Below are 576,716 nucleotides of genomic sequence, written 5' to 3' on the forward strand. Positions count from 1 at the left end.
TGAATACAAGCCTAGTCTTTCCAATCTTTCCTCATATGACAGTCCCACCATCCTGGGGATTAACCTCATCCCTCAATAGCAAGGATGTCTTTCCTCAAATTAAGAGACCAAAATTGCACGCAATACTCCAGATGTGGTCTCACCAGGGCCCTGTACAACTGCAGAAGGACCTCTTTACTCCAATACTCAAATCCTTTCGTTATGAAGGCTAACATGCAATTAGCTTTCTTCATTGCCTGCTGTAACTACATGTTTACTTTCAGTGACTGGTGGACAAGGACACCCAGGTCTCGTTGCACTTCCCTTCTTCCTAATCTGACAGCATTGAGATAATAATCTGCATCCTTGTTCTTGCAGCCAAAAAGTGGATAACCTCGCATTTATCGACATTATACTGCACCTGCCATGCATTTGCTCACTCACTCAACCTGTCCAAGTCACCCTGCAACCTCATAGCATCCTCTTCATAGTTCACACTGCCACCCAGCTTTGTGCCATCTGCAAATTTGCTTGTGTTACTTTTAATTTAATATTCAAAATCCACTCGCCCCTGCCTGCCATTCTGACAGGGGCATGTTTATTCCAACTTTGTTTCCTGTCTGCCAACCAATTCTCTATCCATGTCAATTCCCTACCCCCAATACCATGTCCTCTAATTTTGCCCAATAATCTCCTGTGTGGAACCTTATCAAAGGCTTTTTGAAAGTCCAAATATACTACATCCACTGCCTCTGTCATCCATTTTACTTGTCACATCCTCAAAAAATTCCAGAAGATTAGTCAAGCAGTATTTCCCTTTCATAAATCCATGCTGACTTGGACCAATCCTTCTACTGCTATCCAAATGCACCATTAATACTTCTTTAATAATTGACGCCAGCATTAATCTTTTTTCTCCTAACATACCTAAAGAAGCTTTTACTATCCTTTATATTCTTGGCGAGCTTACCTTCGTACTTCATCTTTCCACCCCGTATTGCCCTTTTTGTTACCTTCTGTTGTCCTTTGAAAGTTTCCATAGCTAATTATTCCCAAGTAACTTTTATTACCTTTGCTTCATATAAATTGGTATTCTTACCTTACTGAAATAATGAACCAATCATTCTCTTAAAAAATCAATTTGAATCAGTGAGCATGGATCAATAGGTTGGTTCCAACTTTTGTACATAAAGTTGCTTCATGACTTCAATCTCTAGACTTTAGAGATACAACGTGGAAACAGGCCCTTCGGCCTGTCAAATACACACTGACCAGTGATCACCCAATACACTAGCATTATCCTACACACTAGGGACAATTTACAATTTCACCGAACCCATTAGCCTACAAACCTGTACAACTTTGGAGTGTGGGAGGAAACCGGAGCACCCGGAGAAAGCCTACGCAGTCACAGGGAGAACATACAAACTCCGTACAGACAGCACTTGTAGTCAGGATGGAACCTGGGCCTCTGATGCTGTAATGTAGCAACTCTACGCTATGCCATTGTGCAGCTCCTGAATAACTAGTCTATAAATTCAAAGTGATTCACTCATGAGTCCCTTCCGATGAAGTTGTTTCTCTTTATCTGCTGCATTAAGTCCTTTAATTTAAAAAAAACAGGAAATGCTGGAAACATTCGACAGGTCTGACAGATAATGTTTCTGGTCCTAGACCTTCTTACTGAAACTGGGGGAGAGTGAAAACAAGTTAGTTTTCAGCAGTAAAGAAAGAGGGGGAGGGATGGGTAAGACAAAGGTAATCTCTTGGATAGGGTGAGAGTTAGTGAGTGGTGCAGGGCTGTGGTTCATGTTCATAAGTTATAGGATAAGAATTAGGCCATTCGGCCCATCAAGTCTGCTCCACCATTCAATCATGGCTGATCTGTCATTCCCTCTCAACCTCATTTTCGTGCACTACTCTCCATAATCCCTGACACCCGTACTAATCAAGATTCAGACAATCTCTACCTTACCTCCATTGGTAAACTCGACTGTCTAATCTCTACTCTACCTCCATTGACTTGGCCTCCACAGTCTTCTGTGGCAATGAATTATGGAGGCCAAGTCAATGGATATTTTTAAGGTAGAGATAGATAGATTCTTGATTAGTACGGGTGTTATAAGGCAGGAAATGGTAGATGGGGTTCAAAGAGTGGATTGGGTTGTCTGGCAATGGGAGGGCCAAAACTGGGGAACATTGTAAAGGATGATTTTTGAATGCAGACGATTGGAGAGTGAAAGGTGAGGATCAGAGGAACTTCCAGAAGAAAGAGTGAGGACAAACGCATGGGAAATATGTGAGATGCACTCAGTAGAGGGGAAGCCATGGTTCAGAAGAGCCCTATACCTCTTCCCTCGCCTCCATCCAGGGACCACAGCAATCCTTCCAGATGAGGCAGAAGTTCACGCAAACCTCCTCTAACGCCATCTACAGCATCCGGTGTTCCAGATAGGGCTTCATGTACATTGGTGAGACCAAGTTAGACTCGGCGACCATTTTGTCAAACGGACACTTGGCCTGCTGCATCTCCCAGTTGCTAACTATTTTAACACTTCCCATTCCCATGCTGCCATTTCTGTCCTAGGCCTCTTCCATTGCCACATGCAAACTGGAGGAATAACTCCTCATATTCTGCTTGGGTAATTTACAACCCAATGGTATGAACATTGAACTGTCCAATTTTAGATAACTACATAAGCCTCCCCCTCTCCCTTCCTCCCCTATTTACCCTCTCTTCACCCCCACCCCCACCCCCTACCCCAGTGCCCCACCCAGACTCACACCTATTTCTCCCCTCTCCTTCCATCTACATTCCATCCTGTAGCTTCACAATTCACAACTTTTCAATAATTTAGTCTCATGCCTTCTGTCTTTTCATCTCAGGCCTTTGTCCAACCATTTGCCCATCAAAATACCTTCCTCACCTGTATCAACCCATTACCTGCCAGGCGTTGCCTTGCCCCTCCTTTGTGCTGTGTGAGTTGATGAGCAGGTAAAGGGTGCTTGTGGCTCGCCTGACCCCTGAGATGGAGATGGAGATGGAGATTAAAAAATGTAAGGGAAGAGTCTGAAATGGGCCATGTGAAGGTGTTGAAATGTGCCACAAAAGTGATGACATTTTTTAATTCAGTATGTATGCTGGATGCATTAGAAATACTAGGGGGCCATAATGGCTATGTTAGGTGGGTTTTTCTGTAGGGTATTAATGAATGCCTTGGTTTGGGGCATTCTGCCTGCTGCAAATGCCTGAGGGCCACACCCAAAAAGCTTGCAGAATAAGTTAACACAAAGTTGCTGAACCTCTCCGATACCTTAAGTATGGGCAATGAATTAGCCACTGAAAGATATTTCAGTGCACACTGAAAGATATTTTAGTGCACACTAAAAGATATTTCAGTGCACATTGAAATTGAGACCAGTAGTTTTGCTAGTAGGATGCAAGTTGAAAGTGCATTTTATTTCCATTAGCACAGTGAAATTTTAGAGGGCATCAAAATCCGCAAGCTACAGTATCTCCAACAACTGTAGAACATTTCATATTTTAGAGAACGCACTAAATAAAATGTACATGTCTTGACATGTTAACACAACAGTGTTATCAGGCAAAAATTGAAAACCGTGTTGTACAAGGGTTCCAATCTTCTGTTTAATAAAACCATATGCATGCTCTACCAGATATCTAAATATAATCAAACCTGACACTATGAACTCTACTGAAGTTTCAAGACATATCTTGGGATATATTTTTAAAATATAAAAAATAATACCATGATTCAGAAAGAAGAGATTATCAATTGATAGTGATATTGAATACTGTAGTCAAGAGAGTCATCTTCAGGCTCTTCAAAATGGACATTGGGATTTTTTTCTGCTTAACTTTGAAGGTCGTGGAAGAGTTTTCTGTAATCAGAGAAACTTCAGATAATATTCAGCAGAATAACACCACAAGTGTCAGCAAAGGCAAAAGATGTTAGGACACAGACTGTTGAATTCACAATCTGCCCTTTGGTATTTTTTGACGTACAATATGTATATGTATTCTTCCAGCAATTCATTTCAAAGAATAAACATTGATTTTTCCTCGGCAACAAACATAGCAGTGTTGTTCAAAGTTTCATTTTGTTTCATGAGTATTCTGCAAAACCTGAACATTAGATGATTGAAATATTGAAAATTATTGAAATAAAATCTGAAATGTCAACATATGGGAAAAAGCAACGGAATCATTTTAACTGCAGCTCCAGAGAATCTTTGAATTATTAAAAAATATAATGCCATTTTATTTTCCTGCACTTGAGGTTGCACTAAGTTGACAAAGTAAAGAACCATAGCAATACTCAAAGCCCCACTGAAACCAAAGGGAACGGAAATGCTTTGAAACTGAATAAAGAATTTTAATGCAGAATTGTGGTGTAGCATATCTGTATGTTCTACTGAACATGTTTGAAACACACAAACATCACAGAGCAAAACAGATTTTCTGTTACTGAAAGAAATGATCTGGAACTTTCTTATTCTAATGCTACATGGCTGATATCTATTGATGCTTTTGGCAAGGTTATAGTAAAGTACATAAAAATGCTTGTGTGCTAAATAGTGCAATGCTTAAAGCCCTGTCCCATGGTACGAGTTCATTCCAAGAGCTCTCCCGAGTTTAAAAAAAATCAAACTCGTGGTAAGCACGGAGAGTGAATGTAGCGGGTACGTCGGAGCTCGGGGACGTCTCTAAGCAGTAACGGCAGGTACTCGGGAAGACTCGCCAACAGCAGGTAAGCACGGGAGGACTCGCGAAGATTTTTCAACATGTTGAAAAATGTCCACGAGAGCCCAGAGTACCGACAAGTGGCCAATACCGTAAATCTCCGAGTTCGAATCAGGGCAAACTCGGGAGAGCTCTTGGAATGAACTCATACTGTGGGACAGGGCCTTTATTAAACTATGGCAGCTAATGAAGGCTTGTTTTCAACAACTGTTATTTTTTGCAGCAATCGTTGAATTCACCAAGTATAATATAGAACTATTTATTCAGATGACTCCATAGACTCCATGATGCATAGACTTTAGTTAATTGATGAGAATATTGCTATGTCTTTCGATACATGTGATTTAAATGCAAGTATTTATTTTGCTTCATAAGGTCATGTTCGGCCCATCCATTCGTCCCATCAATTCTGCTCCGCCATTCAATTATGGCTGATCTATCTTCCCCTCTTACCCCCATTCCCTTGCCTTCTCCCCATAACCCCTGACACCCGTACTAATCAAGAATATATCTATCTCTCCCGTAAAAATATTAATTGCCTTGGCTTCCACAGCCTCCCGTGGCAATGAATTCCACAGATTCACCACTTTCTGACTAAAGAAGTCCCCCCTCATCTTCTTAAAGGAATGTCTTTTATTCTGAGGCTATGACATCTGGTCCTAGACTCTCTCATTAGTGGAAACATCCTCTCCACGTCCACTATATCCAGGCCTTTCACTATTGGGTAAGTTTCTATGAGGTTCTCCCTCATCCTTCTAAAGTTATTTATATGCCCCTGCAAAATAGTGAAATCTAAATTCCTTTGCACCTTTTGTGGTGAAACTAAAGCCAGAGAATATAAATTCAAGATGGTTAACAATAACAAAGGTATTCAGACAAAATGTATTTCCCTAAAGCATGTTAATAATATGGAACATGTTATCAGAAATAGTAGAAGAGATAAATTACATTGAGACATTTAAGGAAAAGTCAAATGAGTACATAAAGGAGACAGAAATAGAAGGTTCACCTACCACCCTTTGTGTCAAAACGTTATCCCTCAGATTCCTATCAAATTTTTCCCCCTCACCTTAAACCTATGTCCTCTGGTTCTCGATTTGTGTCTTCCTTAGCATGTAGCATGTTGGAACGAAGCCCTTTGAGTCATCCAAATGTTCAAAGTCTCCTTGCAGAAGAAGCAGCAATTCACTTGTAGCTCTTCCAATTTAGTGCTCACCTTCTAGTCTCCTCTACATTGGAAAAAACAAACACAGGTTGGGTAACAGTTTTGCACAACACCTCCATTCTGCCCCGAAATGTCACCCTGAACTTCCAGTTATTTCCCATTTTATTTCTCTATCCCACTCCCACTCTGACTTCTCTGTCTTTGACCTCTTCATTACAATGAACTTTGGCTCAGGGATGTCAAGTCATGTTCCCACATGGTGTATCACAGCCCCCAGAACCTCACAATAAATTCAACAGTTTCCGATAATCAGCCGTTCCATGTCGAAGAGAACTGGCTACTTCTGGTAAAACGTTATCAAACCTTCATTAACTCCATTTTTTAAATATCTCCCTACATGTTGTCTGACCTATTGAGTATTTAGAATGTTCTCCTTTATATCAATCTAGTAATTGCAATTCTAACGGTTTCCTTTCTTCTCTGTTCTCAAGTTCAAGTTCAAGTTCAAGTGAGTTTATTTTCATGTGTCCCTGATAGGACAATGACATTCTTGCTTTGCTTCAGCACCAGAACATAGTAGGCATTTACTACAAAACAGATCATTGTGTCCATATACCATAATATAAATATATACACACATGAATAAATAAAATGATAAGGTGCAAATAACAGATGATTGGTTATTAATAATCAAACTTTTGTCCGAGCCAGGTTTAATAGCCTGATGGCTGTGGGGTAGTAGCTATTCCTGAATCTGATTGTTGCAGTCTTAAGGCTCCTGTACCTTCTACCTGAAGGAAGCAGGGAGACGAGTGTGTGGCCAGGATGGTGTGGGTCTTTGATGATACTTCCAGCCTTTTTGAGGCAGCGACTGCGATAAATCCCCTCGATGGAAGGGAGGTCAGAGCCGATGATGGACTGGGCAGTGTTTACTACTTTTTGTAGTCTTTTCCTCTCCAGGGCGCTCAAGTTGCCGTATCAAGCCACGATGCAACCAGTCAGCATGCTCTCTACTGTGCACTTGTAGAAGTTAGAGAGAGTCCTCCTTGACAAACCGATTCTCCGTAGTCTTCTCAGGAAGTAGAGGCGCTGATGAGCTTTCTTGATAATTGCATTAGTGTTCTCGGACTAGGAAAGATCTTCAGATATGTGCACGCCCAGGAATTTGAAGCTCTTGACCCTTTCAACCATCGACCCGTTTATATAAACGGGGCTGTGGGTCCCCATCCTACTCCTTCCAAAGTCCACAATCAGTTCCTTGGTTTTGCTGGTGTTGAGGGCCAGGTTATTGTGCTGGCACCATATGGACAGTCGCTCAATCTCTCTTCTATACTCTGACTCATCCACATCAGTGATACGCCCCACAACAGTGGTGTCATCAGCGAACTTGATGATGGAGTTCGCACTGTGACCGGCTAAGCAGTCATGAGTATAGAGGGAGTACTCATCTAATATCTTTTACTTATATAATTTCCAGCTCTGCACTAATTCACAGGACCTCACCTCTCAAAGGTACTATCTTCTTAGGCCGTCCCTCAGAACCAAGGAACACTTCCTTCCACTTCTGTTCTGAGGTGACATATGATGAAGGGTTTGCAACAAGTTGGACAAGTTGAGCTTAGCAGGCTGGGCAGGTGGATAACTTGCTCCCTCTGTTTACACCAAGATTTTATGTAGTACTAATATCATCTCAATCGGTTTTTCTCCACTTTGAGCAGTCATGGGTCAAAGATTCTCAAGAAACAACGGGAATGTTGCTATTTTCAAGGATCTTTGAGAAAACGCTTGAATCTTTTATCCTGATGCATGCATTCACAAGCATTGTCTGTACACTGCAGTTAGTGACTGTGGTTCTGGAGCAGACTAAATGGAGGTGGAGCAGGTTCCTATTACTCCTGTAAATTATCTCCTCTCCAGTAAGAAGTTTGTCAAAGGTGATATGAAGTTTACCAATGCAGCAAGAAAGATTGTAAAAAAAAAAAATCATGCAGTCTTTCTTAAAACTCATCTGCAATAATATTGGATGTTGTGGACCCGTTTGTTAGGATCACGTGTTGAATTATGAAGTCTTGGTGAATTATGAAATATGATCGTGCTAAATTTAAACTATAGCCAAATTTGAGGAGAATTTTTCACAGATCCTCCAATTTGTGAGGTCGACAAAGGCCACATATTGGAGTTGATGCTCTGCCCCCTGCATTTCTCCTGGAGTTATCATGCATGATTGTGTCCACTGTGGCTCCAGGGAGACGGAATCCACTCTGTTATCCGGGGAGCACCATCACCATTTGTCGTTTTGTCTCTCTTGACCTCCGTCCTATCACAGATACCCTGTCGGATCCACTCCTTGCCCTTCATTGCAATTTAAAACATACTTGTTTTCTAACTTTTTCCAGTTACGATCCAATCCATTGATACTTTATTGTCACATATCCCGAAACTCCTTTATTCCATATAATTCAGTAAAAGTAGAACTGTACATAAGTATAATCTTAGTTAAGCACAAGTGTATAAGAATAGTATACTGAGATAGTATACAAGAGTTGACGTATTAGAAACATAGAAAATAGGTGCAGGAGTAGGCCATTTGGCCCTTCGAGCCAGCACTGCCATTCAATATGATCATGGCTGATTATTCAAAATCAATATCCAGTTCCGGCTTTTTCCCCATACCCCTTGATTCCCTTAGCCCTAAGAGCTAAATCTAACTCTATCTTGAAAACACCATTTTTAAATGGCGTGTTGGCGCCATTTTTCAAGATTCAAGTCTGAAGGTTGATGCAAACATAGAGTTCTCGGCCTGGCCACAAAAGCTCGCTGTCCTGGCAGTGTTGCAGGATCGATCTGGTCAAGCAAAGTTGTAGGTTCCTCCACTGCTCCATGCTTCTGCAGGCTGCGTCCGATCTCCGTGCATGGTCCTTGGATTGTTGCTCGATCCAGTCTCCACCAACTCCTTGATCCGGATATATCGACCCGTGAACCGTCGTCCCTGGCCACTGCTTCATCGCAACCGCCTCACCTGGCCACTGTTTAGTCCTCGTGACCCGAGGGTGCCTCTCGCAGCCGACCTCGTAGGTGAGACTCCACTCTTTTCACTTTGTCTCCCTGTGTCCACCACCGCCATCTTGAATATAACATTCGCAGTTGACCAGCTCTGGAGACCTGTTGCTCTCTCTTCACCCCCTCTCTGGCCCTCACAAACAAGCAGAGCTCCGCGGCTTACCCCTTTGAGGGGGGGGGGGGGGGGGGGGGGGTGTATCCCGGCTACGCAGCAAGGCTACAGGGGAAGGCATGGCACCAAGGTGAAGATCATACTATAAAAAGTATAGATTTGCCATACAAGAAATGCAGCTAAGACTGGGCTGGCAGATCTGTCATTCTAGTAAAGATAAAGCCATCTCTATTCTTTAGAATTTTGATTAATTTATTGAAACACTGAAAATCCTTTGTGTGCCCAGCAGCAAAGATGTGGGAGATATTTATACACAAGAAACTGCAGATGCTGGAATCTTAAGCATAAAGCAGAGTGCTGGAAAAGCATCCGTGAAAAATGGACAGATGACGTTTTGGGTCAGTGGAAGACGACCCTTCTTCAAATAGGGTGAGAAATCTGGAAAGAGAGACTGGGGTGGGGAAAGGCTTGGCAAGTGAAAGGTTATTACACTTAAGGGGGCGGGGGTAATACAATACAATACCTTTTATTTGTCATTTGAACCTCACATGAGGTTCAAACGAAATTTGGTTTCTGCAGCCATACAAGAAAAGAACCAAGACACACACCAACACAATAATTGGTAGATGGATGAAATGAGAAAGGCTGGAAGTGAAAAGGTGACAAAGGGGCTCCTGATAAAGGAAGAAGAGGGGTGAAATGGAGGGTGGGATATGGGTGGAAGGAGATAATGGGACGTATGGTACTTCGGGAAGGAGATAAGCATACAGAGGGGGAGAGGAGCAGGGTACTTCTCACCCCCTCACCATCTTAGTCACCCTACTCCTGTTGATACTATCTGACCCGCTGAGCTCGTCCAGCACCTTGTTTGGGGTTTCGGCCCGAAACGTTGCCTATTTCCTTCGCTCCATAGATGCTGCTGCACCCGCTGAGTTTCTCCAGCATTTTTGTGTACCTTGTTTTTATGTTTGGTGGTATGTTTTCCCGGACTGACAAATGTAGAACTACGGTTCACATTTTCCAACATTTGGTAGGATGTTCTACCTCAGACGGCTTTAGAGAGCCAATAATCGATTTCATTAATAACTGATATTGATAGATCTTTGGATGAGAGAGGAATCAAGGAGATTGAAGTGGATGACATTTACCTTATTGAATGGCGGAGTTAGCTCGAGGCCGAATAATGATAATAATAATAAACTTTATTACGGACTCGAGGTCCAGACAAGGAGCAACATTACATTAAAAATGCATTGCATATCAAATATCATAAAGTACATATAAAATCTTTGTATATCACTTATAAAAACATCATAATTTATATATTTTTTTAAACAAAAAAACACAATACATAAGTTAAAAATCCAGATTAAAAGATGATCAATGTCCTACAACGAGACGATACTGTCTCCACAACTGGGATTCGTAGCGTGTAGTGCTAACCCTTATGTTTGACAAGGCCACACACAATAAGCACATTTTTAGAGTCATTTATCCTGCAAATGAATTTATACATGTGGTGTCTTAGGATAGCTTCTAAAGTACTGACTCAAACATATTACTGGCACTACACCATCTAGGTTGCCTTAGCAGTGTTCTCATGGCATCGTTATATGCCACCTTTAGTCTCCGCATACTAGTCTTTAAATGCTGCTGCACCCGCTGAGTTTCCCCAGCAATTTTTTGTACCTTCGATATTCCAGCATCTGCAGTTCCCTTTTGAACACCTAGTCTTTAAATAGTTCGATGATAGATAAAATGATGTATTTTCATTTTTGTTCTTTCGCTCTGGAGAGAGATGCAGCCTGCTCTGCTAAGAACTTGCTGGGTTTATTTTAATCGGGAAGGGCAGCCCGTCTGGAAGGGGAAAACAATCTCCTTCCTCATCATAATCGAGGTCTAGTCCTCCCCTTCATCCGCGGAGCTCCTGTGCAATGCCCGCTGGCTCCTGTAGTCCATCAGCAGCCGAGGACTGTGCACCAGAGTTGTCTGATAGACTACATTGTCCTGAATCCACCGCGCCGCACAGATGAGGGCAGTGACGCAGGGTGTTCTGCCAGGACAATCGATCTTGTGCGCTGGAAGTTTGCCCTGGAGCGCGCGGCGGGGGGAGGACACGTTCCAGCTTCGTTAGAGGAAGCGCCCGGTCAAATGCAACCATTAGTTTGCCTTCAAAACGCCAGGCTGCCACTTGAAATGGATAGAGACGGCGCTGCTGGTCAAGGCGAAGACTGCGAGGCCGTGGAGCGCAGTAACCCATCCAGTCCCGGCGAAGTCCTACTGGATGCATTCTTGAAGAACCAGGGTCTTTATCGAAAGAGAATTGCCAAGGATGGCTCTTGCCTTTTTAGAGCTGTTGCTGAACAGGTATGGAGCTTGATAAGAAAAACAACAACATTCATTGTCAATCGCTAGACATTACTTACATTTCCACTAGGCTGTGAATAGATCCGGAAGAAAATATTACTTGTGTTTAAGAAGGAACTGTGCAGATGCTGGAAAATCGAAGGTACACAAAAAAAGCTGGAGAAACTCAGCGGATGCAGCAGCATCTATGGAGCGAAGGAAATAGGCAACGTTTCGGCCCGAAACGTTGCCCTTTTCCTTCGCTCCATAGATGCTGCTGCACCCGCTGAGTTTCTCCAGAAAACATTACTTGTTTTTTTCTGCAAACATTGCACGTTTTATATATATATATCTTAATGCCTTTTCTTAAAAAACTTTTTTTTTCTCATTGTGGAAGTATATTAGCTAACTTTGAAATGCTGGCGTTCAAATAAAGAAGGGGGTCACGATAAATATATTGCATTGATTTAGCAACTTCACGACCTGAACACACATCGTGGTGCTTTGTCATGTTTACAGAGCGTAGTCACTGTTATATATTTTTCCTGCACATTTTTTTGTGCTACATCTTGCAGCAAGTACTAGGATTAGGGATATCTGGGATTTCAGTTAATTGTGGAATCAATAATATACTTAGTTAGCTTCAGAGACGCAATGGCTTGCAAAATAGGAGCAGATAAGCAATGCTTGGAGAACAGCGTGAATTCTTGTACAGAAAGTGATTTAAAAAATGGCTCAGAACTAGTGGGTGTGTACAGTTCTATGTTTTTCGTGGTAGGCGATATGTCGGAATCCACGAGGTAGGGATCGTGGATCCCGTGGCCTCATCCACAAACAGAGGAAGGAAATTGAAGCTTTCTAAAATTGGTGACAGATCTTAGAAACATAGAAATAGGTGCATGAGTAGGCCATTCGGTCCTTCGAGTCAGCACCCGTCATTTAATATGATCATGTCTGATTATGCAAAATCAGTATCCCGTTTTGGCTTTCCCCCCCATATCCCTTGATTCCATTAGCCCTTAGAGCTAAATCGAACTCTCTCTTGAAAACATCCAGTGAATTGGCCTCCACTGCCTGTGACAGAGAATTCCACAGATTTACATCTCTCTGGGTGAAAACGTTTTTCCTCATCTCATTCCTAAATGGCCTACCCCTTATTCTTAAACTGTGACCCCTGGTTCTGGACTCCCCCAACATCGGGAACATTTTTCCTGCATCTAACCTGTCCAATCCACTAAGAATGTTTCTATAAGATATCCTCTCATCCTTCTAAATTGGTGAATACAGTGAATACAAGCCCAGTCGACCCATTCTTTCATCATATGTCAGTGCCGCCATCCCGGGAATTAACCTGGCGAACCTACGCTGCACTCCCTCAATAGCAATAACGTTCTTCCACAAATTAGGGGACCAAAATTGCACACAATACTCCAGGTGCGGTCTCACCAGGGCCCTGTACAACTGCAGTAGGACCTCCTTGCTCTTAAACCTAAATCCTCTCGCAATGAAGGCCAACACGCCACAGTGCGGGCAGCAGACGCAGCTCGCACTGTGCTCACCCCGCACCTTCAGCTTTCAGCCTCACACGGCAGATCCCAGTCCCACTCTGGCTTCACAGAGGCTTCTGGTTCAACCCAGCAGCTTCCGGCTGGTCATGCTGGTCACCGCAGAAGCAGTCCGCAGGCTGCACACTCCCCACGGGCTGCTCAACACACTGTGCCCCTTCAGCTTTTTATTCTCCTCGCCGCGTTATTGACAGCGGGTTCCGGAAGGGGCGGTTTTTACGATCTTTAAACCTTCTTAACTTTACTATTTCACACAAAACGTATTTGACTTGCAGCAGAGAAGAATGGTGAGTAAGGTGGCAAAAAATCGTAGCGCTATGGGGGATCGTTTTTGCGCAAATTTAATTACAACGCAGGCTGGAAGTGGTCAAGATGAGAGTTTTAGTAATAGTATAGAAGATAGATAGACTAGCCAGTCTACCTTAGCCAATTGCCGTCTCATACTTTTAAAGTCTCCTTTATTCAGGACCCCAGTCTCTGAATTAACCATGTCACTCTCCATCCTAATTCAGAATTTCACCATATTATGGTCACTGTTCCCCAAGGGGCCTTACACAACAAGATCGTTAAGTAATCCTTCCTCATTACACAATATCCACTCTAGGATAGCCTGCCCTCTAGTCGGTTCCTCTACATATTTGTTTAAAAACCCATCCTGTATACATTCCAGGAAATCCTCCTCAGCACTGTTACCAGTTTGGTTGGCCCAACCTATATGTAGATTAAAGTCACCCATGATAACCGCTGTACCTTTGCTACACGCGTCCCTAATTTCCTGCTTGATGCTATCCCCAACCTCCCTACTGCTGCTCGGTGGTCTGTATACAACTCCAACAAGCGTTTTCTGCCCTTTGCTATTTCACAATTCTACCCGTACCGATTCTACAGCATCCAAGCTAATGTCTCTCCATGTTATTGCATTAATCTCCTCTTTAACCAGCAATGCCACTACAGCTCCTCTTCCTTTCTGTTTATCCTTCCTGAATATTGAATACCCCTGCATGTTTAGCTCCCAGCCTTGGTCAGCCTGGAGCCATGTCTCTGTAATTCCAACTATATCATATTCCTTAACTACCAATTGTGCATTCAATTCATCCACCTTATTACGAATTGTCCTCACATTAAGGCACAAAGCTTTCAGGTATGTTTTTCTTATCTCCCTTCTACTTTTTGCTTCTGTCCTTTTATGGCCCTCTGTCTCCTTGCATTGGGTCCCATCCCCCTGCCCTGTTAGTGTAAACATGACCTTTCCCACACTTTCCCGTTAGCTGCACGCATACGGTTCCACGCTGTTGACTCCACTCCCCCCCCCCCCCCCCCCCCCCCACTGTTTAGTTTAAACCCACCCGTGTAGCACTAGTAAACCTGCGTGCCAGAATGTCCCTCCCCTTCCAATTAAGGTGCAACCCGTCCCTATTGTACAGGTCACCCCTGCCCCAGAAGAGATTCCAGTGATCTATAAATCTAAATCCCTGCCCCTTGCACCAACCCCTCAGCCACACATTCAGATCCCCTATCTCCCTGTTCCTGCCCTCACTAGCATGAGGCACTGGAAGCAACCCAGAGATAACCACCCTAGTAGTCTTGCTTTTCAGCCTCCTGCTTAGTTCTCTATAGACACATTGCAGAACCTCCTTCCTCTTCTTCCCCCCCCCATCATTTGAGTCTACATGCACAACTACTTCCGGCTGCTCCCCTTCCCTCTCGAGGATGTACTGAAGTCGGGCTGAGACGTCTTGAACCCTGCCAACACACCATCCTCGAGTCTCATCTGTCACCACAGAATCACCTGTCTGCACCTCAGACAATAGAGTCACCCACCACTATGGCTCTGCCTGACGTCCGTCTCGCCGGTCGAGTCTCAGCACTATGATTCGAGTCACAGGCTGTCCGCCGCTCGGACTGGAAGCGTCGTCTGCCCTGACAGCTCCCAAGAGGGTGCACCTGTTCACAAGAGGTACTTCCACTGAAGTCTCCTGCACTCACTTCATCCCCTTTCTTTCCGTCTTTACCCATCGCACCTCCTGTACTCTTGGAGTGACGACCTGACTGTAGGTCCTGTCCAAGAAGCTTTCGTCGTCCTAGATGGACTGCAGGTCATCCAGCTGCTGCTCCAGTTCCCTAACTCAGTCCCCGAGAAGCTGCATCTGGACACAGTTCCCACAGGTGTAGTGGTCAGTGTCGCCAGCAGTGCCCCTGTCTTCCCACATCCTAGGAGAAAGCTGTTAAATGAGGATTACAAAACCATGTCTCAGGCTGTCATCAAATGAGGCAAGTCTGCTAAGTATCTGGTAATGAACTTGGATCAAAGTCGCCTATCCATATCTTGCAGGAATGCTGCCTGACTCACGGAGTTACTCCAGAATTTTGTGTTTTGCTCAATGTTCCAATTCCTTGGTTTCTCTCTATCAGCGGGGGTATGATTGCCTGCATGCAGGATGGATGCTTGCCTGGTTAAGCTGGAGCAGAAAAAGGTCTTTGAAAAAATATTGAATATTTATGTCTTAAAAGAGCTGTCCAAAATGAGGTCTGTGGGAGGAATCTTAATTGTGTATTGTATTGTATTTTAATGACCACACAGTCAGGCTGGTGGAATTTGTTATCAGTACAGCTTCCAACAGGTTCCAACATTTCATCAAACATTAAACATATAACATAGATATACATACAGACAGACACATTACATAATACATAAGGGTCATGCTTATTCTTATTCCTCACCGTACAGAGTTTAAAATGTTAATTGCAGTGGGAATGAAACTGTTTTTGAAGCGGTTTGTTTTGGAGGCAATTGTCCTGTTCTAATGATATAAGTCCATATATCATTAGAACAGTGTAAACTGGTGAGTGGCAAATGGAAAGCTTCCTGATTCAATTTAGAGTTGGAACCAGCAGCCATTTTGCCTCTGTTGTTCGCCTTTTGCTAAATTCATTGGGAAGGTTATGGCCATGAGAGGGGTGACGAACTAATGCAGCAGGTTCAGTTGGACCAACACTTCGATGTACATGGATAAGTGTGACACTCTCAGTTCTGCAGGTTTCGATGTAGATGACCATTTGCTACTGTCTTGTAGCAAAACTGAGTCAATTCCCTTGGCAGCTGATCCGACTGATTCTGTGTTCTCTTTTTATAATCTGATTTGACCAGCGGAATGTGTTGGGAATATAGTTTTGTCGTGCCTGGGGTGCGTTTCTAGTTGAAATAGAAACTTGAGAGTGTGAGAAAGTGTTTCATTTCAGTTGTGATAATATTGGGCATTTTGTGTACTTGACAAAATGGAGGATTTCTGCTTTTGTAAAGCCTGCTTGACATATTTAGCAAAAGCTGCAAAGACCATGAGCATCATGGCTCCAGAGTGTCTGAGGAAAACAATAAGGTCATCTTTGTCAAAGTTCTACACGAGCATCTGTTTTCCACAAGGGATGCTCACAGTGGGAGCGCCTTGGACCAAAGGGCACAGCCCAGTGTAAAAGGACATACCTTTAGGAAGGAGATGAGGAATTTCTTTAGTGAACTGGAATTCATTGCCACAGATGGCTGTGGAGGCCAAGACTTTGGGTATTTTTAAAGCAGATTGACAGATTCTCGATTAGTAAGGGGGTCAAAGGTTACCTGGAGAAGGCAGGAGCATGGGGTTGAGAGGGGAAGATAGGTCAGCCATGATTGAATTTCAGAGTAGACTTGATGGGCTGAATGGCCTAATTCTGCTCCCAATGACATGAATTTAGGACCTTGTGTTCCACTCACTGGCTGTTCCCAGACACACTTGGTGATACAAAAGTAAACCAAGCGCATGATAATCTTCACGTGCAAGAAGTTGCCAAAATGTAATGTCACAGACAGGCATATTAAAGTTGAAGGAATTAATTGTGAAGCTTGGTGAGCTTGTTGCAAAGGCTCAGTGGGGAAAGCCCATGGGCCAGAGTCGTACCACCATTGCACACCGAGGGTTTGGTATCATGTCGCAAACCGATGGCTGATGGAATGTCGAGAATCGAGAAACTGAAGCCATATTGACATCATATAAATATTGTAGGCAAATTTAAGTATATGTTAAGACAAGTGAATTTTGTGCATGAAAGCATATTTTCTTTTTTGGGGGGGAAAACTGCTGTTTAACCAACCAGAGCAATATATTTAATTTGGATCAAAGTTGGGGTGAGATCTTAAGAAAGATATGGAAGCAAAATTATATTTTTTAGATTGGAATCTAAAAAATTGAAATTGAATATTTTGTTATTTCATTATTTTATTTGAGGAAGGCTGCAATGTAGTTGTTGGGACCACCAGTTCGCCAGATAGAATTTCAAGTCTGTACCCAGTGGGCAAAGTGGCCTTGGAGGAACATCATGTCTGAAAAATATTATTAAAGTGGAATATTGTTAGCAATATTTTGAGTAGAAAATGATTAGCTGATGTCCTTACAAATGACCAATCTGGATACTTTGTATTAAAAGGGGTCAAATGTAAATTCCTGCACACACCTTTGATCAAAAGCTATGTTTTCTTGAATAGATAATCAAAACACGCCCACAGCTGTGATGTAATGTAGTTGCAGTTTCAAGTCTCGGCTCTGATCTCTGCTGCCCCATATGTGCATTTGTTATTCCCAGAAAACGAAACTGAAACTAAATTTCTAACCTGCTAATAAAGAATTGACATAGCAAAGCTAATATTGAAAAAAATGAATTACGTTCTTAAACAAAATTGATCTGTCTTCATAACTAACTTCATTGCTAAGTTCAGCAGTTAACCTTCTACTTGCCTTTGTATACATGTGCAGCTGAATTATTTTTGTAATATTGAGACCAACAGACAAACAGGGAATACTGATGATCTATGCTAGACATAACTATAATGTGCCAGTGTATGGGGTGACTGCTGATCGGCGTGGACTCTGTGGGCCGAAGGGCCTGTTTCCGCGCTGTGTCTCCAAACTAAACGTACTCTCATTGTCCAGACAGATTGACCAGAAAGCTTTTCTGCCAGATTTACTGCGTATTGAGTAATTCCTTGACTTCTACTCACAATTACCGAGTCATATCTTGCATTATTTAGTTTCAGTTTAGAGATACAGCATTGAAACAGGTCCTTTGGCAACTGTCCATAGACATAGAAACTTAGAATAATACTAGACTAAGTGGGTCCCGTTGGGACCCATGTTCACACGGGAGGGCTGGTCCTCTGACGCAATATTCCACCTCTCCAACAATTCCAATATTGGTGGTCAGTGGGGGGGGGGGGGGTTCTGGAGGGCTGGGTGTTGTTGGCTGCAGGGACTACTGGTCTCCAGAGGGCTAGTATGGACATTGTGGGCCAAATGGATTCTTGGGGTGGCAGCTCAGCCCCTCAAGCCTGATGTGCTGGCAGCTCACTCACGGCTGGTGGGCTGGCAGTTGACTCGCGGCTATTCCTTGAAATTCCATTTCAAGCAGGGTGCTAGGCCACCAAATTCAAATCCATTTTCCTACCATTTCAAGCAGGGTGCAAGGCCACCAAATTCAAGTGCAGTTTCTTACCTCTTCGAGCAGGGTGCAAGGCCACAAAATTCAAGTGCAGAGAGGGGCTCTGAGCGAGGTGGCCAAAAATGATGGCCGTAAGTGGCGGCGTTCTCTCGGAAATCACATCGCAGTGAGTCAAAAGCGGTCAAGATCTTACTTTTAGTAATATAGATGTTGGAGCCACAACAGGCACGGATGGATCTCGTAAACAGACATTAACCCTGCCTACCCTGGACCTGAATTTGTGTGTACTTGCATCTTTTACTCTCCTTGCTCAAATTCACTGATACTTCAATTGTTTGGCTGAGAAGTTAAACTGAATTTTTTTGGCTACATTCTCAGATGGACTTAAAATCCCAATTACATTATTTCAAAGAGGAGCAGGGAATGTATGTAAAGACAGGCACAAAGTGCTGGAATAACTCAGTGGGACGGGCAGCATCTCTGGTGAAACAGGATTGGTTGGGGGGGGGGGGGGGGGGGGGGGGTGGATGTGAAGAGTTGGAGGTAAGAAAAGACCAGGACCCCAATCAGGGCGAAATGACCTCGGGCAGGATGGTGCCCTGGCAGGCCCATTGTTGACTAGGGAAGGAATGAACTTGAGGAATACAATGTGGAGAGCTGAGGAACTGGTTAAAGGACTGGGGGGAGAAAAGGGGAGTGTAGGTCGAAGTGAATTACATTTAGAGAATTCAATGTTCATACCGCTGGGTAGTAAACTGCCCAATATGTGATTGGCCTCACTTACCTCGTGCGTCTGGCCAATCTGTATTCTCTGATCCACAACCACAAAAGCAGATTATCTGTTCATTACCATATTGTTGTTTGTGAAATAATAATGTATGTAAATCATAATTATAACATTTACAATACTTTAAAAGTTTGTTCATTAGTTGAGGACTTTGAATTATCCTCAGTATTAAAAATCGCAATAGAAATCACCAAGGTAGACACAAAATGCTGGTGTAACTCAGCGGGACAGGCAGCATCTCTGGAGAGAAGGAATGGGTGACATTTCGGGTTGAGACCCTTCTTCAGACCCGAAACGTCACCCATTCCTTCTCTCCAGAGATGCTGCCTGTCCCGCTGAGTTACTCCAGCATTTTATGTCTACCTTCGATTTAAACCAGCATCTGCAGTTCTTTCTTACATGTAGAAATCACAGAACCTTTGTGAAAAGTTGGGCTAACATCAGAGCAGCGTTTGTGAACAATGTGGCAGGAGATGAATTAATTATAAATAATTACAGCAATGCTGGTGAGTAAATTATCTCAGCTTCTCTTTCTTTACAGGTCTTCCATACGCAATCTGAACATCTTGAAGTGCGAGGAGCTTGTGTTTCTTACCTGAGGAGGAACCAAGAACAATTTGAAGCGGTATGTTTTCTTTATGTGGATTAAAACAAAAATCATTTAGTTTAATGTAGATTTCGGGTATATTTCATTTTATCCTTAAAGGGCCTGTCCCACTTTCACGACCTAATTCACGACCTCTGCCGAGTTTGCCCTTGACTCTTACTTGCAGCATGGTCGTCACGAGGTCGTAGGTAGGTCATAGCAGGCCATGATGCTAGTCGTAGGTACTCGTGGCATCAAGTAGGTCAGGGCGTTTTTTCAACGATTAAAAATTTCCACGAGTAAAAAAGGTTGTGAATTAGATCGTGAAAGTGGGACAGGCCCTTTAATAGGCAAACGGACGATTTACTTTAAAGGGACCATCTCTCCTTTGCACAGATGCCTGGTCCTTTATCAATACTCATTGTGAAACACCACAATCGATTCGATGCAGAAATGTGAATCGGGGGGAAAAATGATTCGCACCTGCATGGTAGAAATCTGGAGTTCTCTTTTTACAGAAAATTCAGGAAATTAAAAATTTGACAAGTGAGATAGATTTTTTTTTTTTTTAAATAATTGAGTAGGTTGATATGACGCTGATGCAGGTCAGTCAATATCTAATTCAGTAATAGAAACATTTAAAGGACTTAATAATCTACTCGTGTTCCTATGTTTCTATATACTGCATCATTTGTAAGATGTTTTTCTGTGATTATTTCAGTTCATTGAAGGATCATTTGATGAATATTTGAAGCAACTTGAGAAGCCACAGGTATGAAATTGAAAATGTATTCAAAAAATGTATAAGGAATATCTTTAAAAAATCTAGCAACATTTGAATTTATTGAACCTAGCTTGGTCATCTTGAACAATGCTCGTTTACACTTGGCTTAGTTTAGTTTAAAGATGCAGCATTGAAACAGGCCCTTTCGCCCACCGAGTCTGCACCGACCAGCGATCCCCATACATTGACATTATCCTCCACACACTAAGGTCAATTTACACTTATACCAAGCCAATTAACCTACAAACCCGTACGTCTATGGAAAGTGGGAGGAAACCGAAGATCTCGGAGAGAACCCACGCGGTCACGGAGAGAACATGCAAACTCCGTACAGACTGCACCCGTAGTCGGGATCGAACCCAGTTTCTGGCGCTGCAAGCGCTGTAAGGCTGCAGACGCTTCTTTAGACCAATGATCTTTATGATCATATTTATTCTGTCCCAGGCTTCGTCTCTTTTGTGCCAGTTTCAAGTCCTCGTAATTCTTTTATCTTTCAAACATTTATTGACTTTCTCTTTAAATTGTCTTGGCTCCAAACCCCAGTGGAGTAGTGAATTCCAGAGATTCGCCGCACCCCCTTGAGTTTTTTATGTATCTTAGTTTTAAATGCCAGCTACCTAATCTTTTAATTGTGTTACCTTATTCAACATTCTTCCACTGGTGGAAATATCTCAACATTTATACCATCATGTATGTTTCAATAAGATTACCACTCCTTCTAAACTCCAAAGAATATAGATCTAATTTATTTGGCTGCTCATGATAGCTCAACTCTCTCATCCCTGCAGTTGGCTGAATCCATTTTGGACTATCGCCAATGTCAGTATACCTGTTCCTAAATAAGCAATCCAGAACTCTTGTCCCCTTATTTAAGTACTCCAGGTATGGCCTGACAAGTACACTATGAAATTATAACAATACTGCAATGTCTCTAAAATCTAACTCTCCTGTAATAAAACAAATGTGCCATCTTCCTTCTTAACCATTCGCTGCACCTCCTGTTAATCTTTTGTGATTCGATGCACAAGAATATCTAGGCACATCTACAGGCATGGAAATCACTATCAAATCATGGGGACACACACACAATTTCTTGGCGGCTGCCCTCGCGCATGCGCACACACGTGAGGCTTCGGCCTTGGGCCCTGTGGACGGTAACATCGGGAGCGGACCTGGTTGGTGGCCGACTCCGAACTTCAGCTTCGTCCGCCCCGAATCGTGGGGCTTGAATCGGCCCGTTCGCGGGGCCTTTCTTCGGCCAGTGGGGGCTTCTACATCGGGAACCTCGATCGCCTCGATGCAGCAGTTTGATTTTAAGCAGCGCTGGGCGCTGAAAGGCCCCGTGAACGGGCCGATTCAGCCCTTAGAAAGTGTCCGGATTACAAAAGATGGGGGGACATGTCCCCCACCTCTCAAAGCATTGGGGGGACATGTCTCCCCCCCCCCCCCCCAGGATTTCCGCCCATGCACATCTGCTTTATGTGGAGGGGACGGTAAGGGGTTGTTAAGCTAGAATTTTATCCCATCTCTTGCTTTTCTTACCTGCCTAGTTAGATTGCAAATACCATAATTTTCACGATTGGGGGAAAAACTCTGTGTTGTTGACATCTAATCGGTAAAGATAGACACCTTTAACAACCCCAAAATAATTTAACTCCATTGTCCAAATGTTACTTTAGTAAATAACACCTGGAATGTACAATTTTCATCGCAAGAAACTGCACGTTTGTGAGAATTTGTATGTCGCAGTTAAATATTGTAGTCCAACACATTAAAGTTGGTCTTGTGTTTTTTGTGGAAAAAGGCAATTTGTCTCAGCAGACTAACATGTGTCTCGAGAGGGTGAAGTCATGATGTATTTTTCCAGACGATGCAGTGTCTCAGCACCTTGAGTTCCTGTGATAGTGATGCTCAATTACTTTGCTACAGAGAACAGCCAATCAGTGCATTTTTTTAAATTCCATCCTTGGATCTCCTTGTCACTGTCAATATAAGGCAGGTTCATTGTGGACTGTGCGGATGTGAGGTCCACATAATAGAAGTGATTATTTATACAGGGCTTTGACATTAAATCTCAAAAGTACCACTCCATTAATGTACTTTGAAAAGTTATTTGAAGACACAAATGAAGAAGTTTGATAGGATGGAGGAAAGTTGCAGAAGAGACACTCGGGCAAAGACTCCCAGTCTTTTAGAAGTTTGAGAGAAATAGACTATCTTGCATGAATCCCAAAATGTGTGCACAAATATATTTTTGAAGATGATTCAAATATAAATGTGTATAAAAAAGAGTAGGCAAGTGAGTGACATATTTTCAACCATTCTAGGTAGAATGATTGAAGATTAGTGAGCTGGATTGTACTTCTAATCTTTTGTAACCTAGTGATTTACAACCAACCTTCAGACCTTTCTGCCTCGGAAGGTGGATCCTGACCCCTTGGCTGGCCGAACCTGATGGCTTTTTGACTGGTCACTGCTGTGACAGACCCTCAAACTCCTTTGAAACTCTGCACTCCCCTGGCAGAGCGTTTGCTCTTCAGTGACCCAGCTATGTGGGGTTATTTTGGGAATAAGAAAAATAGTTCTACTTTGGGGTGCCCTCGATTAAATTGGAATTATATTTTCTATTGTTTTTAATAATTAATTATTTAAACATACTAATTTTTGAATAACCACATTCTAAATGTTTTTTTTTCTCTTTGAATGCAGGAATGGGTTGGACAAGTAGAAATCAGTGCGCTATCACTCATGTACAAGTAAGGCTACCATGGATATTAGTGTTACTAGATGTATCTTGTTCTTCAGGTACAAGGGGCATTCAGACCCCAGTTGCCTTCTTTGTATTTCAAGATGATTTGGATACCCATCAATAGTAATAACTTGCATTTTCTTGTGCTAAATACCAGAAGTCCTGGTTGAATTTATGAATCCCCAATTTATGAGCATCATCATGCTATGTTATTCAGAATATTTAGAAAACAGAGTTTACAGTAGTTTGGTCAAAATGAATGATGTCATCATTAGCAGTTGAACATAATTCCTGGCAGTTTTGTCAAATGATCTGTCATTACTTTTTTTCCCCACTCCAACCTTTTCATTGTTTCGCAGGATGTATGCATCACCGACACCTGGCTATAGTTGCCCATGTCCCCATTCCACCCCATACACTCGTATAATTTGGAAAGGTGGTGTTGAATCAAATTCCTCAACTATTCTAGTCCCTTTGTCAATTAGCCAGACTGTTCTGCTTTTCATGGATGTGATATTCCTAGCAATTTTTTGTATTGCTGGAGTAAATTAATATTTTAAACTATATTGGATTAACTTGACTGGAAGAATGGATAATTTTCAATCATTGCTGTGATATTGTTTGGCTGCATAGCCATTGCCTTTTCCACTGCTCTTAACCGATTCATTATGTCACCTGGAGTCATTGAATTGGCAGAAGACAGTCTTCCATTATGGTGCAGACCTCAGGGAAACTAAAATGGATTTTCCACTCAATGCATTTGGTTGAAACTCGAGCATCTGTGAGGCTTACTAGGTGAACGATATTTGCAAATGTTTTTGGCCTTGCCTTGAAAATCCAGCACTAGGCTCCATCAACAATGAGATGGGGAAGTTCTTGAAACTGGCTTATTTCGATAGCTGTGAATTGCCTCTCACAATTCATGACTAACAGAGCTTTGATTCAATCTGTAAATTGGAGAATTGCTTGGATTTTTCCATTTGCCTGTGGTAGAATGCAGTTCTGTGGTAATGGCCTTCGTTCGAACTAACAAATGTGTTCTGATTATAACCAACCCATTGATGGCGCAACACAAAATGTGAGGATGTCACTTCAGTTTGGGGGGAGGGGGCGAGCTCTTGAAGTTACCTCTCCCGGTATTTCATGGACAATCTGCAACTGTACATTCGATGAAATTAAATAGGTTATCCTTTATGTTGACTTACTTGATACTTGCTGCAGATGTGCTTTGCAGGCTTTGTTCTTCTGAATGAGGCCAGTTCATTCACTATGACCAACACTTAGTGTTGCGGCTCACATCATATTCTACTTTTTATTTTCTCAGTCATGCTTCCAAGTGTTGTTATCATTGAGGAACATGTTCGGACAGACGGTAGTTGGTAATTGGTTTGATATTTCCTTACCCATTTTGTGATGATGCCTTATAGTTTCATGGTATCTGGTTAATGTGATGCCTGCCAGAGCTTCTTCCTGCTGTCTGTATATCTTTGGTTTACCTGTTCTGCCAGTGAGACAGGTCGTGCACAGGGATGGAACAGCCTGCAGCGTTGGTTGTAAGATGAATATGGCTTCTTCCAGCATGTGGGACAGCTCTCCAACTTAAACCAATCCCCAGGGGTTTGTGAGAATAACAATGCAAAAATTGTTAGGAACTACTTTGTTATGCACTGATTTGATCAATACTCGATGGACTGTTTGCCTGATGTTATTGTGCTCCAGCATAACAGTTTTGATTAGACTGAAATGTTTTAAAAGGCCATTTTAGAGATGTGCACAGGTAGACTGGATAAAGGGAGCAATTTCCTTCCCTGAATTAAGATGGGTTTGTATGGTAATCTAGCAATAAGATGTTCAACATGACTTAGACAACATTCTTCTTAAAAAAATATTTAATTAGCTGAATTTAAATTGCACGCACGCAAGCATGCCCACTCTCACGACTGTATGGCCAAATCCGGCTCTAACTTCATTTACAAGTTTGCAGGTGACACCATTGTCATGGGCTGGATCTCAAACAATGAGGAGGCGGGGTACCGGAAGGAGATAGAGAGCATAAAGCGTGGTGTCAAGACAATAACCTCTCCCTCAATGGCAGGACAGTGAAGGAGCTTTATTAGAGGCTTGCAGAACGCAAACGGGCCCTTCGGCCCAACTTGCCCATGTTGTACAAGATGCCCCTCCAACACCAGCTGCCTGCATTGGGCCCATATGCCCACCTTTCCTATCCATGTACCTGTCCAAATATCTTTTGAATAATGAGATGGTACCTGCCTCAGCTCCCTCTTCTGGAAGCTCGTGCCATAAACCCACCACCTGTGTGAAAAAGTTGCCCCTCAGTTCCTATTAAATGTTTCCCCTCTCAAACCTTAAACCTATGTCCTCTGGTGCTTGATTTATCCTACTCTGGATAAAAGACTGTGCATTCACCCTATCTATTGCCCTCATGATCTTATATCCCTCTGTAAGATCACCTCTCATCCGCCTGGCCAACCGCTCCCTATAACTCAGCCCCTTAAGTGCTGACAACATCCTTGTCAATCTTCTGTGCACTCTTTCCAGCTTAACACCATTTTTCCTATAGCAGGGTGACCAAAATGAAGACAATACTGAACATAATGCGGCCATGCCAACATCTTGTAAAACTATAACGTAACATCCCAACTTCTATACTCAGTATTCTGACTGATGAAGGCCAATGTATCGAAAGCCTTCTTGACCATCTTATCTACCTGCAATGCCACGTACAAGAAACTATGTACCTGCACTCCTAGATCCCTCTGCTCTACAACACTACCCAGGGGCTTGCCATTCACTGTGAAATGACTTCAGGAAGCAAGGTGGAGTACGTGCCACAATCAACATCAATGGTACGGAATTGGAGAAGGTCAAAAGCTTTAGGTTCCTAGGCGTGAATATCACCAACAACTTGTCGTGGAGCAACCACTTCGAAGAAAGCATATCACGCTTCTGCTTCTTTAGATTAAGGAAATTATGCATGTCTCCAATGTCTCTTAACAACCTCTGCTGTTGCCTCGTGGTAAGCATACGTTCAGAATGCACTAAAGCTTGGTTTGGCAACAGCTCTGCCCAAGACTAAGACATTGCGGACAGTTGTGGATGTCGCACAGTTCATCACAGAGATCAGCTTTCCCCACCATCTCCTGTACACTTCACACTGCATAAGGAAAGTAGCTAACATAACCAAGGATCTTTTCTTTTCCCCAGTCTTATGAGGCCTGTCCCACTTAGGTGGCTCTTTAGGCGACTGCCAGGGACTAGTTTGAATGGAATTCACCTAAGACACCTGACGACAACCTACGACAGCACCTACAACAACCTACATCAACCTACGTCAGCAAAAATAGTTACCACTGTCACCAAAACTTTTTCCACATGTTGAAATGTTTGCTGCAGTCGCCCAAAAAATCGCCTAAGTGGGACAGGCCTTTTATGCACCCCACCCCCTCCAACTCTACCATCGCACAGAAGTTGCAAAAGCTTGAAAGCACTTGCCTTCAGATTCAAGAACAGTTTCTTCCCTAGTGTTATCAGACTGCTGTGATGCTATGTGTAGGAAGGAAGTGTGGATGCTGGTTTACGCCGAAGATAGACACAAAATGCTGGAGTAACTCAGCGGGTCCGGCAGCATTTCTGGAGAAATTGATAGGCGATGATTAGGGGCAAAGATCTCGAACCAAAACATCACCTCTTCTTTTTCTCCAGAGATGCTGCCTGACCTGCTGAGTTACTCCAGCATGTTGTGCCTATCTACTGTAATGCTATAAAGCTTTTGCACTTGTTCTGCATTTTGGTATTATTCTCTTTGTACTACTTGTACTTATGGCTTCCATACACTTTGTAGGAAGGTGAAATGGGAGCTCACGGAATACAAATTTAAAACAAAGGCATAAAACTTGGCATTGCAAGATCATGAAACATAAACTTAAAATTAGTGAGATGTTGAGGCGGATTTTAGATATGTGTTGAATTCTATCAAATGGCGATCTTTATGATGGATAGAACTTCCATTGTATTTTCGATAAGTGCTGCATTCTCTCAAATGGCTATCTTTGTGATGCATGGAACTTTCATTGTGTTAGAAGGCTGGTCTCGGTTGTGACCAAAGTACACTAGTATGCCCAAAGGATGGTGATGGAGGCTAAACGTATTGGCACATAATATTGTCTGTTTCCAAATGGTTAGTGAGGTTTTTGCTTTTTATTTTTTTTATTTAATTAGAAGCAATTGTACAGGAATAAGGCAATCGACATGCCAGTTATACAATTGTTGTACAGCTTCATTTTTAACATTGAAATCTAAATCGGAAAAAAAGAGAAAAAAGGAGAGAATAAAGAAAAATAAGTTAAATAGAAGAAAGAAAGGAAAATACCCCTAAACTACCAAAGAAGTGTTTTTTGCTTTTTTTAAAATCATCCTTCACATTGAATGAGTTAGAAATCTTGTAATGTGGCTATTACTTTACATGTGGAGGTCCGTGATTCAGAGACTTTCTTTACAGTGTAAGCATAATCCGTCAGTGTTCAAATTCAAAATCAAAGATTTTGCATCAGATTAGTGTTTCAGTGTATTGGGTATGTGACATGCAATAGCATGCTGAGGACCAGCAACATAGAAAGCTAAATGCCGCTGTTCCAATCGCAAATTGAAATCCTGGGGTTCCTGTCACATGCAACAATGCAGTCGGAGGACTTTCATTCCATTCAACATGTGTGTTTCATGTGTTTGTGTTCGATTACCTACAACCAAATGTAAATTTAATCAAGGTGTTTAAGAAGGAACTGCAGATGCTGGAAAATCGAAGGTACACAAAAAAGCTGGAGAAACTCAGCGGGTGCAGAAGCATCTATGGAGCGAAGGAAATAGGCAAAGGTTTGGGCCGAAACCCTTCTTCAGACTGATGGGGGCATGATGAAAGCCCCCATCAGTCTGAAGAAGAGTTTCGGTCCGAAACGTTGCCTATTTCCTCCGCTCCATAGATGCCGCTGCACCCGCTGAGTTTCTCCAGCTTTTTTGTGTACCGTAAATTTAATCAAATTGGTCAGAACTAACCTTTTTCGGAGATCTACTGCTCGGCTTCGTAGTTGTTAGTAAAGAGATAAGGAAGGGAAAAACAGCCTGAGCACAGCCTTGAGATGGCCCTGTGCTGATGGTCAGCAGAGAGGATATGTTGCTGCCAAGTTGAACTGATTGAGTACTGATTTCTTTCTGTGAACAAATCAGTAGATAATTATAAATGCAACAAAATACTATTGTCTCCAAAAAAACAATTAGCTAAAAAAAATAGCTTAGTAAGGGTTTAAAAATTGAGACTCCTTGTTTTTGTGCTGGGGTGGTGGCATTCAATGTTGCCGTGACTGTGACATGTACAGTGTATTTAAGATTCCATTGTCTTCGTTCCAAAATTGTCTCCTTAACTATGGCTTGATAACTGCAAAAAAAATTATACTCAAATTCTGGAAAAACGCACCCACCCCAACGCTTAAAATGTGGATTTCAAGCATGTCTGAAATGTTACACCTCGAAGATATGAGATTCGTCCTAGCAGGTAAAGCAGACCAATTCCTAAAGATTTGGTCTCCTTTTATCGACTTATTTCAAGTATATGGTGCAACATAACCCTGGAAATTAACTGTTTCAGAACTAGGTGAGGGGTGTGGAAAGATATGAAGCAGGTATATCCCTTTTCCCTTTTTAATTTATTTTCTGTTTTCTTTTTTTTCTGTTTTTTCTCGCTTTTTTTCTCTTTCTTTATATCTTTACGGGTTCTTTCTATCTATTCTTTCATGAACTATCAATATCACTACTTTACTTAACTTTCTCTTTCTTTCTCTTTTTTCCTTCTGTTACTTTTCTATTATTAAATTTAAAACAAGAAGTTGGACACGGAATGTATTACGTTATACACGGTTTATACTACTGTACATTGCTTCTAATAAAAATATTTATTAAAAAAAAAAGATTCCATTGTGGGCAGAATTGTATGCTTTTCCTTGGTCCTTTGACTGTATTTTATTGTTTTGGATACAAATTTTACTGTGCTTTCCCTTTCTTATCTCCTCACCTCTCTGTATAGTGCTACTCAAGAGGGATTAGTATAGATCTACACTTGCTGGTCAGCCTTGGCTAGGTAGGCTGCGTGCACTAGTTCTGTGATCTGCCTCAAAGTTTAGCAAAATTCAACATTTTAACTGATTACTATTCTATGAAATGCCTTGAATCTTTTCACTACGATGTGTGCACTATATAAGTGCAAATTATTACTTATTTAATTGGGGGAAGGTTGCTTATATTTTACACGATTCCCCAGTGGTTTCTCTTTCGGGAAATGGAATTGGCAAGAGTTTGTAAATTGGATCGAAAGTGAGTAATGTGTGGTCCAAGTGCCACCATGTACTCGTGTTGAAAACTTTAATTACTTCATCTGGAATAACAATTTTTACAGCACAACCATTATTTTTTTTGTTCCTAATATTACCGTGCTGAGGATTTGGGTGTAGAATAGTCATGGTGTATATATTGGGGATGCCCACCACAGTGATTTTAAGGTCACTGACCTGTAGTTTGAATTGTTTGATCAAACCTTTATTACCACGTCTGAGTTAGTCTGAATGATGACTTGGATCCAAACAACTAATTGTGAGTTTGGTCCTAAAACCTATTTAACAATGACCTATTGAGGCAACTGTTTTCCTGAATTTCCATGCCGCACTCAATTTCCTCCTCTTTTTCATGATTACTCTCAAAGATGCTGAAACGTGAGGGGGAAAAAAATAATTTCTGCAATGCTAGTATTAATTAGGTTATGTTACAAATTCAGGAAATTTCACAAAATGGATGGTGGGTGTCTGAAGCAAGCTGCAGAGGAGGTAGTTGAGACCGGGACTATCCCAACATTTAAGAAACAGTTAGACAGGTACATGGATAGGACAGGGTTGGAGGGATATGGACCAAACAGGGGCAGATGGGACTAGTGTAGCTGGGACATGTTGGCTGGTGTGGGCAAGTGGGGCTGAAGGGATTGTTTCCACACTGTATCACTCTTTGACTAATAGATGATCCCCGAGTGTCATTTGGTTCTTTCTCAAATGACCATTAGCAGTAGCATATATAAAAGACATCTTGGGCGATACTCATCATGCTAAATGACAACCCACATGCAGGAGTTTGCAACCAGCAGGATTTCTAATTTTTGATTCTTGGACATGAAAATCTGAATGATTATGGCCTGGTTGAGATTATGTAAATGGATGCAGATTTTGATTCTTGAGACTTTGTTGTTTATAGTGTCATACCCTAAACAATTGAGGCAATGATAGCAATTATGTTTCGATTTGTACAGAAAGACAGAATACCGTTGTTAGTCATTGGATGGTTCAAGCTTTTAATTTTTTAAATTTCTTTTGACTTTTTAGGCGGGATTTTATAATTTACCAGGAACCAAATAGACCTCCTGCCCGAGTTACTGAAAATGGATTTCCGGACACGGTGAGCTAACAGAAAACATAATAAAATCATTTAAAGTGACCTTAAGAAAAGATATGACGAGTACATATTATATAGGCTTATATAGTCAGTTAAGTGATTCAGGGTAGCCTGTCTGAATTGCCAAACTTTGGAATTGGGCCATTAAAAATGCTGTGGTGTTTACTCTTCTTTGTTAAACTTAAAGGTCACAGGTCCCATTACACATTTTTTCATATAAAGAAGGGCAGGCAAGTACTTCTTGGCATCCTGTTCATTAGTTATTCCTGTTAACATCATTATACCAGATTTTTTGGTCATTAGTTTCTTATCGTTTGTGGGAGTTTGCTTTGTGTAGATTGACTGCCGCGTTTCCAACATTATAACAATGATGACATTTCAATCTACTTGACTGGCTGTAAAGCACTATGGGAAATCTTGAGTCATGAACAAATAATGCAAATTTGTTATTTCTAAATGTTTGGCATTCATGAATCGGGGTTGGACCAGGGAGAGTAAAGCTTCTGATGTTATTTAGATGGCTGTGCAAATACAAATTTAATAGGTGGATGAAGATTTTATACATTGCCTGAGGTGAGGATCTAAAAGTTTCATTGGGCCAAGCATGAGAATACCCGTATTATGATTTATGCCAATTTAATAGGAAATTTCCCAGTGGGCGAGGTGGAGTGAGCACTTTTTGTTCAGATTATTCTTTCCAATCGCCCAAGGAAAATTCTTAATGTATTTAAACAGAATCATACCTATTTATACTGGATAGGTCAGATTCCTTCATCATTGTTCCAGAAAATATCCTGCCCGCAATATTGACAGCAAACCTCAGGATGTCTCATCGCATCAGATGACATACAGGCAAGGAAACTGCTTCCAGCTTATCATCGACTGTTCTCTCTCAGCCCATGAAACCGTGCTTGTCCTGATTGAACAATACCTTGGGGAAAATATTGGAAGTATCAAGGTGCTGAATCTGATTTGGGTGGGGATTCAATGTGCAGCAGCAAGATTATCTCAATTATGTCACTATTGTCCTAGCTTGCTGTGTCTTGCAGTGTATATATAGGTGCTGAATTGGATTTGTGTAATAGTAAGTGAACCAACCACTAACCCTCTAATCAAGTATCTACACCTCTGCCTTAAACATATTCAAAGACTCCTGTTTCATCACTCTTTGAGGAAGAGAGTTCCAAAGACTTGGGACTGACTAAAAGAAAACAAACATTGCCTCATCTGCATTAAGTGGGAGACAGCTGATTTTTGGACTGTGGCTCCTGGTTCTGGTTTCACTCACAATAGGAAATGTTCTCACCCCATCCACAAAGTGCTGAAGGAACTCAATGGGCCAGACAAGGGAGAGATTGGACAGGCAATTTTGCCAGTATATTCTCTCCACAGATGCTGTCTGACCTGAGTTTATCCAGCACTTTGCATTTTGCTCAATATTCCAGCATCTACAGTCTCTAGTGTTCTCCTTCTACATTCATCTTAAGAACCATCATGGTATGATATGTTTCGATCAAGTTGAAACTCTTCCTCCTCTAAGTTAAAATAAATACAAGCTAAGCATGTCTAACATTTGACAATCACTTTGTCGTTTACTACATTTGCCAGATCTGTCCATTCAAAATTTGTCTTTGATCCCTTTGTAACCTCCTGTTTCAAAATGTACATTCCTTATCTTGGTTTCATCAGCAAATTTAGCTACTAATCCATCATTCAAGTCATTTATATAAATTGTAAAAAGTCAAGGCCCCACACTGGCTACTGTGGCACTTTTATATGTTGCCAACTGTAATGTATTCATACATATTCATGTGTATGTTAATGAGTTGGTGTTCAATATAAGCAGGAAATGCTGGGTAATACATCTCTCTCTCGTGATCCAGGCAACCAGTGTGTAAGTCTTGTTCTTCATTCTGCCGTCCGGAATATAACAAAATTGGCGACAAGGACGGGATAGAGTTTGTGAACTCATCCTTTAAATACAGCGCAGGACTGTTTTGCAACATGCAGTATTGTTTAACATTTTAAACAGCAAATACGGAGCTGTGTCGCAGTTGTTTGTGAGCTGGACACGATAGGCCGCAGATCCTTCTGTGCATGGGACTGTAGTTTAAAACAGCAGCTGTACAAATCGTAGAGTTTTTGCCAGGCCATCTCTATATTGTGTTTAAGTGGCAAGATGGCGTCCTTGGGATTGTATAGGATTTTAGACCGAGTTCTTTTTTGTTGAGTTCCTCAAGCTGTATAGCCTTTGTACAGATAAGTTTTAGGTGAATTGCTACACCAGAACAGGCAGAAAATCGGGGTTTTTGAACGGACTTTTAAAAAAAACAAGAGAACGACACGATAGCACTTTCGACAAGAGTAGAGAGTGGTTCAGCTCCTATATGGAGAGAGCAAACATGTTTTTCACAGTAAACAATATAATGGAGATTAGCGGTGAAGGAGAAGTAGTGACTGAAACTAATAAGGGTGTTTGCGAACGCATGAAAGCGATTCTGCTCACGGAGATCAGTCCTGAAGTGTACGGCACACTCGTGAATTTCCTTGCGCCCATAAAGGCAAAAGACGTGCCTTTCAATGACATTATGATGAAGTTGGAGGAGCACTTCAACCCAAAGCCTCTGGAAATTGCAGAAAGCTATAAATTCACCACTAGAAACCAGAAGCAGAATGAGACAATCAATGAGTACATTGTTGTCTTGATAAACTTAACTTTGCAATGTAACTTTGGAACCTTCCTCGGACGCGACAAATTTGTTTGTGGTCTAGTGGATGAACAAATTCAGTCCAAACTCGTGAACAATCCGGATCTTACATTCGAGAAAGCATGCAAGATGCTACCACAATGGAGATGCCATCAAAGAATGCTCGCGGGTTTCGTCCACCAGAGACTGCAGTGGCCGTTTACAGTCACAAGGCAGTGTCTACGGCCAAACCAAGAGGCACTAAACCAAAACCAAAGAATGGTGGGGAACCGAGTTCAGCCAGTTGTTATTGTTGCAACGGTAATCACTCATCCCAATTTTGTCAGTTCAAAATGGCCAAGTGCTATAACTGCCAGAAGAAAAGCCATATCGCCTCAGCATGTCAGGCCAAGCTTAAAACAGGAAACCAACAACCTGCGGGAAACAAGCGACAACAACAGAACTGAATTCACAACTTGGAGATGAACCCAGATGGAAATGGACTCGGGTTGTACACCATTTGTGCAACCAACATCGATAAGCCTATAACCAGCCAAGGCAAGGACATTCGAACTAAACTATTGATTAATGAACAGTTAATTGATATGTGTATTGACACGGCAGCAGATTGTTTGGTCATGAGCAGAGACCTGTATGAAACAAAGTTCCTACAGACACCATTATTTGAGAGTAAGGTCAAGCTGAGAACCTACTTGGGCGAAGTTTTGGAGACATGCGAACAAATGAACTGTAAAGTTCAGCATAATGGTCAGTCAGTAACACTGCCCATCATTGTGGCCAGCTACAGAAATAAACCAACCCTCCTTCGAAAGGATTGGCTGAGTAGAATAGAGTTAGACTGGAAGAACATTTTCAACATTGATTTGTCCAAATCACGTCATGAAAACGTCATAAGCAAACATGCAGAAATTTTTGCCGACAATTACACGGGAATAACAGGGTACTCTGCGCACATTCGACTCAAGCAAGATGTGAAACCTGTGTATTGTTGACCAAGACCTGTACCATATGCACCAAGGCAAAAAGTAGAGGAAGAACTTGACGGGTTAGAGTGGAATGGAGTACTTGTGAAGACAGGCCAGAGTAACAGGGCAACGCCAATTGTGGCCGTACCCAAGGCCAACAAAACTGTTTGACTATGCGGTTACTACAAAGTTACAATCAACCAAGCCGTTGATGATGAACAATATCCGTTACCAACCTCACAAGATCTGTACGCAGAACTTAGTCTTCACTAAACTGGATTTAGCTCACGCCTACGCTCAACTCAATGTCAGCAAGGAAAGTCAGCGGTACTTGACTATCAACACACATAAGGGCCTGTATTCATATACAAAGCTGCCCTATGGCGTGAAATCCTCCTAAAAAATCTTCCAGTCTGTCGTGGATAAAATATTACAAGGCATTCCGCACTCTGTGTGCAACCAGGATGACCTACTGATATTCACAGAGGGCATGGTAGAACATCTGGAATTCCTTGAGCAAGTTCTCACTCGACTGAATTGCCACAATGTCAAACTGCAAAAAAATGAAAATGTGCATTTGCGCAGTCAGAGGTGGTCTACCTTGGACTCAAAGTAGACGCCAACGGACTTCGCCCTGTGAAGGTGAACGTTGAAGCAATAGTGAATGCTCCAAAACCCAACAGTGTTTCAGAGCTACGATCATTCCTTGGGATGGTGCAGTTCTGTGCATGGTTCCTTCCAGATTTAGCAACTGTGCTAAAGCCACTTCATCATCTGCTACAAATAGATGTGAAATGGACGTGGGGAAAGGATCTTGAACTCCTATTACATTTTAACTTACCTGGTCAACTTTCAAATGTACCTTATGGTGTTAGAATGTGATTACAGGAAGCATATCTGATTTTATTTTCCTAACTTCCAAATAGGTCTCGTTATGCTTTTCAAATGGAAACCATTATGACAGTGTCTATCCTCGGAAATTTGTAGATGCTGCAGCTCTTTGCCAATGTAAGTACCTTTTTTTCAGTTTGAGAATATTTTCGATATTTTCCATAATTTAGACTCCATTTAAAGCTGTCAGTCATTAATTCCGCAAAAGATTAGAAAAGGGAAGAACAGTGGCACAGTGGTAGAGTTGCTGATTTACAGCGCCAGAGACCCGGGTTCAATCCTGATTACGGGTGCTGTCTGTATGGAGTTTGCACGTTCTCCCTGTGACCGTGTGTGTTTTCTCTGGGTGCTCCGGTTTCCTCCCACATTCCAAAGACATGCAGGTTTGTAGGTTAATTGGCTTCTGTAAACTGTGTGAAGGGGTAGAACTAATGTATGGGTGATCGTTGGTAGGCGCAGACTCGATGGGCCGAAGGGCCTGTTTCCATATTGTATCTCGAACTAAACTAAAATAAACTCTCTGATCTTGAAAGCAAACATTAAATAGTTTTAAGGGCCTGTCTCACTTACGTGTCTTTGGCACGCAAATTACGCGACCTCGTGGTCGCGTTGAGCCGTGAAGGTCCCGCTAAGGTCTGGCGCGATTTCATGCGTACGCACAGCCGTCTGGAGCGCGTGACGTCATTTGAAGATGGACACAAAGCTGGAGTAACTCAGCTGGACCGGCAGCGTCTCCGGAGAGAAGCAATGGGTGACGTTTCGTGTTGAGACTCTTCTTCAGTCTGAAAAGGTCTTGACCCGAAACGTCACCAATTGCTTCTCTCCAGAGATGCTGCCGGTCCCGCTGAGTTACTCCTGCATTGTGTGTTCATCTTCAATTTTCTTGGCCCCACTCTGGGAGTAGAAGTGGGGGCGGATGCGGACCGCAACGGCCGTGAGCCCCAGGCCGAGCTCGACGATCGTTTGCCTGCTTCTGCTGCTGTTGGAGGTGAGACGTTGCGTCTTGGTCCTGTCCCACTTTGGCCGTCAGTTCCGCGACAGGCCATTGGCACGCGAAGATTTTGTTCATTACAAAAATTTCGGAGCCCTGCGCGATGTCGCGCACAACTACATACCCCTCCGTGCTTCTAAGTGGGACCGGCCCCGCGCGGCCATTCGATGCCCGTGCGCCTCAACGCGAACTCGAGGTCACGTAATTTGCGTGCCAAGGACACGTAAGTTGGACATGCCCTTTAGTTCTTACACATACCACTCCTGCCAGATGAATTATGGAAGGGTCCAGAAACTAAAAATAAACCTATCAGTAAGTTAATGATAACTTAGAGTCCATGGTACTAGAGCAGGGAAGGTTGACCACTTCTGTATATCATGTTATGTATCTGCATGTGCCCCACGGGCATTGTATAAAAGTGAATCAATTTTTTTCCCATCTTATTAATGTCCCTTTGCAATTTGTTTCTGGTTTTGTTGTAATTATAATCTCTTGATCTGTTACAGCCCACGAATTTCAATAATCTCTTTTGGGCTATATATTAATTATTGAAAGGAACAATCAATAGAAAAGGCTGCAGAAATAAATATTGTGGTGCAGCATATTTCTAACGATTTGTAAAAACTTGGTTTTGCAGCCCACTATTTTCCCTCTTGCAGCAAATGTTGTTATCCAGATTGATAACCTGGTCATAATCTCGACAGTACCCTATCCAAGTCATCCCTAAAGAATGTGTTCACTGAACTTCGGTCTCACAATTAAAGTGTCCTGAAGTTTGTAATGTGTGATCATTTTTCAAAACTGTGTGGTAATTGCAAACCGAAAAACTGAGAAATGACTTTCACTTATTTTTTCAAAATATTATCTTTAAATTTTATTCCAAAATGTTACCTTTAACTAAAAAATTTAAATTGGTTTTGTTATCGGTGTTGAAATGGAACCTATTTCCAGTATGATATTTCAGTTTGGTTTATTGTCACATATAACGAGGTACAGTGAAAAGCTATTGTTACATGCGAACCAGTCAGCAGAAAGACAATACATGATTACAATTGATCCATTTACAGTGTATAGATGCATGATAAGGGAATACCGTTTAGTGCAAGGTAAAGCCAGCAAAGCTTGATCAAGGATTGTCCGAGGGTCACCAAAGAGTTAGATAGTAGTTCTGCACTGCTCTCTGGTTGTGGTAGGATGATTCGGTTGCCTGATAACAGCTGGGAAGAAACTGTCCCTAAATCTGTTGGTGTGCATTTTTGCCTGAGGGGAGAAGAGGGAGTGGTCAGGCTGCGACTCGTTCTTGATTGTGCTGCTGGCCTTGCCGAGGCAGCGTGAGGTATAAATGGAGTCAACAGAAGGGAGGTTGGTTTGTGTGATGGCTGGGCTGCGTCCACAATTTGCTGCATTTCTTGCAGTCCTGGGTGGAGCTGTTCCCAAACCAAGCTGCGATGCATCCCGATAAAATGCATTCCACAGTGCATCTGTAGAAGTTGGTGAAAGTTGTAGGGGACATGCCGAACTTCCTAAGCCTTCGAAGGAATTAGAGGTGTTGGCATGCCTTCTTGGTCCTTGCTTCAATATGGGTGGTCCAGGAGAAGTTGGTGATATTGACTCCTAGGAAATTGAAGTTTTCGACCCTCTCCACTTCAGCACTGTCAATGCAAACTGGGGCATGCGTGCAGCTTTACTTCCTACAGGAATGCCTAACTTTACAGAGCTATACGATCATTTTGTTTTTTTGACCTGGCATAGCCAGCATAAATACACAAGGGTTAAACCACTCCTCCCAGGAGTTGAGAATTGGCGTGGTCATACATTCTGTAGTGATTCGTTCTTAATTAATTCAACCAGAGTGGGGTCTGCAAAAGGATAATAATAATAATAATAAATTTTATTTATGGGCGCCATTCAAGAGTCTCAAGGACACCTTACAAAAATTTAGCAAGTAGAGGATAAACATGTAAGCGGAATGAAATAAATAGTAGAGACATGACTAGTACACAAATTAAAGACAGAATTCAATTCAAAACACAATATGAGGCAATTCAAGCACAGATGAAAAGGGAGGGGGACGTGGGGCTAAGGATAGGCAGAGGTGAAGAGATGGGTCTTGAGGCGGGACTGGAAGATGGTGAGGGACACGGAATTGCGGATCAGTTGGGGGACGGAGTTCCAGAGCCTGGGAGCTGCCCTGGAGAAGGCCCTGTCCCCAAAACTGCGGAGGTTGGATTTGTGGATGGAGAGGAGACCGGCTGATGTGGATCTGAGGGACCGTGAGGGTTGGTAGGGGGAGAGGAGGTCAGTGAGATATGGGGGGGCCAGATGGTGGAGGGCTTTGTAGGTGAGGATCAGGATTTTGTAGGTGATCCGGTGGGAGATGGGAAGCCAGTGAAGTTGTTTGAGGACTGGAGTGATGTGATGCCAGGATTTGGTGTGGGTGATGAGTCGGGCGGCTGCGTTCTGGACCAGTTGGAGTCGGTTGATGTAGGTGGAGCTGATGCCAAGGAGAAGTGAGTTGCAGTAGTCCAGTCGGGAGGAGATGAAGGCATGGATGAGTCTTTCAGCAGCGGGAGGTGTGAGAGAGGGTCTGATTTTGGCGATGTTGCGGAGGTGAAAGAAGGAGGTTTTAATGACATGGCGGATGTGAGGCTCAAGGGAGAGGGTGGAATCAAAGATCACGCCAAGGTTGCGGGCCTGGGGAGATGGGGAGACAGTGGTGCCGTCGATGGTGAGAGTGGGGTTATTGATTTTGCTGAGTGTGGATTTGGAGCCTATGAGGAGGAATTCTGTTTTATCGCTGTTGAGTTTGAGGAAGTTATGTTGCAACCAGGTTTTTATAGCTGACAAACAGGAGTTGATATGGGAGAGGGGGGGGTTGTGGGGGGATTTGGTGCCGAGGTAGATCTGGGTGTCATCAGCGTAACAGTGGAAGTCCAGGTTGAAGTGGCGGAGTATCTGACCAAGGGGGAGGATGTAGATGATGAAGAGGAGGGGGCCGAGTACGGAGCCTTGGGGAACGCCTTGAGTGACTGTGCCTGTAGCAGAGGTGTGGTTATGGAGAGAGATGAAGTGGGATCTGTTGGAAAGGTAGGAACAGAGCCAGCTGAGTGCAGAACCTTCAATGCCGAGGTCTTTGAGTCTGGTGAGCAGGATGTTATGGTTCACTGTATCGAAGGCTGCACTCAGGTCGAGGAGGATGAGGATGTTGAGGGAACCAGTGTCAGCAGAGGTGAGGAGGTCGTTGAGGACTTTGAGGAGAGCAGTTTCTGTGCTATGGAGGGGGCGAAAGCCAGATTGGAGGGGTTCAAGTAGGTTATACGCAAGGAGGTGGGAATGAAGTTGTGACGCAACGATACGCTCCAGGGTTTTTTAAAGAAAGGGGAGGTTTGAGATTGGGCGGTAGTTAATGAGAGAGGAGGGATCAAGACCAGGTTTCTTTAAGATTGGTGTGACAGTGGCTTTTTTGAAAGCGGAGGGGACAATGAGGAGTTGAAGAGATTAGTGAGGTAGGGGCAGAGAACGGGGAGGCAGGACTTCAGCAGGGGAGTGGGGAGAGGGTCGAGGGAGCAGGTAGTGGGTTTGGAAGAGCTAATGAGTTTGGAGATTTCAATAGGGGTGACCAGGTCAAACTGGGAGAGGAAGCAGTGTGGAGGAGGGGTAAGGAGGTCAGTGGAGATGTTGAAAGGAGGGGCCGTGGTAGGTGGTGGAGTAGATGCTGGGGAGTCGGGTACAGGGGATAAAGATTGATAGATGGTGCTGATTTTATCAGCGAAAAAGTGGAGGAATGAGTTGCAGAGATCCGGAGTAGAGGTAGGGAGAGTGTTGGCTCGAGGCTTGAGGAGGTTGCCCACTGTGGAGAAGAGGGTTCTGTGGTTTAGTCAGGGATCGGTGAATATGGAGGAGAGGTAGGCAGATTTTGCAGCAATGAGGGCATCTTTGTAGTCAGTGAGGTGGAGTTTGTAAGCTTCAAGGTGGACTGTGAGAGATGATTTCTTTGTGAGTCGTTCAAGTCGGCGACCAGTCTGTTTCAGTTTACGAAGTGCAGGTGTGTACCAGGGTGAACATGTGTTGAAAGTTACGGTTCTTGTTTTGAGGGGGGCCATAGTGTTAAGGGAGGTAGACAAGGTGGAGTAGAGATGGTTTGTGAGATCATCAGGTGAGATGGGGGTTGAGTCCAGGGGGAGAGTGGTGGAGAGCAGGTCAGGGAGATGGTGGGGATCAATGGATTTTAGATTACGGAAGGTGATTTCTCGGAGGAAGCGGGGGCGAGGTGTCGGAGAAGGGATGGTGAACCGTATAAGCTTATGATCAGAGAGGGGGAAGAGGCAAGGATGGAGGTCGAGTACCGGTTGATTTGTGGAGCAGACCAGGTCAAGGATGTGACCTTTGTCATGGGTGGGAAAGGTGACGTGCTGAGTGAGAGAGGGGACCTTCTGAAGCATATTTGAAAAAGGACTGTATTAATGTACAGCCTGTTACATTGGAGATCAAATCTGGGGAGAGAGGAGAGACGGTGGAAACCTGCACCGACCCTTTCTCATGGTAAGATGGCCTGGATTTTATGGCATTCTAAGCAGGCATATTTCCAGTGACATTAATAATTAAGTGCCATTGCAGTAATTCCCAAATAACTGGTGGGTGATTGATTGCTGGGTGTAATCAGAACTGCTGTGTTTTGCTTTGTGTTTTTGGTGTGTGTATAAGTATATGATATATTATGCGTTAAACTTTTGATTTGCAGCCATTCTCTATGAAATGCTATACCAGGATGTACTAAAAATTGATGTTGAGCCCGTGATATCAGCACTGGATGCAAACGGCAAAACAAATGAGCATGTCGATTCCAGTGAAGATTCTGATTCTGGCGCCGAAATGGAATTGCATCGGTAAGTAGTCAAATTAAAAAAACAAAACGGGTTGATTACTGGGGTTTTAAACAAGGGGATTCAAAGGAATGGTTCCACAATAGGAAGCAAATAGATATGCAATTCCTGAAGACTGAATGAAAGTTTGTCACTCAGAAATATGATCGGTACAATTGCCCGTACCAGACCTTGTTGTGAAGGAAGGCTATTATTAATTTTCTTTAAGGCATTCATCCAATTGCACGAAAATATATCCACGTGAGCACAGTGTAGTTCCTTAACCTATCAAATTACCATTGATTCTCTAGTTTTGCAGAGTGGTTAATGTGGAACAGGTTTCCTATGGTGACAGTGGAAACAGATGGTTGTGATTGACTTATTTACAATAATAATTTCTAGGGAAATAGTATGTATTGTAAGGGAAGTTTCGTATCATTTGATTTTTAAAGTTTCTCTGCCTTGCTATTTGGGCCTATTTTCTTCTTAAAAAGCACGCCAGGAGGAAATGTTATTCTGTTAGTCTGGTCTGTATTCAGGATTGCATCATGGAAGTATTGGAAAATGTTAACTGCATTAGCTACTCTTGGATTAGGCTGCTTTGTTCTTGTTTATTTCGGAGTCCATCTCTGATAATATGATACTCTCAGAACTTTGGTTGTGCTGGAATGGAAAATTCAACCATTGGATATTATTATTATTAACATAGTAACACTTTCAATATGTTACAGCAGCATAATAAATTTTGCAGTAAATTTAATTGGACTCTGGGAATCGGGAGGTGGGAAAAGGGACCCTGGTATCTTTAAAGGGAGCATAGGAAACATTGGCCTGGTGAGCTGAATTTGGGGATTTCTGAACAATCAGATAGTGGGTTATTGAATTTTACTGTATCTTGCATTCTTTCTTTCTACCAATGTATATTATTGTTATTTCTGAAAAGCTCACCCTCACCCTTAAACTCTAATGAGTGCTTGCTTGTGATCTGTGGCATTTCATTAGGTCAGCTGAAAATGCAACACAAAATAATCGTGAAGAATGAATAGAAGTAGGCTGGCTGTATATGTAGGCTGTTGAAATTGGTGACCAAAGTCTCCAGGAATTTCCTATTATCAATAACAAAACACACATGCCATGGATAATTTAGCCCGAGTAATCTTTCAAGTTAATTCATAAAACTGAATTACTTACGTTTATCTTAAGAGAAGCGTATGCTGCTGGAGAGATTACAGCTCATTCCTTTTAATGCAGATTTTCTGTTTGGGAAAAATAACTAGTTCACATTTGCAAAACAATTACCATGGTGATCATTATTTCAACCTACAGTGAGCTTTAGTTAGAAAACACAATGACTCACTGCGAACTGGGCAAGAGCAGCATGATTCACAGAGTGATAACTAGGAAGTTAATTGGATTCTTAGATTTGTATTATGGCCTCAACCTGATGCTTTTAGTGGAATCTGATGTTAACAAATGTGACTTTTTCATCGCGTGCTCCAACCTCCTGTAAAAATAGAATAGAAATCAAGCTCAGAGTGAAACTGCATGCTTGCAAATTTTATTTTACAATTCTCAAATATTTTTCATCCAGTTTTCTATTTTGTGGATTTTCTCTAAGCTCATGACAATGTCCTTTCGTTGCTTTAGATGAACATTTAAATTCTAGCATGCCTGTAAATTTTGTTTTCAAATGTTTTGGCAACAGGGGCAAAGCTGCCGATGAGAGTGACATGAGTGGATTCAAGTCCCAGTCGTGTAATAAAGTCCGAAAGGTACTCGTGCAATTACCTTAAACTTTGTGTGTTTTTGAAATGTAATGTCTGGAAAACAGCATGCGCTTCTAAACAGCATTTCCTTCATATTTATTGAAAATTGACATAAGTTATGCATTCAAGACCATAAGCGCTCTGATTTGTGAGAGACCTGGGCCAATCTGGCGCGACTATATATTGGACAGTTCTGAAACCCAATGCTTTTTTTAATCCCCAATTTTCTTTTGCTCGTTACTGGTAAGTAGAAATGGTCAAATTCTGTCATGAACTTGACATCAGTTAAGTCATCTTTATTAAGTTTCTTAATGTAATGAAACAGAAATTAAGATATATTATGGCTTCACATGATAAGGAAATATACAGGTGATTAATAAATAAACATTCTGCGAGAGTTTTAAAAAGTTATAACATTAAAATAGTTAATTTGTCTAAATATCTAAAACGCTGAGCATATAAAATACCAATATTTGACAATCACTATTACTTTTGGCAGAGTAACTGTGATACATTGATCAAATGATGTTGCATTCTTTTCTGAAAATTATGTAAGTAGATTTAGATTAAATTGACCAGTCGTTCTTTGTCTTTTGTGAAAAAAGTGCGGCTTCTTGCCTGCGTGCGGGCGGCTCTGTTGTGACTTTTGGCCAAGGTCAGTGAACCTTTGTACAGCCACAGATTTGATCCTAACCTCTGACCATCTCAACTACTTGTTGATATTTTAATTACTTCAAGGGAAATTAGCAAAAGACAATAACATGTCACATCTGTGTACAAATCATGGCCCTCTTTCCACCCATGCCTCATCTTGATGCTTTTAAGAGCTTCACCTACAGGACAAAATTGTGATTGGTGTTCAATATGTTTAGGCTTTTTTTTTATGCTAGAGGTCAAATAATGATACTGAGTTGAATGATCAGCCATGATCATATTGAATGGCGGTGCAGGCTCGAAGGGCCGAATGGCCTACTCCTGCACCTATTTTCTATGTTTCTAATGAAAAGAAACAACTCAATTTTTGGATCATTGTTTACACTATTAATAATATACTGTGGTATGTTTTGCGATTTCATTGCTTCAGTACAATGAGCGAATTTAAGCTGCGATACAATAAATTAAAGAAATATAACCCAAGATACAATATTATTTTAAATTGAAATCAAGACAAAGATATGCTAAAAAAAAAAACATTCTTCTATGGGAAAATCTGAACAGTTTAGCTTCTCATTCACTGGACTCTGGACTCCTCACTCTCTTTGAACTTGCCAGGGCTCTATTTCTCATGCCCATCCTTTAAGCCTCAGTATCATTCTACTGAGTAACATCTAAAAAACATAGAAACATAGAAAACAGGTGCAGGAATAGGCCATTCGATCCTTCGAGCCAGCACCTCCATTCAATATGGCATGGCTGATCATCCAAAATCAGTACCCCGTTCCTGCTTTCTCCCCATATCCCTTTGATTCCATTATATTTAACTCTCTTGAAAACATCCAGTGAATTAGCCAACACTGTCTTCTGTGGCCGCGAATTCCATAGATTCACAACTCTCTGGGTGAAAAAGTGTTTCCTCATCTCAGTCCTCAATGGCCTACCCCCAATTCTTAAACTGTGACCCCTGGTTCTGGACATCCTCAACATTGGGAACATTTTTCCTGCATCAAGCCTGTCTAATACCGTAAGAATTTTATGTGTTTCTATAAGATTCCCTCTCATCCTTCTAAATTAAAGTGAATATAAGCCCAGTCGATACATTCTTTCATCATATGTCAGTCCCGCCATCCTGGGAATTAAACTGGTGAACCTACGCTGCACTCCCTCAATAGCAAGAATGTCCTTCCTCAAATTAGGGGACCAGAACTGCACATGATACTCCAGGTGTGGTCTCACTAGGGCCCTGTACAACTGCAGTAGGACCTCCTTGCTCCTATACAAAAGTGAATTAAGAGTATAGTGGAGTATTAATTTGAATAACATCCAATAATCTGGAAAATCTGCTGTCCGGCACCATAAAAGTCCTAAATGTACTGATCTGCGTTGAGGTGGGCAAGAACCAGGGGCCTGGTTTGTGAGGGAGAGTGTTAGAATCGCTACCCAATGAGGCGGATGCTAACCTGAATGATCCGATAGTTGATTATTTGAGTTTTATTGTAGGTTTTGCTTGCAAAAAATATCTGATGAATCTTTGTTTTTTAAACACAGGCCCTGTTTAACACCCTCGTGAATGAGTCTTACTCCTGCGCTTATTCCATTGCCACAAACTTCATCTCCAATTTTTCCTTCGAAAAAATACGCAGAAAGTTGATTTGTGCATTAGATTTTGCTGTACATGGGGGGGGGGGGGGGGGGGGGAAGGATAGAATAATTTGCCAACAGCGTCCAAGCCGGCAGAGTGAGTGAAGAGACACACAATAATGCAGATGTTGGAATGATGAGCCAAAAGGCTAACTGCTGGAGGAACCCAGCGGCTGCAAGTTCTAAGAACAATGAAATATATCAGCAAAACTAAAGGATATTTTATTGCCCAAATAAATGAAAGTGATGATTTTGGGAAAATGTAAAGTTGCTTCAGACGCATGTTTTATCACTTATATTTTCAGAAGCAACGAAAGAAAAGTGAAAATGCAGCTCAGAATCCCTTTCCTGGCGAGGTCCTCCGAGCGTTCAACCCGAATGTTTACAGAAATATTGAGTACGAAGTTTGGCAGAAATCAAAGCAAGGTAAATGTTTTAAGTTTGCAACCTTTGATTCCAAGTAAGCTATTTCACACCATGTTGCTGTTAAATATTAATATTTAATCTCCACTTTCCAGCGCAGCAGGAAAGGGATTACTCTATTGCTGCTGGCATGCAGTACGTTGTTGGGGATAAATGCAAGGTAGGCATTGATGCAAAAATATCCACTCTCTGATTTTTGACATGGTGATGAATCTTTAAAATGTGTAGCACCTCCTGTTTGGTCTTGAAGTTGGAGGAATGAGGAATAAGAGAGTGATGGGGATTAAAGGACCAGTATCCAAAGATCAGTAGCCCCAAATATTCCTTGTTATAGGACCATGAACATTGGGCTACACGTCCAAACAGTGACTCGAGGCTCAGATATTTAGCTGCCAACTTAAGCTTTCATTGGCTGCAGATGATGCTCTAAAATCCTGAACTTATGTCCAATTGTAAGGCTGGGCGGGGTTGTCATGACAATCCGGCCTCTTCCCTTCTCTCTTTTCCCCTCCTTCTGGCTCAATTGACTTATTGTTAAAATGTTCAAAAGAATCTTAACTCCAGAACAAGTACTTGCAACGTATTGGTTTAGTGGTTGGTGACTATTTGTGTGAACATGGTGATTCGGTTGTGCTTTGAATTGACATTGAAATGACGTTGAGTGTGATTTCTCTGCTTGATTCCTTATAACCTCAAGTCTTCCTACCGTGGTATGAATGGAGTTCTTGCAGGAAGTCGAAATAGAATGGAATGTAACCACCTTACATTTTCAAATGGAACTTGTCTAATCTTACTTATTAAATGGTCATGGAATTTTTAACTAAATGCCACCTCCAATAAATACAGGATATATGAAACAAACATGTGGGAAGGATTTGGTCACAGAGTGACTAAATTGGCAGAGTTAAGAGATTAATAGACCTATCATTTCCTTGAGCATTGAGAAAAGAAATGGAATGGCAAATCCAACATATCTCTTCCAGTGATATACAGTGGCTTGCAAAAGTATTCATACCCCTTGAACTTTTCCACATTTTGTCACGTTACAACCACAAACGTAAATGTATTTTATTGGGATTTTATGTGATAGACCAACACAAAGTAGCGCATAATTGTGAAGTGGAAGGAAAATGATACATGGTTTTCAAATTTTTTTTACAAATAAAAAACTGAAAAGTGTGGCGTGCAAAAGTATTCAGCCCCCTTTACTCTGATACCCCTAAATAAAATCCAGAGTAACCAATTGCCTTCAGAAGTCACCTAATTAGTAAATAGAGTCCACTTGTGTGTAATCTAATCTCAGTATAAATACAGCTGTCTGTGAAGGCCTCAGACGTTTGTTAGAGAACATTAGTGAACAAACAGCATCATGAAGCCCAAGGAACACACCAGACAGGTCAGGGATAAAGTTGTGGAGAAGTTTAAAGCAGGGTTAGGTTATAAAAAAATATCCCAAGCTTTGAACATCTCACGGAGCACTGTTCAATCCATCATCCGAAAATGGAAAGAGTATGGCACAACTGCAAACCTACCAAGACATGGCCGTCCACCTAAACTGACAGGCCGGGCAAGGAGAGCATTGATCAGAGAAGCAGCCAAGAGGCCCATGGTAACTCTGGAGGAGCTGCAGAGATCCACAGCTCAGGTGGGAGAATCTGTCCACGGGACAACTATTATTCGTGCACTCCACAAATCAGGCCTTTATGGAAGAGTGGCAAGAAGAAAGCCATTGTTGAAAAAAAGCCATAAGAAGTCCCGTTTGCAGTTTGCCACAAGCCATGTGGGGGACACAGCAAACATGTGGAGGAAGGTGCTCTGGTCAGATGAGACCAAAATTGAAGTTTTTGGCCTAAATGCAAACGCTATGTGTGGCGGAAAACTAACACTGCACATCACCCTGAACACACCATCCCCACTGTGAAACATGGTGGTGGCAGCATCATGCTGTGGGGATGCTTTTCTTCAGCAAGGACAGGGAAGCTGGTCAGAGTTGATGGGAAAATGGATGGAGCCAAATACAGAGCAAACTTGGAAGAAAACCTGTTAGAGTCTGCAAAAGACTTGAGACTGGGGCGGAGGTTCACCTTCCAGCAGGACAACGACCCTAAACATACAGCCAGAGCTACAATGGAATGGGTTAGATCAAAGCATATTTATGTGTTAGAATGGCCCAGTCAAAGTCCAGACCTAAATCCAATTGAGAATCTCTGGCAAGACTTGAAAATTGCTGTTCACAGACACTCACTCTCCATCCAATTTGACTGAGCTTGAGCTATTTTGCAAAGAAGAATGGGCAAAAATTTCAGTCTCTAGATGTGCAAAGCTGGTAGAGACATACCCCAAAAGACTTGCAGCTGTAATTGCAGCGAAAGGTGGTTCTACAAAGTATTGACTCAGGGGGGCTGAATACTTTTGCACGCCACACTTTTCAGTTTTTTATTTGTAAAAAAATTTGAAAACCATGTATTATTTTCCTTCCACTTCACAATTATGCACCACTTTGTGTTGGTCTATCATATAAAATCCCAATAAAATACATTTACGTTTGTGGTTGTAACGTGACAAAATGTGGAAAAGTTCAAGGGGTATGAAAACTTTTGCAAGCCACTGTAAGTATGAAGGCAGTGAGCATGAGCAAAGTGTGCTTAAAATTAGTATCTAAAGCAGAGAAAATAATTTGCCATTGGATCACTGGATCTCTAGGATGACCTATTAATTCATGGGAAAATGATAGTTGGTTATTATATAGACACAAGGAACTGCAGATGTTGGTTTGGAAAAAAGACGGTAAATGATGGAGCAACTCATTGGGTCGGAAGGTATCTATGGAGAACATGGATAGGTGACGTTTGCTATCTTTGTCCTCCAGAGATGCTGCCTGACCCGCTGAGTCAGTCTTTATTTGGTATATGTTTTTCTTCTATTGTGCTGCTCTTCCTTTCATCTAATTGAAGTCAGTGACTCATAAAAACACAAAAGTGTGTTTATAACTAAATCCTGCCCCTTCCCATTGCTGTGGGACTGGTGTATATTGACACCGTCTGGTTTGGACTCTAACCCATTCTTAAACAGTGATTCTTCCAAATCAAGTATCAATCTCTCTAAATCAATTATGCCCCAGAATTTACACTGGACTCTGCTGCCCTCTGCAGGGAATGCAAAGCTCCAAATTCTTCTGCACAGGATAAACATGCCTTGTGAATTTGGTCTTCATTCCGTTCATGTTTATTTGTTTATTAAAGATTAATTTGCAAGTTGAATCAGTGGTAAGGAAGGCAAATGCAATTATAGCGTTCATTTCGAGAGGACTAGGATATAAAAGCCAGTATATAATGCTGAGGCCTTGTAATGCTCTGGTCAGACTGCATTTGGAGTATTGTGAGTAGTTTTGGGCCGCATACCAGTGGAGGGATATGCTGGCATTGGAAAGAGTCCAGAGGAGGTTTATGAGAATAATCCCGGGGATGATTGGGTTAACGTATGATGAGCGTTTGATGGCTCTGTGCCTGTACTCGTTGACGTTTAGAAGGGAGTGGGGGGAATTTTATTGAAACTTACCGAATAATGAAAGGCCTGGGTAGAGTGGACGCGGAGAAGATCTTTCCACGAGTAGGAGAGTCTAGGACCAGAGGGAACAGCAGCAGCAGAAAAGGACGAGGAATTTCTTTAACCATGGGATGGTGAATCCGTGGAATATATTGCCACAGACAGCTGTGGAGTCCATATCTTTAGGTACTTTTAAGGAGGAGATTTACAGGTTTGTCTTCTTATTATCGAGTCCACACACAAGATTAGAAGTTGTTCAGCCGGAGCTGAACACACTTCTCGGCATCTGCATACAATGGTGTCTGTCTTGTCGCTTCTTGTGCTTCTTGTGCGTGGTGGTGGAAAGATTGGTGGAAACAGGGCCGCGACGTGAACGCTCTTTACTTGACCCCGACAGGTTCCTGATTAGTAAGGATGTCAAAGGTTACGGTGAGAAGGCAGGAGAATGGGGTTGAGAGGGAAAGATAGATCAACCGTGAAGGCAGAATAGACTCGATGGTCCGAATGGCCTAATTGAGATCCTATGACTTATGAACTTAAAAACTTGTCCCTCATTTGTCTAAATCGTCTTTTCTCATCACATTGACATTGTTGAAGCCCTTTATTGAGTTAATTATTTCTTGAAACTTTTTGAGTTGCTTGTTATTGCAAATGCATGCACTACATAAATGATGAAAAATGCAACAAAATGAATATATTTTAATATCCATTGCAATGCCTTCTTCAGGTCTGTTTGGATAATGGTAAATACTACAGTGCACACATTCAGGCAATCAGCCCTGACAATGGACCAGTTGACGTCTACATAGAAGAACTAGGAGAAAAGTAGGTTCAACCATATTAATTTAAAAGATAATTGTGCCTTCCATGTTTTAGCCTTTAAAAATATTTGATGATTGTTTTACGTTTTGTGGTAGCATTTTTCTAACATGGTGCAAGCATGATGATCCGTTTGACTTTCAAGATGTGAGAGGGTGGAATGTGTGAGCAGCTGCTATCAATATTTAGGGCGACAGAAGTGTGTGTTCAAGGACTAAAGATTTGCAATTTTCCAACTGATCCACATGTGCCTTGAAATAATTCTCCAGCCAAACTTGGAGAAGTGATGTGAGCCATGGATTAAAAATGTAAAGTGGATGGGGGTGCAGTGAAGGTATGTACTAGGTTGAGAGAAAAAGGCAAACACCATGCATAACATTTGTACAGTTTCCCTTATGGCTCAGTAGGTGGCCCATTAAATCCTACTTTTCGATGGGATCCAAGGATGTGTTTAGTTTGTGTCGAATTGGTCATTTTAGACAAATGTCATGGGGATCGTGGGCACTGGAGTGGATGATAAAATAGACAACTAATTATTACTCTCCACTCAATATAAACCAAATATACCCCATTGTACATATGCTGTAGTATTGACCTCAAAGTCTGGTAATGGAATAGAACTGATATTCTCAGGCTAATCTTGTCTAAAATATTGTTTACCGAACAAGATACTGCAATGTGATCAGCAGCTGGAATCCTACTCTGGCATAACCCAGGATTTGCAAGAGAGAAGAGGAGAGAGATATCTTTCCTCTCATTATCTGCTCTACATGTTTGGGGACAGAATATGTGCAGAGGTACAGGTTTTCTGCACTCTGCTAGTTATACCTGTATTTAAAACACAATTCCCAAGCTTACGCAAGCTGGGCACTTGTTTCACAGAGGAATGATAATATCTCCCCAACTATTAAAATTAATGGCTTAAGAGGCAACTTGGAAGAACTGAGAAGGAGGGTGAATTGGAGTTGGCAAGTTCAATATTTAAATTTGGTACAGGAAGATAAATGAGACCAGGGTTGAATTAAATGGGAGTGGGGGAGAGAAGTGAGTGTGAAGGAAGATTTAATTTAAAAAAACGTTAAATATGACATATTTGAAAACTTCCAACAATAATTCCAAGGAATTAGATGAAACACAGTTCATTTTCTGGGCAGGAGTCATTGATTGACAGCCATGAATTACTTTTAAATTAAAATAATACTTTGGCCACAAATTGCAGAGTTAATTTTCTGTCGGGTTTAATGGGTATATGCAAATGCAGAAATCACAGGGTATAGATTTATTATTGTCATGTGGCAGTGAAAAGCTTTGTTTTGCTTGCCATCCAATCAAATCAGATAATGCTCTTCATGAATACAATCAAACCAGACTCGCGTCTAACAGGTGGAGCAAAGGGTAAGTTACCAAATGCAGAATATAGTTCTTAGCATTGTAACAAAAACTAGAAATGGTGCTAGACCTAATGATAGAAGAAGAATTCATTTTTGACATGTCTACACTAAAATATGGAAGACAAAGGACTGCATCGTTCTTGAAAATGGGTCTCCTTACATGGTTAATTAAAGTTTGCTACTTGATTACAGAGCTTTGCTTTCTCATATAGTGGCACGAGTTTCTCTTACATTTGACCTCCCAAGTGCAACACCTTACACTTGTCTGGATTAAACTCCACCTATTTATTTTCCAAGAGGTCCATATCGTTTGACAACCTTCCTCACTATTCACAACATTGCCAATTTGTGTCATCTGTGAACTTGGTAGACAGTCCACACACACACACAGAAATTTGTTCAAAATTTGTTGCGCTTGGAGCAGAGGAGAACGGCGAATAAGGTGGCGAAAAATCCTAGCGATATAGGGTGCCGTTTTTGCGCAAATTTAAAGACAACGCAAACCAGAAGAGGACAAAATGAGAATTTTAGTAATAGTATATAGATTGATATAGATAGACAGATTTTCTAAATCATCAAACAACAGAGATCCCAGCATTGATCCTTGTTGGTCACCATGGTCACAGACCTCCTGTCAGAATAACACTCCTTCGCTGGTATCCTTTGTCTTCTATGGCCAAACCAAGTTTCAACTAATCTAACATGTTTTGACGGATCATATGTGTCTTAATCATCTGATTCAACCCACTGTGATGGTCCTTGTAAAATACTTTACTAAAGTCAATGTATTCAACATCCTCTGCTCTACCCTCATCAATCATCATTGTTACCTCAAAAAAAGCTTGATCAAGTTGTAAGACATGACCTCACTTGCACAGAGTCATGCTGCATATCCTGAATAAATCTATGCTTTTTTTAGATGTGAGTAGATTCTAAGCTTAATCTTCTCCATTCATTTTACTACCACTGATGTAAGTCTCCCTGCCCTATAATTTCCCCGTTTTGTCTCTACTGCCTTTATTAGATAAAGGAACAACATTGGCTTTTCTCCAGTCTTCTGGGACCTCACCTGTGGTTAAGGAGGTAAAGTGGTAATAAGAAAGTTGATGAAAATGATTATATTATCCTGTCCAGATCATCCTTGTTATATGATCCAGTCCACAAGTTCCATATTGGTCTTACACATCATTTACACACATTTCAGATTATACAACTTTACCAAAACACAATATGGAACGTTTGGCTCATTGTTCTTTAGTGGTTCAGAATAAATGCTCCACATTCTCCTCTCCTTTTTTCATCCTTTATGCCCTCTTCTGCTTTAAATATTTATCTAATATTCTGTTTAAAATGATGCAATGAGTTCTGTCACAGACTATATAAGGATTTTGTTTCTAATTATCTTTACTTTAGTGACAATTTTAAATTGTTGTCTTAATCATTGAATCTTCAATGAAAAATGTTCTGTCTCTTATAGTCCATCAAAACTGTCCTTAATTTTATGAACCTTGCTTTGTCATGTTGGCTCTGTAAAATTTTCAGTTCCTGGCATCATTCTGGGCTATGTGTGGTGTGCATTCTCAATGACTACCTTTCTCAATGTATCTGCAGTCACAGAAGTCCTCGTACAGCTCTGATCTACCCAACATTTTATATCAATCCTACTTTCCTCCTTCCCTGTGCCTTAAAGTCTCATCTACGCATTCGTCATCCAGGCCTTTGGGCATATTATTGGTCACACTAACGGCATGTCTATCTTATTTTAATGATTTTGTATTTCTCAACTAGAATTTGTATAAGAATGAAGTGAAACTGACTTGTAACATGTGGTAAAAGGCCACAAACTGCAGGAGTAACTCAGCAGGTACAGGCAGCATCTCTGGGGGACATGGATAGGTGACGTTTTGGGTAGGGACCCTTCTTCAGACTGTACCTTATGGTTGTCTCTTGTCCCCCTCCTAACTAAGACCAAACCATTTTTTCCAAGGAACAAAAGCACTGGGTGGTTTGGAGTGGGGGATGCTGAAGTGTTGCTGAATTACAAAATGACAAGTATGATATCAAATTTTGAAGCAGTTTTGTGTTAATTCGTGTGATAGCTTGGCCTTCTGCTTGCATGTAAATGAATAACACATTTAAATGAATTCTTGTTGAGAGAGGAGGGTTCAAAGCTGGGGTGAATTGCCTGAGAACCACAGTCCAATGAATTTTATTGAGAACAGAAGATCATATGAAGGAACATCAGAGTAGATGAGTGTTAATTGGAGTTCCTCTTGTAGTTAGTTCCATCAGTATTACTGTCATGGAAAATAAATGAGAGGGAAGACATATTTAAGTGTGGTCACCACCATTGACCTCATCACTGCTAACAATTGGGAAACTAATGCGTGGAGGGAAGAAATACATTTTAATCAAATCTACTAGCGATAGATTGACCTTCAGCCATCCAGGATGCCAAGAGACAAAACCGGGACAGACTTAAGCCCCAGTATTATCGTTCAGTCACCCGCAGACTGTGGCAAGCTCTGTATACAATAACTGGCTGCAAAGCAAAGTCAGGCAAAATCGCTGGTTATTCTGCGACCCTACCCGATGAACATATTGGATTCTGTGTTCGCTTTAGGCAGAAGGCCAATAGGGTGATGTCATCTGTCCCATCTCAGATTCAAGTGTGCCTCTATCCAGGTCACTGTTGCAGAAGTTAGATCGGCCTTCCTGAGGATGAACCCACAGAAGGTAACTGGCCCAGACGGAGTCCCTGGCCGCATCCTTAGGAACTGCGCAGGCCAGCTATCGGGAGTGTTCACGGATATCTTCAATCTGTCCCTACTCCGTTCTGAGGTGCCCACCTGCTTCAAGATAACCACCATCATCCTGGTGCTGAAGAAAAGCAAGATCTCATGCCTTAATGACCACTGTCCAGTGTCCTTGTCATCCACCATCATGAAGTGCTTTGAGAGGCTGGTTATGGAACGCATTAAATGTAGTTTACCAAGCAACCTTGACTCACTGCTATTCGCCTACTAGAGTCAAGAGTGTTTTATTGTCATATGTGTCTCAGATAGGACAATTAAATTCTTGCTAGCTGCAGATCCACATATGATGCCATCTCCCTGGCCCAACGCTCTTTCCTGGAACACCTGGATAAGAGAGACATCTCTACATGAGACCTCTGTAACTGGATCCTCGACTTCCTGACCAACAGACCACAGTCAGTGAGGATAGGTGACAAATCATCCTGCACAATAATCCTCAACACTGGTGCCCTGCAGGAATATGTTCTCAGTCCCCTTCTTTTCTCCTGCAGCCAAATACGAATCCGACTCAGTTTACAAATTGAGGTTCTTGAACTAAATAATGGTATATGGACACACTGATCTGTTCTGTAGTCATGCCTACTATGTTCTGTTGTGCTGAAGCAAAGCACGAGTTTCATTGTCCTATCAGGGACACATGACAACAAAACTCTCTTGAATCTTGAACTATCGTTAATTGGACTTAACTGGACTTTATCTTGAACCAAATGTTATTCCCTTTTATCCTGTATGATCTGTACATTGCGATGGCTTGTGTAATCATGTACAGGTCCACCACTGATTTTCCAGCAACTGGTGGTGTGTCCCCCCCACTTAAACCAGATAGAATCTTACCCACCCCTGGAATCATCAGCATAGCATCATGAGCAAAATGTACTTTTTTTAAACAGATGTGTATTTTTTCTTTTCTTCAGACACAGTGCCCTTCTTCAGGACCTTCGGCCACTTACTCAAGGCTCTCAAAGGGCAACCTGGAGCAGAGCGCAAGGAAAAAGAGCCAAGAAGCCAACGAATGTCAATTCTGGTATGGAAATATTGGACGTCCTCTTGCACTAGAAGTATGATTTAAATATTGGCAGTAAAAACATTACTGAGACCCATTTGTTCTAAATGTAATTTATTAGCTTGCCTAAAAACATGTAGATAATATTGTACTGTGAAATCCAGGTCTTTCTGGACGATGAGATGTTATTCAAAAGTGATTTCATGAGTGTCATGACTAATATTTAGTCCTTATTGATTTTACTGCATAATTCTTGGAGTCAAAGATAGATTAATCTTGAGAATTAAGGGACAGAAGTTTAGGGGCAACATGAGGGGGAACTTCTTTACTCAGAGAGTGGTAGCTGTGTGGAATGAGCTCCCAGTGGAAGTGGTGGAGGCAGGTTCAATTTTATAATTTAAAAATACATTGGATAGGTATATGGACGGGAAAGGAATGGAGGGTTATGGTCTGAGTGCAGGTAGATGGGACTAGGTGAGAATAAGTGTTCGGCACGGACTAGTAGGGCCGAGATGGCCTGTTTCCGTGCTGTAATTGTTATATGGTTAATCAAAATCAACTGGGAAAGTGGGCAACGGAATAACTGATGCGCTTTAACTCCGACAAGTGTCAAGTGTTCATTTTGGGAAGGCAGGACCTGCACAGTGAATGACAGGGCCCTGGGCACTCGAAATGAACGGCTTGACCTTGGAGTACACCTAAAAGTGGCAACAGAGTGATGAAGGTGGCATATGGTATGCTTGTCTTCACCAGTAGAAACCCTGTGTAGGAACTGGTACGTCATGCAGATCGTCACCTAGACTGTACATGGAGTATTATATGCAATAATGGCCACCATGCTGCAGGAAGTATGTCATTAAGCTAGAGAGGGTTGGAAAAGGAATGGTTCCTGGACTGGAGATTTTTAGGTGAAAGGAGAGATTGGATAGTCTGGGATGGTTTTCCCAGGAGAGGTGAACGAATGTGAAGGATAACCTTGCAGAGGTTTATAAAATTTTGCGGGACATAGATAGGGTAGATGGTCAGAGTCAATTTCCCAGGGTAGCTGAGGCTAGAACGTTTAAGGTGAGTGTAGAAAGAATTAAAGGCGATCAAAGGGGCAAGTTTTTCCACAGAGAGAGGTGACAGCAACAGTTATAAATAAACTTTTTTTTAAAAACATCTTGATTGGTTCATGGTTATAAAAGAACTGGACAAGTTAGATGCAGGAAAACTGTTCCCAATGTTGGGGGAGTCCAGAACCAGGGGCCACAGTCTAAGAATAAAGGGGAGGCCATTTAAAACTGAGATGAGAAAAAACTTTTTCACCTAGAGAGTTGTGAATTTGTGGAATTCTCTGCACAGAGGACAGAGGCCAATGCACTGGGTGGATTTAAGAGAGTTAGATCGAGGTCTAGGGGCTAGCGGAATCAAGGGATATGGGGAGAAGGCAGGCATGGGTTACTGATTGTGAATGATCAGCCATGATCACAATGAATGGCGGTGCTTGCTCGAAGGACCAAATGGCCTCCTCCTGCACCTATTTTCTATGTTTCTATGACTGGAAAAGGCTCAGAGATATAAGGGGCAAATAGGTTTAGCATAAATGTTTGTCAGCATGGATAGGTTGTGTCAAAATGCCCGATTCTGTGCTGCATAACTCTGAATCGATGAATTTACTGAATGCTTATTGTACAGAGGCTGACTTCAGGGGAGTGAAGAATTCGAGCAGTTTTGTAAGTAGGCCGAACCGCTTCCATTCAAGTTTACCACCACGTCTGCATCCAGCCAGACAGCTAAACTCTACACTGCAGAATCCAGAACAACAGCCCAAGGTGCCATCGCCAGAGTACTTAGAGCGAGTGGAGGACTTCCCACAACTCTCAAAGTGAGTATTGCATCCATCTCCGTATCTCCGGCAGCATCAGTAAACAAGCGTTCAGAAGATAACATGATATGACAGGAAGATCCAGTTACCTAGATCTTGGAATGGGACTTCATAGATTGCTGCTGTATCTTTGAAATGTTAGCACTGGTGTTTGGATGGGCTGCATTTTGTGTAACTCGGAATATGAAAACTGAGTAAAAGAATACCTCAAAAGCTTTTGCCTTCCTTTCAATGCAAGTACCTTATGAACTGAAGTGAATATTTCTGCAGCTCACTGCTTAATCATACTCATCCTATTAAACCCATAACATGATTTTACATATGGAAATGTAACAGATAATAATCTGTCTCCACTCCCTTATCCATTCATTAAAAGGTCTCTCTGTAGCGTAGAAAGTACAGGAGATGGCAGAACATGAACGTGCTCTACAATGAATTGTGTTATTGCATTCTTTTCCCCTGGTTATTTCAATCTGTATAAGATGCATGTGTGAACCCAATAGATTTCTTCAGATTGAGACCTCAAGGTGCCAGTACATAACTTGTATCTTTAGTTTCTCTTTCATGTTCTCTCCGACTAAATAGTCTCCTTCACACTTTCTGCGGTTTCTCTTGCTGCTCCTACATACAAATCTTCCACAAGTTCCCTCTGGTTTGCATCTCCTCTAAGCAAAATCAGATAAAGTACATTGACATTTTTCACATGATCCCGCATCAGCACCTCTGATTTCATGAGCTGCTTGTCCTGGACAAAGATAATATTTTCCTACTAAATACAGAAACACAATCTAGTGACTGACTGCATTTTCAAGAGAGAGTTTGATTTAGCTCTTCGGGCTAACAGAATCAAGGGATATGGGGGAAAAAGCAGGAATGGGTACTGATTTTGGATGATCAGCCATGATCATATTGAATGGCTCGAAGGGCCGAATGGCCTACTCATGCCCCTTCACACTATGTTTCTATCCCAATCCCCAGTCAAATTTCTGAAGCAACCTTGGCATTCATGTTCACCTTTTGGATGAGCCATGGTTTCACTGTGGTCGCTCTGCCTCTTTAGGCCACTATCTCAGCACGTTAAATGCTGATACCTACATCCTTGTCATTAATTACAAACTTGACCAGTCCAGTGTACTTCCATTTTCTACTCTTCATGAGCATGAACTCATCCAAACTCAGCAACATAAGTCCCTTTGCTTCAAGTCTCTTCACTTTTCACTTCCATGCTTGTACACCCACATTGGTTCCAGTTTACACAAGGCCACAATCTTAAAATTCTCACTGGAGCCTTCAAATTGTTGCACTGACTTTGTCATTTCCCACCTTTAAAGTTTATCTGGTATCTCGACCCTGGTCTCTCAATCATCATTTTGGTCATCCTTGCCCAGGTTTGGAATTCCCACCTAAACGACTGCCTCTGTACTTTATTATGCTCTGTAAAGCCTGTCTTTGATCAATCTTCTGATCTTTGAGGGAAGCAATCTTTTGCTTTCTTCAGTAACGCCTTGCAAGTTTGGACAAACAGTTTGATCATGACCTTAAGTGCCTTTGGATGCTTTAGTATTACATTAAAACAGGCAGTTTTCCATTGGTGGTTCTCATTTGATATGTGAATCAATTTGGCTTGAGCATTGAATGAACAAGAAATATGTTGTACAAACAAAAGTTAAGTCAAATATTTTAATTTATGAAGTGAATTTTTTTTTTTTAAATGCACATGCTGGAAATCAAGTGTCAGATACAGAAGGTCTTTGACCTGAAATATTCTGACTGTTCTCTTCCCACATATGCAGTCTGACCTGCTGAGTTTTTCCAGTATTTTCCGTTTTTGACATTGAAAATGATTGTATTGTCTTTAAACTGATGTCAAAGGGTAAACCAGGCATTAGCAACACAAACCTATTGAACTTTACCTAGAGGAATATATATTCGATTGAAACTAATTTAAGTAAAGAGAACACATTGGTGTGTCTGCCAACGATTGTCACATCATGTTTGTCCTTGCAAGCAGTTTACTGTGATGTGTGTGGTATACCTGTTGTTGTGGTTTGAATAAGTCATTGTGTGCTTTACATGACTTTTGAGGTCTTGTTTCATTGTAATTTTATTATAGAAAATATGATCGAAGGCTAGAATCTAATCAGACAAAAGTAGCAAATAAAGACGTTAGTCCATCAGTCAAGGTTGATCCAGGGCCAAATGAAGCGCAAGTGTCAACTAATACCACCCCGCGAGTGGAGAAATCTCTACCTGCTTTGGATGTAAGTATGAAGCTAATTTTATTATGTAGGATTTGGGGGAAACTTCTGTACAATGAAAATAGCAGTGCAAATGGAAATACTGAAGGTCAATGCTTACGAAGAAAACATTTGAGTGATTCTCTGTTCAGGAAAGAATTGTGGTTCCGGACTCACCAACACTTTCTTAAGGATTATTAAAGATAGACATGATGCTGATCTTGCCTGATCTCATCTTGAGCATGTATCTTAAAATAACCAACTTGCATTGATGATTTAAGATGAATAAATATAAAGCATATTGGCAAAACAACGGAGAAAATAAATGCTCTTAAGATTAACGTTAACAGCAAACCAAATAACACTTTACAGGCCGGCCCAGATTTCAAACGCCCCAAAATATGATTGAGTTCCCATAAGATTATTTAATTAAAATTTCCGACATACCTACATGGGATTGTTTTTGTGAAAACCAGATTGCGTTTTTCTCTCCCTATCCACTTTCAGTAATTGTTCTTTCTTTGATAAGAAAGACTTACGTGCTTTTAATGCCATTCATTACAAAACTGTGCAGGTATATTCGCCCATATTCACTTTTTTTTGTATATTTTCTGAAAATCTACCCGTGTAACATCTGTGAAAGCAAAACCCGCTCGTTACCTGGGGACGGACGGCCTGTGTTGTTGACACAGCATTTACCTACAGTGTAAACTGTGCACAGTTAGAGGTGGGATATTGCAATGAGTGGGAAGGAGAGAAGAAAATGGATTGTGTTCAGCAACCGAAGGAGAAACAAATTGTATGCAAGTTATATGAATTGGAAAATGTATTTAAACCTGCGCCTCATCTTCAGCCAAGATCGATCCCGGGTCTCCGGTGCCGCAATCGCTGCCGAACTGCCACTGGACCATCCCCGTCCCCTCTCGAATGCCCCCTCCCCGATCGGGGCGGCCAGAGGCGTCAGGAGTCAGATGGGAACAGCGCCCCCAGGCCCACAGCCAGTGCATAGCAGTGCTAACTCCAGCTCAACTCTGCCCGTCTCGCCAGGTTAACCTACAGCCCTACCTGGACTGACGGGACACCAGCCCGGAGCCGTGGAGTTAGCGCTGCTTCTCCGCGCTGGCTCTAAACCTGGCCCGTAAGTCCAGGCAGGGCTGTAGGTTAACCCGGCGAGACCGACAGAGTTGAGCTGGATTTAGCGCTGCTTCTATGCGCTGGCTGTGGGCCTGGGGGCGCCACTACCGTCTGACTCCCGACGTCACTGGCCGCCCCCGGATGGGGGAGGGGCACTTGGGAGGGGACGGGGATGGTCCTGTGGCGGTTCGACAGCGATTGCGATGCCGGAGCCCCGGGATCGATCCTGGCTACGGATGAGGCGTAAGTCTGTGTCCATGCTGAGGCACGACAGCCGAGAGTGTTTTCGCCATTGACCCATGACCTGGGCATGTGCAGACGGCATACCAAACTTGCTTATTGGGAGGGGGCCGAACTCGCTTATTGGGGGGGGGGGGGGGAGTGTTGGCAGAGAAGGTTTGCTTTCTGTCTCCTAATCTGTGGGCCTAGAACATAGTAAAATTGCTTTATTTAAAACAAAATTTAAATGTGACATTTAAAAAAAAATTCTGCAGAACCCATTGGAGAAGACCTCTTCTCACACCAGGACGGAACAGGTAGATCCGATTCTCCAGGTGGATCTCCAAACACAATCATCATCTTCTTCTCCAACATCAGAAAATCCACCTGTGGTTCCAGTACATCTGCCAAGTCCACCAGCTGGTAATACCTTAAATCGTATTTGCAATCCTCACCTGGATAGAGATTTGTTGGTGCATTTTGCATTTCAGTGAACAAAGAGATTTTCCAACACGAGTTGCAAGGCTGGGGGAGCAGTCAAAATTGCATCTTAAAAATCGAGATTGGAAATGTAATTTCCCTGCACCTATTATTAGGTACTTGTATTCCAGATGTATAAAGTATTGCACATAAAAGGATTTGTCATTTATTTTGGAACTATTTTAGATGTGGGACATGGGATTGATTACTTGATTACATAACATTGCAAAAGTTGGAATATGTTCCCACATTAAAATTCAAAGAAATAAATAACTCATGTGCAACAAATTTAATGATTTAAACAGAAGAGGACTATTTACTTTTATTTTAAAAGTGCAAATTTTCCTTTTTTAAGTTTGGTAACTGCAGTATTGTTAATATTATTTCCTTAGCCACCCCGGTGAACAAAATGCCCAGTAAATTATTCATGAAATCTTGTTTGGAATTAAATATTTGATAATTATTTGTAATGGTTCACAGCCCCTATGATTTAACTGAGAGACTTGTTTATTTAAAGGAATAATTAATGTAGTTTATGTTGTTTGACAGGGAATTCATCACAGACGACCATTCCACCTGTAACTCCATCATCTGTAGTGACCACCGGTCCAGCAGTATCACAGGTTCCAATGTCCTCGGTCCTAATGAAGCCACTCTGTGCTCCTTTCCCCGGACCTAATCTGCCACTCATGTCGGCACCTCAGCTTCCAATCCCATATGATCTGTTGTACCCTGGATTTGCCCTGAATGAAAGGGGAGAGTGCCCCACCAGTGCACCAATGCATTCATATGACAAAAGTGGAGCAGATCTTCCAGAGGGTAAATACTATTTTTTAAATACAGTATCAGTTTTTTTTAACTGTCAGTATTATTGTGAATGATTCTGGTTCGTGTCATCTAATTGTGATTAAAAGTAAAAACTCGACAGATGCTGGAAATACACGTCCGGTCAACAGTGGCTGAATGGAAGTGTTTTTGTTAACAAGGAAAACCAAGTCTCAAAATATCTATATTTAATAGTTTTATACTTAGAATTTGAAAAACCTCATGTTTCAACATTAGGTACCTTGAGCTGATTTGCTCATTTATGTTTGTATCTCTGTGTCCTTCTAGAAGCTTAATGCCTCACTGTGCTTTGTATTCGTAAAAAACCCGGCAATGTTAAATCTCATCTCTTCAGCAGTCATTTGACACAGCTGAAGCTCCGGCAACGATTCTTGTGGAATTCAATACGTAATGGCATGCAAGCTAAAAATGAATCTCATTCCTTCTGTTCTCTGTCATTCGATCAATTTATCCATGCTATTAAAGTTTGTGAGCCATTATTTTGTGTAGCGCGTAATTGAATGCCTTTTGAAAAATCAAATAATAATTATCTTTGGTTGCTCTTCATATATCCTGCTAGTTGGTTACTTACAACAACGTCTTGGATGTGATGAACATAGTTTCTGCTAAATTAAATACATTTGATTCTACCTTTTAGAATAATTTCCACATAATGTGTAAAGTTAAGAGCTTGTTATGGTAGGTATTGAGTGCCCTTTTCCTGTTGGATCGTTTAGAATCAGCGGTCATAGAATGGCTTAAAGAGGTCAAACATTTTGTCTTATTTCTAAACATACCTTCGGAGAATTGTGAACTTTTGAAATTGCTTGGATGTTCATGTTTGGGTATTCAGGACAGATTGATGGGTTTCTGAACCAACCCATTGGAAACCTTGGGTAGCTGCTGTGGTGGTCGGGTTTCGGTGGGGGTGGAACTGGTTTCAAAGTTTTGAGTTCTGCCTTGATAAGACTGCTTGCATCTTACATCCTGCTCCCCATGTTCTTGTTACATAACGGCAATGATTACCCACTTTGGATCAAATCAGGTCAGAAACAAAGTATTTCAGTGCTGATATACAGAGAGTGCAAGTTTATAGCTTCCAGTAAATGGTGTATAGTGTAGTGAATAGGGCGTGCTTAGTGAATAAGGAATTGACATGCTTATCTTCATAGGCAGAAGATAGGTCGAGATTAAATAGGCTGGGTTTATTCTCACTGGAATTTAGAAAGCTCTGGGGTGTGCTTGTAGAAGATTATAAAATGATGAAGGGCATAGAATAGAATAGAATAGATTTATTGTCATTCAAACCTAGGTTTGAACGAAATATAATTTCTACAGTTTTTTACATTACAACAATCCAAGACCCACAGTTTACATAAACATCCATCACAGTGAGTCTCCAACATCTCCTCACTGTGATGGAAGGCAAAGTCTTTATCTCTTCCCTTTGTTCCTTCTCCCGCGGTTCAGTAGTCCAACTGCAGTGTTGAGGCGAACTGGGGCTCCGATGTTAAAGCCCCCAAAACAAGCATAAGCTAAAGGTGCACAAAAAAGTTGGAGAAACTCAGCGGGTGCAGCAGCATCTATGGAGCGAAGGAAATAGACAACGTTTCGGGCCGAAACCCTTCTTCAGACTGATCGGGGGTGGGGGGGGGGGGGGGGGGGGGGGGGCGTGGATAAGTAAGGAAAAAGGAGGAGGAGCCCAAAGACTGGGGGATGGGAGGAGACAGCAGGGGGACTGAGGAAGGGGAGGAAACAGCAAGGACTAACAAAATTGGGAGAATTCGATGTTCATGCCATGGAGGAGACCCAGGACAGAGAGGACAGAGTGGGAGGGGGAGTTGAAGTGCTGAGCCACCGGGAGGTCAGCTTGGTTATTGCGGACCGAGCGGAGGTGTTCCCCCTCCCACTCCGTCTCCAACCTCTGTCCTGGGTCTCCTCCATGACCAGAGTGAGCAACACCGGAAATTGGAGGAACAGCACCTCATATTCCGCTTGGGGAGTCTGCATCCTGGGGGCATGAACATTGAATTCTCCCAATTTTGTTAGCCCTTGCTGTCTCCTCCCCTTCCTCAGTCCCCCTGCTGTCTCCTCCCCATCCCCCAGCATTCGGGCTCCTCCTCCTTTTTCCTTTCTTGTCCCCGCCCCCCCACCCCCGATCAGTCTGAAGAAGGGTTTCGGCCCGAAACGTTGCCTATTTCCTTCGCTCCATAGATGCTGCTGCACCCGCTGAGTTTCTCCAGCTTTTTTGTTTACCTTCGATTTTCCAGCATCTGCAGTTCCTTCTTAAAGTCTTTTTGATGTTCTGTTTTAATACATTGCTGGAGGTTATTTGTATTTTTTTTATGCCTTCTTCGAGACACTCAACTGTGGATGCTGTAATCTTGAGTAAACATAAATTGCTGGAGGAACTCTGGGTCTAGCAGGATTCATGCCCCCAGGATGCAGACTCCCCGAAACATTATTTATCTGTTTCCCTCCACAGATCCTGCTAGACCCAGAGTTCCAGCAGGATCTGTGGAGGGAAACAGATAGATAATGTTTCGGGTCGGGATCATTCTTCAAAATATTTTCTTGCTGGTTCACTTTTACCTTTCCTCCATCAATTTTTTGGCCATTCATTGGTTCTTAGAACACATAGTCCTCCACTTATTATCCTCAACGACATTGTAATGGGTCCGTCTCATTTACTGACTTTTTCGGTGACTACCGGCATCCGTCATAGGTCGTTGTAGTTCGCCAAAAATGTTCACCATGTTGAAAATCCAGCGGCGACCAGAAAGGCGCTACGACTCTTTGGGCGACTGAGGAGACTACTCACGACCATACAGGCGACGACACCCTGGCGACATGTCGCGGGGTGAAGCCTGTACGGTCGTGAGTAGTCGCCCAATGAGTCGTACCTTATTCTGGTCGCCGCAGGATTTTCAACATGTTGAAAGTTTTCGCGACCAGCAACGACCCACGAGGGGGGCCGGCAGTCACCGAAAAAGTCGCGTAAGTGGGACAGGCCCATAAGCGTCTTCTATTACTGTTCCCATGGACTGTATATTTTTCAATGAGATTAACATTTATGAAATGTTCCTTTAAATATTTGCCGTTTATCAATCAGCAAATTTTACTTCCTCCTTTGCTGTCGCCTTGCCTTAAAAACAATTACATGTGCGTTAAACGTTTGTTTACATTTCTAATTTCTGAGGGAATTTTGCCAGTGTTATATACTTCAGTTTCAGGAACTTTTAGCATTTATTAACATATGCAATGATAAAAGAATTTGATGGTCACTCGCATTTAGAGGAAAAATATTTTTTCTTCTTCAGATAAAAGCATCCTGCGCTTTTTCTACAACCTTGGTGTTAAGGTAAGCCAGTTAATTGTGACTTCCATTCTCAGTACTAAAACATTATTAGCAATAGGAATCATGTTTCCACTACACTTTCATTGCACTTAGTTCTGTGGACTAAATTAATTCCTGAATATTTGGTTGTTTAAAGCTACAAAATGTGTTTTGCATTTTGTGATTATTGTAGTCATCCACAGTCTAATCTTTTTTTTATACATGGCAAGAACTGCCATCACTGCTGCTCCCGTTTCTATGGTTAAATTTAGTATTCGTTTTTTTTGTGGGAGATCATTTGAAGCCCAATTTTATAAAATGTGAGAAGACATTTCATTTTTGTTATTTCTTAACCTCTACAGTGAAGAATGATAACTCTTGTTAGAAAGCATTCCTACCAGTGTTGGTGAACCACTGCTCACAAGTGGCGACTCCTATGTGTGTCTCGTCATCACATGCTGGAAGCTATTCATTCACTGCAGCAAATCTGCTGTGTGCCTCGTCTGTCTCCATGCATTTATTAGTAAATGTAATTGGATAATAATGAGCAGCAGGACCTTGAACAACTTCCTCCTTGTATGCCTTGGGGAATGAGGGAATACTTTGGCTCATTAGTATCTCTCACATGTTGGAAGTTCCATGATACCAGCTTGCAGTATAGGAATTGCTGCACCAGATGTCAGCGATTTATTATATCATGTCAGCGATTTGTGCTTTTTCATATCAAACCATTTTCTCTTTTTAGGCTTACAGTTTACCATTGTGGCCACCATATTCGTATCTACATCCACTGACCCAGGCTTATTTGAAAAATTGTGGAATGTACCCTGGTTGTCGTGCTCCAATATTCCCTGCAAATCCTCAGTTCCAGGCAATGGCTGGGCGTGTGCAGAATGAGAATGTAGGAGGTCCATTGCAAACATCAAATCCTCAGTTCCAGGCAATGGCTGGGCGTGTGCAGAATGAGAATGTAGGAGGTCCATTGCAAACATCAAATCCTCAGTTCCAGGCAATGGCTGGGCGTGTGCAGAATGACAATGTTGGAGCCCCGCTGCAAACAGCAAATCCTCAGGAAATCAACGCTCTTCCACAGTCAGACGTTGGTGATGACAGCAACCATTCATTATCACCGCAATCAACTACTAGACAACTGCCTCACAAAAATAAATCTGTTCCAGTATCGGCAAACCCTGGACTACCCCCTCAACATTTTAATCCTCATTTCCCAAGTCATTTTCCTCACTTTTTATCAGATGGAGCACAGCTTTCTGGGTGGGCAGCACCTCCACCCTCGAGTTTAATTACCCAGAACCCGTACATGCATGCTTTCAGTTTTCATCCTATGTTCATGACTGCACCGGGACAAGTATACCCAATACAAATAAATGGAGGGACCTCTGCCTGCATGGTTGATCAGAAGATCGGTGCACCAGATCAATGTGCACAGATATCTGATAATGCTGCAAGCCCCAAATTAGAAGAAGCTGAGAGGCCACCACTAGAGTTCAGCCAGGCTGGAGAGTGTAGGCTTTCTCAGGTTGAGTCTTTCAAAGATCCTCGACTAGTTACTGAGACTGTTGGTAGCGTCGTAGACTTGTCTCCCTCTGGTTCTGAGCAGCAATCAGCTCCTGGCCCCCAGGAAGAATGTGTAAATCAAAACCCAGTCCTTGGAGAAATGAAACCAGAGAAAGCAAGCTTAATTTCTTCTGCAGGGCTTTACAGTGAAGATACAAGGAATATTCAGCCACAAGATTGTGCAAGTCATTCAGAAATTGATAGTCAGTTCTCAGAGGCAAAATCCAACAGCGATTTAGCTTCTCAAAGCGTTGAAGAATCAAAAGTTGATACTGTTAAACAATCTGTAGCAGACACCTCCACAAATCAGAAATCCAGGAATAATTATAAAACACCCGACACCTTGTGCAACAAACATGCACAAATTCACAAACGAACAAGAGGGATGAACTACAACATAAAGGATAGCCCTTCAGAAAAGAATGCACTTCGAGGCACTCCATACATCCATAGGAAAGGAGAAAGGGAAATGAACAGGAAAGATAAATCAGGCAAGCAGTGGCCAAGAGATACAAGTCACTTACATGATAGCAATATTGACAGGACCAGTCAAGCAGTCTCAAAAGGAGAGAGCCAACCACCTACTAAAGACCGATTTGTAGAGCATATTTGTTTGGGTGGGCAAGAAAACCTACGGATAAAAGTAGAAAACCCAAGGCACTATATGAGTGAGAACGCACCATGCGAAGAAACTTATCTTGTCAATAGGAGTGATGGTGATGCAAAACAGTTTCAGAATCAAGTGGTTGTGGAAGATACCAGTGGTATAACGCATGAAGGAAAACGCAGTAGTTCTAGAAAACAGAAATATAAAGATAGTGGGAAGTCTAATACTTATACAAGAAAATGATACAAGATATAATTACTAATTTAACATTGCGATAACTGGAAAGGTTTTTGAGGGGATTTAACAAATTTATGTTCTTAAGGGTCAGAGGGAGAGCACTCTGAAAAAATGTATTCCATTTTAGTACCACGCCTGTCTTTACCCTGCATATTGGTCTTGTATCTAATTGCTATTTGAAATTCATGTGAAATGTTTATTCATTACTCTTTCAGCAGTCGCTGCTCTTAATCTTTTGATCATTTTGTCGCAGTTTAAATCTGTGTCCTTGTTACCGATTCATTTCCTGTAGAAACTGATATGAAATACTTCATGATTTTGAACACAGTACCTCGATTAGATTTCCCATATTGTAAGCAAATGAGCACTGAGGCTCCACGAGGGTCTGTACCGAAGATGCAACTGTTACAATATAAATTAATGCCTGATCATACTATATAGTGCCAAGTGCACAAGGATGGCAATAAGAAGTTTGTAATATTGTAAGTAGAATTAATATAGTTATGGCATAAAATTACAAAGATCGGGTATCAGATAGATTTCAACCCAAAAGAAAAATAATCTGTATTGTCTCAGAATAGGTTAGGATTTAAATGATTTGGAGATTTATGTATTAGTAAAATGTAGCAGTAATATTTTCTCACATTAGGTGATGTTTCTCACATAAGTAATGTTTTCTCACATTTGGGATGGAATATACATTTTGAATGTCACTGTTGAATATTCCCATCACGTATTTTCCAAGGATAGAAGGGTCTCATTTGAGTGTGGCACAGGGTTCACTAGTAAATTGAGGAGTACAAAGGTTGGATTAAATTAAGTGATCACATTAACCATTGTTTCCAGGTATGGGTTCCAAGATTTTATAATTAAGATCTTAAAATAAGATTGATAGATTTGATCGAAACATTTTGATGGATGGGTGTAGGGTGAGGTGTTAAATCAAACAGCAGGACATTGAGGGTATACATTAAATATACCTAGGAGTGTGTGGAAATCGTCCACAATAAGCCATATGCCAACACCATTAGTAATTGAGGCTGAGATGATTTTTATCTTCATCTTAACTAGATATTGTGTGAAGGCCTATTACGCTTATTTCATGTTTCCCAGCCTTATCTGCTCTCAGGATTTGGGACATTAAGCAAATCATGATCTGCCCTCTAGAAAGTCTGAAAAAAGGTCCTGAACGGAAACATCATCTATCCATTTTCTCCAGTGATGCTGCCTGGCCTCCTGAGTTGCTCCAGCACTTTCTATCTGTATTTAATAGAATTACTTACCTCTTGAGATTAACCTTCCACTACTTATGGTTCCGTTGATTTTCCTTAGCCATTGTTTTGAAGCTAAGACCTCATGAACTATAAACCTTTGTTCTTTTCCCATCTTCGCACCATAAAAGTGTAGTAGTTTTTTAACTTTCCCCATAATTGGAGGATTTTTGTGCCCGTTGTACAGAATTCTGCATGCAACCTTTTCCAATGGTTGTATTAATGCTTTTTGCCAAATCATCTTTTCAGCACTACCTTGTGCCTTTACATTGGGATGCCAAAGTCTACCTCAGTTAACTTAGTATTGCTTAATGGCGCATATTTCCCTGACAATTATTGATCACTGTCTTGACCTAACAGCCTACAAATGTTATGGTATTCCTGTCAAACATGAACCCCCCCCGCCCCAGTTTTACCAACTGTTTCTTAAATACACGAGTACATCTACCATATTTAACTGGACTGAAGAAGGGTCCTGACCTAAAATATCACCAATCCATATTCTCCACAGATGTTGCCTGACCATCGTTACCCCAGCATTTTGTCCTTTACTACCTTCATCAGTTATTTCAGCCTCAGTTTAAGGGACAGATGTGACATGAAACACATGATTAAGGTAATTAAAATACAGATTTTGTCTTTTACACAACACATGCCCCAGTGACGTTTGCTGTTATTTTTGTTGCGATTCTCAAGCCTCATGGTGGCAAGGTTTTTATAAATTTGGGTAGTCAGCCATTTGTTGTGAAGTGTTCATTCTCTGACGCTTTACAATCGATGTGAAAGTTAAAACCTTCAAATGACCTTCAATCACAGAGTCAGTTCAGGAATGAAAAGTTAAAACATTTACACTAGATTGTAAAGCAAATATTTGCAGGGAAAGATTTCAATCACAGAACATTGTATTTTATGAGTTCACCGTGAGCTAGCAGTAATCTCCATCTCACAACACTACAAAAGGAGACTAGGTTCCTTTTACAAGTGTCTTTGGCCCAGTGATGAATTTTAATTATTTGTTTTATGGGTACTGGGCTATGTGGTTGTAATTATATTCAATGTATAGGCACTAACCCAGTCTGCATATTTAAACAATCAAATATATATCATAGGTTGCCATTTTCTCCTTTATACCTTTGCTGTACTGCCCCACGGGCAAGGTACAATCATGCACCTTCGAGAACATCTTAATTATTCAACTGTGGCACACTTTGGCCCTGCATCATCCTCTAAATATTATCATTCTGCAATTTGTAGTAATTTGTTCTTTATATTTCTAAGTGACTGTACCTTAATTAAGGCTATTTTAAATATGACTAAATTTGTCTGTGCATTTCCAAAACCAGAATTTTTAATTTGTTCTATAATTGCATAGCATTACAATGAATGTTCTATTTTTTAATGACAGAAGATGCTAACATAGTTACTGTAAATTTTTGGCAGGGATTAAATTGCACTGGCAATAATACATGGTGAAAATATATACCGATGGGAGTCTTGTTTCAATTATGATAACTATTACTTTTATTGTGGGAACACATCCAAATTATACACTTCTGGGCACAATGACAGACTTGTGGACAGTATATGCATGACTTATTTCAGTTTGGCATAGATATAAACAAAAACAAACTTTTATCCTTTATTTATTGACCAGTTTTCAGTTGGAGATGTGTTAGCTTCATAATACCTAACCATGATACATTGTTTGCTATGAAATGCAAAAGGGAATATAATATATTCCAGATTGGATTTTTTGTATATTTCAAACCATATTTTGAATGTGCAATTGTGTAAATACTTCATTTTGTATTCTTGATGTGTGAAGAATTTGAAACTAGTGCCTTGCATAATAAAATATCTGCCTTGTAACAATACCTGATGTTTATCTTTGATAAAACAATGGAGTGAAGCAAACTCTAAAGTACAAGATAGACCCAAAAAGCTGGAGTAACTAACTCAGTGGGATAGGCAGCATCTCTGGAGAAAAGGAATGGGTGACGTTTTGGGTAGAGACCTTCCTCAGCCTGGTTAGGTATAGGGGAAACCAAAGACATAGACGGTGATGTGGAGAGATAAAGAACAATGAATGAAAGATATGCAAAAAAGTAACTGATAAAAGGAAACGGGTCATTGTAAGCTGTTTGTAGGGTGAAAATGAGAAGCTAGTGCGACTTGGGGGGGAGGGGATAGAGAGAGAGGGAAGGCCACCTGATGTGAGAGAAATCAATATTCACACTACTGGGCTGTAAGCTGCCCAAAGCAAAATATGACGTTGTTCCTCCAATTTGCGTTTAGCCTCACTCTGACAATGGAGACCTAGGACAGAAAGGTCTGCGGAGGAATGGGAAGGAGAATTGAAGTGTCCAGCAACCGGGAGATCAGGTTGGTTCAGGTGGTCTGGGCGAAGGTGTTCTGCGAAACGATCGCCCAGTCTGCGTTTGGTCTCGCCGATGTATAAGAGTCCACATCTTGAACGGATACAGTAGATGAGGTGAACCTCTGCCTATGCTGAAAGGACTGTCGGGGTCCCAGGACAGAGTCGAGGGTGGAGGTATGATGAGGTTTGTTGCATCTTCTGCGGTTGCAGGGGAAGGCACCTTGGGAAGGGGTGGTTTGGGTGGGAAGGGATGAGTTAACCAGAGGGTTGCGGAGGGAATCTCTGCGGAAAGGGGTGGAAATGGGAAAATGTGGATCACATAATCCTCAAATTTCTGCCAACCAAATGGATCCAATGATTGTGCAAAAGTAATGTTCCTTGTTAATTCATTAATTGCAAAACAAAGCCAAAACTTCAATGACTACACAGTAACATGTCTGAATTTACTGTGGAGATGTATACAATTTAAGTTATTTTGAAACTAAAGTGAATAGTCATAGGACTTTACAGTGTAATTCTGGAGATTTATCTACATAAGACCTCGGCAAGAACTTTAAATGCATTGTGACATGTTGATGGTTATATCGAATTACGTACTACGAGTTTTCTGGGACAAAAATGGCTTTTTTTTTAATACAATACTCATTCCTTTTATAACATAGCTTCATCCATGACCTCCATTCGTCAGGGCTTGTTGGAGATCTAAGAAGTGCTTTTCTGAAAACAAGCTTCCTCAAATCTCCAACTATCCTTCTAAATTGAAAACAGCAAAGCAACCCGGCCCATACAAAGAAAAATAAGACCATACCTCAATCGAAATACCTTCAAAAAGATAGTATCAGACATTCTGGATATACAGAAATCCACTAGCAGTCATTTGCTCCACTTAACATGTCGTACAAAGTTATAATGACTAATTTGCACAATATCAGCACATTAAGTGTAACAGCCAGTCAACTGCACAAGCTTGTACACACATAGGCCAACCATTTAAATGCACCCATACTGCCCGAAAATAACAAGGTACTTGTTTTTGCAATATTTGCCCTGTTTCACACTCCACACGGGTAAGGTGCTAGAGTTCTCTTGCTTCACAGGCACAAACATGGCCACATGATTGTAGTTTAATTTATGCAAAATAGACTCCAAATACCCAAGAAAGTATCGTAAAGAAAGGATTTCCTCGGTGCTAAGTCTATCGTATAATTCTGTCAGACCAATTTAACAATTTTATAACGCATACCACGAGAGGATGTCTTCCTTTGCACCTGCCTATTTCAAAAGGAGTAGGAAATAACAAGTACACTAATTTCATTTTTATAGGATTTAATATTGTTAATAGGACACTTTGAAATAGATTTCTTCCCCAAAATTCAATTATTGCCAAAAGAAACGAGTGTAAAAATAAAAGCAGAATTGATGTTTCATATATATATACCACAAGCCTCTGGTCACCTTTCATAGTACATGGTTGTATTACTGTGTTGTCAGATTCTTCTTTCCCCCTTGCACACCTCAAACTGGTGTTTCACATCATAGCTATGAATAAATAAATGTAGCAGTGTTAAAACCACAATTATATCATCAGTTAGCTACAAATGTTTCAAGGGGGAAAATGAACAATTTAAAAATTATTAGACACAACTGCTCTGCCGATGTTGATTGAACAGTTAAAGATGGAGTCCGTCAGTTTTCATTCCAAACGTTTCTTGCATTGAATATGTCAGGTAAATTCATCACATTGGTTCTCAAAAGTGAATGTTCAGTCATCCAAGAAAAAATAATTTCCACTCTTCTTCTGCTCCACATCCTATTAAAAACAAAGGAATATCTCTCAGACTTATCAGTTTCAGAATGACAAAGAATTGAAATCCTACATTCTCCACCTTACCACAAGCAATTAAATGATTGAGAAAGGGTGCATAACTGTGAGTCTACTCCTGAATCTACAGTAGTTACTCATCTCTTTAATGTTGTGGTTCTTTTTGTTCTCTGGAAAGATAGCTTAGCCTCTGCATTATCCCAGTAATGACAATACTTCATCGTGGGGGAGACTGCTAATGTGATACCATTCCCATCACTTAGATGTGAAATGTGTGCTATACTACTTATACTGATTTGAACTGAGAAGGGTTGGTAGTATTACTAGAATACAAGACTTTAACATAGCAAGTAGAGGAAATCTTGCGTTCAGATTGTTTAATCTTGTGTATTAGTTAATATATTCAATCATTTGCTGTATTCACTCATTTCCTGAAAATATTTAGAAGTTTTAAAAATAAAGCTCATCCTTCATCTCTCCTTATCTATACTATGAAGGGAACGATGAATTTTAAGATTTTTTTCTAGTGGTATTGTAAATCACGGTTAGTTTAGGAATCTTACTTCTGAAGAGGCACATTGATTTCATTCCCAAGACTGAAGTTAATATATAAAATTGATGCTTACCTTGATAGAGTTCATCTTATTAATCCTTGGTCGAAAATTGTTTGGGTCTCTTCGGAATGTTATCTCCAACTGTGATAAAAATTTATTCATTCCAGCGAGCAGAGTCTGCGGACTAGAATTGTTTATTGAAATATTTAGCAAAGCACAGTGAAACACGCATCCATTAAAGTGAAGGCAATTTGGGAATATTTTGTTTTATTTTATAGTGCTTTCCACATTCCCAAATAAAGCTAATTCCTACAACCAAAACAAAGTTTAAGGTAAAACTATACCATTACCTCATTACAAAAAACAAGCATTCAAATCTTGCCCACAAATCTTATACATTATTTTACTTTACTTAGAAAATACACTGTGATCTAGTTTCCAATACAATTTAGTGCTCAATGTATCTATTTATTTATTCCCCGTATTCAACATGTAAAGGAACAAAGGCCATCAGCCACAGATGCAATTTTTCAGTTATTGACACAGGTTGCTAACTTCCTGTACAAACTCCGTACAAACAGCACCCATAGTCAGGATCGAACTCAGGTTTCTGACGCTGTATGACAGGAACTCTACCGCTGCACCACTGTGGACATTAAAGCTCAGAAATCTTCATAAATTAGTGTCAATGGTTTACATAGGTGAGTGAGCAAAATACAAAAACAGACATGCAGTTCGACCATCTAACTTCCAAAATTGCTGAAACTCATTATATGTCCAAATAAATAAAACTTACGGATTAGCTGTTGTACTTCTTGATGGTATTCCATCAAACACTATCACACGATCAGCCAAATAGGTGGCCATTATAAAATCATGTTCCACAACAAAGGCAGTTTTCTTGGCATGGAGAATGAAGCTAAAACAAAGATTGTAGAGAGAGTACTTGTCACTAATTCAGTAATCAAATTTCCATAATGACACTGGACACCAGCTTCTAAGATGGTTCACAGAACAATCCCATTCTCCTCACATTCTTAGGTACACAAAATTGCTGGGGAAACTCAGCGGGTGCAGCAGCATCTATGGAGCGAAGGATGCTGCTGCACCCGCTGAGTTTCCCCAGCAATTTTGTGTACCTTCGATATTCCAGCATCTGCAGTTCCCTTTTGAACACTCCTCACATTCTTATCAGTTTCCTTCAGGGGTAATTTACATTGGCAAATTATCCTGACAACCTCCCCATCTTTGGGAGGTGGAAATTAACGAGAAAGCAGTCAATTCTTCAGTGTATCTAAAAATGTTATCAAGAACGGAGTTATTAATAATTATACTCTTGTAGACATTTAATAGGTCTCTCATGATCCAAAACATTAATTTGAATGGGAATTCAGATTAAGGACTGTTTTAATTATCTCACTTGGTTGCTTTTAATGATTTGTAAGTGACTGTGTTTTATGGAATGTTTATTGAAAATAATTTAAAGATATTTCATTTATGTCAATAGTTTATGAAAGTGCCTCTAATTGGCAAATCTTTGAAAGCTGTTAAATGCCTGGGTAGCTTTAGGTAAAAAAAAGCTCCACTCCAGGTTTATCAAAACCTGTCTTGAGACATTCAGGGCCACGGCGGTATGGGATCCGATGCCTAGTTAACACTGAAGCCTTTTTTATGCAATGGTAGAAGTCTCCAGAATACAAATACTCAGCAAGATACCACCAACACGCCTCTACCCAGGAAAGAGGCTCCAGTTAGAAACAATGGTTACATTAGTCAACATAGCTCAATCTCTTGGATCATTTCGTATCTATCATTCTGGACTTCTGAGCTTAGATTTCCTAGCTTAATATAAATTATTATCAATGGTTTGCATTGGTGAACTGGAGATGTCTCAACCGACTGCGAACCGGGGTCGAGTGATCAAGGATGACAATGCGCAAATGGGACTACATCGAGGGTACAACAACCTGTGACTCACAGACCCAGACAATGCAACACCTACTGCAATGCCCATTGCTGGGTAATCCATGTACTACTGCAGACCTTGCACTTAACACTCCAATAGCGCAACAATGTGTACAGCAGTGGCGAGCCACTATAGAGCATAAGGACACGAAAGAAGAATTGGTGAGTGAGCAGAATGCAAAGGATGGCCCTTTAGACAGGAGATGATGAGGAATTTCTTTAGTCAGAGGGTGCCGAGTTGTGGAGTGCATTGTCAAAGATGGCTTTGGAAGCCAAGCCATTAGGTATTTTTAGACAAAAAATGCTGGAGAAACTCAGCGGGTGAGGCAGCATCTATGGAGAAAAGGAATAGGCGACGTTTCAGGGTCTTCAGACTGATGTCGAATACCTACCTCAAGGTAGGTATTTTTAAAGCAGAGATTGACAGGTTCTTGGTTCTACTAATATGTCATTGCAAAACCTTGTCAAAGGCCACACAAAATCCACATACATCAAATTAGTACCTTTAGCAACCCTCTTTGGTCCAGCAAATGGCAATTTGTGATAACAAATAAACACAGACCTTGCTAATAGCAACTCCATTCCCTTAAGCCAGCGTTGCCCTTAGCATCAGTATCACTAACATTATAGCAGTCTCTCAGTATTGCACAGAAGCATTGAGCTGACATTCCTAACTCTTTTTAAAAACACAACCAAGTGAGCCAAGGTGATGCTAAGTTATTCAGTAATGCCACCCCCCACCCAAAACCTACCGTTTTATTACTCTTCCAGCCATTAGACGCTGTTCAGAATCCAGGTATGCAGATGGTTCATCAATCAGATAGACATCAGCAGGCTTACCTAAGCAAAGAGCCAGTGCCACACGTTGTAATTCACCTCCAGACAAATTTTGAACCTGTTTGAAATAGACCGATTATAAATTTTATGTCAACGAAAATAAAATTTGCTATAAATTATCCGTTACACCAAATCTAATGGAGCGGATTTACAAAGAACCTTCTCACTTCTTATCGAGTCCACATCACAAGATTAGAAATTGTTCAGCCAGATGCGAACACACTTCTCGGCATCTGCATTCTTGTACTCTTACATGGGTATGACTGCACATAAAAAACATTTTTTTCAGTAAAATGGCACCGTGTAAAAATACTGATTTCCTCAGCAAAATACTGATTTTCAGGTATTAGAATACTGAAATGCTCTGACAAAACTTGGCAGCTATGCTAATCCATCAAACTCATGTTTTCAATTGATCTTGGAAACTTGGAACAGTTTTTTGGGAAAAGAGTTTTGGGTGTGAACCAGTGTGGGCAGGCTCAATATCTAGCCCTATTTTTAAAGACCACAATATTCCTTGCTTACTCCACCCTCATCCCCAGCCTTGTACTGGGACTCATTAATGCTTGTAATTAGATTACCATTTAATCTTGCAAGAATCTCCTAAGAATTTAAATTTTAACACATTTGTCTCTTAAGACAAATACAAGTTGCTTAAAATTGCAAAGGTGACTTTATTAAAATCCCTTCCTCAGAAACAATATAGCCAGAATAACCCCGAAACAGTCAATTTCGAGTTAAAATATCAATCTCGACCATACTCCATTATCTATTAGTTCCAGTTCATCTAAAGTGAAGCTGTCTGCAACTGATCCACAATTACGCCGAACTCAATCATTACGCACACTCATTTGCTTGCATTGGCTAGTGGCTCCAAAAGTTCAAAAGATTTGAATAATTTTAAAGAGACACCAAAAATTTTATAGTGTCATTTCTCTTTATATATTTATCATCCTCCAATAACTACTCAAAACTCTTTCTGACTCTTCCATTGGCAAATTTCCCCTCGTGCAACTGTAAGTTACTATACTTTCCAGTTGGAATTACTTCCCTTAATACATCTGCATTTCCAACTCTTGGTCTTCCTTCTATGTGCCATTTAGAATTCATCCCTATATATGTTTGTTATTTCACTTCTTGTCTTTTTCTTTGGTCGTGCATTTTTTCTTCTGGATGCTCTATATACTCTGTACTGCCATATATTTTTTCAACATTCAGGCCAGTTTGGACAAGATCCGATAACGAGAATAAAACTAATTTGTTCACAGTGGGCATCTGAGATAATAGACAGCTTGATAGTAATTCTGGTGTAGAGGGTGGCAACAGTTTAATTAGCAGAGATATTTCCTTCAAGTAAGTGTAATGTTAATAAAACCAGGTGTTACACAAGATATAACTTTTTTCAAAAAGCTCAAGCAGTACCTCTTGGTCAATGATGCTTTCAATTTGGAGTGGCTTCATTACATCAGTTACAAACTGTGGATGAGTGTAGGCATCTCTGATCTTTTCATGAAGCAGTTGACGAACAGTTCCCTGTTAAGGCAAAAAGCTAACTTTAAAATACTAACATTTTCCCCCCAAACCAAACGTATGTTCCCAGTTGCTTAATGATTAACGTTTTGTAGCAAGATTAATAAATCTATAAATCTCCTGCCTATATTTTCTTTTGCCACATTAAAAGGGTCAAATTATGAAAGTTGTTTAAATTTGATCAAGCAATCCATGGTTGAAGCTGGCTATGTAAATCTAGATGCTGAACTGTTCAGACAGGATAAACACCAAATTTAATTCAGTGGGACTTAATTTTAAGAGCTCCAATTATTTAAAATTCTGGACAGTGAATCAAGGGGACAATTTTCACAACTTCAGAACTTTCCAACCCTCCTTCAGCAATTCATTCCCATCAATCTAAAAAGTCTAGAGACATTGTACTGCTTACTTGAGACTTGGGGCTGATCTTCTGTGGCTTGTAGCTGACATTTAGAACAGGCACCGAACCTATTGAAACATGTAACACATTATTTGCAAACTGACCACCAGTATTATAATTTTTTATTTTTTTAAGAAGTACAATAATGTGGTACCTTGTAGATACCTAATATATATTGACATGTTACATTTTATGTACAACTTTTTTTTAGCAGTAAAAGGAAGAAAAGAAAGAGAATAGTAGAAAAATAGAGAAGTGCATGATACCGAACAATGAGGAGAAGGAAAGAAGAAGAGAGAGAAAATAGAGAGAGAAAAAGAGGAGATAGAAAACAGGGGACTGAAGGAGAAATAGCTATTTATTATTCTTGACCACCCTTCACCCGATCCTGAAACCACCAGTATTATAATTTGATAGTACCATTTCCGAAAATTGTATCAATAATACATTACCTCCTTCATCGGGCTTCAGTCTTCCAGCCAACATTCGGATGAATGTTGTCTTCCCCGTACCTATTAATAAAACAAAACAATCACCATCTATTTGTCCCTAAACATAGACTCCAGTTATTTTCCGACAAGCCATGAGATTAACTGTCAATAATGTTATAGCTTCTCTCTTAAATAGCGAGCAACATGGTTGTTTTCTGGTGTGAAGGAAACATCTCTAAACTGAAGCTGCTCTGGAAGAAAACAGTGAGGACAGATACAGGCAAACTCTTAATATCTGGCATTCAATTGTTGTAACTTCTAATGGTTCAAAGGCCGAGTCCCTCTTTAGTTCAGAATGTAAGTCAAGGGTTCCAAATGCAAACAGGCGGTGTGTGCTAGAACTGGGGGTTGGACTGTGGGCAGGATGTGCAACAGGAGCTGGGGAATTGGATCGGAATGTGGAAAAGATTGCAGCCTCAGTGAGGGTCTGGTGTTCTGGTGCATTTCCCACTACCAATAAGCTCACCAGCTTTCCTGGACAATTTATACCATTGTGTAATATGTAAAAGGAAGAAATTAAAGAAATAATCAGAAATAACATCCGATTACGTGGAGAATATTACTACCAAAGCCCTAAGGGTGTCAGATTAACAGCATTCCACTGTATAATGGATCTCATTTACTTCCCTTGTCTTCAGACAATAGAAACACTCTGGTCCTACTTTTCAGTCCCATGACAAATCTTTTCAAACATAGGTTGAACTCTCAACACAGATCTTCCCACGTTAGCATTTGGGAGACCGGCAGGATGGAATTGCCAGATGCTGCAGGTACCAACTGACATGTGAGAATTTGGTTTGAGGCAATAACATTGCACCTTGCAGAGAACTTGGTTTAACTACACATCATCCTTAGTTGCCCTATGTTTTCTCATTCAAATATATTGTCTGGTTGTCTAATCTCCAACGTGAGCTATTCGAAATACTGATGAAATCATTCAATATTTCCTTGTTTTCCATTTAAATATCACCATTAATAGTTTAAAGGAGTCTGTTTTGTTCACTATATACCAATATAATTGTCAATTTCACATTGATCATGATAAACCCTGCCAATTCCATTTTAGGTTCCTTTTTTAGCTTTATTCTGTCACGTCATTAACTTCCCCCAGTTGTGAGGATCTGTGATATTGTTTTACTTTTCATTTGCATATTCCTTTCCCTTTGTTCAGTGTTAATGGCTTTTTTTTGTACTATGAGTATAAATTAATTTTTCATTTTTTAAAATTAATCTTTCAAACCTCATTCATATTTGCTGTTTTACCAATCAACAGATTTGTCTAGTTTACCAGTCTGACACACTGGGTTGAAATTGATCACATTAATGCTTATGCATGGTCATGCTATTGATTAAATCAGCCTCAATACCTTATCTCTTGATGGTCATGATACATACTGTACAGAACGCTATCTGAAACTCAAGAAAGATTGACTATTTTACTTAAGAGTATTTAAATTTCTGGGAGAGGCATAGTGGCATAGATGTTAAGCTACTGTTTATAGCGGCAGAGATCCTGACTACGAGTGCTATCTGTACGGAGTTTTTACGTTCTCTCTGTGACTCCGTGGATTTTCTCCGGGTGCTCTGGTTTCCTCCCACACTCCAAAGACGTACAGGTTTTTTAGATTAATTGGCTTGGGTAGAATTGTACTTAGTTTAGAATAGTGCTAGTGTACGGAGTGATCGCTGGTTGGCATGGACTCGTGCAGCAACATTTTCTCTCCCCTGCGCTGCCAAGAACAACTACAGAGATGCAAAGACAAGCTTGGTTACAAATCTACTATTTGCCCTCTTTGGTTGCATAGAAAATGCAATTTTATTTGTTTTCTTCCCTTCCACTTCTTTGTCAATGGTTGCTTTAATTCTGTATTTAAGGCGAAAGGCAAAAGTAATACTTTTATGCTGCTGGGGTATTCGAATACTCTACGATATAGAACAAATGTCAATCAAGTCCTTATCATGCTGAACTATTATGTAATAAAATGCTCACCATTCTCTCCCAGCATTACCATGATTTCAGAGTCAGTGAACTCGCCGGTTCCAATTTGCAATTCAAAATCTCCCAACTTTTTTCTCATTCGTGGATAATGGTATCGGCACATTTTCTTCACCTCTTCCTCGTTAGCCGTTTCAGCCACTTTGAAAATCAGTGAAGCATCACGGAATCTCAAGTTTTCAGTTGGCACATATCCATCCAGGAATATGTTGATACCTATTGTGAGATAAAAAGGTCTTCATCTTATTTGTATGTTATCTGTTACTTAGTTACCGCAGAATACAGACTGCATTACCACAATTGTATGTACATGATCACTTGTGGATGGGACTTATTTTTACGTCCTTCCAACTACTTATTTTAAACTGAAACCAGTAATTTGAGCTTGAATTTATCAATAACTGTCACCTTGAGAAGATAATTTCATCGTATTTCAGTTTAAGATAGGACAAAGTCAAATGCAGTAGTGTAAACTGCTTCAAAGACTTGACAGTTTATTCATCACCAACTTAATGATACACACAATGAATTAAAACCCAATGCTGTTACTTCTACAGCAATTCCAAAGGGCTTGCAAGAATCAAACCCTTAATTGAAGCATTTAAGTAAACCAAGTAGTTTACTTAAATGGCATAAAAAGAGTTAAAAAGAACTTTTCCAAATTTTGTACATAAAATTCCATAGTTAATTCATAGAGTAACCAAATTTTTTCCCAAACAAGGATAATTAATTAATTTAAGTTTTACCTTCTCGAACACTGAAAGGCATAGTAACAACACCATATGCACTTGGCACACCATATAAACAGCAAATAAAGTCAGAAAGGTAGTCGAGGACACTCAAATCATGTTCCACCACGATGATATATCTAAACACAGAAAAATGAGAAAATTATTCATTAAGTTGTTTCCTGTAACTTTTTATCACAATAAGCTATAAATATTAGATCTACTAACAGTAGATTCTGCTCAAATCCTTTAAGTGTAAAATTGCACATGGTCATAATCTGTAAACATTATTTTACACAAGTAGTAAAATGCACATAAATTATTTGCCATTTCCCAATGTTTTTGTTAGAAATTTGGAAAAGCAGCAAATACAGTGCTCTATTTTGCAGGGAAATATTTCCCTCCATAATTATCAGCAATTCCCTCAAAAATATGAGTTATGAAGTTGTGGTCAGTTGTTACCTTAATGCCACGATGTAATTCTCTATGACTCATTGACTGATAAGGGAGCACAGCTTCAAAGGACAAAATTAGTTTTAGCTAATACAGACCTTTTTTTAGTTATTTGAATATAGTTTTGATAACTTCAATATATTTTTGAAGGACAAGAGCATGCACAATATTATGGATGGGTGTCTGTGGAAGGAATTGGAGATATTGCATTATCTGAACTCAATATCATGTTGCAAGTCCTGTTGATGTGCAGGCCTCATAAAGAAAGGAGATGGCTGCACACCCAATAGTAAGAGGAAAGTTCAAAGCTTTTCCAAAGATTAACAACAAGCACGGCTGGCTCACTGCTAACAGATTATAGATTAATGTCAAGAATATTTTGGTCTACAATAACTGTCATAGCTTGGACTAATGGCTGGATTAGATGTCAGTGGCAGAAATACATAAATACGTTGCCCATTGGTGCTTTCTATACTCAGCATTACTTGGAAAGTAAGTTGAATGGAAATTGCAAAAGTAATCAGAATTCTTCCACTTCTTCAATCTTGCAGATAGGAATGGGCATGCAAATTTGTATTCCCTTCCATGATGCGAAAGTGTGTTACAAACGATACATTTGGTTTGAAGCATTGAAATCTTTCGTTCAAAGTGCATTACTTATGGCTTTCAACATTTGCAATGTCATGATAGCGACTGCACTAGAAACAGGGATTATTTGAATATGATTTAATGCAAGAACCCCCCCCCCCCACCCACTCACATAACATTATAATTTTTTGAGCATATTTGTCGCATTTTTTCTCATAGTTAATTCATAGAGTAACCAAACTTTATAACTGGACAACTGTGAAAATGCTGATATTTAATCAAGTTAATTATTTATTTGCAAAGCTATTTGAAGACAACAATGACATTCACAAAGAATATTGGTCTACAAAAATGTCTATTACAAATTACCAGTGGCCATTATATTTACTCAGTAGTACGATTACACAAAGAGTTATCACTCGGCAAAATAAACATATACCTTAAGCTTACCTATCTGGATTTATAAGGGAGCGAATAGTGATGGCAGCCTTCAGACGCTGTTTAACATCAAGGTAACTGGAGGGTTCATCAAACATGAAACTGAAAGTAGGAAAACAAACAAACATTAATAAGAACAATTTATGGAGACAATATTCAGTTGTGTTTAGTTCAAGTTCAAGTTACATTTATTGTCACATGCACCAATTGGTAGTATAATGAATTCTGAAATATATAGACACATCCTATCTGCTCAAGTTGAAACAAATGCCTCAAAACTCATTGGCTGGCGTTCTACAGCAAGACAATGATCCCAAGCATACTGCTAAAGTAGCAAACAAGTTTTTCAAAGCTAAAAAATTGTAAATTCTTGAGTGGCCAAGTCAATCACCCGGTCTGAACCCAATTGAGCATGCCTTTTATATGCTGAAGAGAAAACTGAAGGAGACTAGCCCCCAAAACAAGCATAAGCTAAAGATGGCTGCGATGTCCATGAATCAGACTTCAAGCAGTCGTTGCATGCAAAGGATATGCAACAAAATACTAAACATGACTACTTTCATTTACATGACATTGCAGTGCACCAAACATTATGGAGCCCTGAAATGGGGAGGACCATGTATAAACACTGCTGTAATATCTACATGGTGAAACCAAAATGTGTAACAATGGCCTTTATTAAAATCTGACAAAGTGTACTTTAACCATATGTGATTTTTTTTCTATTACAAATCTCAAATTGTGGAGTACAGAGGCAAATAAATAAATGATGGGTCTTTGTCCTAAACATAATGGAGAGCACTGTACATCCCCTAGGGGCACTCACTATCAACTCTTGGGATAAGTGCGTCCAGCCAGCAGTTGCTGTCTTCCCAGTTGCACTTTGAACTTGTCCAAATCCAGACACATATCCAGCTCCCAACTCAGCTGTGTGGTACAGATGGACAGGGACTGGTGAACATAGCAGTGGGGGTTCAGCAAGTGCAGCACGGAGAACAACAGCATTCAGCAGATGCCACCTGGGCAGTCACGGTGGCGCAGCAGTAGAGTTGCTGGCTTACAGCAAATGCAGGGCCTGAGAACCGGATTCGATCCCGATTACCGGTGCTGTCTGAACGGTGTTTGTATGTTCTCCCCATGACCTGCATGGGTTTTCTCTGAGATCTTCGGTTCCCTCCCACATTCCAAAGACGTACAGGTTTGTAGGTTAATTGGCTTGGTAAATGTAAAAAAATTGTACCTAGTGGGTGTAGGATAATGTTAATTTGTGGGGGATCGCTGGACGGTGCGGACCCGGTGTTTCCGTGCTGTATCTCTAAATCTAAAACTTGCTAAATGTTTCCAGTATTCTCTCTTTTATATCTTAGTACCTGTTCATAAACTGTCGAGATAAAATGAGTCCTTGCAAGCAGCCCTCAGTTAGGATGGCATATCTGGCTCATACCACAAAATAGCCATGTGCCATTGGTAGAACCCAAGCTAAAGATCATACTATTTGAATTTTCAATTCTAAGATCACATGCATTAATTGTAATAAATACCAACAAGTGATTTTACTATGTTGCACATTACAGTGTTTTGAGATTTTCAGATGGCTCTAAAAGGTGAACTGGTAGTTCAAGTGAGCTTATTGTCATGTGTCCCTGTACAGGACAATGAAATTCTTGCTTTGCTTCAGCACACAGAACATAGTAGGCATTTACTACAAAACAGATAAGTGTGTCCATATATCATAATATAAATATATACACACATGAATAAATAAACTGATAAAGTGCAAATAACAGAAAATGGGTTATTAATAATCAGGGTTTTGTCCAAGCCAGGTTTAATAGCCTGATGGCTGTGGGGGAAGTAGCTACTCCTGAACCTGGTTGTTGCAGTCTTCATAGCACTCGTCTTTTATAAAACTCGTGTTAAAAAGCACTCAAAAAGATTTTCAAGAAAATTGGGGACTATAACTTAATTAGAAACAGTTCCGTACATTTTCATTGTTTCCAGTAATTTTCGCAACCACCAATCACCCACCCTCTGCTGCTCCTCTGGTGGAGTGAGTATCCAATAAAAGATTTGTGGAAAATTGAGCAAAACATAGCATTTAATTGTAGTCATGGCAAATTCATCTCCGTTGGAGCTCCCCGGGAAGGTATACTAAACTAGTGCAAGATATTACACTGAAAATATATAAGAATTAACACCAATTAAATATTTCCTTCTAGAAACTTACATGTCGGCTTTCTGAATGCATACGACTGCACATGCAAATCTTTGTAGCTCTCCTCCAGAGAGATCTTCAACATTCCTCCCTTTTAAGTGAGTCAGATCTGTGTCAAAGAGTTGGGAATAAGTTTCATTTTTAAAAATACTGTTTCAAAGAAGCTACAGTGCCCTCCATAATGTTTGGGACAAAGACCCATCATTTATTTATTTGCCTCGGTACTCCACAATTTGAGATTTGTAATAGAAAAAAAAAAATCAAGTGTGGTTAAAGATTTTATTAAAGGGTATTTTTATACATTTTGGTTTCACCATGTAGAAATTACAGCTGTGTTTATAGTCCCTGCATTTCAGTGCACCATAATGTTTGGGACACATGGCTTCACAGGTGTTTGTAATTGTTCAGGTGTGTTTAAATGCCTCCCTAATGCAGGTATGAGAGAGCTCTCAGCATCTGGTCTTTCCTCCAATCTTTCCATCATCTTTGGAAACTTTTAATGCTATTTTATTAGACACATGGCTGCAAGAGGACCAGGGCTGGGAACTGAATATTCAAGGGTATACGTCCTATTGAAAAAGCAGACAGGTGGGCAGAGGGGGTGTGGTAGCTCTGTTGGTGAGGAATGAAATTCAGTTCATTGCGAGGGGTGAGATAGAATCAGGAGATGTCTATAGTCAGTACGGATAGAATTGAGGAATTGTAAAGGTAAGAAGACCCTAATGGGAGTCATCTACAGGCCCTCAAACAGTAGCCTGGATTTAGGGTGCAAGTTGAATCAAGAGTTAAAATTGGCATGTCGCAAAGATAATGCTACGGTTGTTATGGGAGATTTCAACATGCAGGTAGACTTGGAAAATCAGGTTAGTACTGGACCCCAAGAAAGGGAGTTTGTGGAGTGCCTCCGTGATGGATTCTTAGAGCAGCTTGTACTGGAGCCTACCAGGGAGAAGGCAATTCTAGATTTAGTCTTTGTGTAATGAACCAGATTTGATAAGGGAACTCGAGGTAAAGGAGTCATTAGGAGAATGACCATAATATGATAAGTTTTAATCTACAATTTGAGAGGGAGAAGGGTAAATCGGACGTGTCGGTATTACAGTTGAACAAAGGGAATAATGGATCCACGAGGGAGGAGTTGGCCCAAGTTAACTTGAAAGATACACTAGCAGGGATGACAGTGGAACAACAATGCAGGTTTTTCTGGGAATAATACAGAAGGTGCAGGATTGGTTCACCAAGAACCAGAACCAAGATCCAAAGCATACCACCTCATCTGTGAAACACTGTGGTGGGGGTGTTATGGCCTGGACATGTATGGTTGCTGATTGTACTGGCTCATTTATCTTCATTGATGATACAACTGCTGATGGTAGTAGCATAATGAATTCTGAAGTGTATAGACACATCCTATCTGCTCAAGTTCAAACAAATGTCTCAAAACTCATTAGCCAGCAGTTCATTCTACAGCAAGACAACGATCTCAAACATACTGGTAAAGCAACAAACAAGTTTTTTCAAAGCTAAAATTCAAAGGTCAATTCTTGTGTGGCCAAGTCATTCATCAGAACCGAACCCAATTGAGCATGCCTTTTATATGCTGAAGAGAAAACTGAAGGGGACTAGTCCCCAAAACAAGCAAAAGCTAAAGATGGCTGCAATACAGGCCTGGCAGAGTACAAAACAAAATACTAAACATGGCTGTGTCCCAAACATTATGGTGCCCCAAAATGGGGGGGGGGACTATGTATAAACACTGCTGTCATTTCTACATGGTGAAACCAAAATGTATAAAAATGGCCTTTATTAAAATGACAATGTGCACTTTAACCACATGTGATTTTTTTTTCTATTACAAATCTCAAATTGTGGAGTACAGAGGCAAACAAATAAATGATGGGTCTTTGTGCCAAACATTATGGAGCGACCTGTACGTGCGTATTTTCACCGTGTTTTACTTGAAGAAAGAAGGAATCCACATTAGTCTTTTTCATATCCTTGAGGTACTTTCTTTACTGTCTTTTTGGAAATCATTTACTTTCACCCAAAGTACCAAATTAAGTACTTTGTAAAATCTGTATTATTGTGATGTAGGAAGGTCATAGCCAATTTGCACAGGAAAACCAAGACCAAGCAAAACACTTGATAACAACCAACTGCCCTCCCTCAATTGATTCATTAATATTCCTCAGTGATCAACAGCATTTGGAAGAGGCACTGTTGGTCAGAACACAGAATGTATACTGTTTAGAAACCGGATTTTCAACATTGAGAGTAGCTTAGCAGCATTATCATTAACCAACTAGCCAAGTACCGAAAAAGTTTGCTGTGGAATTGTGGATGTCGAGAACTGTCAAGGGGGAAAGTTACTCTTGTAATATCCTTACCAAGAGTTTTAGTTTAGTTTATTGTCAAGTGTACCGAGGTACAGGTGAAAAGCTTTTATTCCATGCTAACCAGTCAGTGGAAAGACAATACATGGTTACAATCGAGCCATCCACAGTGTACTGATATATGATGAAGGGAATAACATGAATAACTTAGTTAAGATAAAGCAAGTAAAGTCCCATCAAAAATAGTCCAAATGTCTCCAATGAATCAAGATCCAGGACAGATATATTATTGCGAAACCAAGATCATGAGAAATGCATTTTGCCATAGTCTAAAACCCAACAAACTGATATACCTTTCATACTAAACATTAAAATTAAGCTGGCTGGGCAATATTAGCTCAACAAAGATGTCAGGTGCAGCACCACCCACTGTGCACATCTAAAACGTGAGGAGTTAATCTGGTGGCGAAGCTAATATACAACAGAAGCATTAAGGCCAGAATGCATAGTGCTAAGCAATCCAATCAGTGGATCAGATCAGGGTTTTGCACTGTACCTCGGTAAACGTTACAATAATAAACTCAAACCTACATTAAGTAACTTGCAATCAGTTCCGTCCTTTCTGACAGCAGAGTCGAGAATGTGCAATTATCACCCATGCTTCTTAAAGTTTGTACGATAAGAGAATTCAGAAATTAGAATTGGTAATTTTAACCTTTGATTGAGTCTACTCATATATTTAACAAAACCAAGGCTGATGGAAATCTCCAGTCAACTTTACCTCCAGATCTCTATACTCAATATTCATTGATATCAGCCTGAATGCATTCAGTTATTCAGCATCCAAGCCCTCTGGGTTAGAAAATTACAACTTTCTGATAGATACTTCTGTTCATCCCACTCCTAAATGACCCACCCTTTAATTTAGACCCATTTCCACCTTTAAAAAAACAGCCTCTAATTTACCCTGTCATTAATATCTGTATCCAAAAATATTTTTGACTTCTTATGGTATGGATTAAACACCGTTAAAAAATTAACATATTTCAGAATGTTTAGCGTTCTTACCCAGATGTTCACAAATTACGTCCTGCGTTTTGGTCTCATCTTTTCTGTCCAAAATAGAACCCACAGTGCCCTGGAAAAACAAATAAAAAAATACAACATCTGCAAGGATTTTTTTTTGACAGATGCTTATATATTCCCATCATTACTTTTTTTAATACCTTGACTAAAATCATGTAATCTTCTTGATTATCACAGAACCTAGTGGACATGATGAGAAATGATACCTTCACCTCTTTACTTGAAATGGTAACTGATACTGGATGAATTGTACCATCACCCTGTCCACACATTAGGTGTCAATTAAGAAAAGCAGTAAAAAATAAGTATGAATATGTTAAATAAATGTCATTATAAACTCACGTCCTGAAATACCCACTCCTGGCACCAACCAATGCCACTTGGAATTAAAGAATAAGGGGGGGGGGGGTAAAATGCCATGGCTTGGAGGTCTATTTTAAACCTTAAGTACAACATCCTCATCCTAAAACATAACATGAATGCAATTTTTGACTTTTCCAATGTAATCAATTAAGGTCCGCACAATAAGTATGAATATGCCCTTCATTGTGAAAGAAGCTTATCTCTGGGTTGTCCTTTTCTTACAGAATTGCAACAGAAATTAACAAAACTTTTCTTATTGATTTATGTTGACCATTTATTGTGGATTATTACATTTCTGCTTTACAAAGTTAATTGCTACTCATGACTGTGAAAATTATTTTCTTCAGAAATGACCCAACTCAGCAGGAAAAAAAAATAGCTTCTGCCCAAGGTGCTATTTGGTATGAATCTTAGTGAATATCAGATTGTTATTTGAAATACCCAAAAGTAGTATCAGAATTGTTCAAATGCACATTCAGAATTTCAAAGTAATTGGACACTAAGGCAGATTATTATGCGAATTATGTCAGATTAGGAAAATGGGAGATGCAACGAGACCTGGTTGTGCTTGTACATCAGTCACTGAAAGTAAGTATGCAGGTACAGCAGCAGTGAAGAAAGCTAATGGCATGTTGGCCTTCAAAGAGAGGATTTGAGTAAAGGAGCAAGGAGATTCTACTGCAGTTGTACAGGGCCCTGTTGAGACCACACCTGGAGTATAGTGTACAATATTTGTCTCCTAACTTGAGGAAGGACATTCTTGCTATTGAGGGAGTGCAGCATAGGTTCACCAGGTTAATTATGACGAGACTGACATACGATGAAAGAATGGTTCAACTGGGCTTATATTTACTGGAATTTAGAAGGATGAAAGGGCATCTTATAGAAACATATACAATTCTTAAGGGATTGGACAGGCTAGATGCAGGAAAAATGTTCCCCATGTTGGCAATCCAGAACCAGGGGTCACTGTTTAAGAGTAAGGAGTAGGCCATTTAGGACTGAGACATTTTCAGCCAGGGAGTTGTGAATGTGTGGAATTCTCTACCACAGAAGGCAGTGGAGGCCAATTCACTGGATGTATTCAAGAGTTAGATATAGCTGTTAGGGCTAACAAAATCAAGGGATATGTGGAGAAAGCAGGAACAAGGTACTGATTCTGGATGCTCGAAGACACCTATTTTCTATGTTTCTAATAAATCTTACCTAAACCTGTATTTTATCAGTACTCTCAGCTATAAAAACAAACGTCTGTAGATGCAAGTCCCTGCAGCATTTAGACAATAGTATCAAGATTTTCAACTACAAATATTCTCTTTTGCTGTTTCATAGTTCCACCAAACAGATTGCTCTCGATTTTGAGATATGATCTTTCCTTTCTATTGCTTTATCGGTGGCATAAATCGTAAGGTGGTAAAATGATTTATGGAAAGGATTGCCTCACCTCTCCTATACTGCCACACCTAGAAGTTCTCCCAAAAGTTAAATAACTTTGAATTAGTCACAATGAACTCATATCTCTCCAATGGCTGTAGAAAGGAACTGCAGATGCTGATTTACACTCAAGATAGACACAAAATGTTGGAGTAATTCGCAGGTCAGGCAGCATCGCTGGAGAAAAGGAATATGTGATGTTTCGGATCGAGACTCATCTTTAGACTGGCTATTGGCTAGTACCTGTTTATTTTCCTTTCTGCCATCATTTGTGCCTTTGCTCCTCAGTTTCTTGCTCCAACTCTCATTGGAGCTCTATTCCAATGTCATGGTAGACTATTGCTGCTCATTTTCCTATACAACACAATTGCATTGATTTTTCTAACTTTTTAAAATTACCCATTACCAGTATTGCCCCATAGCTCTGTCCCAACTAGTTGGTTTACAGCTTTAACTGCAGTAATAGTTATTTGATTTGCTAGGTGAAGGTGAGAGAGAGAGAGCATGGGTAGTTAGAAAAGTCAACGTTCATACCGCTGGGGTGTAAACTACTCAAGCGAAATATGAGGTGCTGTTCCTCCAATTTGCACTGGGTCTCACTCTGACAATGGAGGCCCAGGACAGAAAGGTCAGATTAGGAATGGGAGGGGGGGTTGAAGTGCTGGGTCACGGGAGATCAGCTTGGTTGAGGCAGACTGGGCAGAGGTGTTCAGCGAAATGATCACCAAGCCTGCGCTTGGTCTCGCCGATGTAGAGCAGTTGACACCTGGAACAGCGGATGCAATAGATGAGGTTGGAGGAGGTGCAAGTGAACCTCTGTCTCACCTGGAAAGACTGTTTGGGTCCTTGGATGGAGTTGAGGTGGGAGGTAAAGTGACACGTGTTGCATCTCCTGTGGTTGCAGGGGAAAGTACCTGGGGAGGGGGTGGTTTGGATAGGAAGGGACGAGCTGACCAGGGAGTTATGGAGGGAACGGAGGAATGGAGATGGGAAGATATGGCCTGTAGTGGGATACCTTTGGAGGTGGCGAAAATGTTGGAGGATTATATGTTGTATGCAATGGCTGATCGCGTGGAAGGTGAGGACAAGGGGGACTGTCCTTGTTACGAGAGGGAGGAGGGGGAGTAAGAGCGGGGCTGTGGGATATCAAGGAGACCCTAGTGAGAGCCTCATCTATAATGGAAGAGGGGAACCGCCGTTCCCTAAAGAATGAGGACATCTACAATGCCCTGGTGTGGAAAACCTCATCCTCGGCGCAGATGGAGTAATTGGGAGTTGGGGATAGAGTCTTTACATGAGGCAGGGTGGGAATAAGTGTAGTCTAGATGTCGGTCAATGGTCTGTTTCCTGTGATGGAGATAGTGAGATCTAGAAACGGTAGGGAGATGTCAGAGATGGTCCGTGAATTTGAGTGCAGGATGGAAATTAGATAGAATTCGGCAATGACCTGATGGGCCGAAGGGCGTGCTTCCATGCTGCATCTCCAAACTAAACTATGTATGCAAAGTCTAACAGATCTTTCTTGTGCCCAACAATACTCAAAAAGGCCAGAATTTTATTACAAGCAAGTGCAATATATATGTGTGTGCTAAAGGTCGCATAGAATTCTGGGTGATTCGTATGGTTAATGTGAAGGATACATTTATCTTCACAGAAGTATCAGTAACTCAGTTTGGATTTAAACAATAGGTTGAAAGATTAGAGGATGTTGAAATGCTATTTACTTTCACCAGAAGGAAAATGGAATCCAAAAATTAATACTTCAGCTTGTATCTTGGCATTCATTGGATATGTCTACAAGGCTATAGAAATTAAAGCTGGAAAGCAGTATTACTGTTTTTAGGCTGCAATGTAACCATGGTTGCATCTGTGGTGATACATTTGACTCGGTGAAATTCCCAATTACTTCACACTATAGATCAAGTTAAGGAAGCAACCTGTCGTGGTTTTCTGGCTGTTTTCATTCCTCTTTCCAAAAAAATGTAAGGTAATTGTAATCTTAACAACTTTGGTCTGCATTCTATCAGAGACATTCACACTGGTCTTTCCACCTCTGCAAAATTGCCTGCTTGTTTTCAGTGGGGCCCAACCCAAACCATCAGTTTTCTCCAGAGATGCTGCCTGACCCATTGAGTTATTCTAGCACTTTGTGTCTATCTTTGGTATAACTCAGCACCTGCAGTTCTTTGTTTCTACTGCTTCATTTCTCACTTTTCCTGATCCAAGGAAGGGTTTACGATGTGAAATATCAGCTGCAGTTTTTACTTCACCAATACAGCTTGACCCAAGTGCTTCTGATTTTTCTTGAATACATTACAATTTCCAGATCTCCAAGTTATACTCCAATTGCTATTGAATGTTCAACTGAATGAAAGCATGATCTAGCAAAAAATGCGTGAGCGTGTGTGTGTTGCTATGCCGTAAAAATTAAAGGAAAGATTTACAAAATGTTTTACAATTTCAAACAAGTTCCTTTTCTTTAAATGTTAAATAAACATAAACCTGATACAATCGTACACAGGCCGAGCAATGCAGATAAATGTGAATAGTAGCGATTAGTTAAGAAAACACAAAATTACTGAGATAATTTAGCAATCAAACAGCATCAATGGAGAGAAAAACAGCACTTTAAGACCATGACCTTTCACTATTAATGAAAGATGATTGAGCAAAACCATTACCCGTTTTTCTCTCTGAAAATATTATCTATCCCTTTTAGTATTAACAGCTTGTATACACTTTCGATTTCCAGATTTTGCATTATTCTCTTGTTATAGTTCCTGAAGAGGTCAACATTAAGAGTAAAATGTAGAAATTAAACATTTTATATCACAAATTATATTTTTAAAGTTACCTTTACAGCCTTTGGGATCTGGTCCACGTACTGGGGCTTGATGATAGCTTTTAGATCATCCTCCAGGATCTTCGTAAAATAGTTCTGTAGTTCAGATCCTCGGAAATAAGTCAATATTTCCTGCCAGTCGGGAGGATCCTATAAGAAAAAAACAACATTTATGAAAGGCACCAGTTCTAGTGCATTAAGAAGAGAAAGGAATGGAAGAAATTTACATAGGATCAGAGAAGCAGTTAATCTGCATCCGTGTATAAAATAATGAGAGGAATAGATCGGGTAGACGCAGTTGCCCAGAGTAGGTGAATAGGACCAGCAGACATAGGTTTAAGGTAAAGGGGAAAAGACTGAATTGGAATCTGAGGGTTTTTTTGTTTTTCACACAAAGGATGGTGGGTGAATGGAACGAGCTGTCAGAGGAGGTAGTCGAGGAGGGACAATCCCAATGTTTAAGAAACAGTTAGACAGGTACCTGGATAGGATAGGTATGGAGGGATATGGGCCAAATGCAGGCAGGTGAACTAGTGTAGCTGGGACATGTTGGCCGGTGTGGGCAAGTTGGGCCAAATGGCCTGTTTCCACGCTATATATAACTGTATGATTATCTACATTCCTCTGGAACCGTACACTTTTCCCAACAAATTATTTAATATAATAAAAGGGCTCTCCCACCTCTTCTCTAGATTCATTCAATTGTAATCCACGCACTAAGTTCGATTGGCTTGATATATCTAATTTTGCTACTTTAAATTCTAGGAGTTCTGCCATCATTAACTTTTTAAAACATTATTTGGATCTGTCATGTTGACAAAGTAAAACAATGAAAATAAGTTGCTATGTCCATTCAAAGGAACTTGGCTAGAATAAAGTGAATATGAGATTTCCGCGGCACTTGCGTAATCTGAAATATGGAACGAGAAATAATAATAATTTTTCAAGTTAAAAATGTACAGTTGTATACTTTTGACTAAGGCAGATGCAACTATAATACATCTGTAAAACTAGTGTTAGTCCTTTCAATTTACTTTTTTATTATAATTTGAAGTATAGATAATGCACAGCTCCTGGTACACAAATTCAATGCCAACCTAGGGTGCTGTGTAGAGATTACACATTTCTCCTGTGACCGAGTAGGCATCTTCCCGCAAAACAAGGAGGTGTAGGTAAATTAAATAACTTTTGTAAATTAACCCTTAGGGTAGATAAGTGACAGAATAATCAAAAGGTAAGTTAATGGATATGTCAGAGAGAACAACTTACAGGAAAGTAAGGGAGGGAAATGGAATTGATGGGATTGCTCAGTTAATAGCCAGCATTGACTGACTGGACCAAATGGATGTGTGAGATAAACTAGTTGAAATGCATTCTACTCGAATGGGGGAAGCAGCATCAAAGCTGCTTTATTATGCAAAAACAAGTCACCTTAATGAATTAAATAAATTGTTAGTAATAGTAACAACAGTATCATTAACAAAATGTCACATACCACCTAAGAGAGAACTCACATCATATTTCCCCAGGTTAGGCTTCTGTTTTCCTGCTAGAATCTTCAGAGCTGTAGATTTTCCAATACCATTAGTTCCCACCAAGCCCAAAACTTCACCGGGACGAGGAATAGGCAACCTGATGATCAGATCATTTGCAATCTATTAAAATTGACACAACTGTCAAAACTCTGTGCCACATCTTGCTGGTCCAGATTCCAACTCCACTCATCATGACCATCCATGATCAATCAGGTATGTACCAATGGATGTGGATACAGAAAGGCTATCTCACTGGGCGCAAATATACTTATGCAGCAACAAGTTCCCCAAAATAATAGGGATTCCAGGGGTGCAGTGAGGTGACCATGTTGAAATATCACTGCTTCCCCCTTCCCAGCCAGAAAAGCCCCAAACTGAGCTTAGCTGGCAATAAACCCGAGAGATTTTTAATAGCCTGACATTCAGCAACTATTAAAAAATAATTAAAACATGACATTACAACTTAATAAAATTGAATTTTAATGCAGTACCAACAATATAAATCATTCACGGTGAATTAACGTGAAACAATTAAAACTCACCACTTCTGAAATTGACAGTCCCAGCAAGACTATGGAGTCCAACAGTGGAGTGAACAGAAAGCGCCAGCCTTCAAATTTATCCACATATTCCTCATTTTATAACAAACTAGACCAAGTGTGACCCGTTGGGTCCCGTTCCCCCATCGCAATATTCCACCAATCACCCGTTCCCTCAACACAATATTCCACCACTCACGCATAGCCCCCAACTGCGCAGGTGCGGCTCATTTCCCCTCATCCCCAGCACTCCCTCCCCCTCCTCTTCACCCTCCGTTCTTTCCCCTCCTCCTCCCCCCCCCACTCCTATCCCTCCCGCCATATTCCCTCTCCCCTCCCTACCCCCTCCTCTCCCCCTACCCACACTCCTCACCTCCCCCCTATCCCTCTCCCCCACTAAACACAATGTTTAAATAACATTAAACAACAATCCTCGCTGTCTCCTCCTCCCCCACTCCCTCCCTCTCCTTACAACAATGTAACAAATCTCTCATTGCACTGGGTATTCTGTCATTTGTTAACATTGTAATGGGCAGGGCAAGTGGAATTGGATTTTTTGAAATTAAAAGTGAATATTGTATGGTTTAAAATTGTGAATAACTTGTAAAATTTAACCAATCTGAACGAAACTTGGCTAATGCACACCACAGGATAATAGTGAGTAAGGTGGCCAAAAAGTGTAACGCTATCGTTTACCATTTTGGCATAACGTCAGGATCACACTCATCACAGACACGCACACGGACAGACATAATAACAAACAAGATGAGAGTTCTAGTAATATATAGATGTATGAAATTCTGGGATTTGCTGATAATTCAACAATTAAATGTCAGTGGCCTGTCTACAACTGCTGACTGCAACCAGTGGGACACATCACAATGCATAATTCATAAATTCCAACTTATCTAAACAAAAACAAGATAAATGACACCAAGACACATGATGCTCCGATTTATGTTCAGGCTGTGGTTGGTCGAGGGCAGGAAATCTAGTTAAAAATTTGTTGATAATGAATTTGAAAATGGAAATTAAATGTTGAAATCATTACTACCTGCAATTGTGTTTTATTATTTAACAATTTTCAATGAAAAACATATTAAAAGTTCACACTAGCAAAATATAAGCCTTGTTTCTTTGAAAATTGTCTTGGTGTCATTTATCTTGGTTTTGTTTAGATAAGTTGGAATTTGTGAATTATGTATAGGCAGAAATAATTTTCCAACAATGCAGGCAGCTTACTTAATTTCATGAATTTGTTTGAAGTACTTTTAGATTACTTATCCAAAAAGACTACACAACTATCCTTATAATGGTATGATGTGACAGATTTACAGGGAGAATGAATTTACACTGAACTGAGGTCTGATCTTTCTTTATTAACATTATAGATATGACGGCTTTTTACACAAAACCCTTGCAAATCAAAGTACAATATTAATCTCCAAAGATAAAAGTAATATTAGTTTGTTATACTTCAGCAACCATTAAGCTCTGTTTTCCTCTGCCTTTCGGTAGCAAGGATTATTATTTATATAGTTGAAAATTATTGGAATTTTAATGTAACATTTTCCCCTTTCTAAACACCTTTTTGAATTTCAGTTTGTGGCGAAACTTGTGATGAATGAAATTGGTTGTTTATACATACTGCTACTCTAAAACAGTGTTTACATACACCATTTACTATTTGATGCACACAAAAGCAGCCAAGTAGATTTCAAAGTATTCACAATATTTTCCAGTATTGATCATTACCTGTGAAGCTTGAAGGAGTTTGCACAGTATCTATGTGTGGTCTCTTTAGCTAAATTGCTTGGCAAGTTAACAATCGATAAAGCTCCAAAAGGACATTTCTGAAATGAAACATTGATAATGTAAATATCATTTAATCTGTTATCTATACTGGGAACATGCCGGTAATCAAAATTAGTAGATTTCACCTTCTTAAAATGCGTTATTTTGTATATATGAGGATGGGTGAAACCTGGGATTCTCATAATCCTAGCACTGACAAATGGTGGTTGGAAAATTTTGTGGACAGGAGGCACTAAAGGAGTAGTGGAAACAATAAGCTAAAAGGAACCTTTATTAAACTTAAAATTAGGGTTCCTGTGATTTATTTCTACAATGCTTCACGAGTATATATCTGTTGATTTACTGTAAATTACGTTACAAATGTTGCATGTTTAAGTTTCAAAGAAAACTGAGGTTGTAAAAGATACTGCATTTCTCCAAAAATATCCAATCTGATTTTTCAAATAAAGGCTTACAAATAAGAATACATAATTTGTTAACACCCACGCATCACAACTCTGCAGTTGCAGCTCACTGAAAAGGTTGAATGAATGGGGCGGGGGAAGGACAGTCGAGTGGGCAAAATCAAACCAACTCTTGCATTTCTTTGACCACTGATATCTCCGTTTTCCTTGCATAGTTTTCAGTTCCAATAACTTTACAATTGCTAGGATTAACTTCCAAGTACCAGAACCAAAATAGAAACAAAAATTGTTGTCTCAATAGGCAGCAAATTTGTCCAAGAGAAAAATACAAGCAAGACACAGGTAGCTCCCCTATAATATGATTGTTGCCTTCTTAAGAAATCTTGCATTATAGACAATCGCATTGCAAATTAATTGCATCAACGGGGAAAAACGCGTTCGGGTTTCTGACTCGCAATAGAAAATACCTTTATTCCCCCAAATAATTTTCAAAATATAGCTCTTAATAGCTACGTCTATTTTTATTACTGCAAGTTAAAAGTACTAGTCAGAATGTTACATTGTTAAGTAAAGCATAATTACACAAGTGTCAATGGAAGCGATTGCTTGTCAATTCCATTGCCCACCTGCGATTAATCTGACAGACAGACTGAAGAAGGGTTTCGGCCCGAAACCTCGCCTATTTCCTTCGCTCCATAGATGCTGCCTCACCCGCTGAGTATCTCCAGCATTTTTGTCTACAGATGATTATAATGGGCTGTCATTATAATGACAATGGTGTCTGATTATGGCGTGGGACGTTATATGGAAACAGTTTATTTTCCCTTAGACATTTTTTAATCTGCATGTAATCAAGTGATACTCTAGTTCCCGATTAAAATCACGTTATAACCAATTCAGTCTGCGTAGTGCATATCATGTTCCCCAACTCATCAATTGTAATGTAGGCAATTCATGTTATGGAAACGTGCACTGTAGTAATGGCAGATTCCCCATTGATAACTGCCAAATTTAAGTGTCAAAAATAAAAAGCAAAAACAACTTTATAATAGCAAGATTTTCAAAGTAACAGAATTAAGGTCATAGAAGCCCAGGTGTCAGGTCAAAGTTGGAAATGACATTTATTACAGAAATCCGCAATACATAAAATCTATCAACATCATCTATGGCTGCTTGAAAAAAACATGGGAGGTTGATTACCTTAATGCAAATACCACAACCAATGCACAGAGTTTCTGAAATCCAAGCTATCTTACTTTGGGCAGTAACTTCAATACAAAGTTTTCCTGTGAGGAAGAGAAACGCCCTGTTAGCAGTATGACTAAACACTGATCAGAAAGGCACTGTACATTTCTGTACTAAACAATTATTACATATTTGTAGCATGGCTTCTTGAAGCCACACTGTTAGCACAGATCTGTGGTAATATGAAAACAAATTAAAAACTGACCCAAAATCAAAGATGAAAATTGGGAGTCCTGTCATTTGTTAACATTGTAATGGGCTTCCCATTGTGATGTAATACGCTGCTAACGGGCAGTGCAGATGGAAGTGAATTTTGTCAAAGTGCTTTTTGTAAAGTTTAAAACGTGAATAACTTGTAAAATATATCATCAATCTGAACGAAACTTGGCTAATGCACACCACAGGACAATGGTGAATAAGGTTGTCCACAAATTGTAGCACTATCGTATACTGTTTTGGCGTAATTTCAGGATCACACTTATCATAGACACACAGACATAGAAACAAACAAGATTTGTTTGTTTTAGTAATATATATATATATAATATATAGATTGCATTTGTCAAAGCATTTCTGTGAACGTTATGATTCACGAGGCCCTGTAATCTATTGGGTCTCATCACTCAGATGGTATATGGCTTCTTTGTTGAAATTTGCACCTAATAACTAGCACAAATAAAAAGCAAATTGAAGGGGCAGGAACTCATGCAGCTTGTGGAAACTTTGGGCAACTGCACGAGTGAAAACTGTTTCAAATTAATGCTATTAGAATTGGAATTTCTACCACCAGATGTCTTAATATCTGGGTTAATTTCTATTAAATGGAATACACAAATGGAAATTGCTGCATAAAAGGTTATTGAAAATTCAACCTTAAAATCTTTAAATCAAAGCTCTGGAGTAATAATAAGTAGTGTAAAAATGGACTGGAAAGGCAGAATTTCTCACCCATTCGTACAACCGGACAACTCTTCTTGCACTCCTGGCGACATTTCTTGGGTTTGCACTTATCATGGCTGACAATGGCAATTCTGGTGAGTTTATCTGCCATTCTGTATTTGTGAGCTTATTTGGGGGCAAAAAATTGTCTTGAGTGGTGCCACGTGTAATTCAAGGACTGCAGAAAGAAGTTTCCATTAATAAGGTCCATTGAACAGCAAAATTAAACTTTATAAATAACGCACATGTACTGCTTTCAATTGTTTGTAAACGGAATCTATAAATACACCAAGTTTCAAATTTTACAGAACATGCAGTAAACTGAAAATTTGAAAATAAGTTTTTAGACAGTAGACAATAGGTGCAGGAGTAGGCCATCCGGCCCTTCGAGCCAGCACCGCCATCCAATGTGATCATGGCTGATCATTCACAATCAGTACCCTGTTCCTGCCTTCTCCCCATATCCCTTGCCTCCACTAACTCTCTCTTGAAAGCATCCAGAGAACCGGCCTCCACCGCCCTCTGTGCTCCTATACTCAACTCCTCTTGTTATGAGGCAACATGCCATTCGCTTTCTTCACTGCCTACTATGTGACAAATAAACGTGACTTGACTTGCTGTACCCAGCATGCTTACTTTCAGTGACTGATGAACAAGGACCCCCAGATCCCGTTGTACTTCCCCTTTTCCCAATTTGACACCATTTAGATAATAATCTGCCTTCCTATTTTTGCTACCAAAGTGGATAACCTCACATCTATCCACATTAAACTGCATCTGCCCACTCACCCAACCTGTCCAAGTCACCCTGCATCCTCATAGCATCCTCCTCACAGTTCACACTGCCACCAGGCTTTGTGTCATCTGCAAATTTGCTAATGTTACTTTTAAACCCTTCATCTAAATCATTTATATTGTAAATAGCTGCAGTCCCAGCACCGAGCCTTGCGGTACCCCACTGGTCACTGCCTACCATTCTGAAAGGGACCCGTTAATCCCCACTCTTTGTTTCCTGCCTGCCAACTGATTTTCTATCCATGTCAGCACTCTACCCCCAATACCATGTGCCTTAATTTTGCCCAGTAATCTCCTATGTGGGACCTTATCAAATGCTTTCTGAAAGTCCAGGTACACTACATCCACTGGCTCTCCCATGTCCATTTTCCTAGTTACATCCTCAAAAAATTCCAGAAAATTAGTCAAGCATCATTTCCCCTTTGTGAATCTCAGACAGATCCTGCTACTGTTATTTAGAACAAGGAAACAAATTTTCACTTGTAGATTGGTATTAATTGACTTTATTCAAGTGTTAATCTAGGCACATACAAATTTTCGAAATTGAAACATTACACTGTAACAATATTCAATTTCAAATAATAATTATATAATCCCTTTGTACCACTGCTTTACTTGACCATTCCATTTCGATTCAACATGTCACTATGCATAAATGCAACTTTATCTGCCATTGGATAAATGACAAAAACAAAACAAGGGCTATAGATCACGACAATTATTTTTTTTACATACATAATTTGGTCCTTCCATGTTTAAATAAGTGAGAATAAACGAACCTGTTGGGCATAAATAATGGCTAAAAACACAAAAAATGACAGCAATTCATAAAGAGTGTAATGAAATGTTGTGATCAAAAAGAGTCAAGTAGCAGGCCTGCTTTTTAATTAGTACTTCCTTCATGCAGAGATGTCATCTCCACTCACTCAAACAAGCTTGCCTTAATGTTATTTGTATTATGTCAAATCATTTTAATTACATATTTAGTCTTGACATTGGGCCATGAACCTGAGACAGTCTCTCTATCCACAGATGCTAAATGTTTCCAGGATGCCTTTCACTGAACCTTTCCTGCATCCTCAGTTCTGACTTTTTTGTTAACACAACTGAATGCCGAGTTAGCAACTTTGTTAATTTAAATAATCTGTATAACAGACCATTGCATGGGCAGCAAGTTTGCAAGACCATTATTTGTAATGCTAGTTTTCCAGAATTATACGTTTTGACAGATTACCAATCAAAATAAAATTGAATAATAAATTCCCTACCGATTCACCAATCAAAATAATTCTGTAACTAATTCCGTAAGATTTATTCACGTTATCCAATCTTCCATAATAGAGAATATTCAAAATGTGCACGTTTTAATGACATTGGAAACATTCGAGAAAGGGCAGGTTAAATGTTGACGTGTTAGCGGAATGTGTGTTATTTAAATGGAAATCTTAACAGCTGTAGAGCTGCTTCCATCTGACCTCATGTCGTATTCATCGATTTTCCAACAATGATCGTGCTCACTGTCCACCAATGATCCTATAGCGGATCCTATATATATAGGATATTTGGTGCCCACGGTGGAAGCAGCAGCGGGCCGAGGCCTGGCTCTCGCCGCACGTTACACACCAGCTCCACTCACAGTCTCTCTCTTCACTCACTTGCCCCGCCCGCCCCGCCCGACAGCTGCAACATTTGCGGCGCCCACCATTTCCCGTCCCAAATCGCTTCTTTACCTGGCCTGCCCAGGCTTGACGCAGTGCCAAGCACTGCCCGCGCCGGGCTCCTTGCAATAGATTGTCTTCGGGCAGAGATGTATGAGAGAGGGAGGGAGGGAACTCTTCGCCTCTGCTAACGTGTTCCACAGGGGCCGGTGAAGATGGCGCCCGGCACGCATGCGCAGCGCCGCTCTCACGCCGCCTCCCCACAGCACGCATGCGCACTTGGCTCTCCTGCCGCCTCCCCCACAGCACGCATGCGCAGTGCGGAGGCGCCATCCAGTCCCCTCCCCCACAGCACGCATGCGCACTTGGCTTTCCTGCCGACTCCCCCACATCACGCATGCGCAGTGCGGAGCAAAGATCTTTGGTGCGGAGGCATCATCCGGTCCCCTCCCCCACAACACGCATGCGCAGGGCCGCTCTCCTGCCCCCTCCCCACAGCACGCATGCGCAGCGCCGCTCTCCTGCCGCCTCCCCACAGCACTCATGCGCAGTGCGGGGCAAAGATCTTTGGTGCGGAGGCATCATCCAGTCCCCTCCCCACGGTACGCATGCGCAATCCCGCCTTCCGAGAGCCGGCCCCCTCTGTGCGCATGTGCGGGGGCGCCGACTGTCGGCCCTTTTCTCCTGGCGCAGGCGCAGTCTGCCCCGTCCTCACCCTCCCTCCCGGTCGGCGGTTCACGGCAAAGATTATAGAGCAGAAAATCTTTGGTTCACGGTGAGCGTGTGGCGTCCGGGCAGAGACAGTGGAGTCTGTGCGCGCCTGCTGCCCCAGCGGGAAGCGCCCGTTGTTTGTGCTGCGTCTGTTTGTCAGCCATCGAGCAGGGGCAGGGAGGTTGTGTTGAGTTAATATCAAATGTGTGCCGCCGTTGGGTTCCGCCTCTGATCTGGATATAAAAGCCGCTCCGTCCTGGGTAAGAGCATTCATTGAGTGCAAAGTGTCTAACGAATGTGTAGGAAGAAGTCAATCCGCATGCCTATACCTGGCCACCAAATAAAAAACAATGGGTTGAAATGCTGCAACTCCAGTGTACTAAATCTGGATGTGTACCTCCTTTCGTCCATTCATTTGGGCAGTGGGATTGTAATTGCGCCTAACGGCATCGGGAGACTTTTTGTTGTGGTACTCAACCAGACCCTTGGTACTGTACAATGAAAATCATCTTGCAGACTGGACACCTATGTGGGCTTTTGGAAATTAGCACCTGATTGTTAGTTATGAGTTGGAAACACCTACCATGCTGTGTAGGAAGGAACTGCAGATGCTGGTTGAAGCCGAAGATAAGCACAAATAGCTGGAGTAACTCAGCGGGTCAGACAGCATTTCTGGAAAACAGTAACAAGCCCCACCATTCTTAGTCACGTGTGTGACCAAAATATGGGGAAATTGTGCAATACATCTAATGCTGAAAGCATTACGGGTATATTGTTTTGTACTGTATATATGATTCTTTTTTTCCGAAGTTTATCAAGTGAAATATTTATGTTATGCTGACAGTGTTTGTTTCGGGTCAGAGGTCAAATATAACTGGTCATGTGTGTGACCTCACATGGAAGCATTTTTTTCATAACTCAGTTTTATCTTACAAATTCTTGTGAATTTTAAAAAGCTAGAATGTTCATATCTTTAGCAGACATGCATTGTTGTTCTGTAGGTTGGAAAATAGCCATGAATAAGATTAACCTCTTACAATCATTTTTTTAATGCATTACTTTATGTGATGCCATTTGGTAACATGAGTGACTTTTTGGTTCACTTTCCAAAAAATGGCCCAATAGGTGATGTTTAGGGTCGAGACCCTTCTTCAGACTGAGAGTCAGGGGAAAGAGAAACAAGAGATATAGACGGTGTTGTAAAGAGATATAGAACAAATTAATGAAAAATATTCCAAAAAGTAACGATGATAAGGGAAACTGGCCATTGTTAGCTGTGGTCTCAGTGAAAATGAGTGTAGACAATGAGACTCAACAAGATTACTTAAGTTGGTACGACTTGAGAGGGGGATGCAAGGGTTACTTGAAGTTAGAGATATTAATATTCATACTACTGGGTTTTAAACTGCGATGCTGTTCCTCAAATTTGAATTTTGGCCTCTGACAATGGAGGAGGCGTAGGACAGAAAAGTCAATGTGGGAATGGGAAGGGGAATTAAAGTGTTTGGCAACTGGTAGATCAAGTAGGTCCAGGCGGACCGAGCGAACATATTCAGCGAAACGATTGCCCAGTCTGCGTTTGGTCTTGCTGATGTAGAAAAGTCCACTCTTATGGATAATATGCTTCCTGATGAACCATGGTTTGATAAAAAGGACAATATTATCTTTTTTTAAGATATATTTTTGGATTATGTTTTCATTTCCAAAATATCACTCCTGTCTTCCCTCAAGATTAATACTTGCATCTGTCAAAAAATGAAAGTACGGTAAGTTCATTGTAGCATACCTCATATCTTAAATGATTCATGTCAAACTTTGTTTTATGTCATTTGTTCTTAAGGTAGCCATTTCATTAATGTAATGGATTTCAAGAGTCAATGTTTAGCTATCACATCTTGGCTTTCCCCTAATGCAAAATTGTGCTTTTGCTATCCAGGATAGAAATATCAAAGTACAGAAACCCTGGGGGGGAAAAAAGTTCTGACTGTCTATCCTATCTATGCCACTGATGATTTTATGAACTGCTATCAGATCTCCCATTGACCTTTGACGCTTCAAAGAAAATAATCCAAGTTTGTCTAACTTCTCATTAGCTAATAGCTTCAAATTCAGCCAGGCAGAATTCTGGCAGACCTCTTCTTCACCCTCTCTAAAGCCTCCCTTCTTGTATTGTAAAAGTCTGCAACCTATAAGACTGCAATGTGACTTCCTGACTTATACTCAATATCCCAACTGATGAAACCAAGTGTACTATACGCCTTATTTAACTCCCTATCTACTTCTGTTGCCACATTCAGTGTGCTTTGGACTTGGACCAAGATCTCTCTCAACATTAATACTGTTAAGTATCTTGCCATGAACATTCCCCTGACATTTGACCTCCCAAAGTGCAGCACCTCACACTTGCTCAGATTAAATTCTATCTGCCATTGTTCTGCCTGGTTGTGTAGCTGACCTGCACCTGACTATACACTTTGACAGCATTCCTCACTGTCAGCACCACCAATTTGATGTCATCTGCAAGCTTATTAACCAATCCATCTACATTTACATCCAAGTCATTATATATACTCACGAACAACAGAAGTCCTAGCGGAACTCCACTGATTACAGACTGTCATCAGAAGAACACCTTCGACAATAACCCACTGTCTTATATGAGTAAACTAGTTCTGAATCCTAAAGACCAAGTCACTGTGGATCGAGGCATCTTAATCTTCTGCATCAGCCTATCAGGGATTTTATCATACGCCTTACTAAAATCTATGTACACGACATCAACTTCACTATCTTCATACTTTCATCACCTCCTCAAAAAATCTCAATCAAGTTAATAAAACATGACCTGCTAGGGACAAGTCCACGCTAAAAGCCCTGTCCCACGGTACGAGTTCATTCCAAGAGCTCTTCCGAGTTTTAAAAAAAAAACGAACTTGTGGTAAGCACGGAGAATGAACGTAGCGTAGCGGCTCGTAACGCTAACGGCGGGTACTTGGGCAGATTCGCTAACGGCAGGTTAGCACGGGAAGACTCGTGAAGATTTTTCAACATGTTGAAATCTGTCCACGAGAGCCCCGAGTACCGACGAGTGGCCATTACCGTAAATCTCCGACTTCGAATCAGGGCAAACTCGGGAGAGCTCTTGGAATGAACTCGTATCATGGGACAGGGCTTCAACTCTTTCTAATTAGTCTATTCTTTTCCAAATGCAAGTAAGTTCCAACCCTGAAGAATCCTCTCGATTAGCTGCCCTGTCTTTGAGGTGAAGCTCACCGTCCTCTAATTTCCTGGATTATTTCTGCTCACCCTCTTAAACAATTGAAAGACGTTACAGAAGGGATGGGTTTATCTTCCCAATTGAAAGCAAAATATTAAAATTGAAGACTTGAAACCATTGTAGGATAATTAGATCAGGGTTGATTTGTAAATGGGGCATCGCCAGAATTTAGAAGATTGAGGGGGGATCTTATAGAAACTTACAAAATTCTTAAGGGGTTGGACAGGCTAGATGCAGGAAGATTGTTCCCGATGTTGGGGAAGTCCAGAACAAGGGGTCACAGTTTAAGGATAAGGGGGAAATCTTTTAGGACCGAGATGAGAAAAACACTTTTCACACAGAGAGTGGTGAATCTGTGGAATTCTCTGCCACAGAAGGTTGTTGAGGCTAGTTCATTGGCTATATTTAAGAGGGAGTTAGATGTGGCCCTTGTGGCTAAAGGGATCGGGGGTATGGAGAGAAGGCAGGTAAAGGATACTGAGTTGGATGATCAGCCATGATCATATTGAATGGCGGTGCAGGCTCGAAGGACCGAATGGCCTACTCCTGCACCTATTTTCTATGTTTCTATGGTGTAAATTAGGCAAATGGCATCAGAGTTTTGGATGAGATTTATACTTGCCTTTCATATGTTGTTGGTACCTATCCACTTCTGGCAAAACTGACAACCTCACTTATGCATCATAAAAATTAAATGTGGTCGGGAGGGTGGATAAATTATTTGCACTGTATGATGGGCATTTCCCCTTTTTTGGAAAACAGTCTTCATATTAAACACTAATTTGTTTAGTCTGATGTTGTCAAAAGTGCTTTTTATTCAACTGCAACACCAATGTGAAAATACCTAATTTTTTGCTTTAGATATTGGTGTTCCCAAAATATGAATTTCATTTTTATGGATATCAAGCATTTCTTATCAAGGGTAATAGCAGAGACAATGTTATATTGAGTTACATTTTTTTTATTTCTTCATTTTTTTGGTAATCTGGTTTACACTTGCAAGGACGGGCTTTGTTGCCCATTGCCCGTAAAAAGATGAAAATTAGATGCTTTCTTGAACCTGGAGGAGGAATGTTCTTATACCAAAATATTCCTGGATACTTAAGGCCATTAATTTCTCAGTGACAAAAGCACGGCAGTTATCCTATGCTATTTGAGGAAGTGCAGAAGTTCTGCCACAATAGACATAATCAAATGTTGATGAGCACCTACTATCCTATCCTCATTGTTGTTTAAAAAAATCAATGACAAGTTGAGGATATTTTGTGTTTATATAGTGTCTTTAACAAAGTAAAGTATTCCAGGATACACTAATTCAAAAATTAAAAATTTGCTAAAAAGGCCATGTTGAAGGGTCATATCTTGCATCTTTTGAAGGTTTATAGCAAATGTGTAGCTTGATATTAGCTCTTAATCGGTATTACTACACCCAGAATTTCGTGAACTATCTATTTCTGTCTTCTAGTTTCAGATGGCAGGTGGTGGTGTAGTTGTGCAAAACCCAAAGTGCTGAAGTAACTCAGCGGACGGATCAGCATCTGTTGAGAGAATTGATAGGCGATGTTTCGGAGTTGGATCTTTTCCCCATTCTCCATTGTGTTTATTGGAGATTGTGAATTCTGAGGAACCTTTTTCCAGAAATAAATCTCAAAAACATTTAGAACTAACCACCTTCCTTAATTTATCCTTTCTGTTGCTCCTTAATTTGAAGGAAATTATTTTAAAATATTAATTTAAAATTGACCACTAGCACCTCCTTTAGAATGGCTAAATGAGAGCAAGTGACACGATTATCAACCAATATGTGTATGGATGTAGGCAGATACTCTGCTGCACTGATTTCATTGATTGCTAGCTTTTGATGTATGATGTTTGTTTGAATGTTGTCTCAGACACTGTGTTCTACTGGGAACACAGCTTCAGCATGCTATAGGACACAGTGGATCTCTTAGATTAAACACTGGCTGATCCAATTTAATGGCTACGACTGTCAGTGAGCTCAGCCTGCAGCACTCGGGCTGTGTTTGAGGACATTCAAAATTATTTGGGACATATTATTAAAGAAAACAAGTTTTATAAAGTTAGTTAAATAAATTGACTTTTAAAGGATTAATTCCACCACCAGCAAATTTCCCCATTCATTTTCATGAGGCACTGGCACCAGGCCATTACCACAAGGAGTCCACTGGTGCACTGTTGGGCCAGTCAAAAGCATATTCAGGGCAGATGCAGCTGGTTTTTAAGCTTTCATCAGCTCTTAACGTTGGTATTTCATCTGAGAAACGGATACGTAGACAACGCAGTCAATTGGAGCAGACGGTATTTTCCATTTGATTATGGCAGTCTTTTGTGAAGATGTTAGAGTTTAACACAGCCACACATGACTTTTTTCGTTATTCACTGTAAATGCTTTGTCAGAAACTTTTTTGTATTTAAACAACTGCTACTCTAATTGTGTAATCTATTGCAGATCAAGAATAGTTGGGCAAAATGACCACCCTAAACAAGACACCACCTGGGGATGATCCAAAGCAGCTGGAAAGAACTGGTACAGTGCGAGAGATTGGTTCACAGGCTGTCTGGTCTCTATCTTCTTGTAAACCAGGTGGGCCCTGAAGATCGCTCATGTAGTCACTTGACTCTGCTTTAATCTTTTTGGCTTCTAATCTATACTATTACTAAAACTCTCATCTTGACCACTGCGTTGTTTTTAAATTTGCGCAAAAACGGTACCCTGTATGGCTAGGATTTCACCAATGCACTCACCGTTCCCCTATGCTCCAAGGCACCAAGTTTTGTTCCGATCGGTGGAAGATTACAAAAGTTATGAAGGTTTTTTTAAATCGTGAGATCAGCAGATTGGTCTTCTCGCCTGTCTGTCACCATGAAGGTAAATCCCGGAGGCGGGGCTGAGTCCATGAGCATGTCCAAAAGTCGCCGAGAATAAAGCTGAAGCAGCGGAGTGTGGGCTGTGTTCTGCGGGCGGGGGCGGGCTTTGTTTGAGGACGGGGGCTATGAGCGCGACAGACGCTGGGGACGGGAGCAGCTGAGTAAGTTCGGAGCCGAGTATTGGAGCCAGGAGTGCAGTTGGAGCCGGGCCGGGAACTGGTGAGCCCACACACACAATTCCTCCCCCGCACACACCCACATGCCCCTCCCCCGCACACCCCAGCCCCGCCCCCAACAGGACCCGCCTGAAGCCGTCCCCTGGCTGCAGTACGCTTCCCACGTGAAGCTGTCCCCCCCTGCTACAGAACGTTCTGCCATTGCGTTGGGGGAACAGGCGAGTGGTGGAATATTGCATTGGGGAATGGGTTGCGTTGGGGGCCCAGGCCTCCCGTGTGACTTAGTCTTGTCCTACCTAAAAAAGAACGAAGAAAATACTAAATAATATAATATCAGTATCCTTCAAGACGGCGCAAAGTATTTCTGCTGTCCAAGTACACTTACTATTGTTATGTAGGCAAGCAAAATTTGTGCAAGAATCCCAGAATAAAAAAATCTAAAAGAATGACAATTTGTTATTAATGATGCTGATTGAATGAGGAATTTTGCCAGAATCATTAAGTGGTGTCCTTAGATCTTTTGGTTCCTCCGAACCAAAGATTTAATAGATTTAACACATAGTCTAAACCGCTACATCTAAGCTATGCCATATTAGTAAATGTTCTTTTGATTTCTCAAACATGTTAAATAGGAAGAATTCAGCAAAGAATAGGTACTAATAGATGTGATGCGATGTTGCATTTTAAGAGTCTTATCCATTCAAATTGCATGTCTTGATTTGGAGGAATAATAAAAGCAGGTCCTGATTAGAATACTGTAAAAAAGGATGTAAAACTAATGGTCATTGCTAGCTTACCACTGGACAGAAATTTGTACATTGAATATTGAGATGTAATTGGATGATATTAATGTTGACTTTTAAATTCAACCTAAGATTAACCTTTAACTGTATTCTGGTATGCAAAGCACTGTCTGGTACAGGAGTATCATGTTATATTTCAGCCTTGTCCTATTAATTCTGAGAAACGATAATTTAATTACCGATGAACCTTAAGTATTTGTGTTTTTGTACTGCAGTTGCTGAATTTAGTTTGACTACTGATATGATGTTTCTACAACCTCCATTGATAATATAGTGCTTTATGCAATCGTTATCAGTCTACTATGCATCCTGCCAATATAAATGAGAATCATACTTCTATACACTGGGCCGAAGCTACATTCTCAGTTCCCAGCATTAACAAAACTTGTTTTCTTGAAGTCTAATCTGATCAAAAGTTTGGCTGTTTTCTTACTCCAGAGAAGATAGGCTAGATCATGCCAAATCTAGTTTCCGGCTCATGTTCAACCCCGAGCTCCGCCCAACCCCACATGATCCTGGTGCTCATATTGACCGTTTGCTGCCGAACTGCTCATAATGCTCAAAGTCTTGCTGATGAGGCCACTTTGTAAGGAAAGCAGATTGTGAGAAGTGAGTAGGCCTCAAGTAGAAGAAGGTCCTGATGTCAAAGGCTCTTCTAGCTTTTTCAAAATGTCTTTGATAATCAAAGACATTTTTGATAATCAAAGACACTTAAAAACGGTTAAAGTAGATTTCAACTATTTTAAAGAATGAAAAATTGTTAAAGTTAAACGTTACGTTTTTTCGGAACAAATTTGACAGATGCAAATTAAACGGCAAGAATATTAAATAAAGAAGATGATTCAATTGCCTTTTCCATCTGTCACAATCCCATTCGTGTTAGTGGTCTGTGATGGACAGAAACATAGAAACATAGAAATTAGGTGCAGGAGTAGGCCATTCGGCCCTTCGAGCCTGCACCGCCATTCAATATGATCATGGCTGATCATCCAAATCAGTATCCCGTACCTGCCTTCTGTCCATACCCTCTGATCCCCTTAGCCACAAGGGCCACATCTAACTCCCTCTTAAATATAGCCAATGAACTGGCCTCGACTACCCTCTGTGGCAGAGAGTTCCAGAGATTCACCACTCTCTGTGTGAAAAAAGTTCTTCTCATCTCGGTTTTAAAGGATTTCCCCCTTATCCTTAAGCTGTGACCCCTTGTCCTGGACTTCCCCAACATCGGGAGCAATCTTCCTGCATCTAGCCTGTCCAACCCCTTAAGAATTTTATAAGTTTCTATAAGATCCCCTCTCAATCTCCTAAATTCTAGAGAGTATAAACCAAGTCTATCCAGTCTTTCTTCATAAGACAGTCCTGACATCCCAGGAATCAGTCTGGTGAACCTTCTCTGCACTCCCTCTAGGGCAATAATGTCCTTCCTCAGATTTGGAGACCAAAACTGTACGCAATACTCCAGGTGTGGTCTCACCAAGACCCTGTACAACTGCAGTAGAACCTCCCTGCTCCTATACTCAAATCCTTTTGCTATGAAAGCTAACATACCATTCGCTTTCTTCACTGCCTGCTGCACCTGCATGCCTACTTTCAATGACTGGTGTACCATGACACCCAGGTCTCGCTGCATCTCCCCTTTTCCTAGTCGGCCACCATTTAGATAATAGTCTGCTTTCCTGTTTTTGCCACCAAAATGGATAACCTCACATTTATCCACATTATACTGCATCTGCCAAACATTTGCCCACTCACCCAGCCTATCCAAGTCACCTTGCAGTCTCCTAGCATCCTCCTCACAGCTAACACTGCCCCCCAGCTTAGTGTCATCCGCAAACTTGGAGATATTGCCTTCAATTCCCTCATCCAGATCATTAATATATATTGTAAATAGCTGGGGTCCCAGCACTGAGCCTTGCGGTACCCCACTAGTCACTGCCTGCCATTGTGAAAAGGACCCGTTTACTCCTACTCTTTGCTTCCTGTTTGCCAGCCAGTTCTCTATCCACATCAATACTGAACCCCCAATGCCGTGTGCTTTAAGTTTGTATACTAATCTCTTATGTGGGACCTTGTCGAAAGCCTTCTGGAAGCCCAGATACACCACATCCACTGGTTCTCCCCTATCCACGCTACTAGTTACATCCTCGAAAAATTCTATAAGATTCGTCAGACATGATTTACCTTTTGTAAATCCATGCTGACTTTGTCCAATGATTTCACCACTTTCCAAATGTGCTGCTATCCCATCTTTAATAACTGACTAGTAGTTTCCCCACTACCGATGTTAGACTAACTGGTCTGTAATTCCCCGTTTTCTCTCTCCCTCCCTTCTTAAAAAGTGGGGTTACGTTTGCTACCCGCAAATCCTCAGGAACTACTCCAGAATCTAAAGAGTTTTGAAAGATTATTACTAATGCATCCACTATTTCTGGAGCTACTTCCTTAAGTACTCTGGGATGCAGCCTATCTGGCCCTGGGGATTTATCGGCCTTTAATCCATTCAATTTACCCAACACCACTTCCCGGCTAACCTGGATTTCACTCAATTCCTCCAACTCCTTTGACCCGCAGTCCCCTGCTATTTCCGGCAGATTATTTATGTCTTCCTTAGTGAAGACGGAACCAAAGTAGTTATTCAATTGGTCCGCCATATCCTTGTTCCCCATGATCAACTCACCTGTTTCTGACTGCAAGGGACCTACATTTGTTTTAACTAATCTCTTTCTTTTCACATATCTATAAAAACTTTTGCAGTCAGTTTTTATGTTCCCTGCCAGTTTTCTTTCATAATCTATTTTTCCTTTCCTAATTAAGCCCTTTGTCCTCCTCTGCTGGTCTCTGAATTTCTCCCAGTCCTCCGATATGCTGCTTTTTCTGGCTAATTTGTACGCATCATCCTTCGCTTTGATACTATCCCTGATTTCCCTTGTTATCCACGGATGTACTACCTTCCCTGATTTATTCTTTTGCCAAACTGGGATGAACAATTTTTGTAGTTCATCCATGCAGTCTTTAAATGTCTTCCATTGCATATCCACCGTCAACCCTTTTAGAATTAATTGCCAGTCAATCTTGGCCAATTCACGTCTCATACCCTCAAAGTTACCTTTCTTTAAGTTCAGAACCATTGTTTCTGAATTAACAATGTCACTCTCCATCCTAATGAAGAACTCAACCATATTATGGTCACTCTTGCCCAAGGGGGCACGTACAACAAGACTGCTAACTAACCCTTCCTCATTACTCAATACCCAGTCTAAAATAGCCTGCTCTCTCGTTGGTTCCTCTACATGTTGATTTAGATAACTATCCCGCATACATTCCAAGAAATCCTCTTCCTCAGCACCCCTGCCAATTTGATTCACCCAATCTATATGTAGATTGAAGTCACCCATTATAACGGTTTTGCCTTTGTCGCATGCATTTCTAATTTCCTGTTTGATACCATCTCCAACTTCACTACTACTGTTAGGTGGCCTGTACACAACACCCACCAGCGTTTTCTGCCCCTTAGTGTTTCGCAGCTCTACCCATACCGATTCCACATCCTCCAAACTAATGTCCTTCCTTTCCATTGCGTTAATCTCCTCTAATCAGCAACGCTACCCCACCTCCTTTTCCTTTCTCTCTATCCCTCCTGAATATTGAATATCCCTGGATGTTCAGCTCCCAGCCTTGGTCACCCTGGAGCCATGTCTCTGATCCCAACTATATCATAGTCATTAATAGCTATCTGGACATTCAACTCATCCACCTTATTACGAATGCTCCTTGCATTGAGACACAAAGCCTTCAGGCTTGTTTTTACAACACTCTTACCCCTTATACAATTATGTTGAAAAGTGGCCCTTTTTGATTTTTGCCCTGGTTTTGTCTGCCTGCCACATTTACTTTTCACCTTGCTACCTATTGCTTCTACCCTCATTTTACACCCCTCTGTCTCTACGCTCACACATTTAAGAAACCCTTTCCCTTTAACTCCATCCTCCACTATCCCATTCGACACCCCACCCCCCTTATTCAGTTTAAAACCACCCGTGTAGCAGTGGCAAACCAGATGTGGCTGGTGTGAAGTTGAGGTCCATACGTGTATTTTGCAACTTAGCTCAGAACTGTCAGACTGGGAGGTCAGGTCTGAATTTCAGTACATTCCATACTTCCACTAGGCAACATGCAAGTGTAGAGGTCATTAATCGGCTGAACTATGAGGTGCTCCTTACTGATAGTTCTTTTGTCACCTGCTGTCCCAGGGTAAATACACCTGTTGTGCATTAGCCTGTTTCGTGTCTTTGGGCTTGGAATAAAATCATGCCAAGAATGTCTTTTCACTTTCCTTCTCTTTACTTAATGGAAGCAGATCTCAATTTGAAACGGTGTTGGATGCTATAACAGTGATGCTTCATAATGTGTATAGGGGAAGAGAGGAGGAGAAGCCAAAAGACAACATCAATGTTATAATATCCAGTTCTTCAAGCTTCAGTAAATCTTTCTTCCAATTATTTAGAACTCTTTACTTTCTAAAATATTACAGATTACGTGCTGGAAAGCGAATATAATGTGTATTACAACTATCAAGAAAATTAATATTTTACATTAAATTTATTAACTTGTTATTACAACAAGCACAGCTGTTGCTGTCCAAATGAATTGCCGAATTTAAGATGGTTTAACAACTTTGAAATTTACATTTGTGCAAGTAGTTAATGCCTTTGACTGATTAAAAAGCTGCCCATCAAATCTATATGTTGTGGTGGTTACCATAATGTGTTTTTGACTTAATTGTAGTGTGAAATTCTAAGTAAATGGTTTATTATAGACATGACTCTAGTAGTAGCTTGTAATGCAGAAAACTTCATCTTAAGGTATGTATGTATATCAGCGCGGTGGCGAGCGGTAGAGTTGCTGCCTTACAGTGACCGAGACCTGGGTTTGATCCCTACAGCACTACAGGTGCTGACTGTATGGAGTTTGTATGCTCTGCCCGTGACCTGCATGGGTTTTCTCCGGGGGATCTGGTTTCCTCCCACACTCCAAAGTTGTGCAGGTTTGTAGGTTAATCGGCTTGGCGTTCCATCAGCAGCCTGCGTGAGTGGAGCAGACCAACAAACAGCGCAGCACGTCATTTTCGACTGCGCTGTCCTCCGCCCCCCTGGTGGAAGGGTACACCTCACGGCCCTCGACAACAGCACATTGAACTGGCTACAGCGTCTGGAGGGCGTTACATAATTTCTGCTCTCAAACGCAAGAAGAAGAAGAAGGCTTGGGAAAATTGTAAATTGTCCCTCGTGTGTTTATGTAGGATAGTGCCAGTGTGCGGGGATTGTTGGTCGGCACTGACTCGGTGGGCCGAAGGGCCTGTTTCTGAGCTTCGTCTTTAAACTAAACTAAGATTAAGAAATTAAATTCAGATATTGTTGTTAAACCTAAAGTGTGAAGTTTGATATTGTATTGGAGTAGTTATCAATTTAACATGTTGGAATATTTGATGCAGCAATCAGCAAAATTAAAATATTTTGATTGCTTTATTAGGATTTGGTGTGGATCAATTACGTGATGATAACTTGGAAACTTACTGGCAGTCAGATGGATCTCAGCCTCATCTCGTAAACATTCAGTTCAGGTACGAGTACTCGGGGAAATATTGGGTATGCTGTTAAAAGCATGAAAATGCATTTAAATGTGATGAATTTAGTGTAAGTTGATTTTGTTTTTTGTTGTCTCTTGAGCATCATGTTGTCGGGCAATACCATGTTACAGTTGTTCTATTAGAACACAGGGCAATACCATTTTACAGTTCTATTAGAACACAAGAAAATAAAGGCAAGTTTTATTTTATACACCTGCTGTAACCACATTTTGTGATCTTTAAAGAGATGTTCCTGATACAAGTTGGGTACGCTTCCAGAAGAGGAAAGGCAAGGGAGGCAAAACCTGAGATATGTAGATGGCACTCTGCTCCATGACTGTACATAGTGGTGGAATCTGTTCATTCTGGAATTTCCCATTGTTGTGCTGATGAATTTACCTCTTATCAAACCCTACATCAGACCTTTTTTTTTGATTAAGGTCCCTTTTCACTTGTGTGGGCATTCTCATATGAGTTTAGGAACAAGAAAATCAATTATTTTCCATCACTTCTTAGGATTTAAATATCACGTCTTACAAATAATTTGCAGCTTTTTTAACCAGAGGTATTTAAAACTGAACAATGGTTCCCCAGTGACTGGAGGCGCACTCTGCCCACAACCTAATCTTTTGTCAAAGACGTTGCAAGGACAGGGCCTTAACATGCCCCTTTTAGCCTCTGCCCAATTCTCTTGGGTTTTGCGTCTGCCCTTGACCTCCACATTCAGCCCAGGTAAGTGTGGACAAGCAGCGCGAACTAGAGGTTGCCATCTGGCTAGATGCTGAATTCACCATGATTTAGCTTTAAAATCTAACCCTAACATTACAGAATCAAAGCAAATTTTGTAAAATCACTAATTCACGGTTTTCTGAATCATTTGATGCAGTCTACTTGGTTCCATAAATTTGTCAGGTTTAAGTTCCCTTAATTTCTCCAGTAGCGATGTTAATTGCTTTGGAGTTCCACATTTGCACTAGATCTTTGTTTCTCCTTCATTTGTACAACATTGCAGCTTCTACAGTAAAGGTGAATATAGAATATGTTTTCATTTCATAAACCTAATTGCTCTTTGGAAGATTGTGTTAAGTCACCTTCTTGAACCATCCTGGTGAAAGTAATCCCACAGTCCCAACTAGTTCAAATCAAAAAAAACATTTCAAAAGCTGGAGACAAAATAACTCCTCGTATGCCCAGGTCATAGGTCACTCGCTATAAACATTCTCGGCAGCTGTGGTGCTGCATTGTGTGCAGGCCTGTGTTTCGTTCGGGGTCCCTGGTCTCCCGCGCTGTGGGCGCAGTTGAGTTGCTGCTGGGCCATCCCCGTCCCTGTCCGGGGTGGCTCAAGGCTTGCAGCTGGCGCAGGACCAGTTCAGCTCTGCTTGTCTAGCCGGGTTGGCCAGCAGCCGGGGCGCAGGCTTGGAGCGGTGGTGACTACGGACTTGCAGCCAGCACGGGGGGGAGCTGTGTTGGTCGGCAGACAGCGCCGGAGGGGGTTGGCCAGCGGCCACTGGGTGGTGCGGCTGGCGGTCCCCTGGCCTGACGGGGAGTGTGTTCCTCTGGATTTGGAGCGAGGTTGGGCTGGAGTTGACGCTTCTCCACGCTGGCTGCGGGCCGCTGTACTGTCGGTCCGGGGCTGTCGGTTGGCCCGGCGAGGCAGGCGGAGTTGAGATGGGGTTGGCACTTCACCGCGCTGGCTGTGAGCCTGGGGGCCGCTGCTCCGGTCCGGACGTCTTCGGCCACGCTGCCGAACCGTCGCTGGACCCCCCCCTCTCCCGAGTGTCCCATCCCTGGGTGGGGGTGGGAGACGGGGACGGTCCAGTGGCGGTTCGGCACCGGGAACCCAGGTTCAATCCTGGCTGTGGATGAGGCGCGGGTCTGTGTGCGTGCAGCTGCCGAGAATGTCTCTAGTCCAGTCTCTTTCCCCCCCCCCCCTTCCCCCTCTCGCTGTTACACCCCGCTCTCCCGCTACCTGGCATCCACATTCTTCAGATTAAATATGTTTTGTCTCATAATATTGATGGGGGTGCTGAGAGTTACTGCCCTGCCAGCAGCGTGTTCGTTATTTCGATTTTTGGGGGGTTTTGTGGTGTGTCTAAATGTTAGTTTAGGTGTGTCTTGTGTAGGGGGTGGTGGAACCGTGTTTGGTCGCCTCCACGATGGTGAGGCGACTTTTTCCATGTCACCTCCCTCGTGGCCAAACGGCTTGGATTGGGGCAGCCGTTCCCGGAATCGGGCCCAGAGCTTCAGCAGCAGGCGCAGCATGGACTTTTCCATTGCGGAGCGGGCGAACCCTTGTCGAGGGTCGCCAGAGAGGAGTGCTTCGATTGCTGGCCTGGTGACTTTGGCATCATGGGGCTGTGGTCTGCGGAGCTTCCAGCCGCAGGCGTGGTGTGGACTTGCCATTTGGAATCTGGGATCCCTTGCCGAGTGCTCCGACCGCCGGCCTGCGGCTTATAACGTCCTGAAGCCGCGGTCTCCAGTGGGAAAGTGCCGGTCGGGCACTCCAAACAGCGGAGTGTGTTTGACTGTCCCGACGTCAGAGGTTTGATCATCCCGACGAGAGGGCCTGTACATCGGGCCTACTGTAGCGACGACTACAGAGGGTTTATGGCGACCACGGATGAACACAGGAGTAGGACTGGCTGAACTTAGTTAACTCAGTGAAGAATGCTGTGGTGGATGTTTGTGTTAAATTCTATTGTGTTTTGTGTGTTCTTTTTAAGTGTATCGCTGCTGGCAAATTTATTTCACTGCACCTTCGGATGCATGTGACGAATAAAATTGACTTTGATAAATCATGAATAAATACAAGAATTTATACAGTCAGCACTTTGTTCGCTTTTTCTTCATAGCGAGTGACTGACAAATCCCACGATTCCTTGCATTTTTCGGAATACCGAACTCGTTTATTTTGGATTGATATCTCCCAAATGTAAATCCAGCAACAATGAGGAAATTGCAATAGGTTTCCAAGTTAGAAGATGTTTGGTATTTGGAGATGGGCCTAAAATGTGTGTTATTCTTATGCGCCTTTGACTGCTGCCCTTTATGAAGAGGGTGCTGTCTGAGTAGCCCTGGTCCATATCTATGATATAGCGACAATGTCTTGCGGTGGAGGGAGTAAATGCTGAGTGAAAGTTGGGGGCCACTTCTCTGAGCTTCAAGTGTTGTCATTCATCCATAAAATGAACCACCGGCCAATTAATGTGGAGGCATTTGTTTGAACTTGAGCAGATAGGATGTGTCTATACGCCAGAATTCATTATGCTACTACCATCGGCAATTGTATCATCAATGAAGATAAGATAGCCAGTACCTTCAGCAGACATACATGCCCAGGCCATAACACCCCCATCACCGTGTTTCACAGATGAGGTGGTATGCTTTGAATCTTGGGCAGTTTCTTCTCTCCTCCACATTTTGCTATTGCCATCACTCTGATATAAGTTAATCTTCATCTCATCTGTCCACAAGACCGTTTTCCAGAACTGTGGTTGCTCTTTTAAGTACTTCTTGGCAAACTGTAACCTGGCATCCTATTTTTGTGGCTAACCAGTGGTTTGCATTTTGCAGTGCAGCCTCTGTATTTCTGTTCATGAAGTCTTCTGCAGACAGTGGTCATGGACAAATCCACACACGATTCCTGAATAGTGTTTCTGATCTGTGAGACAGGTGTTTAGGGATTTATCTTTATTATAGAGAGAATTCTGCTGTCATCAGCTGCGGAGGTTTTCCATGGCCTGCCAGTCCCTTTCCGATTAGTAAGTTCACCAGTGCTCTCTTTCGTAATGATGTTCCAAACAGTTGATTTTGGTAAGCCTAAGGTTTGCCTGATGTCTCTAACAGTTTTATTCTTGTTTCTCGGTCTTAAAATGGCTTTTTTGACTTTCGTTGGCACAACCTTGGGTCCTCATATTGATAAACAGCAATAAAAGTTTCCAAAGGTGATGGAAAGACTCGGGGGTGCTGAGAGCTCATTTATACCTGCTTGAAGGAGGCAATTAAACATACCTGAGCAGTTACAAACACCTGTGAATCCATGTGTCCCACACATTATGATGCCCTGAAATGGGGGAACAGCTGTAATTTCTACATGTGGAAACCAAAATGTATAAAAATTGCCTTTAATAAAATCTGACAGTGTGCACTTTAACCACATGTGATTTTTTTCTATTACAAATCTCAAATTGTGGAGTACAGAGGCAAATAAATAAATGAAGGGTCTTTGTCCCAAACATTATGGAGGGCACTGTAGCTCCAGTTTCTCCTTCCAACGACACTAACCTGCCTTACCTCTAAAAATGTATTTTTGTTAGTGCCACGAGTCGCTAAGTTGCGTCCACGAGTTCCGACGTTCCCGCTACGTTAATTGTATGTGATTACCACAAGTTTAATTAGTTTTAAACTCGGGGTCACTCGTGGTTTGACTCGCACCGTGAGACGGGTATAACCTGTGTTCTTAAAGAGAGAGTGGCATCTGATTTCTGTAGCGACACGCTGTGCGCTATAACCAAAATCTGTCGTCATATGTTCCGTAATAAGGAGGGTAGACTGTAATCTGTTTACGCTCAGTTAATCAGGACTTTTGATGTTTTTGCCATGTTTCTGATGCCTTGGTTGCTAAGAATAACTTTTGTTCTTCTAGACGAAAGACAACTGTGAAAACCTTGTGTATTTATGCTGACTATAAATCTGATGAAAGCTATACTCCAAGCAAGGTCTCTGTTAGAGTTGGAAACAACTTTCATGATCTTAAAGAAATGCGGGTAAGTCCACTACATCTCTTTTGTTGTTGACTGATATTAAAGTCTTTCTCACCTTTTGAGATTCACCAAGCAATGGTTTAAAAAAAAAAAAAAAATTCTCCACTTTGCTCATGGTTGTGCACTTGAAACTCAGGACCCAATTACAAAGCTTGTATTTATTATCTCGCTTATTCTGATTTAGAACGTTCCCACTAATGTGACAATAGTATGTAAAAGATTGTTTTAAACCTCCGGGTCTACAAATTTTCAGTATAACAACCCAGCGAGTGTGAAAAGGGCACAAATAAAATGCATTTTGATTTCTCATGCAGACGTGCGGGATCTCTCACTTCCCCCACATTAAACTCCATATGCTAGATTTTCACACCTATCATTTTAGGTTTTGAAGAAATTCATTGTTAACTGTATTCCTGTTCCCTGAATATTTGAACAAATCAATATAAAGCTGCTTCTCAGGGCTCTCGCTTAACTTTTTTTCCCTGTTGCCAGCCGGGCAACCTTGGCAGCTTTTTAGGTTGCCAAATGACAGTTTAGGTGGTCATTTAAGATGGCTTGCATGACGCGTGCGATAATGTGCTCTGACGAAGTGCATAGTTACCAGTCGGAATTATACTCAATGAAGCATTCACATATTATTTCTGCTTCAAATAAAGTCACAAACTAAACATTCACCAATCAAGACATGATATATCCCACAATGACATGCAGCAAAATTATAAAACAGTATCTCAACTCTTTTTACACATTGCAATTAATGCAATTTCTATTAGTTCTTTCCACTTCCAAACAAAAATTTGGTTGGATTATTCAGTGTATGATCAACCTGTGTCAATAAATCCTGGACCATGGTAACATATATGCGTACGTATAGTTGTGAATGTTGCTCATTAAATAACTACAGTACTGATACTCCATATTAAGAGCATTGATTTGCCGTTAAAATGAATTCTGTAATAACGTGTAGCAGTGTCAATCGAACACTGCGGTTTTAATGTTTCACGTGTTCACAATTTAATTAATCCATCTTTATGGATTAAAACAAATAATAACATTGTGAATTAAAACACAATTGATTGTATTTAGCAAACATAGTCAATGTTCGCTCTGAAGACATTTCCAGGACAATAGGGTCAGGGAGGGGGGTGTGTGTGAATCAGTGCGGGGTGAATAGATGGCCGGGGGGGGGGGGGGGGGGGTTAGAAGGCAGTCGGTGTAGAATGGATGGATTGAGGCAGGTGAATTAGCACCTGTTGGTTGGAGTAGGTAACATTGTGAGGGGAGAGCATGGGGGATGTCATTGGTGTTGAATGGGGGTGGGGGGGGGGTTCAGTACGGGATGGATGGGGGTAGACAAAAGTGCTGGAGAAACTCAGCGGGTGAGGAAGCATCTGTGAAGCGAAGGAAATAGGCAATGTTTCGGGTCGAGACCCTTCTTCAGACTGTTCCCCCCATTCTTCTTGAATGGGAGGATCAGTACAGGATGGATGGAGGAGAAGTGCAGGATGGATGGGAAAGGGGTAAGTACAGGGTGAATTGGGAGACCAGTGTAGGATGGATGGGGGGGGGAGGGGGCTGGCGGTGGCAGGAGAATTAATGTGAGGTGAATAGGGTGATCAGCGCAGGATGAATAGTTTGGGGGGGGGGTGGAAGATGGGGAGGGGAGCACAGGGGATGTCAGTGAGGACTGAATAGAGGCGGGAATGGGGATCAGTGCGAGATGTAGAGGAGGGGTCCCAGGATTGGGGGGGTGGAGGGGGCGTACGAGAGAGAGAGAGGGGGGGGGCGAGGTGGGGAGGAAGGAAAGTCAGCGCTCGTCGGACAACATCGCCCCGCTGCCTTGGCCGTTGGGAACTCCTCGCCACTGCCTCCCTCCTCCGCCAGCCAACAGCAAGTTGCGGGGCCGAGCGGTGCAGCTCAAAGATCCTATGGCTATAGGATCTATGGTACAGCTGCTTCAGAAGGGTCGAAGCGAATGACGGGTCCCGAACAGCGGCAGCAGCGGCCGCGACAGCGGCTCCATCTCCTCCTCCTCCCTGATAGCGGCCGCTGTTTGCAAACCCGCTAACCGCTTTCAAACCAAACCCTCCCGCACGCCGAGCCCTCCTCCTCCCTCCCTTCTCCCGGCCTCGGCGTGCGGGAGGGTTTTTTTTAAAGCGCCGTTAGCGGGTTTGCAAGCAGCAGCCCTTATCAGAGCGGGCGGGATGAGGAGGGGATGGAGCCGCTGCTGACGCTATTCGGGGCCCGTCATTCGCTCCGGCCTTTCGTCACCACGCACCTAGTATCTTTCCCACGCAATACAGCCGTCACCGCCGACACAAAACGTCGCGTTCCTTTTCTCCAGAGATGCTGCCAGACTCACGGAGTTACTCCAGTTTTTTGTGTCTACGGTACAAACCAGTATCTGGTTGCCAAGCCGGGCAAAATGTCTCGGTGTTTAGGTTGCCTGGCGACGCTTTGAGTGGTCAGTGGCACCCGGGCAACTGCTAATTTCGAGCCCTGCTTCTAATGGTGCAAAACCTGTCCTTGAATATTATAATATTTTGTTAGTTAAGGATGATGCAAAGACTGTTGAAAAAACTAATGATGCAGAAAAATGAAAGTTGATTTGGTGATCTTTTGGCAATGTCAGGATATTAGTCAAAAGCTGCACCCAGGCTCAGCTGAAGTATCAAGAAAGCATTCATAGCAAAAGGATTTGAGTATAAGAGCAGGGAGGTTCTACTGCAGTTGTACAGGGTCTTGGTGAGACCACACCTGGAGTATTGCGTACAGTTTTGGTCTGCTAATCTGAGGAAAGACATTCTTGCCATAGAGGGAGTACAGAGAAGGTTCACCAGACTGATTCCTGGGATGGCAGGACTTTCATATGAAGAAAGACTGGATAGACTTGCTTGTACACACTGGAATTCAGAAGATTGAGGGGGGATCTTATAGAAACTTACAAAATTCTTAAGGGGTTGGACAGGCTAGATGCAGGAAGATTGTTCCTGATGTTGGGGAAGTCCAGAACAAGGGGTCACAGTTTAAGGATAAGAGGGAAGTCTTTTAGGACCGAGATGAGAAAATCATTTTTTACACAGAGAGTGGTGAATCTGTGGAATTCTCTGTCACAGAAGGTAGTTGAGACCAGTTCATTGGCTATATTTAAGAGGGAGTTAGATGTGGCCCTTGTGGCTAAAGGGATCAGGGGGTATGGAGAGAAGGCAGGGATGGGATACTGAGTTGGATGATCAGCCATGATCATATTGAATGGCGGTGCAGGCTCGAAGGGCCAAATGGCCTACTCCTGCACCTATTTTCTATGTTTCTAACATGTTAGATCAACCCAAGACGATGGTCAAGGAGTAGAATTGGTAATGGTAAAGATACAATTTTTTGTTGGTTTCAATCCTGATCAACTACCAGCAACTATTGGCATGTGATGGGGGAGGCCTCAAGTGAGCTGGCAGTAAAGTTGAGGAAAATATGGATGGTGTGTCCACATCCGAGGTTAGCCTGAGCTTGGCGGGAGGTTGGAAATGGAGAGTAAGGTGCCAAGTGGAATTCCGGAGCTAACTTCAGAGTGAGAGAAGGCGCAGAAGCTATGCTGGTACGTAAAATAATTGCCTATTACAGTGCAGTAGTGGCATTGCTTTTGCTTTGTGCATAAATTCATTGAAAGTTAATAATTTAACAAATTGATAGTGTGTTGGAATTGATTTGATGCTTTGTATTTAGAGTTTATCCACCAGGTGTCACTATGCTACAGAAATTCTTTTGCATAAATTTCACAAATAAAATCTGAATGCATTCTAGTCTGAGGGTTGCAGCACAGTGACATTGAGTGTGAAATGTCATTTGTGCATTAACATTTTTTTGCTGTTTATCCATTTCTATGAAGTTAAAGATAAGAAACAACACTTGGCAGAACAAATTATGGATTGTTACCACAGTTCAGTAATGGAAATTCTCCTTTTTGTAATTCACAAATCACTACAAAAGACTTGAGATACAGAATAAAATTTGTATTTATGGAATTTGTGAAAAATTAATTACACAATGCTTATTATTATCACATGTACAGAGGTACAGGGAAAAGCTTTTGTTGCATGCTATCCAGTCGGTGAAAAGACTACATGATTACAATCAAGCCGTCCACAGTGTACAGATACAGGATACAGGAAATAATGTTTAGTGCAAGATCTGATTAAGGATAAATCGAGTGTCTCCAATGATGTAAATGGTAGGTCACTACTGCACTTTAGTTGGTGATGGGATCATTCAGTTGCCTGATAACAGCTGTCAAGATATTACATAGAAACATAGAAAATAGGTGCAGGAGGAGGCCATTCGGCCCTTCGAGCCATTCATTGTGATCATGGCTGATCGTCCCCTATCAATAACCCGTGCCTGCCTTCTCCCCATATCCCTTGATATTGTCCCTGAATCTGGAGATATGCGTTTTCACACATCTATCCCTCTTGCCTGATGGGAGAGGGGAGAAGAGGGAGTGACCGGAGTGAAACTCATCCTTGATTATGCCGGTGGCCTTGTCGAGGCAGAGTCAAGTGTAGACGGAGTCAATAGAAGGGAGATTGGTTTACCTAATGGTCTGAGCAACGTCCACAACTCTCTGCAATTTCTTCTGTGTCCCACTTCGCTTTCCTGAAGTCGATCACTGAATAGAAGTTGATCAATGAAAAGTGAATTGAACTGATTTACCAAGGACAACGAGTGCAGGCTGCAAGTTCACGACAGCAGGCCACTCGAGGACTGTGCTTTAGAGGCTGTCAAGGCAATTTCTTCCATTCATATTTGGACAGGCATATTTTATCAAATGATGCGACACCCATTTCTAATTAATTGAAACAGCTGTTTCTCTTGTGTCTACAATACAATCAAAATTGCCTTACCCCTAGACTACCTAGCTGTGGGGACTTTACTGTTGAAAGAAAAAATTCCCACAGTAACGCATCTACTGTTATAACATGGAATATGGCGGGAAAGAGTGGAAAATCATAACATGGACTAGGAGCACAACCCCTCCATGACAGCGCCATTCACTAACCAGTGAAGTAAAGGTCAGAGACACACATCGCTAACTAATCATGCTTGTGATGAGGATAAAGTTATAAATGTTAATCAGTCGTTGATAATTTTAGAATATCACATGATACGTGTGTAAAATCAGCTAGCTGACTGCTCTTGTGAAAGTTATTTTAAAATGTTTAAAATCATACAAAATATTAAAATAAATTACTTCTGATTCCCACGGGAGTAACAATGCAATTAGAAAATCAACTAGATAATTATATAGGCTTTGGCGTTGTCACTGACAATTCCCTCAGTACGATGGGAAAAAGATAGGTAAAGATTACTTAGCCTCACCACAATGTAACAGAAAAAGCTAAAGGGAATGGAAAATACGATGTTCCGGTGTTACGATGTTCACAGTCTTCATCTCTATCCCCCATCTCATTAAGTGGCGCTTTCAGCTGAGTCTGTGCAGCAGCCTTATAAATGAAAATATCTTTCATTAAACCTTTTGAATCTGTCGTTGAATGAGAAAGGTGACATTGTACTTTAACACTAAGATTTAAGAGCTAATTTTTCGGGCACACTTGTACAAGCGTTGGGACATCAGGTAAGCTAATTGTGCCATTCTCTTCTGACAAGATCTAGTGTCGGAGAGAGGGAAGAAATTGAACTGCAACTGCAGGTGCGGAATTTATTCTGGAGTAGATATTTCCCAGGTTGAAAGTCGTTGTGTTTTATTGCTTTTGTGATACTTTTTATTGTGTGAATATTAAACGTCATGACCACTGATGTGAGCATTGATATAATACATGTCTACAACCATATGCACTATATATCCAATGTTAGCATTCGCCTTTCAAGTAGTCTCATTGTGCACAAGGCACTATTGGCCTTCAAGTAAATTATTTCATCACCAATCTAAAAAGTTTTTAATTACATTTTGTGTGTGCAAAAGTGTAAACATTTAAAAAAGGAAATTGAGCTAAAAGTAACACTTGGATAGTTTGTATATACAGGTACCTGTTATAAAATTTGTGATCTATGTGCAGTTCTGAGACTCAGCAGCCTGTAAGCTAGACAATTGTTTTTGCTTTTTGAATTTGGTCTCAGAAACTCACATGATATACTTAAAATGTCTTAAAATGGAGAAATGGGTGAAGTTAATTTCAGTGATTCAGTAAATAATGGTGTTCATTTGACCCAGAGTGCAAGTAGCAAATTAATTGGTATGTCAATTTGAAATGTGAAAGGATTGATTCTTTCCTTTGCAGTTAAATCTGAAACAATGAAGCTTTAACCACGAATGCTGTTAACTTTTTAAATTTTGATTCGAACATTTTTCACTATTCCCCAGAGATTGGACGAAATTACTTTTCCTGTTTTGATTTATTGGTAAATTTCTCATATGATTAAAGTTTTGTTTTTAGTTGATGTCAAATTAAAAGTTACACCTAGCTATTTGGAATGAATGTTGCTAATTCATTCATTGTAATTAATGAGAATCTAGATCCTTGTTAGAATTACAATCAATGATGGAGCAATGGAAAAAAATGTTCAAATTTACTTTAGTTATCATTTAAATTTAAATGTATGTATTTTGGATGATTTTACAGTGGTATTGAGTGGATTATGTGTTATGGTTATTATAGCGACCAATCATAGTCAAACAAGGTAAGGTAGAGATTGATATCGTTTTTCTAATGAGTATTAAAATTGTACATAAAATGAAAAATAATTCATTACAAATCAATCTTTTAGATTTGTGAATGTCAGTGATTCTGTATTCCATTGGTTTCCTTAAAATGCTTCCAGAATTTTCTGTTCAGTCATTCATTGTAGATAGAGTTATTGCTACCCATGCAATTATGTTCAAGGTAAGAGAGGAAACGGATATGGTAAGGAATGGTAAAGAGACTTTTGTGACTATTTTCTCATTCAAAGCCATGTGCTATAATACATGGTGAGTTACTTTGCTTTCCTTCCAAATGAATTGGTAGGTAATTTCACCAATAGAAACTCGTTTCTCATTCCCCTGACTCTCAATCTGAAGAAAGGTTTCGACCCGGAGCGTCACCCATTCCTTCTCTCCAGAGATGTTGCCTGTCCCACTGAGTTAGTCCAGCACTTTGTGTCTATCTTCGATATAAACTTGAGTAATCTGCATCAAGAGTTTGCTGTTACCTGAGCACTAAATAACAGTTTCCATAAACAACATGTATTAAAAATATGTCAACTGTAAAATGTCTCAGGATTTGTTTGTTCGATGATTCTTACATTTGTTATTGGTTCTGTTGCATTCAATTATGCCCTTTAAAGCCAATCGCAAATATTTAATATGATTGCATGGTTTGGTTATTTTGTGGAATTACACGCAAATATAAGTTTTCACATTTGTTTGTCTTAGTCTAATGATTCAAATAATCCTGTTAGTTTTGTATTCGGCTCTTAGAGAATTCTGTGTATGTAAAGCTATATAGATTGTCTAACATTATTAAGCAATTGCTCTTGGATCTTATCCACTTAAATAAAACATCACTTTTCACCTCCTTTTCCTGCATGTTGATTTTATCTTTAGTTACAGCTCCTGGGGGCTTACTTTCAAGCCTTTTCTTTGGCTAAGTTGCACTATACATATGTGCACCCGTGAGAGAAGAATCGACAAGCTGTATGACTCTGGGAGATGTGGACTTAATAATGCCACTGAAGCGCTTCCATATCATTAGTTTTCTCGTCATTGTCTCTAATTAGCTTTTCCCCACCCTCCCTCTTGTTGCCACAATATGTCTTCATAAATCCAACATGATTTAAAAGCTCTTTTTGTCCTTTGGAGTGAGTCATTAATATGACAATTAAGGTGGTTGCTTTGGCAGAAACACTGATACTCTATAGTTGATGTAGCAATCTTCGTATGAGTTATGAGAGTTATTCAAACTTCTGACATGAGAGCTTCTCAGTGAACCTGTATTATATTTTCACATGATTCATTCTTTTGAAGTATATTCTCTCCATTTCTCCTTTATAAAATACGTTCTTTTTTTTCCAATGTACTTTGCAGTCAAATTCACATTGTTTTGTCTGTACTGCTAATCCTTCAGTGAAATAAAAAGTGAATAAAGGGAAATATCTGCCTTTAATACTATGGCCATGATGTGTAGCATTTTTGAGTAATGAATACTGTATCCCCAATCTGTGGGAACTTTTGGGAAGGTTTTCTTTATCATGTAATGTGTTGCACAAGTGGTGATATAAAGAATATAGTATACTCAGCAGTTTTGTTTTTAAAGTGCTTTTAGTCACGAAAACAACAGCTGAATTCACAATTGATCCATCAACATAGTAGCTTCATTGTAGAGAACTTTTTCTTGCATCTTTAACTAAATGAAGTGTTGTAAATATGTGAATGGGTGTTAAAGGATTTAGTAGGTTTTTATCTTAATGCATGTGTTTAAAAGCTGTTTCTTCAGCAATGTGGGTGGCAGGTTATGCTAATTCATAATGGGTTGCTGTTGGCCCTGTAGTTTCAAAATAAGCGTTCAACCGCTTGGAAAATGTTACTATTGTCTCCATTGTGAGAGCTCAATCCGTTCTGAATTCCCAAGTGACCTTAGAAAATTATGTAGTCATATGTACCTAACGTTGCATGTTTGTTGTCTCTAATTTGCTTTCCAGCAAGTAAGAAATTTTAATCTTAAAAATAAATTGCAGATTTTACTTCTAACTCACTTTAATGCCAATGGAAATACATTAAACTGATAGCCAGAATTCAAGAATGTTTATGTTCAACTTAATACACAAAACTTGGCTGCTTTACATTGATATCAAAACTTGCTTGAAGACACGAAATGAATGATATGTAAATGTAATCAAGTGCGGCAAAGGTTTGCCAAGAAAATCTTTATGTAGTCAAACAGTGCATGGGCAATTCATTATGGTTGAAAGTCTATTTGGCCTTGTGCAGCCAAGTTAAACAATTACTTTTTAATTCAACACAATAAATTTTTTTGGTTAAAGGCGGTTTGGTTGTCAGCTTAGCTCCCCTCTAGCAATACTCTGACATTCAAGCAAAATATACACAGTGCACTTTTGTCTGTCTTTCCTAATGGGAAAATGCAATTTTATCCAACATTTTTGTTGGAGAAGTCTAGAATATTGAATAAGTAATTTTAACATGTTTAAGTTCATATAATGCTGCCATTATTATTTGTACAGGTGCATGATTTCTTCTCCATCATGACATTCTATTTTTCCTTTTCTCTCTGCTTCACCCACAACTGTTTTCCCTATTTCATTTTTCCCAAGATCTTTACTTGTTCAGAAGAAGATGTCAATGCAGGATTAAGCTGTCTTGTGCCAGCCATCTACACCTTTGTTCGAAGCCCCAGTTCCAAACTGTCAATGTGAATTAATCGTTGTTAATATTCTTGCCTCAAAGTCGAGTTGAGTTCTTAATCTAGGGCTAAGTTAAAATCTAGGCTGATGCCAGGAGAAATGCTGTATTGTGAAAAGTGTCTCTCTATTTGAATACTAGGTAATGTAAATACATATATGCAAGACCTAGTAGAAGCCTTTCGCTCTGGTATTTTATTTAATTCACATGTTTAATCGATAATGTTTTATTATTAATGTTTAATGCTTTTTGTCATTGCTAACTGTCACTCTATGTCATGTTGGCACTTGTGGGCGGAGTACTAAGGCAAACTCCTTGTGTGTGAATACTTGGCCAATAAACTTATTCATTCATTCAAAGAAGGACATGCAAGAGCACAGACAATAATGGTTCAGTGGTGCTTTATTGTCACATGTGGCAAGTGCACACACACAGTGAAATTCTTTTCGTACAATAAATCCAGCAGCATATCGCCATATCATTCCCGATTTGCAGTTGTACAGAAATAGTCTACCCGGCCTGCATGCAAGTGGCGCCATGTTTGGCATGGGATTGGCAATAAATGGAATTTGTGAATAAATTCACCTGTTTTCCAGTCCGGAAAATATGAGCCAGCCCTGATTTTCAGTCAGTAGGGTACATGTTCATCAAAAGTTGTACTTTACCTTGGAAGGCGCACGTGTAACTTTGAATGAAAACCAGAAAATGTTAGATATAATTTTGAGAGTCGGGCAGTAGCGGTGGAGAGAGAAAAGGTTAGCCTGTAAGTTAATAATCTTGGATCAGAATATAATCTTTTTGTTGCTCTTGGATATAAAAAAAGGACAGAGTTTTGCATTTTTATAATGCCTGTGATGGTCTCAGTTTGCCACATGTGCTTCACAACCTATGAATTGCTTTTGAATGCAAGAAATGTCGCTGTTAATTTTCACGATGCAAATATTCGTAATTAAAAGTTACCCATTGATTAGATCATTTGTTTTTGTGATATTGAATGAGGAGTGAATCTTTGCCAGGACACTGGGAATAAACTTGCATTACTTCAATATAGTGTGATGTAATACAAAGTGCGAAGTAACTCAGTCGAGGTAGGGGTAGTGTTGTTTCTAAAATATGCTTTGTTTCATGATTTTACAAACATGCAGCACAACATGCAAACACAACTGTGAGGTTATCCACTTTGGTGGCAAAAACAAGGGGGCAGATTATCTCAATAGGGTTAGGTTAGGTAAGGGGGAGGTACAGCGAGACCTGGGTGTCCTTGTACACCGGTCACTGAAAGCTGGCGTGCAGGTACAGCAGGCAGTGAAGAAAGCTAATGGAATGTTGGCCTTCATAACAAGAGGATTTCAGTATAGGAGTAGAGAGGTTCTTCTGCAGTTGTACAGGGCTCTGGTAAGACCACATCTGGAGTATTGTGTACAGTTTTGGTCTCCTAATTTGAGGAAGGAAATCCTTGTGATTGAAGCAGTGCAACGTAGGTTCACGAGATTGATCCCTGGGATGGCGGGACTGTCATATGAGGAAAGATTGAAAAGACTAGGCTTGTATTCACTGGAGTTTAGAAGGATGAGGGGAGATCTTATAGAAACATATACAATTATAAAAGGACTGGACAAGCTAGATGCAGGAAAGATATTACTAATGTTGGGAGAATCCAGAACCAGGGGCCACAGTCTTAGAATAAAGGGGAGGCCATTTAAGACTGAGGTGAGAAGAAACTTTTTCTCCCAGAGAGTTGTGAGTTTGTGGAATTCCCTGCCCCAGGGGGCAGTGGAGGCCAAATCACTGGATGGATTTAAGAGAGAGTTAGATAGAGCTCTAGGGGCTAGTGGAATCAAGGGACATGGGGAGAAGGCAGGCATGGAGTTATTGATTGGGAACGATCAGCCATGATCACAATGAATGGTGGTGCTGGCTCGAAGGGCCGAATGGCCTCCTTCTGCACCTATTTTCTATGCAGCTGTGCACATGTCAAACGCTAGTGCTAAAAATAATTAGTTTGTGTATTTTCACAAATTCTGTGAGAGCCAATCTTATTCCATATCTCAAATTTCTGGGTAGTGATTTGTGAATATTGTACGGGTAACTGTTTTTGTTACCTGAATGGCTGTTATGGTGTGGGCTTGTATATACTGGGATGGGTATCTAGATTTTGTGCTCATCTTACTGGCTTGGTACGTGATCCTAAAATTGTCTTAACTCCGAGAGAGAGAAGAGATGACTAAGTCGCATTTGTAAAGTGATTAGTGGCAGCACAAAGTGTTTTATATCTTGTATAGTTTGGAAGTAGAGTTGTTATATGGCTTGATTTTGTATTGCATGTTGTTGAGGTCAATGAGCACTGTTTTTCTTACATTTCTGTGTGCTGGAGTTTTGTTTTTAGAATGATCCATTTTGTGTAGTTTGCTGTATATTTTAAAATGAGTGCATGCTGAACTTAAGCCTGAATTGTGCAGGAATATTTGCATTGGAACAACAAAAAGAATTGCTGAGCAGTTCCAAAGATTATATTTTTTCATGTACTCATTATTGAACATGCTGTTATACTGGAATTTAGTTGTCTCTGTTTGCAATAGCAGTGTATAAAACCTTGTCATAATTTAATTACAGCAACTTGAATTGGTGGAGCCCAGCGGCTGGATTCATGTACCACTCACAGATATCAACAAGAAGCCAATCCGCACCTTTATGATACAGATTGCTGTGCTGGCTAATCATCAGAACGGAAGAGACACACATATGAGGCAAATTAAAGTCTACACGCCAGTAGAAGAAAGTTCAATTGGTAAATTTCCTAGATGTACCACGATAGACTTCATGATGTATCGCTGTATTCGATGACTGATCATTAAGTCAGATGTTGTGTGGACATCCTATGATGGTTATATCAGTAGCTGCTGGTTTTCCGTTTTCTTTGTGGGTCCGCATTGAACGGATGTAAAATAAAAATGATTCATCAACCACAAACTTTGAGAAACCTCTGAACTCTCAGTTCCGTAGAACATAGACTGAAGGAAACTACCATATATTGTGCCAGCAAAAGCTCAAACTGCTTCATGCTGATGAAAAGTTGGATTAGTTGGTGGCTGATTGAGCACTCTGATGCAGACAAATAGCTTTATTGGATTTGACCTGCTTCTCATGGATATTGTGGTACAGATGCCAATTCCATACCTGGAACAAATAGGCTAGAGGTTCAGCTTGTTCTGAACTCCAAGTCTTCAACACCACAGCTGAGGTATTATCTATCCTCATAATATTTGCTTCCCAATTTAAAACTGCATAAACACAATACTTTGCTGCCTGCCTCCGTGCCTGATCAATGCAATAGCAGCAAATGTTCTTAATTTGAAAACTTGGAATTAAAGATGAATGAATTACTGATTGGTGCTAAATGCCACAAGTGCCTGATTTTTTGTTTCAAGTTCTTAACAGTAATGTGTTTTATTATCATACATGATTAAATGTACCTGAGTGTACAAATAAAGTCAACGTTGAACAATTATATTCTGGGCAAGGTCCAGTTCCATTTTTCCCCCATCACTACCACTTTCATACATCAGTTATCACAAACCTCAGAAATGGCAGTGATGAGTGGATTTCAATTATTCGCTAACTTACTCGCTATTTCCAGTGTTAAGAATCCTATATGATTCATTTTACTGGCATCCCCGGACCAGATACTATGTGAAAGTAGGACCACATGTAATTCCAGTTCAGACCCTGTATCAATTTCCAGTATCTATTTTGATTTGCAGAATTCATCTCTTCTACCAGTTACATAGCAAATAGGTGCAGGAGTAGGCCATTTGGCCCTTTGAGCCAGCACCACCATTCAATATGATCATGGCTGATCATTCAAAATCAGTGCCCTGTTCTGACTTTTTACCCATATCCCTTGATTCCCTTAGCCCTAAGAGCTAAATCGAACTCCCTCTTGAAAACATCCAGTGAATTGGCCTCCACTACCTTCCGTGGCAGAGAATTCCACAGATTCACAACTCTGGGTGAAAAGGTTTTTCCTCATCTCAGTCCTAAATAGCCTACCCCTTATTCTTAAACTGTGACCCCTGGTTCTGGACTACCCCAACATCGGGAACATTTTTTCTGCGTCCACCCTGCCCAATCCTCTAAGAATTTAATGTTTCTATAAGATCCCCTCATCCTTCTGAATTCCAGTGAATACAAGCCCAGTTGACCGATTCTTTCATCATATGCCAGTCCCGCCATCCTGGGAATTAACCTGGTGAATCTATGCTGCACTCCCTCAATAGCAATAATGTCTTTCCTCAAGTTAGGAGACCAAAATTGCACCCAATACCTCCGGTGCGGTCTCACCAGGGTCCTGCAGTAGGACCTCCTTGTCCTAAACTCAAATCCTCTTGCAATGAAGCAAGGCCAACCTCTTGCAATGAGGCAAGGCCAATTGGCTTTCTTCACTACCTGCTGTACCTGCATGCTTACTTTCAGTGACTGATGTACAAGCACACCCAGGTCTCGTTGCACCTCCCCTTCTCCTAATCTGACACCATTCAGATAATAATCTGCCTTCCTGTTCTTGCTGCCAAAGTGGATAACCTCACATTTATCCACATTATACTGCAAATGCCATGCTTCTGCCCTCTCACCCAACTTATCCAAGTCACCCTGCAGCCTCATAGCATCCTCCTCGCAGCTCACACTGCCACCCAGCGTTGTGCCATCCGCAAACTTACAGATGTTACATTTAATTCCTTTGTCTAAATCGTTAATATATATTGTAAACAACGAGTCCCAGCATCGAGCCTTGCGGCATCCCACTAGTCATTGCCTGTCATTCTGAAAAGGACCAGTTAATTCCTACTCTTTGCTTTCTGTCTGCCAACTAGTTCTCTATCCATGTCAATACCCTACCCCCAATACCAGGTGCCCTAATTTTGCACACTAACCTCTTGTGTGGGACCTTGTCAAAGGCTTCTTGAAAGTCCAGATACACCACATCCACTGGCTCTCCCTTATCCATTCTACTTGTTACATCCTCAAAAAACAGATTAGTCAAGCACGATTCCCCCTTCATAAATCCATGCTGACTTTGACAGATCCTGTCACTGCTTTCCAAGTTACACGAGAAATAGGAGCAGGAGTAGGCCATTCAAGTCCTGGAGCCAGCTTTACCGTTCAGCGAGATTGTGGCTGATCTACCGTCTCAGCATCAGTTTCCTTTTTTTCCCCCAAAGTCTGATTTGGATGTTTTTCAATGACCAAGTCTTCACATCCATCGAAGTTGTAGAATTTCAATGATTCCCATCCTTCGAGTTGAGAAATGTAACCTCATTTTATTCTCAAATGGTCTACCCCTATTCTGGAACTGTAAGCCTCTAGTTGCAGACTCTTTACTTGAGGAAACACATTCCTTGCATTTATCCAGTTGAGCAATTAAAGTATTTTGTGCATCTCAATGAGGTCACCTCATTATTTATTGTAAGGTTTAGAGTGTTGAGTCTATTCAATCTCCCTATGATATTCCAGGAATCCATAGGGTGAACCTTTGCTGCACTTCCTCTATATTTTCCTTTAATTAAGACGACCAAGTCCATGTACTATACTTTGGATGCTCTCCATATTCTAGTTAACCACTATAACCTATTTTCTCACACACCCATCAACTTCTCCTAGTTCTCCTGTATCTTCACCAGTGCATCAACTTCGGAGGTAATTCACAATGGTCAATTAACTTGCATGTCTTTAGGATATGAGGAGAAACCAGAGCACCCAGAGGAAAAGCACACATTTACAGGATGAATAAGCAGGTTCTGCACAGGAGGCAGCAGAGGTCAGGAATGAACAGAGGTTGCTCTAAATACTACAGCACTCCAGTAAGACATTACTAGAAATTGTTACTCTTGTGGTCAAATCTTTGTGGAATAACTGCCAGCAAATAATTTGTCTTCCAACTAATTGTCAACTTTATTGACAATTTGGCTATGGGGACCAAATGCTTTCTGCTAATGATCATTAATTTTTCCTGAAACCTTTCTACCTGGGGAAAATAAAATTACTGAGTGTTTTTTGTCAATGTTGATGACTCTTATTTTTCCATATGGTTACTGAAGCACTTCGTTTATCTGTATCCCCATGCAGCCTCTGCATTGTCATCCACGTAAGGTCATGTCATCTGCAAACCCTTGGCCAAATCATCAGCAGAGGTTGTGAATAATTGGGGCCGATGCCTCCATGCCCATGGCTAACCCGCTTGTCACAGCCATCCAACTCAAGTTGGATCAGTTTATGCCAGTTCTTTGATTTCTATTTGTTAATCAACTCCCTTGGACTCATAAAACTTTTAAATCATGAAACTAAAGCAGGAGCAGATCAGTTGACCCCTCAAACGTGCTCTCCCGTTCAGTAAGATCTAGGCTGATCTAAATGGTTTCTGCATCATTTTGTCACTTTCCTCATTCCCACCGATGCCCTGGGTAGTTAAGATGGCTATCAGTCTCAATGTTGAATATATTCAATGGCTGCCTCTGCAGCCCTTTGGAATAGAAGACACCAGAGATTCATAACCCTCTGAAGAGAAATTCCTCCTTTGATTTAAATGTAAGAACTCTTATTTCTAAATTATGTTCCTTAGTTCTAGAAAGTATTTAAAAAAAACAGCATTCACTCCTATCATTTCCCTTTGGAACCTTATTTGTTTCAATAATTTTATTTCTTATTCTTATATATGCCAATGACTATAGGCTCCACCCGCCTGACCTTGCTTCATATTGTCAATCCTTTAATCGCAGGAATCAAAAAAGGTAAACATTCCCCAAATTATAGTGGAAGGTTTGTCCACTGAGGTGATATGAATGGAGCTTAGAAATACGAAAGGCACAAGCACTCAATTACAACTGTATTAGGCTCCCATCAGCAAGCGGGAGAGAGGAGATATGTAGACAGATTTCTGAAAAATATGCCAAAGCAAAGGTTGGCTTTGTGGGTGACTTTAACTTCCCCAATATAGACTGGGAATTGCTCAGTGCCAAAGGCTTAGATGGGGCAGAATTTGTGAGGCATATCTAAGGGGGTTTCTTGGTATGTGGATAGTCCAACCTAAGAAGCAAACAAACTGGACTCTGTGTTGGGAAATTAACGTGGTCAGGTGACTGGTGTTTCAGTGGAAGATGCATGTGGAGACAGTGATCACAACTCCATAAGTGTTAAGATTATTTTGAATAGGGAAAAGGATGGGCTTTGCGGGAAAGTACTAAACTGGACAAAGGCAAACTACAACTTCATTGGGCAGAAGTTCAGGAGTGCACACTGGGAACAATTGTTCTTGGGGAAGTCTACATCTGACATGGGATTCATTTAAAGACCAGTTGATTGAAGTCCAGAACCAGCAAGTTCCAGTGAGGAGGAAGGATAAGGATGACAAAAGTAAGGAAGCATTGGATAACCAAAGAGTTTGTAAATTGGGTCAAAAAATAAAAGGGAACACATGCAAGATTTAAGATTCAACCAGCAAGAGTATTTGCTAACAAAACATTTAAATGTTTAACCACCCAGATTCTAAAACTATCGATAAAAGGGTAAAATAAATCCAGCTAGAGGGCCAGCACAATTGCCAATCCACTGAAGCCAAGTTAATTTAGACTGGACCCACAAAACGTCTAATTACTCTTTGCATGTTTGTACCACCATTTGCTAATAATGAAGACGTTTTGTAGGACAGCCTACATGAGCAATTTAATTCTACTTTCTCACCATTAAATTGTTTTCTTAAGTGGAGATATAAGGCAATATAATATATGGCAATATAATATATTCTCCATCGCAGGTGATACACTACTGACCAACATCCACTATAAATCCACTGACTCCCATGGCTATCTGAACTACGCTTCTTCCCACCCTGCTTCCTGTAAGGACTCCATCCCCTACTACCAATTCCTCCATCTACGCCGCATCTGCACCCAGGATGAGGTGTTCCACACCAGGGCATCGGAGATGTCCTCATTCTTCACGGAACGGGGGTTCCCCTCTTCTACTATAGATGAGGCTCTCACCAGGTTCTCTTCTATACCCCGTGACTACTCTCACTCCCCATCCCCCCACTCGTAACAAGGGCAGAGTCCCCCTTGTCCTCACCTTCCACCCTACCAGCCGTCACATACAACAAATAATCCTCCGGCATTTTCACCACCTCCAACGAGATCCCACCACTGGCCACATCTTCCCATCTCCTCCCCTGTCTGCTTTCCGCAGAGACCGCTCCCTCCGTAACTCCCTGGTCAATTTGTCCCTTCCCACTCAAACCACCCCCTCCCCGGCATTTTCTCTTGCAACCGCAGGAAATGCTACACTTGTTGTTTTACCTCCCCCCTTGACTCCATTCAAGGACCCAAGCAGTCTTTCCAGGTGCTGCAGAGGTTCACCTGCACCTCCTCCAACCTCATCTATTGCATCCGCTGCTCTAGGTGTCAGCTCCTCTATATCGGTGAGACCAAGCGTAGGCTTGGCGATCGCTTCACCCAACACCTCCGCTCGGTTCGCAATAACCAACCTGATCTCCCGGTGGCTCAGCATTTCAACTCACCCTCCCATTCGGAATCCGACCTTTCTGTCCTGGACCTCCTCCATGGCCGGAGTGAGGCCCACCGTAAATTGGAGGAGCAGCACCTCATATTTTGCTTGGGTAGTTTGCACCCCAGCGGTATGAACATTGACTTCTCCAATTTCAGGTAGTTCCTGCTTTCTCTTCCCCTTCCCAGCTCTCCCTCAGCCCACTGTCTCTGCCTCTTCCTTTCTTCTTCCCCCCCCCCACCCTCACATCAGTCTGAAGAAGGGTCTTGACCCGAAACGTCGCCTATTTCCTCCATATATGCTGCCTCACCTGCTGAGTTTCTCCAGCATTTTTGTCCACCTATAATATATGGTGAAATCGTTGCAATGGAATGTTAAAGCCTGATGTTTGGTTTCAAAATTCACATTATGATGAGGAAAACATGAATGTTAAATTTGATACACATTTGGGGGCTTGTAGAACAGCAAGGTTATAATTTAAAAAATATATAGGATGCCAGTAGACCAAGAATTTTCAGTGGGAAGATTCATCAGAGAATTATAATTAACATGTAATTGGATAAGTCTAATGACATTTGTGGTTCTGAGTAAACCTGCAAATTAATGAAACTCAATCTTGGTGGGAACATTTGGACACACTGAAGTGAAATATTATATGAAATTTACTTTTAAATTAAACTTCTGACAATGCACATTGAAGTTATAATGGCTGAACATTTTCAGATATAAGAAATTTTGCAAATAAAAAACAATTGCCCAAAATGTCTATAAAAAAGCATAAAATTCCTCATAAACATGAAATTTCGTTCAGACCATAAGGTCTGAATGACAATAAAGGTATTCAATTCAATTCAACATGCAGAACTCTGGAACTGCTATGGAATTGTGTGCAAACACTGAAATCCCAAACATCAGCACAGCTGATTCCCGCTGCTACCCCACTGGCATTTCAAGAGTAGACTCCTTCTGCAGCCATAGTGGGAAAGCTGAACCCGAGCCAGATGAAGCTGGAATTGCTTCAGCAACACAGAAACATATAAGATTGTCAATGGTTTGGACACGCTAGAGGCAGGAAACATGTTCCCGATGTTGGGGGAGTCCAGAACCAGGGGCCACAGTTTAAGAATAAGGAGTAAGCCAGTTAGAACGGAGACGTGGAAACACTTTTTCTCACAGAGAGTGGTGAGTCTGTGGAATTCTCTGCCTCAGATGGCGGTGGAGGCGGGTTCTCTGGATGCTTTCAAGAGAGAGCTAGATAGGGCTCTCAAAATTAGCGGTCGGGATATGGGGATAAGGCAGGAATGGGGCACTGATTGGGAATGATCAGCCATGATCACATTGAATGGCGGTGCTGGCTCGAAGGGCCAAATGGCCTACTCCTGCACCTATTGTCTATTGTCTATAACACCATTTCAGCAAATGAGATGGGCGATTATGAGGTGATTTACGCCATGCAATTGCATGTATTTAATTGTGCATAAGTGTTTTTTTGGTGTGTTATGTTTAAGATTCAATCAATTTAAATGTTTTAGTAAATTTATTGGTTCCTTAATATTAGAGATATTCACAATCATTACAACTTGTTTGATAGCCAGTTCAACCAGTGGCATTACTTCAACTGCTGTCAAAGTATTTCAATGAAATACAGGATGGATAAGGCCCTGCATGACCTAAGGGCCTGTCCCACTATATGAGTTTACCCAAGAGCTCTCCCGAGTTAAAAAAAAAATCAAACTCGTGGTAAGTACGTAGAATGTACGTAGCGGGCACGTCAGAGCTCGGAACGTCTCTTAGCGGCTTGTAACGCTAATGGCAGGTACTTGGGAAACGCGGTAAGCTCGGGAAGTTTTTTCAACATGTTGAAAAATGTCGACCAGAGTCACGAGTACCTACGAGTGGCTATTACCGTAATTCTCCAAGTTCAAATCAAGGGAAACTCGGGAGAACTCTTGAATTACCTCGTACAGTGGGACAGGCCCTTTAGGGACCCACTGAGTTGTTGCTCAAGTTAAAAGAGTTCCAGGGGGTAAGATGCGAGCAGTTTGCAGAGTATTTGGGCTATAACATCTTCGCTGCATGGAAATTGTTACAGGGTAATGCCATTAGATGTAGAATCTTTTTCTGCAGCATTGCTTTTTTTTAAATTTGATTACACTTTTGGGATGTTTTCTGTTGTAAACATGTACATATATCAAGCTGTTGCATAACAGGTTTATGTCAAGATTTTAATTCTGGATTTCCCATCTGTAAACGAGGTACCAATTAGCGATGTAAATTCACTGCACAGGAAACGTTTGCTAACTCTATAAACGCTAACTGCACAAAATATGACATCAAATTAACTTGCTAAGCTTTAATATTTATTATGATTAAGAATCAATGCCAAAAATCAGCCTTTGCATGAATAGTCAGGTCATTTTCTCATTATCCTTAAGATGGGTGGATCACATAATGAAACCAGTTCCCAAGACAATATACTGCAGCTATTAATCAAATGAACCAAGCAGAAAGTAGATTACAAAGTAATTAATATAGATATATTTTTATTAAAAAATCACTCATACATCTATTAAATTATGAACCTAACAAATGTCAGCCATACAGCGTCAAAATATCTCAATTCAGTTTGAATAACATTTGGTTTAAAATGAATATCTAAATTTGTTATCATTGAAAATGTCTGCTAAACATACCAGTCTTGTCATGGTTAATTGGACTTCTTATATTCACCCCACTAATATATCATTACAAAATGATACTATCCCATGAGATATATGTCACTGCATTCATGTTTTCACAGGGAAATTCGATTGAATGAGCAGGTGTATCTTAGATTATTTTTTCGCCTTCAAATGATGTTTTCAGTTCCTCAAGAGAAAAGTACAAATGCTTTAAGGATCATTCATTCATTTTTTTGTGTTTGCAGAGTTCACAAAACCATGCAGTTGGGCAAAGAAAGCAATCATTATACTGTATGAATTGGTCCACTAGAAGGTAATCTTACATCTCCTAAAGGTTTTATTGGATCCTAAGTGAAAATCCTTTTGGTTCCCTCTGAACCATGGCTCAAACATTACATATTTGGCAATTGTGGCTCAATCAATTAGCTCATTTCACCCAAGCTCTTTTTTCCCATCCTAAACACTGAACAATGCACAGTTGTCATACCCTTTCTCTACAACCCAAAAGATGGACACTTCACGAGATGAAAATTGCAACTTATTTTTAGCCCACAGAACTCATTTTCATTTGTATCTGTTTTTTTTAATCTGCCTTCCAGTCTCTATCCGCCTACATCCACAACACTCTGATTTTCTTGGCTACTTGATCATAATATACAAACCATGTGCAGTTTAAATTGGACATTGAGCACCAAAGGGCCTGCTCCCTTACTCTACTCTTCTGTGTTTGAGGTTTGTCTGCTTCCTATTTCCTAGCCAAGGTTGTCTTATTTTCTTGTGTGTATCCTGCCCCTCTACACGTCCTCGTTAGGGCGTACAGAGGCTGCTTTGATTCTTCATCGGCAGCTTGTAGCTAAAGTATGTGCATGAGTCTGCAGACGTGTATTAGCTTCTGACTGCTGGCCTATCCACTGAAATAGAAATGGAAAAGTGGAGGAAAGGAAAGAAATAGCCAAACATAGGCCATGAGTGAAAACGGATGGATATTGACAACAATTATAACTTTGTCATTCCATGTCAGAATAGGAAGCAGCATCTGTCATCAATGGACCAGAGAAAGACATGAGCAATCTGAGAAGTTGTGAAACGAAAGATGTTTCACATATGCATAGCTTGGACCCATAGTTACACCTTTTGATTTGAAGTAAGTATGTGGACTCAGAGCAACATTCAATGTGAGATGTTTAGCTGAGTGAAGGAGAAGATAACAGAGTTCTCCTGATTTACTGTAAACTCAATTCAATGAAGAACAATCAATCACCTAGCAATTACATGGCATTTATCAGCCCATGTTTGAATGGTGCTTAGGTCTTGATATATGCAAGTGTGGCTGATTTATTTGCTGAGGAGGTTGAAAATGTGGGAATCATTGGTGGTTATCCCTACTTCTAATCTTATGATGGAAGAAAGGTGTTTGAGAAGCATCTTATGCCCCTGTCCCACTTGGGATACCTGAACGGAAACCTCTGGAGACTTTGCGCCCCACCCAAGGTTTCCGTGCGGTTCCCGGAAGTTGCAGGTGGTTGCCGGAGGTTGCAGGTAGGGAGACTGACAAAAACCTCCGGGAACCGTACGGAAACCTTGAGTTGGGCGCAAAGTCTCCAGAGGTTTCCGTTCAGGTTTCCTAAGTGGGATAGGGGCATTACGCACTTGCAAAGATATATTCGTTCTGGGATATTGATCCCAATCAATCTTTTTCTTTTAGGTGAGATATGACATGTTTTCCCCTTGATATTTGTTGAACAGGGCTCTGTGAAACCAAACTTGGTTAAAGGTGCCTTGAGATAAAAGAATCTTATGTTATCTTCTGAATTCAAGGTTTGGGCCAAGGTTGGGATTAAATCTGGGGCCAACTATCTGTCAGAAACCTGTGGAATGAAGATGATAGTCATTTATGTCATCAACCAAGCCATCGCCATATTGAAGGATCATTTTATGTACAAAGCAGATCTGAGGCAACCTGTCAGTACAGAATAGCCAAGGTAAACCTAATATTTTTGATGCCCTGTGCAGTTCACAACATACTGAGGTTTGGACCTGCAGGAGAAATAACGAGGAGAATCTTGAGCCTCTTTGTGGTGTTCTGAGGAAGAAATAATTAACAAAGGTTTCATAATTGTGAGGTTCAACTTAGTGCCACCATCTGAAAGGTAACTGAAAAAGGCATTTGGTTCACAGGTCCTACTGAAATTCCCTATCATTTATGCTGGGAAATGTTTTGACATGTCCTGCAGCAGCTCAAACATGTGCAGACATAAATGCAAAGGAATCTCAGCAAGGTTAGGCTCCATAGCTTTCATTAGATTCCATGGGAAATCCACTGTGGATTGATGATGATGAATTTTAGAGTCGGAGAGAGATATTGCATGGATCCAGGTTCTTTGATCCATTGACTTTGCACTGACCATCAACCGCTCATTGATACTAATCATACATTAATCCCATTGTTTATTCTTTTTCCATTAACTCCCAAGATGTTACCTACACACGATGGACCCATTAACCTACAAACCAGCATGTCTTTGGGATGTGTGAGGAAACCAGAGCACCTGGAGGAAAATCATGTAGTGACAAGTGTACAAACTCCAGCATCGGAGGTCAGAATTATGTAGTAGGTTTGGCATTTACTAGCAAAATGCATGCCAGGGTCAAATTCGTTCTATAACAGTATTTTTGTCTTTATCAACTGAATAAATAAAATGAGTTGGCCTTGCAGAATGAGTATAATATCAAGAAAGGAGAATTGTACACGTATATCTATTTTAAAGCACATCTAGTTTCCTTTACATTAACAAGATTGTGGATTATTCTCTGCCATATGATCACTTTCTGCATTGGTGGTGTTTGATACAACAGTGCTAAAAGTAGAAATCTACGACATGGTGTCAGAATTGCCCAACAATATGCAGGTAGAATGCAAATGTATGTTTCTATATGTATATACAGTATGTGTGTTTATATAAATATATATATATATATTTATATATACACACGTGTGTGTGTGTGTGTATATATACACACATTTATATATGTATATGAATTTGTGTGTACATATACATACACACACATATGAATTTTAGAATAATGATTAACAAATCAAATTCTTCTCAGATTTTTCAGCTTGCATCCCAGTCACTTTCCAATCATAGCCTAAGATGATTAAAACTGCCCTTTTTTCTTCTTGTGATCTTATAACTCTTGTCTTACTTTTCTTTTAATCGGTTTTCATTTTTATTTTGTGTTTTTCCCTGCATGCTTTACGTTTCCATTTTTCAAATTGTACTGTTTGTCAACTTTATTGTTTATCCAAATCTTATTCTTAACCCACAGTTTCCCTGGCTATTTTAAACCCGATTAATTCTTCAAATGGGAACTTTGACATTCACCTTCGAATGATCTTGGCTATAAATAAACGAACACATTGGCCATTTAATTTCTGCACAATTGAGAAGACAGTGTGAGGTATAGTAAAGACAATTGAGAAGAAAAGCAAATTATATGAAAGTATAAAAGAAGCTTTTTGAAATGCAGCCCTCCTATCCCATCTGTTTCTCATTGACAGAGAAGGGCAACCACTGCTCCCAGTTCTCTGCCACCGCTGCATTTTGACTATCTCTCTTTTGCCAACCTATATATAATTCATTTAACTCCCAATTTTTAAATATACTTATGTTTGTGAAATCTTGAATTATCACCAACAATTATTTTTCAGAGTTGTCTCAATCAGAGGATTCATCTATTTGAGAAAAATGGCATTTAACAGACCTTTGATATTGTCTGTCTGCGACTGGGCATGAATGGGAACACGAGACTAAGGAGAATGACATCCTGGTAAAAGACACATCTGTCGTGGCTTTCTCCCTACACAAACATGAAAAAGACATACTATTTTCTAAAAGAGTACATAACATGATACCAAATTCATAAACCAAATTCACAGTTAAATACAATAAACTATACACTTCTGCCTGTACATGATCTACATCTTACTATTTCCTGCATATTCATGTGCCTATCTAAAAGACTCTTAAAACACCACTATCAGATTTCCTTCCGACACCTGTGCGTTTCAGGCATATACCACCCTGTGCCTAAACACTTGCTCTGCACATTTTCTTTAAGCTTCCCCTGTCTAACCTTAAAGCTATGCCCTCCAGTATTGGACAATTCTGACCTGGGAAAAATGATTCTGACTATCTACAGGTATCTATCTCTTTCATAATGTTATAATCTATCAGATCTCTCCTCAGAGAGATGCTCCAGAGAAAATAATATGAGTTTGTCCACCCTCTCATTGTAGCTAATACTGTGTATTCCAACCAGTACCCTCTCCAAAGCCTCCTCAACCTTCCTATATTTAGGTGACCAGAAGTGCACACAATGGAGGTTCCCTTCCTTCAAAATTGTGGAAAAAATTATTTTAATAATAGTCATGTTTAGCTTAATTTTCAAATATGGACTTGTACTGTGAATGCATATTAAAACGGAATTGACAGAATAGAAAAGTGTTTTTTCTTTAAAGCTACAACCAACCCTGCCAGAGTTTATTTATTTTCTTCTGTTTAGATAAAAAATATTGAATATTTAAAATACTGTAATTAAACCAGAAATTTAAACCAATTTAATAAAAGGCTATTTAAATATATGTTTGCCAAGGCGGTACCGATGAATGAGATATCATTTTGAGCCGCTGTTCATGAAATATTCAATCGCAAATAAATGCCTTTGATGTGTAAAGTATTAGAAAAGTGAATTAAAAGAATGTACAGGCATTTAGTCCTTTGGTCAACCTTAAATTATTAGAGTTTTACTGTAGTTATCAATTTACAGGACATGTCGCTTGTATTTTCAGCTAAAATAAAAAGCGATAACATGACATAATGCCATCTAAGATATCCATAGCTATTCATCCATTATTGTCTTTAAACATTTGGGATAATGCCATTTTAATATAAGCTCAACTCTAGAATGAATGATTGTAGTTCTTATAAAGGAATCATTTTTCCATATTAATTTAAATTTAATGAATTCTAACTTCATGAAAAATATTCTAGGATGCTGGTTGTTACAAAGGATGAATTTTAAGATACTCTGGTAGCTGTAGTTATACAGACTATCAACAAGAAGCAAAGAGCTGTCACATTAAGCAATAATGGTCAACTTCAAGCTCTGACCTGCATTAAATGTTCGTCTTGTTCATTGTTGCAAAGGTAACTGTGTGGGTAGTGGTTTATGTTGTGAGTCCCTCACTACTATTTGTTCACCTCCACTTCATCCCATTGAACACAAATTAATTTATATGTGCTCATTCACCACTTGTTTGCCCCTGTGTCTTATGTTTTGTTCTCACCAATTTTATTCTCATGCATCTTTGAATTGGCCAAGATTGACTGGCAATTAATTCTAAAAGGGTTGACGGTGGATATGCAATGGAAGACATTTAAAGACTGCATGGATGAACTACAAAAATTGTTCATCCCAGTTTGGCAAAAGAATAAATCAGGGAAGGTAGTACATCCGTGGATAACAAGGGAAATCAGGGATAGTATCAAAGCGAAGGATGATGCGTACAAATTAGCCAGAAAAAGCAACATACCGGAGGACTGGGAGAAATTCAGAGACCAGCAGAGGAGGACAAAGGGCTTAATTAGGAAAGGAAAAATAGATTATGAAAGAAAACTGGCAGGGAACATAAAAACTGACTGCAAAAGTTTTTATAGATATGTGAAAAGAAAGAGATTAGTTAAAACAAATGTAGGTCCCTTGCAGTCAGAAACAGGTGAGTTGATCATGGGGAACAAGGATATGGCGGACCAATTGAATAACTACTTTGGTTCCGTCTTCACTAAGGAAGACATAAATAATCTGCCGGAAATAGCAGGGGACCGCGGGTCAAAGGAGTTGGAGGAATTGAGTGAAATCCAGGTTAGCCGGGAAGTGGTGTTGGGTAAATTGAATGGATTAAAGGCCGATAAATCCCCAGGGCCAGATAGGCTGCATCCCAGAGTACTTAAGGAAGTAGCTCCAGAAATAGTGGATGCATTAGTAATAATCTTTCAAAACTCTTTAGATTCTGGAGTAGTTCCTGAGGATTGGCGGGTAGCAAACGTAACCCCACTTTTTAAGAAGGGAGGGAGAGAGAAAACGGGGAATTACAGACCAGTTAGTCTAACATCGGTAGTGGGGAAACTGCTAGAGTCAGTTATTAAAGATGGGATAGCAGCACATTTGGAAAGTGGTGAAATCATTGGACAAAGTCAGCATGGATTTACAAAAGGTAAATCATGTCTGACGAATCTTATAGAATCTTATAGATACACCAGTGGATGTGGTGTATCTGGACTTCCAGAAGGCTTTCGACAAGGTCCCACATAAGAGATTAGTATACAAACTTAAAGCACACGGCATTGGGGGTTCAGTATTGATGTGGATAGAGAACTCGCTGGCAAACAGGAAGCAAAGCGTAGGAGTAAACGGGTCCTTTTCACAATGGCAGGCAGTGACTAGTGGGGTGCCGCAAGGCTCAGTGCTGGGACCCCAGCTATTTACAATATATATTAATGATCTGGATGAGGGAGTTGAAGGCAATATCTCCAAGTTTGCGGATGACACTAAGCTGGGGGGCAGTGTTAGCTGTGAGGAGGATGCTAGGAGACTGCAAGGTGACTTGGATAGGCTGGGTGAGTGGGCAAATGTTTGGCAGATGCAATATAATGTGGATAAATGTGAGGTTATCCATTTTGGTGGCAAAAACAGGAAAGCAGACTATTATCTAAATGGTGGCCGACTAGGAAAAGGGGAGATGCAGCGAGACCTGGGTGTCATGGTACACCAGTCATTGAAAGTAGGCATGCAGGAGCAGCAGGCAGTGAAGAAAGCGAATGGTATGTTAGCTTTCATAGCAAAAGGATTTGAGTATAGGAGCAGGGAGGTTCTACTGCAGTTGTACAGGGTCTTGGTGAGACCACACCTGGAGTATTGCGTACAGTTTTGGTCTCCAAATCTGAGGAAGGACATTATTGCCCTAGAGGGAGTGCAGAGAAGGTTCACCAGACTGATTCCTGGGATGTCAGGACTGTCTTATGAAGAAAGACTGGATAGACTTGGTTTATACTCTCTAGAATTTAGGAGATTGAGAGGGGATCTTATAGAAACTTATAAAATTCTTAAGGGGTTGGACAGGCTAGATGCAGGAAGATTGCTCCCGATGTTGGGGAAGTCCAGGACAAGGGGTCACAGCTTAAGGATCAGGGGGAAATCCTTTAAAACCGAGATGAGAAGAACTTTTTTCACACAGAGAGTGGTGAATCTCTGGAACTCTCTGCCACGGAGGGTAGTCGAGGCCAGTTCATTGGCTATATTTAAGAGGGAGTTAGATGTGGCCCTTGTGGCTAAGGGGATCAGAGGGTATGGAGAGAAGGCAGGTACGGGATACTGAGTTGGATGATCAGCCATGATCATATTGAATGGCGGTGCAGGCTCGAAGGGCCGAATGGCCTACTCCTGCACCTAATTTCTATGTTTCTATGTTTGTCCCTTTCCCACTCACTCTGTGGCAAAAGCTATTCATGATTGAGGTGTTGTTTGAACATTTTCAGAACATTTTAATTTTCTTATGACATAATTGATGCTTGTTTTTCCATTTGTTTTTATTTAAATATTAATTTAGTTAGACGCAATTACTTATTCTTGCCAAATGGATACAAAAATATTTGTGAAATGCTAACCTCAGTGAAAAATGTGTTTGTGCGAAATCCATTTCTACCTATTAGAAGTAAGATGTAGCTGAGATTTTTTTCTAAAGTTGGATGGAGAGCATTGGAAAGGTAACATCTTCCAGAACTTCTAATACACCACTCTCCACTGATTTCCCCATAATCCACTCAGATTAAACCCCGATGCAGGTGCTGATCGCCCTGATGCGTAGAGCTCGACCGCTGGTGATGGGATTCAAGATCGTCCCGTCAACGGAAGGCTCGAGGCCCCCGACTGTGGGAGAACAAAGAAGGGAGAGATTGAACTTTTTATTCATCTTCCATCACAGTGAGGAATGTGGAGGAGTCACTGTGATGGATGTTTATGTTAAAATGTATTTTGTGTGTTCTGTTGCTTTTTATTTGTATGACTGACTTGGCAAATGAAATTCCTCGTATGTTGCAAAACATACTTGGCTAATAAAGTATTATTGTGATTGTATTGTTTGAAACATCCTCAAAGAAATCCAGCAAGATGTTAACTGTTGTGTCCTTCTAGTAATGTCGTTCAAGGTGGGCAACAGAACACAAGAAGGGTCTTGACCCGAAACCTCGCCCATTCCTTCTATCTAGAGATGCTGCCTGTCTCGCTGAGTTAAGGGCCTGTCCCACTTACGTGCCCTTGGCACGCAAATTATGCGACCTCGTGGTCGCGTTGAGCCGATATGATCCTGCGAAGGTCGGGCGCGATTACATGCGCACGCTCAGCCGTCTGGAGCACGTGACGTCATTTGAAGATGGACACAAAGCTGGAGTAACTCAGCGGGACCGGCAGCATCTCTGGAGAGAAGCAATGGTTGACGTTTAGTTTCGAGACTCTTCTTCAGTCTGAAAAGAAGGGTCTTGACCCGAAACGTCACCCATTGCTTCTCTCCAGAGATGCTGCCGGTCCCGCTGAGTTACTCCTGGGAGTAGAAGTGGAGGGCATTTCCGGACCGCAACGGCCGTGAGCCCCAGGCCGAGTTCAGCGATCGTTTGCCTGCTTCTGCTGCTGTTGAAGGTGAGATGTTGCGTCGCGCCAGGGTCTTGGGCCTGTCCCACTTTGGCCGTCAGTTCCGCGACAGGCCGTTGGCGCGCAAAGATTTTGTTCACTACAAAAATTTCGGAGCCCCGCGCGATGTCGTCCACAACTACATACCCCTCCGCGCTTCTCAGTGGGACAAGCCCCGCACGGCCATACGATGCCCGTGCGCCTCAACGCGACCATGAGGTCGCGTAATTTGCGTGCCAAGGACACGTAAGTGGGACAGGCCCTTTATTCCAGCATTTTGTGTCTACCTTCGATTTAAACCAGCATCTGCAATTCTGTCTTATACAGAACACAAGGTGGATTGGATCTTAATTATCTATGTAAGTAGGCAGAAGGAGTCTCACATTTCAAACTGTATAGTACGCAACAAAAACGCTTTTCACCGTACCTCGGTACACATGACAATAATAGGACACAAAACTATTTTCTTCTGTATTAAAGTCCCATTACTTCTGTAGCTTTGTGGGTACCTAGAGAATGGGTAGAAATTCAGTGAAAAGATTCAAGGGCATCCATGGCGAATGTCTTGCAGCTACCCCCAACTACTTCCATGATACAATCAAGAGGTTACACTGCTAATAGAGACAAATATCAGGAGCACTTATTGATGATAGGAGAAGCTACTTTGTGAATAGAGTTGACTTCAGGTGAAATTCAATTGCAGATCAACAACTCGTTATTGAACACAAATGGGGAGCGTCAGATTGATTTAATTCTGCTGCAGTAAGCTACATTAGGAGGAGATGTTTTCCGTGCATATATTGGAGGGGAGCAACAGGAAACCTTGGTTTGATTAAATTGCTGCTTGAAATCAAGGACTTATTTACTTAGAAATTGCTGCTTCAGTCCAATTAAGAAAATTTGCAGGATCTATAAAACTGAAGGTGATGGTTATTTCCAAAGTCTTACCGAGGCACAAAAAACACATTCAATGGCAGACATAAATAGTTCTGTCCACTGAAGGTGCTCAGTGGGAAATTAACTCCAATGACATATCACTCTTAGCAAGCTTTAGGAATTAATTACTCAAAAAAGAGCAGAAACAAAATGTATTTCTGCAAAGTTAGTTGCCCTCACGTAAAAAGAAAGGAAATATTGTCATTTTTCTGAAGAGACTACAGCAATAACACCAGTGCTTTAACCCTCTCTGTGAAAACTGATGATTCGTTGGTGACCCTCTAACAATTGTAGTTGATATCCTTGAGGTCATCACTGAAAGATGTACATACCAAATCATAGCCACAGAGAAGCCTTTCTTTGAGCCACAAAGCCATGCAACGTCCCAGAAATTTGTAAGAAAAGAATAGACTGAAAATAGTGACCTTTCAGTTTGTTTCTTGTCATTGTTCTAACATTTGGCATATTCTGACATTTTCATTTCCTATTGTATGACCTCATCCACAAGATATCAAAAGCAGTTTGTAGAAACATAGTTCCATTTTACCTAACGAACCAAACTGGGCAAAGCCTTGGCTGAATGACATTTCCCAGTGGAGCATTGTAACCACTGTAAAGTGTCATCAATATATTTGCGCCATTTGCTATTGCAGCTGGTGACGAGATACTTGCGAGAAAGAATTGGACTGAAATAGGCAAAACAGCATGAATGTTGTAAATATACATGTAATTATGCTTTTGATGTGAGTAGCTTTAATTGCATTTAATACATTTGGAATGATTTTAAAAAGCATCGCCATGCTGGTATATTTTGCATGGAAATGCTGCTGCTTCACAACATCTGTGAGTTTTGTCTTTATTAACAATGAACCCTGAGAAAGTGGTGTGAGTGTAGTGCCATCTTCTGACAATTTAGTGAAGAACTGGAACAAATCAGCAACAGAATTGCACCCCATTATTGCTATCATATATCCTTTGCTTTATTGGTTATGAGATATTTAGAATGTTTATAGTAATTCATTTCCCAATTGAAAAAAGTAAAAAAAAAAAAATGATGGCCTCATTGCTGAAAAAGATGCATGTATTGAAGTTTCCGTACAGGACAACAGTCTCAGAAACATTTCCTTTCTAAGCACCTCAAGTACTTCAGCTGTTCAACTGTATGTTTCTATCGATCACAGATGGAGGGAGTTCAGCGTGCAGTGACAAATGTGCGTGTCCTCCTGTCCAAACATTTATCCCCGATGTTCGGATGCATACCTTCTGTCATTTGAGCTGTGACCTTTGAAAGAAGCAATGGGCAGAGGCCAGGAATTATCTTACAAGAGGAGGAAAAACCAAGAGGTGAATTTGTCCAACACATGGTGGCAGTCAGGAATGGAAAGCAATGAGATCAAAGATTTTCTGCAGCAAGTGTTTCTCCCACAACCCCCTCATGAAACATATAACCATTTCTACCACCTGCTGAAAACTGCTGGGAATCCCTCAGTTCACTTTCATGTCCGGGGGGACTGCTGTTTCGTATGTCCTAAAGTTACAAAAGTTTCCAAGTTTCAGCGCATAAAAATCCCAACTCATTTTGAAGTGAATTCCCATCTCCTATCTCGGCTCTAAATGCCAATGGCGGAACACCCCAGTGATCCTAACAATTATTTTCAGCCCTTGTGGAAAAAAGAAAGCAAAGTCGACATATCAGATCCAAACTCCTGAAAAGTTATTCGGACATAACACATTAATCCTGTTTCTCATTCCACAGATGCTGCCAAACATCGTGAGCATTTTCTGTGTTTATTACATATTTTCAGCATCTGAAGTGAATTTGATTTTCATTGTGTGTGTTTCAGGATTTGGGTAGGTGCATTAAAGTAAGGGAATATATATTAAGTGGGAAGGTATTGATTTGTACAGAGGATCCTTAGAATGTATATAACCATATAACAATTACAGCACGGAAACAGGCCATCTCGACCCCTCTAGTCCGTGCCGAACACGTATTCTCCCCTAGTCCCATATACCTGCGCTCAGACCATAACCCTCCATTCCTTTCCCGTCCATATAACTATCCAATTTATTTTTAAATGATAAAAACGAACCTGCCTCCACCACCTTCACTGGAAGCTCATTCCACACAGCCACCACTCTCTGAGTAAAGAAGTTCCCCCTCATGTTACCCCTAAACTTCTGTCCCTTAATTCTCAAGTCATGTCCCCTTGTTTGAATCTTCCCTACTCTCAGTGGGAAAAGCTTATCCACGTCAACTCTGTCTATCCCTCTCATCATTTTAAAGACCTCTATCAAGTCCCCCCTTAACCTTCTGCGCTCCAAAGAATAAAGCCCTAACTTGTTCAACCTTTCTCTGTAACTTAGTTGCTGAAACCCAGGCAACATTCTAGTAAATCTCCTCTGTACTCTCTCTATTTTGTTGACATCCTTCCTATAATTGGGCGACCAAAATTGTACCCCATACTCCAGAATTGGCCTCACCAATGCCTTGTACAATTTTAACATTACATCCCAGCTTCTATACTCAATGCTCTGATTTATAAAGGCCAGCACACCAAAAGCTTTCTTTACCACCCTATCTACATGAGATTCCACTTTCAGGAAACTGTACACAGTTATTCCCAGATCCCTCTGGTCAACTGCATTCTTCAATTCCCTACCATTCACCATGTACGTCCTATTTTGATTTGTCCTGCCAAGATGTAGCACCTCACACTTATCAGCATTAAACTCCATCTGCCATCTTTCAGTCCACTCTTCCAACTGGCATAAATCTCTCTGTAAACTTTGAAAATCTACTTCATTATCCACAACTCCACCTATCTTAGTATCATCTGCATACTTACTAATCCAATTTACCACACCATCATCCAGACCATTGATGTACATGACAAACAACAGTGGACCCAACACAGATCCCTGTGGCACCCCACTAGTCACTGGCCTCCAACCTGACAAACAACCATCCACCATTACTCTCTGGCATCTCCCATTCAGCCACTGTTGAATCCATCTTGCTACTCCACCATTAGTACCCAACCATTGAACCTTCTTAACCAACCTTCCATGAGGAACCTTGTCAAAGGCCTTACTGAAGTCCATATATACAACATCCACTGCTTTACCCTCATCAATTTCCCGAGTAACCTCTTCAAAAAATTCAAGAAGATTAGTCAATCATGACCTTCCAGGCACAAATCCATGTTGACTGTTCCTAATCAGACCCTGTTTATCCAGATGCTTATATATATTATCTCTAAGTATCCTTTCCATTAATTTGCCCACCACTGACGTCAAACTAACAGGTCTATAATTGCTAGGTTTACTCTTAGACCCCTTTTTAAACAATGGAACAACATGCGCAGTACGCCAATCCTCCGGCACTATTCCCGTTTCTAATGACATTTGAAATATTTCTGTCATAGCCCCTGCTATTTCTACACTAACTTCCCTCAATGTCCTAGGGAATATCCTGTCCGGACCTGGAGACTTAACCACTTTTATATTTCTCAAAAGTGTCAGTACTTCCTCTTCTTTGAATCTCATAGTTTCCATAGCTACTCTACTTGTTTCCCTTACCTCACATAATTCAATATCCTTCTCCTTGGTGAATACCGAAGAAAAGAAATTGTTCAATATCTCCCCCATCTCTTTTGGCTCTGTAGATAGCTGTCCACTCTGACTCTCTAATGGACCAATTTTATCCCTCGTTATCCTTTTGCTATTAATATAGCTGTAGAAACCCTTTGGGTTTACTTTCACCTTACTTGCCAAAGCAACCACATATCTTCTTTTAGCTTTTCTAATTTCTTTCTTAAGATTATTTTTACATTCTTTATACTCCTCAAGCACCTCATTTACTCCATGCTGCCTATAATTATTGTAGATCTCCCTCTTTTTCCGAACCAAGTGTCCAATTTCCCTTGAAAACCACGGCTCTTTCCGTTTTTTACTATTTCCTTTCAACCGAACAGGGACATAAAGATTCTGTACTCTTAAAATTTCACCTTTAAATGTACTCCATTTCTCTTCCACATCTTTCCCATAAAACAAAATGTCCCAATTTACTCCTTTTAAATCCTTTCGCATCTCCTCAAAGTTAGCCTTTCTCCAATCAAAAATCTCAACCCTAGGTCCAGTTCTGACCCTCTCCATAATTATATTGAAACTAATAGTATTGTGATCACTGTTCCCGAACTGTTCCCCAACGCATACCTCTGCCACCTGACCCGTCTCATTTCCTAACAGGAGGTCCAGCACCGCCCCTTCTCTAGTAGGTACTTCTATGTATTGCTGCAAAAAACTATCCTGCACACATTTTGCAAACTCCAACCCATCAAGCCCATTTACAGAATGTGTTTCCCAGTCTATGTGTGGAAAATTGAAATCTCCCACAATCACTACCTTGTGCTTACTACTAATATCTGCAATCTCCTTACATATTTGCTCTTCCAATTCTCGCTCCCCATTTGGCGGTCTATAATACACCCCTATAAGTGTTGCTACCCCTTTCCCATTTCTCAGTTCCACCCAAATAGCCTCCCTAGACGAGCCCTCTAATCTATCCTGCCAAAGCACTGCTGTAATATCTTCCCTGATAAGCAATGCAACATCTCCACCTCTTGCCCCTCCAATTCTATCACACCTGAAGCAACGAAATCCTGGAATATTTAGTTTCCAATCACAGCCCTCCTGCAACCATGTTTCACTGATCGCCACAACATCATACTTCCAGGTGTCAATCCAGGCTCTAAGTTCATCCACCTTTCTTACAATGCTCCTAGCATTAAAATATACACATTTAAGAAACCCACCCTCTCTTATTCTCTGTTTATTGTCTTTTTCTTCCCTCTCCCCTACATTTTGGGTCAGAGTGCTACCATTCTCTGCCTCCTGCCTCACACACTGACTGCTAGCTTTCCCAATTTGAGTCCCTCCCCCCATACTAGTTTAAAGTCTCCCCAGTAGCCTTTGCAAATCTCCCCGCCAGGATATTGGTCCCCCTCGAGTTCAAGTGCAACCCGTCCTTTCTGTACAGGTCGCACCTTCCCCAAAAGAGGTCCCAATGATCCAGAAACTTGAATCCATACCCACTGCACCAGTCCCTCATCCACTCATTTATCCTCCACCTCGCTCCATTCCTACTCTCACTGTCGCGTGGCACAGGCAGTAATCCTGAGATTGTTACCTTTGCAGTCCTTCTCCTTAACTCTCTACCTAACTCCCTAAATTCTTCTTTCAGGACCTCTTCTCTTTTTTTACCTATGTCGTTGGTACCTATATGTACCACAACTTCAGGCTCCTCTCCCTCCCATTTCAGGATTTCTTGGACCCGTTCAGACACATCCCTGACCCTGGCACCAGGGAGGCAAACTACCATCCGGGTCTCTTGTCTGCGTCCACCGAATCGCCTATCAGACCCCCTGACTATAGAGTCCCCTATTACAATTGCCCTCCTCTTCTTTTCCTTACCCTTCTGAGCAACAGGACCGGTCTTTATGCCTGAGGCCCGGCCGCTGTTGCTGCCCCCAGGTAGGCTGTCTCCCCCACCCTTACTCAAACATGAGTACTTATTTTCAAGGTGTACAGCCACCGGGGTACTCACCAGTCCCTGCCTCTGCTCGTTGCCCTTCCTAACTGTGACCCAGTTTTCTGTCTCCCGTGGTCTTGGAGTGACCACATCCCTGTAACTCCTATCTATGACCTCATCGCTCTCCCTGAGCAGACAGAGGTCATCGAGTTGCTGTTCCAGGTTCCTAACACGGTCCCTTAGGAGCCCCAATATATGATTATTTATCCCTAAATTTGGCATGGCAGACATAATGTGTCTATCAGAATATAAGAGCTGAGCATATTAATTTGGTCATCAAACACTATTAACTTGCTTACAGCTTGATTAATGCTGCAATTCTAGTCATCACCTACAGCAGGGAAAGTGTGATTGCATCAGAGAGGATGCAGAGTGTGGGAAGGAACTGCAGATGCTGGTTTACACCAAAGATACACACAAAATGCTAGAGTAACACAGCGGGACAGGCAGCGTCTCTGGAGAGAAGGAATGGGTGACGCTTTGGGTTGCAACCCTTCCGTCACCCATTCCTTCTCTCCAGAGATGCTGCCTGTCCCGCTGAGTTACTCCAGCATTTTTGGTGTCTATCAGAGAGTATGTAGAGAGAGATGTACAAGGATGCTGCCATGGACATTGCAGCTGAGGAATGATTAGATTAGCTATGGTTGTTTTCTATGAAGGGAAAATATTCTTCTAAGGGAAGAATTAATTGAGGTGTACAAGATTATGAGCAGCCTAGATAGTAAATTTGAAGGACCCACTTCCTTTAGTGGAGGGGTTTAAAATCAGGGGTGCAGTTTTAAAGTAATTGGTAAATGGGATTAGAATGAAACTGAGTTTAAAAAAATAAGATCACTACCTGAAATAGTGGTAGAGGCAGAAGCTCCCGATATAGTTGAACAAAGCCTTGATTAGTACAGGTGTCAGTGGTTATGGGGAGGTCAGGAGAATGGGGTTAGGAAGGGGAGCTAGATCAGTCATGATTGAATGGTGGAGTATACTTGGTGGGCCGAATGGCCTAATTCTGCTCCTACCACTTCTGACCTTATGAATGTGTGGGATGCTGGAAGGTGGGATTTGCTTGGACGATTATTTTTTGATCAGGACAGACTCATTCATCCCCGTCCATCTACAAACACCCTTCTCTATCTCCAATTGTGCCTCCGGCCCTTTCCCCTAACTCTTCTGACTGTCACTATTCAATCCAAGCTAAGTTTACTGTTGGCTTCCTTCAAAGTGGAACTGGGATTTATTGCTATTTGCCAGAGCACAATGCAAGCAAATGTGTTAGAGAAAACACCTATAAGCCATATTCAATGGCCACTTAAGATAGACACAAAATGCTGGAGTAACTCAGGGGACAGGCAGCATCCCTGGAGAGAAGGAATAGGTGATGTTTCGGGTCGAGACCTTTCTTCTCGACTCAAAACGTCACCCGTTCCTTCTCTCCAGCGATGCTGCCTGTCCCGCTGAGTTACTCCAGCTATTTGTGTCTACGGTTTAAACCAGCATCTGCAGTTCCTTCCTAAACATGAACTTTTGTCTTACACCTTCTCAACTCTAGTTGTTTCATCCCTGGCATTTGTACAACCATCTGCCTATCACAAATCCCCCTCACCTATACCCACCTATTAGTAACCTATAACACAATCTAGGCTTTGTCCTGCATCTCCTCTCTTCCAGTTTCTTCTCCCCGCCCACCACAATCAGTCTGAAGAAAGGTCCTGACCCAAAGCATCGCCTATCTATGTTCTCCAGGGATGCTGCCCCATCCGCTGTGATACTCCAGCACTTAGTGTCTTTATTTGTAAACCAGTGTTTGCAATTCGTTGTTTCTATACTTAACTAGACTCTCTCTATTCTCCCTATTAAATCCCAGAATCCTAGAATCTCACAAACCTGGATCAGGTTTCCCTTCATGTTATAAATTGCAGGTTAAGCAACCGTCTAATTGATCCTCATAGTTTAATCCTTCAACCAGTTGTATGCATTGGTCCAAGGCTAAAGTATCCTTCCGAAAATGTAACACACAATGACAACTCCGAATACACTGGTGGTACACCCAGCGCTTTAGATAGCTGTAATAAACCTCTACCTCTTTGTATCCACTAGTTCTCTAAACACAGTATGAAGGCTGCCATTCCATCAGCGGTTTTGATTATTTTTGTACCAAATCCATCCCATTTTATTCATCTGCATCCAGCAATTACTTGTTCAATTCTTTCTCTGAGAACCTCAAACATGTCTAAATACAATTTGCAATTAAGATGCCAATCAAGATGCTGGATATGTTAGAAAATAAAAATAAAAAGGCAGAAAATATTGGGAATGCCCATCAGGTCAGACAGCATCCATGGGTAGTGAAAAAGAGTTATGCCCCTGGCCCACTTAGGAAACCTGAACGGAAACCTCTGGAGACTTTGCGCCCCACACAAGGTTTCCGTGCGGTTCCCGGAGGTTGCAGGTGGTTGCCGGAGGTTGCAGGTAGCGGAAGCAGGTAGGGAGACTGACAAAAACCTCCGGGAACCGCATGGAAACCTTGGGTGGGGCGCATAGTCTCCAGAGGTTTCCGTTCAGGTTTCCTAAGTGGGACAGGGGCATTAATGTTTCAGATGTTGATCCATATTGGCGGCGGCGGCGCGGCTCTGGCTGCAGCGGCTCTCCGGCAGTCCTGTTTGTTTTGTGTTTTTTGGGTTGTTTATTTTCGTTTTGGTTAGTCTAGTTTTGGTTTTTAGTTTGTGTTTGGGGGGGGGGGGGTTGAAACGGGGGTTGCTGTCTCTCCCTGCGGGGGAATGCGACTTTTTTGTCGTATTCCCCTTCTCTGCCTCCGTCTGCGCTGAGGCCTAATGGCGGAGCTGGCGACCTCGAGGCTCAGGAGGCAGAGCCCGCCAGGACTCGCACTGAGCTCGCTCCCGTGAGGACGGCCCGGCTCGGGGCTGGAACAGGGCTTTCGTGAGGGGCTGTGACGGCCGGCCCGAGGAAGGAAACGGTGCTCCCGTCGGAGTAGCCGAGCTCGGGGAGTTACGGCGTTTCCCAGCCCTGAGGGGAGGAGCGGCGCCCGGTCGGGGCGGCCCAGCCGAGGGAGGAGCGGTGGCCCGTTCGGGGCCGGCCCCGCCTGAGGAGAGCGGTGGCCCGGTCTGGGCGGCCCGCCTCCTTAGTGAGGATCGGCTCCCAGGTCCGGGTTCGGCCAGCCTGAGGGAAGGATCGGTGCCCGGTCGGGGCGGCCCAGCCTGGAGGGAGGAGCGGCGGCACTGGCGCGAGGCCTGAGACAGTGGCAGTAACTTCACGTGAGGGCGATCCGGCTCGGGGCTGGGAACGATAGCTCCGGGGGCTGGGTAGCGGGCAAGTTTCTGGTGGCGGGTTGACCCTGAGACCGGGGGTGTTCGGCCGCGGGCCGCCGGCTGCGTCAGCAGGTTCTGGTGAGTCGGCGAGCTTCGACCACCCCGGGCCGCGGTGTTTGAGCCGCAGGACAGGTTTTAACATCGCCCGGGGGGTATCGCCTCAGCGCAGAAGGAGAAGAGGAGGGAAGAGACTGCAGCCCTAAGACTTTTGCCTCCATCACAGTGAGGAGATGTTGGGTGGACTCACTGTGGTGGATGTTAATATGTGTTTATTGTTGTTTTTTATTGTATTGTATTATATGTATGACTGCTTAAATTTCGTTCAGACTTCGGTCTGGATGACAATAAAAGGCTATTCTATTCTATTCTATTCTATATTAAAACTAAAATATTAGCTGGAGATTGGAGATACTGGCATCTTAAGCAAAATGCAAAATGCTGGAGGAATTCTGCAGGTTAGGCAGTATCTGGGGAGGGAATGGACTGGTGATATTTCGGGTTGGGACCTTGAATGCATTTTTCTACAATCTTACGGCTGCCCTGATTTATTCAAACTAATGATGGCAGCACTTTGATAACATCCTTGCAGGTGGGACAACTGTAGAGTAACTGTAATTGAATTGAATGGTTGAACAGACTAGAGAGGCTGAACAACTGATTCCATTGCGAAAGGAAATGCCGTGTGTGAAAAGTTTTCACCACTGATAGAAACATTTTTATTGAAACAGCTGATCTGTTTCAGCTGGGATTTAGAACATCAGTCCACACAGTGAGATCCATCAAGCAGAGAGGAATGGATAAGTTGTCAGGGGAGCACCTGCCTCTCAGCATTGCCTGCCACCTGACCTGACTGTCACTTTAATCTTCTATTCCATCCTGCTCTGATATCTCTGTCAACATTTCCATATGCTCGTTGTCGTGAAAGAGAAAATAAGATAAGGAAAATACTTTTGAATAAGCACATTATAGCCTTCAAGATATAGCCTACTTTTCCCAGAGTTAGGAAGAGATGAGATGAGTTGTTCTTTCTCTCAGAGGACCATGGATCTTAGGAACACCCTTCCTCGAACTATGGTGGATGTAGATATTTGGATGATTTAGATAAGGCAATGTAGATGCGCAAGGGTGGGTGGGGGTCGGGGTGGAGGTGGGGGTGGGGGGAGGTAGTTGTGATGGGTATGTGGGAATATGAGATTCAGGATGCAATTAGTTCAACCGTTACAGACAGAACAGGATTGAGGGGCCGAGTGTCCTACTTCCGCGCTTAATATTATAGAAATGTATTGGTGATCCTTCATCATTGCTGTGTGTAAATCCTGGAACTCTATACACTGTTTGTGTACATTCAGCAGGACTGCAGCAGTTCAAGAAAATCCGGAAGGGAAATAAATGCTGGGATAGACACAAAAAGCTGAAGTAACTCAGCGGGACAGGCAGCAGCATCTCTAGAGAGAAGGATTTCTCTGGAGAAGTCTGAAGAAGGGTCTCGATCCGAAACGTCACACTTTCCTTCTCCCCAGAGATGCTGCCTGTCCCGCTGAGTTACTCCAGCTTTTTGTGTCTATCTTCGATTTAAACCAGTATCTGCAGTTCCTTCCTACGCAAATAAATGCTGGGATTACCAGTTATGCTAGATCTTAGAAAGCAATGAATGAAAAGAAGGTAAATGCGCTGAAACATCAGCCGTTACTCTGCCGACTGATATGGATGACCTGCCACGTTTAATCAACCACTGTTGATTAACTTTATTCAGGCACGGAAATCGCTAAGAAAACACGCGGGGGACACAATTTCTTGGCGGCTGCGCACGCTCAAGCGCACACACGCGAGGCTTCGGCCGTGGGCCCTGTGGACGGTAACATCAGGAGCTGACCTGGTTGGTGACCGACTCTGATCTCCGCTTTGTCCGCCCCAAATCGTGGGGCTTGAATCGGCCCGTTCACGGGGTCTTTCATCGGCCGGCAGGGGCTTCTACATCGGGAGCCTCGATCGACTCGATGCAGCAGTTTGATTTTAAGCCGCGCCGGGCGCTGAAAGGCCCCGTGAACGGGCCAATTCAGCCCTTAGAAGGCGGCTGATAAAGTCCGGATTACAAAACTTGGGGGGGGGGGGGGTTGTCCCCCTACCTCTCAAAGCATTGGGAGGACGTGTCGCCCCTGTTCCCACCCCCAGGATTTCCGCCCCTGACTTTTTTATAGCTCTCAGCAATGCTGTTTCCCCCAAAGATTAATGACAGTGGGGGTCTTGACTGGAAGTGAAGGGAAGCCCAATAATTAGGTTATATGACAGAATGTTCAGAATAGTAGAAACAAGGAACTGCAATTGCTGGAAAGTTGAGCAAAAGAAAAAGTACTGGAGTAACTCAGTGGGTCTGACAGTATCTCCGGACACATGGATAGGCAACAATTCGGGTTGGGACCCTTCATCAGGCTGATAGGCAGCTCTTCGGGTTGGACCCTCCTTTAGAGAATGAAGAAGAGGCCCAACCCGAAACATTGTCTATCTATGTTCTGCAGAGATGCTGCCTTAACCACTGAGTTACTCCAGCACTTTGTGCGTTTATGTCCAGTGCTTGCTTGACTTTTTAAGTGAAATTTACCTTTGTTCTCCATTCTCCATTTGCAGATTGACTGTTTCTCCTGGCAAGTTTTTCACCAGAAGACGTTGTGCTTCGTATCATTGAACAGGCCAGGTCCAGTCCACTGGATGGTTTTGGACACCCCAGAAATAAGTTGTCAGGGGAGGCTTTCAAGCAGAAAATAGAGCAGGGTTGAGGTGGCATATAGGGGCGGAGACAACTCTTTGTGCTGTGTTCTTGTGTGCTGGCAACTGTGTTGGTATCCAATTACAGTGTGTGCTGTAGGTTAATGATCATGTTGAAAGAACACATTCAGGACTGACATACAAACATATTAGCCAGTGTGCTAAAAATATCAGAGAACGTTGAACTACTAGATATGGTTCTGGAGAGAGAACAATTAAAATAATGGAAAAGGAATGTCATATAAATATATTTAGCACATGTGTACTGATTTCATTGACTTTTAGTAAATGTGGGAAGAAGGTGAATGTGGAGGTGGGGCAGTTTGGGCTTTGTGGCCAGCCTCGTATTTCAACAAAATTCGAGGAGTTATTTTGTCTCCAGCTTTTGAAATGTTTTTTTGATTTGAACTAGTTCAACTGTTCATTGTTACATTCATTAATTTCAGATGAGCTGAAGATTTATTGTGATATTTATGCATGTCTATTAATAGCTGTACATGCTCGGTATAAAATGTATTATTGTATTAAGCTCCTGGTACTTCAGCACTTGATGAAATAGGCGCGGGAAGGCCAGGAATTAGGCAGCTGAGCAACCTGGAAGATCAGCTTTTAGTTTTCATACCAAACAAGAAACATTCCCAGCAAATGTTTTGGCTGTAGACAAAAATGCTGGAGAAACTCAGTGGGTGAGGCAGCATCTATGGAGCGAAGGAAATAGGCAATGTTTCGGGTCGAAACCCATCTTCAGAAATCCAGTCTGCCTATTTCCTTCGCTCCATAGATGCTGAGTTTCTCCAGCATATTTGTCTACCTTCGATTTTCCAGCATCTGCAGTTCCTTCTTAAACAAAGGTTTTGGCTGTCCAAGTTTTAGCTGCATCATTAACATTTGGAGTGATATTCAAATGATTTCATTTGGTTGACCCTGAGAACTCAGAAGGGGGTTAGGTCATTGTTTTATGTGCATGATGTACTTGTGAACTGCAACCATTTCACTGCTGATGTGATGAGACATCATCAACGTTCCCAACATCAATACCATCTTATACTTGGGCAATGTGTAGAGCCATTCCTTGTTTTAAGCATTGAAACATCTGAAGCAAGTGTGGCAGTAACAGGTGAGGGGGAGAATGGAAATCATTTTAATTTTCACATCTCGCTTTTTAAAAATTTCTTTAGTTAGTCTCAAGTTCTTGATCTTGAATTTATTGAGAATATTCATAGTCATATTCCCATCTTAATAGCTCACATTCATTTCACCTTTCTCAATAGGCCTCACACCCATTTCACCCCTGCCATCGGGAAGAAGGTACAGGAGCTTGAAAACTGTAACGTCCAGGTTCAGGAACAGCTTCTTCCCTACAGCCATCAGGCTATTAAACACTACAACTTCGTATAGGCTATATATATGGGTATGTTGTGAGTATATATATATATATACTCACAGGCTTTTCTTTTCTCTCGTTTGTCATATTATACCATGTTTGCATATTCTGTAAGAATTTCATTCTTCTATCTGGGACATGTGACAATAAAACACTCTTGACTCTTGACTAATGTCTCGATAAAGAGGTTGCCATAGAAACATAGAAACATAGAACATAGGTGCAGGAGTAGGCCATTCGGCCCTTCGAGCCTGCACCGCCATTCAATATGATCATGGCTGATCATCCAACTCAGTATCCTTTACCTGCCTTCTCTCCATACCCCCTGATCCCTTTAGCCACAAGGGCCACGTCCAACTCCCTCTTAAATATAGCCAATGAACTGGCCTCAACTACCTTCTGTGGCAGAGAATTCCAGAGATTCACCACTCTCTGTGTGAAAAATGTTTTTCTCATCTCGGTCCTAAAAGATTTCCTCCTTATCCTTAAACTGTGACCCCTAGTTCTGGACTTCCCCAACATCAGGAACAATCTTCCTGCATCTAGCCTGTCCAACCCCATTAAGAATTGTGTAAGTTTCTATAAGATCCCCCCTCAATCTTCTAAATTCTAGCGAGTACAAACCGAGTCTATCCAGTCTTTCTTCATATGAAAGTCCTGACATCCCAGGAATCAGTCTGGTGAACCTTCTCTGTAATCCTCTGTGCTCCTTGAAAAAAACTTGAAGTTTTTGCCTCAAAAAGACAATAATATGCAGCAGCCTACCAGGGCCAACCAAACTGCACAACCCCGCAAATCTTGGCTCAATATCCTCTCGCGATCCAAAATGGGAAGTAGGAAGCTCAAATGGTGGGATAATATAGCTGACAAATTCCTTCACCAGATCAGTGGGTTCAGTCTGGAACAATAGTTTGAATTGACCAGTATTTGCTCACACAGTGACAGGGCTTGTGTTGTGGCCCATATTAGGACCATGCTCTTTGCTACATCAAAGCTATCCTTCAGTGCCCTCCCAATGCAAGCCAGCAATGCCCTAAACAGCTGCTAGGGCGAATGGTTGTGTGGTATTGCAAGTGCCTGCTCTTAAATGTCACTCCTTGTGTATTTTACAATTTCATATAAAAAAGGAATTGGCGTCTCTCCAATTTTCTTAACTCCTATTGGAATTCTGCACTTACAGTAGGTAAAGACTAAACAACTGGAAATAATTAGATGTGTGTTGATTTATGGTCATTTCCTCTCTAAAGCTCAGGATTGTTATTTTTCCCTGATTGCTAATTTTTACGAATATGCACTGAGGAACATAATTACTTTAGGCAGACTTAGCTATGTTTATCCATTAGATCACACCTCATACACTGGATGCTTTCTGTTCATATATTTCTATTTTGTTTTTATTGAGACACAGGGAACATAGAAACATAGAAAATAGGTGCAGGAGTAGGCCATTCGGCCCTTCGAGCCTGCACCGCCATTCAATATGATCATGGCTGATCATCCAACTCAGTATCCCGTACCTGCCTTCTCTCCATACCCCCTGATCCCTTTAGCCACAAGGGCCACATTTAACTCCCTCTTAAATATAGCCAATGAACTGGCCTCAACTACCTTCTGTGGCAGAGAATTCCACAGATTCACCACTCTCTGTGTGAAAAATGATTTTCTCATCTCGGTCCTAAAAGACTTCCCTCTTATCTGTAAACTGTGACCCCTTGTTCTGGACTTCCGCAACATCGGGAACAATCTTCCTGCATCTAGCCTGTCCAACCCCTTAAGAATTTTGTAAGTTTCTATAAGATCCCCCCTCAATCTTCTAAATTCTAGTGTGTACAAGCCAAGTCTATCCAGTCTTTCTTCATATGAAAGTCCTGCCATCCCAGGAATCAATGTGGGAACTGCAGATGCTGTTTTATAAAAGCAACACTAAGTGCTGGGGTAACTCAGCAGGTCAGGTGGGGCATCTGTGGAGGACATGACTAGGTGACCTTTCAGGTTGGGAGCCGAGATCACAACTTTGCACGCCCTCCAAAGATGCTGCCTGACCAGCTGATTTACTCCAGGGTTCTATGTTTTTTTTGCGTCTATTGACATGTCTTGGTAGTTTTAGCACATATTGCTGAGATAATTTTAACAGAAAAAGTTAGCTTGAGTACACAATCTAATTAGCTGTGCGTTCATATATGAAACCAGCCTGCCTGCAAGCTCTAAGTGAAAATAACTTGAACAAGGAGAGCTGGTCCTGTGTATTAATATCAAACCTACTGGAACATTTCCAAGAAATGTATGGCATGGGGATGGGAATGATTTTTATTTTTATTCAAGCTGCTATCATGTGCTGGCCAAATTGCAATTGCACAAATGTGCCTTTATATTAAGAGGTGTTGACATTGTGATTTACATAAGGTACTTGTATCAATAAAATGAACTTGACAATTATAGGTTTGTGAATATTTACAATACCTGGGCAAATCTATTCCTGTTTAAGAACAAAAACATTGTTTCAAGAAATCTACTCCTTCTCTAATTTAATCGTCTGCAAATCTGTTTTTTGAACGAGAGTGATTGAATTATTTAAACAAGCAGTAATACAGTGTTTGTGAGATGTTAATTGATACTTTATTCCTTCTCAATGCTAATCACATAATTGCTCATCTCAGTTGATTGCTGTAACACCTCATTATTCACTAACTGTAGTAATGGCAGCTGGGACTTGACGTTCCTTGTAATGAGACCGGAATTGTTTGTGTTGGAGTAAGGAAGGCTTAGGTTTTTTGTAGTATCTCTGAAAGTGAGACTACCTCTAAGAACCGTGTATATCATGTGTATTGTTATTTGAGTGCTGACTTCCTTCCTCTTTTCTCTGGAGTTTAGAAGAATGGGAAGTGGAGTTCATTAAAACATACACATTTTTAAGCAGTTTGACATTGTGGATGCAGGGTTGATGTTTCCTCTGGCTGGGCTGCAAATCTTGTGGTGTAATAGCCGGGAGGCGATGGATGTTATGGAAACCACCTGGCTTCATAATGCCCATTCAAGACAGTCCTATTATCGTCACAGAGCAGGCCACACTGCACGTTGGTACGAATCCCGTAGAAAGTAACTGCTGGCAAAGACAGTAATCTTCACTTGCCTTGGAAACAATGTGACAAAGCTATGGAGCAGCACCACTGACGTATTACCTACATGTTGAAACTGAACTACAGACAACCCTGGGTAATAAACAGGTTCCGTTCTTACAGACATTCATTCATCTATTTCGTCTGTAAGTTGTAACCAAACCTCCAGAGTTGTAATGTTTTTCATTTAGTTTAGAGATACGGCGTGGAAACAGGCCCTTTGGCCTACTGAGCCTACCCCGACCAGCCATCCCTGCAAAGTAACGCTGCCCTGCGTACACAAGGGATCATTTCTACATTTATACATTCTCACCAAGCCAATTAACCTGCAAACCTGTACGTCTTTGGAGTGTGGGAGGAAGCCGAAGGTCACTGAGAAAGCCCACGTAGGTCACGGGGAGAACGTACAAACTCCGTACAGACAAGCAGTTGTAGTCAGATGCTGGAATCTTGAATAACACACACAGTGCTGGAGTCATTCAAAAGGTCAAACAGAACCTCTGAAAGGTATGATTCGATGGCGTTTCAGATCAGGGCAGACAACAAGTCCACTAGCGATGCATGTCCTCCAGTCTGAAGCCCAAAACAACATCCATCCTTTTTCTCCAGAGATGTTGCCTGACTCCAACACCTTGTGTCTATCTCCAGAGATGCAACCTGAACAATTTTATGTTGAGACCCTACATTAGTGGGTCAGAGAATGAGTGATGAACTGGGGAAAGATAAAAGGCAATGTTAGATTATAAAGAAGGGTGTGAAGAGTGATTGAGAGTGGACGGGCTACAGGAAAGGGTGGAAGAAGGTCAAGAATGATAAAGGCACAAAGTAAGAACTTGTGGTTTAGTTTGTTGTCACATGTACCGAGGTGCAGTGAAAAGTGAACAGAAAGAAGCATGAGATTGGGCTGTACAGGGGCAGGGTCTACATAGAACCGAGGTGTTGCCTGTGTTGGGTAACAGGCCATCTGGGCTCTGGGTCCATTGCCAGCATGTGGTTGGGTGCTTGTACTGGCAATTGGCTGCCTGACTCATCAGTCCTTGAGCTAGCAGGTCAGTAATGGTGGTACAATATCGACAGTTTCCTGCACTTTCCCCTCTAACTAGATAGAGCACAAATAAACAGGATTGAAGTTGCATTGTAGGCATCGCTACAGCTCACACCATGCCTTAAAATGTTTAGGTTGCCGTATAGATTTTTGACCATGTCCCACAGACTCCCTATTGTATAGATGGAATATCCTATACCAGGCAGCCAGCTTTCTTCACAGATTTTCCCAACTCAACGAGGGAACGTTGGCAATCCTCATTAGGGAGAGACGAGGAGGTGAAGGAGGGTGAGGGAAACAGTAAGATGGAGAATGTGGAGGAACGTAAACGGATGGATGGATGGATGGATGGATGGATGGGAGTGGGAGCCAAGCAACTACGAATTAGTGCTCTGACCAAAGGGAATTTCTGCATCTCCCATAAATAAAGAGATAGAGAGGTCAATGACGTGGATTCCACGGGACAATATTTCCCTCAATATCAGTAGATGAAGGAGTTAGTTATTGACGGGGTACTGATTGTGGATGATCAGCCATGCTCACAGTGAGTGGCGGTGCTGGCTCGAAGGGCCGTAAGGCCTACTCCTGCACCTATTGTCTATTGACTTCAAGAAACATGCTGGTGAACACACCCCTGTCAGCATCAATGGTGCCAAGGCTTCAAATTCCTAAGCATAAATATCACCAACAATTTGTCCTTGACCAACCGACCACTTTGAGGCCACAGCCAGAAAACACAGCAGCGCCTCTAATTCCTCAGACCATTAACAAGTTTGTCACGTCTCCAAGGACCCCTGCCAACGTCTGTTGATGCACCGTGGAAAGCATCCTACTGGGATGCGTCATAGCTCAATTAGGCAATAGCTCTGCCCAAGACCACAAGAAATCGCACAGTTGTGGATCTGGCCAAGCCCATTGCACAAACCAGCTTCATCACCCCCCCCCCCCCCCAAATTAACTCCATCCACACTTCACTCTGCCTGGGGAAAATAGTCCATTAATTATTTACACCCCCGTCATTCCTGCTTTTCTCCTCTCCAGTCGGGCAGAAGATACAAAAGCTTGGAAGCACGAACCAGCAGATTCTGGAACAGCTTCTTTCCCGTTATTATTAGACAAATGAACAGTCCTTTCATAAGCTAAAGATGCAGACCCATTCTTCCAACCTCTCTTTGCACCCCTTGTACATTTTTTTAATCTGCACTTTCTCTATAACTGCAAAGCTATAAAGCTGCAATACTATATTCTGCACTTTGATTTGTTTTTCCTCTTTGCACAACCTGATGTACTTGTGTGTGGCTTTATTGTGCTCAATGTACAATATGATGTGACTGGACAGCACGCAAAGAAAGATTTTCACTGTATTTTGACACACATGATCTTAAACCGATACCAATAATATGTCAACCCAGATTTAAATTAATGGTTGATGTTCATTAACTGAGTTTAACTATTAAAATATGTATGGTCAACATTTGATAGTGTAGGAATGGGAGGTATTACAACATATTGATCCATATCATGGCATTTTCAGTCAGCAAATACATGCTTAAGGGGCCGTCCCACTGTGGCGACCTAATCCGCGAGTTCTGGCAAGTTTGCCCTCGACTCATACTCGCAGCATGGTCGACACGAGGTTCTAGGAGGTCTTTGTAACTCTCCTTCATGCTCGAGAGTAGGCCCCGCGTACTCGAGGTCTTGTTGAAAAATGCCCGCGAGTAAAAAAAGGTCGCCATGGAAAAAATCAATGCTTTTTTTACTCGTGGGTTTAGCCGAAGTAGGTCGTAGTAGGTCGGCATGTTATTCGTAGGCAATCGAGGGTAGTCGAAGGTAGTCGTAGATAGTCTTCAACATAGTCGAAGGAGGTCGAAGGAGGTCTTCCACATAGTCAAAGGAGGTCTTCAACATGACATCTTTTCAAACTCTCCTAAACTCTTCTAAACTTGCCAATTAGGTTGCCGCAGTGGGACAGCCCCTTAAAGGGGCATTGGGAGAGTTGTGTGTGTGTGGCCCCACACACCACACTGAGAATTGTTCTGTCGTGGAGAACTACTGCTCTACAATATCAATCGTCAATAAATTGATGCCAGATAACAAATCACTGAATAATACTCTAAAGGACAATTTACATTTCCCAATATATTTTGTGCATTCGTCATTTAACCAAAACTTTTTTCTTCTCTCCGGATCTGATTATCAAGCCAGTGCTTTTATCCGCCTCTCAAAAAAATCCCTTTCCTTTTCTCCCACATAAGTTGCCAGAATTAATTGAAGAAAGTGAAAGTACATAATCTCTCCGACTGATCCTCTGCAGTAAGTACATCTTCTACAGAATGTTCACTCCCTGTGAAGTAGCAAAGTGCTACTATGACTCATGGTGCTTTACTGTGCAGCGTAGGAGAAGGAGGCACCTGTGTGCGGTGCTTTGTCGTTTACAGCTGTATTTAATAATACGAGTCAATATTAGTTATCTGTGAAATCACCCAATTGACTAACGGTACAATTAGAATGAGATACCATTATACACAACCAAAGGTGGATTGATTACATAAAGCTTCTGCACTCAAATATTGCCTATGTGGTCAATGCCAAAAAGCTTTAAAATCATGCACACAAGCACAAAGAAACCCCATGTTTCCAGCACCTGCATTTTGTTTAAGATTCCAGTATCTGAAGTTTCTTGTGTCTAGTTTAATTTAGAGACGAGGTGGAAAGAGGCCCTTCGAGACCGCACCGACCATTAACACTATCCGACACACACTAGGGACATTTTACACTTATACCAAGCCAATTACATTGACTTTGGTGCCTTCCCTCACAGTGGGAAACTTTTGATTCTGCTGTGTGGGGATGTTTTATGTTTAAATCTATCGTGTGTTGTGTTCCTTATTTTAGTGTATGGCTGTATGGTAATCACATTTCACTGTGCCATCTGGCACATGTGACAAATAGATGTATCTTGAATCTTGTAATTAACCTACAAACCTGTACGTCTTTGGAGTGTGGGAGGAAACCGAAGATCTCGGAGAAAACCACGCGGTCACGGGGAGAACGTACACACTCCGTACAGACAGCGCCCGTAGTCAGGATCGAACCCGGGTCTCTGGCGCTCCAAGCGCCGTCAGGCATCAACTCTACCGCTGCACAACCGTGCCGCTCTACAAAGAAACCCCAGTCTTGAAATCGCAGACATCAATACCTGCAGCAGGTATCTAACCTCCGAATAGATCAATGAGAGCTACTTGGTGTGAGTATTTCGTACTCTGTAATGCGTCGCAAATGGTTTTTGGTTTTAACCACCAATCAAGCCACACAGTATTGTTTGGCACAAAGAACTGCAGATGGCGGTTTACAAAAAAAGACACAAAGTGCTGGGGTAACCCAATGGGTCAGGCAGCATTTTTGGAGGACACAGATGGCTGACATTTTGGATCAGGATAATTCTTCAGACCGATTGTAGTAGTGATGAGAAAGCTGGAACTGAAGTGAGGGTAGGGCAAAGCCAGGCAAGTGATAGGTGGATATAGGTGAAGGGGAGTTTCATTGGCAGATGGGTGGGCAAAGACCAGAGATGACAAGACAAAAGGTTGTGAGATAAGGAGAGAAGAGTGATATGTGCATCCAGGTGGGGCACAGGGAACAGAGTGGGATAAAGGAGGCAGGGCGTGACCTCAAATTGGAGAATTCAATGTTTATACCGTTGGGTTGTTAGCTACCCACGTGGAACATGAGGCGCTGTTTTGCTGCTTTGTGTGTGACCTCACTCTGACAATGGAGGCCCAGGACTGAAAGGCCAGTGTGGGAATGGGGAGGGAAGTCAAAATGGCTGTCAACCAGGAGATCCAGCAAGTCTTAACAGACCAAGCGCACGTGTTCGGTGAAACGGTGGCCTCGTCCCCGCCGAAGTTAAGGAAGCCACACCGGGTGCACCAAATGTAGTCGATGAGGTTAGCGAATGCACGTGTGACCTTTTGAATATCTTACCTCGACAGGCGTTTTGGGTCTCTGGATGGAGGTTGCGGGTGTTGGGATAGGTGTTGCAACCTTCTGTGGACGACAGATGGCACAATGGGCTAAGTGTTCGGCTGGCAATTGGAAGGTAGCTGGTTCGAATCCCGCTTGGAGTGCATACTGTCGTTGTGTCCTTGGGCAAGACACTTCACCCACCTTTGCCTGTGTGTGTCCTTGGGCAAGACACTTCACCCACCTTTGCCTGTGTGTGTGGATGTAATTATGTGAAGCACTTTGGGGTCAATGCAAGTTGACAAAAAATGTGCTATATAAACAAAGAAATTTAATTTATAATTTAATTTAATTTTTCTGCAGTTTCAGGGGGAACGTGCCCAGGAGGGACCAGTATATGTAGGGAGGGATATGCAAACCATGGAGAAAGTGGTCTCTGCAGAAAGCAGAAAGAGGTGGGGAAGGGAAGATGTGACTGGTGGTAGTATTGAGTCGAAGCTGGCAAATATGCCTGAGAATGAGGGGGGCCAAGGGCGGAAATGTGGGAACACGAGAGATCGGGATGAGGGCTCCATCCACTACTGTTAGGGGATGGGAGGGGGGTATTCAACATTTTTGTAGCATCTCAAATGTGATGGAGACGGAGAAACAATGAGAAGGGATGACATCCTTGTAAGAGACAGGGTGGGAATTAACCTCGTGAACCTATGCTGCACTCCCTCAATAGAGGTTAATGTAGATAACAAAAGGTTAAGCATAACTGGGGCCCAGGCAAGAGCAAGTGGCTACACCTTTAACTTGAAGAAAGTGAGAGGAATCAGAAGAAAGGTTGACGGCAAGTTCTGTCAGATAGAGGAGGGGCATTGGTTGAGAGGAAATTGTTGGCCATTCCTTTTTTGAGGAAGAAATGGCCAACCCCGAGGCCTTCCTGAAATTTGCAGGTTTCAGCTTGGTGTCTAAAAGCAACAATTAAGAAAATGCTGAGTATTTTTTTCAACTGAAATGTGGCTGGTGCATCTTGGTTAAGATCCTCCAATTCAGCCCTTCAGGAATGTAACTTAAATAAAATAGTTTACCTGTTGCTGTATGGCACAGGGCGGTCCATTTTTCATTCCACTTGCAATCATTTTCCATTAATGATTAACATTGGTCCAAACATTGGAACATTGAGTTCAGTCAATAATATCATTCACAGAGTGCGTTGCATTTGCTGCAATTATATCCGTTCCACGTTTGGAATTTGGGGCTGCACACCAGAAACACTATAACATGTGCAGTGAAAAATGCTGCTGAAATCACCAATACTCTGAATTGAATTCATTTTTATTGAATGCCACTATCATTGTCATAGCTTACACTGATCGGTTAATATGGGGGGGGGGGGGGGATATTACGGGGCGCTGTTATTCCAGACACAATACCTCAATGGTTATTTTTAGAAAAAGGTCAACACTTGATGGATTCTCATTTTAATCTTCTTAATTTAATTACTTTCAATTCATAAAATAAATAAAAATGCAAACGTCTCAATTTAGTTTTATGGTGACATTTTAAAATATTGTACTTGGCCAACACCTGATATGGAGATAGGCACAACATGCTGGAGTAACTCAGCGGGACAGGCAGCATCTCTGGAGAGAAGGAATCGATGATGTTTCGGGTCGAGACCCTACTTTAGTGTAGTCTCAGTGATCATCAATAAAATAACCAAAAATGTTAATCTTTGTTCTTTCCCTGGTTTAGTAGCACCAGAAAATAGTGCCTTGCAACTTGTTACGTACATTTCTGGTTATTACCTTCACTTTGAATGGTTATTGTTAGACTTATTACCAAGTATTTAAAGAGAAGCAATTTTGAACTCAATACTAATCTACCTTTTTTTTTTCCAGTTTCTTGTCAATTGTTTCCACTTACGTGCTCGGAATTGATATATTTAACAGGACCAAATGAAATCTCATGATTATGAAGTGATGATATAAAGAAGCAATTTTTACACAAAACATTTAATAATACTTTGCATAACTATTTGCAGCAATGCCTCACCAAACCACATATTAACTCAGTTTTTCTCATATTCTGTACTCAAGTTCACAGTTAAATTGCTGTATTTACGTGCTGAATATACAAGGTAAAGTCCAAAACAAACTGTTAATTAGGATGGAATACTGCATGAAGTCTGGCAAAGTGGATCTGTCAATTAAATTAATACAAGGGAAAGGAAAATATTTCTTAGCAGGATATCCTTTTATTTATGTGAAAATGCTGGGGGTTTGCTGCGTATAAATGGATAAGGGTTGGGAGAAAGCAATTCCTTGCCTAGATACTGGATCTATTATTTCTCATTCTATGCACAAATGCTGCTTCTTTTGGTTAACTTGGTTTAGTGATCATTTTTGGATGACATTCCACCCCTTGGGAATTTGCTTTGGGGAGTTCTGTGCACTGTTCACCTCAGTGGGATTGACATTTGTCCAACGACGGCCTGTATTTAATGATACCAGAGGTCATGCAAATGCATTTGTTCCACTTCTGATGTAAATGGAAACTCTTGGTGTGATCAAAGACCTTGACTGACTGCTCACAGAAAATCCAAGGAATACATAGATATGGAAATGAAAAAAAAAGCTCAACTAATAGCACAAAATATCTGCCAGCCTCAGTTTCCAATGATCAGCATCAGGGCCAGATTTAGATGAAGGGAGGCCCTAAGCTATTTCACTTGTGAAGCACCCCACCCGTCCCCTCCCAATCCCCACCCCCACGACTAGAGGACCATGACTACCCTACAGTGACAGTGTGACACTTTTAGATCCTACTGTATGTTGTCATTAAACAGTTGGTTTTAAAATACATATTAGATTCACCGCGGAACGGGCGATGCTTTACCTGGAGGTGTGGTGGGTGGTCAGGGGGTAGGAGGGTATGAGGACTGTAGTGTGGGTGGGGAAGTGCTGGGGTCACCTGGTTTGAGGGGGATGGGGAAGACCCAGTGGAACAGCCACAGAGATTACCAGGGTTGGGGGACTAGCACTAGGACCCAGCGCAGTCAAACCCGAGGGAGTGAGAGTCTGCAGCGTGGAAACACCAGGCCCGGTGCTGAGTCCAGGCTGCAGGTAAGGCGACGGCTGCTGGAGGGCGGTGGAGTGGCCAGGGTCAGCGGGCAAAGAGTAGGAGGTCCCGGTGGGCGGATGGTCGGTGGGGCGGCGAGGTTCGACGGGTCTGGTGAGGCAGCGAGGTGAGTAGGCCCCCCTAGATCTCGAGGCCCTAAGCTAAAGCTTGTCTAGCTTATACGTAAATCCGGCCGTGATCAGCATTATGGGCAATGATTCGATGGCTCTCTCTTCCCTGACCACAGGCTCTTTATTCAAATCAGTTCTGAGCTGCAAGCTTAGCCTAGCCTGCACCTCATGGCAGCATGGGTCTAGACCAGGTTAGACCATTAACTGCCGGATGCCCAATTAAACAAGAATGTTTAGCGACCTGTGTTTTGCCTCACCTCCACAGCAGTGTTTTTGGTGGCGTTTTTGGCGGCTGTTGGGGGAAGGGTGCACAATGTACCTGTGCTGATGTAAAGCACTTTGGTCAACGAGAGTTGTTTTTAAATGTGCTATAGAAATAAAATTGACTTGACTTGAAAGCAACAACTCACTTCCGAGTGGTCAATGCGTAAACAGCAGAGAGGTTTATGAACTCCATATTTAGCTTCTGATAAAATCCTGTTTTAGTGCGTGATTCTGTGTGCAAAACTCATTGCACTGCTTTAAGAAACATTTTCTGGAGATCTGAGTGAGCGTTAACGCCATATGCAATGCATGTATAGAGCAACAACAAAAAAGTGACACACAATTTCTCGGCATTTGATCTTTCCAGCAGCATTATGAGATCTCACCTCCAAACATTTAAAGACTTGATGATAATTAGTCCTTGACAAACATGGTATTTGACATCAATGGTTTCGTCGCTAAAATTTACAGGTTACAGTTTAATGATCATTAAGATATGGGCCCACAAAGAGAGCCTGTAGAAGTTTAGGAGAACTACCAGTGGTCAATTACTTTTGTAGCTACTGTAATAAAAATATACTTTAGCATATCTGCTGCAGCTTACATATAGTATAATAACAGATGCAATACAGTATGTAACAGATAATGTTTAAAAATACAATTTATCAGCTCAATGGTCACAGTAAAATACTGTATTCTTGAGGACATTAAGCATGCATTTACATAAACAATATATTAAATTTTAAAAAGAAATTATACATTTAAATGTCTTTGTTTTAAATCTACGTACACCAATTAGAATCTGGCGATGGCCGACCAGTTATGAGCTTATACAGTTTGACCATTTTTTTCAGATGTCACTGTTTCTAAAATTTCACTTCAGATATTACACATTATTTTAAAATAAATTTAAGGTTAGATAATAAAAACCTGAAGTAACCTGTTTTCCCCATTTCTGAATGTTAAAATCTTTTAGTCCCATGTAAAATATACATCAAAAAGTATGAAATGTATTTGATTTTTCTGTCATTATGGAAGAAACTAAAAGATGGGTGGTCTAGAGTTTATTTATCCATCCTCTGCATCAGTTCTGTGCCTTGATAGTTTCCTGGTAAGCAGGTTTTCTCGCACTCCTCTTGAGTGTTGAATCTATTTTTATTTCCTTGGCAACCACTAAAAACAAACTGTTCACACTGCCTGGTGTCCACAATGAAGAACCAGCGCCATGTCGGGGTGTGGCACTTCCCAATCTTCCGGGGCTGCTGGCAAACTGCTGTGGAAGAAAACAATGAAAAAATAATTCTGAATAAAAAGCCAAATTATTGGATGAATGAAATGACAGAATTATTTGATGTTTAAGAAGGAACTGCAGATGCTGGAAAATCGAAGGTAGACAAAAATGCTGGAGAAACTCAGCGGGTGAGGCAGCATCTATGGAGCGAAGGAAATAAGCAACGTTTCGGGTCGAGACCCTTCTGATGTGAGGGTGGGGGGGGGGGGGGTGGGTAGGGTGGGGGGGGGGGGGGGGTGAGGGTGTGGGGGGTGGAAAGAAGAAAGGACGAGGCGGAGCCAGTGGGCTGAGGGAGAGCTGAGAAGGGGAGGAGAAAGTAGGAACTACCTGAAATTGGAGAAGTCAATGTTCATACCGCTGGGGTGTAAACTACCCAAGCAAAATATGAGGTTCTGCTCCTCCAATTTATGGTGGTCCTCACTCTGGCCATGGAGGAGGCCCAAGACAGAAAGGTCGGATTTGGAATGGGAGGGGGAGTTGAAGTGCTGAGCCACCAGGAGATCAGGTTGGTTATTGCGAACCGAGCGGAGTTGTTGGGCGAAGCGATCGCCAAGCCTACGCTTGGTCTCACCGATGTAGAGCAGCTGACACCGAGAGCAGCGGATGCAATAGATGAGGTTGGAGGAGGTGCAGGTGAACCTCTGCCAAGACTGCTTGGGTCCTTGAATAGAGTCAAGGGGGGAGGTAAAGTGACAAGTGTAGCATTTCCTGTGGTTGCAAGGGAAAGTGCCCGGGGAGGGGGTGGTTCGGGTAGGAAGGGACGAATTGACCAGGGAGTTACGGAGGGAGCGGTCTCTGCGGAAAGCGGACAGGGGGAGGAGATGGGAAGATGTGGCAAGTGGTGGGGTCACGTTGGAGGTGGCGAAAATGTCGGAGGATTATTTGTTGTACGTGACGGCTGGTAGGGTGGAAGGTGAGGACAAGGGGGACTCTGCCCTTGTTACGAGTGGGGGGATGGGGAGTGAGAGCAGAGTCATGGGGTATAGAAGAGACCCTGGTGAGAACCTCATCTATAGTAGAAGAGGGGCACCCCCGTTCCCTGAAGAATGAGGACATCTCTGATGCCCTGGTGTGAAACACTTCATCCTGGGTGCAGATGCGGTGTAGACGGAGGAATTGGGAGTAGGGGATGGAGTCCTTACAGGAAGCAGGGTGGGAAGAAGTGTAGCCCAGATAGCCATGGGAGTCAGTGGGTTTATAGTGGATGTCGGTCAGGAGTCTATCCCCTGCGATGGAGATAGTGAGGTCAAGAAATGGTAGGGAAATGTCGGAAATGGTCCAGGTATATTTGAGTGCCGGATGGAAGTTAGTGGTGAAATGGATGAAGTCAGTGAGTTGTGTTTGGGTGCAGGAGGTAGCACCAACGCAGTTGTCGTCAATGTAGCGGAGGTAGAGGTCGGGGATAGGGCCCGAATTATTACTGCAATTATTTACGGTGATAGATTCTGATTGCACTTTTTTTGAATATATAATAACTTTATTTGTGTAGCACTTTTCATACAATTGAATGCAACCCAAAGTGCTTATCATTCCTGGCTTCCTCTACAATGGTTCAACTCCGAAATATTCAGATGAAAGGTTGTTGGTCTGAAACATTAAGGATGTCCTCTGTAGGTAGTGTCTGTCTATTTAAAGCATTTATATGTATGTATGTATGTATGTACGTATGTATGTGTGTATGTATGTATGTATGTATGTATGTACGTATGCATGTACGTATGTATGTACGTATGTATGTGTATTTATTTATTCATTTCAAATTTCTTGCATCTGCAGCATTTTCCTTTTGCTAACTTTGAGATTAATCATTTAACAACACTCTAATGTAACTAATTTATTGTATTCAATGTAAATAAACAAATGTAACAAATAATGATAGTTAGAATAAATACATCTCCAAGACAAAGCGATGTCTACTCCGATGCATTGCAATAGGTAAGCAAGGAAACGGAACTTTTCTTGTTTCAAGAATTGTGGCAGTAGATTGTAATTTGGCAGGATGAAGGTTTTGTGGGCAAGGCCAGCGTATATTGAACGTGCCAAATGGTCATTGGGGGTGTGAGCTGTTGCCTTCTACCAATGCAGTGTTTTTCATGAAATTGCCCTCACCGTGCTGTTGGGAATGGGCGAGATTGGTGGTGAGGCGTAGTGGCGAGAATAAAATGGCAACATACTTTCAATTATGGATGGTGTATAACTTGAAGAGGAATCTACACGGGGCAGTGTTCCAATGCAACTGGAATCTCAGCTTTCTGGGAGGTAGACTATGCAGTTTGGGAGGTGCAGTTGGAAGAGCGAGTAACATTCATGCCTTTGGTATTTGCTGCATACCATACTTGCTGTGAACTGGCACACTGGAAGGAATGAATATTTAGGATGATGGACAGGGGTACCAGTCAAGCTTGGGGATGAGCTTGACAATTACTGAATCAATATGCATCCAGGCAAATGCAAATGTTCCAGCACACTCCTGCCTTGTAACCTTTGAATGGTCATAGAGAATTATTGTCGCAGTCAATCGCCGTGGAAACAGGCCCTTTGGCCCAACTTGTCCATGCCAACCAACATACACAATCTACAATAGTCTCACCTGCTTTAGTTTGGCCCATATCCCTCTAAACCTATCCTATCCATTTACCTGTCCAAATATTTTTCAAACGTTGTGACAGTACCTGCCTCAACTACTTCCTCTGAAGGTCTGAAGAAGGGTCTCGACCCGAAACATCGCCAATTCCTTCTCTCCATAGACGCTGCCTCAGCCGCTGAGTTTCTCCAGCATTTTGTGTCTACTTCGTCTGTCAGCTCGTTCCATATAGCTACCATCCTTTGTGTAAAAAAGTTGCCCTTCAGGATCCTATTAAATCTTCCCACCCTTATCTTAAACGTATGTCCTATGGTTCCTGATTCTCCTACCCTGGGATGGTGGAAAGGCTTTGGCAGATGAAGAGGGAGTCGCTCACTGCAAGATACCCAGAGAGGAGGTGGTTCGGGTGGGAAGGGACAAATTGACCAGGGAGTTATGGAGGGAGCGGTCTCTGCCGAAAGTTATGGGTCAGGACCCATGTTCAGACTGAAGTTGGGTCCTGACCTCAGTTACTACAGCACTTTGTGGTCCACACAAGATTCTAGCATCTACAGTTCCTTGTGTTTACTACTGTTACTCAATCTGTGAAATAGGTAATTTAAAAAATATTTTGCGAAAGTCTCATTAACTACCAAAGCAAGTTAGTACATTATTATTCCAAAGGTATATATATATATATATATATATATACATTAATCTGCCAGTTGAATAATACCTGCCCTTGCCACTCTTTCAATGTTTCTATCCACTTGTTCGCACTGTGGTCCAGTGTAGCTCTCCTTACACAAGCATTTATTTGGTCGCACACACACACCACCATGCTGACAAACTGGGTCGCACTTCGCTGTTAAAAAAAATAGAAATATTTAATACATCAAAAAATTAACATTAGCTTAAAGATTAGAATATGTAGATAAAGACAAAAATATAATACCCTGTTTAGAAAACAAAAACATATCTTAATGTTGAAATGTCAAGTTTTTCTGCATTTGTTGGAAACGGGTCATAGTTCCATATATGTGGCAAACTTGGGAATGAGGAACAATGCTCAGTATTACTCCTGGTGAGCACACATGTTCTGGGACTTGCATCATTCTCAGGTCAATCATTTTTTTCTGTTTTGGGAAAAATCGATCCCAGTCTATTTTAATGGCACTGTATTATACACTACTTCTGAAGTTAGACTAAAATTGAAGAGAATAGAACTAAATTTCAGAAGTGGAGTAGAGGAAAGGTGAATGTGGAATTCGCTGCCACAGAAGGCTGTGGAGGCCAATGGATATTTTTAAGGTAGAGAAAGATAAGATTATTTCTCTGGTGCGGGTGTTAGGGGTTATGGGGAGAAGGCAGGAGAATGGGGTTAGGAGGGAGAGGTAGATCAGCCATGATTGAATGGTGGGGTAGACTCGATGGGCCAAATGGCCTAATTCTGCTCCTATCCCTTATGACCTTCTGAAACCTTATGATGTTTGCTCCACTGTGTGCTTAACCCTGCTGCCTTTGTTGATTATCTGGGCAGGATTTCCCCATATGACCAGTTGCCCTTGCCTTCCTCCTGGTGTTCTTTCAGCTGCCTCTGACAGAAATGCTGTGGAGAAATGAAGCACTTGCCCTCTTGCTGTGGAGGATGAGAAGGGGGAGTTGTGAGAAAGCTTAAAATAGGGAGATCAAGGGAGCTCTGTCCTTGGTGGTGTGAAGAATATTTCTGAAAACCACCGTGTGAATTTTCACCATTCCACAACAAAATGTTTATGCTACTTTCAATGTTACAATTCCAGGGATTTGGTCTCCATTTGTCGACTTCTTACAAGCAAATGGTGCAACACAAACGTAGAAACGATCCGTTTCAGGATTGGGTGAATGGTGGTCAAGAATAACAAATAGCTATCTCTCCTTTATTCTTCTGCATTCTACCTCTGCTTCTTTTCTTTCTTTTCTCATTTTCCTTTTCTCACTTTCTGATATCACACACTTCTCTATTTCTTTTCTATTCTTTTTCTGTCTCCCTTTTATTGTTAAAATAAATTTTTTTTTTTAAAGTTGTACATGAGCTGTAACATGTCAATATATACCAGGTATCTATGGTACCGTATTATTGTACTTACTTCAAATAATAAAAAAATAAAAAATGTTACAATTCCAGAAACATGGCTATTTCAGTATTTTAATATATTTGATCATTAATTGAAAAATCACGCTTAAAAATATTTGTTTTATTCCATGAAGCAGAAAAGCGAATAGAAATGTTGTTTCATAATTAATCATCCAGCACAAGATTACACATCGGCTTTTGACATCACGAACCACCGACCAGAAAATGGAAGCAAATAGTCAACAAATTAAAATTCCACATTATTTATGTTGTAAGAAATTATCAGTAAGATAACCAGCAAAACGTGAGGAATTTAAAATCTAATCAAACATTTACATAAATGTTGCAACCTAAATTCGCAAATCTGTTAAACCTTGGTCGTTGTAAAGGATGCAGAAGAAAATAACCTATAGCTTTGAAAAATGCGCATACTACAAAATAAACTGATGTTCTTGTATAATTTTATTTAAATTGGTTCTTCTTTTATTATTAAAAGAAGAACCAATCGGCAGCTTCGACCGCCCCGGGCCGCGGAGTTTGAACCGACCCGTTCGCGGAGCTCGGATGCGGCTGCTGGATTTACCATCACCCGGCGGGGTCCCAACATCAAAAGCTGGATCGCTTCAACACAGAGGGAGACGAGGAGGGAAGAGACAAGGACTTTAAGATTTTTGCCTTCCATCACAGGGAGGAGGTGCCTGGTAGACTCACTGTGGTGGATGTTAAACTGTGTTAAGTGTGTGTTTCGTTATTTTATTCTATGTTATGACTGCAAGGTATACAATTTCGTTCAGACTGAAATATCTGAATGACAATAAAGGATACTTTACTTTACTTTATATATCTTTTGAATGTAGGAGGATAAATCTGTTTTCAATTCAATGTGGTCACTCACGATAGACACAAAATGCTGGAGTAACTCAGCGGGACAGGCAGCATCTCTGTAGAGAAGGAATGGGTGACATTTCATGTCAAGAACCTTCTACAGTCTAAACGTTATGGGAAAGGGAAATGTGAGATATAGGAAATTATGCAGAGAGATATCGAATGAAAGATATGCAAAAAAGTAACAATGATAAAGGAAACTGGCCATTGTTAGCTGTAGCTAGTTGACAATGAAAGCTGGTGTGACTTGGGTGGGGGAGGAATGGAGAGAGAGGGAATGCAGGGGTTACTTGAAGTTGGAGAAATAGTCACTCATGATTCTCTTTAAGCTAAAAGTCACTTTGGTATCTAAATCCCAATGATAGAGCTTGTGAAATGTAAGAGGCATGTTCCATAAAATACCCTGCAAATGCAATAAGTACTATGTATGCAGCGTCACTGTCAATCTTGAAAGTGGTGGCATAGTTTTCACTCCAAACACAAATTTGCTTAATGCCTAGCTCACTCACAATATAATATGTGAACTGGGAATCAATAACTCTTACTTTGTCAGCACAATATCATTCGACTTTCTAATTGGGTAAGTGAAATAGAAAGGACTGGTGGTGACGACTCGTTGATGCTTCCATTCTTCTTACTGGGCAGTCACTTGGGATTGAGGATAACTGGCTTCCACTCCACTTTTGTATACTGACATGGCGAATGATTCAAAATGGGAACTACGGACTCTCCCACTGGAGAGGCTCCCTGCTCCCTGCTACATTCAGGTAGAAGGTACAGGAGCCTGAAGACTGCAACGACCAGGTTCAGGAATAGCTACTTCCCCACAGCCATCAGGCTATTAAACCTGGCTCGGACAAAACTCTGATCATTAATAACCCATTATCTGTTATTTGCACTTTATCAGTTTATTTTATCATGTGTGTATATATTTATATAATGGTATATGGACACACTGATCTGTTTTGTAGTAAATGCCTACTATGTTTTGTGTGCTGAAGCAAAGCAAGAATTTCATTGTCCTATACAGGGACACATGACAATAAACTCACTTGAACTTGAGATTCAGGAGGAGGCTGATGGCATGGGTGGGTGGGTGGGTGGATAGTTTGTGAGGTGAATAATTCTTCCAATATTTATGCAGGCTTCTGTGTTGCACTAACACGAGGTTCATGATGCAATCTCGAATGGACATTTTCTACTTTGAGTGGCCATGGGACAGAGGTTACCAGGAGTCCCTGTAGTTGTTGCACTTGTTCAGAGAGGTTTTGAGCATATACCTGTGTTTGCCTAGTAACTTCCTTCCACGACAGAGCCCAGAATATCTGCTTGGGGAGTCTGGTGTCAGGCATGCAAATGGCGTAGCCTATCCAACGGCTGCTGACTAACGCGGGTCACCAATGCTACAGATGTTAGCCTGGCTATCGGCTGTACGTATGAGTGTGAATGTATATTTAAGAACTCTTGGAGAGTTGACCTTGAATGGAGATGTTTTCTTTTCCGCTCTGTCGTTTTTATTTGCCTCAAGGAACAGAAACCCAAAATGACCTTGGGACATCACGCAACAGTGCAGCTGTCACCAGGCACTGAACATGCCTGTCTGCAACACTGCAGTGCAATCCACTTCCTGCTCTGCCCTCAACTTTAAACCAGCCATAACCTCTTCCAAAATGTTCACTTTCAACAGATGAACAGATTTGATTTTCATTGTTCTGTACTAAATAAGGTGAGTTTCAAATTATTCAACTTAATTATACTTCAATGTGTGCAATTTTAAGATTTAATTTTAAGATTTTACGCGCAGAAGTCCAAAGTGGAAAAAAAATAGAAAAAAGTGGGCTGGACCTGATGAGAAGTCCATACCAATTTGGAGAGGTCATCAGCCAATTTCCCAAACCAACAGCATTTAAAATTATTGGCACAGAGGATATCTTCTTGGATCATAAACCACAACAGCTATACATGGAAAAACGACACAAAATGCTGGTGTAACTCAGCGGGTCATGCAACATCTCTGGAGAACATGATTAGGTGATGTTCTGGGTTGGGACCCTTCTTCATTGATTGTGGTGGGGGGCGGGGGAGAAAGCTGGAAGAGAAGAGAAGCAGAACAAAGCCAGGTGAGTGATAGATAATGGCATGTTGGCCTTCATAGCGAGAGGATTTGAGTAAAGGAGCAAGGAGGTCCTAATGCAGTTTACAGGGTCCTAGTGAGACCACACCTAGGGTATTGTGTGCAGTTTTGGTCTCCTAATTTGAGGAAGGACATTCTTGCTATTGAGGGAGTGCAGCGTAGGTTCACCAGGTTAATTCCCAGGATGGCGGAACTGACATATGATGAAAGAATTGGTTGACTGGGCTTATATTCACTGGAATTTAGAAGGATGAGAGGGATTCTTTTAGAAACATGTCCAATTCTTAAGGGATTGGACAGGCTAGATGCAGGAAAAAAAATTCCCAATGTTGGGGGAGTCCAGAACCAGGAGTCACAGTTTAAGAATAAAGGGCATGTCCCACTTGGCCGTCATTTACGTGACAGGCCGGTAGTGACTGACGCGCGATGGTCGCGCTCGTCATCATGCGTCCGCACAGCCGTCTGGAGCGCGTGACGTCATTTGAAGATAGACACAAAATGCAGGAGTAAATCAACGGGACCGGCAGCATCTCTGGAGAGAAGGAATGGATGACATTTCGGGTCGAGACTCTTCTTCAGTCTGAAGAAGGGTCTCGACCCGAAACGTCACTCATTGCTTCTCTCCAGAGTTGCTGCCTGTCCCGCTGAGTTACTCCTGCATTCTGTGTCTATCTCCAATCGTCTCGGCCCCGCTCTGGGAGTGGGAGTGGGGCGGATCCAGACCGCAACGGCCGTGAGCTCCAGGCCGAGTTTGACGATCATTTGCCTGCTTCTGCTGCTGTTGGAGGCGAGACGTTGCTTCGCACCAGAGTCTTGGGCCTGTCCCACTTTGGCCGCCAGCTACGCGACAGGCCGTTGGTGCGCGAAGATTTTGTGCAGGACGAAGTTCACACTCCTCCACGCCATTCCACACTCCTCCACACCACGCGCCTGTCCCGCGCTACCCACACGCTGGAAGGTTGCATAAATGGCGCGCGAATGACTGCCAAGTGGGACAGGCCCTTGAGGGTTAGGCCATTCAGGACTGAGATGAGGAAAAACTTTTTCACCCTGACAGTTGTGAATCTGTGGAATTCTCTGCCACAGAAGGCAGTAGAGACCAATTCACTGGATGTTTTCACGAGAGAGTTAGATATAGCTCTTTGGGCTAAAGGAATCAAGGGATATGGGGAGAAAGCAGGAGCGGGGTACTGATTTAGGATGATCAGCTAGCTCCTGCACCTAGTTTCTATGATAGGTAGATACAGGTGGGCGGCGAGGCGTTTGCTAGGCAGATGGTTGGACAAAGACCAGAGATGCAAAGACAAAATGTGAGAGGTAATAAAATAAATGGAAATTGTGAAGCCAAATAAAGGAATAAAAGTGGAAGGGAGAGGGGAGAAGTGTGTGCATGTCTAGGTGCACCTCAAGGAAGGTGAGGAAGGGGAGTTGAGGAAAGGGGATAAGGATGGGGTCTGTTTGTAGGTAGTTACCTAAAGATTGGCAACTTAAATATTCATAGGTTCGAAGCTACCCGTGAATTATGAGATGCTGTTCCTCCAGTTTGTGCATGGCCTCATTCTAGCAGTGGAGGAGGCCGAGGACAGAAAGGTCAGTACGGGAATGAGAAGGGGAGTTAAAATGGTTAGCAAGGGGATATCCAGAAGGCCTTGGCGGACTGAGCGCAAGTGTTCAGCGAAACGGTTGTAGGGGTTAAACAGGTACATGTATAGGATAGATTTAGAGGGATATGGGCTAAACGCTGGCAGATGGGACTAATATAGATGGGGCATGTTGGTCAGCATAGGTAAGTTGGGCCGAAGGGCTTGTTTCCACACTATATAACTCTATGCATACAACAGACACTCTGGAGGGTGTCGTTTTCTATCAGGTGTCAGACTGTTTATGGGTTGGAGGGTAAGGTGGCTCGTTGGACCAAATGTCCATTTAAAAAAACTTGTATGAAATAGAATGCACAATGTAGATTCGCAGTGGCTCTTTTCAACAAATTGAATGTTGACTACCATCCTTCAGTGCTAAAATTCAGGCTGAGAACAGCAAATTTGTTACTTTAGACAATAGACAATAGGTGCAGGAGTAGGCCATTTGGCCCTTCGAGCCAGCACCGCCATTCAATGTGATCATGGCTGATCATCCACCATCAGTACCCCATTCCTGCCTTTTCCCCATATCCCTTGACTCCGCTATCTTTAAGAGTTCTATCTAACTCTCCCTTGAAAGCATCCAGAGAACCGGCCTCTACCCCCCTCAGAGAATTCCACATACTCGCAACTCTCTGTGTGAAAAAGTATTTCCTCATCTCCACTCTAAATGGTTTACTCCTTATTCTTAAACTGTGGACCCTGGTTCTGGACTCCCCCAACATCGAGAACAAGTAGTCAAGAATTCACTGCAGCTCAAATGGGAAAAACATTAAGGTGAAAAGCCACATTTAAATGCCATGCAGGCGCCAGGAAATTATGCAGAATGTTATGTTTCAGGTTTGCTGTTATAGAACTGAATGTTAAAATTGTTTTCCGAAATTCTTTTCCCAGAACGAACGGAATTCTGATCAGATTTATGAGCCGAAACAGAACTGTTTAAAATTCCTACATAAGCACACTGTACCTAGAATTAGAAGCTTTGCTTTTTACAGCCAGGAACCTCGATTCTAAAATTGGCAGTTTACGAGAAACAGGAAAATAAGACGATCAAAAATAGATGCAAAATGCTGAAGTAACTCAGCGGGTCAGGCAGCAACCCTGGAGAGAAGAAAAAGGTGACGTTTCGGGTAGAAACTCTTCTTCAGACTGAGAGTCAGGGAGGAGGGGAAATAGAGGAATGAAAAGGTTCAGAACAAGTCAGAGTCAGCAGCAATGACCAAGGAAAAATGGAGCCCACAAAGGTCCATTGCTGGCTGTGGAAGAGGTGATAATGAAGGGATGTATGGATGTGAACAACAAAACTGGCAGGACGATTAGGATGGGGAGGAGCAGTTTGGGAATGCAGGGTTTACTTAAAAATCAACATTTATACCACTAGGTTGAAAGCTGCCCAAGTGAAATATGAGGTGCTGTTCCTCTAATTTGCATGTGGCCTCACTCTGACAGTGGAGGGGGCCCAGGACAGAAAGGTCGGTAAAGAAATGGGAAGGTGTGTTAAAATGTTTGGCAACTGGGAGGTTGCTGGTCTAAGGCAGACTGTACAGAGGTGTTCAGTGAAACGATCGCCCAGACTACGCTTGGTCTCGACAATATATGGGAGCCCACACCTGGACCAGCGATACAATAGATCAGTGGTTCCCAACCTTTTTAGTTCATGGCCCCCTTGGGCTCTTTAATTTTTCTGTGCCCCCCCCGCTGACATTATTAGCGGGGAAAAAAGTGTCCCCTTCATTGAACCTGTGGCCCCCTAAATCCCCAAATTGTTCTGTGGCCCCCCTGAAATTTGCCATGGCACCTTTGGGGCCATATGGCCCCAGGTTGGGAATCATTGCAATAGATGATGTTGGAGGAGGTACAAGTGAATCTCTGGGACTGTCAGGGTCCCCGGATGGAGAGAGGAGGTATAGGGACAGGAGTTGCAGGGGGTAGTACCTGGGGAGGGTGGTTTGGGTGAGAAGGGATGAGTGAAAAGGGGAGTTGCGGAGCAAACGGTCTCTGCAGTTGGGGTGGAGATGGGAAGATGTGGCTAGTGGTGGGATTCCGTTGGAGGTGGTCTGGAGAAGGGTCACTATCCCCTATCCGGTTTTGCCAGAGAAAATGCCTGACCCGCTGACTTACTCCAGCATTTTGTGTCTATCTGCGGACTTTACATCGAGAGCTCGCAGTCTCGGGAGAGGCCCCGACGCGGGAGGGCCAAAAACACCGCCGGCTACGGGTCAAGATCGTCCCGTCAACAGAGGGTTCAAGGCCCCCGACCGCGGGAGAGCAAAGAAGGGAAGAGATTTGAACGCTTTTTCGCCTTCCATCACAGTGAGGAATGTGGAGGGGTCACTGTGGTGGATGTTTGTGTTAAAATGTATTTTGTGTGTTCCATTGCTTTTTATTTGTATGACTGACTTGGCAAATTAAATTCCTCGTGTGTTGCAAAACATAACTGGCTAATAAAGTATTATTGTGATTGTGATTGTAATTGTGATTGTGACTATATTAACCAAATTACAATTACAGCACGGAAACAGGCCATCTCGGTCCTTCTAGTCCGTGCCGAACACTTACTCTCACCTAGTCCCATCTACCTGCACTCAGACCATAACCCTCCATTCCTTTCCCGTCCATATACCTATCCAATTTATTTTTAAATGATAAAATCGAATCTGCCTTCACCACTTCCACTGGAAGCTCATTCCACACAGCTACCACTCTCTGAGTAAAGAAGTTCCCCCTCATGTTACCCCTAAACTTCTGAATGAATACCTCATTAAGATGGAATGTGATGTAGCTAATTCTGAGGCTAGAAGTGAAATAATTTGCCACTTCTACCTTGTGTTACGCTAACTCTTTATGCTTGGAACTTGGAACACTAAAAGGAAGCCTCACTTTTGACCATCAATTTCAGAGGTATATGATATTAATTAAAAGGTGTTGCTTAAAATCAGACATACACATAATTTGTTGCTGCTTTGAGGAGGTGACATTGTTGTGTTGTTTAGAGTACTGAAACTATATGGAAGTGTGACTTAAGTTCTCTTCCCATTGCATACGTTATGCATAGACAGACACGATCGAGTGTGCAATTTAATTTTGTTTTAGAACTGGTATAAAAATATAAATAATGTGGTGTGAAATGAATGATATATAATATTGTAGAATAGGAAGATTTGGCATTTAATTGTACAAAGCAATAAATTGCACCTTCCATAGTATTTGTTCTATATTCATTGCTGATTTGCTTACAAATAAAAGAAAATCTACCTACCCTCTCTGCAGAATTCTCCATCCCAGCCTGGATTACAGCAGCATATTCCTGTAGGCGTGCAAAGTCCATTTCTACACAGATGCGAGCACTCTGCTGCCAATGGTTGTGGAGGCAACACTAATTTCTTACATTCTTCTGGAACCAAGGGTCTGGTTTAAAGTAAAAATAATAACAAATGTTTATTCTGTTTGGTGAAAAAGTAATACGTCAAATCTCTGCTGGTTTACAGTCATAGAAACGTAGAAAATAGGCGCAGGAGTAGGCCATTCGGCCCTTCGAGCCTGCACCGCCATTCAATATGATCATGGCTTATCATCCAACTCAGAGAGATACATCACAGAAACAGGCCCTTCAGCCCATGAGTCCACGCCCACCGTCCTAACACACTAATCCTATACTAATCCCACTTTTTATTCTCCCTACATTCTCTTCATAGATTCTACCTTTCACCTACAGAATGAGGCCATTTTACAGTGACCAATTAACCGACCAACTCATGCGTGTTTGTTATGTGGGAGTTAACTGAAGCACCCAGAGGAAATCAATGTGGTCACAGGGCAAATGTGCAAACTCAAGGGCGGCACAGTGGCACAGCGATAGAGTTGCTGCCTTACAGCACCAGAGACCCAGGTTCGATCCTGACTATGGGTGCTGTCTGTTCAAGGTTTGTACGTTCTCCCGGTGACCCGTGTGGGTTTTCTCCAGGTCCTCCGATTTCCTCCCACACTCCAAAGATGTGCAGGTTTGTAGGTTAATTGGCTTTGCTAAAATTGTAAGTTGTCCTTAGTGTGTAAGATAGTGTTAGTGTATAGTGTGATCGCTGATCGGCGCGTACCAAACCGAAGGGCCTGTTTCCGCGCTGTATCTCTAAAGTAAAGTCCAAAGCCAACACAGGTCATGATTGAACCGTGGTCTCTGGCACTATTATCGACAGAACCAATTTAATCATTCAGATCAATCACTATCTTTTGAAACACTATTTATTTTAAGGATGAAACAATCACAAATAGACACACTGTGTCTGTATGACAATGCCCAGAATTTACAGGCATTGTTGAACCATTTTTGGGCTTGTCGCTGACCTATGAACCCTTACATCATGTCGTTCCCCAGCCAGAACCTGCCAAAAGAAGCTCACCTGATCCTCTATGATGAATAGTTATTTATGGTCAAAATAACAAGAGATGAGATGCTAACAACTAGTCCCACCACAAAACAGCTGAAAGAAACTTATGCCCCTGTCCCACTTAGGAATCCTGAACGGAAACCTCGGGAGACTTTGCGCCCCACCCAAGGTTTCCGTGCGGTTCCCGGAGGTTGCAGGTGGTTGCCGGAGGCTGCAGGTAGTGGAAGCAGGTAGGGAGACTGACAAAAACCTCCGGGAACCGCACGGAAACCTTGGGTGGGGCGCAAAGTCTCCAGAGGTTTCCGTTCAGGTTTCCTAAGTGGGACAGGGGCATTAATGTCATACGTCCCAATTTTGACAACTGTTGGCAGTTAAAATCAGTTAAAAATGATTCAAGTTATTACATTTTGAAATATGATTATAATTGTGAAAAATAAAAATTGTCAATAAATTCAAGCAATTACTAATAACTAAAGTTACATATTCATATCATGGTCCCTTGCAGTAATTTACTTTGGAGCGAATAGAAAAGAACTACCTATGCCAATTCTACCCTGGCACAGGACGTCAAATATTTTTCCTTCTATATGTGATGGGTAATCTCTGCAATTCAGAACTATATGAGGACTTCAGTGTCAAAATACAATTGGAAAAACACTAGTGAACAGCTGAATGTAAGTTCGGGACTTAAAAAAGTGTTCAAGTATGCATATGCAAACATTTCAAACTTGGGTTTCTGTAGTGATCTGAGATGTTATTTTGCATGCTATTTTAACAGAAGGTTATTCAGTTTATTTCAAATGCAATAGTGGCTTCTCAAGTGTAATTTTCTACGTTATTGCTTGGAAGTTATATTACAATATGATTGTAAATAGACTCAGTATTAAATAAATCTCTGACAGACTGAATAGACTTTACATAATGGATTGATGATGACAAATAATGACATTACACAACAATAAAAGAACATGCATTCTGGAATGGAGACGTACAAAACACAATATATTTTAATGTAAAACTGAACATGTTCTCGAAATGGAAGCTGAATGAAACTGATGGGCTCCTGGAGTACGTGGACTGGCACTAACCTTGCTTAGTGATATAATGCTCAGAGATTCATGGCTAAGTTATGCAAAACAGATAAATCTGGTTGCGTGATTAAATGGAAATCATGTCGGATGACTGGCATTTGTATGAAGAATTTACATTGATGTTTAAAACAGACTAAACAGTTTGCATACATGATAAAAGCATCACACCATATTTTTTAAAGTAACACAGAGTCGCTTCTATTGTAAATCATACAGGATCAAGTTACTTTTTATCTTCCGTGCAAGCTTTGTGCTTTCCTGTCTACCAATACCAAATGCAGATTGACCACTGGAAGTGACCAAATGGTTTAATTTAAACAGTCACTGCATTCCCTTGTATTAACACTTAGAGTAATGCAAATTACTTTACTTATCTTGCCATGGCCGTGCTTTGGAGCCACCAAACAGTAACCTCATTCACGATCATTTGTTTTGATATATTTTAATATTATTAAGTTGACTTTATCTTAATTGGGTTTACAGAATATTCAGGATAGGCTGTTCAATCCAACCCATATGAGTATCTCATTAAATCAATCATCACAATCAGCCACAATTACCTACTTTACATCATAGCTAGTTTCATAGTCTCATCATTCTAAAATCTCTCCTAAACAGATAGGGGCATGGGGGCAGATGAATTATGAAACAATGAGGAAAACAGGGGTAATGCAGCCAGCCGCTACAATAATTAACAAGCATGCTCAGGGGGTATGGGGAGAAGGCAGGAAAATGGGGTTAGGAGGGAGAGATAGATCAGCCGTGATTGAATAGCAGAGTAGACTTGATGGGCCGAATGGCCTAATTCAGCTCCCATCACTTATCACCTTATGTTATGAACCTGCATTTACATTCATAACTGTTTACCATGCCCTCCAGAAGAGGTTAACATGAAATTCTAGCAGAACCTTCTGCTTCTAAATTACTCGGTGAACAAGGAACAACAGAACGGTAAAGTGCAGGAATGAGCCCTTCGGCCCACAATGTTTGTGCTGAACATGATGCCAACTTAAACTTATCTCATCTGCCTGTAGACAAAAAATGCTGGGAAACTCAGCGGGTGAGGCAGCATCTATGGAGCGAAGGAATAGGTGACGTTTCGTCTACTCATCTGCCTGTACATTATCCATATCGCTCTATCCCCCTGCACTTCCATTGGGTAAATTCAAACACCTCTTAAATGTATTTGTATTTAGTATTGATATCCTCTCTTCTCTTTGCACTTCTACAAAATTTGGTTTCTTGCCTTCAGGAAATAAAAAGCCTTCCTCTTGCTCATGTTTAATTATATTGTTCTTATTTGTCTGTCCACGCTGTACGTTTCTTTATTCCTCATTGAACTTTAAGGAAGATCTCCCTGTTACAAGTTATAATCCTCAATTTCTTATCCTTTGCAAAGTTTAACATTCTATCATGACCCAGTCCCATTAGTAAGGGGCCAAATAAAGAGGCGGCAATGCGTCAGAGGCAAAATATAAAAGAGAATTGAATGGTGATGATTGCAAGCTTGAAGACGTGGCATAGGTGGGGAGGGAGAAAGACTATCCTGTAAACACTGGCGTAACAAAGGATGGGCATGTCAGAATCATGGATTTGAGGAGGAAATGGAATGAAGATGCAGCAAAAGAGGCTGATAATATGAAAATGGATCTAAATGTGGAGTTGGAATATCAATCTGAGGTAAACAGTCAGTGGTGAAAGACTTGACTTTGTTGTGGAAACCAAAGATTGTCTATTTGGTTTTCAATATTTATCTAAAGTAAATTAACAAATATCCCACATGGGTGCTGGACATACAGTCTGACAAAAAAAGAGACAGATATATGGTGTTGTTTCAAGCAATATAAAGGATCTAGAATAGAAGAAAGTTAAATAAAGTTTCAGCAGACACAAAAATACAGTTTTATGGCAACTACGCATGCAAGGAATTTTGGTCAAGTTGGTAAAGAGATCTAGAAAGTTAATTTTTATTTCATAAAATGGGTGAAAATGATAGTATTTTAAATGGAATGTATTCCTATGGATCTCATACTTTCTTGTGAATTCCAATGGGGACTAAAATGATTAAATATCCTGAGAGTTGATCCAGAAGCTTCAATCCCAGGAATGGGATGTTGCAAACTAGCTAGAAGAAATGCAGATGCAAAAAAAGTTGAAATAAACAGAAAATGCTAGGGAAAGGGTGATTAAAAAAACCATCCTTTTTTGAGGTGCTAAATAGATGCTCCATTTGATGCTGTCATCTATTCTGACCATTGCAATTATTCAGCATATATGGTATTGGCTTATTATTGCCACGTGTACCAAGATAGAGCTAATATCCTTGCTGCTATGCAGTCCATACATACCACACATGGGTACAATCAAGCCATGCACGTCCAGCAGGCAGTGTAAAGATAAAAAACACTAGAGTACAGAATATAATGTTACAGCGTTATAGTTTCAAAGAAGGTGCAGATTAAAAGTGGGTGGGCTACAAATGAGGTAGGTTGCAGCAATCAGGACCACACCCTTAGTTTATGAAATAATAGCAGAGCTAAGGTGATGTGCATGCAAGATTGCAGGATCATGTTTTACATCTGAACCTGTTGGGAATTGCATGAAAAACTTGATCAACATCAAACCTTACAGGTTCTCCCTCCCGGGCAGCCATAGAGCAGCTGCAAACACTACAGAGGAAAACATAGGGGAAGGATACCTTTTTATCTCCTGTGGGTTTGAAACTCCTCTGCGATGATCTACTCCAATTGAGCTCTGCCACAAATTACCCCAGAGTCACACAGCATGGGAAAAAAACCTTTTGGTTCAACATGTCCATGCTGACCAAGATGCCCCATTGAAACATCCCATTTGCTCACGTTTTGCCTATATCCCTTTGAGCTTTCCTATACAAGTACCTCTCCAGATATCTTTTAAATGTTGTTATTGTATCTGCCTCAACTACTTCCTCTGGCAGCTCGTTCCATAGAGTCCCCACCTTCTGTGTGAAAATTTGCCTTCAAGTTCCTATTAAATCTTTCTCCTTTCGCATGAAACCTATGCCCACTAGTTCTTGATTCCCCAACTCTGGAATAAAATCTCCGTGCATTCAGCGTTTCTATTCTCCTCATGATTTTATACACCTCTACAATATCATCCCTCAGTCTCCTGCGTTCCAAGGAATAAAGTCCTGGCTGATCCAACCACTCCCTATAGCTCAGGTCGAGTACCCAATGGCCTCACCGCACTCTGGGTTGTGATGTGTTCAAGAGAGCAGAGATCACAGCATGCATCTCTCATGTGATTGTACAAAAGGCTGGGAACAGTGAGGAGAATTGGTTAATGCAGTTTCTACTTTTGTATTTACTAGCAGATACTGTATGCAAGATGCTAACGACACAGTGCTGACCTTTTAACTGAAGCCTCATTGTTGGCCATAATGCGTACTGCACTCTACTTTTTCTGTAACTGATTGTAGGTTTCACCCAAAACTCCGATTCATGTCAGAAGGGTAGAAATCGTGCAACGCACAGGTTGTGGGGTCAATAAGTGCACAAATTCATTTAGTGAAACATCAGTCAGGGTCAGGTAAATCACGCTTGAAATTGCCCACTCTAATTTCCCGATGGGTGTGATTTCACCCAGAAAAGATCACTCATGTGATCTAACCCTGGTAAAATTGCTTTTTTGTATGATCTGCATATGAAAATGTTCACATTATCTGATTTCAAAACAATAGCTTCTATCTCGATAGATGCCGACACACTAAATATTTTCAGCATGTTCTGTAATACCACAGATTTAGTTTGTTTAAAAAATATTGATTTATATATCTTTTATAAATAAGAAGCATGCTATGAATTACAATTATTAAAGATAATTGGTGTGATAATGTACATGCCCACTTACCAAATTAATTCATTCAGTTTACATTATTTCTAACTTAAGTGCTTATTTATCTTCTGCAAAGAACGTTTCAGTGAGGGGCAGACAGTTTGTGTTAAAAAATAAGCAAAGAATGTGTAACATAGTCATAGAAATCTTGAGTTTTCCCCCACCTAATTAGCCATGATTTTCTTTCACAATAGAAATTAATTTGATCCCATGAACTTACATCAAAAACCACTCTATGATTCTGTGTCATGTTCTAAACTAAAATACATTCACCTACTGTAGTGGCCATTTGGCTTGTTTTGTCTGTCATTAATTATGGCATGTGTCTTTAAATTTTAGACTGCCCGTTATATTGTGGGTGGGATTCATGACGTATTTTAGGGCATGTTTGGAGCTATGGAGCGGCAGCTTCGACCACCCCGGGCCGCGGTGATTGAGCCGCGGGACAGTTGTAACATCGCCCGGGGGGTATCGCCTAGCGCAGAGGGAGAAGAGGAGGGAAGAGACTGGAGACCTAAGACTTTTGCCTCCATCACAGTGAGGAGATGTTGGGTGGACTCACTGTGGTGGATGTTAATATGTGTTTATTGTTGTTTTTTATTGTATTGTATTGTATGTATGACTGCTTCAATTTCGTTCAGACTTCGGTCTGAATGACAATAAAGGCTATCTAATCTAATCTAATCTAATCTAATCTAATGTTTCTTGCGCAGAAGCTTAGTTTTTAGTTTAGTTTTGGACCAGCATGAGGGAGACATACCCTTTGACCATGCGAAGTGTAACGGAGACACGAGGAGTTTTCTAACCTTTAAAGAGGTATGCTGGAGTTTGAAGAAGATTATAGTGTACGAGTCGGAAAAAGTTTGGATGTACCTTATTGTTTTTCATCAACAATAAAGAATCTATTAATTAAAAGACTGTGTTATGAAGATTTATCTATGAAGGAGCTCTGAAGGTCTCTGACAGAAAGCTCACATGCGTATTACGTCATTCTCCTTAAACATGTAGTCCACTTAGCAGCTAGAGGGAGTAATCTCTTGAACGATATAAAAATCTGCCGCAACACCTACGTCTGAATAAATATCCACAAACAGCAGGTATTATGGTCAGCCCAGCCAATGGAACCTGGGAATCTATTTCAAACAATTACTATGGAAGCCGATTGTGCCATCTCATTTAAAACGCATTACGTTCTGATTTCATATTGATATTAGGAATAGTTTATTCAATTCCACACCCCAATCAAAACTAGATTAAAATTTTATCTCTTTAAAAAAAAAAAATCTTGCTGTATAACAATTCAACATTTAGTTTAGAGATACAGCATGGAAACAGGCCTTTCAGCTCACCGAGTCCGCACCCATTCATTAGTTCTATGTGTACCCAGTTTTGCATCCTACACACTAGGAGCAATTTACAGAAACCAATTAACCTACAAACCTACACGCCTTTAGAATGTGGGAGGTAACTGGAGCACCCGGAGAAAACCCACGTGGTTCCAGGGAGAACGTATAAACTCCGTACAGACAGCACCCATAGCCAGGAACAAATCCGAGTCTCTAGCGCAGTAAACAGCAATTCTACTGCTGCGCCACTGTGACATCCCATTCGCACATGGTCATTTCTCATAGTTTCAGTAGACAGTCTGTAAAATGGGGCAAAGATAGGGGGCAGAGATAAAGACACTGGCCCAATTTTTGCAAGAAATTGTTGATAAAATTACTTTGGTATTTCCATGCACGGGCAAGGGCAATTTGTTGCTGGATTCTATCTAATGTTGGATTCTAATGGGGTAGTAACTTCGGCAAAATGCCTTCTGCTTAATTTCTGGCAGAAATTAGAGTCTTTGGCTGTGAGCCCCTACTCTGAACTGCAAATAAAAATGTGCCTCCTGAGAATTGAGAGTAAGGCTATATTCAGATGGCCATCAGTCAGACCCATGCTGCAGTTTTGGGGGGGGTGTCAGTGCATGCGATTAGTGGTGGAATATATAAGGATTGGGCCTGTGTGGTGGTTTGCGTAACTGGGTTAACATAGAACTAACGAACGGGTGCGGACTTGGTGAGCCGAAAGGCCTGCGGTGGTTTCAAGAGTGGTTTTCCAGGAGCAGTCTGAAGATTAGCCAAGGATTGGTGAGGTTTCATTGCAATAAAGATTATGGCAGAGACTGAGAGGTTTGAATGTCAAGACTTCCATTGAAGACCTTGGATTATTGGGGCTTGATCAGTTACACAGGAGGCCAGAAGTATGAGAGGTAGGTAAGGATAACATTATCATGTGCAGGGCAATATGGAAATTGTATCAAATCAGAAAGGTGTTTCAAATGAAGGACTTTCATGAAATGGCCTAGAAATGGCCATTGTCTCCTTTTGCTCAAAGTAAGATTGAATTCTACCCCTGAAACCCACAGAATAATGGAAACGAAATCCTTGTCAACTTTAAAAACTTTCAAATGTATTCTTTATCAAATGCCTAATGAGTTTTCATTCTTCAAGGTTTTTAAAAACATTTAGATTTTTGCAAAAGAATGTTTTAGATTTTTGGCTCTTCTTTGAAATTTTAAACTATGAAAAAGATCATGTTTTGATGTCTTGGCTGTATTGGTTAAGAGATGTGGCTTCGCTGACTATCAAAGTACTATGCTATGTTATGTGGGTGAGGCTTGTTTTGCCCTCGATCTGTCCCTTTCGTTCTCTCCAACAACCTCAACTATTGTTACAACCCTAGGTTGTAATATTGTATAATTTGATAATGTTCAGTGCACGTTCCTAAATGCAAAATGCTTGGCTAGTTTAATGGAATGACCGATACTCTTGTACTTAAGATTGCCTCGAGCAGACTCAGAAACTGAAAGTACATGGCAGTGTAAGCAGTGAAAAAAATTCCCATTAGTGGCAAATTAGTGAACCTTTGTTCTGCAAGTCCACCGATGAAGAATTCACTCTGTAAACTTAACTTACAAATGATGTTCGCCAATCAGTCAAGGGTGGATATGGACCTAGAGTTGAAAGGTTAATATCCAAGCCACTGTGCCACCCAGTTTGCGCAACCCACCAACATTGTTGTCCATTTGTACAACTATGGGAACGACATCAATCATTAAATATTTATAGAGAAAATATTGAACCAATGCCCAGGATTAGCAGAGGAAAATCATTGCAAGTAATATGAAGAATTACACTAACATTCATCTTGTTTAGGTAAGGCAGTGGAAAAGATTTCTCCTTTGTAAAAATAACTGAGGATATTTTTCTCTGTATCTGTAGCAAAAGGAAATTAAAATAGTAATGCATGATTTCTGGTGTCAGAACACTATAATTAAAACTTGCAGGAGATTAATACTGTACTGGCATCTTCTAGTCTACAGCCTTTAACAGCTATGACACTTTTGAAAAATGATACCCACTCTGCCTTGCATTGATGGCAATAGCTCAAAGGTCAGCACAAATACTAAACAGTTTGTATTACTATCAGGGTGGCCATGAAAACAACACCTGCTGTACAAGCCACTTGACCAAACAGCTGGGTCAACAGTCGCTGTGGGAATTTATCAATGTAACATCTATCACAGGAGAGGGCAAGAATCTACTACTGTTCTCTGAAGTTAGTTTAAGTGTTTGGAAAGTTGAAATACACACACATTATTATTAAAGCTCTTAAGGGAATGGTTTCTGCGTGTGGCTGAGTAATTGAGATAAGCAATCTGTGGCAATGTTATGCTCGCTGACTAAGTTCAACATAACATGGTGATAATTTTAGTACGTCATCCTTTACGAAGAATGATATTAATTCACAAGGTAAAATGAATAGCCAAACATTATATAAAGCTGAAAACATTAAAAAAAAAAACACTACTGGCAAAAAATATTGTTAATTAATAGCTTAAAGGCAAAAATAATTGGGAATGCTCCAACTAGTCATCTATGGGGGCCGGGTGGGGGCGGGGAGTACGGGTGGGGGCGGGGAGGATTGGAGTAAGCTGCCAAAATACAGGAGCCACTCTTTCAGCCACCGTAGCACATTACAGTATGCTCATCACATCACCACTGTAACCCATTACTATGGATCAGCAGAGTGCAATGTGAGGTCCCAGTGTAACCCTCCAGATACTTCAATTTCCAGACCACCCCGCTAGCCTGGGCAAAGTGAGCACAAAACCAAGGTCAGGCAAGCTAGTCTCTTGAAATCAGATACAGGACTGTATTAGGCATAATGCACAACCTATTCATACAGCCAAACTCAAATCACGTCATCTAATTTGGGAAGAATTGTTTGTTATCTGACATTGTAGCATGTCCAGCTCGTTGCATCCCTGTTCTGGTGTGTATAATCATTGTTCCTTTGGATCATAAGACTGACTTCTTCACCATTGATTTCTTAATTAGCACGATTTAATGCAAATAATTTACTTATGGCATCTCACCATGAACGAACAAATTTATAAAATTCCCTTAACGTAGCAAAATGTTCCAAGGAGATTCATAGTTGTAGCAGCAAACATCATTCAACAATGAACAAGCTCAGAAGATCAAAAGGTTGGTCAGGGTGGCTCCTAAGACTGCTTTAAGGGAGGGAAGAGAAGGTAGAGTCGTTTAAGGAGGGAATTGCAGAGTTTAAGCATGAGTGCCAGTAATTCAAAGTGTTGATCCAGAAATGACATCTGGTTACAAACCTTGGGAGGGGTACAATCACAAAGGCATTTGAAAGCATGAATGTGTATTTTACAACTGGGACATTGTTGGAGTGAAGCAATATCGAGAATGGGGGTGAAGGGTGTAAGACAGGATTACAATGTTCACAATTAATTAAAATTTATAGGGAAACGTTTGCTTTTGAGTGCCTTATAAATGCAAGCTATACGTGGTTCTGCGTCACTTGGACGTATATGGTGGAGATTTTTCCAGAATTTTGCTACCAAACACTAATTATTTGGAGTAATATTTTGATGAAGGGTTCCCAACCTGAAACATGAACTATTTTTCTTCCCTCAGATGCGGCCTAACTTGGAATGGAATAGAATACTTTATTGTCACATGTGGCAAGGCACAGGGAAATGCTTTGCTTGCCTATCCAAGGCATGTAAATAGTCGCCACATAAGGGCGCTAACAAAGTTACAAACTATCTGCGCCAGGGCCCCCTTTGTCCTCCCCTCCCCCCATGCTGGGTCCTCCATTGTTCTTCCCCCCTCCCCTTCCCGCATGGTGGGTCCTCCATTGATTGTTTTGTATTTTCCAGCAATTTTAGTTTATGTGCTAGATTTCCAGCATCTGCAGTTTCCCCTTTGGTGTACCTTGTGCTGTCATGGTACAGCCAGAAATGTGGATGACTGTTCCCGCATCTGCCTCACCACCTCTGCTTTAGCAATTCCAATTGATTCTGTGAATTAAAATGGTGCCCCTACCCCATAGGAATTTCTGCCCTGGTGGGCCTGTGTAGGCGATTTTTCAGCGGACTGCCAGAGACTGTCAAGTTGCTGGCAGTCGCCTGAAAAACCAGGAACTGGAAAGGCGACTGTCAGAGTGGAACACACGCGCGCTCACACACACAAACACATCGCAAAGGCAGGAGCCAGAGAAAGCAGGGGAGCGTTGTCTAAAAATTTCCCACGGTGCAAAGCCAAGTTGATACAGACACCCACCACGATGAACAGGAAGGTTGAGGCTGTAAATAAGACAGCTAAAGCACAGTGTACGGTAAGTCCTTTAACAGAGGGGGGGGGGGGAGAAAGGAGGGAGAAGGGAGAAGGGAGAAGGAGTGGAGACAACTTTTGAGAAGCCAGAGATACACAGCTGTGAAGCTCGGCGGACATTTAACATGACCGGTCGGTTCCTTGGTTCTGAATACTATTGCTTTCCTTTTTTTCCCTCCAATGAGCCAATGAAATCCACTGGTCAGCACTGGCTCCAACCTACGAGAACCTCCGAGAACCTTCGACCTCCTGGCAACCCACTAGGACCTCCTGGCGACCCACCTACAGCTCGAGAATTCTCGCTACTCTCCATGGCGGCTGCATTCTAGTCGCCGCTAATTTTTCAACATATTGTTGAAAAATTCTCGGCGACCATAATGAGGCCGCGACAAGGTCGCAGAATGTGGGAACACCTCACGGCCATGAAGGCAACACCCCGGCAACCACACGCGAAAAAGTGGCGACTGCAAAGTCTCCTGCAGTCGCCTAAAAGGTTGCCTAAGTGGGACAGGCCCATTAGAGCTTTAACGCCACAGATTACAAAATTAAGTATGGACTTCTGCTTGAAATTGTATGCATTTTGTAACCACAATGATGGTGAGGGATTTAAGATTTTTCCAGATGGTAAACATTAACTGCTATGCTCTTGCGAGAGTTACTACTTTTTTTGGAAAGATGCAAAATCCACAATACAACTATTTTTGAAACTGCACATGTAATATGGTGTTAATTATTTATGGTTGCCCCACAACAAGAGAAACCATGTAACATGTTCACTTGTGGGTTCAAACACATTCCTGTATGTGGCATTTTGCAGAGACTATATCTTTTTTAACATAGCTTGCATTCACATAGCATGCCCCTTGGAATTTGTTCCCCTGTAGCCCAGCATTCATCTGACATGAGTAATTAGTGCTGCTTCATTTTGCTGTGTGTTGTCACCCATTTCATGCTTTCTTGTTTTAATGGCATTAATTCAGATTCAAAGTAGGTATATCCCTTTCAACCTCTTTTTTTTCCTTCTTTTCTCTTCTTTATTCTCTTTTTATTTCTTATTTCACCTCACGTTTGTTTTCTCCTTCAGGCTATACAACCCCATGGGCTCTTTCTTTTCTATTTCTTCTCGAACTAACAATATCACTACTTTATATAATATTCTCTTTCTCTCTATTTCTTGCTTTTCTTACTCTTTTTTTTTTACTATTAAATTTAAAATAAGAAGTTGTACACACAATGTAATGTTATTCATGTCTTATATTATTGTACACTACTTCTAATAAAAATATTTTTAAAAAAATGAAAAACAAATTCAGATTCCTCTTGAATATAGGCTATTCTTACCAAATAAGATTTGTTGGTCAGTGGCAGTTTCCTCACGCCACTTCCCCTATCCACAATCAAGGTCCTGCCCCTATGATCTTATACAAGTAGGTACAGAGATTTCCTAAGACAAGGAAACATCTAACTATATATACGGATGATCATATAAAGATAAGAATTAATCTCAACTACAGAGGCTTCTCCATCTTTATGACCTAGTAGGGTAGTTCAAGAACTAGAGCAACATGGCATACACAGTTATAGACTCTAATTGAACATGTCTTATAACCTCCTTCCCATAACTATGATATCACAAATTGCTTACACAAAAAAATTAAATCAACGTTTTACTTCACTAGTTCGGAGTCTAAATGTAAGCCATGTCACACACGGAAAATACGCGATAGAAAAAGGTTTGCAATTCGATCTCAATAGATCTTAAAATAACTCTGCGACAACAGCTGATCTTTGACTGCTCCAATCTGATTGTCGAGGTGAGCGTAGCTTATTATAGTGTGAGCAGAAGTACTGGGATTGAAACAGCCCAATTACTGACACATCCCAGATCTTGCAAGTTTTCAGAATCATAATAGATACTTAATTTGTCTCCCAAATTTCCCAATCATTTCCTTCATTTAAAGACTGCTACAAGCTAATTATTTTTTACAGGCATCTGCATCCATATGGTGTCCTATAGAAGTAGATTTTCTATGTGCGTGTCCAGGGAATGGATTACCAGGCTCCCTATGTGAACTCTAGTTTGACAGAATCTTTTTCCACTGCCCCTAATCCTGTTCCTGCAAGTGAATGTTCCAGTCGAGTTTACTAAACAGAGTGTAGGGAAGATAAATTTAGCTTCTAGCTAATTTTTAATATGTGATTACTTCTCTGTGGATTGTCACCTTGTCGTGGTGGAGAAGCTTGTGTGGACCTGAGATCCTGAGAGCGATGCCGTCTGGAGCTATGCTCCTGGTAGGGCCACCCATGGCGGTAAGGTTGAGGGGGAGGTCTCTGACAAAGAGCAATCCAACCAAGGCCTCAACGGTGGAACAGGTAGATGACGATGGCTGACCTTAGTGGAGCGTCACAACGGCTTGCAAGACGGATGAAGGCTGCAGCAGAAAAGGGTCTCTGGTCATCTTGGACTCCTTGCCACTGGATCCTGACCCTGATCGGTCAAGTACCGTGGGGTGGCTGTCTGTGCACCAGTCTCCCCACGTTAAACAAAGTCACGCACAGACATCCTCCATATAGGGAATAACACCCTGGAGACACCCATTGTCAGCCATAACCGAGGGGGGTCTAAGATTACTTTCCACAATTTGATGAAAATCTATTGTTTCTGCAAAATGTCCAGTAGCTGCATGAAGAATACTGCTTCCAGTTGTATGGTTGCTTGCAAATAGAGGAATTCTGTTACAACACTTACAATCCAATTTTCATTAAAGGTTACAAAAACAAAATAATAGGTAAAGGTTAAGGTTACAAATAGAAACTCTTCGCATTTTAATGATTTGGGTTTAAGACAAACTGAAACAAGTTCTATGGCATTTATTGGAAATTTAGTAAGAAGAGACAAGTTGATAATATATCTGATAGCTGGCAACCGCAGCCCAGGTTTATGCAGCCCACCATAAACTCCAATGTTATACTCCTCAAACTATAACATTGGTTTGTCAGGTAGCAAACCCTGGCCATAGTAAAGTAAAGGGCCTGTCCCACTTTCCCGAGTCCTCTGCCGAGTTGAAAGGACCTTAAAAAAAAAAAAATCAAGATTTTTGAGATCTACGAATTCCTCCTCCCGACTATCGTTTTACTCATGGACTTCTTTGTCATGTTGAGAAAAACGTCCCAGACTTACCCGATGCCCCGAGTACCTTCGGCTGGCATAATGAGCCGCTACAGTATATCTACGGACTCCTGCGGCCTCGCTACGGACATTCTCCCAGTTTGAATCAAGGGGAAAACTCGGGAAAGTTTGTGAGTAACTCGGGAAAGTGGGACAGGCCCTTAAGGAGTGAAGAAATTGAGTTAGTGGGTGAAAGGACAGACTGCAAGTTAACAAAAAGGCATAAGTGGGAAACTGCAAGGCAGATGCATAAAAAGAAAATTAGTATGACAAGACAAAGAATACAATATCACAGGCATTGGGGAAGGCCAGTCAGCACCTCCTGCCTTTTCCACTGTTCACTAGATCATTGTTTATTCATACCGCAAACTCCAATTTAATCACCGTTGCTTCAAATCTTATCTATTCAAATTTAAATTTCAGAATGGAAATTTTAAGAGCCTCCACACAGAATTTCATATTTCTGCCACTTTTCATTGTTTAAAAAATAATGCTACCTCGACTCAAAACAGGGGTAAAAGCTACTAGGTATTTACTCAACAACATATTTAAATTGTTCAAAAGGGAACTGCAGATGCTGGAATATCGAAGGTACACAAAATTGCTGGGGAAACTCAGCGGGTGCAGCAGCATCTATGGAGCGAAGGAAATAGGCGACGTTTCGGGCCGAAACGTCGCCTATTTCCTTCGCTCCATAGATGCTGCTGCATCCGCTGAGTTTCCCCAGCAATTTTGTGTACCTAACATATTTAAATTAATCTCTTTCATCCCACGTTCCGCTTAATCACCTAGTTATGGTTTAGGGAGGGATTGAAAATAATAATATCATGATGGGCTGATCCAGAAGATTAAGATGCATTGGATCCATGGTGACTTGGTCATTTGGATACAGAACTAGCTTACTCATACAAGACAGGCTTATGGTGTAACGTGGAGTTCTACTGGGATTTGTGCTAGACTTCTATTTCTTGAGGTATATCTATATACTTTTAAAACTGTGTGTGTGTCTCTATTTGTTTGTGTCTTTATTTGTTTGTGGGTGTCAGATTTGGCCTTTGATTCCTTGGTCCGCCAAAACCACATGCAAAAACTCCGAGATTTTTTCTATTTCGCTAGACATTTCACTTTTACATTCGCAAATCCAATCCTTATTAAATTTCGTCATTTTAATCTACACATTTTTAATAAAATCCTTCTCCCCCCTCCCCCCACTCACTCATTTTGTCGCCTCCTGCTGGGCAGCCACCATAACGGCTGCTGCCGCCCAGCTCTCCTACAAAAACGCCGACATTTTTCTTATTTCGCTGGCGATTTTCGCTGCTGCTGCCCGGCTCTCCTCCACTCCCCCCCCCCGGCCCGGCTCTCTCACGCTGGCTCAAGCCAAAGATCGGCTCTTCCCCCGCTGCTTTTCACCGTGCTCGGAAAAGCAGTGGGGGAACAGCCAATCTTTGGCTTGAGCCAGCATGACAGAGCCGGCGCGTTAAAGGCCTGTCAGCCCGCAGACGCATTGAGGGCCTATGCAGCGTCTCGACGGGCGTACGCAGCGTCTCGATGTCGTACGTAGTGTCTTGACGGCGTACGCCTGGCCCGCAGGCTCACTCGCCATCACGCCCTACCGCCCACTCCAGCCAATTCACTGAATGTTTTCAAGAGACAGTTAGATTTAGCTCTTGGGGCTAACGTAATCAAGGGATATGGGGAGAAAGCAGCAACGGGGTACTGATTCTGGATGATCAGCCATGATCATATTGAATGGCAATGCTGGTTCGAAGGGCCGAATGGCCTACTCCTGCTCCTATTTTCTGTTTCTCGAGCACAAGAGTAACAAAGCTCTGAGACGTTTGGTTAAATTTCAGGATGAGCCTAACTGATCTGGAAGTGGCGATTATCAAGCTCCCATTTGGAAAAATCACAAATCTTTGCACAAACAATGTGATACGAAATGAATTTCCAGATTCCCTCCAATTTTAGCGTAAACTGTGACCTAGATATGCAGCTTTATCTAAATCATTGGTACAAATAATGAAAAGCACAGCACAGAATTCAAGAAAGCAAATTATACCCTTTTTTTAACCTCAATTCTGCGTTACCTCCAAATAGCAATCCAGAAAACAGTAAAAAAATCTTACAAAATAAAATCCATATCATTAAAATCCACTTCATTAAAATTACTCCCAAAATGCAATAGCCAGCTAAAGGCTGTATTGCTTTTCTTGGCCATATTTTCTCATATTGCTTTGTTCAATGGTTCTATCAAAATTCCCCAAATGTAATTTGACAGATGAAGTGATTTGGAGAATTTAAAAAATGCACAAACCACAAAATATTCTATTGAATTTTCAAAAATTGACAAAAAAACACCCCCAAGGAAGAGCTGGATCTTCCAGTTCATTACAGATGTCTCCGCTGATGTTAGCACCTATGCCCTTAAGGAACATAAATCATCTGCATTGGGTTTACATTTTTCACCTTCTCAAGCAGCTCATTCAGCTCCAGACTAAAACTGCTTTTATGATATTTGCCTCTTGAGTAGATCCTGTGAACCAGCTGAATGTGTTTATAATGTTACATTTCATTTTCTATGGCTGGGGAATAGAGTCACACTCATGATCCAAATGTCTGCTGTTGGCTGGATAAAAGTGGGTATCAACAGCATGAAAGCTGAGTGCCATGTCAATGATGCTTAACATTAATAATCAAAATTAAAAGAATAACATCTAAAGGAAAGCTCAATGTGAAGAGCGAGGATACTAAGATATCTTTGATATAAACATGATCACAACTGATAATTTTGTGTAAATGGAAGCAGTAAAATACCATTTATTGGTATACAGTGAAGTGTAGATGGAGTCAATGGAAGGGAGGTTGGTCTGGGTTGCATCCGCAATTCTCTGCAATTTTGCGGTCTTGGTTAGAGCTGTTCCCAAACCATGCTGCGATGCATCCTGATAAAATGCTTTCTAAGGCACATCTGGAGAGGCTGGTGAGAGTTGTTGGGGACTTACCAAAGGTCATAAGCCTTGTAAGGAAGTAGAGAGCCAATGCTTCAATATGGCTAGTCCAGCACAAGTTGCTAGTGATATTTACTCCAAGGAACTTGAAGCTTTCAACCATCTCTACTTTGGTGCCATCTGTTTCGCTTCTTGAAGTCGATCACTATCTCTTTTGTCTTGCTGACATTGAAAGGTTGTTGTCTTGACATCAGGTCACAAGGTTCTCCATCTCCTTCCTGTACTCCATCTCATCATTATTTGATATCTGGCCCACAATGGTGGTGTTGTCCTCGAATTTGTGAATTGGATATGTACTTGGTTGCACAGTCGCGGGTATGTAAGCAATAAAGAAGGAGGCTGAGAATGCGCCCTTGTGGAGCACCAGTATTGAGGATTATCGTATAATATGATTTGTCCCCTTTCCTCACTGATTGGGGTCTGTTGGGCTAGGAATTCGAGGATCCAGTTGCAGAGATGAATGCTGACTCCAAGTTCCACAAGTTTGGTGTTGAACTTGGCTGTGATAATGGTATTAAAAGCAGAGATCTGGTTTATGAATAGAAGTCTGACATAGTCGTTTCTCTTATCCAGGTGCTCCAGGGATTAGTGTAAGGCCAGGGGTATGGCATCAGCCATGGACCTGTTGTGGTGGTAGGCAAACAGCAGTGGGTCAAGTCTGCTTGGTAGACTGGATTTAATGCATTTCATAACCAGCCTCTCAAAGCACTTGTTGATGTGGATGTCAAGGCCACTGGATGGTAGTCATTAAGGCATGAGATCTTGCTTTTCTTTAGCACCGGGGTGATAGTGGTCTTCTTGAAGCAGGTGGGTACCTCATTGGGAGAAATTAAAGATGTCCGTGAATACTCCCGCTAGTTGGTCCACGCAGTCTCTAAGGACACATCCAAGGATTCCATCCAGGCCACTTGATTTCCATGGGCTCATCCTCAGGAAGGCTGATCTAACTTCTGCAACACTGAAGAGGCACACTTGAAATTGATGAAACGGATGTTATCTCCCTATTGGCCTTCTGGTCAAAGAGAGCATAGAAAGCATTGTTCATCAGGTAGGGCTGTACTGTCACCAGTCTTGTTTCCTGACTTCACTTTGCAGCCAGTTATAGTATTCTGCAGGCATCCAAATCATTATACTGGGAGTCAAGTTTGTCCCGGTACTGTCTCTTGGCATCCTTGATGGTTTTGCAAAGATCATACCAAGCTTCCTCATACCACTCAGGATTGTTTGACTTGTACAGAATGGACCTGCCCTTCACCTATGAATATATCATACGGTTTATTGTATTGCGGCTTGCTCTCTACCGTAAGAGAGCATGAGGGTGATGTCCCCCTTCAGGAAATCGATATTCCCACCCCACCAAGAGTCAAGATTATTTTATTGTCATATGTCCCAGATAGAGCTATGAAATTCTTACTTGCAGCAGCACAACAGAATATGTAAACATAGTACACTGTCTCTTGTAGTAACAGCACAATCAACTTTCCCAGACTATGGCCATGCCTGGCAGCTACAGCAGGTGAAGAGGGGTCCTTCTGGGGTAAGAGTTTATCATAGGCATTCCTCAAGGCAGCAACTTTCCAGCAGCCATGCGTTGAACTATCATAGGCCTTTCCAGCAACCATGCGTTGCACTATCATAGGCCTTTCCAGCAACCATGCGTTGCGCTATCATAGGCCTATTCATCACTTTACGGGGGCTAAAGGGCCTGTCCCACTTACTGATTTTTTGGCGACTGTCGGCTTCATTGACTGACATATCATGTCACCGAATAAGTCACGGCGTGACGCGGCATGATGACGTATTGACTCGCGGTGTCTCCTCAAGTGTCGCAACATTTTTTTTTGCCGCCACCGGGTTTTGAAATGTTCAAAATCTTTCGGCGACCCTGCTACGTCAGCCAATGACGCCGGCAGTCGCTGAAAAAACCTCCAAGTTGGACAGGCCCTTAACAGAGGACTGTGGCCATTCCTGAAGGAAGCTACATAAGGTTAGTCCCTCTACGTACCTTTGCATCGAGACCCAACTTGTACAGAACCGACTTCTCCAACTCTCAACCATATATTTGACCCCCAAAACCCGTGAAAGCACACCAATGTTCAATACTTGAACCCCCTCCCCACTCAGCTCTTGGTCATATCCTCCTTCTGCCCCCCTCTTAACTCCCAATAATGAAGGAATGCCACTCCAATCTTAAGTCGGACCTATACTCAATGAGACTGTTAAACGGACTTTGCCCCCTGCCAAAGTATCGCGCACCAACCACCAACCTGGACAGAGCCACTGTCGTGCCGTTGCCGATCGGAACGCCTGTTGATGTTTAGTTGAGAGTAGTGTTAAACTTGTTCATGATATATGTATTTTTATTTCTATTTATTTTTTACTGCACACTGAATGGACACTAGTTTGAGTAACGTTTTTTTGTTTCCTCTGGGTATGTGAGTACTCGGGAAAATAACAATAAAGATATACAATACAATACAATACAATAATAATAATAATAATAATAATAATAATAATAATATATCTTTTATTGTCATTGCACGTCAGTGCAACGAGATTTAGTGTGCAGCTCCACTGATGTACAAGAAAGGTAAATACTCTATCCCTGAGATGGCAACCACTCATTCAAATCAATTCACCTGATTACCACACACACCAAGAATAACTTCACCATGACTCCCATTCTACCTAATTTTTCACTCCAATACTGTGCAATGACCTTTGGATCACAGTGATGCTTTCATCATTACCAAATATTGCAATGTTGATTTCATTATCCTGTCAGTTATCAACTTATGCTATTGTGTTTGTAATGCCCCTGTCCCACTTAGGAAACCTGAACGGAAACCTCTGGAGACTTTGCGCCCCACCCAAGGTTTCCGTGCGGTTCCCGGAGTTTGCAGGTGGTTGCCAGAGGTTGCAGGTAGTGGAAGCAGGTAGGGAGACTGACAAAAACCTCCGGAAACTGCACGGAATTCTTGGGTGGGGCGCAAAGTCTCCAGAGGTTTCCGTTCAGGTTTCCTAAGTGGGACAGGGGCATAAGCGATTATAATGATGTTCTGATATATCCAAGCCAACGTTTCATTTTGAAACGATCACATTTAAAATGGCGGTCATTATTTTCGCTTATACTTTATTTTGTCCAAAATTTGCTTCAAATCAGTTATGCATCGGTTGTGAGAAAAATAATTAGTGCATTGTAATGTTCATATCGCTGATCGTGCCATTTTTCGTTCATTTAGATGTTTGTTAATGAAAGATCCGGAGAAAGCAGGACTTCCTCAGACTGTGACTAGGAATCAGATTATGCAAACAGATATGAATGGGCAAAATATCTTCCTGCCAATTTCCAAGAAAGTGAAAGCCAGTAAAGTTACTGACAATCCAATTCTTTCTTCATTGCTTAATGGGCACAAGATAATTAGTAGTGAAACGGACATGTAGATGTGACGCAAGCACAATTGATATAATGTTATAATGCATCGATAGAACATTAACACAATTAAATAGGAATGATATTGTCAAGCTTGAAAGGGTTCAGAAAAGATTTACGAGGATGTTGCCAGGACTAGAGGGTGTGAGCTATAGGGAGAGGTTGAGTAGGCTGGGTCTCTATTCCATGAGCGCAGGAGGATGAGGGGAGATCTCATAGAGGTGTACAAAATCATGAGAGAAATAGATCGGGTAGATGTATAGAGTCTTTTGCCCAGAGTAGGTGAAATCGAGGACCAGAGCACATAGGTTTAAGGTGATGGAGAAAAGATTTAATAGGAATCCGAGAGGTAACTTTTTCACACGAAGGATGGTGGGTGTATGGGACAAGTGCCAGAGGAGGTAGTTGAGGCTGGGATTATCCCATCGTTTAAGAAACAGTTAGACAGGTACATGGATAGGACAGGTTTGGAGGAATATGGTCCAAGCGCAGGCAAGTGGGATTAGTGTAGCTGGGACATTGGTGGCCGGTGCGGGCAGATTGGGCCGAAGGGCCTGTTTCCACACTGTATCACTCTATGACTAAACAGAGACTCACATTAGTCATCACTGAAGGTTGTCAAATTAAATAGTTGAAATTAAATGCATACAAAATGTTAAAAATGTAAAATGTTTTTTCAAATCTAACCCTTATTTTGCAATTCTGAGGTTTTGTTACGTTATTCTGGGAGCTATGACATCTGTTTTACCTATGTCTAATGTTGTTAACAAAACACAGATGTGAGATGATCATTTTCCCCATAACTGAAGAGTTTGATGGTGCTGTCAGCATTGTTTACACTCATTCTTTATATGAGCTGGCAAGCAGATATAATGAAATAGATTAATAACATGTGGCACATAAACTGAACACTACGAGCTGGAAATTTTATCACGAAGCACAAGCCTTTTATGTGCCATGCGATAGATTTGAAGTGTAAAATTGATATGAGATACTATTTGCCCTCTTTACAAATGCCATATGAAATTGTATCATGGGCATCCTTGCTTGTCTTGCGTTAATGCACTGGGCATGCAGCAGTAGTGACAACAGTTAACATGCAGTGAATTTAAACACACATACATGCCAAAGTAAGTCAGGGATCAACAGAAGGATTTAAGCCAGTTCAATCATAAAGACCTTGCGTGAGCCACTAAAGATAACAATGGAAACGTTTGCCCTTGATGAGATTTCCCCAATATTGCACTTAGAAACATAGAAAATAGGTGCAGGAGTAGGCCATTAGGCCCTTCGAGCCTGCACCGCCATTCGATATGATCATGGCTGATCATCCAACTCAGTATTCCATCCCTGCCTTCTCTCCATACCACCTTATCCCTTTAGCCACTAATTAGCCTGCATTAATAGCAAATACTGTAAGACTTGCTGTTTTTGCATGAAAATTTTGTTCAAAAGGGATTCGCGAAGTGCACTTGCATGACCCCTGCTACCCAGAGGGTAGAATATCCAAGTGCAAATGCTTCACAAATATTGGTTGCAGCCTTACCTTTTTGGATCCATTAATTTGTAGATCTTCCCACTGTGTACTTGCGTCACACTTTTACTGCTCGCTACAACATAGATCTCACCTGCAAACACAAATTGGAAAATGCTCAATTATTAGTCCTGCGCAGTCTGATATTATTATCTTTAAATGCATCAATTTGTACCACTTTGAAAATATTTCAGTGTTTCTGTTCCCTCAAAAACTAACTTAATTTTATGTAGACTAAAATGTCAAAACAGCTATTACTAACACGAACAATTATTAAATGGCTAAAAATCAAAATCTGTTTTTAAATGGTTTAATTTGCAATAATAGTATTGAAATAAAGTATATACACCAATGGAAGGAAAATTGGACAAAAAAAGTGTGAACAGCAATATCTGGAAAGTTTTATAAAGAAGAAAAAATAAGGAGAAAGCAAAGGTTCTGTAATGTTCTGATAAAGACACTCTTCGTTAATATATATGATTTAGACCAGAGCCTGAAAATATGTTGTTTTGGGTACATTACATAAATGGAATTTGTTAGAAATAGAAGCTGACATGCCCATAATTATGCAATGAGGTCATCATGCTAAAGAGCAATTCACAGCTGCTTCAAGTGGACTAATCTGTGAAATCAAAACGTAGTGGGCAATTATTTTCAGCAGATACATATGTGATGATTCACCACATCATAAAACTTGTAAAAATCTGCCAAGCACTGACATGGTCCATTAATTCTTGATCTCATTCCAGAATAAAATATTCTGCAATATGATCTCACTATACTTTCACAAATTATGTGCAAACTGATGAAGGTTGCAAAATACAACAATCGCAATGCCTGAAAACAAGTTTGCAGTGCATAAAACATGTTGCAAGGATGTTTGTGTCACCCATAAAAGTAGGATTCTCTTGTTTGACAGGATTCTGGCACAGCTTGGCCATGGTGGAAGTTTCCCTTGTTTCAAAGCAACACCCTTATCTGAGATGAATTGATTTTTCATTGATGAAATTGAATCCCCAGTCTCTACATATGGGCCAGATAGCAGGCATGATGAATGGTTGAAGCAAATCCAAAATTGCAGAGTGTATATCAATAAGGACATAAGGAATATGAGTAGAATTAGGCCATTCAGCCCATCAAGTCTACGTAATTCAATCATGGCTGATCTATCTCCCCCTCCTAGCCCCATGCTCCTGCCTTCTCTCCATAACCTCTGACACCCGTACTTATCAAGAATCTATCTATCTCTGCCGTAAAAATATCCACTAACGTGGCTGCTACAGCCTTCTGTGGCACAGAATTCCACAGATTCACCACCCCCTGACTAAACAATAGTATGGAATATGTGGCATATTGGGAGGCAAGTAGTCTTATAAGGCCATATTTTAATAAATACATGATTAGAGGTATCAAAATGTTTTGCTGCTGTTAGCACTTTTTTTCTGATTGATTGTTAGATCACAATGTAAAACTCTAAGAATTTCATTTTTGAACTTTGAATTATGGAGATTTTTTTTCCATTTAATGTGCCCACCAAAAAAAGAAATTGCCAAGCAGCAATTCTGTTTATTTGATTAAGTTCATTTCCAGTAAACGAGAACAGATATTTCACAGCAATAATTGTCACAAACATTAGGGTCATTCATTACCTAACTCATCTTCTCCGAATCCCAAAACCATTCCTGAGATCTGACCGCTATGTGAGTTTTTGCACGTCGTGCCACTGCCAAGGCACAAAGCTCGTTCTTGCCACTGTTTGTTCAAAGAACTTTGTTGAAGGCTCATCAGTTGCCTGAAATCAGATGTAAAAAATATGGGTCATTACAGATGAACTTATCAAGTATTTTGAGTGCAGCCCCCTCAATCTTACATGGACTTCTGAAACAACTCTGAAAAATTTCTATGATGCCTTTAAACTTTTACTCTTTGGCACAAGGAAATTTGAACGATGTTAAATCACTCGACAGCTATAAATTCGTACTAGTTAGGAATTAAACTTAATCACAGCAATGTCAAACAGATCATGTTAATAACTGCACTAACAAAACATAAGTGATTCCCAATCCAAACCCAAAGAGTCATGTCAACAAATGAGGCACAAATAAGTCTGCTTACATTACAACATAGTGCTAATTCATCTGTGCAACTGGGTATTAATTTACACGCCACCTCTTTCAGCTGTGTTTATACCAATTGTTTCTATACACCAATGTGCACATGAGTTGTCATCCCTTGAAACCTAAATCATGAATTCCTCTGGTAATTGCAAAATGCATTGGAAATCCGTATCTTTAATTGCAAGAATAAACACAATAATTTTAATCAGATGTATTTAATTGTATTCTAAATTTCACTGGCGCTCTGCAAATATTAAAGACCATTACAATCATTTTTTTGTTTAACTGCCAACTGCATCAATACATGGTTGCAAGGGCTGCTGAGTGTCATGAAAACTTTCAAGCCAATTTCAATTCCACAGGTGTTCTCACCTACACAGTATTGGGTTGAAGCCATCCAAAAGCCAGATCTTGGGTGGTAAGTTTTTTTGAACACATTCAGAGCAGTTTTTATGGTTCCTTCGTGTTTATATTGGCAGCATTATATAGTTATGAGATCAATACTACTATTATACTGGCACAAAGGTGCAAGTATAAACAAAGACGCCCAGATCCTTTGAATAACTGCTACAACTTGAAGAACACATGCTTGGAAAACGGAATAGTTGTGAAAGCAAAAAGCATAACATTTGCACCCAAATAATCCAAAAGACGTACAATGGAACATTAAGCAAACATTATTTTATCCAATGGACTTAAACTGAGAAATAAATATCGAAATCTGGATCAAGTGTAACTACACTCTATAATTGTTACAAACAAGGTTGCAGTTATTGACGGAGAGTAAAATCATTGGCATAATTTACACTTTCTCCACTTGGCGATAATCCAATGGTGCTAACTGTTAAAGAACCCCCCTGCTGCTCAGACCCAGATTACCGACCTTCCTCCTAAATCATGGCTCCTCCCTCGTATCCCCAATCATTAAACTTCCCTTTCTCTTATCTCAATCTTGATCACCAGAACCACTCTGTTTCGTATAGAGATACACCGCGGAAACTGGCCCTTTGGCCTCATCGACCGGCGATCCCCGCACATTGACACTACCCTACACACACTAGGGACAATTTACATTTTATTATTTACACCAAACCAATAAATAGCCCTGTCCCACGGTGCGAGTTCATTCCAAGAGCTCTCCCAAGTTTAAAAAAAATCAAACTCGTGGTAAGCACGGAGAATGAACGTAGCAGGTACGTCGGAGCTCGGGGATGTCTCTTAGCGCTAACGGCAGGTACTCGGGAAGACTCGCTAAAGGCAGGTAAGCACGGGAAGACTTGTGAAGATTTTTCAACATGATGAAAAATGTCCACGAGAGCCCCGAGTACCGACGAGTGGCCATTATCGTAAATCTCCGAGTTCGAATCAGGGCAAACTTGGGAGAACTCTTGGAATGAACTCGTACCGTGGGACAGGGGTTTAACCTCCAATCCTGTACGTCTTTGGAGTGTGGGAAGAAACCGAAGATCTCAGAGAAAATCCATGCAGGTAACGGGGAGAACGTACAAACTCCGTGCAGACAGCACCCGTAGTCAGGATCTAACCCGGGTCTCTGGCGCTGTAACCACTGTGCAGCCCTAAAGATTCCACTTCCAAAGGTCCTACTATATCAGCTTTTCTAACCTCCTGCCTATTGTCAGACCCTGGACAGGAAATAGAAAAGCATAGGATATTCCGGACCTGCATGTTTGTGGCCTTGGGCTTATTGCTTTTCCCTGCTTGGACCATATTGTTTGCAATTCCATTCACCCGCCAGCCTTGTTAATGTCCCCTCACAACACATGGCAGGAGAGACAAAAGCTTAAGGCAGGCACTGAGCCTGGAATAGAAAATAAGGACATAAATAGTGGCAAAAAACACCCTCTTCATTGTTAGATTTACCATGGAGGAATTTTCTGCAGTGAGATGAAATCTTATCTGAGCAGATGACATGAACCCTGCAAAGCCTACCTCACAAACATCTGGGGACAAGCAACCACATTGGGAGAACGGTCCCACAGACCCGTCAGTCTGACAAAACCATGCATGCAGAATAACGTAGGAAGGAACTGCAGATAGAAACATAGAAAATAGGTGCAGGAGTAGGCCATTCGGCCCTTCGAGCCTGCACCGCCATTCGATATGATCATGACTGATCATCCAACTCAGTATCCCATTCCTGCCTTCTCTCCATACCCCCTGATCCCTTTAGCCACAAGGGCCATATCTAACTTCCACTTAAATATAGCCAATGAACTGGCCTCAACTACCTTCTGTGGCAGAGAATTCCACAGATTCACCACTCTCTGTGTAAAAAATGATTTTCTCTTCTCGGTCCTAAAAGACTTCCCTCTTATCCTTAAACTGTGACCCCTAGTTCTGGACTTCCCCAATATCGGGAACAATCTTCCTGCATCTAGCCTGTCCAACCCCTTAAGAATTTTGTAAGTTTCTATAAGATCCCCCCTCAATCTTCTAAATTCTAGCGAGTACAAGCCGAGTCTATCCAGTCTTTCTTCATATGAAAGTCCTGCCATCCCAGGAATCCCAGATGCTGGTTTAAACCAAAGAAAGACGCAACATGCTGGAGTAACTCAGCGGGAACTGGCAGCACCTTTGGATGGAACAGTGGTTCTTAACCCGGGGGGTCGGGACCCCCATGGGGGGTTGTTTGGGGCTTTACTGGGGGACGTGGTCATAAATATCATATCCATTTGTTGAGCCCATTTTTAGGAACCTAACAAAGGTACATACCACATACAGTATTTTGTTTGCGTATGCGCGTACGTATGCCAAAAAGGTTAAGAACCACTGGGATACAAGGAATGAGTGACGTTTTGGGTCGAAAAGTGTGAAGAAGGGTCTCGACCCGAAACGTCACCCATTCCTTCTATCCAGAGATGCTGTGTGGCCCGCTGAGTTGCTCACAGAATAATATCTGACAATTGTGCCCAACTCCTCAGTCACAATCCTTAGGTACGTCTGTCCCACCAGCAGGGGCAGCGTATTGAGATATAGTTAGGAGAGTGTGGTATTGAGAGTATTTTACATTGCTTTCGGACCCTACCACGTATCACGACTGCAGGTCAAATAGGGGCAACAAAACCTCCTCCAGATTACTTTTTAATGTCCTCCACCTGCTACTGAATCAGTGTTCTTTGCCAACACATGGAAAGAGCACTGAAGGTACCAAGAACAAAGTACCAACTGAAGGCCCTTCGAGCCTGCACCGCCATTCAATATGATCATGGCTGATCATCCAACTCAGTATCCTGTACCTGCCTTCTCTCCATACCCGCTGATCCCTTTAGCCACAAGGGCCACATCTAACTCCCTCTTAAATATAGCCAATGAACTGGCCTCAACTACCTTCTGTGGCAGAGAGTTCCAGAGATTCACCACTCTCTGCGTGAAATTTTTTTTTCTCATCTCGGTCCTAAAGGATTTCCCCCTTATCCTTAAACTGTGACCCCTTGTCCTGGACTTCCCCAACATCGGGAACAATCTTCCTGCATCTAGCCTGTCCAACCCCCTAAGAATTTTGCAAGTTTCTATAAGATCCCCCCTCAATCTTCTAAATTCAAGTGAGTACAAGCCGAGTCGATCCAGTCTTTCTTCATATGAAAGACTGGCCTTGTCCCACATCCCCCAAAAAACAGATCAAAAATAAATAGTTGTATGTAAGAGACACAGATAAATAACTGCACCAATTATTCCTGACATGGATATTGCTGTGAACATCTGAATTGACATCAATGGCAGCATATTACTGCATTTGTGTTGAACAAAATTGGTGAAAAATACTGCTGAGGGATTTCATGGTACATGAAAACTTCCCATTGTGTTCAATTAGTAGTGATGTCTGTTTACTAGTAACCAAGTGGACAGAGAGTGGTGAGTCTGTGGAATTCTCTGCCTCAGAGGGCGGTGGGGGCAGGTTCTCTGGATGCTTTCAAGAAAGAGCTAGATAGGGCTCTTAAAAATAGCGGAGTCAGGGGAGATGGGGAGAAGGCAGGAATGGGGTACCGATTGGGGATGATCAGCCATGATCACATTGAATGGTGGTGCTGGCTCGAAGGGCCGAATGACATACTCCTGCACTTATTGTCTATTGGACATTTATGTGGCTGTTCAACTTAACTTTGCCGTAGCAAATGTCAAAAGGACTTCAGCATTCACAACATCAGGTAGAGACACTCCTACATATACTACTTGTAAACAACCATTCCTTATTCTATGTTCCTTAGAGCAAGTACAACTTTCAAAGCACATGCTGAAAAAAGCACTCTCAACCTCATGATTGCTGTTTCTGAGAAAGGAAAAGAATATCCAGTGGTAACCCAGTTTGCAAAACGCAATACAAAATCATTCACTTCACAGAGATAGTCAAAATCATACTATGTGGCTCAGCATCCAAGAGTGAATAATTGCCCCTGCATTCCATAAAGCAGCATGGAAGCCAGGTGCAAAAAGATATGAGAAAATATGACCAGACCTACAGTAATCTTAAAGAGCTATTTGGCTTATCAATTTTTCTATGGTGAAAAGTAAATAGCTCGGCTGTGAAGGCAGACTTTAGAGATGCTTAAAAGAATTAGCTTGCTATTAACGTTCCATAAAGTTTGTTAAAATTGGTATGAGACTGGAATTATTTATAGGGCAAATAAATGCCACATTACTGAATTGGGTTTTTACGACAAACTGATAATTTCATGATAATTATTATATTGATGCCAACATTTCCATTAAAGCAATTTATTTAATTAATTTTCTGAATTTAAATTCATTAACTGCTGTAGTGGGATTTTGAATTCATTCACCAGATCACTAGTCCAGGGATCCAGATGACCACTTCCATAACATGACTTCAATATTACCTTGTGCTAAATTCCATTTATTTCAAACTATTACATTCTCAAACTACAACAGTGGGATTTGAACTCACATTCTCTGAATTATTCAGGCAGAGAAATGGTCCCCTGATAATTCCCCCACAACCTATGATACATTCAGTCAACTGATATAAATATTGTGGCATGCGAAATTAACATTTCATCCAAGCTCTTAAAAAAAAACAGCTGAATTTTGGAACAAGCAGTCAGTGGAAGTGGTAAAGACGGGTACACGAATTGGAAGGGTTTTGAGGGATATGCGCAAAGCTCAAGCAAATGAGGCTAGCGACTCTGTCAGCGTGGATATGACTCCAACACATTCAACCTTTCTTGTCAATGCTGGTCAAACATAAATCTATTTGGGTAACTCCCACTTCACAGCTCCCCTAGGTTACTGCTTTTCAAATAATCATCTGGGCATCTTTTTAACATAAAGGTCTTCACCTTTACTAGCCTTTCAGACAGTGGGTTTCACACCACTTACAGATATTTGCATGGAGATTTTCTTAACAACTCAACTCAAAACTTTGTAACATGAAATTATATCTGCTAGTTATCAATCTTTTAGTCAGGGGAGCTCGGACCTTCCTGTTCTTTTTCTCCAAGACTCTTATAGGTTTTGTAGAGTTCAATTTCAGCTCTTCTGAGATCTCTACATTTTGAAGAAAACTAATTCAGTCTCTGCATCACTGCGTGGGGATGTCGGAGGAACGTTGGCCCCCAGGTATGCAACATGTAGGCCCGCAGGCATGTGGATAGAAACATAGAAAATAGGTGCAGGAGTAGGCCATTCAGCTCTTCGAGCCTGCACCACCATTCAATATGATCATGGCTGATCATCCAACTCAGTATCCTGTACCTGCCTTGTCTCCATACCCCCTGATCCCTTTAGCCACAAGGGCCACATCTAACTCCCTCTTAAATATAGCCAATGAACTGGCCTCTACTACCTTCTGTGGCAGAGAGGTCCAGAAATTCACCACTCTCTGTGTGAAAAATGTTTTTCTCATCTCGGTCCTAAAGGATTTCCCCTCTATCCTTAAGCTGTGACCCCTTGTCCTGGACTTCCCCAACATCGGGAACATCGGATACGCCCTAGCGTCCATCAACCAGCTCTCAGCAATGGGTCAAATAGCACGACATGGTCTTGTGGATAAGGTTCAGGAGAACCAAGTACTGGAGCTGGAGTCCTTACAGGTGGTCAGCTGATTCCTCGTGCATTCACCTTCCAGCAACTCCTGCGACCAAGTAGGCCCCAGATATTCCCCTGGAATCAGTCTATCGGGTCGAGAGGGGAATGCAGATGCTGGGCAAGTCTGTGTTTTCAATTATCCGCCCAGTCTTGCGGCCAATCAAATGGAGATGATGCTTCATCCTTGCTGATCACAGCGAGGAAAGAAAATCATGGGAAGTTGCAGTTACCGGTTACAGGTCTAAATGGAATGGCACAGGGAGTCCGACAATGGGAAGGATCATCAGGTCCTACTGGTTAGCTATTGCCCGCCTCAACCTGGGCAGCGCCCAGTCAATAAGGTATGTCTGAGGTCCGGGGGAGGTGGATAAAGGACCTCCAGTGGGTATGAAGCACCACGGCAGCATGGGGTTCAAGACCCATGCAGGCCAAGCGTCAATGCCACAAAATGATCAACAGCAACATGCTCCTCAATCCAACAACCAGAGACAACTTCACCTGTGGATGCTGTGGGAGGGTCAGCCTGGCAAGGATAGACCTAGTCAGCCACAGCAGGAAATGCAACCACAGATGAAACATTTCCCGCTCCGAGCAGGACAACATCAAAGCCACCATCATCTCTCGCAGTTGGACAGATGGCAACTACAACAAGATTACTATGGTTAAAATTGGCTTTTTGGTTAAGATAGCTTGATAATTAGTGATTATGGCGAAGTTTACCATGAATAATTTGTTCACTTCATACAACTAAACATTACCCTTTCAACAGCAGAAAATTAACAAAATGCACTTGCTGGAAAATTGAAATTGTAGCAGAAAATGCTGGAAAGACACAGGCAAAATAAACACGTTATTGACAAAGGTAACTCCTCATCCTGCTGGACTCCAAAGAATAAGCTAGCCTACCTTATCTCTCCCTATAGCTTGGGCCCTAAAGTTCTGGCAACATCCTCAAAAATCTTCTCTGCATCCTTCGTGCTTAAAAGATTTACGGCCTGTCATGATGGTGCTTTCCTACGCTAAGCCATGCCCCTTGATTCCACTAATAGACAAAAATCTTAATGTGTCTTGAAAATACTCAGTTACTAAGCCTTGGGAAGAGAGTTCCAAAGATCTATTACCCTCTAATTGAACAATTATCTTTAATACAGTCATAAATGCTTTTGTGATCTTCTAATTATAAAGAGAATCAAGGGACATGGTAGTGGTGCGGGGAACTGGTGTCGAGGAAAATGTTCAGTCATGGTCTTATTGAGCAACAGAGCAATCGTAAGGGTCCAAGAGGCCGACTACTGCATTGATTCCTTATGCCCCTGTCCCACTTAGGAAACCTGAATGGAAACCTGCGGTTCCCGGAGGTTGCAGGTGGTTGCCGGAGGTTGCAGGTAGTGGAAGCAGGTAGTGAGACTGACAAAAACCTCCGGGGACCACATGGAAACCTTGGGTGGGGCGCAAAGTCTCCAGAGGTTTCCGTTCAGGTTTCCTAAGTGGGACAGGGGCATAATGTTCTTAGTTTGAAATAGTGACACTGGTTCTAAACATCTCAGGCAGGGAAAATAGTCCATTTTATGTTCCCCCTGTTAAGTGGGTGATATAATTCGGGGGAGATGATGGGAATATGAGGAAAATAAAGTGGGATTGATGTAGCATTAATGTAAATAGGTTCTTGGTGGTGAGTGCGATGTAGTAGCTTTAAGTATCAACTTGCTTTGGACATCAGGTAATAGTTTTGCTTCAACTACTTTATCAATTTCTTTAATCTTCAAAAACAGTTCCATCAGATCATTTGTACAAATGAGAGCACAAGCCGAGTCAGTGTAGTCTATTCTCATAGTTTAATTATTTTAGCCCTGGTATAATTCAGATGAACATACTCTTCTTTGCCCAATGAACCTAGAAGATTCTTCATCACTGAAGTGATTTTTATTTGCTCGCAACATTTAGTTCAGTGGCAAACAAATACCAGCTAACTGTGTGGATGACTTCATGGAAAATTATTAGACATACCCATTTCGATCTCCGAAAATGTAGTTTCCAAATAGTCTTCTGGACTGGCATCCTCTGTATATGAAGCCGCCTACTAAAGGACTGTGGCTAGACGATTTAAATTCAATTGCTGGAGGCTCTATTTCTGGAAGGCAAAAACTAGCATTTAAAATGACAAGAAATGTTAGCCAAATGATACACATATCAGAAATACAATTGCTTTTCCTGGATTCTCCGTGTAATGTTTGAGGGTAGGATCATTCTCTAATGTACTGTTTGTAATTTTAACAATAACAAAGAAGTTATAATCTTTTTTAACATTTCCAGTACATCAATGTCAAATTTACGAGCAGCTGTTCAAAAATATAATTATGCTTTGAGATTTGCAATTACCATAATCTTTTCCCCTTGTTATCTTGATTATTCTTCCTGATGACTTATTCCAAGTATTTGACTCTGAACAAAGTATGGTCAGATTGCCAGTGGAGTCTCTAAGATGGTGATCCACTGCGCACCTAAGTAAAAGCAAGGAGTGATTAAAGAGCACGACTGACAAATAAGATAATAATTCAAAACATCTTTACTGTGAGTAATATAATCCATTAAAAGTCAAGAAACTGGTGCAAACAATACATTGAACAATTCAACATTTTTCTCTTTTAGCTTTTGACTTCTTATTTTTTACGTGGTGCTACTTTTCAAGGATTTCTTAAGAAAAGGTTTCAAATACGTTTGCCGTTAGGAAATGGAGATTTAGCAATTTCAATTTGTTCAAATGATATCCTGGCATTGCATGGTATACTTTACAATTGAACTGAAGTGTGGAACCAGAAGGATATTTTTGGAGCATTGTATAATTTAGCAAGACCCTTCTCTATTCCTGATATTATACTGAAACCTGTCGATACTGGTTGTGGCTCGGAAGAATAGGGAAATTGAAACTCTCTCAATCTAAAATAATAAAAGGTAGTTAGGCTTTCACAAAATGCCCATTCCCATTAATGAATCTAAAACACTCCAACCTTTTGGCGTACGGGGATGGCTGGTCCGTGTGGACTAGGTGGGCCGAAGGTCCTGTTTCCGCACAGTATCTCTAAACTAAACAATACCACATTTCCTTTCCTAATGAAGAATCTTTTTATTTCCTGGACTTCAGGGATTTAAAAAAAAAAAGCATTTCAACGGTGGCAATCTTGTGAGCTTCTTATTCCCACCAGCTGTTGTGATCGGAAGATCCAACAGTTGAATGTGTTGTTCTTCTGAGCTCTCCATTGAGCTCATCATTCCAGCTGCCAACCCTTGTGTCAGTAGATAGTTCCTGTCAGTAGTTCTCAGGGAGTGAGTGCTGCCATGTATTGGGTGAAATGATGGTAAGCTTTGGTGTTGGTGAGACCCTTATAATAGAGGTTGTGAAGGTGAGGATGGGTCTGGCTGCAGTAGTCCTTGGAAACATCGGTAGGTGCGAGCAAATCTGTTTAAGTGCAAAGCTGGGAATGGGTGGAAATAATAATAATAATAATAATAATAATAATAAATTTTATTTATGGGTGCCTTTCAAGAGTCTCAAGGACACCTTACAAAAATTTAGCAGGTAGAGGAAAAACATGTAAGAGGAATGAAATAAATAGTAGAGACATGACTGGTACACAAAGTAAAGACAGAATTCAATTCAAAACACAATATGAGGCAATTAATGCACAGATGAAAAGGGAGGGGGACGTGGGGCTAAGGATAGGCAGAAGTGAAGAGATGGGTCTTGAGGCGGGACTGGAAGATGGTGAGGGACACAGAATTGCGGATCAGTTGGGGGAGGGAGTTCCAGAGCCTGGGAGCTGCTCTGGAGAAAGCTCTGTCCCCAAAACTGCGGAGGTTGGACTTGTGGATGGAGAGGAGACCGGCTGATGTGGATCTGAGGGACCGTGAGGGTTGGTAGGGGGAGAGGAGGTCAGTGAGATATGGGGGGGGCAGATGGTGGAGGGCTTTGTAGGTGAGGATCAGGATTTTGTAGGTGATCCGGTGGGAGATGGGAAGCCAGTGAAGTTGTTTGAGGACTGGAGTGATGTGATGCCAGGATTTGGTGTGGGAATATGTGAGTGCAACAGTAAGAACTCAGATATTTTGGGAGACGGGTCCATATACAGTAAGCAATCAAATCAAGTAAATCTGTTGTTAGTATTTCAGGCTGGAATGTTTGAATGCAGAGGACCAGAATGTTTAAAATTAAATGTGAAAATTCTAAGCCATCTATATTTAAACACTTGTTAACGTGAATGTGAACATTGGTTCACATTTTCATCTCAAAAAAATAATTGTGAAGTTATTTAACTGTAATAGCAAAACAACAGATTGCTCTTGTACTTAGTTGAAGGTACTTGTGCAGATTACGTGTTTGGAATTGGATTTTAACCTGCAATCTGCTAAAACAGTTCACTAACACTATTGAACAACTACATTTACTGATGTTCATTTATGATAAAATAGAGGCTGGTTTAATGGGCCAAAAATAAGAAGGAAACGAGTACAAATCACTGCATGCTAATTCATGAACCTTAATTGAATTAAAAAAGATTTGTACATAAAAAAAGCTATTCTCTAAAGGTCGTCATAAATATGCAGACTGTGAAAATTTAATTGTTACTAGACCAAGTGCAGACCCGTTGGGTCTGTTCCCGCAATGCGCGGTTGCAGGGGAGGGGGCGGCCTGAGGCGTCACACACACACACTAACCACCCCACACACACACACACCAACCACTCCCATTGATATTATATTAAGAAGGGAGGGAGGAGAGGGGTAGGGCCGCCCAGCAGCCGTCGGCCTCAGAGTGAGCGTCAGCTTCATGGCCTTGCATCCTCGGCGCGTCAGACCCCGAGTACGGGGGGGGGGGGGAGGGGTGGAGTGGGCGGGCGATGACATCCACCCACATACACACACACACACACACAGAGTTTTAATAGTATATAGATTCTGATGTCCATTAGAAAGAGATATCTGCTACATTTACACTTTATGACTTTATATTTGACAATACGATTTACCAAAATTGGAAACTACTACAAATAGATCTTTAAAATTGTTAAAAGTATGTTTCAGGGGGCATTTGAAACAATGATTGCCATGTAAACTGGCACACTAGGGACCATTGAAAAATGAAATACATCACAGCATAATAAGAGTCTGGTTATCTCAGCAAACAATACTTTGATTTAGATGGCTTCTATTTTGGTTCAAATATTATTTTATATTTTACATTAATCTTTGAGCTGTGCCATTCATCCAGAAAGCAATGACAGATTTTATTACCGCTGCTGATGGATGAAAACAAATTTATTCTACTTCTTTCAAGTACCAATTAAATATCTTTGAGATGTGATCAATGTGGCAAATCTACGTGGTTGATTCTTAACGGTTTATCTTTTTATTCAATTTAATGCTAAATGTAGATCAGGTCCTTTGGCCTATAATGTCCGTATCGAACATAATGCCAAATTGAATTCATCTTATCTGCATGCACATGATCCATATCCCTCCATTTCATCCCTGTGCCTATCTAAAAGTCTCTTAAATACCACCACAGAATCTGCCTCTACCACCATCTTTGCCAGTGTATTTCAGGAATTCACCACTCTCTGTTTTGAAATATCACCCTGCACATCTTCTATAAACGTTGTCCTTCTCACCTTAAAGCTATGACTAGACATCTCCACCCTGGAAAATGTTCTGACTGCCTACCCTATTTATGCCTCTCACCATTTTATATACTTCTGTAAGGCTTCCTCTGTAAGGCTTCTGTAAGGCTTCCTCTATATACTTCCTCAACCTCTGATATTCCAGAGGAAAAAATCCAAATTTGTCAACCTCTCCTTAGAGGCAATTTCCTCTAATTTTTAATTTAGCCGAGAGAGATACAGCACAGAAACAGGCCCTTCGGCCCACCGAATCCATGCCGACCAACCATCCTGGCATATATTCACACTATCCTACTAATTTTGGCAGCATCCTGGTAAAACTCCTCTCCATTCCCCATTATTCTTGTAGTGGGCGACAAGAACTGCACAAAATACTCCAAATGCGGCGCAACCATTGTCTTATAAAGCTGCACCATGACTCCCTGACTATTATACTCAATGCCCCAACCAATGAAGGGAAGCATACCATCGTCTTCTCTATCACTATCTACTTGTGTTGTCACTCTCAGAAAGATTTGGACTTGGACTCCATAGTCCCACTGTAAATCAATGTTGATCTATATCCCGCTATATACTATAACAGCCTACCTCAATGTCCACAACTCCACCAATTTCGGTGTCATCTGCAAACTTGACTAATCAACCCATCTACATTTATGTCCAAGTCGTTTATATATATCACAAACAATGAAGGTCCCACCAGAGTTCCCTGTGGAACTCCACTGGACACAGATCTCCAGCCAGAATAATACCCTTCCACCATAACCCTCAGTCTTCTATGAGGAAACCAGTTCTTAATTCAAACGACTAAGTCATCATGGATCCTGTGCATCTTAATCTTCTGGATCAGTCTACCATGGGGCACTTTATCAAATGCCTTACTAAAATCTATGTAGACCCCTTCCACTTCCCTACCCTCATCAAAAGCATTTAATTGCTATATGTACCGAAAAAGGAACATTAAAACTCTTATTAGCAGCAGCTTAACAGTTCTGTAAACACATAGGTAACATAATAAACAAAAGAAAATTCAATACATTAAAATAAAATAATATTAGTGCAAAACAAAAGCCCAAAGTCACTAGTGCAATCAAGACAGTTCATTGTTTCGTCAATGTTTGTAGCATAGTGCTCCTTCATTGATCAACTCCTCAAAAAATCACAATCAAGTTTTGAAGGCATGATGTCTCACCGACAAAGCCTTGCTGACTGTTCCTCAGTAGCCCATACTCTTTTGAATCAGAGTAAATGCTATCCCAAAGAATCCTCTCCAATAGTTTCCCTACCACTGACATGATGCTCACTGATCTATAGTTTCTGCGATCACATTGGCTACTCTACAGTCATCCGGGACTGGAGAGGTACCAAAAGCCCCTGCATTCTATTCTCTGGGCACGCTACCCTCTTGCCGGGACCTGATGGTATCCCCGGTCGAGTTCTCAAAACCTGTGCAGACCCCCTGGCAGGGGTTTTGAGGACATTTTGAATCTCTCACTGCTGAGGTCTGAGGTTCCCCCCTGCTTTAAGAGGGCATCATTAATACTGGTGCCCAAGAAGAGTAAGGTGATGTGCCTCAATGACTATCGACCAGTGGTACTAACATCTGTGGTGATGAAGTGCTTGGAGAGGTTGGTTATGGTGCATATCAACAACTAACTCAATAAGAACCTCGACCCACTAGTTTGCCCACCGTCACAATAGGTCCATTGAGGATGCGATCTCACTGGCTCTCCACTCCACACTGGACCACTTGGACAATAAATCCACTTACATCAGGCTGTTGTTTATAGACTACAGCTCGGCGTTCAATACCATCATCCCCTCTAAGTTGGTTACGAAGGGCCTGGCCAAGCTGGCCATCCGCGAGTCACGGCGCCAGACGGTGGAGGGCTCTACCCGAGCCGGCTGCCTGCCCCTTTTCCGGGGATACGTCCGTGCCCGGGTGCGGATGGAAAGGGAATACGCCCTGTCTACGGGCACCCTGAGGGAGTTCCGCGACCGCTGGGCACCGAGGGGGGTTGAATGTATCCTTGACAAGGATTGTAATATAGTTGTTTAGCAGTTGATTAGCATATTTGTTGATCTTGTATTATGGTGGTGTTTTGTTTTATTGTATTGTAAATACAATTTTAATATTTGAATAAATATTTTTGATTTAAAAAAAAAAAAAAAAAAAAAAAAAAAGTTGGTTACGAAGGGCCTGGCCAAGCTGGCCATCCACGAGTCACGGCGCCAGACGGTGGAGGGCTCTACCCGAGCCGGCTGCCTGCCCCTTTTCCGGGGATACGTCCGTGCCCGGGTGCGGATGGAAAGGGAATACGCCCTGTCTACGGGCACCCTGAGGGAGTTCCGGGACCGCTGGGCACCGAGGGGGGTTGAATGTATCCTTGACAAGGATTGCAATATAATTGTTTAGCAGTTGCTTAGCATATTTGTTCGTCTTGTATTATGGTGGTGTTTTGTTTTATTGTATTGTCAATACTATTTTAATATGTGAATAAATATTTTTGATTTAAAAAAAAAAAAAAAAAAAAAAAAAAAAAAGCTGGTTACGAAACTCACGGAACTGGGTCTCTGCGCATCCCTCTGCAATTGGATCCTCGACTTCCTCATCCACAGACCACAGTCCATTCGAATTGGCAGAAACACTTCATCCTCAGTAACAATCAGTACGGGAGCACCTCAAGGCTGTGTGCTCAGCCCCTTGCTATACTCACTCTATACTCATGACTGTGTAGCCGGACACAGTGCAAACTCCATTTTCAAGTTCGCTGACGACACCACCGTTGTGGGACGAATTACAAATGGTGATGAGTCAGAGTGTAGAAGTGAGACCGACTGACCATATGGTGCCAGCACAACACCTGGCTCTCAATATCAGCAAAACCAAAGAACTGATTGTGGACTTTGGAAGAGGAAGGACGAGGACACATAATCCTGTTTACATCAATGGGACGATGGTGGAGAGAGCCAAAAATGTCAAATTCCTGCCGTGAATATTTCCGACGAACTTTCCTGGACACAGCACACTCATGCAATCATAAAGAAAGCACATCAGCGCCTCTGCTTCCTGAGAAGATTACGGAGATTCGGTATGTCAAAGGAGATTCTCTTGAACTTCTGCAGGTGCACAGTAGAGAGCATACTGACTGCTTGCTGACCTTTGGGGGAACGGGTTGCGTTGAGGGAACAGGTGAGTTGTGGAATATTGCGTTGGGGGATGGGTTGCGTTGGGGGGACCAGGCCTCCCTTGTGACTGGGACCCAAAGGGTCCCACTTAGTCTAGTTATTTATTATGATTACATATTGTGTTGTGCTGCAGTAAGTAAGAATTTCATTGTTCTATCTGGGACATATAACAATAAAACACTCTTGACTCCCTTAATAGTTTAGTTTTGTTTACTTTAGAGATACAGTGACTCCGCGTCGACCGGTGATTCCCGTACACGAGTACTACTCTACACACCAAGGACAATTGACAATTTTTACCGAATTTTACCAAATTAACCTACAAAAACCTGTATGTCTTTAGAAACCCATGCGGTCATGAGGAGAAGGTACAGGCTCCATACAGACAGAACCCGTAGTCAGGATCAAACCCGGGTCTCTGGCGTTGTAAGGCAGCAACTCTACTGCTGGGCCACCATGTTACCTAATCCAATAACCTGGGATAGATCCCATCAGGCCCTGGGGTTTTATCCACCATAATGCTCTTTAAGATCACCAACACCTCCTCCTTCTTGATCTCAACCTGCCCTAAACAATGACAAAATAGAAACATAATTTCTCTCTCAAGACGCCTTGCCTTACATCCAGATTAAATGACCAACAATTTTCTGACACTTCCTTCAAAAGAGATTAATTTCATATTAGCATCTTTATATTAGCACCAGCATTAAAAGAATAGCCTTGTTTCTGATAATTTTTAAAGGATAGTGACAAGGCCATTGATCACCACTGACTCAAGTCCCTGGTTTAGGGGTGTTCCTTAAATGATCCATCAGCAGTGTATGTGAAGACTGGTCATGTGGTCTACAGATTCTCTCGCTCGCTCCATAGATGCTGCTGCACCCGCTGAGTTTCTCCAGCATTTTTGTCTACCTACAGATTCTCTCGCTGACCACACACCATCAGAAGGCAGAAATTATTTGAGGTATCTTGGCAGATGCATGAAATGAAGGAAAATTAATAGCAATGGAGACATTGGGATATGTGTCCCAAAATACCAGAGGATTGTAGTACAGTGCTAAATAATACAGTTTTTGAGAAGCTCTAATTGACAAACTCTGTCATGAAGGTTTCTGGACATACAAGAGATCAAGTACTTCACTGATGTAATGAGCCTGGGCCTGCTAAAGCTGCAATAGTTGGCTGATGCAGTGCCAAGATTAGTAGGGAAGGGGTTAGAAAATAGCATAAACATTTAGTGTGTATGTGTTATCTAAAATTAGTGCAGTTCGTTTTAGTGAAAATCCAGAATGTTCAAAAAGTTGAGAATGTTTCAAAGCACAAAATACAATCTTTTAACTAGATTCAGGTTTTGTGGGGACAAAAAACAGTCATTTAGCCCATTGAGTTAAGTGAACTGTCGGGGCAAGGGGTCATCTATTTTAATACCAACCAATACTTAATAACCTGAATGATCACATTCCAAACTAAGGAAAAATCATCTTCTTCCTAAGCTTTATATAAAAGGTGAAAAGAGATGGAATATTTGTTTTCGATGCTGAACCAGGTTTTCATGCCCACACTTTTTATTTTCCAAATAGCAAATTAAATGTTATAATTTCCCCTGTTTCATGCAGACAAAAAGTTGGTGGAATCTATTCTGAATAGGTCTAGATTGTCATTCTTGGTTCCAGCTATTGCCCCCTTCTCTTGTCCCTAATGCCGTCAAACCGTTTACCAGCATCCAGTCCTGGGTGCATTGTAATTCCAGCAGTTAGGGGAAGAATGAAGCCATTATCTTTGGCCTTTATGACAGCTTTATGCTTCCATTACCTACACTCAAGAAACTCAATCTAGATCATCTATAACATTTACAGTAAATCTCCAATAATCTTCTACATGACAATTTGGAAATCCCAATGACTCAGCACCTGAGTCAATGGACAATGTTTGCCATTCTCCCTTCCCACTCGCAGTGGCCCTGGCTCCCATTCTACCTCCTGGGGCATTGGGCCGAACACTCTTTGCTTCAGCCATGGCCCCTTTTTACTTACTGTGTGCCCAGACCTCAAGCTCCATTTCGATTCATTAGACCCCAGTTAAAGCATGCCCTTTTCACTTACCATTCAGTTCAGTTTAGTTTATTGTCACGTGTGCCAAGGTACAGTGAAAAGCTTTTTGTTGCGTGCCAACCAGTCAGCAGAAAGACAATACATGATTACAATCGATCCATTTACAGTTTACAGATGCATGATAAGGGAATAACGTTTAGCGCAATGTAAAGCCAGCAAAGTCCAAGAGGAGTTTAAGAAGATCATAGTCAAAGTAAGAAATGTTGCTGTAGGAATAGAGATTTAAGAGTGTGGAGCGGTTGTAATACGAGTTTGTAGATCAGCTTCCGTGGCTAGCGCACAAATATTCGCCTGGGTTATGCGCCATCTTGGTGAAACCGGGGCACTAGTTCCTGTGCTCCCTTTAAACCTATCTGGCTCACTATATAGAGATACAAGGTACAAGGTACAAGATATATTTATTTGTCATTTATAGGTTATTATATTTCTGTTTCTATTATATTTCTAAAAAAAGTTAATTAAAAGCGTGTTTCAGTTGGAATAGAAATACCAACTAATAGCCTGGTGAATCTGTTAGTCCAACAGCACTAAAGTCCTGAATGTGCCAGATTATCAGCGTTATATTGTACTTAGTTATTCGCCGAGCCTACTCCACATCACCTACTTTCCACAACTACAAACTCTAATGGACAAGGGCTTCAGGTGCATGGGGACACCATTTTTCTGGTGTCAGCATGCTTCCCTCGAAGCCACACAACAATCTGACTTGAAAATCTGCCATCATTTCTTCAAAATTAAATACATTGTGAAAAAAAACAATCTTCAGCCTGAGTCTCATTCATTCATTTCAGTTCTGCTGCCAAAAAATACTGATTTATTTAATAGTCATCTTTAGGGTTAATTAACAATATGCTAATGTGACATTTTTATATAAGCCATCCTCTATAAACCACAACCCCCCGCAAAACTATGTTGATTTTATCCAGTTGGCCAACATGCACTGTTCACCTATCATCTCAGTGCTCATTAACAAATATTGTTCTTCTTGCCCAACAAGTTAAATTTAATATTCTCATCTCGCTCCCTTATGGTCACACCCTTTCTTATTCTTGCAACCTTCTCTAGTCCTACATCCTCTGAGAACTCCACAATCCTCCAATTCTGATCACTTGTGCATTCCGCAGCCCCCCCATATTGCTTTCAATCATATCAGGTCATCCTGTAGGTTGTTTGAACTTCTTAACTCTATTAAAAATCAATGAACTACACAATCTGGAAATCTGAAATAAAATAGAAAATATTGAAAAAGCTGCTTGTCAGTTAGTATTTATGGACAGAGAAACAAAGTTAACATTTCAGGTTAATGACCCTTTATTATCTTTACGGCAACTTGACAACTTATGTTGATGTTACACGTCTCACAGAAACATCAGTCGTCCAAAGCACACATGTGACATATGTTATAGTATGTGTGAGTTAAAATGCAAAAATAGTGCAATGGGTCTTAAAAATGTCTGATTCACCTCCACCCCACAGCAGAAACTGGGCTATGTCAATGGAACTGCTGCACTACAATGCTGAGAACTATATTCTGCACTCCGTATGCCGCCCTTTGCTCTATCTATCATACTTGAGTTTGACTTGATAGTGTTAATGTATAGTATTATCTGAACTGACTGGAAAACAAAGATCTTCACTGAACCTCAGTACATGAGGCAATAACAAACTTAAACCCTTACTAAGCTACTATAACTAGCAAGGATGAAGATGGATATAATTCCAAAAATTGCAATCAACATGTTATGCTCCAGTGTAGAACTGACCTGTTATATTTCCAAACTGCACACATTTTATATTTGGAGTATAGAAATAGCATTTAGTTTAGTTTAGAGGTACAGCGTGGAACCAGGCCTTTCCGCCTACTGAGTCCACGGTAACCAGCGATCTCCCATACACTAGGTCTATCCTACATGCTAGGATCAATTTACAGAAGCTAATTAACCTACAACCCTGCACATCTTTGGAATGTAAGAGAAAATTGGAGCACCCGGAGAAACCTACGCAGACAGAGGGAGAAGGTGCCGGTCACCAATGCTATAAGGCAGCAGCTCTGCACCTGCGCCACCCAATTTTTGTTAATATTACGCTATTAATGACTTGACTAATTCAATTAAAATACAAGAGCTTCAATTTACAGGACCCATTAAATATTTGGTCAATGCAATATTTGGACTTTGGGGGGGTTTAGATCAGGGCTGCCAACTCTCACGCATTGAGCGTGAGAATCATGCATTTCGCCAAATTCTCACGCTCTCACACGGATCACAAATTTCTCACGCTCTGTCGTGAGAAATTATCGGCATGGATCAGGCTGCGGCTCAGTGCATCCTGGAGGACAACCAGTGGCTGTTGGAAGTAAATACCAAGCACTGGGTAGAAACGGTGGAAGATAATGGCCTTCAAATGGGGGTGGTTGGAGAAAGCATCCTGCTTGCCTGCTAGATTTTCACTTACTGTAACTGCAGGAAAAATGTTCCCGATGTTGGTGGAGTTCAGAACCAGGGGTCACAGTTTAAGAATAAAGGGGGGGGGGGGCAGTTAGGACTGAGGTGAGGACAAACTTTCTTCACGCAGAGAGTTGTAAATCAGTGAATTCTCTGTCACAGAAGGCAGTGCAGGCCAATTCACTGGATGTTTTCAAGAGAGTTACATTTAACTCTTGGGGCTAGCGAAATCAAGGGATATGGGGGAAAAACAGGAAAGAGGTACTGATTTTAGATGAATAACCATGATCATATTGAATGGCAGTGCTGGCTCGAAGGGCCTAACGGCCTATTCCTGCACCTATTTTCTATGTTTCTATGCTTGAGTATATGGCAATAAAACTCGACCACTTGATTTTGAAGCATTCATGCTTGGTGGAGGTATAATGTAGTCATAGAGTGATACAGTGTGAAAACAGGCCCTTCAACCAACCACGTAATGAATATCATCCATTCCGGAGGTTTTATTTTTCTGATGCCATTTAAACTTCACTTGGATTTCAATCACTTCAATGTAAAAGTAATTGTTAAAAACAAGGAAGCCAATGGATGTAGCAAATTTTGTTATAAAAATTTTGTTACACAAAATTTGGTCTGTGAAGTGCCCCATAAAAGATTACCGCATTAGATAAGTACCTGTGGACTTGAACGTAATAGGTTAAGTTCAGGGGGGCAGATATGGGGCTTTATGTTTGGGCCAGATATATTGTCATTGCAGAGGGGCTAGGAGCAAGGCCAAGTGTGCATCCAGAGTCAAGGTCTGGAATAGTACTAGGTGCGCAGTCAAAGCTGGGACAATGGGAGTGTTCAGCACTGGGAACCTAAGCAGGAAAACAGCTATAATCAGGGTAGAATAGGGGGCCAGGTGTAAGGCTGGACTCAGGGTCAGGAATGAGAGAAGGTATGCAACTGGAGTCAGAGTCAGGAGTAGCACCAGATGTGCAGTGAGACCCAGATTGGTCAGCGTGGGCCAAATGTTTGATTATAATCTGATTTCCATACACGAATATACTAAGATCATTCATGTGCTGCACCTGTTGATCAGAGCCTGGCTCGACTGTGGAATGTAATTAGGAATGTAATTTAGCCTAACCTTATTCACAGCTAATCCAATTTAAAGCATAAATATTGCATTCAGGAGTCAAGAGATTTAATGTCACATGCACCAATTTGTACAGTGAAATTTGTGGTAACCATACAGCCATACGAATAAAAAAGAACACAGCACATGATAGACTTTAACATAAACATCCCCACACAACGGAATCAAAGTTTCCCACTGTGAGGGAAGGCACCAAAGTTCAGTCATCCTCCTCTTTTTTGTAAGTTAAAAGACTCGCTAAAGTATGCACCAGATTGCACAATTTCAAGCTGAAAAATGCAAAAGCTCCATACCAATGGGAGGGGGACACCCCCCACCCACACCCCCTAGGTCGCTACGCTCCCTCGGGCTTGGTCTCTCGCAATTTCTCACTCCCAACTCTCACCGAATGTTGGCAGCCCTGTTTAGATTTAATTTACCATGAACTTGCTATATAATTCAAAACCTTACTCAAGAAAAGAATATATAATGTGTGGTTCTATGACATGCAAAAGTTTTGTCCTGCAACAAAACAATAAAAAAGGAACTCTGATTGCAGTGTAATAATCTTACCACGTATCTTAAGTCAAAATCCACACAAAAGGTTTTGGAGTGTATGCCTTTCATAAGTGTTGAAAATATTGGCTCCATCCCTTAAACAATCAGTGAATTTGGTGACTTAAAAGCAAAATTTAGTTCTCTCTCTCTTGCTGTCTCTCCCTCCATTCTAACTTCAACCTGAAGGCCTAAATGGAACCAGACGCTGGTGTCCCAGAGGAAGCAAAATTTTGTTCACAGCCAGAAAAGCAACCGCTAATGGGCCGGGGTCAGCGCAAAAACACCTCCCAGAACCAAAGTGCTAATGTAGGACTGCTGTTCATTTCAAACGTGATTTCACGCTTTTACTATTTGCTTGGACTGACCAGAAAAGCTGGACAATTCACACATAAACTGATGTGAATAGTAAGAATTTGTGCTGCATGTTTTAGTCCGTGGGATCAATGTAGAACTTGAATTATCGTGTTGCACAGCTTGCCATGAACTGGAGGGTATCAGAGTGGGGAGCCAAACACTACATTGTCACTGATTACTGGCTCTATTTCTTACTGCCGCTTTCGATCCTATCTACATTTTGGCCTTGATTTGTAATTAATGCAGTTTAGAGAAGCACTGGACCACATAAACATATGTTCTGAATATAAATGAAGCAAACTAAACATAAACAAAGGAAATAAGAGAGGCAAAGAAAGAGCATGCGAAAAGGCTGGTAGCAAATGGAAAAGGAAATCCAAAAACATTTTGGATCTCCAAAAAGAAGAAAAGGTCTTTAAAAGGGGAGGTGGGACCGATGAGAACCATTGCTTGCAATGGCAGTGATTATGGTTGAGTTACCAAATGAGTTCTTCCCGTCACTGTTGAACAAGGAAGACAATCCTGCTGTAATATCAGCAAAAGAAGATGCAGTTGGGATTCTGGTTGGAGGGGAGATACCTGAAAGGCTGGGTGTATTTAAAGTGAGTCCTTCACCTGATCCAGATGGGAAGAATCATAGCTGGCCTAGGGAAACAGCAGAGACCGGGGCATAGCTCAGAGCCGGAGCCCCACAGGTCGGAGGCGGTGCTCCGTGAGTCGACGGAGTCCGTGGCCTAAGGCGCCTGGGTTGGCGGAGTCTGCCTCTGGGGCCTGGAACAGCGCCACGGAGGCATCAGGAGGGGACCTGGCGGCGATAGTGTGGAGGTCGGAGCGGTGGTTGATGGGGGTGCCGACCGACGGACCACGTGGGAGTGAGGACGCCACCGCGGGGGGAGGAACAAAGGAGGATCCAGCGTGGGGGGACCAGCGGGAGGAGGGGAAGGGGGAGGTGAGAGAACAAAAGTGGACCTGGCACAGGATACTTTGTAACTTTGTTGCCGCACTTTATGGGGCGACTATTGCATACCAAGAGTATGCAAGAAAATAATTTCACTGTGACTTGTCACATGTGACAAAAAGATATTAGTAGATGGTTTATGCATGCAACCTATAATGTAGCTACCTCAATACCACTAACCATGCCTTAGTCATCTCAGTATAACTGTGATATCCTCCCCTTGCTCCTCCCTTGGTTCCAGTACGCCTGAAGACTAGATGCAGTCAGTACTGGGACGTGCTTCACATGTGCCTTTATTAAATGCTCAGTAAAGTTACAGTGTGTCAGACTTAACTTCTTTACATGGTGTCAGCTGGTTTAACGCGCGCCTCCTGTTTATCGGGTTTTATTTGCCCCTAGTTTTACTAGTGTTTAATTCCCTCTTTGCCATGGCATTCTCGTGCCGCAAGCCCTCTCCCCTTGTCTTTGACGCTGACATTGCGGAGCGATGGGCTACTTTCGTGATGGACTACAACCACTTCATCAACATCGTGCACCGAAATGATCCTGATGCGGTCAAAGCCTCGCTCCTGCTGAACCTTGCCGGTCCCGATGCCATGAAACAAGCTCGGACTTTCAACTATAATCCAGCGGTCCTGGATGACAACGACCAGGTCGTCGAGCCAGCGGATTTTGCCAACGACCCGGTATGTCTCTTACGCAAGTTTGCGGAGATTTGTGACTTGCCCTCCAACTGTATATTGGAGCGGGCTAGATTCTTTACAAGGAAACAGCAGCCTGATGAACCTGTTGAATGTTTTATCGCTGACCTGCGCTACCTTGCTCAGCGGTGCCGTTTCGAGAACATGTGTGATCAGCTCACTAGAGATATTTTGGTCACCGGCATGCTAGATCAGAAGTTACGAGCCGAGCTGCTGCGAAAACCGGATCTCACCCTGACTGAAGCTATGCATGCATGCATGCAGACTAGCTGAAGTGGTTGCCCCGCTACATGGGCAGAGGGGATCTGACAATCGGGCTATCAATCTGACTGGTGTTGCTATGCCCCGCCGCAAGCAAGACAACGTTCGCCCTGCACCGCGGCTGACTTATGCTGCTCGGGTCCCGCTTGTTAAAAAGTGCCCCAACTGTAATTATGTCCACTCTATGCAGTCGCAGTGTCCAGCTTTTGGTAAAGCTTGTAATTTCTGTAAGAAGATGAACCATTTCTCAGCTGCCTGTCGCTCCCGTGGGAACGTTCCACCAGCTCCCAGACAAGTTTTAAACAACCTGCAACAAGTTGATAACGAATTCGGTTCCCAGTCTTCTGTCGACACTGCCCTCGACTCTGAGCCCAGTATTTCCATGGGAGATGCCAGTGTTTATTCTCTCCTTCATAATCAATCTCGCCTCCCCGATCCTTCTGTACTAGTCACTGTCAACAACAAATCCTTCACTGCCAAGCTAGACACGGGGGCGAAGGTGAATGTTATGTCAACATCCCTGTTCAGGAATATTTGAAATAATGAGCTGTTAACTGCTGATCGCTCCACATTGCGTGCTTATGGGGGAGAGGAGCTAAAACCTGTGGGGAGGGCCACCTTCCACTGTGTGCTGAAGAAATCTTCGCGTGACCTGTCGTTCTTCATTCTTGACTGTGACTGTGTGACTCTGTTGAGCAATCAGGCGTGTCAGGATCTCGGGCTGGTGTCCTTTGACCGTACTGTCCACGAAGTGCGGGTGATGCTGAATCCACTTTCTGAATACCCTGACCTATTCGATGATGAACTGGGTAAGCTGCCCCTTGTGTACAAGATCGCAACTGACCCGTCGGTTGTACCAGTGGTCCGTGCTCCACACAGGGTGTCGTTTGCCATGAAGGGCAAGGTCGAAGCCATGCTTAAGAACATGGTTGACATGGGAGTGCTTGAAGCTGTCAGCGAACCCACCGAGTGGGTCTCCACCATGGTCGCCACCATGAAGAAGGGTAAGAGCGAGATACGGGTGTGCATCAACCCCAAATACTTAAATCTAGCTATAAGACGTCCTCATTATCCCATGAGGACTGTAGAAGATGTTGCCCCGCGGACATTTTTTCAATCGCCATGTTTTTTATTTCACGTGTACTTGCCTAGCCTCACAACGGGGGCCCAATGGCTCCACGGGTAAGTTTCCTATTTTACAAACGCTTCCATGGGTCCTCTCTTCAATTTATTAACTTTAACTTAATTTCTGCCGTCAATGGCCCAACTTTGAATGCGGCAGCCGCGCATGCAGTTTGGTGGAATATTGCGTTGGGGGAGCGGGCCCAACGGGTCCGCACTTGGTCTAGTGCCCTATCCCTGTTTCTGCCCTCTCCCCGTCTCTCTGCCCTCTCTTTCTACCCCCCCTCCCTCTCCCTCTCTAGCCGCCCCTACGTAGGAGGGGGCAATGCGTAAGTGGATAGTGCGGGGGATGGGGTAAAAGGAGCAAATGAATAATATATATATTATTACAAAGCGGGGTGGTTAGTGTGTGTGTGTGTGAGACACCGCAGGCCGACCCCCCCCCCCCCCGCCCCCCACAACTGCGCATTGAGGGGACGGGACCCAACGGGTCCCACTTGGTCTAGTATTTAACTAAAAACATAGGCTAACTGAGGGCAATGTGCAGTTAAATAAGTGTGTTTAACTCAACCATCTAGGTATTGACATGATCAAAGTTCCCACATGGCAGACAATACCTGCAACATCTGGCAACACATCCTGCCAGCCTCCTCAATGCTGGTTCATATGTACAGGCTATACATGAGTTCATAACCTGGAGGGACCTGTAAGTGGTTTGGACTGAAATGTATTACCAGAGAGCAATGGGGGCAGAATCAATTGCATTATTATTCATAAGGGAACTGGATAAGCATCACAAGGAAAAAATATGTCATGCAATAGGGAGAAGACAGCAGAGTGGGACTGGCTGGATCACTCTTATATAAAGTTGGCATGGGTGCAAATGGCCAATTTACTTCCTTCCAAGTTGTAAACATTCTGAGATCTTTGAAAGTAACCTTTGTTAGTTTTATTCGTATTTCTATGGGAGAGTTATATAATCGGTATCTTGCAATTGAAACACACACTATTATCTCTGCAGGGAGCAGTGACATTTCATCCATATTTAAATTAACATACCTGAAAATCTACTGTAATCTATTAATAAAATGGTAAGAATTATTCTGAGGATTCAAATATTCTTACCAAAATCCCATAATCCTGGCTAAAGGAATTAACTGCACATCACAGGATGTGTTATCCTAATATTAATACAAGACCACATATTTCACATTATAGAAAACACTCAGCAGGGAGCTGGGGTGGAAGATTGCAACCTTCACGTGGTCCGCCCTGTTTCGACGAATGCAATCAACCCAGCGTGCACAATCAAATAAGATCAAATAGAACAAGTTGTCCTACAACTTTAGACTGTGCACGTCATACACAAGAAGAAGAAGAAGTGGGGAGCTGTGTTGAAAGGTAGCCCAGGTAATTACTAGTCATGCAGACCTATTTCTTATTCATAACCACCCCCTCCCTCCCCGGTACTTTCCCCTGCAACCGCAGGAGATGCAATACCTGTCGCTTTACCTCCCTCCTCAACTCCATCCAAGGACCCAAATAGTCTTTCCAGGTGAGGCAGAGGTTCACCTGCACCTCCTCCAACCTCATTTACTGTATCCGCTGTTCCAGGTGTCAACTTCTCTACATCGGTGAGACCAAGCGCAGACTCGCCAATCATTTCACTGAACACCTCCGCTCAGTCCGTCTTAATCAACCTGATCTCCCGGTGGCCCAGCACTTCAACTCCCTATCCCATTCCTAATCTGATCTTTCTGTCCTGGGCCTCCTCCATTGTCAGAGTGAGTCCCAGTGCAAATTGGAGGAACAGCACCTCATATTTGGCTTGGGTAGTTTACATCCCAGCAATATGACCATTGACTTCACTAACTTCAGATAGCCCTTGCTTTCTCTCTCCATCCCCTTCCCTTTCCCAATTCTCCCACTTGTCTTACTGTCTCCGCCTACAATCTATCGTTGTCTGAAGGAGGGTCTCGACCCGAAACTTCGCCAATTCCTTCTCTCCAGAGATGCTGCCTCACCCGCTGAGTTACTCCAGCATTTTGTGTCCACCTTCTATTTCTTATTCATGATCCTTGGAAACACTTCCTTATCTGGAAAACTGGATGAGCATATCTGCTGGTGTATATATATATATATCAATGCTGACAATTAAACCAAATCACTCAGCATATCAGACAAAAACATTGCTTATTTGAATACTGACTGGCATGGATTGGTAAATCTGATTCCTTCTCTATTGATATAGCCATAACCTGCTGAGTGTTTCTAGTTGTTTTTTGTTTTATTTTAGCTTTTCAGCATCCACTAATATGAATAATTTTAGTAATATTCCAATGTTACTACAGTATCTAATAGACAATAGACAGTAGGTACAGGAGTAGGCCATTTGGCCCTTCGAGCCAGCACCGCCATTCAATGTGATCATGGCTGATCATCCCCAATCAGTACCCCGTTCTTGCCTTTTCCCCATATCCCCTGACTGTGCTATTTTTAAGAGCCCTATCTAGCTCTCTCTTGAAAGCATCCAGAGAACCTGCCTCCACCGCCCTCTGAGGCAGAGAATTCCACAGACTCACCACTCTCTGTGAGATTCCACACTCACAACTCTCTGTGAGATTCCACAGACTCATCACTCTCTGTGAGTCTGTGGAATAGTGGGTGATAAGCTGCAGTATTATAGTTGTATCACTCTCCAATATCTCCAATGTTACATCTCTGATTCCCTGTTTTTCACCAATATATCATGACTGTGGTTGACCTCTAAAACTTCAGCACAAATGTAAGCATGTCAATAATGTGGATGCTCATCTTGTGAAGAACACTTCAGCACTGTGATCACTCTAATCAATGGACTTTCAATGTCAACATGGCATTGTTTCTTTCATCAGAAGTTGACTCTAGTTTCTTTGTATTCTATTTCAGTGTAGAAGAATGAGGGGGGACCTCATTGAAACATACAGAATAGAGAAATGGAGTGGATGTGGAGAGGATGTTTCCACTAGTGGGAGAGTCTAAGAGTATGGGTCATAGCCTCAGAATTAAAGGACATTCCTTTAGGAAGGAGATGAGGAGGAATTTATTTAGTCAGAGGGTGGTGAATCTGTGGAATTCTTTGCCACAGAGGTCTGCGGAGGCCAAGTCAATAGATATTTTTAAGGCAGAGATCGATAGATTCCTGATTAGTATGGGTGTCAGGGGTAATGGGGAGAAGACAGGTGAATGGGGTTGGGAGGGAGAGATAGATCAGCCATGATTGAATGGTGGAGTAGATGTGATGGGCTGAATGGCTTAATTCTGCTCCTATCACTTATGACCTTATGTATCAAATTAATTGTGAAAATATTTCTTGCATTTCAACCGCGGTAATTTGAGTTTATTTGCAGGATTATTAAACACACTTACCTGCCTGGATTATGAAGTCCATGTGCAAATATCTCTGGTGGTTGATTGGTGCTATTAAAGTAAGGATTGCTTCTGGGTATAGAATATGGTGCATTGCAAGAATCTGTGTCTACATTGATTCGAAGCACAGACCCTGTAAAATCACTGAAAGGATTATATAGAAAATATCAGAATTAAAATAATTGACAACTGTCGATAAACAAGGGTGCCAATGAACAGCATCCACAATTTCAAATCTAAATACATCATGTGTTCAGTTAATTTTTCTTGTCACAGAACCTCAGCTAAATGAATGCACTAGAAACTACAGATGCTGGAGGCTGCAGCAAAAAAAAAAACTAAACTGCTGAATGGATGGAGGAAACTTTCATTGAATTTTGAGACCGTTTCCTTTGATTATTTCTTTTTTTTTAGATAACAGCAATGTGAAAACATATGAATGAAAGATTTTGAACGTATCTTCCTCATATGTGAGTATGCAAAAGACACCTACTGTAAGTACGGCATTTTTCCATTTTATATGGAAAACTGGAGATCTAGTTGGCTTGGACGTGTTTATCTACTTCCCATTGGTGAGAAATATAATTGTATTTAATTATTGTTGGGTCAAAACCTTTACTCTCTGATGATATAGTGGTGGTCTGTGGTAGATTCCTCAGGGTATTAACTTGGAACTTTTCCTGAGAGAAAGAATAAAGTGGGTGTGTTGGTGAGTGTTAATGATATCCTAAATATGTCCCAATTACAGTTAAGTGTTTGAATTAACATCAGTTCCCATGCAGTCAAGTGATAATTATACATATCTAGATTTCCCTGTGGTATAGTTACAGACTGTATGCTTTGCTACAAACTGTCCTTCCCCCTGTGCTGACTTGTTTACACAGGAACAATCAATTCTTCCTCCGCTGTTTTTGTGCTACCTCCAGCTCCACCTCCAGGTCCCTCAGATCGGCCGACTTGGGGCTGCTGAATATCCCGCGTTCTAGGCATTAGCTTAGGGGCGGCCGCGCCTTTGCGGTTGCAGCTCCTAGACTGTGGAACAGCATCCCCCTTCCCATCAGAACTGCCCCCTCCATCGACTCCTTTAAGTCCAGACTAAAAACTTATCTATACTCCCAAGCCTTTCTTGACGTCCACTGAGCGAGGGCTATATGTATATATGTATGTAGTTTGTTTGTTTATACTATTCTTATAACAAATGTAAAGCACTTTGGCCAACGAGAGTTGTTTTTTAAATGTGCTATATAAATAAATGTGACTTGCCTTGACATGACTAGCTGGAAAAGTTTCACTCCCTCACTGGGAGATATGAAACACATTGCATTTACACAATGTCTGATCACATTTTCAGGAGTATTGCAATGTGTTTCAAAATACTACTTTTGAAATGGACTTGCTGTTGATATCACAAGTTCATAAGTTATAGGAATAGAATTAGGCCATTCGGCCCATCGTGTCCACTCCGCCATTCAATCATGGCTGATCTTAGCCTCCTAATCCAATTTTCCTGCCTTCTCCCCATAACCCTTGGCACCCTTTCTAATCAAGAATTTGACTATTGCTGCCTTAAAAATATCCACTGACTTGACATCCACAGCAATGAGTTCCACAGATTAACAACGCACTGACTAAAGAAGTTCCTCCTCATCTCCTTTCTAAAAGAGCACCCTTTAATTCGGAGGTTATGACCTGGTCCTAGACTCTCCACCAGTGGAACTATCTTTTCCACATCCACTCAATTTATGCCTTTCATTATTCTGTACGTTTCAATGAGGTCCCCCCCCTCAACCTTCTAAACTCCAGCGAGTGGAGGCTGTCAAATGCTCATCCACTCATTCCTGGAATCATTCGTGTAAACCTCTGGATGCTCTCCAGAGCTAGCACGTCCTTCCTCAGATATGGGGCCCACATTTGCTCACAGAACTCCAAATGCAGCCTGACCAGCACCTTATAGAGCCTTAATATGTATTAAGAGCCAAATTATGTCGACCAGGGCCTCATGATAATGCACTAGTTTACAGTTCCCTAACCAGAATTCAATTTGATCTTGTGATCCAGCTGATCTTTAAACCTTGATATTTGGGAAATATCAGCTAATTGGCACACATATTTAACAATTGAATGATCACTGATAGCAATCCGATCCTTTCTAGGGTCTGGTTATACAACAGCTCAGGAGTTATCCCTTTGCTGTAACATTTGCCCTATAACATGTTAACAAAAAGGAGGTAAAATACGAGGTAGCTAATTGAACTAAATGAAGATGATCATGTTATGTGGATTATATTTAAGTGATACAATGTTATTGCATCCTCGTGACTCTTCGTGCTGTTCTTTGTCCATGAAGCAGCTGTCAAATTAATCTTACTCTCCTCTTTCCCCATCACTCATTTACTTCCAATACTGTTTCAATGTACTTCGTAAAAAACTTAGTGCATAATATTTTTTGTAATATTCCCTTTATTGCCCATTACTGAACATTTCTTATTTTCAGCAAATTAACTAACAAAAAAATTAATAAAAAAATAAAAGAGCACAAAAATAAGCGCTTTTGGAAACTTTATTATACTTTGGACATTACTAAATGCCACTGCACATGCATTATCCTGGACAATAAACATTACATCCATCATCTGAAGAAGGGTTTCGGCTCGAAACGTTGCCTATTTCCTTTGCTCTATAGATGCTGCTGCACCCGCTGAGTTTCTTTTTTGTGTACCTTACATCCATCATCAATGTGTTTACACAATATAACAATTCCTTAATCTATGAAAAGGTATGTTTTGTTAAGCAAGTTCTTACAAGTCAAAAATATTAGATGAAATGAAATGGAGTATTTAGGTACAATATTTCTACTGGTGGATGGTGGCATCCTATTTATAATAGTGAAAAATTGGTTTGCATTAAAAAAATACGTATCAAAGTAATCAAATTAGTATGAAAATTTGTAAATTGAATGTTCATAAATCAAGGAATATTTGCACTTTTAGAATTATGAAATACATTTTAGTTTATGATTATATTTTCTGCTTACCTTAACCCATCCATTTCTTCCATATCATCAAGAGTAATCATTCCATCTCCTAGGAAGATGAACAGGAAGCCATCTGGCCCAAACATCAGCTGTCCACCCAAATGTTTCCTGTGTAATTCTGCAACTTCAATCAATACCTTTGCTGTTCTTGTATCCACTTGATTTGCGTTTTTTCTGTGTAAATAAGTGATAATTATGTCGTTCCTTTGGAAAATGCAATACAAAGAAGTTTCAATTGTAAAGTGACTTTCATTACTTTTTATGCCCCAAAGAGCTCCACAAAGAAATGACTATTTGTTTGAAGCTAGTCCATCAAGATAGAGAAAGATAAGCAATAACAATGCTACACTATTTGATATTGTAGTTGATCTTGTACCTGACATTCACATTCCTGCTTGATGCCCATATATGTTAATTGCCTTGGTGTCCAATATTCTCAGTCAAGAAATTAAGGCTTTAAGGTGAGGGAGGAAAGATTTAATAGGAACCTGAGGGTCAACCTTTTTTTACACAAAGGGTGGTAGGTATATGGACCGAGTTGCAGAGGAGGCAGTTGAGGCAGGCCACAACATTGAAAAAGTATTTGGACAAGTACATGGATAGGATAGGTTTAGAAGGATATGGACCAAACACAGGGAGGTGGGGCTAGTGTGGATGGGGTATGTTGGTCAGCATGGGCAAGTTGGGCCAAAGGGAGTGTTTCCATGCTATATGATTCTATGACTGAACATCCATAGCTTTTCGGCATAGAGGGTAGCACAGTGGCACTGTAGTTAGCCCTAAAATTCACCATAACAGTACTCTATTCCTTCTTCTCAAGATTTCTAAAACTCTATGTAAACACCCTGCACCCTCCTCACAGTTCAATTTGTTACTTACCCCGGGTACAACACTTGGCTACCATGGCCTCGACATTTCAGAGCTGTCAAATGATGCACATTTAGATCACTAACTTCCTGCTGCAGGGTTGGGTACAGCTGAACATACGATGCTCATTTCCTTAATTTAAAATATGCTGCCTGATGGTCTGTCATTAAAGCCCTATGGTGGGGAGAGTGGGGATGGCAGAGGCAGTATGGCCCTGTTCTGTGATGGTGATGGGGGAGAACCATCAGGATTCGAGGCCCTGTTCCTTTAATTGGAGAGGGGAAAGGGAGTGATAAAAATCGAAATTGTGTGATGTTCCTTAAATCAACAGGAGGGGCGAGATTCATTGCACCGAGATCCGATAATGAGGTAAATGACAGGGAGGGGAGGAGGAAGGAGGGAAAAATATGGATCGAGTGAGAGGAAGATGTCATAACTGGTTGCGATTCCAGATTATAAATCAGTTGATAGGGACATTAAAACCTTGAGATCAAAATCGGTGTGGGGAGGAACATTGAATGAGGCGAGGGGGAATTGTGGCAGTTGAGGCACCGTGATGTGACAGTGGGCCTTAGCAAGTGCCCCGTACAGCACCACAAATCAAAGACCAGTTTGTCCCAGCTTTGCCCAATGAAATATACACCTGCAACTACTCAGACTGGCCTTGCACACTGCAGAGGAATTACGGCACCCTCTGCACCTACGCTATGGACTTGCTTAAAATATCTGAACTAATGCAAAGCAACTCAGACATGGTCATTATATCATTATACAAAATAATCAATTTTCAACTGAATAACTAAAATAGTTAGCCAATTGAAATTCCTGGGTCATTAATATGAATTCTAAAACAGCTATCCAGCCCTGTTAAAGGATGACTCGTACTATAAATAGTGGAAAAAATATTCTAGTCTGTTAATTACAAACTACTAAAATTTCCTCCCTGCAAATTAAACATTTTAAATGTTTACTGTGACTTTGCCCTATTCTCCTCCTCAAAGCATTCTGAAAACAAAAACTTTTTTATTTATTTAGAGAACTGGTGATATATCAGGGAAAATTAATCTGAAGATTTACTGAGCTGCAATGGCAAGTTACTCTTGGCCGCCTAGCAGCTAATGTTAATCAAACGGTTTACTGATTGTCAGATCCAGTTTCACAGGGACAGGCTCTGAAACTATTCATAAAATCAACAGAAAACAATCGAAATAAATCATTGATAATTCTTTGAACAATGTGATGTTTATGACGTTATAAAGCCTAAGTTTTGTTTGAAGTTATTCAATGATTAATACGAATTATAGCTTGGAGCAAAGTAAATGTGCTACCTGGATACAGTGTATTCGACTACTCTAAGAATGTGGTCATGTGGTCCAATTGCCCATCTCTCTTGGTTGGTGGTATAGGACACATAGAGCTTTCCATTTTTCTTGTATTTAGGATGGAATGCAAGGCTTAACAGTCCTCTTTCATCTCCACCCTGTGGATAAATTTAAAAAAAAGAAAGCATTGTAATGTTAAATATATTCTCCATTTTGTGTCATCTGGAACCCAGTGGAGAGAATCTTTTGCTGATGTGGAAAATTTCCTTATAAATTCTTTTCTTTAAATCACTGAACAACAGACAAAGAGACCATAAAATATTTCACTTTAAATAACTCTCCGAGTTAGAACCAGACATTTGTCACAATTGACTTCAAAACACATTGCGCATAAAAACATCTTACAGCACCATTATGAAGTGATTTGTGTGTGTAATCTCTAGATCTCCATGAAGCAATTCTAAATGCTACGAAGAATTCTTTGTTTAGCTATTAACTTGCTTATACTCTAAGCAAGACAAATGAGTCCAACACTAGCAGCATTTTTTCTTGCTGTTGATATTCTTAAAGCGTCTAATACCACAGGGTGAGCTGTGAACTCCTTGCCTTGGCACCGCACTCCAAAAACAATTAAATAGATTGTCTAGTATATGAACTTTTCTTTACCCTGGAGGCAGCTACATCAATTGTCACATCTCTGGTGGTCTGTTTCTCCTTTGTCTAGAGTAATTAATTGCCCGTTTTCACGAGTGGCTGTGCTTTTGACAATGGAACTATGCGAGGAATGTAAATGTTTTGAATATTACTTATGATATTAATTATTATATTTTCACACTGTTCTTTAAACACTCAGTTATTTTATTTCAAAATATCCATCATTAACCGAAGAGAAGCATATCTCAAAGTTTGAGCATCTATAGGCATTTTAGGTATTGGCCATTGTGAGAAGCATCAGTTGTTATTAATGTGCAAATATGGTACGATGAGATGACAGAATAAACGTTACAATTTGACAATCCTTACAAGTCAAGATGTTTTGATTGCAACACACAAAGGGAAATGCTGATACCAATAGATCCAACTACTCCAAAAAAACAGTAGAAGAAACTTAACTTACAATATGTCAGTAGAAATAAATCTTAATGTGGCCGTGCATGCAAGTCTGAAATTGCCTTTTAGTGAATGGAATGAATGGCTACATGACAATTGCTGTTTTTATTTCCTTGCAAGGAAAGAGAGACCCAGATATGATTTTTTGGCCAGATGGAGTATGTTGAAAAAATGAATATAAAAAAAAAGTAAAAAGCCATAGATGTGACAACATTTATGATACAAATGGCAAATTGTGAATTAATTGAAATACAAATATGCAAAAACAGCTGTCAGATCAAAACATCGTTCGAAAAAAAAGTCAGGAATGATAGGTGATAGGGAAACAAGTAAATTTTGAACAGAATGAAAATCATAATGGAAAATAGCTTGAGTGTTCCCTTCATTAAAATATTGTTATGAAACACTCCCAGGAATGAGAACTAAGTGGCATGGCAGCCTGATCGTTAGTTATTTGCATAGGAGGCAGTGGGCAAACATGTCTGACACCTATTGCTGCCCTTTCCTACAAATATTGGAATAGTAGTAATTAGATCAAGTACTTGTGCCCCAATGAAAGAGAATGTCCATGAATATCCAATTCTTCAACAGTAGTGGAACTCCCCACTGTTACAAGGAACAGGTTCAAGGATCTGACTGGTAGAACAGAAAAAAGGCACACTCGTCCTTTAAGTTACAAATCAGTTTTATTGGCATGAGAAAGAACAAAAACAATACTTATCTCGGTATGCACGGGGTCCGTTTTACAGCAGCATGTCCCCCTCTCTCTCGGCCTCTGTCCACAGCGCTGATCGCAATCCAGCCCGTCGGTGAACCCCTCTTATCAAGAATTACCTTATAGCTTACCCTTATGGACTACCTTATAGCTTACCCTTATGGACTACCTTTATACAGGCACAAATCTGTTATTGAAATGACCGCCGGTAAGTCCAGGCCAATAGCGCTGCTTCCAAATTCAAACTCCAACCAATGGCAGGGGACTGCATCTGAGCAACCCCCCCCCCCCCCCTTTGGAAACAAAGCACTATCAGCCGCTGACCTGGCGTGCAAGGTAATACACACAGCGCTATCAGCTGCAGACTGGCCGCCTAAAGCAATACACATAGTGCTACAGACTTGGCGTGCAAAGGTAATACGCACAGTGCTATTATTCTAAACATAGCGCTACCGGCCACAGCACTATGGGCTTTAAACATAGCGCTCTGGGTCGCAGACTGTTCGGGCAAAATTCTCGTATAACACCCAGAGATGAGTGCAATGGCAGACTTGTAATACTTACATTCACCTTCAGTTTGGCATGCTCAGCAGATAATCCATCAGCCTCCTCCTGAAGACACACCATGGCAAAAGCCAATCTTCATCCAAATCAATTCACTCCATGCAAAATCAAGAAGCAGTGAAGGTGGAAATGCAATGGACATCAGCGGCATCCCAGAGGACATCTACTCCAGGATCTGCCACGGGTTTAACTAGATTGCGGCTACAACGTTGACAATGAGGAAAAAAAGCCCAGATATGTCCTATTCACCAATGTCAAGGCACATCCAATCAAAATCTACCCTCTAGTAGTTACTCATTAGTAAAGTAATAAATTATGTTGTTGCTGGTGTTATCAAATGCCAATACCTTGGATCCAATAATCTGGAATCAATCCGCAGCTCAGATAACTTTGGTGAAGAAAATAGAGTTAACATCTCAGGTTAACGATTATTCACAAGTCCGGAGTTAACTTTGTTTCTCTCCACAGACTCCATTCGATCTCCCAAACATTTTCAACAAGTTCTGCTTTTGTTCATGCTCCAGCAGCCACTGTTTTTTTTTTGCTTTTCGATCTATGCAACAGATGCTCAGTTTAGTTTTCAAAAGGACCACTTGGGCCCAAATCTCATTATAGTCTTGGTCTTCACGTGGATAAAGGAGCTAAGTTCGAGAGGCAAGTGAGAACAAATGCACTCTCTTTAAGGTTGTACTGACTGTGCTTGCTTTCCAAAGTTCCAATTACAGGAAAGTCAAAGATATTCAAGAAAAAACCCTCCATCAGCTGAAGTGAAAATATAACAGGAGGAGGGATGTGATCTTTAGATGCCAATCATCCCAGTAAGTGAAAAAACATTGTGGTCAGTATTGCTTAGAATTGTGGTAAGTGTTCCTCAGGAATTTACCCTAGGTACAAACATGATTAACTATTTCATCAAGGACAATTCCTCCAGCATTATTTCAAAAGTGGGGATGTTTGCTGATGATTCCCTTCATATCTCTTCACATAACATTCACAATGGCTACACAATATTTAGCTATTGGAAGAATAACATTTGCACCACATAAGCACAAGGTAATGACCACATTCAACAAGAAATTCATTGACATCCAACAGCATAATTGCTGTTGAATCTCACATCAGCAATATCCAGCAATCACCACTATCCAAGAACGCAACTACGCTCGATAAATCCTAAGCCTACAAAAGCAGGAGTCATTGATTGGATTTCTTATAGCAAATGATTCACCTTCTAATTTCCAAAGTCTTTCCAATCTATCTATCTATCTATCTATCTATCTATCTATCTATCTATCTATCTATCTATCTATCACACTCATCTTGTGCTCTTCCAGTTTGCGCGATTTTTCTATTTGCGTGAAAACGGTACGCGATAGTGCTACGATTTTTTGCCCGCTCACTCACGTTCTCCTGTGCTGCGCGTGCACCAAGTTTAGTTCAGATCAGTAGTATGTTGTAAAAGTTAGCATGGTTTAAAAATCGTAAAAAACGCTTGTGCGCAGATCGTTTTCCTCTCCTGCCAGTCAGCGCCGCGCAGATTGGTCGCTTCTCCTGTTACTCCCCCGGACGGTCTGCCCCTTCCTGCGCCATCACGTCTTTACTGGAGCTGAGGATGGCCGGCGGTGTTTCCCCAACCGGAAACAATTTTCGGAGGGACCGGAAGCAGCCTGAAGTCGCCGATGTCGCCAAAAGGAAAGTAGAGAGTCTGATCCCGGCGGAGCAGAGCGTCCATCCAGCACCCGCTGTGAGTCCCAAACGCAGCACCGTGTAATGCCCCGCAGCTCCAGCTCCTTCCCTTCTGGTCCCCCTCGCTGGGTCCTGCCCCCCTCCCCCATGGCTCTTCCCCCATCTTTTCTGTAAGCTCCCCCCCCCCCCCCCCCCCCGCCCACACGCTGGCTATGCCGTAGCTGCTGGTGCTTCCGGGCCGAGCCGAGGCCTGGCTCTGAGGGCGCCGACGGCTGATGTACCTCCAGGGCACGCAAGAAGGGAGAGGAGCGGCAACCTCGAGATCCTGGGGAGGGAGAGTGGGGGAAGAGAGGGGATCGAGGGAGAGGAGGGGAGTAGGGAAGGGAGAGGATTTATGGAGGGAGGGAAGGAGTGACTGAGGGAAGGGGAAAGGAGAGGTGAGGGAGGGATGAGAGGGAAAAGAAGAGGGAGGAGGTGAGAAGGGAGCGGTGGGGGAATAGAGGAAGAGAAGGAGGGGGAAGTAGAGGTGGGGGAGGTAGGGAGTGGGGAATAGAGAGGAGGGCAGTGGGGGAGGTGAGGAGGGATAGGGGGAGGTTAGGAGTGGGGGAGGTGGGGATAGAGAGAGATAGGAGGGAGGTAGGGAGAGGAGAGGAGTTATGGATGGAGGGAGTGACTGAAGATAGGGGAAAGGGGAGGGAGAGAGGTGAGGGAGGGATTTGGGGAGGGGAGGAAGAGAGGGGAAAGAAGAGTGAGGGTGAAGAGGACGGGGACAGAGTGCTAGGGATGAGGGGAAATGAGCTGTGCCTGTGCAGTTGGGGGCTATGGGTGAGTGGTGGAATATTGCGTTGGTGGACCAAGCCTCCTGTGTGACAGGGACCCAACGGGTCCCACTTAGTTTAGTATTATTTAATACCTTCAATTTGCATAATTAAGTGCAGCTACAATAGTCAAGAAGCTTTGAACTTTTTAGGACAGCATTCTGCTTAGTTCACACCTACCAACAGGTCATATTCATAGAAACATAGAAATTAGGTGCAGGAGTAGGCCATATGGCCCTTCGAGCCTGCACCGCCATTCAATATGATCATGGCTGATCATCCAACTCAGTATCCCGTACCTGCCTTCTCTCCATACCCTCTGATCCCCTTAGCCACAAGGGCCACATCTAACTCCCTCTTAAATATAGCCAATTAACTGGCCTCAACTACCCTCTGTGGCAGAGAGTTCCAGAGATTCACCAATCTCTGTGTGAAAAAAGTTTTTCTCATCTCAGTTTTAAAGGATATCCCCCTTATCCTTAAGCTGTGACCCCTTGTCCTGGACTTCCCCAACATCGGGAACAATCTTCCTGCATCTAGCCTGTCCAACCCCTTAAGGATTTTGTAAGTTTCTATAAGATCCCCTCTCAATCTCCTAAATTCTAGAGAGTATAAACCAAGTCTATCCAGTCTTTCTTCATAAGACAGTCCTGACATCCCAGGAATCAGTCTGGTGAACCTTCTCTGCACTCCCTCTATGGCAATAATGTCCTTCCTCAGATTTGGAGACCAAAACTGTACGCAATACTCCAGGTGTGGTCTCACCAAGACCCTGTACAACTGCAGTAGAACCTCCCTGCTCCTATACTCAAATCCTTTTGCTATGAAAGCTAACATACCATTCGCTTTCTTCACTGCCTGCTGCACCTGCATGCCTACTTTCAATGACTGGTGTACCATGACACCCAGGTCTCGCTGCATCTCCCCTTTTCCTAATCGGCCACCATTTAGATAATAGTCTGCTTTCCTGTTTTTGCCACCAAAATGGATAACCTCACATTTATCCACATTATACTGCATCTGCCAAACATTTGCCCACTCACCCAGCCTATCCAAGTCACCTTGCAGTCTCCTAGCATCCTCCTCACAGCTAACACTGCCCCCCAGCATAGTGTCATCCGCAAACTTGGAGATGTTGCATTCAATTCCCTCGTCCAAATCATTAATATATATCGTAAATAGCTGGGGTCCCAGCACTGAGCCTTGCGGTACCCCACTAGTCACTGCCCGCCATTGTGAAAAGGACCCGTTTACTCCTACTCTTTGCTTCCTGTTTGCCAGCCAGTTCTCTATCCACATTAATACTGAACCCCCAATGCCGTGTGCTTTAAGTTTGTATACTAATCTCTTATGTGGGACCTTGTCGAAAGCCTTCTGGAAGTCCAGATACACCACATCCACTGGTTCTCCCCTATCCACACTACTAGTTACATCCTCGAAAAATTCTATAAGATTCGTCAGACATGATTTACCTTTCGTAAATCCATGCTGACTTTGTCCAATGATTTCACCACTTTCCAAATGTGCTGCTATCCCATCTTTAATAACTGACTCTAGCAGTTTCCCCACTACCGATGTTAGACTAACTGGCCTGTAATTCCCTGTTTTCTCTCTCCCTCCCTTCTTAAAAAGTGGGGTTACGTTTGCTACCCGCCAATCCTCAGGAACTACTCCAGAATCTAAAGAGTTTTGAAAGATTATTACTAATGCATCCACTATTTCTCTGGGATGCAGCCTATGTGGCCCTGGGGATTTATCGGCCTTTAATCCATTCAATTTACCCAACACCACTTCCCGACTAACCTGGATTTCACTCAATTCCTCCAACTCCTTTGACCCGCGGTTCCCTGCTATTTCCGGCAGATTATTTATGTCTTCCTTAGTGAAGACGGAACCAAAGTAGTTATTCAATTGGTCCGCCATATCCTTGTTACCCATGATCAACTCACCTGTTTCTGACTGCAAGGGACCTACATTTGTTTTAACTAATCTCTTTCTTTTCACATATCTATAAAAACTTTTGCAGTCAGTTTTTATGTTCCCTGCCAGTTTTCTTTCATAATCTATTTTTCCTTTCCTAATTAAGCCCTTTGTCCTCCTCTGCTGGTCTCTGAATTTCTCCCAGTCCTCTGGTATGCTGCTTTTTCTGGCTAATTTGTACGCATCATCCTTCGCTTTGATACTATCCCTGATTTCCCTTGTTATCCACGGATGCACTACCTTCCCTGATTTATTCTTTTGCCAAACTGGGATGAACAATTTTTGTAGTACATCCATGCAGTCTTTAAATGTCTTCCATTGCATATCCACCGTCAACCCTTTTAGAATTAATTGCCAGTCAATCTTGGCCAATTCACGTCTCATACCCTCAAAGTTACCTTTCTTTAAGTTCAGAACCATTGTTTCTGAATTAACAATGTCACTCTCCATCCTAATGAAGAACTCAACCATATTATGGTCACTCTTGCCCAAGGGGGCACGTACAACAAGACTGCTAACTAACCCTTCCTCATTACTCAATACCCAGTCTAAAATAGCCTGCTCTCTCGTTGGTTCCTCTACATGTTGATTTAGATAACTATCCCGCATACATTCCAAGAAATCCTCTTCCTCAGCACCCCTGCCAATTTGATTCACCCAATCTATATGTAGATTGAAGTCACCCATTATAACTGTTTTACCTTTGTCGCTCGCATTTCTAATTTCCTGTTTGATACCATCTCCAACTTCACTACTACTGTTAGGTGGCCTGAACACAACACCCACCAGCGTTTTCTGCCCCTTAGTGTTTCGCAGCTCTACCCATACCGATTCCACATCCTCCAAACTAATGTCCTTCCTTTCCATTGCGTTAATCTCCTCTCTAACCAGCAACGCTACCCCACCTCCTTTTCCTCTCTCTATCCCTCCTGAATATTGAATATCCCTGGATGTTCAGCTCCCAGCCTTGGTCACCCTGGAGCCATGTCTCCGTAATCCCGACTATATCATAATCATTAATAGCTATCTGCACGTTCAACTCATCCACCTTATTACGAATACTCCTTGCATTGAGACACAAAGTCTTCAGGCTTGTTTTTACAACGCTCTTACCCCTTATACAATTATGTTGAAAAGTAGACCTTTTTGATTTTTGCCCTGGTTTTGTCTGCCTGCCACTTTTACTTTTCACCTTGCTACCTATTGCTTCTACCCTCATTTTACACCCTCCTGCCTCTCTGCTCTTGTACCCATCCCCCTGCCACATTAGTTTAAATCCTCCCCGACAGCACTAGCAAACACTCCCCCAAGGACATTGGTTCCATTCCAGCCCAGGTGCAGACCTCGCTGACTTGGAAATGTCGCTGAATATCATAGCCATATCAATATCCTGGAACTCTCTACACAAATGAAGTTCCTGACGGATAAATAAAGTTCATTGAATTGAATTAAATACCAATCAGAACTGCGACAATTCAACGTGCCACTTTTACATTACATAGACATAAAGCTGTACAGCAGAGAACAGGCATTGTCTATGCTAACATGATGCCAGTTTAAATTAATCTTCTCTGCCTGCACGAGACCTATTTTCTTCCACTCCCGTCACAACTGGCAGTGGAGCAATAGGGCGACACGGTGGGCAAGAGTTGTTGCCTTATAGCGATTACAGCGCCAGAGACCCGGGTTTGATCCTGGCTACGGGTAGTTTGTCAGTACGGAGTTTGTACGTTCTCCCCGCGACTGCGTGGGTTTTCTCCGAGATCTTCGGTTTCCTCCCACACTCCAATGACATACAATTTGTAAGTTAATTGGCTTGGTACAAGTGTAAAATTATCCCTCGTGTGTGTAGGGTAGTGTTAATGTGCGGGGATCGCTGGTCGGTGCGGACTTGATGGGCTGAAGGGCCCGTTTCAGCGCTATGTTTCTCAACTAAACTGCCAGCCGTTTTCTGGCACTCACTACAATTTGTGTAAACAAACTAGCCTCACACATATTCTTAAACTCTTATACACAACAGTCCAATAGATGAAGGCGAGCATAACATATGCTGACTTTACCACATTCATCCACCTTACTTACCTCTCTAATATGCCTTCTTTACCACTCTTCTCAGGAGCAATTAGAGATGGCCAGTAATTGTTGGCTTCATAAAGAATAGAAACACATAAGCATAAATCTTTAATATATTAAAATGAATATTGATAGAACTTTCATTTCACATCTCTGGTGTGATTTCATTTTTTTCATCTTAGCTGTTATAAATAGACTATCATTCATTTGTTGGGTACAGAGAAAAACAATCTACATTTGGTTTCCACATAGGACATTCATCACAATACCATGAAAAAACAACTCATGTCCTTCACAGTAGTGAAAGAACAGTTTTGAAAAGTTTTCAATCATGCGTCATTTTAAATTAACCATTAGATGAAGAGATGAAATTTGATCTCACTTGTCATTCAAGATGTGTAAGCAGAAACATGAGTGGTAATGGAAAAAAACTTTTAAAAGGATATTTATATTATGATATTGCTGGAGGTGCACTAGTCATAACATTATTTTCGACCTAGGTGTGGTAATTGAGGATAATGTAAAGCCTATCAGTATTATTTATCAAACAGCAAACATACAATTACATGAATTCAAAAGATATAACTCACAAACATAACAGAACAGCCAACAATCACAATTCTCTTCACTAAGAGTGCTGTGCTTCCAAACTAGGTCATTCTCAGAAAATACAGTAGCTCCCTACCTCCTCAATCTTCATGCCTTTCATAAAATTGCTCTGCTCTGGGATATTTCAACAGGAGGCTTAATAGTTGTTAACCAAATATACTATTGATCCTTTTTTTAAAAAAGTTTCACATACATTGTGATTATCTTTCATGATACTTTTTTGACCCCATTACTCATACTATCACTTCCAGACATTTGTCCAGAAATTATGGGTCACAGACTATATCAAGAATCCCTTTACAATTTTCCACGTACTGCGGCATGCAAACTACTCATAAGCACGACAAAATATGTTATTGATTTCTCAATGGCCAAACACCAATCATGTACTACATTTTCAACGGCTGATCAACATATTATGAAGTGTACTTACTCTCTTTGGCTGAGAGCAAATGCCATAACACACCTTTATCGGCCTGGTTTAGTTTAGTAAAAATATTCTTGCCCTGGGACCTGACCACAGGGTTGTGCCACGTGTCAATTAGCATAATATTAACATGGAGGACACATTCATGAGAGTATTTAAGATAATTTTCAAGATCATATGGTGGGGCACAAACCTGGGAATTGGTTATCTGAATCTAGAAATATATAATCTGCAAATTCCACACATCCTGGACCTTCCTCTGTGGCCTTGCTTAATTTTTTTCACTGTATTTGTTTCCAATTTCCTCTTCAAGGGACAAAAAGGAACCTGCCTCCACCACATTTTCAAGCAGTGCATCGCAGATTTGCAACCATATTTTGGGCAATAGAGATTTTGCTAATTTCACCATTAATTCTTTCCGCTTTAGTTATGTCAATGACCTGCAGCTCTGACCAAAAGGAACAACCACCTAATGTTCACTCTGTCCAGAGCAAGAATTTCATTGTCCTATCAGGGACACATGACAATAAACTCTCTTGAATCTTGAATCCTGAATCTTGGCCTCTTGTCATGATCTATCATCCAAATCTCAAGCAGTCACTGCAGAAATTTGTCTGCCTACCCATCTATAGCTGGTTCATTAATAAACTTCTACCCATCATAACAGCAGACGTGGGGATCTTTGCTGACGATTGTACAATGATTAATTCAGTTTGCAATTCCTGAGCAAATAAAGCAACTCATGACTACTACATTTGGAACATTCAGATGGAGGCTGTTAAGTGACAAGTAATATTACACACCACAAATGAACACAAACAATTTCATTGTTCCGTTTCAGAACATCCGACAATACCTTGACTCTGATCTTGACTGCCTGAACCTTCAGTGTTAAACAGCAGCTCAGGCTTGCAACTTCCAACCAACTGGTCAATCTTCATGGTGTGTTGCATTAAGTATCGCCAAGGGGATGCCTGTCACCCTGGCCTTTTCCTTTCTCTCTTCTACCTTCAGGGAGAAGACGTAGGAGCTTGAAAGCTGGGATGTCCAGAAATAAGAACATTTTGTTCCCTATTGTTATCCACCTCCTGAACCAATCGCATCTTTCACACCCCATTCCTAGAGGTATTTAATTTTTATATTACTTTGGGAGTTCAAATGTAAGGGGAAACTATACAGTTAATATAATAAGCTTAAAAACAAAGACATGCAGAGGGAACTTGGGGTCCACGGCTATAATTCACTGACAGTGGCATAAAGTAGATAGAGTAGTAAAGAAGGTGTAATGAGAACCTCCCTCATTAGTTGAAGCATTGAGTATGTCAGGAAGTCATGTTGTAGTTTTGGAAAACTTGTGCAGAATTGTGTACAGTTCTGGTTGCCCCATTATAGCAAGGGTTTCAGCCCGAAACGTTGCCTATTTCCTTCGCTCCATAGATGCTGCTGCTACCAGCTGAGTTTCTCCAGTATTTTTGTCTACAGCAAATTATGATGCTGCTTTATTCACAAATAAGCCACGATGATTTATTATATGGTTCCAAATCGGTCATTCTTTTGCTGCTGGACGGATGCATTTGTATGTCTATGACATTATTAAAATTATGCAGCTCTGCTTAATCTCCTACTATTTACCATTCTCCACAAGTTACCAAATTTCCCTGAAGAATTAAATGATGATGGAAGCACAAAATAACATTTATTATTGGAGAGTTCTGACTGGCCAGAGTATTGAAGAAAGTCTAACAGTGGCAAAAAAAAGACATTAGCACTACTTGTCATTAAAATTTAAAAAAAAGTTGAATTTCATTTTCATAAATGCAAAGTGATTTATTTTTTATTTTTAAAAAATGTTTTGATTTCTTGATCATTTAATTATAAAATATGATCATAATTGGAGGTAATTATAATTCTTCACATTCAATCCCCACATTCACTCTCACCATGCCCGGACTTTCATTTGTCTATTTCTGCTCATCTGACCAATCTGTTTCTCTCATGATGACAAATCTATACTTTTATTACATTTTGATAATGCCTGCTAATTGCTCTCAAAACAATATATCAATATCATTTTCTGAATTAATTTAGAGTTCACTATGGTAAGAATTATTTAAAAAACTTAAAAGTCAACTGAAAAGGAAACATTTATTCAGGGAGTTTGCAATAGTTCTTAGGTGTGGTGTACACAGTGCATATACCCTGCTAGGTTATACATTAACCAGGTGCTTCATGCATTGAACATCATTATTTGCATTATGATTAGAATGGAGTCAGATTTATAGATGATTATTTAGATCTCTATTATATCATTAAACTGCAGAAAATTGTTCAAAACTCAAGTTGCTGAAATTGTAGTGTGCTTACACAGTCTGTCAATATTTGTAAATCAGAAGATCTAAAGCAAAGAGAGATCCTGGAAACTCTCAGATCTATGAAAGAGAAGCAAGTGGCTGCAACATATGGTGAACTCAGCTCAGTCCATCACAGGTACAGCTCTCCCTTACCTTACAGGCAGCGCCCTCTTCTCACGGATATATTTGGGCAAGAGGTTCAGAAGCCTGAAGTCCCACACCAGCAGGTTCAGGAATAACTACTTTCCTACAACCATCATGTTCTTGAAACAAATAGCAGAACCCTAATGGGCCTGTCTTACTTAGGCGATTTTTTTGGCGACTGTCATAGTCGTAACAGATCGCTGAAAAACTGGCGACTGGACCCCCCCTACCACAATGTCTATGACAATGTCTACAACAATCTACCTCCTAGTCGATGTCAAGCTACGGCAAGCTACCGACAACCGGCGACCCATAGGACGTTCACCTACAACAACCTACGTCCCACCCACGACAAGCTATGACAAGGCAAGGCAATTCAGTCGTCGGTACCTGTCGCCGGTTGACGTAGGTAGTCGCCAATGGAATTCACCGGTCAGCACCGGTGACAACCTTCGTCATCCTGTCGCCAACCTACATCATCCTGGTGATAGCACCTACATCAGTCTACCATCGTTGGCGTCAAGCCCACAGGCTACGACTGTCGCCGAAAAGTTTTGAACATTTCAAAATCCAGCGGCGACCAGAAAAAAGGTACGACTCTTTGGGCGACTGAGGAGACCATACAGCGACACCCCGGCGACCATGCGGCAACAGTCTAGTCGCCTGTAGTCGCCTAAGCGGTACAGGGGCATTACCCTACCCCGACATTGGAACTCTATGGATCACATCTTGCACTAGCATGGACTTGATATTTTTCCTCCAATTTAGCTTTGCTTTTTATTTGCAGTCTTTGTTCATTTTGTTAAAAATATTTTAATGTGTAATTTATGTGTAGTTTGTTTTTATTTGTTTGTCTGAGTTTATGTGCAAGTGATGCTGCTGCACACAAGATTTTTTGTTGCACCTGTACCTTACTGTACTTGTGCGTATTTAGTTTAGTTGAGTTTACAGGTACAGTTTCGTATCCTGCACACTAGGGACAATTTACAGAAGTCAATTAAACTACAAGCCTGCACGTCTTTGGAATGTGGGAGGTAACTGGAGCACCTGTAGAAAACTCACGTGATCAAAAGAACATACAAACTCCACACAGACAGCCACCAAGATCAGGATCGAACCCGGGTGGGTCCCTGGCGCTGTAAGGCAGCAGCTCTACCGTTGTGCCTCGGTATCACTATGACAATAAACTCAATTCGATGAAACAGGGTTAATGTTTCAGGTTAAAGTCCTTTCGTCAGAACTAGGAGATTAAAAGTTAATTCTAAGTTGCAATAATCACCAGAGGCGATTTACACCAAACACAATGTACTGGAGGAACTCAGAGGGAATAGGCAGCATCTGTGGAAGGAATAGATACGTGTTGTTTTGTGTCATGACAATTCTTCAGACTAATTGTTGTAGCTCTAGCTTTTGTCTATTCATCTGCCAATGAAACTCCCCTCACCTGTATCTACCTATGACTGCGAAGATTTGTTCAACATCCACCTCTTTTCCAGCTTTCTCCCTCCCACTTCAATGTCTGAAGAAGCATCACAACCCCAATCATAGATACAGAGACAATAGGTGCAGGAGTAGGCCATTTAGCCCTTTGAGCCAGCACTGCCATTCAATGTGATCATGGCTGATCATCCACAATCAGTACCCTGTTCCTGCCTTCTCCCCATATCCCTTGATACTACTAACCCTAAGAGCTCTATCTAACTTTATTTTGAATGCATCCAGTGAATCGGCCTCCACTGCCTTCTGAGGCAGCAAATTCCACAAATTCACAACTCTCTGTGAAAAAGTATTTCCTCAATTCAGTTCTAAATGGCCTACCCCTTATTTTTAAACTGTGGCCCCTGGTTCTGGACTCCCCCAACATCGGGAACATATTTCCTGCATCTAGCGTGTCCAATCCCTTAATAATTTTATATGTTTCTATAAGATATCCTCTCATCCTTCTAAATTCCAGTGAATCATCACCTAGCCATTCCCTCCACAGATGTTGCCTGACCTGCTAAGGTCCTCCAGTACTTTGCGTTCTGCTCAAGTTTGCGGCATGCACTTCCCAGCTGCAATCCCTTGTGTCAACAGAGGCAACTTGGCAGCTGGAGCCGGTTCTGCCTATCGTGTTAATCAGATGCTGGTGGGGGACAGACTTGGGACAGAATGGTCATGGTTATCCAGTCTGGCCGTCTGCATCATGAAAACGTCTAGATGAATGGCCAGGTTGAGATCAATCCGGCCCTATGCCAGTAAAGTCAGAGTTATCTAAGAGGTGTGCATTTACAATAGGTCCTTCTTCCAACTCTGTGGCAACTGAACTTAAACATAACTATTTTCGTTCCTCTCCCAGTTCTGGTGAGGAGTATTTGACCCGAAACATTAACAGTTTCTCTTTCCACAGATGTTGCCTTTCGTGTTTATAATGTTCTTAATGTTTATACTTCCCTAAGGTTGGCCTTGTCCATAGAACATTACAAAACAGATAATAAATTGCCTCTCTGGGTACAAACCTTTGTTTTATTGATTTACATTTTGTCATGGTCAATAAAAGGTCTCCTCGCTTAGGGCTGGGAAGGGACACATTGAAGTGCAAATTAGCACTCATTCCTTTGTCTATTAAACAGGCACAGTATGTACTCTGTAATAACATGAATGTCAAATAAAATTATGCTCTGATGAAAAGGCAACTAATGTCAAAATATTACTACATTTTCAGATTCTGCAAATGCCACATTTGATCTTTATCTGCAGCCTCAGAAATCTTTAGCAGAATTTTTTGACTTACTGTCTAGAGGCCAATCACATTAACTTAAACAGAAAACATGGCAACCACAGTTATAAACCATGCAATCATAAAGGAAGCCAAAGTAATTCTTCATTAGAACAACATTAACAATTTGCATTTATACACTTAGCACAGTAAAACACCACTTTGCATGAGTAATATGGAACAAAATCTTTTTCTATGTACTTCCTAATACATACTCCTAAATACTGTAGTTTACATGACTCTCCATTGATGCAAACAGTTCCTTTCTATTTACCCAATTAATTAATTTCATCATTTTAAATCAAGTATATTTCAGGACAAAAAGTCACTATTTAAGCATTTTAAACATTGCAACTGGCTTACCTTCTAACCTCTACTGAAAGAAATATCAGCTTATATCCATGTAAATCAAATCTTAATTATTTTAAGTGTTTAAGAAGGAACTGCAGATGCTGGAAAATCGAAGGTACACAAAAAAGCTGGAGAAACTCAGTGGGTGCAGCAGCATCTATGGAGCGAAGGAAATAGGCAACGTTTCAGGCCAAAACCCTTCTTCAGACGAAACGTTGCCTATTTCCTTCGCTCCATAGATTCTGCTGCAACCGCTGAGTTTCTCCAGCTTTTTTGTGTACCCTAACTATTTTAATCCTGGTATCATTCTGGGGAATTTGTGCTGGAACATCCCCAAAATGAATAGAGCCATCACAAGGCTCTGAATGCAGGACTCAAGTGGGTCTAAAGAAAGCACCACAGAATTAAGACTTTATTTTGAATTTTACTTGACATGAGTTTTCAGCCTGAAGGAAATGGTAATGTTCCCCAAAGGTTAGTGATCGTATCATACAGTGCTTAAAATGCATGGAATATCATTTACAATTTGTACATTAGACAAAATTTGGAACTGTGGTAAATGGTAAAGATAATAACAGAGTGCAAGAGTTCAGGAGTGGGCTGGCAGATTGTGTGGACAAGTGAAAGATGAGATTTAATATTGAGAAAAGTGGAAGAATTTTAAAGGACGTGCAAGTCTTAAGGAACTAGGTGTACATGTGCATGTTTTTTTTTTAAATGGCAAGGCATATTGAAAGTGTTGTTATAGGGTAAATGGGATTTGGGGTTTACATAGAAACGTAGAAAATAGGTGCAGGAGGCCATTCGGCCCTTCGAGCCAGCACCGGCATTCATTGTGATCATGGCTGATCGTCCCCAATCAATAACCCGTGCCTGCCTTCTCCCCATATCCCTTGATTCCGCCAGCCCCTCGTGAATAGAGAAACAAAAATAATGCTGATTATGATCAACTGTAATAAAACATTGTTAACTTACAACCAGAGCATGAGGAAGCATGCGAAGTTCTACTGAGGATGCACAAGAGCAGCTGGGGGACTTTTGCCACAAGGTTACAATGGAAAGCCCAGGGTTTTCAATGGGCAAGACCAAGCATGGACTCGGCGACCATTTCGCCAAACACTTGTGCTGAGTCTGCCAAGGCGTGCAACCGATCTCCCCATTGCTAACCATGTTAACTCACCTTCCCATACCCATACTGACATTTCAGTGCTTGGCCTCCTCCATTGCTAGAATGAGGCCACACAGGAGCAGTACCTCATGTTCCATTTGGGTAGCTGACAATCTAACCATATGAACATTGAAATCTCCAATTTTAGGTAACTATCCCACAAACTATCCCCCTTTTTACCCCTCCAATCTTCACTATGCCCCATCAGGATTTGCACCCATTTCTCAGTCTGAAGAAGGGTCCCAACAAGAAACATCACCTATCCATATTCTCCAGAAATGCTACCTGATCCACTGAGTTTCTCCAGCACTTTGTATCTTTTTTTTAAACCTGCCCCTGCAGTTCCTTGTGTTTACCAAACTCACAGTTGTTATTTTTGCAGCAAATAGTACTTATGGCAAAGGTAAGCAAGAGAGATTTGGATAAGACAAATAGAGAAAAACTATTTCCATTAACAGATGACTCAAGTACCCTGGAACACAGATTTAAAGTGATTAGCAATGATACACGCCAACCCCAGGTTATAAACTCTCAATTTTATGGACACTCCAGAAAGCTGTCATAATATCATTAAATTCAAAAGTCCAACATGCATACATATGTTTGTTCCTACAAATGGGAGAACTAGTTTACTCAATCCCTCAATGTTTAATAATTGTTCTTTATATTAGTCTTATATGCTTTTGTTGCCATTAATTAAAATACTGTTGAGGGTTGGTTCCTACATTGTGATTTTTGTGAGATGGGCTGTGCATTAAGAACTTTTTTTATGCAGAGAGCTGCTAAGATCTTGAACATACAGTGATAGAATAAGGAATTACTAAAAGCACTCGAATGAAAATAATTTATAGGCTTCCCAGTTTACAAAAGGGTTCCATTGTTAGATGTCTGTAAGTCTATGTTGTCCATGTTAGAAAATACGCAAACTCACTTGGTATGGTATTGTGTAGGAAGGGACTGCAGACGCTGGTTTCAATCGAGGATAGACACACAATGCTGGAGGAGCTCAGCGGGACAGGGAGCATATCTGGAGAGAAGGAATGGGTGACGTTTTGGGTCGAGACCCGAGACGTCACCCATTCCTTCTCTCCAGTAATGCTGCCTGGAATGGTATTGTAATGGATGATGTTGAGGAGGGCCAATTAACATGCATATTATTTATTGTCTTCACCTGCCTAGTTAGTGCTGCAGAAGCAGCATGTCCCAAGCTCAATGGCTGGCTTCTTTAGGCTGAAGTGCATTGTTTAATGGAGTATTGTTGCACAAGTATCAATAGAAGCAATTCACTTTAATTTTCCACAGCAACTCTCTTCAGTAGTCTCCCGCAGTGAAACTGGCAGCCTGTGTTCTTAAGTGAAAATGGTGTTTGATTGATTCTGAGAAAATACAGGTAAAGACTGGTTCTCATATGAATGTAATAATATTTAGGGGTGCTTGTTCATTAGTTTGGGGTAAATATAAGTGGGGTGTTCATAGGCCAGCCATGGCCCATGCTGTGAAATAGTAATGGAATGGCTTTGACTACATTGCTGTGCAAAGAACCAACAAGGACACAACGGACTGAGTGGCCTACTTTGGTCCAGAAGCAATAATTTTATATTTTTTTAAATCCATTTATATTAAAATACGATTTTGGACTGGATGTCTTAAACATCACAACAGAAGTTAATTGATTCATTGAAGAATCATGTGAAGTTTGTGCTGTGTACTCACTATCATGTATCAGCATGCAACCAACTTGATATTGACTGCAAATGTTTAAGGGATGGGAAATAGAGCTTATCTGATGGCAGCTAAAAGCTGCCAGCATCTACAGTATTAAATACAAAATATGCTTTAGTCTTGGATAACAGGTAAAGGTAAGCTGAAAAATAACTCCAAGGTATATATCCATAAAGGGGAGCTTGTACTGGTAATGACCTTGGCCACGACAGCATGTGTGATAATATTCCTTTTAAGTTGCAGAAACCCCCCCAGAGAAGGTTTCTGTTCCAAGTGAAAAAAGTTACACAATGAACACTGTTCCATGGGCATAGATACAATAATGGATGAATTTAATGAATCATGCCTATTTTAACACCCTCAAATCTTGTATCGCTTTTTATTCTATTCAATAATAGATACAAGATCCACTCCTTCCACTCCTTCTCTTATTTATAAAAACTTAAACTCTCACTACTAGCACCAATTCTCACATTTTAGTTATTCCATGGCATACTCAAACTGTTCACTGACACATGAAATCTCCAATTACTTGCAGAAAATGGTTTGCAGCAATTGAGGCATCAGGTAGCAACTGGAGGAGGCTGAATCCACACACTTGCGCTTTCTTCACTGAACAAAGTTGTGCCAGCATTACAAGCATGGCTCAGATCACCTCTGTGTCAGGAGGCACAGTGGAAGATAATGTGCTGGGTTTCTTCAAACTTTAGTCCCCTTACTTCCGCCTCCTTTATACGTTACTTGCTGCAAATTTCAAGATGTTCAATAAATTGCTTCCCCGTCCTTTATGTGCATGGCTTAGTAATAGGGCACCGGGATACACATAGTGGCACTCAATAATGGAGAACACACACTTGGATTTGTCTTCCCCTGGATGCGTATGTGCCCGGTTTCTAGATAGTGCAGCATTTGACTTGTGAGGTCCTAATTCTCTGACTAATTATACCAACCAACACCCCCCCCACCCCCCCTAAGACAACAATGGGAAACCCTGTGGGAAACTAGTTGACCCTTTTGTCTAACGCTCGCGCTCATTCTGCCAAGGCATGTTGGATCTCCCGGTCGCTAACTATTTTAACTTCTCATTCCCATAATAATCTGTCTGAAGAAGGGTTTTGGCCTGAAACGTTGCCTATTTCCTTCGCTCCATAGATGCTGCCTCACCCGCTGAGTTTTTCCAGCATTTTTGTCTACCTTCGATATTCCAGCATCTGCAGTTCCTTCTTAAACCCATAATAATCTTTTGTCCTGAGCCTCCTCCATTGCCAGACTGTGGCCACATGCAAACTGGAAGAACAACACCTATTATCCACTTGGGTAGTTTCCAACCCAATAGAAGAACACTGAATTCTCCAATTTTCGGTAACTAACCTACAAATACTTCCCCAGAGACAGGTGCGAGCCCAAGAGGGATGCATAGTTGTGCACTGTGGAGCTGCTTAACAGACTCTTAGCGAAGGGAGAGGGGAAGAGGGCTGGGAGGGGAAGGGATGTGTTTGTAGATGTTACCAAAAATGGAAGAATTCAAGGTCCATACTTAAAACGGTCTGACAGTTTTGTGCAATGTCAAATCACAGCAGCTGGGAGAGTGGTGGCCCACATGGGCATCCAACCCACCTTGGGGTCCAGCCAGGAGAACAGCAGACCACCCCTGGGCTGCAGCAAGGAGAGCACTGGCCCAGCCCAGTGCCCCAACTGGGAGGGCGGCAGTTCATGCCAGGGCTCCAACCAAAACTGTAACGGCCCACCCTGGTGAGAGAACGGAAGGCTGCCTTGGAGCTGCAGCTGGGGAAACAATGATTTCGACTACAGGTGCTGTTCGTATGGAGTTTATACCGCGTGGGGTTTCTCCAGCTGCTCCGGTTTCGTCCCACATCCCAAAGACGTGCGGGTTTGTAGGTTGATTAGCTTTTGTAAATTGTCCCTAGTATGTAGGATAGGACTTGTGTACAGGTGATCGGTGGTCAGTGTGGACTCAGTGGGTCAAAGGGCGTGTTTCCATGCCGTATCTCAAACTAATACAATGAATTGAATCAGGTAATCAGACTCTCCTTCAAAAGATGTGGGCTACTGAGATATATCAATAATTTTGACACACATGTAACATAAATATAGTCAGTATTTCTGATAAGGTCAAACTAGGAGAACGACAAACTATAAGATGCAGTAAAGACCGAAAGGTGATGGTTACGTTATCAAGTCATGTTATGAAACAGAAAAGATTTTAACAAATTCAGTTGCACCTAATAATTGTGGATCAGTAATTTTGAAAATAGATACTCACTCATAGGCGATGGTCATTTGATCGTGGCAATGGAATATAATCCACGCTGTGGAACAATACTCAGTTAAGAGGATCAGGTGAAAACTAGAGGAAATTTGAAGGGAGAAATGACTTTTTGTTCTGTTTGACAATCGACTCAAATCGCACGAGGGGAGCTAATGTGGAAGGTTCTAATTTCCATCTCTCAGTACTTGGTCTATGTTGAAATAACTCAACATATTATGTTCAAAGTGCGAGTAATTTTTGGTCCCTTTCTATCACAATGCACATGATGGAATACCAACTTCTAAATTTATTTGTGCTGCTGAACACCAAAATGTTGCTTTCTGAAAACTGGAAACTGCTAATTCACCATTGAGGATGCGTGGTTTGGAATGCCATGGAACACCCACGTTGAACATGATTTATAAACATAGCATTATTTTGGAACAAGTTTGGCTAATTGGCACCTTGGGACTCAATTGAGGGAAACATGGTACATTAACATCTAAGCATGTGCATATAACATGATAAAACAAAATCCTCCGTCTCCTGGAACCTAGATTAATCACCCATAATGGAGCGACAAGATAACATTTTGTTGATGCAAACTTTTGGGATTAACATCCGGCTCTTCTTTCAGTAACATAAGATTTTGTACAATTTCAATCCAGAATATATATCAAAACAAATCTCTAGCAAAACATTGCTTTACAACACAGAGTTTGGAGCTACTTGTAAATGCTATCATGATTGTTTCAATCACAAACATTCTGACTGCAGATGAAGAGATTGCTCTGAGGCCTCCCCAGAGAAACAGGCGGCCAGTTGTATTTTAACTCCTAGGTAGGAATCTGCTAAAGCACATTGCCAGTCAGTCTAGAAGAGTTAGCAGGGAGACTTCAGTTAACTAATGACTAATGCCAAGCCTCATTAGCATGCCTCCTATCAACCTCTTCGCCCAAAACATAAGATAAATTGATAGGAATTGTGCACAGTCATAAAACGGAATGATATTGAAACTGGGGAAAGAGAAGGACCAATCTGATGAGAAGGATCAGCATATGGGAATCCTCTACTCGCTGAGGGGGCAAAGCCAGCCAGCGGAGACCCAAGCTAGGGCAGAGGGACCAGGGGAACACTCCTACATCTGCTAATTTGCCTGGGAATGTAAAATGAAGAAAATGGGCTTAGTTTCTGATGCATGCAGTTTTGGATGGCAAGTTTCTGATGCATGCAGTTTTGGATGGCAAGTTTCTGATGCAGGCAGTTTTGGATGGCAAGGGCAGCACTGTGCCCACCCCACTCGGGCCTCAATTTAAAATAACAGATATGAATCAGGATATGTCACCTACTCTAATTAATATAAGCCTTCCTGGTTTTGGGTGTACTTATTGACAGTAATTTAGAGTGGCAGTGAGTCAAATCTGATCAGGCATGAAGTCCATTGCTACATTTTACTCACCTTACCTGCTGATTAAGTTGAAAAAGTGCAGGGATACATGAAAATATATAGTTTGAAAAAAAAACTGGCTCTGTAAATAGGGTTCTGAATGATCATTGGAATCTTGCCCCTTCATAGAAACTAGGTGCAGGAGGAGGCCATTCAGCCCTTCGAGCCAGCACCACCATTCATTGTGATCATGGCTGATCGTCCCCTATCAATAACCCGTGCCTGCCTTCTCCCCATATCCCTTGACTCCACTAGCCCTTCTTCATATTCTTCATATTCCACTTTTTAATACATAAATTCATTGATATTTATTGTTAATAGCAATAACATCAGTGTTTTCCAAAATGACAGTATTTGTTTCCTGTGGAGAACTTATCTTGCTTATTGAATATTAGAATTTGAGACCTTTTCAACAGGTTGATATCCGCAGAAAAACTTTACTTGGATACACTGGAAACATTTATAAATTACCAGATTCTGATCTCAAAATACATTTTGGATGTGATATTAGAAATATTGAAGTCCATACAGGTCAAGACCTGTGTTGCTATATCAATTGCCATTCCTACAGAGATACAATAACAAATAATGATTTTGAAACGAGCATCAGGCAAGTGAAAGATCAGAAAAATACAATACTTCAGGCTCCATCCACTTCTTGAGTGGAATGTCTCCCTCTGAAATGTGTCAGGTGTGCCCTTAAATAACATGTCTGAACTCAGTTTGTCATGGAGGCTAATTCAAATCGCAAAATTACATATAATTCAACCCTAATTAAACCCATTTGAAAATTGCCTGGATTTCCTAGCTGGGAAAAGTGAAAAGTCAAATCCATGTTGTTTCTACAATTCTGCATTTATGCTTTAAATCAGTTCAGCAAAGAATGTAACTTAACTAGAGAACTTTCAATTTCATCGAAATGTTTGGAAACTAACTGGAAGAAAAAAAAGAATTTGAGTGAGCACTGTTGTCTCACAGCTCCAGGGACCTGGTTCAATGCTGACCTTGGGTACTTCTGTCTGGTGATTATGCATTCTCCAAAAGACGAGTGGCTTCCGCCCACATCCCAAGGACATGCTGGGTAGCTTAATTGATTACTGTAAATTGCCCCTAGTGCAGGTGGCAGGTGGGAGAATCAGAGAGATGTTAATAGGCTTGTGTGACAGATAGATTGTTGAGAAGTAAACTGAGGGCAGGATTTGACATGAGAACCATTATGGTTTCCGTCTATTTTGCAGGAAATATGTAAGTATTTTTTAAGGAAGTCATTTTTTGAGCATTTGGTATTCATGTTTCACAGCAACTAATTCTTCTGAGCAGAAAGTAATCTATTAAGTACTTATCACTTCCCCCCCACCCTCCAAAAAAAATTTGCAAACTATGAAATGCTTGCCTCAAGTACTCCGTCAGGATTTTAATAGTATTTTCATAATAGTATAATTTTCATAATATTTTAATAATAGTATTAAACCAGTATTTTCTCTGCGGGTGGCAATTTGTGGTATCAAGCCTGTGCTAATCCCAGGAAAAGATATGAATCTATTTTCTAAAATGCCGTGAATTCACCAATCAGAAACATTCATCACCTAATAAGTCTGGCTTTGAATTGCAGATTACACATATGCCGTCTTTGATGAACTGATTGTTTGAAAGTTATTTCTAAAACAATTGGTTCCAAAATCTTGGAAAAGGTCAGTGGACTTGACTGAAGAAGTGGCTGGAGATGTAGATATTCAGATGTCCACAGAATGCATGGTGAATGGAAGCTAAAGGGCCTGTCCCACTTACGTGTCCTTGGCACTAAAATTACGCGACCTCATGGTCGCGTTGAGGCATACGGGCATCGTATGGCCGCGCTGGGACGGTCCCACTTAGAAGCGCGGAGAGGTATGTAGTTGTGCACGACATCGCGTGGGGCTCTGAAATTTTTGTAGCGAACAAGATCTTAGCGTGCCTACGGCCTGTCGCGGAACTGACGACCAAAGTGGGACAGGCCCAAGACCCTGGCGCGACGCAATGTCTCACCTTCAACAGCAGCAGAAGCAGGCAAACGATCGCCGAACTCGGCCTGGAGCTCACGGCCGTTGCGGTCCGGATCCACCCCCACTTCTACTCCCAGAGCGGGGCCAAGAAAATTGAAGATAGACACAAAATGCAGGATTAACTCAGCGGGATCGGCAGCATCTCTGGAGAGAGGCAATGGGTGACGTTTCGGGTCAAGACCCTTCTTTTCAGACTGAAGAAGAGTCTCGACACGAAACATCACCCATTGCTTCTCTCCAGAGATGCTACCGGTCCCACTGAGTTACTCCAGCTTTGTGTCCATCTTCAAATGACGTCACGCGCTCCAGCCGGCTGTGCGTACGTATGTAATCGCGCCCGACCTTCGCGGGAATGTCCCGGCTCAACGCGACCACAAGGTCACGTAATTTGCGTGCCAAGGAACCGTAAGTGGGACAGGCCCTTTAGCTACCGGTGTGGGAGAAATGGAAGATAATAGGGAAAATGCCCAATTTTCCAGGTTTGAAAGGTAATCTGATGAGACAGTTGCACAACTGCATAAATCAATAATGCAGGGAACATGTGTAAATGACGTGTATTTAAGTTGAAGTTTTGGGGAAGATGGCTGATTGAGAGACAGAGAAACAATGAGGGTTTATGCATGGTGGGTCATGTGCACCAGGGCTCGTTTTCAATAGTACTCCGCTCCATGCCAGGGATATTCAAAAAATACATTTTGGTGATAACAATGGTGTGACAAGAAATTGAGATATGGGCTTCTTGTAAGCTCTTTGCTGGGTAAAGAGCCAAAGTTTGCTCTGCTCAAATTAGAGATGGTTAACAGTAACACTTTGCACAATTTGAGGAAGTAATCATTATTTTAGGACAGCCAACCATCCGAAAATATCTTAAATATGGATAAAGGGAGAAAACCTATATAACCACGAGAATAATTCTAGTGTGGTGTTACAAAATTTGGAAGACAGAGTGGTATATTTTCCTTACTAATAAAAGATTTAGTACTTCATCCAGTTACTTATGCAGCCACAGAGTGTTGTTAACATTAGAATCAGCTATTTTGACAAAATTCTATCAATTGCTTTCATAGCTATGGAGCATTGGTACTAAACCTAACCATATTGAACCAGACCAAATAATTTTCAGTGGTTTTAATCGAGTACATGTCTATGTTGCTGACGAATGACATAATGTTGGGAGAAGGGCATTGGGCGCTGCAAGGTAAGAATGAAGGTGAATCTTGAAAGGATAACTTGGTACAGGATGTACCCAGTCAAATTTTCCGAGAAATGAGAAGTGATGCAGAAATTCTCATTATCACGGTCCACATCACCTACGATAAAGTGATTCTCAGTTGCCCAATGTTGAAATCTGCAGGTAAACCTTCTAGTAAATGTTGGTTTACTAGAACCACGCTTGCCTAAAGTGAGCAACCAGCAGCAAGATGCTCATGCTCATCACCGGTCACTGAGCAAAGTTCAAACCTCCTTAGCACAGCTTAACCTTGACTGCCTCTCCTGATGGGAGCCTTCAAGGTAGGGCCCTGTGTGATGACATGGTCTGCTATGAAATAACAGAGAGGAATGGGGCAATGAGAGACTGAACATCAACCTGCAGATAAAAACCTAAAAATTATTTGAGAGTCAGCCATTATATTTGAAAATTCACAAACTTCCAGAAATGATTAAATGTCATTAGAATTTCTAAAAAAGCAAGGTGCTTTGTTGTGCGTTGCTTCCACGGTTCTAATATAAGAAAGATATAAGAATGATAAGAAAGACTTGGTTGAGAAAAGACTATTTTGGCCATCTCTAGGTATAGCATTGCTTTTATGCACCAGCACCTCTTTCGATTGGGTGTTACCCTGGATGGAAATTAAGTATTTTAGCAAGGTTGGAAAGGGAAAAGAAGGGAGGTACTCCAGCCACAGAAAATAAACTTCTGGCTGAATGTTCTGTGGGTATTGAGGTTGCCAATTCTCAAGGATTTCCTAGACTCAACAAGCATTGATGTCTAACCTTCAGAATGCTGCTGTGGAAGATGTTACCACAATTCAAAGGCTTGAGTTATACAAAGTGATTTGGAAGGCACCGCTCCTATTCCTTGGAGTGCAGGAGGGGGGTGGAAGATTGCAACCTTCACGTGGTCCGCCCTGTTTCGACTAATGCAATCAACTCGACGTGCCCATACGGAAGATCAAATAGAACAAGTTGTCCAACAACTTTAGGCTGTGCATGCCACACGAAAGAAGAAGAAGAGTGCATGAGGTTAAGGGGGAGATCGTATAGAGGTGTATTCAATCATGAGAGGAATAAATAGATTGAATACAAAGAGTCTTTTCCCAGGGTAGTGGTTCAAGAACTTGAGGACATAGGATTAAGGTGAAAGAGAAAGGATTTAATAGGAACTGGAGTGGCAATGTTTTGTTTTACACTGATTGGGGTGGGTATATGGAATGAGCCGTCAGAGGAAGAGGTTGAGACAGGTACAATAACAACATTTACAAGACATTTGGACAGGTACATAATAGCAAAATGTTAGCGGGATATGGGCCAAACACTGGCAAATGGGCCTAGCATCGATGGGGCATCTTGGTCAGCATGGATGATTAGCACCTGTTTCTGTCCTCTATGATGCTATCAAACAAATTGTAAAAGCTACATTTTAAAATATCAAAATACTTATAATTATGTAAAAGTACTTATGATCATTTGAATGTCCTCAAACGGGTACAGGACAGTCGCAGCTTCAAGTTTCCTTGATGGTTTCCGTAAGGAATATTAATTCTGTGGAAATTCTAAAGTTACTTACAGCAACAAATGGAAGCATCAACAGTTATATTGAGAAAATACCATTTCCCTCCAACTTCCTGACCAACACCCAAATCATACAAGCACGTGTAGTTTTCAAATATTATCACCAAGAATAAAATGAACGTTATCTCTTCACTTACTTTTCAAAGCATACCTTACATAGAGTCGTAGAGTGATACAGTGTGGAAACAGGCCCTTCGGCCCAACTTGCCCACACCAACCAACATGTCCCGGATACACTAGTCCCACCTGCCTGCGCTTTGTCCATATCCCCCCAAACCTGTCCTATCCATGTACCTGTCTAACTGTTTCTTAAATGTTGGGATAGTTGGGATGTTGGGATAGTCCCAGCCTCAACTACCTCATCCATTTCATACATTTTTACTTAAAATGTTTGAAAATTACAGTCAAGTAACCATTAAGACAAAGTAACATGTTGGCAGACCATTTGTATACTCGTATTATAAAATAATAATTGCTAGTTTGTTTATCAGTACAATATAAAACTGTATCTATGAGAGGTTAATTCAGACTGTTTGCATTGGAATTTAGTCTGCAGTTTACAGTTAACCATATAACCATATAACAATTACAGCACGGAAACAGGCCATCTCGACCCTTCTAGTCCGTGCCGAACACATAATCTCCCCTAGTCCCATATACCTGCGCTCAGACCATAACCCTCCATTCCTTTCCCATCCATATAACTATCCAATTTTAGTAACCATCCAGTTACTATTAGTTGGCTTACAAACGTATGCCCCTGTCCCACTTAGGAAACCTGAAAGGAAACCTCTGGAGACTTTGCGCCCCACCCAAGGTTTCTGTGCGGTTCCCGGAGGTTGCAGGTGGTTGCCGGAGGTTGCAGGTAGTGGAAGCAGGTAGAGAGACTGATAAAAACCTCCGGGAACCGCACGGAAACCTTGGGTGGGGCGCAAAGTCTCCAGAGGTTTGCGTTCAGGTTTCCTAAGTGGGACAGGGGCATTAGACTTCTTCATCTTGCTAAATGATTGACATAACAGCATTGAAATCAAAGAAGTGAATTTCAGAGTACAAATTGCGGGCGATATATCAGGCAAGCATATCATGCATGGATGAACTTCTATCCTGCTAAATTTATTTTAAAAATAAGTATTTTTTATTCAATTAAGACCATTTCAGGCCCCTGCTTCAGTGTGAACATGAAGCAATCCCAGGTAAGGTATAAAATATATTGTAGAATTTGGCAATATATTTTGAAAGTTATTCCTCAATTTAACTTCAGAAGGGCCATTGCCATAATGGTAGTGCGTTAAGTTTTCCAATTTCTCCAACGGCCTATCTGTGGGATTTCTGATTGACATTGTCCATCAATATTAAATTAGATGTGAATAGGGGTTGCACGCCCTCATTACATTTAATCCTTCCCATGTCACATTCCAGAGGCTGGAGCAACAGCGGTTAAGCATGGGTGGTAATTTTTTTCCAAATTCAGGCCTTGGGGGGAAAGTGCCGGTGCTCTAGTCTGGGCTTGTGAAATCTATAAGCATACCTTTCATGTCTCCACCCTTTAAAGGCAAGTCAAAACCCTTTTGCTGGGAAACGGTTCAATTAGTCAGATTTCTGATGTATCTACACCTAATTTCCATAATTATAGATGTTTCATTCATTTTTTTTTTCTGATTTACAGTGCAATCTTATTAGGGAAGCAGTTACCACATAAACCTTATTAGACGAGAGTATGTATTGCTGAGGCTGAAAACTATGAAACAAATTCTCATGAAATTGAGACGAAGAGTGAATATCAGCAGTACACGGCCCTTCTTTAGGCACTGTCTCCCATCTGACAGGCAGAAAGTGCAAAGTCAGCATAGGCTGTACGTGGGTCATCCAGACATGTTGATGAATGCGGAGGCAAAAATCAATGTGTAGTGCCTGGACCTGAAACAAACTGCACCTTATTTGCAAATAGGAATTCTAAACCTGTTTGAGACCTCCACTGCTAGGTCATTATACTCACCCTACCCATCACAACATACAGTACTTAGGATAATCAGGTTTATACTTAGCCCAATAAAGAGGAAGAAGGTTGAACTTTATTGCTTCCATCACAGTGAGGAATGTGGAATCCACTGTGGTGGATGTTTATGTTAACTTTTATGTGGTTGTGTGTCTTGTTGCTTTTCACTTAGTATGGCTGTATGGTAACTCAAATTTCATTGTACCTTAACCGATACATGGGACAATAAACGGACCTTGACACCTTGAACCTATCCTTGCTACAATATATGGCCAACAAATGCTTTTTTTAAATGCACACGCACATCAGAATGAGGCATTTTTCTCGACCCTGTATTCAGGCCTCTAACAGTCACCCACCACTCAACCCACCACAGGCCTCTAACAGTCATGATATCCTCTACTGCATCTGTCTCCCCCCCCCCCCCCCCATCCCTCCCCATAATGCTGCCTGACCAAACCCAACCCATTCAAATTCAGATGATCTCTATCAAAACAGACTAATTCTGCATTTTGAGCAGGCCTACCCCATCCTTACCCATTTGAGCCCACACCTCCAACACCTCAGTGGCTCAGAAACATAGAAAATAGGTGCAGGAGTAGACCATTCGGCCCTTTGAGCCAGCACTGCCATTCATTGGGATCATGGCTGATCGTCCCCAATCAATAACCCGTGCCTGCCTTCTCCCCATATCCCTTGATTCCACCAGCCCCTAGAGCTCTATCTCACTCTCTCTTAAATCCATCCAGTGATTTGGCCTCCACTGTGGCAGGGAATTCCACAAATTCACAACTCTCTGGGTGACAAGGTTTTTTTCTCACCACAGTCTTAAATTACCTCCCCTATTTTCTAAGACTGTGGCCCCTGGTTCTGGACTCATTTTTCCTGCATTTTCCTTGGTATTAATAAACCATAAACTCAAGGATGGATCACGATCAGAAATTCAGGTGTTGGAATGATTTCTGATGCAGAATAATCCTCAAGCACATCACAGAAAAGAGAAGGCCAACCAACTAATTGTGTCTATGCCAGTCTAGTAGCCCATCTTTCAACACTTGGTCCACAACTCTATAGTTACAACTATTCAAATACACAAGCAAAACTAGCTGCAAATATTAAAGAACCAAGGATCTGGTAAGTAGGATACTTATACTCTCTAGAATTTAGGAGATTGAGAGGGGATCTTATAGAAACTTACAAAATTCTTAAGGGGTTGGACAGGTTAGATGCAGGAAGATTGCTCCCGATGTTGGGGAAGTCCAGGACAAGGGGTCACAGCTTAAGGATAAGGGGGAAATCCTTTAAAACCGAGATGAGAAGAACTTTTTTTCACACAGAGAGTGGTGAATCTCTGGAACTCCCTGCCACAGAGGGTAGTCGAGGCCAGTTCATTGGCTATATTTAAGAGGGAGTTAGATGTGGCCCTTGTGGCTAAGGGGATCAGAGGGTATGGAGAGAAGGCAGGTACGGGATACTGAGTTGGATGATCAGCCATGATCATATTGAATGGCGGTGCAGGCTCGAAGGGCCGAATGGCCTACTCCTGCACCTAATTTCTATGTTTCTATGTTTCTATGATACAGGTACTAGTCTAAAATAGTAGAAGAAAAGTTGATGAGCTTTGAAGATGAGAGATCCAAAGGACCTGACATCTCAGAGTATTGAAAGAGGTAGCCAGAGATAGTGAATGCTGCAGCTATTTCTACAGATTCTGGAATTGTTCCTGTGGATTGCAACAAAGCAAATGTGACCCTATTATTTATGAAAGGAGGAAGAAAGAAAATAGGGATCTACCAACCTTTGACCTATTTGCAAACTTAGAGCAAATGCTGGAATCTATAGTGACATGTAATGACAGAATATCTAAGAGGTAGACACAAAATGCGGGACAGGCAGCATCTCTGGAGAGAAGGAATGGGTGACGTTTCGTGTCGAGGCCCTTTTTCTGACGAGTTACTCCAGCATTTTGTGTCTACCTTCGATTTAAACCAGCATCTGCAGCTCTTTCTTACATACCTTGAGAAGAGCATAGATTTATGAAAGAAAAGTAGAATCGACAAGGGAGAATCATTGGATGTAGTGGTTTTGAATTTTTAGAATACTTTTGACAATGTTCTACACAAAAAGTGGGGCAACAAGTTTATAGCAGATGGAGGAGGGGGGGACGGGGTGTAATGTAGTTATACGGAATGATAATTCGTTATGAGTTAGAAAACAAAGAGATAGAATGGAAATATCAATCACAGGTTGCCAGTGGAGTACCACAATGATTAGACTGAAGGGATCAAATATCATATTGTAATGTAAGTGTTGTGAGCTTGGGCAGCTTACATCCTAGCGGTATGATTTTGATTTCTCTAACTTCAAGTAACCCTTGCATCCCCTGTCTCTCTGTCCCTCCCCCATCCTAGCCATCACACTAGTTTCACTGTCATCCTGCTGCGTTTCACTCTTTGTATTACTTGTTATCACCTTCCCCACAGCCAACAATGGACCATTGTAGGCTCCACCTTTCTTTGATAAACATTGCTGGCTTTGATCTATCTTTTTGCATATCTTTCATTAATTTACCTTTCCATATCTCTCATTTCCCTCTCCCCTGACACTCAGTCTCGACCCGAAACGTCACCTATTCATTAGCAATGTTACAACATTTTAAGATTTTAAAAATCAAGTCTGCAATTTATCCCATCAGATAAAGCATAAAAAGAAGTTTAATTTGACACCTAATTCACTTTCATATCTTCAGTATTAAAAAAGTTATGGCCATTTTCATACTTTAGCATCTTGTTGCTTATTGCTTTTCCATTGACTTAACTCAAAAGCTGTGATCAAGAACAGTCAAAAGCCCATAACTTTCTTAAAAATTAAGAGAACTGAAATACATTTTCAGTTATTATAGATTGAAGCATTCTGAAACAAATATGAAACAATCTTACTTGGATGACCTGAAATTAAAGCATATAATTAGTTAGTTACATAATTGTAGCTAATTACAAAATTCAATTACTAGACCTAAACATCTATCCATTTCTTAAGAAAAGGTTAACATTTTTAAATAGTCTAAGTGTCCAAATAACATTCACACAAGAATTCACAATATAACATGATTTTTAAATCTCATTGTCATGGATTTATAGGCCAAATGGAAGGAATTTAGTGTTTAATTCCCGTAAATTAATGGCCATTTAAATCATCTTGCGAGTGGGATTTTGTGGAACGCGATCGTTTGGAACGTTGCGGTTGCAGTGAATTTAAACCCCATATCGGCAGGAAAAATACTGCCGGTTCGTATATTTACACAATCACATTTTCGCAACGTGAAATTTTGATTAAAGGCATCCTAAGAAGCACGTTTATATGTAAAATAAACGGCTTACCTTTAGCTGTCCCGTACGTGAAATCCGTCCCGTTGTCGGCGTTCATGGCTTTAGAAAACGATTTAAATTTTTCTCCTGCTATTAAATTATCCAGCGCTAATTTTAATAAACTTGATATAACGGCAGTCGGAGCGATTTTTCTTCAGCAACTAAACAGCCTGACAAAGATTGATATGAACAGGCTGGAGAAAAAGGGCATTTTAAACCCGCCCCCCTCTCAAAGGCGCCAAAGTCGTGCACATGACCAGTGACAGAACTGCAGCGCCGCTGAAGGTAAGTTTTGTAACATACCTATATTCATTTTTTCCAGAGATGCTACCTGACCCACTGAGTTACTCAAGCTTATGTATTCTCTCTTCGGTGTACACCAGCATCTGCTGTTCCTTCCCACATGTCATATTTTCAAGTTTGCGAATGAGCTAAATTTGGTGGAATTATGAGTAGGATGGATGACATAAAGAAGCTTCAAGAGGTTATAGGCAAGCAGAGTGCTGGGCATATGGAATATTATGCAGATAAATGTGAAATCTTCTCATTTGGTGCACAAAACAGAAAAGAAGAGTATTTGTCAAGGATGAGAGACTGGGCAGTAATGACTTTGCAAGGCTCTTGTGCGTATGCAAAAGTCATTTGCAAGAGGAACAAGCAATTATAAGGCAAATGATGTATCAGGCTTTAAAATGGGAGAATTTGAATACAGATATCTTACTGCAGACACTTGTACAGGACTTCGGTGAGACTATGCCAGGAGATTTTTGGGCATTTGTGTTCTTCTTACCTAGAAAACCAAGCACTCAGTATGGTGGAGGTGTAGCACAGATTCACTAGACTGGCTCCAGGGATGGTAGGTATGCTGCATGAGGCTGTGTGAGGAGCAGTTGATAAGCCTGGACTTGTAATCTCTTGATCTTAGAAGAACAAGAGGAGTTCTCTCTGATAATTACACAATTCTTACCATGTCTGACAGGCTCTGTCTGAGGAGTCTATAAAACAAGGGCCACAGGCTCAGTTTAGAGATTGTTTAGAATGAAGATAAGGCAAAATCTCTTCACACAGACACTGGCGAATTTGGAATTCGCTACCCTGGATGGCTATGGATCATGGTCATTGAGTTAATTTCAAACAGAGTTTTATGTATTTTAATATACTAAAGAAGAAAGTGCAGGAACATGGAACAGAGATGGAAGATCGGCCATGATCTTTGTGAATGGCAGAGCAGGCTTGAATAACCAGATGGCTTACTCATATTTCTTTTCTTCGTGCATGCATCTAAGTACTATTTAAATACAAGATTTTCTGCCTTTACCAAACATCCAGGCATTGAGTTCCATAGTCCTAGAATGGTCCTAAATTTCCACTCCTATTTACTTCTTTTACCAGTCAGTTTGAAATCTATCTTGCCTGCTTTTTGACTTTTATATGAAAATAACTTAGTCCTATTTATCTAGGTCACATATAATTTATATGTCTCACTCAAACCTCTCTCAAGAGTCAAGAGTATATATTAGTCATTTGTAATGCCAATGGGACAATGCAGCATAACAAACCTGTAAAAACAATAGCCATAGATAATATATAAAGATAAATTGCTGATTGGATCTCAATTGGTGTTCAGTACAACTATTTGAAAACATCAATTCAAATCACAGGATTAATTGATGTTTCAGTTATAAAGAAACAATCATAACTGAACTGCCAATTTAAGAAGATTTTTTATTTTTGGACATGATGGATTTCAAAAGTTTGATAGAACAATGTGAGTTGAAAAGGATCACATAGAATAACCCAGAAATGCCTAAGAGACTGTGTCTTTAGTGATTAGACATGTTTTTCTCCTTATTTTGAGTAAAAATGAAACTAGTCTATTTTATGTTGGATAACATAATCCAGGCAAGGCGATCTGAACCCTTTCACAAGCTTTAACTTTATTTCCTTCAATATTGCAATCTGATCCAACTATTTTCCCCTTTTATTTATGGATTCACTCATTCTGGAGCTGTATCTTTCTACTTGATATTTATTTTTGAAATTATTTTGGCTTCACTCTAGTCAATCACAACTATTGTTTACCCATATGTTTTTTCTCTCTAATTTTAGAGATCTGGTCTTGGTGGCAGGGCTATCATTTGTCGTATGTCTCTAATTGTTCCTTAGAGTAGGGTGGTAGGCCACCTACGTGATTTGTTGCAGTCTTATCACCAATATCTCAGTGATCATCATTGAATGGAAACTTACCTGATCCAGCAATACCTTTGCTAGAACTTTGTGTTGAGCAACCAAACTCCTGACTACTCAAAATCTTCTCATTACACAAATGACACAAGGCAGGATCATGATGTAAGCAACTCCAACAGCAATCATGAAGCCTAATACTATCAAGGACAAAGTTGACTGATAGATGATAGACACAAAATGCTGGAGTAACTCAGCGGGACAGGCAGCATCTCTGGAGAGAAGGAATGGGTGATGTTTCGAGTCGAGACCCTTCTTCAGTCGGAAGGTTTGAAGAAGGGTCTTGACCCAAAATGGCACCCATTCTTTTTCTCCAGAGATGCTGCCTGGCCCGCTGAATTACTCCAGCATTTTGAGTATCCAGTTTAAATCAGCATCTGCAGTTCCTTCTTACACGTGGATGGATAGATGCCCATTTATACATGTATATCCAGTTCATTTGCCAGAGGTAGACCATGGCTACAATATGTGCCATCTATGAAATTGACCTGCTACTTGCCAAGACTGTAGCAGAATCTCCCTGTGACATTCACCACCTGGCCAAGGTTAGTAAGCATATCAAAACACCAACCTGTAGCTTCCCCTGCAAATATGACTTGAAAATAGACCATTGTTCCTTTATCAAAGCTGGGCCAGAATCTTGCATCACAAGAGCATGTGGAAGTACCTTCACTGCAGGAATTACAATAGTTTAATAAGGCACCTCATCACAACCTTTTTAAGTTCATCGCAGATGGACAATAAATTTCAGTAAAACTCACACCCCACAGATGAATAAAAGAAACATGTATACTGGCCTGCTACATATTTTAAACATTTTATAGTTTTAATTTTCATTTAAGATACAGCAACCACAGTATTTTGAATGAGGTTTTTTTTGGAGTAAAGATACCTTCCCAATGAAAAAAATAGCACGAGAGTAAGGGCTTCACAAAATCTTTATGAAAAGCTAACAAATTGCTTTGAAAGTGATTGATACAAATAAAACCATTCAGCTATAGAATGTTTATTGATGTAAATGCACTCTGTTGCAATGAGTCAATGTATTAAATAGTTCAACTCCAAATGGAACACTATGGTGCAAGGAAGTGATTTGTCAAAGTTGGCATAGAGGCTGCATGCGTCTAAAAAGTTACCGAGGCACATATTAGTGGGCACATGTCTGTGAGTTAAGAAAGACTTAACTCACAAAATTATTTTGGATAGTGAGTCGTGTATATCCAACTCATTCACATTGCTAAGTGTTGGGAAGCACAGAGCTTGACGCATACTTACATAGAGTGGACAGAGTGTGTCTCAGTAGCTGCTGACCAGCTGCCGGCAATTTTCTGATTGAAAAATACCAACTGCTACGTCAAATCTTTCCAATCTATAAAATGTGAGCAACTGATGAGCATTGATGACTATAATTTCAAACATATTTTGGCAGCTTGAAACTGATCTCTCATTCCCTGGATGATCATATAAATGGTATAAATCAATTGGTTAATTTCACGTCAATCTTTCAGGTTGCATTGGCATTGGATATGGAACCATATCCAAACACTCTTGTAAAACCACTTAAAGATGTGACAATTAAGGGGAACTAAATGCTTGTGGGTTAGCATCTGACAAATCAAGATCATTTGTAACATTTTGCAACAAGTTGAAATGTTCAAAAATACTTATTAAATATTTAATCATCTACAAAGCAATTTGTTATTATCATCAAATTTTGTGAAGCTCTTTCTCTTATGCTTTTACTTTCAGTGGGAAGGTATTTTAATTTAAAAAAATCTAAATACTGTAATCTGCTGCAAATCTTTATTAAAAACAAAAACAGTTTAAAATGCATTTTTTTTTCCTTTTTTCGTTTTTGTCTTTTTGCTTTTTTAAAAAATGTTTTTACTTACTCACTCTTTGATTACACTCATTTGGTAGTTTAGGGGTTCTGTTACACATTCACTTTCTTTCTTGCTCTTTCTCTCTTTTTCTATTTCATCTTTGTTAAAATTAAAGTGGAAGCTGTACAATAAATGTATTATGTCATATGCCGCTGTTTATACTTTTGTACACTGCTTCTAATAAAAATATCTATATTACTAAGTTTGTTCTTGACCGGTTTTGGCCATCTGTGCTGCGATTTCCGAGAGAACGCCACCACCTACGGCCACCTCGCTCAGAGCCCCCCTCCGCCGTATGTGTGCTGAGGATTTTTCCCGTCGATGAAAAATGACAGAGATATTAATGATTTTACAAAATTCCCCATTCTCTCTGCTGCCCCTGCTGGCGGCAGGGGGGAGGGACTATAAAACCAGGAAGTGGTGTGCCCCAATCAGTCTCTTCAAGATGGAGGAAGGCAGAGGGTCACGTTTCTCTGAACTGTGAATAACACTGAACACATGACTACTCAAATGTAAGTGTCCTTAGTGGTTCTAAAACGCTTGCAGAATGTGTCTATTGGTTCTAAAATGTTTGCAAAAAGTGGGTATTGGTTCTAAAATGCTTGCAGAATGTGTCTTTTTTGGTTCTAAAATGTTTTTTAAGTTCTCCCCCCCTTTCCTCCCCCCTCACCTCTCCCCCCCTCTCCTCTCCCTGCTCTCCTCTCCCCCCCTCTCCTCTCCCCCCCTCTCCTCTCCCCCCCTCTCCTCTCCCCCCCTCTCCTGCCCCCCTCTCCTCTCCACCCTCCCCCCCTCTCTCTCCCCCTCCCCCTCCATTCCTCCCCTAAACCCCCTCCCCTCCACACCCCTACCCCCTTCCCTCCACCCTCCCTGCTCCCCACCTCCCCTCTCAGCACACCCTCTCTCTCCCCCTCTTTCCCCCCCCTCCCCATCTCTCCTCCCCCCTCTCTCTCTCCCCTCCATCCCCGCCCACACCCTCCCTCCCTCCCCTAAACCTTCTCCCCTCCACACCCCCTACCCTCTTCCCTCCACCCTACCTCCCCCTCCCTGCTCCCCACCTCACCTCCTCTCAGCACCCCCTCTCTCTCCCCCTCACTTTCACGCTCTCTCTCTCCTCCCCTCCTCCCCCACCTTCCCCCCTCACCCACCCTCCCTCTTCTCCTCCTCTCCACCCCCCTCTCCCTCTTGCCCCTCTCTCTGTGTCTCGGTCTCTCTCTCTGTCTCTGCCCCTTCTCTCTCTGCCCTCGCTCTCTACCCCCGCCCCACCCCCTCTCTAGATGTGACTGCAAGTTGGGGGCTATGCGTCAGTAGATAGGGTGTGTATGGGGTAAAAGGAGCAAATTAATAATATCAATATATCAAGGGGGGTAATTAGCGTGAGTGGGGGGGGGGGGGGGTTTAGTTAGTGTGTGTGACGCTGCATGCCGCCTCCCCCCCCCACAACCGCACGTTGGGGGAACAGACCCAACGGGTCTGCACTTGGTCTAGTAAATAAATAAAAATGAAAATAAATAAATAAATAGAATACAGAACACGCCAGGATAGATGTTCATTTATGAATATGTTTGGATGGATGGAAATTCTTAGTCATTTCAGGCAAAGAACTATGTTTACAGTTTTAAATAATTTAGTTTATCAAACAAAACCTATAAGGTTTTATGGGCCTGTCCCACTTGGTGATTTTTTAGGCAACCGCCGCGACTGTCATAGTCATAGCAGGTCGCCGAAAAACCAGCAACAACCTACATCATCCTGGCGACAACGTACGACAGCACCTACGTCAGGAGAAGTCGAGCTATGCTCATTGTCGCCGACCATTAGCGGCAACCAGAAAGTCGCTACGACTTCTTGCGTGACTGAGGAGACTACTCGCGGCGACCACCGGCGAACATGTGGCGACAAACTAGTCACCTGTAGTTGCTTAAAAAATCACCAAAGTGGGACAGGCCCATAGCTTAGGCTGAGGCTCTGAGGCTGAAGTTCCAATGCAGGGTTTCCATCTGAAATGCCAAAATGCCTTTGCCCACATAAATGCTGCTTGATCTATTGATTTCCTTCAGCATTGTGTTTAAGAAGGAACTGCAAATGCTGGAAAATCGAAGGTACACAAAAATTCTGGAGAAACTCAGCGGGTGCAGCAGCATCTATGGAGCGAAGGAAATAGGCAACGTTTCGGGCCGAAACCCTTCTTCAGACTGTTCCGAAGGAAATAGGCAATGTTTCGGGCCGAAACCCTTCTTCAGACTGATTTCCTTCAGCAAATTGTTTGTTGCTCTGTGACCGAAGGTTATATGTCCAATTCCCATTTTACAAAGTTTAACTATAAAATTTAGGCTGATGCTTCAGTTCCCTATTTAGGACGTTGTAATTTGTAAGTGTAGTGGCCGAAATGTATCATCGGTTACATTCCTGAAGCGCAATATGGAAGCAACTGAGTAGAGTTATACAGTACCAAAACAGGCCCTTTGGCCCAGTGTCAACACCAGTCATGATGCCCCATCCACGTTAGTCCTGTTTGCCCATGTTTGGTCTATATCTCTTTTTTCTATCAATGTATCTGTCCAAGTAACTTTTCAATGTTGTAAAAGTACCTGCCTCAACTACCTCATCTGGCAGCTTATTCTATGCATCTACCACCCTCTGGTAAAGGTACCACCCTCTGAAAAAGTTGTCCCCTCAGATTCTTATTAAATCTTTCCCCTCTCACCTTAAAGCTATGTCCTCTGGTTCTTGATTCCCCAACTCGGGGTAAAGGACCCTATCGATTCCCCTCATGATTTTATACACCTCTATGGGATCACCACTCATCCTCCTGTATTCCAAGGTACAAAGCCCTAGTAACCTGCCTGACCTCTCCCTGTGTCTCAGGCTCTCACGTCCTGGCAACATCCTTGTAAACCTTCTCTGTACTCTTTCCTGTTTAATGACATCCTTCCTGTAGCAGGGTGACCAAAACTGAACACAATACTCCAAATGCAGCCCCACCAATGTGTTATTATACAACCGTAACATAACATCCCAACTTCTATACTCAATACCCTGACTGATGAAGGCCCATGTACTGAAAGCCTTCTTTACCACTTTATCTACCTGTGACAGGAAACTATGTACCTGTACTCCAAGATCCCTCTGCTTTACAACAGAGCCCCACCATTCACTGTGAAAGTCCTGCCCTGCTTTGAATTCCCAAAATGCATTACCTTGCACTTATTTAATTAAACTCAGTTTGCCATTCCTCAGCCCACTGGTCCATCTGCTCAAGATCTTGCTGTAATTTTTGGAAAACCATCTTCACTATCTATGATTCCACATACTTTAGTGTCATCTGCAAACATAAATTTGTTTATTGTACACTTTCAGAAGTCAATGGAACTTAATTTCACAAGGCGAGAACATCTCATTGCTGCTCGTTTAGTAGATGGATACATGGAAAATAAATGAAAACCCAAGGGTAGGATGTTTTCTTTTGTCTCTTGTACAATATTTTCCCTCAATTAACATAAACCATATAACTGCTCAATATCACATTGTTTTTACGTGAAAGCAATATGATCGTCACATTTCTGACCTTGTGGCTGTAACTGCACTTCAGAAATAGAAGCTAAAAATGCAGTCAATATTCATTTGGTTTTGTAACATCCAAATGTTTCAGGTTGAACTATTTCTGATGAAGAGTCCTCGAGTAAAGACATGAAATCAGTTATCCTACTCACAGCTGCTGCCCAACTGGCTGAATATTCCCAGCCTTTACTCACTTTATTTCAGATTCCAGCATCTATATATTGTTGATTACTCTGGAAGTGTGCCAATGTCAGTATTTTTAGAAAGATGCAAGATCACGACATCACATCATATTTGCACAAGAGATAAAGCCAGAGATCCTGGTCATAGGCCCAGGATGTGCAATGGATGTGGGTTCAGTACAATAGATGGCAGGTGCCATCCCCACCGCCACCATTCCATTTCTTTGTTGAATTCACAACATGATGCATGTCCTTCCAAAACTCCTCTGTACACAAACCCAGCATCTTCTCCTCTACAACACTTAAGAATTGTAGAAGAACTTCTGGGGCAAAAACATCAATACACTAATCAGGACACACAAAAGACTGCAGATGTTAAAATCCTGAGTGGAAAATAAAGTTCTGGCAGACATCTGCAGGTCAGGCAGCATCAGCGGTGAATTGAACGACTATGTTTCAGATTGGGACTTTTTTTCAGGCTCTGAGGAAGGATCCTGACCCAAAACGTCATCTGTCCATTCCATCCACAGATGCTCCCTGGCCTGCTGAGTTCCTACTGAACAACACTTTGTTTCTAACCCCTCTGACTCAATAGTCTAGCTTTGACCTGTCGTGAATTATGAGAGCAATCCTGAACATGACATTGCAGGTGTGGCCACCTGATACACACACAACTCTTCAAAACTTCACTTGGCTGTAACTGTAAAGATCCTTATAATGTCCTGCTTCAATACAAACCTCTGGCAACACTGGAGCTTGTTCTCTGACAGAGCAATGAACTTGTTGGGGTAATGAAATTAAATATGGAAATGTCTGCTCCTAAAGTCACACATTAGGAAGACCTGTAGACTCTGCATGAAGACCAATAACAGAGTCTGCTGGCACTGCATTGGGGTCGGAAATCTGCCTCTCCAATCTTATTTCAGCAAGAACGAACTGGCAGAGAACTGGAGTCCCTGTTCAGTTGAATGGGGGACTTGCAGTCTGGAGATTAGGAGGCTAAAGATAAGTTAAGCTTTTCCTTACTTAATTTTAAACATTTTAACATATCTTGGTTTTTTTTTTAAGTGTTTTACATTTTTTAATAGGTCCTAGCATTACTTTTTGAAAAATACCAGCAATGCTCATAGTTTTAAAATATCTATGAAATATAGATACAAATGCAACAATAAATGCGAGCGGATGCACAGAGTGCACCTGGAAAGGAATGCAACTTGAACTGTATACAAATATCAGATATTTGTTGCCTGGAAATTAGTGAATGAATAATCTCTTTGTGATATTTAATTTAGTTCTGAATTTAGAATTTAATTTAGCCATGTAACTTTAACCCCAACAAAAGTGGTATCCACTACACATTTAGTCAAAAGTAAACAAGCTGTGAGCAATTAATTTGATGGCCAACTATAACAAATGGGTGGACGTTGAGAAAAATCTGGTATTAATATAGAGAGGCTGAAGGTAAAATTAATGAAGATGAGGCTGAATATTATCTAGTTAGCATGTTTCAAGATCTGGTTACCCACACCCTAGACATCAAAAAGCAGAGAGGGTGTTACTGACTGCTATACAAACTTGGCAGGCAGGATAGCTAGTGCAGCAATGCTCTGAATATGCCATACTCTCTAACTGGTTTCACCAACACCCCGTACAATTAGCTTTTTGAGTAACACAAAACCACAGAGAGCACCCTGCACTCCACTCTTTTGTAGTCTCTCTCAATTTATACTCTTCTTTAATGATTTCTCCGCCTGAAGTACATGTCCTCACACTTTCATACATTAAACTCATTTTGCACCTACTCACTCAACCTATCTTTAGCCTACTGTGGAATCCAAACATCCTCACAACATGCCCTCTCATCTATTTTTTGTGGTATCAGCAAATGTATGTATCTCATACTCTGCTTGCTCCTTCCAGTCAATAAAATAATTGAGGTGCAAATAATTGAGGCACTCCTCCTATAAATATATTTCCAGTCTGAAAACGACCCATTTATTTCAACTATCATCTTCTGTTGTTACCACAAAGAGATTTGTATTGTTTCTTTAAAATGATCAGAGTTACAACCTCCATTTTGTTGAGATGTGGCTGATGATTTGTGCCTGAAGTTTCTCTCTACCAAGTTATAGAACTTCAAGGGCAACACCATCTCCTCCAGAGACCAGTTGACATACAGCCATTGTAACCTCATGTTAGTCGGCATGATAGAAGAGTGGATTGGATGGTGTACCTTGGAATAGAGAGAAGGACACCATCATGGGCAGAATGCTAGTTGAAGAATGTTTTATAGTGCCCCCTCCAGTGGACACTGATTGTTTCTCTCTTCTTGATAAGTTCGCCTGGAATCTCGCTTCTGAGCAGAGTGGTTAATTGGATTATGGATGATCTCGACAGCTCTGAAGAATGAACACGTGTTCATCACCTTCGTTGCTGGATCTCCTCCACGCCTTGGACCAATCATGTGTTCTTCATGTCACGGCCGTTTCATTGCAATCTCAGTCTTAAGATATGTGTGGAGGTATTTTACTTGTCCCTCAAAGTTTGATAAAGTTTCAAGTTGAAAACTCATGGGTTTTGGACAGCTGTGTTTTCACCCTCTTGCATGCTCCAAAGACTTGGATATGTACAGTTCCACCTTACAGCCCTGGGAAGGTACCACCAGCACGATCTCTGTAAAATCCTCCAGTTCATTAGCGTGATAACGTCAATGTCAGCACCTGTTTCCAGTCAGCATTCAGGTTCCAAAAACACTAGCTTTAATGCCACACTATTGTATGTCAAATACGAGACTCCCCCCAAAAAGGTATCCTACGCCAACGCCCATCACAGCAAGTGAGAATAGAGTAAATTCAAAGGCATGCTTCAACATGTTGAGTATAGGAGCAAAGAGGTCCTTCTGCAGTTGTATAGGGCCCTAGTGAGACCACACCTGGAGTATTGTGTGCAGTTTCAGTCCCCTAATTTGAGGAAGGACATTCTTGCTATTGAGGGAGTGCAGCGTAGGTTTACAAGGTTAATTCCCGGGATGGCGGGACTGTCATATGCTGAGAGAATGGAGAGTCTGGGCTTGTATACTCTGGAGTTTAGAAGGATGAGAGGGGATCTTATTGAAACACATAAGATTATTAAGGGTTTGGACACGCTAGAGGCAGGAAACATGTTCCCGATGTTTGAGGAGTCCAGAACCAGGGGCCACAGTTTAAGAATAAGGGGTAAGCTATTTAGAACTGAGACAAGGAAACAATTTTTCTCACAGAGAGTTGAGTCTGTGGAATTCTCTGCCTCAGAGGGCGGTGGAGGTCGGTTCTCTGGATACTTCCAAGAGAGAGCTAGATAAGGCTCTTAAAGATAGTGGCGTCGGGGATATAGGGGGAAGGCAGGAACGGGTACTGATTGGGGATGATCAGCCATGATCACATTGAATGGCGGTGCTGGCTCGAATGGCCGAATGGCCTACTCCTGCACCTATTGTCAATTGTCTAACATCTGAAAAATGTAACATCCCCACCAACTCATGGGAATCCATGGCCCATGCCTTATCAAAATGTAGAAGGAATATCCAGGATGGTGTTTTAAGGAAAAAGGGTGGAAGGAGTGCTTCTATACAGGCCATCTACTTGTCCCACCAAGTTTCTCCTTCTCCACCTGGGTCAGGCGGAGAAAAAAAAATGTTACTTTCTCATTTATTTTATATTAACCAATTCAGCATTCCAAGACCTATGGCAACCATGAGACCTGCTTCTAGAATCCATTAATAGTACATTGTAAACAGTTGTTCCAAATTATTTTGAAGAAGGGTCTTGACACGAAACGTCACCCATTCCTTCTCTCCAGAGATGCTGCCTGTCCCGCTGAGTTACTCCAGCTTTTTGTGTCTGTCTGATCCAAATAATTGATCTTTTGTTGAAGCACCTGGCCTCTTCTGGCAATTCATTTTTCCAGGAAATTAATTTCCATGCTCTAGAAAAGCATGCTTTCACGGACAAGTAAAACGCACAAAGATATAGATTTAGTCCCATTTTGTGGAATCTCCACATAATGAATCTGTAAGCATTCAGCTTATAATGTTTACAAAGCTGAGAGATACATTTTAAGGATATTATTTCTTAGAATTCTTAGAAATTAATTTAAAGCAAGTCAAGAATTAGTTATGCTGCTTTGCTTGTTGCATAATTTTAGTGGCAGTGTGAAACCATAAGAATAAAAAGGAAAGAGTAATTTTATAACCTCAGAAATAAGCACTAGCATGGCCTGAAATACCAATTTTAAGATTTTATTCACTTGTGAACCTCAATAATGAACATTAGCATGTCTTCTGTCATAGGAAACATCATGATTATATTAATCCATGAACTAATCTGAAATTTATTTGGCATACTTTCAACAGGAACTGTTCACCAAATTAGTTTCTCCTCTCCATCCACAGAGCACAAAACAAATGACTCCAAGTACCAACGAAAGAAATTGCCAAGGAATTCATCCTTGGTTGTCATTGCTGACCATACAACATACGTGCATTGTGCAATATCTCTAAAAGTCAGTTCCACTGAAATAGTGTAACTGAACATTGGAAGCAAAAATACAAAATACAGTGGCTTCTATATAACAGTATATACTGTAGCATTTCAAACTAAGGATGAATGTCTAGATATTTGACTTCCTTGGTATCTATGGCTCCTATATTCTCCTGCTAAACTGGGTATTAGGTTCACTTGAGCATGAAACAAGCATATCATTGTAATGGTGTTTGGCCTAATCTGGCAATGCTATGCTAACTTCTTAAACAAATTGGTTACAGTTTAGAAACTCAACTTGTTTCCCCAGTGAGAAACATATTTCATTTGTGCACAAAATTTCTAATAATAAATAGATCAGTATAGATGAATATTAACATTCAATGAAAATACCAACCTTTATTCCACTCTGAACCTGCTTGTGAATGTCAAGGAATGATTCCTTCAGTAATTCACCATCAGGAGTGAAAATCTTTACAAAACCTTCCTTTTCCAAGATGAAGAGTCTTTGTGATCCATCTCCACAATGCACTAATCCAGTTGGCTGCACAAGTCCACTGACCACTTCATGAAGGCAGTAACAGTTTTTTTTATATTTTCTAAAGAAAAAGTAAAATATTTAATTATTTTTTGATAATGGTGTGATTTATTTTATACAATACAATCTGGATATTTTGGTCATGTTGCCAACATTACAAAAAAGGAAAATGTATGACATAGTCAGAACATTTTCACTATTCGCCATTATTCTCTATATTTTTTTTCTTTAATACATTATGGTTCAAAATTCAAAGTATGCACATATTAAAGCTACATTTTGCTTTGAACGGAAGCCAATCTCTTTAGACAGGTTCTATTTTATTAACAGCTAAAGGTTGCTAAATTGAATAAGTCTTTGACATTTTTGCCACAAAATATATCAATTATGTATTGCCAATTAATACCAATTAATTGATTGTGTTGTAGCTGTTTAATGAAATTATGGCTATCATGATATAAATTCCAATCAATACGACACACGACCTGATGGGAAGGTGATCATTTTGCTGGATGATGCACAAGGACTAAAAACCAATAATAGTTTTCTAAAATATTTGCTTACAACTGTGATTACATAAAAATGCCATCACCTTTAATAACAATCAAACTGTTGTAACTGTTCAGAGAATCAGCATCTTTTCCCATGTCCCAGATGATATCTAATCAAATTGTGAGACATGGTATTGAATTTTCAAGAATTTGGTTTCTGGAGATGAAAGCCAAATATGGCAGGTTTCTTTGATTTAACATCTGGCTGCAAAACACCCTCAGTGACCCAGTGAACATTATACATTTAAAGGTTTAATGTGCTGGTGATATTTCAGTCCAGGTCCAAATCATCTTACAAATTAATCTGAAGAAGGGTCCCAACCCAAATCATCAACTATTCATGTTCACCAGAGATGCTGCCTGACCTGCTGAGTTACTCCAGTACATTGTGTCTCTTTTTTTTGTAAATCAGCTTCTGCATTTCCTTGTGTCTCCATATTTAAGGGTTGGTAAGTTATGAATGATATTAGCATGAGTATTGCAATGAAATGCATTATTTGTGAAATATACTAGCTATTCAATAAATAGTTATTTCGTATGATATCTATTTACAAAGTCCATTTACCAAGATTTATATTGTAATAAAAACTTGATCAGACTAGGCAGAATGAATTCTGAGGCAAAAGGTTGTGGTACATGCAAGATTGGTACTTTTGTGACTTTGACATAGTGCATATTAAATTGATGTTTTCAGTCGTTATTTTTAATGCAAAAATTATGTTCGAGCCAATTAATTAAACTGTTTAAGAATGCAAGAACCAGTTTGACACTAAATAAACCTTTTGCATCTATTTCATTTTGAAAAAAATGCAAAAACTTAAATCTGAAAAAAGAATAGAATGGCAAGTTAACATAGGATGTTTGGTGAATTTGCTATAAAAATAATTTTAGGAATGTAGGAAATTATCTTGAAGAGCTAAGGTGGCTAATTTGCAAAAACCTTCTCGAACTACTTTAAATGTTGCATCTAGGGACCCTGCCTTGCCAATTCATAACCATAAAATTTAGATTTAAATTCTTGGTGATGATTATTTTCATAAGGAATATTGCACACCGAGATTGGAGAAAATTATACCTCAGAGTATATGGTCCAAATTAGTGTGTAGGAAGGAACTGCAGGTGCTGGTTTAAATCGAAGTTAGACACAAAATGCTGGAGTAACTCAGCGGGACAGGCAGCATCTCTGGGAAGCAGGAATGGGTGATGTTTCAGGTCTGAAGGGTCTTGACCCAAAACGTCACTCATACCTTCTCTCCAGAGATGCTGCCTGTCCCGCTGAGTTACTCCAGCTCTTTGTGTCTATCCTACTGCAAATTGTACCCTGGAGTACAGAATTCAATTAAATTCTGTGGCCTTAATGATCTGACGTTACATTATGTTACAAATACATTATATATTTCAACTAATTCATTGAGGTCAATCTTGGATTTCTGTAATAATGGAGTAACTGGTGGATGCAAGGTGAAGAGAAGATCTAGTTTCATGAGAAAGTGAACACGAGTGAACGTGTGAACTGATTGAGAAAAAGCAACCTGACTTCGTCATACTCTTTAGCATTAGCTCAGTACCCTGGAGAACCTGGTTCTACAAATACACATCCAAGTACTTTTTAAAAAAGGATAAAGGTTTTCTGCCTCTAACACCCATTAAGAAGTGAATTCCAGATCACCACCAGTATCTCGGTGAACAAGATTTCCCTCATTTCCACTCTCATGTTTTTACAAATTACCTAAAATCTTTACCCTCTGGTTTTTGATCACCATGTCTGCATCCTTCAAATACAGTCTCCCAAGTGTTTCAAATAAATGACCCATTGTTTCCTATCTGTCCTCATATCTCCAACCTTCCAGTCCTGGTACCACTCTCATAAATCACCCCTGCAGCCTCTCCTGTGCAACTATATCATTCATGTAGTGTGGTGACCCAAATTGTATGCAAACCAGGTTGTGGTCAAAACTTGATCAATTCAGAACCAATTCTGAGGCAAAAGGTTGTGGTACATGTAAGGTTGGTACTTCTACGACTTTAACACAGTGCATGTTAAATAAATGTTTTCAGTCGTTATTTTTAATGCAAAAATGACATTTAAGCCAATTAATTTAACTGTTTAAGAATGCAATAACCAGTTAGACAGTATTAAACCTTTTACATCTATTTCATTTGGAAAAAATGCAAAATATTATATCTGAAAAAGATCTGAGGCAAGTCAACATAGGATGTTTGGTGAATTTGCGATAATTCAATTTGCTATTCTTCTGCCTCCGTTTGCAGCTTAGCCACTTTGCCGCTATCGTCTAGCCTCCGATTGCACTGCCCCAGGGAAATCTCTTCAACACCAGTAAGCAGAACCAAATTCTGGTTCAAGAGAAATATGCACTCAATAGTCTCCTGAAACACCTGCTACTCTTTTTTTAATTGAAAGGGCTGCCTGCAAATCCCTCCTTGCCTGCACCCTCTTGAGTCGAGGCTTGACCACTAAACATGAAACACTCAGCTTCACAGATGAACTGCAGTCACATCAGTTGTTGCTTAACCTCCAAAACCTGGAGCTTGACCTCATCCAACTGATCATGTTTTCTGCGCCTGTGGATGTGCATTCCACAGGTCTGCCATGTCTCTGTTTACTAGTTTCATTTAATAAGCAGAAACATAAACTGTAGCTCTTCCCTCATTTCACTCTTGCGTACAGAAATCCAGAGTTTCGTACTCAGCATTGATAATACTCTGTGGAATGTCTTTCTTCTGCATCCCTGATAACTTATGGCAAAATTACAATGAACTCAACTTGAGCATAAAAAGCAATCTCCCGCCTCTGTGTGCAGCTAAGCAATCTATCAATCACTGCCACAAGCCAAAACATCACATTGTGGTGCTAAATCATAAACAAAGGTCTCCAACAAACAAGCTTGCTGTCACGTTTTACTACACTATCTGTAGCAAATGCATTACCAATACAAACATATACATTTATGATTAACTCTAAAACCCCCAAAAATATCAACAACATTTTCCTAAAAGTCATGCTAAAAACAAATGCACTCTGAATTAAGCAATAAATGTTCCATATTTCTGGCTACCACACTTGAATCTTGTAGCACTGTACATTCCAAAGTTAAAATGTTTTATTTAATGCCACAGATCTCCAATTTAATAACCTATTATGTTCTGCCTTTAATGTTTTTAAATCAGGATTCATAAAGGGTCGACTCTTGTAGGTCTACCTGTAATATATATTTTCTGGTTTCTACCCTAATTGCCTCCCTTTCATGTTCTGGATGATTTTTCTCTTTACTAGGAATCCCTTCATTTTTGGCTCCCTCTGGTTATAGATAAATCCACTGTTGAAATCTGGATACATTATTTCTTTACTAGATTTATAATGAACTCTCGTGTTCTAAATGATCTCTCTTGTTCTGTGGTACAGGTTGGCAATGGACACTCGCTCGCTGGGATTTTCATTACTTTTGTGGAACTAGGTTGTGCTGCATAAGATCAACATGGCTGCCTTAATTTTCTCAACCTACAGATCTCAGTTTCTGAGACAGAAAGGAAAAATAATAAGAATTTTGCCTCCTGGCTCCTGTCAATTATAAAGCAAACAGAAACTTACCAGGCAATCATTATCCCAATAAAGACACTAGAGTAGCCAGTGAAACCGATCCAGCAACACTCACATCCTGTGCCTAGCACCAGGCCCAATCCCACCAACAACCATGGTGTCAGCTGCTGTCAAATTGTGGATGGACATGTCAAGGCTATGGCCTAGTTAGATATTGTTGCTGCCTGGCATTAAATAGCTTTGGGTGCTGAATAAAATGGGCAAATGATGGTTAAAAAGAAAGGGTAGGATGCTGGAGGAAGATTGGAGTATAATGGAGGAAGGGAAAATCAGAGGTTTGCAGTGAGTGACAGAGATGGGAGGGTGAAAATGAGGGATAGATTTGTCAACTCCCATATCAGACAGGATATCAGGAATCCAGCCAGAGACAGTGAGAGAGAGGAAATTCAGGCAGAAGAAGTGAGATGAGATTTAAATGGGAAATCAGATGTCCTGCACAAGATCATAATGGGCTGCCAATTTTCATAAACAGGGCACTGACCATTGTGTCCTAGGTTGGTATCTAGTGAGATAACTTTGGGCCACTATTTGCCTTGGAGTCCCTGCATAGACACAAGGACCCACGGATATGTGATCAGTGGCATTTGGCCAATGCTCCTTTGGGCAATGTTCCACTATTTTCATTATTTGAAATTTACTCTAGAAGCACAGCATGATGATAACACAATACAAGCTGCACACAACTCAAAGGCTCAAAGGTCTGTTTATTGTCACATGTACCAATTAAGGTACAGTGAAATTCGAATTTTCTCCTGTGACAATCTATCGATATTTCAAGAACAATGTTATAACATTGAACATGAACTTGCCATTGCAGTTTCTATTCAAATATATCAACTCGCTGCCTTTCACATGGGCCACCATTCTCTGGTTCTGCCCAAACTTTTTCTATTGCTGATTCCACCTGAATTACCTCTTTAGTTGCTTCTGCATGATGTCCTCATTTGCTGTTTTGGCCTGAACTTCCCACCTAAATACATCTGCCTGAATTTCCTCTCATGCTATTTGTGCATGTACTTCCGATCTCATTTCCTCTGCCTGAATTTCCCCTTTTACTGTTTCTGCCTGGATTCCTTTGCTGTGATTTCCCCTTCGGGTAGGTTGTAGCTGGATCCGTTCTCTCCTTAATTCCTCCAATGTTAACCCTGCTTCCTAAATTTCCTTCGTCTCTGGTTCAGCCCAAGATCCCTTACTCTGTCTCTGAAACCTGTCCCTCCCCACAGGGAAACATATGTACCCAATTTTCAAATTGTGCAATAAACACTAACAATAGTATTGTATTTGACTTGGCAAATTAAATTCCTTGTATGTTGCAAAAGATACTTGGCTAATAGTATTATTGTATTGTAGAGACTATCTCTGAGCATTTCTCAAGCATATAAAGCACACCCTGTCACCAATACACTGCATTGCTACATAAAACTATAACATTACAGTAGTTGATCCTGTGATTAACGTAACCAGGAATTAATTTATTCAATACTCCGAGTAGTTTTTAAAACTGAATCAAGTGTCCAGTCTGAAAAAAAGGAAAGAAAATGCACATAGTGTGGAATTGCGAAAGAAAAAGCCATTGGCTGCAGAGACTATTAATGCACTTCAACAATGTATAACATTCTGTTGAAGTTCCACAACAAAGCAAGCCATCTGGCAGCACATCTCTGCTGTGTAAGCTGACATGTAGCAGGTTCAATATCACGACTACAAAGACTTGTCTTTGTGAATCAAATAGTAGTTATCTTATTGAACCTGTTGGCCTGCTCCATCTTGTAATAGTCATCCATATGGTTTAAATAGTTGGAACCCGGTCCTTGTACTTGTTTTCTGGGTGAGTCTGGAAAACATATCCCATTGTCCTTTGCTGCATAAAGGTTACAGAACTCATCTGAAGTAGTTTGGAAGAGTCCTGGAAAACAGATGTCAAACAAATTACAAGGGTTTACACCATTAAATTGTCTACATGTGCAAGAAGAATGGCTGAAGTTGCAGTTTTTACTTTAAAGGATCAAAAAAGGAACTGTACATTGTTGTGTTTTAAAAGATAATACTTCTAAAAATAATTCTCATTGGCATTATCTTGACATATATGCTGCGGTCAACTAACCGCGACCAATGACGACTTAAAGTATCGACATTTATATTGATTTCAAGTTTAAACAATATGGGTTTTACACAATTTATTCAAATTTTATTCCACTTTTATTGTGATAGCATTTGTGCCGTTATTTGACTTTTAACACAAAGAAACCATTAAAATATTACAGTGGTGTGCAGAGTTCCTTTGAACCAAAATGCAGAAGTTTATGGTATCCACATTCTTTAATCAACACACCATTGTTACACGAGAGTGCTCAGGATGATCTTACAAAGAGCTGGCATATCAAGAATATATTATCCATGCTATGAAAGTGCAAAAAAATAGTAAACTATAACAAGATCAGGGGCATGTTAAAAATCTACTTTTTTCTGACAATGAAAATGTACATTGAGTTGCATGCAAATCTGTTAAGTAAAAAAAAGTAAAAACTGTTATTTCCTGTTCCTCAGCGTTCAAATTGAGGACGAAACATAAATTATTTATTCAATGGTCGCAAAGTGTAATAATGCAAATATAAATTAACTATTCCTCAATATTTTTCTACTGTTGGTGTTATTGTGATTACCCTTGTGGGGCAAAACGGACAGATCAATTGTTTTAGCTGTTACAAGATATTGATAAATTATTAATGTCCTGTTCACGGATTTACCTTTCAAGAAAGGAGAATCTCAGAATATAAAAACACCCAAGTAAAAAGTGACGTTCCATGATCAATGGCATTATTGAAGCAATTTCTACATCTCACCCTTTGAATTTGTCCCACAACTGAAAATGTATTCCTTAGAATTACCCATCACAAGAACTGTAAGTTATGTAACTAGTTTTGAAATCTCTTTCCTAATCCTATTTCCTCACTTCTTGAGATCTTTCTCTTGGCACGTTCCTTGATGGCACTGACAATGGTGTGCTGTCTGGAGTATCAGACATAAAAACCCTCGTCTTGCAAAGCACATGCAGCACATTAAGAGCACCAGTGGGACTATTGTTTCACCTTTCTTTAAACTGTACATTTTTAAGATCACAGCAAACACTTAGTGTATTGAAAGTCAAAAGAGGCACAAGTTCCCCCAGTGTTTTCAGCAACAAAATATAAAGCATTATCCCATACTTTGTTTCTGCTTTTTGTCTATGAGCAGCAAGGGGATTTATATCTGTTTATCAGAAAATATGTGTGAAACGAACAATGTCATTTTTGGTCAATATAGAGAATAATAATACAAAAATCTCACATAATGAGATCTGGTTTATATTGATTCTAAGATTTTACTTTACAAATCCTACCTTTAATTATTTTATCTGTTTAGATTGTGATGCACTCTTTCTTATCTTCAAAATAACAAGAGTGTATTGAACACAGTTTCCAGATCCAAAAAAGCACACAGAGTTAAACACACTGGCTTACCCACCAAACGCTTCTCCCTGTTACCCCCTCCCCTCCCCTCCCCTCCCCCAGCCTATCTGTGTCTGGGAATGTATCATATGAAAAATTGCCATTGACAACTCTTTGTGTCAGGAACAACGGAAAAACTATACTATTCTACCCTGTGGAAAATACATCACTGAACTGATACAGTACATTTCCAGGCCACCCACTGTTACAGAATATGACTACCATATAAGTACAAGCTTCAGAAAATGTGAACTATATGACGAAACTATATTGATATGCAAATTACAATTAACTGCAATTATTTTCATTTTGGATCAAAATAATGAAGGAAAAAAAATCTAAAAACCAAATAAGACATTTTTCCACAAAAAAATCTTCAGTAATGTTTGTACACTTTTAGTGCTGAATAATCCATTACACCACTGTCTGTAAGTTGACGTGATGTCAAATAACATATGACATTAAAGAGCAATACAGTCACAAACATTTGTAATCTGTAAATAATTATTTTCTAGCTTGAAAGAGAAAAAAGACTTTGCCATTTTGGAATAGTTTTCTTTGACTTTATTAGCTTCAGTTGCATTTTTCTAATTAGATATTTTAAATAAATATAGTTAGGATGCTTGTCAATGATCGCCCTGTCAACAAAATGTGTCCGCTAACTTTAGTATCAAAACAAAAGCTTTCAATTAGCACCGACCTCTGCAATGGCAAGTGGTGCCATGTGCTGATTATAAGCATCTGTCTAACGTTGGAAAATCATCTTGCTTGCCTGAAAAACAGGCTGCTAGTTTGTTTCTGCACACCCCTGAGCCCCATCCATGTCCCAGTGCTAAAGTTATGCTTTCATCTGGTTATCTTCCAAGACAACCTGGGTGGTCACCCAAAGCACTTGACATCTTGATGCACTTCAGCAGTTTTACACATACACAAACTTGGTAGAAAAATAAATTTGTCATTCGTCACCACATATGTTGATCTGGGGAGAAAGGTTCCTGTGGCACCAGCTCCTGTGCTGCTTAAGACACTCCAATTAACTCCCTTTGCTCAGCATAAATGCAATTTTTAAAAAGTTAAGTAGCAGTTTGTAAAAAAAAAAGAATGATGGTGAGGTCACCAAGGTCAGGGATTAGTTAATTTTTTTGCATAGGAAAAGCCTACAAAAATTCCCCGCTGCTTTATTGTTTGTGAATAATATCCTCCAAAATCTAATCTGTTATGACTGCTTAGTACATAGACTTGGAAAAAATGTAACCAATCCACCCAACTCCCCCCCCCCCCCCCCCCCCCCCACACCCCCTTCACTCCAATCCTCAGCTTTTCAATCTACAGGGAATGTGATAAAGAGTAAGAACCAGCTGTATGGAGGGAACCTTGGAAGAAATGGTAGGTTGTAGATAAAATAATATTTTCATTTTCCAGGAAACATTGGAAAATGTGTGAAACCACACTAAGGAAAATGAAGTACTCTCCTTAAGAAGGTTTCCTTTAAAGAAAACTTGCACTGAATTTAAATGCAAATATCTTTAAAAGTACATGCCTTGCTGCAAAAGAACTAATTTCTGTCACAGATATTCAATGCAAAATGAAGCATATCAAGCATTTGCTATTGTATATTTATTAGAATAGAATGAAAAGGGATTGCTTCAGCTGTTACAGCAATGAAGCACTGTATTATAAACGCTGCATTTAATTGTTAAAAGAGACACGGTGGGGTGGCAGCAGCCTTTTCTGAATGTTACTGCATCTCCAAACAGGGTGGCAGCAGCATCTGCCAGCAGTTCTGAAGTAATGACTTTTCAGTCAGCTTTCGTTTTGTTTAATGGTGCCCATGACCACCCCCTTTCATTGCAATAAGCATACCAGAGGACCATGAGTCTGCAGCGAATACCCCCCACCTTGATTCATCAAATATTGAAATAGATGAGAATGTGTATGATTTGGGAGCTCATTCATACGTCCTGTTGCCTTTATTACCTGCGATTTGGCTTCTGCACGCAAAGTAGAGCTGTTTGCAATAATCTCCGCACAACATGGGAAAAGCCAGCTCATTGTCTGCTGCTCCTTGCCGGTCAGGTAAGTGAAATAAATACTGTGCATGTGGTGAACATTGGGCGCACTTGATTTCCTCCAGCAGCCTTGCACATTCTGTGTTGTTTGTAACAGAAAATATCTGAAAATCAAACAGCAGAAAGAAGTAAGCAAAAGCAAACTGAATCGAGAAGATAACATTCAGATGTGTGGAGAACATCTGTTGTATGTAAGATCTTTACTGTACCTACTTGCCTTTAGGAATAGAGATACATTGATTTACTTGGTTTTCCCCTTATAATCTAGTGCATCATCAATAGTGAATACAAAGTTCTAAAATTGATGTATTGTTTCTCATGTTTCTATACACTGAAACGAGAAATGAATAGAAGTTTTAAAAGAAAAACTTGAGCGTGCAAAGTTAGAAAATTCCAAATTTTGCAGCACATTAAAGAAATTTTAGTCAAGCCACAACAATATGTATGTTTTGCATTATGTTACGTTCCGACCCAAACCACCCCACTGTAGGATTTCTCAGTGGGAGATCTGCTGATGTCCTCTTGGACTCCAATGTTCCAAAGTAAAATTATAATATTTAATAGTAATAGTAATGCCCATAAACTGCATCATTCAGTCCCAAGCAATTACAAATTTACTCATGTAACATTCAATGAAGTGAAAAAAATTAATGTACTGTTGGCAGGTTATATGTTTTTGTTTAGAAAATGCAGAAATGGCTAAAACTACAATACCATTTCCCCGGGTGTTTTGAGATCCTAACTTTCCATCTCTGGAAATAATATATAATATCTACTCCTTTATTCTAATCTCTATATTACTAATTTATTGTGAGCATAATTCAATTAAATGAGTACTAAATCTGCTAACTTATTTAATGCATGTACCACATATGTTCAGTTTTTAATGAAAAGTGATTTCAATCTTGCATACATATATTTTTGTAATAAACGTTTTGTATATACCTTTCACAAAAGAACAGTCACTGTCCAAACCTGGTGTATTTCAGATTTCTCTGGATCGAAGTTCCTGTATTTCATTTATCATTGCAATTAAACTCCAGCCAAATATCCTGGACGTTATCCTTAATTAAATTGTTTCTAAAATTAAATGGTGGTTCTTCAAAAAACTCCTTGTTTCATAACCTCCTAAAGCTGAATTTATGAATTAGAGAAGCCTTTACTTCATGCTGAAGGGCAACATTATTTGTATGCCTTAGAATAAAAGAAAAATATTCAAATTCTGCTCACCAGCTGTCAGCTAGCATGCTTCTCTGTTGGCCATCACAGACACCAATTTCACTATTAAGGTATTTTTATGGACACAAACACACTGCAAGAGATTCTAATCATTGCAATCACTTTTTTTTAAACTATTTCAGGAATGTGTTTTGGTCACATATAAAATAGTTATCACAGCGGTATAATATAAATTATCTGAAATTAGATCCAGTATTTTCTCTATATATTTATTTTGTGCTGTTTTTACACAGTGAGACCTTCACGTTTTGCACTGTGTGAGGTCTGCAGGGTATATATACCCATGAAGAGATAGATAGAGCCATCATTATAACACACCCTCGATGTTCTCTCCCACTGGAAACAATGGGAGCACACACAGAGCAATACAAGATGGAGTGATTGGCCCTTTTGCTTCTGATGTATGCGTAGTTAAGCTAACTGTGCAAGAAATTACATAAAGATCACGAATTAGGACAAAGGATGCCGCAAATCTTCAGTAGATTTGCATAAAGCCAAGTTTAATATTTTCATCCTCATTATCCGAAGAATTTAAAATCAGAACCTGGAAAATCGTGTTGATCACTGAAACTTATATCATGTAAATACATAATTAGTGCTACTTACTTGCACTTGTGGCCCCAGAACGATCTCAATTTAGAAAATGCTAATGATATACAGGCCATCCACAACTTAGACATCTCTACATAAGAGTGAGCTCCCATAATATTATTAACTTGAAAACAGCAGAACTAGTTTCCTCTCTCTCCATCTTTCGTAATTGTACTTTCTTTTAGTCTGAAGAAGGGTCTCGACCGGAAACGTCGCCTACTCCTTCTCTCCATAGATGCTGCCTCACCCGCTGAGTTTCTCCAGCATTTTGTGTCTTACCTTCTTTTAGTCTATGTACTTTAGGTGCCATTCATTACTGTTGAGGTATGGTTACCTCATTGAGTGACTTTTGTGTATTTTCCAACTTAAAACACACTTGAAAAATTGACTTATGGACTTTAGTAAAAGTGTAACATTTGTTACCCGGGGACAGACTGTGGTTAGGCCACCTTGACTACAATAAGCAAGAGATTTTGTTTCTGATGCATGGTGTGGCATTATGAAGCCGAATATTTAAAACATAATTAATTTTTCATCATAACTTGATCTCTTCTGGAGCTGTTCGCAGATTTATAGATAAATCTATGGATCCCATTCTCTTTTGGGGAAATTATGTTCATAAGTAATTTAGACTGAGATTCAACACTTCAGTTCTGTCTCCACAATTTCTTCTCAGGCAATTCACCATCAGGAAAAAGTAAGTAAAGTATCCTTTATTGTCATTCAGACCTTCCGGTCTGAACGAAATGTTGTGCCTTGCAGTCATACATACAATAAAATAACAAAAACACACAATAAATACAAATTTAACATCCACCACAGTGAGTTCACCAGACACCTCCTCACTGTGATGGACGGCAAAAGTCTAAAAGTTTTTGTCTCTTCCCTCCTTGTTCTCCCTCTGCGCTGAGGCGATCCAGGCTTCCATGTTGTGACCCCGCTGGGTGATGGTAAGTAAGTCAGTCCCGCGGCTGAATCCAAGCTCCGCGAACGGGCCAGTTCAAACTCCACTGCCCGGGGGGCGGTCGAAGCTGCCGCCCTCCAGTCCAGCGGACGAAGATGTTGTTGCGGGAGCTCCGGAAAAAAAGGTCAACAACCTGGGACCTGCGAGCTCCCGACGATGTCGACCACTGGCCAAAAATCATTAGAACTTGCCCTTAAATAAATTGGGCTGCATTTTTTCATGACTCCTATTGGAAAGGGTATACAAGGTTTTCCGATCTGATTGTACGGACTGATTGGACAGCACAATAATAAAACTTCACGCATATTTTGGTCATATGGAGAGATTTTATTCCCTTTTCCTCTCAAAAATATAAAATGTATTCCCTTTTTATTTCAGCAGCCAATGCACAATCATATAAGGCACATTTTCTTGGAGTTTAAACATAGTAGGTTTGGTTGAGAATTAGTAAAGTAAGTGTACAAGTGGGTTCCAATTACCAGCGTCAAAGCTGCATGCAAGTGATTGGAAATCAATTATGCAATTGATAAAATATTGCCCACAAAAACGGCTGAATTTATGTGATTTAAAAAAAAAATTGTATGAGGGGATCATTTTCATCTATACAAGTTCTTCCATTTGAAAACAGCGGTAATATTGCCAGAAACAAGCTATGGCATTGTAGCAATTTACATGCTTTCTGGTAACCTCATTTTAGAACTATAGGGCCCGTCCCACTTGGGTGTCATTTGTGCGTTACACAGATGGCGCGCGAAGATTTTGAACATCCCAAAATCCTGGGGCGTCGCGCGCGTCTCTGCCTACGTCACCACGCACCATGCTTGCATAATGCGCACCATGCTCGCGTAATGCACACCATGCGCGCATCACGTGCGTCGTGACGCGTAAATGATGCCGCATAAATGACGCGTAAATTACACTGAATGCAAATATCTGTTTTTAGGAGTGGGAGTTTTAGCACAGAAAGTAAATTAATAGAAATGAAAAACACTTCTTAAGTAGTGGTGAAACCATACAGGACAGATCTTCATTGCTGCGTCAACAGAGGACTGATCATTTCAAGTAGACTTTCGTAGCGACAGAAAATATCTTCTAAAATAAATGACAAAAATGATCAGAAGGTACAAAAATTATTTTGTGTTTTCCTGGGACACTATCATTATAAATGAGCATCTAAGTTAAATTTCTAGGCATGCATTCAAATGTGAGAACACTGCAGACTAACCATGAAGCAGGTACGCATTGTCAAAGAGTTGTTGGTATAAATGCAGCCCCAAATACAGGTTTTGTAATGACTGCACCAATTTTGTAATGTCAAAACCAAAGTGATTCCATGGTACAAAAGATGACATGCGGAACTCATTCAAATCTCCAACTTCCAAAACACTTCCAAATCACATGCTATTATCTGATAAACTTGTTGCTATCTTTCTAATGTGGGCAGATTATGCAAAATACAGTTATTTAGTTAGGAGGACAGTACGAAACAATCCAATGCACTTATTTTATGCAATTTTAGTTTCAAGCATACAACATACTGCAACTTATAAATGCTAGCATGTCCCAAAAGTTAACCTACCTAATAAAAATTGTAGTTAATTTCCGATATTTTAAATATATAGGACTGTACAATGCAAAGTATTAGCTCTATTAACCTAATGCTCTTTTTGAACTTAAACCTAGAGTAAAGTTTATAAGGTTGCACAACGTTTTATCACTGAGGATATTCAACAATCTCTAAAGCTCAATTTGCATATTACGGTCTGTTTTATGGTATAGCTAAGCAATGATTGTTTAATTCTTTGTTTAAGAAGGAACTGGAGATGCTGGAAAATCGAAGGTAGACAAAAATGCTGGAGAAACTCAGTGGGTGAGGCAGCATCTATGGAGCGAAGTTTAATTCTTTGTGTTTTCTGCAGTATATTCAAGTCTACTGTGTCAGCACAGAACAGGGTGGGTTGTAATTTATAAACAAACGTGTTACGTAGCTGGTATATGGGTGGTCGAGATAACCAAAGGGATAGAACTGAGATTACTGGATATGATTTGATGTTATCACTTTGGAAACCATGCCCGAGGCCAATTTCAAATGGAAGGCTAATTCAAACCGTTGTTGATGGGGAAAAAAATCTGATTCCTGGAGACAGCAATATGAATCATGATAGGAAGGTCTTCATTACGGTAACAGTGAAGCAAATGAGACTAGTTCTGGAAACATTTTTTAGGGGTGAGATAGAGAACACAAGAGTATAAGCAGAGTGGGCTTAGGTCAGACACCCGCTTTAGTATCTTCTGGTGTTCAATAAGCTATGACTTATCTCATCAGTACCCATAAACCTTGATTCCCTTTCTTAATCTAAAGAATGATTTATCACAGCAATGAATACATCTTGTTATTGGGCATCAATTTCCTTCTGGAGTAGAAAATTCCAAACATTCACTGTACTCTGAAGGAGTAAATTCCTACACATCTCTTTTGTAAATCGGCAACCCTTTATTAAATTATTCCCACTAAGGGAAACATCCTCCCAGCACTTATCCCATCAAGCCCATTCAGAATCATAAATATTTTCATGAGATTTCCTTTCATTCTTCTAAATTCTAGATAGTTTAAGCCAATCTCTCTTCTTAAGACAAACCACTTATCCCGGAATCAATCTATCAAACTCTCTTGGTAACAACTCTAAGGCAAGCACAGCAGAGACCAAAATGTTACATTATATTCCAGAGTACTCTCACCAAATCCTTTTCATTTGTAGCAAGACTTCCCAACTTTTGTATTCCTTCCTCCTCATATTGAAGGCCAACATTCCATTTGACTTTCTAATTATTTTTTGTTACAGCATGTAAATGTTCTGTGTTTCTTCCACGATTCTCTGATCTCGCTGGATACCACATCAAATAACCACACTATTTACATAATATTCTATTATTCGGAACAAGTGAAAAGTTTGATTTTCCCACATTATAAGCTACCTGCCACACTTCAACTCTCACTTTTAAGTTTGTCCTTTACTGCTGTAGGCTCTTTGTGCCCTCCTAACAAATTACTTTCTTAGTGATCACTGTATTTATTATTGGCAAACGTAGTCTCTTTATTTAAAATAGACTATAAAGAGCTAAGGCCACAGCACTGAATCCTGAGGCACCTTACCAGTTATAGTCGTCCCATCTGAAAATGGCCCATTAAACCTCTCTGTTTTCTGTCAAACAGTCCCTCCTCTATCCACCTAATATATTTAACCCCAACATCAGCAACATTTAATAATGCCGTTGTTCCATAATAGCCACATTAATAAAGGGTTTAAACATTTTCCTGAGAAAAGTCTCTCAAGTTCTCTCCACGATCTGCCATGAAATCAAGAATATGATGGGATATTCTCCATTTGCCTGAATAACTGTGTTCCAACAGCTTTCACAAAACTTAACAACATCCAGCGCAAACAACAGCACACTGAGCTGCTTATTCCCATTATCACCTTAAATGCTCACATTCTCCATCTCTGGTTTATTGTAGATGTTGTGCGTAACATCTAAAAATTCAACGCGGTTACAGAGATGGTATCTGTCAAACCCATGGCTTCAATCACCAAGTGGTGAATTAGGAACATCACCATCTGTACACTCGCCTCTAAGTTACATACAAGGCTGACTCAGAAATATAACACTGTTTCTTCCCTGTAGCTCTAACACATTGGAACCCAATCCAACAGCAACATGGAAAACCTTTTTTCATACTATTTCAATGCTTTGGAAAGGCAGCTCACCACTTATACCTAACTATTGCTAGACATTTATCATTGTCTTGTGTACTGAGATACAGTGAAAAACAGAGAAAAGTCTGAAGAAGGGTTTCGGCCCGAAACGTTGCCTATTTCCTTCGGTCCATAGATGCTGCTGCACCCGCTGAGTCTCTCCAGCATTTTTGTGTACCAGTGAAAAACATTGTTTAGTATCCATCCAGGTACATCATACCGTACATGATTACAATCAAACTATGCACAAGTAAAGGTAGTGCAAACGGAATACAGTGTTACAGCTCCAAAAAGTTCAAGGGCTGCAGCAAGGTAGAATGGGAGGTTGGGAATGTATCCTTAGTTTATGGAAGCTCCATTCAAATAAAAAAATTTCTTCCATCGAACGTGTCCAAAGACAGGCAGCTTGATTTGTTACTAACACCTATGAGAGAGAAGTGAGTGTCACCAAACTTCTGAATTCTCTGGGGTGGAACCCTCTCCAAGACAGACGTGAAGCTCACCGTTTGACCTGTTTTTACAAAATGTTAAATGGTCAGCTCGACTACAAGACCTACACCAAACCCAAACCAATTAGGAGCAGACGAGGGCATTCGATCCAATTTGTGATCCCAGCTACAAAGACAGATGTGTACAGCAATTCGTTCTTCCCCCGCACAATTAAAGCATGGAATAATCTTCACCCTACTATAGTTACCCAACCAGATGCAACTAAATTTAAAGTAGCTCTTTCTTCCCAATAACCCTTTCTGGCTTAAGCCCTCCCTTCACCACCTCCAGTTTAAATTCCATTTGGAATATTTTGGAGGACCAAGAAACCAAGAACTAAGAACAAGAAGAACCAAGAGTCCAATAACAGCGGAGAAAAGCTGTCCTTGAATCTGATGGTACCTGGTTTCAAGCTTTTGTATCTTCTGCCTGACAGGAGAGGGGAGAAGAGCAAATGACCGGGACTCGAGTGGTCCGTGATTATGTTGGCTGTTTTCTCAATAGTGTCAATGGGAGAAGGCTGGTTTGTGTGATGTTCTGGACTGCATCTGCAACACTCTGTAACCAGGAATGGGCAGTACATGTTGGTTCACCGTCACTCTATGAATGGATTTTAAAAGTCTGTTATGCAGTACCATTTGTCTGCAACCCACATGAAAATTGTATCCAAAGGCTCCCCCTTTAACTATCCCACTGGCATTATCCTTAAAAATATCCCATTACTTTGACATGCATGATTTTCCTCTCATAACCGCTGCCAAATCATATTATGATTCTCTAGGTGCCCCACAACAACTTATTTAATGAAGGAGTTCAACACTTTCTTGATGACTGGTATGGACTGACAGGCCAAAGGTGCCCTCCTTGGTCTTTACTTCCATTCAGACATGAATGATCTGAAAGGACTTCAAAGAAAGTTTACTAGTCTAATACCTGGACTGGATGATTTACAGTATCTTATCAGGAAAGAGTGCACAGGCAAGGCTTGTCTGCCAAAGTGTAAAATAGAGAAGACTTAATTGTAACATATTAGGCCTTGAGGGGTCTTTACATGGTAGATGTGGAGGGAATATTTCTCATTGTAGGAGAATCCAGAGGCCAGGATCATTGTTTAATAGTGGAGAAGCTTTTTTTTTCAGAATGTTGTGATCCTTTGAAACACTTTTCCTCAAAATGTAGTGGAAGTGTTTTTTAAAAGTATTTAAGGAGAGTTAAATTGATTATTTATAAATAGAGAAGTGAAAGGTGAGTGGCAGTAGGTAGGAATACAAAAGTTGAGGGTGTAATCATATCAGCCATTATATATTAAATGATGAAACAAGCTTGAAGAGCTGAGTGTTCTTATGCTCCTCATTTGTATGTTTGCGTTCAACATCAAACATAAAACAGTACAGCACAGAAACAAGCCCTTTGGCTCACAATGTCTGTGCCGAACATGATGCCAAGGCAAACTAAATTCATCTGGTTTCATCTGACCTACATCCCTCCATTCGTTGCATATCCATGCAAATAACTAAAAGCCACTTAAATGCCATTATCGTATCTGCCTCCACCACCGAACCTGGCAGCGTATTCCCATCACTCACCACTCTCTGTGTAAAATACTTGGCCCGCACATCTCTTTTAAACATTGCTCTCTCTCCTTAAAGTTATGCTCTCCAGTATTTCATGTTTCTATCCTGGGAAATAGGTTCAGCCTGTCTACTCTATCTATGCCTCTCATGATTTTAGATACTTCCATCAGTTATCTCCTGAACCTCTGGCATTCCCGAGAAAACAATCCAAGTTTGTTCAACCTCTCCTTGTAGCTAATACCCTCTAACCAGGCAGCATTAGATGGTGTTTTTCCATATGTGAAGTGAAACTGAAAGATTTCAAAGGTTTGGCCTTCTGTTGCAGGAATTAATGACAGGAGGGAGGCTCTCTTGCAGAAATCTGGTTAGAATATAAGCATCAGAGCTGCGGACTGAGGTTTCACCTTGGGTATCCCATGTTTGCCAGAAGTGCCTAGTTAATGAACATTGGACATGAAATCGGCGACATGGCAGGACAATGTTCCAATATGTGGTAATTTTCCCAAGATTATCTCCTACACAAAACATTGACATTCCAGCCAAGGTGTCTTAAGTTTTTCATGCAAGCAAATCCCGTATCTCAGCTCAGAATTGTCAGTGCTAGAATTCACCATTAGATGGAGCACCACGTTGAACTACAGCAGCTGTGGAAGAAAACTGAAATGTTCTGGGGCTCTTCCGTATATCCCCACTACTGCCACCTCCTCTGCCTTACCACTCACTCCACCCACCTGGAATATCATCATTCAAGTATGGGAACTGCTCAACTGTTTCAATGTGGTCACGGAAACCTTGCAACCACAAGAAGGGTCTCGACCCAAAACGTCAGCCATTCCTTCTATCCAGAGTTGCTGCCTGTTCCGCTGAGTTACTCCATAATTTTGTATCTAACCACAAGACTATCTATCCTACCCATCAAGTGGCTCACTATTGAATGATAATTGTACTTACGAATAAATGTACTTGCCAACTCATTAATGTTATTGTCTTGCATTTATTTTACCTAAATTACCATTTTTTTCAGATTACAAATACGGGCACATTACTTCTGGAGTATCCACAACACTTTATAGGACTGTATAAAATAATAAAATCGCAAAGCACAATCTATGAAACATTTTTGTCACTTGTCCACATCCTCAGCACAGTGAAAGCAGCAGATCTCAATCTTGAAAAAAAAGTAACTATTATATCTCCGTCTGATCCTTTAAAACATCCTTTCTGTTCAGTAGATCACTCTAGACTCTTTATCCAGTTGCTAAATAAGTGATCACAAAGCTTAAATCCCCCCCCCCAATTCCCATTTTCTCCTACTTGTTATTCTGTATATAAAACCATTGAGTTTCATTATTCTTAGAACGTTCAAGTATTGTCATAACATGCTTAGGAATGATTACTGTTGCCATTGATTAGTGTAAAACATGTGCAGCCTTTCACCACAAAATTGCTCCAATTAGCCAACTTGATAACTTGATGTCTTAAAAGTGCAGATGAATTTGTTGCTTCCTCACTTTTGCTTAACAAATATTATTCCTGAACTTCAAGACCAAACAGTTTAGAGTACAGGGGACACATTTGATAACATTCATTTGGGCAAATATTCACTTGGCTCTGAAATCATTCAAAGTTGCTAATCAGGAGGGATAAATTATCTGGTAAGCTCTTCCTTAAATAGCCATGTGTTCAGGCAAACTGACAAACCATCCAAAACACTTGAAAGATATTGAGATTAAGAATTTCAGAGATGTATATCACAAGACACCAATATAAATGATACGTTTATAAATGATACAATCATTTGGTTGGTTGCGAGAAATTCTAAAATAGCTGTCTTGTTTATATATAAATGAAATATATCTGGCAAAATAAGCTAATACTAACAACTCAATTACTCTGACAGACTGTTAACATATATCACTTCTATGCAAAAACCTAAGATATTTGATCCTCACTTGAATATTGCCACATTTGGTAGAAAGGAAGGAAAACTGCAGCTGAAAATTTGAAGTGAGGCGTTCCTACTGATCTGGGAACAGAAAGAGTAGGACAAATGCTCACTCAAAAGGGACGGACATTTGGACAGAGCTCGGACTGAAGGAGAATGATGTTCTCCAGTTTCACCCATTAGCGAACCAACTAACAAACACAATGGTGTTGTTGTTATTCTTTTGCCATAAGCAACAGGACTCTGTGTGTGGGCAGCAGTTTAGTGGGGAGGAGGATAAGTCGACCCCTTTTTGTCCTATTGATTTTTTTCTATTTGCATGACTTGAGCAAATTAAATGATGCAATATGGCTTTTTGTTACAAAACAAAGTGGAAGATACCACCCAGACGCATATGTTGATTCGCAGAAGCTGTTTACATGAGAATGGAGTGAAATCCACCGTGAACCTAGCATAAAAATTCGATTCAGTCGGGCTATTTCTTATTATGCTGAGGCCAACAACGCCGAAACACGAGTTTTGTAGCGTCCCTCGTCATCCTTGACAACTGCAGCGCTGCATATGTGAAGATTTTAAAAACACCTGGATGTTTGCTAAACTTCCATTTTCTAACTTTTTTTGTCCGTCAACACCAATATGATTGGAGCCCCTTACCCTTGCCCAAGGAAAGTAAACGTATTGATACGACCCCCCCTGCTAACAATAGCATAACCCTGTTACACGCAGTCCTTACTATAAGGTCTCTGATAACTATAACTGGGCTTGCTGCTGCTGCTGCTGCTGCTCAACCTGTTGAACCCATCATTTGCAGCATGGCATGATGCATTTTATCCCGGCCTGAGCGACAACATTTACCTTGGAATCAACGAACTCATGGAAATGCCCGAAGCTGGGGCAGCAGGACAGGCGGCCGTACAGCCTGTGACATATATAGGCACTAGGGTCCAGGGCGAGAAGCCTCCTCTCTCTCCTCCTCAAGCGGCGCGGCGTACTCCCATCCAGGCACCTCCTCACCGGAGATTCCTGACTCCTTTCAAGAAACTTCGCCTCGCTGTCAAGAAAGTTAGCGGCCACTGCCAGCACCAGGGCAAACTTCAAATATACCAACGCGTTCATTTTCATTCTCCAATATTGCAATATATATATATATAAATAGAAAGTTTAAAGTCTTCTACTTTTTAAAAAAAACGAAAAATCACAACTTCCGAAAGCACATGTTCTCTTTTGCAAAAAAAAAAAGTGCTATATTAAAAAAAAGAATTTTTTTTTCTCCTGCAATTTGATGTTCCTGTGCACAGGAGAAACGGAGATGCGGTGTTTGCAGCTAGCTACCCGTGCAGCGAGTTGTGGGGTGTGTGCGGCGGCAGCAGCAGCAGCAGCAGCAGTAAGTAGCGCGCATTCGGCCAGAGCCCGGTGCAATGTTGTCTCCGGATGGATGTTAGTTAGCAGGTAGGTGGCACGCTCTCTGCTTCTTGCACTCTCCACATGATGTGTTATGTGCGCGTTTCAGCCACCAAACAAACTCCACACATCCCACCCACCCACCCCTCTCCTCCCTATTTTTTTTTTTTTCCCGCGACCACATGCACGCGCCCATCCGAAGTCGCGGCGTCGGGGGCGCGCCGAGCGTGTGGGTGGGCGCCCGTGACCGCGCCCGCCCTCTGCACCCACTGCTGGGGAGCCCGCACCCACCCACCTCACTCCCGCCCATCCTATCGGCACCCACTGCTTGACGCTCGCCGCTGCTCCGTCCCTGTTGCAGAGTCGCGGAGCAGACCAGAGAATTGCAAATTTGCAGCAAGTGGAACAAACACTCAAACACACACACACACACACAACAAATTGTTACCGAGGATCCCCGCCCCCTCAACTTGGTTAAAGCACAAACAATCCAAGATCTTTTGTTTTATTATTGTTGTGGGACGCTAGGAATTCGTTTTTTGCTCCTCAACTTTTAAGGTGTTGTGGAGATTTGCTCCGGGTTTTTACTCTGAGAAGGGTTGCGCTGTGAATCTAATGTATGCTTGTGATTCTTTTTTTTGGTCGTTTGTGTTGTGTGTGTGCCCCTACCTATATATGTTTAACTTTTTCGCCACTTTCGAGTTGAGTTTAACTAGCTGCCAGTTTGAATCGTGTGAAATGATTCCAGGTGAATGTTAACATCAATATTTAATCCTTGTTCATACGACTGCATAAATTAGGCGTAGAGAGCGGTCTCCTATTGAGGTGGAGCCGTGAGACACGATTTACAGCTCAGCATTGAACTGACCTGTAAACTGATGTATGCGATCCGGATACTGGGGCAGCGTAACTTCGTATTGGGCAAATGATGAACGCGAGGTAATTTGAGTTACATATTAGGTCCAAACCAGCAGGTAAACCTGCCTCAGCAACATCACTCTTACCTCCTCTCACTGCTGAGTGTGACACCCTCCCCCAGGAACTGTCCACTGTCACATTTCTGTATCGTTCAGGGTCCAGACTTCTTCTCATAAGTTAGAATTTCCTGGGCACTTGCTTCTTTGTATTTGGTGCACAACAACCCTGACCATCTTTCAGATGAGATACTAAACCATAGCTCCCTCTCCTCTCTTGCGGAGGAGATGTGGATGGGAGGGATGAACGGACCAAAGGGTCACACAAGGGGTCTCGGCAGAAAGGGGTTGGGAGGGGAAGATGTGACTGATGGTGGAATAATGTTGAGGCTGGTCGAAATGTTGGGGAATAATGTGCTGGATGATTTGTTATGTCGATGAATACACTGACAAAATTTTACAGTATACAGAAGGAAACATAGTGACTGGTTGTGTCAGTGGTAGACACTGCCTGGTCCATCGGAGGTAATGTCCTCCCCACCATCGAAGGGAGAGATAGGATGTGCTGCATCAAAAAGGCAGCTAATATCATCAAAGATCCAGAGCACCCTGGCCATGCTCTCATTTCACTACTACCATCGAGAAGAAGGTACATGAGCTGAAAACCGTGATCACCTAGTTCAAGAACAGCTTCTTACCAGCAACCATCAGGCTCTTGAACACGACACAACACTAACCTCAACAATGGTGATTTTCTATGGACTATGTCACAATATCTTTGGTTGCACTATGGACTTCAGCTTTGTATGAAGAAGGGTTTCGGCCCGAAACGTCGCCTATTTCCTTCGCTCCATAGATGCTGCTGCACCCGCTGAGTTTCCCCAGCAATTTTGTGTACCTTCGATATTCCAGCATCTGCAGTTCCCTTTTGAAAGCTTTGCACCACTGCTGTGATTACCTATGAATATGGTTATCAGTTTATTGTCTCATTGATTATATATTGATTATATATTTACCTGTGCACTATTGTACTTATGGGCCTGTCATGCTGCAATAAGTAAGAATTGTTCCGTTGCCGGTACATAGGACAATTGTTGACTTAATCTGGAAACTGGTGGGGATGAAAGGTAAGGATCCAAGGAACTCTACCCTTGGGTGGGGGGGGGGGGCAAGAGCAGAACTGCGGCCCATTCCGTGGAAAAAGAGGACATCTTAGATGTACGAGTTAAAAGCTTCCTTGCAGAGCTGAAGCAACTGAGATTAAAGGACATCCTTACAAGAGACTGTGCGGGAAGAGGTTTAGTCAAGATGGAGTCAGTCGGTTTGTAGGTAGATGGAGGTAGACCAGGTTCAGGAATAGCTACTTCCCCACAGCCATCAGGCTATTAAACTTGGCTCGGACAAAACTCTGAACATTAATAGCCCATTATCTGTTATTTGCACTTTATCAGTTTATTTAATCATGTGTGTATATATTTATATAATGGCCTATGGACACAATGATCTGTTCTGTAGGCATGCCTGCTATGTTCTGTTGTGCTGAAGCAAAGCAAGAATTTTATTGTCCTATCAGGGACACATGACAATAAACTCTCAAATCTTGAATGTGTATGGATTCATTGTCTCAATTTAATCAGAAAACAATTCATTTGGTAATTTCTGTAATTGCAGTTTGTAGATGAGCCTAAATATGTTGATGCCTTTCATCTGTTACAAGAACTATTAAACACAGACACTTAAATATACTTTTCATTCATGTCAATTTCTTGTTGGCAACATGCAGGAGACTGCCTCCCCTCTGATCCCCATGCGTTTGGGGTCGTCAGCCTGTGGTAATGGTGCCACACACCAGACCTCAGTCAACCAGGATGTGGTGCATGGACTTTTCTGCCTGCTATGGCAGGGATGGGAGTGACAACAGGTGTGACCCACAGGTCTGGAGTTTGCCTAAATTTTTTCCTGGTGTCCAAGTATTCTTATTAATCACCAAAGATTATGTGTCAAGCTATCTGTTGCTGATATTCTCTTTCGTCAGGAAACGTGTTTTCCCCCATGCAGTTGTGATGGCTCTCACCTCCATTTCGCACAATTGTGCTCTCACTTTCCTCCCCACACCTAGGGACAAACAGTTCCAGAGGGAACAAGGTAATCTTTTCAATATTGTTTCCTCATGTAGTCACCTTGTTAAAGATTGTGAAAACTGAATATTTTTCTACTTACATTATTTTTTTAATCTATTTTCTATCTTGTTTTGTTTTTACCTTTTCTACTCTTTTTTTGTCTTTCCTCTATTGCTTTTTCAGTGCTTACATCTCATTCATGAGGTCACAATTCACAGCTGGACTCACTGTCCACCAAGGCCCTGGAATTCTTGCTATGTTGTTATAAGCCTGGACCTCCGGCAGAATACAGCGTAAACATTTATGAGTGGCGAGTATAAGATAAAGTCTGAGAAATACTGCATAATGTGACGTGCTCTATGCTAACAAGATTAAATGCTGCTTTTTCAACAACTTTCAAAATATTACTAATATCATGTCAACATTTCTAGGTCCATCCATGCCACTCCATTAGTGCATTTGCCGGAACTGTATTTAAGGCAATTATCATAACCCCATCCCCATAAAAAACAAACAGCAATGGTAATATTTCCAACTAGATCACTAGACTGGAAATTGTAGCAGTAATAACCTGGTGGAAATGTCTGCATTGGTATTTTGCTGATAAATTATCAGTGGTGTGAATAATAATAATAATGGGTTTCTTCATTTGACTTTACCCTTGTACAGAAAAAATCTAGCATGTTACTAAGACCCTTGTTGTAACCTGGCTATTTGTAAATAAAAGTTGCAAGGAAGAACATTCAGTTGCAAAGGCACAAAAATAATCATCAGTGAAACCATCAAGAAAGAGTTACGCACATACATGTATCAATTTTAAGTTGACCACTGCGTAATTTGTTGTTATCTCCATCAAACTGGCCTCAAGACATAAAGAGCAGCAGATGCATTAGGACATCAAAAGCATTATTGAAGGCCACAAGGATCTTGTCCGCTGTTCTCTACTTGACAGGCAATCTGACAACCCACACCAACAGGGGCCACAGAATGTCCCGAGTATGTGGACTACCCTGGTCCATGATAATTTGCATATATGAAGATACCATTCTTTGCAAAAAATTACTAAAACACGTTTAATGATAGAGATAGGAGATCCAGAATACATTTAACTGGAAATCCAAGTATTCTTGCATTGGTAGCTGCACTGTAACTAGGGGAAATAAACTTTTCTGCAGGCTGATAGCCAACAAAAATCAGTGAGCTGAAGAACAGATAGTGAATGAAAAGAGGGCACAGAGGAGAGCATATCAAGAGCAGAGGAATGTTTTGGAAAAACTCCTCAACCTTGACTCTATCTTTGATATAAATGTCATACCAACTGACTTGTCCAACCTCATCACTATTCTAGATCAACAACAAGACAAGGTCACAATCCAGCTAAAAAAAGAAGAGCTCAGATCCTTGCTGAGTTTCTAAAACATAGTCATAAGATCATGTGATAGGAGCAGAATTAGGGCATTCGGCCCATCATGTCTATGCCATTCAATCATAGCTAATCTATCTTTCCTTCCCAACCTCATTCTCCAGCCTTCTCCCCATAACCTCTAACACCTGTACTAATCAAGAATGTATCCATCGCTGCCTTAAATATAAACACTGACTGCCTCCACAGCCTTCAGTGGCAAAGAATTCCACAGATTCACCACGCTCTAACAAAATAAATTCTTCCTCATCTCCTTCCTAAAAGCCCATCCTTTAAGTCTGAGGCTATGACCTCTAGTCCTAGACTTTCCCACTAGTGGAAACATCTTCTCCACATCCACTCTATCCAAGCCTTTCAACATTCTGTACATTTCAATGAGGTTCCCCCTCATTCTTCTCAACTTTAGCGAGTATGCTTTCAAACACTCATCATATATTAACTCATTCCTGAAATTACTCTTGTAATCCTCCTCTGGACCCTCTCCAGAGCCAGCACATCCTTCCTCAGATATAGTGCCCAAAATTGCTCACAATATTCCATTTGCGACCTGACCAGCGCCCTATAGAGCCTCAGCATTCCTTCCCTGTTTTTGTATACAAACCCTCTCGAAATAAACGCCTGCATTGTCTTTGGGTTTAGTGAAGAGCAACTTCTATTAAAAAATTGTCCTCATCGTCAACATCTTGGAAGAGGATATGACAGTGAACATCAGAGATGCCATAATCATAACCACCTTCAGCAAAGGAAGACAATACTAATTGTGGTCATTTCAGAGGAATCTTCATGCAACCTGCCACAGGAAAAATCATCACAAGGGTCCTCCTGAACCTCAATTACAAAATAAATGTACACCAAATAGTGATGTGGGGTCCATACATTATAGAGGCAAAGGACATTAAGGTAAGATGGGCAAGTTTTAATAGGAATGTTTTCACTCAGAGGATGGTGGGTAAATGGAAAGAGTTGTCTGAGGAGGTAGTTGAGGCAGATACTATAACAGCATTTAACAGGCACTTGGACAAGTACATGGACAGGAAATGTTTAGAGGGAAATGGGAGCCAAACACTGGCAAATGCGATGAGCTTAAATGGGGCATCTTGGGCTGAAGGGCCTGTTTCCATGCTGTATGAATACGACAAATTTTACTGCACATTATCACCAAAAACAATGCAGGAAACAGCATGAATAACTTTACACTGACTTTCTTGACCTCGTTATACCGGCTGATCTCCTCCAACAAGAGGTAACCAAAACATCCACAATAATCAGTCTGAAGGGTCATGACCCAAAATGTTCCCAGTCCATTCCATCCACAAATGCTGCCTGACCTGCTGAGATACTCCAGCACTTTATTCTTTACCCATTCTGATGATGATACTTTATTGTCACTCGTACCTAGGTACAATGAAATTCATTGTTTTTGCACACATAGTACATACAAGAGTCGCCACAATGGTGCCGACAAAGTTACAAAACGTACTCATCCCTTCTTTGTCTCCACCCTTCTGCTGGGTCCCCCATTGTTCTCGATGGTTCTCCCATGCCGGGTCCCCTTTGTTATCGGCGATGCGGCTCATCCAACTATCATCCTACCACAACCAGAGAGCAGTGCTGAACTACTATCTACCTCTTTGATGGCCCACGGACTATCCTTGATCGGACTTTGTTGGCTTTACCTTGCACAAAACGTTATTCTCTTATCATCTATCGATGCATTGTAAATGGCTCGATTGTAATCATGAATTGTCTTTCTACTGACACGTTAGCATGCAACATAAGCATTTCACTGTACCTCAGTACAAGTGACAATAAACTAAACTGAACTGAAACTGACTCCGGAACTTGACTCTGGCTCCCACCTCGGCCTGACTCCGACCAACTCGCGGACTTCTGAACCTTGCGGCTTCGACCTTGGCCCGACTCTGGCTCAGACCTCATGGCACGGACCTCGAGGATCTGACCTCGGTTCGACCTCTAGGGACTCTGACCCCAGCCCGATCTCCAGGGCGTCCGACTGCAGGGACTTTGACCTGGCATTGCGCTGGCTTCTCAGAATCATGATCAAGCATGGAGCTGCAGTATGCAAATGATGCATGTATATGCACACATTTGGAAGGCAGGTTCCAAGCTTTTTTTAACTTGTTCATTGAAGTACATGAAAAGATAGTCCAAACAGCTCACATCTGCAAAGAACCTCTAACACCATTTTCCCACTGCACTGGTATAGACAATAAATGTCCATAAAGAGACTCTGGAAAATATGGAAATATCTCCAGAGAGTGGCATAGTAGTACAGCAGGTTGCGGTGATGCCCCACAGTGTTCTGGGTTCAGTCCCAATCTCTGATGCGGTCTGCAACATGGGCATTACTCTGAGAAACAGATAGCCATTACTTTGACCGGGTAGCATTGTCAAAGCAAATTGAAGTAAAAAATGGCAAAGCACTGTGTGTATATCAAGAGATGAGGCCAAAATAATTGTCGACTCTACCTACAATCCTGCGGCAGGCAATGCAACCTGTTGCTTGTTTTTAAAACAGTTTTTGGTCTGCAAAATGATAAACTATTGCACAGTTTCCCTGCTAATTTGTAGATCCTGTTCACATGGTAACAGAATTTCCACGCTGTATCTCTAAACTCCAAACTAAACTAAACTATATAAGCAGCAGAGTTACAACGGGGCAGATTTTGCTGACATTGATCCAGCTCCCACAATTAACAAGCGTAATTGCTGCAGTCCCATACACGTATAATTCAGTTGGAGATATATACAACAAAGTTTTATACAACTCTATACAACAAAGTTTCAATGGTTGCATTTGGCTGGCATAGTTTTACTACACGACATTGACATGTATAATTAACACACTATCAAATTCACCTAATCTATTCACCCCCCATCAGTCTGAAGAAGGGTTTCGGCCCGAAACGCTGCCTATTTCCTTCGCTCCATAGATGCTGCTGCACCCGCTGAGTTTCTCCAGCATTTTTGTGTACCTTCACCTAATCTAGATGCGGGTTGCTTGTTCTCTGGTCCAAAGTGTTTTGGGGACGAACCTTGAGCAGCAGCAGGGCCTTTGTACAATTTGTACAATGGAGAAGCTGCTCTGATATCTATGATAGCTGGCAAATTTATGTCCCGAGTTTAGCAAGCTGTTGAATCATTAGTCATCTATTGATATCTATATATGGATATTGTGGAAGAAATTGGAACATGTTTAAAGGTAAAACAATATCGTCACCTTACTTGTGTTTAAAATATTTATTAGCAACATCTGTGCAAATGTGATGATAATTTTGAACAATACTATGAAAGGTAGTTAGTTAAAAGTAGCAATACCATACTTTGTAATTGTCTATGTCAGAGAGAATTCCAAATTATTCTAATGCTCAAAATGGATGCAAAATTATATGGTGGCATTTTCTTTGTAATGGCAATAATAAAGAGATATTTTGTTAGTGGTTTTGTAAGACAAACTAGTTGATTGTGCAAACTTTAAAAAAAAATTCCTCAAGAAACCTTCTTCAGTTTACAATCATCAATAAACTATCACCAATGCAATTTGCAAATAGATTCTACTATTTTAAACTTGACATTTGTAAGATGTGTGATACAGCCACATTCACACTGAACAACTGCATTTGGCATATTCTCAGAATTGGGCAATGGCGATTTCTGTGGAATGATGCCACATGGCATCTTGTGCACTGGCACATGACTACTCAATTTGTACGAGTCAATTCCCTTTCTCTTAAGAATTTATTCATTATTTGTAATACATTACCCAAAATGTTCATCTTATTTTAAATTAAAAGAGCCTGTGCAGCAACTTCAATGACTAAGAAGTTAAAGAGAGCAGTATTGAAAATTGCATGTTATTTTCATCTACTGTTTTGACATGAAGTGCGAGGCTGGTTCTTTTGGTGGCACTGTTGTCTCTGATTAGGCAGGGTATGCGTTCAAGCCTTCCCGATAATTGTAGCATTTGACTCATCAGTACAATATTAAATTATTTTTTTATATTTTAAGTGATGCTGTCCTTCAGGTGCCTTTTCAAATCCATAGGATAATCTGGGAGGTGGAGGGAGAGAGGGCGAGAGGTGGAGCAAATAGTGTGGAGGGCATGGTGAAGGGGTCTGCATTTCATAGCTTTGAGTAAAAATGATAAGGAGAGAAAGCATCCAGATAGGTAAATCTGAATGTACCAGTAAAGGTTCAAGTTTATAAATTACTCCATTGACTACTAAACAAATGTTAAATGATGTTTTTCAAGGATTCGGGGATATAATGCTTACAAGCTACACATTTTGAATTATATATAGCACATAATCTGTTATGTATTTATTTTTATGCATTTCCGGGACTACCTGCATGTTGCACACTGGGTAACAGGAATAAGGAATAATAATAATAATAATAATAATAATAATAATAATAATAACTTTATTTATAAAGCACTTTAAACAACCGCAGTTGCCACAAAGTGCTGTACATGAGAACTCATGGACAAAAAGTTATTACAAACCATTAAAAACCGTAAAACGAAGGACTAAAAAACAGTAAAAATTAAAAGACATTAAAAGCACTAAGAACAGGAGCAATGTCTCAGCCAGTGTCGAAAGCCAGAGAATAAAAATGAGTTTTTAGGGAGGATTTGAAGATGGACAGTGAGGGGGCCTGTCTGATGTGCAATGGCAAGGTGTTCCAGAGTGCCGGAGCAGCAACAGAAAAGGCTCTATCCCCTCTGAGCTTCCGCTTAGACCTTGGTACCTCAATAATAAACCAATTAACACATCATCTCTGACCTAACAAATTATTAACCAGGATTTAACTACACTGTGTTTAAGAAGTAACTGCAGATGCTGGAAAATCGAAGGTACACAAAAATGCTGGAGAAACTCAGCGGGTGCAGCAGCATCTATGGAGCGAAGGAAATAGGCGACGTTTCGGGCCGAAACGTTGCCTATTTCCTTCGCGCCATAGATGCTGCTGCACCCGCTGAGTTTCTCCAGCATTTTTGTGTACCTTTAACTACTCTGTTATCCAGCACTTATTGTTTTTAAACTGAAAAGAGCTATTGTGCCTCAAAATTGACATCAAGGTGGCCTTTACAATGGCCACAAATGCCTTGTATGTAATTTCACATCACATCCCATGCCATTGACATGTTACTAGCTATGTGATGGCCCTCAATGATTCCCTTTTAGCAGTCTCTTGGGGTCAAAGATGATTTGCTCCTTCTCCAGTTCTGAGGCTACTCCTAAAGATAAGATAGGATAAGCATGTTTTGCCACAGGTAGAGCTGGAGGGTTTGATGAAGTAGTCAGTGGGCAGTTTCGGAGGTGACGTGCTCCTGCTGCCATTAATGCTGGGTTTCTGTGTGCTCCTAACTTGAGATGTTCAATGCAATTACAAATGCTCCTTCTCTATATTCAGCATTTTATCCAGTGCCAGTGATCCTCACAAATCAGTGGGATGTTACTGTTTTTGAAGGAGGCTTTGAGAACATCCTTGAATTACTTCATATGTAGGAAGGAACTACAGATGCTGGTTTACACTGAAGACACACACAAAATGCTGCAGTGACTCGGAGGGACAGGCAGCATCTCTGGAGAAAAGGAATAGGTGATGTTTTGAGACCCTTCTTCCGACTGAGAGTCAGGGGGGAGGGAAACTAGCGATATGGAAGGGCAAGGTGTGAAAATGACAGATGGGCGACAATCAAGGAAATATTGAATGGTTCATTATGACTGAGAGGAAGATTTCAAAGGTTTCAGAGGTCTTTCATTGTCAGGTGAACCAATTAAGGTACAGTGATTTGCGACAACGATGCATACAAATAATAAAATGTATCAGGAGGACAGTGAAACTAGGCAGAGAACTGGGGAGGGACAGAGAGAAAGGGAAATAAAGGGTTACTTGAAGTTAGAAAAATCAATATTCATACCGTTGGGTTGCAAGCTGCCCAAGTGAAAGATGAAGTGCTGTTCCTCCAATTTGCATTTGGCCTCACTCTGACAGTGGAGGAGGCCCAGGACAGAAAGGTCAGTATGTGAATGGGAGGGGGTGTTAAAGTGTTTTGCAACCGGGAGAATGCGTAGTCCTAGGTGGACTGAAACGTCACCCAGACTGAAACGTCACCCATTCCTTCTCTCCAGAGATGTTGCCTGTCCTGCTGAGTTACTCCAGCATTTTGTGTCTATCTTGAATTACTTCATCTGTCCACCTGTTAATCTCTTGCCACGATTGTGTCTGTTTTGAGAGTCTTATGCAAAGCGAGTGACATTACCTGCCCATTGAAGCTGATTGAGGTTACTTAGGGCCCCAAGAACCTTGGAAGAGATAGCTGATGTTTGTTTCTAATCTACCCTGTGAATTTAGAAGATCTTAGGGAGACATCATTGTTAGTATCTTTCCATTCCTTTGAGATTCCAGCTGTACTGGAACTACTGTATTTCTTGGAAGCTTACAGGAGGACAGGGATCACTGCTGTCCAAAATACCATAATCTTTGTGTGGCGTTTGAGAGCTCAATCTGCAAACACTTGTTTTGGACTGTGAATATTCATACTGCTGGGTTGTAAGCTGCCCAAGGAATATCGATGGTGATGGTAAATTTCATAAATCATTGTCTCTTGCAAGTGCGAGAAGAGGCTGACATATTCATGATTCTCATCATGAATCTTTATTGTTGGAGAGTGTTGGGAGAGCTACGTTAACTAGTCAATGGAGGTTGTGAAGCGCTTTTTTTTGGGTCATGTTGATTGTAAAGTCCATTAGCTCATCTTCTATGAATGACCTTGGAGCAAGGTGTATGGACACGTGCATCTGTAAAGGGCCTGTCCCACGAGCATGCGACCTGCATGCGGCAAGCGCGACCTAAAGGGCCGGTCCCACCAGCATGTACCTGCATGCGGCAAGCGCGACCAAACCAGAAGCGGGGGCCGCGCGGAGGTCAAGTGAGTGACATGAAGTTCGAGCAAAGTCCGCGGGAAATTCGCACATGACGTACGGCGTCGAGGCGGCTGCGGGCCGGCAGGCCGTTGCCGCGCGGAATTTTTCAACACGGTCAGTTTTTCGGAGCCCCGCGCGATGTTGGGGCCAGCTCCGCACAACTCCATATGGCTCCGGCGATTGAAGTGGGACCGGCCCCGCGAGGCCGTACGGCTCAAGCGACCACATTAGGTCGCGCTTGCCGCATGCAGTCGCATGCTGGTGGGACAGGCCCTTTAGGTCGCGCTTGCCGCATGGAGTTGCATGCTCATGGGACAGGCCCTTAAATACTGCATGTGCACTGCAGTCCAATGACGACATAATGGTGCAGCAGTAAAGTTGATGACTTACGGTGCCAGAGATCCAGGTTCAATCCTGACTACGGGTGCTATCTGTATGAAGTTTGTATGTAGACACAAAATGCTGGAGTAACTCAGCGGGACAGGCAGCATCTCTGGAGGGAAGGAATGGGTGACGTTTCGGGTCGAGACCCTTCTTCAGACTCGACCCGAAACATCACCCATTCCTTCTCTACAGAGATGTTGCCTGTCCTGCTGAGTCACTCCAGCATTTTGTGTCTACCTTCGATTTAAACCAGCATCTGCAGTTCTTTCCTACATTTGAAGTTTGTCTGTTCTCCCTATGACTGGATGGGTTTTTTCCAGGTGCTCTGGTTTCCTCACACATTCCAAAGATGTGCAGGTCTGTAGGTTAATTGGCTTCTGGAAATTGTTCCTAGTGTGTAGGATAGAACTATTGTGATCACTGGTCGGTGCAGACTCAGTTGGCTGAAGGTCCTGTTTCCAAGCTGTATCTCTAAATCAAACTAAACTAAACTAAACTAAACTAAAGTAAACTAAACTAAAGTAAAATAAAATAAAATAAAATAAAATAAAATAAAATAAAATAAAATAAAATAAAATAGACTTAAGGCTGAAATGACTTTAATTCTGCAGCAGCAATAGAGTTTGAACAATCATGTAGCGTAGTTCCACCCCAGTAGGACATTTGTTGGAGGTGAGGTGAGATCCAGCTTTATGGTGAGATCAAGAAAAGTGTTTGAGCAACGCGGAATTCTTAACACCAATTTGTTTGAAGATTGGGTCCATTATAGGCCCATTTGTTGCAATCACAGCTTGCATGCCATCATGGAACAGACGTATGATGATGATGAATTTCTATAGGCCAGAAAGTTTGAGAAAGCTGTGCCACCATCCTTCTCAAAGGCATCAGTGGAGTTAAAATAGGCCAGGTATAAATATTGATGCTGTTCTTTGAATTTTCCTTAGAGTTGATGCATGGTGAAAATCCTGTCCTTAATTCTTCAAAATGGACAGAATCCATAGAGCTGTCCTGGGAGCAACTCTTCTACCATTGGGAGAAGGTAGTTGACGATGACTTTTTTAATGACTTTCCTTGCGCAGACAGCAAGGCAAACTCGCTGTAGTTACTGCAATCAGATTTCAAGTTCAAGTTCAAGTGAGTTTATTGTCATGTGTCCCTGAAGCTTTGCTTCAGCACACAGAACATAGTAGGCATTTACTACAAAACAGATCAGTGTGTCAATATACCATAATATAAATATATACACACATGAATAACTAAACTGATAAAGTGCAAATAACAGATAATGGGTTATTAATAATCAGAGTTTTGTCTGAGCCAGGTTTAATAGCCTGATGGCTGTGGGGAAGTAGCTATTCCTGAACCTGGTTGTTGCAGTCTTCAGGCTCCTGTACCTTCTACCTGAAGGTAGCAGGGAGATGAGTGTGTGGCCAGGATGGTGTGGGTCTTTGATGATACTGCCAGCCTTTTTGAGGCAGCGACTGCGATAAATCCCCTCGATGGAAGGAAGGTCAGAGCCAATGATGGCTGTGGGGATTTGTTTTCTTTTGTGCATAGTCATGTTTATGGCATCTTTGAGGTACTCTAACATATTTCTCCCAGGTTTGAGCTTATGACGGAAGTTCCTCTCCCCACCTTTATATACTCTGCCGTAATATAGTCTTTTTTTGCAGCCTTGCTGTTTTTCAATTGGTATGTGGACTTTTGATTGTCGTTGGTGGCAAGATTGGACTAGATAGCTTGTGATCAGGAGCCAATGAGTCTTGTGCCAAATACAAAGCTATATTTGAGGAGTCTTCAAGTATTCTTTCTGGAGGGTGCTGGATGCTTCTTCCATTCTTGCTTGCCTCTGTTCTTGGCTCTCTTCAGAATGGGCTTTTCGATATGTGGGTCATAATTGTTCATGGAAAAAAACAGAAATGTGAATGTATGTTATTGTAATCAATGAGTTGCTCTAATTACTTCACTCTTTCCATCTGCCAATGTTGGGTGATGGAGTTTCTGGTGGAACTTCTTGACTTTTATGGTCTTGAGGGGGAGGGTGGGAATCACAATATGTTCTGTTTTCCAGAAACATGTCCCCATAATGCAAAGGTCACATGAGATGGGAAACCAAGGTGAATTAAAAAATTAGGACATTAAAGGAATTTATTTTAGGAAAGAAATGGGGTACTGGAGAATTATTTTGGAGTAACAATCCCTCGATCTGCTTGTTAATACCATGATTCAAAAGGTGTGGCTTTGGTTTTAATATGTTGATTTATATTGATAGATATATTGGTTTTAATTTTCCAGAATATGCTGCAATTTTGAAAGACCTCCAAACTTTGTAATCCTAATTGTAATCTCACTTATCCAACATGAAGGGAGAGCAATACTAGGAATCAATAGGTTTGTTAAAATAGAAAAAAAAGAAAATGCTGGAAAACTCAGGAAGTTCTGATGAAGGATCTTCAACCTATAATTGTAACCGTTTGTCTTTATACAGATCCTGCCTGTTGTGCTGAAGTTTTCCGTCCTTTTTTGGTTATTTTTCTCCAGGTTAGTTGGGTTGACATCTGAAATAGGAAATGATACAATCTACCAATTATCTACTAATTATCTACAAAATATGTGAAAAGAGAACACCCAGAGAATCATATGATAGCTATTATATGTTCATTACTGAATTGTAAAAGGAAAATTAAGCTTCATAAATCTGTTAAGTGTTTTTCTGAGTTATAATCAGAAAGTAGATTAGTTAATCGACGTGCTGAGTTTGGATTTTCAAAAAGCATTTGATAAAACATTACACTATATTATGCAAAGTTGTATTGCAAGTTACTGGTGATATCTTAAATGGATTAAGGATTGTTAAAGGATATAAAGAAGAATAGGAGCAAACCGATCTTTTTTGAGTTGACAAAGTCCATGACTAGTCAGGTAGTGCTGATTCTAAGAACATGAGAAGGAGGTGGAGGAGAAGGCACACGAGGCTTCTCTGCCATCCACTAAGATCATGGCCAATAGGCACTTTGGCTAAACCACCTTCCTCTTTGATATCCGTAACTCTTGATTTTTCCGTCAGCTTAAACATCCAGCTAAGTTACACATAATTACTCATATTCATTGTCCTCTGGAGTAAAGAAATCCAAAGCATTTACAACTTCTGAGAAAATAAATTCCTCTTCATCTCGTAAAATGACCCATCCTATCTTCTGGATGCCCTGGCAGAAACAATATCTTAACAACAACTTTATACTGTACCTTCCACTAGGTTTTTTTTCATCTAAGTCATTAATATATGGATGTAAACAGTCAAGGCCATAGGACTTATCTTTTAGTCATCCTTTTATTAATAGCTTGCTGACTTGAAAATGACTCATTTATCTGTTCTCTACTGTTAACCAATGTACTAACATGATAACATATTAACCTCAATCCATGCAGTGCATTTTAATGTGGCACTTCACCAAATTCTTTTTGGATGTGCAAATAAACCACATCTACTGTGCCTATTTTCTATCCCATTACCTTCACCCTCAAAGTACAAAGATATGCTTATTAAGGATGATTTATCTTGTACAAGATCATGGGGACTCTGTCTGATCACACTCACCATTCACCATTGTGTATGTGATCTATCACCACTTTCTTAACAATGGATTCTAACATTTTCTTGGTGACCAATGTTAGAATAAATGCCCATTAGTTCCACATTGTCTTTCCCTCTGTGGATAGCAACATTACATAATCACAAAAGTTACATTTTTGTGCAATAAGTGGAAAGCAGATAATTTATTACCACCTTTATAATGTTATTGAAATTGTATACTACACAATTTACAGCTGGACTTTGCTAAATCTTGAGGTTTGTGCTTTGAAATTGTTGAAATGCGTAGTTAATGGTGGTGGGGGGTTGGTGGGAAGTGCCTAACTCAATTTTCATGTTGTGTCATTCCTATTCTCACATTCACAGTAGTATAAAATCTTTAGTTAGATGAGGCTTCTATGAAAAAGAATCATGCATGCTTTGGTCTACAAATTTGATATTTTAATGCATTTTTCATTTAAATGCAGAAAAAACTCTGACCAGACAAAAATATCTCATTTAAAATCTATAAGCTATATTTGAATTGTAGCTCGAGAGAGGTGTCAATTAGATGTATAACCTCTGTGGCATTGAATTTGTGTTTGATAACTTCCATGGGTTAAACCAGTTTCCATAGACAGGCTGACAATTGCTTAAATTAGACAATAATGTTTTTGGTTTGGACCCTAGAGATTTACTTACCTAGAGTTTTTGAAAAAAAACATGTTTTTTAATGGGATGTAGAGTTTGCTGGACCGTGGCAGCGGACGTCTGCAGCCCGGGATCTCTCGCTGGGGACCTGGGGGAAGAAGAAGCTTCCACTCCGACTGCTGGCCCGCGGCCTACTTCTACCACGGGCGCGGCATGGACTTACCATCGGGAGCGGGGTCCCTCGCTGGGGATCCCTGGAGGGGAGCTTCGACTTCGACCGTCGGCCCTGCGGTCTGCGGTGCTTTTGGCTGTGGCGCGAACTTTAAATCATTGACCGCCGGCCTGCGGCCTACACCAGCCTGAAGCCGTGGTCTCCGGTGGGGGACTTACCTTGACTTTCATTCAACTGGACGCCCGCAGCGGCGACTGCGGTGGGTTGAGGTCCCGACCACGGGGGAAAATGGAGGAGGACTGGTCAATTTTTGTGCCTTCCACCACAGTGATGAATGCTGTGGTGGATGTTTGTGTTAAATTTTTATTGTGTTTTTGTGTGTTCTTTCTCATTATACCGCTGCTGGCAAATTCATTTCACTTGCACTTTATGTGCAATGTGACGAATAAAACTGTATTGTATTGTATTGTATTGTATGATTTTAGATGTGACATTTTCATAATATTCATCCATTACTAGACAAAAAAAAAAGAGATTGCCCTTGGTTTAAAATGATTGGTAGTGTCTGACTTGGATGTATTGTTGGTTGTTTTTTGTGTGTCCTTTGCTGCATTCTCATCAGTTAGACCTAAACCAGTCTTGACTATTATTGAAGATTTAGGAAAGGGGCAAATCAGCCATAAACGTATTGAATGACAGGGCACACTTGAGGGATCAAGTAGTCTCCTCAGGCTCCGGGGAAGAGGAGAACTGGACTTTTCGGTGCCTTCCCTCACAGTGGATTCTGCTGTGGGGGGACGTTTCATGTTGAATCCTATAGTGTATTGTGTCTTTTTTATTTTTTATTTTATATGGATGTATGGAAATCTAATTTCTTTTCTGTAAAGCACTTTGGCTTCAACGTGATTTGATTTAAAAGTGCTATATAAATATAAATTACTTATTTACTTACTTACCCGGATGAATCTGTAATAACAATCTCTGTATCAGATGATGCTTCATGAGAGTGAACTCTTGGACATTGTCCGGCCTTGATGGTTCACCTGGATGAGATCTTTAAACCTGTGCAAATCAATTGGCTGGAATTTTTGCAGACATCTTCAACCTGTCAACCTGTAGACCATCTGTTGCAATCCAAGGTGATTCCCCATTTGCTTTAAGAGGACATCCATAATGCCAGAGCCCAAGAAGAGCAAGGTGACATATCTCAAAGACAACCGACTCATATTTGTTGTGATGAAGTGCTTTGAGAGGTTGCATATGACACATATCGACTCCTACCATAGTAAGGATCTGGATTCACTTCAATTAATCTCCCACTGCAACAGATTGTCAGTGGATGTGATCACATGCTCTCCACCCTGTGCTGGACCACTTGGACAAAAGGAACACATATGTAGCTTCTCCAGCATTTTTGTCCACCTTCGATTTTCCAGCATCTGCAGTTCCTTCTTAAACATATGTAGACTTTTGTTCATCGACTGTAGCTCGGTGTTCAACCCTTCAATCCTTCCAAACTCATCGTCAGAGTGAAGGAACTGGAACCTCAACGTCCTCGCCAGCAGACCTCAATCAGGATGAATTGACAACAATACCTCCTCCATACTAACCATCAGCAAAGGGGCGTCTCAAGGCTGTGTGCTCAGTCTCCTGTACTACTCTCTTTGCACCCATAACCATATGAGAATGAACCCAGGAGTGGACATATGATGAGTGTTTGAAGGCACAGGTCCTGTACTCGCTGGAGTTTAGAAGGATAAGGTGGGAGGGGGGGGGGCTCATTGAAACTTACCGAATAGTGAAAGACTTGGATAGAGTGAATTTGGAGAGGATGTTTCCACTAGTGGGAGAGTCTAGGACCAGAGGAAGAGGAGATGAGGAGGAACTTCTTTCATCAGAGGGTAGTGAATCTGTGGAATTCATGATCTGTTCTCCTTCTATAAACTAACTTGCATCTCTCCCTTTCCTAGTGCTAATGAGGAGATGACAGATGACTGTTGCAAATTCCCTCTTCATGACTAAATTTCTCCTCTTTTCAGGCTTTCAGAACGATCTGCAATAATTTTTCTTCCATTGTATTTTTCTTACATTGCTGATAAATTGTCTGCTTAGATCTTTATTACCAAATCATTTATATTTGTATAACAAAGAAATGTATTTAAATGGTTTCTTCCAGATTTCAGGGGTATCCCAATTAAATATTCTTGAAAGTCAGCCTTTACTATAATGTAGGATATCCAGCAGTCAATTTAGGAACAATAGTGTTAACAAATAACAATAATATGATTATTGTATCATGTAATCTATCTATCGATGATGACTCGAGTCTAAATATTGGGTGGGAGCGTGTGGAGACTAATATTGCTCCTTAGGTTCTTTTCTACTCATCTGAGAAGGCAGAAGTCTCACCTGAATGATATTATCCCCTACAGACTTCTGAGCTCAGTTCCAAACTGATAGCCCAGATTGCAATTGGGATTTGAACTCATTACACTCTGAAATTAAGGTAAGAACACAACTGTTGCAATGATTTTTGGATTGGTATTATGAAAGCATAGTTCTGACTCAGACTGACTAGTTAGGGATTACATTCAAGATTTTGGTCACATGTATTGTATGAATTTCCATTTGGAAGAATCATGGAGCATGGGAAGAAATTTGGTCATGATCTCAAAACTTTTCTGTTCATTAAAATGTTATCGTGAAGTTTGTTTGGAAAAAGAACAATAGTGTTACCGTTGGCCAGACGCGCCCCCCCGCCCCCCCCCCGCCCCACCCAGCGGCCGCGGCTGCGGCCGGCCAACCTCCCCGTGCGTGCGGGGTGCTGCGGGGGCTTGGCTGGACGGGCAGTATCCCTGGAGAAAAGGAATGGGTTCCTCGGGAGTAGGTGCAAAGCGGGGCTGGAGCCCCCCCCCCACCTCGCGCACCGGCTGCGAGCCCGGCCCGACACCGGACGGGGACGGGGACAGCCCAGCCACGGAGCCGGAGAACCACGCCCGACCTCGACCATGGACCACGACCCTAACGCCACGGAGCAGCACGAAGCATAAAGCGCTCACTGAAACGAAGGTCTGATAACCAAAGATTTCACACAGCAGATCCACACCCTCCAATGTTTATCTGTAGTGAACTATGACCTGGGCATGTGCAGTCGGAATACCGAACTCGCTTATTGAATCCAAATAGGATGAAGAAGGTGCTGTGAGTGGCTATTGGGAGCAATGTTTTCTGGGGGGAAAATCATAATAGTTCGGAGGGCTGGCGACTGTGTTGTAGTGTGGTATCGGTAAGTGAATCAAGTGGGAATACTAAAGTGGACCCACATGTGGAAGGATCCTGGTGCCAGATTCCAGAGCCACAGACAGACTGGGCTCTTCAGAGCTGGCTCAGCTATTGTGTATAGGCCTGTGTCTGTACAAGTAGCCTGGGGGCCATGCGCCAATGGATTTTATGGAATCACAATGCTTATTGAGCAAGAGGAGACTATTCATAAACCCATGAGTCACAGGAGCAGAATTAGACCAATTGGTCCATTCAATCATGGCTGATCTATCTTTCCCTCTCAACCATATTCTTCTGTCTTCTCCCCGTAACATTTGACACCCCTACTAAGTAAGAACCATTGAGTCCATATCGGCTCATTGCAGGAGCAAACAGGTTTGCCCCATTCCCTTGCTTTCTCACCGCAGTTCCATAAATGCTTTCCTTTTAAATATTTTTCCAGCTCCCTTTTAACAATTCAGTTCGATCTACTTTCACTATTACCCATGGCAGTGGATCCCCAAACCTAACAATTTGCTGTATATTAAAAAAAAGTGCATTTTCCCATCATCTCTCCATTCTGTAAATTATTTTACTTAACTCTCTAATCTCATCGCAGCCTCTTCTGTTTCAAGAAGAACAGTCTCCAGTTTGTCCACATGGTTCAAGTCCTTCCTCATATTGATTAGCACCAAAATACATCTTGCACGATGTTTGATGTCACTGAATATGTGTGGTTAACTCCATGTTTATGTGTTACGCACAGCAAATAAGTAAATGTTGGACAGGAAGTATGTTGTGAATATATATTTTTAATTTACCATTGACACTACATCGATTTCATTGGTAAAGCAGCCATTTACCATTCATCCCAGAACTACATTGGTACTTAAAAGTGGACCACATTGGTTGATTTACAGTAGAATTACACATTAGTTTTAGTTTAGTTTAGTTTATTGTTACAAGGTGCAGTACAAATGCCTTTATATGGATACATATGAATACATATACATATATGGACAAACATGTTAAGTGTAGCAAATTTCCTTCCATGAAACATATTAGTTTTAATTATATCATCCACAGAATACAAGATCCATAATCCCCTGAATAAAAGGACATACATACCTTTAGAAAGGAGATGAGGAGGAATTTCTTTATGTGGAATAGATTGCCACAGAAGGCTTTGGAGACCAAGTCAATTGATATTTTTAAGGCAGAGATTGACAGATTCTTGATTAGTATAGATGTCAGGGATTATGGGGACGAGGCAGGAGAATGGGATTGAGAAGGAAAGATAGATCAGCCATGTTGAATGGCAGAGTAGACATGTACCAAATGGCCTAATTCTGCTCCTATAATTTATGAACATGAACTATGAATGTAGAACATGACAATTCATTTGTGTAATGAGACTTGTATTTATTTTGAAATTCTTAATTTGTTTAATCATGTGAATTTAAATTGCCTAGCTATCATGAATTCATGTCCCATCACCAATATCCAAGATACAAGATAGATACAAGATACAAGGTACATTTATTTGTCACGTACCATTTGGTACAGTGGAATGTGTGGTCGCCATACAGCCATACAAATAATAAAGAGCACAGAACACGATAGTCTTTAACACAGACATCCCCACACAGCGGGATCAAAGTTTCCCACTGTGAGGGAAGGCTCCAGACATATTCTCATATTTTCTTATGGAATGGAATGAGGCCATTTGGTCCATCCAGTCTAGGCTGACTCCCAGGACAATCTAATTTTCTCTTATATATCCATTTAACGCGACATCAATTCTCCTGTCACCCACCGACTGGGGATAATTTATAGATGCTGGTCCATTAACATGAAATCTATGCGACCATATTCCTTATGTTTTTGATTACATTTTCGTGCATGACACATCAGAATGTCTACGTCATAATCAGATTTGTGGAGAAGGCGAATCGTGGAACAATCATTAGGGATTGATAGTAGAATCTAACCTAGCCTCAATTGGGATGTGAAGATGAAAGAAATTGTGCACACCATTATCATGGATTCTGTCATTTAATTTTGATCAATTGCCAAGTGCTAACAGAAAGAGGTTTTCACAGAACTACTTATGATGTGTTAACAACAGTTAGGCAAAATAATCTACTCTCAAACTTTTACCAAATAATATTAATTTTGGCATATATCTGATAATATTTGATATGTAATTTCAAAACCTTGATTCTATACAGGACAACATTTGCTTTACGTCCATTCTGTAGGGGTATTAGAATCGATACTTCCAAATACAGTCTACCCTCGATATTATGGATCTCTTCATAACGGATTTCAGTTGTAGTGGACTGAGTGTCCCTACAGCAATCAGCCACCACTGTCTATTCAAGAACAAAAATACATGTTTAGCTGCTAAAAGAACATGAAAGGGCCACTAGGTGGTTGGAGCAAATCCCTCACCCGATTGTAGCGGACAATCAACAATAATAAACACCATTCCCCCCCTCCCCCTCCCACCCCCCTGCACCCCCAGTTATAACGAGGGTTATCTGTAAAATGCATTCTCTGCTTTGAGTCAGGTCTCCAAATCAGGGGGTGCTGACATCCTGCAACCTCTGCTTCGTTGAAATTTGTAGTTTGGTGTAAGATATATTCAGAAGATGGAACCTGGATGTTTCCGATTCCTTTGTTACAGTAAAACAGCCATCATATCACAGGCAAAATGCTTAGACAGGAAATTTAATTACATTTTTTTTTAGCATTAAGTGAACTATCTTGACATAAAACAGAGACATTTCTTGATTTTGCTATGGGAGAGATAAGTAGGGATGGTTTGCTAGCAGTTGGCAGCCTTTGAGGTAGTAGCTCAAGGAATGGTCAGAAGTTAAATAACCACAGAAGGCAAGTCTTGTGCCTGCAAGAATACAGGTTCAATGAGTTTATTTATAACTGTATTCTATGTATTTTAGTGTCTGATCAAAAAAATAGCTTCTGTACAAGTTTCTTGCGTTTCGTACACCTTTCAGTTTTCGCTATATTGCTGGAAAAGTGATGCAGCATTTAGATAGAGATGTCAAATTGCACAGAGTGAACACCATTAAGCACTGAACATTCTTATAGAGAGACAAGGAACTGCAGATGCTGGTGTCCAAACCAAGCACAAAGTGTTGGAGTAACTCAGTGCGTCAGGCAGTGTCTCTGGAGAAAATCTTCTTATAGTATCTGTCTCCTGTGTGCCTTTGCCTGTTTATTTGCTCCTGTAACAATGATGCACAACCTCTGACGAGAGAAGCAGATCAACAAGCTGAAATACTTTCTGGGGCCACACACTATGTTACCACAACCACACAAACAGATACTAATGCTTTTCATCACAAATAAAAAGACACAAGTACTGGAGATTATTAGCAGCCTTATTTCTGTTCAGATTGGCATGAGGCAATGATCATAAATAACATTTTATTTTCCTTTTAAAGACAATGAAGGAATCTATAACTATAAATTCAGTAAAATTACTTTCACATTCTTTGTTCATCAGAGACCCAGTAACAATCTGGGTTTCTGATGCTGTCACCACCTTATCGTTGATGATGAATGTAAGATATTAATTTTATCGCAAATGTAGTTTAATGCACTTTAGTGTAAACAATACAAATTTACCAGCTGATTCTTTCTTAAAATTAACACGATGTGCTGTGCTGCTTTGAGCAGATCATTTTTGCAATATCAGACTTCTTTAAGTGTGTCGTATGTCTACTGCTTCACGACTATATTTTGTAATCTGCACTTTCTCATTTTTCTGAGATACACGAGTGCAAAAGCATGCTCACAAATGAATGTTTTGCCAAAAAAGAAACCAAGTTTCGGAATTCTTTCCAGTTGAAGACAGCCGCAGAAATTGAGCAGATTTCCTTTACAGTATTTGTTGTAAACCAACTCAGAAGTCAGACCAAATGGAGGTCGATAAGTTCAAGTTGGTACTTCATTTTACTGCTACTGGATTGCCTGAAAATGGTCAGCAAGTAACTTAAGGTTTTCTAAAGATAGACACAAAATCAGAGAGACAGGCAGCATCTCTGGAGAGTAGGAATCGGTGACATTTCAGGTCGAGACCCTTTTGTCTGAAGAAGGGTCTCAACGCGAAATGTCGCCCATTCTTTCTCCCCAGAGATGCTGCCTGTCCCACGGAGTTACTCTAGCAATTAGTGCCTACGGTTTAAACCAGCATCTGCAGTTCCTTCCTACACATTAATGTTTTCTATGTTTGCTGAGGTCAGCGAATTACAGCTCAAATGAATGCACTCCAGAATAGGGAGGCAAGCAGTGACAAATCAGAAAAAGCCTACCGCCAAGGCTGGGGGGTTATTTTACTGGCGTTGTTTGCAGACACAATCAGTTTAGTCTGAAAGGACAGGGTTTAGTTGATGAGTAGCGACATGCATTGCTCCTTTCCCTGAAGCTGAAAATTGTGAGCATTAACATGGGATCATTCTGTTCAGGAAGGAAAATAGGATCACAAGCCCCTGCAGAATCTTCCAGGTGGGTCTTTCATCATCAGAAAAGCTTTCATTTTTGGCTGCAGCACCACAAACTCTTTCAAGATTTTTACCCCTGCTGAGCCACCTCATTCTGCACGATAATTCATATCACCGCACTTGGCATCAGTTTCTTCTCAGTACAATGGAAATTGATGGGCGTTGAGCCCGTAAGATTTGATGTAATTGACTATAGAGACAACCATATTCATTATATGTTCAACACAAAAAAATTAAGCACAGAGATTTTTTTGAGAGTTAATATGTTAATGTTCCGGTTACTACTTGACGTGTGTGATCATTGCATTTTTACCTGCCATTGTTAATGTATCATCTGTTGAAGTACCAATCATCTTACCCCATTCACAACCCAAAGTGATTGATTAAGTTAAAAAAAAAAAAATCATATTCAGGCCAATGAATTCACATATGGACCTCTTCACCATCAAAGGAATCTGAAGGAGGTGCTGCCTCACGGAAGTAGTTAATACCATTGATGAACCACACCACCCTGGCCATGCTCTGATTTTTGTTACTACCATTTAGATGAAAGTACAGGAGCCAGAAAACCATGACCTCCAGAAACAAGTACAGCATCTTCTCAACAACCGTCAGGTTCTTGAACGCTGCACAACACTAACCACAACCCTACCTCAACAACTATGATTTGCTATAGACTTTGTTTTGGTTGGACTATGGATTTTATTTTTGCACTATTATAGGCTGGTTACCCACTATTACTGATTATTAATGTATTGTATTATTGCTTATTGTATATTTAATTGGTGTTATTGCATTAATAGGCCTATTGTGCTGCAGCATTAGAATATGAATGTTTTGTTGCCATTACATACTACAGTTAAACAATGTGTAGAAAGAATCTGCAGATGCTGGTTTATACCAATGATAGTCACAACGTTCAGGAGTAACTCAGGAGGTCAGGCAGCATCTCTGGAGGAAAAGGATGGGTGCCTTGATTCTTGACTCCTAGAAACCCTGGAGAAGTCTCCATCTCTCATTTAGCCTACTTATCACACCAGGTGCAACCTGGTGAATCTTTGTTGCATTCTCTCTACGATACAGAATAATCTGTGTGTGGTCTCATAAATGCTCTGTGCAATTGCAGTAAGACATAATTATCCCTCTGCAGGAAGGAACTGCAGATGCTGGTTTAAACCAAAGATAGACGCAAAATACTGGAGTAACTCAGCGGGACAGGCAGCATCTCTGGAGAGAAGGGATGGCCGACGATTTGAGTTGAGACCAACGTCACACATTCCTTCTCTTCAGAGATGCCGCCTGTCCTGCTGAGTTACTCCAGCATTTTGTGTCATAATTATCTCTGTGTTCACATAAAGACTGACATGTACAGTATTTGGCTCCATGACTGCATCTGCATCTTGATTTTCTGTAATTTACATACAAGGACACATCAGTCTCAATGGACACCAACATTTACTGGTCTCTCACCAGTTTAAACATTATCTGCGTTTCTATTTTGAGCACTGGATGACCTGATTTGTTTTTGGGGGGAATAAAGGGAATTTGTTTTAACAGCTCTATCGATAATCAACAGATTAGAACCTACTATGGCAGGCCAACCTGCATATAGTCTCCAGGATTAGTTAAATTGGGATAGGCAAGGGCGGGATGAATAGGAGGATAGAATGGGTTGCATCGGGAAGAGGGAAGCTGGAGAATGGAGAATTGACATGAGAAGGAGGGGTAGGAGAGGAGGATGTGAGCAGAAAGGGAGATTGGGTGATTATGGGACAGGTGGTAACTTGTAGAGTGTGGTGAACATTTGGAATTCCTTACTCAACAGAATGATCCCAGCATTATTGATAAAAAAGATTGTTCACTAAACTGAGTGATGTTGGTCAGAACATATCCATTGCTCATTCCTCATTTACTTCTGAATTCAAATCCAAATGAGACTTATTGGACTAAAGGTTCCATTATTTGTTGGGAATCAGGGTCTTCTGCAGAATAACTTTCAGCCAGAGCTTATGAAATGAATGCAAATGAAGACCATCAGCTTATCGTGCCTCTTCCGACGTCCAATAAGATCATATCGTATCTTTTAATACTGCATTCCTTTTCTGCACTAACCCTACAATCCTAATTTCCTAATATTTACAAACATGTTGAATCTATGTTGAATAGTCTCATCTAAGAGTACCTCTACAGCCGTACAAGGGCAGTACAAATGTTCACTAAGTTCTGTGCGAAAGACGTTCTCCCTCTCTCCCATCGTACCCCCCCCCCTTTTCCAGTCGCATCCTCCTCTTTGATCCTTTTCTCTCATATTCAGCCCTACTTCTCCTACTAACTTCTCTCCTCCCAAATGCAACCCATTTCTCTTTATACCATTATTTTCACTCCTGCCTATTCCAGCCCCTTCCTTTCCCTCCTGTCCCCTCTCTCCCCTCTCTCATCCTCTTATTGATAAAACTTCTCAATGCAATCACAAATGGTCAACCCCTTGTCTTGAGACAATTACCTTTTCCAGATGGCAGCTCAGGCAGCCTTGTAGCATTTACACTGTCAAATCCTCATATGCTGAGAGAATGGAGCGGCTGGGCTTGTATACTCTGGAGTTTAGAAGGATGAGAGGGTATCTTATCGAAAGATATACGATTATTAAGGGTTTGGACACGCTAGAGGCAGGAAACATGTTCCCGATGTTGGGGGATTCCAGAACCATGGGCCACAGTTTAACAATAAGGGGTAGGCCATTTAGAACGGAGACGAGGAAACACTTTTTCTCACAGAGAGTTGTAAGTCTGTGGGATTCTCTGCCTCAGAGGGCGGTGGAGGTAGGTTTTCTGGATACTTTCAAGAGAGAGCTAGATAGGGCTCTTAAAAAAAGCGGAGTCAGGGGATATGGGGAGAAGGCAGGAATGGGGTACTGATTGGGGATGATCAGCCATGATCACATTGAATGGCAGTGCTGGCTCGAAGGGCCGAATGGCCTACTCCTGCATCTATTTTCTATTGTCTATCAGAATTGTTGATATTTTTCAGTGAGATCAGGTCTCTCTCTTCTAAACTCTAGAGAACATCGATTCCTTCTTCCCAATCTTTTTTCACAGGGGAGAACTCATCCCAGAAATCGTTATACTAAATATTGATTTTAGTTGCTGGAAAACAAGTATACTGTATTTCTAGAGTAGGAAATCAAACTGTATTCAGCACTCAAAGTGTGTTCTCACTGATGTACGATATGTAATTGCAGGAGCTTGCTTACTCTTATATTCCAACTCCCATGTAACAAACACTGGAACAGTGTCTGTACTGTTAATTGCTCCCTGTACCTGCATACTACCTTTCTGTGATTTGAGGGTAAGGAAACCCAAATCTCCATGAATGCCACCATTTATTAGCCTCTCACCTTTACAAAAACATTTTTCTTTCGTTCATACCAAAGTGGACAATTTCACACTTCCCACATTATACTACTTTACCACAATCTTACCCAATCACTTAACCACTCCGTATCCTCTTGCAGCCTCTTTGTGGCCTTCGCAGAGCTAATTTTCCTAGCAAGCTATTTGGCAGACTTCAATGAGCTCCAATGGAATACACATGGTCCACTCATCTAAGTAATTTACATAGATCCTCACGGGACATCACTAGTTTCAGCTAGAAAATGACTACTCTTACTTTCTGTTTTCTGTATATTACCAAATTCACAATTAAGGTTAATATGTAAGCAACCATGCCAGGAGTTCTAATCTTGTGTAAAACCTCTTGTATGGTGCTTTATCGAAGACTTTCTGAAAATTCAAATGCACAACATCCATTGGATTTTCTGTATTTATCTAGCTGGCTAAACTTTAAAAAAACAACTTCAGTTTGCAAATACAACTCTCCTTTCATATGAACAAGTAGACTTTCCCAAATCTGATTTTAATTTGCAAATGGCCTGTTTTCAGATTGTTAACAATAGATTCTATTTTTTTAAATAATAATATTAAGCGAAACTGGCCCATGGTTCCCATTTCTCTCTCTTTCCTGAATTGCCATCATCCAAATTACACCGATTTTGAAGTAATCTAGGTAACACACAGATTACATTTGAATGTGCTTGTCTGAAAATTGTTGGTAAAGGTGGAAGAAAATAACTGGTGCTCTGATGCCACAATATCACACAGATGTCGGCAGTCTGTGGGAGCTAGGTAGATTAATAGTTTTACAAGTTAACATTATGCTTCTTTTCATCTGTAGGAATATGGGGTGCAGACAGCAATCCAAAAACGTAATGCAAATCCATCTGTTTGATGAAGGGCCCCAACCTAAAACATCATCTGACCATTTCTTTTTACAGATGGAGCCTGACCCACTGAGTTTGATGGCATTGAATGATTGAAAGAAATAGCATGGAAACAGGCCCTTTGGTTCACCGAGTTCTCGCCAACCATCGATCACCTATTCACGCTAGTTCTATGTTATCTCACTTTTGCATCCTCTCCTTCCGCGCTGAGGGCAAGTTATAGCGGCCAATTAGCCTACAAACCTGCACGTCTTTGGCATTCGGGAAGAAACCGGAGCAACCTGAGGAGACCCAAGTGGTCACCGGGAGAACATGTAAACTCCACACAGACAGCAGCTGTGGTCAGGATCGAACCTGGGTCTCAGGTGCAGTTGGGCGGCAGGTCTACCAGCTGTGCCACGGTGCAGTCCCAGTGGCAGCCCAACACTGCCCTAGTCCTCCAGCAGACAGATTTTAAATACAAATGTAAATCTATCATAACTCTTTTAAGACAAGGTGCAGGAAGACATATTTGGACATTTAAGCCTTCCTGGCATATATGTGATAATGTTATCCAGTCATATTGAATTCTGGCAGTAAAAGTTTAAAGTCAGCTGCATGAAAAACCCATGCCTGAGACACCAGCTGCCCCCGCATAGACCACATTTACCATTAAAGTGCCTTCAGAGTCTGCAACCTACACAGGTTTTAAGTTAATAGTACCAAATTTCCATTTTTCAGCAAACATTGACACTAAATTGGCAAGGTCACCTTAGGCAGTCAGTAGGATGGTTAATGTGGGCACTGGAGAATTTATGCTGTGCAACAGGAAGTGTTTTTTTGAGGTTTCTGGCCATTGATGGAAAAGATTCCAGTGAATGATCAGGTCTGTAGATTTAGGGCTTTATAGATTTCTATAGTGCAGCATTATTTGCTGCCAAAGTTATCCCTCCATTATTTAATTGTTTGCTACAGAACTGCAACGTAATCTTCTTTCCTTGTTAGATTTAAATTGTGTCGCAGCTGCGTTGGAAATCAAAGCATTTCTGTCGATCTGGTGTAATTATTGAATCTTGGAATAGATGGCCCAACGTGTGTTGCAGGTTTCTAATTCATTTCCTAGTTGTACAATCTATGACTTCCACCCCTAAATTGTCTTCACATGCAAAACTAACATAAGGTTGTTTTTTGAAATAATGTTTTGCCTGGAAGGGCGTGTAAACCTGGGACAAACCAGTTTTTGTAAGAGCAAAGTGTTGTACACTTAACATGATGAGAGAGGTGAGAGAGAATTAAGAGAATGGGAGGGAAAGGACTGCTCTGTGAGTGAGCTGACATAGATTTGATGAGTCAAATGATCGTCCATACCATAAGGAACTACAAAATGTGATCAAAGGCTGTCCTCCATTATGCTAATCATTAGTATTAGGGGTGTCACGGTCGAGGGAGACAGGAGATTGTGTGTAAGGGCGAGAGGCCTTGGGAGTCATGGATGAGAGTCAGGACATTATACAGCCACTTGGTAGCGGTAAGAATTAGGGTCTCATGAGCTGGGTTGAGATTTGTCCTGTGGGAAGTGATTGCAATTGTCTGTCAGATTTGGGACTCAGTGTTATGGCATGGTTTGTTTTACAATTGATTTGAGATGGTGGAGGTTATCACCAGAGGGTGCCAAGAGCAGAAGGTATTGGCTTTACACCCTGTTCTTAATAATAATAACTTTATTTATAGAGCACTTTAAAAACAACCACTGTTGCAACAAAGTGCTGTACATGACTAATCATGGACAAAAAATTATTACACGACAATAAAAACATTAAAAGAGAGAGTAAAAACAATTAAAAAAAAACCCCATTAAAAACACTAAAACAGGAGCAAAGTCTCATGCAGGGTCAAAAGCCAAGGAATAGAAATGGGTTTTAAGATTGGTTTTGAAGATGGACAGTGAGGGGGCCTGTCTGATGTGCAACGGCAGAGTGTTCCATAACGCCGGAGCAGCAACAGAGAAGGCTCTATCCCCTCTGAGCTTCCGCTTAGACCTCGGTACCTCTAGGAGCAGCTGATCAGCTGACCTGAGGCACCGGGCAGGAGCGTAGGGATGAAGCAGCTCAGAGAGGGATAGGGTTAATCAAAGAATGCAGTCCAACAATTCAGTTCAAGTCAAAGATGCGCTCTTCTTTCACTGTTAAACTGAGCTACAGTTTATTTTCTTGGCGTAAGCATAATATACACCAAAGATCCTATAGCTGAGCAAAATAGACCATTCCTGCTAAATGCAATGGGCTGACGTGTAGTACGCAACGGAGCGGAACGTGGGCCTTTTTTTCATCCATTTCAGTAACCCGACCCGACTCACAGTGTAATCAATGTTGCGGGGGAACAGTTTGTGTTAATAAATTATAATTCTGAAAATGAGGAGAAGATTTTTACCAAAGAACTTTTATTTTTACGAGGATGTTTACGTAACCGGCTTCCGTCTCCGCACTAGTATCTTTGCCCCGCTATGGGATCTTTGGTGCGGAGACGGAAGCCGGTTACGGAAATGGGGCCGAAAATGGCCCATGAATCTGCCCATGACCGTACTACGTCTTTTTCGTCGAGTGATCTATCTTGCTCGCTATAGGATCTTTGATATACACTGTGACACTGTTCCAGTTCTGGCAGTAACCTGTCCCTTTTGTCCACCTTCTCTTCTCCAACTTTCCCTTCTCCAACTTTACGAAAGTATCTGATCAGTTAAGTCCCTGCTGCATGTGGACTGTGCTGTGTACTAATTGACTAATGCATTTTCTTACACTTCAAACGATATTTTCCTAGCTGTGAAATGTTTTGAGATATCATTTTATCTCGGCATGTGCCTGAGCCTTAAATCTGCAAAATAAATAACTGATTTTCAACCATGCATAAAATATATAATGTTAAACATTTGCGTTTACTTAAAACAAACCCAAAAATCCTTTCCTCACTTTGTAAATACATTCATCAAATTTGATGTTTAGAACTGCATCAGAATAATATCATCAAACATCCAATCTATACATCTACTATATGTCCGAAATTGCGAATGAGCTCAAGATTGTAAAATACTGCTGGAATAGTTCATGTCAATGAGATGTTATGAGACAAAAGGCTGGGATATTGTGGTAAAGTAATCTGAGATTGTAAAAGAGTTCCAACCTTTAAGGGACACTACGAACTCTAAGATCTCCAAATTCCAATATTCCAAATCCCAGCCTAATTTAAGCAAGAATCTACCCCTGAAATAAATGCAGGCCAAGCAAGAAGTAGAATCCCTATCCCCAGGTCAAATGCATATTTCAACCCTCTCATCTAGACAGACTCCACATTGTTTCATCTACACTGTGCTGAACATTTCCAAGTCTGTTCCTCCCCCCCATCCTGCCTGCGTTGTTATGGGAGATGAATCGGTCATATCAGCAGTTTAGCACAGGGGCCTAGAAATGTTGGGGCTGTGTGTGATGTGGTCCATGCTGCACATGACAAAATTAATCCACAACACGACAACGCCATGTCAGTCCACCGACTATGTTGGTGATCTTCAAAAATCAATTAGCACTCCAGAACCAAAGCCTGCCCGTCATAAAAACAAGATTGTGTAGGAAGGAACTGCAGATGCTGGTTTAAACCGAAGATAGACACAAAAAGCTGGAGTAACTCAGCGGGTCAGGCTGAGGAAATGGTAACAACAGAGGATTTAGCACGAATTTGGTGAACAAGTTCGCAGGATAGAATAATTACAGCATTGACACTGACTATTTTGCCCGTAGAGTTTGTGCTTTTTTTTGTGGAGCAAGCCAATCAGTTTAATTTCTCCCCATTGTAAATAATTTACCTTCAAATTTTTATCTTCTTCATCACCTTGGATCTTAAGCCAATTATTTAAAACCTGTCTCCTTTGACTTTTGATCGATCCACTAGTGGAACCAGATGCTCTGTTCCCCTCTGTTCCAAAGAAAATGGCCTAGATTCTCCAAATTATTCTCATAATTTAAACCCCTCTTCCCAGTTATCATCAGTTGTTTCAACTATCCTTTAGAATCACCTAAGAAGGGGAAAGGGGTGTAGAAAATTAATGTAACTTTAATTAATTTTCACAACAATGCTGTTAAAATTTAACCTTATTAATGACAATTAATAATAATAATATATTTTATTGTCATTGCACATATGTGCAACGAGATTTGCTACGCAGCTTCCATCCGATGTCATAACTTAAACAACTAATAACATTTAGATTTAGATACCCCGAGAAACATGATTTATAAAAAGAACAGTAAAATAGTCAAAACAGTCTAAAGTGCAAATGTGTTTGTGCCGGGTCGATGTGCGACATTATCATCCAAGGGAGACAGTTCATGGGGGTGGGGGGCACTCAGCAGGGCCGGTTCAGAGCCGCTATAGCTCTGGTAATTAAGCTGTTCCTGAGTCTGGAGGTGCGGGCGTAGAAGGCCTTGTAACGTCTGCCGGAAGGTAGGAGTTCGAACAGTCCATTACAAGGGTGTGAGGAGTCTTTGTGAATGCTGACGGCATTCCTGAGGCACCGTGTGTAATAGATGCCCTCCAAGTCTGGTAGCTGTGTACCAATAATCTCCTACGCTCTGTGGACGACGCGCTGAAGAGCTCTCCTTTCCGCCGCCGTGCAGCTGAGATACCACACAGAGATGCCATACGTTAATATGCTCTGTGATATAAATTGTGAAAGTGAATTAAATTTACATTAATTTTCTACACCCCTTTCCCCTTCTCATCTTTTATCTTCTTTGCCTCCTGCTCTAGCCTCTGGTTCATCACCATTCCAGGTAAGATTCCATAGTTTCGTAGCAGATTGCATTCAATTCCTTGCAGAAACCTCACTGGCAGCTTCCTTCCGGAAGCACAAATCTGTGCTTTTAGAGCAGTAGTTCTTAACCTGGGGGTCACTATGGGGATCGTTTCTGGCTTTGCTGGGGGTCATGAAGGGGACACAAATAACATATCAATTTGTTGAGCCCATGTTTAGGAACCTAACAAAGGTACATACCACATACAGTATTTTGTTTGCGTATGCGCGTACAGGTGCCAAAAAAGAACCACTGTTTTAGAGGATCTCTGTGGACCCCTTAGCCTATGGGTAAGTAAGGTCCAAGTTCCTTCACCATCTCTCCCCTGTGGTCCCCACTCACCCACCCGGAGTTTTCTGAGAATAAAAACTGAACATTCTGATAGTGAAAACAAAAGGGCATTGGAAAGTGCAAAATGTTGGGTTTTCACTGAATTTGCAGTGTGGAAGAGGTGGCGAATAATGGGAGACTAAGCACATTCTAAAATAAAACAGAAATTCTGGTAATAGAAAAAACATCGGGCAGTATATATGGAAAGAGAAATTATGTTAATGTCTCAGGCTGATGATCATTCATCAGCACCTCTGGTCATTTGTGGAACATCCTATCCATTAATTTATTTTATTTACATAGGCTGGGGGGGAAGTTTCAATGCTGGGATTTTTGGGGGGGTAATTAATGTAATTAGTTTGTGGTTTAATTGTGGTTGGAGGGGAATGTTAGTCATTGAGTCTTCATATCACCCTGAATGAGCTTGGGAAGAATTGGTCAGGGAGATGTTTTTGTAAAAGAAGAAAGTTGCTTGGTTAGCAATGAGCAACATTGGAAGAATTGTACTCAGGAGGAAAAAGGTGCACATATATTTTGCAAATGGGAGGGCGTTGGAGGAAAATGATTAAAACAAATTGGATTCAGACCTTGTGAATTGTGTTATAGTGATAACAATGTTTGTGTTTGTGACTGAAGGCACAAGAAAGCTGTTGGAAAATGTGTTGATAGATAATATTTCAATCCTTATTCTTGCCTTTAATTTTAAAGGCATTTTCATTTATTTCTCGAGGATTGCTGAGTGAAGTTTGTGGTTAGTTTCGTGGTCAGTTGGATTTTGCAAAGTGGTGCCAACTCACCTTTGATCACGATAAAAGCTGTCCACGGAGATTTCTCTCACATAGATTAAGTTTTCTTCAGGCTTGGCTGAGATCATGTGTCAATTCACAAGGATCCCTGCGGTCCAATGGAAAGGATATTATCAAGCTGGCTGAGCTGCCAATTGCATTAAAGAATCTTCACATGAAGAAGGATTGCAGAATGAGAAATGAAGATTGGGACATGCATATACGATTAAGGTAGACAGTGAAATATTATAATCGAACCTTTAAATCATATTTTAAAATTAATCCTATTTTGAATTAAAGATAGACACAAAATGCAGGAGTAACTCAGCGGGACAGGCAGCATCTCTGGAGAGAAGGAATGGGTGACGTTTCGGGTCGAGACCCTTCTTCAGACCCGAAACGTCACCCATTCCTTTTCTCCAGTGATGCTGCCTGTCCCGCTGACGTACTCCAGCATTTTGAGTCTATCTTCGGATTAAACCAGCATCTGCAGTTCCTTCCTACACATATTTTGAATACTTGCAAAGTACAATATCCATATGTGAAATTACTTTTGGGGCTATAGTGTTCTCAGCAGTAACAATGAGGTAATAAGTCATTAAAAACCCGAGGCAGTCATGGATTTGAATTTTAGTATACTTTGCCTAATTGCAACTAGAACTAATTGCAGCTATGCACTGTTTTCCCTACATTAGGGAAGGCTGCTGAACACCAGTCACTGTGAAAGTATACTGAATCACTGGCACTGACTTTAAAATTGCACGTTGGAAATTCTAAAGTTGCTATCTGTTTAGTAATGCAAGACTGAAAATACTGACAGTTTTTGCAACTGTGTAATACAGGCCACCGACTGCCATCAGGCATGATCAGAAATGGAAGGGGGCGTAGAAACTAATCAGTATCCTGTTTCTCATTAATATTATTGACATCCAGCTGCCATAGATTTTGAAAATTATTTGTTCAATTTTTTTAACAACTTTGGGAAAGATTCATTGGATAGATTTAGTTCTCTTGAATGGCCACCAGCATTTCTGATCTGTTCATGGAATTCTCTAATCAAAACTAACTACTTATAGGGTCATGATTTTCACGCCTTGAACCCCTAATCTCCCAAAGTAAATTTAATGTGAAGTGGTGAAAAAAATAGTGATGTACAATATTTCTGCCAAAATCAGAGAATGTAAAGATTGGAAGATTCGGAATGGTGAAGTGCACCATGTTTTACTGTTGTTGGTCAAGTCTTATGACATCAGGTACGTTCTCATGACTTAGCATGAGAAACTGGCCAATGAAACCAAACAGTATATTCAGAGGAAGACAGCACTGTCCAGTGTCATAGCAACCAAACGTCAAATGGGAAAAATAAATTGTGGATCCAGGTTTTACGTGGCCTATGATTAGTTTAGTTTAGAGATACAGCGCGGAAACAGGCCCTTCTTCACCCCACCGAGTCCGCACCGACCAACGATCCCCGCACATTAACACTATTCTACATGCACTAGGGACAATTTACACATACGCCAAGCTAATTAACCTACAAACCTGTACATCTTTGGAGTGTGGGAGGAAACCAAAGATCTCGGAGAAAACCCATGCCGTCACCGGGAGAACGTGCAAGCTCCGTACAGACAGCACCCATAGTTGGGATCGAACCTGGGTCTCTGGTGCTGCAAGCGCTGTAAGGCAGCAACTCTACCACTGTGCCACTGCATGGGCAAGGGGGGGGGGTTGATAATTTTCTTTATTGAATTTGAGTTACAAGCTGCCATTGTTAATCATGCTTACATCTATTTTTCAGATAGGGCAAAGAAAAATCCTATCATCCCTTGTTATGAGCTGACCTATTGCACCTTCATAGGTCATCTTATAACAAGGGAAGGTAGGATTTTTGTTAGGTAGTAATCCAATCATTACCAATCCTTCCTTCCTCATTTGTACATAATCTCGATCCACAGGTGAACTTATTGCTGCAGCACCTTTATATGCTCTTATCCATGCCATCTGCGATCGCTTACATTGCTGACTTTTGTTTAGATAAATTCTCACAATTCTTTAAATTCTTTGCCGCTTCATGCTTAAGTAACAACTGTTCACTGTTCACACTCTTGCTGTTCTTCTTTTTATAAATATTTACCATACAGTTTGCTGCAAAGAAATATTAACATAAATCAGTTTCTCTAATCTTAGTGTTTACAGTGATTTATGATTTCAAATATCACTAAAATACCTTTCTGAAGATTTGTTTTGTTTGTTTTTGTAACTGTAGAACGTTTAACGATATCAATATAAAGCCTTGTATGGTAAGATAATAGAAACATCTGTATTTGGGCACCCTGTCCCCATCAAGGGTGTGGATGTGCAGTTTACCAAGGAGTACAAGTACCTTGATCTTTAACTGGACAGTAAACTGGACTGGTCCAGGAATGCTGAGGCCCTGTATAAGAAGGGACAAAGCCATCTGCACTTTCTGAAGAGGCTCCGCACTTTCAATGTCTGCAGTAAGATGCTGCATATGTTCTACCGATCGGTGGTGGCCTGTGGCATCTTCTTCGCTGTCGTGTGTTGGGGCCGCATGATGAATGCTGCGGATGGCAGCAGAATTAACAAGCTCATCAAGAAGGCTGGCTCTGTCCTGCGGGCAGAGTTGGATTCACTGGAGATGGAGGATTCATTGGAGGGGAGGATGCCCCTCAAACTGTGGAGCATCTTGGACAATACAGCTCACCCCCTCCATGACACACTGGCCAACCTGAGGAATACCTTCAGCAACTGACTGGCTCCGCCGAGATGCAGCACAGAATGCCACAGGAAATCCTTTTTCCCTGTGGCTATCAAACCGTGCACCTCCTCCTCCTCCTCTCCTGTGGTAGACTGACTCCCCTACCCCCCAACTACCCCCCAACTACCCCCCAACTACCCCCACCCGGCATTTTAATTTCGTGTTTCATGTATCTTGTTGTATTTTATGACTGTTGCCAGACCAATTTTCCTCCAGGGATAAATAAAGTTTTATTGTGTTGTATCGTATCGTATTGTGTCGTATCATATTTATATTGAACCATTTACACTTTTACATGCAGTCCTAAAGTACAGCTAGTGAAATGCTCTTAAAACATATTCAGTTATTTTTATTTATTTTATTTTATTAGAAGTAAGTACAATACAGTGATACCTTTTTACAGGTGCCAAATATATGTTAACATAATACATTCTCTGTACAACTTCATTTTTTGGGACGACAGATGGTGCAATGGGCTAAGTGCTCGGCTGGCGACCGGAAGGTAGCCGGTTCGAATCCCGCTTGGAGTGCATACTGTCGTTGTGTCCTTGGGCAAGACACTTCACCCACCTTTGCCTGTGTGTGAATGTGTGTGAATGTGTGTGAGTGATTGGTGGTGGTCGGAGGCGCAGAATGGCAGCCACGCTTCCGTCAGTCTGCCCCAGGGCAGCTGTGGCTACAGAAGTAGCTTACTACCACCGAGTGTGACTGAGGAGTGAATGAATAATGCGATGTAAAGCGCCTTGAGTATTAGAAAGGCGCTATATAAATCCCATCCATTATTATTATTATTATTTAAAAAAAAAATTTTTTAAAGAGAGAAATAAGAAAGAAAGAGATAGTAAAGAATAGAGAAAAGTGTAGTGTGTGTAAATAAAAAGGGAAAAGAGATTGTGAGGAAAAGAAATAAGCAAGAAGAGAGAGCAGGAGGGAGATTATCAAATAGACGCAAGGAGATGAGTTTTTATATTGTTGATCATCTTTCACCCAGACCTGAAACATTTAATTTTTACGATACTGTTGCACCACATGAATCCAATAAATCAATAAACGGAGACCAACTCGTTAAGAATTGGTCTTGTTTATCTATTGGGAAGAGTCTCATTTCTTCCAGGTGTGCTGTGTCCAACATATTACGAATTCACATTTTAAGCGTTGGTATCGTAGCATTTTTCCAAAATTTAAGTATGAGTTTTTTTTGCTGTTTTTAACCCATAATTAAAAAATGAGTTTTGGGATATGTTTAATTTGTTCCCGTCTCCCATTACTCCAAATATAATCTTTTCAGTATTAGGTTCCATTTTTATCTTAAATAGATTTGTGACTATATCAAAAATATCACACCAAAATGTATGAAGTTTTGTGCAAGATTCACTGTTATAATACAGGAAACATGGTAACCTACTTGAATGGGTGCAAAGTATCCTTTGGCACTAAAGCTTTTCAAACTAAAACAAGCAATGCAGGTACTATAGCAATCAGAAAACGAGCCTTTGATGTGATATCTACCATCATGCTATGTGATGTATTATTAAAAGCCTGCATTATTCTTTTAAGGAATGTTCTGAGACAACATTTTATAATCCCCTCAGATTTCTCAATACCAACGATGACCCATTGTAAAATTACTTGAAATATTTAGCATGAGACTAAACACACACAAAAAAAAACTATTTAATCTTTACTGCATGGAGACATCGTTTTCCATCAATTTGTTTGGGATAACAAAGCTTAAACTCAATTTTCCTTTGGTTATGAACTAAGTTGAAAGACAGCCACGTGTTCTGTGCCACCCGAATACTGCTTGCCCTGGGCCCCAGCACATGTTGCAAGATACAAGAGACATTGTGATTACCATACAGCCATACAATAAAAATAAAGAACACAACACACGATAGAGTTCAATATAAAACATCCCCACACAGCAGAATCAAAGTTCCCCACTGTGAGTGAAGGCACCATTAGTCAGTCATCTTCCTCTAATGTTCCCCAATGTTCACCCATGGTCGGGGCCTCCCCGAGCCCTCCGCAGTCGCCGCTACGGGAGGCCAGATGTTCAGGCCCGTTACCCTGCCCCCCTCTCCCACATAGAAAAGCCAAAGATTCCCCCCAAAACAGACTTTAAACTAACTAAAAATTAAAAAAAGATTGAAAAACGAACAGGCTGTAGGCAGAGGCTGCCGTCAATGCGGCGCCCCTAGTGGTTCCCCAAGGATGCATTTAAATATCAAGGCAATGGCAGAGATACCTGCAATGTTTGAGCAGGCACAATGTCACCTCTGAAGGAATCCTTTAGAAATTATCAAGCTAAGAAATCACTGTTGCTGGGAACTGATAAAAAAGGGACTTGAAATTTTAGGTAATCCCAATTCACCAGCTAAATGAGGAAGAGCAGAATTTTAACACAGCCCATCCAGGTTGTATAGGCTGGGTTAATTGTCTGTTGCTATGTTTGAGCTACATGAGGTGGAACCACACACAGCTGCTTCATTTAAGATTGCAAGATCCTCCTGGTTATTTGGGCTCTTAATGGCTTATGTAGCAAGCTTTCACTTTCCCCAAACTTTTGCTGAGAATGAAGAATTTTCTAATGGATATTCCCTGCATTCCCACTGCTCCTAACCTCGTTCCCACTAAAAACACCAAAGCTAGTTTATAGCGCACACTGACACACACAATACCAGCAACCCTCCCATCAGCAACTGCCAGGCTCCAAGTCACTTCTGAGCCCAATGATAGATTTGATTGGGCTTGTGGCTGACCTTCTGGGCCTAGCCTTGGGAGGGGGAGAACAAAGTGGTGGATTCATGCCACAAAAATGATCATTGTCCAGTCTGAAGTTTGATCCATTATGCAAATAATTGTGGGCCTATTGTATGTGGGCCATTCTAGATCAATGCACTGAATGTATTACTGCTGCTGTATTGATGTAGTTAAGGCAGTATTTCGAATGTTACTGACCTCACTTCCACTGAAGATTTTCTCTGCAAGGGTTTCCAACACCATTGAACTTTATTATGTTTGGTTCATTTTATTTCCTTCCTAAAATCCACAAACATGACTCTCCCAGTGGACCCATAATTTCTGTCTGTTCTTGTCCCACAGAAACTGTTTCTTCCTGCCTCAACTCTCGCCCTCTTTCCAATCTTCTCCCACTTACGTCAATGACATCTCTGATATTCTACAACACTTAGTAGGTTTCTAGTTCTCTACCCTCAACTGACTTATCTTCACCATGGATGTCCTATCCCTCCGACTGTCTGTATTGCTGGACAGTTGGATGGCTTTTGCTTCAACAGAGGTGCCACCAGCCTCCTCCCCCTCCACCTTAACTTCATCTGTCCAAAAACCTGCTCTCACATTGAACAGCTTTTCAATTAACTCCACTGACTTCTTCCAAATAAAAAGAATCCATCTGTTTGGAAACTGGATATATCCAAGCCACTACTGTCTATTTGTTGGAGAAATGGAGCATTCCTCATTTCAGTTTTACTCAGGTCACCTCTTTTAACTTTTTTCCGAGTACACCGGCAAATGTGTTGGTGCTACCTCTTGTTCTTTCACATGGACTTTCACAGTGCATCTCAGAAACTTCCTGTCATGATTTTTGTATCCCCATTTCAGGGTCAGGTTAATGACAGTAATCTTGACAACACTTACTTCCTACTTTCCTCCTCGATGGACTTGATCCTATTTTCCCATTTTCTCTTCGATCATCTGCCACGTTCTGATGATGCCACCAACTGCATGACTTCCTTCTACCCGATCCATGGCTTCATGCACCTTCCCAATAAACCTCAATCAAGGCTTGAGGAATAGCATGCCATCTGCCATCTTGGCATATTACAGTTTTCCACAATGAGAAATGATTTTGAGCTAATCTGCCATTCCAGTCTCATGCCTTTGGTGCCTTCTGTGGTGTTTGCACATTCTCCCTGTGACTATTTGGGTGTCCTCCAGATGCTCTGGTTCCCCCCAACACTTCAAAGGTATGGGTTGGTATGTTAATTGGCTGCTGTAAATTGCTCCTAGTGTGGGGAGTTGATGGATATGTGGGAGAGAATAAACCAGGATAACTGTAAATGGATATATGATGGTTGTAAGGCCTCAGTGGGTTGGAAATCCTTGTGGGCCTTGCGACTCTTATTCTATGTGTCATTGGCAGTAAAGTGAGATCAACAAAATGCTATGGCAATGATGTAAAATCTGACAACAACTATTCCACTTTAAATGCACTCTTCTGCTTCGTCTATTCGTGTCCATCTAGTTACAAATGTTGACCACACTGTCATCGTCCGTCCTGAAAAGGACACAAGCTTCTGGCGACAATCAGTGGAAGCCATCACTTGTCGCAATAGCTGATGGTGGTAGCAGAATTAGCTCAGGATACTTCCTGTTTCCAGCCCCGTGACGTGGACGCTTCTGCTGTGGGGCCTTTAAATGCACTCATATCAGAAAACACAAGCTGAAAAAATTGAATATTGGGCACTTTGTGCAAAGGGTCTACAACAGCATACAGCTTGCAAAGTAGTTTTAAAACCTTTTTCTCAAAATCATATTTGGCAGAGATAGGAACTGAGAATAAGGGACAGAGCAAAAAAAAATCAGGACAGATTTTGAGAACCACTTCTAAATTATTGTTATTTTTAAGGTGAACTGTTTTTGAATGATTGACTTTCCATTGGAAACTCAAACTTAGGGGGATGATAATAAGCATCCATGACACAAAAATAACTATGTAGAGGATAATTTGTTAAGTGGGGACGATGGGGGTCACATGACCTTTCGTCAACATTAGTGTAAAGGGACAACACGGGATTGAGATTTGAAAGCCTTTCTGCTAGGCAATTAGTAGTAAAACATAGCCTTGTAGGGTACATATTTTGCTTTAAGTAATACTGTCTGGATAGCAGTGAAATAATGGAATGTTAGAAATATAAACTTTCATTCACATAGACTCTGTAAAATGCTTATAATTACTTTTAGATGACACATTGTAAAATTTAACCTTGGCTTTGTATACATGTCACAGTTAAATGTATAGTTACACTTCTGACTGAAGCAGTAAAAGCCCCATGACTTATGTTCTGTATATACTAGAAGTGACGTACAGTCTGTTAATATTGGTAGAAATGTTAATTTGATGAAATACAATGAATGCCAATTATTCAAAATATCAACCAAATTAAGAAGTCTTAGACACTGTTATCTGACAAGTAATGGAAACACAGATAGGCCATGAAAATGATGTGAGTGTTATCCCAGTTAGGAAAAATAAACACATTTTACTTTTGCTTTTAAGGACTGAACAGATTTTATTCTCTTGTGCTATATGTAAAGCTTTGTTTGATCTATAGTCTGGTGCCAGTACAATCCATTATATGTGTGAATATTTATTTATGATTGCAGAGGTGTGAATTTTTTGAGGACTCTATCTGCTGAAATTGAAATTGACACAATGTATACTTTTTGAAATTTACCTTCTCACCAAATGCAAAATATGGGCAGTGAGCAATTGCCAAGCCAAACCATGCATTGGACTTAATCGCAAAAAGGTTGAGTATGCAAGTGAAGGCGTCTCATTGCAATTGTGTAAAGCACCAAGAAATTGTGTACAGATCTGTTCTATCTTTTCAGCAAAGGATACAAATACAATAAAGGGATCCAATAAAGATTATACAAAGAAGGGTAGACAGTCAGAATCATTTCCCAAGGGGTTCCAATGTTAAAGACTAGAGGGCACAGCTTTAGGTCAGAGGGGGAAAGTTTAAAGAAGTTTGCAGGGCAAGATCTTTACTAATGTGGCAAAAGCCCCATGATTTATATTCTGTATATATTAGAAGTGACGCATAGTCAGCTAATATTGATAGAAAAGTTAATTTGATGAAATACATTGAATACTAATTTCTCAAAATATCAACCAAATTAAGGGGTGTTAAGCAGAAGTATCTTTTCTTTTAATGTTTTTAAATATTTTTATTTATTAGAAGCAAATGTACAAAAATAGAACCAACGACATATAAAATAATACAGTTATTGTATAGCTTCAATGTTAACTTTTAGCTATAGTTGGAAGAAAAGAAAGGAGAAAAAGCAAGAAGGAGAAAAAGTGAGATGTGCAAAAATAGAACCCCTAGACTACCAGTGGTGTAGCCAAAGGGTGCATAAATGAAAGAAATAAGAGAGGAATAGAAAAAATATAAAACATAAAAGGACAAAAAGAAAGAAAGAAAAAAGTGGTGATATACCTGCCTCCCATCCCTCCCCACCCACCTCACCCAACCCGTAATTAGATTTAAATCCAAAGTTGTGTTGTACCATACTATCCTTGTAATAAATCAATGAATGGTGTCCATGTCTTCGAAAAATTATCTGGTTTTTCTGCCGACAAGTCTAATATTTTCAAGATGTAGCGTCTTAAGCAGAATTATCTAATAAGTAATGAGAACACAGAGAGGTGTTCAAATTATATGCAGAGTGGTGGGTGCCTGGTACACGCTGCCGGGGTGGTGGTGGAAGCGGATATGATAATTTGAATAATGTTGTCTATCCATGTTCTCCACAGACTTTGTCGAAACATATACCAATCAAAAAACCCCTTCACCTGTATCCAACTATCACTTAACAAACGTTGTCCCACTCCAACCTTTCTTCCAGCTTTCCCCATCCTCTCCCCCCCCTCCACCCACCCCATTAAAATCAGTCTGAAGAAAGGTCCCAACCCAAAACGTCACCTATCCAGGTTCTCTGGAGATGCTGCCTGACCTGCTGAGTTATGCCCCTGTCCCACTCAGGAAACCTGAACGGAAACCTCTGGAGAATTTGCGCCCCACCCAAGGTTTCTGTGCGGTTCCCGGAGGTTGCAGGTGGTTGCCGGAGGTTGCAGGTAGTGGAAGCAGGTAGGGAGACTGACAAAAACCTCCGCGAACCGCACGGAAACCTTGGGTGGGGCGCAAAGTCTCCAGAGGTTTCCGTTTAGGTTTCCTAAGTGGGACAGGGGCATTAAGCTCGCTGGCCTGTGGTTCCCAGCCTTTTCCCTGCAGCCCTTTGTGAATAGAAGTACGACATCTGCACGCTCCAGTCTTCATATTAATGCAGGAATGGCTAGAAGGGCTGAAAAGTCTACTCCTATTTTCCATGTTTTTAGCTTTTAATGACTGTAAGATCTACAGATAATGAACCAGTAAGGTCTAGAGAATATTGAGACTTAAACTGGCAGTCATAAGTAATTTCTGCACTGCCCATTTGCAAGGCTATGACCACTACCTCCCTTTGATACAGTGGCATTTTTTTAACTAGGAGTTCCCAACGGATTGAGGATGATTTGCTATCACTCCAGTTCAGTAAGTTCTGAGGTGACCAATGGTCTCAAGATGACACCCGCAGTGTTTACTTCAGATGCGGTCAGAAATGCTTAATAGGGTGGGTGGGTGGGTGCAGGCCATCTCCAGGTTTTAAATTAGTTCTGTTTTCCAGGATTTTGCCATGTCCTCCACTACCATTCGGTGCTGGACAGTGAGGGCAGGTTGGTTCCATTTTGTGCATGCTAAGTGGAAGGGCTGTCATCTTGACTTGGAGCCCTGCCTCTGAATTTGCACAAATAGGTCCCCCGCTTATAGCCGCTGGCCTACTGAGGTTATTGGTGAACTTTGTTCTAAAGTGGTGCAGCTCAGTGGGACAAAGAGCCTGTTTGCCCGCTGTGTCTCTCTATGGCCAAGAAGACAGGCACCATTATCTTCTCAAGGACATTTAGGAATGGGTTCAGAATGCTGCCCTAATGAGTAACGTCCACATCCTGTAAATGAGCAAAGTTAAAGAGGCAATTCACAAGAACTATCTAAATCTAAATTTTCAAATCACTCTGCCTTCATTTATAGTTTCATTATTATCAGAACAAAAAACTGACAATTGGATTGTAAATCCTGCAAAGATAATGGAGCCTCACAGAAAAACTGCATGTCAGAGCAAACTTGTTTAATTGGGAGAGAGACGTTTGAAGAATTTAGGCTTATTGAGGTTTGTTGAGACATGCAGGTGGGGGCTTAGACGAGGTGGAATGTGCCATATTAATCCTATATTCTGTAATTTGTTCCATTACTTACGTTATGTTCTCTGCCTCTGATTGTGCATAAGTGTTGAATAGTTCATGCAATGGCAATCCAGTAGCTAAAATAAATCACCTTTTACACTCATAATATTCCCTTGGTTCTGTTTACAGACAGAAAAATCAAGTAGTCTAAACGTTTGAGTTACTATCACCACACACATTTGTAGAAACTGTACAGACGCCAAAAATCATAAATGTAACGATCATATTTGCAACAGTTAATGCATTCACAAACATGATTAAAATAGGATCTAGCTTGGTACAAATTAATAGTTATAAGAGCAAAAATGGATAGCAATAGTGAAGCTGTACAAAACCTGACGGATCTTCAGTTGATAGCACAGCTGGGCGGCACAGTGGCGCAGCGGTAGAGTTGCTGCCTTATGCCCCTGTCCCACTTAGGAAACCCGAACGGAAACCTCTGGAGACTTTGCACCCCACCAAAGGTTTCCATGCAGTTCCCAGAGGTTCCCGGAGGTTTTTGTCAGTCCCCCTACCTGCTTCCACTACCTGCAACCTCCAGCAACCACCTGCAACCTCCGGGAACCGCACGGAAACCTTGGGTGGGGCGCAAAGTCTCCAGAGGTTTCCGTTCAGGTTTCCTAAGTGGGACAGGGGCATTAGAACACCAGAGACCCACATTCCATCCTAACTATCAGTGCTGTCTGTACAGAATTTGTCCGTTCTCCCCGTGACCTATGTGGGTTTTCTCCAGGATCTCCAGTTTCCTTCCACGCTCCAATGTCGTACAGGTTTGGAGGTTAGTTGGCTTGGTATGATTGTAAGTAAAAAAATATCCTTAGCATGTGTAGGATAGTGTTCATATGCGGGGATCGCTGTGCGGCGCGGACTCAGTGGGCCAAAGGGCTTGTTTCCGCAATGTATCTCTATACTAAGCTAAACTAAACCAAACTAAAAGTGAAGCATGGAAACTTTTTGAGAGATGTATGATGAAGTATGCAGCATTGGTAGTTTTGGTTTATCCCTTTCCGAAGGATAGCGAGTCTATACAGAAAATTGTAGTGGAGATCCTTGTCTGAATTAAATTTCCAGTGATCTGTGATTAAACTTCATTGCGTTTTGTATTTCTGAGAGTTCTTTCACTTTAATAAAAAAATGAATCTAGTGTTGAGCATATCAATGCCACATTGTTTTTCATAATCTTGCCGATCTACATATTGAGAACAATTTTAAAGTCATTACGGTTGTTGATAGTTGAGATATTGGTTCATGTCCTCATTATTAATGTATAAGAAATTGTTGAGCAATAGCCGCACAAGCCCCAGTTAACATATATGATCAAAGAAAAAGGATGCTTTAAGGATAGTCAGCATGGTTTTGTGTATGGCAGAGCACGTCTCAAGAATTTGATTGAGTTTTTTGGAGAAGTAGCCAAGAATGTTGACGAGGTCCAGGCTGTAGACGTAGGCTTTTGATAAGGATGCTGCTCTGGAATGTATCTCCCAGGTATCCAGGGAGAGTTAACGAATCTAATAGAGAATTGCTTCATGGTAGTAAGCAGAGGGCAGTGGTGGAAGGTTGTTTCTCGGACAGAAGGCCCCAGACAAATGTTGTGCCTCATGAGTGGTGCAGAGCCCATTGCGGTTTGTCATCTATATCAACGATTTTGGATGAGAATATATACGGCATGATTAGTAAGTTTGCGGATTACACTAAAGTAGGCGGTATTGTAGCCATGAATATGGCTATCAAGAATTACGGTAGGATCTTGATCAGCTGGGCTAGCGAACTGAAAATTGGTGAATGGAGTTTAATTCAGATGTATGTGGTATGGCATTTGGGAAGTCAATCCAGGGCAACTTTCATGGTGAACAGTAGGGCCCTGGGGAGTGTTGTAGGGCAGAAAAAATCCAGAATACAAATACATATTTTCCTGAAAGTGGTTTCGCAGGTAGATAGGGTGGTGAAGAAGGCTTTTGTCATACTGGCGGTTATCAATTAGAGAATTGATTATAGAAGTTGAAACATTATGTTACAGCTGTTCACGGTAATGGTGAGGCCGCACTTGGAGTCTTCACAATTCACAACCCTTTATCCTTTTGGCTTGCACCTGGTTTTCCATCTCTGGGCTTTGTCCAACAATCTGCTTTTCAACACCTGCCGCATGGCCTTACAGTCCCGAACATTCTTCTTGTAACTTCACTTTATCAACCATATACCTTGAAGGAACAATTCAGGGGAGTTTTTGTTTTGCTGTATATTCTGTTTTAATTGAAAAATATTTTATTAAATCAATTTCGAATCTCGAAGGGCCGAATGGCCTACTCCTGCACCTATTTTCTATGTTTCTAATTCATATTGTATGCTTATATAATATCCCAAGATTTTGTTCCCTTTTTGGGGTTTTTTGCAGATTATCATAGACCTTTCAAAAAGTCATCAGATTAGTTTCTCTAAATAGCAATGACGGTCTGCAGAGCTCAGTGGCATTTCTTCAAAATGTATTACTATATTACGGATTTTTGAAGTTATACATTCAGTTTTGCCTTGATGTTAAACTCCATGAAAATTGTAAGTGTCCTCTTTGCACTTTTCTTGACTAGGACGATGTAACTACACCAAAAGTGCTAAAGGTATGACAAATGTCTTTGCTTGCCGTTTCCAATTTGAAAGGCAAAAGAATTTAACCCCAGGCAAATTGTTAACCTATTGAAAGAGATACTTTTGTACTGTGGTTATTCTGCTTGTGCTATGCAAGGCTTTTATTATCTTTGCGCTACACTGTGCAGATCAGAGTACTCTCTCTGCGGAGAAAACAGCCTCAAGGATAACAATTGCCCTGCATATAGGAACCTCTTCACTAAAGTCGGTTGTTGTCAGATTAATTCTTACAGTTATTATACTACCATTTTTTGGTTTCCTTCCTACAAGATGCACATAATTGATGGACCTGAATTCCAAAATATGAGCAAACAAAACTAAATGTTATTTTGTATGTAGAATTCAAAATGCAAAATGACCATTTAACATTACGTATATATCTACCTTCAACTTAAAAGGACTGGACAAGCAAGATGCAGGAAAAATTGTTCCCAATGTTGGGCGAGTCCAGAACCAGGGGCCACAGTCTTAGAATAAAGGGGAGGTCATTTAAGACTGAGGTGAGAAAAAACTTTTTCACCCAGAGAGTTGTGAATTTATGGAATTCCCTGCCACAGAGGGCAGTGGAGGCCAATTCACTGGATGGATTTGAGAGAGAGTTAGATAGAGCTCTAGGAGCTAGTGGAGTCAAGGGATATGGGGAGAAGGCAGGCACGGGTTATTGATAGGGGACGATCAGCCATGATCACAATGAATGGCGGTGCTGGCTCGAAGGGCCGAATGGCCTCCTCCTGCACCCATTTTCTATGTTTCTATGTAACTTTGAATAATGCAAACACAGTTACCAACAGAGTCGAGACTGTTGTTTCCACACCTCTATTTGTTATTTTTCAAGTTGAACAAGAGTAATTTCATGAGATGCATGCAGACTTTATGAAACACTAAATTTTTATATTAAGAATTGATTTCAAAATATTCGCTGGATATGAAAAAAAATCTCGGTACACATTTCAAAGACAAATATTTGTCATAATCATCTACAAGCTCACACTTGCAAACTACTGCGTGCAATGTTAGTCTACCTCACCCATGATTCCATAACATTAGCTTAAAAGTTGCATGTAATTTTGTTTATTACATCCTATTCTCAGAAGGGAAATAATATTAATCAAATAGATGTTAATAATGATAATAATAATAATAATAAATTTTATTTAATGGGCGCCTTTCAGACATCTCAAGGACACCTTACATAGTAATCGGAATAAAAACATATAATCGGAATAGAACAGGTAAAAAAGACATCACAGAGACACAAATTAAAAACAGAATTCAATCCAAAAACAGAAAATCAAAAACACAGTGTGAAGAGAGAGCAGCGGCACTTACCTAGTAATTTGATTGCATGAAAGTGTTTATTTCTTTGTTTATCAATTGGAGAACTCTGGATGGAATGAAACATGATCCAGTGGATGTTGTAAATCTGGTATAATAATATAAAATGGAGACTGATTAGTTGAAGAAATGATGCTGAGTGTAGAAGATTGTAATGTGTCAGAACATGCAGCACTACTTCATGTGCTTCCATTGAGTTTCATTGGAAGAGTGCAGGGAGTTCTTCTTCTTCTTGCGTTTGAGGCAGCAGAAGGCTGCAGCAGCGTGATGCCATCCGGCTCGACATCTGTAGGTGCCCTCTCTAAAAAGGGCGCATGCTCCGGGTTGGCGCCAAGCTGCGGCGCTGCTTCTGTCTCTGTTTGTTGTCGTTCGCCTGACTGAGGTCAGTTGACAGGGCTCACCACGGGGAGGTCGACAACATCAGCCCCTGCAGGGTGTTAATTTCAGAGAGGTGCAAGTGGAAGTGGCGCAGATTATTAATGTATGAAAGGGTGGGCAAGCAGGGGCAGGGGTGTGAATCCTAGTGTTAAATAGAAACATAGAAATTAGGTGCAGGAGTAGGCCATTCGGCCCTTCGAGCCTGCACCGCCATTTAATATGATCATGGCTGATCATCCAACTCAGTATCCCGTACCTGCCTTCTCTCCATACCCTCTGATCCCCTTAGCCACAAGGGCCACATCTAACTCCCTCTTAAATATAGCCAATGAACTGGCCTCGACTACCCTCTGTGGCAGGGAGTTCCAGAGATTCACCACTCTCTGTGTGAAAAAAGTTCTTCTCATCTCGGTTTTAAAGGATTTCCCCCTTATCCTTAAGCTGTGACCCCTTGTCCTGGACTTCCCCAACATCGGGAGCAATCTTCCTGCATCTAGCCTGTCCAACCCCTTTATTGCTCCAAATGAAATCATATGGATCTATTTGTTCATCTTTTAAATAGTGACGTTATTGTTGGAGCTAATTTTATTAGGCAAGGAATTGACAGCTATGCTTACCACTTGGGCATGCCAAAGGGGCTGTCCCACCTGGGCGACTTAATTGGCGAGTTTGGAAGAGTTTGAAAAAATGACATGTAGAAGACCTCCTTCGACCATGTAGAAAACCTCCTTTGACCTCCTTCGACTATGTTGAAGACTAGCTTCGACTAGCTACGACTAACTTCGGGAAAATTGGACACCGAATAGTGGAGAGTGAAGACGTCCTCCTTCGATCTCCTTCGACCTCCCTTCGAAATAAAAATAGCGGAGTCAGGGGATATGGGGAGAAGGCAGGAACGGGATACTGATTGGGGATGATCAGCCATGATCACATTGAATGGCGGTGCTGGCTCGAAGGGCCAAATGGCCTACTCCTGCACCTATTGTTTATTGTCTATTATCTATTGACCTCCCTTCTACCTCCCTTTGACTATGATGAAGACTATCTACGACTAGCTTCGACTACCCTCGATTACCTACGACTAACATGCCGACCTACTACAACCTACTACAACCTACTACGACTAAACTACGAGTAAAAAAAGTATCGATTTTCTTCCATGGCGACCCTTTTTTTACTCGCGGGCATTTTTTAACATATTTAAAAAAACGCCGCGACCTAGCTGAGGCCTCGAGTACGCGGAGACCACTCTCGAGCATGAAGGAGAGTTACGAAGACCTCCTACGACCTCGTGTCGACCATGCTGCGAGTATGAGTCGAGGGCAAACTCGCCGGAACTCGCTGATTAGGTCGCCCAAGTGGGACAGCCCCTTTATGCCAGGCTTTCTATTGGAGCACAATCTACTCATTCTCCTTTGTAGCACCAATCAATGAGTTATTAAACACCTATTGACCTTATCAACTTTCCTTTTATGTAACAAAGGACCTTACAGAGAATGGGTTTCATTGGACATTTTTCCATGGTTCCTGATGATAGAGAATGAGGCATTTTGGCCCATCAAATCTCTGCCATCTCACAGAGCAATCCTGTTCCTCAGCGCAGGAAGGAACTGCAGATGCTGGTTTAAACAGAAGATAGACACAAAACGCTGGAGTAACTCAGCGGGACAAGCAGCATCTCCGGAGAGAAGGCATGGGTGACGTTTCGGATCTGAAGTAGGGCCTCGACCCGAAACGCCCCCCATTACTTATCTCCAGAGGTGCCGCTGTCTTGCTGAGTTGAGTCTATTTCTGTTTCTCTACTAATTTTACATGTAATCAATTGTCCTCATATTCCCATCAACATATGCAATATTCTATCACTCACCTACATATTAGAAACAGTGGCCAATTAGTCCACTTAATCATCTTCATCTCTTAACCTTTGTGCCTGAGAATGTGAAAGTGACCAAGCTTTCACCATATATGGACAGAAAATTAAAAGGTGAACAGTAAAAGCCTGTGATTGCAGCAAGCATTGCTCATATACTTTGCAATGTAAGAAAAATATGAAAACAGACTCCCCTGGAAAGAATAATTTATAGGAGTTGTTCAGTCTCTCTTTGCAACTGACATGCAGCTGCAGACTAAATGAGCAGGCTGTACAACCACATTAGGCCAATTAGTCTGAATAAACTCTGAGCCAGAGGTGACAGTGAAGGAGTGCTCACAGAGTTGGAGGCACCAACCAGGATACCATGTAATGCATCTCATATAACACCCTGTTAGCTACTGTTCAAAACACGTCAAATAGATTTTATCTGTCTTGAATAAAAAGTGCACATTTTTTCTCATTGAATAGGTCAAAGACAATTCATTTGAAATGAGTATTTAGGGTCAATTGGCACCAATGCTTCTATCCATCATTTGGCATTGAAGTAGATTAGAGACCCTCACATACATATGCTGGGAGCTTTGTTGTTTGTGATGTATATGAGACTTGGACGTAAGTGTAGATGGGTTTACTAGGAAGTTTGCAGATGACACCATGATGGCTGACAGTGTGTAAAGCTAACCCTCCCCCCCCCAAAAAAAAAAACACAGCAGAATATAGATCAGATACAGAAATTGGTGCAGAAATGACAGATGGAGTTTAATCTGATCAAGTGCGAGGTGTTGCACTTTGGGAGGTTGTGTGTAAGGGGAAGGTACATGGCTGATGGCAAGACCCTTGACAGCACCGATGTGCAGCAGAATCTTTGGGTGCGGGTCCGTAACTCCCCAAGAGTGGCAACATAAATAGATAGAATGGTAATGAAGGTGTATGGTATCCTCGCCTTCATAGGTCAAGGCATTGAGTATAAGGATCAGGAAGTCACGATTCACCTCCAGTAGATATTGGTTGGGCTATATTTGGAGAATTGCCTGCAGTTCTGGTTGCCCTCTTCCAGGAAGGATGTGGAGTGTTTGGAGTTGGGGAAAGAAGAGATTTACCAGAACACTGCCCGAGTTAGAAGGTTTTAACTACAAGGAGAGATTGGACAAACTTGGATTGTTTTTTTTCTAGAATGTTGGAGGTTAAGAGGAGACCTGAAAGAAGTATATAAAATTATGAAAGACATGGATGTGGCAGGCAGTCGGAACCTTTTCCCAGGGTGGAAGTGTCAAGGACAAGTGGTCAAGTGCTTGACTAATCTTCTGGAATTTTTTGAAGATGTAACAAGTGGAATGGATAAGGGAGAGCCAGTGGATGCAGTGTATCTGGACTTTCAAAAAGCCTTTGACGGTCCCACATAATAGATTAGTGTGCAAAATTAGAGCACGTGGTATTGTGGGTAGTGTATTGACAGGGATAGAGAACTGTTGGCAGACAGGAAGCAAAGAGTAAGAATTAACTGGTCTTTTTCAGAATGGCAGGCAATGACTAGTGGGATGCCGCAAGGCTCGATGCTGGGACCCCAGTTATCTATCCATATTACTAAAAGTCTGATCTTGACAGCTTTTGGCTCGCTGTGGTGTGATTTCCGAGAGAACCCCGCCACCTACGGCCATCATTTTTAGTCACCTCGCTCAGAGCCCCCCTCCGTCTTCCGGGACCGGAGGATTTTTCCCATCGATGAAAAATCAGAGAGATATTACTGTTTAAAAAAAAAATCCCCATTCTTTCTGCTGTCCCCGCGGTAGGGGGCAGGGACTATAAAACCCGGAAGTGTAGTCCCTCACTCAGTCTCTGCCAGACCCAGGAAGCGAGAGGGTCACGGCTCTCTGAGCTGCGAGTAACACTGAATGCACTACTCCACGGTGAGTCCCCTCGATGTGGCTGTAAGGTGGCTGCTCCCCAATTGTTTGCCTTGCCTTTTTAACAAGTTTGTGTTCACAAAATGAATTTTGGTTGTCGGATGGCTGCTGCCCAATTGTTTGCCTCGCCTTTTTAACAAGTTTGTGTTCACATGTGTTCACAAAATGAATTTTGGTTGTCGGGTGGCTGCTGCCCAATTGTTTACCTTGGCTTGGCTTTTAAAATCATTGCAACAGTTGGCTGTGATGGAAGGCAATAAAGTTCAGTCATCTTCCTCTTGTTCATCCGTAGTCAGGGCCTTTGAACCCTCTGCAGTCGCCGCTACGGACGGCCCGATGTACAGGCCCTCTCGCCGGGATGATCGGATCTCCGGCGTCGGAACAGATCGGAACACACTCGCGGCTTGGAGTTTCCAAATCGGCCGCTTCCTAACTGAGACAGGAGCTTCCTAAGTCCACAGGCTGAGCTGGATGGAGATCCAACACCGGCGATCCCCAGCAAGGTAACCCAGGCCTCAGTGATGTTAAAGGCAGCGTCACGCCCGTGGCTAGAAGCTCCGCAGACCACAGCTCCACGGTGTTAAAGTCAGCTATCCCAGCACTCCGGAGCTCCAACACAGGCGATCCCCGGCAAGGCATCGCCCGCTCTGCGCCGCCACTGAAGCTCTGGGCCGTCTCCGGTAGAATAGGCCGCGCCAATCCAGATGGTAGGCCGCGAGGAGAGGGCGAAGATGCGACATAGAAAAAAGATGCATCTCCGTCCAGGTGAGTGACTGAAAAACGGTTTCCCCCTATTTCCCCCCCTCCACCCCCCAAATAAGACATACTAAGAAACATTTAAAACATACAATTAGACACACTAAACATAACAAAAAGGGTGAAAGGACTAACAGCTGCTGGCGAGGCAGCCATTGCTGGCGCCACCTGGTGGATCATGACAGTGAGGTAGAGCAGGCAGTGAAGAAAGGTAATGGCATGTTGGCCTTGATTGCAACAGGATTTGCGTTTAGGAGCAAGTCGGTCCTACTGCAGTTGTACAGGGCCCTGATGAGACCGCACCTGGAGTATTGGGTGCAATTTTAGTCTCCTAATCTTAGGAAGGACATTATTGCTATTGAGGGAGTGCAGTGTAGGTTCACCAGGTTAATTCCTGGGATGGCGGGACTGACATAAGATGAAAGAATGGGTCGATTGGGCTTGTATTCACTGGAAATTAGGATGAAAGGATACCTTATAGAAACATATAACATTCTTAAAGGATTGGACAGGCTAGATGCAGGAAAAATGTTCCAGATTTTGGGGGAGTCCAGAACCAGGGGTCACAGTTTAAAAATAAGGGGTAGGCCATTTAGGACTGAGATGAAGAAAAATGTATTCACCCAGAGAGTTGTGAATCTGTGGAATTCTCTGCCACAGAAGGCAGTGGAGGTTAATTCACTGTGTGTTTTCAAGAGAGTTTGATTTAGCTCTTAGGGCTAAAGGAATTAAAGGATATGGGGGAGAATGCAGGAACCGGGTACTGATTTCCGATGATCAGCCATGATCATATTGAATGAATATGATCATGAAGGGCCGAATGGTTTATTCCAGCAACTATTTTTCTATGTTTCTATAGCTTTAACGAGAGGTGCAAAATTTAAAGGAGATGTGCAGGGGACGTTTTTTTTACACAAACTGGGTGCCTGGAACATGCTGCAGAAGGTGGTGATGGAGGCTGATATGATAGGTGTTTAAGAGGCTTTTAGATATCCATATGGATATGCAGGGAATGGAGAGAGAAATAGATCATGTGTAGGCAGATGATATTAAGTTATTTTAGCATTATGTTTGGCATAGACATGATGGGCTGAAGGGCCTGTTCCTGTGCTGTACGTTTCTATATTCTATGTCCTATGTATATGTTCTGCCCATAAAATCAATGTTACGTGAGTTCCTCTCTGAAAAATGACAAATTGAAAATCCTTTGCACACTTGAAAATGACAGATGATTGGAAGATTAGGGTCAAGATTTATTTTGTGCAAAATGACTACCACAACTGGTCGAGAACTTTTAAAAACACCTTCAAAAATCCCTTCATTCTTAAGTATGATCACATCGTTGATGCACAGGGAGATCTTGGGGTTCAAGTCCATAAGTTTCTGAAAGGGGCAACACAAGTAGATAGAGTAATAAAGAAGGCATATCGTATGCTTGCTTTCAATGGTCTGGGCATTGAGTATAAGAGTCAGGAAGTCCTAATGCAACTTGGTAGGACTTTGATTAGGCCGCATTTGGAATATTGAGTGTAGTTGTGGTCACCCCATTACAGGAAGGGTGGAGGCTTTCAAAAGGGTGGTTTACTGGAATGATGGAGAGACCTGAAAGAAGCATGTAAAATTATGAGCCATAGGTAGGGTAGACAGGCAGAGTCTTTTTCCCAGGACCTATTCTACCAACAAATAGAGAGCAGTCCTGAACTACTATCTACCTCTTTAGTCACCCTCAGACTATCTTGGATCAGAGTTTACTGTTTTTATCTTGCACAAAACCTTATTCATATTATTCCCGTTATCATGTATATGCTCAATGTGGTTTGCATGTCATTTATCCTCATCTACAGCATCTGATGTTCCTCATTTGGCCTTCTTTACATTGGTGAGACCTAGCATAGACTCGGTGACAATTTCGGCAAAAACTCGGGCTCGGTCCACCACGGCTACTGGATCTCCCGATTATTAACCATTTTCACTCCTCTTCCCATTCCCATGTTGACCTTTCTGTCCTGGGTCTCTTCCATTGACAGGGTAAGGCAACACACAAACTGGAAAAACAGCATCTCATATTCTGCTCCGGCAACTTACAACCCAACATTCATTTCTCCAAGATACATAACCAAACTACCCCTTCTTCCCATCACTCATATCACCCTTTCCCCCCCCTCCATCCCCCTCCCTCCTGCCCTTCCTCCCGCTCTTCCTCCCCCCCCACCCCCCACCCCCTCACACCCAGGTCCCTTTGATCCCAGAACTCTTCAATCTTTCACCATTTAGAGAATATGCTTCTTTTTTTAATTATTATTTCCTGACAAAATAGCCAATTTCATGTTTTCCTACATTGTATTCCATTGGCCAAATCCCCACTCAGTTATCTATATGCCTTTGGTGTTTATTTACGCCCTCTGGGAAAATGACCGTCCTATCCATCATTAGCAACTTTAGCAAGTTTATCCTTGATGTCTTCATCCAGATTATTTATGTCAATTGGACAAATTTGAGGCACTAATACAAGTCCCCATGGCAGACCACCCATTACATCTTGCCAACCAGAAATAAACCCATTTATGGCTAATTTCCTCAATTCTTATTAGCCCGCCATACTTTTATAAACACCAGAATGCTACCTATAACACCATGAGCTTTTATTTTTTACAATAACTTTGCGGGAGAAGAACAAAGGGAAGAGATAAAGACTTTGCCTTCCATCACAGTGAGGAGGTGTTGGAGACTCACTGTGATGGATGTTTATGTAAACTGTGTTAAGTGTGGGTCTTGGGTTTTTTTGTAATGTAAAAAAACTGTATAAATGAAATTTCATTCTAGCCTAGGTTTGAATGACAATAAATAGTAAGATTAAACGAGAACTTACCAGTTTGAAGTTTGATCTGTATTTTATGAGGAGTTACGATGAGGGATTACGTGAAGAAGCCCGCCAGGCGCATGCGTGTCATTATTCAAAGCAGCGGTGTGGAATCACAGATAACTATAATGACTAAACATAGTAAGATTAGAGAAGAGGTACCAGTTAAGTATATGATCTGGGTGGGAGCGGAGGACACGTAATCCCTCATCGTAACTCCTCATAAAATACAGATCAAACTTCAAACTGGTAAGTTCTCGTTTAATCTTACTATTTTACTTCGGAGTCACGTGAGTGACTACGTGAAGATTTTAAAGCTCTGTGATTTCATGCCGTGGAACGAGTCCATGCATCACGTCTGCCTTGACTGTTGGGAGGATTGTGTTAACATAATTTGGACATGAATTCGACATTGAAATCATAAAATTTTTAACACAAGTTTATAACCCCTTTATATGGGTTTAAATTAATTTACAGAACTTAAATTGTTTCTGCAAATGTTCCAGGTTTCATTACTGGTTTTACAAATAATTGGAATGTTTTCCCCTCCAGACCATCCTGCTGCCTTGAGGATTTGGTCCATTGGTACATCCAACTGTATCGCTGCCGATGTAGCTGCAGCCCTGGTGGAAAGAGATTTAAAAAATTTTAGTATCCACCCCAGCCTGTGTTTAGCAACTGTTTCAGCCATCTTGAGATGGTCTGGACCGTCACTCTTGGTGTGGTTGCTAGTGGCTGATAAAAAATGTGCCTTTTCATTGCCTCTTAGGATATTCGTTTTCTCCATGTGTAACAACAGATGTTTTATTATACACAGACGGTCATCTGTTGGGTATGACCTAATTGTATATAGAGGCCTGCTGATCCCTTTTTCTGTTCTGCTTACTATCTCATAAATATGAAACGTAATATATTCCGTTGAGAAAGTCATGTTGTCCAGTCTTGTTTTGCAGTGACTGTATCCTCTGTGCCGTGACCAATACCATTAGCATGACCGTCAGTCTGTGTAAAGACAGAACTGTTGCTGGAGACCACTCCTGAGCATCTTCAGGATTATACTCACATCCCATATATGGGAGTATCTGGTACTCCTCATAGGCTTTGTACCAGTGGGTCAGTCCCAACAGTGTAATGGTCTGTCCCCTGCCATAGGTAAGTCGATAGGGCACTTCTGGCGCAGTTGATGGCACTGTAACTGAGCCCCTCATTGTAGTGGAGGCCTGACAGATATTCCAGAACAGATGGGATGTTCATGTCTCTGATTCCATGTTTGATACCACTGGGAACCATGGTTGTGTGGGCCAATCGGGTACTACCAATTCCAGATGCCGAGTCTGTTGTATTTCCTTAATACCCGACTGATGAGGCAGGAAAGGAGGGAATGCGTAAATAAACAATTTCCCCTCCCCTCCAATGCAGCGAAAAATGCATCTGTCGCTGCTGCCCCAGGGTCTGTTTCCTGTGTAACATAACTTGATAACTGGGACCTGGTGTCTGCCACTGAATTTAGTCTTCCTGGTAGATAAGTGGTTGATGTCCAAATATCTTTCTGGAGACACCATTGCCAATTTGTATGGCCAGATTGTCACATGATGTTGATTTGTTTCCACCCTGTGGTTAATGTATGCTACCACGGTGGTATTGGTATTGGTGGCTCCGCACCAATTGTACTGGCATCAGTTTGTAGTACCATGGAAAAGGTTACTGACAATGCTTGGACAGGAACAAGGCTAGAGTTATCTATCCACCATTTTAGTTCCATTTTAGCCTGATTGGTAGTTTCACAGATCTGTCAAAGTGACCTGCATAATTTAGAGTGCTTGTTTTTTGCTCTCTGTATGTTTTGGTAATGTAGAGGTCCAAATTGTGTGGCTGGAAAGGCAGCCATCATTATGCCAATTACTTTGGCTACCAATCTGATGGATGGTTTGCTGATGTCAGTGAGGTTTTTATAAGCCTCTATTAAATCTGTAGCCTTTCCCTTAGGCAGAGTCACCGACATGTGAACTGAGTCAATGGTGAAACCCCAGGTAGTCCATAGTAGTGGAAGACGTTAGTTTAGATTTAACTGGATGAAATCCCAGTTCCCCAAATAACTTTTTTGTGGCTGTTACAGTCAGTTTGGCCAATTCCAAAGTTTTTGCACATAATGAGTATGTCATCTAAATATGCCATGACCATGTGTATACGTTTCCGTAGAAACGCTTGGGCTAGTTTCAAAAATTTTTGTGAACAGCCTAGGTTGATGATAACCCATTTGGCAGTGCTTTATACTGCTAGAGTTGTCCCATCCAGTTGAATTTAAGTAACATCTGTGGTCACCTCATATAGGCACTGAATAGTAAGCATCTTTAAAAATGATGCTGGCCATTGAAGTAACCTTTGGGAATTAATTGTTAAGCAGTAACAAAGGTATCTATGATGATGCGATGACCATCATCTTTTTGTTTATATATCGGACACGAATTTTAATGTTCGTGTTGAGTTTTCTCAATTACACCTTTTATGTAAAGCCGCTTCAGTTCAGCTTGCGCTTTTGATTTCTTTCATCAGAAAGCACGAACATTCGGTTCAGTATATGTTGAACTGGAGGGCTGTACTTGTGTATAAACTCTATTGTATATCCCTGGATACTGCTTAAGATGTAGATATCGGTTGTTATCATGCTCCATGCATTCAGAAGAGAGTGTTATCTCCACCCAATCTCCGTGCCCACTGTTTGTAGGGAACCAGACCCACCTACCTCCATAGTTAGCAGTGGCAGGTTTACCTTTTTGTAGGTTCTTCGCTGTTGTAGCGCTGGGGTCTGGATTTACGGTTGGTTTGCGTTGGAGGTCCCGCATCTTCCGAGAAGGCCGGTCTGGGCCATGGCCTAAAAGACTCATGTTTTTGAGTACCGGTCCTTCGAGCTTTCACCAGTTTTGCTGGTGGGTGCGTGGGGGTGCTAGGTTCCAGTAGGTTCTCTTGTTCCTGCACCCCTTGCACACTTACTTCTGCGGACCCCTCTTCCAGGTCAGCCCAGAACTGACCTGCAGTGCTTCCCTCTGATGAGGTAGAAGCACTGTGCAGCCCTTAAAGAGGTACTGCTGTGGGTTATCATAGGGCCCACAGTGACCGGACTCCATGTCCTGGAGTCTGTCACGTTGGAGCAAAGCTCCATACACCGCTTCTTCCTGTTCCAGCGCTCTCGGGCGCTGGCCGCCGGCGGTGATTCAAAGTCGCTCCTCTGAGTCCACGACCTTGTTTGTTTTGTGTCTAGCCTTTCCGCCCGACCGCGTGGATCTGGCCGGTGCGGAGGCGACATCGGGCACAGCTGATCCCACTACGGGTGATCCAAGTGCCGCTGGCTGCTGCTGCTGGCTGCCCGCTGCTCCACGGTCCTCCTTCTCCAGCTTTGTCCTTACTGTCCTTCCATGGAGTGGATATGGCCGGTGTGGAGGACATCTGGCACAGCTGATTCCATCTAGCCCACCAGCTTTGTCGCAGCCCGTTGTTTCTGCACCTGCAATCAGCATAGAAATGCAAAAAAGACCGCAGCTCTTACCTGCAGGTCCAAGTTTAAATGGTTGCTACGGGTGAGCGTCATTCTACCCCGTCTGCTGCCGTTAATGACTGGTCAAGTCAACGGCCCCATTTGAATGGTCTCCCGCCCGGCCGTGGTGATCTGGCCGGCGCGGGACCAAAAGTCGGCACTGCTCTTCCTATTACGGGAGATAAATGTGCCTTCAGCTGCTGCCGGCTGCCTGCGACTCCGCTGTCTCCCCCAGCCAGCTTCACTAGCAGCACTGTGGATACTCCTTTGTCCAGCTTCCCCTCCTGTACAGACCTAGCGCGGGGAAAACATTAGTTTTGCTCCCTGTCCCGCCCGGCCCGGTGCGGGAGCGAGTCGGGAGCGAAAGTCGGGCACAGCTATTCCCATTACGGGAGCCGACTCCGGCCGCAGCTGTTGTCCCCTGTTGCGCTTACTCCACCTGGCTTAGCCACGGCAGGAGCGCAATCTCCTTTTGTCCCCTAATAAAAAAAAAAAAAGGGGACAGAGCACAAATACAACCCACTGTCTTTGTGGGTTGTTGGCTCCCATTTCCTCCACCCGTTTGGGGTGAAGTTTGGCACTCGCTCCCGTTATGGGAGATAGTGGTGCCGACGTCCGTTGCTGGCTGCCTGTTGCTGTTCAGCGGCAGCTCGGCAGCCTTCCTGCAATGAAGAAAAAGGTAAGGAAATCTCTTACCTGTGTTGCTGGTTCTCAACCTGCCGTTCGGGAGGAACGTCCTTCCTCCCGCTGTGATTTCCGCAGCTCCACGGACCCATGTAGCGTCCTCGGGCTGTTGTCCACGTTTGTCGGACTGACGGCTCCGGTGTCGTGCCACCGGCCGTTGCTGGCTGCCTGCTGCTTGCAGACTCCTCCCCCGCCAGCTTTCAACAGCCTCTGTAGAAAAAAGGTAAGTATGGAACGAAGTTCCCTTACCTTACTGTTGCAGGTTCGAAATCCTGCCGTTCGGGAGGAACGTCCTTCCTCCCGACAATGACGAGTTGCAATGCGTGTAGCGCAATGATGCGCCTGGCGGGCTTCTTCACGTAGTCACTCACGTGACTCCGAAGTAAAATAGCATTCTATTCCATTCCATTCCATTCCATATGGTACATTGTCAAGTTGCTTTTGGAAACCCCTATGTTATTACCCCCAATTTATCGACACTCCATCATACAATCCACCACCCACACTATTATTTATTTTAAACATTCAACATAGGTACAGACATTCATTCCTACGTATGCCGAACTAGTCCTCTCTCTCCACTTTTAGTCCTTGATTTTTCTTATCAGTCTCATGTGATTTTGATGCCATTGACTAAATACTGTCAAGGTATAAGGAGGGATTTTTGTGTATTTTTCAAACTTGCGGATAAAATCAATTGATGTAAAAACGGAACCTGTTCATTACCTGGATGTCAGTCTGTAAGGTGCATCCACCAGTTCCCCTTTATCCACAGCATCTGTTACTCTTTCAAGAGAGCTGCAATACGTTGGTCAAACATGACATCCGTTTTACAAAATAATGTTGACTTTGCTTGGTTACCCTGAACTTTACTAAGTGCTCTGCAATGTTTCCTTTGAAGAATGTTAAGCTGACTGGCTGTATTTCCTGCTCTCAATCTCTCTCTCTCAGTAAGAAATGTTTCCTCCAGATAGCTAGGTGGCAACTCACCATTTCAGTTGTATATTGTTGTATATTGATGCATGGAAATATATGGATTGACAGGGATGATTGTAATAGTGTTTTCCATTGATAGATTTAGAACTGAGATGGGGTTTAAGGAAACTGGGATCCTGGATATCACGATGAGTGGGCTGGGTTTATGTGGGGTTGCAGTTTAGGTGTAGCTTTATTATTGTCACCATGCACCAAGGAAAAGTGAAAAGCTTTGTTTTGCAAACTATCCAATTGAATCAGATATACTATACATGAATATAATCGTCAAACTCAAGTACAACGGATACAGCAAAGGGGAAGATGCAGAGTGCAGAATATAGCAGTGGATCAGTTCCATAGACAAAGTACAATGTCCCCAAAGGGAAGTGGTGAATCAGAAAGTACCCTAGATTATGTAAAGACCTATCAGAAGCCTGATAACAGAAGGAAAGAAGCTGTTCCTGAGTCTAGTGCTGGTCCTGAGTCTAGTTTCAAGCATAGTTCTATATTATCCCACATTCACATCCACTCCCTACGCACTAATGGCAGTTATACAGAGGCCAATCAACCTACAAACCTACACATTTTTGGGATGTGGGAGGACATTTTATTTTCATCTTTCCTTCTATTTCTCGTTCCCTTCCTCTTTGGACTCAAAGAGTTATAGTGTCATGCAGCATTGAGCATTCAACTCACCATGTCCCTGCTGGCCTTTTTGACCATCTACACTGATCCCACATTTAGATTGCAACCTTCCATGTCTTGCTTGTTTAAGTATCTGAATCGATTAATTTTAGAGGTAACAGCATCATCGTTCTCTTGCAGCCCATTTCTGGCTTCTGTGGAAAAGTTGCACGAATACAGAGTATTAATATACAATGTAAACTCAGATGGAGTGCACTGAAGATCCCTCCAGATCTGTGAACGCCCCAGAAGCTGGCTTGAACATACTGATAGCCTGATTATTGCGATCTCTGGTCATCATATGGCTTTTTCTGTGTCTCTCCTGGGCTATATTTGTAGGACGGCACAGTGGTGCACCTAGTAGAGCTGCTGACTCACAGCACCAGAGACCCGGATTCACTTCTGACATTATGAGTTTTAGAGATACAGCACGGAAACAGGCCCTTTGGCCCACCGGGTCCGTGCTGACCTGCAATCACCGCATATCCCACGCACACTAGCGCCGATTTTTACATTTTACCAAGCCAATGAACCTACTTACCTCTACGTCTTTGGAGTGTGGGAGGAAACCGAAGATCTCGGAGAAAACCCATGCAGGTCACGGGGAGAACATACAAACTCTGTACAGCCAACTGTTGGGATTGTACCCGGGTCTCTGGCGCTGCAAGCGCTGTAAGGCAGCAACTCTACTGCTGTATTTGAGAATTTTGCACATTCTCCCTGTGACCATGCAGTTTCCTCCGTGTGCTTCCATTGGCCCCATGTCCTAAAGATGTGCGGGATACTTGATTTATTGGCCATTATAAATTACCCCAATGGTAAAGGTGAGTGGTAGAAGATGATGAGAATGTGTGGGAGAATTAATATTGGTTTAATGTAAAAGGTAGATGTTGGTCTGTGGTGTATGACTCTGATTGCATGACTCTTCAATCATGGTATCCCCAGTATACATTCACCATAAAGACTGAATAAAGGTTGCGATTTTCATTGATGGAAAGAGATGCTTAATCAATGCTCTTTATTGAAGTCAATGTATATGAGCAGCCAATCAGTCCTTTCAAACGATTGCTCATTCATTCTGACTGAAGTTACTACAGGTGAAATTCACATAACTGCTGAGAGAAGGTTCAATCAGTGATCTGTCTTAAGCATTTTCATACAGTTGACTGGAAAAGCCAAGACGCGTCTCTTTGCTTCAGCCTGGAAGAAATTGAGGGAATCGAGAAATGAGTCTTGTTGTGAATAGTTATTATTGGAGGGCAGTGTCCTGGAGCAGTGACTTACTGATAAAGGACCATCGTCCAGTGGATGTTGAGTGAAAGGCCCGAATGTGCTGTATTTGTGAATTTTGCACATTCTCCCTGTGACCATGCAGTTTCCTCTGTGTGCTTCCGTTGGCCCCATGTCCTAAAGATGTGCGGGATTCTTGATTTATTGGCCATTATAAATTACCCCAATGGTAAAGGTGAGTCTATGGTTCATTGATGGCTTGGAACTTGGCCTGCAGGTGTTATCTATGTACTAGCATTTGGCAAATAGATTTCAGGTGACCTTCATTCCGTTGTCAAGTCAAGTCAAGTCAAGTCAAGTTTATTTGTCACATACACATACGAGATGTGCAGTGAAATGAAAGTGGCAATGCTCGCGGACTTTTGTGCAAAAGACAAACAACCAAACAACCAAACAAACTATAAACACAATCATAACACACATATTCTTTTACATAATAAATAATGGAAGGAAAAACGTTCAGTAGAGTTAGTCCCTGGTGAGATAGGCGTTTACAGTCCGAATGGCCTCTGGGAAGAAACTCCTTCTCAACCTCTCCGTTCTCACCGCATGGCAACGGAGGCGTTTGCCTTACCGTAGCAGCTGGAACAGTCCTTGCAGAGGTGGAAGGGGTCTCTCATGATATTGTTGGCTCTGGAGTTGCACCACCTGATGTATAGTTCCTGCAGGGGGGCAAGTGAAGTTCCCATAGTGCGTTCGGCCGAATGCACTACTCTCTGCAGAGCCTTCTTGTCCTTGGCAGAGCAATTCCCAAACCAGATGGTAAGGTTCCCGGACAAGATGCTTTCCACCGCCGCTGCGTAGAAGCACTGGAGGATCCTCGGAGACACTCTGAATTTCCTCAATTGCCTGAGGTGGTAAAGGCGCTGCCTTGCCTTACTCACGAGTACTGAGGCGTGTGATGCCCATGTCATATCCTCGGAGATGTGGACTCCCAGATATTTAAAACAGTTCACCCTATCCACAGGATCCCCATTTATCCTCAATGGAGTGTAGGAGTCCTTGTAGGAGTCCTTGTAGGATGAATGGTTTTCCAGTAGTTTTGAAGATTATCTTTAGGATGAAAAATGAGGAGGAAGGGATTGTGAATATGGGCTCTGAGAAGTGAAGCCGTAGGAATTTATATCATGGATAGTCTTTCTGAAACCTCAACCAGCATGGCTACCGCTCCAGTCTCTGGTGATTTTTTTGCAGTACTCGGCACGATAAACAGTCATTGCTGTCTTCTGTCTTGTCTGAAGAACGATTTAATGCTATCATGTTGCCATCTATCCTGGCTCACTACCTCTGAATCAAAGACATTAGCCTTTCACCATGTGCTGTCAGCTGAGACTTCCCCTGTAGTAGGTCAGTAAACAGCTGTGAAAAATGAACTTCTTTTCCGATCCGACTTTTGATGATCCACATGAATTGTTGTTCCTGGTTTCAGTCGTGCTTTTTCTGGAAACTTGGCCTTGCGCTGCAAAATGTATATGCTGGTTAAATATTCCATGATTTAAATATCCAAATCACAAATCCTAATTCAAGAGTCCATGCATTCAGCCAGAGATCGGCATATGACACAACTATCAGTCAACTTTAGCCCTTTTTTTGATGGGTTGAGACCCTTGTTCAGTCTATAAATAATGTGGGCTTTTTGAAAGTAGATCATTGGTGGTTTTTCAGCCACTCTATGTGAATCTCAATCTACATGTGATTTGCAAGGGCTATAACACCTTGACTGTCCAACTGGTCTGAAACAATGGAATTAACTTACAAGTTCAAGTTCAAGTTCAAGTTTATTGTCATGTGTCCCTGATAGGACAATGAAACTCTTGCTTTGCTTCAGCACAAGAAAATAATAGGCATTGACTACAAAACACATGAATAAATAAACTGATAAAGTGCAAAATGACAGATAATGGGTTATTAATGTTCAAAGTTTTGTCCGAGCCAGGTTTAATAGCCTGATGGCTGTGGGGAAGTAGCTATTCCTGAACCTGGTCATTGCAGTCTTCAGGCACCTGTACCTTCTACCTGAAGGTAGCAGGGAGATTAGTGTGTGGCCAGGATGGTGTGGGTCTTTGATGATACTGCCAGCCTTTTTGAGGCAGCGACTTCGATAAATCCCCTCGATGGAAGGAAGGTCAGAGCCGATGATGGGCTGGGCAGTGTTTATTACTTTTTGTAGTCTCTTCCTCTCCAGGGCAAGAAGGAACTGCAGATGCTGGAAAATCGAAGGTAGACAAAATTGCTGGAGAAACTCAGCGGGCGCGGCAGCATATATGGAGCGAAGGAAATAGGCAAAGTTTCGGGCCGAAACCCTATTAACTTACTTATCGTCCCCACACATTTTGCATGCCACAGTCCGCAGTGCCTAGCATAATTCAGCTGCTGGACTATAGGGAACCTGGGTTTTTGGTGAACAAAGCACCCCCCCCCCCACCCTCACCCCACCTCCACCCCACTTTTCCTGTAGCATTCCAAAGCAGAAGTAGTCTGTGACCTCACCATATCAAAAACTGGCCCACCAACTTCCCGAACTCTTTGTTCTAACTGCAGACAATTCGTACCAGATGTCCAACCACACAGAATCAAATCTAACCACAATAATTCTCAAGGTGCCAGGATCTCAATGCCTTTTGGCTTCAAGAGTAACAATGTGGTGTTTTCTTGTTCTTTCCCCCCTCCCGCCCTTTCGCGGCCGGAGTTGGCCGCACAGGTGATAACTCTTCTGAGTCTGAAGTGGTGAAGACAAAGGAGCACAGACATGTGAGCAAAACATTAATAAGAACAATGTTTAGCAACATTTCCCTTAGTATTGTGCATTAGATGTGCTTTGATCTATCTATACACTTACAGTTGTTATAAAAAGAAACAGCAATCAGCACTTCGAGGAGAGGAAGCATTTAAAAAATCTGAAGGGGCAGGCGACTTACTTGCGAGTCTTTACCAATTAAATCTTCAGCTCCTACAGGGATTACGTGCTGCACTGCTTTATTCCCATTATCTGGAACACCTTCACTTTCACCCTGGCTGAAAGATTCTCTGTGTGCAGTCTGTAGCAAGAGGTTTTGTTTCTCTGTTTGTATTTTTGGGGGAGGTAAAGATGGTACATATGAGTTCTGAAGTAGTGACTGCTGTCCAGATTGCCAGTACCAACATTAGCATTGACAACACAACAGCCTCAAGAAATTTCACGCAACATTGCAGCATTGTTTCTCAGTCCTTCGAGTCTTATTCCTGACCATGGTGACCTCCTTGCAATTCCACTTCATTTTAACTCTTGTACCTCAAGTGCACAGGATTTCCTTGCATCCTCCCCTTTGTAAAGTTCCGTATCACTTAACACGAGAATCTACTTCCAGCCCTGATGAGACTTCCTTGCAGACATTACATCATAACGATTCGCAGTAACATTCTGCAGGTGCACGCTATCCATTCTATTACCTACCGCTTACCACAAAGTAAGAAGCAGAGCACTATGCTAAGTGGCGGTGCACATTTTGCATTTGCTTCTTGAGTATTTATGGGGAAAATTTCACCTGAATAAGCAAGCGTATTGTTACCTGTGCAATGCCTGTTTAACAGTATTCAAGGGCAGAAGAGTTTCTGTCCCAGGAACATTTCAAATTGCAGACATATATTTACCATACAAATGCATCCACAGATTGTAAGAGTATTACAGTAGACACTGTGTATTCTATAGTGATATCAATGTACGGAAAACGGAAACGGAGGTGTATTTCTGTAATGCACAAAATGACTATTTTTAAGGGAATTCCATAAGGAAAGGGATAAGAATTGCCAAGTAGTTGACAAATAGTCTATAAACTGGGCGTAAACAACATAACTATGACTATGCTGGAGAAACGCTCTACACAATTACAGTGAAGAACAGCAGAGGAAGAGCAGCAAGAAGTTGGCATTGTGTGAAGTCTCTTACTTTATGCTGCAGAGAATGGATATATAGAAGGGCTGATACCCGCACACAGATGGTTTGCATTGACCAAAACTAACGGGGAAAGATCAAAAATAGCCTTCTTTTAAGATGCATAGTCCGAGGAGCTTTTTATGTGAGCCTAACAAGAAAGAAGAATTAAACAGCAGGAAACTCATATTTCTCATTCTTCTTATCTCCATGGAAGCTGAAATCATGACAAATGGTGAACAGAGCAGAGAGGGAAATCTGCCTGAGTTATAAACACTTGGCGGGGTCTGCAGAATTTAGCTCACTCCATCATAAACTTTATAACTTGATTCACCAGCCCACATAAATTAACCCACAGTGATACAAAGGGATAGATATTTTTTTGGATTAGTTTTCAAATGCTAACTGGGAGTGGGAATTATGCTCTGTGCCCAAAGTTGGAGAAAGAAGAATAGCAAGACCTCAGGCATTCTCTAAACAATTAAACCACAGCGTCTATAACTAGTCAAGTCTCCTTCGATGGCTTGTTCGACAGAAGAATCAAATTTGAGGCTGAAGATTGACAACAGCTGGAGGTGCCTACGAGTATTATTAAGCTGGGAAGAGCACTCTGAAGAGAGTCTAAAGGAGTAAGCAAGGTTTATTTCCCAACTCAAAAGAAAATTTGAGATTTTGAAGGTAAAATATAATGTATCTGACATGAACATAACGAAAGGTCTCGACCCGAAACGTCACCCATTCCTTCTCTCCAGAGATGCTGCCTGTCCCGCTGAGTTACTCCAGCTTTTTGTGTCGAACTTTGGTTTAAACCAGCATCTACAGTTCCTTCCTACGCTAAATAATAGAGGGAATCTCAACAATGTAAAGCAGGGTAGCACCAAAACAACAGCTCCAGGCAACAGAGTTATCATTGACACATCATTCCATGGACGACTGCAGATTGGTTTTAGCAGCGTGCTCTGTTTGTTGTCTATCTCCAGGAACGTTTGGGTTTTACTGTGGTATTGCCATTTGAGCCTGACTTGGCAGCTGTTGACCCTTCTTTGCCTTCTGCAAATAAACGATTAAAAAAAAGAGGGGAAATCTTGGGAGGGAAAATAAAATGAGTGCAGGCATCTCTTTCAATTCAGGAAAATTGCTGCTTCCTAAATCGGAGGTAAAAGAAAGATGGACTGATGGACCCATCAGTAAATGAAAATCCAAGAAATACCTGGGTTAATTTAGGACCCTGTACTTATTTATACCCCTGTCCCACTTAGGAAACCTGAACGGAAACCTCTGGAGACTTTGTGCCCCACCCAAGGTTTCCGTGCGGTTCCCGGAGGTTGCAGATGGTTGCTGGAGGTTGCAGGTAGTGCAAGCAGGTAGGGAGACTGACAAAAACCTCCGGGAACCTCCGGGAACTGCACGGAAACCTTGGGTGGGGCACAAAGTCTCCAGAGGTTTCCGTTCAGGTTTCCTAAGTGGGACAGGGGCACAAGGGTCCTAGATTGAAATTTTAACATTTTCTCTTTATAGAGCTCCTGTCTGATATGCTGCATATTTCCAACATGTTTTGATGGTATCAATGTAGCCTAACCATATCTGCACCAATCCCTGTCACACCAGCTCCTATCTCCTTCTCCGACAACAACTCTACTGCATTGTAGTAACTCATTGAACTTGGAGTCAGCACGCCCCTCTCCAACTGGATCCTCGACTTCCTGGCCAACAGACCACAACCAGTGAGGACAGGTAGCAAGTCATCCTCTACTCTAATCCTCAACATTGGTGCCCTGCAAAGATGCCTACTCCTGATCACTCATGCCTATGCTGCCAAATACTGTTTACAAGTTTTCAGTGACACCACCTGTAGTGGGCTAGATATCAAATAATAAAGATACAGAGTACAGGAAGGAGATTGAGAACCTTGCACCAAAGTAGAAATAGTTTATAGCTTCAAGCTCCTAGGAATTAATATCACTAGCAATTTCTCCTGGACCAGCCACATTGAAGCTATGGCCAAGAAAGCTCACAAATGCCTCGACTTCCTTGGAAGGCTTCGGAAGTTCAGCATGTCCCCAACAACCCTTGCCAAATTCTACAGGTGCGCCATAGAAAGCATTTTATCAGGATGCATCACAGCATGTTTTGGGACCAGTTCCATCCATGACTGCAATAAATTTCAGAGAATTTTAGACATGGCCCAGACCATCACATAAACCTACCTCCCTTGCATTGACTCCATCTACACTACCCGCTGCCATGGCAAGGCCACCAGCTTAATCAAAGACCAGTCTTGCCCGGGTCACTCTCTCCTCTCCCCTTTTCCATCAGGCAAGCGGTACAGAAGTTTGAAAACACATAACTCCAGATGAAGGGACAATTTATTCCTGGGTGTTGAAGGGTACTTTGATCAGCTGGAGTGTGGTGCTAACCTCCTGTGAACCTCATTGGAGATCTATGAATGATTTTTAATCGGACTTTATCTTACACTAAATGTTGTAACCGTTATGCTTTATGCATTCTGTGGGCAGCTTGACTATAATCATGTATAGTCTTTTTTTTGACTGGACAGCACGCACTCGAAAGCTTTTCACTGTACCTCAGTACACATCACAAAAACAAACTAAACTAAACTACAAAACTAGTGTGTTTCTTAATTGGAGCTGTAAAACCTTCAACACAAAATTGTTTTGATCATGGGATCTCATGCTGTATAAAACACAATTTCAAATAGTTCCCCACATGCTCTTCACTGAATTGAATGTTAGTGAACGCAAAACTGAACATTTAATATTGTAGTGTGCGAATAACTTTTGTGGAACATAGAAGCATGAATATTCCATATTCACAGTTCTGCATTTGGCAGAAAAAAGGTATGAATTCCAATATAGTGGAGTAATCATTGTTCATTGGTACACTATATATGGTTCAAGTTCAGGTCTAATAGTTTGAATTCCCCTCTGCCTGTTACATGAGCGATGATTTCACAATCTGTTGCACTCAGGAGGGAGTGTCACCCAGTGTTTTGGAAATCAGTTTTGCTCGGGTCATGATTTTTCATCCAATGTGTTCTGCAATGTGATCTCCTTGTTGAGAGTGTTGGATAGTGTAATAACTCTGTTGGATGACCGATAAGGTCAGCATTCAAGAACAATGCACATTAGAGGAGAAGGAGGGGACATTTCCTCTGCAAAATCATAAACACATGTTTAAAGAATCACTTAAAATTTCATTACGTCTGGTGAGCAGAGGAAACTCTGAGTCTAGAATGAACGAGCATGGCTTTAGTAAAGGAGTTTAGAAATTAGATCGCGTATCACTGGTATTTTAGGTACCAACCAAGTGAAATGCAATTTTTCCCAGAGTAAATTGCAGTTGAGGTCAATTCTGCATTAGGTGACACCAGTGGTCAGATTATAATGGATGAGATCCATTATGGATGAGATCCATTTTGGTACACTGACCTCCTGGCTCACATATAATGACAGAGCAGTGTCCAATTTTGGTTAAGATGGCATCAATTAGATCTCAAAGTTCTACACTACAAATGTTGCATAACATTTTCATTCAAAATGGGAATGCATCACACTAGTTTGTCATGCTTCTCGCTACTTAAATGGACATTCTGCTGATATTGGGAAGCCTGAATGGATATCTTCATTAGTGATCGCAGATTGCACAGACCATATAACCATATAACAATTACAGCACAGAAACAGGCCATCTCGGCCCTTCAAGTCTGTGCCGAACACTTATTTTCCCCTAGTCCCATCTACCTGCACTCAGACCATAACCCTCCATTCCTTTCCCATCCATATACCTATCCAATTTATTTTTAAATGATAAAGTCGAACCTGCCTCCACCACATCCACTGGAAGCTCATTCCACACAGCTACCACTCTCTGAGTAAAGAAGTTCCCCCTCGTATTACCCCTAAACATCTGTCCCTTAATTCTCAAGTCATGTCCTCTTGTTTGAATCTTCCCTACTCTCAATGGGAAAAGCTTATCCACGTCAACTCTGTCTATCCCTCTCATCATTTTAAAGACCTCTATCAAGTCCCCCCTTAACTTTCTGCGCTCCAAAGAATAAAGACCTAACTTGTTCAACCTTTCTCTGTAACTTAGTTGCTGAAACCCAGGCAACATTCTAGTAAATCTCCTCTGTACTCTCTCTATTTTGTTGACATCGTTCCTATAATTAGGCGACCAAAATTGTACACCATACTCCAGAATTGGCCTCACCAATGCCTTGTACAATTTTAACATTACATCCCAACTTCTATACTCAATGCTCTGATTTATAAAGGCCAGCACACCAAAAGCTTTCTTTACCACCCTATCTACATGAGATTCCACCTTCAGGGAACTGTGCACAGTTATTCCTAGATCCCTCTGTTCAACTGCATTCCTCAATTCGCTACCATTTACCATGTACGTCCTATTTTGGCATCTTCCAAGGCACTACAACAACCAGCAAAGCTAGCGGACGGATGGACAAACAAGCATGTGCGGAAGCTGGTTTACAAAAAGTAACACTGGAGTAACTCAGCAGGTCAACTAGAATCTCTCGAGAAAATGGATAGGTGATATTTCAGGTCAGGAACTTTCATCAGACTCTTCAAGCTGGCAGGGGGTTCTTTTGACTGCAATTACCTGCTGAGATGTTCATTAGTGACATCACTGACAACTACCTGCATTGCCACTTAATATCCATCTCCAATTGGTTTTGAGAAGGCAGTGGTGAGCTACCTTCTTGAGTGAGTGCAGTTCCTCTGGTGCAGATATTCTGAGTTTGTCACGGAAGGACGCAGAGGTGGGTTAAAGGCCAGGTTAGAGCTAGCCCCACACAGGGTAGCGATTCCTAGCCTTTTTCTCGCCAACGTGCGCTCACTGGCAAACAAAATGGACGAACTCCGGCTAAGGATCACCTCCCACAGCTGGATCAAGGACTGCAACATCCTGATCTTCACGGAAACTTGGCTCAACACTGACGTTCCTGACAGCGCCATCCAGCTATCGGGGCGTCATTTACTCCGAGCGGACAGGACATCAGACTCCGGTAAGACCAGAGGTGGGGGTCTGTGCATTTATGTAAATAAAGCATGGTGCACGGACTCCACCATCATCGAGAGTCACTGCTCAGCTAACCTTGAGTTCCTCTTGGTTAGATGCAGACCGTTCTATCTGCCCAGAGAGTTCACCTCCACTGTTGTGACTGCAGCCTATATCCCTCCTGATGCTAATGCCAAGCTTGCAATGAAAGAGCTGCATACTGCCATTAGCAATCAACAGACGCACAACCCCGAGGTAGCCTTCATTGTTGCGGGTGACTTCAATCACTCTAACCTGAAGACTGTACTCCCCAAATTCCACCAACATGTCTCCTTCCCCACTAGAGTAGACAAGACACTGGACAAAGTCTACACCAACATGGCTGAAGCTTACAAAGCCATCCCCCTCCCCCACCTTGGTCAGTCTGATCACGTCTCATTGTTCCTGCTCCCTAAGTACTCCCCACTCATCAGACGGGTTAAACCAACTGTGAGGACAGTTAAAGTCTGGTCAGAGGAAGCGGACTTCACACTTCAGCAGTGTTTTGGAAACACTAACTGGAAGGCGTTTGCAGCCCAGGCCACCCTTGACTCCCACACGGACATTGATTCCTACACATCCTCTGTTCTGGACTTTATAAACTCCACCATCAATAGTGTCACCTCCCTCAAACAGGTGACCATATTCCCGAATCAGAAGCCATGGATGAACAGCGAGGTCAGGCTACTGCTGAAAGCACGGGACACCGCTTTCAGGTCAGGCGATGCTCGAGCCTACAGTTCAGCCAGGGCTAACCTGAAGAGGGGCATCAAGAAGGCCAAGCACTGCCATAAGCTCAGGATTGAGGAGCACTTCAACAACAACTCCGACCCCCGACGCATGTGGCAAGGCATCCAGGCCATCACGGACTACAGACCCTCCAACACCACCCCCACATCCAGCGACGCCTCCTTCCTTGAGGAGCTTAACCACTTCTATGGCCGCTTCGACAGGGACAATCTAGAGACAGCCATCAAGGCTGTGCTACCTGCCGATCACCAACCCCTCACACTCACCCCCTACGACGTATTCGTGGCACTGAGTAGGACTAATGCACGTAAAGCTGCTGGCCCTGACGGCATCCCCGGGCGCGTGCTCAGGGCCTGTGCTGCGCAGCTGACAGACGTCTGGACTGACATCTTCAACCTGTCACTTGCCCAAGCAGTTGTCCCCACGTGCCTTAAATCCACCTCCATCGTGCCAGTGCCAAAACACTCCACTGCGGCAAGCCTCAACGACTTCCGCCCAGTTGCACTTACCCCCATCATCACCAAGTGCTTCGAGAGGCTGGTCCTGGCACACCTCAAAAGCTGCCTACCCCCCACACTGGATCCCTATCAGTTTGCCTACCGCAAGAACAGGAGTACGGAGGATGCCATCTCAACGGCACTTCACTCCGCCCTCTCCCACCTCGACAACAGAGACACTTACGTAAGAATGCTGTTCATCGATTACAGCTCAGCATTCAACACCATTATACCATCAAAACTGATCACCAAACTCGGTAACCTGGGCATCGACCCCTCCCTCTGCAACTGGATACTGGACTTTCTAACCAACAGACCCCAGTCTGTTAGGTTAGACAAGCACACCTCTTCAACCCTCACCCTGAACACCGGCGTTCCACAGGGCTGTGTGCTGAGCCCCCTCCTCTACTCCCTCTTCACCTATGACTGCACACCTGTACATGGTACTAACACCATCATCAAGTATGCAGATGATACAACGGTGATTGGCCTCATCAGCAACAACGATGAGTCGGCCTACAGGGAGGAGGTCCAGCACTTAGCAGCATGGTGCGCTGACAACAACCTGGCCCTTAACTCCAAGAAGACCAAGGAGCTCATTGTAGACTTCAGGAAGTCCAGGGGCGGCACGCACACCCCCATCCACATTAACGGGACGGAGGTGGAACGTGTTTCTAGCTTCAGGTTCCTGGGAGTCAACATCTCCGATGACCTCTCTTGGACCCACAATACCTCAACTCTGATCAAGAAGGCTCACCAGCGTCTCTTCTTCCTGAGGAGACTGAAGAAGGTCCATCTGTCTCCTCAGATCCTGGTGAACTTCTACCGCTGCACCATCGAGACCATCCTTACCAACTGCATCACAGTATGGTATGGCAACTGCTCTGTCTCCGACCGGAAGGCATTGCAGAGGGTGGTGAAAATTGCCCAACGCATCACCGGTTCCTCGCTCCCCTCCATTGAGTCTGTCCAAAGCAAGCGTTATCTGCGGAGGGCGCTCAGCATCGCCAAGGACTGCTCTCACCCCAACCATGGACTGTTTACCCTCCTACCATCCGGGAGGCGCTACAGGTCTCTCCGTTGCCGAACCAGCAGGTCCAGGAACAGCTTCTTCCCGGCGGCTGTCACTCTACTCAACAACGTACCTCGGTGACTGCCAATCACCCCCCCACCCCCCGGACACTTATTATCACTTATTATTATTTATTTAAATCATTTGCTATGTCGCTCTTCCAGGGAGATGCTAAATGCATTTCGTTGTCTCTGTACTGTACACTGACAATGACAATTAAAATTGAATCTGATCTGATTTGTGGATTTAACATGGTTGACGATGAAGGATTGATGATACCTTTAGAAGTCACGACCATGTGCAGCTTGAACCTGCCAGTGAAGCTGTTCCCATGTGTCGTTGGGCAAGATGCAGGTTATGTAATAGGAGCAGAATTAGGATATGTGGCCCATCGAGTCTATTCTGCCATTCAATCATGGCTGATCTATCTCTCCCTCCCAATCCCATTCTCCTGCCTTCTACTCTCAAGCCTTTCTTGAGGTCCTCTGAGGGAGCGCTGTATGTATTTATGTATATATGTACGTATTGTTGATCTATGTACCACTGTTTGTAGCACGTTAGTACCGGCACCAATGTAAAGAGAGTTGTAATTAAATGTGCTACAGAAATAAAATTGACTTGACTTGACTTCTCACCATAACCCCTGACACCCATAGCTTCTATTGGCAGCTTCTATTGCTGTTGTTTTCAAGCTTTAAGATGCTCTCATGGGCTAGAGATCAGACCTCTGACCGGATAAGGGTGAGAGATTTCATCCATGCGCCCTCCATCTCTGCCTCCGCCGTAGCTATTTTCCTACAATAACCATTATTGTTTGACAAGATTGTTGCTGTGCTTTTGCAAAGAATTCCATGTGGGCACCGGGACACAGAGAACTTAGTCCCTGGCGTCTGCACTGAGCACAGACAAGGATATTGGTTCAGGCAGGTCGAACACATCTACACTACAATTGTGCACCAGCTTTAACCTTGCCCGGAAGGTGCCCCAATTGTGGCCCACAGTTGAGCCTTCTTGGGGGAGTGCGGATGCATACCTGAAGACCTATGTTAGATTCCAATCGATTGGTGGCAGATTCAGTAACCCCTCACATTGCCGTTCACAAGAGTGGTGTTGTGGGTGTTAGGACACGCACAATGGCACACATTGTTCATCGTCATTCTAGCCCCCCTCCTGTCTTTGTGCAGTACATCCTAGCCCGGATAGTGGTGTTCTGTACCGGAAAATAGAGAACAAAGCATTTCTTGATACGAAGCAATGGCAGCTGCACTTCCGGGCTGCACTGAAGGTGAGATGGTGGGAGTGCTCACTGCACATTGAATGGAAGCATCAAAATGAAATCTTGTTAATGGGCATACCTGGCAGATTCTGACAGAGTGACTTCCATGGACCCTATGCCCAGAGAGAGGAACATGGGGCTCTGGCCTGGTAAAATGGTGAACTCACAAGGACACTTCTTCTCTGTGGTGATCTGCTTTGTTTTCCACGCTGTTTTAGAACAACTTGAGCTGTGGGACATTGAGTTGACCTGTACATTATGCTACACTGGAAGCTTGAGTCCATAAGGGGGTGACTGAGAGTTGGAATGGAACGTCATTATTTGTGTCTGTGTTGGTGTGTGTATGTGTGTGTGTTTATGGGCTATATGTGTTTGTACAAGTTGTACGTGTGTTAATGTGTAGTGTTTGCTTTTATGTGGATGTGTGTTTGTGTACTTGTGTTTTGCACTGCGTGTGTGTGGGCATGCGTGTATGAGTATGTGTTTGTGTGTCGTGCATGGATGTGTGCACGTGTTTGTGCATATATTTGTGTGTTATTGCGTGCGCGACTGCGAGACTGTGAAACTGAGGGAGCGAGCAGTGCGTTTAGCCATGTGCAGTGCACCTTGACCATTCTGGTGATGCGATGAATTGTTGCTGACATTGCACCATGCTGTGGGTATTCTAAGTCTTGGAGGAGACAACTCCAGCCAGCTCTGTCTGGCTCTTCTATCGATGACATCTTGCCTTCCTCATTGGCAGCCATGACTGAACGTTGCTGCTGTTTGATTGCTGGTGCAACCAGAGACTGATGTTCTACTGTGATTATTGCAATGCAAAATGTTGGCCTTGTGTTTAAATGAGCCTCATCCTGTTGGGCATTCCGCAGGTCCTGTTTTACCACTTATTTCTGGGTGTAAGCACCTGCTTGATATTTCAAATGTCTCTTTAACCAATTTCTTGAGAGAGACCTAATATGGTGCTATGTCTATACGCATTGCCGTTTTCTCCCACCAAGAATACACAAAACCCAAACTCTAAGCAAGAGTTTTGAATCCTTTTCTTTACAGAATATGTTTTTCTAAAAATGGATAATACAACAGCTGGATCAATGATTGTGTGTGTGTGTGTGTGTGTGTGTGTGTGTGTGTGTGTGTGTGTGTGTGTGTGTGTGTGTGTGTGTGTGTGTGTGTGTGTGTGTGTGTGTGTGTGTGTGTGTGTGGTGTGTGTTTGTGTGTGTATGTGTGTGTGTGTGTGTGTGTGGTGTGTGTTTGTGTGTGAGTGATTGTGTGTGTGCATGCGAGTGATTGTGTGTGTGTGCGTGTGTGTGTGCACGTGCATGAGTGAGTGTGCGTGTGTGTGTGTGCGCGTGCACGAGTGAGTGTGCTCGTGCGCCAGTGCGAGTGTGTGTGTGAGAGTGTGTGTGTGCGTGCCTGTGTGTGTGTGTGTGTGTGTAAGTGTGAGTGTGTGAGTGGTTGTGTGTGTTAGTGTGTGTGAGTGAGTGTGTGAGTGAGTGTGTGTGCGAGTGTGTGTGTGAGTGTGTGTGTGAGTGTGTGTGTGAGTGTGTGTGTGAGTGAGTGTGTGTGTGAGTGTGTGTGTGAGTGATTGTGTGTGTGTGTGTGCGCGCGCGCTAGTGTGTGTGCGAGTGCGAGTGTGCGTGTGTGTGTGTGTGTGTGTGCGTGTGCATGTACGTGTGCATGTGCATGTGTGTGTGGGTGTGTGCATGTGCGTGTGTGTGTGTGTGAATGTGTGCAACTGTTGTAAAAGCCCAGCTGGAAGAACATTTTCTTTAGTCACATTTTTCAAAGAAATCTATAACTCGGTCTTGGTGTTTCTGTCAACATGTATTTCTAACTTAATTTAGTGGATCTTATGAAGTTTTATAGTAGCATTCAAGCGACTTCTGTATGAAATGTTTACATTGTGCCCCTGTGAATCTTTTAACCAGAGTATTTGTGTATCGTGGTGATGAAATGGTAGACTTCTTGAACTGTTGAAAGCTGAATTCAAATCTGACTACAGCATTTATGTGATTCAAATGTAATTAAAAAGTTGAAATTAAGAAAATGACAAATTAATCATTGGCAATAAAAACAAAATGCTGGAAATGCCTAGCAGGTCAGACAGTATCAGAATCGATATACTAACTCTGTTTTGCTTTCTGCAGATGCTGCTTGACCTATGAAGTATTTGTTTTTGATTGTAGTCATCTAGCATCAGCAGTTTTTTAAATTTCACATTTTTTGTCATGAGTAGGGATGACTAATGAACAAATCTACTGAATTCTCAAGTGTATTTCAGGGGGAGAAAAACTGACACTCTTGCTCCCCAATGCTGATGTCTGCCCAAGATTTGGTTCCTCTTACAACCTTCCTTCACAGATTCCAGCTTCTGCTGCCCTTTTTGTTCCTACTTATATCTCCCTCTTCTCTACATCCTTCCTGATTTCCATGTACTTTTTTGCCTACTTAAACACATAATGTATGTTCGCATATGACAGTACTGATGGTGTGTTATGTTGTTGATAATATTGATCCAGAAATTCTTTAACATGATGCACTTTGGTCTGAATGTAATCATAAATATGGTCAGTGCTCTCTGCATATTGCTGCTGTGCAGGATTATTTAGACATGTACTGATTGCAACGCATGTTTTAATTTCACTCGCACAAAATGTATTTGTGAATGCATGGCCACCCCCGAATGATGTGGGTCATTGACAAGAGGTCACAGAGAAGACTGGCCCTGCCATCTGTATGATTCAATTTTCCTGCAACAAAATAATGAAACTGGCTAAAAATACCTGAAATTGCATTTGGCTGCTTTACATTCAATGCGTTTGCTAAAATGAGGTGTGCATTGATTTTGTAGGAAGGAACTGCAGATGCTGGTTTAAACCGAAGATAGACGCAAAATAACTCAGTGGGACAGGCAGCATCTCTGGAGAGAAGAAATGGGTACATTTCAGGTCGAGACTCTTCTTCAGACTTTGCTTGATTTATTTTTCATGATCAAAATATTCTGGCAAACCAGCATTTATGACCATCCCTAAATGCCCCCATCTGCTGAAGATGCTCCCATTGGGTAGTGAAGTGCCCAAACCCTTGGTCCTTCTTGGTATAGACTTGCAGGTCTTGGAGGTGTTGTGAGAGTAGTCTTAGTGAGTAATTGGAGTGGACTTTGGAGATGGTATACAGGATTGAAGGGTTATAAGACAAGCATGTGGCTTTGTCCTGGTTGCTATTGAGCTTCTTGAGAGCCTCTGGAGCAGCATCCAGGTAAGTAGGAAGTAGTCCATCACAATTCTTACTTGTGTCATGCAGATGATGTCAATGCCTTACCCAGATACCCCTGCCCAGGCAGCCATGATATTTAAATAGTCAGTTTCTGGTCAGTGGTATCCTCATCGGATAATTGAGGGGGCTCAGCAAAAAAAAAAATGCTGTTGAATGTTAAATTGTAGGTGATTTGACAAGACTCCCTACTGTTGGCAAAGGCCTTGTCTGGCATTTCTGTGGTGTGAATGTTACAGTAATTATTAGTGCATACATATGGGAAAAGTATTTGATTCATATACATAAATGTTCGATCAACGCTAGACATAATTTAATTCAATTTAAAATATTACATAGATTATATTATTCCAAAACTAGGTTGAATAAATTTTATCCAAATATTTCTCCCATTTGTGATAAATGTCTTTCTCAAAATGCCAATATTACGCACTCATTTGTCTCTTGTACAAAACTTTATAAATTTTGGTGTGATATATTTGATATATTCTCAAAGCTATTTAAGACAAAAATGGAACCTAACACTGAAATGATTATATTTGGAGTAAGTGGAGACGGGAACAAATTAAATAAACACCAAAACTCATTTTTCAATTATGGGTTAATAACAGCAAAAAAACTTTTACTTAAATTTTGGAAAAACGATTCAGAATATAAAAAATTCATCTCCTTGTGGCGATTGAATATCTCCCTCCTGCTCTTCTTCTTCACTCATTCCTTTTTTTCACTTTTTCTTTATTTGTTTTTCACTCACGCTCACTAGTCTATACTTCACTTTTCACAACCTCTTTTTCCTTTCTCCTTTCTTACTTTTCTCTTTAAAAAAAAAGGAAGTTGTACAGAGAATGTAATATGTTAACATAATTTTTGTATTGTACTTATTTCTAATAAATACATAAAAAAAAAAAAATGTATTACACAATACAATACAATACAATTTATTTGTCACTTGAACCTCATAGAGGCTCAAATGAAATGTTGTTTCTGCAGTCATACACACATGAAAAAAAGACCCAAGACACAACACAATTTACACAGACATCCATCACAGCGCATCTCCTCCTCGCTGTGATGGAAGGCAAAAAAACTTTTCTCTCCCCTGCACTCCCCATTCCCCTCCCGATGTCAGAGTCAAAGCCCCCGGCGGGCGCCAGCAAAGTCCCGCAGCCGTTGAAGCCACGCCGGGCGATGATGTAAGGCCCCGCTCCAGGTCATCCTCGACCCCGCTACTCGGGCGGGAGAAGTCGCCGTTGCAGAAGCCTCGAAAAGCGGTCTCCCACCAGGGACCCGCGGGCTCCCGATATTACTGTCTGCCAGACCTGCGGTAAGCCTCCGAATCTCCGGGGGTCGGGTCACAGCAGCGCACCACCACAGCTCCACCCGCTCCGGACTCGGCCAGCTCCATGATGGTGAGTAGCTCCGCAGCTCCGTGACTGGAGCCCCAGGACGATCCTGCTGGAGGCCGCTCCACGTTGCAGCCCCAACGACAACGGAGACCCGACAGGGAAAAGGTTGGGTTCTCCGTGCAGGGGAAAGATTTTAAAAGTTCCCCCCCCCACCCCCCGACCCCCCCCCCACACACACACACACACACACACACACACACACACACACATACCCCATCAAAAAAATAATAAAAACTACATTAAAACGGGACAAAAAATAACAAAAAGACAAACGGACTGCAGAGGCCGCTGCGAAGTGAGTCGAGCCGCCCACCTGAACACCTGTACAACCTCATTAGTGCATACATATACAATATACAGGAAGGGAGAGTGTACGCTGGCGCGGTTTAGCTGCCGCTGCTCTCTCTTCACATTGTGTTTTTGATTTTTTTGTCTTTGGATCGAATTCTGTCTTTAATTTGTGTATTGGTGATGTCTTTATTATTTATTTTACTCCGATTATATGTTTTTTACTCTTGTTAAATTCTATAAGGTGTCCTTGAAACTTTTGAAAGGCTCCCATAAATAAAATTTATTATTATTATTATAGTATTGACCAGGTCCTGCTCCTTGACGGGTTGGACTGTCTCATTTGCTGAGGTGTTAGGTTTGTAATTGAAGAAAGCACAATTATTAGTGAAGTTCAAAAGTTCATTGGTTCAAGGAGCAGAATTTTGCCATTTGGCCTATCGAGTCTACTCTGCCATTCAATCATGGCTGATTGAACTACTTCCTTGTTGTAGTGAGTGAGTAATACTAACTCAACCTCATTCTCTGTCCTGCCCCCCTGTAACCTTTGGTATCCTTACTAATCAAGAATCTGTCAATCTCCACTTTAAAAATACCTGAAGACATGGCCTCCACAGCCGTCCACGGTAATGAATTCCACAGATTGAGTTCAGTTTAGTTCAGCTCAGTTCAGTTTATTCTCACGTGAACCGGTACAGTGAAAAGCTTATTGTTGCCTGCTAAAAAGTCAGCAGAAAGACAATATCTGGTTACAATCAATCCATTTACAGTGTATAGAAATGTTGCTGTAGGATTACAGATTTAAAAACATGGAGCGATTGCAATATGAGTTTGCTAATCTGTTTCTGTGGCTGTATTGGACGCCATCTTGGAAGCTGATTCACCACCTTCTGGATAAAGAAATGTCTCCTCATCTCCTTTCTAAAGGTACACCCTTTTATTCTGAGACTGTGCCCTCTGGTCCTAGACTCTCCCACGAGTGGAAACATATCTATCATTATCCGGTAGATCTCAATGAGATCCCCCCCCTCATCCCTCTAACTCCAGTGAGTGCAGGCCCAGAGCCATCAAACGCTGATCATAAATTAACCCAATCATCCCCGGGATCATTCTCGTAAACCTCCACTGGACACTCCAAAACCAGCACATCCCTTCTCAGACATGGGGCCCAAAACTGCTCACAATACTCCAGATGAGGTCTGACCAGTGCCTTATAATACAATACAATACAATACGGGTTTATTCGTCACATTGCACATAAAGTGCAAGTGAAATGAATATGTCAGCAGCGATACAATGAGAAAGAACACACAATACACAATAAAAATTTAACACAAACATCCACCACAGCATTCATCACTGTGGTGGAAGGCACAAAATTTGGCCAGTCCTCCTCCATATTCCCCCGTGGTCGGGACCAGAGTCCAGAGCCAGTCCATAGTCGGCTCTTCCCCACCGGAGACCGCGGCATCAGGATGGTGTAGACCGCAGGCCGGCGGTCGAAGATTTAAAGTCCCCGCCGCGCCGCAGCCAGAAGCACCGCAGACTGCAGGGCCGGCTGTCGAAGCTCCATGGTAAGTCCATGCCGGGCCCACGGTAGAAGTTGGCCGCGGGCCGACGGTGTAAGCTCCTTCCTCCCCCGGGTCCCCCACGAGGGATCCCGGGCTGCAGACGCCGCGCCAGCTGTAGCTGTGCAGGCCGTGGCTTCAGGCTGCCGGCTGCCTCTGGCCAGCGAAACGGAGCGCTCCCCTCCAGCGAGCCCCAGCGAGGGCTCGCCCGCTCCATGACGAGAGTCCACGCTGCACCCGCCGCTGAAGCCCCAGGCGCGTCTCCGGGAAAGGCCGCCTGATCCTCGTTGTTAGGCCACGGGGGAGGCGACCTGGAAAAAGTTGCCTCTCCATGGAGGTGGCGACCGAAGCGGTTTCCCACACCACCCCCCACACAAGACACACAAAGAACCATTAAAAACATACTTCAAAACATACTAAAAAAACAAAAAAAGTTGGAAAAAAACGGTCATGCTGCTGACAGGGCACCGGCTTGTAGTGCCCCCACCGACCATTAGCCTTAGCATTACATCCTTGCCTTTATATTCTAGTCCTCTGTGAATATGAATGCTAATATTCCATTTCCCTTCCTTACTACCAACTCAACTTGCAAATTAACCTTTTGCGAATATTGCCATTTACACTCATGACAGAAGGAAGGACATTGATAACGCATCTGAAGATAATTAGGCATAGGACACAGCCGTGATTTTGGGGATGGTCGACTTCCAAACCTTTATGACAGATTTGACTGCATCCAATGGAGTCTTTACCACTTAGTACCCATTGCCATCCATTTTTCTAGACCTGCTTGATGTCACATACAGTCAAAGACTATCTTGTTATCAAAATACAGTTACTCTCCCCTGACCTATGGAATTCAGGTTGTCGTTCCTTGCTTGACTGAGGTGATGATGAAAATTGCACCAGAAACTCAAAATGAGGTTTGGTGAATAGGTGCCACTTGGTGGCACTGTTGTTGACACCTTCAATCACATGGATGATGCCTGAGTGTAGACTGAGTGTGGGATATTTAGCGAGGATAGCATTGTCTTGACTTTTGTGAAAAGGACATTCCTGAGCAATGTTCTACCTTGACAAGTCGATGCCAGTGCTGCAACAGAACCACAGTCAGTATTACTCACTTGCAACAACACTGACAATAGACAATAGGTGCAGGAGTAGGTCATCGGCCCTTTGAGCCAGCACCGCCATTCAATGTGATCATGGCTGATCATCCCCAATCAGTACCCCGTTCCTGCCTTCTCCCCATATCCCCTGACTCCGCTATTTTTAAGAGCCCTATCTAGCTCTCTCTTGAAAGCATCCAGAGAACCTGCCTCCACCACCTTCTGAGGCAGAGAATTCCACAGACACACTACTCTCTGTGAGAAAAGGTGTTTCCTCGTCTCCGTTCTAAATGGCTTACTCCTTATTCTTAATCTGTGGCCCCTGGTTCTGGACACCCCCAACATCGGGAACATGTTTCCTGCCTCTAACGTGTCCAAACCCTTAACAATCTTATATGTTTCAATGAGACACCCTCTCATCCTTCTAAACTCCAGAGTCTACAAGCCCAGTTGCTCCATTCTCTCAGCATATGACAGTCCCGCCATCCCGGGAATTAACCTTGTAAACCTACGCTGCACTCCCTCAATAGCAAGAATATCCTTCCTCAAATTAGGGGACCAAAACTGCACACAATACTCCAGGTGTGGTTCACTAGGGCTCTATACAACTGCAGAAGGACCTCTTTGCTCCTATGTTCGATTCCTCTTGTTAAAAAGGCCAACATGCCATTTGCTTTCTTCACTGCCTGCTGCACCTGCATGCTTACTTTCATAGACTGATGTACAATGACCCCCAGATCCCGTTGTACTTCCCATTTTCCCAACGACGCCATTTAGATAGTATTCTGCCTTCCTGTTTTTGCTACCAAAGTGGATAACCTCACATTTATAGACAATAGACAATAGGTGCAATAGGCCATTTGGCTCTTTGAGCCAGCACCACCATTCAATATGATCATGGCTGATCATCCCCAATCAGTACCCCGTTCCTGCCTCCTCCCCATATCCCCTGACCACTATTTTTATGAGCCCTATCTAGCATCCTCCTCACAGTTCACACTGCCACCCAGCTTTGTGTCATCTGCAAATTTGCTAATGTTACTTTGAATCCCTTCATCCCAATCATTGGTGTATATTGTAAATAGCTGCGGTCCCAGCACCGAGCCTTGCGGTACCCCACTAGTCACTGCCTGCCATTCTGAAAGGGACCCGTTAATCCCTACTCTTTGTTTCCTGTCTGCCAACCAATTTTCTATCCATGTCAGCACTCTACCCCCAATACCATGTGCCCTAATTTTGCCCACTAATCTCCTATGTGGGACCAGAAGGAGATCATTCAGTGTATCAGCTCCATGCTGGCTCCTGGCCACAGACTCCCTAACAGTTCTATTCCACCTCTCCTTATTGTGGCCCTACAGAGCACCATATGGAACATCAGGGTTGCTGTACATGTTGTTTATAACCAATGCATATGGTTTACAATGGGAACGGTGATTTTGTCAGCAGATTGTGGTCCGCACCTCTTTGCAAAGAAGTCCATTATATCCCTTTGGGACAATGCCACCTTCCTCTGTTCAGATGGGAGATGTGGTTGCAGATGATGAACCAGAATGTTGCTCTGATAGTCTTGTCCCTCCAGTCCGCTTGGCCCTGCTCACCTCCATGCGCTAAGTCTTGACCATCAGTCTCCTAGCTGCTCTTTTCCCAGCACCATAAGTTGTCTTCTCTTTGTAAGATTTCTTAGGCCCACTTCAGTCGTGGCTGACCATGGGTGTCTCCAGAGTGCTATTCCCCATATGGAGGACGCCTGTGCATGTCTTTGTTTAACGAGGGGAGACTGATGCACAGACAGCCACCCCACAGTCCTTGACAGATCTGGGTCAGGATCCAATGGCATGGAGTCCAAGACGACCGGAGACCCTTTCGTGCTGAAGCCTTCATCCGCCTTCCCAGCCGTTGTGACGCTCCAGTAAGGTCAGCCATCATCCTCAGCCTGTTCCACCGTTGAACAGAGACCTCCCCCTCGACCTTACCGCCATGGGTGGCCCTTCCAGGAGCATAGCTCCAGACGGCATCGCTCTCAGGATCTCAGGTCCACACAAGCTTCTCCACCACGACAAGGTGACAATCCACGGAGACTATGCAGCACAAAACATATGACAATGAAGTCACTACAACAGCTTCTGTGCTGTTCAAGGGAACAACAAATGTAAGCAACAAATCATCAGCATTTATGATATTTTGTCATTTGGTGGCTTTTAACTCTGTATCAGCTTGTGCAGTCGGGGAAAGCACACTGGAATACGCAGCTGGGAAATAGAAAGTAATTGTGGTCGACCAGAAACTCTCCCTTAGGCTGAAAATGTCCAGCAACGCAAACTCTCTCGTGATGAAAGATTAGTCTGTGCTTCGGAGAAATATGGGATTCACCACAAGGAGATTCTCCCTGGTGATCCAACCAACTTGTCTGCACTCTTAGAAATCAGCAACGTGGCCAATCCTAATACCTGATAGGCCACTTTATACGTGCTGACTATTCAGATGAGATCATTCATTCCCAAGTGCTGTACCTGTATGGACCCCCCCCCCCCCCCCCCCCCCCCCCCCCCCCCCCCCCCCCTCCCTACCCACCCACGATACAGTGGTGAGTTCAGATTGGGAGACAAGGCTGTGGTTGCTTGGAAAAATCTAGCGGTAAGGACATTCTGAGGTTTCATTACCTTGACCACCAGGGAGAGAACAGTTCTTCCACAAATATGGCTGATCGTCTTCAAGCAACATTCCACGTATTGCAGTGCTGACAGGGTTGGAAAACATGATCCTGCACATGCATTTTTTTTAAGGGCTGAAATTGAATTTGACGTCTCTTGTGACAGCCCCTCCTCACTTGGGTACCGCTCTGATCCCCTTCACTGGCAGACAAGCCAGGAGAACCCAACAATTTGGCTTCATAACCACCGTCTGGCTGCCGGAAAACCACCTGGACAGAGCTCCTGACTGAGCTGCCAGGCCAAGCCTGAGACCGGCAACACCTCCATTTGAGGCGAGTGAAAGCTGCAGGCACAAGCCTGAGAATAATAATAATAATACATTTTATTTATGGGCGCCTTTCAAGAGTCTCAAGGACACCTTACAAAAATTGAGCATGTATAGGAAAAACATGTAAGGGGAATGAAATAAATAGTAGAGACATGACTAGTACACAAAGTAAAGACAGAATTCAATACAAAACACAGCATGAGGCAATTAATGCACAGATGAAAAGGGACGGGGACGTGGGGCTAAGGATAGGCAGAGGTGAAGAGATGGGTCTTGAGGCGGGACTGGAAGATGGGGAGGGACACGGAATTGCGGATCAGTTGGGGGAGGGAGTTCCAGAGCCTGGGAGCTGCCCTGGAGAAGGCTCTGTCCCCAAAACTGCGGAGGTTGGACTTGTGGATGGAGAGGAGACCGGCTGATGTGGATCTGAGGGACCGTGAGGGTTGGTAGGGGGAGAGGAGGTCAATGAGATATGTGGGGGCCAGATGGTGGAGGGCTTTGTAGGTGAGGACCAGGATTTTGTAGGTGATCCGGTGGGAGACGGGAAGCCAGTGAAGTTTTTTGAGGACTGGAGTGATGTGATGCCAGGATTTGGTGTGGGTGATGAGTCGGGCGGCTGCGTTCTGGACCAGTTGGAGTCGGTTGATGTAGGTGGAGCTGATGCCAAGGAGAAGTGAGTTGCAATAGTCCAGTCGGGAGGAGATGAAGGCATGGATGAGTCTTTCAGCAGCAGGCGGTGTGAGAGAGGGTCTGAGTTTGGCGATGTTGCGGAGATGAAAGAAGGAGGTTTTAATGACATGGCGGATGTGAGGCTCAAGGGAGAGGGTGGAATCAAAGATCACGCCAAGGTTGCGGGCCGCCTCCTCCAAGGCCAGGAATGAGCCTCCAGGATAAGCCCAAGACTGCCAGAGGCTCTTTAGAGGCCACCACTTAGCCGCCATTACGCCCGAGATTGCCGTTTGCACCTCACATGCACATTGACGATGAGGAGCTGCCCCCCTCATGGACGTGGTCATTCTTGTCACTATTGTCATGTCACTATAAATAAACCAATATCAGTGAGTTCGCCCAACTGAGAGTGTCCGTGTGGTCTTTGTCGACCCGGTGTCATTCCCAATGCCGTACTCTATGTGAGTAATCTTCCACAGATTGGCATATTTTTGCCCATGCTGCAAAGTCTAACACCGACCCCGATTGCACCTCTGAGCTCCAGTTTATGTCAGGCAAGTCATAATTAGTATTGGCATTGGAAACCAATCTTCGGAGAAAGTAACTCAGTTGTGGCCACCCTTCTGTTGGAAAGGTTTGATACATGACCTTAGAAGATCCTTGTGATTGAGGCAGTGCAGCGTAGGTTTACGAGTTTGATCCCTGGGATGGCGGGACTGTCATATGAGGAAATATTGAAAAGACTAGGCTTGTATTCACTGGAGTTTAGGATGAGGGGGATCTTATAGAAACATATAAAATTATAAATGGACTGGACAAGCTAGACGCAGGAAAAGTGTTCCCAATGTTGGGCGAGTCCAGAACCAGGGGCCACAGCCTTAGAATAAAGGGGAGGTCATTTAAGACTGAGGTGAGAAAAAACTTTTTCACCCAGAGAATTGTGCATTTATGGAATTCCCTGCAACAGAGGGCAGTGGAGGCCAAGTCACTGGATGGATTTAAGAGAGAGTTAGATAGAGCTCTAAGGGCTAGTGGAGTCAAGGGATATGGGGAGAAGTCAGGCACGGGTTATTGATAGGGGACGATCAGCCATGATCCCAATGAATGGCGGTGCTGGCTCGGAGGGCCGAATGGCCTCCTCCTGCACCTATTTTCTATGTTTTTATATGAGCATGGCAAGGATCAACTTGTTCAACAGCTTTAACATAAAACTATAGATATGCCTGAGAGGCAATGAAAAATGTATAATGCTGGGCATAGGTGAGCAGCGAATCAGAGACTAGTTGTCAAGCAACATTTTATGATCCGGAAACACAAATATTTATCTTTTATTTATTTGCAATGCTATTGGAAAATTCTGTAAAACATTCATTCTCCTCCGTAGTGGATTCTGACAGTTGTGGAGGTGGCTATTCCCCCCTGAGTGTAATACATTGCCGTCCTCCACAGGAAATGGCCTCTCGTGCTGAACTGAACAGTGTTCACAGAGAGGTGGAAACGTCACAATTTCATCTGATCAGGTCAGCCTCGTTTAAACTAGGTATTGAGACTTGTATATTTCCGGCATCCGCAGTTATTTGGCTTGTTAAATGAATTAGGAAGCTTGCATATTTACAAAAAGTTTAACACAGTTTAAAAGTTCTAATTAAAGTGAAAATGATACAAGCCGGTAGTATTTTAGGCCAGCAGCACATCACTCTCTTCACATTTAGTTTTTGCAATGCTTAGTTCAAGCTTAGTCAATTCTAAAGGTGGAAGAGGGTAGGAAGCTAATTGTACCTTTTGTGCCTCTGTGTGTGTTGCTGTTCATCATCATCATCATATTTTCAACAGTGTGTAACCCCTCCAATGGAATAAAAAGGATAATTTGCACTGCAGAATGTTGAACATAGAATTTATTCATAAGTGGGCGAACTAACAAGCATTTAGTCCTTCCCATTACTGGAGAATGTTAATTATATACTTCACGATTTGTTTTAGATTTGTAGATCTACCTCTGAATTTTACATGCAACAGTTTGTGATGGAGCATTCTACCTATGCCGCAAGTGTTTTTTTGGGCAAGCGCAGCAAAGTTTATTTTTCATGCATTATAAAGTGTTTTTTATGGCACATTATTGTGAGTGGGAGTTGGAAAGTTTACTAGAGGCATGTAAAGATGCTTAATGATGTCAATGAGAGGGGGCACAATGATGAATTAAGTCGGAGTAATTGCGATGTTGGTGGCAAATGGATCTGTGCTGAACAAACATCAAATGAACCCGAGCATGACTGGAAAGTTGCTTGTGGCATTGAATCTGGGTTTTTGCTGCATCTTGGGTGGAAGATTGGTGGCACTTACTGCCAGAATTCTCCTTCTTGCTTCTTAAAGGCTGGGTGCCTAAAATTGCATATTGTAGCGTTTTAACTGCAGCGTCACCAGTGATTTATGTACGGTTACAATAGTTTGCTTGGAATCAGTCAATTTTTGGCAAGTCTTGCTGCTTGATTAGTTAATAACATCTACCATGGAGCGAAAACATTCAGCAATCGATCAGCTTGCGCAACTAAAAACCAATGAGCATTCTGTCATTGTGTTTGAAGATTATGGTTACTGTTCAATTTGGCATTCTCGTACATTGAAAGTGACTGGTATCACTTTGTATTTTGTCAATTAGAAACTAATACATGCAATCAAAACTTGATAAAGGGTATTGCTAGGTTAATGATAAGACCACTGCTTATAAGTTCATGGGTTCTAGGAGCAGAATTAGGCCATTTGGCCTATCAAGTCTACTCCACCATTCAATCATGGCTAATCTATCTTTCTCTCTCAACCCCATTCTCCTGCCTTCGCCCCAAAACCCCTGACACCCTTATGCCCCTGTCCCACTTACGAAACCTGAACGGAAACCTCTGGAGACTTTGCGCCCCACCCAAGGTTTCCGTGCGGTTCCCGGAGGTTGCAGGTGGTTGCCGGAGGTTGCAGGTAGTGGAAGCAGGTAGGGAGACTGACAAAAACCTCCCGGAACCCCCGGGAACCGCACTGAAACCTTGGGTGGGGCACAAAGTCTCCAGAGGTTTTCGTTCAGGTTTCCTAAATGGGACAGGAGCATATCTAACCAAGAATATGTCAATCTCCACCTTTAAAATGACCATTGACTTGAATTCATTGCTTATTAGATTTCTTCGTCAAATTATTAACACTTCCTGGAGTTAGTGTGTCCACTTGCATTTACTAGTTTAGTTTAAACACACTATTATGATTGGTATTGGCTTTATTTTATTATTGTTATGTGTACCGAGATACAGTGGAAAACTTTGTTTGCGAGCTGTTCAGTCAAATCACACCACACGTTAGTCCAATCAAGCCTTAATGAGGATTGGGTGTATCTGTACAAATGACTTTGGAACCTCTCAGTTATTTGACGAAAGCATTTGGCTGTTAAAGAATTTACAGCTGTGTACATCCATCATTACAAGGCTATTTGTGGAGACTTCTGGATTTGCATTTACTAAAACTATGTTGAGATTTACACCTACTTTTACATCACTGACATTGACATTCTTAAGAATGCAATAACCATAAGATGGAATGTATTAAAAACAATCTAAACAACAAGTTCTAGTGTAAAATAATCTTACTCATTTCCCTCTTCCTTGACAATGATATAAAAAGTTCCATTTGTCAATGTCAAACAACTATTTGGAAATTTGTCCTTGGCTGCTTGTGTTAACTACAAAGTATGTGGTGGTTGCAGTTGTGCTCAGGTTCTAAAGGTCAGTTCCATTCACGTACAAACATTAAAACATATGAATAAAGAGGAATAGGCCATTTGCCTCCTCAAGCCTACTTTGCCATTTAATGGCTGACCCGATGGCAATTTCTACACCATATTCTGTTTATCTGTGCAAATCTTTTACCCGCATTTGTTTATCTAGTAATCACTTACATGCACCTTAAAGATATTCCAAAGTTCTGCTTCCACCACCATTCCAGTGTTACGGTGACTCAGGAATTACAAAGCCAAAAGAAAATCATCTCTGTCTTAAATGTCTGTGCCCTTAGATTTAAATGGTGATTTTTAGTTCTAGATTCTCCCTCAAAATGAAACATCCTCTCTCAACCCAATAGCCAGTCAGGATTCCCCAGAATCGGCGATATTTTAATCAAGCCCTGCCTCACTTATCCAAATGTCAGTGGATACAAGCCATGCCAGTCCAATCTATCTCCCTAAGGCAACCCACTCATTCCAAGTATCAGTCCAGTAAACCTTCTCTGAATTGCTTTTAACATAGCAACATCCTTTTTTAGCTAAGGAGACCAGTTAGGTGCCCAGACGATGTCTCGCCAGACCCTTATAAGAACCAAAGTCACAGCTCTCTACTTTTCCATTCATTTTCCCAAGCAATAAACAATAGGTTTCCTACTTACTCACTGGAAGTGGATGCCAGCCTTTTTGCAAATTACGCACTAGGATACAAATACCATTCTGCACCTTAGATCTCTGTAATCTCTTCCCATTTAGAATACGTGCCTCCTTTTCGTTTTTCCTGCCCAAATGGGCAGTTTCATATCTTCCCATATTGTAATCCATTTGCCAAATCTTTGCTCACTGATCTACCCTCCTGATATCAATTGTCAGCCTCCTTTAGGTCCCCTTCTCAATGTACATTCCTACATTGCACAGACATTAGTGGCTCTGTATGTTAGTCATCTACAAACAACTGAAAGCAATTTTCCAATAAAATGTAATTCTGAGAGCCCCTTTCAAATCCAATCAATCCTGTTGCAATTAAAAGAAATATGCAACTAAATAGAAAATACATTGCAAGTCCCACATCAGGATACATGTACATAAAACAAACAAGATAAATATTTGTTCTTGAAATACAGTGAGGGCTTTACTTATTTTTCAGAAACAACATTTGTGCCAAGGTTTTCAGAGGCATTACAGTCTGGGATTGCTTGCTGATCACTTCAGCTTGAACTGCTCTATAGGCATCCAGAGTAATGCCATAACTATGTAGATCACTAATTAAAACATTCTATATTCACAGTGTCAGAGACCAGGATTTAATCCCAACCTGGTGTGTATAGAGTTTTCATGTTCTCCCTGTGGTCATGTGAGCATCCTCCAGGTGCTCCAGTTACCTCTCATGTCCCAAAGATATGCTGGTTGGTAGGTTAATCTACCACTCTAGATTGTCCCTACTCTGTAGATGAGTTATACATAGAAGGCAGAACAGTACAGCACAGAACAGGCCCTTTGGCCTTTCGTACCTGTGCCGAACATGATTTCAAGACCATCTCTGACCTGCTTGCACATAATCCATATCCCTCCATGTGCCTAACTAAAAATCTCGTGAACACCAATATCATATCTTCCTTCATCACCACCACCAGACACTCAAACCCTCTGTGTGAACAAAAAACTTGCCCTGAACATCTCATTTAAACTCAGCCCCTCTCACCTTAAAGCTATGCTCTCTAGTATTTGATAGTTCCATTCTTGGAAACATATTTTGATTGTCTACCCTATCTGTGCCTTAAGGAAGAATCTGGGGAGAGCTGATGAGATGTTAGGAGAATAAATAAATAGGATTAATATAGGATTACTGGATATAGGTGGTTGATGGTCGGTGTGGAATCCGTGAGCTGACAGGCCTAGTTTCGTGCTGTATCTTTCAATGACTCTCTGAAATTATGTGGCACTAACATAAGGAATGACTTCAGCACTAGTACATAAAATATGTAAAATGGAAAAGGAATAGGCCATTTTTACCTTCTTAACAATACTTTTTGAAAGCCTCATCTACAAAATACAGGTTCGTTGCTGGCTTGTCATTTGAGCCTGCTAGTTAACATATGGTGAGATTTATAATGGCAAAACCTAATTCTAACATCAGAGAATACATTTTTATGTGCGCTTCCCTATTTTTGGCTGCTTTCTCCACAGTTTTATTGCAGTCTTGGGTGGTCTGGGGGAGGGTGGGGGGTGGGGCTCCTTTTGATGTTGGAGCACTATGAGTTGCAGCAAGGATAAAGGAAGAATAGGAATAGCTGACAGAGGAAGGAGGAAAATGGCATTGTGCAGGATGCTTTTACACAGCAAAACTTCAGCGGATACAGTGAGGGGAAACCCTTCAGTGATGGGCAATTCACCAAGGAGCCTTTCCCTGAGCTTTGACAATTGCTACAGCAAACATTGCCTTGTGGCGGCTCCCAAGGGTCGGGCCATTTCCACTATCGAACCCCTCGGCACAGGAATGGATGAGTCCGGGGGCGTCCCTTAGCGACAGGGATAAAGGGCAGGGGTTTAGGTGCAATCTCCCTCTTGCAGACTCATCCGGTCAGGAGAAGGACAGCGATTAAAATACCTCCCGAAACACCTGGCTCCTCACCTTCATTTCAGGATTATAGTCGCGCCACATTGGTGACCCCGACGTGATTCGAACACGCAGCCTTCTTCAAATCCACTTTGGAGAAAATAGTAGCCCCAGCCCATGGGCTTCCCCACTCCACATGGTCCCTAATGAAAGCGGGGGCTGGCGACCTTGCGGGGATTATTGGCGGCTGAATGCCGCTACCACCGCAGACCGATATCCCGTGCCCCACATCCAGGACTTCAACGCTCATTTGGCCGGGGCTACTATTTTCTCCAAAGTGGATTTGGTGCGGGGTTATAACCATATCACGGTCCACCCAGAGGACGTACCCAAGACGGCAATCATTACACCGTTTGGGCTGTACGAGTTCGTGCGGATGCCGTTCGGCCTTAAGAACGGCGCGCAGGCATTCCATCGGTTCAAGCTCGGGGTGTGTCGCAGCCTCGAGTTTGCGTTGATGCGGCCTCTACCTTGACGACATCTTGCTGGCTAGCCACTCGCGGCAGGAGCACTATGCCCACCTCCGGCAGCTCTGTCAGCGGCTCAGCGAGCATGGTTTAGCTGTCAACCTCGCCAAGTGCCGGTTTGGGGTGACCACCATTGACTTCCTCGGTCACCGCGTGACTTTACAAGGCGCGGTTCCCCTGCCGGACAGGGTCGACGCCATCCGCCGGTTTCCCCGTCCATACACTGTGCGCGGCCTGCAGGAGTTCGTCGGGATGGTGGCTTTTTATCACCGTTTTGTGCCATCCGCGGCCCACATCATGCGGCCGCTGTATCAACTTCTGGCGGGTGGGCATAAGGACGTCGAGTGGTCTGACAAGGTTGTGGCGGCATTTGACGCCGCGAAGGAGGCCCTTGCTCGGGCCGTACTGCTGGTGCACCCGCGGGAAGATGCCCCGACCGCCCTTACGGTGGACGCCTCGGAGTTTGGCGTTTGGTACCATGCTGAAACAACTGACGGACGGAGGTTGGCGGCCCTCGGCCTTCTTCAGCCGGCACCACAACCACGGCCAAACGAAGTACGGCGCTTTCGACCGCGAGCTCCTGGCTCTGTACATGGCGGTGCGTCACTTCCGCTACTTCCTGGATGGCCGCCCGTTCACCGCTTACACAGACCGCAAGCCGCTCACATTTGCCCTGGCAAAGGTTTCGACCCATGGCCCGCATGACAGCAGCGGCAGTTGGCGTACATCTCCGAGTACATCACCTCCATCCGCTTCATCGAGGGGAAGGAGAACCGGGTGGCCAACGCATTGTCCCGCCCCCCCATTGATGCCGTTTTTGAGGTGGCGCCCGGCATTGACTATTCGGCCCTGGCGGAGGTTCAGCTCACGGATGGTAAGATGCCTGCCTACCGGACTGCCATCTCCAGCCTTCGACTTGAGGATGTCCCTCTCGGCCCTAGGGGAGCAACAATCCTGTGCGATGTGTCATCCGCGCCCCATCATCCCTGCCGCCTGGCGCCGGAGGGTTTTCGATGTGATCCACGGGCTGGCTCACCCATCCATCCGGACGACGACGGCACTTATGGCTGCTCGGTTCATGTGGCACGGTCTGCGCAAGCAGGTTGGCCACCGGGTCCGCACCTGCATTCCGTGCCAGACGGCGAAAATCCAGCGCCATGTCCGGGTGCCCCTCCAGGAGTTCGGTCTACCACGCCGGTGTTTCGACCACCTCCACATGGACATTGTGGGACCTCTCCCACCGTCCCGGGGCATCACCCACCTCCTCATGATGGTGGACCGCTTCACACAGTTGCCGGAGGCCATACCGTTGGCTGATACTTCAACGGCTACGTGCGCTCGTGCGTTGTCCGCGCACTGGATTACTCGCTTTGGGATGCGGTGGACATCTCCTCGGACCGGGGGCCACAGAGCTCAGGCTGCACTGCTGGTTCAAGGCCACCAGCATAATCAAGGACCAGTCAGTCCCACCCCGGTTACTCCCTCTTCTCCCCCCTCCCATCAGGCAGGAGATACAAGATACAGAAGTTTGAAAATGCATACCTACAAATTGAGAAACAATTTCTCCCCAGCTGTTATCAGACAACTGAATGGTGCTGACATTAGCTAGAATCCACTCCTGTCCTACATACCTCAATGGAGATCTTTGAACTATCTTTAATCTGACCTTATCGGACCTCGATGCAATATCCTGCACTAAATGTTGTACCCTTTATCCTTTCAGACGGCTTGATTGCATTCATGTGTAGCCTTTACTCTGACTGGATAGCATGCAAACAAAAGCCTTTCACTGTACCTAGGTTCACATGACGATAATCACTGTAGCTCTCTGTCAGTGACGTGCGGTGAGGTCAATGGCTGGGGAGGCACTGGTTAGTATCAGAGCCAGATTTACACCCATATGAACCCGATAGAGGTAGCTTAAATTCACCATTCAATTGGCAGGTTGCACAATGACTATTGGTTAGGCGACCGTATGTTTCATATTTCATATCAGCATTCTTTACAACACACGCATACAGGTAAGTTACGTATTCGATTCACGTTTTATAGGCAAATGCAGTTCTACTATTCATACTCATTTAACACGAATGAAAATAAATATTGCATGGCCTTACCTTTACTTGTAAATGAAGTCCATTCGCCTATCCTTCTGGACAAAGATGTCAGTGACTTTGTTGCAGAAATCCTCTTTATTTTCTTTTAGTTTTAAAAGTCTCTCCGTCTCAATAGAGATGATTGCCAGGGATGAAAGTCGTCCTTGGTCAGTCAAAGGTCCTTGGTCATTCAAAGCCAGATCTATCCTTGATGTTCCAAATTTTTTTAAAGCAATTTGGCTTTGAATGTGAGTTGTCAATTTTTCATGTTTGTTGAGGCTCCTTGGTAGATTTTTCAAGTCACAGAATCCCGCGTTAGTCCAAACGTTGACGGTAGTGGAGAACAGTGGAAAGCAGTAAAAGCGATTCTTCGTAGCACAGCCACACAGCCAGTCTTTCCGTTGGTACCACTCCATTTGAAACGACCGTGTTATTTTCTGTCCCTTCATTTGAAGTAGGTCCTTAAGCTCAGGCATTGGTCTTCCAGTGTTTATCACTACCCTGTTTTGATTGAAAGTCCAATTTTGAGAATTTTTTAAGGTTAGATATAACGTTTTCCATTTTTGCAGATACTGGAAATTTTTTGCTAGAGCTTGCTAACGTGGAGGGAGAACGAGCGTCAAATACGAGGGCTGAGCCTACGTAATTAACGCACGCTCTCCCTCCACTGGGCTCAAGACACGCCCCCCTCAGTGAGGCAGATATGATAGCTGCTTCCCCTGGTGCTTTTTCATTGCAGTTTTATGACGAGACCAGCGAGCCTAAATATCTTTATACGTGAAATAAGTTACCTTGTCTATGGAAGACGAGGACATGAAGGGGTCTACAAACATTACATTGGTGGCACACAGAGAGATAGTAACAGGCACACGCTTATTGCCCGCGCTCCATCCAGTTTCTGATGGGTTGCGCAATCAGAGGGGAGGCTCAGCTCGTCGCTGCCTCACCTCTCGTCTCTCCATGTATTTGCATGGGAGCTGCAGATTTGGCGATTTTGACTATAAAAATTGATTGGAATCATACAGAAATGACATTTATAACACAGATCAGTGGAAAAATCTTTATATTTATTTTATTTTATTATTATTTTCTTTACTTTTTGTAACAGCTATTTTCATTGGCGTATGACAGGTGAGGCTCTGCCTCTCCTGCCTCCCCTGACCGCACGTCTCTGCTCTCTGTGGCTGAAGGGAATGCAACGTGTTTCTGTAGGGAAAGAGGAATGCAGGACTTGTGACCTTTTGAGAGGAAAGCACTAGCCTCTGCACACACTGCAGGCTCCTCCAGAGTTTAATCCTTGCCTCTTCCTTACCAAACTGGTATATTCCTGAATAGAAAGTAATCCCACTCACTCAACAGCCATGTTGTTCACAACCATAGATAGTATGTGCCCATTCTCAGCTGTTATGGTTTAGTTATCTTACTGGTTTTAATCATCAGGTTACAGGCTGGCTACCGAGTGAAAAGACATCCACTTCAGACTTGGTTTATGATTCATCTCAGAATCCTGGTTGCTGTTGACCTTCAGTGGGGGCCGTACTGCAACCAGAAAGGTCATGGGACTGGGAAGTGTTCACCTGGTGGAACTCATCAGGACTGTCTCACAGACCCACCTGCCAGCAGTTTCTCTATGGTCCAAGGGTTGAATGAGCTGAAACTCAATACCCTGATTGTCAAATATTTGAAGACTACAAAATGGATGGAAATAATTAAAATAATGAAATGATTGAAAATCGAGAATTAATGGGTTCAATTTCTAAAATAATGGGAGTAGGAAGTGTGAACAGAAAGCTTTTTGGGAACAAAACCCCATAGCATATAGGTTTTCATTCTGAATGGCCTGAATAGTTTCTTGATTAGTACAAGTGTCAGAGGTTATGGGGAGAAGGCAGGAGAATGGTGTTAGGAGGGAGAGATACATCAGCCATGATTGAATGGTGGAGTAGACTTGATGGGCCGAATAACCTAATTCTGCTCCGTTCACCTATGACCTTATGACCCTTAGGGTCCAGGATCAAATGCCACAAACTGGGTACTCCCCCCCCCTCCCCCTTCACTTATTTAATATAATTGAATGTATTGTCAACTGCCCCAGGGTACAGTTCGGCTCATTGAGCCCATGTTCCTTCAGGATTCTTTGGTTATGTAGGAGAGTTTCTTGTGGCTCGCCCCTCGCACAGCGATCTCCATCTGTCATGGTCGTAAAAGCTATTTGGAATCTGGAATAATAAAGGCAATTGGCCTTCATTCAGCACAAGCAAACACACGGGGAACACCGGCTGGAAGTATTTCCTGAAAATCAAAACACATTCATGTTTTAGGTGAAAGATAATAGTTGCATTGCAGATAATTTCAGTATTTTGGCTGTGAACAAATTGTTCCATTGGTTTACACATTTACAAATAGGAGCCCATTGTAAGTGATATGCCAGCTTTGAATGTTGAAAAACATTCCAAGAAACAAGAAAGCTTTGGAGCATAAATGTTGGATATTCAAATATCGTTCTTTTAATCTTTGTGAGAGTAAAGGGCCTGTCCCACGAGCATGCGACTCCATGCGGCAAGCGCGACCTAAAGGGCCTGTCCCACGAGCATGCGACTCCATGCAGGAAGCGGGACCTAACGTGGTCGCTTGAGCCGTACGGCCTCGCGGGGCCGGTCCCACTTTGATCGCCGGAGCCGTATGGAGTTGTGCGGAGCTGGTCCTGACATCGTGCGGGGCTCCGAAAAACTGACCGTGTTCAAAAATTCAGCACGGCAACGGCCTGCCGGCCCACAGCCGCCTCGACGCCGTACATCATGCGCGAACTTCCCGCGGACTTCGCTCGAATGTCGTGTCACTCACTCGACCTCCGCGCAGCCCCCGCTTCGGATTTGGTCGCGCTTGCCGCATGCAGTTGCATGCTCGTGGGACAGGCCCTTTAGGTCGCGCTTGCTGCATGCAAGTCGCATGGTCGTGGGACAGGCCCTTAATGCTGAACTACTTTCTACCTCTGATGTCCCTCGGACTATCTGTGACCGGACTTTGCTGGCCTTACCTTAACCATTATTCCCTTATCATGTATCCATACACTTTAATGGATCGATGGTAATCATGTATTGTCTTTCTGCCGACTGGGTTAGCACACAACAAAAAGCTTTTCACTGTACCTCGGTACACGTGACAATAAACTAAACTGAACTGAACTCTTTGGATACACAAACTTCCCAAGTCTGTAACTTCCCTTAGTCTCGACCTAGGGTTGGAGACACAGAGCCCATATGCATGTGTCCCAATGATGCAAAGTATATTAGGATGTCAAAGTATACCAATGCCTGGACATCCATCTATTGTTTCTCGATATTAATGGAGGTCACACTTGCAGTTCCAGTGTAGTCCAATTAACCTCATCCTATTCTCTGTATATTATGGCTAATATATATATGAGAATGTCACATTTGCTTTGCCCCAATATTTAACAGGCATTGTTATACATCTATTTGCTGTAAGATTAAGCATTGCCTTGTCAGTTACCAGAACATATTTTTTAAGTGATCTCCAACAGTGAGCCAGTATCCAGCACCCTTCACAGAAAATGATGTTTGTTATGTAGCTGGCCTTGCCGAATAATTTCAAAACTGATTACTGCTAAGGAATTACATTTGGCGATTATTTGAAGGGGGGTTCTTGCTTGCATTAATGTTTACTATATTACATAATCATCAACCACGGCTTGCTATTCCCTGACACCACCACAACCTGTCCCTTACCTTGCTGGCAACCTTAGTTCTTAGTTACCTATTGAGCAACTAACTTCTACTAATCCTGTTACCCCTTAAACGTTGACAGGTAAAGGGCCCTTGTCCTCATTGAAATCTATGATACCTTATGACCGCAAATGCAGACTGGGATGTGTGACTGACTACTGACTGAGGTGAAGGCTAGAGGGTAGATCATTGTGACTGCTGCTACTGTTCTGCACCATATCACAGAGTTTGCTGATCACCGCCACATTAGGGAAGTCTCCCAAACAGCCTACTCAAGGAAGGGAGACGGCATCTACCTTTTGCGACTCACAAAAGTGAGCAGAGCGGACAGAGCTGTTTGTTTGCATGGTAGTTTTTCCCAAATGTGCAGCCGTTTATAGACTGCACTCATGTGGTACTAATCATTATAAAGACCTCGCTGGCAACCTTTCGACCTCTCAACCTGCACAGGGGAGTCTGCCTATAGCACGTAGTCCCCTTGCATAAATCCAACAGACATCATTCTTCCTCATTCTGTTCATTCCCTGCGTCTGCCTGTGACAATCTCTCCCCCCTGTCACTATGGCTGCATCTATTCATTAATTAGCAACATGCCCCTCTAGCATGCAGAGTGGTGCTTGTATAGTGGCAAGTCCCTATAAGAGCTTCATGGCTGGCTGCCAGGAGTGCAGCTGCAGGGCTAGGTGCTAGCAGTTGTGAAAATGTGTGATAGATCACTCGAGTAGTGCTGCACTGAAACTGACAGAAAACAGGGTTTTATATAGGAACCTGACAAGACAGCTCCCTGCCACTACAAACATATTAAATTAGATACATTTTGAATATATTGCAGATCTTCATCATTGCGGAGCTTTCAGGAACATCATTAAGGGCCTGTCCCACTATACGAGGTAATTCAAGCGTTCTCCCGAGTTCGAATCAGGGGAAAACTCGGGAGAACTCTTGAATTACCTCGTACAGTGGGACAGGCCCTTTTGGCTAAGCCATGGTGCTGCTTAATACCATTGGTGGATATGGTAATGTTGCAATGTTTAAGTTACCAGACGTGAAACCCAGACACTGGATTAACAATACAGACACCCCAGTTTAAATCCCAAGATCGCAACTGCAGGGCCAAATGCTGACAGTTGTGAGAATGGGCGGTACATCATCAGTTGTGAGAATGTGCAGTACATCAATAGAGTAGGAAGGAACTGCAGACGTTGGTTTGAACCAAAGATAGACACAAAAAGCTGAAATAACTCAGCGGGTCCGACAGCATCTCTGGAGAGAAGGAATAGGTGACGTTTTGGGCCGAGACCCTTCTTTAGACTGAGAGTCAGGGGAAAGGGAAACAAGAGATACAGACGGTGATGTAGAGAGAGATACAGTGCATTCAGAAAGTATTCAGACCCCTTCACTTTTTCCACATTTTGTTACGTTACAGCCTTATTTTAAAATTGATTCAATACTTTTTTTTTATCATCAAATCTACACACAATACCCCAGAATGAAGAAGCGAAAACAGGTGTTTAGAAATTATTGCAACGTTATTAAAAAGAAATAACTGAAATATCACATTTACATAGGTATTCAGACCCTTTGCTATGACACTCAAAATTGAGCTTAGGTTCATCCTGTTTCCATTGATTATCCTTGAGGTGTTTCTACAACTTGATTGGCGTCCACCAGTGGTAAATTAAATTGATTGGACATGATTTGGAAAGACACACACCTGTCTATATAAAGTCCCACAGATGACAGTGCATGTCAGAGCAAAAACCAAGCCATGAAGACGAAGGAATTGTCTGTAAACCTCCGAGACAGGATTGTGTTGAGACACAGATCTGGGGAAGGGTATAAAACAATTTCTGCAGCATTGCAGGTCCCGAAGAGCACAGTGGCCTCCGTCATTCTTAAATGGAAGGACTTTGGAACCACCAGGACTCTTCATAGAGCTGGCCACCCGGCCAAACTGAGCAATCGGAAGAGAAGGGCCTTGGTCGGGAAGTGACCAAGAACCCGATGGTCACTCTGACAGAGCTCCAGATTTCCTCTGTGGAGATGGGAGAACCTTCCAGAAGAATAACTATATCTGCAGCACTCAACCAATCAGGCCTTTATGGTAGAGTGGCTAGATGGAAGCCCCTCTTCAGTAAAAGGCACATGACAGCCTGTTTGGAGTTTGCCAAAAGGCATGAGAAACAAGATTCTCTGGTCTGATGAAACCAAGATTGAACTCTTTGGCCTGAATGCCAAGCGTCACGTCTGGAGGAAACCAGGCACCACTCATCACCTGGCCAATACCATACCTACGGTGAAGCACGTTGGTGGCAGCATCATGCTGTGAGGATATTTTTCAGTGGCAGGAACTGGGAGACTAATCAGGATCGAGGGAAAGATGAATGGAGCAAAGTACAGAGAGATCCTTGATGAAAACCTGCTCCAGAGTGTTCAGGACCTCAGACTGGGGCGGAGGTTCACCTTCCAACAGGACAACGACCCTAAGCACACAGCCAAGACAACGCAGGAGTGGCTTTGTGACAAGTCTGTGAATGTCCTTGAGTGGCCCAGCCAGAGCCCGGACTTGAACCCGATCAAACATCTCTGGAGGGACCTGAAAATAGCTGTGCATCGATGCTCCCCATCCAACCTGACAGAGCTTGAGAGGATCTGTGGAGAAGAATGGGAGAAATTACCCAAGTACAGGTGTGCCAAGCTTATAGCGTCATACCCAAGAAGACTTGAGGCTGTAATCACTGCCAAAGGTGTCTCAACAAAGTACTGAGTAAAGGGTTTGAATACTTATGTAAATGTCATTTTTCAGTTATTTCTTTTTAATTGCTTTGCAAAAATTTCTAAACACCTGTTTTCACTTTTTTATTATGGGGTATGGTGTGTAGATTGATGATAAAAAAAAGAATTTATTCCATTTTAGAATAAGGCTGTAAAGTAACAAAATGTGGAAAAAGTGAAGGGGTCTGAATACTTTCTGAATGCACTGTAGAACAAATGAATGAAAGATATGCAAACAAATTGACGAGGATAAAGGAAACGGGTCATTGTTAGCTGTTTGTTAGGTGAGAACAGGTACAGACAATAGACACGAAGGTTGAGGGGAGACAATTGCAGTAAACCCTTGCTATCCATCTACACCCTAATAATTTTTTCTTCCATACCAATGCAGGAAAACATTAGGCTTGTCGGCGGAAAAACCAGATCAATTTCTTAAGACATGGCACCCTTCACCGAATTCTTACAACAATAGTATGGTGCAACACAAATTTAAATTTAAATCCGATGCTGGGTTGGGTGAGGTGGGGGGGCAAGGTATATCTCCACTTTTCTCCAGCCAATTATCCATAACCCTGACATTAGGTGGGAAATTCAACCTTCAAGAATCTTACTTGCGGCTAAAGAGAATAATAGTAATTTCCCTTGATTATCCTGCCCACAATCATTGCCTTATTTACGTTTCCAGTCTTCAAACATCTATTGTACATTCTGTGATCAGACTGCCCCTTCTCTGCAGTTCTCATCCATATTGACAGAAAGTACCTGAGCAAAAGACAAACTGTTGGAGTAACTCAATGGTTCATGCAGCATCTGTAGAGCAGAGAGTTATTCAGGGCCTGTCCCACCACCATTCGTCTAGCGCGACCAAACGTGGTGGCTTGAGGCGTATGGCCTCGCGGGGCTGGTCCCACTTCCAACCGCGGAGCCGTCTAGAGTTGTGCGGGGCTGGTCCCGACATCATACGTTTGGACGTCGCACGGCGTCGGGCAGTTACGTCCTCATGCAACGGCACACCAGACGGTGACATCATCGCGCAATCGTCGTCGAGACATTGCTTATGCCCGTCGAGGCGCTGCGTACGGCCTCAATGTGGCTGTGGGCCGACAGGCCGTTGCCGCGCAGAATTTTTGGACAGTGTCAGTTTTTCGTAGCCCCTTGCGATGTCGGGACCAGCCCCGCACAACTCCATATGGCTCCGGCGATCGAAGTGGGACCGGCCTCGCGAGGCCGTACAGCTCAAGCGACCACGTTAGGTCGCGCTCGCCGCATGCAGTCGCATGCTGGTGGGACCGGCCCTTTCATGTTTTAGGTAAGAATCCTGTATCAGTACTTTGCATGTTATGAAAATGTTTGGTGCTCAGGAATCACTACATCCCAGGCTTCCATACCAGGCTGGCTTGCAGTCACGTCCTACTGTCCTTGACTACAACCCAAATTTAGTTACCTACTTTATCTTATAGATGCTGCTTCTTCTGAATCAACTTGTCCAAGTACATTTCCTGCTATCTAATGTAATTTTGGTTTGGCAGATCAAGATTTATGTTGGTTGGTGATAAGAAATAACGAGAGTGGAAATTGTATCCAGCTGTCTAACAGGTATGTTGGCTAAACTATCAGTCATAAAGCAAAGAGTGGGATGAAAGGAGGACTTTTTTGGTTGTCTGCTGGTGGTTAGTGGTGTTCTATAGGATTCGGTGTTGGGTCCGTTAGTTTTCACATTATATGTTAATGATTTGGATGATGGAATTGATGGCTTTGTGGCTAAGTTTGTGGATGATATGATGATAGGTGGAGGGGCAGGCAATATTGAGGAATCAGGGAGTGAACAGAAGGACTTGGACAGGTTGGGAGAGTGGGCAAAGCAGTAGCAAATGGATACAGCATAGCAAAGTGTATGGTTGTGCACTTTGGTAGAATGAATAAAGGAGTGGGCTACTTTCTAAATGGGGAGAAGATTCAGAAATTGGAGGTGCAGAGGGATTCAGGAGTGCTGGTGCCAGATTCCCAATATTTGCAGGTTGAGTAAGGAGGGCAAATGCAATGATAGCATTTATTTCAAAAGGTCTAGAATATAAAAGCAGGAATGTAATGTTGAGGCTTTATAAGGCGCTAGTGTGGCGACATGTGGAATATTGCAAGCAGTTTAGGGCCACATATCTGAGGAAGGATGAGGTGGCTTTGGAGGGTCCAGAGGAGGTTTAAAGTGGAAGATTCTAGGGATGAATGAGTTAACGTATGAGGAGTGTTTGAAGACTCTAGGCCTCTACTCATGGAGTTTATAGACAATAGGTGCAGGAGTAGGCCATTCGGTCCTTCCAGCAAGCACCGCTATTCAATGTGATCATGGCTGATCATCCCCAATCAGTACCCCGTTCCTGCCTTCTCCCCATATCCCCTGACTCCTCTATTTTTAAGAGCCCTATCTAGCTCTCTATTGAAAGCATCCAGAGAACCTGCCTCCATTGCCCTCTGAGGCAGAGAATTCCACAGACTCACCACTCTCTGTGAGGAAAAAGTGTTTCCTCGTCTCCGTTCTAAATCGCTTACTCCTTATTCTTAAGCTGTGGCCCCTGGTTCTAGACTCCCCCAACATCGGGAACATGTTTCCTGCCTCTAGCGTATCCAAGCCCTTAACAATCTTAAATGCTTCAATGAGATAACCTCTCATCCTTCCAAACTCCAGAGTGTACAAGCCCAACTGCTCCATTCTCTCAGCATTTAACAGTCCCGCCATCCCGGGAATTAACCTTGTAAACCTACGCTGCACTCCCTCTAGTTTAGAGGAATGAGGAGGGATCTCATTGGAAACCTACCAAATAATGAAAAGATGGATGTGGAAAGGTTGTTTTCAGTATTTGAAGAGTCTAAAACCAGAGGGCACAGCCTCAGAATAAAAGTAATTCACTGCCAAAGACAGCTGTGGAGGCCAAGATATTGGGAATTGTGAAGTGGAGATTGATAGTAAGGGCTTCCTCGGTTATGGGAAGAAGGCAGGAGAATGGGGTTGAGAGAGAAAAATAGAACAGCTGCGATTAAATGGCAGAGTACATTTGATTGGTCTGAATTCCCAAATTCTGCTCCTATGTCTTATGGTCTTATAATGAGGGTAATCCAATTGCTATAGGAAATTTTATTCTTCAAATCAAATTTGCAAAGGAAATCTTGAGGACAAGTTCATAACAAATATTCAAGAACTAACCAGGGAGCAAGCTGGTTTAGATATGACCATGAGCAATTAAATAATGGGCTGCATTTGGAACTCAAACTGCAGCCCTACAGCAGTGATCAAGAGTTGGTTAAGATGGGAGGCTGCTAATGCACATTAGATCACTGGGGATCAAGGCTGATCATCCATTTCCATTGACTCCCACATGTTGTAGCTAAAGCACAATATCTACCCTCCCGAAACACTTTGCTTCTTTTTTCTATTGGTTTTTTCTTCTATTTACTTGCTATCTAGTTTGTTCTATTAATTAAAAGTTAAATAATCTATTTTGATTTTGTTCATCTTTTTTGTCTGAGATAAACTTTAAAGGAAACTCATTTGGCTATACTTGGGTCCAGACTTAAATCCAGTGTAAATACTGCCTGTCTAAAGTGAACACAAATCACAACATGTACAGCAGCTACCAGATCATGTACCTTCTCTCTTCACCAAAGCCAAACCCCTTGAACTATATTCCTAATGGACACCATTTAAGGAATAGGTGCATGTAGAGATACTCCATGTCCACGACATCGAAATGAGTTTAGCTGCTGTAACGGATGGATAATTTTTCAACAAGTAGGTTAAAGTAACTTGCTGCAAGGTATACCTCCTCCCAGGTCACTGTGACATTTTTGTTTACAAATTCAGTATTTAATTGGCCAAGTTTCAGCCAAAAACAGTGTCAAAAATATGAAAGATATTGCCTAAAAAAACCCTAAAAAAAACCTCAGTGGAAATCTCAGCACCTTAATTATTAAATATAAAAATGCCCTCATCATTGTGGTCCTCAGCTATGCTAACACCATCAAAGCAATTCAGAGATGACAAAGTGAAACAAGGTTCCTGTTGTGCCCAGATGTTCCAAAGCAATTCTCTGAACTGCAAGAATTGTTCTTTATCAATTGGGCACATTTGTCAGCAGAGCAATAGATTTCAGATTTTGCTTTAGAAACATCTTTAAAAATGTTTGCAAAATATTGTGGGCTTTGACAGCTACTGGATAGTTAGTTTAGTTAATGGTTTCATCATTTGAGTGATTTAACTCTGCTGATTCTATAAAGTTCCAAATACTAAATGATTACATTGTATTACCTCCTGCAGTCAAGCATCAAAGATATGATTATTGCATTTAATTATTGAATTATGACCAATTATAACAGCAGATAAATTAAAAAGATGCTTTGCCCCAGTCTTCACGGCATACAATTAATGTTCTAGAAACACCTGTAAATTGGGAATTGGAAGTTGCAAGACAATTGCAAACACCAGGGAGAAGATGCTATGCACTAAATGGAGCTGTGCATGAATAAGTTTCCAAACATTTCAAAACATGCCTTATTGGGTAGTTGGTGTGCTGGTTTACCTTTTCAAAATTGTCTGGGTTAGGGAATCTTCCTCCTGGAATGGAAAAAGTCAAATGTAATTCTCTTATACAAAAAGGGAGACAGAAAGCAGGAAACGACAAGTCAATTAGCTTAATATCTATCTTACAGAAAATGGAAGAGGCTTATACAAGAGATATTATGGCAGGCAACTGAGAAATATTCAAGTTCACAAGGCAAAGTGAATATCGTTTTGTAAAAGGAAAATACTGTTCAAGCAATTTTTGGAGTTATTTTAAGAAAGAGCATAAACTGAGGGAAATGGCATATGTATTGTACTTGGATTTCCAGAATCCATTTGATAAGGTACCGTATCAAAGGATATTATGGAACAAAAATGTCATGGTGCAGAAGGTATCACATTGGCATGGATAGAAAATAGGTTGGCTAATATGAAACAGTAGAGCACGGGTAAATGGACCATCTTTGTGGCAAGATATAATTAGTAATGTGCTGTAAAGATCAGTGCTATGGCCTTAACTTTTTTCTATATATATAAATGACTTGGCTGAAGGCAATATAGGTATGGTTGCTACATTTGCTAATGACACAAAATACATTTTTTAATGGATTTAGGGGACTACAAAGGCTACAAATATATGTTTAGGTTAACTGGATGAACAAAGATGGAATATGATACGGAAAATGTTAGAAGCTTTTATGAAAGACATTTTGACAGAAATATTCAATTCCACGAGGCAAGTTGAAAGGTTTTCCGAAAGGAAAATACTGTTGGAATTCGCAAATTATTGGAATTCTCTGGATGTCCATCGTTATAGATGTTCAGTACCTTCGTGCAAATAATTCTCAGTTGTTGCCACACACACTTGCACAATAGTATAAACTTTAAGATCGGTCATATAATGAAGTTAACTAGTTGTTTAGACACAAGTTAAATGTTACTTTATAACGACAGCGAATTCAGCACTGTTTTGATTTAAACAGGAAATACAGAAGATAAAAATGGCTTTGCGCAACAGGATGCTTCTATGGTGTTCCTGATAGTACATAACTTGATGAACTTCATGGGATAAATACACTAGCATCGCAAATTAGTGGATCGCATTTGGCTATCCCTTTCCAGTGACAATGAAGCAGAGGTTTTCTTATCTAAGCCAGTTTCAGAGTGATGTTCATTCTGAGATAGTTCGGAGGTCGAGAGGACTCTTTTTGTTAGTCTAAATAATTTACAGAATGTAATTGGGCTTTTTGTTTATTATACTTTGCATATCTTATCTACATCAAAGTATTTGTTTTTCCTCAGTATGTCACAATAAGAATTCTCATGGCCACTATAGTGTTCCAGACATGCCGGACATTGTCTTAAATTATCTGCAGCATAACACTTTGGACCTTTTCCCAACCTCAACTATGCAAATATTTATTGGAATGCTGAGTCTTGTTACAGTTCACTCATCTATTATGATAATTCTTTGATTAGAAGCTATCACGTTCCAAATAAAATTATACTGATGATCATTATAAGGCAGCCTGAAACAAAACAATTTCCTCTGTGAAATTATCCAGCACGTAATGTATACAAGATAATGAAAATGCTGATAACAGAATATGTTATTTTTGTCTAAACTGTCTCATCCTGACCTTTGATTTTGTATAACAACAGGATTGTCTCAATACAATATAGGAACCTCCTTCCCCTTTCTTTTTCTGTAAATCCGTAAACAAAACTGCCTTGCAGATGAAAGGAACTGCAGATGCTAGTTAACCAAAAAGGCCACAAAGTGCTGGAGTAACTCAACAGGCCAGGCAGCAACTCTGAAGGCAACTCTAAAGGCAAAGCCACCTTTCTGAGGCAATAGGAAATATAACCCCATATCCAGTAAATGGAGATTCAGCAGGAAATGTAAAGATGGAATAAACTTTCATTTGTGTAAAGCTCAGAGAATATTAAACCTATTAATTTTCTTAAGGGATAGGTGTTACTGCCCCGCCAGAAGCCTAAAAGTTAATCCTGTTTAATAGACCTATAAATGTAATTGAGTATAGGCAGTGCATTGTACTCCAAAAATTTGGTTCCACTGCAAAACTATAACACACTGCATGCCACCACAATTGCATGGCATGTTTCATGTTGTCAACTGCAGATTATTTTCTGGTGTACTGTCAGGTGTTCATTCACAAGCAGCAAATTAGATGAATAATCAAATACTCTGATGGAGTATCTGATGGAGTATCAATAGCTCCTGTTGTCTTTTAACTAAGGTGTGAGGTTTTTCCACAAATTTTCCATTTATCTCATGTTTCATCATCTGCAGTGTCTTGCTTTTGAATTAGTTTTCATGTAATTACTTTTCGGTGGTCTTTGTGAGAATGCATTTGTAGACATGAGCTTAAAAAAACGCCCCATGTTTCTTCAGGTTATTTCATCCAGTCAAATGGGTGGAGAAGATCACAATTCAGTTAAAGATGAATGTTTGGCAATGGAATATTTCCTAAGTACTGCATCAAATGATCATGACATGCCTCGAACACACAAGCCAAACGGTTTTAAGTATGTGGGAATATAGTGGAAGATGTATTAATCAAAATAAGACATGATTCCAGAAGTAACATGGCATAATTTTGGAAAGTTGTAATGTGTTTGGGTAAGTCCGTTATATGAATTGGACTTTGAGGTACTTAAACTTTAGGTACAATAGACAATAGGTGCAGGAGTAGGCGATTCGGCCCTTTGAGCCAGGACTGCCATTCAATGTGATCATGGCTGATCATCCACAATCAGTACCCCGTTCCTGCCTTCTCCCCATAACCCCTGACTCTTTAAGAGCCCTATTTAGCTCTCTCTTGAAAGTATCCAGAGAACCGGCCTCCATCTGAGACATAGAATTCCTTATCATAGTAAAAGTTACCACCATAATGCTATAGGTCCAATATAACAAACGGCCTAAGGCAATAGAATAGAAATCTGCATCTGCATTGTTACCAAATTAATACTTCTCTAATTCCTTTTCATATTTTTTACAAAAGATAATGACTTGTTTAAAATAGAACCTAGGAATTTGATATGATTACAAAAAGCACTAACAATACTCTTGCTGACATATGTCCTCTAAACAATATATTTGAAATCAGAATGTACTATTTCATATCAGTTTCTTACAGTTTAATTATTTTTGAACTGAAAATTAGTCACTCCAATACGTTAGACAAATGTCTCCTGATAAATATTAAAATTAGTTTTCTGTATGATATTCATTTTCTTATGTGAAATAACTTCACATTTTATCAATGGCTTAGGAGATATCAAATTATTAGGTAGCCTCTGTGTTTAACATAAAAGATACATAGGTTTGTTACACAGGTTAAATATGAAATGAATAGTGTTTAATTTAGTTTATTATTGTCACGTGTATCGAGGTACAGTAAAATGTTTTTATTTGTGTGCTATCCAGTCAGAGTAAAGACTATACATTAATACAATCAAGCTGTGCACAGTGCACAGATAGCGATAATGGATACAACATTAAGTGCAAGATACAACATTGAAGTCCATTAAAGTCGGAATAAAGCCGGTTCAATGGTCTCCAGAGAGGTAGATGAGCTGCACTCTAGCTGCTGCGAGGACTGTTCATTTGCCTACTAATAGCTGGGAAGAAACTGTTCCTATATCTGGAGGTATGTGTTTCCAAACTTCTGCACCCCTTGCCTGATGGGAGAGGGGAGAAGAGAGAGTGACCAGGGTGAGACTGGTCCTTGATAATGCTGGTGTCCTGGAGGTGCATTGCTGAAGTAAGCACGCAACTTAAAAACTAATCGATAACACCAGCCAGGCTAGCACCCAATAGATAATATGGAGCCTGAAGAAAACATGTAAAGAACCGATTAGAAAATAAAATGTTCATCATTAACAAACAATTAATTAAATAATTTATCCAAATGCGCTACTTTCATACAATTTGAAAGGCCCTGATTTGATTTCATTGTTGCTCGATTCTATCGAAATGTTGCAGTGGAGATTTTTGTGATATCAACACCTCGTGTATTTCCATACATAAACTTTGGTACTCATTGCTCATTGATCTTAGCTGAACTCAATGCCACAATTCTATCACCTCACCAGTCATTGAATTTGAGTGACTATTTCACTTTAAAGCAGGCATCAAGTGACAGGTTTCTTTGTGAAGCAGGGCATTGTGATCATCAATAAACCCCTTTAGTTTGCCTGCAGTTGCTAGCAATCCAGTACAGCAGTTCCCAGAGACCATTTTGTATGATGCACTCTGAAAGAATGCAAATTCCCCAATGTTTCAATGTGCAGAAATGAGACGTTTGAGAGCATAACTATTTTTTTCCATTATAATTTTTTTCCTTTATCTACAATAGGTTTAGCATTAAAACTGTAGAAATTCTCCCAAAAAGCTCAACGTTATTGCCTTCAGATTAAGGATATTTCTGTGGGTCTTCCACTGTGAATGGATTCGCCAAAGATCAGGGTTCATCCCATCTTCTCTGAAGGTGACGAGTTTGTCAGTAGTTACTGTGAATACAAAGAATAATTTGTCCCATGTCCTGTGCGTTTCCTATGTATGTTTCCTCTGCTATGTTTAAGTACGTTGCCACCATGCTCAACTTAAGTCTACAAAATGTGATAGAATATTCCTTCCAAAGCAGTGTTTCTTTACATTTAGCACTCAAAATGTCACTGAATTTCTACTCATTCCTTTCCCTTTTAGTTTAAAATATTTTTTTTAATATTGATTGATGTCCAATAGCTTACTTTAAACAGAAATAGATTACAATGCACAGAAAACAATCAACCATTAAGGTCCTCCCAGTTATTGACTAATATACCAGATTGTCATTAATTTGTTAGTAAGCCTGCAAAAACTGGTTTGGGTGGGAAGGGGTGAGTGAAGCAAGGTGTTGCAGATGGAGAGGTCTCTGTAGAAAGCAAAAATGGGTGGGGATGGGAAGATGTCGACTGGTGGTGGGATTACGTTGAAGGTGGTGGAAATTCCGGAAGATGCCGAGTTGGATACGGATGTTGGTGGGGTGAAAGGTGAACCAGGCAGTGCCGGATTAGGATGAAGAGAGGCCCTAGGCTTTTCCATTAGTGTGGCCTCTCCCAATCCCCCACCCCCATGACTAGAGGAAGAGTGTTTTAAATAGTATGAGTAATGCCATGAATTCTGCAATTCCTTCTCTAAAGGACCTAAAATGTTATTGTTAAATACCGTATTGATTGGAAAACAAATGGATAAATGTTAAAACTAACACTGCGAAAAACTTTTGCTATAACCGAACTTTGTAACCATTTTCTAGCAACGATTATCAGCTCTACCCCTAGCATTGCTCCTTGCCAACTTCCTAGTTCAAATATCTTTGCACTTTCCTACTCACCCCTGAGTTTTGACTTCTGAAGCCTGCAAGTATCCAAAGATGTTCCCTGCACCTGCCATCGCTGCTCACTGGAGCACGTGTGAAGGTTTTCTGGACCCCGGTGCCACCAGATTGACACCGATGTGCAGCCGAGATTAGGGGGTGAAAAGCTGCGTTTATTTATCTATTTATTTATTTATTTATTGATTGCCAGTGCTAATGTGGAGTTATCGGCTTAAAACAGTATTATTCTGAAATGGAGGGCAAGGAAAATTACTGGTTGTTTGAGACTATAGTGCGTTGTGACAGCATATGTAAGAAAGGCCTATGACACTGTCAAAAATATTATACGCCTTGGCCAGAGGCCCCCTAGATTTTGAGGCCCAAGGCTTCCGCCTGCCAAGCCTATAGGTAAATCCGGCACTGGTACCAGGGGAACTCCATTCTTGTTCCATCTGGGGGGAGGGGGAGCAAGAGCAGCACTACGGGACACAGAGGTAAGTGGGTAAGGGATCCATCTATGACAGCAGGGGGAAACTACATTTTACTAAAGAAGGAGACATTCTCAGATGTCCTAGAATGGAAAACCTTATCTTGGATTAGTTTATTTTATTGTTGTCACTTGTACAGTGAATAGCTTTTTTTGTTGCATGCTATCCAGTCAGCAGAAAGACTATACATGATTACAATCAGTGTACATACACAGAACAAAGAGAATAACTTTATCATGTGAGTACATGCGGCGGAGATGCAGCAATTGCGAGCAGTACAATCTGGAGTTCAAAGTCATCTTTAATCTGTACACATAGTATAGCGGTACAGCAGGTTGTTAGCTGTTAGTTCCTCGTCACCGCTTCCAAGACTGACCAGTATAGGAAGTGGGTGTTAGTATGAATCAGACGGTAAGGTGGGGTTAGTGATGCTATTTCTACTATGATTGGTTCACATGCAATAACCAATCTACAAGCAGGAAATGACTTATTTACAAGAGGAGGTCGGGAAGAGGTGTAGTTCTGAAATGGTGGGAGTCTGGGATTATAATTGCCGATAAAGTAATAGAAAAACAGACAGAGTGAAACCATGGCAAACCCCTTGGAGAGATGGTGGAAGTGATGGTTGTCTTCTTGCAAAATGTCTAAAATCCAAGAAAGATCTCAGCGTTGCTATACGGTACATGCAACATTATTATTCAGGAGTAAAAGGATGAATAAACTGTGAGCTAATTAGCCTGCCATCTATTGTAAGGATAGTGCTGAGATCCATTATCAAGGAAGTGCTAACGGGGCACCTAAAAAAGAACTCGAAGAAGAAGGGTTTCGGCCCGAAACGTCACCCATTTCCTTCGCTCCATAGATGCTACTGCACCCGCTGAGTTTCTCCAGCATTTTTGTGTACCTAAAAAAGAACAATATGATTAGCTGAAAATATATTTTCACTGCTGCTGCCTCTATTCTACTGCCTTCATCTATTCTGGAGACAATGTGTAGTTTACATAGCAGATTCAATGGAAAACTGTGCAGCCTTGCCCACCTGAGATCCAAGACAAAAGTACATCTGGTCCTGATTGGAGAGTTGGCAAAAGTGGTACAATTAGTATCCCAGACCAAGGAATCCTTACAATGGATAGACTCTGATGCCCCTATCATGCACTCAATGACCAACAACATAACAGAATGTAATACCATGACCCAGAACAATGCCATAATATTAACAATTAGCCTTGATAATGCATTACTGCAGGCAGAGTCATACGGTTTTATGAAGGTTAAATCATGTTCAACGTTTATGTTGGAAAGTTATTAGCAGGGTAGATAAAGAGGAATCTGCAAGTGGAATATATTTTGGATAAGATGCCATGTCAAAGTTTGGAGAAAAACAGGAGACTGTAGATGCTGGTTTATTAAAAAAAAAAAAAAATGCTTGAGTAGCTCTGCAGGTCAGGCAGTATCACTAGAGAACATGGAAAGGTGACATTTAGGATCTGGAACCAAAACACCACCTTTCCATGTTCTCCAGAGATGCTGTGTGACCCACTGAGTTATTCCAGCACAATGTGTCATTTTTTTTTCCACATCAAAGTTTATTGAATAAGGTGAGACATTAAGACTGAGGATAATATATTGGCATGAATAGGGGATTAGTTAACAGACAGTAAACATAAAAGTTGAGCCCTGCCAGTTGTGGCTGACTACCCACAGTCGACGGCTCCCAGTTGAGTAGGTACTGGACTTATCCAAACCCATCGTCAGCCCAGGACAGGCTTAAAGATATTTATTTTTCTACTCATTTCTTAGAGTTTTAATATCTGATAATTTAATTTGGTGGTTAGTGGATCTTACTTGAAATTGTAGAAGTCAGCGTTCATACTATTGGGTTGTAAGTTACCCAAGTAGAAAATGAAGTGCTCTTCTTTCAGTTTGTGTGTGATCTCACTCAGGCAATGGAGGATGCCAAGGACAGAAAGGTCGGCATGGGAATGGAAGGAGGACTTAAAATGGTTAGCAGCCAGAAGCTGCAACAGGCCTCGGTGGCAAGTGTTTGGCCAAATATCTTGATTTATCTTGCTTTGCACACTGCATAAAGTAAGATGGAAAGTTATGAAGAGAACAGAAAAATCCTTTGCATAGTGAAATGGATAGGTTGAAGGTAGACAAAAATGCTGGAGGAACTCAGCGGGTGAGGCAGCATCAAAGGAGAGAAGGAATCGAGACTCTGCTTCTGACTGAGTGGGAAATGAGTGGTAAAAGATGAAATATAACAGGGGGTTATTTAATTTGTGGGAAGAATTAGAGAGCAGAGCATTATTTTTCTTTGAATCAAAACACAGACATAGGCAATAGGTGCAAGAGTGGGCCATTCGGCCCTTCGATCCAGCTCCGCCATTCAATATAATCATGGCTGATCATCTACAATTAGTACCCCGTCCCTGCTTTCCCATATTCTTTGATTCCGTTAAAACATCAAATCTGTTTCTCTCCCCTGATACTGCTTGACCTGCTGAATGTTTCCACATTTTCCAATTTTTGTTACAGTTTAAATAGTGTGATGTTGATGTTAAAATGGAATTAGTGTCCTTTTGGAAAACATAGAAAGTTAATGTTGGGTACAACATGTAATTAGGAAAGCAAATGGAATGTTAGCTTTCCTTGCAAGAGATATTGAATATGAAGTGGAAAGGTCTTGCTGCATATGTACAGCAAAAATAACGCTACAAATGTGCAGCGCAGTATCCTTATTTCTGAAATGTGGGCAATTAGTATTAGTGTAAATGGGCAAAAACAGTGGTCATGGATGTGGTAGGCCAAGGGGCCTGTTTATGTGCTGCACAATCCCATGCCTTTTTGGCTTGATATTGAATTGAATTGAATTGAATAACCTTTATTGTCATTCAGACCTTTGGGTCTGAACGAAATTACGTTGCCTGCAGTCATACACAGTAACAATAAATAACAAAACATACAATAAACACAAATTAACATCCACCACAGTGAGTTCACCAAGCACCTCCTCACTGTGATGGAGGCAAAAGTCTTAGTCTCTGTCTCTTCCCTCCTTGTTCTCCCTCTGCGCTGAGGCGATCGATCCAGGCCGAAGATGCCGCTCTCCAGTCCAGCGGACCTCCGTGGTGATGTCGCCGCTGCCGAAAGCCGGAATGCCGTCTCCGCTCCGAGTCGGCCCGCCACAGCCTCAGCTCCGAGTCCCGCTGCACCAGCTCCGAATCCCCCAGCCCCGAGTCCCGCAGCCCCAGCCCCGAGTCCCGCAGCCCCAGCCCCGAGTCCCGCAGCCCCGAGTCCCGCAGCCACAGCCCCGAGTCCCGCAGCCACAGCTCCGAGTCCCGCTGCAACAGCTCCGAGTCCCGCAGCCCCAGCTCCGAGTCCCGCAGTCTCAGCTCCAGGCCGCTGCAACAGCTCCGGGTCCAGCTGCAACAGCTCCGAGTCCCGCTGCCCCAGCTCCGAGTCCCGCAGTCTCAGCTCCGGGCCGCTGCCGAAAGCCGGAACGCCGCATCAGCGAGCCGGGCCACCGCTGCCTTAGCCCCGAAGACGGCCAGCCTCGCGTTGGTAAGTCCTGGCTGGCTCTGCCTCCGGAGCCTCGAGGTCGGTCGCAGGTTGGAGACCGCCAGCTCCGCCATTAGGCCTCAGCGCAGACGGAGGCAGAGAAGGGGGATACGACAAGAAAAGTCGCATTCCCCCAAAGGGAGAGACAAAAAAACATGTTTCACCCCCCCCCCCCCCCCCCCCCATAACACAACCTAATAAACTAAAACTTAGCCAAAACAAGAGCCGCAGCTGTTAACAGCGCCACAACTTCCGGAACATATAATAAAAAAAACAAAGACACACAATAAACACAAATTTAACTTCCATCACAGTGAGTTCACCAGGCACCTCCTCACTCTGATGGAAGGCAAAAATCTTAATTAACCCCATATTCTCTTGAGATTAGTAAATGTGAATTTAGAAGAGTGAGATTCATGGAGCAATACATGATTCTGAGGGTGGTTGATTAAATAGAAACTCAGAGCCTGTTAACCTTGGGATGTGAGAGTCTTGAAAATTGGGCCATTGACTCAGGATAAAGATCTATCAATTAAAAACGGGATTTCTCCTCCAGGAGGTTTACGTATCTTTGGAATTGTCCACTGCAGGGATGAGTGAGTCAAGACTACATACAAGGCTGGTAAGTTTAGATCCTTGGACTATTGAGGAATCAAAGGCTTAGGAAACTGATCAGGTCAGCACTGTTATTGAGTAGGTTTGACAGGGCACATGGCCTACATCTGCACCTATTTCTTAGTTACATACATCAAAGAAGGAAGAACATCCTAAAGATAGCATTTTTGTACTGCTGCAACCCCATGTGCCTGACTGGTGCAAGGCATCTGGAACCACATGTGTGAGTGTTTTGCATTATATGGTTCGTAGTAGATTCTTTACAGATTTTCTCTATGCAGTATTGCCATTAATAGTCTTGATATTGCTTATCAGATTTGGGGAAACTTTTATCAGACAGAAGCAGTAAAATTTACCAACAAAGGAACAAAGATACTAAGTACAGCAATAACTTTGTACATATGTTGGAAATTTTATTTTTGATAGTGAGCTATGTTTTTTTAATATTAATCTATGTAACATTCTACGTTGGGTGTTTTGGACAAAGCAACCTACTCCCTCTTTCTGGCAGAGGTCCTGCCTGGAATCAATCCCGTATAATTGATGAACTATGTCGCTGCAAAACGGTTTGGAATCAGGATACTTGGCACGATGAAGAAATATTCCATGTGAAGCCTGTCTCATGGTGAACCTTTGGAGGAAGAAGCAGCTTTGTGAAAGTGCCAATGGAATCTCTTGCACTTGGCTTCTGCTTCCCGCTATGGAATCTCGGATTCACTGCTCCACCAATGTTCCTATCCAGTCTCAAAATATTCATCTTCATAGAATGGTACAGAACAGGAACAGGCCATTTGACTCATGAAGTCCTCTCTGAACATGATGCCAAGTTAAACTAATCTCATCTGCCTGCACATGATCTAAATTCCTCCATTCCCTGCATATCCAAGCCCCTATCTAAAAGCACTTTAAGTGCAACTATCGCATCTGCCTCCACCACCACCACCGCTGGCAGCACCTTCCAGACATCTAGCACTCTCTATGCAAAAATAACGTACCCTGTACATCTCCTTTACAATTTGGCCCCTCTCACCTTAAAGCTACAGTCTTTGACAGTTCTATCCTGGAAAGAAAGGTTCAGCCTGGCCACGCTATCTAAGCCTCTCATGATTTTATGTGCGTCATTATTGCAGGATTATCGTCAATTGAATGATAATTTATCTTAAGAAACTTTAATGCAAGGGTTGCTGCAGATAAAAACATTTCATCGTTAAAACCATCTCATGATTTTCTGGAACGGTCCACCTAAAATGACATAGGGGCATCCTTAATCAGGTTGTTGCAACAATATGTCATTGTTAGGAGGAAAAAAATTACCTTCAGTACAGAAGACAGACATATGTCATAACACTGACTGTAATACTGATCACCCGCTGTTTGATAATAAGTTAAAGATGAATGGCAAAATATTATATAAAACAAAATCTACGAGCAATGTGAAATCAATAACATGAATTCACAGAATGTAGCATGAAGGGTCTTGATCATAGCAAGTCTGGGAAATCACTACCAGAGGAGGCAAAGGGAAATTGTGGAGGTTTGAAAATAGCAAAATATGAAACAAACAAAGGCACGTTTGGGAAAGGGGATAAACCGATCACAACTGGTTTTTGAAGAACTGTAAAAGAACTACAATATCTCATTAACATCAAGAACAGCCTGTTGCTGACCAATATTGGATCATAAGTAGAAACATTGAAAATAGGTGCAGGAGGAGGCCATTCGGCCCTTCGAGCCAGCACCGCCATTCATTGTGATCATGGCTGATCGTCACCTATCAATAACCAGTGCCTGCCTTCTCCCCATATCCCTTGACTCCACTAGCCCATAGAGGCCTATCCAACTCTCTCTTAAATCCATCTAGTGATATGGCCCCCACTGCCCTCTGTGGCAGGGAATTCCATAAATGCACAATTCTCTGGGTGAAAAAGTTTTTTCTCACCTCAGTCTTAAATGACCTCCCCAAACAACCTAGTGGCGGCGCGGCTCTGGTTGCAGCGGCTCTCCGGCAGTCCTGTTTGTTTTGTGTTTTTTGTGTTGTTTATTTTCGTTTTGGTTAGTCTAGTTTTGGTTTTTAGTTTCTGTTTTTGGGGGGGGGGGGGTTGAAACGGGGCTTGATGTCTCTCCCTGCGGGGGAATGCAACTTTTTGTCGTATTCCCCTTCTCTGCCTCCGTCTGCGCTGAGGCCTAATGGCGGAGCTGGCGACCTCGAGGCTCAGGAGGCAGAGCCCGGCAGGACACGCCCAGAGCTCGCTCCCGTGAGGGCGGCCCGGCTCGGGGCTGGAACAGGGTTTCCGTGAGGGACTGTGACGCTCCCGTGAGGACGGCCGGCCCGAGGAAGGAACGGTGCTCCCGTCGGAGTGGCCGAGCTCGGGGAGGTACGGCGTTCCCAGCCCGAGGGAGGAGCGGCGCCCAGTCGGGGCGGCCCAGCCCGAGGGAGGAGCGGCGCCCGGTCGGGGCGGCCCAGCCCGAGGGAGAAGCGGTGCCCGGTCGGGGCGGCCCAGCCCGAGGGAGGAGCGGTGCCCGGTCGGGGCGGCCTGGCGCGAGGCTGAGACGGTGGCAGTACTCACGTGAGGGCGATCCGGCTCGGGGCTGGAACGGTGCTCCGGTGGCTTGAACGGTGTTCTGGCGGTGGTGGCCTGAGTCCGGGGTTCGGCCGCGGGCCAGCGGCTGCGTCAGCAGGACTGGTGGGCGGCAGCTTCGACCACCTCGGGCCGCGGTGTTTGAGCCGCGGGACAGGTTTTAACATCGCCCGGGGGGTATCGCCTCAGCGCAGAGGGAGAAGAGGAGGGAAGAGACTGGAGACCTAAGACTTTTGCCTCCATCACAGTGAGGAGATGTTGGGTGGACTCACTGTGGTGGATGTTAATATGTGTTTATTGTTGTTTTTTATTGTATTGTATGTATGACTGCTTCAATTTCGTTCAGACTTCGGTCTGAATGACATTAAAGGTTATCTTATCTTATCTTATCTTATCTTATCTTTATTCTAAGACTGTGGCCCCTGGTTCTGGGCTCGCCCAACATTGGGAACATTTTTCCTGCATCTAGCTTGGCCAGTCCTTTTATAATTTTATATGTTTCTATAAGATCACCCCTCATCCTTCTAAACGCCAGTGAATACAAGCCTAGTCTTTTCAATCTTTCCTCATATGACAGGATCAGTCCTGTAATGAGCTACTGATCGTTTTAGGTATAAGAAATATTAAATTCCAGAATGAGCTCTGAAGGAAGCGTGGATGCCACTCAAATTGTGCATGGATAAAACCCTTGGATAGAAAATAGTAGATGGCCTATTTAGATAGTCAGAGGGTCTTGACACAACAGTGTCTTTACTTCAGGCAATAAAGGGCAAGTCCAATGCCTAGGTACTTCAGGCTGCAATTTAACTCCTAGCCACAAATTTAATTTGGATCTGAGTTAGGGGAGTCGCCTCGCAATTTGAAAGAGGTTTTCATTTTGTCTTTATGCAGGAACTATTTCCAATAGCGCCGTTCCTTTGTGGTATCTCATAACTTTATGTGCTTCATCTGAGATTTAAATATTTTCCCATGAATTGCGTACACAATGCATGGAGTTTTATTTAAAACCTGTCTTATGCTGAAGACGAATGACATTAGTACTTGGGAATGGAATATTGTTCAGGGGAAGCGCACTTGTTAACACAAGCTGAAGTGCCCTCTGTTCTGTTCCTATGCCAGCTCTGAAGAGCACACCCAACTACTTCAATGTGACATTTTCCCCTTACCTACCACACAACCCTCTTGAGATTACCAATTTAGTGCCAAAGTAAGAGCAGCTGTGCACGATGGACCTGGGCCAATAAGGAGCTGACTGAAACTACGAAAGTCCTTTCAAAGACTTTCTCCGTTTCCAGCCAAACATAAGAAACCTTCATTCAATTATTCTGTGCAGGATTTGACCTCAGTCCCCCGGGGTAAAACAACTGTAGGCTTGGACTCGCACTATAATTACTGCTATTGTGGAAAAAAATGTCCTCGGCTATTAGATGTAACATTGTAATGGGAAAATAGGCATATAAAACTATGATAACGACTCAAAATTTTAATTCTGATTTTTGAAATGTGAACAGGTTTGTGTTGAATTTTGAGGAGTTTGTTGGATTGTCTGCAGTAGATGGGGTACAATAATGGAATGGCCAAATTAATGGACTGGTATCGAGAGAACAGATCCAAAAGTTCAAATTTACTGTCAAAAAAGGAACCTGAATGCAAATATATATAAGTACAACTGGAAATAAATGTAAAGGATCAGGTGCAATGAATGTCATGAACTACCGGGTCACTCTAATGGGCCTGTCCCTGTCCCACTTAGGCGACTCTTTAGGCGACTGCCAGGGACTAATTTTAATGGAATTCTCCTACGACATCTCGCGACAACCTACGGCAGCAAAAATTGTCGCCACTGTCGCCGAAAAATTTTCAGCATGTTGGACGTTTTTCGGAAGTCGCCTGTAGAAACATAGAAACATAGAAAATAGGTGCAGGAGTAGGCCATTCGGCCCTTCGAGTCTGTACCGCCATTCAATATGATCATGGCTGATCATCCAAATCAATATCCCATACCTGCCTTCTCTCCATACCCCCTGATCCCTTTAGCCACAAGGGCCACATCTAACCCCCTCTCAAATCTAGCCAATGAACTGGCCTCAGCTACCTTCTGTGGCAGAGAATTCCACAGATTCACGACTCTCTGTGTGAATTTTTTTTTTCTCATCTCGGTCCTAAAAGATTTTCCTCTTATCCTTAAACCTTACCCTGTAGTCGCCCAAAAAATCGCCTAAGTGGGACAGGTTCATAAGGGTCCCAAATGTCCTTTGCTTCGTTACTCTGCCTAGCCTTCATGTGACTTCAGACCACCAAGTTGGTCTGCCCTTTAAAATAGCCACTAAAATCAAGAGTTAATTAGAGAATAAATGTCATGTCCTACAAATAAATACATTTCTGCAGCCAGCTGGAGAAGATGATATACATTTGTTTATGTTGCTTCTCTTGGGGATTCTATAATTTGTATGGCAGAACATTAGGAGAATTCTCAGCTCATTCAACCACTTTAATTGTGTTGGTCCTGTTCTGTTACCTCATTTATTTTATTATCTACTAGATTTCGTTTGTTGCTATATGTGGCCTTTAAATGTAGTTGTGCTGTGTTGTTTATTTCAACTCTAAGTGATTGAAAATGAACTATTCCTGGAGTGAAACCATGCTTTCGCAATCCCTTTTGCTGCTCCATGGCCTTGCATCTTCATAGCAAACCAAAAGTCTATCTTCTCAAAGGCTTTTTGGAAATTTAGGCAAACTGAACACATCAGCCATATTTCCCACATTGAGCCTCCCTCTTTCTTCATCAAAAGAAATCTCGAGTTAATTAGACAAGATCTGCTTTGAACAAATCCATGCTAATTTTCTCCAATCAAACCACACTTGTACGAGAGTTAAAGTTATGTTCCTGGTTATTGCCAGGTTATTATCCTTTCCTGCCACTGGGGATAAAACGACTGGTCCGTAGTCAGTAAGCTTATACCTACATTTTTTTTTTAACAAGATGTCATCTTTTCAATTTGCCAGTCGTCGGGCAGGACACCCCAATCTATAGATGTTTGGACTACAATGGCTATGACCTCTACAATTTTCTCCCTTACAATCCTTTATGATGCATTCCATCGTGACCAGATTTTACCTTTTTCACTTGAAGTGCAGCCTGCACTTTTGGTACTTTCTGTTTATCAATTATTGGCCATCATGAATTTTAATACCTCTTTTTGTCCCGAAACTCCAGCAGCATCTTCTTTCTTGGTAAAGGCAGATATAAAAAATGCATTTGGTACCTCAGCTATGCCCTCTGCCGCTATAAGTAATTTTTGATCACCGATTGGCCGCTGAGATCCTTAGTTATATTTCTGTTCATTTACCTTCAGCGTATTTTTGGATAATTTTTTTATTGGCGATAAAATTCCCCCTGATTTATCTTTACCTTTCTTATTTGTGTTTTAGCCCCTCTCTGAGCACTTTGTAAACAGCTTGCTTCTCACTTCGGTTACCAACCTGGCATCTCTCATATGTAAGGTACACAAAATTGCTGGGGAAACTCAGCGGGTGCAGCAGCATCTATGGAGCGAAGGAAATAGGCGACGTTTCGGGCCGAAACCCTTCTTCAGACTGATGGGGGGTGGGGGGGGGGGGAAAGAAAGAAGGAAAAGGGGAGGAGGAGGAGGAGCCCGAGGGCGGGGGGATGGGAGGGTGGGAGGAGACAGCTAGAGGGTTAAGGAAGGGGAGGAGACAGCAAGGGCTAGCCAAATTGGGGGAATTCAATGTTAATGCCATAAGGACGCAAGGTCCCCAGACGGAATATGAGGTGCTGTTCCTCCAATTTCCGCTGTTGCTCACTCTGGCAATGGAGGAGACCCAGGACAGAGAGGTCGGATTGGGAATGGGAGGGGGAGTTGAAGTGCTGAGCCACCGGGAGGTCAGGTAGGTATTGCGGACTGAGCGGAGGTGTTCGGCGAAACGATCGCCCAACCTACGCTTGGTCTCACCGATGTAAATCAGCTGACATCTAGAGCAGCGGATGCAGTAGATGAGGTTGGAGGAGATACAGGTGAACCTTTGTCGCACCTGGAACGACTGCTTGGGACCTTGAATGGAGTCGAGGGGGGAGGTGAAGGGACAGGTGTTGCATTTCTTGCGGTTGCAACGAAAAGTGCCCGGGGAGGGTGTGGTGCGGGAGGGAAGGGAAGAATTGACGAGGGAGTTGCGGAGGGAGCGGTCTTTGCGGAAGGCAGACATGGGGGGAGATGGGAAGATGTGGCGAGTGGTGGGGTCACGTTGGAGGTGGCGGAAATGGCGGAGGATTATGTGTTGTATTTGCCGGCTGGTGGGGTGAAAGGTGAGGACCAGAGGGACTCTGCCCTTGTTGCGTGTGCGGGGATGGGGAGAGAGAGCAGTGTTACGGGGTATGGATGAGACCCTGGTGTGAGCCTCATCTATGGTGGCGGAGGGGAATCCCCGTTCCCTGAAGAACGAGGACATTTCCGATGCCCTGGTATGAAATGTCTCATCCTGGGAACAGATGCGGCGTAAGCGGAGGAATTGGGAGTAGGGGATGGAGTCTTTACAGGGGGCAGGGTGGGAAGACGTGTAGTCCAAATAGCCATGTGAGTCAGTGGGTTTGTAATGTATGTCGGTCAGGAGTCTGTCCCCTGCGATGGAGATAGTGAGGTCAAGGAATGGTAGGGAAGTGTCGGAAATCGTCCAGGTGTATTGGAGTGCCGGATGGAAGTTGGTGGTGAAGTGGATGAAGTCAGTCAGTTGTGTGTAGGTGCAGGAGGTGGCACCAAAACAGTTGTCTGCTTTGACGACTGCTTTGGTGCCACCTCCTGCACCTACACACAACTGACTGACTTCATCCACTTCACCACCAACTTCCATCCGGCACTCCAATACACCTGGACGATTTCCGACACTTCCCTACCATTCCTTGACCTCACTATCTCCATCGCAGGGGACAGACTCCTGACCGACATACATTACAAACCCACTGACTCACATGGCTATTTGGACTACACGTCTTCCCACCCTGCCCCCTGTAAAGACTCCATCCCCTAATCCCAATTCCTCCGCTTACGCCGCATCTGTTCCCAGGATGAGACATTTCATACCAGGGCATCGGAAATGTCCTCGTTCTTCAGGGAACGGGGATTCCCCTCCGCCACCATAGATGAGGCTCACACCAGGGTCTCATCCATACCCCGTAACACTGCTCTCTCTCCCCATCCCCGCACACACAACAAGGGCAGAGTCCCTCTGGTCCTCACCTTTCACCCCACCAGCCGGCAAATACAACACATAATCCTCCACCATTTCCGCCACCTCCAACGTGACCCCTCCACTCGCCACATCTTCCCATCTCCCCCCATGTCTGCCTTCCGCAAAGACCGCTCCCTCCGCAACTCCCTCGTCAATTCTTCCCTTCCCTCCCACACCACACCCTCCCCAGGCACTTTTCGTTGCAACCGCAAGAAATGCAACACCTGTCCCTTCACCTCCCCCCTCGACTCCATTCAAGGTCCCAAGCAGTCGTTCCAGGTGCGACAAAGGTTCACCTGTATCTCCTCCAACCTCATCTACTGCATCCGCTGCTCTAGATGTCAGCTGATTTACATCGGTGAGACCAAGCGTAGGTTGGGCGATCGTTTCGCCGAACACCTCCGCTCAGTCCGCAATAACCTACCTGACCTCCCGGTGGCTCAGCACTTCAACTCCCCCTCCCATTCCCAATCCGACCTCTCTGTCCTGGGTCTCCTCCATTGCCAGAGTGAGCAACAGCGGAAATTGGAGGAACAGCACCTCATATTCCGTCTGGGGACTTGCGTCCTTATGGCATTAACATTGAATTCCCCCAATTTGGCTAGCCCTTGCTGTCTCCTCCCCTTCCTTAACCCTCTAGCTGTCTCCTCCCACCCTACCATCCGCCCGCCCTCGGGCTCCTCCTCCTCCTCCCCTTTTCCTTCTTTCTTTCCCCCCCCCACCCCCCATCAGTCTGAAGAAGGGTTTTGGCCCGAAACGTCGCCTATTTCCTTCGCTCCATAGATGCTGCTGCACCCGCTGAGTTTCCCCAGCAATTTTGTGTACCTTCGATATTCCAGCATCTGCAGTTCCCTTTTGAACACATCTCTCATATGTACTTTCATTCCCCAGTTCTGTTTTACTCACTGTTTCACATGAATAGATAGTAGGTTGCATGATTCATATTTTGCCACAATGGGATTATCAGAGTTTTTGTCACACCTTTACTGTCATTACTGGTTAAATGTTCATTACCAAAAGGCAATTCTCCAAATCAATCTGTGTTGCGGAATTGTTACTCATTAATAATCAAAAAGGACCATAAGAAATAAACTGAATATATAAACAATGAAAAGAATACTTTCATTCCTGAGATTTTAAAATTTTATTTGCATCTCAAGATTGACAATTTAAATTCCAACATGAATTTGGTGGGAGTGTCCCGGGGAAACGCTCACGCGGCGGGAGTATCCCAGGGAACCGCGCGGGCCCGATCCACCTGCCGAACAAGCACGCCGCCGCCGCCGACCAGATCAACGAACAACGACCGACGACTGGAACGCGCCCCGGTAGGCCCGACTCGCCCCACAGGCCTCATAGGGGACTGTGGTGAAGCCGGGTGGCGAGGCCTCTCTGGGCCGAAGGAGCCTCAGAGGTGGCAGAGATGGGAGCCTCGGCGGCGGCAGTGGGAGCCTCGGCGGTCGATGGGAGTATTGGCGGCAACGTGGGCCTCACGGTTGATGAGCGAGAGGGGGAGTGGAAATCAATGGGGACCCAGCATGGGGGACCGCTGCGATGGATGGTGGGAGAACAAAGGGATCCTTGTGTGGGGAGGGGAGGGGGGGGGGGGGTGGCACTCTAGTTTAGAATCCTCTGCCAGGGGATAAATTTGTGTTTGTTTCTTTGTTCGTTCATTTGTTCCGGTGAAGGCGCTGTACACACGGTAGCCAGCCTGCAGTGGCTTGTCTGTTTTTTTTGTTTTCACTTTTAATTTCAAGTTTTTGTGTACCTTGTGTACCTTGTGTGACTGTTGGGGATGAATAAAGTTTTATCGTTTCATATGACATAATTTTTGGATTTTAAAATGTCACCAAACCATAATCTAATTATTGTTTATTAAATAAATATCCATAATTTAATTTAATTAACAAAACAACAAAATATACTGTTAGCTGGGGGGCAGAATGGAAATGTATAACACGGGGTAGGTAAGTGTATTCCTTCTGGTTTTATATGTGCGGTTGATATTAGTGGCGCTATGATTTTTTGATGGAGGGATTGGATAAGTGTAAGTCAGGACACAGTTATTTAACATTGTTTGAATGTTGAATCAATCACCTGTCGTTTCTTTCACTTAATAGATAATTACATAGGTAGCTGCTTAGTAGTGGTATAATGGTAGCTTAGGTGGGGAGAGCAGGTATTAGACAACAGACAATAGGTGCAGGAGTAGGCCATTTGGCCCTTCGAGTCAGAACCACCATTCAATATGGTCATGGCTGATCATCCCCAATCAGTACCCCGTTTCTGCCTTCTCCCCATATCCCTTGACTCCGCTATCTTTAGAGGCTCTATCTAAGCCTCCAGATTACCGGCCTCCACCGCCCTCTGAGGCAGAGAATTCCACAGACTCACAACTCTCTGTGTGAAAAAGTATTTCCTCATCTCCGTTCTAAATGGCTTGCCCCTTATTCTTAAACTGTGGCCCCTGGTTCTGGACCCCCCCCAACATCGGGAACATGTTTCCTGCCTCTAGCATGTCCAAACCCTTAATAACCTTATATGTTTCAAAAGGGACCCGTTAATCCCTACTCCTTGTTTCCTGTCTGCCAACCAATTTTCTATCCATGTCAGCACCCTACTTCCAATACCATGTGCTCTAATTTTGCCCACTAATCTCTTATGCGGGACCTTCTCAAATGCTTTCTGAAAGTCCAGGTACACTACATCCACTGACTCTCCCTTGTCCATTTTCCTAGATACATCCTCAAAAATTTTCAGAAGATTAGTCAAGTATGATTTCCCCTTTGTAAATCCATGTTGACTTGGACCAATCCTGCTACTGCTATCCAAATGTGCCGCTTTTTCATCTTTTATAATTGACTCCATCATCTTCCCCACCACCGATGTCAGGCCAACTGGTCTATAATTCCGTTTTCTCTCTCCCGCCTTTCTTATAAAGTGGGTTAACAATAGCTACCATCCAATCCACAGGAACTGATCCTGAGTCTATAGAACATTGGAAAATGATCACCAATGCGTCCACAATTTCTAGAGCCACTTCCTTAAGCACCCTGGGATGCAGACCATCATTCCCTGGGGATTTATCAGCCTTCAGTCTCATCAGTCTACTCAGCACCATTTTGAGGGGGGCGGATCTGGGACTCCAGAACTAACTGTTGAGCCTTCCCGAGCTGTTGTGGGCCTAACTCAGTGAAACATCAGTGAAGGGAGGTGCCCACTTGATAACCCCCAATGATATACTGTCATCTACATGCCTAGGTTTTGTTGTCCCATAGTTTAACTGTCTTCTTCTTCTTCTTCTTCTTCTTCTTCTTCTTCTTCTTCTTCTTGCGTATGGTGTGCACAGCCTAAAGTTGTAGATCAAGTGGCATGTAAAACAACATCTATTTGTTTGTGCACATCGGGTTGATTGCATTAGTTGAAACAGGGTGGACCACGTGAAGGTTGTAATCTCCCACCCCATTTCAACTGTGTAAAGGCATTTTAGATTCTCATGTGGCATTGGGATTGGGGTTCTTGGTTAAACATTTAACTTGTGTGTTTGTTAACATGTAGATAGCTTATTACTGAATATAAAGTTAGTTATTGTCCTATAGCATGTATTTATAGGTAGTTTAGATACTATTTTGGCATTGGGTAGGTATGTTACAATACTTACCTTCAGCGGTGCTGCAATTCTGCCACTGGCCGTGTGCGCGATTTTGGCGCGTTTGAGAGGGGGGGGGGGGGGCGGTGGCGGGGTTAAAACCCTTTTTTTCCCGACCTGGTCCTGGATTATATTTGTTGGAGTGCAAGATGTTGCTAAAGAATCGTTCCGACGGCCGTTCTGTGTGTTTAAAAAAAAAATTTGCCCTGACAAGTTCATCGCTGGAGTGATTTTAAAATCAGCTTCTAAAGCCGTCAACGCCGAAAACGGGGCCGGATTTTATGTAGGGGACATGTAAAAGAAAGTAGTTTATTTTTATTTATAAAAGTGTTTCTTAAGATGCATTTAATTCACATTTTAAGTTGCGAAACAGTGATTTTTTCCCCTGAAGAACCGGCAGTGTATTTGCTGCAGATATGGGGACTAAAATCACCGCAGCCTCAATGTTCCAAATGGTCGCGTTCCAGAAAATCCCACTCGCAATCTGATTTAAATGGCCATTAATTTACAGGTATTAAACATTAAATTCCTTCCATTTGGTGTATAAACCCATGACAATGAGATTTAAAAATTATGTTATATTCTGAATTCTTGTGTGAATGTTATTTGGACACTTAGTCTATTTAAAAATGTTAATCTATTCTTAAGAAATGGATAGATGTTTAGATCCAGTAATTGAATTTTGTAATTATCTACAATTAAGTAATTAACTAATTATATGCTTTAATTTCAAGTTATCTAAGTAAGATTGTTTCATATTTGTTTCAGAATGCTCCAATTTATAATAACTGAAATTTTATTTCAGTTCTCTTAAATTTTAAGAAAGTTATGGGCTTTTAAATGTTCTCGATCACAGCTTTTGTGTTAAGTCAATGAAAAAGCAATAGGGATCAAGATGCCAATTTCCAAGTATGAAAATGGCCATAACTTTTTTTAATACTGAAGATATGAAAGTGAATTAGGTGTCAAATTAAACTTCTTTTTATGCTTTATCTGATGGAATAAATTAAAGACTTGATTTTTAAAATCTCAAAATTTTGTAACATTGCCACATTGGGATAGTTTTTTTTGGTTGAGCGTTTATCCTGGTGTTATAGCACAAGTACTTTGTGTTTTAACAGTAAATTAGTAACAGTCTGTAGAAGGGTCCCGTCGTGAAATGCCACCTATCCTGCTTTTTGCATCCACTAATGTCTCCCATCAATGTCACTGTAATAGCAAGTCCCTAAGCTAGAAACACCTGACAAAGGAAACAGTTGCGCAGACTTTGCCAGGGCTTAGCTGTGTCAACTTTAGTTGCCTCGGCCTTCCTTGTAGAAACATTATAACATAGAAAATAGGTGCAGGAGTGGGCCAGTCGGCCCCTCGAGCCAGCACTGCCATTCAATGGATGATCATCTAAAATCAGTACCCCGTTCTGGCTTTTTCCCCATATCCCTTGATTCCTTTAGCCCTAAGAGCTAAACCTAACTCTCCCTTTAAAACACCCAGTAAATCGGCCTCCGCTGCCTTCTGTGGCAGAGAATTCCACAGATTCACAACTCTCTGGGTGAAAAAGTTTCTCCTCATTTCAGCCCTAAATGGCCTACCCCTTATTTTCGTAAACTGTGACCCCTGGTTCTGGATTCCCCCAACATGGGGAACATTTTGCCTGCATCGAGCCTGTCCAAACCCTTAAGAATTTTATATGTTTCTATCAGATACCCGCTCATCCTTCTAAATTCCAGTGAATACAAGCCCAGTCGACCCATTCTTTCATTATATGTCAGTCCTGCCATTGTAGCCACTCTTCAGTTACTTCAGACACACCTTTCCCAGACTCACGGTTTGAGATGAGAGATGAACACAATAATTTTTAGATCCCCAAAATCTAATGCATCAGTACTGCTTTAAAAATGTGTCAATCAAATTGTGTAAATTCCAGTTCCTGTGACACTGATTGTGCCTTTAATACGTTACAGCTCTGTTTTATTAATTCTGCTCTTTTCCAAAAAGCAAATGAAGCACGAGAGACTGGACTTCCCCTAATGTTCTGTCTGGATGGAACTGTGTTTGTAAAGTGGGAAGAATTCTTCGGTAAGTTCTGGAAATGCACCACTTGACCAAGCTAAATAATTCTTGTCTTCCAGTTTCACTGGGACTTTCCATACTTTCACCATTTAAAAGTACATTCATGTTCAATTGCTGCTTGACATTTGATTCCTTTGGCGAGCAAAATTGTGCTTGCACTTACATGTGATGATCGGTGAACTAAATTCTTGCAAAAGCTACATCAGTGGGTAAGCTGCGGAGCAGTGAAATCAACAAGCAACACTGGAACAATAAAATTGCTATTTACTTAATTTTTAATCAAAGTGAAATATTAATCCTGAGATACTGATGAGTCTGACGATTTTCTGTTTTAACCTCTGCTCACCTATTTCATGGTGAGAATATCTAAACATATCAGCCAGATCATAGAAACATAGAAACATAGAAAATAGGTGCAGGAGGAGGTCATTCGGCCCTTCGAGCCTGCACCGCCATTCAATATGATCATGGCTGATCATCCAACTCAGTATCCCATACCTGCCTTCTCTCCATCCCTTTAGCCACAAGGGCCACATCTAACTCCCTCTTAAATATAGCCAATGAACTGGCCTCAACTACCTTCTGTGGCAGAGAATTCCACAGATTCACCACTCTCTGTGTGAAAAATGATTTTCTCATCTCGGTCCTAAAAGACTTCCCTCTTATCCTTAAACTGTGACCCCTTGTTCTGGACTTCCCCAACATCGGGAATAATCTTCCTGCATCTTGCCTGTCCAACCCCTTAAGAATTTTGTAAGTTTCTATAAGATCCCCCCTCAATCTTCTGAATTCTAGCGAGTACAGAATTTAGAAGATTGAGGGGGGATCTTATAGAAACTATCAAGTGCCATGATAGGTTGCAGTGTGCAGCGCACCTTAACGTCACTGTTTGCACACAGCGGTGGGGAATTTGGAATTTAGATCTGTCCTCCCACCTTTTCTCCTGAATCGCGGCTGAGTTTAGTGACATTGCTGGAGCTCACTCTGCCTCTGGCCCCCTCTGCCTTGCATCCACTATGGTTAGTTCCAAACAACAAACCATTTCAACTGCAGACAGACGAAAAATGCTGGAGCGGGTCAGGAGATGCTGGAGCGGGTCAGGCACCATCTCTGGAGAGAAGGAATGGGTGACGTTTCGGGTTGAGACCCTTCTTCAGACCCAAAACGTCACACATTCCTTTTCTCCAGAGATTCTGCCTGTCCCGCTGAGTTACACCGAAGAAAGATGCAAAATGCTGGAGTAAGCCAGCATCTGCAGTTCCTTCCGACACTTTACAACTTCAGGTTCCCCTTCAAGATCTGCCTTAAGATTATATCCGGGGTCCTTTAATTTGGCTGAGTAAATTCAGATGTTTTATGGATGGTATAACTTCACTTTATTTTGACTTTTATCATTATTTATCATGAATTTATAATGATTTAATGCATATTAAACCCATTTATAGAACATTGAACAGTACAGCTCAGCTCAGGAACAGGCGCTTCAGCCTCTAATGTCCATGTCAAACTTGATGCCATGTTATACTAATCTCCTCTGCCTGCATGTTATCCATATCCTTCCATTCACTGCACATCCATGTGATTGTCTAAAAGTTTCTTAAATGCCTTGATTGCATCTGCCTCCAATACCACCCCTTGGCAGTGTGTTCCTGGCACCCAACAGCTATGTGTAAGAACAAATTGCCCTGCACGTTTTCTTTCAACATTGCCCTTCTCACTTGAAGGCTATGCCCTTTAGTCTTTGATTAGTTATTTATTACTACATAATTATTATTTGGATTATAATTATTTTTTGTAATTATTTAAATTAATTTAAACTGTTTTAAAATGTCTATGACTAACTGATTAATTTTAAAGCAGTGAAATAGGCCTCTGGCAACAAATTAATTCCCCCACCACTGATGCACAATGGCTGCAGAGTATATCATCTACAAAATACACCTGTTACTCACCTGAGCTGCTCCAGCAGCACCTTCCAACCCACAACTTTCCCCAAGGATAATGTGTGTGGAAATGCCACTGTCTGAAGGTTCTTCTCTAAATTGCGCACCATCTCAACTTTCAAATATATTGCCAGTCCTTCATCATTGCTTGATCTAAAGGGCCTGTCCCACGAGCATGCGACTCCATGCGGCAAGCGCGACCTAATGTGGTCGCTTGAGCCGTACGGCCTCGCGGGGCCGGTCCCACTTCGATCGCCGGAGCCGTATGGAGTTGTGTGGAGCTGGTCCCAACATTGTGCGGGGCTCCGAAAAACTGACCATGTTCAAAACTTCCGCACGGCAACGGCTTGCCGGCCCGCAGCTGCCTCAACGCCGTACGCACCGCCTCGACGGGTGTACGCAGCGTCTTGACGCCGTACGTCACGCGCGAACTTCCTGCGGACTTCGCTCGAACTTCACATCACTCACTCGACCTCCGCGCGGCCCCCGCTTCCGGTTTGGTCGCGCTCACCGCATGCAGGCGCATGCTGGTGGGACCGGCCTTGTACGGGGATCACTCGACCTCCGCGCGGCCCCCGCTTCCGGTTTGGTCACGCTTGCCGCATGCAGGTCGCATGCTCGTGGGACAGGCCCTTAAGTCTTGGAATTCCCTGCTGGATAGTTGCATAGAAGTACCTCTACCAGAAGGAGTACTGTGGTTCAAATAGGAGGATCACCAACAGCCTGTGAAGGATGGTTTGAGATGGTCAATACATGCTGATCTTTCTTATATTTTAAATTTCAACATATATAGCCACAGGGACAACACAGGGGACCGCTCAGGATCTACCATTTGTGGTTCCATTTCTAACTGGACCAACTGAACCACTTCCATAACGTTGCTGGCACTCATTTTAAAGGTGCGGTTCATTGATTTGTAAGGCATCTGCCTGAGGGACTCTTTAACAAGCTAATCTCGGTAACTCTTCCTTCCAGAGGGCACTTTGGAATTACCACCCAGTTCGCAGCTAAATCTGAAAGAGGACACTTGCCTAAGATTCCCCTGGGTTAGTATTGTTTCACATTCTTCCCTCCAATAAATAGCCTTACATTTTGTAATTCTGACTATTTAAAAGAAGGTGTTGTGTTTTAAATTAGGATGGGATCCATGAATATAAAATGTCAAGTACAACCTAATGCTGGACTCGTTTAAACAAAAAACAAAGTGATTTTGTTAATGAGTGTGCCAATAGATGACCAGTAAAAATGGTTGTTATGACGGGTTTTTGCTATAACTTTTAATAGTTCCTTTCATTGGAATAAATCTTTCTTTTGAAAGTGCTGTTGAAAATTGCTTCTTCGAGGGTCAGGTACATTTTCCTGAGTGGCTTGTTGTGAATGACTAAATGTGGAAGATGTTGATGGGGCTGCATTCCCTTTTCCTATGGTCAGAAGTTCCAAAATAAAGATTAAAACCGATGTTCAGATTCAGCCTGGGTGGTCTGTTGAGTAGAAGTCAGAAAATACATATGCAGTTTATTGTAAGTTGGACTATAACCAATGGTCTACAATTGGCAAAAGAACTCGGTGAAGAGTATTTTTTTACACAGCGAGTTGTTATGATCTGGAATGTGTTGCCTGAAAGGATGATGGAAACGGGTTCATTAGTATCCTTCAAACGGAAATTAGATATCTCTGACAAGTAAACATCTGCATGGCTACTGGAAAATAGTGGGACTAATTTCAAGGTCTCTCAAGGGTTGGTACATGCCTGATGTACTGAATGTCCAGAACTAGCGGCCTGATGTCCAGAACTAGGGGTCACAGTTTAAGGATAAGAGGGAAGTCTTTTAGGACCGAGATGAGAAAATCATTTTTCACACAGAGAGTGGTGAATCTGTGGAATTCTCTGCCACAGAAGGTAGTTGAGGCCAGTTCATTGGCTATATTTAAGAGGGAGTTAGATGTGGCTCTTGTGGCTAAAGGGATCAGGGGGTATGGAGAGAACGCAGGGATGGGATACTGAGTTGGATGATCAGCCATGATCATATTGAATGGCGGTGCAGGCTCGAAGGGCCGAATGGCCTACCCCTGCACCTATTTTCTATGTTTCTATGTTTCTGATGGGCCAAATGGGTTGCTTCAGTGTTATAAAGATTCTGTAGGGTCACACACTGTTCAACTCTGCATGAAACTTTGATTTACCACTTTTATATAAAAGTTTATTAAACTATTAACCAGGACTGGGTTGTATTCTCCTTTTGGGCCTGTCCCACTTATGCGACTTCTTCGGCGACTGCCGGCACCCGTCATAGGTCGTTGTAGGTCGGTGAAAAACTTCCACATGTTGAAAATTCAGCGGCGACCAGAAAGATGGGCGACTCTTTGGGCGACTGAGGAGATTGCTCACGACCATACAGGCGACACCCTGGCACCATGTCGCGGGATGAAGCCTGTATGGTCATGAGTAGTCGCCCAAAGAGTCGTACCTTGTTCTGGTCGCCGCTGGATTTTCAACATGTTAAAACATTTTGGCGACCTGCAACGATCTGTGACAGGTTACGGCAGTCACCGAAAAAGCCATCTAAGTGGGACAAGCCCATATATTTATCTTATTCATGTGTTGTGGTTTTAAGTTGAGTAAAGTGTATTTCCTAGAAATTCAAGTTGAATTCAGTCCCAGCAATATGCAATGGAAAATCGACTTTCTTTTTAGAATGTAAATGTGATAATAATAACTTCCAGCTCACTTTGTATTCATTCAGCAATTTGACTGGGCATGACTGAATGTTAGTTTCCATTTCACCCCTGCTTGATTTTTTACATCTTGGGCCCTTGGTGTTGGAATTTTGCATTGGAATAGTTTAATACAGAAAGAGCATGGGCATTTATGCTTTCACAAGTTGGTGGATATTCAAAGAATTATAGGATTTAAACTCCATTCAGTGGATGTCAAGATTGCACACAAGGGAGAATACAAAAAAATGTCTGCAGGAACTGGAAATCTGATTAAAAACAGCAAATGTTGGAAATACTCACGAGGTCAGGCAGCATCCATGGAAAGGGAAAAGATCATAAGATCATAGGACATAGGATCAGAATTAGGCCATTCGTCCCATCAAGTGCTACATCATGAATTTGGCGATGAATTCCGCAGATTCACCACCCTCTGACAAAATAAATTCCACCTCATCTCCATTCTAATGCTCCTGTCCCACTTAGGAAACCTGAACGGAAACCTCTGGAGACTTTGCTCCCCACCCAAGGTTTCCGTGCGGTTCCCGGAGGTTCCCGGAGGTTTTTGTCAGTCTCCCTACCTGCAACCTCTGGCAACCACTTGCAACCTCAGGGAACTGCACGGAAACCTTGGGTGGGGCGCAAAGTCTTCAGAGGTTTCCGTTCAGGTTTCCTAAGTGGGACATGGGCATTAAGGTATGTCCTTTTATTCTGAGGCTCTGCCCTCTGGTCCTAGACTCTCCCACTAGTGGAATCATCCTCTCCACATTCACTCTCGCCAGTTTGTTCATTATTCAGTAGGTTTCAATGAGATCCCCCTCATCCTTCTAAACTCCAGAGCACAGGCCTGAGCCATCAAATGCACCTCATACATTAACACAATCATCCGTGGATCATTCTCGTAAACCTCCTCTGGGCCCTCTCCAATGCCAGCACATCCTTCCTCAGATATGATGCCTAAAACTGCTCACAATATTCCAAATGTGGTCTGGCCAGTGCCATCTAAAGCCTCAGCCAAAAAGGAGTTAATGTTTCAAGTCTCCAACTTGAAACGTTAACTTTATTTCTCTTTCACAAAGGGTCCAAACTCTCTCGTTCGGAGGAGATTCGGGTTCCAGGGAATTAGTTTTCAGTGGGGAATAAAGGCAATGGCTTCCGCGTTTAACAGTTTCTTTAAAGGAAATTGTAGCTCCTCTAAGAGTGCCTATCAGCCAAACATAGTGACAAATGGAAAGTAATGAATATGTCAGGAGGAGCGGTGGTGTGAAGAAGCTGGATGCCATCTGTTTATGTGTGCATCTGATATTCTGTTTTTGGAGGGGCAACATTTATTAAGCGTCCAGCCCACTGTTGACCAGTAAAATTGTTGACTAGCCACAGGCATGGCTATGGCAACACCAGTTTAGCCATGGAGACTAATTTTAGCAGAAACCACCATATGTACTCAAGCAGTTTGGGTAAATATTTTTTGTCAGCATATTTACTTGACAAATATCTACCACCATTTAATAACTTTGGAAGCAAAGCACTCAGTGGTCAAAAAGTACTTGCCTACTTTGTTTTTTGTCTTACCAATGTATAAAAAAAGTTAATGTGCACATGCATACGTTGTATGATTATAAGCATTGAATTGGTATGTCTCAAATGACGATCTTTATAAGTCTTGTTCTTAATTTACTTAGTTAGTCATATCTGAAATGCCAATAATCCTTATGTTTACTGGGTAATATCATTGGATATTACTGACCAAGCTTAAAGTAATGGTCATATCTCTGGAGTTTTCATTAAAGTAATATTGTTTTAATAATGTGGGTGTATGGAGAGCTCGCTGGTACTATGTTGCCTGTTTAAAATGTCAATCGTGAATCATAAGGAAACAAATTGTTGAGTAAATATATCACCAGAAAGAAATGATGCTTCATTGGTTAGAAACATATGTGTTCAGTACAGATTATTTCAAGAGAAACAAATTTGGGGCAAATTTAAGATACAGTATCACATCAGGGGAATGAAATAACTTTTGTGTATGGCATAGTTAATGACTAAAGAACATCTTCAATGTTTTATCACTAATACATTGAAGTGAAATGTAGCCATTTTTTATGGCAGAAGACAAGAGACAATTTCTGTGCAAGAAGTTCCCAAAAAGACCATGAGATAATATTGGTAAAATATCATGCATTGTTTGCATACGGTAAGGTGGGTTGAGCTGTGCTGAATGCCATATTTATGCATCAGAGTGGATGCTTATCACAAGTATGCAGAGGAGATGGATGCCAGATAATCATTTTGGAGATTTCAATTAGGCGCAATGCTGTTATTTTGGAACATGTGGCTCCAGCCAAATACACACTCTTGACTGCATTACTGGAAGAAAGCAAAAGGAAGCATTATGGCTGCAGGCTAATTTCAAGGCCTCTGCATGAATCAGTTGCTCCCATGCGCTGGTAGTCATTCCTTGATTGGTTGATTGATTGAATTGAAAGATATAGCATGAAAACAGGCCCTTTGGCCCACTGGCCACACACTAGCTCTACATTATCCCACTTTTACATCCACTCCCTACACACCAAGGGGTGTTTACAGAGGCCAATCAGCGTACAAACCCGCATTCCGTAGGGGTGTAAAAGCACCAGGAGGAACCCCATGAGGTCACAGGGAGAACTTGCAAACCCCCCATAGACAGCACCCAGGGTCAGGATCGAACCAAGTATTTGGCATATTCCTCTTGTAAACGTGTGACTGGCAAATTAATTGAAGGTACAGAGAGCAGAACCAAATGCTGGAAAAGGAAGAAGATGGTGTGGATGAAGGTTTTCACCAGCACAGCTTCAGTTAGGAATTATAAGTGAGGTACCTGCACCTCAATTAGAATAACCCTACAGAGTAGCAATGCAGGAACAATATGCACAAGCAAAGGACTGCAGATGCTGGTTTATACCAAAGATAGACATTTCCGCTTGGTTCAGAACCGTCAGTTCGGTCCTGACGCGAAACGTCACCCAGCCTTTTTATCCAGACCCTGGGTGCTGTCTATGGGGGGTTTGCAAGTTCTCCCTGTGACCTCATGGGGCTCCTCCTGGTGCTTTTACACCCCTACGGAATGCGGGTTTGTAGGCTGATTGGCCTCTGTAAACACCCCTTGGTGTGTAGGGAGTGGATGTAAAAGTGGGATAATGTAGAGCTAGTTACTCCAGCACATTGTGTCTCTCTAGTGCAGGACCAATTGCTACCTCTTGTCCAGGGCAACCTTCTCCCATCCTGTGATCAGCAGATGGAGAACAAACCAGGCTTCCCCATGTTTAGATGCTATTGAGTGCACTCTACTGCTTTTTTAAAAAGTGGTGTTTTTTTCCCTTTTTCCTTCCGCCCACAATATTTAATATGTAAAATAATATGTGATTCTGTTCCATTCTGTTTGTAGTTTGTTTGTTTGTTTGTTTTTGCACAAAGTCCGCGAGCATTGCCACTTTTCATTTCACTGCACATCTCGTATGTGTATATGACGAATAAACTTGACTTGACTTGACCACATGGCTTTGTTGGCTTTGCATGTCAACCACCCTACACCAGTCCTTTAAATCTACAATAAGTGCAAGGCTATTTGCAACAAATCAAGCTGTCAGTGGTTGGTGTCCAGAGAGCAATTGTGATGCTTTCATTCGGTGCCATCTGTATTTGTGATACTGGGACAAACCAGCCAACTGGGCAATGGATGCAAATTACCAGTGACATGGCTCAGTGTACAACCCGTGTAGATATGCAAAATATATATAGTGCAGTTCAGCATGAAATCTGACATCCCAGGCTGGTGAGCCAATGCAATGCTGTAGCTCTCAGGACTGCTCCGTGCCAGGACAACACCAGTTTCCTTCTCTTTCTTGGTAGTGGACTCCAGTATACTGGCAGGGGTTCCAATGCACTAAGCATTTCACATTCCTTCATCTACTCATGGAATAAGAGCACTGCTGGCGAGGTCAGTGTGTTTTGTTGATCTCTGATTTCCCTTGAGAAGATGTTGGTAAGCAACCTCTTTAGCCTCTACAGTTTGTGTTGAAGGCCATCCTCACATAGTTGCGGAGGGGATTTTTTGAAACCTTTCCCTTGTAATCTTGTGAAGATGAGGGTGCAAAGTATAGCTGGTACATTGGTCTCTGGGTAAAGGGAAATAGAAATGTTTTAATCTCTGCCCAAAATGAAATTCCAATTCTGCAACACAACTTGATTGGAAACATTCAATTTGATACCTGTCCGTTTTTAACGTAGCATTTGGCAAATGGCTATGCTGAAAAAAACCTCGCCAACCTTCACCTAGTTGTAAGTGGCAAATAAATACAATGTGATAATTCTCTCAAATTTTCATTTTTGTGGATAGTTATGATAATAATGTTCTCAAGTCTTCAGTGCATTACATTCTCAATGCTCTCAAGTTTCTTCACGTTGTTCAGATGCAACAGAATTCTTTGTTGCTTAATCACCTGATGCCTATAGAGAAGAATCAAATCTTGTAGGTTCTTCATTGGAGAATGAAAATGACTCGTTTCAAGTTTTCACTATTTCACACAAAGTTAGATAACAAAAGACATTTGAGTGGATTCTAATGTGAATTATTTACATGATGTGTGAATAATGTGATTTTATTTATTTGCACACTGGATGTTGTAGTTGTTAAAGTCTGCTTTTAACAGTCTGAACCGTTTTACATTTCCCAGTAACTCAAACAAAATTTGGTGAATTAGCTATAAAAAAAATCTCCAGCTGCTTATTTTTTCCATATGTACAATTTACTTCTGCTGACTCAAAGTCCATTTCGCCATAATATATAAGAAAGGAGGCTATTAGGTATTTAGATTTATTGTTATGTCATCAATAAAAACAAGAGGCTTTGACAGACTGAAGTCTATATTTTCCTCAGCTTTCCAGGAGTGGAACAAAGCAAAGTTTTCTGATATGTGCAGCAAAGTAAACTAAAAGTACTTTTTTCCACCTTTAAGCAGTCGGATCTAATAAGTCCTTGAAATGTCATAGCTATGTTGCCTATATTTTAATGTCATGGTACGTTGAAGATTGATACCAAAATTATAAATACGCTACCATTTGAAGGAAGCGATCAATGCAATGTATATCTGAAGTGTGTAGGAAGGAACTGCAGATGCTGGTTGAAACCGAAGATAGACACAAAAAGTTGGAGTAACTCAGCGGGACAGGCAGCATCTCTGGAGACAAGGAATGGGTGACGTTTCGGGTCGAGACCCTTCTTCAGACTGGTCAGGGCTAAGGGGAACGAGAGATGTGGACGATGATGTAGAGAAATGAGAGATATCTGAAGTGATTGCTTAACAGAGCAGTATTTTAATTGCCGGGATTTAGGTTTGTGCATGGCTTATTCTACAGTGAAGTTTGTGAATGTCTTATAGAATGTTAAAATATTAATGGCACAAAATGAGGCTATTGAGTCTTTACTGGCCCTGGCAAAGCAATCTTGTGGAACATTTCCCTTGCTTTAACCATGCTGATTATTCACCCTCAAGTGCCTAGCTAATTCCCATTGGAGCATTCTGATTAATTATGCATCCACAGGCCCCACAATGAGTTCCAGACCAAAAGTACTTTGGGGTAAAATAAATCTTTCCAACAACACCCTTATACTTTGCCAACATTTTAAATCTGTGTCTCCATGTCTTTGAACATCTGCTAATAGGAACACCATCCCTCAATTACTCTAATCAAACATGATTTTCCATGCCTCTGTGACATTTCCTCTCAATCCTTTTTGCTCCAAGGTGAACAGACCCATCTTCACGTCCAGCTGTACAATATAAGCCCCATACCTGGAAGCATTCTGAATGTCCATTGGACATTAACGCCCAGATGTGCATGTGATAATCCAGTTGTGACCTGACCAGTGTTCTTGAGAAGTTCGAACTAACTATACTGCTTTTGTAGTCTAATTCTCCTGAAACCTGTGGATCTGCAAACAATAAGATAAGATTCAGTCAGTACTTCAGTCTGATTTCAATAGGTGCCCAAGTTAAGGAAAACTGCAGTGGCTGGGCTCATTGGGAGGTATAGGCATTATTGGAGAAGGATTTTTACACTGTGAAATTCTCTGGCAGAGATGCTGTTTCTCTTGCTGGCCAGCTGCTGATTTAGGCAGTCATGTGGCGCTGGCTGCAAGCACGAAACAACGTTTATAGGGGGAGACTTCAGGATGCAGTTCACCCATCCAAGACTTCAGAGCTCCCTTTTTGTTCACCAGCGTGGATGTGAAACACTATTAATATGGCAGATTGCCACAACCTCTCATTAAGTTGGTGTACCATATAACGCACTAAAAGAGGAGTGAGACACGCAACAGGAAACCACATTAATTAGGCAGCGAGCAAGAGCAATTCTAACACTCCACCAGCGCAGTCTTTCAGCTAAAGCGGATGTCCTTTAGCCAAAGTAGGACAAGTGTAAATTAAAACGCACTTTTTTTTTTGCCACAGGTTGATTCCAGGAAACCAGATGTGACTTTTGTCTGATCAACTTACTTTGCACTCTTGTACCGGGCAAGTTACTGATGCCTTCTGTGGCAGAGCAACTTAACATATAATTCAATGGTGTTCTTGGGCAGAGGACTGAAAGGACCATAAAATTTCACAAAATTACCAGATTGATTTCTTATATGTGGCATTTTATGACACTTGTATAATTATATGAACCTTGTATAATTATATGAGCCGCAAAGGGTTCTATTACCTAAATGTTCAGCTCATTTCCAACTGCAGATATACTTGGAACTATGATATTTTGTCATTTCAATGATCCTTCTCTAATGGAATAGTAGATGCCAATTTTGCGTTGCTGATTGTTACTTCATAATCCTCCTTTATAGGACCATGGGTTTAATGCAGGAACAGTACTGTGACGGGTGTGTGAATACATAAAGTTAAGGGCCTGTCCCACCAGCATGCGATTGCATGCGTTTAGCGCGACCAAACGTGGTGGCTTGAGGCGTACGGCCTTGCGGGGCCGGTCCCACTTCCAACCGCGGAGGCGTATGGAGTTGTGCGGGGCTGGTCCCGACATCATACACCAATCAGCTGGGCAGGAGGTGGGCCGACTGAATTTGGACGTCGCACGGCGGTTACATCATCACGCAACGGCACGCCGGGCGGTGACGTCATCGCGCAACGCCACGTGCTATGCGTATGCCATCAAGACGCTGCGTACAGCGTCAAGACGCTGCATACGGCGTCGAGACGCTGCGTACGGCGTCGAGACGCTGTGTACGCCCGTCGAGGCGGTGCGTAAGGCCTCAATGCGGCTGCGGGCCGACAGGCCGTAGTCGCGCGGAATTTTTGGACAGTGTCAGGTTTTCGGAGCCCCGCGCGATGTCGGGACCAGCCCCGCACAACTCCATACGGCTCCAGCGATCAAAGTGGGACCGGCCCCGCGAGGCCGTACGACTCAAGCGACCACGTTAGGTCGCGCTAGCCGCATGCAGTCGCATGCTGGTTGGACCGGCCCTTTACGGTCTCACAGCATGGAAACAGGCTCTTCAGCCCAACTCGTCCCTGCCGAACGAGATGCTCTATCTAAGCTCTTCCATTTTCTCAATTATGGTCCATATCCCTCTAAATCTTTTCTATCCATGTACCTGTACAAATGTCTTTTAAATATTACCTGTGTCAACTACATCTTCTGGCAACTCATTCCATATACTAACAATGTTACAAAATTTTGAGATTTAAAAAATCAAGTCTGCAATTTATCTCATCAGATAAAGCATAAAAAGAATTTTAGTTTGACACCTAATTCACTTTCAAATCTTCAGTATTAAAAAGGTTATGGCCATTTTCATATTCGGAAATTAGCATTTTGTTCCCTATTGCTTTTCCGTTGACAACACAAAAGCTGTGATCGAGGACAGTCAAAAGCCCATAACTTACTTAAAAATTAAGAGAACTGAATGACATTTTCAGTTATTATAGATTGAAGCATTCTGAACCAAATATAAAACATCTTACTTGGATGACCTGAAATTAAAGCCTATAATTAGTTAGTTACCTAATTGTAGCTAATTACAAAATTAACCGTTGTGACGGAAATAGTAATAAACACCCAGACTGCCTTGAAAATTCAAAAATGTGATATTCTCAAGATCAGAACTTTAATGTTATTGTATTATATGCTGTAAGTCCGTAACAGATAGGTAAATAAATTACAATTTCTAGCAATAGACCAAGTCTTTATGGAGAAGATCAGTTGCTAGCTGGTACATTGGCATATCATAATCAGTAGCATCATCATACTCCTCAGATTGTAACCAAGAAGCAACTCTGTACACCTTGTTATTCCTCAAATTTTAAATTTTGGCATTGTAAACTACAAGTTTTTGGTCTTCAAACCACGCATGACATGCCTTTCTGCCCACTACTTTCCCATTAAGAATGTCCTGTTGATTACTTTTCTTAAGAAAAGGATAATTGTTAAAAATAGCCTGTATCCAAATAACAAACTCCCATTCACACAAGAATTCACATTATAACATGATTTTTAAATCTCACTGTCATGAACATATGCCAGATGGAAGCAATTTAATGTTTAATTCCCATAAATTAATCTAGAAACATCCACTCAATATAATTAAAATTATTATTTTTTGCACAATAAATGTGGCTAAAACTATTGTGTATATTTAGTATAAAAATATTGACTATGGATAGACAATAACACAAAATATAGATCTTATGACACATATATACAATCATGTCATAAGAACACATATATATCTTATGACATGATTGTCCAAAAAAGAGAGCTTTTTAATCATCTTGCGAGTGGGTGTTTCTGGAACGTGATCGATTGAAACGTTGCATTTGTGGTGATTTTGAACCCCATATCGGGAAAGACACTGCTGGTTCATATAGGGGCCCAAATAACATTTTTGCAACGTAAAATTAGATTAAAGCCATCCCAAGAAGCAAGATTATATGTAAAACTAGACTAAGTGGGACCCGTTGGGTCCCATGTTCACACGGGAGGGCTGGTCCCCCGACGCAATATTCCACCTCTCCACCAATTCTAATATTGGTGGCCAGTGGGGGGGCTTTCTGGAGTGCTGGTATGGGTTCTTGGGGTGGCAGCTCTGTCCCTCAAGCCTGATCTGCTGGCAGCTCACTCATGGCTGGTGGACTGGCAGTTGACTCATGACTATTCCTTGAAATTCCATTTCAAGCAGGGTGCAAGGCCACCAAATTCAAATCTATGTTCCTACCATTTCAAGCAGGGTGCAAGGCCACCAAATTCAAGTGCAGTTTCTTACTACTATGAGCAGGGTGCAAGGCCACCAAATTCAATTGCAGTTTCCAACCACTTCAAGCAGGGTGCATGGCCACCGAATTCAAGTGCAGTTTCATACCACTTCTAGCTGGATCCAAGGTCACCAAATTCAAGTGCAGTCTCATACCACTTTCAGCAGGGTGCAAGGCCACCAAATTCAGTGCAGTTTCATACCACTTCAAGCAGGATGCAAGGCTGCCAAATTCAAGTGCAGTTTCATTCCACTTCAAGCAGGGTCCACCAAATTCAAATGCAGCTTCATACCATTTCATGCAGGGTGAAACCACCATAAAACACCAAACTCACAGTTCAGTAGACATTCAGTGTGTTCAGTTGATTCACAGCTCAGACAGAGTCATGACCTCTCCCTCTCCCATCATGCAGAGACTGAGCCACAACCACACTTCCGGATTTTATAACCCCTCCCCCTCCCACCGGAAAAGGTGTGGCTTTCAGGGCGTGATTGACAGGAGAGATATTCTCAACATTTTTTAAACACTAATAACACTTTTATTTTTCATTGATGGGAAGAACTCTCTGCACCTGCTCAGCGGAGGGGGGACTGAGTAAGATGGCCAAAAATCACAGCCGTAAGTGGAGCGTTTTATCTAAAATCAATATACAGCGCAAACAGGAAGTAAGTGCATTTGCAGTAGTGCCTTTTAACGTCAAGCCAAAGCACCCAAGCCACCATTTGCAGTAAGTAGTGCCTTTCAACTTCAAGCCAAATCACACAAGCCATCATTTACAGTAAGTAGTGCCTTTCAACTTCAAGCCAAAGCACCCAAGCCACCATTTGCAGTAAGTAGTGCCTTTCAACTTCATGCCACCATTTGCAGTAAATGGTGCCTTGCAACTTCAAGCCAAAGCACCCGCCACCATTTGCAGTAAGTAGTGTCTTTCAACTTCATGCCACCATTTGCAGTAAATAGTGCCTTGCAACTTCAAGCCAAAGCACCCAAGCCACCATTTGTAGTAAGAAGTGCCTTTCAACCTCAAGCCAAAGCACGCAAGCCACCATTTGCAATAAGTAGTGCCTTTCAACTTCAAGCAAAACACCCAAGCCACCATTTGCAGTAAGTGGTGACTTTGAACTTCAAGTCAAAGCACCCAAGCCACCATTTCCAGTAAGTAGTGTCTTTCAACATCAAGCCAAAGCACCCAAACAACCATTTGCAGGCAGTGCATTTTTACTTCAAACAAACCATATTTTCATTTTCAAACTACATTAAGGGTACTCACAGTTGTGTAGACATTTGTTCACTGTTATTCAGAGCTCAGAGAGACGTGACCCTTGGCTTCATCCATCTTGCAGAGACTGAGTGAGGCACACCACTTCCTGGTTTTATAGTCCCTCCCCCTCCCTCCAGCAGGGGCAGCAGAGAGAATGGTGAATTTTTTAAACTTCAAGCCAAAGTTCCAAAGCCACCATTTGCAGTAAGTAGTGCCTTTCAACTTTAAACCAAAGCACCCAAGCCACCATTTGCAGTAAGTAGTGCCTTTCAACTTCAAGCCAAAGCACCCAAGCCACCATTTGCAGCAAGTAGTGCTTCAACTTCAAGCAAAGCGCCCAAGCCAACATTTGCAGTAAGTAATGCCTTTCAACTTCAAGCCAAAGCACCCAAGCCACCATGTGCAGTAAGTAGTGCCTTTCAACTTCATGCCACCATTTGTAGTAAGTAGTGCCTTTCAACTTCAAGCCAAAGCACTCATGCTACCATTTGCAGTAAGTAGTGCCTTTCAACTTCAAGCCAAAGCACCCAAGCCACCATTTGCAGTAAGAAGTGCCTTTCAACTTCAAGCCAAAGTGCCCAAGCCATCATTTGCAGTAAGTAGTGTTTCAACTTCAAGCCAAAGCACCCAAGCCACCATTTGCAGTAAGTAGTGCCTTTCAACTTCAAGCAAAGCACCCAAGCCACCATTTGCAGTAAGTAGTGCCTTTCAACTTCAAGCAAAGCACCCAAGTAAACCATTTGCACTAAGCAGTGCATTTCAACCTCAAGCCAAAGCACCCAAGCAACCATTTGCAGTAAGTAGTGCCTTTCAACTTCAAGCCAAAGCACCCAAGCCACCATTTGCAGCAAGTAGTGCCTTTCAACTTAATGCCACCATTTTCAGTAAGTAGTGCCTTTCAACTTCAAGCCAAAGCACCCAAACAACCATTTGCAGGCAGTGCATTTTTACCTCAAACAAACCATATTTTCATTTTCATACGACATTAAGGGTACTCACAGTTGTGTAGACATTTGTTCACTGTTATTCAGAGCTCAGAGAGATGTGACCCTTGGCTTCATCCATCTTGCAGAGACTGAGTGAGGCACACCACTTCCTGGTTTTAGAGTCCCTCCCCCTCCCTCCAGCAGGGACAGCAGAGAGAATGGTGAATTTTTTAAACTTCAAGCCAAAGCTCCAGAGCCACCATTTGCAGTAAGAAGTGCCTTTCAACTTCAAGCCAAAGCGCCCAAGCCATCATTTGCAGTAAGTAGTGTTTCAACTTCAAGCCAAAGCACCCAAGCCACCATTTGCAGTAAGTAGTGCCTTTCAACTTCAAGCAAAGCACTCAAGCCACCATTTGCAGTAAGTAGTGCCTTTCAACTTCAAGCAAAGCACCCAAGCCACCATTTGCACTAAGTAGTGCATTTCACCCTCAACCCAAAGCACCCAAGCAACCATTTGCAGTAAGTAGTGCCTTTCAACTTCAAGCCAAAGCACCCAAGCCACCATTTGCAGCAAGTAGTGCCTTTCAACTTAATGCCACCATTTTCAGTAAGTAGTGCCTTTCAACTTCAAGCCAAAGCACCCAAACAACCATTTGCAGGCAGTGCATTTTACCTCAAACAAACCATATTTTCATTTTCAAACTACATTAAGGGTACTCACAGTTGTGTAGACATTTGTTCACTGTTATTCAGAGCTCAGAGAGACGTGACCCTTGGCCTCATCCATCTTGCAGAGACTGAGTGAGGCACACCACTTCCTGGTTTTATAGTCCCTCCCCCTCCCTCCAGCAGGGGCAGCAGAGAGAATGGTGATTTTTTTAAACTTCAAGCCAAAGCTCCAAAGCCACCATTTGCAGTAAGTAGTGCCTTTCAACTTTAAACCAAAGCACCCAAGCCACCATTTGCAGTAAGTAGTGCCTTTCAACTTCAAGCCAAAGCACCCAAGCCACCATTTACAGTAAGTAGTGCCTTTCAACTTCAAGCTAAAGCACCCAAGCCACCATTTGCAGTAAGTAGTGCCTTTCAACTTCATGCCACCATTTGCAGTAAATGGTGCCTTGCAACTTCAAGCCAAAGCACCCGCCACCATTTGCAGTAAGTAGTGTCTTTCAACTTCATGCCACCATTTGCAGTAAATAGTGCCTTGCAACTTCAAGCCAAAGCACCCAAGCCACCATTTGTAGTAAGAAGTGCCTTTCAACCTCAAGCCAAAGCACGCAAGCCACCATTTGCAATAAGTAGTGCCTTTCAACTTCAAGCAAAACACCCAAGCCACCATTTGCAGTAAGTGGTGACTTTGAACTTCAAGTCAAAGCACCCAAGCCACCATTTCCAGTAAGTAGTGTCTTTCAACATCAAACCAAAGCACCCAAACAACCATTTGCAGGCAGTGCCTTTTTACTTCAAACAAACCATATTTTCATTTTCAAACTACATTAAGGGTACTCACAGTTGTGTAGACATTTGTTCACTGTTATTCAGAGCTCAGAGAGACGTGACCCTTGGCTTCATCCATCTTGCAGAGACTGAGTGAGGCACACCACTTCCTGGTTTTATAGTCCCTCCCCCTCCCTCCAGCAGGGGCAGCAGAGAGAATGGTGAATTTTTTAAACTTCAAGCCAAAGCTCCAAAGCCACCATTTGCAGTAAGTAGTGCCTTTCAACTTTAAACCAAAGCACCCAAGCCACCATTTGCAGTAAGTGGTGACTTTGAACTTCAAGTCAAAGCACCCAAGCCACCATTTCCAGTAAGTAGTGTCTTTCAACATCAAGCCAAAGCACCCAAACAACCATTTGCAGGCAGTGCCTTTTTACTTCAAATAAACCATATTTTCATTTTCAAACCACATTAAGGGTACTCACAGTTGTGTAGACATTTGTTCACTGTTATTCAGAGCTCAGAGAGACGTGACCCTTGGCTTCATCCATCTTGCAGAGACTGAGTGAGGCACACCACTTCCTGGTTTTATAGTCCCTCCCCCTCCCTCCAGCAGGGGCAGCAGAGAGAATGGTGAATTTTTTAAACTTCAAGCCAAAGCTCCAAAGCCACCATTTGCAGTAAGTAGTGCCTTTCAACTTTAAACCAAAGCACCCAAGCCACCATTTGCAGCAAGTAGTGCTTCAACTTCAAGCAAAGCGCCCAAGCCAACATTTGCAGTAAGTAATGCCTTTCAACTTCAAGCCAAAGCACCCAAGCCACCATGTGCAGTAAGTAGTGCCTTTCAACTTCAAGCAAATCACCCGCCACCATTTGCAGTAAGTAGTGCCTTTCAACTTCAAGCCAAAGCTCCCAAGCCAACATTTGCAGTAAGTAGTTCATTTCAACTTCAAGCCAAAACACCCGTCACCATTTGCAGTAAGTAGTGCCTTTCATTTTAAAGCCAAAGCTCCCAAGCCACCATTTGCAGTAAGTAGTGCCTTTCAACTTCAAGTCAAAGCACCCAAGCCACCATTTGCAGTAAGTAGTGCCTTTCAACTTCAAGCCAAAGCACCCAAACAACCATTTGCAGGCAGTGCCTTTTTACTTCAAACAAACCATATTTTCATTTTCAAACTACATTAAGGGTACTCACAGTTGTGTAGACATTTGTTCACTGTTATTCAGAGCTCAGAGAGACGTAACCCTTGGCTTCATCCATCTTGCAGAGACTGAGTGACGCACACCACTTCCTGATTTTATAGTCCCTCCCCTCCCTCCAGCAGGGACAGCAGAGAGAATGGTGAATTTTTTAAACTTCAAGCCAAAGCTACAAAGCCACCATTTGCAGTAAATAGTGCATTTCAACTTCAAGCCAAAGCACCCAAGCCACCATTTGCAGTAAGTAGTGCCTTTCAACTTCATGCCACCATTTGTAGTAAGTAGTGCCTTTCAACTTCAAGCCAAAGCACTCATGCTACCATTTGCAGTAAGTAGTGCCTTTCAACTTCAAGCCAAAGCACCCAAGCCACCATTTGCAGTAAGAAGTGCCTTTCAACTTCAAGCCAAAGTGCCCAAGCCATCATTTGCAGTAAGTAGTGTTTCAACTTCAAGCCAAAGCACCCAAGCCACCATTTGCAGTAAGTAGTGCCTTTCAACTTCAAGCAAAGCACCCAAGCCACCATTTGCAGTAAGTAGTGCCTTTCAACTTCAAGCAAAGCACCCAAGCCACCATTTGCACTAAGCAGTGCATTTCAACCTCAAGCCAAAGCACCCAAGCAACCATTTGCAGTAAGTATGCCTTTCAACTCCAAGCCAAAGCACCCAAGCCACCATTTGCAGCAAGTAGTGCCTTTCAACTTAATGCCACCATTTTCAGTAAGTAGTGCCTTTCAACTTCAAGCCAAAGCACCCAAACAACCATTTGCAGGCAGTGCATTTTTACCTCAAACAAACCATATTTTCATTTTCATACGACATTAAGGGTACTCACAGTTGTGTAGACATTTGTTCACTGTTATTCAGAGCTCAGAGAGATGTGACCCTTGGCTTCATCTATCTTGCAGAGACTGAGTGAGGCACACCACTTCCTGGTTTTAGAGTCCCTCCCCCTCCCTCCAGCAGGGACAGCAGAGAGAATGGTGAATTTTTTCAACTTCAAGCCAAAGCTCCAGAGCCACCATTTGCAGTAAGAAGTGCCTTTCAACTTCAAGCCAAAGCGCCCAAGCCATCATTTGCAGTAAGTAGTGTTTCAACTTCAAGCCAAAGCACCCAAGCCACCATTTGCAGTAAGTAGTGCCTTTCAACTTCAAGCAAAGCACTCAAGCCACCATTTGCAGTAAGTAGTGCCTTTCAACTTCAAGCAAAGCACCCAAGCCACCACTTGCACTAAGTAGTGCATTTCACCCTCAAGCCAAAGCACCCAAGCAACCATTTGCAGTAAGTAGTGCCTTTCAACTTCAAGCCAAAGCACCCAAGCCACCATTTGCAGCAAGTAGTGCCTTTCAACTTAATGCCACCATTTTCAGTAAGTAGTGCCTTTCAACTTCAAGCCAAAGCACCCAAACAACCATTTGCAGGCAGTGCATTTTACCTCAAACAAACCATATTTTCATTTTCAAACCACATTAAGGGTACTCACAGTTGTGTAGACATTTGTTCAGTTATTCAGAGCTCAGAGAGACGTGACCCTTGGCTTCATCCATCTTGCAGAGACTGAGTGAGGCACACCACTTCCTGGTTTTATAGTCCCTCCCCCTCCCTCCAGCAGGGACAGCAGAGAGAATGGTGAATTTTTTCAACTTCAAGCCAAAGCTCCAGAGCCACCATTTGCAGTAAGAAGTGCCTTTTAACTTCAAGCCAAAGCGCCCAAGCCATCATTTGCAGTAAGTAGTGTTTCAACTTCAAGCCAAAGCACCCAAGCCACCATTTGCAGTAAGTAGTGCCTTTCAACTTCAAGCAAAGCACTCAAGCCACCATTTGCAGTAAGTAGTGCCTTTCAACTTCAAGCAAAGCACCCAAGCCACCATTTGCACTGTAGTGCATTTCACCCTCAAGCCAAAGCACCCAAGCAACCATTTGCAGTAAGTAGTGCCTTTCAACTTCAAGCCAAAGCACCCAAGCCACCATTTGCAGCAAGTAGTGCCTTTCAACTTAATGCCACCATTTGCAGTAAGTAATGCCTTTCAACTTCAAGCCAAAGCACCCAAACAACCATTTGCAGGCAGTGCATTTTACCTCAAACAAACCATATTTTCATTTTCAAACCACATTAAGGGTACTCACAGTTGTGTAGACATTTGTTCACTGTTATTCAGAGCTCAGAGAGACGTGACCCTTGGCTTCATCCATCTTGCAGAGACTGAGTGAGGCACACCACTTCCTGGTTTTATAGTCCCTCCCCCTCCCTCCAGCAGGGACAGCAGAGAGAATGGTGAATTTTTTCAACTTCAAGCCAAAGCTACAAAGCCACCATTTGCGGTAAATAGTGCATTTCAACTTCAAGCCAAAGCACCCAAGCCACCATTTGCAGTAAGTAGTGCCTTTCAACTTCATGCCACCATTTGTAGTAAGTAGTGCCTTTCAACTTCAAGCCAAAGCACTCATGCTACGATTTGCAGTAAGTAGTGCCTTTCAACTTCAAGCCAAAGCACCTAAGCCACCATTTGCAGTAAGAAGTGCCTTTCAACCAAGCCAAATCACCCAAGCCATCATTTGCAGTAAGTAGTGTTTCAACTTCAAGCCAAAGCACCCAAGCCACCATTTGCAGTAAGTAGTGCCTTTCAACTTCAAGCAAAGCACCCAAGCCGCCATTTGCACTAAGTAGTGCATTTCAACCTCAAGCCAAAGCACCCAAGCAACCATTTGCAGTAAGTAGTGCCTTTCAACTTCAAGCCAAAGCACCCAAGCCACCATTTGCAGTAAGAAGTGCCTTTCAACTTCAAACCAAATCACTCAAGCCATCATTTGCAGTAAGTAGTGCCTTTCAACTTCAAGCCAAAGTGCCCAAGCCACCATTTGCAATAAGTAGTGCCTTTCAACCTCAAGCCAAAGCACCCAAGCCACCATTTGCAGTAAGTAGCGCTTTTAAACTTCAAGCCAAAGCACCCAAGCCACCATTTGCAGTAAGTAGTGCCTTTCAACTTAATGCCACCATTTGCAGTAAGTAGTGCCTTTCAACTTCAAGCCAAAGCACCCAAACAACCATTTGCAGGCAGTGCATTTTTACCTCAAACAAACCATATTTTCATTTTCAAACCACATTAAGGGTACTCACAGTTGTGTAGACATTTGTTCAGTGTTATTCAGAGCTCAGAGAGACGTGACCCTTGGCTTCATCCATCTTGCAGAGAGTGAGTGAAGCACACCACTTCCTGCTTTTATAGTCCCTCCCCCTCCCTCCAGCAGGGGCAGCAGAGAGAATGGTGATTTTTTAAAAAACATTAATATATCTCTGATTTTTCATCGATAGGATAAATCCTCTGCACCCATAAGGCGGAGGGGGGCTCTGAGCGAGGTGGCCAAAAATGACGATCGTAGGTTGCGGCGCACTGTCGGAAATTGCAGCACAGTGGGCCAAAAGCGGTCAAGATCAGAGATTTAGTATTATAGATAAACGACTTCCCCTTTGTTTTGTCCCGTTCTTGCGATCCGTCACATTGTAGGCATTGAGGGCGTTAGAAGTCGTTTTTTATTTTAATCCAATTATTAAACTGTCTAGTGATTAAAAAAAAACGGGAACGGAAGTCCGATCGATTTTTCTTCAGCAGCTAGCAACCCGAGGAAATCCGCCTCCGACAAGCAGTACAAAACCTGGATTTTAATCCCGCCCCCTCCCCCATCAAAGGTGTCAGAATCGCATGCACGGCCAGTGGCAGAACTGCAGCGCTGCTGAAGGTAGGTTTTGTAACATCGCTACATATACCCATCACACTCTGTGTGAATAAGTTGCCTCTTAGATTCCTATTAAATCCTTCCCCTCCCACCTTAAACCCTCTGGTTTTTGATTCCTTATCTCTGGAAATATGACTGTGCACTCACCCTATCTATTCCCCTTATGATATAATAAACTTCTACAAGATCACCCCTCTGTCTCCTGTGCTCCATCCAACAAAGTCCTAGTCTTCCCAACCTCTCCCTATAGCGCAGGCCCTAGCAACATGTTCAGAAATGTTCCCTGCACCCTTTCCAGCTTAATGCCATCTTTCCCAAACTAGGGTGACCAAAACTGAACACAATGCCCCAAGTGTGGCCTCTCCACTGTCTTCTATAACTCTACCATCATGTCCCATTCCATATTAATTTCCCTGACTGATGAAGGCCAATGAGTCAAAAGCCTCCTTCACCACCCCATCTACCTGTGCTGGCATGTTCATGGAACTATGTACTTGCGCTCCTACATTAGTCTACAACACTCCCCAGTGCCCTACCATTCACTGTGAAGGTTCTGCCCTGATTTGACTTCCCATATTGCATTACCTGGCACTTATCTAAATTAAACTCCATGAGCCATTCCACAGCCAATTTACCCAGTTGAACAAGATCCCACTCTAATTCTTGATAACTGTCTTCACTATCTATGGTACCACCCATCTTGATGCCAACTGCAAACTTACTAATTATGCCATGTACATTTTACGGCAGCGATTTTCAGGCAGGCTTTGTGGGAATTAATACAGTTGAAGTATAGTACTCGAAGAAATGTATCTCACAGACATAAATTAAAAAAGAAATTTAGCTGCTTCATTTTTAATCATGCAGCATTACTTAGATACAGCCATACAGTGTGGAAACAGGCCCTTCAGCCACTACTTGCCCACAACGACCAAAATGTCCCACCTACACTCGTCCCACCTGCCTGCGTTTGGCCCATATCCCTCTAAACCTATGTTCTCCATGTACCTGTCTAATTGCTTCTTAAACTTAGCGATAGACACTGCCTCTGTACATTCTCGTCCAATCAGTTAATATATTCTCCGTTCTTATTTAAGCAGCGTGTGGCTGAGGCACCCAGGGAGCCACGACCCTTGCTGGGCCAGATACAAGACCTGGCAGAACCGGTCTCCTGCCCCTTGGACCAGGCAGACCGTGGCCTGCAGGGGGGGAGACCACCGAGCCGGCCCCTGCTCATCCCCTGAAGACTGGAGGTCGGGCGGAGGGAGCCGGTGACAACATTGGACGCGGTGGTCGAGGAACAAGGCTGGTAGGAGAGGAAAGGGTCAGGCCTACCACGTGGCTGCTGGAGGCACCACTGGGGAGCAAAGGTGGACGGGCGAGGAGTGGGACATTGCGTTCTAGGAAGGTGATGGCCGGAGGTTGACAACAGCCTGGGACATGCCTGGAATGGGCACTGCTCATTAGAACTACAACATGGACTTTGAAAATGGCACCAAAACAACGCGCCTCTTGCATGCAGGATCAATAGGCTACTTCTGTACACATGCTAATTGGGGGTCAAGGGTATGGCAATACTCTACTGGACTGTTTGTAAAAAAAGAATTTGTGTGTTAATACTCCGCATATGTTTCAATAATAGCATCATTGATATACATATACAATATACAATACAATATTTATTACATGTCATTTGAACCTCAGTGAGGCTCAAACGAAACTCCGTTTCCACAGCCATACAAACAAAGACAATTTCCTACAGACATACACACAATTCAATTTACACAAACATCCATCACAGTGGACCCACTGTGATGGAAGGCAAAGTCTTTTCTCTCCCCTGTTCTACATTTCTCTCCCGATGTTGAAGCCCCAGGCGGGCGATGATAAGTCCCATGGCCATTTTAGGCCGCGCCGGGCGATGTACGGTCCCGCTCCCGGTCTAAATGTCACAAAGTTGGAGCCCCCGGCTGGCGCTGGAATGTCCCACGGCCATTAAGCCGCGCCGGGCGATGTACGGCCCCGCTCCGGGTCGTTCCAACCCCGCGACACGGGCTGGAGAAGTCGCGTTACGGGAGCTCCGGAAAGCTGTCTCTCACCCGGAACCGCGAGCTCCCGATGTCCCAGTCCACCGGACCTGCGGCGGCAGCTGGAGCCTCCGAGCTACGTGGTCGGGCCACAGCAGCGAGTCACCACCGCTCCCCACGCTCCGATGCCGGCCAGCCCCACGATGGTAAGTCCACAGCTCCGCAGGCTCCGTGACTGGAGCCCCCAGGTTGTTCAGGCTGGAGGCCGCTCCATGGTGCTAGGCCCCAACGACAACGGAGACCCGACAGGGAAAAGGTCGGGTCTCCCGTGCAGGGAAGAGATTTTTTTAAAGTTATACACAGTTAAAACACTATTAAAAAACACAAACAACTACATTTAACTAGACAAAAAATAAAAAAAAGACAGACAGGCTGTAGGGGCCGCTGCAACACAGAGTCGCGCCGCCACCGACATGACAAATAGCAATGGACCCAGCACTGAGCCCTGGGGCACACCGCTTGTCACAGGCCACCAGTCTGAAAAACAACCTTCCATCATCACCCTCTGCTTCCTTTCATGAAGCCAATTCTCTATCCAGTTGGCCAGCTCTCACTGGATCCCAAGGGATCAGCAGACAATGATTTGTGAAAGTAGATGCTGGAGAGGCTGATATTGAGTGTGATGATCAAGACTGTGGTCTTTAGACACAGGCCTATGAAACAAGAGTTGTAGCAATAAATGTTGGGAGGTGGTTCTACCTGGTGTACCTTCAGATATGAATTAAGTACTATTGTTTGAGTGTGACAGTACATTAAATGCTGTCTTTGTTTCCCAAACTTTCAATAGTGCATGATGCTTTTAATACTGTTAAGTGAAAGGAGCCAATATCACTGAGTCTTTCAATCCATTCATCCAATTTCTGTTACAATTGTTTACAAATGCTTTGTTAAATTCTGTCATTAGATTTCATGGTTTATCTGGGCACTATTCCATGCTATATTTTTTGTAGGATCGCTATAAGTTTGGGTTGCTGATATTTCTGACCCGGCACCATGTAGATTTAAACAGATGCAAATATTATCCAATTTCATAAATTAAATATTCAATGAATGTTATGCCCTATAGAACAAAGACTAAAAATACAATTTGTGTACGCAGTCAGAAAATACTTTTAAAACATGGGGGAGACACAATGAGGCCTGACATCTAGGACAGGGGTCAGCAACCTATGGTCCACGGGCTGGATCCAGGCCGTAACCAGAAATCAGGCGGTTTCTTTTCTTCAATTAGTTTTCACGACCTGGGAACTGCAGCCATTCCCGGGGCACGCAGGCAACCTGAGGGCCACAGCCAGACTTGGGGCAAGGAAGCCGACCTGGGAACTACAGCTAGTCCCAGGGCACGCAGGCGACCTGGGCACTACAGCCAGTACTAGGGCAGGCGAGCCAACCTGACAACTGCAGCTAGTCCCAGGCTGCTAGATTCTAGGAGCTGGCGGACTATAAATGGATTTGACCTTGAGGGCTCCAGTCGCAGAGCCTGTGGATTTACCATCACGGAGCTGGCTGACTTCGGAGGCTGTGGCAGTGGTTTCGCTGCAACATGTTTCACAAAACATGGGGGGGGATTGTCCCCCACCTCTCAGGTCCCCCTCGTCACTCCCTCCCTCCAGGATTTCCGCAAATGCTTGCTGGAATATCAATGTGACTTGTTTGATGTTAGTATTCTTCGCATGCACTTAGCAAAAATTAGATTTAAAATCAAAGCAATACAAAGCTCAATCTTTCCTAACCATTGCTTATGTTTCAACGTGCTGCATGTAAGATTATTTGAGAGTTACAAAATGGTGAACTTTTTATCTTTAATATAGTTACTACATTTTTGTGGAAAGTATGTTTAAAGTTTCATTAAACAAAACCGTTATTTGATATTTCTAAAGTGAAATATTGATCAATGTAGCAACAAGAATCCTCTTTTAAGGATATATGAACAAAAATGGTAGTATGTGAAAATATATTTTTAAATACCCTGCTCATGATTTAGTTGGTTTAGTTTACTTGTGGTATTAAATCATTACATCAATGACATATCTGTCTTTGATTAATTAATCCTCATCCAATCTTAACAGCATCCAATGTGAATCAAGAAAGAATCATGTATTTAATTTTTTATTGTGACCTCCAAGATTTACTAAGCAGAGTATGACATTTTATTTGTTTTAATGCTAGTCTGGTATACACTTGTCCTTCCAAAGGAACGATATACAAGTTAAAAGATAAAAGCATTTTAAATATGAAAGCTATTAATATTTTCAGAAATGTTTAGTGGGAGTTTCTACACTAAAGGGTCTGTCCCATTTAGGCGATTTTTCAGCGGACTGCCGGCGACAGTCAAGTTCACGGCACTCGCCTGAAAAACTGGGAACAGGAACGGCGACAGGAACACACACACACACACACACACACACAAACACACACACACACACACACACACACACACACACACACACACACACACACACACACACACACACACACACACACACACACACACACACACACACACACACACACACACACCGCAAAGGCGGGGGCCAGGGAAAGCGGGGGAGCGCTGTCTGAGATTCTCATGGTGCAAAGCCAAGGTGATACAGACACACACTGCGATGAACAGGAAGGTTAAGACGGCTAGCACAGTGTACGATGTCCTTTAAAAGAGGGGGGGGGGGGAAGGAGTGGAGCCAGACAACTTTTAATAAGCCAGAGACACACAGCTGTGAAGTTTGGCGGGCATTTAACATTACCAGTCGGTTATCCTTAGTTCTGAAAACACGTGCTTACGTTTTTCCCCCCAATGTGCCAATGAAAATGCCCGGTCAGCAAAGATGGTTAACTAAAACTACCTATGACTACCTCGACTACCCATAACTACATGGCGACCCCACTACAACTGCACCTACGACTGCAGGATTAGCGATTTTCTCCATGGCAACCAACTTTTGGTCGCAGAAAATTTTCAACATGTTGACACCTTTGCAGCGACCATACTGAGGCCGCGACTAGTTCCCAGAATGCGGGAACTCCTCGCGACCATGAAGGAGACTCACCAGAGACCACCAGCGAACATGTAGCAACCATGTGGCGATCATGAGGCGAGCGCAGAGTCTCCTGCACTCGCCTAAAAATTCGCCTAAGTGGGACAGGCTCTTAACGCTTAATTTAAATTTTGTAAAGTTTACTAAATTAAAACAAATGTGTTGAATCAGAATAAAATGTATTTTCTATAACAATTAATAAAGGAGATTTTAGTTTCCTGAAGATGCCAGATTTTACTGTAGAAAATTTCAGGCAGGCTTTGTGGGAATTAATACAGTTGAAGTATAGTACTCGAAGAAATGTATCTCACAGCCATAAATTAAAAAATAAATTTAGCTGCTTCATTTTTAATCATGCAGCATTACTTAGATACAGTCATACAGTGTGGAAACAGGCACTTCGGCCCTACTTGCCCACAACGACCAAAATGTCCCACCTACACTCGTCCCACCTGCCTGCGTTTGGCCCACATCCCTCTAAACCTATGTTCTCCATGTACCTGTCTAATTGCTTCTTCAACTTTGCGATAGACACTGCCTCAACTACCTCCTCCGTTAGCTTGTTCCATACACCCGCCACCCTTGGCGTGAAAAGGTTACCGTTCAGATTCCCATAAAGTCTTCCCCCTTCACCTGAAATCTACGCCGTCTGGTTCTCGATACCGCCATTCTGGGCAAGAGATTCTGTGCATCCACCCAATCTATTCCTCTCGTGATTTTATACTTCTCTATAAGATCACCCCTCATTGATTTGCGCTCCAAGGAATAGACACCCAGCCTGCTCAACCTCTCCCTGTAGCTCAGACCCTAGAGTCCTGGCAAATACCTTGCAAGTCTTCTCTGCACCCTTGCCAACTTATCAACATCTTTCCTCTAATAGGGTGCCCAGAATCTTTAATATAACTGTAACATGACCTCCCAAGTTCTATATTCAATACTCTAGCTGATTAAGGTCAATGTGTCAAAAGCTTTTTGACCAACCCATCTGACCAAAGGCTTCAAACTCAATGAGTCTGAAGAAGGGTTTCGACCCGAAACGTCGCCTATTTCCTTCGCTCCATAGATGCTGCTGCACCCGCTGAGTTTCCCCAGCAATTTTGTGTAGCTTCAAACTCAATTTTTCTTTCTGCATTGTAAGTAAAACTTTGTTCAAGAATTTGGCATCACATGAGGCATCATCAATCTCTGATGGATACTCAAGTAAGTGTTACGTGAGGAGATCCACTAGATGTCTAGATGTCCTTTTAAGTGCAAGATATTAAACTTTAAAAAGTTGTTCAAAAGCAAAATGTTGCAGATGCAGAAAATTTGAAATGCCAAAAGAATCTGTTGAAAATACTCAGCCGATCAGCCGGTACCTCATGAGATCAGTATTAAACAGTGAGCATTTCATGTTACTGATCTTTTATCAGTAATGTCATTGACATAAATGGTGGTACTTCCAAAAATGTCTGTTTTTTATGTAAAAGTTATCATTAATCACTTAGGTTAACCCAACTCTATTTACAAGTTCACAGATGACACCATCGTGGTGGGCCGGATATCAAATAATGATGAGATTGGATACAGGAAGGAGAGTGAGAAACTCGCAACCTAGTGCCAAGACAACAACCTCTCCCACAATGAAAGCAAGACAAAGTAGATTGTGATGGACTTTGGGGAGCGAAGTGCTACACACTCCCCGGGAAACATTGAAGGTGCCAAAGTAGAGAAGGTTGAAAGCTTCAACTTCTCAGGAATAATTATCACTAGCAATTTGTCCTGGATCAGTCACATTGAAGTAATGGCCAAAATAGCACACCAATGCCTCTACTTCCTTAGAAGGCTTAGGAAGTTCGGCATGCCTCATCAACCTCTACAGATAGAAAACTTTTAATCGGGATGCATCACAGCATGGATTGGGAACAGCTCCATCCAAGACCACGAGAAATTGCAGAGAGATGTGGGCATAGCCCAGACCATCACGAAAAACCAATCTCCCTTCCATTGACTCCATCTACACTTCACGCTGCCTCGGCATGGCCACCAACATAATCAAGCGCCTATCTCACCCCGGTCACACTCTCTTCTCCCCTCTCCCATCAGGCACCAGGTGCAGATGTTTGAAAACGCATACCTTCAGATTCAGGGACAGTTTCTCCGCAGTTGTTATCGGGCAACTGAACTATCCTCTCACCAGCGAGAGAGCGGTCCTGACATCCCATCTACCTTATTGGTATCTTTATTTGGAGTTTACTGGACTTTATCTTGCACTATGTAACCATATAACCATATAATAATTACAGCACGGAAACGGGCCATCTCGGCCCTTCTAGTCCGTGCCGAACACGTATTCTCCCCTAGTCCCATATACCTGCGCTCAGACCATAACCCTCCATTCCTTTCCCGTCCATATAACTATCCAATTTATTTTTAAATTATAAAAACGAACCTGCCTCCACCACCTTCACTGGAAGCTCATTCCACACAGCCACCACTCTCTGAGTAAAGAAGTTCCCCCTCATGTTACCCCTAAACTTCTGTCCCTTAATTCTCAAGTCATGTGCCCTTGTTTGAATCTTCCCTACTCTCAGTGGGAAAAGATTATCCACGTCAACTCTGTTTATCCCTCTCATCATTTTAAAGACCTCTATCAAGTCCCCCCTTAACCTTCTGCGCTCCAAAGAATAAAGCCCTAACTTGTTCAACCTTTCTCTGTAACTCAGTTGCTGAAACCCAGGCAACATTCTACTAAATCTCCTCTGTTATCTCTCTATTTTGTTGACATCCTTCCTATAATTAGGCGACCAAAATTGTACACCATACTCCAGAATTGGCCTCACCAATGCCTTGTACAATTTTAACATTACATCCCAACTTCTATACTCAATGCTCTGATTTATAAAGGCCAGCACACCAAAAGCTTTCTTTACCACCCTATCTACATGAGATTCCACTTTCAGGGAACTGTGCACAGTTATTCCAAGATCCCTCTGTTCACCTGCATTCTTCAATTCCCTACCATTTACCATGTACGTCCTATTTTGATTTGTCCTGCCAAGATGTAGCACCTCACACTTATCAGCATTAAACTCCATCTGCCATCTTTCAGCCCACTCTTCCAACTGGCATAAATCTCTCTGTAGACTTTGAAAATCTACTTCATTATCCACAACCCCACCTATCTTAGTATCATCTGCATACTTACTAATCCAATTTATCACACCATCATCCAGATCATTGATGTACATGACAAACAACAGTGGACCCAACACAGATCCCTGAGGCACACCACTAGTCACTGGCCTCCAACCTGGCAAACAACCATCCACCATTACTCTGGCATCTCCCATTCAGCCACTGTTGAATCCATCTTGCTACTCCACCATTAATACCTAACCATTGAACCTTCTTAACCAACCTTCCGTGAGGAACCTTGTCAAAGGCCTTACTGAAGTCCATATATACAACATCCACTGCTTTACCCTCATCAATGTCCCGAGTAACCTCTTCAAAAAATTCAAGAAGATTAGTCAAACATGACCTTCCAGGCACAAATCCATTTTGACTGTTCCTAATCAGACTCTGTTTATCCAGATGCTTATATATATTATCTCTAAGTATCCTTTCCATTAATTTGCCCACCACTGACGTCAAACTAACAGGTCTATAATTGCTAGGTTTACTCTTAGACCCCTTTTTAAACAATGGAACAACATTTAAAGGTCAGCAAAAAATAACTAAGAGATTAATTAAGACGGGGAAAATAGACTATGAAAGGAATTTAGCGAACAACATAAAAACTAATAGTAAGAGTTTTTATAGCTATATAAAAAGAAAAAGGGTGGCTAAGGTTAACGTTGGTCCATTGGAGGGTGAGACTGGAGAGTTGTTGGTGGGGAACATGGAAATGGCAAAGGCATTAAACGAGTATTTTGTATCAGTCTTCACCATAGAAGACACAAAAAATATTCCAACGCTGGATAAACAGGGGGCGGTAGGAATGGAGGAGCTAAATACTATTAAGATCACCAAGGAGGTGGTATTAGGGAAATTAATGAGACTGAAGGAGGATAAATCCCCTGGGCCTGATGGATTACATCCAAGGGTCTTGAGGGAGATAGCGGTGGGGATTGTGGATGCATTGGTGATAATTTTCCAAAACTCCCTGGAGGCAGGAACGGTCCCAGTGGATTGGAAAATGGCCAATGTAACACCTATATTTAAAAAAGGAAGTAAACAGAAGGCGGGTAACTATAGACCGGTTAGTCTAACATCGGTGGTGGGTAAAATGTTAGAGACAATTATTAAAGAAACACTAACGGGGCACTTGGATAAACATGACTTCATCGGACAGAACCAGCATGGTTTTGTGAAGGGGAAGTCCTGTTTAACGAATCTGCTCGAATTCTTTGAGGAAGTAACAACCCGGGTGGATAAAGGGGAACCGGTGGATGTGGTATACTTTGACTTCCAAAAGGCTTTTGACAAGGTGCCACATAAGAGACTATTGCTAAAAATAAAAAATTATGGGATTGGGGGTAATATATTAGCATGGGTAGAGGATTGGCTAACAAATAGGAAGCAGAGAGTGGGGATAAATGGTTCATACTCGGGATGGCAACCGGTAACTAGCGGGGTTCCGCAAGGGTCGGTGCTGGGACCCCAGTTGTTCACAATTTATATAAATGATTTGGAGGAGGGAACCAAGTGTAATATATCAAAATTTGCGGACGATACAAAAATGGGAGGAAAAGTAGGGGATGAGGAGGATAGGAAGAGTCTGCAAAAGGATATAGATAAGCTAGGTGAGTGGGCAACAACTTGGCAGATGAAATTTAATACTAATAAATGTGAAGTCATTCATTTTGGGAAAAAAAATGATAGGGCAAGTTATTTTCTAAATGAGGAGGAGCTGCGTTGTAATGCAACGCAAAGGGATCTAGGGGTATTAGTACATGAATCACTGAAAGTTAGTATGCAGGTGCTGCAAGCAATCAGGAAGGCCAATGGAGTTTTGGCCTTTATTGCTAGGGGGATTGAGTATAAAAACACGGAGGTCTTGCTGCAGCTGTACACAGTATTAGTGAGACCACATTTGGAATACTGTGTACAGTTCTGGGGTCCATACTTAAGAAAGGATGTACTAGCCCTGGAGGCAGTGCAGCGAAGGTTTACAAGATTAATTCCTGCAATGAGGGGATTGACATATGAGGAAAGGTTAAGTAGGCTGGAACTCTACTCTTTGGAGTTTAGAAGAATGAGAGGCGATCTCATTGAAACATATAAGATCGTGAGGGGCCTTGATCGGGTGGATGCACCGAGGATGTTCCCAATGATCGGGGAAACTAGAACTAGAGGACATAGTTGCAGAATAAGGGGGGGCTCTTTTAAAACTGAGATGAGGAAGAACTTCTTCACCCAGAGGGTGGTTAATTTATGGAATTCACTGCCCCAGGGAGCAGTGGAAGCAGAAACTTTAAATATATTTAAGACTAAAATAGATGGTTTTTTAGCTGCCAAGGGGATAAGGGGCTACGGGGAGAGGGCAGGGATATGGACCTAGGTATGGTTAGTATAGTAAGACCTGAGTGATCTCCTGGACAAGTGTCGATCGCCTGGATTGGGGTCGGAGAGGAATTTCCCGGATTTTTTTCCCGAATTGGACCTGGGTTTTTATCCGTTTTTTTGCCTCCCCCAGGAGATCACGAGGTTCTTGGGGTGGAGAGGGGTGATAGCGGTATAAAGGGGAGGGTAGTGTCTTGTGTTCTGTGTCTTGTGTCTACTGTTTGTGGGTAAGTGTGTCTGTTTAGTGTTCAGCCATGAGCGAATGGCGGTGCGGGCTCGACGGACCTGGTGGTCTACTCTCGCACCTACTTTCTATGTTTCTATGTTTCTATGCGCAGTACGCCAATCCTCCGGTACTATTCCCGTTTCTAATGACATTTGAAATATTTCTGTCATAGCCCCTGCTATTTCTACACTAACTTCCCTCAATGTCCTAGGGAATATCCTGTCCGGACCTGGAGACTTATCCACTTATATATTTCTCAAAAGTGTCAGTACTTCCTCTTCTTTGAATCTCATAGTTTCCATAGCTACTCTACTTGTTTCCCTTACCTCACATAATTCAATATCCTCCTTGGTGGATACCGAAGAAAATAAATTGTTCAATATCTCCCCCATCTCTTTTGGCTCTGTAGATAGCTGTCCACTCTGACTCTCTAATGGACCAATTTTATCCCTCGTTATCCTTTTGCTATTAATATAGCTGTAGAAACCCTTTGGATTTACTTTCACCTTACTTGCCAAAGCAACCTCATATCTTCTTTTAGCTTTTCTAATTTCTTTCTTAAGATTCTTTTTACATTCTTTATACTCCTCAAGCACCTCATTTACTCCATGCTGCCTATAATTATTGTAGATCTCTCTCCTTTTCCGAACCAAGTGTCCAATTTCCCTTGAAAACCATGGTTCTTTCCAATTTTTACTATTTCCTTTCAACCGAACAGGGACATGAAGATTCTGTACTCTTAAAATTTCACCTTTTTGTCCTCCATTTCTCATCCACATCTTTCCCATAAAACAAAGTCCCAATTTACTCCTTTTAAATCCTTTCGCATCTCCTCAAAGGTAGCCTTTCTCCAATCAAAAATCTCAACCCTAGGTCCAGTTCTGACCCTCTCCATAATTATATTGAAACTAATGGTATTGCGATCACTGGTCCCGAAGTGCTCCCCAACGCATACCTCTGCCACCTAACCCGTCTCATTTCCTAACAGGAGGTCCAGCACCGCCCCTTCTCTAGTAGGTACTTCTATGTATTGCTGCAAAAAACTATCCTGCACACATTTTACAAACTCCAAACCATCCAGCCCATTTACAGAATGTGTTTCCCAGTCTATGTGTGGAAAATTGAAATCTCCCACAATCACTACCTTGTGCTTACTACTAATATCTGCAATCTCCTTACATATTTGCTCTTCCAATTCTCGCTCCCCATTTGGCGGTCTATAATACACCCCTATAAGTGTTGCTGCCCCTTTCCCATTTCTCAGTTCCACCCAAATAGCCTCCCTAGCGAGCCCTCTAATCTATCCTGCCAAAGCACTGCTGTAATATCTTCCCTGATAAGCAATGCAACACCTCCACCTCTTGTCCCTCCAATTCTATCAAACCTGAAGCAACGAAATCCTGGAATATTTAGTTTCCAATCACAGCCCTCCTGCAACCATGTTTCACTGATCGCCACAACATCATACTTCCAGGTGTCAATCCAGGCTCTAAGTTCATCCACCTTTCTTACAATGCTCCTAGCATTAAAATATACACATTTAAGAAACCCACCGCCCCTTATTCTCTGTTTATTGTCTTTTTCTTCTCTCTCCCCTACATTTTGGGTCAGAGTGCTACCATTCTCTGCCTCCTGCCTCACACACTGACTGCTAGCTTTCCCAATTTCCCACTAAACTTGTACACTTTATCTTGTATTTGTACACTGTGGACAGCTCGATCGTTATCATGTACAGTATAGCCTTTTCACTGACGGGATAGCATGCAACAAAAAGCTTTTCACTGTACCTCGGTGCATGTGACAAAAATAAACTAAACTATTGTGACCTTTTCTGATAACCATATTCTTAAAAATTCTTTGTTTTCCTTGGATTGTGACATTTGATTAAAAGCATAAACGCAACCAATTGACAACAATTCGCCAACAAAGGCTCTTAGCCAAGTCAATGGAAGTTGGGAGCAGTTTTGAAATCAAGAAGATACTGTAACTGCAGTCTAAGAAATTCTGCTTTCCTTGTCCCAAATTAGCTGCAGAAACTGTAAGAGCTCTGGAAAAAACTTGCTTTTGTTATCTTTGACTTGTCAAAAATAAATAAACTGAGTTGAAATTCTGGAATACTCTACAGATGGGTGGCATGGTGGTGTAGCGGTATAGTTGCTGCCTTAGAGCGCCAGAAACACCAGGTTGATGGGTGCAGTCTGCATGGAGTTTGAACGTTTTCCATATAACCATATAATATAACCATATAACAATTACAGCACGGAAACAGGCCATCTCGGCCCTTCTAGTCCGTGCCGAACACTTATGCCCCTGTCCCACTTAGGAAACCTGAACGGAAACCTCTGGAGACTTTGCGCCCCACCCAACGTTTCCGTGTGGTTCCCGGAGGTTTTTGTCAGTCTCCCTACCTGCTTCCACTACCTGCAACCTCCGGCAACCAGCTGCAACCTCCGGGATTATGCCCAGAAATTCCTACCGTCATTCCTGCTAGTATCCCTTTCCAGTCTACCTTGGCCAGCTCCTCTCTCATGCCTTCATAATCTGGATGCTCCGGTTTCTTCCCACAATTCAAAGACGTATAGGTTTGTAGGTTAATTGGCTTCTGTAAATGGTAAATTGTCCCTAGAGTGCAAGATAATGCTCATAAACGGGATGATCGCTGGTCAGTGAGGACTTGGTAGGCGGAAAAGCCCGTTTTCCCACTGCATCTCTAAAGTTTAAATTCTAAAGATGGACATGCGTTTGTACATTGAAATGACAGTAATGAGGAGGCTAACAGCACCAGCCTTATTATGGAGTAAATCAGGTCGAAGTTTGCAACGTCCACAAAATTGCACTTAAATGTGGAAGTCTGGAAAATGCAGTGCAACTTACTCCTCCTCCACATATATAAATGCGTGAACTATTTGAGACGGATGCATTCAGGTTTAATAGGACCAGTCATGATTATTACCAAGCGATTTCTGGTAATTAAATGTTTTAATTTTATCATCATGCAACCTCATTCTTTCAGTTCAATTCAGTTCAGTTTAGTTTATTATCACGTGTAACGAGGTACAGAGAAAAGATTTTGTTGCTTGCAGCAAAAAGCCAGTCAGCAGAAAAACATGCTTACCATCGAGCCATTTACGGTGCATAGAATCGATCTACTTCTATAGACATAAAATAAATGAGTTTTTTAATTTCTTCCCCCTTCTTCTTATTTCATGCAATCTCTTTTATTTATCAACCTTTATTCCACTTTCAGTACATGCAATTCTTTGTTTATTCTTCTTGGTTAGACTTTGCAGCCTTGATATTTACCAGGCTACATCTTGTGAGCCGGATGGGGAGTTCTGTCTTCACGGTACGTTATTATTTTTTTGAGGCAAATTCTCTATTCTAATACCAGCCTGATTGATAGACTTGACCTCCTGCCTCATGGGGTGGAGACAGAAGTGCGGTGGATTGGGAGAAATAATGAGACCTTAAACATTTCAAAACTTTCATTTGGAAATGAAAAGGCATTAAAAATATTATAAATCTATGAGATACACTTAAACACCCATGGTTTAACAATCCATTAGAGACTTTAAAAATAACTTTAGAAAGACGAGAAAGTACATTTTTACACTCAGTACCTACCTAAAAGGCATTTTTATATTTTACACCCACTTAGCTCTTTTTTTTCTGTTTAAACTAAGGAGGAGAAAACAATTACACTTTGTTATCTTGTTCAAAATTCCTTGGCAAGGATGAACGAAACTTTGTAGCATTAGCGCAACTTACTATCGCTACATTGAACCTCATGAGAAGCCCAGCACTGAAGCACAGGAAGAAATCAGACAGTAACGTCAGGATTACCCTGTTCTCCGCTCATACACTGAAATCCAAAAGCTGCTGACTCTTGCTTGGAGTATTATTGATCAACAAATCCCACAAAATTCAGACCAATATGAGGTATCCAATCTCCCCATGTGGTAATCAGTTGTCTGGACTCACCAGCCTTTGAAATGATCCCTGTGTGTTTCATAGTAGGTATGTTGCAAAACTTACCTTCAGCGGCGCTGCAGTTTTGTCACTGCCCGTGTGCACGACTTTGGCGCCTTTGAGAGGGGGGCGGGTTTAAAACGTTGTTTCCTCCAGACTGTTTAAATCGATGTTGATCAGCCTGTTTAATTGCTGACGAAAAATTGCTGCGACTGCAGTTCCCTGCACTTATTTTTAAACTAAGTTGGATCATTTAATTACTATAGTAAATAAAAATCATCTTCTAAAGCCGCGAAAGCCGACAACGGGACGGATCTCACATAGGGGACAAGTCAAGGTAGGCTGTTTATTTTTACATTAAAAAGTGCTTCTTAAGATCCCTTTAATCAAAATTTTAAGTTGCGAGAAGGTGACTTGGGGCCCATCTGAACCGGCAGTATTTTTCATGCCGACATGGGGCTCAACCGCAACGTTCCAAACCATTGCGTTCCAGAAAAACGCACTCGCAAGATGATTTAAATGGCCATTAATTTGCAGGTATTAAACACTAAATTCCTTCCATTTGGCCTATAAATCCATGACAATGAGATTTAAAAATCATGTTATATTGTGAATTCTTGAGTGTATGCTATTTGGACACAGGCTATTTAAAAATGTTGATCTTTTCTTAAGAAATGGATAGATGTTTAGATCTAGTAATTGAATTATGTAATTAGCTACAATTGGATAACTAACTAATTATATGCTTTAATTTCAGGTCATCCAAGTAAGATTGTTTCATATTTGTTTCAGAATGCTTCAATCTACAATAACTGAACATTTCTTTCAGTTCTCTTAATTTTTAATAAAGTTATGGCTATTTGACTGTCCTCGATCACAACTTTTGTGTTAAGTCAATGGAAAAGCAATAGGGAACAAGATGCTAATTTCCGAGTATGAAAATGGCCATAACTTTTTTAATACTAAAGACATGAAAGTGAATTAGGTGTCAAATTAAACTTAATTTTATGCTTTATCTGATGGGATTAATTGCAGACTTGATTTTTAAAATCTCAAAATTTTGTATCATTGCTATTCATAGGTGAGTATTTTGAACTCAGGATTTCAAGGTTAGAGTCACTTGTCCTTGGCATTCCTTTGACTCGTTTTTGATCAGCTAACAATTTCAGTGCACAATGAATATCAGTATCGTTCCCCCACTTCGGAATAAATATTTGACTTCAGATATTGCTTTTTTCCCTCATTTGCCAGTTCAAGCAAGTGCCCCATGGATTTTCGATTACCAGAGAGCAGTGCTGAGCTACTATCTACCTCTTTTGTGACTCTCGGACGATCCTTGATTGGACTTTGCTGGTTTTACCTTGCACTAAAGGTTATTCCCTGATGTATCTATACACTGTAAAGGGATCGATTGTAATCATGCATTGTCTTTCTGCTGACTGGTTAGCATGCAACAAAACGCTTTTCACTGTACCTCGGTACACGTGACAATATACTAAACTAAACTAAATTACTCTCTATCCTTTTCCAATCTTTCTTTCTATCATTTTTTTCTCTGCTTGAGGCTTTTGCTCTCTCAACTAAAATTAGCATCCCATGAAGTGAAATTAATTTGGCAGAGCTTACAGCCTGCGGCAAACCACTGGTGACACCCGATATTCTTGGTAAATGTGGACGTACATTTTGCAGATTGGCATGGTGACCTTGCTTGCTGCTCCAGCTGAAAAAAGATGAGACTTTACACAGCGGCATAGACTTGTGCAATCATTGGCAGAGAGCAGAGAGAGTGGGGATTTGTCCAGAACAAACCTGCCTACCAAATAGCTGAAGAGAAGTCTGGCAGTTGTCTAAACCATGTAGCCAGCACCGCCAGCCGTTAAACTTGCCAAGGACATGAACTGTTTCTAATGTCGCCGTTCAAAAGTGTTACAAAAAGAGAAAGCCGATAAAAACTGTTAAAATATTGTAAAGACCTCCAAACATTTCTAAACACTAAAAACATGGATACAAATGAAATGAATTTACAGATATATAAATAATCATACACTCTTCCCCTCTGGGCTACTGGTCTCCATTCAGGTGAATGGTTTGGGTGTTCTAGCATATTGGGCTCAACTAAGAAATTGCCCTTGAAGCGTGGTCATCAAATCCAGGATTCCTGAGTTAGCACCAGTGTCTTGAACTTCCACAGATTTACAGAAATAAATGCCAGCAGTTCAGTCTGTTATCTCGTTTTCCTTTACAACCAAATCAGCCATATTACTTCCTGTCCCTGCACTCAATATTTTCAAAATATAGTGCTTTTATTTTGTTTGGTTCCGTTAAATATTAAATTGGTTAGCCCGTGTGACCTCGAGGCTCTGGAGGCTGAGCCAGCCAGGACTTACCAACGCGAGCCTGGCCGACTTCAGGACTGTGGCGGCGTTGCGGCGGCGGCGATCCGGCTTCGGAGCCTCGGAGGCTCGGCCGCGGGCCCAGCGGCCGACATCGTCGGGAGCTCGCAGGTCCCAGGTTGGTGACATGTTTATCCGGAGCTCCCGCAACAACAGCTTCGTCCGCTGGACTGGAGGGAGGCAGCTTCGGCAGCTTCGACCACCCCGGGCTGCAGAGTTTGAACCGGCCCGATCGCGGAGCTCGGATTCAGCCGCGGCACTTTACTTACCATCACCCAGCGGGGTCACAACATCGGAAGCCTGGATCGCCTCAAAGCAGAGGGAGAACAAGGAGGGAAGAGACAAGGACTTTAAGACTTTTGCCTTCCATCACAGTGAGGAGGTGCCTGGTGAACTCACTGTGGTGGATGTTAAATCTGTGTTTATTATGTGTTTTGTTATTTTATTCTATGTTATGACTGCAAGGCACGAAATTTCGTTCAGACTGAAAAGTCTGAATGACAATAAAGGATACTTGATACTTGATATTTGATACTTGTATCCCAGGTAGCTCTGTCCAGCAGGGATTCCCAAGCTGCCCATTTTTAGCAAGAGTCTCCTAGAGTGGTGATCGCCCCTTTTCCTTGTTTGCCTGGGCATCAGGCCTTGGGGACACATTGAGTTGTCTGTACCCTGATGGTCTTTCAGACATTCTGAATCAGTGTGAAGAAGCAGTATCAGTACAGGTGCACAACCTTTTATCCGAAATTCCAAATAACGAAAAGCTCCGAATAGCGGACATCTTTTCGGTCTTTGAAGAAAGGTCCTTGAAGACGTTCATCGAGGGCGGCCCGCAGAGGTGACAGCGGAACCTCCGGTCGGTCCTCGAAGAAAGGGGAACTAAATCCCCATTCATAATAGAGAAGGTGAGGGTATATTGTGTGGGAGGGTTAATAATTGACAATCTGCTGCTGCCCACCCGCTGAGTTAAAAAGTTCCCACGGTAAACTCACGATACACAGTGTATCGTGAGTCTTGCGTGGGAACTTTTTAACTCAGCGGGCAGGCAGCAGCAGATTGTCGTTCCCTTCAGTTTCATCCCACCTACACCCCTCTGCTTCCCGGCCATGTGTGTGACCCCTTCCCTCCCCTCTCCAGCTCCCCGCCTATTGCACCGGCGCGGGGGCTTTGCACTGTCTTCACGTCGGTGATGCCAGCAGGTCAGTGCCAGTCACCGGCAACGTCAGGACCAACGGGACACCGACCCCCAGGCCCACTGCAAGCACAGAGATCCCAGAGACCCACAGTCAGCAGCAGCCCAGCCCCGTTCCAACTCCAGAGGAACACTCTCCCCGTAGGGACAGAAGCTGATGGTGTGCAAGGTACGTCTTGTTCTTGGGGTTGCGGATGAGGGGGCGCAGCTCGGGCTGTGACGTCTCCGGCCACCCCCCTGTACAGGAGCTGAGACTGGGAACTGTACCGCCCTTGCAGGTGAGCAGGAGAGTGGAGTTGTTTGCAGTTGCAGAGGGAGGGGGCAAGGGCGGTACAGTTCCCAGTCTCAGCTCCTGTCCAGGGGGGTGGCTGGAGACGTCAGGACCAACGGGACACCGACTGCAAGCACGGAGATCCCAGAGACTCACAGCCAGCAGCAACTCTAGCCCAGCCCCGTTCCAACTCCAGAGGAACCCGGGTTGCGGATGAGGGGGCGCAGCTCGGGCTGTGGGCGAACTGCCACTTTTCGCTGTAGCGGCCCATCGGGGAGCGGGTTCCTGTTGGTCCTGATGTCTCCGGCCACCCCCCTGGACAGGAGCTGAGACTGGGAACTGTACCGCCCTTGCCCCCTCCCTCTGCAACTGCAAACAACCCCACTCTCCTGCTCACCTGCAAGGGCGGTACAGTTCCCAGTCTCAGCTCTTGTACAGGGGGGTGGCCGGAGACGTCAGGACCACCAGAAGCCGCTCCCCGATGGGCCGCTACGGCGACAAGTGGCAGTTCGCCCACAGCCCGAGCTGCGCCCCCTCATCAGGACACCGACCCCCAGTCCCACTGCAAGCACGGAGATCCCAGATCAGCAACTCCAGCCCAGCCCCGCTCCAACTCCAGAGGAACACGCAGAAGCTGATGGTGTGCAAGGTACGTCTTGTTCTTGGGGTGGCGCAGCTCGGGCTGTGGGCGAACTGCCACTTGTCGCCGTAGCGGCCCATCGGGGAGCGGATTCCTCTGGAGTTGGAGGGACAGGGAGACACAGCGGCTTTTGAAAATGGTGGGCAATCACTTCCAAAGTTCTGCCCACACAGTCAGTACACCTCTCCTACACTTGTCTCCCGCACTAAGATCATCTTGCAGAGAATGATCCCAACCTAACCCTCCCTATTCTCTCCTATTCTGCAAGAATCCCTATTCTCTCCTATTCTGCAAGAAAAACCTACATTGAAGACTCAAACTCGCGATCGAGTAACTGCCGGGATCGAGCCGAGCACTCTACCACTGAGCCAGCCGTTAAAATCTACGCTAAAAATCTTCCATTCCGAAAGCCGAAAAATTACGAATTACGAAAAGTGTCTGGTCCCAAGGCTTTCGGATAAAAGGTTGTGCACCTGTACCAAGAAAATCCAAGCTCTTGTGTATTTAGAGAAGAAAAGGATGTGAAGAGAAAGAAACACTAATGAGGGGAGGTGTGTCGGCACAAACTAGAGGAGGTAGAAAGAGAAAAACACAAATGAGAATGGAGAAAGGAAACGCAGTAAGCATGGAGCTGAGCGAGAGAGAGAATGAGTGAGAGTATGTATTTGGGGAAGGAAGGAGAAATGGAAACTAATGAACAAGGGAAAGAAACTATGGAGGAAAAAAAGATAAAGAAACTAGAAAGAGGGAGCAAAACTGGGGGAAGAAGAATTGATGCAACCCTTGATGTCTGAAGAAGGTTCTCGACCCAAAACGTCACCCATTCCTTTTCACCAGAGATGCTGCCTGATCCGCTGAGATACTCCAGCTTTTTGTATCTGTCTTTGGTTTAAACCAGCATCTGCAGTTCCTCCCTACACACTTGATGCCTGCTGTTGTGTTTTGACCTGGCCAATCCTGGGAGTGCTCTAGCCCATTTTCCTTTAATCAGGAATGGACCTTCCGTTAGTAACTAAGTCCATAAAACCAGCTGTGATTTAATTGATGTCCCAAGGAGCAAAGTGCTTTCAATGTAGGAATGTGTAGGTGGCAAGATAAGCCATATCCCTAAGCTTACTAGTGTCAAAACTATCAAAACCATTGTAAGTTTCTGTATACCTCTTACATTCTGATCCATTTTACAATGATTAATATTATTCATATCTTTACACATTCCATAAAACTGAGTAAACCTCCACAGAAACACTGGTGAAATACATTAAAATAAACTCAATTAATTAATAACATGTAAATTACCTGAATTACACCCACAGCTGTTTTTCTCTATATAAATGGAAAGAGTCACCAAGCATGTGCCAGATCTAACCTGGCTTGACTCCAATAGGCATATTTCCCAACGGAACTGTTAGGAATCTGCAGGAAGCTGGCACTCGCTGCATGCTCCATGATGTTCCAATGTCGGATTGCAGTTGGGAAGTTGCCAGCAAGGACCTCTCAGGAAGTTTAGGACTTGCAAATTCCCGAGGAAATTACAAAATTCTTGATAATTACTTGGGGAAATACCAACAGTTACAGGGAGAGCTGTGAGCTTTGGCAGGAATGTTCGGGACAATATACGTTGTTCCAGGAGTCAAGCTACTCTTCTGTTGCACCATGAAGAATGGGCCTCAGCTCCCTGTAGCCGGGCGTCAGCTAGGTGTGGGTCGGGAGTGAGAATCATATCTTCAAGTCCAAGGCCAGTGGCTCTCATCACACATCTGGAATTCAGCCTGAACCAAGGCTGTAATGTGTTCTGGTGCCGAATGGTCCTTGTGAACCCAAGCTGAGCAAGGTTGTGCAGGTTATTGGTGAGTGGTGAAGCAATATCTGTCTGATAGCTCTGCCCGTTATACATTCCAACACTTCATTGATAATTGAAACGCCTTTGTTTGGGAGGTAACTGCCCACATTAGATTTGCCCTGCTTTTTTTTTGAGAACAAGACATATTTGCACAATGTTCCACTTTGTTAGACAGATAGAAGTTCCTGGAGGACTGGAATAACATGGCTCATTTTGTTCTGGGTCACAAGTTTTCAGCCCTTCGACCAACCTTGTAGCCTCCACTGGATCCAGTGTTTTTGGATATCATGTGAAGTGAAACAATTTGTTTGAGGATCACGACTAATGATGGTGAAGAGCTCAAGAAGAGGTCAAGATGCATAATTCACTCAGCATATCTGAATGAAAACATTTGCATATTTATCTACCTTGCCTTTTTGCAGAACATAGAGCAGGAATATGCCAACTGGTCTCTGCATTTACATATCGACACCCCTCTTTATCCACCACCTTCACTTATTCTTATCAATATATCTTTCTGTTCCTTTCCTCTCAAGATATCTATGCTCATTCCCATAGCTCCACACAATTAATGAATGTTTGTCCTTAATCTATTCTATGCTATCTACTCCATTTTGTGTCATTACTATATATTCATGACCTTATTCGGTTCTTCAAACACCTTCTTGATATCCATCTGAATCTTAGAGCTCCACGATCTTAGAGCTTTTACCAGCACACCCATCAGCCCTTTATATTCTGAAGAAAATAGCTGCGAGCTAACCTGTTTCTACAGTTAGTTTGCGGCTTTATTGAATGACTAGATACCCACTTTATTCATTTGGGGGATGTAGGTATCACTGGCAAGGTCAACATTTCATGCTCATCCCTAATGTGTCTTGAGTGTCTATGGTGAGTCTTTCTTCAACTGCTGTAGTCCTTGTGGAAGAGGTACCACCTACACAATGCTCCTGGAGAGAGAGTTCCTGAACTTGGACCCAGTGATAATTAAGAAACAATGACATATACAAGTCAGGACGGTGTGTTATTTGGGGGAAACTGCAGGTGGTGGCATTCCCATGTTCAGGTTACCTTTGTCCTTCTTGGTGATAGAGGTTGTGGCTTTTGGATATTTTTTAGAAGTTACTAAGGCAGTGAATTTTCAAAATGGTATTAACAATGTTGCATTCATGTAGGTTTCAGGTGGTGGATATTGGATTCCATTCAATGAGATGGCTTCATCCTGAATGTCATTGAGTTACCTGAGTGCTGTTCATGCGTGGCTAGGCTTTGTTACGTGGTGCTCTTTATATTTAAATCAAAATTATTGCCAAGATCATTGAGCTGGGACCGAAGCTCCAACACAAATATGAAGTCAGGAATGATTTACAGTTTGACACCAGGAAATTGCTCATTAGCCCAGAAATAACATACTGTAGGTTTAGAACGGGCGTGAAAGCAAATTTTCAGTTGTTCTTGGAGATACCGCGTGATGTATTTGGTGCATGCCAATTTTGGCAATGCTTCCATTGGGCTACCTAGACAAGTATTAACATAGTTGACACAAACAATTTGGAATTGGAAATAATTTATAACTTGAAATGGATGGAACGTTCATGAATGTATTTCCTTTGTTTCACTTACGCTTAATTTCAACCAAAAGTAAAACTTGAATTTACCAGCTAGGTCATGGACTGTTATAGATCTTAATTAATGATAGAGCATTAATTGGTAACCCCATGATCCCAGGATTATTTGCATTGAATGACATTGATTTGAATGTGATGATCCTAACACAAAATCTAGGCTCTTAAGCTAGCATAAAACCATAAGATGAGAGGGATAAGTTAAATACAGATGTGTGGGGCATCTTTTTTACACACAGCGTGGTGAAAGCCTGGAACGCATTGCCAGGGGTGGTGATGGAGGCAGATATGATAGTGGCATTAAAGAGTGTTTTAGATAGGCACATGGAAGTGCAGGTAATAGAAGGATTTGGATCATGTATAGGCAGATGAGGTCTGATCAGCTTGACATCATGTGGTGAATTGTTCTATCTATATTACTAAAAGTCTGTTCTTGACCGGTTTTGTCCATCTGTGCTGCGATTTCCGAGAGAACTCCGCCACCTATGGCTGTCATTTTTGGCCACCTTGCTCCGAGCCCCCCTCCGCCGCATGTGTGCCGAGGATTTTTCCCGTCGATTAAAAATGACAGAGACATTAATGTTTTTACAAAATTCCCCATTCTCTCTGCTGCCCCCGCTGGCGGCAGGGGGGAGAGACTATAAAACCAGGAAGTGGTGTGCCACACAGTCTCTTCAAGATGGAGCAAGGCAGAGGGTCACGTTTCTCTGAGCTGTGAATAACACTGAACACATGTCTACTCAAATGTAAGTGCCCTTAGTGGTTCTAAAATGCTTGCAGAATGTGTCTATTGGTTCTAAAACTTTCAAAAAATGTCTATTGGTTCTAAAGCTTGCAAAAAGTGTCTCTATTGGTTCTAAAGCTTGCAAAAAATGTCTATTGGTTCTAAAGCTTGCAAAAAAAAGTGTCTATTGGTTCTAAAACTTGCAAAAAATGTCTATTGGTTCTAAAGCTCGCATAAAAATGTCTATTGGTTCTAAAGCTTGTAAAAAGTGTCTCTAATGGTTCTAAAGCTTGCAAAAAAAATGTCTATTGGTTCTAAAGCTTGCAAAAAATGTCGAATGGTTCTAAAGCTTGCAAAAAAAGTCTATTGGTTCTAAAGCTTGCAAAAAGTGTCTCTATTGGTTCTAAAGCTTGCAAAAAAATGTCTATTGGTTCTAAAGCTTGCAAAAAAAGTGTCTATTGGTTCTAAAGCTTGCAAAAAAAGTGTATATTGGTTCTAAAGCTTGCGAAACAATGTCTATTGGTTCTAAAGCTTGCAAAAAATGTCTATTGATTCTAAAGCTTGCAAAAAAATGTTTATTGGTTCTAAAGCTTGCAAAAAAATGTCCATTGGTTCTAAAGCTTGCAAAAAAATGTCCATTGGTTTTAAAGCTTGCAAAAAGTGTCTCTATTGGTTCTAAAGCTTGCAAAAAATGCCCATTGGTTCTAAAGCTTGCAAAAAGTGTCTCTATTGGTTCTAAAGCTTGCAAAAAGTGTCACTATTGGTTCTAAAGCTTGCAACAACAAAAAAAGACTATTGGTTCTAAAGCTTGCAATAAAAAAAGACTATTGGTTCTAAAGCTGACAAAAAATGTCTATTGGTTCTAAAGCTTGCAAAATAAATGTCTCTTGGTTCTAAAATGGTTAATACTAGCGCTCCAGAAAGCCCCCCCCCCCCTCCCCCTCCCCCCCGGTTGGCTTGGCTTGGGTGTGTCTTGAAATTGAAAGGCACTACTTACTGCAAATGGTGGCATGAAGTTGAAAGGCACTACTTACCGCAAATGGTGGCTTGGGAGCTTTGGCTTGAAGTTGAAAGGCACTATTACTGCAAATGGTGGCTTGGTTGCTTTGGCTTGAAGTTGAAAGGCACTACTTACTGCAAATGGTGGCTTGGTTGCTTTGGCTTGAAGTTGAAAGGCACTACTTACTGCAAATGGTGGCTTGGGTGTGGCTTGAAGTTGAAAGGCACTACTTACTGCAAATGGCGTGCGTCGGTGCATTGGCTTGAAGTTGAAAGGCACTACTTACTGCAAATTGTGGCTTGAAGTTGAAAGGCACTAATTGCAAATGGTGGCATGAAGTTGAAAGACACTACTTACTGCAAATGGTGGCTTGGGTGCTTTGGCTTGCAGTTGAAAGGCAGTACTTACTGCAAATGGTGGCTTGGGTGCAATGGCTTGAAGTTGAAAGGCATTACTTACTGCAAATGGTGGCTTGGGTGTGGCTTGGGTGTGGTTTGAAGTTGAAAGCCACTACTTACTGCAAATGGTGGCGTGGGTGCATTGGCTTGAAGTTGAAAGACACCACTTACTGCAAATGGTGGCATGAAGTTGAAATGCACTACTTACTGCAAATGGTGGCTTGGGTGCTTTGGCTTGAAGTTAAAAGGCACTACTGTAAATGCACTTCCTGTTTGCACTGTATATTGATTTTAGATAAAACGCTACCACTTACGGCTGTGATTTTTGGCCATCTTACTCAGTCCCCATCCGCTGAGCAGGTGCAGAGAATTCTTCCCATCAATTAAAAATAAAAATGTTGTTAGTTTTTTAAAAAATGTTGAGAATCTCTCTCCTGTCAATCACTCCATGAAAACCACACCTTTTCTGGTGGGGGGGGGGGGGTTATAAAACCCGGAAATGTGGGTGTGGCTCAGTCTCTGCAAGGTGGAGGAGGGAGAGGTCACGACTCGCTGTCTTTAGTGGCTTTGCACCCTACTTCAAATGGTATGAAACTGCGTTTGAATTTGGTGGCCTTATACCCTGCTTGAAATAGAATTTCAAGGATTAGCCGTGAGTCAACTACCAGCCCACCAGCCGTGAGTGAGTGAGTTGCCAGCACAACAGGCTTGATTGACTGAGACGTCAGCCCAAGAATCCATTTGGCGCACAATTTGCATACTAGCCCTCTGGAAACCAGTCCCTTCAGCCCACAACAGCCATACTAGCGCTCCAGAAAGCCCCCCCCCCCCCCCAACTGGCCACCAATATTAGAATTGGTGGAGAGGTGGAATATTGCGTTGGATGACCAGCCCTCCTGTGTGATGCTGGGACCCAACGGGTCCCACTTAGTCTAGTATTCTATGTAAAATCTGTGTAATGGCTTGGCAACAATGGAAAACTGAAATTAGATGAAAAGATATAACTGGGGACAAAAAATTGGAAAGCATTTAAACAAAGAGCTTTTAATATATTATACATTCAAATAGAAAGCAAATGACAATAGACAATAGGTGCAGGCCATTTGGCCCTTCGAGCCAGCACCTCCATTCAATGTGATCATGGCTGATCATCCCCAATCAGTTCCCCGTTCCTGCCTTCTCCCCATATCCCCTGACTCCGCTATTTTTAAGAGCCCTATCTAGCTCTCTCTCTCAAAAGCATCCAGAGAACCTGCCTCCACCGCCCTCTGAAGCAGAGAATTCCACAGACTCACCACTCTCTCTGAGTAAAAGTGTTTCATCGTCTCCGTTTTAAATGGCCTACTCCTTATTCTTAAACTGTGGCCCCTGGTTCTGGACTCCCCCAACATCGGGAACATGTTTCCTGCCTCTAGCGTGTCCAAGCCCTTAACAATCTTATATGTTTCAATGTAGGTCCCTTGCAGTCAGAAACAGGTGAGTTGATCATGGGGAACAAGGATATTGCGGACCAATTGAATAACTACTTTGGTTCCGTCTCCACTAAGGAAGACATAAATAATCTGCCGGAAATAGCAGGGGACCACGGGTCAAAGGAGTTGGAGGAATTGAGTGAAATCCAGGTTAGCCGGGAAGTGGTGTTGGGTAAATTGAATGGATTAAAGGCCAATAAATCCCCAGGGCCAGATAGGCTGCACCCCAGAGTACTTAAGGACGTAGCTCCAGAAATAGTGGATGCATTAGTAATAATCTTTCAAAACTCTTTAGATTCTGGAGTAGTTCCTGAGGATTGGCGGGTAGCAAACGTAACCCCACTTTTTAAGAAGGGAGGGAGAGAGAAAACGGGGAATTACAGACCAGTTAGTCTAACATCGGTAGTGGGGAAACTGCTAGAGTAAGTTATTAAAGATGGGATAGCAGCACATTTGAAAAGTGGTGAAATCATTGGACAAAGTCAGCATGGATTTACAAAAGGTAAATCATGTCTGACGAATCTTATAGAATTTTTCGAGGATGTAACTAGTAGCGTGGATAGGGGAGAACCAGTGGATGTGGTGTATCTGGACTTCCAGAAGGCTTTCGACAAGGTCCCACATAAAAGATTAGTATACAAACTTAAAGCACACGGCATTGGGGGTTCAGTATTGATGTGGATAGAGAACTGGATGGCAAACAGAAAGCAAAGAGTAGGAGTAAACGGGTCCTTTTCACAATGGCAGGCAGTGACTAGTGGGGTACCGCAAGGCTCAGTGCTGGGACCCCAGCTATTTACAATATATATTAATGATCTGGATGAGGGAATTGAAGGCAATATCTCCAGGTTTGCGGATGACACTAAGCTGGGGGGCAGTGTTAGCTGTGAGGAGGATGCTAGGAGACTGCAAGGTGACTTGGATAGGCTGGGTGAGTGGGCAAATGTTTGGCAGATGCAGTATAATGTGGATAAATGTGAGGTTATCCATTTTGGTGGCAAAAACAGGAAAGCAGACTATTATCTAAATGGTGGCCGAATAGGAAAAGGGGAGATGCAGCGAGACCTGGGTGTCATGGTACACCAGTCATTGAAAGTAGGCATGCAGGTGCAGCAGGCAGTGAAGAAAGCGAATGGTATGTTAGCTTTCATAGCAAAAGGATTTGAGTATAGGAGCAGGGAGGTTCTACTGCAGTTGTACAGGGTCTTGGTGAGACCACACCTGGAGTATTGCGTACAGTTTTGGTCTCCAAATCTGAGGAAGGACATTATTGCCATAGAGGGAGTGCAGAGAAGGTTCACCAGACTGATTCCTGGGATGTCAGGACTGTCTTATGAAGAAAGACTGGATATACTTGGTTTATACTCTCTAGAATTTAGGAGATTGAGAGGGGATCTTATAGAAACTTATAAAATTCTTAAGGGGTTGGACAGGCTAGATGCAGGAAGATTGCTCCCGATGTTGAGGGAGTCCAGGACAAGGGGTCACAGCTTAAGGATAAGGGGGAAATCCTTTAAAACCGAGATGAGAAGAACTTTTTTTCACACAGAGAGTGGTGAATCTCTGGAACTCTCTGCCACAGAGGGTAGTCGAGGCCAGTTCATTGGCTATATTTAAGAGGGAGTTAGATGTGGCCTTGTGGCTAAGGGGATCAGAGGGTATGGAGAGAAGGCAGGTACGGGATACTGAGTTGGATGATCAGCCATGGAGGGGGGGGGGGAGAGGAGAGGGGGGGCGGGGAGAGAGTGCCTTTTTACTTCAACCCAAACCCAAACAACCATTTGCAGGCAGTGCTTTTTTACCTCTAACCATATTTTCATTTTCAAACCAAATTAAGGGTACTCACAGTGCTGTAGACATTTGTCAGTGTCATTCAGAGCTCTGATTGAGGCACACCACTTGCAGAGACTGATTGAGGCACACCACTTGCAGAGACTGATTGAGGCACACAACTTCCTGGTTTTATAGTCCCTCCCCCTCCCTCCAGCAGGAGCAGCAGAGAGAATGGAGAATTTTGTAAAAACATTAATATCTCTGTCAATTTTCATCGATGGGAAAAATCCTCGGCACACATGCGGCGGAGGGGGGCTCTGAGCGAGGTGGCCAAAAATGACGGCCGTAGGTGGCGGCATACTCTCAGAAATCGCAGCACAGAAAGCCAAAACCGGTCAAGAACAGACTTTTAGTAATATAGATATTTATGGCCCATAGTTGTCCATGACCTTGGGTTCCAGAAAACGTAGTTGGCACGTAACCTTCTTAGATTTTCTTGAAGATCCTTATGATTTTGAATATTAAAACGCACAGGAGGAACGAGAGAAGATTAGCCTGGCACTTTTTATTTGGGAGAAAATGGTGAAATCTATTATTAAGGGTGTTGTCACAAGATGCCTGGAAAAACACGATATGAAATAATAGGGGTCAGAATTAATTATGAAATGTAATTTCTGTTTGACAAATAAATTTAATATTTAACTTACAAGTTACTGTATGTGCATTACGCCCCATTAACCACTCCTCAGTCTACCTGCCCAGCTGATCAAAATCCTGCTGTAATTCTTTAAACATTTTTTTATAATCTTTTTATTAGAGGCAGGTACATATCATATTAAAAACATTTCATGTATATCATTCCTACATTACTAATATTATCAATTGATATTAACTCAGCTTCTAGTATTTTTCTTTTATATAGATAGAAAATAAGAAAGAGAAATAAAAAAATAAAAAAGTATAATAAAGAAGAATGGAATAATTTACTAAAAATACAACTTTGGAGATAAGTTCGTAAATTATAAAGTATAACTTTTCATCTGATCCTTAATTCGAGTTTGAGTCAGGTTCACGTGCCGAGCCAGTCTGCCCCTTCAAGTAGTCAATGAATGAAGACCATATTCTGATAAAAAAGTTCTTGTTTGTCCATTAAGACAAGTTTGATTCTTTCCAAATGTAAGGTCTCCGACATTTCCACAATCCACATTTTAATTGTGGGGGTAATAGGACCTTTCCAAAATCTTAATATTAATTTTTTCCCAGTTTTTATACTATAGTCGATAAAGTTTCTTTGGGTTGTTGTGAGAAGATTCTATTTAGTTTTGTTTTGGAGTAATGTAATCTGTAGTACGCCTGTACTTTAAATTGTATTAAAGAGTGTCTGGCATTTAATGAACATTGATGTATATGTTGCAAACTTTCATCCCAAATATCTTTTGTTATTGATTGGCTTAGTTCATTTTCCCATGTTTGTCTATATAAATCCGTCGGTGGTATCTCACTATCTAATAGAATATTATAAATATGAGATATTAATTTATCTGTATTAGGATGTTTATTCAAACAATCATCAAGAATTTCTGGATCTCTAGTTCTAAAGTTTTGTGTATTTGATTTAGCATAATCTCTAAGTTGTAAATATCTAAAAAAATCATGCTGGAATTTTTGATAACCTTCACTATCTATGATACCACCCACTTTGGTGTCATCTGTATACTTGCTTATCATGCCTTCTACATTCTCACCCTAATCATTTATATTAACCAACAACAGTAATGGCCCAACACCGATCCCTGGGGCACACCACTAGTCACAGGCATCCAGTCCAACAAACATTCTTCCATCACCATGAAGCCAATTCTCTATCCAATTGGCTAGCTCTCCTTGGAATCCATGCTTCCAGAGCAGCCTTCCATGTGAAACCATACCAAATGCCTTTCCATATAGATAATACTCCTCAACGCTTTTGATAATTTCTTCAGAAGTATCCAAGTTTGAAGCCAAGCAAAGCTTGGAGAAAAGTGTGTGCTTGAGAAGGAAACAAACAATCTGTAAATGGATCTGGACAGACGAAGCAAGTGTAGAAGAAGCCAGCAGTGGCCATAATGTCAGGAGCAGGAATTTCTTCAGTTTGGTAGGAAGGGTAGGAAAAGAGAAAGAAGAGAAGATAACAAATGATCAAATATTGACATGCAAGGCAATTTCACTTTAACATCCAAACAAACCAGATATTTTAGAAGCAGTATGTTTGCCGGTCCTATTGCAAGGGTGTAGTAAAATTAAAGTAAGGACATTTTTGCCTCAATTTTTATAGGGCTTTGGGGAGATGACTTATAAACAATCATGTAAATATCTGGGCTCTTTGCCTGAAGAAGATTTGGAAAAGTTTTGGTGAACAGTTTGTTGATGTAGTTGATTATGTATTTGACCTTTGATTCTGTCATGAATCCTGCAGAAGCAAAACTTATACGCATGATATTGGTTCATGTATTGCTGATATGAGTAAATATCTTGGATACCTCAAAGTTATCTATTTTAGTTTCAATTTAAGTTATTTCATTCATTGACAACATTAAATTCGAGATTGATTGCATTTTTCATAGAAACTTTCTGGCACAGAAAGAAATAATTTGCCTCTTGGTGCCCATGCCAGCTGAAATAAGAGTTTCTAAAGCTAATCCCACTGCACTGCTCGCAATCCATAGCCTTGAGGATGATGGCACTTAGTGTGCATCCCATTACTCTATAAATGTAATGAGATTTCTGCTCCCGTCACCCTTTTAAGCAGCAAATTCCAGATCCTCCTGATTCTTCGGGCATGAAGAAACCGCTCCCTATCCACCCTCTAATACTTGGACCAACTTCCTTGTGACAGCGGGGGTTAAATAAACTAAAAGGGTCAGCTGTGGAGGTTTGCATCTGTCATTCCATGCAACCCTTTATTGTTACAGCGGAAAGGATAGGACATATTTTCTACAGCATATGTGAGTCAGTTCCCAAGGACATTTGTGTTGCTGACTTTTTCTTCCCCAAATAGTAATTGTCAGATTCTTGTGGTTGTGACTAATTTTTCTTTGGTGGTAATGTGTGTTTTACAGGGGTTTGTGGAGTTTGTGGGTTTGTTTGTTGTTTTTTTAAGTTAAAGTGTGTGAAGTGTATTCTCAGTTGTATCTCCTCTTGACTCTTTGCCTTTCTACAGAAGACTCTCTATTTCTGAAATCCCATTGTTTTAATATTAGTCCCCACAGTACGTTTAATTGTATAATGCTCCTCGTTGTCAGAACTCCAAAAACCACATCATTTTTCAATTTATTTGTCAGTAATTGGTTATTTTATATCTGAAGTATGCTCTAATTATATGTAAAAATGGCACGCAGGTCTGCCATTAATTTAACTTCAAAAACGCCCACAGTGAGTATGTTTTAACGGCATTTTTACAACTAATATCTAAGGAAAGTGCTCCTCTTCTGATTTTCACTTCCTATTTATCTTGTTCATTTATGTTAGCCGCAGTAAATTGACTTTCTGTATAACTTCTAATGAATATCATGCATGATGACATTATACAATGGAGACCATTGGCTTTTTAAAAGGACTTTCTTCAAACCTTCAAACTATGCATCAAAATAAGATTGCACCTTTGTAATATTTGGTTGTACAGTATGCAGATGAAGACATTTGGGACACGGAGAAAATACTGGCATCACTTTGCAGGTCGGGCAACATCTGTGGATAGGAAAATGGTTGATGTTTTAGGTCTAAAACCCTTTGTCTGAATTGAGAAAGTGCAAAAAACAGGCTAGGTGTTACGAAGACAGAGGCGGGGGATGGATGGGGAGAACAAAGGAAATATTCATGAGACCAAATGTATTTAGGGGCTGATAGATTTCCTTTGTTCTTGGCATCTCACCTCCACCATCACTTCCGATGAAAATTAACCATTTTCTTCCTTCCCAGACTAACAAGTGGGCCTGGATGTGAAACTGTTAACTATGGCTCTTTTCACAGATGCTGGCTGACCTGCTGAGCAATTCCACCATTTTATGTTTTTATTTCAGATTTCTGGCATCTGCAGGTTTTAACTTTTCACGGCCTCTGATCCCATTTTTCCCGATATTGCGACTGGCCTCAAAGTTTTCTCACAGCTCTGTATTTAGATATAAAAGGTCTTCAATGAAAATATTCAATGCCTCACTTATTACCAAATAAGTCCAGCAATGAAACGTATTGGTTGAAATTTATTACAATTTTTAATTGTCAACTTTTAATTCAGAACTTATAATTATACTAATCTTAATAAGGAGTGTAGAGATACTTTTGGACAGGTTAGGTGCCACATTATTCCAGATTCAGACTCAGATTAGTTTATATTCATATACATCAGAGTGCAATGACATTTCTTGTCAGGTGAAGCTCACAAAGTAAACAGCATACATACAGTGATGATAAATGCAACCAGAAATACAATGATGATTGCAAAACCACTGAATAGTGTAAACATTATAGCGCTATCCAAAATAATGCAAAACAAATTTAAAGTACAATAAAGGAATAACTGAATGAGGTAGAGTTAAAGGTTAGACAGAGCAACTCTGGGAGTGGAGTGTGAAATAGATGATTGTTTCAGGAGTTGGAATGCAGCAAGGAAAAAAGCAGTTCTTAAGTCTGGTTACCTGAGTGTTCATGCTGCTGTATTGTCCCCCAGAAGGTAGAAGAGAGAAAAAGGAATGGCCAGGGTGGCAGACATCTTTGAAGATACTTGCAGCCTCCCTGATGCAATGTTCCAAGAAGATGGGCTGGATGGATGGTAGATAATGATAGATCATGTTTTAATGGCTTTGGTTTGGATGGATGTACAAGTCAGCTGGTGCTTTGACATAGTACTAGGACATGGGACTAGGGGAGATTATGTGTTCGGCACGGACTAGAAGGGTCGAGATGGCCTGTTTCCGTGCTGTAATTGTTATATGGTTATATGGTTATAGTAATCAGATGATTCCAGCCTCAAGAGACAGTCATTCATCTCATCTACACAAAACCATTGCATATGATACTTAAATGTGTGATCACAAATTTAGGGATTGTCTAGTTTCTTTCCTGAGCTGTAAGAACTAGTTTAGTTCTGCTCTTGCGCAGGATAGGTACACCTGTGCAGTCCTGTCATCAATAGGTAACTTTACCTGTTTGAACCAATTTGCTTTGTTTCCCATGGTGGAACACTCCACCTGGTGGACCAGCTGAAGAACTGATGCTGCTTCACACAAGAGCATGCATGATCCGTGGCTGTGATTGTTTCTCCATATATTAACCAAAAAAACGAATATCACTACAAATAACTTGTATATGACCAACCAATGAGTCACATTTACTTCAATAGCTGAAATAAGGATAAATTAGAAAAAAAAATGTTATTCCACTCCAATAACTGACTTTTTGCCTAGTTTTGAAACATTATTTGTTTTACTAGAAAAAATGGAGCATGTCCCAATTCCAGAGTCTGCTTAAGATATTATTTGATAAATAATTACTGTTCCGCTCAAACTGTTATATAAAGTTTACATCAGAGATTCAGTGCACTCTTGTTCTTGTTTAGAACATTTGGAACCAATTGTGACTATATCACTTAACAACAAATGATATGTAGTCTTAGCAGGTTCAGATCAAATGGTGCAGCAAGGATTGAGCTAGTTAGTCTGGCATGTGGGTTAGTTGTTTTGTAGAAGAGATTTTCAATCCTTGCACCATGTTTAAAAAAAATTGTGAGGAGTTGCAAATCTTATCAATTTCACTTTAAAACATTGGTATGTTAAATTAAATCATCGGTTGACATTATCCATAATATTGCCATTGCAATGTTATTTCCATCAGTTGAATTTTACTTTTTCTGGACATTTACAAGGGTAGTATTTATTGCCTTTGTTCAATTGCCCATGCAAAGGTCTGAGTGTGCCCTATTTTTGAACCTCTGCATCCCATGGTGAAGGTTTAATGACAAGAGTTTGTCCCAGCAGTGATGATAAATCCTGATAATTACTGCATTGTCAGTTCCTTCTCAAGCAGCCGTGAAATGAAACAAAATGAAGTCAACAAAGGATGCTTCTCCAATAACGTGATCGGCAACACCTAGGCCCTGGTGAAACCAGGGCCATTCAACTGCAGACTTCACCGGAGACTTGGCCCAAACATGCACTAAAGAATTCATTTCCAGAGCTGAAGTGAGAGTGAAAGCCAATGACACCAAGGAAGGATTGGACTATGTAATACATCGAAGAGCCCTGAGAAAAGTGAGGCCAGTGGAATATACTATAATGGCGAGAGTGATACTTTATGTAAAGAAAGATGGACATGGTTGTTGGAGGTCAAAAGCAATGCTGTAATAGTTCCCAAGGCCAGTGTCCTGTGTCTAACCATCTTCAGGAATAATGTGATATGCATGCAGAGAATAATCAGTGATAATAGAGAAATGGTTTTGAATAAAGGCTGACTGTGGGAAGATTTGGAGGAAATCTTGAAAACTTAATTGAGGAATGTGCAGTCTATAGACGATATAGTCTACAAAGAACAAAGTAAAATTTAGGTGGAAGGTGATGCCAGGAATTCTGATTGAAAAGCGATCAGTGTCGGATGGCGAATGGCTATTGAAGTGTCTGTAAGCACTTTAATGTTGGTGCTTGAAAAGGCAAATAACACAAGATACTATTTAATACAGTCGGTGACTGTCAGCTAACAACCATTTTAGATGCAATAGAACAACACAAATCACACCATTCTCAAAGATACACTCACGCATATTTAGATTACAGTGTTTCCTCTTTAACAACATAGAAAATAACCCATACAAACCAATGACTATTTTTATACCATTGTATAATTAGTTAGCTATTTTACCACAGTATATATTGTAAATTTAATTAACCTCGATCAACGTGATCACTGCTTCCCTGTTTAGAGAAGTCGTTACAATCAGTTGCACTTGGATTTCTGACATATTCACTACCACACACAGGCAATGATAATTCCACTAACTCTGACCATTCCAGCCCATCATATCTCCAACTAGGCAACACAAACATTTGGCTTTGCATCCCGTATTGCATTTGTTCTTTCAACATAATTGTCTTCATAACTATGAATACATTGGGTTACATAATTCTATGGGCCAACTCAGTCACTACCATCAACTCTCCCCCCACATATTTTAGATGTGCAGGTTGATAGGCTGTTTGCCTCTGTAGATTGTCCCTTGTGTATAGGTGAGTGATGGGTAGAATCTGGGGGGAATTGATAATAATATGGAGAGAATAAAGTATAACCAAGGACCTGCAGATGCTGGTATAGAAAAATAAAGACACAAACTTCTGAAGAGAATAAAGTTTGGATTGGACTAGTGTAGGATTAGCGTAAATAGATGGTCGATGGTCAGCATGGACTCGTTGAGCCAAAAGGGTCTGTTCTGTGCTGTACCTCTCGTTAAAAAATAGTAGACTAACCAATAGATTAGATTAGATTTAGATTAGATCCTTTATTTGTCATTCAGACCTTTCGGGCTGAACGAAATGTCGTTGCCTGCAGCCATACATATAATAATAAACAACAAAACACACAATAAACACAAATTAACATCCACCACAGTGGGTTCACCAGGCACCTCCTCACTGTGATGGAGGCAAAAGTCTTAAGGTTACTGTCTCTTCCCTCCTCATTCTCCCTCTGCGGTGAGGCGATATGTTGTTACCCCACCGGGCGATGGTAGTCAGTCCCGCGGCTCAACCGAGCTCTGCGAACGGGCCGGTTCAGCTCCGCGGCCCTGGGTGGTCGAAGCTGCCGCCCTCCAGTCCAGCGGACGCATCTGTTGCCGCGGGAGCTCCGGAAAACAGGCACCAGCCTGTGACTTTAAATCTCAACCGCCGGCCTGCGGCCTACACCAACTTAAAGCCGCGGTCTCCGGTGGGGAAGAGCCGATCCTGGACTTACCTGGACTTGTACCTTGTCCTTTTACCATCTGGACGCCCGCAGCAACGGCTGCGGAGGGTTGAGGTCCCGACCACGGGGGAAAATGGAGGAGGACTGGCCAAATTGTGTGCCTTCCACCACAGTGATGAATGCTGTGGTGGATGTTTATGTTACATTTTTATTGTGTTTTTGTGTGTGTTCTTTATCATTGTACCGCTGCTGACAAATTCATTTCACTTGCACTTCACGTCTACTGGCCCGCGGCCGCGCCCCGGATTCAGGTCGCCACCGGAACGCCGCCTCAGCCACCGGAGCACCATCTCAGCCCCGCGCCGGGCCGCCCTCACCTCAGTTGTTTCCAGTTGCATTATCGCCAATGATATTAACATCCTCATCTTAGATTGGATTGGACTCCATCCTGGATTGGACTGATCCAGGATTGGGAGGAATCTGCCTACAGACAGGAAGTGTCACAGCTGGCGTCCTGGTGCCGTAGCAACAACCTAGAGCTCAATGCTCTTAAGACAGTAAACATTGATTGTAGACTTGAGGAGAGCTCCCCCTCCCCTCACCCCACTCACCATCAACAACACCACAGTCACATCTGTGGAGTATTTTAAGTTCCTGGGAACCATCACCTTAAGTAGGGGGCTACCATCGACTCCACAGTCAAAAAGGCACAACAGAGGATGTAATTCCTGTGGCAGCTGAGGAAGCACAATCTGCCACAGGCAATGATGGTCCAATTCTACACGGCCATCGTAGAGTCTGTTCTCACCTTCTCCATTATGGTCTGTTTTGGCTCAGCCACCAAGCACGACACCTGGAGGTTGCAGCGAATCGTCCGATCAGCAGAGAAGGTTATTGGCTGCAACCTTCCCTCCATTGATGAACTGTACACTGCAAGGGCCAGGAAGCGAGCGGGCAAGATCATCTCTGACCCCTCTCACCCTGGCCACAAACTCTTTGAATCACTTCCCTCTGGAAGGCGACTCCTGATTGTCAAAGCTGCCACAGCCAGACATAAAAACAGTTTTTATCCACGAGTAGTTGCTCTACTCAACAGCCAAAAATCTGTAGCCTCCCTTTGATCTGGTATTTTGTTGGTTCACATGCTAGATCAATGGTGTTTTATCATTAATGTTTTATTATTATTATTAATGTTTAGTGTTTTCTGAGTCATTCGTAACTGTCACTGTATGTCATGTTGTTACTTGTGGGCGGAGCACCAAGGCAAGTTCCTTGTATGTGAATACTTGGCCAATAAACTTACTTACTTACTTACTTACTTACTTACGTACGGCCAAGATACAATATTCTGAATTCTCCCAAAGCCTTGACAATATTATTTATACTCAGGAACAATCCTTTGGTCCCTCATTTATTTTTCCATTCAGCTCCTCAACACTTCTTTCTCAGCTCCATCCTATGATATTACTTTCCTAGATTAGTCCCTTGTCACTCTTTTCTTGGGTTTGCCTTTAGTTACACAGAACACAGAACAGAACAGAACAGAACAGAACAGGAACAGGCCTTTCCATCCACAATGCCTACCTATGCTGAGCAGAATGCCTAGGCCAGTCCTGCTGCAGGTAATCCATATCCTGCCATTCCCTGCATATACTTATGCCTCTCTAAAAGTCTCTTAATAACACAGTATTGTATCTTTGTCCACCACTACCTCCAGCAGTGCATTCCAGGCACTCACTGTGTAAAAAACTTGCCTCACACATCTCCTTTAAACCTTGCCCCTCTCACCTTGCTTTGATATTTCCATCCTAGGAATAAGGTTCCTTATCTATGTTTCTCATAATTGTATTTGCTTCTATCAGGTCTCCCCCACAACCTTACCAAAGCAAGAGTTGTTCCTTTCCCAGCTCAGATCTTCTTGCTTCAGCCTTTTGTCACTTCCTTCCTGGCTCAAGCTCTCTTCTATTCCTTCCTGGTTTAAGTCCTGGTTATTCCATTTTAGTTTCAATTCCTTGCCTTTTCCTTCATGGCTGAGCCAATTGTCACTTCCTTCCTAGTTCAACACCTTGTCGGCACTTTATCCATGTTGCCCCTTAAGGGCCTGTCCCACGAGCATGCGACTCCATGCGGCAAGCGCGACCTAACGTGCGGAGCTGGTCCCGGCATCGCGCGGGACTCCGAAAAACTGACCGTGTTAAAAAATTCCGCGAGGCAACGGCCTGCCGGCCCGCTGCCGCCTCGACATGGTATGCACCGCCTCGACAGGCGTGCGCAGCAGCTTGACGCCATACGCAGTATCTTGATGCCGTACGTCATGCACCAACTTCCCGCGGACTTCGCTCGAACTTCACGTCACTCACTCGACCTCTGCGCGCCCCCACTTCCGGTTTGGTCGCGCTCGCCGCATGCAGGTAGCATGCTCGTGGGACAGGCCCTTAACACTCTATTCTTGCTGCTGCCTGTGGTCATGCCCTTCCTGGTTCAGACACTTAACAAACCTTATCCAGCTCAGCCTCATGACATTCCCTTCCTGGTGCATTTGGTGGACATGCCCATTGTTGTTCCTTTTCTTTTGTTAGCCCTGTCATTCCAGAGTCATCTCCCTTCCCACTCAGACATTCTCCAGTGGATTACCTTCAAATTCCTTCCCCCTCCTGATATTCAGACCTCAACTCAGCCCTATCCACTTGCGTTCCTGATCCAGCCTATTGATGTGTTTCCATTGAGGCACATCCCATAGATATTCCCATCCCAGCACATTCTGTTAACATTTCCTTCCCAATTCAGCACCTTGACAATCCCTTCCCCACATTCCTTTGATATTCCTTTCCTGGCTGAGCCCATAGATGTTTGCATATTGGCTTTGCTGCCTATTTCTCTCTCTTCATGCCTTATCTTACAACACTCTCTTCCTACTCGGTCTGTTGACATTCCCAACCTAGGATGTTCCATGTACACTCCCCTCTCAAAGCCACCTGACCTATGAAAGCACATCAATCCCTCTACTTCCTTCTACTTCAGTCTGAAGAAGGGTTTCAACCTGAAACTTTGCCTATTTCCTTTGCTCCATAGATGCTGCCTCACCCGCTGAGTTTCTCCAGCATTTTGGTCTACTCTCTACTTCCTTAGAAGGCTTAGGAAATTTGGCATGTCCCCAACAACTCTCACCAACTTCTACAGATGCGCCATAGAAAGCATTTTATCAGGATGCATCACAGCATGGTTTGGGAACAGCTCCATCCAAGACCGCGAGAAATTGCAGAGATTTGTGGATGTAGCCGAGACCATCACACAAACCAACCTCCCTTCCATTGACTCCATCTACATTTCATGCTGCATTGGCAAGGCCACAGCATATTCAAGGACAGTCTCACCCCGGTCACTCCCTCTTCTCTTCTCTCCATCAGGCACAAGGTACAGAACTTTGAAAATACATACTTCCAGATTCAGAGACAGTTTCGTCCCAGTTGTTATCAGGCAACTGCACCATCCTTGCACCAGCTAGCATGCAGTCCTGGCTTTCCATCTACCTCATTGGAGATCTTTGAACTATCTTTAATTGGACTTTATCAGATTTTATCTTGCACTGAACAATATACCCTTTATCCAGTATCTGTACACTGTGGATGCCTTGATTGTAATCATTTCGTCTTCCTCGGCCCCTTGATTGTAATGTAAATGTATAGTGTTCCCGTTAATGCAATAAAACAGCTGTTCACTATAAACCTAACTAACTAACTAACTAACTAACTAACTAACTAACTAACTAACTAACTAACTAACTAACTAACTAACTAACTAACTAACTAACTAACTAACTAACTAACTAACTAACTAACTAACTAACTAACTAACTAATCTAAACATTATCTTCTGGCCTCAGTCTCATGTCACACACACCTCCCTGCTCACTCCTTGTAATTCTCTTCCCTGCACACTCCCTTTACATTCCCTTCTTGCCTCAGCTTGTTGACATTCCCTTCCTGGGACATCCCAATGTCAATTATTTCCCGCCCATCACCTTGCTGCCTTCAGTCCCGTGACATTCCCATCCCGGCAACTTGTCTTGTCTCTTCCCAGCTCAGCTCCTGAACATTTCCGTCTACCTCAGTCCCTTGATACTCCATCGTGGCTCAAGCCCTCACTTATTCCCTCCTCAGCACCTTGCTTATTATCAGTCCCTATCTGCCTAATCATCTTTCATGTTAAACTAACTTGTAAAGCACCCTGGGAGCACCTTTACGTAAAAAAAACGCTACACAAATGCAGGCTGTCATTGTGCAAGCTGCATGTTAAATACGTAGAATGATATATTAACTGGGAGTTGGTAATCACTCCAGAGTATTGTGGCTGGACTTTCATGATGACTGGTATGTGGTTACGGGATGGATCGAGTTTTTTTTATTTTCTTGGTGAGAATATGTCATCCTATATATGCAGGATTGAATCAATGCACAAGTTACGCACTTACGGTACTAACTGGGAAAACAGAAGCCAAACTTTTTATGCATTCTTTGTAGCGGTACTTTTGATTTTACTGAAACTATTGAAGGGCTATTGAATGCATCTGTCTTTTGCCATTACTTGGAGGATGGATGGCTAAATGTGGTGCCTCACACTGTGAGAACTCAAAATAAGCCCCTTTATTTCCATAGTTGCTTTTTCAAATGGCCTGTAACAATAATTATATTTGTCATGCTGAAATGTGTGGGGTCTTTGCCTGTGGACCTTTACAAAGTTTAGTGTCAGTGAGTGGAATCCTCCACACATATGAAGTCTAAAGTTGCTAATGATTTCCAGAACAATTGTTATAACATTGTAGTATATTCCCTCTTTATTTTTTTCCATGACTTTGGTGTCTAATGCTGGAGTCATCTGTTAGTATGGCACACGTTATGTGTACGTGGAATATAAGTGCTGCATCTGTAATTGAGTTATGAGCTGGAAAAACAATGAATTTGAGTAAAAGTCTGGTTCAGCTTCACATTCCCTTTCTTTCTTTCACAGTCAGCTAGTTTGACATCATTAAAACAACTCTCCTGCAGATGTGTTCCAAAATACTGGACCATTATATACGAGAGCTCAGTTTTTACGTGCCAAGAACCTTTATAATTTTTTTTTCTAGTCGATATACTTTGCTTCTCCGTTAATGACATAAGCCCTGGTCAACTGTGGAGAACGATAAGCTTTGCATGTTGGTGGCAATTTTGGATTCCTGCCTCTTATCTAATTTCCTGATCGATGGGAACTAACTGTACAGAACTTGTCAGACTTCCAGACCTCACAAACTCATTACTGCCACTGGCAGCATGAATCATTTGACCTAACAAATGAGACAGGTCCTTTAGTTCTATTTAATTAATGTCCAGTTATTTGTACTTCAGCACAGTAGTGGAGACCTTTCATTAAGAATCATTTGAATTGTTCCCGTTTGATTTGGATTCCTTTATATTATGTTTACCAGACTGGACCACAATCCACGTTGCAGCTGGCTTCATGTGCTATATGTAAAGTGGGCAATGTATACAATTTTATGAAGAGTTGAATCTATTATGCAACAGCAATACCATAAAATAAAACTCTATTCACTCATTGTGGAAATTAAAAGGCAAAATTCCAGTGGTTTTACTCAACCAGTTCTCCGGGGTTTTTTTTTGTTTTCCCTTTTCCTGTATTCTGATAGAAATGACAGAAGGCGGCTGTGCATGTGGCTTGCCTTGCAAACTTCTTGTGTGGTCTGGAAACTTTATGATTTATTCAACTAATGGGAGAAGAGCACAACCCCATATGACCACAGAAAGAAAACTGCACGTGGGCTTAATGCTTTCACCACAAAAATGTCTGCTATGGCCAAGCTGTGGCCGAAAACATTGCTTGTGTGTGGACTAAATAGGGAGCCAGGGATTATTTACTAGAGATCAGTCCCTATGATGTTTCAGACTGCACATCACATAATGAGAGGCATTGCCAGAACAAGACTACCATCACTCAACACTGTCATTAAAAACAAAACATATTCGCGAGATCATATTTCTAAGTTGATATATTCATTTTTTTAAAGCTTAATGGTGAAATGAATGAAGGTATTCAGTTTTAGTTTGCAGGAACAATTAGTATCAGCTACTAGCCAAAAGTAATGGCGGGGATTCTGAATCTGCGCTGTAATTCTAGCACTGATTTAACCCATTAATTTATCTAAGGTGTTTCTTAACAAGCAATGTGATTACCAGGTCGGTCTTAAACATAGAAACATAGAAAATAGGTGCAGGAGTAGGCCATTCGGCCCTTCGAGCCTGCACCGCCATTCAATATGATCATGGCTGATCATCCAACTCAGTATCCTGTACCTGCCTTCTCTCCACAACCCCTGATCCCTTTAGCCACAAGGGCCACATCTAACTCCCTCTTAAATATAGCCGATGAACTGGCCTCAACTACCTTCTGTGGCAGAGAATTCCACAGATTCACCACTCTCTGTGTGAAAAATGGTTTTCTCATCTCTGTCCTAAAAGATTTCCCCCTTATCCTTAAAATGTGACCCCATGTTCTGGACTTCCCCAACATCGGGAACAATCTATAAGATCTCCCCTCAATCTTCTAAATTCTAGCGAGTACAAGCCGAGTCTATCCAGTCTTTCTTCATATGAAAGTCCTGACATCCCAGAAATCAGTCTGGTGAACCTTCTCTGTACTCCCTCTACGGCAAGAATGTCTTTCCTCAGATTAGGAGACCAAAACTGTACGCAATTAAAGATACATAGACTCATAGAGTTGTGGAATCAGCACCCAGAGGAGGCCAAAGGTAGACACAAATAGCTGGAGTAACGCAGCAGGACATGCAGCATCTCTGGAGGGAAGGAATGGTTAAAGTTTCGGGTCGAGACCCTTCTTCAGGCCCAGAGGAGGCCAGTTGGCCCATTGAGTCTGGGGCAGCTCTTCATGGAGCAATCCTCTCTGACCTAATCCTCATTAATACTTCATGTTTTTTCTATGGTTAAAGAACCTTGATGCAATTATGGGCACGTTATGGGCAATTATTGCCTTGAAAATTGAAAATTATAAAGCAATATTGGCACGTTACTGTTTTAAAGATTTGTGATTAATAAATAGCATGCTATATTCTCTTAAAAAACTTTTAAAATCCTCTATTGTTTCTGACTAATTTTAATGCTGTTGATCCTATATAAGAAGCAATTCAGGCAAATGACTGGTAAGGGTGAGAAGAGTAAATAATCTGAGAAAGGTCAATCAGCATTCTGACAGGTGAAGTGTGGATTAATTAGGTCACCAAGGTTGCAAGGCCATGGCTGAGTTGGCTTAACTAATAAATAAAGTTATTTTGCGATTTTTACCTTTCTCAGTGGCGTTATTGCATAACATTAAATATGAAAAATTAGAACTTGAAATAAAAGTTGCAATGTTTAGGAATAAGAGGATCGGAAGTTTGATAATGCAGCAAATGATTATCAGACACAACCCTGGTAGCACTTGGGATGTTATAACTAGAACCAAAATTACCAGAGAATGTTACCATCTGAAGATGATTCTGTATCCAGTTTTGGATCCCAGAATGAATATGAAGACAGTGCAACAAATGTTTGCTAGTTGTGTTTCAGGCATTTGAGGTTCATTCTAGGAAGAACAATTGAGTGATAGAGACTTGTATTCTGTGCCTAGAAGAATAAGATCTTATTGAAAGATGTAAGATTCTGACGGCACCTTGGTGCGGCAGGAGCTGGGAGGTTGTTCCCAATATTTGCCGGGGATATATAGAACCTTGAAGTAATCAAGTAATTGGGCATTTAGACTTTAGGATGTTGGAATTTTATTCAAAGGGTTGGGAATCTTTGGTAGGCTGTAGATGCTGAACTATTTCAAGGCTGAGATCAATAGATTCCAAGAGAATCAAAAGTTGTGGGAATCAGAGAGAAAACTGGAGTTAGTATTGAAGATCAACCATGAATACTAAAAGGCAGAATCGGCTCAATGGACAATGTGACCTACTTCTTTAAACTTTAGAAATGCAACACGGACACAGGCCCTTCAGCCCACTGAGTCCGCACCAACCAGCGATCGCATTAGTCTACTTGCTTTTGGCCCATATCTATCTAAACTTTTCCTGTCCATGTACATGTGGGAATGTCTTTTAAATGTTGTTCCAGTACCTGCCTGAACAACCTCCTCCGGCAACTTGTTCCATGTCCCCACCACCCACTGTGTGAAAAAGCTGTCCCCTCAGGTTCCTATCAAATCTTTCCCTCTCACCTTAAACCTATGTCCTCTAGTTCTTATTTTTGGTTCTTAATTCACCTACTCGGAGTGAAACCAAATATGGCCTCACCAATGCAAATATTACATTTATTTTAATATAAAGGTTTATTACTGTAATTTTTGGCTCAAAAACGTATTGAATTCTATATATTTATTTACTTAAGGAGAAATAAGGATTTTTTATTAGGCTTTTATTCTTCAGTAATTCATGGAATGAAGTATTCTGTACAATATTTATTCTTTAAATAATGGTGATAGGTCTTTTTATTAGTCTTATCAGCCTTAAATAACCTTTGCAATTAGTTTGGAGTTAAATTGGGTGCATTTTGGAAACAAAGATGATAGGGGCAAAGAACAAGGTGCAATTGCCCTATCCTCCAGCAGTTTTTTTTAAACTCAAGATTGCAGTATCTGCAGTCTATTTCATCTACAATTGTTTGTCTGTCTCTATATACTGAATTCCCAAATGTGCATTTTGCTTATTTATGTTTATCTTTGGTTGATAGCATTATTTCTTTCCCATCATTATTCCTGCATTAATTTGCCTCATAATATCACTCCAAGACTTTAACAAAATGTTGCCTGGTATGTTAAAATCTTACGTTGTGGAAGGAACTGCAGTTGCTGGTTTAAACCAAAGATAGACACAAAATGCTGGAGTAACTCAGCGGGCCAGGCAGCATCTCTGGAGAGAAGGAATGGGTGATGTTTCGGGTCAAGACACTTCTTCAGACTCAGACGAAGGGTCACAACCCGAAACATCACCCATTCCTTCTATCCAGAGATGCTGCCTGTCCCGCTGAGTTACTCCAGCATTTTATGTTAAAATCTTATTTTCTCCTTTGTGGTATCATTCAAATCTTCCTCATCTTATCCTGTCTGTTATTGGAACCCTCGTGGAGGCTTTTGTCATCATGGAAGACTCCGCTTTCCATATGCTAACTTGCATCATCTTGTTCATTTAAATCTATCCTTGTTGCATTATACTAGCTCTGAGTAAAGCAATGCCTCAATATTAAACTTGTATTTTGGTCACTCCATGTCCTTGTGATTCCCTCTTAATCCTGCAACACTCAGATCACAGTACTCCTCCAGTTTGGTTCGTTGGTATCCTTGATAAATCCTCAATTTTAATTATTCCACCATTGCCACCTGTGCCCTCTGCTGCCGAGGGGCTCAGCTCTGGATTTATTTTGTAAATCATCTACTTCTGCCTCAGAAACATCCTTTTCTTGACAATCCCTCTTTAATTTTTATTGCCCCTGTAACAATGCAGAACTTAAGGGCTTCCACGTGCAGATGGAAATCCTGAATATACTCACACACGCAAGTGGTTCCACAATGGTTTTCCTCCACTAGATTTTCTTCTTGGAAGTCACCGCGTGGAGTCCTCACACACCAACTATTTGCACAAGTTTCACGCAATCAAACTTTGTGCTGTCACCGAAGCTTTTCTCAGTTGCATCTTACATGTGCCCTCTTTGTGCCACAAATAGTACAAAATAAGGCATATACTGTATGCTTGCTGCAATAGCTAATGCTCATCATTTAGAACAACTGGACTGCAATGTCTGAACTCTCTAGCAATGTGCACTATAAATATTGACAATTTCTATTTTTCCAATAATGTTGTAGTGAAAACTAAAGTAAAATGTATCCAAAATATAACCATAGCCTTAACACTAAAATTGATTATTATTTGGTCAGTGAAACCATTTATGCAAATTATGAACAATAGATAAAATATATTTGTTTGTGATTACATCTTATCTAGTAGAACAAAGAGGAGGATATATTGATATATGCATTCACAGGAATCCCCCCAAAAAACACACCCAATAGTATCAACTGGGCAGCTGGTAGAGTTGCTTCCTCACGTGCCAGAGACCCATGTTCCATCCTGACCTTGGGGGCTGTCTGCGTGGAGTTTGCATGTTCTTTCTCCCTGTGACCACGTGGGTCTCCTTTGGATGTTCCGTTTTTCCTCCCATATCCCAAAGATGTGCGGGTTTCAAGTTAATTGGTCTCTGAAAATACCCCAAGTATGTAGGTAGGGAGTGAATGAGAAAGTGGGATAACATGGAACTCGTATGAACGGGTAATCGATGATCTGTGTGATTGATGGTCAGTGTGTTTCCATACTGTGTATTTCACCCAAACAATTCCTAGTTTTCTTTTCTGTATCGCTGTACAGAAAGAGAATTTGCTTGGTTCCATTTAATCATTCATAGGGATGTACTCTTTCATGGCTGAATGTTTCCCAGTCCTCCTATCCATCCCCTGAGTTTGCAGAGAGACCACATTCATATAACCATATAACCATATAACAATTACAGCACGGAAACAGGCCATCTCGGCCCTTCTAGTCTGTGCCGAACACGTATTCTCCCCTAGTCCCATCTACCTGCACTTGGACCTTAACCCTCCATTCCTTTCCCGTCCATATTCCTATCCAATTTATTTTTAAATTATAAAAACAAACCTGCCTTCACCACTTCCACTGGAAGCTCATTCCACACAGCTACCACTCTCTGAGTAAAGAAGTTCCACCTCATGTTGCCCCTAAACTTCTGTCCCTTAATTCTGAAGTCATGTCCTCTTGTTTGAATCTTCCCTACTCTCAATGGAAAAAGCTTATCCACGTCAACTCTGTCTATCCCTCTCATCATTTTAAAGACCTCTATCAAGTCCCCCCTTAACCTTCTGCGCTCCAAAGAATAAAGACCTATCTTCAATTCAATTCAATTCCATCAAGATTTTGTTTGGTATGAAATCACATAGCATATCTTTTTCCTCATTTACCCAATCTTTGTAAAGCTTGAATTCTAATAAAAATATAGAAACATAGAAAATGGATGCAGGAGTAGGCCATTCAACCATTCAATATAATCATCCAAAATCAGTACCCCGTTCCTGCTTTCTTCCCATATCCCTTGATTCCGTTAGCCTGTAGAGCTATATACTTGATAATATACTTGATAGGTGGCTGCAACAGAAATTTCCAGGTAAGAGATTGGATTTGAATTTTCTCAGGGCTTCATCCATTCCTCAAGTAATTTTGGTGGAATTCCTGTGTAAACAAGGGATAGGAATTTCTGTGGGCTTTTCCTGCTGAGCTGGATTTTGCCTGGGAAAACGTATCTCCATTTTGAAAACAGTGTAACTTGTAGGGATATGCTAGAAATTCATCAATCAATATGATTATGATTTGATTAACTCGTCATCACTGACGTGAATAACTGCATATGACCACCTGGGTACGTACGATCTCTATCTTCCCGCAGTACTGACAAAATTGCACAGAATTACTGAAAAACAAATAAACACAACTTCATCCTTTTAGCATGAATTACAAAAAATAGTTTATTTCCACAGTTTGAGGACCGAGATGATAACACAATGAAAAAAATGACTCATGGATATACAGGGAATGCAGGGATATAGGGGATATGGATCATCTGAGATTAGATTGATTTGTCACTATGTCTGACACAGTCAATATGAGCTGATGTGCTTGTTCATGTGCTGTACTTTTCTATGATCTATGTTCTAACTCTGATATAATAATTAGGAACATTACATCACATTGATGAAATTGTTACTTAATTCAAATTTTAAATTCCTCTCCATTAGGAATAAATCTTGATGTAGATTGCCATAGATATCACTAGGTTGAATAATGAATCCCATCTTCAGTGTAATTTTGCTTGTTTGCTCGTGCGTCAGACGACGTGTAGCTCGCTGTTGGCTTTTGTCATCGTCTAACATGTTGATAGAATTGGTCGCCCGGCGCGTCACAGAGTGCATCGTGTCGTCGTTTCCGGGGATCGCCATGAGGGGGCTTCTGTCATGATCCCCTTCAGTGTAACTGATAAGGACTTTTTATCAGAAAAGTCCTTTCATTCAAATAGCCATCATCTGTTAAATCCAAGGCCCAAGTCAAGGAGTGATGGGAAAAAAAATGTCAAGATGGTAGAGATTACACGTATAGTATGGTGCGACACAACTCTGGAATTAAACTGATTCACAAACAGGGTGATGGGTGTGGTGAGAAATGAATCAGGTATATCAACACATAGGGTCTATTTTATTTTTCTCTTCTTTTTCCTTATTATTTTTGGTTTTTGTCTTCTTTCTCTTCCAAAGGCTTTCACTTGTTCATTCCTGGACGGCACTATGCTAGTCTAGGAGTTTACATATCACTATTTCTCTCACTCTCCCTCTTTTTCGTTCTTTCTCTCTTGTTCTATTTTTCTCTTGTTAAACTTAAAATAGAAGGTGTACATTAAATGTATTTTGTCATACGCCGCGGTCTATACTACTGTACATTGCTTCTAATAAAAATACAAAAAAAAGATGGTAGAGATTGAGAGGAACGGTGAGGGGTTATCAGGATAGGAATTTGCAATGATCAAGTACAGGGGTCAGAGCAAGTGTATGAATGGGGCTAAGCAATCAGTAATACAAAGTCATAGTCTAAAGAAGGGTCTCGACCCGAAACGTCACCCATTCCTTCTCTCCAGAGATGCTGCCTGTCCCTGATGCTGAGTTACACCAGTATTTTGTGCATATCTTCAGTAATACAAAGGAGCTTGGCAGTCTCGGAGATAGGTTGTGTAGTCAGTAAGGGTTTGTTAGTCTGGTGGGGATCAGTTGTTGTGGGCGACTGGCAAGTAGTTGAGAAGGTTGAGGGTTAGGTATTGTTATGTTGGAGATGTCTATAGTTGAGGGAACCATGGGTGCAGCAGTAAGGGGTGTTTGTGCATCATTCAGTGCACCAGTGAGGCTCACATAGATAGTAGCAGGAGAGTTATTGTCTGACAGCTTGTCAGGTACGTTACTGCATTTTGTGGTGGGTCTTCATTACCTGGTTATCCCATTAAACACACTATGATCTAAGGATTCCATACATCAATGAAAATTGTCCAGATGATGTCCACTCTTGCTTTGCAGTTCATTTGATCCCACTGGATACATTGATATTTCAGAAGATCAAGAGGGAAAATTGGTTGATGACTGTACATTCCCCTAATCTGTTATTACAGGTTATTTTTCATTGATGTTGAATCAGATAGCATTGTTTAGCAAAGGTATTGTGCTCGAGAATCCAATGGCTCAGCAGCTGAGTTTTAAAATAGTGTCACAATTTCGTTAAGCCACCAAATCATGGTTAGCATAAACAAAAGCAAAATGCTGCAGATGGTGATAATTTGAAGTAAAAGCACCGAGCTTTGGAAATATTTAACAGGTCAGGCAGCATCCTTAGAGCGTGGAATAGGGCTAATGTTTCCAGGTAATTGAAAATTGTTCAATACTTTGATGGAAGATTGGGAAGATACAGGAAGATTGTTCCCGATGTTGGGGAAGTCCAGAACAAGGGGTCACTGTTTAAGGATAAGGGGGAAATCTTTTAGGACCGAGATGAGGAAAACATTTTTCACACAGAGAGTGGTGAATCTCTGGAATTCTCTGCCACAGAAGGTAGTTGAGGCCAGTTCATTGGCTATATTTAAGAGGGAGTTAGATGTGGCCCTTGTGGCTAAGGGGATCAGGGGGTATGGAGAGAAGGCAGGTACAGGATACTGAGTTGGATGATCAGCCATGATCATATTGAATGGCAGTGCAGGCTCGAAGGGCCGAATGGCCTACTCCTGCACCTATTTTCTATGTTTCTATGTTTCTATGAACATACTTTATAAATCAGAAGTGCCTAACAACAATTTTTATTGGCCTGGTGATAGAATATTGTGACACACAGACGATAATGTGAGATCATTAAAGGGTGAAATGGCATTTATGTACATTGGTTGAACAATCCAAATAACAGAGAAGTTGCCTTTCATGTGTAAATGTCTTTATTAATCCTGAAAATGTCAAAAGCCATGTGCCATCATTTAAAAAAACATGTCAAATATCCTGAAGATCCCAGAACTGTCCATTATTTAGCAGGAGGATCGCACAGCACTCTGACCTCTAGAGTAACTACATTATGTCATTGCCACAGAGCTCCCCAACTCATTCTGGTGATATAAATAAAGTCTGGTGCCTGCTTTACTTAGGAATAAATTATATCAGTGCAGTAATGTCAACAAAGCCTTCTCTAATGTGCGTGCCAAAATACTTAGTAAAGTTTTGTGATTCCTCAAATAAGACAGCAGTGAAATTGTTTGCAGTGCCTGAAGTAAATTAATTAATAAATCTCTCTCTGTTTTTCCCACATTCCTTTTGTAAAAACATTTATATGTCTGGATGGTTCAGAAACCAATACTAAACATTCATGCCAAAGTGTAGCATGATGTGTATGGGCCACTGATAAGCATACCCACCAAGGATCAGGCATGTTAATATAAGGACAACTCTGGCTGAATTTGTGGCCCCTCATCTATGAATTACTTTAGCATTTGCTGACATTTTGATTCGGTGATCTTTCTGTGCATGTGGGCTAATGGTTAAGTAGATAATGTACTTTCATCATTAAATTAACATGCATGCTGCGCAGACTCTTTCTTACTGATGGGTACAGCATGTTTTTCTTAATCAATGACCTGCCTTTGTTACCTAAATTCCACATGTTCATCCCAAAATATGCATTTGCTGCTCTTTTGGAGATGAAATCATTATCTCCATCTTCGAGATCCGTTTCAATCTATTTTTAGTTTCCCCTTCCTTTCCTGTCACTGCTGTAGTACATGTAAAGTGAACAGTAAAGGCTCGGCATCCCTTGAAAGATTGCATTATAAATGCCCTCAGGGCTGGAACAATGTGTATAAACATCTCCAGAGGCATCTTGTGAAGAATTATTGTTTAAAATGCATTCACCTTGCTGGAGTTCCTCCAATCTGGTACGGGTGTCAGGGGTTATGGGGAGAAGGCAGGAATATGGGATTGAGAGGGAAAGATAGATTAACCATGATCGAATGGAGGAATAGACGATGGGCCGAATGGCCTAATTCTTCTCCTAGAACTTATGAAGTTATGGAATTTGTAGTGGATCGGCAATGAGGATATGATGGTAAAGAATCACAGCCATAAAAAGTGCCAATGTTCGTCAAGTCAAGTCACATTTATTTATATAGCACATTTAAAAAACAACTCTTGTTGGCCAAAGTGCTTTACATTTGTATAAGAATAGTATAACAAACAAACTACATACATATAGCCTACATCTGGAAAACAAAAACACGTAGCCAGAATCCTGTACATTGACTTCAGCTCAGCGTTTAACACCATCATCCCACAGAGACTTGTGGAGAAACTAACCCTGCTGGGCCTCAACACCACCCTGTGTCACTGGATCTTGGACTTTCTGACAGAGAGACCGCAGTCAGTCCGTGTTGGCAAGAACACTTCAGGCTCGATCACGCTGAGCACCGGCTCCCCTCAAGGCTGTGTGCTCAGCCCGCTGTTGTTCACATTGCTCACACATGACTGTGCTGCCAGATTCAGGGACAATAAGATCATAGAAATTCGCGGATGACACAACAGTGGTGGGACTCATCAGCGGAGATGACGAATCAATGTACAGGGAGGAAGTAAAACAACTAGTGGACTGGTGCGGCAAAAATAATCTAGAATTAAATGTCGACAAAACGAAGGAGATGGTTGTCGACTTCAGGAGGGCGCAGCCAAAGCATACACCCCTCAACATCAGTGGCACCACAGTGGAGAGAGTGGAGAGCATAAAGTTCCTCGGTGTGCAAATTACAGACAGCCTTACCTGGTCCAGGAACACCACTGGGACCGTCAAACGGGCCCATCAGCGACTGCACTACCTGAGGAAACTAAAACAGGCCTCACTCCCCACCAACATCCTCAGGACTTTCTACAGGGGTACGGTGGAGTCTGTACTCACGTACTGCATAAATACGTGGTACTCCACCTGCAACTGCTCGGACAGGAAGGCTCTGCAGAGGGTAGTGAGGGGAGCAGAGAGGATCATTGGCGTCTCCCTACCCTCGGTACAAGAACTGTTCCAGACCCGCTGTCTGAAAAAAGCTCAGAGAATTGCTAAGGACAAACTGCATCCCCTCCACATACACCTGGATCTCCTGCCATCAGGCAAGAGATATCGAAGCATCAAAGCCCGGACTACAAGACTGCTAAACAGCTTCCTACCACAGGCTGTGAGGCTGCTAAACAGTCACTCTGTACTCACAGTCACTTGATTCTGCGGCTGGCACGGACACTTTAATAACTGGCACTGGCCACTCAAATCAGCTGCCCCGGACATTTTATGATTGGTTTATTGTATTTTAACATTGTGTTTTACCTGCTTTTAACTATTTATACTGTTCCATCAGCGACTGGATTGTTTTTAGTGTTATTATGTGTGAAATGTTTTAAATTTCATGTGCGATGCTCCGCTATTCCCTGGGAAACGTCTTTTCATTTTGCACTGTACAACTGTTGCTTGCAAGATGACAATAAAGGTTGATTGATTGATTGATTGATTGATAGATTGGTTGATTGATGACTGCATTGGTTGGGTGAGTCTGTGAAGCTGACAAATAACCATGGCAAGTGTGAGGTGCAAGAGTCAAGAGTGTTTTATCGTCAAGTGTCCTGGACCGGAACAATTAAATTCTTACTCGTGGCAGCAAATATGTCAACATTGTACTCGTTTACCAACATAATAAACAACAAAAATAAGTTCAATATATTTGTTCAAAACTAACAAACAATGTGGTGCAAAGAAAGAAACAAAGCCCAAGTCCCTCGTGCAATCAAGGCAATTTGTGGTTCGAAGTTTAGTTGGAGTTCAGTAGCCTGGTGGTTGCAGACTTGTATACAAACAAGAAAACAGCTCTGCAATTTTTAGATTCATAGAGCTATACAGCATGGAAACAGCCCCTATGGCCCAACTTATCTACGCCAGCTAAATTGTTTGGGCTAGTCCCATTTGCCTGCATTTGGCCCATCTATATTACTAAACCTCTGATCTTGACCGCATTTGGCCGATTGTGCTGCGATTTCCGAGAGAATGCCGCCACCTACGGCCATCATTTTTGGCCACCTCGCTCAGAGCCCCCCTCCGCCATATGAGTGCGGAGGATTTGTTCCGTCGGTGTAAAATGAGAGAGATATTAATGTTTTTACAAAATTCCCTATTCTCTCTGCTGCCCCCGCTGGCGGCAGGGGGAGGGACAATAAAACCAGGAAGTGTCGTGCCTCTCTCAGTCACTGCCAGACCAGCAAACGAGAAGTTCATGGCTCTCTGTGCTGCGAATAACACTGAACGCACGTCTACTCCACGGTGAGTCCCCTCGATGCGGCTGTAAAGTGGCTGCAGCCCTTTTTTAACAAGTTTGTGTTCACAAAATGAATTTTGGTTGTCGGGTGTCTGCAGCCCAATTGTTTGCCTTGCCTTTTTTTTAATAAGTTTATGTTCACAAAATGAATTTTGGTGTTGGGTGTCTGCAGCCCAATTGTTTGCCTCTACCTTTTGACAAGTTTGTGTTCACAAAATGAATTTTGGTTGTCGGGTGGCTGCAGCCCAATTGTTTGCCTTGGCTTGGCTTTTAAATTCGTTGCAACAGTTGGATGCCTGCACAAGCATTCATACGGCCCACAATGTCTATACTAGCCCTCTGGAAACCAATACCTTCGGCCCGCAACACCCATACTAGCGCAACAGACAGCCTCCCCCCCACTGGCGTGCAGTATTGGAATTGGTGGAGAAGTGGAATATTGCGTTGGTGACCAGCCCTCCCGTGTGATGCTGGGACCCAATGTGTCCCACTTAGTCTAGTATCTTTCTAAATCTTTCCTATACATATATCTGTCCAAATGTCTGGAAAATGGTAATCATATTAAAATGGCACGGTGGCGCACCGGTAGAGTTGCTGCCTTACAGCGCCATGGACGTGGGTTCGATCCTGACCACGGATGCTGTCTGCATGGAGTTTGTACAATCTTCTCGTGACCGCGTGGGTTTTCCCCGGATGCTTCCGTTTCCTCCCACACTCCAAAGACGTTCAGGTTAGTAGGTTAATTGGTTTTGGTAAAAATTGTGGATCATCCCCGATGTGTACGGGTGTGCTGGTGTGCGGGGATTGCTGGTCGGCGCGGACTCGGTGTGCCATGGCCTGTATCACTAATCTGTAAAATATCTGCTACTACAGTTTCCTCTGCAGTCTGTTCCATGTACAGACTACCCTCTCAGTGAAAAGGTTGCTGCTGAGATCTCTTTTAAACCTCTCCCCATCTCACCTTAAGGCTTTGCCCTGCAGCTTTAGAATCTTCTGCTCTGGGCAAAAGACTGTGAGTATTCACTTTATCCAAGCCCACATGATTTTGTTAACTTTTATCATGTTACCCCTCAGCCTTGTATGCTCCAAAGAAAAATGTCCCAGCTTATCCAGCCTCTTGTGATAACCCAAGCCTGCAAGTCCAGGTAAATGTGGTGCACCGCTTTCCATCCTTCCTATAGTTGGGAATAAAAAGGGTGAACAAAGGGGGAGTCTAGCAACTGTTCAAAATGATACTCACAGACTGCTTAGGTTGCAAATCTCAGTAAGTATTCACACATCAAATGGATGCAGATGTTATATCTGGCAAAACATGGCTGAAGTAGAAAGATGTGTAAAGGAATGGAAGATGAGGATCCCATCTATAGAATTTGGTTCCGAGACATATGTAGTCTTGGCAAACTTACTTGTACACCAAGGACAGCTAATATTCCATTTACCAATCCAATTAAAAGGCTGCAACCTCATTCCAAGCACCACCATTGGACATTGTGGTAAGTTATAAATATGGAGCCTATGCTCAGAGGTCAGGAGGCATGATTGGTGATTGTCCAGTGATTTTTAAAATCACATTCTCGCCGCATTGGAACACAAGTGTGTTCTTGGATTCTGAGCTACCAGGTAAGTTGGTGTGTGGACTAACTGTTGAGCAGATCTGGCTCTGGCTACTAAGCACCCTAGATCTAACTTCTGAATGGCCATGCAGCTAAGGAAAAGCCCTCGGAAAATGTAATGAAATATCACTAGGCACTGAACATTAGTATCAACATGTTATATAGATCAATGTTAGGAACAAAAGTGGGATCCACAATCCGGTGTGAGCATCGTGATGCAAAAAAAAGTGACTCCACCTGATAATCTGTGCCATGGGAATCATTCAGTTCAGTTAGGTCAGCTCAGTGCAGCAAGTGTATGAATTAGACACAAAATGTAGGAGTAACTCAGGCAACGTCTCTGGAGAAAAGGAATGGGTGATGTTTCAGGCCAGAACCTTTCTTCAGTCATAGAGTCAGAGAGTCACGCAGTGTGGAAACAGGCCCTTCAGCCCAACTTGCCCACACCGACCAATAGGTCCCATCCACACTAGTCCCACCTGCCTGCATTTGGCCCAGATCCCTCTAAACCTGTCCTATCCATGGGGTACCTGTCTAAATATTTCTTAAATGTCCTTGTGATCTGCTACACATTTTGCCTGCCCCACAGTGAAAGCTTCCTACACAAGTATGAGAAGTAAGTACATGCAGCTTCTGCGAACAGTGCAATGCAGAGTAGTGGCAACAAAACAAAGTAATGGCAAGCAGTATCTCAATGGAAGGGAATCGGTTGCATAAAGGGAGGTGCACACAACACTAAGGAGGATGAACAATACAAAGTGTACATTTTGAACAGCATAGTATCACAGGTAATGAAATCAATAGAAGCAATAAGCGAGTTCCGCATTCCAACTGCACATGCCCAGGTCATAGGTCACTCGCGATAAACATTCTTGGGAGCTGTGTTGCTGCATGTATACAGACCTGCGCTTATTTCGTAGTCAGGATCGAACCTGGGTCTCTGTACGGGGGCGGCCGGAGATATCCGGGGTGACCCTGGACTGACGGGACACCGGCCAGGAGCAGTGGTGGCCCAGGCTTGCAGCCAGTGCGGAGAAGAAGCGCTAACTCCACTGCTCCGGGCCGGTGTCCCGTCAGTCCAGGGTTGTCGGTTAACCCGGTGGGACAGGCAGAGTTGAGCTGAAGTTAACACTTCTTCTCCGCGCTGGCTGTAAGCCAGGGGCCGCCACCATTGCTGCGGGCCGGTGTCCCATCAGTCCAGGATCACCCCAGACATCTCCGGCCGCACCCAGACAGGGATGGGACTATCGGGAGGGGACGGGGATGGTCCAGTAGCAATTCAACAGCGCTTGCAGCGCCGGAGACCCAGGTTCAATCCTGATTATGGATGAAACGCGGTCTGTACACATGCAGCAGCACAGCTTCTGAGAATGTTTATCCCGAGTGACCTTTGACAAATCCCATGATTCCTTTCGTTTTTCGGAATACCGAACTCACTTACTTCAAAATTAAAGATTTGTAATCACACATTTATTATGAATATTGACATAGCCACTGGCTGTTCCATCAAGATCAGAAGTTTAGTACAATTCCATTAGCAAGGAGACCGTTAAAGCTGAGAAAATTCTAGCAAGATCCAAAGAATTTGTGGATAATGTCTAGTGGTCTATAATTAACAAATGACAAAAGTATTAATTAAAGAGATTGACAGTGCAAACAAACCAACTCTGCTTGATTGAGAGATTGGGTGAAAGACTTGAGAATGGATTGGGAAAAGTAGTGTGAAAGCATAAACACCGCACTTATAGAAGCTTCTGGAAAAATATTTTTTAACCAAAAATAAACTTTGTTCAGAATAAAAAATGTACAAAATGTATACAAAACAAGTATAGTGCATAAACTCTTCTGACATTTTCAGCATTTATACATCATATTAATGAAATATCCGGTTGTGTTATCGTTAAACCAAGCTCCCTTGCCACTCGTGTGGCCCCCTGAGGTGATATCCATTCCTCTGTGTGAGGGATGTTCCCATTAGACTTTGCCCCTTAATGTCCCGTTGCAGGAGGGCCCTAGACTGTTGTTCGACCCACAGGGTCTTGCCGTTGGCTGCCTTAGACTTTAGACACACAGAGCGGAAACAGGCCATTCGGCCCACCGAGTCTGCACCAACCAGTGATCACCCCGTACACTAACACTATCCTACACACTAGCGACAATTGAACAATTTCATCGAACCGATTAATTTACAAACCTGCCTGGTCTGTGGAATGTGGGAGGAAACCGACGCACCTGTAGAAAACACACACAGTCATAGGGAGAACATACAAACTCCTTAGAGACAACACCCATAGTCATGATTGAACTTGGGGTCTCTGGCACTGTGAGGCAGAACATTTACTGCTGTCCTTAGAAGTTCAATCAAAATAATCATATGTGGAGGGACTAGCTTCTGGAATAATATGTATAATATGAAGGTATGTTGACGGATTCAAGCATGGACTTTATCTGGCACCTAGACTATATATAAGTATATATCAAATCAATGCCAACCCATTTTATTGTCGATCCAGGCCTTCACCTTATTCAATGGAAACTCAGGATGGAGAATTGCTTAACAAAAAGAATGATGCCAAGTATTTGTGAAAGTGCCATGAAGTACTGGTGGGTTTTTTTTTCTGCAAATAATGACTCAACTTCTGAATGTTCCCAGCATTTTCTGTTTGTATCATCGTTTAGATCACCGTACTTTGAAAGAATGTATGAAGAGCAACGAGTCACCATTTCACGGACCATTTCACTTTCCCCAGCTTCGCATGGGGGACGAGGAAAGGTCAGTTTGCAAGGAAGCATTAAAGAAAAAATAGGATGGCAGTTCAATTAAAAAAACACATTGAAACCTCGACTCTAATTATAGAACGGCTCCAGACTTTACGACCAGGACACACTCCTGTGGAAATGCTAAAGCACAGACTCAGGGTGTGGATTGGTCAGACAATTTGGAACGTTAAGTGGTGGAAAAAGCATTTTCAAACAGACTAAACATCACGACACAAGTGGCACGGTGATGAGGCTCAATCTGCGCTCCAGTGTTTATGCATTAAGACCTCCCAGCAGGTTGGAGATAAGAAGTTAGGATAGAAAGTTCCAGAAGCATTCTGAGAAGAATCCACAAATAAACTGCAGGCACCTTGTCTGAGCTCTTCATTTCTAATGCATATCCAGCTGTACACTCTGAAATATGCTTCATTAGAGATCAGCAAACCAGTAAACAACTTATTTTACATTTCTTTCATTTCTTCTTTTATTTCTGTTGTCAAAATTTGCCTGTCAAATCCTTGCCCTGATATTCTCTCCGCTTCACACTATTTTCCCACTTTCAGGGTTCAATCTTATTTCAGTGGTGATAAGCACCTTTGTATATCCCCATTATTTACCCCATAGGACCCATCACTACTGCTCTACACACAACAACTTTACCAATCGTATTGGCATTATAACTTTGGTTGAAACCTGGCGCACATCCTAGCAACACTTTGCTATATACCGAAGCTTGCCTACTGAATTAACCTTCCAAAGGAACCCTGCCTATTTTATGCCATTTATCAACAATAGCGGTTTGGACTTACCTTTTTCCTCCAGCACCTTTGTTTCCTGTGAACTTTGTTTACCGCTCTTGCCCCTCTTTTACAATCTTCATTTTCAACCAGTATCAAAAATACTCCACATTTCTCCCTGAGGTAACACAATGATTTCCACCCCATGAATCTGCACCAAGCCTTCCTTCAATCTCCATCTCAGCTTTCCTATAATCCAGCTAAAGGTCTCCCATCATATAAACTCTCCTTTCCACCTCCCTGCCTTATCATCACCCAAGGCATACAATTTCCATGGCCTTCTTCCCTCATGGGAACATACCTGTCTGTCCATATCCACCATTTACAGTTGCAATCACCTTACACACTTTCAACTCCACTTCCTTTTGCAGGAGGATGGAGGAACTTGGGGCAGTCAATGGAAGTGTCTTGAGAGCAGTCAGTGTTACGGTCAAAGAGGTGCTGAAGGTACTATTGCCTATGAAGTTAGACAAATCTCCAGGGCCTGATCATATATATCTGAGGACATTGTTGCAATTTAGAGAGGAAATTACAGGAGCCCTAGTTGAAATTTACAAGTCGTCTTTAAATACAGGAGAGGTGCCGGAAGATTGGAGGGTGGCAAATGTTGTGCCTCTATTCAAGAAGAGCTGCAGGGAAATTGCTGGGAACTACAGGCCAGTGAGTTTAACATCTGTAGTTGGAAAGTTACTGGAGAGTATTCTGAGGGTTCGGATATACAGGCATTTAGACGGAAAAGGGCTGATTAAGGATAATCAGCGTGTTTTTGTATGTGGACTCTCGTCTCACTAATCTGATTGTGTTTTTTGATGATGTGACCAAAAAGGTCGATGAGGCCAGAGCTGTAGATTTTATATACATGGATTTCAGTAAGGGATTCCACAAGGTTCCGCATGATAGGCTGGTCTGGAAGGTTATATTTCATGGGATCCAAGGAGAGATAGCTGAATTGATAGAAAATTGGCTTCATGCAAGGAAGCAGAGGGTGATGGTGGAAGGATGCTTCTCGGACTGGAGGCCTGTGACCTGTGGTGTGGCTCAGGGTTCAGAGCTGGGGGCCCGTTACTGTTTGTCATCTATATCAATGATCGGAATGAGAACATACATGTCAAGATTAGCAAGTGCGCTGATGATATAAAAGTGGGTGGTTTTGCAGAATGTGAAGATGGTTGTGAAAAATTGCAGCAGGATCTTGATCAATTGGCCAGGTGGGCTGAGAAATGGTTGATGGAATTTAATACGGAGAAATGTGAGATTTTGTATTTTGGGAAGTCTAACATGGGTAGGACCTACACAGTGAATGGTAGGGATCTGGGGAGAGTTGTGGAGCAGAGGAATCTAGGATTACAGATGCATGGTTCCTTGAAGGTGGAGTCGCAGGTAGATAAGGTGGTTAAAAAGGCTTTTGGCACATTGGCCTTCATCAGTCTGAGTTTTGAGTATAGAAGTTTGGGATATCATGTTGCAGTTCTTTAAGACATTGGTGAGGCCACATTTAGAATATTGTGTTCAGTTCTAGGCACCATGTTTAAGGAAATATGTTGTCAAGCTGGAAAGGGTACAGAGAAGATTTACGAGGATGTTGCCATGAGTAGATGATCATAGCTATAGGAGAGGTTGAGTAGGCTGGGCTATATTCCTTGGAGTGCACAAGGATGAGGGGTGATCTTTTTGAGGAGTATAAAATCAAGAGAGAAATAGATCAGGTGGATGGAGGTAGTTGAGTCAGGGACTATCCCACCTTTAAGAAACAGTTAGACAGGTACATGGATAGGCCAGGTTTGGAGGGATTTGGACCAAATACCTGGGGCTAGAGTAGCTGGGACATGGCGGCGCCTAACGGCAGCGGCTCGACTACAGTCGTCTGTCTTTTTTTATTTTTGTCTTGTTAAATGTATGTCTTGAGTTAGTTTTTATTTTATTTTTTTTAGCTGTGTATATGTGGGGGTGCTGTGGGGGAAACCGTTTTAAATCTCTTCCTTGTGCGGGGACCTGACTATTCCCTGTCGGGTCTCGGATGTCGTTGGGCCTAACATCGTGGAGCCGGCGGCGACCTCCGGCCGGGACTAACCTGAGGGCTCCAGTTGCAGAGCCTGCGGAACTGACATCGCGGAGCTGGCCAACTTCGGAGCGGGAAGAGCTGTGGTGGCGTGCGGCTGCGACCCGACTTTGGAGTTCGGAGGCACCGGCCGCAGACCCGGTGGACAGGAACATCGGGAGTTCGCAGGTCCCTGGTGGGAGACCGCTTTTCTGAGCTCCGCAACGGCGACTTCTCCCGCTGGAACCGCGGGTTTAAAGGACATGGAGCTGGGGCCTAACATCGCCCGGCGTGGCTTAAACGGCCTCAGGACTTACCATCGCCCGCCGGGGGCTTTAACATCGGAGCCCCAGTTCGCCTCGAAACTGCAGTTGGACTGCTGGACCGCGGGAGAAGGAACAAAGGGAAGAGATAAAGACTTTGCCTTCCATCACAGTGAGGAGATGCTGGAGACTCACTGTGATGGATGTTTATGTAAACTGTGTTAAGTGTGGGTCTTGGATTGTTTTGTAATGTAAAAAAAACTGTAGAAATGATATTTCGTTCAAACCTAGGTTTGAATGACAATAAATAGCATTCTATTCTATGTTGGCCGGTGTGGACAAATTGGACCGAAGGCTGTATCACACTATGACTATGACTCTAATTGGAAAGAACCCTTGTACGAGTCACTTACAACAACATTTACATTCTCCTAATTGCCTAGCTAAGTCACTCTCGTTTCCTAAATACATCTACTGCTGAAAATATGCTCATCCATTAATTAGCATCCGTCTTTGAAGGCCCTGCCCCCAACATAAGCTTAGCTCTCCCATATTATATTTGCTCTTTACCTGTAAGTTTTCATTCCTCACTCCCTCATGGCCAATGGCTGCTCGCTAATGCGCAATTAATGTGGCGATCCATATCAGATCCAGCGAGACCATATGCAATGATCTCAAGATTTTGGCTAAAATCAATCTTTGGTATAGGAAATTGAAGGAATGGATAGGAGAAAACCTGGCACCCTAACATTCATTTCTCCTGTTCCTTCCTCCTTTATCCTGCAATTACATGAGGAGTGCATGAACAGAATTTGAGACTTTTCAATCAGCTATTTCCACCATTTCTGCCCATTCTTTTCAATCAATAAGCAACCACCCTTGGCGTCCCCTCCCCCCTCTCCATCTCCCAACGTTGGTACTAAGCTGTGTCAAAAAATGCCCCTGTCCCACTTAGGAAACCTGAACGGAAACCTCTGGAGACTTTGCGCCCCACCCAAGGTTTCCGTGCGGTTCCCGGAGGTTGCAGGTGGTTGCCGGAGGTTGCAGGTAGTGGAAGCAGGTAGGAAGACTTACAAAAACCTCCGGGAACCACACGGAAACCTTGGGTGGGGCGCAAAGTCTCCAGAGGTTTCTGTTCAGGTTTCCTAAGTGGGACAGGGGCATTACTCCACTTTCTCATTTTCCCTCATGCTCGCTGTAGGTTTTCTCTTCCATGGGCACATTTTCTGCTTCTTTAACCATTCCCCACCCCATTAATATGCCTGGAGATATATTAATCTATAGATCTGCTAGGGAAAAGGGGGTGTAAGGATTAGGGGACAGCTTCGCAGTTGTATTGCAACAGCCTTCTTTCTGTACAAGGCTTTGCGTGCAATGAGTGTTGCACAGTGATGCATTTAGTAGAGCTGCTGCCTCACACACCAGAGACCCGGGTTCGATCCTGACCTCGGGTGCTGTCTGTGTGGAGTTTGCATGTTCTCCCTGTGACCGTGTGGATTTCCTCTGGATTCCTCACACATCCCAAAGACATGCGATTTTGGAGGTTAATCGGCCTTTGTAAATAGCCCTTACTGTGTAGGGAGTGGATGTGAAAGTGGGATAACATAGAACTTGTGTGAACAGGTGATTGATGGTCAGTGTGAATTTAGTTGGCCAAAGGGCCTATTTCCATGTTGTATCTCTAAACTAATCTGAACTAAAGATACCAGTGTGTAGATACCAAGTTAAACCGAAGATAGCATCTCTGGAGAGAAGGAATGGGTGACGTTTTGGGTCGAGACTACGGTTTAATTCTTCAGAATATGGTTTAATTATGAACACATTTTAACCCAGACTCGCTACCACAGCCACATGTGTTTTCACAGAGAAAACGTCGCCTATTCCTTCTATCCAGAGATGCTGCCTGTCCCGCTGAGTTACTCCAGCATTTTATGTCAATTAAAGATACCAAAGGCTAGCTCTATTGCTGTGGGAGGTTTAACAATATCATTAGGCTGGTGACCAGTGGTGGGGACACAATGAAGAACCAACATGCCCTGGTTGAGGAATTCCAATGCGGATGCTAAGCGCAATCCGGCTGAATGATGACTTGCAATCATCCATCGCCGATCAAGGCCAACTCAAACTCTTACAGATGGAGTGATTGAGAACAGTGGGTAAATAAAAAAACTTTGAAGGATCCATGCGCTCAATTCCATAACCACAAACTTGGTCATGCAGCTCCCCTTCATGTTGTGCTGAAGCAGGCCTCATCTGTCCTGTGAAAGCCTGTTTATGAATAAGTGGCTCACATGGTTCATGGATTATGCAAATAAAAATATATTACAGATAAGTGATGTTGATACATGCACTGAACAGCATTGGACACTGTAATGTAATTGGACACATGTAATGCCTCTGTCCCACTTAGGAAACCTGAACGGATACCTCTGGAGACTTTGCGCCCCGCCCAATGTTTCCGTGCGGTTCCCGGAGGTTGCAGGTGGTTGCCGGAGGTTGCAGGTAGTGGAAGCAGGTAGGGAGACTGACAAAAACCTGCGGGAACCTCCAGGAACCGCACGGAAACCTTGGGTGGGGCGCAAATTCTCCAGAGGTTTCCGTTCAGGTTTCTTAAGTGGGACAGGGGCATAAGGATGCTATCCCCAAAGAGGACACAAACTAATTAGGAGTCTCATGGGAACAGTGTTTTGTCACCTACTTGCAGTTACCAATCACACATAAAATTACTTTGCTTAGGTCGTTTTCATGTAATAATTTCTAACCCCTGACGTTCTCACCTTTATTGACATTGTAGGTGCTTTCTTTTCCGCAGCAACTATCTCCCTCCTTCGCAAAGTTGCTTCCATTGGATCTTTTCCACAACCCATAATTGATCCTTCTAACAAACCAACTTCAACCGCCCCCGGTACCCTTTAATATGTCAATGTCTGAATCAGTGCGCTCAATTCCCACAGCTTTCTTTCAACCTATACAGTTGGCCTTCCATCCCATCACACCACATGACCACTTCTAACCAAAGTCACGAATTGTGTCCACAATGACCAGAAAATTTCTGGATTATCACACTGTTCCTTTGAATGTCACTAAAACAGTTCTGCCAAGAAATCCGTTCCGAGTCTGTACCACTGAACTAACTACTTGATCAATTCAAAGCCTTGTGCTCCACCTCTGACTTCCATGTAATGAATTACAGAATCAAAGTACAGTCTTTTGAGGCTTTCGTCCTACCTCGTAATACTGCCAGGAGATGAATGTGCAGGCAACAACCCTCTCACTGTTGTTGGGGAACCTTCATTTTCACAAGCTCGATTTTGTGTTTCCTTCATCGTAATTGTAGTCTCACTTCAGAACTACATCAATGGCTGTAAAATAGTTTAAATATATCACAAGACTGTGAACAAAGCTACTTAAATGGAAGAGTTTTTTCTTTATGTTGATGCGGAGGGAACACAGCTCAATGCCTTCAGTAACTCCTCGAATGTTTCCATAGAATTTGGATTGTCAGACTGATCTCCTGATTTTCAGTCTTGACTGAACACAGGTTCTGCAATTTAAGCATTAAAACAACTCCATCTTGCACTGTTTGACTTTAAGGCAAACTCCCAATCTCAAGCCCACCTTACCGCAGAAAGCTTTCAGCTTCCAAATTTTAACCGGTTTGCTTTCACCTCTGATCTGGTCATCGGACATGACCATTCTAATTCTCTCCTTTTCCATAAGTGACTCATACAAATCTCTATAGTTCGTTAACAAATATGCCTTTTTGACCTATATTCCTATATCATAAACCTTTATCACCCTCTCTCACCTGGAACTATTCCATCTGTTATTCATTTAATGCTGCAACCTTATCACTGGCCATCCCTCTCATCCTCTCTTCATTTTCTCTCCAACTCAAAACTTGTTGCATTATTTATACTTCCAGCATTTTCTGTTTTTACTTTATATGTATCAAATTTGTTAACTTCCCTGTTTTGCCGCCTTTTCCACGGGGATTTTTGCTGGGATATACATAAATGATTTCAACGGTTCAATGGCATTTTATTCTCACACTTACTGAGGTAGAGTTAATTTTTTTTTTTCAGGGAGAGTAGTACCATAAGCATAGCTCCAGTACAAGTCTATATGAATAGGCAGTGGATGAGAAAGTGGGATAACATAGAACTAGTGTGAATGGGTAATCAATGGCTTTGGTGGACTCAGTCGGATGAAGGGCCTGTTTCCATGCCGTATCTCTAAAATAAACTAAATTAAGCTGCATTTTTTAATAAGCTGATGATTGATTTGCTGTTTGATTGATTGACTGAAAGACACAGATGGAAACAGGCCTTTCGGCCCATTGAGTGCACACCGACCATTGACGCTTTCACGTTAGTTCTATGTTGTCCTAGATTCTCCTCTTTACACATTAGGGGCAATTTGACAGAGGGCCAATTGACTACAAACCTGCATGTCTTTGGGATTTGGGAGGAAACACACGTGTTCACAGGGGGAACATGCAAACACCACACAGACAGCGCCAGAAGTCGGGATCGTAACCGGGTCTCTGGCAGTGTGAGGCAGCAGCTCCACTATCTATGCCACTGTGTTGCCCTGTGCACTTTCCATCAAGATTGAACGCCATGGAACATTTGTTCAGGAAAAAGAAAGAGACCTCAAATATCACATTATTGCCTTTCTCAAGATACATTGATCTAATTTTATTTATTTATTTTATTTATTTTATTTTAAATTTTTTTAAAGAAAGAAGAGAGGAATAGAAAAAAAATAAAAGGACAAAAAGAAAAAGAAAGAAAAAGTGGTGATATACCTGCCTCTCATCCCTCCCCACTCACCTCACCCAACCCGTAATTAGATTTAAATCCAAAGTTGTGTTGTACCATACTATCCTTGTAATAAATCAATGAATGGAGTCCATGTCTTGGAAAAATGATCTGGTTTTTCTGCCAAGATAAGTCTAATATTTTCAAGATGTAGCGTCTCAGACATGTTTATAATCCACATCTTAAGTAGATACATTGATTTTAGATTTAGCGATACAGCGTGGAAACAGACCCTTCGGCCCACCGCGTTCATGCTGATCAGCGATCACCCTCATACAGGAGCACTGTCGTACACATTAAGGACAATTAACAATTATAACAAAGCCAATTATCCTCTAAGCTTGCACATTTTTGGAGTGTGGGAGCATCTGGAGATAACTCACGTGGCCACAGGGTGAACGTACAAACTCCGTACAGACAGCACCCATAGTCAGCATCGAACCCGGGTCTCTGGTGCTGTAAAGCAGCAATTCTACCGCTGCACACTATGCCGCCCTGCTAGATCTGTAAATTCTTGATTCCCTCTTGCCATAGCTTGACCCATTGATCTGCAAGTTTAAAATGCTCGATGAATCACACATGAATGTATGGGACCAAATATCCAAATTGATCATTAAGGCAAAATTTAAACGCGTAGTGAACTGTGTGAAGGATAGCAATAGGAAGATGGTTGGCTGAAAAAATGTAACTGGAATTGGTTACATTTTATTCATCAAATTACATTTTGTGGAAAGAATAAGAAACATATGTGTTGGACCTAAAAGAGAGATTGTACATATATGTGTTCAAGAAGGAACGCCTGGGTTGCTTGCGTCCGGATGGCATGAACGTTGAATTCTCCCAGTTTTGCTAGCCCTTGCTGTCTCCTCCCCTTCCTTCACCATCGAGCTGTCTCCTCCCATCCCCCCGCCCTCGGGCTCCTCCTCCTCCCTTTTTCCTTCCTTCTCCCCCCCACCCCCCATCAGTCTGAAGAAGGGTTTCGACCCGAAACGTCGCCTATTTCCTTCGCTCCATAGATGCTGCTGCACCCGCTGAGTTTCTCCAGCATTTTTGTGTACCTTGTACATATATGTGCTTAGTTTGTTGGAAACATAGAAACATAGAAAATAGGTGCAGGAGTAGGCCATTCGGCCCTTCGAGCCTGCACTGCCATTCAATATGATCATGGCTGATCAGCCAACTCAGTATCCCGTACCTGCCTTCTCTCCATACCCCCTGATCCCTTTAGCCACAAGGGCCACATCTAACTCCCTCTTAAATATAGCCAATGAACTGGCCTCAACTACCTTCTGTGGCAGAGAATTCCACAGATTCACCACTCTCCGTGTGAAAAATGTTTTTCTCATCTCGGTTCTAAAAGATTTCCCCCTTATCCTTAAACTGTGACCCCTTGTTCTGGACTTCCCCAACATCGGGAACAATCTTCCTGCATCTTGCCTGTCCAACCACTTAAGAATTTTGTAAGTTTCTATAAGATCCCCCCTCAATCTTCAAAGTTCAAATTTATTAGTCATATACACCTAGGTGTAGTGAAATTCTTTTTGCTAATCTTCTAAATTCTAGTGAGTACAAGCCGAGTCTATCCAATCTTTCTTCATATGAAAGTCCTGACATCCCAGGAATCAGTCTGGTGAACCTTCTCTGTACTCCCTCTATGGCAAGAATGTCTTTCCTCCTCAGATTTGGAGACCAAAGAAGTGGCAGGACAGATTGAGAAAGTGTTTAATCAGACACATTGAATCCAGAATTTATAAATAGAAGCATAGAGAACTATGCTCATAGAAACATATAGCCCGGACAACCAGACTGCTAAACAGCTTCCTTCCACAGGCTGTGAGGCTGCTAAACAGTCACTCCACCTGATTTTGTTGCTTTTGCACTAACAATTTAATAACTGACACTGAGTAATAACTCTGGCAGTGGCTCAGGCCAATTATATCAGCTGCCCTGGACATTTTATGATTGTTTTTTTTTTTTACTTGTATTTTAATGTTGCTTTTTTAACCTGCATTTTTAAAAACTATTCGTACTGTTTTTTATCAGGAACTGGATTGTTTTTTATTTATGCGTGAAATGTTTAAGTTTTTATGTGCGATGCTCCGGTATTCCCTGGGAAACGTCTTCTCATTTTGCACTGTACAACTGTTGCCTTGCATGATGATAATAAAAGGATGATAATGATAATGATAATAATAACTAAGGTGCCTTGTAGTAACGCACGTCCCACTCTTCCTGTAAGTCACACGTGACGTTGGAAATGGACTCGTGCATGCTTCTTATTATTTCTTGCATGCTGTCAGGCGGACAATGTGCCACGGTGGATCCACATTTGCCATCCTATCTAAAGTCCTGTCTGAGTTCTACAGGGCATGCCCGATATATGTGCTCTAAGCCTCTGGCATAACTAGAGCAAGTACTTCTCTACATAAAACAGGCGCTTCTAGTCTAATCTGTTCAAACCTTGTAGAGCCATCACCTGAGCTGAGTCTTTGTGGTGCTGGGTATGTCGCAATGTTTTCCTCATTATTCACCTCCTTCTATTTCTCACCTTTCTCACCCTGCTCTCTGTAAACGGACGTGGCTGGGAATAGGATTTGATGGGTTATTGAATGGAAGTAAATCCCGACATTCTACGCTGGTCTGTTAGTGAATCGATGCAAAGGAGGAAGCTCTTTTAGCAGTGAGGAAAGTGTATGTCCAAGCTCCTGCGGAGGCCGGCACTTCTTCTATACTAGTCACGTCCTCAGTTTGTGAACCACTGGAGGGTAAGGAGGGATCGGAAGGGTCCTCTTGTGTACTTTGGGGCTGACAATCCTTTCCAGGAAGAAAAAGACCAAAGGTTTTGATGTAAGCATGAGGTGCGTGAGTTGCTAAGAAGGCATGTGTCCTGGACTGTCCCAGTTATCAGGCAACTGAACCCATCCTGTCAACAGATAGAGAATGGTCCTGAGCTACTATCTACCTCATTGGAGACCCTCGGACTATCTTTAATCGTATTTTACCCGACTTTGTCTTGCACTAAATGTATCTGTACACAGTGGATTGCTCGATTGTAATCATGTATAATAATTCCACTGACTGGTTAGCATGTAACAAAAACTTATTACTGTACCTCGGTACATGCCACAATAAACAAAACTAAACTAAATGAGCGAGCGTATTTGCGTGTGTGTCTGTCTGTGTGTGTGAGTTTGCGAGTGTGTGTGCATGTGTTTGTGAGCGTGAGTGTCTGCTTGTGTGTGTGTGTGACTGTATGTATGTATGTATACTCGTGTGTAAATTGATGTTGAGGTGTATGCGTGTACACAGTGTCTAAGGAAGCATTTGTGAGGTACAGTTCTTTAGTGTCAGAACGTGAACCTTGACCTACCGAGTGAGGTCAGGGAGTTTCTTCCAGTACTGTTTCCAGGAGGAGGCTGAACCATTGGATGAAGCAAGCACTGCAGCCAATTTGTGCCTCCACCGTGGCATTTCTGCCTTGAAGGCTCTTCTTGCAGCTCTGCTGCAGAGAAGATGTTTCTTCCACTCCAGCACATCCACAAGGATATGCAGTTCTGTAGAGCAAGGGGCATACTCCATCCCCTGTACATCCTCCCTGACTGACATTTCAGCAGAGAACAGCAGAACATGCTTTCCACAGGTGCATTAGCTAAATGGAAAGTAAGCTTCTGTATTTGGAGCCTTGGCGTCAGTTATCACTGGAAGAGGTTGGCAGACATGTCGTATTGATCCGCCAATAGTCTTACACTGCACATTAATAACATAAAAGCCATCTTGCATACTCAAAATGAACACACATTATTTTGAGGATTGCACTGACAATCTGCATTCATGGGCAGCACGGTGGCGCAGCGGGAGAGTTGCTGCCTTACAGCGGGAGAGTTGCTGCCTTACAACGCTAGAGTTGCTGCCTTACAACGCTAGAGTTGCTTGCAACACTGGAGACCCGGGTTCAACCCCGACAACGGGTGCTGTCTGTATGGAGTTTGTACGTTCTCCCCGTGACCACGTGGGATTTCGCTGAGATCTTTGGTTTCTTCTCACACTACAAAGACCTACAGGTATGTAGGTAAATTGGCTTGGTAAATGTAAAAGTTGTCCCCGGTGTGTGTAGGATAGTGTTAATGTGCAGGGATCACTGGCCGGTGTGGACCCGGTTCCCACAACGCGGGAAGGGCCTGTTCCCGCGTTGTATCTTTAAACTAAACTAAACTAAACATGTCCACTGTCAGACAGAGGCCAAATGCAAATTGGAGGAACAGCACATCATATTTTGCCTGGGCAGCTTACAATCCAGCAGTATGAATTTAGATATTTCAAATTCAAGTAGCCCTTGCATCCCCCCCTTTTTTCATCCTTCCCCCACCCTAGTCACCATATTAGTTTCATAGTTTGTATTACTCGTTAACATCTTTCCCACAGCCAACAATGAACTGTTGTGGGCCTCTCCTTTCCTTGATCATCTTTGCTGGCTTTGATCTGTCTTTTTGCATACCTTTCATTAATTTGTTCCATGTACCTTTTCCTATCTCTTGGCTCCCTCTCCCCTGACTCTTTGTCTGAAGAAGGGTCTCAACCCAAAATGTCACCTATTCCTTCTCCCCAGAGATGCTGCCTGACCCGCTGAGTTACTCCTGCTCTTTGTTTCTATCTTTAGTGCAAACCAACATCTGCAGTTCCTTCCTATACTGGATTCAATAAGTGCAGGTCAAGTGTGCAAAAATAGTTCAGGGGAGACTGGAAAGTTTTTTTATAACGCACCTCCCGTGACAGAAAGCACTGTAAGCACTGTAGAAACAAACTGTAGTGTAGATCTGAATTATCTTCCTCCAGGGAAAATTCAACAGGATCGTCACGGGGCCTTTTCTAAGTGTCTCAATTACAAAATACAGGAATGTTATTGACAAAAACATTGCCTTCTCTCAGTTGTGGAGTGAAATGCATTGACGACAAGACCTATTTTAAAGAAAATACTTTAAGCTAATTGTTTATTTTCACTTCTTTCCTTTTTAATTGGCATGACTTTCCAAAGGGTAAGGTTTTGGTCTGCATCAATTGACAGATGCATATGCTGGCACATCATCACAAACAATGACGCCAGTCTTTCAACCACTGCATGCTCAGGATAAACAAATAATACAATCGCCCAAATCTGTTTCTCATCACCATAGTAACACTAAGCCAGAAACGACCAAAATATCGCAGGCCTGTTGCAATGCAAAGAGAGAATGGGTCAATATTCTGTGACAGTAAGATAACAACGTATTATAGTGTTTCCAGCGAACTTATCTATAAACAAGATGCAAGTAGTGCAGGGTAGGGTTCAGACACACTACCAGTATTCTGAAGAAGGGTTCCGACCCCAAATGTCACCTATTCATCTTCTCCAGAGATACTGCTTCACCCACTGAGTTATTCCAGCACTTGTGTCCATTTCAGCATTGTTCTTAAATTAATCTTGCTAAACATGTTCCAAAATTAAGAAAATTGAACGTCAATCTAAGGCTCTTCATGGTTTCATAAGTTCATAAGTTATACTGTCGCAGCAGAATTAGGCCATTCGGCCCATCGAGTCTACGTCGCCATTCAATCATGGCTGATCTATCTTTCCCTCACAACCCCATTCTCCTGCCTTCTCCCCATAACTCTGACTCCTAAATATTGAAAATAGATTCCAACATTCTCCCAGAGCTTTTGCAGATTTTTGTGCTGGATAAAATTAAGGGGTCTAGAGAATGGCCAGTGGCACAAATCAGTATTGATCGCTGATTTGACACTAGTCCTTACATTTTAGCCAACCTCCGAGCTAAACTTAGTTAAATGAAATGAAAGTCGAGCAAACGCACGCCCCTCAGCAGTGCTGGGTATGGCCTAATAATTCCTTGCAAGGTCATTACTGGATGGTTCTCCCTGCCTATTGTGTGATCTGCTATACTTACACTTTTGTATTTAAGTGCCTATGTATAGTAAGATTGTAACTAATCAAATGAGAAGTAAAAAAGGAATTTCACTGTACCTCAGTACATGTGATCATAAAGTACCTTTGAACCATTGAGGGCATGGTCTGGGTGAGAAATAACCACACCGATCCTTGTAATGGCATGACACAGGAAGCAAAGGATTGGAAATAATTCTCTGAGTATCTTTGTGAACTGCATCCACTTGTTCTGAGTCCACCTGCCTGCTGAGCATCTTTCTGGAGAGACTCAAGCCAATGCAAAACGTTTTATCCTTTCCACCCACCCTCACAAGGCTTCTATTCTCAAAAAAGCTGACCCTTCAGCTTAATTTAGTTTAGTTTAGAGATACAGTGCAGAAACAGGGCCTTTGGCCCACTAAGTCCATGCCGATCAGCGATCCCTGCACATTAATACAAGTCTACACACACTAGGGACAATTTACCTTTATACCAAGTATACAAACCTGAACCACCTAACCTGCAACTTGTACGTCTTTGGAGTGTGGGAGGAAACCGAAAGTCTCAGAGAAAACCCACGCGGTCACGAGGAGAAAGTACAAACTCCGTACAGACAGCACCCGCAGTCAGGATCGAACCCACGTCTCTGGCCTGCAAGCACTGTAAGGCAGCAACTCTACCACTGTGCCACTGTGCTGCTTTTCATATGGCTGGACACTTCCTGAAACTATCTCTTAAGTTAAATAAAGCACTACCATTTCTTACAGCTATAATGTGCAATTCTCTTTTAAGAAATGCAGCTTGCCTTTAAGTGATGCTTGGGTTCGCTGATGATGTCTGTAGCTTGACAACACCACAGTTTGTACATGGCTGCACATTCAGTAATGTTTTTCAGCAGGAAAAAACAATGTAACTAGTTGCCTGCAGCACAATGCTGGGCAAGGGTTAACAGTGGATTGTGATACCTGCCTCCATTTTCAAGTGGTCCATTAACTGGGGACTTGGAGATCAGATCTCATGCATTTCTTTGCTGCCTATTCAGGTTCACTGGCAGGTTTCTTCTCTGGATGAGATTAGTTTATCTTGGTATCATGTTCGGCACTACATTATAGGCCCGTTGGCTCATCTGCTGTTCTTTTCTATGTTCTGTACTGTTTTCACTCTTTGCTCTCATTCATAGAAACATAGAAACATAGAAAATAGGTGCAGGAGTAGCCCATTCGGCCCTTCGAGCCTGCACTGCCATTCAATATGATCATGGCTGATCATCCAACTCCGTATCCTGTACCTGCCTTCTCTCCATACCCCCTGATCCCTTTAGCCACAAGGGCCACATCTAACTCCCTCTTAAATATAGCCAATGAACTGGCCTCAACTACCTTCTGCGGGAGAGAATTCCAGAGATTCACCACTCTCTGTGTGAAAAAAGTTTTCCTCATCTCGGTCCTAAAAGATTTCCCCCTTATCCTTAAACTGTGACCCCTTGTTCTGGACTTCCCCAACATCGGGAACAATCTTCCTGCATCTAGCCTGTCCAACCCCTTAAGAATTTTGTAAGTTTCTATAAGATCCCCCCTCAATCTTCTAAATTCTAGCGAGTACAAACCGAGTCTATCCAGTCTTTCTTCATATAAAAGTCCTGACATCCCAGGAATCAGTCTGGTGAACCTTCTCTGTACTCCCTCTATGGCAAGAATGTCTTTCCTCAGATTAGGAGACCAAAACTGGACGCAATACTCCAGGTGTGGTCTCACCAAGACCCTGTACAACTGCAGTAGAACTTCCCTGCTCCTATACTCAAATCCTTTTGCTATGAATGCTAACATACCATTCGCCTTCTTCACTGCCTGCTGCACCTGCATGCCTACTTTTAATGACTGGTGTACCATGACACCCAGGTCTCGCTGCATCTCCCCTTTTCCTAATCGGCCACCATTCAGATAATAATCTACTTTCCTGTTTTTGCCACCAAAGTGGATAACCTCACATTTATCCACATTATACTGCATCTGCCATGCATTTGCCCACTCACCCAGCCTATCCAAGTCACCTTGCAGCCTCCTAGCATCCTCCTCACAACTAACACTGCCCCCCAGCTTCGTGTCATCCGCAAACATGGAGATGTTGCATTCAATTCCCTCGTCCAAATCATTAATATATATCGTAAATAGCTGGGGTCCCAGAACTGAGCCTTGCGGTACCCCACTAGTCACTGCCTGCCATTGTGAAAAGGACCCGTTTACTCCTACTCTTTGCTTCCTGTCTGCCAGCCAGTTCTCTATCCATATCAATACTGAACCCCCAATACCGTGTGCTTTAAGTTTGTATACTAATCTCTTATGTGGGACCTTGTCGAAAGCCTTCTGAAAGTCCAGATATAACACATCCACTGGTTCTCCCTTATCCACTCTACTAGTTACATCCTCGAAAAATTCTATAAGATTCGTCAGACATGATTTACCCTTCATAAATCCATGCTGACTTTGTCCAATGATTTCACCACTTTCCAAATGTGCTGCTATCCCATCTTTAATAACTGATTCTAGCAGTTTCCCCACTACCGACGTTAGACTAACTGGTCTGTATTTCCCCGTTTTCTCTTTCCTTCCCTTTTTAAAAAGTGGTGTTACATTAGCTACCCTCTAATCCTCAGGAACTACTCCAGAATCTAAAGAGTTTTGAAAAATTATCACTAATGCATCCACTATTTCTGGGGCTACTTCCTTAAGTACTCTGGGATGCAGCCTATCTGGCCCTGGGGATTTATCGGCCTTTAATCCATTCAATTTACCTAACGCCACTTCCCGGCTAACCTGGATTTCACTCAGTTCCTCCATCTCATTTGACCCCCGCTCCCCTGCTATTTCCGGCAGATTATTTATGTCTTCCTTAGTGAAGACAGAACCAAAGTAGTTATTCAATTGGTCTGCCATGTCCTTGTTCCCCATGATCAATTCACCCGTTTCTGACTGCAAGGGACCTACATTTGTTTTAACTAATCTTTTTCTCTTCACATGTCTATAAAAGCTTTTGCAGTCAGTTTTTATGTTCCCTGCCAGTTTTCTTTCATAATCTATTTTCCCTTTCCTAATTAAGCCCTTTGTCCTCCTCTGCTGGTCTCTGAATTTCTCCCAGTCCTCTGGTAGGCTGCTTTTTCTGGCTAATTTGTACGCTTCATCTTTTGTTTTGATACTATCCCTGATTTCCACGGATGCACTACCTTCCCTGATTTATTTTTTTGCCAAACTGGGATGAACAATTGTTGTAGTTCATCCGTGCAGTCTTTAAATGCCTTCCATTGCATATCCACCGTCAGCCCATTAAGAATTAATCGCCAGTCTATCTTGGCCAATTCACGTCTCATACCCTCAAAGTTACCTTTCTTTAAGTTCAGGACCCTTGTTTCTGAATTAACGATGTCACTCTCCATCCTAATGAAGAACTCAACCATATTATGGTCACTCTTGCCCAAGGGGCCACGCACAACAAGACTGCTAACTAACCCTTCCTCATTACTCAATACCCAGTCTAGAATAGCCTGCTCTCTCGTTGGTTCCTCTACATGTTGGTTTAGAAAACTATCCCGCATACATTCCAAGAAATCCTCTTCCTCAGCACCCTTGCCAATTTGATTCACCCAATCTATATGTAGATTGAAGTCACCCATTATAACTGTTTTACCTTTGTTGCACGCATTTCTAATTTCCTGTTTGATGCCATCCCCAACTCCACTACTACTGTTAGGTGGCCTGTACACAACACCCACTAGCGTTTTCTGTCCCTTAGTGTTTCGCTGCTCTACCCATATCGATTCCACATCCTCAAAGCTAATGTCCTTCCTTTCTATTGCGTTAATCTGCTCTCTAACCAGCAACGCTACCCCACCTCCTTTCCCTTTCTGTCTATTCACACCAAATCCTGGCATCACATCACTCCAGTCCTCAAACAACTTCACTGGCTTCCCATCTCCCACCGGATCACCTACAAAATCATGATCCTCACCTACAAAGCCCTCCACCATCTGGCCCCCCCATATCTCACTGACCTCCTCTCCCCCTACCAACCCTCACGGTCCCTCAGATCCACATCAGCCGGTCTCCTCTCCATCCCCAAGTCCAACCTCCGCAGTTTTGGGGACAGAGCCTTCTCCAGGGCAGCTCCCAGGCTCTGGAACTCCCTCCCCCAACTGATCCGCAATTCCGTGTCCCTCACCATCTTCCAGTCCCGCCTCAAGATCCATCTCTTCACCTCTGCCTATCCTTAGCCCCACGTCCCCCTCCCTTTTCATCTGTGCATTAATTGCCTCATATTGTGTTTTGAATTGTATTCTGTCTTTACTTTGTGTACTAGTCATGTCTCTACTATTTATTTCATTCCCCTTACATGTTTTTCCTCTACCTGCTAAATTTTTGTAAGGTGTCTTTGAGACTCTTGAAAGGCGCCCATAAATAAAATTTATTATTATTATTATTATCCCTCCTGTATATTGAATATCCCTGGATGTTCAGCTCCCAGCCTTGGTCACCCTGGAGCCATGTCTCCGTGATCCCAACTATATCATAGTCATTAATAGCTATCTGCACATTCAACTCATCCACCTTATTACGAATGCTCCTTGCATTGAGACACAAAGCCTTCAGGCTTATTTTTACAACACTCTTACCCCTTATACTATTATGCTGAAAAGTGGCCCTTTTTGATTTTTGCCCTGGATTTGCCGGCCTGCCACTTTTACTTTTCACCTTGCTACCTATTGCTTCTACCCTCATTTTACACCCCACATTTGCTGTCTCTGTTTCTCACCTTTTGTCTTTCTTTCTTGAGCTCATCCCTTTACTCCTCTAATTACTCGTAAGCTGCTTTTAATCCTCGACTGTTATTTATTGGTTTGCTTCCTCTGGATTTTAATTCTTGATCCTATGAAGTGTTTTTGCATGTAAGAAGGAACTGCAGATGCTGGTTTACACCGAAGATAGACACAAATTGCTGGAGTAACTCAGCGGGTCAGGCAGGAGAAAAGGAATTGGTGACATTTCAGGTCGAGACCATTAATCAGTCTGATGAAGTATCTTAATGCCAAATGTCACTTATTCCGTTTCTTCAGAGAAGCTGCCCAACCCACTGAGTTACAAGCGGTTTTGTATGTTTTACTACAATTAAAGTGCTTTATAAGAACAAGTTCTATTCATTATTTTTTTTTGTAAAGAGAACTGGCTCTATGTTAGGCATTTATGAATCTGTTACCAGATTTTTGTCAAATGTCATAATTTCTTTGGTACATGTTTAAGATGTTAGCACTAGATATAGCACCTGGTAGCACATTAAAAGGCTAAACGCAATTTTTAAGAATACAGATTCTTACAGTTGAAAGAGTCTTGACCCTTACTCCTAACTTTGATGGTTATCAAAGCCCTTTGTAGTGTTTTTGGAGACATGGCTCCACTCTGTACCATCAGAGACTCTATTGCTGTTCAGACTATGCTGCTGGACTCTCAGATATGGAGCATTACCCAATTCCTCCATATTGGGTGGAGGACATGTAGGAATTGTGTAACCCTCCATATATGCATCCTTCTGCATCCTGACAGGTAGGGTCAGATGTATAAAGCTTCCAAACAGTGAGACCCAGAAGACAAGATATGGCCCATCTTTGGTAAAGGAGAATGTGTTAATCAGAAACACAGGAATGTTAACCTGAGCTTCCTCGACTGTGGATGGGTGTAATATGATTCCCAAGGCCAGTGGCAGTCTGCTCCTTCAGTTTGAAAGAGTCACCAAATGTAGTTTCCTCAAATTCACTATGGGAAAGATGTAGCGATGTGGATGCTTGAGTGGTGAAGGCTGCTGTGAATTGCTTGGTTACTTGTTATTTCCTCTTGCTCGTCAAGTCAAGTCAAGTTTGTTGTCATATGCACAGGTAATGACAGGTACAAGTACAGCGAAAAGCTTGCCTGCAGTAACATCACAGTACACAGATTCAGACAACACACATAACACAATTTTACTTCGGAGTCACGTGAGTGACTACGTGAAGAGCCCGCTCAGCACGCATGCGCGGCATTGCGTTCAGCAGTGCAACAGCGGCCGCATCGGGAGTCAGGCGCTCCCGCTACAGGGTGAAAGAACGGACCGTCAGGTAAGTACCCTGAGGTCGGGTTTCTTTCACAGGAGAGCCTTCTGCTTTGTTTCACAGGAAGAGAACAAAGGCTCTTGAACAAACCTGTCCCCCGCTCGACTCCAACGGAGGAGCGTTCCATCTGGGGGGGGCAGCAACAGGCGGTAGGACCGCTTACCGGGCGCTCCGCCATCCCCGACACCGTGCCGAGCCCAGTCCCGCTAGCGCCTGAGCAGCGGGCTGGATGTAAAGCTACCGAAGAAGCGTCCGGCCGGTGGCTTCCGACTTGTCGGACGGGGACGTCTCTCCACCCGCACGGGGGAGAGACAGCCGCCTGAGCCGCTTGGAGCGGCTCCTGGAGCAGGTGCTCCAGCGAGACGCGCTGCGTGAGGGGCGCTCTCGCTGGGGGAGTTCAGGCACTCCCTCCACAGTGCCTTGTGCACTGGCCATCGCTTCCTCCTTACCCGAGGGTAGATTTGGTGACCAGGACTGGGCTGGTCAGGAAGAGGGGACGCTGGCTGAAGAAGTCAGGAGTATGCAAGGGGTGCAGGACCAGGAAGAGCTGCTGGGTGTGGTGGACCGCTACGTGGCAGCCCCACGTGCAGGAAGGCCATTAGAGCCTAAACTAGCGGCCAGCATCAACCACCTCTCCAACAGGCCCCTACAGGAGCAGGTGGTTAATGAGGCCTTAAAAATGTACACAGCTCCAGAAAATTGTGAGTCCCTCAAAGTGCCGGCTGTCAACAGCCAAATCTGGGGGCACGTCGGGACAAATATTCAAAACCAGGAGCTGATACTGCAGCGGATCCTCAGGCTCCTGACGTCAGCCATCACATCATTGCTCATTCTGTGGACAATACGGAGATGACCACAAACAAACAAGACACTCTCGCACTGTTGTACAAACACGCAGTTCGAGATAAATAACCTCCGTAAATAAATCATAAGACCTGCCCTAAATCCAAAATTCGCGGGGTTGTGCAAAACCCCAGCCACTGAGCCAGACACACTGCTCTTTGGCAAAGACCTCACTAAAAAAGTAAAAAATATGGAAGAGGCCTCTAAAACTTTTGGTCTCATGAGGGCAGGCCCCGGGACGAGCAAACCCAAAACAACAATACCCAAGCGGCAGCACCCCATCGCGTCCACCAGTCGACGTCTACCATATGGGACTGGTGAAAGTTCGGGGTCCGCATTTTGTCACCCAAAGTCTTTTTTAGACCAAGGCCCAGAACGGACCCCATGGAAAATGCGCCACCCCCCAACATCACTGCCACGTCAGACAACGCGCAAGACTCGCTGGTCTGGGAAGAGACAGAAGAAACACCCATAACCATGGAGGTAGGTGGGTCTGGTTCCTACCAGCATATAGAAAATAGGGGCGCAATACTAACACGGGGGAAGTTACACCTGTTTAAGGAAGCATGGGAGTCTATCACGAGTGACAAGTATATACTCAATAGCATTAGTGGATACAAAATACAATTTATACTAGAAAAATTGCCACCAGTTCAACGTTCACCCCAGAGGGTCTTTTCCCTCTCAGTTAAAGAGAAACGAGAGGGACAAGCTGAACTGGTGAGACTAATCACTAAGGGTATCATGGGAAAAAAACAAAACATGAACCCTTGGAATTTGTGTCAAATATATTCACTAAAACTAAAAAAGATGGTGGGTGTCACATCATCATTGACTTAACTTCACTAAATATGTTTTGTTAAGTATGTACATTTCAAAATGGAAACGTTTGTTACTGCCAAACAACTGATTTCCAAAGGATACTTCATGGCAAGCATTGACCTCAAAGATGCTTACTATTCAGTACCCATTCACAAGGATCATCGCAGATACCTGAAATTTACCTGGATGGGGCAGCAATGGCAGTTTAAAGCATTACCCGATGGGTTAACAACAGCCCTAAGATTATTCACCAAGATACTAAAACCAGCCCTGGCAATATTAAGAAGACAAAAACATATGGTCATGGCATATCTTGATGATATCTTAATAGTAGGCAAGACCATGGAATTGGCATATCAGCTGTGTCAGCTACCAAACAGTTGTTCGAAACCTTGGGATTTGTCTTACATCCAGATAAATCATTGAAGCCATCCACAACCATGGACTGCTTGGGCTTCACAATTAACTCAGCCCACATGTCTGTGACTTTGCCAAAAGACAAAACAACTGAATTGGCACAATCATGCAACAATTTAATGGTCAACGAGTGACCAACTATTCGACAAGTAGCAAGAGTAATTGGGGAAATGGTAGCAGCATTTCCGGCTACACAATTTGGACCTTTGCACTATCAAAACTTACAAAGAGCAAAGGTACAGGCACTAAAACGACATGCAGGTCATGACCGGATCATGAAATTACCCACTGAAGCAATATCAGAACTACAGTGGTGGGCAGAAAACGTTTGGCATAGTTTCAGCCCTATCTTCATCATTAACCATACTTTAGCTATCCAAACAGATGCCAGTGCTCAAGGCTGGGGAGCGACTAACTCCATATCCAGCTGGTAGATGGACTTACCTAGAGTCATCATTACTTCTTACACTGGGCATTAACTATCTAGAGATGTTGGGTGCCTTTTATGGTTTAAAAGCATATGCATCGAATATGCATCACTTGCATGTACGGTTACAAATAGACAATACTACGGTGGTGGCCTACATTAACCATATGGGCGGCATAAAATCGATATCATGCAACAAATTGGTCAACACAATTTGGCAATGGTGTGTCGAAAGACATATTTGGCTATCAGCAACTTACCTGCCAGGTAAGCTAAATACAGTGGCAGACACCAGGTCACGCAAATTTAATGACAACACCGAATGGATGTTAAACCCCAAAGTGTTTGCAAAGATTATTAAACAAAATGGCACGCCAGATATCAACTTATTTGCATTAAGGCTAAATCACCAGGTACCTATGTATGTCGCTTGGGAACCAGACCCTGAGGCAGAAGCGGTAGATGCGTTCGCGCTGGATTGGGGAAATTTCTTCTTCTATGCATTTCTTCCCTTCTGCCTCATCAGCCGTGTACTACGCACAATACAAATGGACTCTGCTTCAGGTATTTTGATAGTACCCGACTGGCCTACACAGCCATGGTTCCCATTACTCCATGACATCCCTCCGAACATCCACAAGAAAACAGTACTTGTCCAGCATCAAAAAATGGGAGAAGTACTGCTTGGATACAGGGACCACCTACTCAACCGCTACAGTTACCAACGTACTGGAATTCCTGGCGAACCTTCACCACGATGAAGGACTCAGCTACAGTGCCATCAACACAGCTAGAAGTGCCCTGTCTGTCTATTTAAAACAAGCTCCAGGACAACAGGCCATGGGGTCCCACCCACTGGTGGTCAAACTAATGAAGGGTATTTACAACTCTAACCCCCTAGACCAAGGTACACCCATATATGGGATGTCAGTGTGGTCCTGACATACCTCAGGGGATGGCCACCAGCCAGATCCCTCAACCTGGAACAATCTATGCTCAAAACACTCATGTTGATGGCACTTGTATCTGCACAGAGGGTCCAGTCACTACACCTATTGCGACTGGACAGCATGATCACAGCTCCAGACCAGATCTCTGTCATTATCCAGGGACTGATCAAACAGAGCAGACCAGGAACACCTAATCCAGTCGTGGAATTCCGGGCTTACCCGCCAGAACCACGGTTATGTGCCATGACCCACCTACTGTCCTACATAGACACAACCAAAAATATTCGAGGGAGTGAAAAAGCCTTATGGGTCAGTCATAAAAAACCTTATGGTCGGTTGACGAGCCAAACCATTTCGAGATGGCTCAAGCAGGTGCTAAAAGCTGCTGGGATAAACACTAACATGTACAAATCTCACTCCACCAGGGCAGCATCCACGTCGACGGCCAAAAGAATGGATGTGCCTATAGACCACATCCTGGCTACAGCAGGATGGTCGGGGGAAAGAACGTTCAGAACTTTTTATAATAAGCCGTTGGCAAAACCTGCTTTATTTGCAGAAATTTTTTTACAGACTGCAAATATTTAATTTAAGCCCAGGGGAGCAATTTAATTTCTTTGTTGTCATTGTTAAAAAATACCATTGTGTTTTTCTACAAACAGATTAATTGGTTGATTACGATAACACACTTCCTCCCTCAAGGACTTCGGCAGTGAGTGAAGTAATAACTGTTACACGGTTTGAAATCACAGAGCTTTAAAATCTTCACGTAGTCACTCACGTGTCTCTGAAGTAAAATAGTAAGATTAAACGATAACTTACCAGTTTGAAGTTTGATCTGTATTTTATGAGGAGTTACGATGAGGGATTACGTGCCCTCCGCTCCCACCCTCAATAATATGGGTCAAACTGATAACTGATGTCTCCTTTTCTTTACTATGTTTATTTCAATAACTGTGTCTATCTGTGATTCCACACCGCTGCTTTGAAGTATGCCGCGCATGCGTGCTGAGCGGGCTCTTCACGTAATCCCTCATCGTAACTCCTCATAAAATACAGATCAAACTTCAAACTGGTAAGTTCTCGTTTAATCTTACTATTATATGTTATACAAGAGAGTAAAAAGAAAAAAAACTGTGCAAACGCAAGACATAAGTGCAAAAACACAATAGAAACATAAAATAGGTGCAGGAGTGGGCCATTCAGCCCTTCGAGCCAGTACCGTCATTCAATATGATCATGGCTAATCATCCAAAAACAGGGGTTCCTGCTTTTTCCCCCATATCCCTTGATTCCGTTAACCCCCAAGAGCTAAATCTAACTCTCTCTTGAAAACATCCAGTGAATTGGCCTCCACTGTTTTCTGTGGCAGAGAATTCCACAGATTCACAACTCTCTGGCTGAAAAGGTTTTTCCTCATCTCAGTCCCAAATGGCCGACCCCTTATTCTTAAACTGTGACCCCTGGTTCTGATCTCCAGCAACATGGGGGACATTTTTCCTGCATCTAGCCTGTTCAATCCCTTAAGAATTTTATATGTTTCCATAAGATACCCTCTCATCCTTCTAAATTCGAGTGAATACAAGCCCAGTCGACCCATTCTTTCATCATATGTCAATCCCGCCTTCCCGGGAATTAACCTGGTGAACTTATGCTGCACTCCCTCAAAAGCACGAATGTCCTTCCTAAAATTAGGAGACTAAAACTGCACACAATACTCCAGGTGGGGTCTCACCAGGGCCCTGTACAACTGAAGTAGGACCTCCTTGGTCCTAAACTCAAATCCTCTCACAATGAAGGCCAACATGCCATTAGCTTTCTTCACTGCCTGCTGTACCTGCATGCTTACTTTCAGTGACTGATGTACAAGGACATCCAGGTCTTGTTGCACCTCCCCTTCTCCTAATCTGACACCTTTCAGATAATAATCTGCCTTCCTGTTCTTGCCACCAAATTGGATAACTTCACATTTATCCACATTACACTGCATCTGCCATGCTTCTGCCCACTCACCCAACCTATCCAAGTCACCCTGCAGCCTCATAGCATCCTCCTCGCAGCTCACACTGCCACCCAGCTTTGTGTCATCCGCAAACTTGGAGATGTTACATTTAATTCCCTTGTCTAAATTGTTAATCTATATTACTAAAAGTCTGATCTTGACCACTTCCTGTTGTTCTGTATATTGATTTTAGAAAAAATGCTGACACTTACGGCTGTGATTTTTGACCATCTTATCAGAGTCCCCCTCCACTGCACAGACAAGGAGGATTTTTCCCATCGATGAAAAATAAAAGAGTTATTAGTGTTTAAATAATGTTGAGATTCTCTCTCCTGAAGGCCACGCCCCTTCCGGAGGGACGATAAATCCCGGAAGTGCTGAGTGCCTCAGTCAGTCTCTGCAAGATGGGGGAGCGAGAGGGTCACGTCTCTCAGTCTGAGCTGTGAATAACACTGAACACATGTCTACTAAACTGTGAGTGGTTTTACTGACCTGTCAGTGTCCGTAATGTGGTTTGAAAATATAGCTTGGAAATACTAAAGCTGTGTTGCCTTTGGTTTGGAAATGCTAAAGCTGTGTTGCCTTTGGTTTGGAAATGCTAAAGCTGTGTTGCCTTTGGTTTGGAAATGCTAAAGCTGTGTTGCCTTTGGTTTGGAAATGCTAAAGCTGTGTTCCCTAAGTAAAATTGCCTTTCCTAATTAAAGTTGCCTTGCCTAATTAAAGTTGCCTTGCCTAATTAAAGTTGCCTTGCCTAATTAAAGTTGCCTTGCCTAATTGAAAAGTTAATTTGAGAATGCCTTGCCAAATTGAAAAGTTGGTTTGAGAATGCTAAATTTGCCTTGCTAATTGAAAAGTTGGTTTGAGAATGCCTTGCCTAATTGAAAAGTTGGTTTCAGAATGCCTTGCCTAATTGAAAAGTTGGTTTGAGAATGCTAAAGTTGCCTTGCTGTCTATATAATTAAAAGTGTAATCTTGACCACTTCCTGTTTGGAAAAACGCTACCACGTATGGCTGTGATTTTTGGCCATCTTACTCAGTCACCTCCGCTCATCAGGTGCCGAGGATTTTTCCCATCGATAAAAATTATAAGAGTCATTAGTGTTTAAAAAATGTTGAGATTCTCTCTCCTGTCAATCATGCCATGAAGGCCACGCCCCTTCTGGTGGGAGGGGGATGGCCTATAAAACCCAGAAGTGTGGGCGTGGCTCAGTCTCTGCAAGATGGAGGAGGGAGAGGTCACGACTCGCTGTATTTAGTGGCCTTGCACCCTGCTTGAAATGGTATGAAACTGCACTTGAATTTGGTGGCCTTGCACCCTGTTTGAAGTGGTAAGAAACTGCACTTGAATTTGGTGGCCTTGCACCCTGCTTTAAAAGGAATTTCAAGGAATAACCGTGCGTCAACTGCCAGCCCACCAGCCGTGAGTGAGTGAGCTGCCAGCACAACAGGCTTGAGTGACTGAGCCGCCAGCCCAAGAATCCATTCGGCCCACAATGTCCATACTAGCCCTCTGTAAACCAGTCCCTTCAGTCCACAACACCCATACTAGCACTCCAGAAAGTCCCCCCCCCCCCCCCCACTGGCCACCAATATTAGAATTGGTGGAGAGGTGGAATATTGCGTTGGGGGACTAGCCCTCCCGTGTGATGCTGGGACCCAACGGGTCCCACTTGGTCTAGTATATATTGTAAACAACTGGGGTCCCAGCACTGAGCCTTGCGGCACCCCAGCAGTCACTGCCAATCATTCTGAAAAGGACCCGTTAATTCCTACACTTTGCTTCCAGTCTGCCAACCAGTTCTCTATCCAAGTCAATACCATGTGCTCTAATTTTGCACACTAATCTCTTGTGTGGAACTTTTTCAAAGGCTTTTTGGAAGTCCAGATACATCACATCCACTGGTTCTCCCTTATCCATTCAACTTGTTAGATCATCAACAAATTCCAGAAGATTAGCATGATTTTCTCTTCATAAATCCATGCTGACTTTGACAGATCCCATCATTGCTTTATAATACGCAGCTAACACATCTTTAATAATCGACTCAAGCATCTTCCCCACTACTGATGTAAGGCAAGAAGTGATCTGTAATGTAGGATTCATATTGTGCAGATCATCTCATGAACCTGATAGTTGTAGGAAAGTAGCTGTAATTGAGGTTGGTGAAGTTGGACTTCAGTCTTCTATTTCTTCTGATACTGAAACAGAAAGTGAAACAGTTTAATCAACTTCTCTACAAAACAACTTGACAACTATTTACTTTTTGGCAATTGTCAGAATGAAAACGTTCTTCAGTGCATACTATAGTTTTAGTAAAGGGCCTGTCCCACTTAGACGACTTTTTAGGCGAGTGCAGGAGACTGTGGTGACATGATAGCCTCATGGTCACCACATGTTCGCTGGTTGTCTCTGGTGAGTCTCCTTCATGGTCGCGAGCAGTTCCTACATTCTGGGAACTAGTCTCGGCCTCAGTATGGTCGCTGCAAAGCTTTCAACATGGTGAAAAAATTGGTCGCCATGGAGAAAATCGATAATCCTGCAGTCGTAGGTGCAGTTGTAATGGGGTCGCCATGTAGTTATGGGCAGTTGAGGTAGTCGTAGGTAGTTTTAGTTAATCGCCTTTGCTGACCGGGCATTTTTATTGGCTCATTGGGGGGAAAAAGCGTAAGCAGGAGTTTTCAGAACTAAGGAAAACCGACCGGTAATGTTAAATGCCCGCCGATCTTCACAGCTGTGTATCTCTGCCTTATTAAAAGTTGTCTGGCTTCTTAAAATTGTCTCCACCCCTCTCCCCCCCCCCCCCCCCCACTTCCCCCTTCTCCCCACCCCCCCATCTTTTAAAGGACTTACCGTACACTGTGCTAGCCATCTTAAACTTCTAGTACATCGCAGTGTGTGTCTGTATCACCTTGGCTTTGCACCATGTGAATTTCAGAGAGCTCCCCGCTTTCCCTGGCCCCTGCCTTTGCGATGTGTTTGTGTGTGTGCTCCACTCTGACAGTTTCGTTCCAGTTCCCGGTTCTTCAGGCGAGTGCCGCGAACTTGACAGTCGCCGACAGTCCGCTGAAAAATTGCCTAAGTGGGACAGGCCCGTTAGTGCTTGATTGAATACAGTAGAGATTGCAGCACCATACTTGAACAGGATAAGTGCAATAGAAAGTACACAAAGATGCTGGAGAAACTCAGCGGTTGCAGCAGCATCTATGGAGTAGATGTGCAGTATGTGTATTATGTATCTATGTGCAGGTCCTGAACAAGGGCCAGGACCCCCCCCCCCCCTCCCCAGATTGACTCCCCTATATTTTCTGAAATGACTGATCTGCAAAAAAGGGAGGGTATAATCTGTTTAAGAAGGAACTGTAGATGCTGGAAAATCGAAGGTACACAAAAAAGCTGGAGAAACTCAGCGGGTGCAGCAGCATCTATGGAGCGAAGGAAATAGGCAACGTTTCGGGCCGAAACCCTTCTTCAGAACCTGTCTGATTCGCATTCATTCTTGACCTTTTATTCATGTTAGGCACTTAGAATCTGACAAAAAACAAAGATAAATAGTCAATGGGAATTAGAGGAATAAATATGCCAGGAGATTGCAGACAGCTGCAAGACTAATAGGGTTGTCATAGCAGCAGATTTTAACTTTTTCAATATGGACTGGGACTGCCATAGTGCTGGGGATTAAGAAGGGATGGAATTTGCCAAATGTGTTCAGAGAAGGTTTCTCAGGCAACAAGGCCTAAAAAGGGAGAAAGAAAAGCTTGATTTACTATTAGGTAACGGAGTAGGGCAAGTGACTGAAGAGTTAGTGGATGAGCCATTTGTGACCAGCAACCACTGTTCTATTCGCTTTAAAATAGTTATGAATAAGAACAAGGTAGGCACATAAATTAGAATGTGGCAAGGCTAACTTTGATGGTACAGGTGCACAACCTTTTATCCGAAGATCCAAATAACGAAAACCTCCGAATAGCGGACATTTTTTCGGTACTTGAAGAAAGGTCCTTGAAAACGTTCACCGAGGGCGGCCCGCAGAGGTGACAGTGGAACCTCCGGTCGGTCCTCAAAGAAAGGGGAACTAAATCCCCATTCATAAAACAGTGTATCGTGAGTCTTGCGTGGGAACTTTTTAACTCAGCGGGCAGGCAGCAGCAGATTGTCGCTCCTTTCAGTTTCACCCCACCTACACCCCTCTGCTTCCCGGCCATGTGTGTGACCCCTTCCCTCCCCTCTCAAGCTCCCCGCCCATTGCACCGGCGCGGGGGCTTTGCACTGTCTTCACGTCGGCGATGCCAGCAGGACAGTGCCAGTCACCGGAGACGTCAGGACCAACGGGACACCGACCCCCAGGCCCACTGCAAGCACGGAGATCCCAGAGACCCACAGCCAGCAGCAGCCCAGCCCCGTTCCAACTCCAGAGGAAAACTGCAAACTGGCCGGAGACGTCAGGACCACCAGAAGCCGTTCCCCGATGGGCCGCTACGGCGACAAGTGGCAGTTTGCCCACAGCCCGAGCTGTGCCCCCTCATCGGGACACCGACCCCCAGGCCCACTGCAAGCATGGAGATCCCAGATCAGCAACTCCAGCCCAGCCCTGCTCCAGCTCCAGAGGAACACGCTCCCCGTATGGGCAGAAGCTGATGGTGTGCAAGGTACGTCTTGTTCTTGGGGTCGCGCAGCTCGGGCTGTGGGCGAACTGCCACTTGTCGCCGTAGCGGCCCATCGGGGAGCGGATTCCTCTGGAGTTGGAGGGGGAGGGGGGTATTGTGCTGTTTGATCGCCCCCTACTATCCCAGGGACAGGGAGACAGGACGTTCACTGAGGGCGGCCCGCAGAGGTGACAGCGGAACCTCCGGTCGGTCCTCGAAGAAAGGGGAACTAAATCCCCATTCATAAAAGAGAAGGTGAGGGTGCATTGCGCGGGAGAGTAGGAATCCCAAGACAAAGTTGAGTGAGCGTTCACCGAGGGTGGCCCGCAGAGGTGACAGCGGAACCTCCGGTCGGTCCTGGAAGAAAGGGGTACTAAATCCCCTTCATAAAAGAAAAGTGGAGGGTATATTGCCCGGGAGGGTATATCGCCTACCTGGAAGAAACCGGACATTTTTTCCAGGATGTCGTCTGCACACCAAAGCTCACCAAAGCTCACGTTTGGCGCCAAACGCACGTCGCCTCTGCTGCACACGGATATAAGAGTGTGAAAATGTCGCCTTAGGCCGCCTAAGGGCATGTAGCCCCGCTAGGGTGACATGAGTGCGAGAGGTGATTCAATGCTGCGGTCACATTTACAAATTCAGGAATTCATTCAACACACTGCATTTCATACAGACATTTATTCTGCAAGAAAAAACTACATTGAAGACTCAAACTCGCGACCGAGGAACTGCCGGGATCAAGGCGCAAACTCGCGACCTTGCGGATATGAGCCGAGCACTCTGCCACTGAGCCAACCATTAAAATCTACGCTAAAAATTTTCCATTCCGAAGGCCGACAAATTCCGAATTACGAAAAGTGTCTGGTTCCAAGGCTTTCGGATAAAAGGTTGTGCACCTGTATTAGACAAGAACTTGATTAAGTTGATTGACGTAGGTTGTTTGTGGGCAACGAGGCTTCAGAAAATTGGGATACTTTTCAAAGCGTGATCATAGGACTTTAAGGTATGCTTGTTGCTGTTAGAGTGAGGGCAAGGCAGGGAGGAGTACACAATCATGGATGACAAGAGAAATTGAGGCTGTGGTCAGAATAAAGTAGGAACCAGGTATAGGCCGCTGCGATTTTTCTCTTTTTCCGTAGAGAAAGACAGAAAGACTCGAAGATCTTGAAACAATTAATAGGGATGTTTTGAGGACAATATGTATTACAGTCGAGGTGATGCTGGATTCCCTATGATCATAAGACATAAGTAATAGAACCAGAATTATGATATTCCGCCCATTCTCTACTCCATCATTCAATCACGGCTGATCTATCTCTCCCTCCTAACCTCATCTCCTGCTCTGTCCCCATAACCCGTGGCACCCTTACTAATCAATAGACAATAGGTGCAGGAGTAGGCCATTCGGCCCTTCGAGCCAGCACCGCCATTCAATGTGAACATGGCTGATCATCCCCAATCAGTACCCCGTTCCTACCTTCTCCTCCTATCCCCTGACTCCGCTATCTTGAAGAGCCCTATCTAGCTCTCTCTTGAAAGTATCGAGAGAACCGGCCTCCACCGCCGTCTGAGGCAGAGAATTCCACAGACTCAAAACTTTCTGTGTGATAAAGTGTTTCCTCGTCTCCGTTCTAAATGGCTTACTCCTTATTCTTCAACAGTGGCCCCTGGTTCTGGACTCCCCCAACATCGGGAACATGTTTCCTGCCTCAAGCGTGTCCAAACCCTTAAAAATCTTATTTGTTTCTATAAGATCCCCTCTCATCATTCTAAACTCCAGAGTATACAAGCCCAGCCGCTCCAATCTCTCAGTATATCTCCCGCCATCCCGGGAATTAACCTTGTAAACCTAAGCTGCACTCCCTCAATAGCAAGAATGTCCTTCCTCAAATTAGGGGACCAAAACTGCACACAATACTCCAGGTGTGGTCTCACTAAGACCCTGCACAACTGCAGAAGGACCTATTTGCTCCTATACTCGACTCCTCATGTTATAAAGGCCAACATGCCATTCGCTTTCTTCACTGCCTGCTGTACCTGCATGCTTACTTTCATAGACTGATGAACACGGACCCCCAGATCCCGTTGTACTTCCCCTTTTCCCAACGATGCCATTTAGATAGTAATCTGCCTTCCTGTTTTTGATACCAAAGTGGATAACCTCACATTTATCCACATTAAACTTCATCTGCCATGCATCTGCCCACTCCCCCAACTTGTCCAAGTCACCCTGCATTCTCATAGCATCCTCCTCACAGTTCACACTGCCACCCAGCTTTGTGTAATCTGCAAATTTGCTAATGTTACTCTTAATCCCTTCATCTAAATCATTGATGTATATTGTAAATATCTGCGGTTCAAGCACCGAGCCTTGCGGTACCCCACTAGTCACTGAAAGGGACTCGTTAATCCCTACTCTTTGTTTCCTGTCTGCCAACCAATTTTCTATCCATGTCAGCACTCTGCCCCCAATACCATGTGCCCTAATTTTGCCCACTAATCTCCTATGTGGGACCTTATCAAATGCTTTCTTAAAATCCAGGTACACTACATCCACTGGCTCTCCCTTGTCCATTTTCCTAGTTACACCCTCAAAAATTTCCAGAAGATTAGTCAAGCATGATTTCCCCTTCGTAAATCCATACTGACTCGGACCAATCCTGTTACTGCTTTCCAAATGTGCGGCTATTTCATCTTTTATAATTGACTCCAGCATCTTCCCCACCACCGATGTCAGGCTAACTGGTCTATAATTCCCTGTTTGCTCTCTCCCGCCTTAATTAAAAAGTGGGATAACATTAGCTACCCTCCAATCCACAGGAGCTTCTTCATCTATGCTTTGCTCTTGCATCGGTTCAACCCTTGCTGGGATCATATGGTTTACGTATGTGTTTCTCCACGTTCTCCAATTTCTACCAAGTACCTCCTGGTACCACACACTTCAACCACTGTTCCTACCTCCCATTTGTTTGCTTTGCAAGGGGGGCTGAGAACACAAACCTGATCATGTGTATTGAACCTATCTTCTTTTTGACTTCCACCATAATGACTTTTCTGATCAGATTGTTTGCGTTGAACCTTAGGAGACAGGTTAGGTAGAACCAAACTCAGTCTAGTTCTTAGCCTTCTTTTCATGAGAAGTTCAGCTGGCGTATACCCTGTGGTAGACTGTGGCATGGTACGATATTTCAGTAAGAAACGAGCTAGCCGCTGTGACATACTGAATTTTGAATTCCCTTCAAGAACTTGTTTCTTGAGAGCTCCTTTGACTCTCCCGACTGACCTATCTGCAGTGTTAGATGCTGGATGGTAAGTTGGCACTAAGGTATGCTTGATGCCATTTAGCCTCATGAAAGTTTGGAACAGTGCAGCACAAAATTGGGGGCCGTTGTCAGAGACAAGCTCTTCAGGTAAAGCCATGACTTGCAAAGATAGACTGCAATGTGTCTATTGTTCTTCTGTTGTTGTGTGCACCCATATATCTCACATCAATCCGCTTTGTGAGACTATCTACTGAAACAAGAAAATTATTATTCCCTTCACAAAAACCCACACTGTAAGGGGGATGATAGGGGCCATTATCGATGCCAATCACTGTTCACAGCACTTCCAAATGCTCTAAACTTTATCAAAAGCAGCAGACTCAAAAACATCACCTCTGAGTTCCTCTCTGAAGCACAGACCTGTTGAAAACGTTGTTGTTCGAAGTCAAAATACTGATTTTTTTTTTAAAATTAGCAAAACTATGGAAGTATTCTTCCTGGTTATTAATTGGGACAGAAAATTGTTCTCAATAATTCCTGCTCGGGACAAATGTTGCCTGTGGAGAATTTATCCCACCAAAGTGTAAAAGCAATCATATAATAATCCATAACTCTTAATCAACATAATTGATAATGGACCAGTTTAGATTTTCAAGGATTAAAATAACTACAGAATGTTGATATGTTAACATTTCAGAAGAGGGCAAGTGAGCAGAGCAATAGAATCACCATCTTACACTGCCGATATTGAGTCCCAGGTTATTTCCTTATGTACAAAAGCTCAATTAGCAGAACTATGGAAAAGTTAGAAACATAGAAAATAGGTGCAGGAGTAGGCCATTCGGCCCTTCGAGCCTGCACCGCCATTCAATATGATCATGGCTGATCATCCAACTCAGTATCCTGAACCTGCCTTCTCTCCATACCCCCTGATCCCTTTAGCCACAAGGGCCACATCTAACTCCCTCTTAAATATAGCCAATGAACTGGCCTCAACTACCTTCTGTGGCAGAGAGTTCCAGAGACTCACCACTCTCTGTGTGAAAAATGTTTTTCTCATCTCGGTCCTAAAGGATTTCCCCTTTATCCTTAAACTGTGACCCCTTGTCCTGGACTTCCCCAACATCGGGAACAATCTTCCTGCATCTAGCCTGTCCAACCCCTTAAGAATTTTGTAAGTTTCTATAAGATCCCCCCTCAATCTTCTAAATTCTAGCGAGTACAAGCCGAGTCTATCCAGTCTTTCTTCATATGAAAGTCCTGACATCCCAGGAATCAGTCTGGTGAACCTTCTCTGTAGCTTCTTGCCTTCTATGGCAAGAATGTCTTTCCTCAAATGATGATGCATCATGTCTATTCCAGTTGAAAAATAATCTATTTCCAATTTCTAGCAATGGATCTGTAGTTCTTCTGGTTACAGCTCTTCTAGTGTGCATCCAGGCTCTTTTTAAATGTGAAGAGACTTTCTGCTGCTGCTGCCAGGCCATGAGTTACAGACCTGTAGCACCTCTGGGTGAAAAGAATATCTTTCCCCCTCTCAAATCCTGCAACCAATTACTTTCATTTTGTTGCTCCAGTTTTTGAAACTGCCAGCAATGGGAATTACACGTGGTTCCTTTTCAAATAATCTATTTCAACTCATTGCTTTATAATGCTTTAGAAAATACAAAACACAACAGCAAAAGCTGCAGAATCCAATGTTGAAAAAAAATGAAGGAAAACACACATAAATTGTTGTATGAGAAGACCGAAGAAAAAGAATGAAGCAGAGCAAAATATTATAAGCCACAAGGTAACAATCAAACGATGCCTTCTGGATTGGAAAGATGGAACCAGATGAAAAGAAAGAAAGGACACATAAGTAATCAAGGAAGGTAAATTAATCATGTTCTTAGAAATAGGGAATTATAATTCATACAGTAGACAATTGACAATAGACAATAGGTGCAGGAGTAGGCCATTCGGCCCCTTGAATGGGCCATTCAATGTGAACATGGCTGATCATCCCCAATCAATACCCCACCCCGTTCCTGCCTTCTCCCTATATCCTCTGACTGGTATCTTTAAGAGCCCTATCTAGCTCTCTCTTGAAAGCATCCAGAGAACTGGCCTCTACCACCCTCTGAGGCAGAGAATTCCACAGACTCACAATTCTCTGTGTGAAAAAGTGTTTCCTCATCTCTGTTCTAAATGGCTTACCCCTTATTCTTAAACAGTGGCCCCTGGTTCTGGACTCCCCCAACATCAGGAACATGTTTCCTGCCTCTAGCGTGTCCAAACTCTCAATAATCTTACATGTTTCAATAAGACGTCCTCTCATCCTTCTAAACTCCAGAGTGTACAAGCCCAGCCGCTCCATTCTCTCAGCATATGACAGTTCCGCCATCCCAGGAATTAACCTTGTAAACCTACGCTGCACTCCCTCAATAGCAATAATGTCCTTCCTCAAATTAGGGGACCAAACCTGCACACAATTCTCACACACTAGTAGATATGCAAACATCATGCTAGATAGCATGCCGTGAAAAATATTCACCAGGTCTGTTGTTAAATAATCCATTTCAATTGATAGAATAGTACAGATATAATTTAGCAAAGTAAACATTTAGAGTGAGGATTTACTCTTTAGATGGTGCAGAAAAACTATATACTGCAATGGCTGACCTCTCTATGTGTGTTTTGTATAACTGTAGTGAATCTACAGAGGTCAGTACAATTGGCTGCTAAACCTCTTAAGTGGATACCAGCAAACAAAGATTAATTTTCCTGTCTTAATACTGGCATGAGAAAAGGACATTTACCAAAGCAACTTCAGTGGAAACACTTATCCGAAATGTAAGTGAACAAGAACAAACATTTTTGGCAGACTTTAAAATGAGCTGGCAATCTGCTGATGAAATCTATTGTGAAGATTGGAATTTGTTGCTGATTTCTGAATGAAAAACTGGAATTATCTGACGATTTCTTCAGTAAGATTGAGATTTATTGGTGACTAAAACTAGCTGATTAGTTCAGCAGTGAAAACCAAAATCCACTCGTGGTTTCTGAGCTGGAGACCAAAGCTGTTGGTTATTTACTCGATTATACTTTATTGTCACATGTGCCTAGGTACAGTGAAATTCTTTGTTTTGCATACAAGCCAGTAAAATCATACTACAGGTGCACAACCTTTTATCCGGAGTTCCGGAAACCGAAAAACTCCGAAAACCGGCCATTTTTTCCAGGATGTCGTCTGCACACCAAAGCTCGCGTTTGGCGCCAAACTTGACCCGAAACGACCCACGGTCAACGCAGGTCTGTACCAAAGATCTTATAGCGGAGCTTCGCTATAAGATCTTTGGTCTGTACTACTGTAGCGGCTGCCTCCTCCCCAGAGACCGGGGAGACACTTAAACATCTGTAAATCATTGCTTAAATGTTAGTCAGTTAGTTTGGAGGGCTTTTATGTGAAGGGGGCGGGGGGGTGAAGGGGGAAACTTTAATTCTTAGTCCCCTACCTGGTCGGAGAGGCGGGGAGTGGGCAATGCCTTACCGGGTCGCCGTGCAGTAAGCTCCGGAGAGCTGTGGCCGCCAACTCCCAGCTGGGGCTGCGGGCGTCCGGCCGCGGGCGGCGCCGGTTGTAGCTCCGACACCGGCAACTCTACCCCTGGCTGCGCGGTGCTCCAAATCCAGCACCGCCCGCGGCCAGACGCCCGCAGCCCCAGCTCCGCGATGTTGTGTGTCGGCGGCCACAGCGCTCCGGAGCTTACCGCACGGCGACCCGGTAAGGCATTGCCCGCTCCCCGCTGGTATCCCAGCGCTGCGACGCCGCCGACTCCCAACATCGCGGAGCTGGGGCTGCGGGCGTCCGGCCGCGGGCGGCGCTGGATTTGGAGCGCCGCGCAGCCAGGGGTAGAGTTGCCGGGGTCGGAGCTCCAACCGGCGCCGCCCGCGGCCGGACGCCCGCAGCCCCCAGCTCCGCGATGTTTTGAGTCTGCGGCCACAGCGCTCCGGAGCTTACTGCACGGTGACCCGGTAAGGCATTGCCCGCTCCCCGCCTCTCCGACCAGGTAGGGGACTAAGAATTAAAGTTTCCCCCTTCACATAAAATTCCTCCAAAATAACTGACTAACATTTATGCAATGATTTACAATGATTCCCTGGTCTCCGGGGAGGAGGCAGCCGCTCCAGACTTTTCAAGCCGCCCGCGCTACCTACCTAATCTACGCTAAAAATCTTCCATTCGGAAATCCGAAAAATTCCGAAATCAGACAAGTGTCTGGTCCCAAGGCTTTCGGATAAAAGGGTGTGCACCTGTATTGATAAGGACAATTACAGATAAGTACAAACGTTCAATGATTCTAGTGAAATTGTAGACTTCATCGAGGCTGTACACAAAGTGTCGCCAAAAACCCCCCAAACTAAAAATAAATAAATAAATAACATTAAATTAAAAAATAAATTAAAAATAGATTGGATAGGTATATGGATGGGAAAGGAATGGAGGGTTATGGTCTGAGTGCAGGTAGATGGGACTAGGGGAGAATAAGTGTTCGGCATGGACTTGTAGGGCCGAGATGGCCTGTTTCCGTGCTGTAATTGTTATATGGTTATATGGTTATATGTTTTTGGTGCCAGCAAAGGTTCAAAGTTCTTAAGAGCAGAGTCTTATCTTGGTCTTAGAGGCCTGTTGTTCTGGTACCTCTCCTCTCCTCCGTCCGCCGCCATCTTGAAATCGGCCCTTTGAACCACGTCAACTGGTGTTGCTGATTCCCTCCACCCACCTCCCTAGTTCCCGGTCTGTGTGGTGGAGCTGGAGATGAGGATCGGATGAGTCCGGCCCGGGTTCCCAGTTCCCTGGCGGGCGAGCCAGGCCTGCTGTCAAGGGTATGGACACGGGTCGCCGGGAGCTGCTGCCTCTGTACGGCTCGCCAGGAGCTCCGACCCATTCTTCCCTCCGCTGCCCGCATCTGCTCGCACTGCCACCCTTGGGCTTTAAGCACCCGGCTCCAAGCTGAGTGAAAACTGATAATGCGTGTTAGATGAAGCCTGGAATTAGCCAATAATGAGTGGAATTTGATGCCGACTTTTACATATGAACAACCATGTAAATTAGCAGCAGGAGTTAGCCATTTGACCCCTCAATCCTGGGGTTACACTGAGTGCGGTTGGTATTTGGAACGCACTGCCAGGGTGGTGGTGGAGGCAGATGCGATAGTGATACTTAAGAGGCTCTTAGACAGGCACATGGATATACAGGGAATGGAGGGATATGGGTCATGCACAGGTGCGTTTAATTTAGTTTATCTTGTCATTATGTTCAGTGCCATCATTGTGGGCTGAATGGCTTGTTCCTATACTGTACTGTTCTATATTCTCCTTTGCTTATCAAATATCTATCTAACTCTGTCTTACACTCTGCTTCCAGTGTACCTTGGAGGAAGGAAGTCCAAAGTGTCACACCTTCTGAGAAACAAATATTCTATCTCTTTTGTGTCTAAGTTGGGTAATACCTTATTATTAAACTGTGATTCCTAGTTCTAACTCTTACATTAGAGGGAACATCCTCCCCATCTCTAATATGTGAAAATCACTCACGGCCTTGTATGTTTCTGTGATGAAGATGTGAAAAGACTGGGGACACTTGGTGAATTTTGTGGTGAAGGCTGGGACAGGCTGTTGATTCCTTTGGGAAAGGTTGGAAAGTACTGGCCAATTCTATTGGAAAGGCTGCAATTTCCTGATGCTCTCCATGGTGAAGACTGGAATATGTTGGAAATTTCTGTGCCGGACAACGCACTCTGATTACAAGTTTGATCGGCAATACTGGAAATTGTTGCATTTTTTTGTCATAATGGTGCTAATTCATTGGGATTTTCTGTGATGAGGACTTCAATCTTTGGTGATTTCCATTATGAAGTCTGGGATCTGTACTGAGTTAAACTGTGAGGATTTATACAGTGGACCCTGAATATTTCTGTTGACAAGTGGTGCAGTGGTAGAGTTGATGCCGTGCAGCGCCAGAGACCTGGGTTTGATCCCGACTACAAGTGCTGTCTGTCCAGAGTTTGTACCACGTGGGTTTTCAGCAGGTGTATCTGCTTCCTCCCACACTCCAAAGACAGGTTTGTGGGTTAATTAACTTCTGTAAATTGTATATTGTCACTAGAGCCAGGATTTTGCCATAAATGCCATGTGTCTTTTCATGCTTTTTTTTGATGATTTCACCAGGATAATGCCTTTTTCACAATCGAGTGCCTAAATCAGCCTTTTTTTGCCGTTTTGCTAAAAGGTTGTGCTATTTCCTCTAGTTGTGCTGTGATTACAAAGACGTTTTCTATGTTAACACATTAATATTAATGTTATTATTAACGTGTTAACACAGTATAACTTACAAGAAAACTTCCATCACCGGAGCGAAACCCAGGGTGCCACCGTCGGTCATTCATTCGTTCGTGCCGCTGCCCGCTGGTTCAGCCTTCTCCAAGATCTATTTAAGAAAGAACTGCAGATGCTGGAAAAATCGAAAGTAGACAAAAAATGCTGGAGAAACTCAGCGGGTGAGGCAACATCTATGGATAGAAGGAATAGGCGATGTTTCGGGTTGAGACCCTTCTTTAGACTGATGTGGGGAGGGGGGCGGGAAAAAGAAAGGAAGATGCGGAGACAGTAGGACTAGAAGGAGAGCTGGGAAGGGGGATGGGGAGGAGAAGACAAGGGCTATCTAAAATTAGAGGTCAATGTTGATACCGCTGGGGTGTAGATTACCCAAGCGAAATAACCAAGCTTGTCTCCTCACTACATTTACTGCTGGCTCCTGTCGCAAAGCTGTGTTTTTGAGTGTTCTGTGCAAGGCATTCATTGATGATGGAATTCCACTGTGGAAATTCGAAAACAAATCTCTCAGAGGTTTTTTAGAGAAATACACAGAGGAGCATATACCAAGCTAGTCATCATATACCAGTATACCAGAACATATACCAGTAGCGGCGACTGTGGAGGGCTCGGGGAGGCCCCGACCATGGGTGAACATCGGGAATATTAGAGGAAGATGACCGACTTTGGTGCCTTCCCTCACAGTGGGAAACGTTTGATTCTGCTATGTGGGGATGTTTTATGTTGAATTCTATCGTGTGTTGTGTTCTTTATTTTTATTTTATGGCTGTATGGTGATCACATTTCACTGTGCCAACTGGCACATGTAACAAATAAATGTATCTTGAATCTTGAATTATGGAAAAATTATGTTGACAGCAACTTCAACAATGTTGTGCAGGAAATTAGAGATGAATTTGCACGCAACAAAATATGGATCTCAATAGGCGAGACAACCGATGCTGTGGGGAGTTATGTTGCCAATGTGATCTTCGGTAGACTGGAGGCAGGTCAACTATCAAAGGAGTATTATTTGACATCTGAAGTATTGGAGGTCAAACAGCTCAGCTATTGCTCAGTTGTTTACATCTTCACTTACTTTACTTTGGCCAGAAGATATAAAACACAAGAATGTTCTTCTGTTTGTGACTGATGCAGCTCCGTACATGAATAAAGCCACTCGTGCTCTTAAAGTTTTATTCCCCAAAATGTTGCATTTGACATGCTTAGCTCACAAACTTTATTGAATTGCCAAGCACATACGTAGCTTGTTTCCAAATGTCGATCGCCTAATTTCCAATGTCAAGAAAATCTTCCTCAAAGCATCGTCACGTGTGCAGATGTTCAAGGAAATGGCACCAGAGCTTCCACTACCTCTTCAGCCCGTTTTGACTAGGTGGGGTACATGGCTCTCTGATGTACTCTACTATGCTGCAAATTTTGAAAAGAGAAAAGAAATCGGCAACTGTTTTGAAGAACAAAAATCTGCTGCAGTTAGGATCGTCAGTGAAATCATGTAGAAAAGGTCCCTCCACCGCGATCTTGTGTTTATTGCTTCCAATTTAGCAAACTTCCCACAAGCTATCACTTCCCTTGGAAAACGAGGCGAAACATTAGTGAATAACTTGCAGGTTTTCAACAAAGTAACTGATGATATTCGTAAAGTTCCTGGCGATGTAGGTAAAGACATACAAGGAAAATGTGAGAGAGTGATTTTAGCTAACAAACATCTTGAAGAAATACAAAACATAGCTCAAGTTCTCAAAGGTAGTTGTAATGCACAAGCTATCAACATGAATATAGAGTTGGTAGCTTGTTCCAGGTATGCACCAGTGACCTCAGCTGAAGTAGAAATAAGTTTTTCACAATTGAAGCATATTCAGTCTGACAGACAGCATAGTTTATTACCAGATAATTTGAAAAATATGCTAGTAATTATGTGCAACCAGGCAACTTTGGTCATTTAATGTAGTATACCTCTATATTATCATCTTTAACCCTATTTTGGTGGTGGAAATACATGCCTTATTTTTTTTTCAATTAATGCCTTTTTTGAGTCTTTTTTGTAATTTTATTATGCCTTTTTGCCTGCCTATTTCAGAGTTTTCTAGTGCCTAAACATCCTGGCTCTAATTGTCACTATTGTTTAGGATACTGTTAGTGTACGGGGTGATCGCTGGTCGGTGCCGCCTCAGTGGGTTTAAGGGCCTGATACCACACTGTATAAAGTATAAAGTCTAAAGACTGCTATTTGCCAGTAAATTCTCTGGAGAAGACTGAAAGCTGCTTTTGATTCACCCTGTGATGGTGTAAATCTTGTACAAGGTTAGCCAATTTTATGCAGAAAAAATCATTTATTTTGTGTAGGGTACACTGAACAGATTAATTCTGTGGTAGAGACTGTAATCTTGTGGCAATTTTTATGATGGGAGTCAGAAGCAGTTTGTAAATAGGGCGGCACAGTGGTGCAGCGGTAGAGTTGCTGCCTTACAGTGCTTACAGTGCCAGAGAACCAGGTTCGATCCCAACTATGGGTGCTGCCTGTAAGGTGTATGGAATCAGTTTATGATTTCAATGGTTACATTTCTAATCTGTTGATTTCTGTTGAGATGGCTGGCCTGCTTTACATTTTGTTCTCCCTGTGACCACGTGGGTTTTCTCTGAGATCTTTGGTTTCCTCTCACACCCCAAAGATGTACAGGTTTGTAGGTTCACTGGCTTGCTATAAGTGTAAATTGTCCCTAGTGGGTGTAGGATCGTGTTAATAGGCGGGGATCGCTGGTTGGTGCGGACTCAGTGAGCTGAAGGGCCTGTTTCCGCACTGTATCTCTAAAACTAAAAACTAAATACTATTCGCAAGTTAAAGGAAGATGCTGATCTCCACGGTGAAAACTGGAATCAGTTTATGATTTCTATGGTTACATTTCTAATCTGTTGATTTACATAGAAACATAGAAACATAGAAAATAGGTGCAGGAGTAGGCCATTCGGCCCTTCGAGCCTGCACCGCCATTCAATATGATCATGGCTGATCATCCAACTCAGTATCCTGTACCTGCCTTCTCCCCATACCCCCTGATCCCTTTAGCCACAAGGGCCACATCTAACTCCCTCTTAAATATAGCCAATGAACTGGCCTCAACTACCTTCTGTGGCAGAGAATTCCACAGATTCACCACTCTCTGTGTGAAAAATGTTTTTCTCATCTCGGTCCTAAAAGATTTCCCCCTTATCCTTAAACTGTGACCCCTTGTTCTGGACTTCCCCAACATCGGGAACAATCTTCCTGCATCTAGCCTGTCCAACCACTTAAGAATTTTGTAAGTTTCTATAAGATCCCCCCTCAATCTTCTAAATTCTAACGAGTACAAACCGAGTCTATCCAGTCTTTCTTCATATGAATGGCCTGACATCCCAGGAATCAGTCTGGCGAACCTTCTCTGTTGTCCCTCTATGGCAAGAATGTCCTTCCTCAGATTAGGAGACCAAAACTGTACGCAATACTCCAGGTGTGGTATCACCAAGACCCTGTACAACTGCAGTAGAACCTCCCTGCTCCTATACTCAAATTCTTTTGCGATGAATGCTAACATACCATTCGCTTTCTTCACTGCCTGCTGCACCTGCATGCCTACTTTCAATGACTGGTGTACCATGACACCCAGATTTCTGTTGAGATGGCTGGCCTGCTTTACATTTTGTTCCTCATCTCTCCTTGTCTGACACCCTTTTGTCTCGGTTTCACCTCTAATTTTCGTCACTTACTCCTCCCATCTGATAATCAAACCCCTCCACACCTGTATCCACCTATCACTTGCCAGGCTTTGTCGTGCCCCCACTTCTCTTTCTCCCCCTGCTACTATCAGTCTGAAGAAGGAACCATTTCTCTCCCCAAAATACTGCCTCGCCCATTGACTCAGCGGGTGAGGCAGCATCTCTGGAGAGAAGGAATAGGTAACGTTTCGGGTCGAGACCCTTCTTCACCATTGTGGTCAAGGTAAAAGATTCCTGTGGTGAGAACAGGAATCTGTTGATGTTTTCTGTTTTACAACATCAGGTAATAATCTCTGCTATGTGAAGTGGACTCTGCTGCTGATGTCTGTGCCGCAGATTGGAATAAACTGGTGAACACTATTTGAAGACTGGAATCATTTCTGAATAAACTCGGATTAACAGACGAGGAACAAAAAGGCATGAGGCCCAACTGCTGGAAAGCCATAGTCCTGTTCCAATGAAATGTCATCTGCCTGAAATATTTACGTCAGAAGATGGGCTCTGACCCGAAATGTCACCTAGTCATTTTCTCCAGAGATGTTGCCTAATCCGCTGAGTTCCTCCAGCACTTTGTGTTTCTATTTGGTATAACCCAGCATCTGCAGTTCCTTCCTACACATTAACTCTGTTTCACCCTCCACAGATACCGCTGGAGCTGCTGGCAATAATAAACCAATACCATTCAAGGCATGACATTTAGCTGCTAATTGAAATGTGTGTGAAAGGAATCAGTGATGAGTTGCTCTCTGATTTCTCCAGACATATCCCTTCAATGGAATCATGTGGTCACCTGTTATCTTCTACCATAACACAGTAAAGGCCTGTCCCACTTGGCTGTCTTTCGCGCGCCATTTACGCGACCTGCTAGCGTGTGGGTAGTGCGGGGACGGGCGCATGGAGTGGAGTTGAGGAGTGTGGATTTCGTCCTGCACAAAATCTTTGCACGCCAACGGCCTGTCGCGTAACTGACGGCCAAAGTGGGACAGACCCAAGACCATGGCACGACGCAATGTCTCACCTCCAACAGCAGCAGACGCAGGCAAACGATCGCCAAACTCGGCCTGGGGCTCACGGCCGTTGCGGTCCGGATCCGCCCCCACTTCTACTCTCAGAGCGGGGCAAAGAAAATTGAAGATAGACACAAAATGCAGGAGTAACTCAGCGGGACCGGCAGCATCTCTGGAGAGAAGCAATGGGTGATGTTTCGGGTCAAGACCCTTCTTTCAGACTGAAGAAGAGTCTCGACCCGAAACATCATCCATTCCTTCGCTCCAGAGGTGCTGCCGGTCCCGCTGAGTTACTCCTGCATTTTGTGTCCATCTTCAAATGACGTCACGCGCTCCAGACGGCTGTGCGGGCGCATGATGACGCGTGCGACTCTCGCGGGACCGTTACGCATCAGTCACTACCGGCCTGTCGTGTAAGTGATGGCCCAAGTGGGACAGGCCCTTAAATCCTCACAATAACGGACCTCTAGGTAACGGATTTTGACTATAGAGGACAGAGGCAGCTGTTGCACCACCACTCTGCACCCCTCCCTCCCAATTCTGCCACATGATGTACCTTGAGGGACAAGCTACCCCAAGGAAAGTCTACTTTGAAGATGTTCTCCTCTCTCCGACGAAAGTTCTGCAACATCGTCTCTCACTGCTCCCCCTCTGTCCTTCCCTCTGACTCTACGACCAGGTCTTAACCCAGACCCGTTACCACAGCCAAAACGTTTTCTCCGGACTTGCCTGTGCCTCCGTCTTTTACCTCGTGGATTCCAGTCTGAAGAAGGGACTTGACCCGAAACGTCGCCCATTCCATCCCTCCTGAGATGCTGCCTCACCTGCTGAGTTAAGGGGCCGTCCCACTTGGGCGACCTAAGCTGCGAGTTTAGACGAGTTTGCCCTGGACTCAAAACTCGCAGCATGGTCGACACGAGGTCCTCGGAGGTCGTATGAGGTGGCTGGAACTCTCCTTCATGCTCGAGGGAGGTTCCCGAATACTTGCGGCCTCAGCTAGTTCGTGGAACATTTTTCAGCATATTGAAACATTTTCCGCGAGTAAAATTTGGTCGGCATGGGTCTTTTTCACTCGTAGTGCAGTGGAGGCGGTCGCTAATTACTTACAGGCAGTCGAGGGCAGCCGTAGGCCATCTCCTTCGCTGACCGGCCATTTTGATTGGCTCATTGGAGTTTCGCGTCCTAGGAAGACCTACCGGTAGGTAAAATGCCCACTAAATGTTATTAAACTTCTTAAAAGTGTTTGCACTCCTCCTATCCCCCCCTTCTCCTCCCCTTCTCCTCCCCTTCTCCTCCCCTTCTCCTCCCCTTCTGTCACCCTTCTGTCACCCTTCTGTCACCCTTCTGTCATCTTTCTCTCTCCTTCTCTCTCCTTCTCTCTCCTTCTCTCTCCTTCTCTCTCCTTCTCTCTCCTTCTCTCTCCACTTCTCTCTCCTTCTCTCTCCTTCTCCGCCCCCCCCCCCCCCCCCCCCCCCCCCCCCCCGCACTCTCTAAAGGACTTACGGTACTCTGATACTCTGTGGCAGCCGTTTACCTTCCTCTTCATCGCGCAGACAGCGCTCCTCCGCTGTCCATGGCCCCCACCTTTGCGATGTGTGTGTGCGTGTGTGCGCGGTCGGTAGATGCAGCTCGCGGTTCGGTCGATCCAGCACGCGGTTTCAACGCGGACGGTCGATCTAGCTTGAGGCTTTCCAGGCGAGTGCCCTCGAGCTTGAAGGTCGAAGACACTCTTCTGGACTTGCGGATTAGGTCGCCCAAGTGGGACAGGCCCTTTACTATCCACATGACATACTGCCATTTGCAGACGCGGATGGATCCAGCAGCATGATGGTGGCGTCAGCACCAGGCCCTTCCCTGGTGGACCACGTACGGGGCAGGAGCTCTGCAGCTCTCTGGCCTGTGAATTCCTTCCCCTCCTCAACACTGCGTTTCTTCTCTCTCGACCTTGGGTTAAACTTCAGCCCCCCTCACTTACTTATAACGGACAATCGACAATAGTGGACCCCCCCCCCCCACCGTGGTCTATTATCGCAAAGGTTCACTGTACTTTCATTGTGATTAGGAATTAGGAACTCACCACTTCAGGGAGCCCAGGTAAAGAAATTGACTTTCAATCAATGACTACATTTAAAAAAATACTCTCAATTTTTTTCTTATCCTCTTGTTCGAGGCCTTCTTCCATTCTCACTCACTTTATAGTTCCGGATACAGACACAGCAAACAAAAATGTGCTTTGCTTTGAAGTCAAATATTGAGATTGATGAAAGTTTTATATTGATATTGGTATTGGTTTTCGAATATGGAGCAACTCAATTGAACGAGGAAATCAGCTGAGTCTGTTCAAAAATTCAAAACTGTTACCAGATGTCATTTCATTCTTACCGAGCAAATCATATAAAATGTTTCGAAATCCTAAGGTTTTTAAAAAAAAATGCGTGCATATGTGGACCAGATTTGAAATTTATAGCTTTAAATCTCTGTGCCAGGAGACCAACAAAATAAAAGAAACATTTCCTTTAAAAATTAACGATCTTTTGACATCAGAACAAGTCTCTGATAAAAGTCTTAATTCACAAACCATCACTACGTAGTTTGGGTCCTCTGCTGAGCCAGAGGTCAGCGGACCTCTACAGGGTCAGTTTGGGGTCATTTATTTGTCCATCGGCTACATCTGCTACCAATGCAACCATACAGAATAAGGGTCACCAGTCTTTCCAAAAAGTTACCAAATAGTGAAAGGCCTGGATAGAGTGGACGTGAAGAAGATGTTTCCACTAGTGGGAGAATCTAAGACCAGAGGTCATCATCTCAAAACATGTAATGCTAATACCTTTCCAAAGGAGATAACGGAGGAATTTCTTCAGTCAGAGGGTGGTGAATCTGTGGAATTCATTGCCACAGAAGGCTGTGGAAGCCAAGTCAATGGATATTGTTAAGGTGGAGGTTGATAGGTTCTTGAATAGTAAGGGTGTCAAGGTTTATGGGGAGAAGGCAGGAGAATGGGGTTGAGGGGGAAAGATAGATCAGCCATGATAGCATGGCGGAGCAGACCTGATGGGCCGAATGGCCCCACAACTTTTGAACTTTCCAAAACGGTTGTGGAAACCGTGAATTTAATAGTTAGGTTATATAACTGTGCAAGAAAGAACTACGAATGCTGATTTAAATCGTAGATAGATACAAAATGCTGGAAAAGTCAGCGGGACAGATAGCATCTCTGGAGGGTGGAGGAATGGGTGACGTTTTGAGTCAAAACCCTTCTTCAGACTGAAGAAGGGTCTCGACCCGAAGTCCGAAGAAGGGTCTCGACCCGAAACGTCACCAATTCCTTCTGTCCAGAGATGCTGCCTGTCCCGCTGACATATATAATTGTAACATATTGAAGTCACAGCTGGTTTTGAGAATTGAAAACTTCATCAACCCGACGCATGCTAAAGTGCTAAAGTGAGGTCTATTTACTTCTTGCTGCAGGTACGAACACTGGCTGGAGGGCATGGAACTCCCCATGGGTATTTACACTTGCTGCCAACCCTCTGTGCCCTATCCAGTTCTTACAAGAAAGTCCATTCCGATAGCCATATTTGCAATGCTCTTAAAACCAATAAAGATAAGAGGCTGGCCAAAATGTAAGCACCATTAAAAAACAATCCAAAAAGGACTATTTAAAAGATTCATGTGTCTTCAGGTAATTAGTTAAACCCACTTCTAGATAGTCCTGATCTTCCAACCTGCCTTGATATGGTCCTTGAACTTTTTTTAATCTGCAATTTCTCTGTATTTGTAATAGTATATTCTGCTCTCAGGCTATGTTTTTGTCCCTTTGTTCGTGTATGGTTTGACTATGCGCATGTATGGTATGATTTGACTGAACAGCATGCAACATAAAGTTTTTCGCTGTATCTAGGTATATTTGACAATAATAAATCAATTCCAAAGTTTCCCTTAGGCACATCAGAGGCACAAATAAATCCAGTAGGAAACTTCACTCAAAGAGTGGTCAGGAACCTGTGCGTAGTACTTTTCCTTCATTTGCTTTAGCTGCCCACTAAATGCACCAGTGATATATCATTGGTGCATTTAGTGGGCAGCTAAAGCATATGAAGGAAAACTGAAGAGGATAAGTAAGCAGTTTCAAGCATGCCTCCTGTGACATAGTCCGAGCAGCACTGTGTATCATCAATCATTTGTGTCGGGCTGTGAACCTAGGTTATGCGGCGTGGCGCTGGCAGGGTCTGGTGTGCATGCCCCCAGGGAGAGTTCAGATCCTGTGGCCCACATGCAAACAACAACAATGCCAATCCCCACACACATCAAATCCCTATGCATGCCGGTTCTCCTGAGCCGCTATAATCGAGTAAAACAAAGCATTTTAACACAATGCCTTGCATTGCATTGAAGCCAAAGCATTTCACCTCTTGCTCAAGTGTACATTATCGCAATCAGCATGCTCATTCTTAAAACCACAGGTATTTTTGTAGATTATAAATTGCTGTCAAATTTAATGGCGAACTTGAACCGTATTGATTAATTGCTTTGTTGTTTCACAATGTAGGATAACAGTTTTATATTGAAATTTGCCTTTATTTTGAAATGTTGCCCAGCCGTTTATACTGTTGCTAATGCTCTAATGAGATGACCATCAAGCTCCAACAATCCAGCATCCGACTAGAAATCCTGTTGGTTCGACATTTGTACGAAGCATCTCCATGAAGAAAAGCCTACTTTTTATAACATGCCTCAGGTACACTCCCAAATTACCGATTTGAATTATTGTTGACTGTCTTCTTTCACGACGTATAGTTTTGTTTTCCCTTGAAAATTGAAAAATGATCTTAAGAACTATCAGACAAAATCAAGGTTTCAAGATCAGTTTATTGACACGTGTACTAATTAAGGTACAGTGAAATTCAAATTACCATACAGCCATACTAAAAAAAAAGCAACAAGACACACAGCTACATAAAAGTTAACATAAACATCCACCACAGCGGATTCCTCAGGTTCCTCACTGTGATGGAAGGTAATAAAGTTCAAACTTCTCCCTCTTTATTCTCCCACGGTTGAAGCAGTGGAACCATCTCCAGTTGGGGCGATTGAAGCTTCCACGATTGGGGCGATCGAAGCTCCTGCTGCTTGGATTTCCCGAGGTCGGTGACTAACTAGAGACCGCGAGCTCCACGATGTTAAAGTCCACAGGCTCCCACGGTTAGAGCCCAGAGGCCAATCCCTGGCAAAGGGATCGCGAGCTCCGTGATGGTAAGTCCACAGACAAGGTGGTGGAGCTCCTGAAATCGGTCTTCAGCAAAGGTCGCCAACTCCTCGATGTTAGGCCGCAGTGCGGACGGAGATGCGATACGGAAAATATTGCATCTCAGTCGAGGTAAGAGATTAGAAAAA

General features: G+C 42.3%; 4 protein-coding genes and 1 long non-coding RNA gene across 12 annotated transcripts; 2 read left to right on the forward strand and 3 right to left on the reverse strand.

Annotated features, from left to right (window-relative positions):
• The first annotated feature begins 10,958 nt into the window (after window positions 1-10,958).
• Window positions 10,959-81,406, forward strand: otud4 (OTU deubiquitinase 4). Of its 4 annotated transcripts, none has more exons than XR_004411420.1 (19): window positions 11,010-11,448; window positions 19,787-19,870; window positions 20,553-20,603; window positions 23,325-23,371; window positions 30,798-30,870; window positions 35,467-35,548; window positions 41,164-41,308; window positions 42,990-43,056; window positions 45,654-45,774; window positions 45,867-45,931; window positions 50,045-50,142; window positions 55,258-55,367; window positions 57,024-57,213; window positions 59,327-59,474; window positions 61,079-61,226; window positions 61,833-62,102; window positions 65,429-65,469; window positions 66,191-69,662; window positions 81,393-81,406. XR_004411420.1 is itself a non-coding variant. In XM_033018064.1 (19 exons), exons 1-19 carry the CDS (start codon window positions 11,233-11,235, stop codon window positions 67,868-67,870), a joined length of 3,567 nt encoding a protein of 1,188 aa, XP_032873955.1. In that variant the 5' UTR covers window positions 11,010-11,232; the 3' UTR covers window positions 67,871-71,009. The 4 variants fall into 4 exon arrangements, 3 of the variants coding, with proteins under 3 accessions (XP_032873962.1, XP_032873955.1, XP_032873971.1); XM_033018064.1 differs by lacking the exon at window positions 81,393-81,406 and having other exon boundaries at window positions 66,191-66,316; window positions 66,386-71,009; XM_033018071.1 differs by lacking the exon at window positions 81,393-81,406 and having other exon boundaries at window positions 10,959-11,448; window positions 66,191-71,009.
• abce1 (ATP binding cassette subfamily E member 1) lies at window positions 71,906-102,773 on the reverse strand. 2 transcript variants are annotated; one of them, XM_033018093.1, is made up of 18 exons: window positions 102,590-102,773; window positions 100,074-100,242; window positions 99,081-99,166; window positions 97,417-97,514; window positions 95,102-95,219; window positions 93,600-93,737; window positions 88,931-89,000; window positions 85,542-85,638; window positions 83,327-83,416; window positions 81,854-81,975; window positions 81,102-81,323; window positions 79,073-79,132; window positions 78,630-78,688; window positions 78,113-78,223; window positions 76,606-76,748; window positions 74,685-74,807; window positions 73,961-74,072; window positions 71,906-73,322 (listed from the first exon to the last, which is right to left on the reverse strand). In XM_033018093.1, exons 2-18 carry the CDS (start codon window positions 100,174-100,176, stop codon window positions 73,275-73,277), a joined length of 1,800 nt encoding a protein of 599 aa, XP_032873984.1. In that variant the 5' UTR covers window positions 100,177-100,242; window positions 102,590-102,773; the 3' UTR covers window positions 71,906-73,274. The 2 variants fall into 2 exon arrangements, with proteins under 2 accessions (XP_032873984.1, XP_032873993.1); XM_033018102.1 differs by lacking the exon at window positions 102,590-102,773 and adding an exon at window positions 102,335-102,449.
• Window positions 102,774-103,220: 447 nt separating this feature from the next.
• On the forward strand, window positions 103,221-133,673 carry anapc10 (anaphase promoting complex subunit 10). The gene is made up of 5 exons (XM_033018150.1): window positions 103,221-103,488; window positions 108,976-109,110; window positions 115,903-115,993; window positions 120,645-120,765; window positions 132,782-133,673. The coding sequence occupies exons 2-5, from the start codon at window positions 108,996-108,998 to the stop codon at window positions 133,010-133,012; spliced, it is 558 nt and encodes a 185-aa protein (XP_032874041.1). The 5' UTR covers window positions 103,221-103,488; window positions 108,976-108,995; the 3' UTR covers window positions 133,013-133,673.
• LOC116971197 lies at window positions 104,428-173,405 on the reverse strand. The gene is made up of 3 exons (XR_004411434.1): window positions 173,344-173,405; window positions 162,596-162,741; window positions 104,428-104,973 (listed from the first exon to the last, which is right to left on the reverse strand). It is a non-coding gene; the product is annotated as an uncharacterized LOC116971197 (long non-coding RNA).
• Window positions 173,406-176,220: 2,815 nt separating this feature from the next.
• Window positions 176,221-315,014, reverse strand: LOC116971164 (hedgehog interacting protein). Of its 4 annotated transcripts, none has more exons than XM_033018138.1 (14): window positions 314,339-315,014; window positions 302,835-303,030; window positions 299,119-299,275; window positions 293,059-293,260; window positions 247,893-248,044; window positions 245,698-245,871; window positions 242,664-242,807; window positions 223,142-223,263; window positions 222,770-222,893; window positions 214,232-214,374; window positions 212,595-212,676; window positions 189,656-189,804; window positions 180,365-180,489; window positions 176,221-177,040 (listed from the first exon to the last, which is right to left on the reverse strand). In XM_033018138.1, the coding sequence occupies exons 1-14, from the start codon at window positions 314,603-314,605 to the stop codon at window positions 176,855-176,857; spliced, it is 2,223 nt and encodes a 740-aa protein (XP_032874029.1). In that variant the 5' UTR covers window positions 314,606-315,014; the 3' UTR covers window positions 176,221-176,854. The 4 variants fall into 4 exon arrangements, with proteins under 4 accessions (XP_032874029.1, XP_032874022.1, XP_032874015.1 ...); XM_033018131.1 differs by having other exon boundaries at window positions 176,221-177,043; XM_033018124.1 differs by having other exon boundaries at window positions 180,361-180,489.
• Window positions 315,015-576,716: the final 261,702 nt, after the last annotated feature.

This window comes from Amblyraja radiata, chromosome 1 (assembly GCF_010909765.2).
Source record: "Amblyraja radiata isolate CabotCenter1 chromosome 1, sAmbRad1.1.pri, whole genome shotgun sequence".
Lineage (NCBI taxonomy): Eukaryota > Metazoa > Chordata > Chondrichthyes > Rajiformes > Rajidae > Amblyraja > Amblyraja radiata.

Coding starts and splice junctions, on each gene's coding strand:
- otud4 (XM_033018071.1), top strand. CDS start 11,233: ATGCAACCATTAGTTTGCCTTCAAAACGCCAGGCTGCCACTTGAAATG. Junction 23,372..30,797: donor GCGCTATCACTCATGTACAA/GTAAGGCTACCA, acceptor TTGACTTTTTAG/GCGGGATTTTATAATTTACC. Junction 43,057..45,653: donor CGTGTAATAAAGTCCGAAAG/GTACTCGTGCAA, acceptor TTATATTTTCAG/AAGCAACGAAAGAAAAGTGA.
- abce1 (XM_033018093.1), bottom strand. CDS start 100,176: ATGGCAGATAAACTCACCAGAATTGCCATTGTCAGCCATGATAAGTGC. Junction 95,220..97,416: donor AACTCCTTCAAGCTTCACAG/GTAATGATCAAT, acceptor TCTGATCATCAG/GTTGCCTATTCCTCGTCCCG. Junction 78,689..79,072: donor ACTGAAGCCCGATGAAGGAG/GTAATGTATTAT, acceptor ATGTTTCAATAG/GTTCGGTGCCTGTTCTAAAT.
- anapc10 (XM_033018150.1), top strand. CDS start 108,996: ATGACCACCCTAAACAAGACACCACCTGGGGATGATCCAAAGCAGCTG. Junction 109,111..115,902: donor TCTATCTTCTTGTAAACCAG/GTGGGCCCTGAA, acceptor TTGCTTTATTAG/GATTTGGTGTGGATCAATTA. Junction 120,766..132,781: donor ATGATCTTAAAGAAATGCGG/GTAAGTCCACTA, acceptor ATTTAATTACAG/CAACTTGAATTGGTGGAGCC.
- LOC116971164 (XM_033018116.1), bottom strand. CDS start 314,605: ATGAAAATGAACGCGTTGGTATATTTGAAGTTTGCCCTGGTGCTGGCA. Junction 303,031..314,338: donor ATGAGTTCGTTGATTCCAAG/GTAAATGTTGTC, acceptor TTTGATTTTCAG/ATATTTTCTGTTACAAACAA. Junction 180,490..189,655: donor TGGAGAATTCTGCAGAGAGG/GTAGGTAGATTT, acceptor TTTTTTTAACAG/CGAAGTGCGACCCAGTTTGT.